This window comes from Lasiosphaeria miniovina (assembly GCF_030549165.1).
Source record: "Lasiosphaeria miniovina strain SMH2392-1A chromosome Unknown B0T26scaffold_3, whole genome shotgun sequence".
NCBI classification, from domain to species: Eukaryota; Fungi; Ascomycota; class Sordariomycetes; order Sordariales; family Lasiosphaeriaceae; genus Lasiosphaeria; species Lasiosphaeria miniovina.
The window spans coordinates 4,353,235-4,876,683 of record NW_026848222.1 but is presented as its reverse complement, the minus strand read 5'-3'; the positions used below and the strand labels follow the sequence as shown (position 1 = coordinate 4,876,683).

General features: G+C 54.6%; 151 protein-coding genes and 1 non-coding gene across 152 annotated transcripts in view; 74 read left to right on the top strand and 78 right to left on the bottom strand.

Annotated features, from left to right (window-relative positions):
- Window positions 1-4,767, bottom strand: part of B0T26DRAFT_674659 (uncharacterized protein) — a gene marked incomplete at both ends in the record, with an annotated part of 4,930 nt that extends 163 nt beyond the window's left edge. The window contains 4 exons of the mRNA XM_060439732.1: window positions 1-1,124; window positions 1,203-4,383; window positions 4,476-4,628; window positions 4,706-4,767. The exon at window positions 1-1,124 is cut by the window's left edge and continues 163 nt beyond it. Of these exons, the coding sequence (XP_060298963.1) occupies window positions 1-1,124; window positions 1,203-4,383; window positions 4,476-4,628; window positions 4,706-4,767 (4,520 nt within the window). The remainder of the gene's footprint in view (window positions 1,125-1,202; window positions 4,384-4,475; window positions 4,629-4,705) is intronic.
- Window positions 4,768-6,116: 1,349 nt separating this feature from the next.
- On the top strand, window positions 6,117-7,100 carry B0T26DRAFT_740085 (uncharacterized protein; the record flags this gene model as incomplete). The annotated part of the gene is made up of 2 exons (XM_060443807.1): window positions 6,117-6,193; window positions 6,224-7,100. The coding sequence occupies 2 exons, from the start codon at window positions 6,117-6,119 to the stop codon at window positions 7,098-7,100; spliced, it is 954 nt and encodes a 317-aa protein (XP_060298962.1).
- Window positions 7,101-7,531: 431 nt separating this feature from the next.
- Window positions 7,532-9,190, bottom strand: B0T26DRAFT_644039 (general substrate transporter; the record flags this gene model as incomplete). The annotated part of the gene is made up of 2 exons (XM_060437592.1): window positions 7,532-8,944; window positions 9,002-9,190. 2 exons carry the CDS (start codon window positions 9,188-9,190, stop codon window positions 7,532-7,534), a joined length of 1,602 nt encoding a protein of 533 aa, XP_060298961.1.
- Window positions 9,191-11,671: 2,481 nt separating this feature from the next.
- Window positions 11,672-14,488, top strand: B0T26DRAFT_640626 (alpha-glucosidase; the record flags this gene model as incomplete). Its single annotated transcript, XM_060437246.1, has 8 exons — window positions 11,672-11,835; window positions 11,922-11,937; window positions 12,294-12,391; window positions 12,467-12,568; window positions 12,658-12,909; window positions 13,095-13,483; window positions 13,644-13,992; window positions 14,116-14,488. The coding sequence occupies 8 exons, from the start codon at window positions 11,672-11,674 to the stop codon at window positions 14,486-14,488; spliced, it is 1,743 nt and encodes a 580-aa protein (XP_060298960.1).
- A 558-nt stretch (window positions 14,489-15,046) lies between these two features.
- On the top strand, window positions 15,047-17,539 carry B0T26DRAFT_705096 (S-adenosyl-L-methionine-dependent methyltransferase). The gene is made up of 4 exons (XM_060441737.1): window positions 15,047-15,444; window positions 15,593-16,079; window positions 16,160-16,911; window positions 16,993-17,539. Exons 1-4 carry the CDS (start codon window positions 15,331-15,333, stop codon window positions 17,209-17,211), a joined length of 1,572 nt encoding a protein of 523 aa, XP_060298959.1. The 5' UTR covers window positions 15,047-15,330; the 3' UTR covers window positions 17,212-17,539.
- Window positions 17,540-18,373: 834 nt separating this feature from the next.
- On the bottom strand, window positions 18,374-19,093 carry B0T26DRAFT_740081 (uncharacterized protein; the record flags this gene model as incomplete). The annotated part of the gene is made up of 2 exons (XM_060443806.1): window positions 18,374-18,938; window positions 19,059-19,093. 2 exons carry the CDS (start codon window positions 19,091-19,093, stop codon window positions 18,374-18,376), a joined length of 600 nt encoding a protein of 199 aa, XP_060298958.1.
- Window positions 19,094-19,707: 614 nt separating this feature from the next.
- B0T26DRAFT_644005 (ribosomal protein L34Ae) lies at window positions 19,708-20,447 on the bottom strand (the record flags this gene model as incomplete). Its single annotated transcript, XM_060437588.1, has 3 exons — window positions 19,708-19,896; window positions 20,199-20,322; window positions 20,410-20,447. 3 exons carry the CDS (start codon window positions 20,445-20,447, stop codon window positions 19,708-19,710), a joined length of 351 nt encoding a protein of 116 aa, XP_060298957.1.
- Window positions 20,448-21,050: 603 nt separating this feature from the next.
- On the bottom strand, window positions 21,051-21,918 carry B0T26DRAFT_245907 (uncharacterized protein). The gene is made up of 3 exons (XM_060433971.1): window positions 21,669-21,918; window positions 21,540-21,615; window positions 21,051-21,477 (listed from the first exon to the last, which is right to left on the bottom strand). Exons 1-3 carry the CDS (start codon window positions 21,762-21,764, stop codon window positions 21,263-21,265), a joined length of 387 nt encoding a protein of 128 aa, XP_060298956.1. The 5' UTR covers window positions 21,765-21,918; the 3' UTR covers window positions 21,051-21,262.
- A 585-nt stretch (window positions 21,919-22,503) lies between these two features.
- Window positions 22,504-24,285, top strand: B0T26DRAFT_245869 (uncharacterized protein). Its single transcript, XM_060433970.1, has one exon. The coding sequence runs from the start codon at window positions 22,595-22,597 to the stop codon at window positions 24,014-24,016; it is 1,422 nt and encodes a 473-aa protein (XP_060298955.1). The 5' UTR covers window positions 22,504-22,594; the 3' UTR covers window positions 24,017-24,285.
- A 469-nt stretch (window positions 24,286-24,754) lies between these two features.
- On the top strand, window positions 24,755-26,040 carry B0T26DRAFT_705087 (ribosomal protein S19e). The gene is made up of 4 exons (XM_060441736.1): window positions 24,755-24,982; window positions 25,164-25,227; window positions 25,324-25,629; window positions 25,689-26,040. Exons 1-4 carry the CDS (start codon window positions 24,950-24,952, stop codon window positions 25,745-25,747), a joined length of 462 nt encoding a protein of 153 aa, XP_060298954.1. The 5' UTR covers window positions 24,755-24,949; the 3' UTR covers window positions 25,748-26,040.
- A 391-nt stretch (window positions 26,041-26,431) lies between these two features.
- B0T26DRAFT_245833 (uncharacterized protein) lies at window positions 26,432-27,657 on the top strand. Its single transcript, XM_060433969.1, has 2 exons — window positions 26,432-26,596; window positions 26,665-27,657. Exon 2 carries the CDS (start codon window positions 26,692-26,694, stop codon window positions 27,430-27,432), a length of 741 nt encoding a protein of 246 aa, XP_060298952.1. The 5' UTR covers window positions 26,432-26,596; window positions 26,665-26,691; the 3' UTR covers window positions 27,433-27,657.
- On the top strand, window positions 27,409-27,657 carry B0T26DRAFT_705083 (uncharacterized protein; the record flags this gene model as incomplete). The annotated part of the gene is made up of 1 exon (XM_060441735.1): window positions 27,409-27,657. A coding segment is annotated over exon 1 (191 nt), but the record flags the coding sequence as incomplete, so codon positions are not given.
- A 2,192-nt stretch (window positions 27,658-29,849) lies between these two features.
- Window positions 29,850-30,711, top strand: B0T26DRAFT_642934 (uncharacterized protein; the record flags this gene model as incomplete). The annotated part of the gene is made up of 2 exons (XM_060437490.1): window positions 29,850-30,140; window positions 30,214-30,711. 2 exons carry the CDS (start codon window positions 29,850-29,852, stop codon window positions 30,709-30,711), a joined length of 789 nt encoding a protein of 262 aa, XP_060298951.1.
- Window positions 30,712-32,826: 2,115 nt separating this feature from the next.
- On the bottom strand, window positions 32,827-33,612 carry B0T26DRAFT_603361 (uncharacterized protein; the record flags this gene model as incomplete). The annotated part of the gene is made up of 3 exons (XM_060435783.1): window positions 32,827-33,099; window positions 33,225-33,392; window positions 33,466-33,612. Coding segments are annotated over 3 exons (588 nt in total), but the record flags the coding sequence as incomplete, so codon positions are not given.
- A 1,838-nt stretch (window positions 33,613-35,450) lies between these two features.
- B0T26DRAFT_245754 (uncharacterized protein) lies at window positions 35,451-36,734 on the top strand. The gene is made up of 3 exons (XM_060433968.1): window positions 35,451-35,820; window positions 35,901-36,176; window positions 36,249-36,734. The coding sequence occupies exons 1-3, from the start codon at window positions 35,593-35,595 to the stop codon at window positions 36,609-36,611; spliced, it is 867 nt and encodes a 288-aa protein (XP_060298949.1). The 5' UTR covers window positions 35,451-35,592; the 3' UTR covers window positions 36,612-36,734.
- Window positions 36,735-37,579: 845 nt separating this feature from the next.
- On the bottom strand, window positions 37,580-38,702 carry B0T26DRAFT_705068 (EAP30/Vps36 family-domain-containing protein). Its single transcript, XM_060441734.1, has 2 exons — window positions 38,078-38,702; window positions 37,580-37,990 (listed from the first exon to the last, which is right to left on the bottom strand). Exons 1-2 carry the CDS (start codon window positions 38,533-38,535, stop codon window positions 37,627-37,629), a joined length of 822 nt encoding a protein of 273 aa, XP_060298948.1. The 5' UTR covers window positions 38,536-38,702; the 3' UTR covers window positions 37,580-37,626.
- A 136-nt stretch (window positions 38,703-38,838) lies between these two features.
- B0T26DRAFT_705067 (AAR2 protein-domain-containing protein) lies at window positions 38,839-41,064 on the bottom strand. Its single transcript, XM_060441733.1, has one exon. The coding sequence runs from the start codon at window positions 40,918-40,920 to the stop codon at window positions 39,193-39,195; it is 1,728 nt and encodes a 575-aa protein (XP_060298947.1). The 5' UTR covers window positions 40,921-41,064; the 3' UTR covers window positions 38,839-39,192.
- Window positions 41,065-45,131: 4,067 nt separating this feature from the next.
- Window positions 45,132-47,106, bottom strand: B0T26DRAFT_740072 (uncharacterized protein; the record flags this gene model as incomplete). Its single annotated transcript, XM_060443805.1, has 5 exons — window positions 45,132-45,157; window positions 45,223-45,552; window positions 45,855-46,035; window positions 46,336-47,004; window positions 47,056-47,106. The coding sequence occupies 5 exons, from the start codon at window positions 47,104-47,106 to the stop codon at window positions 45,132-45,134; spliced, it is 1,257 nt and encodes a 418-aa protein (XP_060298946.1).
- Window positions 47,107-48,534: 1,428 nt separating this feature from the next.
- B0T26DRAFT_674642 (uncharacterized protein) lies at window positions 48,535-49,524 on the top strand (the record flags this gene model as incomplete). The annotated part of the gene is made up of 4 exons (XM_060439731.1): window positions 48,535-48,646; window positions 48,980-49,029; window positions 49,180-49,228; window positions 49,412-49,524. 4 exons carry the CDS (start codon window positions 48,535-48,537, stop codon window positions 49,522-49,524), a joined length of 324 nt encoding a protein of 107 aa, XP_060298945.1.
- A 15,949-nt stretch (window positions 49,525-65,473) lies between these two features.
- Window positions 65,474-68,031, bottom strand: B0T26DRAFT_644206 (ATP-dependent RNA helicase dbp-2; the record flags this gene model as incomplete). Its single annotated transcript, XM_060437610.1, has 6 exons — window positions 65,474-65,532; window positions 65,592-65,753; window positions 65,809-65,937; window positions 66,439-66,546; window positions 66,611-67,716; window positions 67,934-68,031. 6 exons carry the CDS (start codon window positions 68,029-68,031, stop codon window positions 65,474-65,476), a joined length of 1,662 nt encoding a protein of 553 aa, XP_060298944.1.
- Window positions 68,032-69,062: 1,031 nt separating this feature from the next.
- B0T26DRAFT_704990 (Phosphomethylpyrimidine kinase-domain-containing protein) lies at window positions 69,063-71,936 on the bottom strand. The gene is made up of 9 exons (XM_060441732.1): window positions 71,593-71,936; window positions 71,294-71,475; window positions 70,642-71,109; window positions 70,394-70,553; window positions 70,166-70,316; window positions 70,039-70,104; window positions 69,847-69,955; window positions 69,766-69,784; window positions 69,063-69,709 (listed from the first exon to the last, which is right to left on the bottom strand). Exons 1-9 carry the CDS (start codon window positions 71,643-71,645, stop codon window positions 69,484-69,486), a joined length of 1,434 nt encoding a protein of 477 aa, XP_060298943.1. The 5' UTR covers window positions 71,646-71,936; the 3' UTR covers window positions 69,063-69,483.
- Window positions 71,937-78,470: 6,534 nt separating this feature from the next.
- Window positions 78,471-82,784, bottom strand: B0T26DRAFT_642588 (Rapamycin-insensitive companion of mTOR, N-term-domain-containing protein; the record flags this gene model as incomplete). Its single annotated transcript, XM_060437458.1, has 2 exons — window positions 78,471-81,780; window positions 81,850-82,784. The coding sequence occupies 2 exons, from the start codon at window positions 82,782-82,784 to the stop codon at window positions 78,471-78,473; spliced, it is 4,245 nt and encodes a 1,414-aa protein (XP_060298942.1).
- A 1,793-nt stretch (window positions 82,785-84,577) lies between these two features.
- Window positions 84,578-85,774, top strand: B0T26DRAFT_245287 (uncharacterized protein). Its single transcript, XM_060433967.1, has 3 exons — window positions 84,578-84,795; window positions 84,863-85,509; window positions 85,592-85,774. The coding sequence occupies exons 1-3, from the start codon at window positions 84,659-84,661 to the stop codon at window positions 85,696-85,698; spliced, it is 891 nt and encodes a 296-aa protein (XP_060298941.1). The 5' UTR covers window positions 84,578-84,658; the 3' UTR covers window positions 85,699-85,774.
- Window positions 85,775-86,022: 248 nt separating this feature from the next.
- B0T26DRAFT_704978 (ribosomal protein L13-domain-containing protein) lies at window positions 86,023-87,421 on the bottom strand. Its single transcript, XM_060441731.1, has 2 exons — window positions 86,951-87,421; window positions 86,023-86,845 (listed from the first exon to the last, which is right to left on the bottom strand). Exons 1-2 carry the CDS (start codon window positions 86,969-86,971, stop codon window positions 86,315-86,317), a joined length of 552 nt encoding a protein of 183 aa, XP_060298940.1. The 5' UTR covers window positions 86,972-87,421; the 3' UTR covers window positions 86,023-86,314.
- Window positions 87,422-87,817: 396 nt separating this feature from the next.
- On the top strand, window positions 87,818-89,036 carry B0T26DRAFT_750335 (copper chaperone for superoxide dismutase; the record flags this gene model as incomplete). Its single annotated transcript, XM_060445207.1, has 4 exons — window positions 87,818-87,838; window positions 87,952-88,081; window positions 88,208-88,285; window positions 88,474-89,036. 4 exons carry the CDS (start codon window positions 87,818-87,820, stop codon window positions 89,034-89,036), a joined length of 792 nt encoding a protein of 263 aa, XP_060298939.1.
- A 3,185-nt stretch (window positions 89,037-92,221) lies between these two features.
- B0T26DRAFT_245175 (uncharacterized protein) lies at window positions 92,222-92,829 on the top strand. Its single transcript, XM_060433966.1, has one exon. The coding sequence runs from the start codon at window positions 92,364-92,366 to the stop codon at window positions 92,697-92,699; it is 336 nt and encodes a 111-aa protein (XP_060298938.1). The 5' UTR covers window positions 92,222-92,363; the 3' UTR covers window positions 92,700-92,829.
- Window positions 92,830-94,347: 1,518 nt separating this feature from the next.
- B0T26DRAFT_640446 (uncharacterized protein) lies at window positions 94,348-96,150 on the top strand (the record flags this gene model as incomplete). Its single annotated transcript, XM_060437233.1, has 4 exons — window positions 94,348-94,512; window positions 94,577-94,915; window positions 94,969-95,130; window positions 95,194-96,150. The coding sequence occupies 4 exons, from the start codon at window positions 94,348-94,350 to the stop codon at window positions 96,148-96,150; spliced, it is 1,623 nt and encodes a 540-aa protein (XP_060298937.1).
- A 172-nt stretch (window positions 96,151-96,322) lies between these two features.
- On the top strand, window positions 96,323-96,751 carry B0T26DRAFT_245099 (uncharacterized protein). The gene has a single exon (XM_060433965.1). It carries the CDS (start codon window positions 96,495-96,497, stop codon window positions 96,717-96,719), a length of 225 nt encoding a protein of 74 aa, XP_060298936.1. The 5' UTR covers window positions 96,323-96,494; the 3' UTR covers window positions 96,720-96,751.
- A 3,508-nt stretch (window positions 96,752-100,259) lies between these two features.
- On the top strand, window positions 100,260-101,941 carry B0T26DRAFT_643607 (uncharacterized protein; the record flags this gene model as incomplete). Its single annotated transcript, XM_060437552.1, has 5 exons — window positions 100,260-100,406; window positions 100,491-100,749; window positions 100,818-101,533; window positions 101,598-101,682; window positions 101,760-101,941. The coding sequence occupies 5 exons, from the start codon at window positions 100,260-100,262 to the stop codon at window positions 101,939-101,941; spliced, it is 1,389 nt and encodes a 462-aa protein (XP_060298935.1).
- A 1,174-nt stretch (window positions 101,942-103,115) lies between these two features.
- Window positions 103,116-103,530, bottom strand: B0T26DRAFT_704958 (uncharacterized protein). The gene has a single exon (XM_060441730.1). The coding sequence runs from the start codon at window positions 103,486-103,488 to the stop codon at window positions 103,171-103,173; it is 318 nt and encodes a 105-aa protein (XP_060298934.1). The 5' UTR covers window positions 103,489-103,530; the 3' UTR covers window positions 103,116-103,170.
- A 516-nt stretch (window positions 103,531-104,046) lies between these two features.
- B0T26DRAFT_626166 (uncharacterized protein) lies at window positions 104,047-104,662 on the top strand (the record flags this gene model as incomplete). Its single annotated transcript, XM_060436182.1, has 2 exons — window positions 104,047-104,157; window positions 104,255-104,662. Coding segments are annotated over 2 exons (519 nt in total), but the record flags the coding sequence as incomplete, so codon positions are not given.
- Window positions 104,663-104,997: 335 nt separating this feature from the next.
- On the bottom strand, window positions 104,998-106,052 carry B0T26DRAFT_740063 (60S ribosomal protein L7; the record flags this gene model as incomplete). The annotated part of the gene is made up of 4 exons (XM_060443804.1): window positions 104,998-105,457; window positions 105,510-105,676; window positions 105,856-105,967; window positions 106,003-106,052. 4 exons carry the CDS (start codon window positions 106,050-106,052, stop codon window positions 104,998-105,000), a joined length of 789 nt encoding a protein of 262 aa, XP_060298932.1.
- Window positions 106,053-106,704: 652 nt separating this feature from the next.
- B0T26DRAFT_704948 (40S ribosomal protein S14-like protein) lies at window positions 106,705-107,723 on the top strand. The gene is made up of 4 exons (XM_060441729.1): window positions 106,705-106,905; window positions 106,967-107,021; window positions 107,149-107,309; window positions 107,366-107,723. The coding sequence occupies exons 1-4, from the start codon at window positions 106,821-106,823 to the stop codon at window positions 107,515-107,517; spliced, it is 453 nt and encodes a 150-aa protein (XP_060298931.1). The 5' UTR covers window positions 106,705-106,820; the 3' UTR covers window positions 107,518-107,723.
- Window positions 107,724-108,588: 865 nt separating this feature from the next.
- Window positions 108,589-111,285, bottom strand: B0T26DRAFT_640684 (eukaryotic translation initiation factor 3 subunit 8 N-terminus-domain-containing protein; the record flags this gene model as incomplete). The annotated part of the gene is made up of 3 exons (XM_060437253.1): window positions 108,589-109,848; window positions 109,898-110,874; window positions 110,925-111,285. 3 exons carry the CDS (start codon window positions 111,283-111,285, stop codon window positions 108,589-108,591), a joined length of 2,598 nt encoding a protein of 865 aa, XP_060298930.1.
- An 887-nt stretch (window positions 111,286-112,172) lies between these two features.
- Window positions 112,173-119,427, top strand: B0T26DRAFT_750328 (pre-mRNA processing splicing factor 8; the record flags this gene model as incomplete). The annotated part of the gene is made up of 2 exons (XM_060445206.1): window positions 112,173-116,871; window positions 116,990-119,427. The coding sequence occupies 2 exons, from the start codon at window positions 112,173-112,175 to the stop codon at window positions 119,425-119,427; spliced, it is 7,137 nt and encodes a 2,378-aa protein (XP_060298929.1).
- Window positions 119,428-122,996: 3,569 nt separating this feature from the next.
- On the top strand, window positions 122,997-124,411 carry B0T26DRAFT_244851 (uncharacterized protein). Its single transcript, XM_060433964.1, has 2 exons — window positions 122,997-123,245; window positions 123,845-124,411. The coding sequence occupies exons 1-2, from the start codon at window positions 123,105-123,107 to the stop codon at window positions 124,163-124,165; spliced, it is 462 nt and encodes a 153-aa protein (XP_060298928.1). The 5' UTR covers window positions 122,997-123,104; the 3' UTR covers window positions 124,166-124,411.
- An 882-nt stretch (window positions 124,412-125,293) lies between these two features.
- Window positions 125,294-126,288, top strand: B0T26DRAFT_674626 (uncharacterized protein; the record flags this gene model as incomplete). Its single annotated transcript, XM_060439730.1, has 3 exons — window positions 125,294-125,392; window positions 125,449-126,081; window positions 126,154-126,288. 3 exons carry the CDS (start codon window positions 125,294-125,296, stop codon window positions 126,286-126,288), a joined length of 867 nt encoding a protein of 288 aa, XP_060298927.1.
- Window positions 126,289-127,893: 1,605 nt separating this feature from the next.
- On the top strand, window positions 127,894-129,070 carry B0T26DRAFT_244800 (uncharacterized protein). The gene is made up of 2 exons (XM_060433963.1): window positions 127,894-128,799; window positions 128,927-129,070. Exon 1 carries the CDS (start codon window positions 128,112-128,114, stop codon window positions 128,778-128,780), a length of 669 nt encoding a protein of 222 aa, XP_060298926.1. The 5' UTR covers window positions 127,894-128,111; the 3' UTR covers window positions 128,781-128,799; window positions 128,927-129,070.
- A 3,815-nt stretch (window positions 129,071-132,885) lies between these two features.
- Window positions 132,886-134,535, bottom strand: B0T26DRAFT_642327 (kinase-like domain-containing protein; the record flags this gene model as incomplete). Its single annotated transcript, XM_060437432.1, has 2 exons — window positions 132,886-133,878; window positions 133,951-134,535. The coding sequence occupies 2 exons, from the start codon at window positions 134,533-134,535 to the stop codon at window positions 132,886-132,888; spliced, it is 1,578 nt and encodes a 525-aa protein (XP_060298925.1).
- Window positions 134,536-135,597: 1,062 nt separating this feature from the next.
- On the top strand, window positions 135,598-137,163 carry B0T26DRAFT_704928 (uncharacterized protein). Its single transcript, XM_060441728.1, has one exon. It carries the CDS (start codon window positions 136,039-136,041, stop codon window positions 136,903-136,905), a length of 867 nt encoding a protein of 288 aa, XP_060298924.1. The 5' UTR covers window positions 135,598-136,038; the 3' UTR covers window positions 136,906-137,163.
- Window positions 137,164-137,453: 290 nt separating this feature from the next.
- Window positions 137,454-138,011, top strand: B0T26DRAFT_603797 (kinase-like domain-containing protein; the record flags this gene model as incomplete). Its single annotated transcript, XM_060435789.1, has 1 exon — window positions 137,454-138,011. A coding segment is annotated over one exon (558 nt), but the record flags the coding sequence as incomplete, so codon positions are not given.
- Window positions 138,012-138,231: 220 nt separating this feature from the next.
- Window positions 138,232-140,589, top strand: B0T26DRAFT_244685 (heterokaryon incompatibility protein-domain-containing protein). Its single transcript, XM_060433962.1, has 4 exons — window positions 138,232-138,505; window positions 138,624-138,661; window positions 138,727-139,561; window positions 139,662-140,589. The coding sequence occupies exons 1-4, from the start codon at window positions 138,438-138,440 to the stop codon at window positions 140,428-140,430; spliced, it is 1,710 nt and encodes a 569-aa protein (XP_060298922.1). The 5' UTR covers window positions 138,232-138,437; the 3' UTR covers window positions 140,431-140,589.
- A 63-nt stretch (window positions 140,590-140,652) lies between these two features.
- Window positions 140,653-142,800, bottom strand: B0T26DRAFT_870946 (D123-domain-containing protein). The gene is made up of 2 exons (XM_060447914.1): window positions 142,316-142,800; window positions 140,653-142,261 (listed from the first exon to the last, which is right to left on the bottom strand). Exons 1-2 carry the CDS (start codon window positions 142,438-142,440, stop codon window positions 141,007-141,009), a joined length of 1,380 nt encoding a protein of 459 aa, XP_060298921.1. The 5' UTR covers window positions 142,441-142,800; the 3' UTR covers window positions 140,653-141,006.
- Window positions 142,801-143,077: 277 nt separating this feature from the next.
- Window positions 143,078-143,694, top strand: B0T26DRAFT_643598 (cwf21 domain-containing protein; the record flags this gene model as incomplete). Its single annotated transcript, XM_060437550.1, has 2 exons — window positions 143,078-143,307; window positions 143,367-143,694. 2 exons carry the CDS (start codon window positions 143,078-143,080, stop codon window positions 143,692-143,694), a joined length of 558 nt encoding a protein of 185 aa, XP_060298920.1.
- On the top strand, window positions 143,529-144,237 carry B0T26DRAFT_244646 (uncharacterized protein). The gene has a single exon (XM_060433961.1). It carries the CDS (start codon window positions 143,725-143,727, stop codon window positions 144,109-144,111), a length of 387 nt encoding a protein of 128 aa, XP_060298919.1. The 5' UTR covers window positions 143,529-143,724; the 3' UTR covers window positions 144,112-144,237.
- A 278-nt stretch (window positions 144,238-144,515) lies between these two features.
- Window positions 144,516-145,562, bottom strand: B0T26DRAFT_244640 (uncharacterized protein). The gene has a single exon (XM_060433960.1). It carries the CDS (start codon window positions 145,393-145,395, stop codon window positions 144,766-144,768), a length of 630 nt encoding a protein of 209 aa, XP_060298918.1. The 5' UTR covers window positions 145,396-145,562; the 3' UTR covers window positions 144,516-144,765.
- A 2,132-nt stretch (window positions 145,563-147,694) lies between these two features.
- On the bottom strand, window positions 147,695-151,649 carry B0T26DRAFT_740055 (ras guanine nucleotide exchange factor domain-containing protein; the record flags this gene model as incomplete). Its single annotated transcript, XM_060443803.1, has 5 exons — window positions 147,695-147,722; window positions 147,792-148,062; window positions 148,119-148,335; window positions 148,396-150,690; window positions 150,783-151,649. The coding sequence occupies 5 exons, from the start codon at window positions 151,647-151,649 to the stop codon at window positions 147,695-147,697; spliced, it is 3,678 nt and encodes a 1,225-aa protein (XP_060298917.1).
- A 9,220-nt stretch (window positions 151,650-160,869) lies between these two features.
- On the top strand, window positions 160,870-164,122 carry B0T26DRAFT_704913 (uncharacterized protein). Its single transcript, XM_060441727.1, has 3 exons — window positions 160,870-161,504; window positions 161,634-163,755; window positions 163,813-164,122. Exons 1-3 carry the CDS (start codon window positions 161,348-161,350, stop codon window positions 163,949-163,951), a joined length of 2,418 nt encoding a protein of 805 aa, XP_060298916.1. The 5' UTR covers window positions 160,870-161,347; the 3' UTR covers window positions 163,952-164,122.
- Window positions 163,809-164,564, top strand: B0T26DRAFT_244496 (uncharacterized protein). The gene has a single exon (XM_060433959.1). It carries the CDS (start codon window positions 163,932-163,934, stop codon window positions 164,385-164,387), a length of 456 nt encoding a protein of 151 aa, XP_060298915.1. The 5' UTR covers window positions 163,809-163,931; the 3' UTR covers window positions 164,388-164,564.
- Window positions 164,565-165,697: 1,133 nt separating this feature from the next.
- On the top strand, window positions 165,698-167,125 carry B0T26DRAFT_641957 (concanavalin A-like lectin/glucanase domain-containing protein; the record flags this gene model as incomplete). The annotated part of the gene is made up of 3 exons (XM_060437396.1): window positions 165,698-165,949; window positions 166,022-166,378; window positions 166,442-167,125. The coding sequence occupies 3 exons, from the start codon at window positions 165,698-165,700 to the stop codon at window positions 167,123-167,125; spliced, it is 1,293 nt and encodes a 430-aa protein (XP_060298914.1).
- A 1,483-nt stretch (window positions 167,126-168,608) lies between these two features.
- Window positions 168,609-170,403, top strand: B0T26DRAFT_772204 (uncharacterized protein; the record flags this gene model as incomplete). Its single annotated transcript, XM_060446559.1, has 3 exons — window positions 168,609-168,677; window positions 168,714-169,873; window positions 169,931-170,403. The coding sequence occupies 3 exons, from the start codon at window positions 168,609-168,611 to the stop codon at window positions 170,025-170,027; spliced, it is 1,326 nt and encodes a 441-aa protein (XP_060298913.1). The 3' UTR covers window positions 170,028-170,403.
- An 885-nt stretch (window positions 170,404-171,288) lies between these two features.
- Window positions 171,289-173,577, top strand: B0T26DRAFT_811572 (uncharacterized protein; the record flags this gene model as incomplete). The annotated part of the gene is made up of 6 exons (XM_060447288.1): window positions 171,289-171,506; window positions 171,590-171,985; window positions 172,048-172,339; window positions 172,379-172,620; window positions 172,651-172,692; window positions 172,723-173,577. The coding sequence occupies 6 exons, from the start codon at window positions 171,289-171,291 to the stop codon at window positions 173,258-173,260; spliced, it is 1,728 nt and encodes a 575-aa protein (XP_060298912.1). The 3' UTR covers window positions 173,261-173,577.
- A 952-nt stretch (window positions 173,578-174,529) lies between these two features.
- Window positions 174,530-176,004, top strand: B0T26DRAFT_870939 (uncharacterized protein; the record flags this gene model as incomplete). Its single annotated transcript, XM_060447913.1, has 3 exons — window positions 174,530-174,653; window positions 174,836-175,384; window positions 175,452-176,004. 3 exons carry the CDS (start codon window positions 174,530-174,532, stop codon window positions 175,676-175,678), a joined length of 900 nt encoding a protein of 299 aa, XP_060298911.1. The 3' UTR covers window positions 175,679-176,004.
- A 491-nt stretch (window positions 176,005-176,495) lies between these two features.
- B0T26DRAFT_750316 (uncharacterized protein) lies at window positions 176,496-176,826 on the bottom strand (the record flags this gene model as incomplete). Its single annotated transcript, XM_060445205.1, has 2 exons — window positions 176,496-176,510; window positions 176,566-176,826. 2 exons carry the CDS (start codon window positions 176,824-176,826, stop codon window positions 176,496-176,498), a joined length of 276 nt encoding a protein of 91 aa, XP_060298910.1.
- A 583-nt stretch (window positions 176,827-177,409) lies between these two features.
- Window positions 177,410-179,384, top strand: B0T26DRAFT_852250 (SGNH hydrolase-type esterase domain-containing protein). The gene is made up of 2 exons (XM_060447651.1): window positions 177,410-179,033; window positions 179,111-179,384. The coding sequence occupies exons 1-2, from the start codon at window positions 177,846-177,848 to the stop codon at window positions 179,174-179,176; spliced, it is 1,254 nt and encodes a 417-aa protein (XP_060298909.1). The 5' UTR covers window positions 177,410-177,845; the 3' UTR covers window positions 179,177-179,384.
- Window positions 179,385-180,728: 1,344 nt separating this feature from the next.
- Window positions 180,729-182,066, top strand: B0T26DRAFT_740049 (WD repeat domain-containing protein; the record flags this gene model as incomplete). Its single annotated transcript, XM_060443802.1, has 3 exons — window positions 180,729-180,974; window positions 181,184-181,644; window positions 181,712-182,066. 3 exons carry the CDS (start codon window positions 180,729-180,731, stop codon window positions 182,064-182,066), a joined length of 1,062 nt encoding a protein of 353 aa, XP_060298908.1.
- Window positions 182,067-184,451: 2,385 nt separating this feature from the next.
- B0T26DRAFT_642726 (armadillo-type protein) lies at window positions 184,452-186,977 on the bottom strand (the record flags this gene model as incomplete). Its single annotated transcript, XM_060437471.1, has 4 exons — window positions 184,452-184,834; window positions 184,920-185,475; window positions 185,529-185,807; window positions 185,877-186,977. The coding sequence occupies 4 exons, from the start codon at window positions 186,975-186,977 to the stop codon at window positions 184,452-184,454; spliced, it is 2,319 nt and encodes a 772-aa protein (XP_060298907.1).
- An 8,384-nt stretch (window positions 186,978-195,361) lies between these two features.
- Window positions 195,362-195,904, top strand: B0T26DRAFT_641760 (uncharacterized protein; the record flags this gene model as incomplete). Its single annotated transcript, XM_060437371.1, has 1 exon — window positions 195,362-195,904. The coding sequence occupies one exon, from the start codon at window positions 195,362-195,364 to the stop codon at window positions 195,902-195,904; it is 543 nt and encodes a 180-aa protein (XP_060298906.1).
- A 1,604-nt stretch (window positions 195,905-197,508) lies between these two features.
- B0T26DRAFT_674611 (GPI ethanolamine phosphate transferase 3-like protein) lies at window positions 197,509-200,763 on the top strand (the record flags this gene model as incomplete). Its single annotated transcript, XM_060439729.1, has 1 exon — window positions 197,509-200,763. The coding sequence occupies one exon, from the start codon at window positions 197,509-197,511 to the stop codon at window positions 200,761-200,763; it is 3,255 nt and encodes a 1,084-aa protein (XP_060298905.1).
- A 1,164-nt stretch (window positions 200,764-201,927) lies between these two features.
- B0T26DRAFT_244083 (cobalamin-independent synthase) lies at window positions 201,928-205,314 on the bottom strand. Its single transcript, XM_060433958.1, has 10 exons — window positions 205,015-205,314; window positions 204,720-204,921; window positions 204,012-204,654; window positions 203,345-203,932; window positions 203,159-203,249; window positions 202,667-203,103; window positions 202,490-202,597; window positions 202,346-202,423; window positions 202,248-202,277; window positions 201,928-202,195 (listed from the first exon to the last, which is right to left on the bottom strand). The coding sequence occupies exons 1-10, from the start codon at window positions 205,041-205,043 to the stop codon at window positions 202,095-202,097; spliced, it is 2,307 nt and encodes a 768-aa protein (XP_060298904.1). The 5' UTR covers window positions 205,044-205,314; the 3' UTR covers window positions 201,928-202,094.
- A 668-nt stretch (window positions 205,315-205,982) lies between these two features.
- Window positions 205,983-209,632, top strand: B0T26DRAFT_244049 (uncharacterized protein). Its single transcript, XM_060433957.1, has 2 exons — window positions 205,983-206,802; window positions 206,859-209,632. The coding sequence occupies exons 1-2, from the start codon at window positions 206,141-206,143 to the stop codon at window positions 209,440-209,442; spliced, it is 3,246 nt and encodes a 1,081-aa protein (XP_060298903.1). The 5' UTR covers window positions 205,983-206,140; the 3' UTR covers window positions 209,443-209,632.
- A 3,746-nt stretch (window positions 209,633-213,378) lies between these two features.
- B0T26DRAFT_704874 (uncharacterized protein) lies at window positions 213,379-214,355 on the bottom strand. Its single transcript, XM_060441726.1, has one exon. The coding sequence runs from the start codon at window positions 214,085-214,087 to the stop codon at window positions 213,920-213,922; it is 168 nt and encodes a 55-aa protein (XP_060298902.1). The 5' UTR covers window positions 214,088-214,355; the 3' UTR covers window positions 213,379-213,919.
- A 667-nt stretch (window positions 214,356-215,022) lies between these two features.
- On the top strand, window positions 215,023-217,317 carry B0T26DRAFT_643882 (uncharacterized protein; the record flags this gene model as incomplete). The annotated part of the gene is made up of 1 exon (XM_060437581.1): window positions 215,023-217,317. One exon carries the CDS (start codon window positions 215,023-215,025, stop codon window positions 217,315-217,317), a length of 2,295 nt encoding a protein of 764 aa, XP_060298901.1.
- Window positions 217,318-219,002: 1,685 nt separating this feature from the next.
- B0T26DRAFT_644492 (autophagy-related protein) lies at window positions 219,003-220,105 on the bottom strand (the record flags this gene model as incomplete). The annotated part of the gene is made up of 3 exons (XM_060437635.1): window positions 219,003-219,193; window positions 219,503-219,925; window positions 220,030-220,105. The coding sequence occupies 3 exons, from the start codon at window positions 220,103-220,105 to the stop codon at window positions 219,003-219,005; spliced, it is 690 nt and encodes a 229-aa protein (XP_060298900.1).
- Window positions 220,106-221,073: 968 nt separating this feature from the next.
- B0T26DRAFT_644166 (peroxin-3) lies at window positions 221,074-222,855 on the top strand (the record flags this gene model as incomplete). The annotated part of the gene is made up of 3 exons (XM_060437602.1): window positions 221,074-221,231; window positions 221,296-221,681; window positions 221,768-222,855. 3 exons carry the CDS (start codon window positions 221,074-221,076, stop codon window positions 222,853-222,855), a joined length of 1,632 nt encoding a protein of 543 aa, XP_060298899.1.
- Window positions 222,856-222,863: 8 nt separating this feature from the next.
- Window positions 222,864-223,456, bottom strand: B0T26DRAFT_243845 (uncharacterized protein). Its single transcript, XM_060433954.1, has one exon. It carries the CDS (start codon window positions 223,257-223,259, stop codon window positions 222,957-222,959), a length of 303 nt encoding a protein of 100 aa, XP_060298898.1. The 5' UTR covers window positions 223,260-223,456; the 3' UTR covers window positions 222,864-222,956.
- A 356-nt stretch (window positions 223,457-223,812) lies between these two features.
- Window positions 223,813-224,559, bottom strand: B0T26DRAFT_643287 (sybindin-like family protein; the record flags this gene model as incomplete). Its single annotated transcript, XM_060437520.1, has 3 exons — window positions 223,813-223,916; window positions 224,021-224,416; window positions 224,523-224,559. 3 exons carry the CDS (start codon window positions 224,557-224,559, stop codon window positions 223,813-223,815), a joined length of 537 nt encoding a protein of 178 aa, XP_060298897.1.
- Window positions 224,560-224,952: 393 nt separating this feature from the next.
- Window positions 224,953-226,206, bottom strand: B0T26DRAFT_243948 (uncharacterized protein). The gene has a single exon (XM_060433956.1). The coding sequence runs from the start codon at window positions 225,835-225,837 to the stop codon at window positions 225,184-225,186; it is 654 nt and encodes a 217-aa protein (XP_060298896.1). The 5' UTR covers window positions 225,838-226,206; the 3' UTR covers window positions 224,953-225,183.
- On the top strand, window positions 226,052-228,510 carry B0T26DRAFT_643805 (kinase-like domain-containing protein; the record flags this gene model as incomplete). The annotated part of the gene is made up of 7 exons (XM_060437575.1): window positions 226,052-226,161; window positions 226,232-226,319; window positions 226,434-226,583; window positions 226,690-227,086; window positions 227,148-227,560; window positions 227,627-227,764; window positions 227,815-228,510. 7 exons carry the CDS (start codon window positions 226,052-226,054, stop codon window positions 228,508-228,510), a joined length of 1,992 nt encoding a protein of 663 aa, XP_060298895.1.
- A 2,611-nt stretch (window positions 228,511-231,121) lies between these two features.
- Window positions 231,122-231,203, top strand: B0T26DRAFT_t102. The gene has a single exon. It is a non-coding gene; the product is annotated as a tRNA-Ser (tRNA).
- Window positions 231,204-231,428: 225 nt separating this feature from the next.
- On the bottom strand, window positions 231,429-232,751 carry B0T26DRAFT_740038 (uncharacterized protein; the record flags this gene model as incomplete). The annotated part of the gene is made up of 5 exons (XM_060443801.1): window positions 231,429-232,046; window positions 232,081-232,119; window positions 232,195-232,512; window positions 232,561-232,684; window positions 232,723-232,751. 5 exons carry the CDS (start codon window positions 232,749-232,751, stop codon window positions 231,429-231,431), a joined length of 1,128 nt encoding a protein of 375 aa, XP_060298894.1.
- A 249-nt stretch (window positions 232,752-233,000) lies between these two features.
- B0T26DRAFT_801609 (uncharacterized protein) lies at window positions 233,001-235,908 on the bottom strand. The gene is made up of 2 exons (XM_060447030.1): window positions 235,272-235,908; window positions 233,001-235,189 (listed from the first exon to the last, which is right to left on the bottom strand). Exons 1-2 carry the CDS (start codon window positions 235,436-235,438, stop codon window positions 233,161-233,163), a joined length of 2,196 nt encoding a protein of 731 aa, XP_060298893.1. The 5' UTR covers window positions 235,439-235,908; the 3' UTR covers window positions 233,001-233,160.
- Window positions 235,909-236,302: 394 nt separating this feature from the next.
- Window positions 236,303-237,036, top strand: B0T26DRAFT_750300 (uncharacterized protein; the record flags this gene model as incomplete). Its single annotated transcript, XM_060445204.1, has 2 exons — window positions 236,303-236,390; window positions 236,453-237,036. The coding sequence occupies 2 exons, from the start codon at window positions 236,303-236,305 to the stop codon at window positions 237,034-237,036; spliced, it is 672 nt and encodes a 223-aa protein (XP_060298892.1).
- A 1,186-nt stretch (window positions 237,037-238,222) lies between these two features.
- On the bottom strand, window positions 238,223-240,218 carry B0T26DRAFT_740035 (uncharacterized protein; the record flags this gene model as incomplete). Its single annotated transcript, XM_060443800.1, has 2 exons — window positions 238,223-239,913; window positions 239,996-240,218. 2 exons carry the CDS (start codon window positions 240,216-240,218, stop codon window positions 238,223-238,225), a joined length of 1,914 nt encoding a protein of 637 aa, XP_060298891.1.
- A 722-nt stretch (window positions 240,219-240,940) lies between these two features.
- Window positions 240,941-243,271, bottom strand: B0T26DRAFT_674598 (P-loop containing nucleoside triphosphate hydrolase protein; the record flags this gene model as incomplete). Its single annotated transcript, XM_060439728.1, has 6 exons — window positions 240,941-241,476; window positions 241,568-241,716; window positions 241,796-241,880; window positions 241,968-242,430; window positions 242,491-242,987; window positions 243,058-243,271. The coding sequence occupies 6 exons, from the start codon at window positions 243,269-243,271 to the stop codon at window positions 240,941-240,943; spliced, it is 1,944 nt and encodes a 647-aa protein (XP_060298890.1).
- Window positions 243,272-245,925: 2,654 nt separating this feature from the next.
- Window positions 245,926-248,167, bottom strand: B0T26DRAFT_643976 (uncharacterized protein; the record flags this gene model as incomplete). The annotated part of the gene is made up of 4 exons (XM_060437586.1): window positions 245,926-246,451; window positions 246,522-246,802; window positions 246,862-247,812; window positions 247,976-248,167. 4 exons carry the CDS (start codon window positions 248,165-248,167, stop codon window positions 245,926-245,928), a joined length of 1,950 nt encoding a protein of 649 aa, XP_060298889.1.
- Window positions 248,168-250,868: 2,701 nt separating this feature from the next.
- Window positions 250,869-252,764, top strand: B0T26DRAFT_750296 (prion-inhibition and propagation-domain-containing protein; the record flags this gene model as incomplete). Its single annotated transcript, XM_060445203.1, has 1 exon — window positions 250,869-252,764. The coding sequence occupies one exon, from the start codon at window positions 250,869-250,871 to the stop codon at window positions 252,762-252,764; it is 1,896 nt and encodes a 631-aa protein (XP_060298888.1).
- A 913-nt stretch (window positions 252,765-253,677) lies between these two features.
- B0T26DRAFT_674595 (Alpha/Beta hydrolase protein) lies at window positions 253,678-255,816 on the top strand (the record flags this gene model as incomplete). The annotated part of the gene is made up of 3 exons (XM_060439727.1): window positions 253,678-253,789; window positions 253,847-254,219; window positions 254,280-255,816. The coding sequence occupies 3 exons, from the start codon at window positions 253,678-253,680 to the stop codon at window positions 255,814-255,816; spliced, it is 2,022 nt and encodes a 673-aa protein (XP_060298887.1).
- A 1,707-nt stretch (window positions 255,817-257,523) lies between these two features.
- B0T26DRAFT_642128 (heterokaryon incompatibility protein-domain-containing protein) lies at window positions 257,524-258,309 on the top strand (the record flags this gene model as incomplete). Its single annotated transcript, XM_060437411.1, has 2 exons — window positions 257,524-257,833; window positions 257,948-258,309. Coding segments are annotated over 2 exons (672 nt in total), but the record flags the coding sequence as incomplete, so codon positions are not given.
- B0T26DRAFT_704807 (uncharacterized protein) lies at window positions 258,169-259,946 on the top strand. Its single transcript, XM_060441725.1, has one exon. The coding sequence runs from the start codon at window positions 258,274-258,276 to the stop codon at window positions 259,525-259,527; it is 1,254 nt and encodes a 417-aa protein (XP_060298885.1). The 5' UTR covers window positions 258,169-258,273; the 3' UTR covers window positions 259,528-259,946.
- A 681-nt stretch (window positions 259,947-260,627) lies between these two features.
- B0T26DRAFT_704804 (uncharacterized protein) lies at window positions 260,628-262,652 on the bottom strand. Its single transcript, XM_060441724.1, has 2 exons — window positions 261,113-262,652; window positions 260,628-261,045 (listed from the first exon to the last, which is right to left on the bottom strand). The coding sequence occupies exons 1-2, from the start codon at window positions 262,605-262,607 to the stop codon at window positions 260,879-260,881; spliced, it is 1,662 nt and encodes a 553-aa protein (XP_060298884.1). The 5' UTR covers window positions 262,608-262,652; the 3' UTR covers window positions 260,628-260,878.
- B0T26DRAFT_704803 (uncharacterized protein) lies at window positions 262,630-263,438 on the top strand (the record flags this gene model as incomplete). Its single annotated transcript, XM_060441723.1, has 2 exons — window positions 262,630-263,053; window positions 263,123-263,438. Coding segments are annotated over exons 1-2 (379 nt in total), but the record flags the coding sequence as incomplete, so codon positions are not given.
- A 3,549-nt stretch (window positions 263,439-266,987) lies between these two features.
- On the bottom strand, window positions 266,988-268,218 carry B0T26DRAFT_643091 (uncharacterized protein; the record flags this gene model as incomplete). Its single annotated transcript, XM_060437505.1, has 3 exons — window positions 266,988-267,939; window positions 268,005-268,073; window positions 268,148-268,218. 3 exons carry the CDS (start codon window positions 268,216-268,218, stop codon window positions 266,988-266,990), a joined length of 1,092 nt encoding a protein of 363 aa, XP_060298882.1.
- Window positions 268,219-273,223: 5,005 nt separating this feature from the next.
- Window positions 273,224-273,961, bottom strand: B0T26DRAFT_242775 (uncharacterized protein). The gene has a single exon (XM_060433952.1). It carries the CDS (start codon window positions 273,860-273,862, stop codon window positions 273,395-273,397), a length of 468 nt encoding a protein of 155 aa, XP_060298881.1. The 5' UTR covers window positions 273,863-273,961; the 3' UTR covers window positions 273,224-273,394.
- A 1,894-nt stretch (window positions 273,962-275,855) lies between these two features.
- Window positions 275,856-277,692, top strand: B0T26DRAFT_740027 (uncharacterized protein; the record flags this gene model as incomplete). The annotated part of the gene is made up of 3 exons (XM_060443799.1): window positions 275,856-276,670; window positions 276,743-277,000; window positions 277,068-277,692. The coding sequence occupies 3 exons, from the start codon at window positions 275,856-275,858 to the stop codon at window positions 277,690-277,692; spliced, it is 1,698 nt and encodes a 565-aa protein (XP_060298880.1).
- A 738-nt stretch (window positions 277,693-278,430) lies between these two features.
- Window positions 278,431-279,720, top strand: B0T26DRAFT_704767 (uncharacterized protein). Its single transcript, XM_060441722.1, has one exon. It carries the CDS (start codon window positions 279,291-279,293, stop codon window positions 279,546-279,548), a length of 258 nt encoding a protein of 85 aa, XP_060298879.1. The 5' UTR covers window positions 278,431-279,290; the 3' UTR covers window positions 279,549-279,720.
- A 2,974-nt stretch (window positions 279,721-282,694) lies between these two features.
- On the bottom strand, window positions 282,695-284,360 carry B0T26DRAFT_242683 (uncharacterized protein). Its single transcript, XM_060433951.1, has 3 exons — window positions 284,075-284,360; window positions 283,332-284,012; window positions 282,695-283,190 (listed from the first exon to the last, which is right to left on the bottom strand). The coding sequence occupies exons 2-3, from the start codon at window positions 283,931-283,933 to the stop codon at window positions 283,052-283,054; spliced, it is 741 nt and encodes a 246-aa protein (XP_060298877.1). The 5' UTR covers window positions 283,934-284,012; window positions 284,075-284,360; the 3' UTR covers window positions 282,695-283,051.
- Window positions 282,781-283,056, bottom strand: B0T26DRAFT_640693 (uncharacterized protein; the record flags this gene model as incomplete). Its single annotated transcript, XM_060437254.1, has 1 exon — window positions 282,781-283,056. A coding segment is annotated over one exon (276 nt), but the record flags the coding sequence as incomplete, so codon positions are not given.
- A 3,383-nt stretch (window positions 284,361-287,743) lies between the features above and the next one.
- B0T26DRAFT_740022 (uncharacterized protein) lies at window positions 287,744-291,603 on the bottom strand (the record flags this gene model as incomplete). Its single annotated transcript, XM_060443798.1, has 4 exons — window positions 287,744-287,818; window positions 287,943-288,017; window positions 288,067-291,219; window positions 291,268-291,603. 4 exons carry the CDS (start codon window positions 291,601-291,603, stop codon window positions 287,744-287,746), a joined length of 3,639 nt encoding a protein of 1,212 aa, XP_060298876.1.
- Window positions 291,604-294,028: 2,425 nt separating this feature from the next.
- On the bottom strand, window positions 294,029-299,230 carry B0T26DRAFT_674587 (uncharacterized protein; the record flags this gene model as incomplete). The annotated part of the gene is made up of 13 exons (XM_060439726.1): window positions 294,029-295,099; window positions 295,177-296,083; window positions 296,449-296,474; window positions 296,604-296,799; window positions 296,851-296,956; window positions 297,035-297,505; window positions 297,549-297,726; window positions 297,832-297,996; window positions 298,049-298,074; window positions 298,230-298,475; window positions 298,557-298,775; window positions 298,882-298,927; window positions 299,072-299,230. 13 exons carry the CDS (start codon window positions 299,228-299,230, stop codon window positions 294,029-294,031), a joined length of 3,816 nt encoding a protein of 1,271 aa, XP_060298875.1.
- A 398-nt stretch (window positions 299,231-299,628) lies between these two features.
- B0T26DRAFT_772136 (uncharacterized protein) lies at window positions 299,629-301,353 on the bottom strand (the record flags this gene model as incomplete). The annotated part of the gene is made up of 6 exons (XM_060446558.1): window positions 299,629-300,051; window positions 300,107-300,362; window positions 300,596-300,633; window positions 300,831-300,981; window positions 301,057-301,174; window positions 301,351-301,353. 6 exons carry the CDS (start codon window positions 301,351-301,353, stop codon window positions 299,766-299,768), a joined length of 852 nt encoding a protein of 283 aa, XP_060298874.1. The 3' UTR covers window positions 299,629-299,765.
- A 6,226-nt stretch (window positions 301,354-307,579) lies between these two features.
- On the top strand, window positions 307,580-308,225 carry B0T26DRAFT_674585 (uncharacterized protein; the record flags this gene model as incomplete). Its single annotated transcript, XM_060439725.1, has 4 exons — window positions 307,580-307,756; window positions 307,794-307,844; window positions 307,924-308,007; window positions 308,190-308,225. The coding sequence occupies 4 exons, from the start codon at window positions 307,580-307,582 to the stop codon at window positions 308,223-308,225; spliced, it is 348 nt and encodes a 115-aa protein (XP_060298873.1).
- Window positions 308,226-313,196: 4,971 nt separating this feature from the next.
- B0T26DRAFT_640527 (uncharacterized protein) lies at window positions 313,197-314,465 on the bottom strand (the record flags this gene model as incomplete). The annotated part of the gene is made up of 1 exon (XM_060437239.1): window positions 313,197-314,465. The coding sequence occupies one exon, from the start codon at window positions 314,463-314,465 to the stop codon at window positions 313,197-313,199; it is 1,269 nt and encodes a 422-aa protein (XP_060298872.1).
- A 2,873-nt stretch (window positions 314,466-317,338) lies between these two features.
- B0T26DRAFT_750284 (Isochorismatase-like protein) lies at window positions 317,339-318,441 on the top strand (the record flags this gene model as incomplete). The annotated part of the gene is made up of 5 exons (XM_060445202.1): window positions 317,339-317,411; window positions 317,473-317,562; window positions 317,705-317,797; window positions 317,882-318,046; window positions 318,128-318,441. 5 exons carry the CDS (start codon window positions 317,339-317,341, stop codon window positions 318,439-318,441), a joined length of 735 nt encoding a protein of 244 aa, XP_060298871.1.
- A 540-nt stretch (window positions 318,442-318,981) lies between these two features.
- B0T26DRAFT_704729 (ribosomal protein L1-like protein) lies at window positions 318,982-320,143 on the top strand. The gene is made up of 5 exons (XM_060441721.1): window positions 318,982-319,154; window positions 319,214-319,292; window positions 319,363-319,406; window positions 319,464-319,712; window positions 319,780-320,143. Exons 1-5 carry the CDS (start codon window positions 319,136-319,138, stop codon window positions 320,040-320,042), a joined length of 654 nt encoding a protein of 217 aa, XP_060298870.1. The 5' UTR covers window positions 318,982-319,135; the 3' UTR covers window positions 320,043-320,143.
- A 277-nt stretch (window positions 320,144-320,420) lies between these two features.
- On the bottom strand, window positions 320,421-320,815 carry B0T26DRAFT_750282 (uncharacterized protein; the record flags this gene model as incomplete). The annotated part of the gene is made up of 2 exons (XM_060445201.1): window positions 320,421-320,440; window positions 320,530-320,815. The coding sequence occupies 2 exons, from the start codon at window positions 320,813-320,815 to the stop codon at window positions 320,421-320,423; spliced, it is 306 nt and encodes a 101-aa protein (XP_060298869.1).
- Window positions 320,816-322,944: 2,129 nt separating this feature from the next.
- B0T26DRAFT_740017 (uncharacterized protein) lies at window positions 322,945-323,964 on the bottom strand (the record flags this gene model as incomplete). Its single annotated transcript, XM_060443797.1, has 6 exons — window positions 322,945-323,006; window positions 323,046-323,100; window positions 323,134-323,240; window positions 323,274-323,674; window positions 323,744-323,868; window positions 323,935-323,964. The coding sequence occupies 6 exons, from the start codon at window positions 323,962-323,964 to the stop codon at window positions 322,945-322,947; spliced, it is 780 nt and encodes a 259-aa protein (XP_060298868.1).
- Window positions 323,965-324,268: 304 nt separating this feature from the next.
- On the top strand, window positions 324,269-325,000 carry B0T26DRAFT_704718 (uncharacterized protein). Its single transcript, XM_060441720.1, has one exon. It carries the CDS (start codon window positions 324,334-324,336, stop codon window positions 324,541-324,543), a length of 210 nt encoding a protein of 69 aa, XP_060298867.1. The 5' UTR covers window positions 324,269-324,333; the 3' UTR covers window positions 324,544-325,000.
- Window positions 325,001-326,136: 1,136 nt separating this feature from the next.
- Window positions 326,137-330,477, bottom strand: B0T26DRAFT_740015 (uncharacterized protein; the record flags this gene model as incomplete). The annotated part of the gene is made up of 5 exons (XM_060443796.1): window positions 326,137-326,692; window positions 326,729-327,068; window positions 327,108-329,044; window positions 329,948-330,100; window positions 330,407-330,477. 5 exons carry the CDS (start codon window positions 330,475-330,477, stop codon window positions 326,137-326,139), a joined length of 3,057 nt encoding a protein of 1,018 aa, XP_060298866.1.
- Window positions 330,478-330,865: 388 nt separating this feature from the next.
- On the bottom strand, window positions 330,866-334,703 carry B0T26DRAFT_242161 (uncharacterized protein). Its single transcript, XM_060433948.1, has 3 exons — window positions 334,591-334,703; window positions 334,340-334,418; window positions 330,866-334,216 (listed from the first exon to the last, which is right to left on the bottom strand). Exons 1-3 carry the CDS (start codon window positions 334,595-334,597, stop codon window positions 330,943-330,945), a joined length of 3,360 nt encoding a protein of 1,119 aa, XP_060298865.1. The 5' UTR covers window positions 334,598-334,703; the 3' UTR covers window positions 330,866-330,942.
- Window positions 334,704-336,643: 1,940 nt separating this feature from the next.
- Window positions 336,644-337,238, bottom strand: B0T26DRAFT_600723 (uncharacterized protein; the record flags this gene model as incomplete). The annotated part of the gene is made up of 2 exons (XM_060435730.1): window positions 336,644-336,921; window positions 337,070-337,238. Coding segments are annotated over 2 exons (447 nt in total), but the record flags the coding sequence as incomplete, so codon positions are not given.
- A 1,271-nt stretch (window positions 337,239-338,509) lies between these two features.
- B0T26DRAFT_811539 (uncharacterized protein) lies at window positions 338,510-339,470 on the bottom strand (the record flags this gene model as incomplete). The annotated part of the gene is made up of 2 exons (XM_060447287.1): window positions 339,136-339,470; window positions 338,510-339,080 (listed from the first exon to the last, which is right to left on the bottom strand). Coding segments are annotated over exons 1-2 (579 nt in total), but the record flags the coding sequence as incomplete, so codon positions are not given.
- Window positions 339,471-341,630: 2,160 nt separating this feature from the next.
- On the bottom strand, window positions 341,631-344,456 carry B0T26DRAFT_640980 (uncharacterized protein; the record flags this gene model as incomplete). Its single annotated transcript, XM_060437285.1, has 2 exons — window positions 341,631-341,777; window positions 341,913-344,456. The coding sequence occupies 2 exons, from the start codon at window positions 344,454-344,456 to the stop codon at window positions 341,631-341,633; spliced, it is 2,691 nt and encodes an 896-aa protein (XP_060298862.1).
- Window positions 344,457-346,308: 1,852 nt separating this feature from the next.
- B0T26DRAFT_740011 (uncharacterized protein) lies at window positions 346,309-347,076 on the bottom strand (the record flags this gene model as incomplete). The annotated part of the gene is made up of 4 exons (XM_060443795.1): window positions 346,309-346,435; window positions 346,506-346,604; window positions 346,678-346,731; window positions 346,802-347,076. 4 exons carry the CDS (start codon window positions 347,074-347,076, stop codon window positions 346,309-346,311), a joined length of 555 nt encoding a protein of 184 aa, XP_060298861.1.
- Window positions 347,077-348,940: 1,864 nt separating this feature from the next.
- On the bottom strand, window positions 348,941-350,390 carry B0T26DRAFT_642211 (uncharacterized protein; the record flags this gene model as incomplete). The annotated part of the gene is made up of 3 exons (XM_060437419.1): window positions 348,941-349,618; window positions 349,846-349,927; window positions 350,098-350,390. The coding sequence occupies 3 exons, from the start codon at window positions 350,388-350,390 to the stop codon at window positions 348,941-348,943; spliced, it is 1,053 nt and encodes a 350-aa protein (XP_060298860.1).
- Window positions 350,391-351,950: 1,560 nt separating this feature from the next.
- On the bottom strand, window positions 351,951-353,542 carry B0T26DRAFT_740009 (uncharacterized protein; the record flags this gene model as incomplete). The annotated part of the gene is made up of 3 exons (XM_060443794.1): window positions 351,951-352,725; window positions 352,860-353,434; window positions 353,528-353,542. 3 exons carry the CDS (start codon window positions 353,540-353,542, stop codon window positions 351,951-351,953), a joined length of 1,365 nt encoding a protein of 454 aa, XP_060298859.1.
- An 8,165-nt stretch (window positions 353,543-361,707) lies between these two features.
- Window positions 361,708-362,393, top strand: B0T26DRAFT_641380 (uncharacterized protein; the record flags this gene model as incomplete). Its single annotated transcript, XM_060437334.1, has 2 exons — window positions 361,708-361,803; window positions 362,001-362,393. The coding sequence occupies 2 exons, from the start codon at window positions 361,708-361,710 to the stop codon at window positions 362,391-362,393; spliced, it is 489 nt and encodes a 162-aa protein (XP_060298858.1).
- A 947-nt stretch (window positions 362,394-363,340) lies between these two features.
- On the top strand, window positions 363,341-364,013 carry B0T26DRAFT_641491 (uncharacterized protein; the record flags this gene model as incomplete). Its single annotated transcript, XM_060437347.1, has 3 exons — window positions 363,341-363,413; window positions 363,563-363,770; window positions 363,872-364,013. The coding sequence occupies 3 exons, from the start codon at window positions 363,341-363,343 to the stop codon at window positions 364,011-364,013; spliced, it is 423 nt and encodes a 140-aa protein (XP_060298857.1).
- Window positions 364,014-364,627: 614 nt separating this feature from the next.
- Window positions 364,628-366,816, bottom strand: B0T26DRAFT_750271 (uncharacterized protein; the record flags this gene model as incomplete). Its single annotated transcript, XM_060445200.1, has 6 exons — window positions 364,628-364,674; window positions 364,741-364,877; window positions 364,947-365,348; window positions 365,405-366,157; window positions 366,213-366,265; window positions 366,325-366,816. 6 exons carry the CDS (start codon window positions 366,814-366,816, stop codon window positions 364,628-364,630), a joined length of 1,884 nt encoding a protein of 627 aa, XP_060298856.1.
- Window positions 366,817-368,276: 1,460 nt separating this feature from the next.
- Window positions 368,277-370,816, bottom strand: B0T26DRAFT_740005 (SPOC like C-terminal domain-containing protein; the record flags this gene model as incomplete). Its single annotated transcript, XM_060443793.1, has 7 exons — window positions 368,277-368,294; window positions 368,336-368,817; window positions 368,881-369,092; window positions 369,149-369,546; window positions 369,611-370,135; window positions 370,206-370,266; window positions 370,323-370,816. 7 exons carry the CDS (start codon window positions 370,814-370,816, stop codon window positions 368,277-368,279), a joined length of 2,190 nt encoding a protein of 729 aa, XP_060298855.1.
- Window positions 370,817-372,385: 1,569 nt separating this feature from the next.
- Window positions 372,386-373,295, top strand: B0T26DRAFT_772074 (uncharacterized protein). The gene is made up of 2 exons (XM_060446557.1): window positions 372,386-373,042; window positions 373,130-373,295. The coding sequence occupies exons 1-2, from the start codon at window positions 372,625-372,627 to the stop codon at window positions 373,147-373,149; spliced, it is 438 nt and encodes a 145-aa protein (XP_060298854.1). The 5' UTR covers window positions 372,386-372,624; the 3' UTR covers window positions 373,150-373,295.
- Window positions 373,296-375,304: 2,009 nt separating this feature from the next.
- On the bottom strand, window positions 375,305-375,699 carry B0T26DRAFT_241227 (uncharacterized protein). Its single transcript, XM_060433945.1, has one exon. The coding sequence runs from the start codon at window positions 375,599-375,601 to the stop codon at window positions 375,386-375,388; it is 216 nt and encodes a 71-aa protein (XP_060298853.1). The 5' UTR covers window positions 375,602-375,699; the 3' UTR covers window positions 375,305-375,385.
- A 90-nt stretch (window positions 375,700-375,789) lies between these two features.
- Window positions 375,790-376,492, bottom strand: B0T26DRAFT_704630 (uncharacterized protein; the record flags this gene model as incomplete). The annotated part of the gene is made up of 1 exon (XM_060441719.1): window positions 375,790-376,492. The coding sequence occupies exon 1, from the start codon at window positions 376,124-376,126 to the stop codon at window positions 375,791-375,793; it is 336 nt and encodes a 111-aa protein (XP_060298852.1). The 5' UTR covers window positions 376,127-376,492.
- A 5,517-nt stretch (window positions 376,493-382,009) lies between these two features.
- Window positions 382,010-382,776, top strand: B0T26DRAFT_740004 (uncharacterized protein; the record flags this gene model as incomplete). Its single annotated transcript, XM_060443792.1, has 4 exons — window positions 382,010-382,056; window positions 382,114-382,147; window positions 382,220-382,529; window positions 382,610-382,776. 4 exons carry the CDS (start codon window positions 382,010-382,012, stop codon window positions 382,774-382,776), a joined length of 558 nt encoding a protein of 185 aa, XP_060298851.1.
- A 971-nt stretch (window positions 382,777-383,747) lies between these two features.
- Window positions 383,748-384,362, bottom strand: B0T26DRAFT_750267 (uncharacterized protein; the record flags this gene model as incomplete). Its single annotated transcript, XM_060445199.1, has 1 exon — window positions 383,748-384,362. One exon carries the CDS (start codon window positions 384,360-384,362, stop codon window positions 383,748-383,750), a length of 615 nt encoding a protein of 204 aa, XP_060298850.1.
- A 2,182-nt stretch (window positions 384,363-386,544) lies between these two features.
- On the bottom strand, window positions 386,545-387,838 carry B0T26DRAFT_740003 (uncharacterized protein; the record flags this gene model as incomplete). Its single annotated transcript, XM_060443791.1, has 4 exons — window positions 386,545-386,960; window positions 387,029-387,252; window positions 387,343-387,407; window positions 387,479-387,838. The coding sequence occupies 4 exons, from the start codon at window positions 387,836-387,838 to the stop codon at window positions 386,545-386,547; spliced, it is 1,065 nt and encodes a 354-aa protein (XP_060298849.1).
- A 362-nt stretch (window positions 387,839-388,200) lies between these two features.
- B0T26DRAFT_772062 (DNA topoisomerase) lies at window positions 388,201-391,548 on the top strand. The gene is made up of 6 exons (XM_060446556.1): window positions 388,201-388,712; window positions 388,785-388,982; window positions 389,042-389,220; window positions 389,282-389,451; window positions 389,552-390,909; window positions 391,017-391,548. The coding sequence occupies exons 1-6, from the start codon at window positions 388,629-388,631 to the stop codon at window positions 391,065-391,067; spliced, it is 2,040 nt and encodes a 679-aa protein (XP_060298848.1). The 5' UTR covers window positions 388,201-388,628; the 3' UTR covers window positions 391,068-391,548.
- Window positions 391,549-393,974: 2,426 nt separating this feature from the next.
- B0T26DRAFT_644327 (putative Sin3 binding protein-domain-containing protein) lies at window positions 393,975-395,117 on the top strand (the record flags this gene model as incomplete). Its single annotated transcript, XM_060437621.1, has 1 exon — window positions 393,975-395,117. The coding sequence occupies one exon, from the start codon at window positions 393,975-393,977 to the stop codon at window positions 395,115-395,117; it is 1,143 nt and encodes a 380-aa protein (XP_060298847.1).
- A 10,681-nt stretch (window positions 395,118-405,798) lies between these two features.
- B0T26DRAFT_740000 (uncharacterized protein) lies at window positions 405,799-407,514 on the bottom strand (the record flags this gene model as incomplete). The annotated part of the gene is made up of 1 exon (XM_060443790.1): window positions 405,799-407,514. The coding sequence occupies one exon, from the start codon at window positions 407,512-407,514 to the stop codon at window positions 405,799-405,801; it is 1,716 nt and encodes a 571-aa protein (XP_060298846.1).
- Window positions 407,515-410,245: 2,731 nt separating this feature from the next.
- B0T26DRAFT_644263 (4-nitrophenylphosphatase) lies at window positions 410,246-411,381 on the bottom strand (the record flags this gene model as incomplete). The annotated part of the gene is made up of 4 exons (XM_060437615.1): window positions 410,246-411,006; window positions 411,066-411,134; window positions 411,202-411,223; window positions 411,307-411,381. The coding sequence occupies 4 exons, from the start codon at window positions 411,379-411,381 to the stop codon at window positions 410,246-410,248; spliced, it is 927 nt and encodes a 308-aa protein (XP_060298845.1).
- A 1,028-nt stretch (window positions 411,382-412,409) lies between these two features.
- Window positions 412,410-413,499, top strand: B0T26DRAFT_750260 (uncharacterized protein; the record flags this gene model as incomplete). Its single annotated transcript, XM_060445198.1, has 4 exons — window positions 412,410-412,613; window positions 412,733-412,941; window positions 413,022-413,112; window positions 413,290-413,499. The coding sequence occupies 4 exons, from the start codon at window positions 412,410-412,412 to the stop codon at window positions 413,497-413,499; spliced, it is 714 nt and encodes a 237-aa protein (XP_060298844.1).
- Window positions 413,500-413,873: 374 nt separating this feature from the next.
- On the top strand, window positions 413,874-414,140 carry B0T26DRAFT_640837 (uncharacterized protein; the record flags this gene model as incomplete). Its single annotated transcript, XM_060437272.1, has 1 exon — window positions 413,874-414,140. A coding segment is annotated over one exon (267 nt), but the record flags the coding sequence as incomplete, so codon positions are not given.
- A 2,005-nt stretch (window positions 414,141-416,145) lies between these two features.
- On the top strand, window positions 416,146-417,427 carry B0T26DRAFT_240377 (uncharacterized protein). The gene has a single exon (XM_060433943.1). The coding sequence runs from the start codon at window positions 416,289-416,291 to the stop codon at window positions 417,195-417,197; it is 909 nt and encodes a 302-aa protein (XP_060298842.1). The 5' UTR covers window positions 416,146-416,288; the 3' UTR covers window positions 417,198-417,427.
- An 820-nt stretch (window positions 417,428-418,247) lies between these two features.
- B0T26DRAFT_240419 (uncharacterized protein) lies at window positions 418,248-419,884 on the top strand. Its single transcript, XM_060433944.1, has 3 exons — window positions 418,248-418,857; window positions 418,975-419,149; window positions 419,367-419,884. The coding sequence occupies exons 1-3, from the start codon at window positions 418,443-418,445 to the stop codon at window positions 419,572-419,574; spliced, it is 798 nt and encodes a 265-aa protein (XP_060298841.1). The 5' UTR covers window positions 418,248-418,442; the 3' UTR covers window positions 419,575-419,884.
- A 3,883-nt stretch (window positions 419,885-423,767) lies between these two features.
- On the bottom strand, window positions 423,768-424,418 carry B0T26DRAFT_240338 (uncharacterized protein). Its single transcript, XM_060433942.1, has one exon. The coding sequence runs from the start codon at window positions 424,366-424,368 to the stop codon at window positions 424,012-424,014; it is 357 nt and encodes a 118-aa protein (XP_060298840.1). The 5' UTR covers window positions 424,369-424,418; the 3' UTR covers window positions 423,768-424,011.
- Window positions 424,419-425,013: 595 nt separating this feature from the next.
- Window positions 425,014-426,569, bottom strand: B0T26DRAFT_772048 (uncharacterized protein). Its single transcript, XM_060446555.1, is given in 3 exon segments — window positions 425,014-425,291; window positions 425,359-425,960; window positions 425,973-426,569. 3 exon segments carry the CDS (start codon window positions 426,276-426,278, stop codon window positions 425,273-425,275), a joined length of 927 nt encoding a protein of 308 aa, XP_060298839.1. The 5' UTR covers window positions 426,279-426,569; the 3' UTR covers window positions 425,014-425,272.
- A 1,386-nt stretch (window positions 426,570-427,955) lies between these two features.
- On the bottom strand, window positions 427,956-430,314 carry B0T26DRAFT_674555 (uncharacterized protein; the record flags this gene model as incomplete). Its single annotated transcript, XM_060439724.1, has 6 exons — window positions 427,956-428,666; window positions 428,710-429,047; window positions 429,096-429,158; window positions 429,819-429,823; window positions 429,949-430,086; window positions 430,235-430,314. The coding sequence occupies 6 exons, from the start codon at window positions 430,312-430,314 to the stop codon at window positions 427,956-427,958; spliced, it is 1,335 nt and encodes a 444-aa protein (XP_060298838.1).
- Window positions 430,315-430,759: 445 nt separating this feature from the next.
- B0T26DRAFT_240178 (uncharacterized protein) lies at window positions 430,760-432,768 on the top strand. The gene is made up of 3 exons (XM_060433941.1): window positions 430,760-431,484; window positions 431,534-431,701; window positions 431,760-432,768. Exons 1-3 carry the CDS (start codon window positions 430,995-430,997, stop codon window positions 432,386-432,388), a joined length of 1,287 nt encoding a protein of 428 aa, XP_060298837.1. The 5' UTR covers window positions 430,760-430,994; the 3' UTR covers window positions 432,389-432,768.
- A 2,634-nt stretch (window positions 432,769-435,402) lies between these two features.
- B0T26DRAFT_704559 (uncharacterized protein) lies at window positions 435,403-435,783 on the bottom strand (the record flags this gene model as incomplete). Its single annotated transcript, XM_060441718.1, is given in 3 exon segments — window positions 435,403-435,436; window positions 435,452-435,529; window positions 435,577-435,783. Coding segments are annotated over 2 exon segments (200 nt in total), but the record flags the coding sequence as incomplete, so codon positions are not given.
- A 1,976-nt stretch (window positions 435,784-437,759) lies between these two features.
- Window positions 437,760-438,545, top strand: B0T26DRAFT_640525 (glucosamine-6-phosphate isomerases/6-phosphogluconolactonase-domain-containing protein; the record flags this gene model as incomplete). Its single annotated transcript, XM_060437238.1, has 1 exon — window positions 437,760-438,545. The coding sequence occupies one exon, from the start codon at window positions 437,760-437,762 to the stop codon at window positions 438,543-438,545; it is 786 nt and encodes a 261-aa protein (XP_060298835.1).
- A 612-nt stretch (window positions 438,546-439,157) lies between these two features.
- On the bottom strand, window positions 439,158-440,367 carry B0T26DRAFT_240034 (uncharacterized protein). Its single transcript, XM_060433940.1, has 3 exons — window positions 439,996-440,367; window positions 439,573-439,917; window positions 439,158-439,503 (listed from the first exon to the last, which is right to left on the bottom strand). The coding sequence occupies exons 1-3, from the start codon at window positions 440,219-440,221 to the stop codon at window positions 439,412-439,414; spliced, it is 663 nt and encodes a 220-aa protein (XP_060298834.1). The 5' UTR covers window positions 440,222-440,367; the 3' UTR covers window positions 439,158-439,411.
- Window positions 440,368-441,809: 1,442 nt separating this feature from the next.
- Window positions 441,810-444,078, top strand: B0T26DRAFT_801568 (pyridoxal phosphate-dependent transferase; the record flags this gene model as incomplete). The annotated part of the gene is made up of 7 exons (XM_060447029.1): window positions 441,810-442,264; window positions 442,563-442,598; window positions 442,908-443,251; window positions 443,282-443,324; window positions 443,387-443,529; window positions 443,570-443,788; window positions 443,842-444,078. The coding sequence occupies exons 1-7, from the start codon at window positions 442,246-442,248 to the stop codon at window positions 444,076-444,078; spliced, it is 1,041 nt and encodes a 346-aa protein (XP_060298833.1). The 5' UTR covers window positions 441,810-442,245.
- A 512-nt stretch (window positions 444,079-444,590) lies between these two features.
- B0T26DRAFT_595731 (uncharacterized protein) lies at window positions 444,591-445,477 on the bottom strand (the record flags this gene model as incomplete). The annotated part of the gene is made up of 3 exons (XM_060435601.1): window positions 444,591-444,828; window positions 445,074-445,272; window positions 445,360-445,477. Coding segments are annotated over 3 exons (555 nt in total), but the record flags the coding sequence as incomplete, so codon positions are not given.
- Window positions 445,478-446,668: 1,191 nt separating this feature from the next.
- Window positions 446,669-449,532, bottom strand: B0T26DRAFT_239941 (uncharacterized protein). Its single transcript, XM_060433938.1, has 2 exons — window positions 449,291-449,532; window positions 446,669-449,032 (listed from the first exon to the last, which is right to left on the bottom strand). The coding sequence occupies exons 1-2, from the start codon at window positions 449,395-449,397 to the stop codon at window positions 446,893-446,895; spliced, it is 2,247 nt and encodes a 748-aa protein (XP_060298831.1). The 5' UTR covers window positions 449,398-449,532; the 3' UTR covers window positions 446,669-446,892.
- Window positions 449,533-450,054: 522 nt separating this feature from the next.
- On the bottom strand, window positions 450,055-451,223 carry B0T26DRAFT_239976 (uncharacterized protein). The gene is made up of 2 exons (XM_060433939.1): window positions 450,713-451,223; window positions 450,055-450,531 (listed from the first exon to the last, which is right to left on the bottom strand). Exons 1-2 carry the CDS (start codon window positions 451,043-451,045, stop codon window positions 450,235-450,237), a joined length of 630 nt encoding a protein of 209 aa, XP_060298830.1. The 5' UTR covers window positions 451,046-451,223; the 3' UTR covers window positions 450,055-450,234.
- Window positions 451,224-459,717: 8,494 nt separating this feature from the next.
- On the top strand, window positions 459,718-462,522 carry B0T26DRAFT_642041 (P-loop containing nucleoside triphosphate hydrolase protein; the record flags this gene model as incomplete). The annotated part of the gene is made up of 6 exons (XM_060437403.1): window positions 459,718-459,779; window positions 459,871-459,898; window positions 459,956-460,011; window positions 460,071-460,320; window positions 460,382-461,873; window positions 461,930-462,522. 6 exons carry the CDS (start codon window positions 459,718-459,720, stop codon window positions 462,520-462,522), a joined length of 2,481 nt encoding a protein of 826 aa, XP_060298829.1.
- Window positions 462,523-463,809: 1,287 nt separating this feature from the next.
- On the bottom strand, window positions 463,810-464,411 carry B0T26DRAFT_644226 (uncharacterized protein; the record flags this gene model as incomplete). The annotated part of the gene is made up of 2 exons (XM_060437613.1): window positions 463,810-464,200; window positions 464,281-464,411. The coding sequence occupies 2 exons, from the start codon at window positions 464,409-464,411 to the stop codon at window positions 463,810-463,812; spliced, it is 522 nt and encodes a 173-aa protein (XP_060298828.1).
- Window positions 464,412-466,477: 2,066 nt separating this feature from the next.
- On the top strand, window positions 466,478-469,075 carry B0T26DRAFT_704528 (uncharacterized protein). Its single transcript, XM_060441717.1, has 5 exons — window positions 466,478-467,018; window positions 467,075-467,120; window positions 467,188-467,803; window positions 467,828-468,064; window positions 468,233-469,075. The coding sequence occupies exons 1-5, from the start codon at window positions 466,873-466,875 to the stop codon at window positions 468,667-468,669; spliced, it is 1,482 nt and encodes a 493-aa protein (XP_060298827.1). The 5' UTR covers window positions 466,478-466,872; the 3' UTR covers window positions 468,670-469,075.
- Window positions 469,076-469,501: 426 nt separating this feature from the next.
- Window positions 469,502-472,394, top strand: B0T26DRAFT_239718 (uncharacterized protein). Its single transcript, XM_060433937.1, has 2 exons — window positions 469,502-470,390; window positions 470,529-472,394. Exons 1-2 carry the CDS (start codon window positions 469,718-469,720, stop codon window positions 472,034-472,036), a joined length of 2,181 nt encoding a protein of 726 aa, XP_060298826.1. The 5' UTR covers window positions 469,502-469,717; the 3' UTR covers window positions 472,037-472,394.
- Window positions 472,395-472,431: 37 nt separating this feature from the next.
- B0T26DRAFT_239702 (uncharacterized protein) lies at window positions 472,432-474,587 on the bottom strand. Its single transcript, XM_060433936.1, has 4 exons — window positions 474,193-474,587; window positions 473,980-474,121; window positions 473,171-473,908; window positions 472,432-472,880 (listed from the first exon to the last, which is right to left on the bottom strand). The coding sequence occupies exons 1-4, from the start codon at window positions 474,289-474,291 to the stop codon at window positions 472,828-472,830; spliced, it is 1,032 nt and encodes a 343-aa protein (XP_060298825.1). The 5' UTR covers window positions 474,292-474,587; the 3' UTR covers window positions 472,432-472,827.
- Window positions 474,588-476,246: 1,659 nt separating this feature from the next.
- On the bottom strand, window positions 476,247-478,045 carry B0T26DRAFT_739992 (WD40 repeat-like protein; the record flags this gene model as incomplete). The annotated part of the gene is made up of 3 exons (XM_060443789.1): window positions 476,247-476,918; window positions 477,022-477,887; window positions 478,021-478,045. The coding sequence occupies 3 exons, from the start codon at window positions 478,043-478,045 to the stop codon at window positions 476,247-476,249; spliced, it is 1,563 nt and encodes a 520-aa protein (XP_060298824.1).
- A 1,309-nt stretch (window positions 478,046-479,354) lies between these two features.
- On the top strand, window positions 479,355-481,638 carry B0T26DRAFT_644173 (uncharacterized protein; the record flags this gene model as incomplete). The annotated part of the gene is made up of 2 exons (XM_060437603.1): window positions 479,355-480,741; window positions 480,908-481,638. 2 exons carry the CDS (start codon window positions 479,355-479,357, stop codon window positions 481,636-481,638), a joined length of 2,118 nt encoding a protein of 705 aa, XP_060298823.1.
- Window positions 481,639-483,963: 2,325 nt separating this feature from the next.
- B0T26DRAFT_239603 (uncharacterized protein) lies at window positions 483,964-484,615 on the bottom strand. The gene has a single exon (XM_060433934.1). The coding sequence runs from the start codon at window positions 484,521-484,523 to the stop codon at window positions 484,137-484,139; it is 387 nt and encodes a 128-aa protein (XP_060298822.1). The 5' UTR covers window positions 484,524-484,615; the 3' UTR covers window positions 483,964-484,136.
- B0T26DRAFT_239608 (Longin-like domain-containing protein) lies at window positions 484,393-485,430 on the bottom strand. The gene is made up of 4 exons (XM_060433935.1): window positions 485,319-485,430; window positions 485,092-485,257; window positions 484,738-485,027; window positions 484,393-484,677 (listed from the first exon to the last, which is right to left on the bottom strand). Exons 1-4 carry the CDS (start codon window positions 485,337-485,339, stop codon window positions 484,558-484,560), a joined length of 597 nt encoding a protein of 198 aa, XP_060298821.1. The 5' UTR covers window positions 485,340-485,430; the 3' UTR covers window positions 484,393-484,557.
- A 2,596-nt stretch (window positions 485,431-488,026) lies between these two features.
- B0T26DRAFT_641103 (uncharacterized protein) lies at window positions 488,027-489,021 on the top strand (the record flags this gene model as incomplete). The annotated part of the gene is made up of 2 exons (XM_060437295.1): window positions 488,027-488,566; window positions 488,647-489,021. 2 exons carry the CDS (start codon window positions 488,027-488,029, stop codon window positions 489,019-489,021), a joined length of 915 nt encoding a protein of 304 aa, XP_060298820.1.
- Window positions 489,022-490,460: 1,439 nt separating this feature from the next.
- Window positions 490,461-491,904, bottom strand: B0T26DRAFT_739988 (GNS1/SUR4 family-domain-containing protein; the record flags this gene model as incomplete). Its single annotated transcript, XM_060443788.1, has 2 exons — window positions 490,461-491,066; window positions 491,137-491,904. The coding sequence occupies 2 exons, from the start codon at window positions 491,902-491,904 to the stop codon at window positions 490,461-490,463; spliced, it is 1,374 nt and encodes a 457-aa protein (XP_060298819.1).
- A 3,283-nt stretch (window positions 491,905-495,187) lies between these two features.
- Window positions 495,188-497,616, bottom strand: B0T26DRAFT_239430 (uncharacterized protein; the record flags this gene model as incomplete). Its single annotated transcript, XM_060433933.1, has 3 exons — window positions 495,188-496,677; window positions 496,742-497,060; window positions 497,113-497,616. Coding segments are annotated over 3 exons (1,878 nt in total), but the record flags the coding sequence as incomplete, so codon positions are not given.
- Window positions 497,617-499,257: 1,641 nt separating this feature from the next.
- B0T26DRAFT_704487 (uncharacterized protein) lies at window positions 499,258-500,100 on the bottom strand. The gene is made up of 2 exons (XM_060441716.1): window positions 499,629-500,100; window positions 499,258-499,557 (listed from the first exon to the last, which is right to left on the bottom strand). The coding sequence occupies exons 1-2, from the start codon at window positions 499,772-499,774 to the stop codon at window positions 499,380-499,382; spliced, it is 324 nt and encodes a 107-aa protein (XP_060298817.1). The 5' UTR covers window positions 499,775-500,100; the 3' UTR covers window positions 499,258-499,379.
- A 1,760-nt stretch (window positions 500,101-501,860) lies between these two features.
- B0T26DRAFT_239261 (FAD/NAD(P)-binding domain-containing protein) lies at window positions 501,861-504,215 on the top strand. Its single transcript, XM_060433932.1, has 3 exons — window positions 501,861-502,463; window positions 502,573-503,877; window positions 503,954-504,215. The coding sequence occupies exons 1-3, from the start codon at window positions 502,103-502,105 to the stop codon at window positions 504,025-504,027; spliced, it is 1,740 nt and encodes a 579-aa protein (XP_060298816.1). The 5' UTR covers window positions 501,861-502,102; the 3' UTR covers window positions 504,028-504,215.
- A 493-nt stretch (window positions 504,216-504,708) lies between these two features.
- B0T26DRAFT_704482 (tubulin nucleotide-binding domain-like protein) lies at window positions 504,709-507,199 on the top strand. Its single transcript, XM_060441715.1, has 5 exons — window positions 504,709-505,063; window positions 505,141-505,340; window positions 505,412-505,853; window positions 505,946-506,580; window positions 506,679-507,199. Exons 1-5 carry the CDS (start codon window positions 504,992-504,994, stop codon window positions 506,980-506,982), a joined length of 1,653 nt encoding a protein of 550 aa, XP_060298815.1. The 5' UTR covers window positions 504,709-504,991; the 3' UTR covers window positions 506,983-507,199.
- A 1,006-nt stretch (window positions 507,200-508,205) lies between these two features.
- On the bottom strand, window positions 508,206-511,453 carry B0T26DRAFT_642179 (uncharacterized protein; the record flags this gene model as incomplete). The annotated part of the gene is made up of 3 exons (XM_060437416.1): window positions 508,206-508,722; window positions 508,783-510,938; window positions 511,031-511,453. 3 exons carry the CDS (start codon window positions 511,451-511,453, stop codon window positions 508,206-508,208), a joined length of 3,096 nt encoding a protein of 1,031 aa, XP_060298814.1.
- A 7,224-nt stretch (window positions 511,454-518,677) lies between these two features.
- Window positions 518,678-520,025, bottom strand: B0T26DRAFT_239116 (uncharacterized protein). The gene is made up of 2 exons (XM_060433931.1): window positions 519,386-520,025; window positions 518,678-519,311 (listed from the first exon to the last, which is right to left on the bottom strand). Exons 1-2 carry the CDS (start codon window positions 519,678-519,680, stop codon window positions 518,713-518,715), a joined length of 894 nt encoding a protein of 297 aa, XP_060298813.1. The 5' UTR covers window positions 519,681-520,025; the 3' UTR covers window positions 518,678-518,712.
- Between the last annotated feature and the right edge of the window lie 3,424 nt (window positions 520,026-523,449).

Here is a 523,449-nt window from a genome sequence, read left to right as displayed (position 1 = left end):
TGTTGCTGCTGGGCCCGCAGCATCTGGGCATATTGGTGCGGACTTGTCGTTGGAGTCATGCCGTTTAAGGGTTGTTGCGCGATACCTCCAGCTGCAGCCGTCATCGCCTGCTGGCTCTGCACAATCAACCTACTAAGGTGTTCAGTGGCCATTTGACGAATCGAGTCCTGAGACATGTTAGGGTTCTTAAGCCGATAGTGGTTCTCAAAATCTTTCAGGCGTGCGGCAACAGCTGGTAGTTGTTGGGGCGGTATGACCGGGCGGGGGGACCCATTCGGAGCCATACTCAGGTTGGACCCAGGAGACGTTGCCATTCCCACGCTGTTGGATGCATTGTAAGAAGCCATCATTACTTGCGCGTTGGTCATGAATGATCCTTGGTTGAGCCCGTTTACCACATTCCGCATTGGTGTTGGCGACCCTTGCGGCCCATTACCCTGCTGCATTCCCTGTGATTGCTGCCCACCCTGCTGGAGCTGAAGCTGCTGCTGCTGATGTGGGAGCTGCTGCTGGAGCTGCTGCTGGAGTTGCTGGTGCTGAAGTTGCTGGTGTTGCTGAGCGAGTAGTTGTTGATGTTGCTGTTGCTGTTGATGGTGCTGCTGCTGATGCTGTTGTTGTTGGTGAGGGAGCTGCTGTAGTTGATGTTGTTGTTGTTGCTGCTGCTGCTGCTGCTGAAGCACGGCAGCCCGTTGGGCCTCTTGTATTCTCCGGGCCTGTAGGACAAGATTTAAATCTGGTCCCGCGTTGGATATGGGCAATCTATGTTGCGCCTGTATCGCTTGGAGCTGGGCCTGTGCCTGTGCCTGTGCCTGTGCCTGGGCCTGTGCCTGGGCCTGTGGGAGCCCAGCAAGCGGCAGAGGAGGTACAAGGCCATTGGAAAGCTGGCCTTGAACGGCAGGCATGGCCCCTGCTGGAGCCTGGATTTGACGTCCCTGGGGACGGTTTTGAATGGGAACAGCAAGCGGAGCCTGGATATTGACTCGGGGAGTTCCGTTGAGAGCAGTTGCGGCAGCAATCTGAGCGGCAGCCGCCGTTGGGCCCTGAACCACACCCGGCGTCGCAGCGGCCTGTCCAGGAAGGTTTTGCCTTTGCTGCTGCTGTTGTTGCTGCTGTTGCTGGAGGAGCTAGATGAAAATGTCAGTACATGTTTAATTAAAAGAGTCCCGGAAAGCATCAGGCAACGAGAATCAAGGTGCACGAACCTTCTTTTGAAGTACCTCCTGATGTCGGGCGGCATACTGGGCCATCTTCTCCGCAAGTTGCTGGTCTCTCTCCCACCTCATCAGACTGTAATCTGTAGCGGTCTTTTTCTGGACCGGTTGTCGGGGAACCTCGTTAGCCTTCCGTACGGCGGCCAGATTGGCCACGTTTTGCGCTTTCTGTACATTCGCTTCCCGCTTCTTCGCGAGCTTCCTCATCGCGTCAATCAATGCAAGGTGCTTCTGGTTGCGGCGTCGCTCCACGCGGATAGTAGTGGTTGGTCTTCTTCTCGGAACTGGTGTGACAGCCCCGTTCGGACCGACTTGCTGCTGCGCATTTTGGTTTTGTTGCAGAATGGTGCGTTGGGCGGCATCAATTCTGTTTTGGTATGTCTTGAAGTAGGGTGTTTTTGCCATATCGTTTGGCAAGCCCTCGAGGTTGACCCACCGCTCAAAGCATTCCCAAGGAGTCCGTCGCTCGGCACCAGAAGCAAATACAGACCTAGTTGTTATCATTGCCGAAACCAGAGACCAGTTGTACGAGTACTCGCGCACCAAAGACTTCAGTTGGTCGTCCTCAGTCCACGTCCATTGCGAAGCAGTTCGGTGTTCAAAGAAGCTTTGAGGGGGCATGGGATGCTCCGTAGGTGGGCGGAACTGGTGCCCGGCATGGAGTCGATCTCGGGTTGACTTCATGTCCGGCCTAAAAAGCGCGACCACAGTGCTTCCTGGTTGCATCGATACAATACTATCCGGCTGGTTGCCAAACATAACCTCGTCGCCATCATCGCCTTCATCTTCACCAGAATATTGGAATCGGCCTCGTTTCCGCGGCGGGCCCTCGTTTGCCAGAATCATCTGGCCTTCGACACACTTGCTTAGCGGCAAAGCTGGACGCTTCCAGCTGGCATCCGGATCATATTCAGGCCCGGTAAGGTCGAATCTGGGGGCTTGGAGGGGCGACCCGTACATGGGAAGGTTCCCCAACAGAAGATCCGCCGTTTTGGAACGCTGGAGACCAAATACCACTTCATCGTTTTGCAGAGCAAAAATAATCGAAGGCGCCACAGTCCCGAAAGGCACCTCCAAAGGCTCTTCGTCATTCACCGTCGGAGAGTCGGAATGGGCCAGCTCGGGTAGAGGCTCTTCCGGGACATTAGGAATTTCCAGCATGCTCACTTCGCCCTCCGCCATGACCGGAGGAGAAACAGCATTCACCTGGAGAGCAAGCCGTTCGGCGGGTCCGGAATTGACCCATTCCGCGCAAGCATTTGCAAAATTCCGAGCAACAGCCCGCTTCCATTTCCGCTCCTCTCGGAAATCGGTCCGCATCCATTTCATTTCCTGAATCATCACATCCCAATGAGATGCAGGCCTCATGGGTTCCGGGCATCGTACCGGCTGCCTCAAAGACCACTTGTCGTGCTGTTGGAGATGGTATACCCGCCGGAGGATCCGGCACGCCTGGTTGTCCAATAATGAAATATACTGGTCAGGCGTGGATAATGTCTTGTGGGCTGAATGCACGAGCTTCTCGATAGGCTTCATCCAGACCGAGTTTCTCGCGTATCCCTCCACGAAAAGAGGTGTGAAATAATCTTCAGATGGCATGGAACCGGGTTTCTGTCGACTGACCGCCAAAGAACCATCGTCCGCAGATGTCTTCTTGTTCGGTTGCTTGCCAAAGATTACCGTCGGGACGCTTCTCCTTCGTCTGTCGCGGATTTTATTGCCAAAGAGCTTGAGTTGTGGGCCTGATAGTGCTTGAGCTGAGGATTCTGCATCATGCTCTCTAACTTCTTCTGGATGCTCTGAAGGTAGATGCGAAGGTTTGCCCAAAGATTGGGAAACATCAATAGTTGGCCGAACCTTCTTGGGGGACACGCCTGTTGTTGGTTTGTTGTTAGACTCGGAAGCGTTGGCCGGTGCTGCTTTCGGTTCTCCAGCGGGCTCACGATCATGGGTCGAAACCAAAGGGGGTTCGTGTGCGCTCGAAGCAACCTTAGATAACGCAGGGGGCTCCAGCTCGTCGAGATCCATCGGTACAGTGGGCGGCAGGGTTTGAACTGGAATGCTGCTCGGAACGCCCTGTTCTAGTGGAACATCTAGAGATGAGCTCCCGTCTACCGACACCGCACCGGCATTTTCTGGAGCCTTGGTGGTCGACGCCTCGACGGCAGAGACCCTGTTCTCCGTCGTGCCAGAGGTCTTGAGAGCGGCGCCGGATTGAGAGGGAAGCGAATCAGCCTCTGCTTCAACCAGGCTAGAAAATTGAGCCGCGGCGGATTCTTGAAGTAGCTGCGCTTCCACTCCGTTTGCGACTCCTAAAAGGGGGGCGTCTGATATCGCATGCCCTCTAGCTATCTCTACTTCGTTGGCACTGCTGCTAGCTTCTTCAGTCTCCCCATGGTTTCCTTGAGACTTCCCTTCCGCGATTTCCTCGCTTGTTTCCGTGTACTGCGGGCCCTCGTTGTCCGGACTTGTGTCAGCAGAAGCTTCATGGACGGCCGGAGTTAGTGTCGATTGGGCAGTGGAGCCGGGAGACGAGGCTGCATCCAGGCATCGCGAGGGATCAGCGTGCGATACTTGAATGTCGAGCACAGGATTAGCATCTTTCAGCTGCGCCGGCGCCTCGTCAATGTCCATGGATACCGATGCCTGGCCAGGCGGGAGTGCCTCTCCGTCGGCGTTCGACGCCTTCCAAGAAACATCAGACGCTTCTGGGAGCGCTGAAGATCCCCCAGAAGCCAGCAGCAAACGACTTTGACCGGGATCGCTGGCGCTACTACCAACTTTGCCACCTTTAACCTGGGGCAAGGGCGCCGTCGGAGGGAACACGCCTCGCGTATCCTTCGTTGGCGCCTCCGCATCTGCGCCATCGCGAGCGATCGGGGTCCTTTCCGGTATTGCTACTGCTTTGGGTGTCTCGAGTCTCGGTGGTGTCTTTCCGGAGGCAACATGTGGTGCTGGGGGGTGCTCTGAGGCTTCTGGGCCAGCTCTCGGGTGGTCGTCCACAAAGGTGCCGTGCGATGGCGTTAGCAGCCCGTTCTCCAGAGCTTCTTTCGGCGCGGAATGAGGGGCGTTCTCGACTGGTGAGCCATCTGAAATCAAATGCGGGTGTTGAAGTGCATAGAAGCGAGGCTTTCGGCGCGCTGGTATGTTCAGTTCGTTCAATCGCCGTCCCCTGCAGGCGGAATTAGCAAACCGCCCATTTGGCGCGACGTAAACACGATGCAAAGACCAATAAAGTCATGGCGGAACATTGTCTACACGTACTGCAATATGTCGCAATCAAACAAGAATTTTTCCTCAGCTGTTGTGATTGGCGGCGCGTCGGGGTTGCTGAAGTCGAGGTTCGGAATGCCATCTTGGTCGGTCGCAACAGCGAAGACTTCACGAAGCTTCCGTTTTCGCGACAGCACAATTGAGCTAGCGACAGTTAATATCGCTCAATGCACATCAAAATGATCGGGGAATTGAGATGCATCGGTTGCAATTATTCTCACCTCGATTCCGCCCGCTTTGATCGCAGCAGCTTCAGGCGGTCGGCGGGTCCGACCTCAGTCATGTCATCAGCGACCGCGACATCCGTTTTCAATCAAACGGATGCTACTACGGTCGTAAGGAAAGTAAAGGGGATGGAAAATGGGAAGGGGGATGATGGAAAACGTTGGTGTTGCGACTCCCGCCGCTGGGGTTGATTGAATGCCTGGACGCGATCGAGCGAGATAAATCTCTGTTCCGCTCGTGTTGGTTATCAGGATGGCATCAGTGGGAGCGAACTTGGGGAGGTGTGGCCAGAACCCAAAAATGTTAAGGTCCTGCGTGCAGCACCTAAAGCGCAGCAAAAGTTGGGTCGGCGTAGCTGATAGCGCGTTTTTGGGTGCGAAATAGAGGGGGAAGGGCCTAAGGTTCCCACTGGGATTGGGCAAATGCTGGGCAACCTCCAGGTTCAGCGGATGGAGGTCACTGCGATGTCGAGGGCCTATCTTTCTCCGGGCTGGCCTTGGTAAGGTAACCAAAGTTGGGTATGTAAGGTAATAGGTAAGGTAATGTGCCCGAACGCGTGGCCATGGCGACACCGTGTTTTGTTCTAATCGCACACACTGTACAAAGTCCTAGGCACCTTCCTCACCCACCCAACAGCCGCTTCCGCTTGGAAGCGGGAGCCCCTCATAAAGCAGGCAGACATGGGTACAGAGTACGTACCGAGAAATACTTGCCCAACAGGAAGGAAGGAATGTAAACTCGCAGGGGGAGCGAACAAGGGAACGACCTACAATGGGAAATTCAACTCCCCTGATATCGAGCATCGAGCATCAAAAGAAGCCTGCTCTTACGACCCAAGCTGGATTTAAAAGACAGGATTTCCCCAGGCTCAGGCTTGAAAGGCCAAACGTCCCTCCCGTCCTTGGAGGCAACTCCAGGTTTCCATTGTTTCTGGAAGGCTGTTGGGTGCTTGCCTTGCGCGGTCATCCAGGAAAGGCAAGTGTGGCTCGTGAGCACTTTCGTGGATGCTGGTTGCCGGTTTGGGCGGTCCTAGCAGAGCCGGTAAAGCGTTGAGAAATGCAGGGCTTCCGGCGGTGATGGCTTGCACGCAGAAGAAAAGAGGAAGTGATGTTTTAGGGACGCCTGCTCGAGTTCATGTGGCGGAGGACGGGAGCGGGCTTAAAGTTGTTCGAGGCCGAGGTTTTGTCATCCAGGTTTTGGATGTGATGCGTTCCTAGCAAGATTTCTCCTTGGATACCTTAGGCGAAGCACTTTAGCCCCTGCGCCACCTACCTTCGCTTTCGAAACATCATCCATCCCGCCCGCCACAAATGCAGGTGCAAATGCAAATGCAGACCACCACGGCCGACATTGCAAGCTGCCGGTGTTCCTCACAGCTGCATGTCACAGAGCCGACTTCACAGCAGAATGCCTGATCAGTATTCCAAAGCCTCGCGCGTGTCCATCAAGTTGGGTGGCACGTCTGCCTTACCAGCGGCAAATGGGTTAAAGAAGCACTCTAAGCCCACCCACAGCAAACGGCATCGGGCGCATGCACTGCACAACGATTCGCACTCGGAGGGTGATGACGACAACGACGGCGCCAGCAGTCAAGGCGAAGAGCAGCGCACCGTCCACATCGAGTCAATCACAAGCTTTGAAATTAGCGGCGGCGGCCGCGAGAGTTGGCCACGAGAGAGGCACCAACAGAGCCGCTCCGAGCGTGAAAGTGGACAGACACGAGGTCGCAATTCAGACGCAGCTCAGCAGACCAAAGATGCCAGAGGCGCAGGTCGGCGACAGGACACCGGCGGCGCGGAGGATGGGTTGGATTTCCAGGACAAAGCGCCCACAAAGTGGGGTTTGACCATCAACATGAAGTCGGCCGGCAGCTCTAAAGTCAAGAAAGAGGCAGGATTGCCATCCGATGACTCAGATTCAAAGGCGGACGATGAGAAGAGGAGCAGAGAGGCGCCCCAGAACGTTGACGACGAGGCGCTCGAGGCACTCATGGGCAACAAGGCCCCGAAAAGGAGGCGCGATTCCAATGATGCCGACAGAGAGCCACGGCCCGACGACTACCGGTCTGTGCCCATCGACGACTTTGGCGCCACCCTTCTCCGCGGGTTTGGCTGGGATGGCAAGCTGAGGGGCAAAGTCAAGGAAGTGGTAAAGCACGCAAACCTCACGGGGCTTGGCGCGAGCAATGGCAAGGGGGCCGAGGACTTGGGCGCGTGGGACCAGAAGACTACCAAGGACTCCCGACCCGCTCGCCTCGAAGATTACCAGCGAGAGGACAGGAAGAAGCGACAACGGCTGGACGATCAAAATAGAGACAGTTACAAGCGCGAGCGTGAGCGGGAACGCGAACATGAGCGCGAGCGGAGACATGGACATGGGCGAGACAGATAGAAATTCGAAGTCGAGGTCAGGCACAACTACCTAGTTTCAGGATCTGCGCACTCCCGACACCCACAGCCCAGCATCCATCCACCACATCCTTCACAGCTCACGGCCCTGACATGTCAAGATCAAGCATAAGAAACATAAATACCTACTCATTTGTACAGTATAATGCTGGAGCCATCTTGGGCCCACTACTCCGTACACTCGGGTACCTTCTTCCCCCTCATCCCGTATTGCTGCCGGCCCTGGGCTAACGTATGTAATGAATGCCAAAGAAAGAAAAGGAGAAGAGAAAAGGGGGTATACATAATTCAATAATTTAAAAGTGCGCGACTTGAGTCGTCCTGTGCGTAGCAGCCAGCTGTCACACCTGGCCCAGAATTGCCGGAGGCGTCTTCTCTAGCCTCGTCATCCCCACCGCCGCCATCTCTCAGGGTCTAGGCCTTATCCGTCGTCCTGATCTCGTGGACCATGATCGACACGTCAGAAGTCCGGCTGCCAGCCTCGGCCGCGGCCTTTTCGCGGTCTGTAGCCTCGACTGCAGCAGCCTTGTCGTTGTTGAACTCGCGGGCTGAGATCTTGTGCTGGAAGAGGATATCGAGGGCGCGAGCCGACAGGCCCGTCGTCTCGGGGATGCGATACCAGGTATAGACGGCGCCCAGGACGCACATGCCGGCGTAGAGGAAGCCAGTCTTGGCACCCCATTTCCAGCTCGCCTCGTCTATGCCCACCATTTTGGGCGTCAAGAAGTGGTTGACGAGGCCAGCGATCAAGTATGTGCCCCGTGCTGCCGAGAGCGTGGCGGCGCGGCGGCGGATCGAGGGGATCTCGGAGACAATTGAGTAGCATACCGGGCCGATTGTGAGGTCGTAGATGGCGGTATAGACGGTGAGGATTCCTCCGGCGATCCACCCAGAGATGTTGTCGGGCGCCAGCGAGGCGAGACCAACGCCAACGAGGAAGACGCCCATGATGAGCTGGCCCCAGAAGTAAATCTGGCGGCGACCCCAGATCCTCATCAGCCACCATGACGCGACTGTGCCCATGATTCCGGCAGCTGGCAGGGCAATGTTGACCGACAGGGCCTGGCTGGCGGCGAGGCCGGCAGACTCGAACAGCTTCGGTGCCCATGGGATGATACTGGATCCGCACATGGACTGGATGAGCCAGGCCATGCAGGCAATCTCGGTCCTCCGCGCATCCACGCCCTTGAACATGCCCGTGAATCTCTTCCAGCTCGACGCCGCCTCGGCCGCGGCGCCCTCCTTCTTGGACTCCTGGTGCATCGTGTGCTGCATCAGGGCCAGCTTCCTGTCAGCCGTGTCCGCCGACCCGTGGCGCACGAGCTTCCGGATTGTGGCGCGGGCTTCGGGGATCCGCTGGCGCTGGAGATGCCAGTAGGGAGACTCGGGAGCGAACGAGATGACAATCATGAGCATTGAGAGGAAAACCCACTGGAAGGCAAAGGGGATCCTGAAGCTCATGTCGCCGGGGTACTTCTCAAAGCCCTTGAGGATTGCCGACGCGATGAGCTGGCCAATAACCCAGCACAGATTGTTCCACGTGGTCAGGATCGGCCGCAGCTGCAACGATGCCACCTCGGAGGCATAGGCAGGGCTCACGACCTGGTAAACACCCCAGGGGATGCCCTGGATCAGGAAGCCCATCAGCAGGACCTGGACCGAGGAAGCAAAGAAGGGCATGCAGACAAAGGCCGCCGACCAGACGAGCATCAGCTGGGTGGTCCTCCTGTACCCGAGCTTCCGTGTGATGGGCGCCGTGATCATGATACCGATAAGAGAACCGAATTGGGCCACAAGAGGCAAGAGAGCTTTCCAAATGTATTCGAGCTACAGAGCCATGTCAGCACCACCCTACCAGGATAGCAAGAACCGCTGGAGCCTTACTTCGTATACGGGCTTTCCATCCACGAATTTCCCGGGCAGCACCACGCCGTACTTCTCGTTGAACGTGTAGAAGCTGAAGAGATAGGTGATAAGGGCATAGCCGTATCCCTCCATGACGATGGTCCCCGAGAAGCCGAGAGAGTGCCAGATCAGACGCTTGTCGGCTTTCATGGCGTCGCGGAACGTCATCTCTCGCTCATGCCTCTCGGTTTCCTCGGCGACCTCGACGTTGTAGGGCGTAACTGAGTGAGGCACGCCCGCTTCCGGGTCGGCGGGTTCGCCCCGGCGGATCCCGAAGCCGCTGAATATTCCGGCCATCTTGAGAGCCTAACCGTTGGCCGCCAGGTTGCTATATAGGTAGGTATGATAACGATAAACCAGGTATGGCTGTGTGAACAAGCGCTCAGGGTGTCCAGGCTGCCCAATGATTTGGAGACGATGGGAGGGTTGGCTGGCCAATGGCTTAACGAAACAGATGGATATGGATCAATGAGGAATGCGAGGGCAGGAACAGTCGATGCATTGGTGTGCTCGGTCCGATTTGGGGAACAGAGACCGAGATGTTGCGGGGGAGATAGGGCATATTTATGCTCATCAAGCTCAAGCCAGACCACCTGCGTAATGGACGGCATTGGGGTTCAGAACGCAGCGCTGGCTGGGAAGCTTGAGGGCAGTGCGAAGGGCAAAAACAAGGGAGGACTCATCAAGGGGCTCCGTGACCATCAAGGTTCGGGACTAGCAGCTAGGAACGCCATTGTGCTTTCCCAGCCAAGGGAAGGGCTCTTTCCACCCCGCCAGCAACGGGAAGAGGGACGAGGGACGAGAGACGAAGGGACTTGTCCTGGCCGTAGTGGATGAGCTCAGGAACGAGGTATTCCCCCGCCTCCGGCCTGGCCGTTGCTCCGGGTCGAGGATGTGCTTCGACTCCACAGGTTTGTCTTCCTCCCCGCAAACTGTCCACAGCCAGCTCCCCATCTCCAGGTCACGCTGACAGGTTTTAAGGGTCGATGGCTACTCTGTAGTCAGGCCACACCAAGAGCAAGTTTAAGAATCGTTTGAGTGCCTCCACATACCCAGATATCTCGCAAACTTAATGTTCAGGTTAGCTTTTTAGACGGTCACCTGGCCAGCAAGCCACCCCCTCGTCTTGGACCGTGTTGCTAACTCGTGCTTCTAGGGGGGGGTAGCCGAGAATCTCTTGTGTAAACAACCATGTTGGTCCTGTCCTGGGGTTTCGGTTTAGACACTGACCCGGCCTGTATGAAGCCCGCGAGGGTCTTGAACTCGACAGAGCCGAATTCACCACGAAGAGGGATGACACTACACAGACGAGCACGGCAAGGCATGGACAGAAAGGGCCCGGGTAGGCGAGCCGACGAGAGGGGTCGAAGAGAGTTAATTGCTCAAGCAGCATGGTGTCTTCGGCAGCGGGGAAACGCCACCTAGACTCAATCCCCTGGGCACCTCGGGCTACGTTGGCCTTCGCGCGGTCAGACGATTCGAGTATGCGCTTCCAGCGTGGCCAACAACCGCGGACATGACGACACTTGCTGCGGTCCCCTTCATCTTGATGGGACGGTCCCGCCGTGGCCACGCCGGCGCTCAAAGGAAATAGTGCGGAGAAAGTCGGCTCCGCACTTTTCAAGCAGCTCCTCCTCCCGCCCCCGGATCTACCCCAGGCTGTTGTCCATGCCAGTCTAGCCGGCTAGACCTGTGGTAGCATGCTGTCAGGCACTTGTCTCTTGTCTGATTCAAGCGAGGGCAACGTGTCTTGAGTTTATACCCCCCCTTCTGTCTTGGCTGACGTGATGGACGGACTGTGTGCCCCAGACAAGTTGAGACGCGACGCGACTTGACAGCTGTCACAAAACTCAATAGCGCCCTCTCCGCCCGCCGTTCTAGGTCGCGCAGTCGGTTGGACCGGGAATGTTGTTTTTCTCACTAGCTACGTTCGTATGCCGCCGCGTTCCCCTTCTCCTCGCAACGCAACGCAACGCCAGCCACTCGGACAGACCCTAAGCAGGGTTGCCGATCACTTCCAGGACACCCGATTGCAGGCTCCGAGGAGAGCGCCAGTCTGGTCAAGAAGCTGGGCACTATGCCTGTTGTGCGTGTCGTAAAACGTGTGCGCTCTCGGAGCTACCCTCGCACAGCATGCATCTGGTCCTATCTTTTGTCCTTCAGTCGGCCGGTTCCGGTCCGTAGTCTACCATGCGTCTCGCTCTCATTCGCCCCCTTGTTAGCCTGCCGGGCGACCCGCGTCACTTCCAGGTTGTTCCTGCATAGGCTGCCAGCATCCAACTTAGCTGACCTCTTGCCCTCCCACCAAAGTTGGGCCTCTTGGCTGAGATGAGATGTCTTACTTGGCGTTGGCGGCGAGATGGTCATCATTGGGTCTTGGCGGCGTAGGCTCCTATCTAATGGTCTACTACTAATACGCACCACATGGGCCTCCGCAACCGTTGCCCGAATGCTCTCTCTAGTCCCAAAGACAAATAAAACAAAACTTGCCGTCTACTAGCACCTCTTGTCTATTATTCTCTCTGTTCTGCTCTGCCCGCGCTACTGGCCAAATCCCCCCCCCCTCTCTCCTGTTCGTCCCACCCTGACTCGAACACGCAGAGCCAGAGCCAGACCCCAGACCCCAGACCGCCCGCTATGACTACTGACATGGCGTCGGCTAGGCCGTGGTGGAAAGACGCCGTCGTCTACCAGATCTACCCTGCCTCCTTCAAGGACTCCAACGGAGACGGCCTCGGAGACATCCCCGGCGTCCTCAGCAAGATGGACTACTTGAAGGGGTTGGGCATCGATATCATCTGGATCTCGCCCATGTGTGTAGAAACAACTCTCCCATTGTCATAGACAGGTGTGTGGGACGCTAGCTAACTCACGCCGTGTCGTTGTCGTTCGTTGCCAGGTTTGAGAGTCCTCAGGTAAGTAAGGCAGGCTATGCCGCCAAAACTTTCCGCACGACTGCGTCTGTGCTAGCGTCGCCAGTCCAGGCTGAGAAAGTCTCAAGTCTCTTTGGCTATTCTAGCTGGGCGAGAAATATTCACTCTAGGGGCCCCGTCGCATGCCTCTCCAGTCGGAGAGAGATGAAAGGACTGGCTGTCTCGAGTGCCGGTTAATGATCAGTAACGGCGGCCACTTGAACCTGGCTATCAGCGAGGCCCAAGACTTGTAGATTCACTCTGTTGCGATGCTTGGGTGTATTGCCTCTTTGCGGTGGTGATGCTGTAAAGAGAAACAATGCCGTTGGCTAACAGGTGCTGACTATTGACTGTGAAAGGTTGACATGGGCTACGACATCTCCAACTACGAGGAAGTCCACGCTCCGTATGGCACCGTAAAGGATATGGAGGACCTAATCGCGGCGTGCCATAGCAGGTAGGTACCGTGCCGCGCCTGCCTACCCCTTTCGCAAGCCGGATATGCTAGTCATTGACTAAAAGGCGGAAACAGGGGAATGAGGTTGATCCTAGATCTCGTCATCAACCACACCTCAGACCAACACGCTTGGTTCCAGGAGTCGAAATCATCGAGGGACAACCCGAAGCGTGACTGGTGGGTCTCGCTCTCTCTCTCGATGCGCGCTTCAACGATGACGAAAGCTAATCGATCCGGGGAGCACCATCGCTCACGAGGGGGAATAGGTACATCTGGAAGCCGCCCCGCTACGCCGAGGATGGCGCCCGGCTGCCACCAACCAACTGGCGAAGCTACTTCTCGGGCGGCACGTGGGAGTATGATGAGCACACCCAGGAGTACTACCTGCACCTGTTCGCCAAGGAGCAGCCCGACCTCAACTGGGAAAACGAAGAGACCCGCAAGGCCATCTACGACAGCGCCATGCGCTTCTGGCTCGACAAAGGGGTCGATGGTTTCCGTGTGGACTGCGTAAACATGTCAGTCATTCTTTTTTTTCTTCGTTTACTTTTACATCAACTGCCCATCAACATAACTGTTCTCTTCAGAACTTTCTGGCCATGCAACCGTGATATGCGCTTTCATCCCAAACCAACCCCCCACTCACTCATTACAACATAGAGGCGCTGACACCGAGGTTAACCTATGGCACAACAAAAAAAAGGTACTCGAAAGTGGTAGACTTTCAGGATGCGCCCGTCGTGGACAAAACCTTTTACGAGCAGCCGGCATCAGAGTTCTATGCTAACGGGCCGCGGATGCACGAGTTCCTCCGCGAGATGAACGAGCAGGTGCTGAGCCGCTATGACGCCGTCACCGTGGGCGAGCTGCCGCACACGCCAGACCCGCGCAAGGTTCTGCAGTACGTCGGCCTGGGCGACCGCCAGCTGAGCATGGTGTTCCAGTTCGACATCGTCGCCATCGGGCAGAACGTCGCGCAGAAGTATAACTTTGAACCGTGGACGCTTCCGGTTCTCAAGGAGATTGTGGCCAAGTGGCAGCAGTTCATCGAGGGCACAGACGGCTGGACGACAGCCTTTTGCGAGAACCATGGTATGGATGGCGGCACTAGCCCCCCCCCCCCTTTTTTTTTTTTTTTTTTGGCTTACCCTTCCTCCTTCTCTCCTCTATCCAGTAGTCATGACGGCCCAGTAGAACGGTTGGCTTGGTTGCCACACTAAAGATATAACTGACCAATATCCAAAACTCACAGACCAAGGCCGTTCCGTGTCTCGCTATGCGTCGGACGCGCCCGAGCACCGTGTCGCCTCGGCCAAGATGCTGGCCATGATGATGTGCGCGCTGACGGGGACCCTGTTCGTTTTCCAGGGGCAAGAGATTGGCATGATCAACTTACCCAAAAGCTGGCCCATCGACGAGCTCAAGGACATTGAGGCCCTGGGCTACTACAAGTCGATGGCGGCGGCGACGAACAACGACAAGGAGACGATGGCCACTGTGATGCGCAATCTCCAGATTCTAGGCCGCGACAACGCCCGGCTCCCAATGCAGTGGGACTCGACCGCGCACGCCGGCTTCACCGACAGCAAGGACGGGCCGTGGTAAGTCGCCCCGAGCCTTTTCTTCCGTATCGGTCCTTGTCTTCTTTTCCCTAGCCTTTTGTGTCCTTGGAATCCTAGCAGAGTTGAAACCAAGCTCCACTAACATGCACTTCTTCGCAACAGGATGCGCGTCCATGACCTGTACCCAGACATCAACGTGACCAAGCAGCTGCAGGACCCCGGCTCGACGTACAGCTTCTGGAAGGCCATGATCCAGCTCCGCAAGGAGCACAAGGACATGCTCGTGTTTGGCGCCTTTGAGATATTTGAGCCCGACGGCGAAAAGACGTTCGTCTTCGCTAAGACACACCGCAACAACAAGGCCGTCGTCGCCCTCAACTTCACTAGCGATGACCAGCGCGTCACGCTGCCACCTTTTGATGGCCTCGCGCTCCGCGTCGGCACCTATCCTGATGCTGCCGACGTCGAGAAGGCGGCGGCGCCCGGGAATATGCGGACATTGCGACCCTGGGAGGGGCGTCTGTACATGGCTTGAGGACCAGGTGAGTGAGCACACCCGCCTGCTTACATGTTTTAGGCGTTTGGTTTATGTCAAGTTGCGGTGTTGGTACGGTGTCGGGCGAAGGTCGAGAGCGTTTGCTACTTTTTTATTTAATTTGCTTCGAACTCTTTGCTCGGGCCTGATGTGATTCCATCGTCTAAAATTCATCGGGCGGAGGGCTGGGGATGTGGCGGGATAAGGTGTTTGCACTTGTAGACGAGCCGGCGTGACACTAATGGATTTTCTATCGCATAATCTGCTTTCATACCCCAGATGGATGCCTGACGCTTTTCGTATTGAATGTCTTGGTGAGTTGGATAGATAAGTACCTCGGCGGAAAGCTCCAGATTTAAAGGTAACAAAGGAGCTCGAAAGACGCTTCCTTCCGTCTTTGGATTGGGCAAGTTTCGGACAGGTGATTTATGGAAATGAAATACGAAATAGGAAAGAGTGGCGGTCCGTGGAGGGGCTATTCTACGATGTAGTTCGAACCTTCCATCACCGCCTTGTGTGCTGTACCCGGTATAGATTGCCTAACTTGAGAAATTCCGACCACGTCGTGCAAAGGGTGTGGTCGTCCCCACGGACCCTTGAGGAAGGTGCTGCAAGTCATCCCTTGCGGCAGCTCCCGCTTGCAAACTATGCACCCCGCCACCACCTTAGCTCCCCTGACAAGACCACCTAGTACACTGCAGCTCCTCGAGGTACGAATACCGGACACAGTCTCACAATCAATGTCTCGACCTTCTCCCTCCCAATTTCGGCTGTAGACCTGTCCAGTTTACCAACTGGCCTGGAGCAGCCCGACCCGACCCGACCCGACCTGTCCCGTCACCATGTCGAATCCGCAAAGCGTCGCTGGCAGCGAGTCCGAGTTCGAGTTTGTCGAGACTCCCAAGGCCTTAATAACCCCCGAGAAGGTCGAGGACTGCGGAGTCCGCACAACTTCCGTGAGCCCCCTCCCTAGTGGCATCACTATCCTATCCCCTATAGCTAGGCTGCTAGCTCATCTTCAGGTTGCCCTGGGCCCTGGAACGGGCAAAGACGTGGCGCACTTGGGGCGGTTGGACCTCGACTAACTCAGGGCCACATGGATAGTATCCCGCCATAAAAAACGCCCCATTACCTGCTGATGCGGCCGGCACCGAAAGCTTCTCCAACATCCTGCTCTTCTCCCTCATCGCCGGCGTCCCCATCTGCCTGTCGTGGAAGGCCGGCGGCGGCTGGAAGACGGCCTTGTTCATAGCTCTCTTCACGTCGGTCCCGCTGTTGTGCACCTTCTGGCTTGTTGCTGGCGCCATTTCGCCCCGCAAGAACGAGAAGGCCAAGTATCCCGGCCGTCCTGTAGAGCACTACCTGATCTTCAAGAAGCCCGCGGACCAGGCAAAATACCATGGCAAGAACAAGATCCCCATGTGGATCTTTTTCGAGATGTACTTTGACGGCGACGTCGAGTTCAACGGCGACTGCCTCGACGTGCTCGAGTACCGCCATGACTGGGCCAGCTTCCGCTTCACCTTTGGCCTCATCAAGTTCTTCCTCGCCGGCATGATTCCCGAGACGATAATGCATACTCGGTCCCAAGGTAGTTGGGCTCGAGCCTTGTGGCAATAGAACATGGGCCTCGAGCGTAAAAGCGCTGACCTTTTTGCCCCTCCACCCTAGACGAGGAACAGGTGCGCGACCACTACGATCGCGGTGATGATTTCTACGGCTGGTTCCTCGGCCCGCGCATGATCTACACGTCGGGCATCATCTCGGATATCAACAAGGAGGAGGCGCTGGAGCAGCTCCAGGACAACAAGCTCGCCATTGTCTGCGAGAAGATCGACCTCCAGAAGGGCGAGAGGCTCCTCGATATTGGTTGTGGATGGGGCACGCTGGCCCGCTTCGCCAGCGTCCAGTACGGAGCCAAGGCCACCGGCATCACGCTTGGTCGCAACCAGACGGCCTGGGGTAACAGCGCCTTGCGCAGAGCTGGCGTGCCCGAGGAACAGAGCAAGATCCTGTGCATGGACTACCGTGATATCCCGGTTCCCGCCGGCGGCTACCACAAGATCATATGCCTCGAGATGGCTGAGCACGTGGGCATCCGCCACTTCGCCGGCTTCCTGAGGCAGGTCTACGACATGCTGGACGACGACGGCGTCTTCTTCCTCCAGATTGCCGGCCTCCGCAAGGCTTGGCAGTATGAGGATCTCGTCTGGGGCCTCTTCATGAATAAGTACGTCTTCCCCGGGGCCGACGCCTCCACACCGCTGGGCTTCTTCGTCGACAAGGCCGAGGGCGCCGGCTTTGAAGTCAGGGCTATCGACACAATTGGCGTCCACTACTCGGCTACTCTCTGGCGATGGTACCGTAACTGGCTGGCCAACCGGGACAAGGTTGAGGCCAAGTACGGAAAACGGTGGTTCCGCGTAGGTCTCGCTCGCTCTTTTTATTACCGTCAGTCAACGGAACGCTAACCGTCTCTTCTCGTTGTACATGCGTCTGTACAGATCTGGGAGTTTTTCCTCGGCTGGTCGACCATCGCGTCGCGCCAGGGCTCTGCCACGTGCTACCAGATTGTCATGGCCAAGAACATCAACTCTAAACACAGAGTCGAGGGCATTCCCTCCCAGTTCGCCCTCAGCGGCGCCCTCGGTTTGACCAGGGCCGACATGAACTCTTGGGCCGAGGCCGAAGCAGTAGAGTTTCCCATCGTCGCCACGCACTGAGCGGTCCCTGTCGTTGCGGAAGAGACCTTAAGAGTTTCTTTATCTCAGGATGGCTGCTTTCCATTCCTGGGGCATTGGTTTCGTAACAGGTCCGAGGAGGGTGAAACGGGGTCAGTGGAGATTCCTTGTTAGGCATGGTGATAGACAAAAATTAAGAGGAATAAAAAGCAAGAGACCTGAAAGGGAACCGCAGGGTAAAAGCTGTAAAATAGTCCTAAATGCCTCGGGAAGGCTAGACGGAAAGGTGTATTATACTGTACTGTAGTTGGTGTAAGGGCCTCTAGACTGGCCCTCGTGAAACCTGGAATCAAAATATTAATTTCATCCATCATCCGTGAAAGTTGGCTGCTAAGAGAGAATGAGCTTGGGCTAGATAAAGACGTAAAAATGGGGGGTTCGGTGTAGTTACGGTGAGGTCTCGACGGCCTGTGAAGGTGTCTGAAATAGGTAACTATCTGTTTGGTTCTTGGGAAGCACGGAGATGATTGAGACGCGTGACCCCAACAAAAGCCTCTGACAAATTTGAGTCTAACGAACCTATATTTATTGTTTTGTTTCATTTCATATTTTTATGAACGAGAGGGAGCCATGGCATGGATTTGACTAAGAGGAAAATTTCTTTCTGGTCTCTTGACTCTGTCGAGGAGCAACCTCAACAATGTTAAACCACAATAGAAACATCATTTCTATGCCAGCCACTAGACACACACACACACTGAAACTGCCATCTTCAATTCTCTTAACGCAAAAGACACAAACAACGGAGAGCTGTGTGTCTACTTAGATAAGATCTGAACTAAGTCTCTTCTACATCAGTATAGTATAGATAGGTCCCGTAACCAGCAGCAGCATCCTGTGCCCAAGATCTCTTCGTAGCCGTCTGAATGAATTATATCGTACACCCCGATGGGTAGGTAAGTAGGGTAGGTAAGGTAGGTAGTATAGTATTGTATTTTACAAAGCGAGACCACCCATCTATGCGCTCGCAGAACCTTCACTCCCTATAACTTGGGTGATGAGATGTACAAGCCGCCCGGGAGGTATACATAAGACAGCGAGTCTTCTCTCGAGAGTTCCTCTTGGTACCCCACTACCTATCTTACACAGGCACCTTGGGCAGTGCGTGGGGAATTAGAGCAAGCAAAGAAAGACGGCAGTAGCATCAGACAGCGCCGATGCCCTCGCGCCAGCCGATAGGGACCAGGGCTGCAGCTACATCGCGCACGCCGCGCTCGGTAGCGAGCATATTGAACTGCGACGCGGCGTTGCGTGTATCGAGGACCTCGACGCGCATGCCGAGGCTAGCAATAAGGCGGCGGGTGTCTGGGCTGAGGGGCCGTATGTCTGGGCCGAGGCCCAGAACGAGCAGGTCGGGGCGGGGCCAGACGAGGGCGAGCACGCCGAGGGCGTCGGGGTGTAGGTCCCACTGGCCTTTGTCGTTGAGTAGGCGGTGGCCGGGGCGCCAGGGGCGCCACTCGAAGGCGTCACCGGCGACGAGCAGGGCGCCGGCGCCGCCGAGGATGGTGATGCCCGAGTTGAGCACGAAGCCGTCCGACATGCACACGTCGACTGAGGTGGCGGGCGCCGGCGTCTGCCCCAGCATGTCCATGCGGTCAAAGTCGGTCGTCGGCGCCGAGTCCGGCACCGTCTCCTTGTTGTGTCCCACCGTGCGCCGCCGCGCCGTCGTGTGTATTCTGGCGGTAGCGGCGGCGGCAGGGCCTACATGGCTGCTGAAGAGTGGTCGTGGGGATGATGGCGATGGCCATGGCGATAGTGACAGTACTGCTGTTGACGGTCTGGAAATGCCCCTGTTGCTCCCACTTGCAATACGCCCGAATGTGCGATACGCTGTTGCCGCTAGGGCACGAATTGATGCTGCCATCGTGCCGATTATAAACGAGCTGTGCGACAAGATTTTGATGGTTTATAGTCTGCATTGCACGCGATGTTTAAGGATAATGGCTGGCGAGGGCCCAATCCATGGTACGGTAAATTTTGAGCTCAAACTCGACGTCATTTCATGGACAACTAAGTTTAGCTGCAATGAGCCACAAATGAGAATGCATCTACAGCACAACGACACGACCAACTGTCTTGTACACAATCGGCTATTAACACGTTTGCGGTCTTGCTATTCCAAGTGTCGCAAATACAGAATGGACACAAGGTTATTTCTTGCTCAACGGCTTGGGCCTGGAACTGTTGTGCTCGGGCTCGGGGCCTCGTACTTGGTCGGCCATCACTGAGCGGGCCGCTTGATAGGTTCACGCATATCCCCAGTGAATTGTTTCATGCCCAGAATCCGTATTTCATGAAAGCACGGCCTGAAGTCCATTCCATTGCGAACTTCATTCCGGTGAAAAAGCAGCCCTAATAACAGAGGCAGCAGAACCCCAGCTGTGTGTACGGCATGCAGCCCTTTTCCCTAGTGAACACCGAAGCAATGAGACCGTCAACCTTCCACCCGTCGCCACCAGAACCAAAAGAACTGAAAATTTATTTCTTCTTGTCGGCCTGGCTCTGCTCCTTCAGCACCTTCTTGACAATCTTCTGCTCCTCAATGAGGAAGGCCCGCACGACGCGGTCCTTGACGCAGTTACCGCATCTTGAGCCACCGTACGCACGCTGAACCGTCTTCTTGGGCTTGGAGAGCTGAGCGTACTCGCGGGGCCGGAGGGCGGGGATCTGCAGAGAGACATGTGGTCAGCGACGGGCCTTGTGTAATTCGTTGCTGTGATTCCATCAATGCATCCTCGTCCCGTCGTCCATCAGGTCGTATGCGGCGTGGGCTTAGCCGACCAATTCGTAGAGACGTGAATTTCCAACGTGGACTATTCGCACACCGGTGCTCCTGTCGTTGGTCATGTCGTTTGCGATGTCAAGTTTCGTATTGCTGTCGCCGGTCGGTCGCTTCCAGTACGTTGGCGTGGAGAAATTTGCCTCCCCCCAAACTCCCCGCAACCCGAGAAACCTGCAAAAACACTTACACCAGGCAGCTTGATACCGCAGTCACCGCACTTGGGAGCGGTTCCGCGCTTCTTGATGTGCAGAACCCGCGTGTTACCACCGGGGGTCTTGATGATCCGCGTCCGGTTCGACGTGGTGTTGTATCTGGTCAAAGGTCAGTCAATCGGAATTTCCTAGCAATTGGAAATTTGCCCGCCCTGCCGACGGGGGCATATTCGGGACGCAACTCACGGGTTCCGGCGACGGTAGGTGACTCGTGTGGGCGCCATTGCTGCGGTGTGGTCGATGTCGTGGTGAGATCTTCAAATCGATCGCTGGGTGCGAAGTGGATGAATTTTGGATTCGGGGTTGGGAAATTTCTGTGTGGGCGCGGAACAGGGGGCCCCACTCTGGCTCAACCGAAGGGCTGGCCGTGGCACCGCCACCATCCGCAGGAGTTGAGCATACGCTTACATAAAAAGCTACATGGCTTGACGTCTGGGGCCTGACCAGCGCTTGTCTCCACCTTGTCTTCAGGATTGGCCTTGGCCTTCTCAGTACTCCCAAAGAGTGCAGTGCGTGAGAACGACTCTACTGCATTTATCATTTGGGCTCATAGTTACTCTTCAGGTGGTCTATCGCGTGGTGTTGTATTTTGTTTTAGCCTTGATACCTAACTAGGTATACATTGCCTGCAGACCTGTGAGAATGTTTTTCGAGAAAGTTCGCCAGTTGCTCGTCTCCTGCGAGAAAAGCAGCAGAGTCTCAAAGAAACCAAAGCACGCCAACAACTGCTCCACCTTGCATATCGCCATCTCCCAGTAAATCAGGTAACGCCCAAGAACGATCTCCAATGACAAGGTCTAACTCCGGTCTGGCGACTACCGTAAGTCGTCCGTGGATAGGTCTATTGGCCACGCTAGATAAACCCCAAAGACCGCTTCTCTCCCAAATGAATATCGTGCCAAAAAAAACCAAATTATGCGTGTAAACTCCAAACGCCTATCCGGTCTCGCTGAGCTACCCAGTAAATGCTCCGAAGAAGGTAAGCCATAGTGTTTGTTTTCGTCTCAGTCAAGTTCTCATAATCGCCATTTCTCATCTTTTAGGCGTCCTTAGTTTTCTGCCGCTTTGTTGTTGTCCACTGGGGGTCGTCCCGTGGTCTCCACGGTTTTAAGCCCTTCGGGTTTGCTTGTCGGCTCTTGTTGGCCTTTTGTATGAGTTTCTTGGTCTCGTCGCTGCTGATGGCAGTTTTAAAGCTGGCAATCTCCTTATCGGTGGCGTCGACGGATTCTAGAAACGCGTCGTACGAGGCTTGGGCTGAGGAACGAGTTAATATACAACTCTCTCCTCGATCGCAAATGTATGGAGGGGAGATGTACGCGACGGCTGTTTGGAGGCCAGTGGTTCGAGCATGCGCGGAAGCACCGATCGCAGACGTCGGAGCTGGAAGGCAAGCTGTCAGACAAGACTCAGGGTGAGCGGCGACTAAACCATGGGGCTTGACTTGCCTGCAGATGCAGCTCTTTCAAATGCTCCAGAGCATCCTCCAGATGTTGCTCTTCCTGGAGGCTGTCTTTAGCCGCCTGTGTTTGGTTGATTGCCATTTCGAGGATGATCTAGTAGCCGGGCAGAGACGCTTTAACGGCGACTCGAGAACTTGAAATCCTCAGGCGGTATCAATCCAGCTCCAGGATACGCCAAGGTGTTGACGCGATTCATACTACCTCCTTCAATAACCCGGAAGGATAAGGTAGGGAGGCCGTTTGAGGGGCAGACTAGGTTGTCCGACTACCAAGTACATATAAAGTACCCCTGCAGATGGAAGACAACTCAGGTGGGGTCGGCTTGAACAAAGGCTGGGGTTTGGGGTTAATCGGCAAGCCGACACCTCGGTGAGCCACCGGTGCAGGACCTCAAGGTGCCAATGGTCTCGGGTCAGGTACGTAGTACGTACTTACTCCGTAATATTTCGAAGAAAGGGAGGAGCGGTTTGGAGCGTTTGGAGCAGTCATGTGGCTGATTACAGAGGAGCTAGCCGGTCTGGCCTGGCGTGCAGTCGCGCTTGTTGGGACTTTGGCTTGGGGGGGGGAGCTTGCTTGCTCACGACTGGGGCACCCGCTGAAACGCTTGGGCCAGCCAGCCAGCTCTTCAACGCGAAGCGCAAATAACAGAGCAAGCAAGCATTCTTCGTCAACTCGCAGGCAAATGTCATCCCGCAAAAGACTTTGCCGACGGATCGGCTGCCTTGACTGAACGAAACGCGATTCGAAAAAAGGCACGACAATCGGCTGGGCGTCCGCGCGACACTCGGACATTCTAGCGTCTGCAGCCTGGGCCACCTCGACTTCTTTTGCCTCCTGCAGCACAGTATATTTTCACTGGCTGGCTGCTGTTGCAAACAGACGTGCCAATCATTGAGAACCATTGAAGAAGCATGGAGACTCACGCAAATTCGCAGCCACGCCCGCGCAAGCGCCAGCGCACTCGCGTCGGAGTCTCGGATAACGGAAATACAGCGAATCCAGGCGGTGCTATCGCCCAAAACTGGCCGGGACCCGCGCTCGCCCACTCCCACTCTCAGACCGTGCGCGTCCATGGTGACACAGTACAAGGCCAACCTCCAGGCTTTCCATCGCAGCAGCTCGACCGATCGCACCAGGTTGCCGAGCCGGACGCGTTGATGAACGGCTACACCACCCAGCAGCACACGCAGTACCCGGATCCGCCGACGTCGCTGGCCGCCACCTCGCAGCCCGACCCATCTGGCCTCAACAACCTCAATACCCTCGCCGGCGACAACAGTGGCGTCGCGAACCCGCACCAACACGCGCACCAGCAGCAACAACACGCGCACCAGCAACAGCAGCAGCAACAGCATCTCCAGCACCCGCACCCACACCCGCACCACCCCCAGCAGGGCGCTTCCGCCGGCGCCGGCACCACCAAGGCCGACCGCGTCATATTCCAGCAGTACGGCAACAGCCCTTCCGGCAACGCCACCTCTCCCACCACCGTGGCGAGCTCTACCTCCAACCCCGCCTACAACCTCCCGGTGTGGCAGGTGACCGGCCCGACGCCGTCCTCGACGGCGATGCCGCCGCAGTCGCCTGCGCCCGGGCTGGCGCCCCCTCCCGAGGGCATATTCCGCTCCTTTGAGGACCTACTCGCGTCGGTCCAGCGCGTTGCCAAGGACCAGGGCTACGGCATTGTCAAGCTGCGCGCAAGCAACTACCGCGATGGCAAGCCAACGCGCTACGACCTCGTGTGCGATCGTGGCGGCGTCAAGTACAGCAGCACTGCCAAGAAGCGCAACCCGAGCACGCGTAAGGTCGACTGCCCCTGGCGTGCTAAGGCTGTCTGCGAGGTAAACCTCGGCAATCAGTGGCGCTTCGCTGTGCAAGAGGGCCGGCATAATCACGAGCCGCGCATCCCGGCCGCCGTACCCGGGCAGGAGAACACACCCGTCGCCCAAAGCATCCGCAGCTTCACAAACAAGATCGACCGCATATCTCACGACATGACGCAAGGGTTCACCCGCATGGAGGCCATGCTCAACCAGAGGTTCGACACTATCGAAAAACGCATCGAGGTGCTGGAAGGCGGGCGGCCTTCGATGCTGAGCGGAAATGGCGTGTCGGCCATGGGCGCTCAAAGCATGCCCGCCGCCAATATGGGCGGCGGCAACCTCGGCAGCGGCCCTCTGACAAACGGAGGAATGGGAGCCGGCACCATCGTCGACAACCGCTTAAGCAACATCGAAGCTAGGGTCAACGCAATGGAGCAGCGCGGGCACGGCATGGAAGGCTTGCCTATGATGGACGACGGTTCAGACCGGCTAATGATGGTGAGCTCCTAGTGCGAGCCTCACGATTACCAAAGCCAAAAGTCTGCATCGCCATGCTCGGACGCCACAGCATAGGAGCCTGCGTCTTCGCCGTCGCTTCCTTACCATCCTGGCTCACTTTATTCCCCTACGCTCTGCATTGGCAAGTGTCAGAGTGGCAACACTACCCACCCGCGCACCCCCTCCCCTAAGCGATGCCAACCAATCACCCTTGCTCGCGAGGCAAGAAACAAACGCACATGTTCTCATTGATTCCCTTTTTGTAATGTATAGGTAATTTTGGCGTTAGCAATTTCCGGAGTGTGTAAATATCTCCGTACGGCCTGTTACGGAAGGGATAGGATATGGCGTTTTGGGAACGGCCGACTTTGCTGGTAATATGTCGACCTTGGGCTGACGATTTGGCCTGGTCCACATACTCGGGCTGGGGCCCCTACACGGTCTGCGAGGGATTTTAAATTTTCGAAGCAAAAAAACACCAAAAACAAAGAACGAGCGGCATGTCGATAGGTCGAAGCCGCTCAGTGTGTTTGTTTGTTTGTCTACCGTATTAGTAGTATGTATGATGACCACGTTGTGGTTTTACAGCGACTTTTTTATAGCGGGTGAATATAAATCTTTGCCCTCTTCTCTTGTTCGCGTATGCGCCTTGCATCGTTTTGAATATTCATTATCATAAAGTTACGCTGTCCCGTACCGAGAAATGTAGTCTGACTATTCCATGCGGTGAAGTCGTCTGCAAGGGTTAGGGTTTGCCTATTTACTGCAATTGCCAGGCACCCCCCGCAATCTCCAGGGCCCAGACCTATTTTAGCCCTTGCGCCAAGACTTTCCTCCCACGCAAAAATATTCCGGCTCTCCCGTCAATAGTCAATCCGAGGCTTCTTCAACACTACGAACAACCAACCCTCAAAACCTCCAGCAATCCCCGAGAAATCCGCCAAAATGCCTGGAGGTGTCAGCGTTCGTGATGTCGATGTAGGTTACTGCAACTTTTCGTCATGATCATCTTAGCAGCCCAGATCCGAAAGCTGTTTCGCCGTCGACCGACGACGATGCATCGCGACCAGCAATCCGGAACAAGATGATGGGAGCAGGCGCGAGGGGGTCGAAAGACCTCTGATGACGGAATGGTGCTAATTGCGGTGTTGATTTAAAGGCCCGGAAGTTCGTGGCTACCTATGCCGCTTTCTTGAAGCGCCAGGGCAAGCTCCCCGTCCCCGGTAAGTACACTTTCATTTTAGTTTCTACACCTACCAACGACCTCCCTCGTGTGAGCGCTTCGCACCGTGACAACGCGGCTGACTTTGATTCTATAGGTTGGGTTGACACGGTCAAGACCGGCCCCGCCAAGGAGATGCCTCCCCAGGACATTGACTGGTTCTACGTCCGCGCCGCGTCGGTTGCCCGCCATGTCTACCTGAGGAAGACCGTCGGTGTTGGCCGCCTCCGCAAGGTTCACGGCTCCGCCAAGAACCGCGGCTCGCGCCCTTCCAACCACGTCGATGCCAGCGGCAGCGTTGATCGCAAGATCATGCAGGCTCTCGAGAAGATTCAGGTCCTCGAGAAGGATGAGGAGAAGGGCGGACGCCGCATCACCCAGCAGGGACAGCGTGATCTTGACCGTAAGTTTTCCACAGCCCGGTTTTGTTGACTGAGTGTAGTGCTGACATTGGGTGAATAGGGATTGCGCAGACTGTCGCTGAGGCCGACGAGGAGGAGGAGGAGGACGACGACGAGTAAACAGGTCTTTACGAAAACCTTTTAGATTCTCCAGGGCATGCTGCCACGCTGGGGGGCTCCTCAGCAGTGTCGGAAGCAATGGCGTCGTGACCCTGGCAATGGTCCTGGATTCCCGGTAGCATCAGGTTTAGGCGTCATAAAATGGGATTGCTGGCTTCATCATGCCTGAATGTGCCTCATCCTCTGAGCTCTGCAGTTGCGTTTCAGGAATTTATCGTGTGTCTGTGTCCGAGTACCTACCAAGAGCTTGACATGATGAGTTGTAATGACACGAGTGCTTGCTTTGCGTGGACTGTCATTCCTCTCTATTCTATTCTTCACACCATCTCGGTGTCCTGGCTTGCCGCCCTCTTCACATTTTCTTTGTTGCTCTACTTCACACATTCTCTCTTGCCCTCTCCTCACGCTGTCCTTCGAACTCTGACCTCATACCATCCCCCAAAAACCTCTACTCCTCCATCCTTCCTACTTCCTACTTCTTGCCTTATTAGCCTGCCTCGCCCTCCTTCACACTCTCTACCTTCCTCGCCCTCACCTGGGCCGTTTCCCCTCCACACCCTCACCTTTGTTACGCGTCTTCGACGCGCCTTCCGTGACGTGCCCTGTCCCCTCTACGCGCCCTACTCGGTCATTTTCTTCTTTCTTCACCTGTCAATTTCAACCCCCCGCGGGTGACCTCCCCTTTTTCCCCCGCCCTGAGGTCTACTCACGGCATCTTTCCCCGTCTATATTTCTGCCCCTCCAAGAAGGCATGGTACCTCCACAAGCGTAATCTCATCTCTCCTACCCTGACATTTGTTCACGAGAGAGCTTCCTGGCCTATATTTCTGCCATCCCGAGAAACACAGGGTGCGTACCTTCCCTTTCCTATATAACATAGCCTCCTTTCGAAAGTAGTCAACTGACCATCCTCTTAGCCAAGCTCGGCTAAACACTCGACAAAGATGTCTTTCAAGCAAGCAAAGAAGGCCTTTGGCCTCGCTAAGATACACATCGCCGTACTCGAGAGAAACTTTGCAGAGGTTGCTCGACTCTTGAACCGAAGCAAAGACAACGTCAACAAGCAGGATCGCATGGGCGCCACCCCGCTCCACTATGCTGTCACGCTCGGCTACCTAGACATCGTGAGCCTGCTGCTGAGCAAGAGGGCTTCGTTTCTTGTCGAGGATCTCAAAAAACAAACGGCGTTGTTTTACGCAAGATCTAGTGCAGCCCGCACAAGATTGCTACGCATTTATGAGCGGCTCGGAGTTCCGCTGAAGCCTACCAGGTCGATGAGACAAGACATAGCTCACCTGTTACGAGAACCAGAAGCCCTCCGGGCCATGCTGGCGCGGAAGGACCACCCGTTGTCTTCGTCGGTCGTACTCAGAAACAAGACACACATCTCAATTATCGGGAAGGGGAGAGTTAATGTAAACGTGGGCTATGATATCGTGGATTCGACCTTCGGGTTTTTATCCGGATATGGAGATTCTTTGCCCACCCCTGGAATGATGGTAATTTCGGGTTGGAGAGATCTGACGCGGGTATCTCTCGACATCATTCCGAACGGAATATTTACAGAATTGGTGCGAACTGCAGCGAAGATTCTCGATTTCAAATTGTGGAAACAGTCTTGGGACAGCCCTGGCCAAAAAGTCGTCCATCGCGATGATGTCGGGAGATATTTAGCCTCGCAGTAAGTGCCCCTTCCACGCTTCTTAATGGCTGTCTTCCGACTAACACTCGAACTTGACAGTGTCGAGAAAAAGCTCTCGACGGCTTGGATTATAAAGCTATTGAATGAGAAGTTCAATACGGTCGACCTGGAGCGTATGTCCGAGTTGAAAACATTGGACCTGCCAGGCAATAAATCGAAGGTCAAGATCTTTTTAGATCACAACCCGTGTTCTAGGTGAGCACTATTCCCACTTTCCCACTTTACCATACATATATCGTATAACCCTTTTTCTATGGGTCTCTTTTCTAATCTAGAGTTACAGCTGTTTCGCATACCTTGCTGTTCTACGACGAGCGACAGGCATCACCTTCTCGGTAGAGCCCCTTCAATCTGTCGTACTTAGTAAACGAGGAAAGAAATCTGGTGCGTGTTCGAACTGTAGCTGCGATAGCTGCAAGCCTGCAAAAATTCCTCCGTCTTCGAATCCGAGCCTTCCAAGACAGGTGAGCGAGGAGGTAGAGAACCCAAAGCAGGTCGATTACGACGAGCTCGACGAGGTTGCGGCACGGGTTCTCCTTTTGAGCCCGGAGAGAGTGGCAACACAGTAGAGACAAGCCCAGTTGTCCGTGTTCAGAGGAAAAAGCTTCAGACCTTTAAGCGCAGCAAATGGGACTGCAGTCCCCCGAAGTTGATAAGTTTTTGGGCGGAGCCTTTCCTCTCTGCCTATTCCCAGGCCTAAAATATCTACCTAGCTACGAGTAGGTGACCATGGCTAACTCCTAGCGTGTAGTGAAGACGTTATCACAACTGCGCTAAGCCGATCCCGAGGGTAGTCGAGAAACAAGCTCTTCCCAGTCGTCGTACAAGACTCCTCCAGTCCAAGATCAGAGCAGGGACCAGGACCGGGACACAACGCCGTCATCAGTGCATCGTCCAACGCATCGTTCAGCTAGAGCTTCCGATGAAACAGAATCCACCCCCAATAGCGAGACGTTGCGGGAGGCCATCATGACAATTGAAGGCCGGTCCGGGGTCTTCGGAACCCCTGCGGCCGAAATGGAACTGCCACCAATTGATCGATCCACGGGAAGCCATTTCGAGATTGTTGGCGATAACTCCAACAATGTCCCGATTCCGACTACAGAGGCCAGCGAGCCTACCAGACCCAGAGGCAAGCTAGACTTGAAGAAGAGATTTGAGTACACGGGCCACAGGACGTTCCAACACTTGCAGCAGCGTTTACGTTCGCGTTCGCATTCGCGTCTCGGCTTACTTCCCAAGAAAAAGGCACATAATAAGACGGGGAAACCAAGCAGAGCAAAGTTGCGTGCAAAGAATAAAGAGGCCCAGATACAGAACAAGAGCATCTTTGGGAAGGCGTTTCAGTTCCACCAACGAATACAGAAACGGCAGCAACGCCAACAGCAACTGCAAACCCAGTCACGTTCGCAACAGGACCAGGCCGCCCTGCCAATCTAGGACAATGGCAGCAGCAGCACTAGTGCTAGAATCCACCCGGCGTACATCGCGCAATGCCTTTCTAACAACGGCAATGTTGCGAAACTGCATCCAGAGTATGTCGCCCGATCTAGACCTCGCCTTGATGCGTGCCTGGATTAGGGTTTCTTTGTCTCATTTGCTTCTTGAGATTGGAGAGGGGCAAGCAACCATTTCACCCCTCGGATGCGATGAATGCTTTGTCGTCCTCTGTCCCTTTCCTCTTGTCTTCTTTTCGCCCCTTTCGTCCCTTAACGATTTCCTATTTCGGAGCAGGCCCGTGTACGTATTGCATTTTTCTGTTTGGGGTCTTTGGGAAGGCGGGTTAGCTTACATACTATAGTATTACGGCGGCGGTGGACTTTACGGAGCGTAGCAGGGTTTCATGTGCCCGGAGCCAATTTGATGCCGGACCGCAGCAGGCAATACGAAATAGTTGTTGCCCTGCTTTACTTCCATGTCCGTGGCGAGTGAACTGCTAGGCAGCGAGCACCCCTGGCTGGGGTGCGGAGAGTTTATTAGTCTTTAGGTAGTACCAGCCCAAGTGGCGCCCATCGCGCGCGGGTATCAACCCTCGCTGTCACCCACCCACCCACCCACCCACCACGGCCCCCCCCCAGGCGCAATCCTTCGGCGACCACATACATATAATAGAGCTGCTGTCGCTGATCGTCTTGGCCCGGGAGCTTTTTATTTCCAAGAGTGACAAAACTGGGCATTTGTAGTAGTTTAGAAGTAGACTGCCGGATTGTCATGAAATCTTTGGGATTAGGACGCCTTTATTACCATCTGCGCTCCCCGCAAGCGTTTCTTGTCCCATTCAGCACCTGCGCCTGCTCGTCCGTCTCCAAATCGCCCCAACGGCTATTAGCGCAGCAACGACTCGACTTGCCGCAATACGGATACCACCAACGTAACAGCGTCCACAAGCATATACACACAATGTCGGCAGACGCAAACTCTTGTCCGGTACCGCCCGGCGAATCGCTAGACACATCGCCAACTCCTATAACGACAGCGGCAGAAGAAGGGGGCCAACATGCTGCGGGCCAAGACACCAAGCCGGCCGAAGCCGATGCCGAAGCCGATGCCGAAGCCGATGCCGAAGCCGGCAAATCCACTAGTTCTACAATAAACCCCGAACCCGAGCCCGTACCCGAGCCGGCGCTTCCGCCCCTTTCTCCGGCCGAGTTCCGGGAATACAATCGCCTAGCCGTCAAGATGGAATATTTTGTACCCTCCACCCTCCACCCCCCACCCCCCACTCCCCACCGCGAACCGCCTCTGGCTGACCGGGCTAATCTAGCACGACCACTTCCGCCAAACATACAACATGATCTACGAGGCGGCGAGGACGGGCCGCCGGCCAATGGGCATGTCGCTCAAGAAGTTCCTCGACGAGGGCATCAGCCTGGTCGGCTACCTCGAAGCGCACCACGGCATCGAGGAGTCGTACCTGTACCCCATCCTGGCCCGCAAGATGCCCCAGTTCCGCACCGCCGCCGAGGCCGCCGCCATGTCGTCGCCGTCGTCTTCAGCCGGCGGGGGCAAGAAGCAAAAGCAGGCCGACTGCGAGCTGCTGCGCCAGCACCGCGCCATCCATGCCGGCATGGACGTCTTCGAGTCCTACCTGCGCGCCTGCCGTAACCGCGAGCGCGAGCTCGAGATGTCGGTCCTCAAGGACAAGATGGACGCCTGGGGCGACGTGCTGTTCCGCCACCTCGACGACGAGGTGCGCGAGATCAGCGCCGACGTCATGCGCAAGTACTGGACTGTTGCCGAGATGCGCTCGTTTCCCATATGACGAGCATCACTTGCGGCTGTCAGGCGGATGGGGCCAAGTTTGTGGTGGGCGGAAGATGGATTTGCATCTGCCTATCTACCTGCCCTTTTCATCCTTTTTTTTTCATATGTCGAATGTGTTAATAGCCAGTATTAGTACATTTGCAATGCCGTTCGTGGTCCTTTTTTCCCGTTCCAGCATGCAAGTCTCCATGATATGACGCAAGCCTGCGAAAGGGGAAAAATAATGCCGCCCAATGACCGATTGCAAATGCACCCCCAACTCAAGATTTGAGATCCCCGTGCCATGAAGATAAGGCGTGGACGATCGATCAAGTTAAAACGAAAAACGCCCTCCCCCCCCCCCCCCCCCCCCAAAAAAAAAGAAAAAAGGCCAGCCAGTAAATTGTTCTCATACCCGCGATTGTTGCAGATAGGGCACAACCTAGATGCCGTGCGCCCTGCTGAGAGAGAACAGCCGAAACGCCATGCGCCCTACCGAGAAGACAAGACCGCCGGTGCAGAGAAGGAACAATCGAAATATCGTACGCCCTACCGATAAGGACAATACTGCCGGTGCTGGTGCAGAGAGAGAGAACAGCCGAAATGTCGTGCGCTCCGCCGAGAAAGACAAGACCGCTGGTAGAGAGAAAGAACAACCGAAACGTCGTGCGCCCTGTCGATAAAGACAAAGACTGCTGGTTCTGGTGCAGAGAGAAAGCAGCCGAAACTTCGTGACCCGTGCCGAGAAAGACAAGGCCGCCGCGCCGGTGCAGAGAGAGAAAACAAGCAGCAACCCCGAACGCCGTGAAACCTTTAATCAAACACCCGCACAACGCAGCTGCCGAAGAGAGCAACAGCAAACCCAAGCCGTGCGCCCAGAAATCACACCGCTGCCGAGCCGGATCCGCCCGCCGCGGTATCGTCGTCCCCATCCTCATCCTTATCCGTTTTCAAGCCGCGGGTCGGAACAAGAATCTCCTGGGTGATGAAATCGGCTGTGCCCGTCTCGACGGCCTCCTCGGTCAAGGCCATACCGCGGACGACGCTGACGCTGGCGAGGCCAGGTTCGGAAGGTCCAACAACGATGCCAGAAGAACCAGCAAGTGAAGACGGTCCGGCAAGTGACGACGGTCCAGCGGAACCAGAAGGACGAGCAAATGAAGACGGTCCAGCAAGAAAAACCGGCCCAGCAGCAACGACAACATCATCTTGCGAATCATCGTAATCCGTCTGCGCCCTCGCCTTGCCCTTGCCTTTTCCCGCCTTCTCAGCTTGGTCCATCTTGAGCGCCATGATATTGCCGTAGACGGCACGGTAGACGGCCTCGGCGTCGTCGTCATCGTCGGTATCTGTGTCGGGCAGCGCCGTGTCGCGCGCCGCGGCGGCCTGCAACTCAGCCTTGATACGCGCGAACAGGCCCACGTCGCACAGCTTCCTCGGCCACGTAGCCCCAGCTCGCGTCGTGCGCGGCTTGGTACCCCGGCTGCGCCGACTCGAATACGCGCGCGCGGGCCTGCTGGTTCGTCTTGAGCGAGTTTGGGCTGGAGGTTTGTGGGCGGTGGAAGTTAGCGTTTTGTGGTCTTTTGGTTCTCGAGCTGTGGTTGATGGGGAAGTAGGTAGGTAGGTAGGTGGGCATGGGTATTAGGAGAAGGGAGGAGAGAACTAATCTTCGGCCATTATAGGCTGCCATGCTGCGTCCAATCATCGAGCTCTTCTCAGGTTTAGTAGACTAGTCCTTGCCCTCGAAGTCGGGGGTCGGCGTGGGAGGCGGGGTCTACGGGGGACGGACAATGGGGACCTCATCTGGGTAGACGGACTCTATCGAGTCGTCGCCGGACTTTGCAAACACCGGTCCATCGCCGGCAAGTGTCTCGCGGATGTACCGCAACAAGGGGTCCTCGACGGGAGCTTGGTTCACGGGGTCAGCTGCGGCCCAGGGATGTCACTCGTCAAGGTACATACCCGAGGACGACGACGAACAGGCGTACGAGTAGACGACCGGTTCTCTCAGCTGCTCCTCCTCGGGCTGTTGTGCCGCAGTTTGGAGATGACGTGGTTAGCATGTGTGTCATCAGAAAAAAGGGGGAGGGGGTTTAGGGCCTCTACATACCTCGGGGAGGACCGTTGGGCCGAGGCCCAGGTTTGCCACGACTCTGGCATCCATGACTGGCCGCTCTCCCAGCTGGGAGAAGGCAAAGCCCGTGGCCAAGCCCGGCGAGATGTCGCCCTCTACAATGGCGTCGATGCCGGTCTTGCTCTTGTCGATGCCCTGGCGAAAGCAGCCCAGGCACGCCTTGAACTGGCACTCGTACCGGCTATCCGGCACCCACGGCTTAGCGTCGTCGGGGAACTTGCGGCGGGCCGCCCCCGAGACGTTGCTCCGGTCTTTGGTAATCGCCGCGTGCACCTGCGAGGAGAATGTCAGAGGGCTCATCTCAGCTTGGGGCGGGTGCTAAAGGAGAGGAAAGAAAAGGGGAGTGAAAAGGGGAGACAGTGAGAGAGAGAGAGAGAAAGAGAGAAGGAAATACATACGCTCTCGCGCTGTTGCATCACCGTGATCAGCTGCTCCGGGGTGTACGTGTGCAGCTGCTCGGCGGTCATCTCGCGCAGCACGCTGTACCGGTCGCTGCGGGCGTCGGCGCCGTGCTTGCCGAGCGACATCTGGTCCTCGAAGGTCTCGCCGACCTCGTCGAAAGAGACCTATCATTTCCAACAGTGTTAGCGACCGATATACGGAATATGCCGTTAGATTCAGACTGAAACCAAGACTTACCGGGAATCCCTTCTCCTTTGCGTTCATGATGATGGCGTCTCGGTCCATCACGCACCGGAGGAGGTAGCCCATGTCGCAGGGCCGGCCGCACCTCGGACACTCGACCGCGTCCGTATACAGGCGCGTCATGCCCGAGTGTGAGCATGCCGCCCTGTGCGGACCGCCCGCGCGGGGGGTTCTTCTGCCTCGCAGAGAGGCGGGGGCAACAATCGCGGGCTCCTCTGAGCCCGAGGCATCCTCGGCGATGGGCGGGAGACGGTCCTCTCCCGAGCCCGAAGGCTCGCCCTCGTTTCTCTCCATCTCGCCGCCTTTTCTGGGCGGGCGAGGCGGCGGCGGTGGTGTGCAGGTGTGACAACCTGCCTTGGGTGGTGAATGTATAGTCGGGTCTTGACGAGGTTGATGAGATGTGTGAAGTTCGTTACTGCAGCAGCCGGAGAAGAGAGGGAAGAAGGTGCACGAGCGGGGGAGGAAGGAGGATGAGATCTCGGCTGATGAAAAAAAGTAGAAGGGAAGGGTGCTCGGGGCGGGAGGGAAATATTTGCAGGTACTGCAAGCAAACGCGAGCAGGCGAGCAGCTCACGCGGGCTCAAGAGCTAGTGACCTGAATCTGAGAAAAAATTGAAGGTGAGAGGAAAGCGAGGGCAGGCTAAGAGCCATCTCAGGGCGGTGCCATCGCAACTCTCTCACTCTGGGGAGTCATTCTTTAGCTAAATGGCACTCAGAGGTCAGGCATATTTGGGATGGATGGATCTATGGATAACACGAGAAGAGCTAACTCTGACACCGAACCTTCTAACCTTAACAAACTAGGGCTGCCATGATTGCTTAAGCACAAGCTCTCGGCCTCTCGTCTGAGGACCAAAGGTAGTTAACTACCTTGATAATTTGCATATCCCCCTGTCTCCCCCTATCAATGGAGCCAAAAGAGCAAGCTCTGGGAAACGCTCCACAGCTCGGCTACAGCAACCTATCACAATCACAATACTATTCTCAGTTGAATCGGCTGGGTTGCTGTTGCTGTATTGACTTACGTTGTCTACCTATATGTTGTACTGGCGCTGTATTGGCGTGTAAATAATGGTAATTGCCTCTGCGCGAATTCCCTAATACTGGATTTATTCGCGATAATTAGTAAAGGGTGTACGTAGTTTTGTAACTTCAATGTCAGGGAGAAACCTAATCTTAATTTATGGAGCTTCCGCGCCGAGGCAAGTGTGAAGTTTGAAGCTATTTACAACTTCGCGATGCGGCTCAGGAGTGCCGTTGCTCTGAGTTGAGTTATGTGGGTCATCTTGTAAACCGCGACAACGTCCACTCAGCTCACAGCTTTGACAAGACCGCACTGAGCGAGCTGATGTTCGCTAGCGCGCCTTGGTTGCAGAGTGGGCCAGCCAATGGCATCGACCAGTCAACAGCGACCCAGTGGAGAGCTGCACCCTGGGACGGGACGACAGGGGTTCAGTGAGCAAAAGCCCGCCGATGAGCTGTCGTTTCCCAGCAGCCAGAGAGCCCTGAGGGGGAAAACAAACCTCGGCCACCTGAGAATGCGGCCAATCAGCGCCGCGCCTCGTTGGTGGTTGCCCGCAGGTCAGGTCCCACACACGCCTCGCAGCGACAGCCCCCCAGTTTCCAGGCGCGACACAGTGGGTGGAGAGGTGAGGGAAGCTCCTACCTGCCGCCGCCGTTCTCTCTCCCGTCCTACCCCCATCGAAAAACCAACCACCCCGTTCAGCTCCCATCACGACCAGACCGTGTCCGCAGCCCAAATACCTCGCCGTCGACTCCTCGTAGCGGCCGATCCGCATCGCGACATCCCGCAGCCTGTGAATTCCCGGTGAGTTAGTCCTTGCTCACCTTTTCTATCCCATTGACCCGACCGTTTCGTCCCATCGGGCCGCATTTACCGACGCGCTTGGCCTCGCGATAATTAAACTACGTCTCGGCCTCCTTTGATCCCACCAGACCCGCCGCATAAACAAGACATCAACCAGCGCAAAATCCCACGCCACGCCGCGCCACGCCACGCCACGCCACAGTTGCGCGCCCGAGAAACGAGCAGGACCGCTAATGCGATATTCACTGTCAGTTCCTATACCTATCTAGATGTCGATTTGATCACGGCGAGCCATGTCTCTCAAGATCGAGCGAGACACCATCTCGCAGGTGTCGGGGGCGCTGCCCGCGCTGCCCAAGCTCCAGAACCATGGCGGCATCGTCGGCACTGCCGCCGCCGCCGTGGCTGAGGCTGCTCACGGCCAGATTCCCGGCACCAGTGGCAAGCACCCCATCTCCGAGGTGGTCGGCACCGCCATTACCGGCGGGAGGCAGAATGCGGGTACCAAGGGTTATCTCGCCGTAGGTTTAAGCCCCTGCCAACCCCCTCCTCCTGGGATAGAGTGCCAAAACCAATACTGACGCCTTTCCCCGTTATCCAGGCCTACATCAAGCAACTAGAGGATAACCCGTTGCGCACCAAGATGTTGACGGCGGGCACTCTGGCCGGCGCGCAAGAGCTGATCGCATCTTGGCTAGCCAAGGACCGCAACAAGCACGGCAACTACTTCACGTCGCGCGTGCCCAAGATGGCGACCTACGGCGCTCTCGTCAGCGCGCCGCTGGGCCACTTCCTGATCTGGGCCCTCCAGAAGACGTTCAAGGGCCGCACTAGTTTGAAGGCCAAGATCCTACAGATTCTCGTCAGCAACTTGATAGTGCGTTCTCCCTCCTTTTCCCCCTCCCCGAGGGATTGCCGCTTTTTTGCATCGCTAACCAAAGCTGCCCAGATTGCCCCCATCCAAAACACGGTCTACCTCGTGGCCATGGCGCTGATTGCCGGCGCCAAGACATTCCACCAGGTGCGGGCCACAGTGCGCGTGGGCTTCTGGAAGGTGATGCGCGTCAGCTGGATCACGTCGCCCATCTGCCTAGCCTTTGCCCAGAAGTTCCTGCCCGAGAGCACCTGGCTCCCCTTCTTCAACTTCGTCTCGTTCATCATCGGCACCTACATCAACACCGTCACCAAGAAGAAGCGCCTGGCCGCCCTGCGGAAGAAGCACTTTGGCGACGGCCGCGCCCCCGGCGGCGGCGGATCTTCCATGGGCCGCCCAGAAGACTACCCCCCTCTCGGCCCGAACCCCCCGTATTAGAAGAGGGGCTTGCAGCCATGAAAAAAAAACCATGGTGGTGCCGGTAAAGGAGAGGACCAGAAAAAGGAAGAGGGGATGACATACAATAGGAAATATGAGTTTATTTTTACGATGGCCACAACGTATGTTCGGCGCGGAGGCTAAGTTGATTCCCCGGGGAACCCCCGCTTTTTAGAATAAAGGGGGTAATTTGTAAAGGAGGGGGAGGAGAAAGGGGGTGGGGGGCGACGAGCACATCTAGTTATATCAGGCAGGCTCGACGAAAAAGGCCTTGTCGTGTGTGATAGGGGGGTGGCGACAGGGCAGACACCTTTCGGGATGCCAGCCCCTTTTCAAAGTGGGCAGGGATTCGAATTCCTGCGCTGTATAATCTCTCTTGTTTACGTTATTGGGACGTAGGTCAAATATCTTGTTTTGCTTTTTGCTACCGCAACTGAGTATGTGAATTCCCGCTGGCTCGGTTTCATGCCCCTCTAGTGCATTGCTTCGGTGTGTCCTAGCCCTTAAATACATCTCTCTCCCAGCCCGTTCATCATAAGTAATACATAAAGTCTTGTTTGATCGTAGTTTCCCCGGAGATGTTGCTTCTAAGCCATAGCCATGGCTTGATCCGTGGAAGATGGCAGGGGGCTTAGCCTTGATAGTTATGAATCTTTAGTACTCTACCCCCAGAAAAAGATGAAAGGGAGACAGAATAACCCTTCCATCCCATTGCATCCCATTTAAAGCTGCCACCTCAGATGGCTGCCACCCGGTTGACTAGATAGCCATGACCGACACATGGCTCGCCTCAAACTGACTGGTCTTGCTCTTCCCCCCTGCATGAGGGATTTGGCTTGTTTTCATCCGTAGTCAAGCTCTCGAGCACGAACGAATAGTGGGGGTGGCACGCCGCCCAGCCGTATCCAGACACGAATGGGGACGGGTCAGATATCCTTTTCTGGGCTCGAAGCAAAATGGAAAAGGAGAATGTCTCCTTTTCCATCGTCTTTTCTTTTCGTGCATTCGCCCCGTCTCATCCCGCCGCCGCCGCCGCTGCCACCCCTCCGCTCCCTCCGTGCTGGAACTCGTCGCTTTCGAGCATGAAGCCGGGGCTCCAGTACTCGTGTTCGCGTGGGCTCTGCTTGTCGACCCACAGCATGCCCTCGCCGACGAGGTCCTCGAGGGCCGTCTGAGCGCGCGCGCGCGTCCACCGCAGGTTCACCATCAGCATCGACACACTCACGTACCCCAGCACCTGCGCCGCCTCCAGCACCGCGCTCTGGTCCGTGTTGAGCTCCTTCGGCACCGACCGGATGTACGGCTTGCTGCCGACCTTGACGATCGAGTACGCCGACCCCAGCGGCTTGAGCGTGCCCACGGCGCGGAGGATGTCGTCTCTTTTTGGCCGGAGGGGGGGGTTTAGTTACTTTTTTACTTCTTTTTGGCTGGCTACCTTGTCAGAAGAAGGGACAAAAAAAACTCACTCCGTGATCTCAGGCGCGCCCTCTATGCGGCTGCGCATGAGCCGCTCGCGGACCTTGGGCAGCTCAATCAAGCCGCCGTTCTCGCCGCGCGTGGCGCCGCACACCTCGACGACGCGCACGGCGAGCTCAAAGTAGAAGTCGTTGACGGAGCGGCCGAGCAGCTGGGCCCAGATGGACCCGACGCCGCCGGCGGACTGGCTACTATTGCTGCTGCTAGCGAGGGGGTCGACGCCGATGGCGGCGCACATGCGGGCGAACTGGGCGCGGAACGTCGGGTTGGAGCGGATGTCCTTGGCGTGCGTCTGCGCAAACTGCTGCAGCAGCGAGCGGAACACGTCGAGCTGCGTCTCGAGCGCCTGGGCGTTGGTCGACCGCAGCGTCGAGCCGTGGCTGGCATACTGCGCCGACGTGATGCGGCTGCGGTCAAAGGCTGCCAGCCCGACGCCCTTTCGCGACATTTTTGTTCTACAAATGAGTCCGACTCCGAGTTGCCGCCGCCGCCGTTTTCCTTGTCAAGACCTTGTGGCTCCTATATATTTGATAGTCAAAATTGTTGCGGACGACTTCACCACAGAAGAAGTTGCTTGCATGAGTGGGTGACAGAGGGTTGCGTGGAGGTTGCGGTGTTGGAGCTGCTCCGGCAGTGAAGGTGGGGCGATAAGATAGCCTCGACGTCCTTTTGGCTGGTGCCGTGTAAGTGATAAGCCCTGATCCTATCCGTAGGTCAAACAAAGCGAAAATTGCAAAATTCAGATTGGGTTCCCCATTAAGATTATGCTATTAGATATTAGATGGCAAGTTTGTAGCCTTTAAATACACATTGTTTCACAATTCGTCATGTCATACCCGTCAGGAACAAAAAAGCAAACAAAAAAGGGGAAGCTGAACAATCCATACCATGCAATAAACCCCAGCCCCTTTTCCCACTCCATAAATCCCACACACCTAATAAGAAAACCCCTGTCCTGCCCCCCTCAATGTCAATACAACGGAAGCCAACATAAAATCAAAACATGAAGATCCAAACGTCCACCTCCTTCATATTTCAGTCAAGCAAGCAATATTCACAAGTATTAGCCACGAACACTGGAAACCCCTGTCTAGCCTAGCCCGAGTTAGTCGTGGTGGAAAGATACGAGTCCGACCTCGCGCCCATTCTCGTCTAGATCAACAATCACAGGCTGGTCGTCATCGCTATCTTCCATAGCTGGGTCCGGGCCGATATCCCAATCATTTGCGTCGGCTCGCAAGTCCCAGTCGTGCCTCCAGAGCCAGGTCTCGAGGGCTGTAAACGCCGAGAAGACCTCCTTTTGCTCGGGGGCAAGTTTCTTCCCCTGAGGAGCTAGTATCTCGTCTAGCCGACGCTTGTACTGCTCTAGCGCCTTTCGGAGTTTCCTCCTGTTCTGCGGGGCGAACTGGTAGATGAGCCTCTCACTGCTCGGGCCGGCCTCGACAACATCGCCGGGGCTGCTAGCCTTGTCTCGCTGCGGAGGCTCGACGTACTCTTCAGTGTAGACTAGCTGTGCGTGCAGCGTGTTTAGCAGGCTTTGACACAGGTAAGGCCGCAAGATGCAAAGCCGGTACGCCCTCAGAACGATCATGAGAACGAGATGCCACCATTGCTCGAGACACGCGGCGTTGCCGAGGTGGGTCCCGGTTATGAAGGTGAACTGCAACTCGGCGATGATGTCATCTTGGGCAACGGGGGCCTTGTCGTTATTCAACTGTTGTATGATACGCGTTGACGTGTCTACAGCAAGCTGCCTCAGGGACCCGGAATCTAGGAGACGCAAATCTTGAAAGTCCTGCGCAAACAAAAAGTCCAGCTCGCTACCCACAACCGTCTTGTATGCCTTGCTGGCCGTGTTGTGGTTCCTGGCGATATTGGAGTCCCCTTTGACACAATCCGTCGAGTCCACCAGCCATGTGTCGGCCGTCCTTTTACCCGTGACCCGGCGGAGGAAGGGTTCTGAAATCGCCTTGGTCAATTGCGACCATATTGAAGGGGGGTGGTTCTCGAAGCCAGGGTCCCGGGCCAAAGAAGAGGGTAAGTGCGTAGGCGACGCGGCAGAATTGGGGGGCCGGTGGCGCAAATCATAGGGCATCAGCTGGGTGTAGATTGTCCCGATACTGGCCTTTTGGGTGCGGACCTCGAACTGACTGGCGGCGTCTCCAAGGACCTCGTTGTAGCTATCCCACTGCTTGACCCGCACCACAGCCTCCTCCTTGGTGATGTACCAATACCCGCAGCGAGATAGGGCACGTGGCTGCTGTACCCAGAGAAAGTGCGGCCCACGAGGGATATCGCGGAAGCCCAAGACCTTGTTGTCGGTGGTTATGGCCATGTAGTCGAGGCCTACGGTGAACTTGGGCGGCAAGTCGATAAGCCTGAAGATTTCGCCACTCTTGAGACAGCTCTGCGGCGAACGCGGTTCCGCTGCGTCATTGCCCGAGTCTCTTGGGTCTGTTTCAGTGGCCTCGGAGTCGGATGCGTCGTCGTCCGTGTGTATCCTGAGTTCGCCGAAAGGGATGTCACCAATGGCACGCAGCGAGATATGTGACGTGATTGAGAGCCGGCGCGATGCTGTCGAGTTTGACTTTGACAGGCCGGCGCCCGAGAACACGCCGACGCTGCTGCTGCTGCTGCGAGAAAGGGACGGGCTATGGCGTGACGGCGATGTCTGCGGGACGGCGGGCAAAAGACTGTCGGGCATGAAGGTGATGTGAGGACCTCTATCGTCCACTCCAGCCTGGCGTGTGTGATAGGAATCAGCCACTGGTCCGTTTCCTGGCCCGGTATCCTTGGCCCAAGTTATCCCTCCTGCTGGTGGATGTTGATCCATAGTGCATGTATGAATGTGTGTGTGTGTGTGTATGGAGAGAGGGAGCAGACAGGCAGGCAGGCAGGCAGGCAGGCAGGCAGGGGCAGGCAGCAGGAAGACCTGGGGCACTAGGAAGAGCGGGGTTTGCTGTTTTAAGCTCGAGCTGCCGGGGTCTTGGAGTTAGTAAATACCCTATTCTTGGCTTTCAGAGGGTGGCTTTTTTGGCGGCGGTGGAGAAATGGGTTTGGGATGATGAAATTCCAGAAATAGAAGCTGTTAATTTTGTGGAGGTCGGAATAACAACCTAGCACCCTCTTCAACTCGGGAGTAACCTCCAGGTCGAGACAAAGGGTCCCAGGATCTTGCAGAGCACTAGACCTTTGGATGCCCTGACATGGATTTGGTCTGGTCTGGGGAGCGAGAGAAATGAGCTTGGTGCTGCATGCCGGGTGCTACGTCATAACCGTCTCCGGTCTGAGACACAGCAGCGGCTGCAGGCACGCTGTGTCAATGGTTGCTGGAAGCTTGAGCCGGGAAAGCTTGTCGGCAATATATGTCCCGTCCTTCTTCTACCTGGGAGCTTAGGCGCCTGCCTTGCTATATGTGCACGAACCTTTCTTGAAGAGATTAATACCTAGGTGGTAGCCGCAGCTAGCCACGAGGGTTAGTTTGACTTGGGAGCGGTGCCCAGTCGGGTGGCAGAATGATGGCGGTCTGTTTTACGGAAAGTAAGAGAACCAAGGTATTCCGCCGGGTATTCTTTAGTACGTATGAAAACGAATCCTTACGGAAACACGTTCTAGTGCGCGTCTGGATCTGCAGGAAAGAGAAAAGAAACGAAAAATTGCGTTCAGAATAAAGTTTTGGCAGCGGGCTGGCAATCCTGGACGTCGATCATCTCAATCCGGGGGGCCTTCTTGTCAGTGCTTTCGAGCCTTGGGGGAAAATCACGATCTTTTAGTGCCCTGTCGAGAGCCCAGCGGGTGGTGGGGGCGACGCCTAGAACAAAAACCCCGGCGGGTCAAGTATCCTGGAAGCGGGAAGACTTTCAATTACCTTAGGTAAGGCAAAGTACGGACGGAGTACAGTACCCGAGGACACGCACAGTGCCGTCTGCAGGTCCGTCGAGCCCGGACTCCCACCCACTCATTGGGGCACGCACGCAAGCACCCGTGCCTCACTGGGACCAACACACCCAGGCCACCTCGGACGGAAGATTCCATCTCTTGGGCTGGGCCTGGGCGCCGAGTGTTAAGGTTATTACGTACGTACGGTATTAATTTTTTTTTTGGGGGTTTGGGCCCGAGGGGGGGAGGGGGAGTTCTCACATCAGCCACATGGCACCTCGATTGTTTCCAGCTTCCTGTTGAGACACACATAGTCATCTACCCGGGGCCACAGGATGACTGGCTGACTGCAACTGGACCGATGGTCGATCCCATCCGGGGGGTTTTAGCCTCGTGTCACCCACCCTGAGCTCCCGCGTCAAATCCCGCCCACCGGATCCTTCGGAGTCCGGATGGGCGGCCCCCCTGGACGACACTACGGAACTGTTAACCCCCGGCCTCTACTACCCGGCCCGGAGCTGCCCCTCGGGGCTGCGCCGCTGGCTGTGGTGCGAGGAAGGCCGGCCGATCAGCCCCCCCGACACAACAGTTTCCTAAAAACTCCTCCCCCCGCCCGCTAGGGCACAACTATGTAACTAGCCAGAAGGTTTTAATGGGGCCTCGGGGAGCCCCCTGAAAGGGACTGTCTCGTGGCCGGCCTGGCAGGAGTTGGGGAACGGGGGTGGGAGTACCCTTGGGGAAAGGAAGCACCCGGGATACTGACCTCCTGCTTGGGCAGGCCCCGCGGCGGGGCCTCGGAAGGGGAACTCCCGTGTGGGAGCGCTCCCTTTCCTTGGGATAGCTACGCCGTACACTCCGGATGCCGCCGTCGCTCCGGCGTCTAGTTGCCACCCTGTGGCAGTCTTAGTCTTCTAGGTAGACGTTAAATTGATTCATTCATTCATTCCCGCGTCAAATCATGTATGTATGTACGGTACCCTCACTACTTCATACATACAGATACGGAGTAGTGAGTGAACTGCAAAACCCGAAGGAATCACCTAACCATGCAGCTCTATTTCGAGAGGGTGCTTTGACGTTGCACGCCCATCCATGCCACGCCCTGCCATGCCAGGCTATCGTTTCCAGGTTTATTAATGGCCCCCAAATCCGAATCCCGGACCGGGAACCGCCCCTTCCAGATTCATCCAACCACCCCCGGGAGCAGCTGGATTCAAAATCACGACAAAAAAAGAGCACGGCGACGCGGCAGTCAAGAGTGGTACTGTGAGAAATGTTGACGTGACCGTGTTCACCAGATCGGAAAATATATTATCTGCCCCCATTCATGCCTTTGGCCGGCTCGTATTCCGAAAGAAGGCCGCTCGGACTCGGGCCTAAAACGAAGCCGACCTTCTCGTATCGATTCACCACGTACCTAAGGCAAGTCATACATGTTATATATTGATTGGCATGCACAGAGGCTGTTTGCCCGTCGAAGAGAAAAAAGGGGCCGCGGGGCGGTCAAGCATGAGGTATGTGTGACTGACCAACATCCATCCAATGGACAGGATCCGGAGTACCGATTCGAGGCACTGACTTAGACGAGTGTTTCCGCGGAGTGTAAGCAAGGATTTTATGTGCTCGCACTAGCCTGGTAGCTAGTTACCTACTCATACAACGGGAATAACTGGGAAAAGCTATTACCTGGAACTAGTTGACTCGCAAGTGATATATAATCGGCACCCCTCCCGACTACCTAATTCTTACTGCCCTAGTGAGAAAATGCCCACCCACACCATCCCAAATCTCTAGTCCGCTTTCCTTAGTGTCCCGTCCATGGCCACCTCATGTATCTAGTAGACTTGTCTCTCCCAAGTGCTGCTGTGCCGCGCGATCCCGCCTTGCCTTGCCTTGCCTTGTGCGACAGAAGCTGGTGGGCCGTGGCCCGTGGCCTCTACCATACCAGTCGTCCGGCCTTTTTGTCTTTCTTCCCGAAGTGTGGTTACACAAGACTAAGGTAAGGTAGTGTCCGAGACGAGCCACGAGCGAGCGAGTGTGGTGCTGCATGCTTAGGACCGCCACGCGAGACCGCCCCGCCTCGGCAGGCAGGCCATGCCGTGCCCATGCCCATGCCATGCCATGCCATGCCCTGCCCTGCCCTGCCTGTCGATCGCGCCCCATCGTCGACCCCCATCTCCCCCATCCTGTGCGTTCGGGAGCTAAACTAGACTTGCCGTGGGTAGCTAAAATCCTCCCGTCATGTATGTACAACATACTACTGTGCACACTGGTATCCATACATACACACAAGACTTCCAAATGTAACTTCGTCTGTCTCTGCCCGTGCTTCCGCTTTTGCTTCATCTTCTGTCTCTGCTTCATAACTCACTTGCACGGTCTCGCCTGCCATGATGCTTCCGCGATCAGTACGTTGGACGGAACTCAAATAGTTCAGGTAGTTCATGAGTTCTCTTTTATGGCAATACTTTTAACTTTATGAAGTGTGTCGTGTTCGTCGCTGTTCTGTCATCCATCGCTCCTCAGCGTCATGGCAAAGAGTTGGGATTGCTCCTGCTACTTCGTACCATGCGCCCGCCTCTTCTCCTTATCGCCCCCACCAGCCGCCGCCGCCTGCAAATAAATCAAAAGAAGGGGCCAATGAGAAAAGTAAACACTCGCTCCGATCTTAACCACCGAACCACAAAATCACCCCGCCCCCACAAATAAAACGTCCTCTTTTGGGTATACCCGACTATAAGATGCAGGAGATTGATGAAAGGCCCCAAGAACCAAGAGCGAAGCAATGTGGTTTGAAAGTGCCTAGAAACCAAACGAGAACAACCTTCCTCCGCACATACCCACGACCCTCATTACAGTTCAGTTCAAGATGTACATCCCCAACCATGCAATGCTGGAAGAGAAAGAAGGAGAGAAAAAGAAGACACTTTTTCTTAGAAGAGCCAAAATAGGCAACAGGGAATGCCGGAATCCAGAAGTGATAACAGGCATGAAATGCCACTATGTTCATATGAAAGCTCACATCATAACGCTTCGTACCGTCTTCAGAAGTTCCGTGAAAATTTCGCTGCGGGATATAGACAGAGAACCTCGGGGGATTGTGGTGATAATAATCGAGGAATTGATTAGATACAGCCATACCAGGTCATGTTGCTGAGACTGGTCCTAGTGACTGGGTTGTCCGCCATTATCTAATGGTATTGTTAGTGCCATCCTTTTCATTGCTGAGGATTGTGTAAGACAAGTTCCCACCTACGTTGGTTGTACATCTGCTGGCCTGGCTGGCCGTACGGGGAGGGAGGTGTATAATTTGGGTATACATGGCTGCCCCCATATTCTGCCATGCCTGCAGACGGCGGTGCAGGGTACGTGGCAGTCTGATATCCGATGGGCGGTAGCTGGACCGCTCTGGGGCCCGAATAAGTCGTCGGAGGTTGAGCACCGTCGGGACCGTTCTGCGGGTCAGCTCCGCCGTTTTGGGCGGCGACTGTGACCGCTGCCTGACGTTGACGTTCCTCTTCGGCCTTCCTGGCAGCCTCCTCTTCCTTCTTCCGGGCCTTCCATTCTTTGCGGATCTCCTTAAATTCTAAATGGCGACGCGTTAGCAGGTATTCGTTTGTGAGGCTATGTGCATGTGGTATGTGCGTGTTTCATGCGGTTTTCTTTGGTCCCGACAGGCTGGTAAACCCCGGCTCGCTAGCCTGCAAGCAAGCGCTAACACCCACCACCACCTCATGCGTGGACGGTGTGCATGCGGCACTAAACTAGCGAACCAACAAAAAAGGGGCCCAAGACATCCACGTTCTTTACCCGGAACTGGTGTCGGGAGCTAAAATGGTGTCTCAAAGTCCTTTATCGCTGCGGATTTGGAATGCAAACTGTTCATACCTTCTGGTGTTCGCTTCTGACCATGAGCCTGCATCGTTACATGGGCGTTTAGGTGGTTCAAAGTGCCGTAGGCTTTCTCGCACCCATTCCAGCCGCACTTATACATGCGCTCAATTTCTTCAAATCGTCTCCTCGGCCGCTTATGTTGCTGCGCGCCAGGAATCGGGACAAACGAATAAACCTAAACAGGCGACCGGGTCAGTAACATGGATTATAAGGATTGTTGATCGGCGGGCCGGAGGGGGTGAAATGTCGCTCCCAAACGCCTCGACGAGCCCTGGGCGTGTTTATTCAAAAGTCCAAAAATGACCAATCTTTCCCTGATTCTTCCGAAAGGTCCAAAAACAACACCTCGATCTTTCCAACCGTCAAGTCCCCCGGGAATGCAAGTGTTTCGACCCGGAGGCCCCAGTCATTTTTTGGCCGCGCCGAGCTGGCGTTTCCGAAAACAAGGGGGGGGGATCCACACTCAACAACCTACCTGGTTTGGCCGAGTCTGGGACGTTGCGGATGTCGGCGTCTGGGGAAATACGTGATGGCCGGGAGTTATGGGGGCGCCAGGTTGCTGCTGGTACCCTGTCCAGTCTGGACGGGGTTGCGCGTACAGGCCCGCGCTTGACGGGTGTTGGTAACTATGCGCCATGTCTTGGGGTGGAGGGGCGTAGGGCGAATATTGTCCGTGCTGAGCATACGTTGGACTGGTAGCTGCGATTGATGGATCTATAGGTACATCGCTGTCAGATTTGACCTGCTGGGAGTTCTGATGGCTGGGCCCATCTTGCATAGGCACGGACGGACTTGTTGGTGTTTGCGCCATACCTCCGCTGCTGCCGCTGTGGTTGCTAGCTGGGTGGTATGCTCGCGTGATGTGCTCAGGAAAGGAGCCCGACCGCGCAGATGGCGGATACACGCTGTAGTCTGAAGTTGGAGTGGCCGAGGTTGAGTAGTTTGTGGACCGCGCTTCCTGCTGGGTCACAAACGGCGCAGCAGACTCGTGATCTACGGATGAGGCCTCAGACTGGGTGTCGCCGAAGCTGCTTGGATGGGGCGATGGCAAACCTGACTGCGAGTACTCGGGGGCACTGCGTTCCATAGAGCTGCCGATGGGGGGCGAGACGGAAGCAGGCCGGGGGGGCGCTTCTGGGCCGTGCTTCCGAACCTCTTGAGAGCCGGAACCGGAACGGCCGCGTAGTGATGATACCGCGTGGTTGCCAACGAACGCGTGATGCTGTCGCGTTGAAGCCGGTAACATACTACGGCTCAGCGGAACGCGCCGTGGACGGTGGCTGGTCGGGAGACCGGAGATTTAGGTCCTCAGCCAGCTCCGAGTGCAGCGCAGTGTAGTTTGACGACGGCGTGGTCTTGTGGTGGTGGTGCGCAGCGGGCAGATGCGGTAGTCTTTTCTCCCTCCGATGGAGACGCGTCGCGAGGGGGGAGGCAGGTCATGTACCCAGGGAACCAGGACTTGCAGCAGCGGACCTGGTGTGTGTGATGGCGGCAGGAGGTAGCGCGAGTCCGGGTTAACCGTCAGGGACTTGGTTCGGGTTAAATGGAGACAGGGCGACTAGCCACCTCTTGGCCTGTGAAGATGGACGTGGCAAGGATGGCCAACTTGTACTGGCCCACCAGGGCACGCACACGCCAAGCGACGAGAAAGGAGCAGCGCCCTTTCTCTCTCTCCGCTCTCAAACCGAAGTTGTTGGTAGGTAGGTGGGGAGAGAAGAGGAGCAGGCACTAGTGTAGCGCGAATCGAAAGAGAAGGGCTGAACCCTGCTGCTGCTTGCTGGCCGCAACAGAGCTTTCCCAGGTCAGGTCAGGTCGTCCGCAGCACGCGTCTGTCTGGTGTGCTGCTGCAATCTCAATCTGCTCGACCAACAACAAGAAAAAGTAGCCGGGCAGGCAGACAGAGAGGCAGGGCAGGCAAGCAAGCAAGCAAGCGCAAGTAAAAAAAAAAAAAAAAAGATGCTCGAGCACGACGTCAAGCGGAGACTAAAGGCTGACTTGGGACTTGACTCAACCCTCTTTTCCCAACCGGCAGTCTTGTAAAGTTAGTTCCCGAGGGCGATAATGACTCCTGCTCTGATCTGGAGGCCCTTGGGGGTGGCTCGTTCGTCCTTAGCCGATTGTTATGAACGTGACGTGCAGTACTGGGCCCTCACGAAGGTTTGAGCGAGAGAAAATCAAGTCTAGCGCGGGCCGGTGGGTGGTTTTATAATGAGGCGAAGGGAAGGGGGGGTGGGAAGTGAATGGGGTAAAATTGCGCTAAGTAGATTGTGCTGCGCTGCGCGTGCTCTCTGGTGCTTGCCTGTGGATTCTCTAGGCCCTAGGTGGTGCCCACTGCCCAGGTTTTCCGCTGAAGAGAAAGGAGGGCTGATTTGCTACTGCTGGAAAAGTGGAGTGCACTTTCACCTTGGTGAAAGGCTGAAAAAGATCCCAGACAGCCCAAGGTCACGTCTTGTCGCCCTGAGCCTCCTTCCCGCCTGATGATTGTGTGTGCGTGCGTGCGTCGCGATCCAGCTTGCACGGCCGGCGATGGCGAGCGGCAAGAAAAGCCACACCTTCCGCGCCTCTGTAAGGTACAGTAGTTGCTCTGTCTCAGCTTTCTTCAGTTTGCGTAGGTATTTGTATACCGGCGTTTTCTTCTTCTTGCGCGTTTGCTCTCCGAAAATAAAATAAAAAAATGCTGCTGCTGCTGCTGCCGCTGCTGCTTCTCACACCGATTCCTCCCCACTGGCTTCAGGTTCCTCCTTCTCGGGTGCCTTTCGGGTTCAGTGCCCGAGAGCCGCTGTCTGGTCCCTTTTTCGGGTTCGATTTTCCCTAGGATGCGCTTATCGAAAGAAATGCGGTTCGTCAGTTATTCAGCTAAATCCCGGTGATTATTCAATCGCGCAGCGCACCCCAGTCGCAATGGAACAGGTCGTAAAATATAATAATAAGCCCCAGAATGCCTGCCAAGAAAAGGAATCATGCGCCGCCTGCCGAACACTCCCCACGCCGGTGCCAGCTGGTCTTGACTCGTACGCTAACCACAGCAGGAAGACTGTATCGGGTCTATAAGAGTCGCGCGGCACCAACAAGCAGATGTTGTTTGTTATGAAGGATAATATTATTTTACGGTATACCAGCGAATGCCCCTTGCGACGTTGCGATCAGGATGTGCGTGGTGGGCGTGTGCGTATGTGCGCGCGCAGGGAGTGTGATTTTGCGTAAATAGGAACGACCAGTGTGCGCGCGCGTCCTGGAATCTTAAGCCCTTTCCTTTATCTACTATGGAGAGGAAAAGCGGGATATGAAGGCCAACGACAAACCGATGGTGTGTGGACAGCTAGTTGGAGAGTCTTGGTGGACGGCGAGCAGGTCGCCGGATTCGTCTGGTGAGCCGTGCTTCTGATTGTCCTCAGGCAGGCAGACAAGAAAACAAGACGGGCACGTAGGACCCAAGTGGCAGCAAAGGGGCTGAGAAGGCAGACGACAAGGCGTGGCAAGAGGGACAACACAAAATTGACTGGCTGGCACTACAGAAATGCCATGAACGGATGTTGCACTCGATGTCCCAGCTAGTGTGGAGCCCGATGCAGTCGGGGTATCGGCCAAGGGAATGAGGTGTGGGAAACGAGCAGGGAATAAGGTAGGAAGCCTGTGGCGCTCGACCGAGGAACGGATGGTCTGAATGGCGAATAGCCTCCTGGCTGATCGCCTTTGGCGCACCACTTTCACTCAATACCCACCCACTCGCTTGCTGGCTTTACTGATAGGAGCGGCCGAAGCCGATGCATCAAGGGACATTAATCAGTCCGTATGAGGGGTAAAAGACGCAAAGCTACAATTTTAGATGTGGGCACAATCTGAGAGTACGAGTCGCCCGCAACTCGTGTTTGAAACAGTATGGTTGAGGGTGTGGATTGCGACTCGGGGAGAGAGCGGATTACGTGATAACCTCCTTGCTGGGTATCTTTGGTGGGAGAAGAATCTCAAAAGACAGACACCGTGCTAAGCGTACTGGGCGGGTCGAGCAAGGGTTGCAGTGGCTGGGACCACGAAGCGATGATCTGCGGCCTTTTCACGCTAGCGAGGAGTTGAATGATGATGTCTGGGTTTTTGGGAACTGTGGCTGGCCTTGCTTGCACGCGCCAAGGCAATCCCGACAGGGAGGAGAGCGCCGAGAAAAAAATGAGGTGGGTGGTCAAGCAGTGGGGTTTAGAGTGTGGGTGGTTCTTGCGTCCCTCTTTGGCTCAGTCCCCCGCCTCCCCCTGGTTGCGCTTGGCTTTGAGATGCGATTTTCAAACGAAACGATGCCCAACTTCCTCGAGTGAAGACACATGTAATGAACGGGCAACAAAGGGACGTATGCTTTCTGTGTTGGATGGCACCTTCCGAATAGTCCCGAACACACCACAAACACCCTCATCATAGCGCGTCACAGGCAAAAGCTTGTCAGGCTTCCGTACCAAGTGTTGCGAACAAGGAAAGAGATGAGGGTTTCGGTCTCATAAAAGGCCCGCACCGTCTCAAAACTGCAGGTCCTTGAGGAGGCAAACTTACCCCCGTGAAAGGCGTTGTGTTGAGAATGCATCTTGGAAACCGAGGCACATGATAATGTGGACAGCTGATCCCATCGCGGCAGGCGCGTCCAATGTTGCTGCATGAGGCACCGAGGTCGCAAAAGATGTGGCGGAATCCTGCTTCTACATGAAGGAGCAGAATTTTCGTCCATAGATTGCAACGGTGAGGATCGTCTCTATTCAACGGGTGCGGCATTGGCACTTGAGGTTCTAAGTTTACCAATAAGCGTCCAGGTATGCCGTGCAGTAGTTCAAGCTCGCTCGGTGACAGTTTTTTGAAGATGGTAGTTTTAAGGTTTGGCACTACACCAGTATGAAGGGATCCTGGTTGGCGCTGAGGTCGGATTTTTTGTTCTCGTCCGGGGATACTAAGGGCTTAGTGTGGTGTGGCCGAGGATCATATCGACGGCGCTTTTCCGGGATGGGGGCGGCTTGACGCCGTCGGGAGCTAACAAACGGTCATGAACAGGAAGGCTCGGAGGAGCACTTTGTTATACACAGCAGACGAACACCGAAAATAAACACTGTAAATTAGTGAAGCGAGTGGCAATGATCTTCTTCGTCGAGGTCTGTTAGTCCCCTTCTATAACACGTGCATTATGTATGCAAATCTCTCGCGGAACACATTCCATGATACGGAACTTTAACTCGGGTGAGGTCGGGTACATCGAAGAACCCTGTCCCGTGACGTCTTTTTTAATCAGCTACAAGGGGATGAAGATTAGCGATTGCGCACGAGGTTTGTTAGACAAAATTTTAACTGGGCCTCTGCAATTAAAGATTTAGATATTTTGCCGTCCTATCGAGCGTTAAGACTCGGCTTGATTGTTCGTGGCAAAGGATCAAGTATGATCCTCACAAAAGAAATGTCGAACGACTCCAACGGGTTTAACCCACCAGAAACTACGAGGTACACGAAAATACCTAAGGTACCAAGCTGCTAACATTGCACTCGTCAGTACCATATCCACCAGTGCCCTTTGACCTCACTTTCGAGCGTGATGCTTTGTAGTTTCGTGTCATGATATTCATGTGCATCAAAAAGATACGAGATTGCAATGCTAATGAGGCGACAGTCCCTAGTTTATCACAGCTTCTTCCATTTGACCTTGTTACTGGCATGTAGAGTTTCTGTGGATCCTGGGCCATAAGAGAGCGTCACCATGGCCAATTCTGGCAGGCACATACATGTATTTTAGCCGAGTGCCGGATGGAATCCGTGCTGTGTTTCATGCCCAAGCACCGGGTTTGAAGTCTAATGACATGGAAGCTCGTTTCCAGCGTTGAGCCTTTAGGATTCGAAGTCTTCTAGAGGACTGACGACCCAAGTTTAGAAGCCGCACGCCTTCTAACTAAGCCGGAACTGGGAGAGTCTTTGGCGGGGCGGCGAGATGGTGGGGCGGGAAAAGGAAGGAACCGGAAAAGCCAAACCAAGGTACCTTACCATGCACTGCTGAGGCCAGGTGTAAGGCAGCCGCCATGGAGGACACTATGTACCTTACCAAGAGGGCGTGCAGAAGGCTCAGCTGGATGTCAATTGACGCTATGTATGTGCTCCTTTGCATCCCACACACAGTCAGTTCCATACCAAGTCTCGGTGGTCCTCAAAAGTGCGACACGACCGACATTCAGCCTCAATTCTAGAAGACAGTAGGCGCTAGCTCGAGGGTAGTAGATGATCCATGGAGAGGCGGCGTTGACAGATCTCAGGCGAACCAAGCTCTCGGGTGCACTAAAATCGCGTCCCATGTCTTAGAGGGGCACAGTGCCTTTTGCGCGCGGCACCACGCTCTCCAAGCCACTGGGAGCGAGCACCAGTTTGTCAGACACCGAACGGCGACGAAAAGAGCCCCAAGGCTCTGCATCCATCAACCTGACGGGACAGTCCACTAGAGTAGGGTACTGAGTTCGACACGCATACCTGGTAACCCACGTGCACACTAACAGCACCGACATGCGACGCAGCGCTGTTGCAAGTCCAACGCTGGGTCGTTGCGAGCTCGTGAATGGCTACTACAACACGTAATACAGATATCACTTGTGGGTATTGATTGAGAAAGAGAGAGGGGGGGGGGCGCGAGAACCGAACCCTCGAAGGCGCCTCGTATGTACCAATACTGCCTGTGAAGCTCGACATCAACACCCAACAAAATCAGAATGGAAACATTCAAGCCAATCCGCTCCTCCCACACCTTGATGGTGGCGACTACAAAGTTTGTATCGCGCCGTTGGGCGAGATTGCTGTTGGGGAACTCGATGGCCTCTAGATGTCTCAAATAGCTTCCTGAAAGACACCTCTCAGTGCTGGCCGCACTCGAGTTCAGAGGGGCCGGTGGCGGTGAAGCCCGGAAGCGGTCCTCCGGCCTGGGAGGGAACTGGAGGCGCGGAGCAGGTTTTCTGTCTCAGCTAGCTTGGGCAATCAAGTTGGCCAAACCAGCGTCTCTGACTGGCACGCGGAGTTCTGGCAAAAGCACGCTGTATGTGGGTGAGTTGTGATAAGCCAGTTACGTCTTTGCTTTCCTCAGAGTTTGATAACCTGGCTGCAGGTGCCGATTCGCCCGGACGCCTCCCTTCGGAAGTCTTTTGATGCTGGCCGTGACCAGCAGAAAGGGCGCCCTTTTTATCGGAAGCGCCTCTCGAGACGCAGGACCATCCACAGCAAAGAGCGTGTATCCAATCGCCTAGACTGCAAAGGACTTCACCGACAGATGGAGAGCATGTGCGGGGACGAACCTTGATCATGGTAGCACCACGTCTGGGGCCATGATTGGCGACAGCCATTGGACGGCAGCCAATCTGGCCTTGGCGATTGTCTCAATCGGGATACAGGGTCCTGAAGCCCACCGCAGTCACCCTTCGAAGTGGAAAAGCCCGAAAAGCTACTGTCAACCCCCAAACCAATTCCGTTCAACCAATGCACCTCGCCAATCTGAATCTGGGCAACTGTGTTCCGTTTCTGCGGAAGACTTGGCAGATGGGCGCCAGGCCACTTTCACCGTCTTGTACACGCCTCGTACAGTACACTCCCGGCGCCCCCGCCTCCCCGTCGTTGCCACATCTGGCTAGTAATCCGTGGTTAACTCCAGGGAATAGCACACCAATTAATGTCATTAGACGGATGTATTGCGGAATGCGTCTCAGTACGGACAATGTTCCTCAAACAAGCGCTTCGCAGGCAAGGAAGGCAAAAAGGCCCGGGGACGGTCCTTTTCACGGCCTGCCGGGTGGTGTTGGTGGCGGATGCCCCAAACTTGGACTTGGGTCTCGGGGGCAGCAGCTCAGAAGACAGACCACCATCGCGGTAATGATCTATCATCGTATCGCGGCGCTGCTGCGTTGTTCTCAACCCGACTGCCGGGATGTGTTGCCCATCGTCGCCCTTGGCTCCGTTCATTTGGTCTCGCACTGTCTGTCCCCTGGTTCGCCCTCCGTTGGTTGCAGCGTCGCATGTGTTCCCTGATAGGTCGACATGTCGCAAAAGCGGCAGCCAAAGTCAGGTCAGGTCAGACACTCGCATGTGTTCTAAATTCCAGGCATACGGGTTACCGTCCACAGCGAACTGATGACTGGGTACATCTGAAGGGCATGTTCCGGACACATGAGCTGTGCCGTGTTTTTACCGCGCCAGCCGAGGCGACCACATAAGGGCGATGCTGGTCGCATCTGAGAAGGCCTTCTCGCCTTGCAGTCGAGCTCTGGCCCAGGCAGGTTGCACAAAGGCGCGACGATCTCGCGCGGCAATTGGACGCCCGGGCTTTTCAGCTAGCGCAGCTGAATCTACCAGGTAATATGCTAGTGAATGTCATTCGCGTCAGAGCGGCATGTATGTACAATACACCTGCTAGTGTGGTTCTTCGAGATCGTCGATATATTCCGTGCGCGCTAAAAACACGTCCATGCCGTCCGTATCTTTTGGTGTAGCTCCCGCGTCTCCTGGAAAAATGTCGGCTAGTGTGTGCTTTGGTTTGTCATGTGCGAAATAAACTCGACCGCACGGAATGCTCTGATTTGTCCCTGTTCACTGGAGGAAGCTCGGCATGTGGCGCACAGTACGGGCTCTTCTCCCCCCCAGAGTGGGCCACGACGGGAAGCGGTAACAGAACAGGCCTCAGCTCCGTGGCGGCCGGCGAAGAGACAACCTCATCCGGCCAAACCACCACTCTTTGCATGGGTCCCAGTGGGCGCAACCGGCACGGACCGGCTATCTCAAAAGGGGAAACCGATGCCCAAAAGTGTTCAGGCCTTCTCCAAAACGCCCGCTGTTCCAGTTGCAATGAAGGCACACAGTACATGGCCCATCCGCACAATGCAGCCAAAGGCACAGATCAATAAATGCGGTCGGTGGATAGGCAGGTCTGAAGGCTGGATATTACAGCTCAGGAGCGGTGAGAAAGAGCCACTGGCGAAATACCGCGGTCTGCATTCCGCATCCTACATACAATTAAAACCTGGAACGGCCAGTAGCGTTCCTGGTTAAGTACATATTGTAGTCGCTGCTTAATCTGAGCTGCGTGTACTCGTAGGACAGGACTACCTTAAGCGACCTAGCTTTTCCTTCTCGGGCCCTTGATTACTCCCGACATGGGATGATGATATGGCCAGGACGAGCGGCTACGACCCCCAAGCGACGCATGCGAGACAAGGGCACGGAGGAAGCTCCAGAAGCCTTCTAGAGCCGCCGTCAAGAATTTTCCTGGGCCTTACATTCATGCCTGGTCAGATCGGCTTTCCGGTGCCTGGGTACTGTACATACACTTGGAGGGGCCGCTATTACTGTATGGCATCTTGGCAGGTGCAGCAAGCGCGCTAGGCTATTTATCGCACCGACGCGCGCTTGTGTACACTTCAGTATTCGCTCGCTTTTTGGCGTCGACGGGAAACCCTCCGACGGGATGCCGGAGAATAATTCCCTCCCTACCACTGTCTACCGCGACCCTACGTTGTACAATAGCTCGGTACAACAAAATGATATCCGCCAAATTACTTTCTCTGCACGGCTTCCAGTTGCAGCTGCAAGGCTGCACGTGACGGTAACAATATCACACACACACCGCTTGCAGAGCATGCGCGAGCGGCTGGTTTGCTGCAAAATTGTTATCCTCTGGGGACTCGTGATTTCCAAAATGGCCTTTATTTGCCTTCCTACCTCCACCTCCACCTCCCTTCTCCTTTTCCCCGCCCCCTTCCCCGCCCCCCCCTTCTCCTCTCAACTCGTCGTCTTTCTCCTTTCCCCCCTCCTCCCCCCCCCAATTGTAGACAAGTCTTCTCAGCGTCGGCAACATCGGCATGGCACGCTGCCGGAACCTCATGTAATGTGCAAAGCTGTCCGTATTAGTTTTTGGGATAAATTACTTAATGCAGATGAAATGTACTGTACCACGCCACAGCACTTATGCCCAAATATAAAAGCGTTAGGTCCCGTAAAAGGTTGTTTTCTCCTTTTCGGATCGCACGTACAGTACATAGCAGCATCGTTTCTCGCGCTTAGGCAGATCCTTCCCTGTAGGCCAGCTGTATGTATGTATGTACTATAGGAATCCCCGCCATAGTTACCCATTCTTGGGCGATGGCGGGACCATGCAGGCCATGCAAAGAGATGTGGGCAGCCCAGCAAGCGGTCGTCTTCCGTCGGGCCTGAAAAGAAAGACCGTTGATTCGATGGAAGCGGGGGAGAGTTGCATGGGGGCAACAGCCTACGGCAGGCACCGACACTGGCTCAGCTTGGTTGGCCTGGGGCACGCAGCAGGAAGGAAGACCCAGGGAAACAGCAAGGGACCTTGCGTTAGTACCGTTTAACCTGGTGGGTTTGGCTCGCTTGCATGTGTAGTTTTGGGAATGTCCCGGTTTGTCATTACGCACGCCCCTTCCTTTCTCGTTTCCATCTCGAAACCCTACCTGCCTGGCTGGGCTGTTCTTCATCAAAACGACAGCAACGACGGCATGGACGGTTTGCACGCCAAGACGCCGGGCCCGAGCACATCATCGACGCTTCCCTCGTCGGCTGGTGCAACTTTTCCGCCCTTGTATGCAAGCCCGCATCATGGTAATACGGGAAGCCAAGGTCGCCGTCCTGCCCGGGCCTCCGGACGAATTGGCTTCGCGTGCGCATGTATGTACTCCGTTCAGTTGTTCATGCAGCCTGCGCACTCTAGAAGTTGCTTCATTATGTAACGGCGATCCTAAGATAAGGAAGCAAGGGAAGGGAAGGAGCCGAGGGGGGGTTTCTCCCTGTCGATTGCCAGCATAATCGCTCGATCGGCAGCTCTTGCCCCATTCATGGCTGCGCCGTCGCCGAACTTAGCGAGTATGTGGGTGTGGGCGTGGGCGTGGGCGTGGGCACGGATGGGGCTTTCTGTCGAGAGCAGACATATCTCAGGGCAAGCGCAACCGCCGGCTAACAACTGAAGACTTGTCTCGCCGCATCAATTTCTCAGACCGTGACGTTTACCGGACTCTCTTGCTTGCAGCACGCTGACGAAGGATCTACCGGGAGCATGGGACCACGATCCTCCCGCCATGCCCGCAACCTGTACTGCGAACACTAACGGAGATGTAAGTAATGGGCGTCCTGTATGCACACTGTACATACATACAGACCGCCAACAGTACGGTATCCGTACCTTACGGATCGATCACGGATGACCGGGTGTGCACCGGATGTGCAAACGCAAGTCCTTCCATCCGTACGGATACACTTACACGCAGTAGACACGGCAACGACATGGAATGATGACGGTAACTCTTCACGACAACCGCCACGCGCGCACCATCCATCTAGTGAGTAATTGTTGACTAGCTCTAGGCTCGGATGGCGCTTTTCTTTAGGCGATGTGTCGGAATCCCAAGCAGAAAGTAACGAGAATATCCGAAATCCGAGGTGCTTTCAGCTTGTCGCCGACTGACAACGAATTCGTCCATAGAAACCAAGTCAGCTAGAGGCGGCAGCAGTAATATCTCTGCTGTAAACGCCGAACGTTAAATTTTTTCCTTAGCATCACAAGGTACCGGTATCTAATTCCTTACTTCACCATCACCGTCCTGTGTGGTTGATGTCCAAGTTAGTGCATGCGCTACACCATCGGCTCGATGCTCCCGAGAGACGGAAGGGGAGTGCCTGCTTGGGCTTCCTCTCCACGTCAGTGCCACACTAGTGTAGACTACTAATAGCTCACCACGCTACTCTATTACACGTGGGATCTTGCTGTGTATACCCAGATGTAGCCCTTGGGGCTCTGGATAGCGAGCAGCTTTGCGATAGAGAATGGACGGAGTCCCGTCGTGGCCCTTTTCATCCCATCTCGGCATTGTGGCTTCTTCGACGAGCCCATGTCACCAGTTACAGCAATTCTGGCCCTTGCGACTGCTCATTGCAGCCATCTCGTACAGCAAACACATTGGCTTTTAGCCTGTCGGACTGCCCGATGCCTTGCTCAGGAGTCTAGATCGCTGCATGCACTGCAGGAGAGAGTCGGGGTAAAAAGGTTGACAACTGGCCAACTCAGCTACACTGCTCGATACATCGCTTGCAGCGTTTAGACACTGCTCGGGGTGCCGAAGTTTCTAGAACCTCTCTGTCTCGACCACTCATTCACTGTCTTCCTCCGGGGCGCCTTGTTAGGCCAAGCCGATATTCTGGCGTCTCTTTTCGGCCTCTCGCAAGCCAGTAGGGGACCAGCAGAACTTGACCCTATTCGAATAGTGAACAAGCATCTAGAACTTAGACACCACAACGAGAGCTTCGTGCAAGAATACTAACTAGGCCCTGGTGAGGTGGGTATATGTCCATATCCCTCGTCAGGCAATGCGGATGAAGATGAGTTTCAACGGCGCCGTTGGGTCCCCCGTACGTACCTGCCATCATACAAGTTGAATCATGGCAGACTAGCACTGCTTTCTTATGTCACGATTCTTGTGCCCGTTCTGCATACACACAATAAAGCCACCAACCCCATGAATACACATACCAATGAAACAACTATCGCGGTTCAACTCAAGCATAACTTCCTCGTTCCATCAAGCCAACCAACCAGCGCTCGATCGGAAGGAACTCCGTGAAGGAGGGGAGCCTTAGAAGCGCCAACCTCGAAGAGACATGGTGGGGCCTGGGGCCGAGGCCTAACCCGCGGAAAGGCAAGAAGGAAACAATAACCGACTTGAGACGGTGACCCTCTCGCCGCCCACATTCCTGTTCTGTGGCCTTGCCCAATACGGGTCCCATTAGCTTGGCTACAGACAATCAAACTGCTTGAGCACTGATTCTTATTTCGTCTGCTGCCGGTCTCGAGTAGCGCAGATTCCCCCCCTCCCCCTTGCCCCCTATTTGCTGAACCGGCAATTGGTGCACAACGCAATTCCAGTACTTCCTAGGGGTGGACCCACGGTGGATCTCGATTGCGTGGATTTTCCCTCTCTCCTCTCCGGGGATTTATTTCTTTTGCGCCGGTATCTTCCTTGCCGAGTGAGCAGGGCAGTCCAGTAGGGCGGTCGTCAATCTGTGTACCTTTTTTCCCTTCTTGGACCTGCCTCCCTTCTCTCTTCGTTTCGTTCACCCTGGAAGAAGCAGCAGCAGCATCACCTCCCTGTGGGCCCCCTTCAGACACTACACCCCACTCCCTTCAAGGCATTATTGTCAGTTAACTGGCTGCTTAGCTGCTTGCCTGGGGGCTGACCTGGCTGCTTTGAAGCAACAGTGCGAACAACAGCAGTCCCGGTAAAGGAAGAATCAAGCAAGTAGCTGCTAACCTTACTTCGTAGTATGAACCATGACCAACGCCAGTGTTGACACAAGGCTAGGCACGCCGGCAACTAGAGTAGCCTGTGGCTTTAGCCTCCAAAGACGTGTGTCTCTCAGCCACTTTTTACCTGGTTCCATCCGTTCTCTGGAGCAGCGGCCCCAAGCGAGCCATCCTTCTGGTGTTGGCTGGCGCCCGTCGGTTTCCTCGCTCTCCCCTAACTTATTCTCCAGGGCCCAGCGCGCCGCTCGTTGCGGGAGTGGCAGAGGCTAAAGCACGGGGTGAAGACAATGGTAACTTAGCGCCGCATGGGGCCCCAAGCTATGGAGGAGTAGTGCAAGCCAGCATCTGCGCTTGCCCCCAGACAGTCCAACGACTGTAACCCGAACACGACGAGCGTCAAGCGCAAACCCCCCTCCCCCAGCCCCATGATTTCCCCTCGAGGCAAATCATGGATTTGCGCGATGGATACCATGCTCTCTCCTGCCTCCACTTCTAACTCGGCTCTAGCGCGACACTGCCCCCCCTGAGATTGTATTAGAGCACGAGGAGGATCGAGGACGGGGATGGGGGAGGGATAAAGGAGGAGGAGGCTCCGCCAGTCCGTGTAGAGGGGGGAAGCGATACCTCCGCTCCTGTTCACGTAAGTGGAGCTAGTCAGCGGGACCACAGACACGTCCGCAGAAGAACGGCCGAGCTCTCTGGCCCAGGCCCAGCTACCCACAAGACACTAGCGGAGGCACACGGACTGCAGGCGAGAAAGAGACGATCGCATTAGCGCTGAAATAGCGTGTTGTCGCGTGCCAAGGAGAGCGCCTGGCCCAGAAATGAGCAGCAGGAGCCCATCTAGGGTTCCATCGAGATTGCCTCATGATACACACTACGCCTAACCTGTGCCTCCTCAGCTCTCTGCTTACTGATGAAGAAGAATTGGGGAATATTGGCAGCACGTGGGATTTACACTAGAGTGTGTGGTTCGTAAAACAGAGTTTGTTTGGCAGGCCAGTGGCGCGACTAGAAACGAGCAAACCGACCAGCGCTGTGGCTTAGGGTTCTAGGTAGTACGCTGGTAGGAGCTCGTTGGGGTTCATCGAGATTGGCCATGATACAGAACCGCCCGCCTGTGCCTCCTTAACTTACCATTTTCCTTACAGGGACAGCTGGTACGCCGACGGCACGTGGGATGGGATTCCTAGGGCGGGTGTTGCTACTGCGTGCAAAGGAACAATTAAGAATAGCGCCCGTGTAGGCCAGTGCCGTACTCTCGGCCAACGCCGGGCACTACTCTACATCAGCGCCGTACCCGAGGCCGGTGCCAGTGCCAATGCCGGTGCCAGTGCCGGTGCCAGTGCCGTGCCGTGCCGTGCTTTTGGTAATGGCCGCAATCTAGGTCGGTGCCAGTGCTCTAGGTCGGTGCCAGTGCTCTAGGCCGGTGCCAGTACCGCGCTCTAGATCGTCACCACCGTTCCAAGCTGGACACTAACATCCTTCGAACCTAGAGCCACGAGCAACAACAGTCTACCGTTATCCGGGCCGGTGTCAGCTATGGCGCCTGAGGTCCAACTGGTGGCCCCAAAACACACCAGAATATGCTCTAGCCGCTGCGTTTTCCAAAGTGAAGCTTTGTATTCGAAACCTTACAATAACTACAATTATTACAGCTATTATCCGTATAGGCATTATAAGAACTATTGAAGAAACTACTATCTATAACCTCGAGGGACTCGGGTACGTAATCACCAGGTGATGGCCGATGAAGGATCGCGGGAATAGAGGTGGCTCCGTCAACACCTGCCGTTGGCGGTTGGGTGTCGGAAAGTGGGAAGCGTGGGGGGCGTGCACAAGCCGTTTCATCAATAGATGTCGATTGCGCGTTACCTTAATTACTTACGGGAATGATACCGAGGAGGTAAGGTGATTAGGAGGGATATGCGGTTGCCGGCGGAACAACACTAGGTTTGGACCCAACTCCGAACTCACGTCCGGAGGCATGGATAGGATGGATGGATAGCCCGATACCGTACTTACAAAACAAGATGCCATGTGCAACACCGTGCCGGGATTAATAGTGTCAGTATTATGGCGTCAATTCGCACCTCCCTAAAAATATATTAATGGTCATGACTTAATTATCAGCCCGCCGCCTCCCGGATCCTGTACATAGATTAAGTAGTATTGTGGCCGTTGTTGGGTGCTTGGGTGCGCTGCGCTGCGCCCGGCCACTTGGAGCAAGGCCCTTCCGAATGCCCCAGCAGAAAAGAGAAAAAAACCATCGGTCTACGTGCGGATAGTATAGTAAGAAAGAACAGTCGGACCAACAACAAGGTCTAGGAAACCACACCCGGCAGATGGAGGCGAAGTGCATGATCTGTGTATGCATGATTCTGGGGGCGGCGCTTGCCGCCGAGTTGCTCTTGCCGGCACGTTGCCGGAAGGCGTATTCGTGGTCACCGCCTCGTCCGTGTCATGACCACCTACCTACTAGTAGCGGAAGGGGCACGACAAAAAGGCAGGTACGACCGTACGGGGGAGTTAGGCACGGATCGGAACGAGGCCAGGGTGTGAGAGTGTGAGGCGTAAGCAGAACAACTTTAAACGAGACTGCCAGACGTTGAGGCTATTCCATCTTCCGCGCCGGATCCGAATGTCCACGCCGTCCTCGATGTTAAGCCGAAACACCTCAAAGCCCCAACGAGATACGTAGCCTCGTCGTGGTTCGTTGTCACCAACTACTTGTGGCGGCAGCGGCGACTCTAGATCCTGCATTGAAACAATATACTTCATACTTGATCGTGAGGGAAGATAGTCAGAAAACACCAACACCAACACCAAACATCAACACACACCCCGCCCACTTGTCTGCCAAACTAGATGAGGCACTAGAACATCTTATCTTACGTTTCTCTGTTCCGGGAATCACGGATTTAGGGGTTCATCTGATGTTTTTTTTTCTTCCCTTTTTGCTCCCTTTCAGGTTCGGGCCGGCAGCAACAGGATCACCAACTAGACTACTTTGCTACATCAGACAACTTTAAGCTTTCAGGGAAGAGACGCCCACCCGCCCAAGCGCTCGATCAATTGCTGCTACCTGCTGCCCGTCTTGGTGTCGATCCATACGCCACCGATAGCAGCGAACTAGCTTCAGTTCCTTGCTTAGCTAGGTCAAGAGGAAGAGGCCGCTAAGTTAATTCTTCATCGGTTTCAAGAGGATACATGGGATGATGCCAGTTAGCCTGCAGAGAAAGAGTCGACGAGAACCCGTGGAAGCAAGCAATGGCCATTGATATTGGAAAGACGGAGGTAGGAAAATGAAAGCACACTCAACTTAGCCTACCTACCTTCGTTAAACACTAAACTCTGGTTGGTGGCTCTCGTGGCGACGGCAACATTGGCATTAATCAGAAGCCATACAGGAAGCAATAGTATCAGCGAGCAAGCAAAGTCGCGTAGAGAAATGGTTATCAGCCAGCTTGTCTGTGGGATACTAGAGACGAGCATGCCATATCCAGCTTTCATATCATTGTAACCACGATATCACAAATAAACCAGCGCCGCTTACGTGATTCTCTTGCCCTTTCTTCCTGCGTCACAGAGGTGCTTCCTCTGTGAGGCCACCTTCGTATGAAAGTACACAGATAGGGCCACATGACCAACAAACAATTGACTAGGCCGGGCCGAGGAGTCGTGTTTCAATGCGAGAATGCGAGAAACTTTGTCGCTTTGAAACATGGACTTGGCTGCGAGAGAAGCAGCCCGCCCTAACAAACATTCCTTGGTGTTGGATCCCGAGAAACGACTCCCTGTCCGTGAAGGACTCGCTCGTCCCTCCTCTAGAATGTAACCCTTCCACAGAGTTGGGCCCAAGATAGGCAATGTGGTATGGCTTCCACCCATCACCAGAGAACTCTGTACAGTATAGTACAAGCAATGAGGGACAAGCCAGCTTCCATGCATAGGAGCATCAGAGCAAAGTGGCAGTTGGAAACACTTGAACATGGGTCGGGCTCAGTCAAGCACGAACAAAGTCGAGCATGAACGAGTGCGGACACACCGTGTGGTGTTGGGTTAGACTGTCCATAACCCTCGAGGGAAGAGTTAACAATTAACTGTTTATCATACGTGGTGATAGGTATGAGCCATTTCACTTTTGTGATAAATCTAACTGTAGAAGTCCCTCCTTGAGGCAGCAAGTCTTATTGAAGCAGACGAAATATTATTATAACTGTTTATTAGCGGTATTAAAAGACTTAGGAGACATGGCCAACCTAGATACACTTGTCAGTAATGGTATAATCCATGTCACTAACATGGTGAGCATATTACCGTGGAAGTCACGAATACGTAAGCCTTCTTTTGTCTACTCTAATCTACTATTAAAGTGAAATGGCATATACTCGTCGCCATTCACACACTAAAATGAACGTAGTTAAGAGTACGAATAACTAAACATCTAAATGCCCACCACCATATGCTAAGCTGAGAAACTCGTGAGTAGCTAGTCCAAAATATATAGTTACAACGACAACTTGGGCAATTGAACAACACTTACATATGCTTGTTGAATTTTGTCTACTTAAGGAGTAGCTTCCATAGTTGGATCTATTACCAAAGTGAAATGGCTTATACCCATCGCCACATTCCATAACAATAACATCCAACACAGCTAGTCAATCGAGTATCAATAAAGTCACCAACTACAAGCGAGACGATTGAATGATACCAACAGATTCATGCTGCCTAGGCAATTTTCCACCTAATTATCTATAGCACTCTAATAAAGAGCCGACTCCCGTAGTATCGAAACCACAACAGAGACCAAGCTTGCATCTATCACCACAAATACCAGCAAGAAAACACAGCTAGTCCAGTTCAGACTATACAGAGGAGTTGACTAGTTAAACAATATTGATAGATCTATGCCGCCCAAGTAACTATCTGTTCAAATGTCCACATCCGTCGAATGAAGAGCTAACATCCGTGTTATCGAAACCACAATAGAGACACAGCTGATATCCATCATCACATTCTACGGCAAGAACATGTAATACAGCTAATTCAGTATAGAATCGACAGAGTTACAACGACAAGTCAGACAAATAAACAATAACACTGACAGATCTAGTCAAACTTGATGTTTATATATTGTGTATTTCGTTTGCTTTAAAAAAAAAAGGGGGGGGGGGACTTCCATAGTTAGATCTACCACCAAAGTGAAATGGCTTAACCCGCCAACAGGCACACACTAAATAAAACGCACACAGTCAAGCATTTGCCGCGGTACAGCCAAAAGTCAAACAAACAATTGAACGGCACCGACAGAGTCATGCCCGCCCATGTTTATCGAATCGAATATAGCCCTAGAATGAAGAGCTAACTGCTGCAATTTCGAAACTACAGAGACACAGTTGACGTCTATCACCACGATAAGTCCGGACAAATAAACAGCAACACTGGCAGAGCCAGCCATACTCAATAGTCATCTGGTCGTCTGTTTAAACTCCCGGGGGAGAGCCAACTTCCGCCGTATCGAAACCACCACAGCAAAGATTTATCTGACATCCGTCCTCACATGCCACAGCAAAAGGGACACGGCCACGGCCATGGCCAACCTCCAAGTCTACACAGACTAGACTGTCCTGATAACATACATAGCTATCTTGCAACACCATACTGACGGCACCATGCCGAATAGTCAACTAGAGGACAAAGACTCGGGGCAATGGCAGTTCTATGCTATGACTGTCCAACCACTCTCGGCCAGGACCACTGTATTCTTTATCTTGACTACATATAAATAATCCTTTTTTTCTGTGACAACGGCATGCTGGAGACTAAAACAAGTAAAGTAATCTTCTAGCACAAGCATATCTCGACAGCTAGCGTTGACCAACACAAAGATCAACGCTACACTATCGAGATCCAGAGGTAGTCATGAACACCGGCTAGAATAGACCGGCCGGTCCCCACGAGATGCGGCTGCTGGCTGTGATACTTGGTAGATGTGCTAGTTCCGGGACGAATTCCCCCAGTTCAACGACCACCCAACATGAAAACGAAAGGAAATTAATTGATAAATAAAGAAGGCCATATCTTTTACTGGGCTGCGCGACAAGGCGACGCGGCACAGTTAGTGGACATGTGAAGTAATGAACCAACGTCTAGACCAGACCCCTCTACAATAAACGCCATGATGATGTCCGAAACCGGAATGCCACCGTGGAAAACTGGCCATCAGACGCACCAGCAGGCAACTGGTTTCCAGCCGCGCTGGGAGCGTGTTGCCTCTTGGTATATTTTGGTGATTTTTTTTGGGTTTTTGTTTTCTTTACCACCGGCGGTTGCCGATAGGTAGTGCGTTGGCACCGTCAAACCCTCCCGAGCGGCCTGTTATGGCAGCGATAGTGAGCGCGAGGGCTAATAGTTCCGAGAATAGGATTGCCTACCTCCACCCCGGCCACCACCGCCGCCGCGACCGCGATAACCACCGCCATACCGGCCACCACCACCTCCGCCACCACCGTAGCGCGCCATCTCAGCCAGCCGAGGATCGATCTGCTGCTTAGCCTCTTGAAGGACCGACACAAGATCGCGGGCCTGCTTTGCATCTAGAAAAGGTGTTAGACGATGAATGGTAAAGGAGAAGGGGGATGTTGAGCTTACTGTCAGTGGTGAACAGCGTGATGGCTGTGCCAGTTGCACCGGCACGACCAGTTCTACCAATTCGGTGGATGTAATCCTCCGAGTTGTTCGGGTAGTCATAGTTGAGCACGTGAGTAATGTTGCGCACATCTTTAGGGACCAAATGGTTAGCAACAACAAGAGAGCGCTTGAATATAGCAACATTCCAGCATGAACTGGCGCGGATGACACGAATAGCAGGTAGCTAAATATGTTTTGTAATCCCTTGGTAGTACTTCTCCTTGGTAGATGGGCTGTCCGTTGCGAAGAATATGCCGATGGGAGATCCAATGCTCCGGTCCTCGGGCCTTGGGAATCTTGGAGACAAGCTTGATCAAGGTCAAGAGATGCCAACTCCACGCTTGTACCACGGCGTGAGAAACGGTACAAGAGAAGAATCACGGGCGTAGCACAAAACAATGTCTTTGCTACGTCACGAACCCAAGACTCCACTCAGAGGGACCATGCAGACACGAGGTCAGGCAATTTCGCGCAATCAAGAGAGCCCCTAGACACAAGAGTAAAGCACAGCACACAGATATGCTGGAAAGCTGCCGAAGACTTCGGGGGGGAAGGTAGGGGGGGGAGGGGGGGAGGGGGGGGAATACATACCAATACCACGAGAAGCCACGTCGGTGGCAACCATGATTGGGCTCTTACCGGCCTTGAACTGATCCAAGACCCAGTCACGCTCGTTCTGCTGCTTGTCACCGTGGATAGCTAGAAATCTGTCAGCACGGCCCGAATAATCCAGAGTCATTGTGAAAGGCAAGAGGGGATTTACAAAGCGCGGGCCAGCCATCCTGGCGCAGGAAGCGGGTAATGTCATCAGCAACACGCTTGGTACCAGTGAAGATGAGGATCTTGTTCTGGTTGTCTTTGCCCTCCATGATCTTCTCCATATGCTTGATCATTTTGTCGCGCTTCTCCGACTCAGTAACAACCTCGACGATCTGAGTGATGCGGTGATTGGCGGACAACTCCAGGGATCCAATGTTGACCTGGATAAAATCGGTCAAGAAGTCTCCAGCCATGTTGCGAACCTCCTTGGGCCAGGTGGCGGACCACATGAGTGTCTGACGATCGGGCCGAATCTGGCCAATGATCTTGCGAATTTGGGGCTCGAAACCCATGTCCAACATGCGGTCCGCCTCGTCAAGAACCAGGTAGGTGACACGGCGCAGGTTGGTCTTACCAGACTCGAGCATATCGATCAGGCGGCCGGGTGTGGCGATGCAGACTTCGACACCACGGGACAGATCGCGAATCTGGGGGCCCTTGGGCACGCCTCCGTAGACGCAGGTGTTGCGAATTCGGGACGACTTGCCGAACTTGGTGATTTCCTGCTGGATCTGAACAGCCAACTCTCGGGTAGGAGCAAGAACCAGGACAATCGGGCCATCGCCGGGAGCGAGGAGAGGCTGTGCGTTGATGTGAACAATTGCAGGAAGGCAGTAGGTCAATGTCTTTCCCGAGCCAGTCTCGGCAATACCGACGACATCACGGCCGGAAAGAGCCATAGGCCACCCTTGAGACTGGATAGCAGTCGGGGCGGGGAAACCCTGGGCCTTGACCTCGTCCATAACATAGCGGGGAAAACCAGCCTCGTCGAAGGTCTCTACCGGGTTGGGAACATCGCGGCCGTGGATGGCCATGGCGTGGTCCGCACGGAATTTGTCGACCTCGGCTTGTTTGCGGGCGGTAACGTTGGGGTGCTCTTGGTAGAAGGACTTCTCGAACTTGGGCATCGCGCTCAAGTCCCAGTTCTGCTTCTGCAAGTTTGCACCAAGGGCGGACATGCGGTCACCTCCGGCGCCGCCACCTCCGTAGCCGCCTCCACCACCACCGCCGCCGTATCCTCCACCACCACCGGAGTAACCGTTGGATCCACTAAGAAACGAGAAAATTGGTTAGTTAAATTTTATCGTAGAAATTGTAGGCGGGGCCAGTAGAATAAGGAAGAGCGACAACAAAGCGCTCAGATGAGTATAGAGTAGGCAGACGCGACAGCCGATAATGGCACGTAGCCGGATGCGAGAGGGTGGTGGTTTGAGTAGGGAAGGCTGTGAGGTTTGGAACTTACCCGTGAGACGAGTAGCCATTTGACTGGCCGCCGCCGCCGTTGCGATCAAATCCACTGGAAAAACCACCTCCTCCGCCGCCGCGAGAGCCGTAACCGCCTCCGCCGCCGCCGTAGGAAGACATGCTGTCGTTAGTGGGTTTTGTGAAACGGAAAACCGTGTATGACGTGATTGCTTGACCGTCTTTTGGGATCTGACGGTAAGGGTGAAGAATGAATGATCGCTCTGATTGGAGAGAAACGTCTAGGGGAGAGTTGTCCGAGACCTGGTTCCTTAATGTGATTCTCACACGGATGCGAGAAGTAAAACTACGAGGAAGGGGGGAATGCGAGGAGGGGAAAACCAGGGGTTTTTGCTGGAAAATGCTCGTTGGGAGAAGGTGCCGGCCGTGTCTAGAGGGGCAGTGACGCGAAAATGGTCACGGAACCTCACGAGCGCCTCGGTCAAAAATACGTTAAACTCAAGAAAGTAATGAGCGAACGGTGACCTTGTGATGGACAGACACTTGTGGTGGGATTGCGGAAGATGAATGGTGCAAGTTCTCGACGATGCGAAAATCTTGGGCAGTGAAGGAAGGAGAGGGAAAGTAATAAGGTCGCCCCCCCCCCAGAAATTTTTTTGGGTACTTGTTAGGCGGGAGGCGCTTCGGGTTAAAAAACATTTTTTTTGACAAGGCAGTCAGTCGCCTGCACCTAGGGAGGCCTTGCTGACTGGGCGTGGGACACGGTCTCGATAAGCAAGATAAGGATGTTGTGCCTTAGGATTGAGGCAGCAAGATTCTCAGCCTGCAACCAACCACCCTGTCAATGCGCGTGCCTCGACTCATCCACGCAGCGATTCCTTCTTCATGGGCGCCTCCAAGCCCGCAACCAGGTAAAAACTCAGTTGGGACCTGAATCAGAACCAGGCCCTATCCAATTGGCACCACACCGCACCCACGCCGTGGGTTTCCACGTGAAGCTGCACATGCGAAGTAAAACGAGCAGCCTGCCTTGCCCTCTCTTGTCTCAACAACCCCCGAGGTGCACCCCACCAACCCTTTACTCCGTACAATTGTGGAAATGTGGTATCACGTGGCACTTTGCTGGCCGGGTTGATCAAGCCAGCTGTGGCCTGCGCTGACATGCTTGAGGAAAAAAGCAGTTGGATTTGTTTGCTTCGGATATTTACTTATTGATGTACGCACCACTGCCGCCGGCCCGGGGGGGTGTCGGTAGTAACATGAGCCTTTCATTATCCTCTCATCAATACCACACTGCAATATGCATATCGGTTGTCTGCATCTGACGCCCGCCTAACCTAGCCGCCTGAGCTGTACGGATACATCTCCCAAAACCCGATTTCCATCTGTGTCGATCCATGTCAGCTTCCTCAGCGGGCCCGGGATAGAGAGAGAGAGGAAAAGAATGGGCAGAGGGAGGACGAGCTGTCGTCTTGCTCTGCTCTGAGCCGGCCCGAGAGGACTTACCTTGGTGGCATGGATAAAGATCTTGACCAGCTCGTCTATCCGTTTTGGGCTCTGGAGGGCCGCGTGCCTTTCCAGGAGGTCTTTGTTGTTTGGATTAGTCAAAGTGTGTCATGACGTCATCTCTCCTCGGTACGCACCAGATCCAGTCTTGATAGCCTCAAGATAGTCATCAGCCACGTAGTTCTCGATCCAGGGCCAGTATAGGTTGCCCTCTCTCTTGGACCTCGTGTCCTCGTGTAACTGCCGGGCAATCACTCCATAGCCAAGCAGGCAGGGTGCTATAGCCACCTGGAGGGCAAACCAATCCTCTGATTGCCCGATGTCAAGGACATATCTCGGGAACAAATCAGCTACGGCTATTGACGGGGTTCCCTTCGGATATTATGGTACCTGGTATAAGCGGTGCAGGCTGCTTGGGGGTCAGTGTTATGTGGAGAAGCCGGGTGGGATGAAGTGGGAAAGTCTGCTTGCCCTCCTTTTCCTCCGTGTTCTCAATCTCGTCTTTGGTTATGCCGAATTGCTTGCAATAGCTGATGTGGAGCTCCATCTCCTTGAATATGTGTGTGACTATGGCAGCAGACTGCATGCAAAGGAAATGGTCAGTGTCTTACGGCTCTCCCGGTCCCGTCAAAACATATGGGGCCAAGCCAAAGCAATGCGCACCGCGGCGATATCCTTGATGCTCTTAGCTTTGTACGAGGCGAGAGCATTTGCTCGGGCAAAGTGAATCTATAAACCCAAGTCAGTGGCCACCTCGATAACCCCCCCGGGAGCCGAGGACAGGACACACAAGATATAGGTAGTCCTGAACCAAGTATCCCCTAAAAGACTCGGTTGGCAGACTTCCGTTACCCATGGCCAGCACGAAAGGGTGATTGACAAACCGATCCCACACGGGGGCGACATCAGGGCGCTCGAGGAGGTAGTCTACAAAATGGCCTCTGGGACATGTCAGCACATAAACACTCCCCCGCTAAGACCGCTGTTAAAATATGGGGTCAAGGGTTGCCTGGCGTACGGTGAGAAGGGCATTGCATAAATAGAGTGAAAGTGATTCAGGGGCCCGTTGCCATGTCCCAGGCCTGGGGCCGTCTTGATGCCAACCTCGACGTATCTGCACGCGGCCTTGACGGCACGAGGAACGTCCATGTCATTGGCAAGGTTTGAAGCAATTGCAGCTTCGCACAATTTTAAACCCGACAGGTTAGCCACTGTTGTATGTACCTTACCACCACTGTTGGAGCTGGTGCGCTGAGCAAAACTCACAGGCAAGAGAGCAACCGGTGCCATGTGTGTGCCGGGATTCTTGGTAAGGCGTCTCGATCCTGACCGTCCGGCCCTCGCCGACTAACACGTCGACGACGAGCTCCCTCTCCTCGGTGGTCCTGGCCACGCCGCCACCCTTGCGGAAGGGGCAGTGGCCGCCCTTGACGAGCACCCACTTTGGGCCTAGAGAGTATACGGCGTTGGCAATAGCCTCTAGGTCGTCGATGCTCTCCAAAGGGACGTGCCCGTAGCCAGCGTCGGCAAGGAGTAGGCGAGCCTCGGGCAGATTGGGCGTCAGCACAGTTGCCTGGGGGAGCAGCTGGGTGCGTAGGGTGCAGAGTGCGGCCGAGGGCAGCAACTGGGCTCCTGCGGTTGCAATCACGACTGGGTCGACGACCAGAGTCGTCACATTGTGGTCACGGATGGCCGTGGCGACGGCGTCAATGGTGGCAGCCGAAGCCAGCATGCCTAGACACAGGCGGATAATCAGAAACACGGCCCGGAGCGGATGGGATGCTTGCTTGCTTGCATGTATGCATGTGCGCATATATATATATATATATATATATATATATATATGTGTGTGTGTGTGTGTGTGTGTGTGCGTGTTTGTTTGTTTGTTACCCCTGTTCAAGGGAGGTAAGGTACTCACCGGTCTTGACCACATCGACGCCGATGTCGTCGATGCAGGCGGCAATCTGCTTCGTTACAAAGTCGGCAGGCACATGGTGGATGTCGTAGACGCCCTGCGTGTTCTGTGCCGTGAGAGCGGTGGTGGCCGTCATGGCATAGCAGCCATGAGCTGCGATGACTTTTTGGTCTGCCTCTAGACCCCTAGGGAAGGGATTGGGCGCCCAAGTCTAAGTATAAGCTGACCGGCCAACCACGGAAGCGCAGCGGCGCCGCCGCGCGGTAGGTATCGTAGGGGGTAGAAGGGAGGGCTAGACTAACGCTCCGCCCGAGCTATCTGAGCCGGCAACCACGAGCACTCGACCGACGCCCATATTCAGCCGTTTATTCCCAGCGAGATTCAAAATAAAATAAAATAAAGAGCTCGGGTAGGCAGACGGATCGACAGACAGGTAGGCAAGATACGTAGCAGGTATCAGGACGAGAAATGGTAAAAGCTATCTTCGGTAAGGTAAGGTGGTTCCATGTAGGTAAGTTACCCAAGGTATGTGCCAAGTATGCATGCTACCTGAGGTAACCTGTCTAGACAATTAATATCCTAGTAGGTGCGGTAAATCGAATCTACTTTCCCAGATGTCCATTACAGCAGCATGCGCCATTAGAAGTATAAATAAATTCTTTGTGGGTGGAAGGGAGTGGGGCTGTATTGTACTGGATACAATGTAATGTACATGTACATGTACAATTGGTGTAGCATTTACCAGACCTCTCTCGCTTTGCCCGCCACTTGAAGTAGCCCAGCGCCGGCACCAACTCAGATTTATCCAATTCAATCGATCAAATATAGCCATTTAGAGCAATCAATTATACGATTTTGAGGTCAAATTCAACCAACTCGTAGGGCCAAAATAATTGGCGAATTGTCAATTATTTCCCATTGGCCAGGCCATTTTAGGCCGGATTTTTCGGATTTTCCCGAGTCCAGGGCGCCCCCTGACCAAGGCCAACCCTGTATTTTCCTGGGCCCGGGAAAATCTCTGACTGAGGCCGCAGGTCACTGCAAAGCACCGTCGAAGCTGCAATGCAACCATCACAACGTAAATAAACAGCCGAATCCTTCCTTTCCACCAAAGCCTTCCATTCCTATAGCGATTTCCTTGCGCCCGAACTACCGACAATATGCCTGCCTCGACCGTTAATACCGCGGCCCTCTCCACAGGCCAAAAGCGAGCATTTGATGTCCTAAGGAAGCCATCGCAAATCTCTACATAATACGAGGAGTTAACGTGATTGCATAGCGAGCGCGCATGTATAGCGAGCGCGCACTTTTCCCACCCCAATTGAACTATCGCAAAACATCGTAAATTTCTCCACGATAAAACATGCCCGCCGTACGAAATGAAGCACAAATACAGCTTGCCCTTCAAGCTATGCAACGCGACAAGAATCTTCGCCTTGCAACTGCTGCAGCCCGATATTCCGTACCCCGAAGAACACTTGAGCGGCGTTCGAACGGAATCCTCCCTCGAGCAGAAATTATTGCCAATTCGCGGAATCTTGACCCCCTTGAAGAGCAGGTTATCATACGAAGGGCTCTCGACCTATACGAGCAAGGATTTTCGCCAGGATACGGTATAATAGAAGATATGGCCAATTTGCTACGCGCGACGCGCAACGCGTCACGCGTCGGACCACGCTGGGCTGCAAACTTCGTACGACGACAGCCAGAGCTCAAGATGCGTTGGACGCGTCCGTACGACTACCAAAGAGCTAAATGCGAAGATCCAAAGATAATTGGCGCGTGGTTTGACCGTGTTCGTAATACAATTGCGAAATATGGGATTCTCGAGTCGGATATCTGGAACTTTGACGAGACTGGGTTTACGATGGGCCAGATCTCGTCAACACTTGTTGTTACCTCGTCCGACGGCCGTGCGAAGGTGAAGAAGATCCAGCCTGGTAATCGGGAATGGGCTACCGTGATTCAGGCCGTACGGTCGGGTGGTGATACTATCCCTCCGTATGTGGTGGTTGCGGGCAAAGTCCACCTCGAGAGTTGGTATCGCGATAGCCCTTTCCCATCCGACTGGGTAGTAGATCTCTCAGAAACTGGTTAGACGAATAACCAGATTAGTCTTGATTGGATTAAACACTTTGACTAACACTCTCGCCGCCGTACGATAGGTGGAAAGCGACTCCTAATCCTTGACGGGCATGAGAGCCACCATTCGGCCGAATTTGAGGACTATTGCAAAGAAAATAATATCATTACGCTTTGTATGCCTCCGCACTCATCACATCTACTTCAGCCTCTTGATATCGGGTGTTTTAGTATATTGAAGCGGTCGTACGGCAAGGAAATTGAGAGGTTGATGCGCAACCATATTCACCACATCACTAAGCCCGACTTCTTTCTCGCCTTCTTCAACGCATTCTACGCGATATTTGAACCCGAAAACGTACAAGGAGGTTTTCGAGGGGCAGACCTTGTTCCATTCGACCTAGAGAAGGTCATTTCCGGGCTAGATATCAAGCTTCGTACGCCAACACCTACTGGGCCCCCCGAGGCCTCGTACGATAGTTGGGTCTCTCAAACGCCACAAAATGCTACCGAAGCCTCTCTACAGTCAATACACATCAAGGATCGTATTACTAGATATCAAGGCAGTTCACCCACCCCGATTATTGAGGCCCTTGATCAGATTGTAAAGGGTACGACGAAGGTTATGCACGAGATAGTATTGATAAAGGCGCGCGTGCGAGAGCTTGAGGAAGCAAATGCAGCATTGAGCAAACGCCGGAGAGCTGAAAAAAGTCGTATCCGGGCAGGAGGACCATTAACTATGGAAGAAGCGAGTGATATTTTGGCCCAAAGGGATGCGCATGTATTGGTAGAGGAGGAAAAGCGATCGAGGGGTGGTCGTACGAGGAGCAACGCAACAGGTTTACGACACTGTAGTAATTGCGGCAAAATAGGACACAACTCTCGTACATACAAGGAGGACGCAAAAATGGATGAGTAATTAGATTCTGAGTAGTTTCTATTAATTTTTTCCTTTGTGGTGTTAGTATTTCGTATAATAGTTCAATTAGGGTAGGAAAAGTGCGCGCTCGCTATACATGCGCGCTCGCTATACAATCACGTTAGTCAAATTTTGACATGAAAGAGCTTGGGAATATGGAGGTAAGGGACCGGCCCAAAATAACAAAAACACGGGCGCTATATATACCGGAATACTGGGCGGGCAAGAAGAATACGAGGTCATCGTGGATTACTTCGTACGGCTACTGGCTTGTCTAGGTCGTCAACAACGTCATAAAAGAGGGAGCATGCTTCTAGGCATATCACTATTACGAGAAGGTCTTTACGGCCGTAAGCACAAGCTCGGCGGCAGGCCATTTGCAAAAGGAGCATGCCGAAGGTTTCACGGCGAGGAAGACGGCGTTGAGGTCTAAGTCAACTGGGCTAAAAGGGGAACACCCTGGCTGCGGAACATGCAGGTGGCGCTTTTTTCGCCCGTGTATGCCAGAGCACCCAACACAAATTACTACCGTTCAATGAAGCAGTTGTGTCTTAACACGGCAAATTCCGCAGCTAGGGTGTTCCGCTTTTGGCCTAGTTGACTTATGTCAGCGGACCCCCAGAGGGCATTAAGCTGGTCTTCGGCGCACAAATAGAATGGGCGACGATACCTTCAATAACATCATATATTTGAAGGGTTGGGTACGTTGACGAGCTTTTCCGGGCTTCAGGGCATTTTTTATTAACTATTTTAGACCTCTTTGATGACTTTTTACATCTTTTTTGGTGGAGCTGAAGATGCCGTCAAATATCATCAATCAATTAGGTATTACTATATCAATCAATTCTAGCCTCAACCCAGTCAAATATCCATTTTTGGTGGCTCAATTCAACCAAATATAGCCTCAAGATTGAGTTGTTTGAGCCATTGCCAACGCTGAAATAGCCGGAAAAGCAAGACCCATACATTTCCTTTCCTAGACGGGTTTCCAGACGATCAGATTATTCTGTTTCACTATTCTCGGGATGTTTTTCTAAAGAAGATCCCCAACACGACATCACATCTCAAGCCCGTCGATCGAGCAAGCAAAAATCCTCATTCGAGACACCTATCGGTTACTCCATCGCATTGTCACGAGGGAGCTAGACGAGAGAAACACATAGGTGCCTAGGTTGGTAAAGGACGAAACCTTGACAAAGGATGCTTCGCCGTCGTTCCTCGCAACTCGTTAGATTTAGGTGCCTATTATCTATCCTCACCCTTACCAACCCGGACCCCTCTAAGGCAAGCCCGTACCTGGAAAACCACTAACTATAACTTGCATCCAAAACCAACCAAGGTGGCGGAGAGATTTCCGCTGTTGCTTCCGACAAGCAATAGCTGAGGTAGGCATGGTGTCTGTCATAGGCAAAGCGTATATGGTCATCTTTGAGGTATCCGAACCCTTACCCTTACTCTTCAGTGTGAGGTTCTGGAAGGGTGGCAATAGCCGTCTCGTCTTCTAACTGCGACTAGCTTTTGAGACACTCGCATCGCCATCGCCATCGCCACAGCGGGAAGTGTCGTCAGCAGCCTTTCCCTTCTCCTCTTCCTTACTAGCTTCCTTGGTAGTGATTTCCTCCTTCGCCTCCTCCTTGCCCTTGGCCGTGGTTTCCTCTTTCGTCTCCTCCTTAGCCAATATAGAACCTTGTCCAGTAGTGGTGACGACCTGTCTGGCTATAATGGCACGCTGTTTGGCGGCCACGACTTTAAGACGCTTCTGTTAAGCCAGTGCCATTGGACCACATATCCCTCTGGGGTTTTTACGGAGAGGCTTAAGAGCAAACCTTGCGTTGTCGAACCAGAAGTGTATCTGGTGGTTCATCGAGATCCCGTGTTTAGCAGACTGGGTTATTCCTGCGTCCTCAAATATCCAACACCATGCTATGGACTTGTCGGAGCCCCCAAAGACCGTAAGCGTCGCGTTGAGGCGATCGAAATCCTTGTTCTTGCTTGTCACGAATGGAAAAATATACGCGACCTGGTGTGAGAGAAGGCAGGTACGCCGGATCAAGGTGGTCACAATGAAGGAAACAAGAAGGGCGAGCAATGACTGGTATTGGGGTAAGACTTCAACCTGGCCCTCGCAAGGAAATGGGCGAGGGCCACTGTTTATATACATGCTCAGGGGCTCAGTCCTGCGTGTGCTTGTGAAAGCTTGTGGGGGTGTGGCGCCATAGCGTGGCTTTAGTGGCTTGTGCCAACGGCAGTGGCCTGGCCAGTTAGTGCTCTTTCCTTACACCTGCGGATCAGGTAACCTAGTGAACACGCAAATATATCCATCTCGATCCTTTACCTAAGCGGACTTTTTCGAATCCATCTGCTCCCAGCTTTGCCAGCATTTGCTCCATGGTTGTGGGTGGGAGAAATACCAAGCGGGTACTTGGTAAAAAAGATGATGTGGTTTTTTCGGAGGTGGAAGGTTAAAGTCCGAAGGTGAGTGATGAAAAGTGCCGTCTAGGCAGTATTTTGGTAAAGTCTAGGACTCTGTATGTGGAAGTATATTGGTACAAGTACCAGAAGAGTATTGTAAAGAAAGAACCCCCAATCCACACACGCGACCAACTCACACTCATACCGCGTACGGAGCGGGCCAAGACCTCACTCCTTTGTCAATAGCCCGCCCTACACTCTGTCATGTATATAAGCAGTGGCCCTCGCCCCTTCCTTTGCGAGGGCCAGGTTGAAGTCTTTTACCAATACCAATCATTGCTCACTCTCTTCAGTACCTTCATTGTGACCACCTTGATCAGGCGTACCTGCCTTCACTTACAAGTATTTATGGAAGGTATAAGACTTCGAAGATGGATTGTAAGCTCTACAGTAACCATAGGCCTAAGCCAATGATACTGTGGGAAAGAAAAGATCAAGGCGACTAGAAAGGTATGTGGAAGGTTGTTGTTGAAGGTATGGTTGATTTTTTATGTGTTAGAAGAAGAGAAGTGTGTGTAAAAGGTGGGGGGGAAGTATTACATACCACTCGACTGTTAGTGTCGTCTGTCTGTAAGGGAGCACGGGCTCCACAGGATGCTGGGGTTGGTAATTACGAAGATAGAACAAAGGGCAAGCTCCTATCGCACGGGTGATACAGTCAAATCGGAATGCCAGTCAAAGTATATGAGTGCAGTGAATGTGTATTGCTTGCTTGAAGAACCAAGCAAGAACTATCTAAGACTGTGGTTACGGCCGTCGTATATATCTATCTAAGGTGGGCCAATTAGGTCGTTGCTCTGTTGCTCCCTGGCAGAGCTACGGAGCAACCCCGTAGAGCCAACCAAACCGTTGCTCCGTACCCTACCGCACAGAGCAAATGCGGATCCCTGCCCCGCATGCCTGTCTCGTCATCCCTATTGGCCGGCCCCACTTTCAGAGCTATGACTAGCCCAGAATGGGCGCGGTTCATCACATGGTGGTGTTGATCGTATACTTCTATGTCTATCTCAAGGATCACGAACTACGGGGACACAAAGGCGGTGCCCCGGGGTCACGTGTTACGCCGCGTGTTGGGTAGGTGTGGCCCGTGCGTTGACCTGATGCCCCACTATTTTACCTATTAGACCAACCACAGCCCTGAATTCGCATGAGCTTGATTAAGCCGCATAACCCTGATTGAGCCGCGTAACCCTGATTGATCGGTAATTCCTGCACAATAAGAAACATGGGGAGTCAAGGAGGTACCTCAACTGTACAAGGCAGGCGCACTCGTCCCGTCCATCATGGATGTTCATTCATCTTTCTAGACTGGGCTGCTTGTTTATTCTGGTGGTGAATTGGACGAGCTGCAATTTACAGTGGAGTACTAGATATATTTTGGACCATTGGGTTGTAAACGCCTTGCCGCCACCGCCGCCCGTTACCTTCGTACCGTTGCGCTCCCTCCCGCCCAGATAGGTATTGTTGTACTTGTAGCCAAACCCAAACCCCGTATGCAACTGCGACGCCGTCGTAAACCCCGGGAACCGTGGGCTGCGGCCCGCTGCTACCCCAGAGATACCGTATTTTTTTTATTTGTACAAACAGAAGCTTCGAATCCACACGCACCGGGCCTGACCCCCTATTTTTGTAGCATATCCTGAAAAAAAGAGAACAAAATAAAGCAAACATAGAAAGAGAAAATGGAAAGTTCAAGACTGTCTTTCATCCGTCCAGAGATCTGCTGACTGAATACCTCTCGGGGTCTACCGGGCCATTCACGCTCCGTCTCTTCTCGGTGCGCTGCTCGTCACCCGAGCTGTCTTCGTCTTCATCTTCCTCGTCGTCCTCGTCATCTTCATCGTCGTCATCGTCATCGTCTTCTTCTTCGTCGTCGTCGTCACTGACGCTAGCCTGAGATTTCGTAATGGCAGCGCCACCCATTGCCGTCTGCCTCTCGTCCTCATCATCATCCTCGTCTTCGTCCTCGCCACTTTCTTCGTCGTCGAATATGACAGACCGAAGCGCGCTTTTCTCAAACAAGCCAACAATCATATTGCGATCCGCGAGCCGGTAGTGGTGACACTCCAGCAGGGCCAAGACTCGCCTGAATAAGTGCGGCTGTTTGAACCCGATGGCTTTTTTCTGCGTCTTGATCTGCATGAGCTCGCTTCGCGCACGTCTGTGGAGCACCATGTTGGCTATGTCGATGACGAGCTCAAGAATACGCTGGTTTGCCGGGTCGGGGTCCAGCTCAACCCTTCGGATCTCGGCGACATCGCCGCCGTGCTGTTCCTGGATGGCTTTGATGAGCGACTCTGACCGCGGCCGAGAGGCCACGGCGGGAAACTTGACGGTTTCTGTCTTCTGCGTCTCTGGGAGCTCAATGGTGGTGACGGGCGCGTGCTTCCAAGGCGGGAGGGAGAAGAACTTGGTGAGATCTGTCGGGATGCAGTAGCCTAGCGAGTTGCCCAACACGTTCGTATTCGCATCCCACCCGTTCTCCGAGAGTATCTCCAGGCCGTGCATAGACCGTGATATCAACCCAAGAACGAAGAAGGCTGTTCCGCGCAAGCTCATAACCTCATGGCCTTGCGCTATCTTGACTATGTGCTCCACAACATCGCACGACTCGAGGAACGGGGCACCAAGCTCCATGGACCCGACATTGCCGACCGCCCAGAGGCAGCCCTTGACCTTGACTATCATCTCTGGGTCGTCGTATTGCATCCCATGGTCGCGGATAGTGGCCGCGAACTCGTCAAAGTGGCCCTTGTCGCTGAGGAGCTTACAGCCCTCCTGTGTTCGTGTAAGCTCGCGATAGAAGTGCGGCGGGACGTGGCTGTCGGCCTCCATTTCTTGCTCGTCGTCAAACACGCTGATGCGGTTCGTGTGGTCATCCTGGTGGTCCAAAAAGGATCGCGCTAGGCTGGCTTCAATGACGCTGACGTACGAGTCGTTGCGACCGAGGAACCAGTCGTCCATCTCGTTGCTGATGTAGTCAAGGCCGTCCAGGTAGTGGTAGCCAATAGAAGTCGAGAGGAAGCGCAGCAGCAAAGGTGCGCCTATCTCGCCCAAGTGGTCCAGCGCCGGCCGGCACTTGACAATGTACTCAAGGTGGTTCTTGGTGTTGCACGACTTCTCGAGAATCTTCACAGCTGTCGCGCACACCTCAACCTCGGGATCGTACAGCTGGGTGACCAGCATCTGGATGGCCCACTTTGAGTCGCCTGGTCCCTGGCCCTGCGCGTTCAGCCGCGGTCGCGTGGCGTACTTTCGTAGGGCGTTGGTCGCGTTGATCCGGATATCCTTCGTCCCAGCTGTCAGAGCTTTTGAAAGTAGAACCCGGGGATGCCCCTGCAGGGAGTAGTCGAAGTTTGCAAGCATGAGCTTGATCAGATCAGGCCGCTGCTTGAGGTCGACGATTCGATACATCATATTAAAGATGCGCCAGCGATCGAGCATGTGCATCCCCTTTGGGTCCCCGCTCAGCACGCCGAGCATCGGGAAGTAGCCCCCGCACAGAGTGTCGGTGAGACGGTCCTTGGAAAACATTGGGTATTGGGCCGTGAGCCCGCTCGTTGGGTCGCACTGGGCCAGGCATTCGGCGATTTGTCTCAGAAGCTTATTGTCGGATAGATATCTAATGCCCTCTGGGCTCTGGAGCAAACTGTGCATCAGAGCACACCCGACCCGGACGTACTTCTGCGTCCCCCTAGAGCTCTTGATCTCGGAGAATTTGTACTTGAACGGGCGGTAGAAGCTCATGATCCGCTTGATAAATTTAGAGGCCTTGACTGCCTCATCGAGCCTCTTCCCGTTGGTCAGGGGCCCTTCGATGAGCCTCAGAACAACATCCCAGTTCCATTTAGAGTAATTAGAGCTACCCAAGACGCCCGAGTCAATAATGAGCTGCCGGAAGGTGGCATCGTCGAAATTCACTGATGTATTGCTTTTTGGGTGGTCGTCGAGAATGCCGAGGTCCAAGCTGTTGCTGGATGGCATAGCTGAAGGTGTGTATGTTGACGGAGATGATCTGTACAGTGTCTTGCTCACGCTGCTCATCTGGTAGATAACCCCAGTGGCAATGAAGTGGCTCTCGTCTTTAAGTCGGACGGCTGCGGAGAACAGCTCCGGTAGTAATTGTAATTTGCTACTCCACGACGGCGGAAGGAGTCGGCTGGAAAGCTTCAACACTTCTCCGATGAGAAGCGTCGACTTCCGCTTCAGCATGAGATTTTCAGTATCTTGCGTAAGCCTCAACAGAGCCGGAACTACGCCGGCCTTGACGAATATGGCAAGAAGGAGCGCTGTGTAGTGCTCAACAAAGTTCTGCTCTCCTCCCTCGTCTTCCAGCTCAGCCGGAACGGATTTTGCGTCTGTTGACCCGAGGTTTGAGACTCTACCGTAGGTTGTGAGGCGCCGGCCGGCGAGAAAAGATGTCGCCCACGCCGGAGATTTGATGCGGAACAAGGAATAGAGGAGGTCCAGAACGGTCTCCCGGACGGGCCCCGTGTGCACCACCATGCTATGGACCATGGACTTGATGGCGCGGAAATTGTACATTGACAGGTTCATGAGGCCCGACCAGCTCCGCAGTGCTGATGCGATGGCCTTGGCGCTCTGCTTTAGTAGCCGCTCGTTTAATAACTGGTCATCGGTGAATGGGGTGAAGAGTACCTCCAGCTCGTATCCGGCGCGCAGATACTGCCGACGCTGTGGGGTGTCAAGGAGATACAAGAAGGCCGCCGCCAGACTCTCCGAGGCCTTGTAGGAGCCATCGGCCAGTGCCATGTGCAGAGGCGCCAGGCCCCCGGCCGCAATTAAGAGACGGGGATCGCGAACCACAATCTCTGCTAGCGTCTCTATGCAGATGGGTCGCAGCCTCTCCTCGGGCTCCTCGGCAATGGCGGCAATGGCTCGAACCACGGCTCTCGATATCTCGCGGACGCCGTCTTTGACATCGAGAAAGGCACGCACAAACTTGAGTGCCTGCTCTCGCTCGACGTCGGCTTTGCGGTCCTTGATCAGTGACCTAAAACACAGCTTAGTTAACTTGCTAAAGCCCACGCGCAGAACCTATAAAGTTGGAATATATGCATACCATGTAACGAGATAGTCGGTGTTGAGGGTACGGATGTTCTTGAGCGAGGCTAGGTCCGAAATGGCGTATCGTGTCATCCTATACCCTGCGGCCACCACCTCGCGGTTCTCGCTCAGGAGCATGACCTGCATACGGAGCCCAAAGACGGGCCAAACCAGGTCGTATTTGAGGTTCGGGTGCCGTTTGAAGAGGTCCACCAGGCTGTTGGCACGAGACACGTAGTAATCCGGGGTCATGCCGTCCATCTCGAGAGCTCGCAGAATCTCGGCGAGGACAAAGGTCGGAGACTCGGACGGCTCCTCAATGTCAGACCCAGCGCCGCTTCTCGACGCGCTCGGGGGCGAGCGCAAGCCGTTGGGGCCATGGAGCAAGCCCTCGGCCCTAGACCGTGTGGGTGTTGTGGGTGCAGGCCTGGTGCGCTGGGCGTCGGTTATCTTCTGGCGGAGCTCCTTGATTCTCTGGCTGGAGGAGTTGAGCTCGGCCTCGACCCGCAGGCGCTGCTCCTTGGTCTGTTTTGCCTTCTTGGAGTTGAGGGCTTCGAGCATGTTCTCGCTGCCCTCCTTGATCTTCATCTCGCGGCCAAGGGCCTCGCGAAGGGAGGCCAGGGTGCGCTCCTGGACGTCTCCATCGTCCTCGTCTAGCTTCTCGAGAGCAAACATGTCGACACGGGAGGCGGCGCGCGAGAGGTTCATGTGGCTGCGCAAGTCGGAACTGAAGCTGCCGGGCATGGGGGACGGGTTAAGCGACGAGCCGCGGGGCGCAAAGGTGACGGCCGAGGCGGCGAGATTCCGGGCTCCAGCGCCGCCAATGGGCGGGGGCGGCTGTAGGCCATCGCGGTCGAAGCTAGGGCGGGAGCTAGCGACATTCAGGGGGTTTGCGGGCTGCTGTGAGGTGAACGACTTCTGCGTCGGCGTTGCTGAGGCGCTGCTCAACATGGTGGCTTCAGCTTGGGTGGGTAGCTGGGCCAGCCAGACCAGCTGAGATTGCCCTCCGCGCGTGACGCTGCGAGGCCACGCATCCGGTTCGCCCAATCAAGGTGCCTCTGGTCAACGGCAGAGGCGGTTAGTCGTGGTCATTGCAGTACCCGCGAGATCGGACGGGTAGGTAGGCGGCCGATCGGTTTATCGCGGTTGGCGGATGGGTGTTGAGAGGGACAGGAGAGTTTTGTGTCGTCGTCGTCGAGGAACCTGGGCGCTGGTATGCACACCGGGACAGTTTAACGCATTCAGAGCGGCCTTAGTGGTCAGTGCACACAGTGGACAGGGTAAATGGCACCTACCTCACGCATGCACGAGCACTAAATTTACAGCGACTCACCACCGTATATTTCTTACATTAGGTAAGTAATAAGGTTCCTGCGGAAGCTTCCAACCTCTCGGGCCGAGTGTTTTCATGTTGAAACTGACCGACTTGCGTTTTGCCCGCTCAGGGGTTGACTTCCATCCCACCTCATCTTGAAGCTCACCTCAGCCTTTGTCGGTCAAGCCGCAACAAACACATCTCATCTTTGCAAGGCATATCTCTGTTCACTTCTTCGTCAGCCCTTTATATTACATAACCTCTTTTCGTCCATTTTTGCTGTCAGTTAGACCGAGACATCATTCTTTGGTGTTCTTTTAATTGATCGCTACACTGGCTTGACATACCAAGCGAATCTTAAGAAATCTAAACACTCAATGTCGGCTTGAAACATAGCAACCCCAAGGCTGGAGGCACCCAATTGGGGAAAGGTGAAGCGCGATGTTGTTTCTGATTTCCTATTAATCGAGCTCTCTGAGAGAAGATAATGACGTCGGGTGACAAAGTGGAAGACAAGTTCCCAGTCTACTGCACAAAGCCATATACCGAGATTCTGAGCTGAACTAGTCCTTGCATGTGCATGTATTCCTTATCTCGACACGGAGGTGCATTTTGCGAGTCCAAGAGTTGGAAGCTATCTCGCGCACCACGATGGCGTCACAGATCAGCAGGGCTTTCTAAATGTGGAAAGGTAAGTTTGGGTGTCAGCGGTTGTTGTTTCGAAGTAAGCTATTGAACATCTCAGGCTATCCAAAGTAGGTAAAGCAGGCGGGTAGCTTCGACCCCGCAATGGCATGCGGTGCATCCCGGTATTCTCTCTTTTGAAGCCGTTGGATTGAGCATCCATCGACTTGCATGCCCGAGGAGAATGAAGCTCGAGCAAGAAACCACGCCCCCTCGCGTCTTCGGTCTTTGCTCGTCGATTTGGCCCGCGAATTGTGCCTGCAGACTGAGATTGCGTGTGCCAGAGAAAAACTTCACTCGATGAAGGAAAATTGAGAATATTGATGCAGGAGGACAGACTGACCACGGCGGGGAAAAAAAAAGAAGACTGAAAGTTTGTCGGTGGCGGCGGGGTTAAGCATGGCGGGAGCTATCGGGAGGAGGGGGAGGGGTCTGCCAGGACAGGCTATCGGCGGACTCCGGCGATTTGGCCTTGGTCCTCTCCACCTCGTCTCATCGGCTGGCTCGCCGCCGACGCCGCCAGGCGCTTTCCGAGCTCTCGTCCCTGCCCTTCCGGCCTGTCCACTGGGCCGTGGTTCGATGTTTGCGGTGGTGTCGGGGCTTCCTTTGCCATATAAATGCACCCCGTGTTCCCAACGACCTCAACCTACCGTACCTGCCTAACCCGTGCCTCATCATCCCCCACAGGAACCCCAGCCATTGCTTCAGAAAATCCTTTAAATACTTCAACCAACGCTCTTGACTCTGATACCTCTACATAAAAAACCTGTCTCTTGCCAACATCTTCCGAACAGCTTATTAAAAATATCTCACCCGCCCACTCAACATGCCTTCTCTTGCTTCCGCTCGCTACGGCAAGGACAATGTCCGCGTCTACAAGGTGCAGAAAGATGAGACGACAGGCGTCCAAACCGTGACAGAAATGACCGTGTGCTGCCTTCTCGAGGGTGCCATTGAGACCTCGTAAGCTGCCTCGGGGCGAGTTCCCACCCATGCCGAAGCCAGCAGCCGTGCTAACACTCTCGTCCAGATACACAGAGGCTGACAACAGCGTCGTCGTGGCCACCGACTCGATCAAGAACACCATCTACATCAAGGCCAAGGAGCACCCCGTGAACCCGCCTGAGCTGTATGCCAGCTACCTGGGGCAGCACTTTATTGACCGGTACCCGCACATCTCGACGGCCCACATTAAGGTCGTGGTGCACCGGTGGACGCGCATGACGGTGGACGGCGCGCCGCATCCCCACAGCTTCTTCCGCGACGGCCAGGAGACGCGGAACGTGGAGGCGACGGTGAGCCGTGCCGGCGGCATCGAGCTCAAGAGCGGCATCGTCGGCCTGACGGTGCTCAAGAGCACCGGGTCCGCCTTCCACAGCTTCGTGCGCGACGAGTACACGACGCTGCCCGAGACGTGGGACCGCATCCTGTCGACCGACGTCGACTGCGCCTGGGCGTGGAAGCCATTCGCCGGCACGGCCGCCGTCTTGGCTAGCGTCGAGCGCTTCGACCAGGCCTGGGAGAGCGCCCGCGACATCACCATGAAGACGTTTGCCCTCGACGAGAGCGCCTCGGTCCAGAACACCATGTACAAGATGTGCGAGCAGATCCTTGAGGCCGTCCCCGAGTCCGAGTCGGCTTCGTACTCGCTGCCGAACAAGCACTACTTTGAAGTTGGTGAGTGATGCGCTTTTTTGTTCCTCCCCCCTATTTACAATTTCCCCCCCTGGCGAATACTGACGGGAACGCCCCTTTTCAGATCTGAGCTGGCACAAGGGCCTCAAGAACACGGGCAAGGATGCCGAGGTATACGCGCCTCAGTCGGGCCCCAACGGCCTGATCAAGTGCGAGGTTGTCCGTTCGTGAGACAAGCCGGGGGCATTCACGGGTTTAAAACAATCGTAATTAGGGGGGACTCCTATACTTGTCCATGACCACGGCGTACAAGGCAACGATATTCTAAGGCGCATTTTGGATCATTGACCGAACATCGGAACCTAGGCTGTATCTTCTACTGTTAGCATCTCGCACCCGTGTGTGAGCCGGCGCAAAATCTGTTTGCATCTTTTTTTTTTTTTTTTTGGTTTAAAAAACCCCCAGCGATAGCATGAGCAAAAATAAAGCATACTGAACTCAAACTAATGCTCTTATAACGAACGTATAACGTATGCCTTGTCATGAACAGACTTGAGACGGGTCGCAATGATGCACGCGAGATGTTTATTGTTTTTTTTTTTGATACAACGGCAGTTGGCCAATTCCACAACGCCTAGCCAGCCGGATAGATACACAACATGGAGCTAGTGGATGGCTCTCTTCAGGTTACAGCGTCCTTGGGACCGGCGTTTTACCTATTCCTCGAATTCGCCTGTAGATAGGCTTTAATAACAGGGAATACCTGCCATATGAACCCTCCCACCCTTAGTCATTTCTTATCTTCACATACACACACACAAACACACACAAACACACACAAGCCGCCTTATATCCTCGCCATGTCGGCCTCCCGGATAGCCTGCACCGCACCCTCCCAGTTAGTCTCCCCGACCACGGTGCCGCCGAACCGCACTAGGTTTAGCTTGTAAGGATGGGCGGGGCCCTCGAAGGCCTTGAGGCGCGCCAGGCGCTTGTCGCGCAGGCGGTTCTTAGGCAGCATGCCGCTGACGGCCTTGCGCAGGACCTCGGCGCCGCCGTGCTTCTCCATCAGCACGTCCATGGTGATGGCCTGCAGGGAGCCCGGGCGCGTGTTGTGGCGGTAGTACGTCTTGCGCCACTTCTTGAGCCCCGTCGTGTACAACGCCGCACAGTCCGTCACGACCACGTAGTCGCCGCAGTCGGTCGACGGGTCCCAGATGGGCTTGTGCTTGCCCATCAGGATCATGGCGATCCGCGACGCCATCCGCCCCAGCGACGGCGGCGTGACGGCCTCGGGCGGCGCCTTGATGGTGCTGAGCGTCGGGTGCGGCGTCGACGCCGAGATGTGGTGCCATGCGCGCGAGTAGGCTAGCCGGGTCTGTACGCGGCGAGCACGGGGAGGTGATTAGCAAGGCCTGGGGCAATGGTTATGCCTGGTTGCTGGCCATGGCATGGCCAGAACGGCGAGAGGAATGGAACTCACAAGTCCGACGGTTTGTGACATGATGGCGGTGGTTGTGGTGTAGGGGGGTTGCGATGTTATGGTGCGTGTTGCTGAACGAGCAGCCTGGGCGGGAACAAGCCCCTCATCAACGCACGATGCGGACCTATGCGATCAATTCTCAGACCGGTGCCGGACCCCGCTCTCGACAAGGTAGGCGGCGTTGGGTGTGCGTGCTGTTGGGGCGGATTGGAAGGGCCGTGTCGGTATGCCGTGAGGTCGAGAGCGTCGACGGGAATTGGAGCTGAGCTTTGGCTAAAGCGGGAGAAAATGGTATGGAAAACGCACGCGCCACCAGCAAACTTGCGCCGCCCACCGGCCGCGTTTTTTTAGTGACCCGACCGTGTCCGCCTGTCGCAAGCCACTAAAATCACCGGGCCGAGTAGCGGAGCTTCAGCGAGCAGCCAAGAGAGAGCATAGGCCGGGTTCGAGTTGAGTCCGATTTCAAAGCAGGAAACCCCCGCAAAAAGCACGACGTCTCAGCATTATTACTAACCCAGCAGCTAAACTGGAGGGTTTATAGCCTAGTATCCGTACTTAGGAAAGGGATCAATTACAACTTAAAGTCTTCGGAGTTATTGAGGACGATTCCCTTCTCCCCGATATCTCACCCCTGACATCAATCAACTCGACCAACGACCAACCCTTAGCCCAAGCTTCACATCGTTGCATCGCGAGCACTCCGTAGATAATAAGCATATGCGCCCGAGCATCACCACTACTAGCACGAGATATATCGTGGGTCTATCTAGTCTTGCCTTGGTTGCGTCTGTTGGTGGACACTCGTGGCAGCGACAACGCCGGCAGCGATTCCAGAATCCGACCCCAACCCCGACCCAGCCGAGCAACATGGCCATCTCATCCTTCCAGGTCGGTCGTCTTGATATTGCATCTCCTGCTCCCTCCCCGGCCACACTGCTGCCTGCTCTTCGGCAGCAGCGCGCCAGGCGGAACCGAGTAATTACTGATGCAGTTTGAAACAGACGCTTTTTGCTGTGCCTATGACCTGTGACAGTTGCGTCAAGGATGTCTCCGGCGCCTTACACAAGCTCCAGGGCATTACCAAAGTCGAGGCAAACCTGCCAGACCAGCTGGTGTTGGTGGAAGGGACAGGTATGGGGCCATAGATCACCATCGTGGTACATGCACAGGGCAACACCGAGTTTGCTTAGGCCAAGCGTTGTCCCTCCGTGTTTACCTGTTTTCGGTTTACTAACCTCGATCACTTAACTCGGGCAGCACCGCCGTCGGCCATCGTCAAGGCCATCGAGAGCACTGGGAGAGACGCCATATTGCGAGGATCAGGCGCATCAAACAGTAGGTGCCCTGACCTGTTTGCCCCCTTTATCTCTCTTGTTTTCTCATCTTCCCACCTCCGGGTAGGCGGCCCTGTTCAGGGGGGAAGCACGCCCTAGCAACTGCAAGAGGGAATGTTGTTACAAAAAAAAGTGAGCTTTGAAATCACGGCTTGAGGCTAATTCTTGGCATCTCCCGGTCCGGTATAGGTGCCGCTGTGAGCATTCTCGAGATCTTCCACGAAGCCGACCAGGAGAGCGTTCCTACCAGCGCGAATGGATCGGGCGATCGGGTTGTCAGGGGCCTGGCACGGATAGTCCAGGTCAGCCCCACGGTGACGCTGGTCGATTTGACGCTGCGAGGCGTTACCCCGGGCACGTATCATGCCACGATCCGTGAGTTTGGGAACCTCCAGTACGGCGCATCGTCAGCTGGGCCCGTCTGGTCAGGCCAGAGTGCAGGGGCTGAGGCTGAGGCCAAGGCCATCGGTACCCGCCGCGGAGTCCTAGGCACGGTGACTATCGGGGCAAACGGCCACGGGAGTGCGTTCCTCAGCCACCCGTTCCAGGTCTGGGAGGTGATCGGACATGCGATGGTGGTCTCGCGCCAGGAGGAGAGCGATGTCTCGCCCCTGAGGAACGACGAAAACACCGTGGTCGGTGTCATTGCACGGAGTCCAGGCATGTGGGACAACGACAAGACCGTGTGCTCCTGCACGGGGAAGACCCTGTGGGAGGAGAGGAAGGACGAAGCGACCAAGGGCATGTTGTGATAGGGGCTGATGCCCAGGCACACGCTTTCCCCATGAAACTCTTGTGACCTGAGGAGAATAAGCTCATCTCATGAAGCTTGATTTATCTCCCGATACATCGTGTGAGATTGGGATTCGGACCCCCCCGTCAACAGCAGACGCGGAAAAATCTCGAATGTCATGTCGATTTGCCCATGTGAATGCAAGACGGGAAGGAAGGCCTGATGTTTCAAGAAACGCATGTTGCCAGAAAAGAATTGGTGATTGTAATCGTTTTAAGATGTCAGAATTAAGGTGTTGGGTAGAATGTTAGATCTTATTCCTTCTGTCTTCTCTAAAGGCAAAAAGTCGGGAGATTTGCTGGCGGCCAGGGGGTCTTGGATGTAGATCATGCAGGAGAAGAAACACCGAGGAGGGGCAACTCGAGATCCCCCCCCACGCATTACAGGCTGGAGGCAAAATCGGAAACTGTGCCGAGAATAGAAAGACCAGGGTAGCAAAATATGAGACGGAAAAAAAGGGACTTCCCGACTTTCGTCTGTGACATAGGCTTTCCGCCGATGATGCCGTGGCTGGCGGGGGGGAGTGCATCTCGATCTCTCGAAGCAGACCCTAGCCCGCCAAGACTTGCCACACTCCTGAGATGGGTTGAGGCTCCTTTTGAGGCTGACGACCACACCACCACCACATATGTACTATGTAGGTAGCTGCGTCCACCAGTTGACAGACTTCCACGCCACTAGTAACTGATCTGTAAACAGCCCAAAACAACTGACGGTTTTGATGCCCCCTTATCACGATTTCAACTATGGCCAGTTTCCGGAGTTTGAAACAATCTGCTCGGCTTGTTTTCACTCTAGAGCAGATCTCGAAAGTTTAACTTGGGATTTTACAAAATCACCTTAAGGGCCAATGCTGATCCTGGGTCCCAGTGATGCCCCAGGGGCGCTCTCTCAGCACCGCGCAGCACCCTGCAGGAGCACAAGTTCCTGAAGTAAATACTCGAGCACGTACTGTACCTAGGAAAGGTAGGTACATACTCACCTTGCAAGCCTACCTGCCTACCTAAGTAAGGTAGGTAGACACCCGTCACTGGAGCGTCATTCTCTTCTGGCTCTCAGCTACCTACGTACCTATGTATCCGGGTATATGTACTTCGTACATACTAGTACCTTGGTTTCTACACTACTGCGTCGTCGCGGCGTCGTCGCGCGATCGCACCTGTCGGGTAGAACGGCTAGCTACAATTTTAGTGTGATGAGTAGTCCGAAAGTCAACCAAGTGAGTTCTGTCGAAGTAATAGAGGGCTTACCAGTTACTACGAACCGTGACGGCCAGCTAGTAGCCCTTCCACTAATCTCGGCGAGCTAAGGTAGTATTCGACGGACAGAGCCGGCCCACAAAATAAGACATGGCGCCCCGCTGCCGGCGATCTGCGCCGCGGGCAAGGGGCCGGCTTGAGGGCCAGTTCGGTCGGGGATCCGAGGGTTGCAAGCTACAGTAGCTTTATCAGCTCACCTAGTGCTCTGCTCCTATCGTCTCTCCTAGCAGCCAAGCGTTGGCACTGCTGTGGTGGGACGATACCTGGCCCCCCCTCCGCGGTGATGAGGCCGTTCTGGATGCCAAATCGACTCCGCAACGTGTGCATCTGACTCCCCAGCGGCGGTTTTAGCTTTGTCGGCTTCGTTGCCAAATCCGTGATATTCTCTCACACCGCTAGGGCAAGCACCTGCTAAATGGGGAGTGGAGGAGGGGAGGAGAAGGGCGGGCGTGTGCGCGGGCTATCTCGACGAGCTCCGAGATTCGCAGGCAAGTAAGGTAAGTGACAGGTAAGGTATGTGATCGTGACTTGGCAAACAATTCAAAAGATAGAAGGCCGGCCGGCTTCTTCTATTTTTATCTTGATTTCCAGTCCAGCATGACGTGGCCCGTGGAAAGCGACGGCGAAATTGTCCACCGTCACCGTTGCTGTCACTATCACACAATCATCGCTGTGCAGTCGGCCAATGTCTTGGCACACCTTGGCACACCAAGACCGATAGTTCACGTAAAGGATCCACGCGAGGCTTGAGCGACCGTCATACGCGCCAGATCGTGAAGAAAAAAGAGCACTTGCATTCGAGGAAGATAGAGAGATGTGCAGGAACCCGCGTTCAGTCACATACCTCAGTCACTTATTGTACTTTGGTCACTTCACTATTTCCAGACGTGATTCCTGTCCCATTGTCTCTTTGATTGGATCGAGGAACGGACGGGCTGCTGAGATACGGCACCGAAGGGGTGTCAGTGCCTGAATCGGCTTGCTCGCCGCTCCACCACCTCAGCTAACGAAGGTGAGGAAAGTAATCAGATGGGGGGTTTCGATCGCCGAGACTCGGCGTTTTAATATTCCCAAAGAAAGCAAGAAAATGAAAGTAATCGGGACGTCATCTCTGGTGACGGCAAAGAAAGGCCATGAACGACTGTTACATCGTGCTGTCTTTTCTTCACCAGTGAGTATCTGGGCTTTCTAAAAGAAATACGACACTTGCGGCCGGCCCCGGATACGCATTTTCACGATTTCCTCAAAATTGCCTACCCTGGTGGGTGAGGTTACTATTTCGCTATGGGGTGCGGCCTAAGCCGCTCGGCGGCTCTAGCAGGTGCAGAGTGGAGACTAATTGGCTGAGGCGGGCTGGCTGCTAGAGACTTTTGGTGGGGTTTTTAGCACGTAGGCGCCCTGGGAATTTAGGTGCAGCGGAGCTCCCGCTCAGCCAGGCCAATCAGCAGCCGGGATCGAGTTTTGGAACGGTTCGTGCATGAAAGCCAGCGGCCTTTGATTTGCAAGGGTTCCAAGGTTTCTGTGACAGACAACTGCATTGCATTGACCCCTTCCAGTCTCACCCACAGACGCCCGTCGGGCCAAGCAATTTTGCAGAGACGTGCGCTGCACCCTTTTGTAAGTGACGGCCTAGAGACCTCATGCACAACATCTCTCTTTTCATCAATTTGCCGGATGGGAAGCCGAGCAGAACTGTCTGCAGCTTACTGTCAAACTACTCAACGATATTTAGCTACGTGGTGATTACCTTACCTCGTCTGCTAGGCGCGGGCTTAGTATTGGGCTGGTGAGGCCGAAGAGCCCGAAAGAGCCCGACAGGAATGGGAAAAGTCGCAGATCCAGATGCTCGAGACAGGCCCGCCCGGCCTGTCTTTTGGTCGCCTCTGTCAGCCCCCACTGGATTTCACCGATCAGTACTGCGCATAGGAAAATAGGCTCTGCCCAGCAGGGCCAGCAGTTGCGGCCGAAGGGAGGACCGGGGCGTCTTGGGCCTGCACCCGTGGCACCTCGACACATGGCTGAAGAATATGTTCCGTGCCTTGACAGCTCGGCAGGCTCTTAGATATTGGAACGTTCGATATCTGATGCCATCATCCCTATCAGTCCCGTGTGGCTTGGCTTCTACTTTACGAACACGGGCCTTGTCAACGTGGTTCGACGCTGGCCCGAAAACGTTCGATTTGGTTGTTCATCGCCATAGTTCCACTTGTTGTAGCCAAACCAGCGAACATCCATCCGGGGTGGAATGCCCAGAGAACGGACCCTCCCGGCGACTTGAGCCGCCAGGGCCATTAACGGGGTATATCCTGAATAGCAAGTGGGGTGCAGATGAGGTTGACGAAGACGACAAGCATTGCTTTTAGGGACTTCTTGATCCTCCTTGCCTCCCACGTTCTTCAACTGCGTTGCAGGCAGCCAGGGCCATATTCCCATGAACCTCGAGATGGGTTCCCCTGGCCCCTGTGGAGGAACGTAAATCTAGGGAATTATCAACTTGAAGTAACAAAACATTGTCACTGCGCCTCGGAAAGGGGGCTACCTGTCCAAGGCTGCTACTGCTTTTGTCGACTGTCTCTCTCGCTCGCTCGTAGCCCCCCCTGTAACGAACGGCCACAAAGGGCTGTCACACAGGCGTCAGTTTACGTTTTGCGAAACCAAGCCTAGACCTGGGCGAGCCAAGACACTCTCCGGGCGTGCATGATCGCCCTCCCAGGCCGGTTGTTCCCAAACGAACCCACAAGCCGAGCGAATACTCGCTTCTAATACATAGGATGTCGAATGTGCCCGATTGCCGTCCTTGCCCACCAGTCTCGTACCGCACACGTGTCGGTCGCCGCACTAAGCTCGGGCACTCATGACCCTCCATCGACCCGGACTCTGTCTCCCGTCTTTCATATCATTTTCCTCCAGTCCCTCCACTTTGCCCCTTTTCATACCTCTTTAATTTTTGCACGACAACGGGCCAGACTCACCCGTCAGCAAATAACTTCACCCTAGCAGCAAGAAGCTGCCGCCAGCTCGAACGACACGTCCGAGTCGGTGACCCCTAACCGCTATCGCTATTTTTAAGAAGGAGGAATCCGAGGCTTTGGACTCGTCGCCCGTTGGCTGAGAGTAGAGGCACTTGCTGTGCCGCTGGCTGCACCTGGCCTCGTGGTACCTACATTCGCCCGCTCTTGACGACTTCCTGGGACAGCGCTAGCTCGCCGGTCCCTCGAGCCTCACTCGCATCCCCGTTCCCGAAAACTGCAACCCTTTGCACGCCAGTCTTCGTGCCTTGTCACCTGCAGTAGCGGGGTATTGGAATTTGTCAATCACGACGCGAAAAGCGACTCGCAGAAGAGCAACTAGCGAAGACGGACGAAGGAGACGGGCATCCACCCCTAGAAAGGAGAGCACGACTACCTTAGGCTAGGACTCTTTTAGACGCAAAACCTCTCATTTGGTGGCATCCAGTCGCATCGTTGCAGGCCGTTCGGGGCTACATCACATGCCAAGTTGCCGCTAATCCGACTCGCGATTCACTGGTTACTTTTTGCCAGTTTATTTTAGTTGACAGACGAAGCGCAAGAGCCCAATTGGACCCGGAGACCGCGGGGAAATCACCGCCGTTTCCCAGCATTCAGCGCACCTGCCCGCCTGCCCGCTACCCTGCAGCTGACTCGGGCTGTTAGCGAGCCGGCCAGCCCCCCTTTCCCTCCCGCCCAATAACCCCCCCCCCCCCCCCCCCCATTCACCTTATTATAGCCACGATCCCTCGGCAATTCGACTCAACACGCAACCGCCTCATTTTGCACATTTGCCAGCCAGTGCACACCTTCTCAACCCGCGCGAAATATTCTCGCCAGAGTCGCAAGACTAATATCACGCCCAATTTCCCTCTCCCGGCGATTGTGAGGCCCCAGGCCTTTCAACAGCTGCGTCAACATGTCGTTGAAGCAGGTAAGTTGCCCCCGCGCCTTCCACTTAGTAGAGCCTCAGCTGGTCCGTTTTGGACGAGAGACGGGACTAATGCGCACGACACAGGAAATAGAAACATGGGTCGCTGCCCTCGCGCAGTACGACAACAACGAATTCGGAGCTGCTCTAGAGGAGTTCGAAAAGATTGCCGACACGTCCAAGATCCTGTTCAACATGGGCGTCATCAACGCGACCCTCGGGCAGCACGAGCAAGCTGTGCGTAGTAATCACCCGACTTCTTCTCTGCTTCTGGTAACCTTCTGACTCGTCTTTGACATAGGTCGAGTGCTTTCAACGCGCCGTCCGGCTGGACCAGTATCTCGCCGTGGCATACTTCCAACAAGGAGTGTCTAACTTTCTGCTGGGCGATTTCGAGGAGGCCCTGGCCAACTTCAACGACACGCTTCTCTATCTTCGGGGCAACCAAATTATCGACTACACACAACTGGGTCTAGACTTCAGTCTCTGCTCATGCGAAGTGCTGTTCAACCGAGGTCTCTGTTACATTTTTCTGCAACAAATGGAGGCCGGTATGCAGGATCTGCAATACGCGTCCAAAGAGAAGCTTCCAGGCAAGGACCACGACGTAATCGATGAAGCAATCAAGGAAGAGGCCCAGGTATGACTCCCCGCTCACATGCTGGCACTCGTCCACAACTGACTTGTCTCTAGGGCTATACAGTGTTTTCCATCCCCGTCGGCGTCGTCTACCGACCAAACGAGGCCAAGGTGCGGAACTTGAAACCAAAGGACTACCTTGGAAAGGCACGGTTGGTTGCTGCATCAGACCGTGGCAATGCCTTCACGGGCTTTGCTGGCTCTGAAATCAAGAGTGTGAGTTTTTTTATTCCTTTCGGTCCCACCGCAATTTCTTTTATCTCTAACTATCATTTCAAGCTTGGATTGGGCAACACCGAAGTCAAGGACGACAGGCCAACAGAATCTCTTTCCTTTGCGGCCACAAACCTTGTCAAGCCGGGTCTACAGAGCAGGAGGCAACAATCTGAGCCGCCGAGCAGTCGCAACGTCTTCCCGCCGACCCCGCCCCCCGAGAATGATAAACCGCAGATGAGCCGCGGTGCCTCAATCCGTAACGGGCCGAAGCCTATACCCAGCAAACTCAACCTCGAGAACACGAGGGCGAATGACCGCTACGAAAGGACGTCACCTGACGACCGACCCCGGCCAACTCGCTCCGCATCGGCCAACCCTGCCCGGGGCTTTTCACAGCGCGAGCCTTCGAGGACCAGGAGGGACGAGGACGAGGGTGACGGCTATAACGACGACTTTTACGACATGTACCAGGGCGGCGGCGGCGGCGGCGGCAGTGGTGGTGGTGGCCCCGCCAGCGGCTCCCGCAGCAGCAGAGGACAGAGGAACAGAAGATCCGAGCGAGACCGGTACATCGAGGAGGAGGAAGGCAGCGACTACGACGACGCTTCATTCGACGAGGGCGACTTTGAGATGGTATCAGGCCGGAGACCTGGAACAAGCACCGTGTCTGGTGCATCAAGACGCGGCTCGGCCAGGCGAGTTGGGCCGCGCGAGATCCGTATTAAGGTACACGCCGGAAACGACGTTCGATATATCATGGTTGGACCCGCAGTTGAGCTTGGGGACCTGGAACGCCTTATCAAGAACAAGTTTGGCCTCCGCCGTGAATTCAGGATCAAGGTCAAGGACGACGACTTTCCTGACGGTGAGATGGTAACGGTGGGCGACCAGGAAGACCTCAAGATGGCGATGCAGCCGGCCAGTGAGGCTGCAAGGGCGCAAAGACAGGACATTGGCAAGATGGCCGTGAGTGGACATTCCTTTCTAATTCTCCTCTTCACGCTCTTGGAGGAACGTTAAGCTAACAGACTATTAGATGTGGGTCGTTGATGTGTGACCGCGCTAAGCACTTCTCTCTTGGAGATGCTGGCACGTCTCTTGTCCAGCAATGATTCAACTCGGTCCCGCTTATGGAGTAATGACGGACGTTTCCTTTCATCCAATACCCGCATCACATTGTTTATCCACGATTACACGCCCTTTGGGGGGGGGCTACAGCACTGTGTGAGCAAGCTCCTTAGTTTGAATATATTGGTCCGCCGTTTTTCATTTTCATTTTTTGCATATGATGCTACCTGCATAATATATTTGGGAGACATAGGGGAAGAGGCGTTTGGTTGGATTGTGGCATTGCCTGAGTCGTCATGTCATCAAACCTCATGTTAGGGGTGTGGGTGTCAGCTGTATTAAATGGCTACACACTCGAGGCTCTCGGTATGGCGTCTTTCGAAACCATACCTGCCTGGTTTTCATTTTCTTGTCTAGCGTTGGCTTTGATCTCATTTGTCATTTTCCCCCTCAATATTTATATCTTTCTCATGTCAATTTTCTTCCTTTCATCTCTTTTATGGCAAATCTTTTGGCCATAATTTTCTCTTCAGTCAACGACGAATTGTAGAGTTTGGGGGGTTTGAGGAAAGAAGTGCTGGAAACCTAGACAAAATTGCTTGGATGGTGGACTGGTTGGCTGAGAGCGATTGGTAGAGCGACAACACATTGGAAGTTCTGAAATGGGATTGCTGTGGCTTCCTTACCTACCTGGTATATCCAGGCAGTTTTGGGGGAGGTTCTCGAGCAATTAGCAGTAGTAGGGCTAGTCTTTGATAGCAAGCGGTCAATGATATCCTCTTGTTCTTGGATCTTTGGTTTCTCGCAGTTTATTCTGCGCATCTCTGTACATTTGAATGGGAGTATATACCTAGATAGGTGATATGTCTGTCATCTCTTCAGCAACCTCAAACATACCTTCGCCAGATTTTCGGCATCGGTCAAACTTCCTTGTAAACCCCCATCTTTCACAAAGTCTAGCCAACGAGAGATAACTTGGCTGGACATCTCTCCTGAGGACCTAACTTCGGTATCGGTAAAACTACCTATAATCCAAGACGTTGTAATAAATAGTTGCCCTTTCTTTGAGAAGAATAATTATTAGTGAGGAAGGGCAGGTTCGAAGTTATCTTTAGTTTGCCAATTTTGCAAAGAGGTGGGCTTTATCTAGGAAGTTTTACTGATGCTGAAGTTGGTTCCTAAGGAGATGATTACCTTTTTTCGAAGCTTGAACAACTGTCTTCGACTCTTGGGAAACTATTGGGCCAAAATAAGGCAGTTTTACCGATACCGAAAAGCTGGCGCCAGAGTGGATGGGGCATGGAAGGGGGGAATTGATTGCTGGGAGGTTTATCAACAAGGCAAGTGAGGTCAGTTGCCCAGAACTTGCAGACCCGTTTCGAGTCTCTTATTTAGTGGGTCTAGGAAGTTTCAATATGAGAAAGAGAAAAAGAGAAATCTGCACGGCAGTCCAGTACGCGTATTAGATCTAATCCAGACCTAGCGCGAGACGGATTAAGGTTGCTAACTTTCTGGAAAACTGACCCCCGCAGAAGTCGTTTCTGGGGTGCATCGCCCCCATCGGAAGACCCGTTGGTCGGCAGCGATCGGGAATTACGGTGGTGGTGCGGCGTCGACGGCCAACACCCGACCTCGCCTGTCACGGCCCAGGGGAAAGGCTACCTAGCGTAGCTAGCAGCCTCTCTTCTGTAAAACTCTTGGATCGGAAGTCGCCGAGGCCTCTGGCAAGGTCATCGTCTCCCATTCCATAGTCTCCGTGCTCTAAATGGGATGGAAGAATTAGGGGGATGCGCTAGTCCCGGAGAAGAGATATGAATTGTCGGCCGGAGCCGACTCGGTGGGCGTCCCCTCCGTAGGCCGTCTCGATCTCAGGTAGGGAGACAGAAACACGCAAGGTCAAAGAATTAACCAACCTGAAGGGCGGCCTGGCTGGCCCACCGTACAGTAGTACATGGACACAAATACAGGTGGGACCGGAGCCCATCCGGCCTTGCTCGGCGATTACCTACCATTGCCCCGGAAAGGCCCGCCCCTATCTTTTATCATTTGATCGAGGATGCTTCCGCCCCGTTTCTGTCTCGAGTTTGTTCTGTCAATCCCCGGCCCCGACTGCAGGGGAAACTAGCCAGAAACTTCAAAAAGGCTTAATTTCTTTTTGAAGCAACCCATGACGATGTGGAAGGCGCGGTGTATTCCGTCCCTCCCACACACTCTCACACTCTCACACACGCCGCTTCGCGCTAAATTGAGTTGGAGGCAGACACGGGCAGATCCATGTCACCCCCAGCTTCCAGTGGGGCTGGGCTGGGCTGCTGTGCTCCGTACCTGTTTTTGTGTGCCCGTCTCAGGCACAATTCTTCACCTGAGACAACTTTGTTGGTGTGGGAGCACAATAGAAAAAAAGGATTGGCGGCTTCCCTGTTTGCTGCGTCGGGGTTCTGTCCGCTAGAGTGCCCGCGTATTTCCGTGGGAATAGGGTCGGAAGACCGGCTGAATCCCGGCCGCTTGTTGGCATCTGGAGCTTGATCGTTAACTTAACTCAACCTTACACGCCCAAGGTCTAGTTCTAGATGCCCAAGTTTATACGGAGTAGTTGGACGGATGCAGAAGGCGCTCGGATATCCAAAGCGCCTTTCCGCCCTGGAACTCCCAGGCTGAGCTCTGAACGGTCCCGCGGCTAACCAGCTACCGCCGGTCTCTAGGCCGCTGGCCGCCAGTTAGGGCGCATTCACGGTCACCGGAGCACTGCGGATTACAAATGTAGGCAGTAATTGGCGGTTCTATCCCACACGACAGACCCAAGTGAACGGTTGCCCAGGTGGGGGATTTTCGAGATTGCTGAAGCCCCCTAAGGGTGATCGCGAAGCCGGGGGACAGGGGGTAGAGAAGGCTTAAACTTCTCCAGCTGTCAAGGCGGGGGGCCTGTCGTCTCATGTCTGGGGATAATGCCGCCCACTCCCCTGGATTTTGGCTCACCTCTCACATGCACCGTTTCATCTTGGCCAGCCAGATTTTCGCGGCCCGCAGTCAGAAAAGGTGCTTGGCCCGATCGCCCCAAGCAAAGATTTTTCTGTTGCCCTAATCCGGATGACAGCCGGGGATTTGCTGCAGGGACTCCAGCGCGCCTGCCTTAGGGCCAAACCTAAATATTCCAAGTGCTGATGGACGAGGAAGGCAGTTATTGGTCTGTTGCTCTTGCCCCGGACTTTGACAAACATGTTACAGCTTCCAGGTTGCAGCACATTACACAGCATGAACAGACGCGGCTACTGCTGCTTGCTTCTAGGTCGCCAGTAAACGCCCTTGCCCCTGGTGGCCCCTTTAATTGCTTTTCTCTTACAGAGTACCTTCTCTCTCTCTCTCTCTCTCTCTCTCTCCCTTCTCTCTGTGTGTATCTCTCACCCGCAAGCCAGCCACGTCCGAGCTTTGCTTTCCACGCCCTGGGTCCCCAGGCTGGTTGGTTGGTTGGTTGGCGGACTGGACTGGGCTGGGCCTGGGTCGGGTCGACTGCTGGCCGACTGACCATGTTGTTGAATTCGACAAGTTCCGCCCCCCGGTCAGACCAGACGGCCGTGACCTGAGCTCCCGCGCCTGTCTGTACATCCGCTGCGCGGACCATGAAACCGCAAGGACAAGACTATCTCAGGTGGTAGTCGGACGAGCAAGGACCACGGCTGGCAGCCAGCTCCCATGGTCAGCGCCTAAGAATTTCTCAGCTGTGTCATTCCTGCACTCTGTTCCTGACTGTGCCATGGGGGTGGAGGGGCATCCCGGGCCCATAAGGTCGGTAAGAAGCTTGTCATCGCGGGGAATAAGTAGACGGCGTTGCCCTCTCTGTCATTCATTTGACGGCTTATTGTTTGGGTAACCTCGGACACTCTTTTTCTTGCTACTCTTTCTGCTTCGCTTCAACTACTCTACTTTCCTTAACTCCAGCCTGCTGAGCGGGATTCCATTCTCTTGCCCACCCAGCTAGCTGGTTGTTATCTTTGTCCTACTTTCTCTCTTTTTATTTTTCTGCGGGCTTTACCGGTCCTATAGACTTCTCGTCTCTGCCCGTCATGGTTGCCGTTTCGCTCCATGCCGTCCTCCTTGCATGTGCTACCCTGGCAAGCGCACAAGTCACAAAACTTGACGATGCAGCTACTGCCGAAGCCCAGAAGCGTGATGGCACGGCCACGCGAGCCTTTACCAGCGTTCAGATCAAGGTACGGTTGCCACTCTTAACAAGGCGGAGTTACGGGTTTCCAGATCTGCCGAGAAGAGAATGATATAACTAACGGTTATCGTAGACATCCGATGGACAGTGCCTCTTTGTTGACAAGTTATCGGGCGACTTTCGCGAAAACCTGACCCCGATTCAAGTTGGGGCATGCGGGTCGAATGCTGCTGCGGAGGGATGGGATGTCATTACGGCCGGCGAACACATTGCGACCCCCGGCCAGGCTCTCATCGTGAGCTCGTTGACGAACGCGTGTTTCAACTTTGATGATCGCCGGAAAGCAGGAAACCAAGTCCTCCTGTTTTCCTGTGGTGGTCGTGCGGATGGAAGTGGGTTGATTGCTATTTCTTTCTCTCTGCGTATGTAGCCACGCCCATACTGACTGCATTATGTACAGGTGGTGATAAAACAAACTCCCAGGCCTTTGCCTTCACCGGCTCGGCTGGTCCACTCCAGCTCAAGCCCCAGAACGCCGCTGGAAAGTGCTTCTTTGTTGATGCGGCAACAAAGAAGCTAGATATTCAGGCTTGCAGCAACGACGCGACGCAAATGTTTACTTTTGGAGCTGCGGCGGCCGGTGGAAATACGGGTGGCGGTGGCAATGGCAATGGCAATGGCAATGGCAATGGCAAAGGTAACGGTGATGGCAACAGCGCTGGCGCCTCGTCCAAGTCCGCGTCATCAACCTCGTCAATCTCGTCAACATCGACCTCTGCGGTTGTTGATCCGAGAGCCTCTGTCCCGGCCGCGAATGCGGGTGCCGTAGCCACCCCGAACGGAAATATTCCGACGGCCAATCCCACTACCCCCGTTGCCGTGTCCGGAGCTCGCGGTAAGCTGGACCCGACTGCAGCGGCCGTGGCGAATAAGCGCGACGGCACGGCCAAGAGGGCTTTCACTGGCGTCAGTATCAAAGCTCCCAACGGCCAGTGCTTGTTCATTGATCCCACGGCCGGCGATTTTCGCCAGAACCTCATTCCCGTCTCACTCGTCACCTGTGGAGGCACTCCCAATGAAAAGTGGGATGTCATCACAGAAGGCATCCATAACAAGAAAGCCGACCTCGATGGCAATAGCGCCAAGATCCCCTCTGCTCTGGTTGTGAGTTCTTTGGTACGTTCCTGGCCCGACATAGGTGCGACGTTGCGATATGCCCGTGACTGACATTCTATTTCAGGTCAACGGATGTATCAGCTTCGATGGGAGACGGCCTGCTGGCGACAATATCACGCTGTTCTCGTGCGGTGGTCGTGGTGACGGAGGTGAGATCCCCCCCCCCCCTTTGTTTTCCGTCTGACGACTTCACGTCTTCGTGCGTAGAGCTAACTAGCTCTTACAGAGGGTAAAACCGATACGGGTCAGCTCTTCCCGTTCATTGGGCAGACAAGCTTTGCCCTCGCCCCATTAAACGAGAACAACAAGACCTGCGCAATTCCTGGCAAAGACAACAAGGGCAATGTTCGCATTGTCTCGGGACCTTGTCCCACGAATGGCGCCCAGCTTTTTTCCATCTTCCAGTGATTCCCGACCGTCGCTCTCGGGGAATGCCGTTTTTATAGGAGGGCTGGTGCACTTTTATCTCGACGCGGCCTGATGGCACGTCGCCCGCTTTCGCTTCTAGCCACTAGCGTTTACCGCCGTTTTCTTTCCTACTCAACCGTTTTCTCATTTACCCTGTATTAGTATTACTATGATATGACCGCAGCTAGTCAAATTTGATGGTTATTGCAAAATTCGATGTCAAGTCTGTTAATTTCCTTGTGACAACGTATGATCTGTGTCTTTGGGTTCCCTCTTAAACGAAGAGAGAGTTTTGGAGAACTGTAATCCTCGATCGCTTCGTGGCAACGGCAAGCTTCGAGCATATCTGCGGAATGCTTTTGTCGGCACTTGATTGACGTCCCTGGTTACTAACCGCTCGGCGTTTCCCCTTGGCGCCATGACATTCCAAAACTCAGACTACTGTCCACGTTGTAACGTTCGTGGAATACATCTGTGACGAGTGGCTGAAACCAAAGTTTCTCGGAGACACGCACGTGGGTGCCTACCAAGGTGTCTAGGTGGGTAGGTGCTGCAATTGGCCGTGCAAACGGTAGAGTGTTGGAGCTAGGAATAGGGGGCAGGGGAAATAAACCTCGAGGGGGTTAAACCAGGAACCCGGTGATGGTATGTGGTATATACCTACCTACCTACCTAGGGACGTATTATTTCGTCTGCTCAAGGAGTGACTTCCACAGTTAGATCTATCACCAAAGTGAAGTGGCTTATACCCATCACCACGCACACCCTAAAACAAACATAGTTAAAATACGGTAGATATCTACCTTCAGTTGAGCTGCGTGTGTAATTGGGCTTAGATCGTGTTCTTTTTGATGGGAGGCATTTATTTCAACTTGCAGGATTTTTTTGCTGATAAAGACTCGAAAACGTTTCTAGTACTACAACATGATACATAGTCTCAAGACTGGTGACCTACGACAAACACTTGATGACCATTCTTTGAGGTAAATGGTTTAATAAGTTTACCTGACTTTAGACGAAATGGATTCCGCTAGAGACACAACCGTTTTCTTTCTAGGATTGGAATCTAACCGAGAAGGAACTCACCTTGGTAGAACGGTAAAGTATGAGCCTGATATAAGACATGGCCACTAGCATCCGTTATTTTCCCGAGCAGTTCAATTCAACAATAATTGCGGTTAATGTTCTTGAACTTCTGTGTTATGTACTTTCGTATTCAGTAGGACATCTTACCATTCCGATCTATCCCTTAAATCCCAAGACTTATTATCGATAAAGATATGTAGGTAGAAGGAGAAAAAGAGTAACCATATACCCAGATATCCGGCTTCCCCCCCCAGGTACTCTAATAAAATAACATATTTCGGTCCCCAGTATATTGCTTCTCCTGCTTGAAATTTGGATTGTGAATCAACAGCCTGCTTCTCGCGTGCTTGAGAAAATGATGTTTGAGTTTGGGGGCTGCTTTCTAGAAAAAAAATAGGAAAGAAGAGGGGCATTGAGATAATAATAAAATCGGTCCCTTCTTCTTTCTTTATCTGTGGCATATCTCTTATTATTATCGTTAAGATGGTTTTAGGAGTTAGAAAGCCAGAGATTCTTAAACCGAGGTTGTGAGATTGCCCCCCCTGCAGGGTGGCGTCGACTCCGGGGTCTTGGCATCCGGGCTGGCATCATTCTGCCCCAGCGAAATTTCGCACGACCTTTCCTCACCTTGCTCATCATCAGGCCGGACACTCACTCCCAACACGGAGACACTAGGCACGCACGACGACAGATCAGGCATCTTACAAACCCCATCTATGCCGCAACTACGGTGCGCCAATGCGCCCGCAACGGCGAGTCTCTTCATACAGCTCAGCATGCGGCGCCGGGCCGCCGTGTCCTCCGCATCGGCCTCGCAAGCCCTCCCGGTCCTCGAGCTCCTCCCGCCCGCAGCACGAGCTATGGCAGTTCACGCCCACCACGCCACCGCACGACAGCAAGGCACGCCGGCTCTTTCCACGCACCACCCGATCCCGACAACATGGACGCCCGCGACGGAGCGTCGTCCGCTACCATGGCAGCAGGGAGAGCAGCAGCGGCGGCAACTTGCGTGCCTGCGGCGGAGCTTCACCACCTCCGCGGCGCGGAGGGCCACGCACGCCATATTCAACCCGCAAGTGGACGGTGAGGGCAGGGAGATGGTGCTTGAGATCACGGCGCGCGCAGCCAAGGTATGCATGCAGTTTGCCTTCCTCCCTCCACTCTTGACCCCACACAAACGAGGCGAGAGGGGCTGACAAATGACACCCGCCCACTTGCTCGACGCAGCGCCTCTCGGAAATCATGAGCAAGGACTCGAACCCGGACCTGGCGCTGAGGATTCAAGTAGAGAGCGGAGGCTGCCATGGCTTCCAGTACCTCATGAAGCTGGTGACGCTGCCGTCGTCTCTTCCCGCACACGCAAAGGACGCATCGCCGACGGGACATGAAAATAGCCCCTCTACCTCAATCCAGGAAGACGATACCATATTTGTCTACAGCCCCCAGAACGACAATCCCGCGTCCGCTGGCCTAACAGCCCCAAAGATCATTCTCGACACCCCGTCGCTTGAGTTGTTAAAAGGCAGCAAGGTTGACTTTACAATGGAGTTGATTGGTTCCCAGTTTAAGATCGTCGACAATCCTTTGGCTACAAGTAGCTGCGGGTGTGGGACAAGTTTCGACATAAAGATATAACGGGCAGCAAGATTCTTGGAACAGACCTTCGCTTGTTCATAACTAGGTAGTTAGATATTTTGATGCTGGCAGCATGTCATGACACAATACACTCCAAATTACAAGTCATGCCCTGGACAATACAGAGAAACGGGTCATAGTATTGGTCGATTACGGGAGCAGCCTAGATCACGAAAGTCTAAAGGGTGAATCGGATGTGTGCAAAAACGACATCGTTAAAATTCATTCCCCGAGCGAACCAGTCTCATCATTAACGCCGAGCATTTATGCTGCTGCCGTGACCGAGACCAAAACTGAAAAAGCTTTAAGACCAATCTCCCTCCCAAATACCAATATTAGTTCATCTGTCTGATGAGAGCATTGATGTGCTCCTCCCGGTTGCCGAGATCACCACCCTCGATGAAGTGCTTGAACTTTCGCGGGCGGAAACCACCAGTGGGGTTGCTCAGTTTGAAGGGCCACAAGAAGTTGGCAGCCTGCTTGAAGTTGGGGCCAACAGTGTAGATCTCGTGAATGAGATCCTCCATGCAGATGATACCAAACTTGCCGAGGTTCTCCTCAATGATGGAATTGTCGGTAAGCGCAATACGCTGCTTATTGACCTTTCCATATCCGCGCTTGTAGACGAGCTCCTTGACGCTCTTGAGGTTGGGGTAACCGTAAGCGACCCACGGTTCGACAACCTTGATCATCTCGGCGGTAGCCTTGGTGATACGGACGAAGACACCGTTGTTGATCTGGAGCAGACGGAGAAGCTGCAGAATCTTGCGGGGCTTGGGGGCAATCTTGTTGATACTGTTGCACTTGTTAGGAACAAACCTTGTTGGGGATCTGGGTGGTAACATACCCCTTGATACGGATCAGGAAGATGAGCTTGTCCTCAGCCGGGACATAGACGGAGCCATCCTGCTTGGCGACGCGAGCCAGACGGATCTTCTCGCGCTCACCCTCACGGTACTCCTTGACGTACTTCTCGGCACGCTTGAAGATGACGCCACGGTTCTCCTTGGCGGTCTTTAAACAACTATCAGTAAAGTTCTTGCAATACGAATCCCGAAACACTGGACATTATTGTTGTTCGATCAGACCCGAAAGATGGTTAATTAAGCAACGGCATCGACCTCAGTCTAGTTGCTTCAAAATGTTGTGCATCACATCGACCCCCGGAAAACTGAACACTGGGAAATCCGCACCTTCTTCTTGGCATCGAGCTCAGCCGTGCGCTCAGCGCGGGCCTTCTCCTGAGACTTGCGCTTCTTCAGAAGAGTCTCGGGGACGAGAACATCGTTGTGGGTCGGGACGGAACTAATTATAAGAGATCAGTACGTGGTCCAGCATACCGCAGTATGTGGTAGAGCGCCGGTGGAGAATTGCTGCTCAAGTGCGACATTCTCTCATGGCTAACTCGATGTTTACCAGTGAGAAGCTTGCAGTAGGCTGATGGCCAAGCAGCAGCATACTCTCATCTGACAACAACTTGAACAAAGCGCCCAAGACAATGTGCACACGATGGCGAATCGAGACCGTTAAACTTCAGCACAGATATGCCAAATTTCAGAGATGACGGCCACCGTGGCAATGGATTTAAGGGAGAAGGGAGAACCTTCATCCCCAACACCCTAGGAGACATCTCTCAATCTGCAGGCAATAAGCCTAGAGGAAGGAGGGAGAATCATGGGAGGGATCGAGCTGGAGCATGCCCGCTTCGAAAGAAAACGGGCGATGCATCCAGTGAGAGGACCACGACAATCTGCAGAATCCCGTCGAGCGACACACCATTATACTGGTCGCGGGTCTGTGTAGGGAAAGCGGGAAGCATACGTGGTTGCCGACATTTTGGCGGTTGGCGTCTCGACGATGTTGAAGATCGGAGTCTGTGTGGTCATTTTAGAGTAGGAGGAAATTTCTCTCGTGGGCATTAAAAGGAAGGCAAATGAAAATTCTCGGGTAGGTGGGGCAGGGGTACAATGGTACTTAGGGCTTGGGTCTAAAGCACAGCGGCGCGAGCCCCACCTTTTGCAGCTGCTCACCGCCATTGCATAGGGCAATACTTTTGCACCGCACGAGCTAGCCCCCTCGCAAAATTTACGTGAATATACGGAGATCTTTCAACAAACAACATCGCCAACCCCCGTTAGATCACCGGATAACCGCCAACATGCCTCCCAAGAAGACAGCCCGTCCCGCGCAGGAGAACATCTCCCTGGGCCCCCAGGTCCGTGAGGGGGAGCTCGTTTTCGGTGGTATGTGCATTATTGATTTTGTCGGATACCGATTCAGAACGCTGATGCTTGTCTGCCACAGTTGCCCGCATTTTCGCTTCTTTCAATGACACCTTCGTTCACGTTACCGATCTCAGGTTCGTTGGTCCCTGAATGCATATAGAGGAATGGCGGAGAAAGAGGACGCGCGAAACGAATTTCTCGGGCTCCCATATACTTGTCATGACCCATGGTTTCCGAGGCTAACATTCTGGGTGATTCCAGTGGCCGCGAAACCATCTGCCGTGTTACCGGCGGCATGAAGGTTAAGGCCGATCGTGACGAGTCGTCTCCCTACGCCGCTATGTTGGCTGCCCAGGACGTCGCTCTCCGCTGCAAGGAGCTGGGCATCACTGCTCTCCACATCAAGATCCGCGCCACTGGCGGTATGCTCATATTCCCTGTACTCTTTTTAACTTACAAACCTAACTAATATCCATAGGCAACGGCACCAAGACCCCTGGCCCCGGTGCCCAGTCCGCTCTCCGCGCTCTGGCCCGCTCCGGCATGAAGATTGGTCGCATTGAGGACGTCACCCCTACACCGTCCGACTCGACCCGGCGGAAAGGTGGTCGCCGCGGTCGTCGTCTCTGATACTGTGGCGAGTTATGGGTATGCGTAAGGATGGAGTTGGTTCACATCTGGTTTCCACTGTGGCGTTGACAATTACGAGGAGAACGGCGTCGTAATGCCTGGTCTCCACTTACTTCGACTTGTCACATGTTGCTTATGACACATTTGTAGCAGATGAATAAAGAATCACAAGCCGGTGCTATCAACGTGGCCCGAACAAAAAAAAACACCGATCCGTTGTCTTCTCGTGCAATTGTGACAATCAGGCTCAGCTGTATATCAGGCTTCGTAATCCTGATGAAACTGACTTCGTCATCCTAAATATAATTCTCCCATCTTCTCACTTTCGCCGATACCAGCCCTTGAACACAGCTTGAAATTGTCGCCTTGGTTGCAATTGACCAAAAAACGATGCCGATAACTCAGGATTCAAGGAACAACGGACAATTGCCCCTATATGCCTTAGTCAATGGCTTTCCGTGTATTAATGGCCTTGAGAAGACGCTTAAAATTTGCCTGGTCATCGGACCAGTGAAACGTTCCAGTCGAATTACCAAAGATAAGCTTGGCTATTGCACGGGAATGAGTATGCCTTGATGGGACGTCAGCCATCAATGTTTGCACAGCATGATGCTATGTTTTACGTTTGTTCTGCTATTTTATCTCCCTACAGACCGTAGCCCGCAGCATTCGAATCATACTATATAAAACATACAACCTCCGTCTATCGCCATACGGCATAATATCATGAAAATGAAGAAAAATTAGGATGTCAAGTTTACATGTATGAAGTTGTGGTTTCTGTGTCTATGAGCTCGACTCCAAAAACCCGGGCTTCCCAGAAAAGACTCGGGCTGGTAAATGACTACCCCGTAGGCGACTTTCATCTACGTATGTGATCTGACCGGAACGCGATACGTGCTCCCGCGGCCGGCCTCTAATACAGCCGCCAGAAAACACGAGAAGGGAACACCAAGAGCAGACTATGCTTGCCCGGAAAAGCACCTGTCATTCTCAATGCTATCTTTTTGTAAACATGTCAAGCCCAATGTAAGAGCAACGAAATCACACATCTCCCATTATTGCATGAGCTTAACCGCGTACAGCCGCACCCAAGGCGCCACCCGTGAACTGTGTGCCACCAGCCTGTCGTTGGGTGTTTCCGCCGGTTCTCGCACCACCTCTGCCACCACGCTGGCCACCGCCACGGTTCCCACCCCTTCCATCTTTCCGGTTGAAAGCATTAGCCGACCCTTGTGTCCTTTGCTCAAGTGTGCGTTCATTGGTCTCAATCAACGCACTAGCCTTGTCTGAGAGAGTCAGAGCCAAGCTCTGGAGCCGGCTCAGCTCCACGCCCTTGCGAAAGATGACAGTCTCTGTAACTTGGTCAAGGGCAGCGGCGAGTTCCTCGTGGCTAATCATTTTGCTGACCACCGCCGACACCTTGCGTGAGTCTAGCTGGAACATGGTGCTCAAAGACTCAATAGAGAGAGTATCGTAAAAGGGAGCATAGGTAAACAGATAGGTACGGAGGCCCTCCTCCTGGATCTGCTTAGCAAGCATCGTCTTGATGTCCTCAGTGTTCGGCATGAGATCCCAAATCTTGATGCTGTGGACAAACAGCGTAGCCTTCTTCCATTCGCCCGCAGCGAGTGCCTTTGAAGCCTGCATGACATGGTCTCGGGTATTCTCGGGAGGGCCGGTGAAGATCTGCCTCTCGTGATACTCGAGCATGCGTCTATATGTCTTGCTTATCACACGCTTCTTGACATCGGGGGATGAGCCAGTTTGTGCCAAGAGGGGAATCTCGAGAAGCATGCTGCACGTCAGATAGACGCATTCCAGCAGTTCCAGGTTGATGTGCATATGGAACGGTAGCTGCCGTTGCTTCTCGAGACGTTCTTGCTCCGGGCTGACCTGGTTGAAACGCTGGATCATGACACCCTGGGCTAAAAGTTCCTTTTGGCGTCCGCTGCCGCAAATTTCCTGAAGAGTGTTTTGCGCGTCGTAAACCAAGCCTTTCCGGAAGGCGCAAAGACCAACCTGGACGAGGGTGCGGTTGTAAAGAATTTGACTCGTGATGTCAAACTGGGCAATGCTCTCTTGCAAATGCGACGTGAGCATCATATCGCGAGCCCTATAGTATTGATCATGTAGCGCCAGGAAGTAGATTTGGCAGAGCATGGCCCGGGCACGGATGATGCCATCGCTGTTCGCAAAGAGATAGTTGCAGAGAACATTGATGAGGTGCCCTGCATCGACGGACTCGGTCCGAGGGGTGATCGTCGAGTCCACATTACTCGGTACCTCCTTCCAGCAGTTCTCCTCTAGAATCTTCACAACTTGGGCCGGCTACAGAAATCAGTACAGGCCAGACATGGTGAGAATTACGGCAACGTACCTTGAAGTAGACGTGATCCAAGCGCCGCTGAATGATGCGGTTCAGGCTCTCTTGGGGGACCTCCAGGGAGGCGTCTTTGCGAAGCATCTCGTAGTACAGAAGTCCTTTGAAGATGATGTTGTAAAGCGAACCCTCGTCCGTCAACCTCTCGATATACTCGGAGGTGTGGGGATCGATGCTCTGCAAGGAGCGGGTAAGCTCATCATCCAGGCGTTCGATAAACGAGACGATACTGCCGGGGATTCTGATGTACTTTTGCCCTTGTTCGAGAACTGGAGGCTTGTCATCGTCATCCCACTCATCTGCACCCTCAATGATGATATGGTCCTTTTCGGTCTCGAGGGTGCGAAGAAGAAGGAAGAGCTCCCTCTCGGCGGCCTTCCAATGCTCCAACGGCATCGACGCCGCTCCTCCCGAACCAAGATCAAATCGGGCCGAAATCAAGGTCATGAGCACCCGTATCTTCTGGTAGGGGGTTACCGCAACCTCGCCAAGCTTCTCCATAATCTTGATCTGCTCTAGGCGGTCGGTATTCTTCTTTCCTCGCGACTCTACGATGGTCCGAAGGTGCTTGAAGATGCTCTCGGGCGTGAAGAGCAGGGCGCGGCCGCCTTTGCCAACTGTTGCGAAGCCTTCATCGTCCTCTTCAGCATCGTCGGCAGCAATCATATCCTGGAATCGAACCTTGGTCGCCTTGGGTGCTGGCACTTCCTCCTCATCCGACTCCATGAAGTCATCGCTGTCCTTTCTGAACGCATCAATTTGCTCTTGGTAGTCCTTGTTGTTCTTCTTGATGCGCTGCTTGACCGCGTTCAGGCCACGGGCATTTGTGGCGTTCATCTTCTTCGGCGTGACCTTTTGCTTGGCTAGGGTTTCGTTCATGAAGTCCTCAAGCTCGGCGATACACTTGATGTATATCTTGGGCGCCTTGCCGCCATCCTGAAGTTTCGTAACCTGGCGGTTTAGCTTATCGAATTCTGGGCGCTTGTTAGCGGGGGTTCAACATAATCACAATCATCGCACAAACCATTGGAGATGGAGCCCCAGTCGTTGATTTTCTGCCCATTTTGAATGCCAGTGATAGTAGCTTCGAGTTCGTCGAACCGCTTGTCCTTAGCACTCTTAACCTTGGCCGTGATTTCGCCATCGCTCTCCTCGCTTTCGGAAGAATCCTGGTCGACTAAGAAACGAGATAAACCCTTCTTCTTCTGGTCGGCGTCCGAGTCGCTCTCTTCTGCGGCCTCGACTTCCTCCTCGGCAGCATCGGAACTCTCCTCCTCTTGCTCGATCTTCTCGTTCTCTTCAGCCTCGGATCCCGAGTACAGGTCCTCCTCGTCGGAGCTGCTCTCACTGGAGCTGTCGTCGCCGCCGCGGAAGAATCGAGACATGTTTGCTATCAGCTGGGGCTGCTCGATTTGCGGAGCCGAGTGGTGCTGATGGAAGAGATTTGGTGGTCAAAATTCGTGATTGCAGCGATGCACGGCAAAACCTGGCTGGAGGGGTCGATAATTATTTCAGGTGCCATGGGGTTTTTCTGGTGGGGGCAATTAGGTTGGGGCTCAGCGAATGAGTCTTCAGTGCTATGACTCCACCAAGTCACAATTGCAGGCTGGGGCTGGAGCTTTTCTCCGTGCCTACATACCTATCCGTAAAAATCACGAGAAGCTCGAGAGCATGTATGTACGAGGATGTTCTAGTACTCGAATGTGTACCAAGATATCATGTGTTATTAGAGTACAAATTACATGAAAGACGAGCAACCCTATCCTAGGCTGCTTTTATTGTCATTGATTGTGCTAAAAAATGGAGGTCAGGTGCTGTTACACGTTCATCTATCCATGTTTCTGCTAGCTTATTCCTATTCCGTCACTATCAACCCGCTTTAGAAATCTGTCTAACGGGGTAGTTGAAAAAAGAGGTTATGCAGTTAAACTGCTGAGCCGATTACACGCTAGAGCGCTAGTGCGGTCGTTCCCAAGTCTCACGCGCCGCCCGTCGTCGCGAAGAGGTTCGAGATTTTTTAAATGCAGGCGCAGGCCAGTCGTGGCTTCTTCAACCCGCACCCACGACCTCACTCATCGCTGTGAATCGCTGCGAGCCCGGCTTCATCAGCATATTGGCCGCAACTTCATTCCTCCAATAAAGTCATTCGTTGTTCAGGCGAAATACCTTCCGACTTGAGGGCAACAACGCGCCACCTTCGCCAACAGGCGATCGCTTCCTGGTGCTGGATCTCCTTTCCCCCGCGCCTGCACTTTCTGTCACCGGCATCGCGATGGATTCCTTTCCACCACCCCCTCCTCCCCCTGGCTGGGGTCCTCCCCCCCCTCCTCCTACACCACCTCCTCCGCCGCCAGGCCATTCTTCATCATTCCCACCTCCTCCATCGATTCCGCCGCCACCCCCGCCGCCGCCAGGCCTGCGACCTCCGACCGACCCCCAGATCGCCAAATTCGCCCAGAAAAAGAAGGAATGGCTTCGCACGCAGCGCACTCGCTTTGGAGAGAACCGAAAGGATGGCTACGTTGAGACTGAAAAGGCCGACATGCCCCCCGAGCACCTGCGCAAAATCTTCAAGGATATCGGCGATGTTTCCCAGAAGAAGTTCACGAATGATAAGCGCAGCTACTTGGGCGCGTTGAAGTTTATGCCCCATGCCGTCATGAAGTTGCTGGAGAACATGCCGATGCCTTGGGAGTCTGCGAGAGAGGTCAAAGTTCTTTACCATGTAAATGGCTGCCTGACCCTCGTGAACGAAATCCCTCGAGTCATTGAGCCAGTCTTCTATGCGCAATGGGCTACCATGTGGACTGTCATGCGCAAGGAGAAAAGCGACCGCAGACTTTTCAAGCGCATGCGTTTTCCGCCATTTGACGACGAGGAGCCTCCGCTCTCATGGTCGGAAAATATCGAGGATGTCGAACCTCTTGAGCCCATTCAGATGGAACTCGACGAGGAGGAGGAGGCGGCTGTCTACGAGTGGTTTTACGAACATCAGGCCCTAGTCGACACATCGCATGCCAATGGCCCGAGCTACAAGAAGTGGAATCTCACGCTCCCGCAGATGGCAAGCTTGTACCGCCTGTCTCGGCCGCTGGTGTCTGAAGTCGTTGATAAAAACTACTTCTACCTCTTTGAGCTCAAAAGCTTCCTTACCGCAAAGGCGCTGAATGTGGCGCTGCCAGGAGGACCTCGGTTCGAGCCACTCTACAAGGATATCGACCCAAATGACGAAGACTTTGGCGAGTTCAATGCCATGGACCGAATCATCTTTCGGAATCCCGTCCGGACGGAGTGCCGTGTCTCATACCCTTACCTGTACAACGCGTTGCCACGGAGTGTGCACATCTCCTGGCATTCACATCCTCAGACCGTCTACACCCGGACGGAAGATCACAACCTTCCAGCCTTTTATTTTGATACCACAATTAACCCCATCTCCTCGCGCGCGGTGGCACCAAAGAACCTAACAGTCAGCCACGAGGATGAGCTTTTTGGGAAAGGTAGCAATGAGGAGCCCGAAGAGGAAGCGTTTGAACTTCCACCCAGTGTTGAGCCTTTTTTCGCCGACGAAGATTTGTATACTGATGACACGGCTTCTGCTATTGAGCTGTGGTGGGCTCCATTCCCCTTTGACCGTCGGTCTGGTCGCACGGTGCGAGCCCAAGACGTCCCACTGGTCAAGCACTGGTATCTGGAGCACTGCCCGCCCAAGCAGCCGGTCAAGGTCCGCGTTTCGTACCAGAAGCTTCTCAAGAGCTACGTGCTTAACGAACTCCACAAGAAGAAGCCCAAAGCACTCCAGAGACAGAATCTCCTCAAGACTCTCAAGCAAACGAAGTTCTTCCAGCAAACCAAGATCGACTGGGTGGAAGCTGGTCTGCAAGTCTGCCGTCAAGGCTTCAACATGCTCAATCTGTTGATTCATCGCAAAAATCTCACCTACCTCCATCTTGACTACAACTTCAACCTGAAGCCTGTCAAGACCTTGACGACAAAGGAGCGGAAGAAGTCGAGATTCGGAAACGCTTTCCACCTGATGCGCGAGATCCTCCGACTCACCAAGTTGATTGTCGATGCCCAAGTGCAATATCGTCTTGGCAATATCGACGCCTTCCAGCTCGCCGATGGCATCCTTTATGCGTTTAATCACGTTGGACAGCTAACAGGCATGTACCGGTACAAATACAAGCTCATGCATCAGATCCGTTCTTGCAAAGATCTCAAGCATCTGATCTACTACCGATTCAACGCCGGCCCTGTCGGCAAAGGTCCTGGATGCGGCTTTTGGGCGCCAGCCTGGCGGGTCTGGCTTTTCTTCATGCGAGGTATCATCCCGCTGCTCGAGCGGTGGCTTGGAAATCTTCTGTCGCGTCAGTTCGAGGGTCGTCACAGCAAGGGAGTAGCCAAAACCGTTACCAAGCAGCGCGTCGAGTCCCATTTTGATCTGGAGCTTCGTGCCTCAGTCATGGCCGATCTCATGGATATGATGCCCGAGGGTATCAAGCAAAACAAGGTTAATACCGTTCTACAACATTTGTCCGAAGCTTGGAGATGCTGGAAGAGCAACATTCCGTGGAAGGTTCCGGGGCTGCCGGCAGCTATTGAGAACATCATCTTGCGATATGTCAAGTCCAAGGCAGACTGGTGGATATCGGTTGCCCACTACAATCGGGAGCGCATCCGTAGGGGCGCCACTGTCGACAAAACCGTCGCCAAGAAGAATGTCGGTCGTCTCACTCGCTTGTGGCTCAAGGCGGAGCAGGAGAGACAACATAACCACATGAAGGATGGTCCATATGTCTCGTCTGAGGAGGCTGTGGCGATATATACGACCACGGTCCACTGGCTTGAGTCTCGGAAATTCTCCCCTATTCCTTTCCCGAGCGTGTCCTACAAGCACGACACCAAAATTCTCATCTTGGCCCTCGAGCGGTTGCGAGAGGCATACTCGACCAAGGGCAGGCTGAACCAGAGTCAACGAGAAGAGCTTGCTCTGATTGAGCAGGCCTATGACAGCCCCGGTACTACTCTGGAGCGGATCAAGCGCTTTCTTCTCACGCAGCGGGCGTTCAAGGAAGTTGGCATCGACATGAACGACAATTACAGCACCATCAACCCGGTCTATGACATTGAGCCGATCGAGAAGATCAGCGATGCCTACCTGGATCAGTATCTCTGGTATCAGGCCGACCAGCGCCATCTCTTCCCTGCTTGGATCAAGCCCTCCGACTCCGAGGTTCCACCGCTCCTTGTATACAAGTGGGCTCAGGGCATCAACAACCTCGATAAGGTTTGGGAGACGGCAGATGGTGAATGCAACGTGATGATCGAGACGCAGCTTTCCAAAGTCTACGAAAAGATTGAGCTGACACTGCTTAACTCGCTCTTGCGGTTGATCATGGACCACAACCTGGCTGATTACATCACGGCCAAGAACAATGTCACTTTGACATACAAGGACATGAGCCATGTCAACAGTTATGGCATGATCCGCGGTCTGCAGTTTTCTGCGTTTGTCTTCCAGTACTATGGCCTCATCCTGGACTTGCTGCTGCTCGGCCCCCAGCGTGCCAGCGAGATAGCTGGTCCTCCACAAAGCCCCAACGACTTCCTTCAGTTTAGGGACCGTGAGACAGAGACAAGGCACCCCATCAGGTTGTATACCAGATACATTGACAAGATCTGGGTTTTCTTGCGCTTTACCGCCGAGGAGTCTCGCGACCTAATCCAGCGATTCCTTACTGAGCAGCCCGATCCCAATTTTGAGAATGTCATCGGCTACAAGAGCAAGAAGTGCTGGCCTAGAGACTCCCGCATGCGACTCATGAGACACGACGTGAACCTCGGGAGGGCCGTCTTCTGGGATCTCAAAAATCGCCTTCCGAGATCCGTCACCACAATTGAGTGGGAAGACACCTTTGCCAGTGTTTACAGCAGGGACAATCCAAATCTGCTGTTCGCCATGTGCGGCTTCGAGGTTCGCGTCTTGCCAAAGATTCGCAATCAGAATGACGAGTTTCCGGTCAAGGACAGCGTCTGGTCGCTGGTGGACAACACCACCAAGGAACGAACTGCGCACGCATTCCTCCAAGTCACTGAGGAGGACGTCCAAAAGTTCAATAACCGTATCCGCCAGATTCTAATGTCCTCTGGGTCCACTACATTCACGAAGATTGCCAACAAATGGAACACGGCTCTGATTTCCCTGTTTACGTATTACCGCGAAGCCGCAGTCTCGACTGTCAGCCTGCTTGACACCATTGTCAAATGCGAGACAAAGATCCAGACCCGTGTCAAGATTGGCCTCAACTCCAAAATGCCCTCTCGTTTCCCCCCCGCTGTATTCTACACGCCGAAAGAGCTCGGCGGTCTCGGCATGATCTCCGGGTCGCATATTCTGATCCCAACAAGTGACAAGCGCTGGTACAAGCAGACCGACGTTGGAGTCACACACTACCGTCAAGGTATGTCTCATGACGAAGAGACGCTGATTCCCAACATTTTCCGCTACATCATCCCCTGGGAAGCCGAGTTCATCGATTCGCAACGTGTGTGGACGGAGTACTCACAAAAGCGACTCGAAGCGAACCAACAAAACAGGAGGCTCGCTCTTGAAGACTTGGAAGACAGCTGGGATCGTGGACTGCCTCGTATCAATACGCTCTTCCAGAAGGACCGAAGCACCCTTTCCTTCGACAAGGGTTTCCGCGCGCGTGCCGAGTTCAAAGTGTACCAGCTAATGAAGAGTAACCCGTTCTGGTGGACTAGTCAAAGGCACGATGGAAAGCTTTGGAATTTGAATGCCTACCGTACCGATGTCATCCAGGCATTGGGCGGTGTTGAAACCATTCTTGAGCACACGCTTTTCAAGGCGACTGGTTTTCCGTCTTGGGAAGGCCTCTTTTGGGAGAAAGCCAGTGGGTTCGAGGAGAGCATGAAGTTCAAGAAGCTCACAAACGCCCAACGGAGTGGTATGTTACGCTATTTTCTTACCCTTACCCCCTGGATGAACTATGGCCAATCCAAGGTCATCATCACGACGGTGTAAGTGCACCGTATGATAAAAAATACTGACTTGGCTTCTTAAAGGTCTAAACCAAATTCCCAACCGTCGATTCACGCTATGGTGGTCTCCTACAATCAACAGAGCCAACGTCTATGTCGGTTTCCAGGTCCAGTTGGATCTGACGGGCATTTTCTTGCACGGCAAAATCCCGACACTCAAAATCTCACTCATCCAGATCTTCCGCGCCCATTTGTGGCAAAAGATCCACGAGTCGGTTGTGATGGATCTTTGCCAGGTGTTCGACCAGGAGCTGGAAGCACTGAGTATTGAGTCGGTTCAGAAGGAAACCATTCATCCCCGAAAGTCCTACAAGATGAATTCATCTTGCGCAGACATCCAACTATTCGCCAGCCACAAGTGGAACGTCACCAGGCCCTCGCTTCTTTTCGACACCAAGGATGTTCTCGAGTCCACCACGACGAACAAATTCTGGATTGATGTTCAGCTTCGCTACGGCGATTACGATTCGCATGACATAGAACGCTATGTTCGTGCCAAGTACCTCGACTATACGACCGACAGTATGAGTTTGTATCCGTCGCCGACCGGTCTCATGATCGGAATCGATTTGGCATACAACCTCTTCTCTGCTTACGGCCAGTACTTCCCTGGTCTCAAGCTTCTTGTCCAGCAGGCCATGAATAAAATCATGAAGGCGAATCCCGCTCTTTACGTCTTGCGTGAGCGAATTCGCAAGGGCCTACAGCTCTATGCGTCGGAGAGCAACCAAGAGTTTTTGAACTCGCAGAACTACTCGGAACTGTTCAGTAACCAGACCCAGCTTTTCATTGATGATACCAATGTCTATCGAGTCACAATCCACAAAACATTCGAAGGCAATCTGACGACAAAGCCGATAAACGGAGCCATCTTCATCTTCAACCCTCGCACTGGCCAGCTGTTCCTGAAGATCATCCATACCAGCGTGTGGGCGGGACAGAAGCGCCTGGGACAGTTAGCCAAGTGGAAGACGGCTGAAGAAGTGGCTGCCTTGATTCGGTCACTCCCAGTTGAAGAACAGCCCAAGCAACTGATCGTCACACGAAAGGGGCTGCTCGATCCCCTTGAGGTCAATCTACTCGACTTCCCCAATATTTCCATCCGTGCTTCTGAGTTGCAGCTCCCCTTCCAAGCTGCCATGAAGGTTGAAAAGCTTGGGGACATGATCTTGCGCGCCACCGAGCCTCAGATGGTTCTCTTCAACCTGTATGACGAGTGGCTGAAGAGCATCTCGTCGTATACGGCATTCTCCCGCCTCATCTTGATCCTTCGAGCTTTGCACGTCAATCAAGACAAGACGAAGCTTATTTTGCGACCCGATAAGACGGTCATCACGCAAGACCATCACATCTGGCCGTCACTTTCGGATGAGGATTGGATCAAGGTGGAAACTCAACTCCGTGACCTGATTCTCAACGACTACGGAAAGAAGAACAACGTCAACGTGTCTAGCTTGACGAGCAGCGAAGTGCGCGACATCATCTTGGGCATGGAAATCTCGGCGCCGTCGATGCAGAGGCAACAAGCCGCTGAGATCGAAAAGCAACAGCAGGAGCAGCAGCAGCTCACTGCGGTCACTACTAAGACTCAAAACGTACACGGGGAGGAGATCATTGTGACGACGACTTCGCAGTTTGAGCAGCAGACCTTTGCCTCGAAGACTGAGTGGCGGACCAGGGCCATTGCCACGTCGAATCTGCGTACGAGATCCAACAACATGTATGTGTCTCCAGTGGACAGCGACGTGGATGACATTACATATGTCATGCCAAAGAACATTCTGAAGCGGTTCATCACGATTGCAGACCTCAGAGTGCAGGTTGCAGGATATCTCTATGGCTCGTCACCAGCCGACAATGACCAAGTCAAGGAAGTCAAGTGCATCGTCATGGTCCCCCAGATTGGAGGCCTGCGCAACATCCAGCTACCCCAACAGCTACCACAGCACGAGCTCCTCGAGGACATGGAACCTCTTGGCATAATCCACACCATGTCGGGCAATGAGCTACCTTACATGTCGGCCATGGATGTTACAGACCACTCTAGACTCCTCGACGCTCATCCGGAGTGGGACAAGCAGAATACTCTGACTGTTACAGTGTCGTTCACCCCTGGTAGCGTGTCGTTGTCGGCCTGGGCTCTCACGCCACAGGGTTATAGATGGGGAGCCGAGAACAAGGACGTTGGCAGCGATCAGCCACAGGGATTTTCGACGGCAATGGGCGAAAAGCGACAGCTCCTTCTCAGCGAGAAGTTCAGGGGCTTCTTCCTTGTGCCCGACTCCGGAAAATGGAACTTCAGCTTCATGGGCAGCGCCTTCGGCGGCTTAGAGAAGAAGCCGGTCCACGTCAAACTGGATACGCCCTTGCCATTCTACAGCGACCAACACCGGCCGATCCACTTTTCCAGTTTCAACGAGCTGGAGGACATTTGGGTCGATAGGCAGGATAATTTTGCCTAGGCAGCCTCGGCCACTCGAGTGTGGAGAAACATAGCACTGAGCAAGCAAGGGGTAGGTGGTTGCATGTGGAAAAGGGGAAACGTCGGGACGAAGCGATCGGGTAGAAACAGGCGCGGGTGGTTAGCGAGGGCCAAGCCACACAGGATGGCATATTCGCCTTCGGGAGCTCTGTAGACTGTTTGATCGGCTCCCCAGGGCTCTGGTTGATGGTTTTCTTTACGATTTGGGCGCGCGGCCAGCTCAAGGTTTTCTGTGTTTCTTTTGGCGTTTTGCAGATGGGGGAACGCCCGTTTCATGTAACACTTTAGCAAAAAAAAAAAAGCCCGGTGTAACAATACTGAAGATGAGGATGATGGACATAATTGATCAGTTTTAATGAGTGTGTTCCTTGGTAGTCATGAGTGTCTTGCATATGTCCCCTGTTGATCGATGTGTCTCTGCTGTTGCGACAGGCCATGAGCCATGAGGAGTTCGCATTTGACTTGTTCCGAGGCTTGGGTGTTAAGCTGCAAGCTGCACGACTAGCGGGACGAGGACGATCGGACACGGGAACACCAAGGAGACGGAAACCGAGCCGTGGGTCGATATCCATTGGTAAGACTCGCATTTTGGAGGTGGGGTGCTTGGGACGAGGACGAGACCGCGCGGTTCGAGCCGAAGGCAGAGACAAGATAGGTCAAGATTGAATCAGCAATTGTTAATGGGCGATCGCAAGAGATTGATCTCAATGCGTTTATGCGCGTGGCGTCATCCTGGGCTGAACGAAGCCACAGCTCACCTCACCTCAGGTACATACTCTATGTAGCGTGTAGGTATGCATGTACTGTACAGGTCCATATCTCCTTCAGCCCCGAGTTTCGACGACGGCAGCAATAAGCGCGGAAACAGACAGGGCGCTAGACTTGACGAAGATACTTGTCCGCTCCGCAGCGCGCGTTCCGGAGCGTCCCCTTTACAAATATGAAATACTAGTCGATACGTTCCTAAGATAGTTAAGTATGGAGGCCGACGGATGGATATAGACTAGGTACGGATGGAGCCCCCAGATAGGCGTCGGTCAGCTGTCCGACATGGAGATGGAGAGGAGCCCAGGATTTCCATCTCGGTGAAATTATGACTTTTCTGTCCGTAAAAGCCTGCCGCCTGCCCAATTGGCGTGAGGCATTCGGCAGAGCCGTCAGAGAGCCATGTCCTAATCCATATGGCATTGAAGTAGTTATTTGCCATTCTGCATGGGGTTATTACACATGCATTGAAGCATTCACCTCAATTTTGGTCCATGTCAATCTCGGATCTATCGCGCTACGCTGTTGCGTTGCTCGTCTTCAGGGGAAGAAACTTGAACGACAAATACGCCCGCCCGGTAGAGTTTGGGCTGGCTTTCTGCTAACAAATCACCAACTCAGGCTGACTGACCTTCACAAGGCAAGGTATGCACGAATACTCTCCGAGCCGTGCACGGCGTTTGGACTTCTGACCGAGCAGCCGGATGTTGGCGGGAGAGAGCCCGTCGCGCATCATTGATGGGATCATTGATGGGACGAGGGTTAGGTTCCCACCTGCTTGGAAGAACTTCCATTAGGTTGTTCAGTTGATCTCATGGCTATCCGCTTGGGGAAACCCCCCGCGCGGTAAGCCCAGTCTGGGGGAGCCCGCTCCCTTGGCAAACCCAGCTCAAACGCGGATCAGGAGTCTCGGAAGCCTGGCCGAACCCCGAGGCGTAGCATCCACCCGCCGAAACTAGGGAGCAGACACAGCTCATGGGCAGCACGACGACAAACCTTAACTTGAAGTGGCGTCGATGGGCCGAACGGCGGGGCCAGCGTCGACGGTTTGAAAACAATGAAAAGCCATCCATTGCTCCATCGGATGGCTAAGCGCCCTGTCACCCGTGGTCTGGGGTGTGCAACGGGTTACAGAGTATGGAGTAGGTAAGGTATAGTATAGTGTACGGACTCAGGTACGGAGAACTCGGAACAAAAGAGCTTTGAAGACGCCACGCAAGCAGGAACTTGGGCGCACAGGTGCAGGTGTCAGGCGGGTGCCGCTGCGGTGCCTGCTATCAATATTCAGCCTCAAGAGCCGTCATGGCCGCCTTACTCAGACGCTCAGCCCCAGCTCAATACGGACTCGTCCTCGAAAACCAACCTGCAATTTCTTCCCAGAGTCTAGCTTTGAACTCTGCAGATTTTGCCAGGTTCAATTTGACAGACAGCGGTTGCCCTGCATATTCACAGAACACGCTACTGTGCTAATGCAGCTCCTTCCACTTGAAGCCCTCGTGTAAACATGCAAGTACTCCAAATACTATGTGGATCCCGGGCCCTCAGAGGAAATAGACGACCTAGGAAGGCGTCTTCGAGACTTCCTTGGTCCTTCTATCTGCGTTCAACGGCGCTAGATCTCCTAGTGGCAGTACGCCGAAGCTGCTACTAGTAGGAAGGTATGAAGTACTTTAGTTGGCCTTTACTTCCTCCTTCCTACGCTCGACTAGAGTCATCAGAACCACGTGCATGCATCACTGCAATAGGTATCTGGTTGCAGTGACCCTATCTGGAAGCTTCAGCTGCAGTCCTGCGACTGGGGGGAAGGGGGTAAGGGGTCAAGAAGGACAGATGGAAGGGCAAGCACGTGTGGCATTCCCGCTTGACGGCTAGAAGTCTCATCATTGTGGTGCTCAATCGTAGTGGCTTCTCCACAAACACTCCCAATCCCCATCATGCTCCTTATCCCTTCTGGCACCAGTTCGAATAATTTGTTTCGTGCCACTTCGCCGTAAAGCGCTTGCTTCCCGGTTCAGCGTGCTAGCTTCTCTTATCATGCTGTCGATATTCGGTCGGCCGCACGACGTGCATGTCAACCATTTCCACCACAACCCCGGCACACACTCCCTGCCCGGTCTACACCGACCCCGTGGAGACCGAGATCGAAGCCGCCTTGCCCAGGCCGGCCGGCCGGCCAGCCGACCGACCAATTCGACTCGCTGGAGGGCAGGGGTTCAGTTCAGCTTGGACTTCAGGAGGAGCTTCCCGAAGCCTAGTTCTGGGCTAGAAGCAATTTGCGTCTTCTAGAAACCCGAAATCACGTTAATTTTGTCTTTGGCGGAGGCATAAGACGTCCTTTAATTGCAAGGTTCGAATGAAACACGTTTCTTTCATGCGTGGCTTGGCCCAGAGCCTCCACCCCTCATGCCGGACAGGCGCTGATGCACGGCCTCGCAAAAGATTTCCTGCCAAGAGGCGCGACGCTCGCGCTTTCGTGCCCTCGTGGCCTCTCGGACGATGCTAGCTGCGTGTCCCGTTGTCTCAGGAGTCACGACAGCCCTCCGAGGAGAGCCAACCGCACTGCTGCGTCGTCGAGTCCTGCCCGTGCCCGTGCTATTGCTCGTGCTTGCCCTTTCCCGTTCGTGCCTGTGCTCGTGTTCGTGCCCGAGGCTGACAACCAGGAATCTTGACAGCATTGAGATGCGCAATCTTGGATTTCCCGAGATTAGCCTCCTCCAGCCACGCTACCATGCGAACCATGACGGCACAGTTGCGCCTCTTGATGCTTTGTGGTGTGGACGGCGCCGCAATAGCCATCCAAGTCTGCCCGATTACTAGGTGCTGGGTATTGCGACGCGCCCAGGTTCCCACGACGGCGGTCCTTTGGCTTGCCGCCTTGTCGCTGGTGATCAGATGAACGGGGGAGAGTCGGGTACACGCGAAGTCACCAAAGACTTGCGCTCTGGTCCTACCTTGGCCCCGCCGGGGGGTAGACAGCAGCCTTGCCCGCCGTCGCGATCTCCCTATGGCGCTGCAACAGCTCGATCGAGCCGAGTACGTCGTGCACATTATGCCCTTGTTTTTGGTTCTCCTGGGAAGACGGCGAGCCGGGGTGGGGTTCTCCCCCCCCAAGGCAAGGTACCTTCACCTCCTCGGTCCGCCACACCCTATCCTTACCGCATGCCTCACCTTGCTGCGGATGTTATTCAAGAAAACTCATTGCCTTCTGTCCCTTTTTCCTTGCTAGCTCCTAAGGCTGGTCATTTTGCCCAGCCGGCCGCTCTCAGCTTTACTGTCCTGAACTGAGAGTAATAGTGGCCTAAAAGGCTGCCGAGCGTGGTGGTTGCCACGGAATATATGATAGTGTATGTTCCTGACCTAAGGTACAGTGCCTGGCATTTGCCCATTTGTTTCCCCTGTCCGGCAATCTGCTGGCTAATCATATGGCTGCCACTTCCAACCTTTTTCTACAACGCCCTATGGTGTGTATGGGCGTGTTGGCGTGTCAAGGCACCGATCTCTTCTTGCCTGTCTGATATAGCCCCCCAGTCGTTACCTTACCCCTTTTAGACAAGACTATGACAGACTACCACACCCTCAGCTACCTTCTCCGCTTGCTACCACGGCACTCCAGCGCCCTGACCTCACCCCAGCAGGCTCTAGGTACCGTGTTCCTGCTTTGGTACCTTGGAGTACCCGTCCCGGGCGCGCCCGCCAACCCCAGGTACCTTCGCGCACCGTTTTCTGCAAGCACTTACACGGGCTTGCTTCTGGTCCGCCAACCGCGAGTGTGGCTGTCTCTTGGGTCGCTCGACAGTAGGTTTGCCCGTCAGCGCTCTGGCACTCAGGCTCTCTGGCACTCAGGATCTCTGGTCCTCGCCCCTCCACCCTCCACCCCTCGCCCTCGCCTGTTTCTCCAGATGCATCACTTGACAGCAAGAGTGGTCGACAACCGCTCCAGGCCCATCTCATGAGGCAGGTGCCGCTGTTGGCGTGGTCTCCGTACTGGTAGCACCCCATAACTCGCTTATCGTCATGCTGTTCTCCGGCTGCATGGTAGGGCTCGTTTCATATTTTAATCTCCATCCGGCCTGTTGTTTTGTATCCTTCCATGCGTTTTCCAGGCATTCCTCTCTTTGGACAGTCGGCTTTTCCAGCCTCCTCTTTGGGTTAATCCGCCCAGGATTCTCGAATTTGATAATTTGTTCTACCAGTAACCCTAGCTGTCATGCCCCCTCGTTGCATCATTCTTAGAGGCCGGGGTCCTGTTTCTATATCCGGCAGCCATACCATGGCATAAGATCCTCAAATTATGCTACCGTCATCGTTGGACAAGGTGACTTAGCTCCGCACTCCTCAGGAACAATCTTCGTCTCGCACATGGCAAATCGGTTATGTGCTTTAACTTGGGTGAAAGGAGACACAAGAGCAATAAGCCTACTCCCTCCCCCCCGGCCTTGGACCCCCTAAGTCCTTAGGCCCCCCCTCAAAAGGTAGCAAAGATCAGACGATATAATGCGACCCATGCCCGCTTCTTCTTGCTTGAGGCTCTAAAAAATTGCTCTTGTTCGTGTAGAATTCTCAGAAAAAAGGTAGCAGGCACCAAGAATACCGACTGCCTGATCACCACGATAACCAGGAACGCGAATCTAAGCACCGAAGTCACATCGCTTTCTAGCCAGCAATGAGTAGCAGCTGAGGAGGGTCCACTAGGGTTGCCGTCATCGTCCGCCCAACCTTTTCGGAACCAACTCTTCACTCCGCGCAAGAGATTCTTCCTACCCAACAACACATACCACGACCGCATTTATAGTCTCTGTCAAGGGCGGCTTCTTCAACATCACATGTGCCCTGCCCCGCTACCAGGCCTCACCGCTTCACCTACATACCGTGACGGCAACTCCCTAAGTCGACGAGAGGCATATTGGACTGCCTCAGCCCGAGCCATACACAACAACTTTCCCCGACGTAGCCCCGCGGGGCTCAGTTCCAACAAATTCTTTCCATTCAGAGCCCGGCGACCAGCCAGAGCGGTTCGCTCTGGCGGAACCCATGTATCGGAGGCACGCTGGCGGGCAACTATCGTGTAGGACCGGACTACAATGTCGATTATGCGCCACAGGAGCCGCATTCGGCCGAGCAGGGCCAAGCTCCGCATCCATATGATGCCCATCACCACCGAGGCTCGCTCCAGCACGCCGGTCCGTCGCCTCTGCATGAGCAGTCGAGCCACCAGTCCCACCATGGCTTATCGCAGCATTATTCCACTGGCCATCACCCCCATCCAATCCTCACCGACCCGAGCCACATGGGAGGACACCCAAGCGCCCGGCACATGGGCCATTCGGGGCCGCCGCACTACGGCGCCGCAGGTCCCTCGCCCCACGCCGTTGTGGCGCCTCTCTACCCGTCTCTAACGCCGACCCATGGTCCTTCTGGTAGCCTAAAGCGACAAAGACCAGACGACCTTGATCTTTCTGTCTCGGGGATCCCCGACCTGGAACAGAGCGACTTGGAGCCCATGCAGCAAACACCTATGGGGACGTCGTACGGCCAAGGGGCGGGCGCTCCTCCGACGCACCACCACCACCGTCTGCCGGATACAGGGCCGCCGAACAAGCTTATGCGACGCGACGGAGAGAGCAGTTCGGGCGGGGGTGCTCCGAGCGTGGTGGGACAAGCAGGGATGCCGCACCCGGCTCCGCGTCCGAGGGGACCCAAGTTGAAATTCACACCAGAGGACGACCAACTTCTAATAGACCTCAAGGAAAACAAAAGCTTGACATGGAAACAAATCGCCGACTTCTTCCCTGGCAGATCAAGCGGGACCCTTCAAGTGCGATATTGCACGAAACTCAAGGCAAAGACGACGCAATGGACAGATGAAACGGTCAGTTATTTCGTGCTCTCTTTTATTTCTACAGTCCTTTCAGCGCAAAGCTAACTTGCTGGCGAACTACAGGACCAAAAGCTTAGGACGGCGCTTCAAGACTATGAAAACGAGAAGTGGCGCATAGTCGCCAACAAGGTCGGAACGGGCTTCACACCGGCTGCGTGTCGCGAGAGAGCAACGCAGTTGTTGGAGGACAACTTATAGCAATCGCTGTCCCCGCCGGGAGTTTCAGCTCCTGAGTCCGGGGACATAACCGTCTATCCGTCGCAGTTACAATAATAACTGCGCTACAAACACACGAGATCCACCTCTGAGACAAATCCAAGAAACCGAGACCGAGGCTACACAGAAAGCTTGGATTCCGGCCACTGAGGTGGAATGGTTAGCTAAACCCGACCGAACGAGACCTCGGACGCCGCACTGGTCCAGCAAGCATATCCAACACTGAGCCTTTCCGGATTGAATACTTGAGCACTCTCCATGCCCTTGATGGCTTCTTACTCTTTGCTTTAGCGAGGCGTATGGCAGGTGGCGGTAGCTTAGAGGAAGCGGCTCTGAAACACTGGTGGCATTCATTTTCTATCTTATTTTGCGCTCCCTTTACCTTGCCTTTGTCGATTTCCTATTATAATTCTCGTCGAGTAAATCGCTTGTTTATATTCTTTTCCCACTCAACTTTTGGTACCATTCTGCGGGGGTTTCTTTTGGCAGAGCGGGATAATATTAGAGATACCCGGAATACCGCCGACAAACTGCCCCCTTATGCCAGCTTTCTTTCCTTTGGTTTTTTTCTTTCCTTTCCGCTTTCCCTACAGCTTGCAACATTGGCTGTTGTTGCTATGATATAGAACCGGGCTCAAACCGAAGACACGATATACACGATACCGCTTTGCGACGATGATGACTCCCTCCTCCGGGTGAAACATGCGCTGATGATTTTGGGTCGCAACGGTTTCGTCCACATGCACCAGAACTCTTCTTGATGGGAGAAGATCCAGCAAAAGCTGACACGAGTGAGGTTCCCAAGCATGGGCGGAGGAGCAGAGCAGCGGAGCGGACCAAGAGACGAAACTTTGTTCGGCGCGGCAGAAAAGAATTTTGGGTGTGCCAATATGTTTTGATATATCAGGAGCCGCTCCTGGGCGGTAGTTCGCTAATGATGCTGGGGCAACATAGGGTAGGATTTATGTAGGGTACAGTAGCTACAGACATAGATCCGGCACTTGTCTACTTAATGAAGTAATAGTTCTGTTGCTCTTTGGCGAAATATAGTATCCAAGTCTGCTAAGCTGTTTTGAACGACGATTTATTGGGGCAAGGCGACCTCGCTCATGAGATTTTGGACGGTGAAACTAGGCATTCGCGCACGCATACACATGGTCGACGGATGTCGTAACGGTAGAGTTTCAAACGGCCTGGCCGCATCAACGGCGACCCGTGTGCACAACAACAGCATTTGCCAAGGCCAGCGAGGAGCCCCCCCGTCTTACCAGGCACTACACGCACCAACGTTTTACTGCTTGACCGATTTTCAACTGTCAATGAAGGAATTAGTATCGGACATTCCGTATACGTAGGCAAGTTATCTATGGCACGAGAATATATTACGGTATACGCACAGATAAGTACGCAACGGGTATCTCAATATCGACCACTGCAAACGCAAGGCCGCCGAGAAGAACCCAGAGTCTTCCGTAGCAACCCTGGTTTGACAGCCTGTCGGAAGCCGTGTCGGCGAGCTCGGGTCGGGAATCGACTTTGACAAGGTGCCCCCCAAATCGAGACGACAGGCGTCGAAGCGCCCCGCTAAGTCGGGACCACCACCTCTTTTATGCCAGGGTCCGGCAGCAGCTTGGGCCTCCTCCCTGTTCGTTCAACGTTGTCACTTCTGGGGTGACTAACATCCGTATCGAGTACGGGCATCAACCGAGTTCATTCATGTTTATTTTAGGACACGCCGTTTAAGAAACACCAGTTGTAGGCGACATTGAGGATTCAACAGCAAAGCAATTGGCGGGTAGGATTTGATGAAGTATGGATACCTGCCTAGTTCATCGTTCCTGATTGAAGGTCTCCCTGCCAGCTTTTCAAATCCTTCCAGGTTTCGTTTCTCTCGGCAGCGCTCCGAAAAAAAAGGAACGCCCAGCAATTCAACACAGCATCCGAATCGGGGCCCCCTGTCGTCAACTCAGCCTTGCTTTTGTCCGACAAGAGGGGATGCAAGGCTAGGATGGCCTGTAAAATGGAAGATGCCTTGTACTACGACCGCTGGGGGAGGGAGGTGGCTGGCTGGTGGGGCAAGGAACATGGACAGAAGCTGCCCGCGTTCCTGGCGGGGTTCCTGTCGCGTCATCTCTAACGGCCACCCGCCCGCTGATCGGGGAACGCACCCAGGGGTTCTTTTCGACCACTGCAGCCTAGAAGCTGGGGTCGACTTGAGCGGAGAATCGCAGTCCAAAAAAGACAAAGCTGCTGCGACGCGCGCGCGATGCGACATCAAGTCACGTCGTCGTCACGACCACAACCGCTGTGGCTTGGGAGGTCTTGTCTTCACGGGTGTTCCTTTACAATATTTCTCGCCATTATGTGCGCGGAATCCTCGGGGCTATCTCGCGATTGCTAGGAGGGATATTATGTGGCTTGACTTTCTCCAAAGAATGCGGCTTGTCCATCCATTCGCACAAAACCTCTACTAGCCCCGAAAGCCGGCTCCCGGTCAGTCTTGATCTCGCTAATATCACGACCTACTCACCTCCAGACACCGCGCAGACACGGACAGATAGCCCCAACCACGCCATACGGAGGGAGTGTGGACTAATTAACGACTCGTTGATACAATCAGGAAAAAAGCAGGCAGGACAGCCCGCCAATTCCGGCGTACCTTGTTTAAGCTTGCGTGCTCGGTCCTGATAGCGAGCGAGCACACAATGCTCTCTCTCCCTTGATGATCGTGACGTGGATTGGTTCACGGACGCAGTCATTTGCCTAGTGTTTCCTCATTCCTATTGCAGACTAGCCGTCAGTCTTGTCGGCGGAACATGTCAACATCTGCACACTCAAGCGAGCGTACAATGGTGGTCCTCGCACCCACAGTGCTACCTCGGGTGGGCTGCTGTCCAGTCGGAGATTAAATCCCAATATCTGGTCTCATGCTCCATGGCTCACAATTATATTTTTTTTCCTTCTCCTGGTGGCTCGTCCAGCTGGCGGTACTTTCTCGGCCAGATCACGCCGTTTTCTTTGTATCGACTTGTACCCGAGACATTCACCAGTCACTCTGCCTTGTCGTCCACACCTTCAAGCCAACTAGGCACCTTCTAGCTGCGGTGGTTGGATTACTCATAGCTCGCCGGCGGCGCTGAGCTTGCTCACACTACTCGTGCCTACGAAGCGTCTTCTCCCAGGGCAGCTGCTCCCCGTTCCGTTCCGTGAATAAGGCTAAGGGCAGCCCTTGAGACGATTTGGGGGTTGCTCTGCGAAGCTTGCTGGCAGTCGGCCTTTTTTCTTCACTCGGGCACGGAGTCCCGACGATGTCATAGAGCCCGGAGATGGCGGTCTCAGTCGAAAAAATTCACGACGCTCACCGTTGGCATGATATATAGAGAGAGCTTAAAACTTTGTGCTCTAGATACTCCGTTTTTGCCCCTGGCCGTATCGCAAGACCTCGAGAGAAAGGGAAGAGGTCTTTCTCAATCTCATGATCCGCGAGCAAACCTGCAATCCCTTCCATCCAGCCGTCTTCAACCTTATTAGCCGAGTCCCCCACATCCAGTCTTTCACCTGAAACATTGGGAAAGCTGCGGACGCAAGGGCGTCTTTCTCAAGCTAGTTCGTTGGATATCGGATATCCTCAGAGGGCGGTGCCTGTTTGACCAACCACCTGTAATATTTGGGTTGCGTTATACCTGAAACCTAGACTATATCAAGCGTGATATCAGAGGTATATCGAGGCCCTATTATGGGCATGCCAGGCCCCTCCCCCTCCCCCTCCCCCTCCCCCTTCCCGCCAGACACAACCCAAGATGCAAAAAGCCAGGGAACGGGTTGTTGGGGAGAAGGATGGAAAAGGGTAGCTCCGTGACCTAGTCGCTGACAGCACCGCGAATCCGGTCCCTGTAGTTCACACGGATCGTCAAGGCCTTCTGTTTTGACAAGATTTACAGACCGCCAGCTGCCCAGACTCGACAGCAACGGCGATAGCTCGAGGAAGAGCGGTGAGCCAAGGGAGGGGAAGAGGGGAAGGTTCCCGTGATGGAGGCGAGAGGAGGTTTTCTCTTGCGTGGCCGACCCCCATTGGGCGATGGCCAACGTTCGCTGCCTTGAATCGACCGACGATGAGCGGTTTTCCGAGGCAAGGGGGCCAGAACAAACAAGCAAGCAGAAAACCAGTCAGTCACTAGCGCACGGTCAGAGCTTTCTGCCGTCCCAAGCTTTTGGGGCTTCGGGGTAATATGCCATGCCCCCGTTTGGATACGATGATGTGCCTATCGCAAGCATCGGCGTGCCTGGTCTCGACCAAGTACGGTAACGAGGCAAATCACGGCTGCCCGTGCTTTGCTTCTCCCTGATCCCGCAACGTTGCAGTGGGGAGAAGACGGATTGAGAGTAACAGGAATTCGACGATCAGCCGCGCCTAGCGAGGCCAGTGCTTCCCCCCAACCAGTCCCGAGGTCGAGGTATTGGTTTCCATGGGAGCATACCTAGATGCCCCGAGTTTGGTGTCTACGTACCAGACTCGGGGCTTTCTATGACAGCCCAACATGTCTCTCTACCCACTACTCCCCATCATGCTCAAAACGTCGCCGTATCTACCGGGCGCCCTGCCCGTCCGTTCGGCAGTCCCTCCGTTAGATTGGAGGGAAGCCTTGCTGCGGGACAGCTTCTGCTACTACGATTTGAGCCCCCTCGCCTTCGCGAAGACCTCAACACAGCCGAGAGGCTCTTTCTTATTGGTGATAGCGAACGGCGTATTGAGGAGTGCGCAGACTACAGCTTAAAATATATGCATGGGGGCGGCGCCCAGAACTCGGATCCGCGTGAATAATTCTACAAGCTCCATCTTGGCCAAGATATAATCCTACTCTGGGATATAGTCTTCGCCCTGATCGTCGAGTTACTTCTGGACTTTTTTCTCGATATTCCCGAACCGGTCCTCATCCGAGGCTGTGAGGCTCTCCGGTGGCGGGCAGACAGTCATCCGCTTGCTTCCACCCGCAAGAGCCTCATCCGACCCCCGCCTCCGCTTCAGTGTCTGAACATGAGCATCGCCCTCTTGCACCAACTCTTACAACTTGGCAAAAGAGATAGTAATCTCTCCCTGAACCTTTTGGCTTCCGGGACAATCAAGCTTATTACCGAAATGCTTCAACCAAATCCGGAGGTTCTTTCCGCCATTGACCAAATTCCCATCTATATCCCGAAAGGTGCCCTCAAAAGTCTTCTTTATCGAGAGTGTCGTTTTCTCCTTCTTAGTCTGTTTTGGTCGCCGTACCATAACTCTTGCTTCCTTTCCCTTGTTCTTCCAGTATTCAACGTCAATCCCGATGAAGACCAGGGTCAATCCATTTGAACGGAGAATATAGTAATCCGCGAGTAAGTGCAAGTCTCGGCTTTTTTGCGAGTGTAATACCTCTAGAATACCACCAAGTTCTATCGTATTTTTATACGTAATCGAGAACACGGTGCTGCACGCTCCGGGAAAGGCGCCCTCTCCACCTCTCCTTATTTGGTTTAGCGCGGCCCTTCTACTTATTAACCTCACGACTCGATTATTACAAACCAGTCGACTGTTTGGGCCGTCTGTCTGTAAGGGTGCACGGGCACCACAAGGGATTGCTGGGTTGGTGTAATGAAGACTGAACAGAGGGCAAGCCCCTATCGCACGGGTAATACAGTCAAACTGGATTGCTACTCAAAGTGGATGAGTACAAAGATTGTGTATTGCTTGCTTGAAGAACCAAGCAAGCTCTATCTAGGACCGTGGCTACGGCCGTTGTATTTATCTATGTGTAAGGGAGCCAACCAGTGACGTCCCTTAGTCCCTTTCCGGGCCCTCGGCCGTCCGCCCGAGTCCCGGAGCCCCGCGTACGACCGTGTACGGGACCCGGGGACCTTCCTGATTGGTCGGGCCCAAACAGGGTGTGCCCCATTACCGTGCATTCCGCCAGGGATTCGTGACATTGTGTTAGTGTTGTGGGCACTACTATGTACCCAAATTGTTAACCAAGCCCCACAGCACCTCTCGAACCCCCTATAAGCCTAAGCATACTTAAGACAAGCCCACTAGAAGACTGTCGAACACAGGGCCACTTACGTAGCTTGTGGGCCTGCCTTAAGTCTATATTAAGGCCTGTCATTTCCCTTAAAAATAGATTTCTTCGAAGCAAGCAACGCACTCACCACTCTTTGTACTAGAGTCCCTCTATAATACAACTCCTCTCAGTCTTCCTTCTTCAGCACCTTCTGTTGCCTCCCGAAGACCCTGACTACGGGGCAGAGTCCCCTGCAACCTACGAGGTAGACTGCTGAGCAGAGCACTCACAGTCTAGGTAAGCGGCAGGCCTGTATCAGAGTTCTACAGACCTGTTGCGGTCAGCCTGCTTCCCTCAGTGCCTTACACAAGCCACTGTTTTACTAGACTGTAGGTACCCTGCAGTACCGGTCGGCCTAGGGTAACACCACAACATCCGAGCCTGCTTTACAAAAATTGACCATGAAGCGGAGTCAAGAAACAGCGAGGCCCCCCCGCCGCTTTCAAAAAGTGCGTCTAGCAAGCGCCCACCCTAATTCAAGAAAAGAAAACTATGAACCAGCGTCAAGTCCGGTAAAGGGCTCGAAATTAGGCGGTGCGATATCCTGGCCACTGCAGACGCGTAGCAAATACCCCGAGCCCTTCTTCTCCTCGTCCGCTTCAGCGATAATGGCGTTGAGCCCTTCGACCACCTCTAGAGCCCAGGGCCGATCATCCACCTTTGGCTTGATCATCTTGCCCCTAATAAGATCGAGCAACGCCGCAAGTGCCGTGTCTCCCTCGCACCGAGGATCGCGCTCGAGATACTTGATCGTCTTAGTCACCAGCTGGTGCACCACGGCAACTTTGGCTTTCTTGTCCGTGACTTCGTACATGGGAGGAGAAGCCTCCCTCGAGGAGGAGGAGGCCCCCCTGGCTTCGGCAAATTTGATGATGGCGTCGGGTCCGTACAGGAGCCAGAGAGTGAACTCGAGGAAGACACAGCCGAGTGACCAGATGTCGTACTTGCGGGACCTGGGCCGTGGGGAGTGCTTGTCGAGGCCCTCGAACTCTACCTCGGGGCCCTGGTAGGAAGGCGTCAGATGGGTGGCGAATGTCGCAGCCTTTCTGTAGACGGTAGGCCATTCGTGGATGCTCGAGATCCCGAAGTCTGCAATCTTCAGGACGGGGTCGCATTGTCTGGTAGTCCGTACCTCTTTGACGCAGAGGATGTTAAGGGGCTTGATGTCGCCGTGGCGGCAATTGAATCGATCGTGGAGCAGGTGCAGGGCCTCGGTAAGCCCGGACATTTGTTGGAGTGCCCATAAAACACGCGCCTGGGAGGTTTCAGGCTCGGTTGTCCAAAACTCCTGGAGGTTGCCGCCATCGACCCAGGGGAAGATGATGTATCCGTAGCGGGTGTTCATCCTGTCAATGCTGGCAAAGTGACGGATGATGTTGGGGTGTCTTAAGCCTTCGAGCTGCTCCAGTATGCGGTGTTCTTTCTCGAAGTCATCCTTATGTAGAAACTCCTTTACGGCGACATTCCGGTCATCTGTCTCGGCCTATCATGGTGGAATGAATTCTTTTAGTTTTCTGGGTCTCATTTATAGACCTAAGCGACCGAGGAAGCTTACCTCAAATCCTATCTGATGATCAGGGTGTATTGTTGCTTTGTGAACAATGCCGGCACCCCCGCGACTCTCGACACTGGAGGTGACGAACGGCAAGGGACATTGTTCGCTGATAGAGACGAGCCGGCCCTTTGTATCTAGAACAGGGGCTTGAAAGATAAACTGGTATTCATCTACCAGCTTGCTGACCGTTCCCTCGCCAAGCCCCCTCAGCCAAAACTGGGACTTATCATGGGATTCGCAGAATTCGGTTGTTGAATCCTGAGGATCACGAGAAAGTGGAAGGTGCTCATCTGTTAGATTTTCGTTGAGGAGGTTGTTTATACCTTGGGATCTGCCCATGAGGACAAGAGCAGCGAAAATCTTTGGGGCATGCACGGGAACCCAAGTTGGGGCGATTGGTGGGTTGAACCACCCAACGAGCCTAGAGATCTGCCCCTCGTCTCTGGCGAGTTCGATTCTGACATTTTCTTCGGTTATGAGCTTCTTCAACACACTAAAGGGTACGAATTTCCTGTTGTCAAGTGAGGAGCGAGCGTTAGCGGGGGGTAGCTTCTCTTTGTCTAGCCGTCTGAATAAGGATTCCATGTGGTTGGAGTGTCAAGATTGCGCACAGGTTCGGAGTAGAGGCAATTTTTGTCTGCTCAGCCATGTTTTGGTGACGGAGACGACAGGTGAAGAACACATAAAGGCTGAACTCAGGGCCATCTTCTCTGACCTTCTATTTGCTGAGCCCTCTCGCGCGAGCCTCGTGCTTATCCGAAGTGAGGGGAACGACAAGGCTTTGCAAATACCACTAGGCACCCATACATACCTACCTATGCTAATCAGGGTGGGATGGTCAGCGCCGCGTTGTGGCCCTGTACGAGCTTCCTTGTTCCGTACATTTATCTAAAGGTCGAGGTACCAAGTCATAATTTCTACAGATAAAGATTAAAGTAAGAAACTGGATTTCCTAAGGGTACCTACGTTTGTGTTGTGAGTAAATGGCGACGATCCCCATGATCCCCTGGAGCTGTCGAGACACCTTGAGTCACAAGGGTCCGAACATCTTCTTCCTGCAGCTCGGTGGAACATTGGCCCTTTGGTACTCGTATTTGTTCTTTTCCTTCCCTCAACAACCCCAGGTGACGAGGACTTCTAGAGAATGCGCAGCAAGGCATCGGCTCCTGCGGAGTTCGGGCCTCACTGCCAAATACGTCGATGTGTGGTTGTACAGCATTTCCGCTCTCTCTTCATTCAAGCTTTGGCCTCAAGCACGCCATGAAACAAGCAACAAATCAGAGATGCTGTTGGAAAGCTTCCACCAGAGTAGGCCGAAACTCGTTTCAATGCAACACTCTGATTGTGTCTGAGGTGAGAAGATAAGTCTTGCCGGCTAGGGACCCCGTACTACTGTGAAGGCAGGCATATACGAGAGTCAATGCTGCAAGTAAGGAATGGCTGTATTCGTAAATAACTAAGCTAGGGAAAGGAGAAGGAAAATAGGAAACCTGCGATTCCTGCAGGCTGTGGTTTTGTGGTTTTGTGGTGGGGCAATTGGGCTAGCCCTAATTGGGAAGAGGGGCTGCGAGGTGGAGCCTGCAGCCAAGGTCAAGAACAGTGGGGGTGCAGTGTGGGCCCTGCAGCCAGTGCATGGTTGCGGTACCACGGGCTATAGTTCGGCCGTGCCGTAACAACTACCCTGTAAAATGAGGGGTTTCCTGGGCTAGGCCCGAAAGGCTACCCGGCGTACACTAGATGAGACCTTGGTTGGCCAATGCAAAGACGACGGCAGGTATCCCTTCCCCAGCGTCTGTCATGGAGGGTAGATGCGTGACTTTGCATCTAATATTCCTGATAAGGCAGCCTTGTGAAGGACCTTACTGATTATATATACAGTAGGAGCGATTATAGTCTAATTCGGTGAAGGCGAGGGCGTGACTTGGCCAATTCCAGCCCGTGGAAAGATTTCGAAATGTGCTCGGACGCAGTCGCTTCAACATCCAATTGACCAACTTGATACCTGCATCGACATCCGGCCTATCTTGCTGGGTCACCAGGGACGCTTCATTGACTGAGGTCTCCAGTGTAATAAGAAGGGAAAACGCCATGGGCTTTAAATCTATCCTGTCTTGCGGACTTGCCAGCATTCACTCAGATTTTGACGAATTCGGGGAGCTGCCGTCGCAGTACATATCGCAGAGTCGGAGCAGGCCTGCAGAAGATATTTTTCAGAGCCCGAGGAGACGATTCACCTCCCCCGTTCTAGTAAGAGGGACGGCAGACAACCTTCAACAGTTAACGAGAGGACATACATTTCCAAGTGGGGCAGGAGCCACGCAGCAACCTGTTAGACGGCCAAAGAGACGACATACCGTTCCTGGCACTGGCACCGTCACCAGTAAACATCTCATCCAGTGGACTCCCGAGCTGACGACTTTCGAAATGTCTCGCACCCCACGGACCCGTGGAATAGATCAAGCGAGGCGAAGTGACAGCTGGGTGAGCGGAAAACGGAGAGACGCCATCTACGGTGACTTCCGACAACGCCTGGATAAAGCGCTAAGACAGAACTCCTGGATTCCTGACCAGTACTGGAAAGAGTTCCTGAAGAATAAAGACAACATTGAGGCGATACTGAGAAGTAGGAACGTGACGCAGAAGCGCAACCGTTCAGAAATGGTCGATTTCTTTCATGACATGGCCCCTCAGCTGTTCACAATATTCGTTGTCGAAGGTGGCGAGGAACATCTTCTTGCACTTATGAGGGCCAAATCACTGACAAAAGTCTACCACTACGGTACGAATTCGTCAAAAGCTCCGAGGCGCAGCCAGCTTGTCTCTTCGTCCAGACAGAGGTCGGAAAAAAACTGCTCAAGACCAAGAAGAACGCCGATGAATGGGCAATTAGGGATTGCTTCGACAGACTGGTCGACCGGCAATGGCGATTCTTGGTCCCCCGGTTGCGTTGGATGACAGTCGGGGACTCGGTCGGCAACTCTATATGTCGGCCGCCATTTCTACCATTAGGACCGAAGAAAGAGATAATCAGTCGCACGCTCTTTAGCGAAGTATCGAAGTGTGTAGTCCATTGTGATTACATTAACATTCCATGCAGCGATCTGGTACGTGTTTCGCTTTCGTCCTTCCAACACCTGATGGGTTGGTTCTGTCTCTCAAGGCAAACACTGAAAATCTGATGCGGGGTACAGAAGATCCCTATGCATAACGACAAGCACCCCACAGTCGCTGTTAAGCGGCTAATTCCGTCAGGCCAGCTGAGCGATGAAAAATTATTCAACTCCTTCGTAGCGGCCGAATATGAGACACTGGACATGCTCCGAAACCCGGAGGCTTTCAACACTCCGCACTTGATCAAGGCAAGCGCGTTCTATACTTACAAGAATGATTTCTTCATCGTCTTTCCCTTTGCTCAGCACGGCAACCTGAGGACATTCTGGAACCAGAAAAAAGCCGCGATCCAAGACAAGTCTTACATGAAATGGTTCTTTCGTCAGATCCAGGGTCTGGCCGAGGCCATTGAGCTGCTGCATGGGAAAGCCAACAACAAGAACTGCCGCCATGGGGACTTGAAACCGGAGAACATTCTAGTATTCGAGTCTTCCGCGGCCAAGAGCCTCGGTGATCAGACTTCGTGCGTTTTAGTCATCTCTGACATGGGAGTCTCGAAAACGCATGACCTTTCAACGCAAGAGCGTCGAAAGGCGACCACCATACAAGCAGCATATACTCAAACGTACCGGGCGCCGGAGACAGTGTTGTTCGCAAATCAGCCAACAACACGCCGCTACGATATATGGTCGTTTGGCTGCCTCTGTTTGGAGTTTCTGATATGGCTGCTGTACGGAAGCGATGAGCTGAAGCAGTTTCGCGACGAGATCATGGCTAGTCCCGACGGAAGCTTCTTTGTGGTCCCCCGGAAGGAAATGGCAGTGGCCGAGGTCAGCCGCGAAGTGAAGAAGTGGGTCCAGAAGCTGGAGCTTGACAGCAAATGCTCTGTGCCAAGTTTGAGCAGCACCGCGGTTGGCCGGTTACTGACCCTTATCGAGGACCGTCTGCTCGTCGCCACCGTAACTAATACCGAAACGGCACCAAACCAGTCGTCTAAGAACGATCCCGACCCGTACAAACCCAACGTGAGGGCAAATGCTCGAGAGTTGTGCGACACGCTCCGGGAGATTGTGAGCGATGCGACTGAGGATCGCATCAAATGGGTCAATTTAGTCGACCCGATCACCACCCAAAGTTGGATTGGAGGGAGACATACCGCAACTTCTCGACGAGAGAGCCTTGAGCTGGGATCAAGAAATGACGTACCTATCTTACAAATGATTCCTGCTCCCTAAAATAAGCGTTTGCTTACTTTCCCTCTTCTCACAGCCCAGTGACCGCTGGGAGTACGTTCCCGACGAGCCTTTAGCTCAGAGGATGCAAGCTTTTCTTATTCGGTCAGCTCCACCCAGTGAGCCGTCGAAACTCTGTGGCCGATGCAGCCCTATGCCACTCTGGTCTCCCGGGTGCAACTTCGAAGACACGGCGACAGGGTTACAGAAAGGTCCTGACCAATGTGCTCTCTGCCACGTCCTTTCTCAATCACTCGCAAAATTATCTCCCCTGCCTAACGAACCTTAAACTTTCTTCAGATCTGGTTTGACTATTAAGGCGAACAATAGGGGACTACCACCTCTTGTCTCTCTTTGCACCCTCCCCAGTAAGTACTCCCCTTTCTTTGCCTTCATCACAAATCAAGACTTGGTTCTAAGAAAAAACTGCCAGGCGACGACGTGACCATCAGCTCTAATGTCCCACTTGGCTTCCCCCGGTTGCCCGGGCCTGGGAGCCCAGAACACATCCACCTTCTTGAGGAGTGGATCAGGCACTGTGACGGTCATCACCAGTGTCTGGATTACGGAGAGTCACCCACCTTTCTCCCGACGCGGCTTCTTGACATTGGCCAATCTGGGTCTCAACGCTGTCGTTTGATTTGTGATACCACACCATTAGTCAAGGCAAACACCAGGTATCTAGCCCTATCACACCGATGGGGAACTCCTCCTAAACATGGGGAGTGTGATCCCATGCGGGGCAAGATTGACCGCACTTTCCAGAGGAACATTGATCGACTCGTGCTGGGCATCCCCGACTCCGACTTGCCTCCCAAGTATCAAGACGCTGTTGCCGTATCCAGGAGCTTACGCATCCGCTACATCTGGATCGACTCACTGTGCATTATACAACACGACAAGAATGACCCATTAGATGAGGACCAGGGCCGGGACTTTGTCAAAGAAGCCGAAAAGATGGAACAAGTCTTCCGGTCCGCCTACGTGACTCTCGCAGCGAGCTGCGCCTCCTCGCCTGCTGAACACTTCCTTAAACCGCGGCCGACAAGGTTATCTGCCACTCTGAGAACAGCAGAAAACGCGTGCTACTTTGCCAGCGAGGCCATCGACGACTTTTACCACGACGTCGAGCAAGGCCATCTGATGACGCGAGGGTGGGTGTTTCAAGAGCGCGTGCTCTCGCGGCGGACGATTTTCTTTACCCAGAAACAAACGTATTGGGAATGCGGCGAGGGGATCTGCTGCGAGACGCTCACCAGGGTGAAGAAGTCAGTTTTTTCCTTGCCTCTCCCCGCGTCACCCAACCCTCAGACCCTGCCCTCTGTCTTTATCATCTTGTACTTGATATTTGACTGACAAAACTACCAGCCCCAAAAGCTCCCTCCTCGGCGCCGCCAACTTTCCTCAATCCTTTCCCACCCACGAACCCGCCAAAATCGTCGCGCTCTACCAGAGCCTCTACGAGCGCTACTCAAGACTAAAGCTAAGCTACCCAGCCGACAGACCCAGCGCCATCAGGGGACTCGAGACGCGGCTGCTGCGCTTCCTAGACACATCTGGCGGGTGTGGCGTACTTGACAAGTACCTCCACCCGGGCCTCCTCTGGCAACGAAGCGCGGACAAGGTCACGCGGATTGATTTTTCATCTTCGGGGCGTCACCAGCCGCCGTCGTGGTCGTGGATGGCATACGATGGTCCCATCATGTACATGGTGGCCGGACCGGCGCTTGAGTCTGAGCTCGTCGGATGGAGCCGAGACGTCGCGGCGCCGAGATGGGGTGGGGCGGATCACCTTGAGGGAGAGATGGCGGAACTGTCGCTGGCGTTGCCGGCTACTGTGCGTGGCATTATCCCTGATTTGGGACAGAACGCGGCGCGCAGGGCTTTCTTTGACGATCCTGGTCGGAGCTTTGCTGGGAGTGAAGGGTCTTTCAAGTGCGTTGTTGTTGGCTCGACTAAGCCTTCGGCGAATGACGGGCCTAGGGGTCCGATCTTTTATGCTCTTATTGTGGTTCGCACACGGGTGAATGGGGCAGGAGAGTATGGCAATAGCTACTACCAAAGGGCGGGGGTCGCGAAGTTGAGGAAACACCAAATGGTATGGCATGAGCCAGCTGAACAGGCATATATCATCTAAACTCTAGCGAGGCAAAATTGTCGGGGTTTAGGGGACGGGTTTTGGGGTTATTGGGTAGTAGGGCAAATAAAGTCTCAACGCTGTCAATGCCATATCGCCTAGATGTCGCTTTGCGTGCTGGTGCTCGTGTATCCCGGCCTCCTCTGCCCTTGAGACCAAAGAACCGATCTAGGATCCGCTGAACATTTCACCATCTTAGATCAACCACGCTGGCAAGTCCTGCAACTGGATATCAGCCTTTAGGCGGCCGGTGGGTATATAAAATAAAGAAAATTGTCCACCATCCGGATACCGGGACAGACATGCTAACTATGTCTATCAAGTTCATCCATCACAAGGGAGCGGATAGTAAGCCCAAGCCGTACGTACGCATTACAGCGATCTTCCTGTACTTTGTCTTTTGCATTAGTATAATATGACATGGCCCATCCCCGTCTTTAACAAACAGCAGAGATATCATATGCCACTAGCTATCTATCTGCCAAACGTAGATGCCCGTCCAATATCACTTTTCGGTTTATCCATGCATGAATGCAAGCAAAGCGGATCGCGCACAAAACAAAACAAAACAAAACATCAACCCCGCCAACGGCCGCCGCCGGCGCCGTTCTCGGTAAGCCGCTGCCAGCGCTGGGCAAACTCGCGCATGCCGCCCTCGCCGGCCATGCTCGCATCGACGACGTCTTTGGGCAGCTTGTGCGCCGAGTAGGGTGCCGAGCTGAAGTTGTAGGCGGTGGGGTCGTCCTGCTCGACGAGGCGCAGCTCGGGCTCGTGTTCTTCTTCTTCGTCATCGGTAGTAGTCAGACCCCCAGCGTCATCATCATCTGTATCGGCATCGTCTACGGCCGCCGCGTGCGCGTCCTGCGCCGACACGGCACCGCCCAGCACCGGCCGTGCCACGCGCACGCCCAGCAGCTCGCCCCAGCCAAACAGCAGCGTGTCGGTCCGCGGCGCCCACGGGTTGATGTCGATCAGCCGCGCGCGGCCGAGGCGGCCGGGTTTGGCTCTGTCTGCGTCTGTGTCTGGATCATCATCATCATCAGAGGAGGAGGAGGAGGAGTCGTAGGTCGCTGCTTCGGGAATGTACACGTCAAAGACAAAACACGCGTCGGGAAAAGTTAGGCGTAGCTGCGCGCGGAAGAGTTCTCGTACCCGTGCGACGATGGCGCCGCGCAGCGACCGCAGGAAGCCGTAGTACGCCAGGTCGCGCTGCGTGATGGCGACCAGGTTGCGGTCCTTGACGAAGCAGCGGAACTCGAGCGAGGGCAGCGGCGAGAAGAAGGCGCGCAGGACGAGGACGGGGGAGAAGTTTTGAGTACTCTGAGAAGGGGGTGGCACGGTGTCGTCGAAGGCGTGGTCCAGGTCGTGGCTGACAAACGACGAGCTCTTGAGCAGCACGTACACGTCGTTGGCGCTCGTGCACTTGACCGTGTTGGGGTGCCGCGAGATCCACGTGGCGTCCTTGGGGCTCGACCAGTTCAGCTTGGGCGCCACCGCCCCGCCCAGCTCCGCGATCGCTGCCGTGATGGCTGTGTGCAGCGCCGGGAACCGCCGGTTCGGTGGGAGTGGCGGCGGGCCCGCGTCTGACTCGGAGTCGGAGTCGGAGTCGGAGGAGTCTTCCTCCTGCTGGCCGTAGCCGCCGCCGGAGCGCGAAGGCGGCCGGTGCGCCGCCGCCGACGTGAAGGTCGGCTCCCAGTCTTGGTCGGCGGCGCTGGCGGAGGTAGTGGTGTCGTCACCCTCGTCGGCGAGGATGATGCCGTCTTCGCGCAGGTACGAGACGAAGCCGGCCGTGAGCGGGATTATGCGCGAGCGGATGCACGACGTGCGGTATCTGTTGGATGTGTTAGACATGTGTGTGTATATGTGTGTGTGTGTGTAGACATACTTGGGAAACCAGTTGTCGTAGGAGCAGTGCAGGATGTGGTCTCTTGTGACTGGCGGAAAGTGAAGCTCGCCGTCGTCTGGTGCGCTGCTGCTGCGCTGCGACATGGAAGCCTCAAAGGCAGGCATTTTGTGTCTGTTTCCTTCGTTTTGCGTCTATTTGTCCCTCTTATGTTTTATCTCTCTCTGCCGTTTTTCTTTTCTGTTTGGAAAGAATTGGTAGGTGCTTTGGAGGCGCTGCAACTTGATGACGGCTTATTCTTCAACGAAGTAAAGTACCGAGTAAGTATGAAACTTGAAGTAACAAAGCTTGCCAAATCTCAGGATATTCTTCTGGGTGAGCACCTAAGTCCCTGGTATAATCTGTCAGCTCTCGATTGGGAAATCCAAAATAAACCTCAGTTCAAGCACATGGATGCAAAGTTGCGACAGCTTGAGAGAGATGGATGATACATGTAGAAAAAGAACAAGGGATGAATCATGGTGGGGTTGAGTCACTGCCCTGCCTACCAGGGTTGTTAATGACGGCAGGGTATATTTGCCCCGCGCCTGCGCCAGCGCCCACGCCGCCCGCGCCGCCCGTTTTTCTGCCCCAAGCTAGCTTCCTAAAAAGGCTTTTTTAAACACTGCATCGTCAACTCACTTGCTCACCGCCTTTGCCCTCGTCGCCCTTGTCGTCGTCTTGAACGCCATCACATCACATCACATCACCACATCACAGTCTTTGCCGACGCGCCTCAATTTTTACTCTCAACAAGTCACAAAGATGGACAACGTCGGGCTCTCGACGCCGCGCGGTAGCGGCACGTCGGGGTACGTGCAGCGCAACCTGGCGCACACGCGACCGCGCGACAAGGCGGCGCCCTACCAGCCCCGCGAGAGCGACAACCTGCGCCACAAGCAGCGCCTGCCCGACAAGGGCCTGCTCGAGCACGAGCGCAAGCGCGAGGTCGAGGTCAAAGTCTTTGAGTTGCGCGACCAGCTCGAGGAGAAGGGGTCAGTCTTCTTTCCCTTAGTTTGATCATCACCATTGTCGTGACTGACACACCCTGCAGCGTCGGCGAGGACGAGATCGACGCCAAGTGCGACGCGTTGCGCAAGCAGCTCCTGGCTGACATGGACAGCAAGCGTAACGTGCCCGGGCCGACGCGGCTGAGAATGCACCAGGTCCACGAGCTCGCCGACGCCAAGATCAAGGAGAGCGAGCGCCTGCGCCAAGCCCTCAAGATCAGCAAGGACTACGAGGAGGGCAGCCACTGGAGGAAACAGGAGGAGCGCCAGAAGCAGGCCCTCGGGCGCGAGGCTGAGTCGAACCGCAGGAGGGATGATGTCGACGGAGGAGACGACGCCGACGCCGACGCCGACGACGACCGCCGGCGATGACCACCGTTTGAAAGGGGTTACTTTCTTTAAATGAGTTGGCGGCACGGCTACCACTCCATAATCTGTTCGGTTGCTAGTTGGCTTTCTCTGCTAGGAGTCTGGGACACTTGCGGGCTGGTTGCGGGCGTTGTGGCGTTATATCGGGTCTCCTTGGGCGTTGTCTGTTCTGCAGAACTGGCCATTCGATTGCCAGGACGGGCGGGTTATTGCATACGTATATCAAGGCACGACCGTTTGGTTACCAGCACGTTCTCGCCACTAAATTCTCGATTCTTGCACAAGATACAAAATAGGGTAGCGGGCAGGTTTATTCATATTCAAAGAGCAGGCGCATCGACAATGCGGGGATCACTTGTGGGTAAGCTTCCGGTCTTGCCCTTCGTGGGCTGCACAATACTCTGTCTTGATTATCATTGACCCGTCTTGGTTTCCAGCTGTGTTCTTTGTCGGCACGGGTTTTGTGGCCACCTTACTCGCAACAATTCTAGACCGGCTGACGACAAGGCGCGACTATGTCGGGCCGGGCCGACGCACCATATCCAGATTCTGGCTGCGTATGACTGGCAGGTAGGGCAGTGGCCTCGTATGGGGCGATAGCTGCAGAGTACACGTACGAGTACAGCCAGTACGGGATTCACCCTATTCCGTATTTCAGCCCGGAAGACACCACATGCAGGCAACATGTACCTGTACCCCGGCCTGCGGGGGAACCGGCACTGCATGGATATACCGGCGGTTACCTAGGTACGCAGACGGCGCTAGGCATGCGCGTCACGACGATTCGCGAATGGGTTCGCCGTGTCGGTGCGGCCCCAGAGCTGGCCAACTGCAACAGGAAACGCTGTGGTACATACCCCTCTCCTGAGGGGAGGGATCCGAACTGCCTGATGATGCACATGCCTAGCCACCCACCATACCTATGCCCAGACTGGGAAGCGCCCGCGGGGAAGTCAGCCTTTCTGGGGCCGAATGCGTCCGCCATGTGGCCGTCGACTTTCGACACACTCGGGCGAGGCGACAACCTGGGAATAAAAAAGAGGGAAGCGGTTTGGCCGTGTATTGAGCATACTACTACAACACTCGAACAGAAGGAAGGGGCAGAACGAAAAGGCGGAAACCTACACCTCTATCGCACGTCACACACAAACACTTAGGCGGACGGGAGCGACTCGTGCGGTGCCTGCCTTTCTGCAAGCAAACATAATGCCTATCCATCCATCCCCCGCAGTTTTGGCCGCGTGCATGCCGTCTGCATTTCTGCATCTCTGCATCTCTGCGCGTCCGCCTGTATGTACATACATACATGCACGGGAACTGTGCACGCCGGCTTTGCACGGCCAATGCTGAGTGTCGGTCGGTGCAGAAGGCGATATAGAATGAAAGAGTGGCAGGAGAGGAGAAAAGCCGGCACGGACGTGGTGATGCTCGCTCCATGTATCCGGAGCTACGTACCTGATTCTTCATTTTGCCTTTTCCTGGGCGAAGATCAATCCGGGGTAAACGAGTTTGGGGCGGTCTGGGGATAATACCTACCATACATATCTTGCAGGGTGAGACGGGACGAGCACCCGCGCGGGACGGTAAGCAACTGGGCCAAATAAGGCCGCTCGACACAACCAAGGAAAGGGGCGTTATCGAAGCTAAGGGGCGGGACGGCGAATATCTCGGCGGCGTCCGGGCCACCACCCCATCCCCATCCATGACACGCCCGCCTGGCCGTTGATCCCAGATGAGGAATCACCTACATGCTCGACCCTCTCGATTGGGGAGATACGGCATACGCCCATGTTGTCTATCTATCTATATCCGTCTCGCATATATATACCTTATACACACATCTCCACACTCAGCACTCGCCTATACGCGCGCCAGTGAGGACGGACAAACACACCGCCGACCAAACTTCTCATAATGTCGACCTCGTCCTTTGCTTCTCTTCTCTGTCTGATCTCATGCAAGCTCACGGCCTCGGATAATGCAAGCATAACTGCATGACTGCTTCTAGCAGGTTGGGATGCGATCCATGGTACTTTATCTAGGCACGGTCCGCACGCAGGCATACCAATATATGTATATATATATATATCAATAAATAGATAGGCACACCCGCACAGTCTGCCAGCTTAGCTCTCTGTAAATGGAACCCTGGGGAAAATATACCATACCCCCCCATCCAGTACGCATCTACCTTACCTACCCACTTTGGTTCCAAACACGCACACCACCTCAACCAAGCACCAACCATGAGTGGAATAGGGAAGCCTCTGACCACACCTCCCCTTCCCAGAGCATATGAAGATACTAAACCTGTCTTTCCCATTGAAAGTTTATTTCGTCTCCAGGCGTGGATAAAAAGGGGTTTAAAGGGAGGGGTCAATGCCGGGCGCCGCGAAACCACCACACCCACACTCACAAACATCAAACACCACCACCAATCATTTCATACCAACTAGTCGTCGATTCTTGTTGTTGCTATTCCCCGCTCGACCGACTGACCGGTCGATCGATCTGACCCGACCTTGGATGGTTGACATTCTCCGCAAACACGCCCCCAATATACCTTACCTAGGTATATACCTTATATATATTTTGGAACTAAGCGAGCGAGCCCCCTTATACATCCACCCACACATATATGTATATCTTATATAGCCCCTATTCAGATACTCTCAAACTGTTGCAAGTTGCGCTCCTCAATAGACTTAATAAACAAACAAGCAAACAGATACAGACATTCATACATCTATGCTACTAGGACGTACTCTAGATTTTTTCCATGGGAACATGCAACGAATGCAGTAACATACCTAGGTATGTAGGTAAGGTACTTGGGTAGGCATCTACCACTGTAGCACACAGCACCAGCCAGTCTCGCATTTCCAAATTCCGAGACTCTATACTCTATACTCTATACTCTACCTATATTAGGACAACATCACGAGTAAGAAAGACATAGAGACAGACAGACACCCGCCTCCAAGCAACGGTGTTGAGCAGCAAGCAGGCAGCCACTAAACACTAAACACCAAATACTAAAGGTAAAACAACAACGCCAAACAGATCTCGGTCCGTAACATCTTTCATTAGTTAGCAAACATGTACGCATCGCGTTGCGTTGCGTTGCGTTGCGTTGCGTTGCGTTGCGTTGCGTTGCGTTGCGTGTGCGTACATGTGTATGTGTATGGTATGTATGTGTATATGCTTGTGTCTCGAGAGAAGTGCAACCAAATGCCATTCCCCCAGCGCAAACCCCCTTTTTTTCCAAACCAAACACCCAAAGGGGGTTCTCCTCCCACCAACTACACTACACAGCAACTTTAACTGCGCAACAACTCCAACAGCAGTAGCAACAGCCCCAACAGCAGTAGCAACAGCTCCAACAGCAATAGCAACAACAACGACAACAAGCTAAAGGCTGGCGGTGCAAAGCCCCCCCTAGATAACTCCCTCTGCCCTTTCCAGGCTATTCGAGGTGAAATTATCCCGCACCCACATTTCAATCACCCCCCTCCCAGGGCCAGGGTGCCGGTACATGGCTCTTCAAGATTTTTAAGTACAGGGAACTGGGTCCCTTACCTTCAAGCAGCTGGTGGCTTGTTGCCTCCACTTGGAGGTCGAACCCTAGCCGCATCCCATCCAACAGTCCCAAAACCAACATCTCACTCCCGGCATATCCATCCCAACATCGAAACGACGCCTCCAAAGCCCCTCATACAACTCCGCTCTAATTACGTAGAAAGTTGTCAACGAGCAAATATGCCCACACACTTTCGTCACCCCGGAGGGCGAGTCCACAGTACGCCTTAGCGCCCGCCGTCCTTCCTACTTGTGCAGCCGAGTTTCTCGTCTAGGACGAGCCAACTGCAGACAAGCATCCGGAACCTGCATGCTTTCGCAAGTTCTAGAACATATATGACAGAACATAATGTCGGGCAAAGAGGGCGCGTCGACGTCTCCGGGTGTTGACCGGCGAAAAAGAGGTATTGGTCGGGGACGATACTCAAAGGAAGCCCGATTCGGCAAGAACCCTGATAAATCAAGTAAGCAACTGTTTCTTCGTGCCGTACTCCATCATCTGGCTCCCGAGCTCTACGTACCTGACAATCTTCTCATCTTCCCTCTCCCGCGGTTCTATTTGCAGACTCTTGTCGTACATCTCGTGCACGTCCCCAGCGGCCTGCATGTTGCTGAGTATGTAATCCTGGAGCTCCGGGACCGGCTGGAGGGAATATGCGACATTTTGATACTGTTGAATGTCCCGAATCACATCTGCCGTCTTTGCCCGCTTCGCAAAGTTGATCAGGTTAGTCTTTTTGATAATTGAGGGAATGCCGTCTTCGATAAAGGTAAGATCCGTCAGGTAGACACCTATCAAGCCGCGTCAGTATCGGTTTCTAGGGAGGAGCGCTCCAATGCAAGCCTACCAAAGAAGGGAATGCATGGCGGGTTGGCCACATGCAATGCTTCTCTGTACTCGCCAAAGTTTTTGGTACTGGCCATCAACTTCCGCATCGTTTCTAGAGTAGCATGGATGCGCTGTGGGACCTGGTCCCACGTCCGCTTCAGGCGCGCGATGGGCGCCGTCCCCAACGCTGAAATGATCGACGTCAGGGTAGAAAAGTTGTTCAGAGTCCGGCATTTCTTTTGCCGGCGTTAGCATACCAAATATCCCAGGCTGTTGGGGAAAGGGAGGCGCCTTACATCGGCCACTGCTACGAAGTGCTTAATTACGACAACTCGCTTCCTCACATCAGTCTGTGCTAGAATCATCTCGGCCACCCAGTTGGTCATTTGATTCGAGTGAAGAATCAGGGCCTTGACGTTCGGCGCCGGCTCCGGATCGCCTTCTCCAACCTTCTTCTGCCATGTCTTGTTGAGACATTCAGTAGGTTTGATCTTGCCGTAGAGCCGGGACTCGATGATGGTGAGCTGGCGAGCGAACTCGATGACGTCAATGTCGAGGAACTTGAGTTTCTTCATGTTCTTAGGCATAATTGGCGCCGGCGTGTTCTGGCTGACAGTCTGGATCATGCGCCGGCTGCCAGCCTCCTTGCCGCTCAATCTCTGGTCGAGAACCGCCATGAGCGGGGCCGACCCGGGCGTTTCGGTTGACTTTACTGTGTCCTTGGCAAAGTTGTAGACGTCGCGGATCAGCTGCTTTGTCTCTTCGCTGCTCTGGTCCTCCATCCAAAAGTTGTCAAACCAGTTCTTGAAGATGTTGACGACACGGAAGCGAATGAGTTTCTGCTTCCCATCCCGCCACATCTCGTACTCGGGCTGCGTCAGTCCCTCGGGCGGCTGGATCCCAAACCTCTTCACCAGCATTTCGAAGAGCTCCCTCGCTGATGTAAATGACCTATATGTGAGGAGGAACGTGTTGTTGAAGTTTGCGTCAAGCTTGTCGTGACGCGTTAGCTGTTCCACCAGAGCAAGAAGAGAACCGCCCTTGACGGTCGGGGGTTGCAGCTTCTGATCCCATGATAGATCCTTCTCGTAGTCGAGGCGTAGGAAATCGGGCGTGTCGTCAACCATTGTCTGTGCCGGTGCGGGGTCCTCTCCAAAGAACTTCCTCATCTTTTGCGGATCGCCCTTGCGGTAGTTGTTGGCTGCGGCGGTATCACCTTCCGTGAAGGACTGCGATCCCAGAGGCAACCTCGGTCGCAGTAACCCTTGAGATTCCGATCGCTGGTGTGGCCTTTCAAATGACATGGTCTCTCCGCGCCTGGGCTGTTCTCGCTGCAGTGACTCTTCACGCACGCGAGTCTCGGTTTGCTGTTGCAAATTAATCTGAACCTGTTCTGAAAGAAGCTGGAGCGAGAAACCGATATGCGACGAGTTCGTCTCCAGCGCCCTGGCGCATTGCCTGACATACTCGAGCCTCTCCTCCAGAGCCTGGCCTCGGACCTCAGACCATTCGTCAGCAAGCGGGCCCGCAACAGCCTGACATCCCAGAAGAAGATCCGAAATATTGTCGTAGAGGCTTTGCTTGTTTGTGCTGAAATCGGAGAGCTGGGGGGTCTGGAAGCTGTTGCCGAGCGATGAGAGGTCGATGGATTCGATCATGGCGATCCAAGGCTTGAACATCTCGAGAACTTTGCCACCAGCCGAGCAAACATTGTTGCCAATCACCTCGTGCTTAAAGGGCGTGATTACTTTGTCTGCAACGGCAAGGTTCTTATCCAGTTCCCGTATGCTAGACACAAGCATCCGCTTAAGCTCATCCAGCCTCTCGAGGAGCTTCCCGTCCAGGACAGCCGTCGGTTCGACAACTCCCTCCTCGTCCTCGAGAAAGTTAGATGTGATGGGATTGTGAGGGTTCAGGCCGTTGTTCTGCCAACTGCCTCCAGCACTAGAACCGATGACGAAGCCGGGAAACAGCCGCGGAATATCCTCGCCACGCTGCTGTCGCGCAACTTCGACATAGCTGAAGACACCCATTAGGACGCCATCTGCTTCTTGTAGGCACTTTGAAATCGACTCGGCATTGGGCCAATCGGCGGCGGCAATATGAGAAGAAATCACGAGCTTGGAGAATTTTGACATCATGTCCCGAAAGTGAGGATAGAGGGCCTTGTTGGTGGAGATGATAGAAGGCTGGCCGGAGTGGTTGTCAGTGGTGCCCGACCCTGCTGCGAGCAGGAGCCGCAGGTGATCCGAGATATCCTCTGCCCTGGCTACGTAATCCGACCGGCTGCCATTTGTGATGGCTTCCCGGTAGCGGTCGATAGCCTTCTTCATGTTGGTGACAAGCAGACTCCACGTGAGGGGAGGGGTGGTGCCGTCATCAAAGAAGGACCGGGGGATGGTCGCAGCCGTCGGAAGGTTAAACGCGGCGCTGGTAAAGGAAGTAGCCGACGCAATCATAGGTGTTTGGCCGAGATTACCGTTTGTAAAAGTTTCACTGCGACCCCTCGTCATGGGAGATTGCCCGTTTATTGAATCCATGGATATGGAAGGCGAGAGGCCGTCGTTTGCAAAAGATCGGCGAGTTCCCGGCTAGGTAAATTTACAGCGTAAGCAAGCATTTAATAAGGACCACCAAGAAGGGACGAAAGCTGCACAGCTAGCTAGAGAGGTAAGTTTCTTACCATGGGGCCTCGGGATGCGTTCATGAGCGCCTCGCCCTCGGCCTCAGACGCCGAGTTGACATCCGACTCGTCCTCCTCGTCCTGGGTCAATCCCCGTGCCATCATCTCGGGCGGCGGCCTAGTTCTATCCGGCATGTTAACATTCATACGGTCTCGAGGACCCGTCTCTGTGACAGACGAGGGCGACTCGAGCGGCAGCTCCATGCTGCTCTCGCCAGTCATGGTGTTGTAGTAGAAGAGCCTGCCGTCGGGGGTGGCCTGCGGAATCCAGAAGTCGGCTCTCGACCTGTCGCCTTCCGTCCCTTCAAGGGGGAGGGCCTCGATGTCATCATGATCCGACTCCTCTTCATCATCAAAGTCGTCTTCATATATGTCCTGGTCCTCTGGTTCTTCCTCCACCTGATCGGGCTCCGTATTTTCGTCTATCTCTGGGAGCTCGTCCGGGCTCGTGATGATCTGGCAGTAGTTGCTAGGAAACCAGCCCCGCACACCGTTAATGACGCCGTCCCACCAGCCGCTCTCGAGCTGGGTGATGACCTGGATGACGTCGCCCTCGTGGAAGCTGAGACTGGTTCTATCGTCGGCCTCGTAGTCGTACAGCGCCCGCACATACATGGTGGCACCGGGCGGTGCCGTACCCACAATACCATTCATGAGTGGAGTCGAAGTTGATGCAAAGAAGGGGGTGTAGTTCTTGTCGCGGCCGGCGTTGGACTGTTCGTCCAACGACGCCGGGTCGGTGGAATCACTGGGCTGCTGGCGTGTAGTCGGATCGAGACGATCGGATCTGTTGAAGCGAGAGTTGTACGAAGTCGTCGCGGTGTTCTGACCCTGAAGTGCCGACACAGGCGTCTGTGTCATTAGCATGTTTAGAGTTGTCGTCAGGACGTGGGAGGCGATGACGAGGAGAAGCGGCGGCTAGATCATGGCTTGTTCGTCCCTTCAGCCTTGCTGCTGCCCCTCGGCCTCGGTCGCTTTCGTTCGTGGGGCGGGTCGCGTCTTGTCAGAGGATCCCGGGATTTGAAGAAAAGGCCAGGCGACTTGATTGCGATGCACTTCCCAGACCCCGGTTGGCTGCCGGCTCGACGAAAGGGCTGGCGGCGCTCAGGGCAATCCAACGCTCGTCGCTTTCCGATTTGGGCGCTAGAGGGGTCTCGCGGGTGGAATAGTTTGGCGACGGGCGATCTGAGTGGTTGGGCGGGCTGGGGCGTCGGCGGGTAAGGAGTGGTGAGAGATGAGGTGCAATTCGCCGATTTATTTCTTGGTCACCAGTGGGCTGGAAGGGATGACAGAGTTGTGTGATAAAGACCGCACGCAAGCCAGCAAATACAACAGATTCGTAGAAAAGGGACAGCGGCCCGGACGCTGCGACGAGGCGATGGCTCCCCGTGCACTCTGTGCTCTCTCAACCTTGCTTGGACTCTCGCTCGGCTTCTCGTGCCTGCGTGTGCCAAAAACCAAAACCAGACCAGACTAAACCAAGCCAGACCGCACCACACGGAACCGGAGCCTCTGGTTGTCCGTCCTGTCGCTCGTAGGTCGCTCGCGTTCGCCGTTAGTCGCTAGCATACAATACCGGGACGGAGTGCGCGCTCGTTGTGCGTGCCAGCGAGTCGGGAGGGTTGTTTGGGGAGGTTCCAAACAAGGGTGATGAAAGACAGCAGCAGCAGGCGGGGACGTTTGGGATTGGTGACTTTTGTGAGCAGAGTTAAGGGAGAGAGGGTCTCTGTCGGGACGCTAACGCTTCTTGTGGGGCCCTGCTCACTGATTGGCAAGGGTGGTATGGGAGACATGGACCGCCCGCAATGGAATAGCTGCTGCACACGCACAACTGAAAGGGTTCCATGGGAGCGTGGGAGCGGGGGAGCCGACCTGAGGTTGACAGGCGCGCACCTGGCCTGCCCAGGTCCCGCCGTCAAAAGTGCGGGCAGCGAGTGAGCGGGCAGGCAGCATGGGACTACTTCACGCCTTGCTTCACTTAATGGATTTTACTATGACCAGTCAGTCTTTTGAGTCACCATCGGTACCTTCTGATGGTAGTTACTACGTAAGTTACCTGAGCCTCGAGACTCGACCTCGATCGGTAATACGAGCGCCGCACGGAATCGTACAGGAACGGCGCTCCTAGACCAATGTACGTAACCAAGGACCTACAGATACGTAGATGCTGGACTTGGGATGGGTATTCCTTCAGCACGACGCCCGCAGCCGCCCGCACCCCCCTCAAGTCCAAAGCCATTGGCTAGCGGTCCATCGAAAGCCACAGCTAGGAGGGGTAATGCGCTTTTCTCAGTCCAGTGCGTGCGTGCGTGCTGGCAATAGCTTGTCAGCCCGCTCGCTCTCTCGAGGAAGAGGGCACGAAGAAATGCGCTCGGATGACTCTCAACCCACCAAGTACAAGTACATGCACATGGACAAAGGGTCACCCCCTTTTGTCTTCGGCTTCGCATGACAATAGAAAGCTACACCGTGCGCCTGTCTGCTGTATACAATCTGTATGGGACGGGCACAGGCCGCGGGAGATGGGCTTCTGTACCGATACATGTAGAAAATGCATAGAACCTTAGCTTTTCTAGAATTCATACAGTCCGTTCTCGAGCCCTAGCCAAAACCCGGCGTACTGTATGTTCTTACATACCCGATACCCACACGAAAAAAAGGCAACGGCGCTGTTATATTCCGAAACCCAGGTTCCAGCCTGGAAACCTTGCACTCGAGAGCGAGGACAATGTGTCCTCGAGCCCGGGTGTCTTATTTTTTCGGTCATCTCTTTTACGGATTCGCTATGCATAGCTCCGGGAGGTGGGCGACGGAACTTCAGACTGACGCTGAGGATCTTGGTCACTGCACGGACGATTTATCGTATGGTATTGTTCAAATACAATATAGGCAGGAAAGTCTGGAAGAACTATGGTATGAATACGCGCGGTTCCTTGGCAGGCAATTCCCGAATTGCAATTTTCATTTTCGTGCAGCACAAGGCACGTACCAATACTAGCACTTCAGTGCTGAAGTGAGCTGGAGGCGGGAGGAGGGGGGGGAACTGCATCTGCCCCCCTGGAAGCCCTTTCATCACGGGATTGAGGGGCAAAGCAGTTCCCGACTCCAAAGTCCAAGTCCAACCCCTCCACCCACCAGCCTCCTAGCATCGTGTCCTCCAGCGGTGTCCTGCTCCATCAGAGATGATGAGTCGAGCATTTGATATATATATATATATATATATATTCATAACTACCGCTGCGGCTCTTGCTGCCAAGGTTGTCGCAGCCAGCAACTAAAAAAGACGTTCTTTCCTGTGCAAGTTCACGTAGTAACACTGTAAACAGGCAAGTGGTTATTCCAAGATTTTATCGTCCTTCACAACTTTTTGAGGGCCCTCTTCCAGGTCTACCTCACATATTATCCTGGGGCTTGGCAGTCCCACCAAAGCGTCTCATCCTTGCTGCCCATGCTGTCGATGCAGTCTGCTACTATCGACTTAGGCCGTCCTCCCTCCTCTGGTGAGTCTGGTCTGGTCCCCGCCTGCGTTGCCAATATTCCAGAAGCCTACAAAGGATACGGCACACCTCTTTTCTTGTCATCAAGCCTCTCGGGCCTGCCAATGGGCGCGAGAGGCGAACCGAGTCGGGGGAGGTATTTGGGCTGGCTCACTAACTTCGGGTGTGGTCTGGAATTGGCTTGAGATCCATGGCCAAAAAGAGCCTGGATGCGGCTTCTTCATCGTCAACGCTGCAGAAGAGAAGGAGGTGTTCGTGACTGAAGAAGCGATCGACTTTTTTTTCCCTCGGAGTATTCCGAACGTGGAAGAAGGTGGGATTTTGCTCCGGTAGAGTCCCAACGAACCGTGCCCTTCTAGAAAAAACACGGACACGCCAACGGCTTTTCTTTTCCTTCTGGAAGTTGCTCCCGAGGCCGTGGTAGTGATATGGCGCGATAGAGACCCGGGGGTCATCTAGCCGTCCGTCGCCTCATTTCCCAAGTGCTACGTTTGTGCCTCTTTGGGCAGTCCACGATGTGGCCCAGGCCCGGCTTGCGGGAACTTATCTAAATACTGTTACCATCGAGATTGGCGCACCCGACAACAAACCTTGTTGCGCTACATTGCGAGTTCGAGTCCCATTTTCTGATTCTACTCAGTACTGTATGTACAGAATGATTACACACACAGACAGACCAGAGTAGCTATTCGCGTCCAGTGTGATGTGAGTGGTGTTCTAGAAGACAACACTTGTACCAAGTCCACTCCACATGTTCATTTCATCATCGGAATGTCGGCCTTGGAATGGAGTCCATCCTCCAAGTGTGTTGATACTGCCAGCCTTTTTCCCTCGCATGTCCTCAGTATCCAGATCTCCTCGTTAGTTATTGCCTCCTCTAGACATTCTCGCTACTAAAGACCGTTGTAGCTAGTGATAATACTAGAAGATCGAGACTGAGACGTGTCGAGCGCCTGACGCCAATCTCCTGCCCCTTTCGGCCCCGCCGTCCGTGGCTGACGACCCATCGACACTGAGAGATTTTCATCATAGAGTTGCATACGCTTTTACCACATAAAGACGGACTGTGACCCCCATGGAATATGGATAGAATATCGACGATGCCTGCCATTGCAGTTACGATCATACGAGGAGCTTCTTCAACAACATACCCAGTAGAGGCGGACTATCAGGAACCGAGAAGGGCCAGTCGTCTTAGGACTAATATAAGACCATGTCCATACAACCGAACTGGTCCATCCAAGCAGTGTCCCAGCTATTTAGATCCCAGATATATGACTCATCGTTCCCCTTCTCACCATGAGCCTCTCTAACAGATGCCCGTTCTGCTGAATATGAAATAGATAAAAGAATTGCGCACCGGCCTCTAGTCGGGCTTGCAAGTCTGTGTTACGACAACGGGAGTGGTAGAATCTCCCATGTGCTACACGTAGTAAGTAAACCGAACGCGCCCGTTATCAGCCCCCTCTTTCTGCAACACGAGAAAGGGATATAATGGGCAGCCTTGATGTAGCCTGTTGGGTAGCAAGCATCGCGAGAAGGATCCGCTGTTGTTCGCTGTTAGAGCTGAGGAACGCGTTGCTGGTGCCTGTTCGTCCACGGTTGACGTGCCGCACCTAGGCTGAGGCTGATGACGTGAATTCCAAATGGGATTGTGCGGCGACAAACCAAGGACCACGTGTGAGACTGAGGTTTAATCCCAAACACGAGCCGCTGCTGGGTATTCGTATCGTCTGGATGGATCAGAGGCAAACCGGCGTGGCCACCACCACTAGCGCCACGGATGAGAATCGCTTAGTTTGCCCCCCTGAGATATATCCATGGATGACTGTAGTCCAATCCTCAACTCGGTGGCTCATCAGCCAACAGATGGGGGTCACTCCCCAGACGATGAGATTTTTCGCCTCTCAAACCTGTGAAGAATTTTGCAGACGTGCGGTGAGGTTGATGACCCCTGCGTGTGTTGGAAACTGGAACTGCTTTGCTTTCTTTTTCGAAGCGTCTTTTCTATCGCGTAACTTCGCGGCCGCCCGCGCCCCCCTTGTTTCTTATTTTCTTCCCTTAAAATCCGAAAACAAATAATAAGCGGCTTGGAAGGATGATGAGACAAGCAGCAAGATCAAGAGACAGAGAGCTTGGTGCAGTTCGATCGAAAACATCGAATGATTAACGGACACCCCTCGAAAGCCCCCTTGTTCTTGGAATGGCGCAATGAGAAGTCGACACGGCGCCAATTTCCGAACCCTCGGCACTGGGCCTTGGGGTAAAGAGGAATGCGACCCGGCGAAATAGACGAGATCCACTCACTTGGACGCTACACCGCTGGTGAGGCGATGGGATGAGACACATCTAGTCCAAGGTTTGGACTTTTGGAGGGGGCGAGAGTTCATGCCTGGATGCGTGTCTCTCAGGGGCAGCGGGGGAGGGGGAAAAAGCGCACTTGCGATCAAAGTAGCTGTGGGTAGAAGAAGATGCTCGGCTTATCGTAGCGTTGTTCTTTGGTCGTTCTAGCAAGAATGAAAGTGTAGTAGTCCACCGCTGGCTGACCGCCTCTTTTACATGTTCGACATCGAGATATCTGAGTTTTCTCCCCTCTGGAAAGTCGTCGAACTTCAACGCTGTCCGTTCCAAAATGGTCAACGTCGGCCAAGGATCGCGTCGTTGGAGAAGGGCATTATCAAGGGGCCCAGGTTAGTGGGTTCCACGGGTGACGGAAGTTGGGGCCAGTCCATTCGCTGGCACACACGTGGGTCTCGTCCCCGGAAGGCTGCCGCGGGCGGGTTGCGGGCTCCGCTGGGGACCCAAATTTCCAGCTCTTCCTTGTCTGCATGGAAGAAGCCGGGCATCGTCTGACGCTGTTCTGCTTCTGTCGAGCTCCCATGCTCCCAGAAGAAACGAAAAGATGGCTCGAGGGCCACCTTCCCTATTATAGATCCTGGCAAGTCTGTCCCGGGAATTCTTCGTGACAGCGGGGTCCGCATGAATATTTCCACTTGAGGAAAAGGAACAGGAAAAAGCAAATCCAAAAGGTAACCCAAACACCATTCCCCTAGGTATTGCATCAGTGGCCAATGCAGGCGGCCGGGTGCAATAAGTACCTAGGCAGGCATTTCGTCGCCTGCAACCGGATCTGAAGCAGCGAGGCAAACAGGTTAATAACTTAATATTAAACGGCGGCCCGTCTCTTGTTTCTGGCAACGGTGGCCGACCGCTTTCAGGATGAATACGGGGATGGCCGGCGGCCCTTCATCCCTGTGAAGAATCCCTGTGAAGGTGGGAACGCGTGTGCGGATAGACAGTGGAGGCTGGAGGGGACTAGAGGGGAAAGCAGACCGCGTACCGACACCCGGCCATCGAAACTCGGTTGCCGTCATCGATAGGGGTGCTCAGCTGAGCTTCATCAACCAGTCCATCATTCCACACTAGAAAATGTCACAAAACTGCCAATGAAAGACCGCATGGCGGGACAAAGGAGGCCAGAGGACCCGAACTGCAAGACGGCGGTCTCCTGCCTTTTTCCGTCCAGTCTCGTACGGATACCCCTCTCCCAACCGCAGATCCCCGAAAAGCGCGTTTCGTGACGGCCTAGCGGGCAAGTGGGGCATTAAGCAATTGACACCTTATCAATGGTCGATAGAAGGTTCTTTGAAAGCTGGGGGTTGCATGCCCCTCCTTTGCTGGCGGGCTGAGAACGGCCAAGCCAGCGCGATTTCCCACATTTCCACAAAAAGGTTGGCTTGAAGCCGGCTTTATCTTCCGCACTCATTTGTTGGTAAATGATGGCGAGTTGGCGATACATGGTACAATCGCGCACTAAACGCCACGGGAGGAGCGGCCCTTCGTTTGTGTGCCGCCAGGAGCGAAAATTTTCTTCACTCTCATGTAATTCCGTGGCCCTGCTGAAGAGAAGAAAAAAAGCGGTTCTCGAAAAATTCGTGCCGCACAGACGCTTTTCAACCGTCATTTACAAAGCCCGCTCCCACGATCCCTGAAGCGGCTGATCCGGCTGCTTGTTTGCTGGGCCTCATTTGGATGAGATGGACGGCGGTGCATTCAGACGAGATCTCCCAGATCGGCGATGCGGAATTGCGGATGGAGGATAGATGGAAGGCACGTGGTGGGGTACCAGATACAGCCCGACAATTGCGTGCGACTACTGCGTATATGCCCAGGCACGCACCAGCTGCTCGGTGTTATAGATAATAGACACGACCCATCAAATTACTAAGAGTTGCATTGCCAACTCCTTTCTAACTATACCCGGAGCGCATATGAGAAGAGACCACTCTTTCCAAGCAGCCGCGTTAGGATTCCACGCTGCTTCCACGCTGACTCCGGGATTTCCTGGTGCTCGGTATCCGTGGCCCGCGCACAGTGTCGGTCCGCTTCATGGACACAGTTCACAAATACGGACAGCCTAGAGCAAGTGCCACCTTTTACGTGGGGGAGGCTAGTGCGGTCTCCTCTTGGTTCGCTCTCGTCGCATCATCGCATGGCTCTGGGCGCCCGTTTGTCGCTGCGGAGACAACAAGAGCAGCTCAGGAACCGAGAGGTCGAAGCTGGTCATGTGCTGTCCTTCGCCTGGCCCATTTCTATTGTACAATCCAGTCCCTGAATGTTTTGTTGGCGCGGTACTTACAGAATAAAGACTGTAGTAAATGAACCGGCTAGGAAAAGCCTCCGATAGATGCTTCTTGGGGAGAGATAGGCCTATAGGATTCAATAAAAGGGATCCCAATAGATATTACCTCCTTCGGCAAGAAACGTTCAGGGCGAGTGTGATATTGAGGCCATTCGGACCTTGGGGAGTCCCCCGCTAATATACATTCAGGGATTGGACTATAGCATCACAACTACTCCTTCGTGAGCTTGAAAGGTTAGAGCATGAGCCGAGGGGTTTGTTACCCCTCAATTTTTATTCTGAAGGTTGAAAGCTCTCCGCCCCGCCGGGCCCCTCATCGCGAGCCACTCAGGCTACCCCTCTAGCCTCTAGAGTTTAAACTCGAATCTCTAATGAATACCTCGCCTCAGAACTCCAAGCAGCTTGCGTTCTCGATAGGCTAGTCAAAACATTTCTGCAGTGTCGATTACGATCACGGGACAACCTACGAGTCGACAGATGTCCAGTGGCTGAATGGCACGTTGAGATGTGGCAATGCGGCAAGCACTGGATGAGAATCTCCAGGATCGGGCCCAGCCTCACTTTTCGCCTGCACAAGCGAGCGCGCCGTCATGCAGGTCAGCCAGCGGCCTATTCCAACGAAAGCCATTGGGATCGCTATTTTAGGACTTGCTCAGCACCGAACTAATAGCAGCCAGCCAGGAAATGCAGCAGCAGCCTGTACAGGCTCCGTAGAGAGGGAGATGTGGATGACGCCCGTAGGAAGGCCTCCAGTATGTGGACCTCTGGGGCAAGAATTGACGCACACCCTCTGGGAGTTCAAAGCTCCCGTCCCCCTCAAGCCCGTGATGCTAGCACAACGCTGTCTCTGCAGGTCGGCCAACTACCTAAATGTTAGCACCGCGCTAACTCTGTCAACTCCATGCCTCCGCAGCAGGTACTGATGCCTGTTCAGTGCTGCGCGCGCAAAAGAGGAACAGAATAATGGCCGGGATTTTCAGCAGATATCCAACTGGCGGTCAGCGGTGCAGCTGGACAGCTCATCAGCTAAGTGCTGTGGGTCAAGATAGAGCACAAAGACCCGAGTGAAGAGGGAATGGGTGAAAAGGCATCAAAAAAGACGAAATCGCGACGGTGTATCAGAAGAGAAGCCAGTTTAGGTTCTGTTGGAGACGACACCGTGCCGTTGCAGCGTGAAGTATCGATATGTACCCCCTCAGTCCCCTTCAGCACCACATCTAGAAGGAGCGAGGAGAAGGTCGTCCGTGCCGAGTGTTCGTGTTCACAGTGCCAAAAGAAATAGCCTGCTTGACTGCCCCACCATGTTAGACGTGAAGTCTCGAAAGTGGGATGGCCCCGCACGAGGAGCCGAGAATTGAGCACGAGGGACCTTTATCCTTAACGCAAGCTCTGCCCCGCGACTGGCTGCAGGGTCTTCCCCTTTTTCTGGTTGAAAAATGTCGAACGAACCCCACCAAGTGAAGTACCTGGTACAGAATTTTGATCGATAGGTGCGCAATCCCGACCAGCTTTCTCGGAGTACCAAAACGACCGACGCCTACGCCACGAGCACGACAGGCTTTAATAAGGCCAGGAAGGCATATCGCAGCTCTACAAATGTAGCTGGAGAGTAGAAGTACATGGTCTGAAGCCGATTCTATTTTATCAAGCCCAGTGTCCGCTTCTCTGTAGCAGAGGGAGGAGTCGTGCTTTTCCCAACCACTTTCTTTTTCGAGTCTTCGGAAGGGAGCAAGTCGATCCCGAAGGCCGGTACTCTCTTCGTACTGGTGTACTGAGTACTTGTACTCTTTGGACGATTGACTGGTGGGGCACTAGGCCTGATTGGGATAAAGAAAATTGCTTCTGTTTTACTACCATTTCTGCTCTGGGGGGCCGACAGTGGTTCATTTCGAGGGCGCTGGCACACCACCCCCACTTCTTTCCACACTGTCCACTGCACGCCAGCGCGGGAACTCCTTCCCCTCTTCGCGCAAACCATCTTTTCTACCTCTTCCCCCCTCTTCTCGTTTTCCCAAACCCCTCCCAAGTTTTCCTTTCCCCATCCATCCTCAGCATCCCGCGCGCGCACGTTGACGATTCGCCCCGCGCCATCGAGTAGTCTTCGCTTCCCCAAGCAAGACTCGATTTCTGGATTGATTTGGCACCGGCCATCTTAATAATAACCATCACCGACGGGTCTTTCCATGATTATATCACAAATGAGCAGATACACGACACAGAGTCAACAAGACACACTTTAAATCCCACGGGAGAGTGCCTGCGAGCGAGGAGCCAGGCGATTTCAACTATCGTTCTGCAAGGGTCATCAAGACATCCGAGTGCCGTTGTAATTGTCGCCGCCGTCGCCGTCGCTGTCGCAGTCATTGTCGTCATCCGATTTGCCACGCCGATTTCCCCGCGACGTGCAAACGCGACAGTCAAACAAGATGCCCGGTCCCAGCGTAACGGCAACATTGCCGTCCTCGGCCGCATCAACACCGGCTTCGCGAAAGACCTCACTCGCCCCAGAGAGGAAGTACAAGTGCCAGTTCTGCAACCGGGCTTTTAGCAGGAGTGAGCACCGCAGCAGACACGAGCGTTCGCGTACGTATATGCCCTCTCTGCCTAACCTCTACTTTTGCTCCTTCATGCCGACTGGAATTGGTGACGCTTCGATGGCTTTCTCTATTCGCACAAGCAACTTTTGTTCCACTAGCTAACAATGCATCTCAGACACGAAAGAGCGGCCATTCAAGTGCATGAAGTGTAGGAGTACTTTTGTCCGACGCGATCTCCTCCTTCGACACGATCGCACGGTCCACGCCAAAGATGGAGGTGTACCTCTTCACAGTGATGGCAAGCGTCGCGGCGGTCCCAAGACGCCGAGGGCTGTCAGCGGTTCTTCCAAGTCGTCCATTGCCATCGATGCAGCGGCATTGGAGCAGCTCGAAGCCAGTAGCGACGGTATTTTCGACGTGGAAACCGCTGCGATGCTTGTTGCTGACCTTCATCACAAAGCTACCGCAGCTGCACGGGCTAATAGCGGACACTACGATGGCGACGCCTCCATGTCTTTCTCTCAGAACAGCAGTGCGATCATGGAGCCTTCGGTGACATACCCTAACGGAGCGATCGGCCTTCCGCAGTGGGATGGCTTCATGTCGCAGTCGGAAGATGTCAAAGCTCACTCTATTAGCTCGAGTGCATCTGGAACATTTGAAGCTCAGGGCGCCAACCAACTGCCTCCCATCAGCGCGCACAACTTCAACGGACTGGCCCCAGCCTTGCAATCGATGATCAACTCGCTGCCAACCTCAACCGTCGGCACCCCGACTCCCCAGTCGCCGTATCTGTCGCATCACGCTCCGGCCCAGGCGGAGGCGTCTCAGTCCCCGGCGGGGTTCAAGATTCCCCAAGTGAACAATGACGAAGATAGAATCATCGTCTTGGACAATATCCGTGGCAGCGACAACCTGCACTCCATCCCAGAGGGCTTCCAGGTGCCGAACCAGCAGTGCCTAAACCGTTATCTCAGCACGTACTTCAGTATGTTCCACCACCACCTGCCGTTCTTGCACCCGGCTTCGTTTGAGCCAACTCAGGTCGCTCCTCCGTTGCTCCTCGCCGTCCTCTCGATTGGCGCCCTATATGCCTTTGACCAGGAGCAGGCGTATATACTGCACATCGGGTCGAAAGTGATGGTAAACCAGTTTCTTCAGAACAAGGAGAACTTTTCGTCTCGAAAGTGCCCTCTGTGGACCATGCAGAGCTCGCTACTCAATATGATTTTTGCAAGCTGGAGCGGCGATCCTAAGGGGCTCGAGTGGGCTTGCTCAATCAAGAGTCTGCTCGCGAACATGGTCTCTGGTAATCGCTACGAGCTGAAGCTGCGGCAGGAAGGCCGTGAGGGTCGATCGCCTACCCGCGCCGAGTGGGTTGAGGATGAGGGGTGCAGGCGTACTTACTACGCCGTCTACATCTTTTTCGGTCTGTTGACGCTTACGTATAATCACACGCCGGCTATCAGCTTCAACGAGTTTGAGGACCTCCAGCTGCCATCTACAGAGTCCATGTGGAACTTGAAGGTTAGCAGCGAGGGGGTCTGGCAGGACCATCTGAAGGCGACGCCCAGCGTGACCTTTATGGACGCTCACGACAATCTCTTCCAGGGCGAGACGTTGATTTACAGCGCCTTTGCTACTCGCGTCATGATCAACGCTCTCTTCCTCGAAGTCTGGTACCACAAGCGCAGTCCCGAGGCTCTGCAGGACGTGGTCACCGAGTACAAGCTCAGACTCGCTCTTGAGACGTGGGAGAAATCTCTCGTACTCTGCGAGCCCGAAGTTGTCACGGTGCCGCTCAGCATGCCTCACAAGGGGCATCCTTTGATCTTCAACGCGAAGGCGATGTTCCGCAACGCGCGTGCCAGGCTCGAGGTGGATTTGAAGACGGTTCAGGAGGCCCTCCGCTACCACGACTCTTACGAAGTGGCCGCGGCCATGTCCAATGCTCGAGACCGGGTCAAGCGCTCGACCGAGATGATCAAGGTCATCCAGGAGTGCTACGACTGCATCGAAACGGCGGTTTCCCAAGGCGTCCGCTGGGTGGCGCGCACCTCGCCCACGAATTGGAGCATCGAGCACCCTCTGTGCGGCTTGGATCTCATGATCATCCTCAGCCTGTGGCTTTATCGTCTGGAACATGACGAGGAAGCTGCCACGGATGAGGAGATGGTCATGTACAACAAGGTCCGCCAGCTCTTTCAAAAGGATCTGGACCGCCCGTACATTGAGCAGCTGAGCTCCGTGGTTGCCCGCCTCTGGGGTTCGATGCTGAACGAAGTGGTTGTCTGGGGGTATGTCTTTTCCAGCCCTCTTTTCCGATGAACGGGCCTGCTAACTCGTCTCTTCAGAATCACTCGCCTGATGGGTGAATCCTTCCGGCTCCATTCGCAAGCCCTCGTCGGCTATCAGGATGACATTGCTGCATCCTCTAGCGTCTCCACCCCCTCGATGACTTCTCAGGGGGCCGATGAGGAGAGCGTGTATTAGTGATGACGACCTCGACGATCTCATTTGTTGTTTCTGGGGTTTGGGGTTTCTTTTCCTAGGCATATACCTCTCTAGCGGGTTCTTTTCTTTTTTCTTCTCTTTTTCCTTGCCGTCTTTCCTGTTTCTTCTTTCTCTCTTTCTTTTGAGTATGTCTTGTTCTTGGACGGGTTTCGGTGGCGCGGGAAGGTGTGGGTTTCCAGGTTTTGTTGATCTGATCTCGCTCTGCTTTCTTCTCTGCATTTCGCGTCTGCATCGTCATGGTCTCAGGCAATACTGGGGGCAGGTTTGGAACACACCGGTTTCGCATTGGTCCGGCGGAGGGGGACCACAGCGCTCCTGGCGCAACCCTAATATCTGCAACACTGTTGGCTGGTCCATGTGGAGGGATTCTCTTTCTTCCTGTCTCATTAGCTACGGCGCCCCTACCGTTTATTAATGGCCTTCACGTCGACTTCTTGGGGAGTCGTCCCTATTAGTATCCTTCTCGACTACGTCCCGGATACCTTGTTCGATATACTACAGTTTGCCACTCTGACAGCCTCGCTCATCACTTCTTTTGATTTTCTTTCTCTTTTCATTTCTCTCTTTTCCAGTCTGTTCTACTTCTGTACTAGATACGGTTGCGATCTAGGGCGTATCGAGCAGCAGGGGGTTATCGGTTTGGGGGTTTGTTTCGGGAGCTCGTGGCTCAGATAGCCAGGCAGAGCTCACTTAAACTACAAGATTGGTAATCTCAGTTTGTTTTCTCCGGGCCTATATACGCCATGTGCGTGTAGATATCTCAGTACAAATGAATCAACACTCTCCACTGTCCGTGTCAGCTCTTGCACAGGTTGCGGTACGGGTCGGTCGCGCCACGCCAGGCCTGGCTCATCTCGCGCCGTGTTGTGCGACCTCCGGCCTCGTACGGCCGGGTGTCTGCAGGTACCTGGCCTCACCAAGGTCACGGTATCGGTTCGTTGCTCGCGGAAGTGAGGCAGCCACCTCCAAGGTGATGAAGGTGGCGGTTGGTTGTGCAGTCTTTCATTCTTTCCCTCCTTCCGTTCCTCCTTTCCTTTTCTCTCTCTCACCTTCCGTGTCTGTCTGCCTACCTACCTGAGGTCAACGCAAGTGGGAAGCGCTCAGCCAACTCTCCCTTGTACCGCAGAAAGGTAACAGCAACCTGACAGGTTTCGTGTACTCGTTCCGTTGGTGACTCGGTCCGTCAGCTTCTCTTCTAGCTGCGCCTGATATTAACCTACCCTAGGTAATCAAGGTCGAGTGCCAGCTAGCCAGCTTTGGCTTTCGTTCTCCTTCGATCTGTTTGTTCTTGTCCGTCAAGTCGTCCCATCCCATCCCATTCAGTGTTCTACATGGTCCTGCTTAGCGAGGGGTCGTTGCAAACCCCCAGTTTGCTGTTGAGAAGAGCTCGGGGTCTTTTTTCAACAAAAATCACAATTTCCTTCATTCTCGAGACCAGTAAGCTGGCTGAAATCTCCATAGGAGCAAGCCAGCGGACGCACGGAGAGATAACCGCGACAGACGCACGCACGAAGGTGAAAGAACTTGCTTTACGTGACCTGGGGGAGGGGTGTTGGTTATTCTGCCTGGCTGGCTACACTCTGCGGCTGCGACTCGAACACGATATCGAGATTGATATCGCACCTTTGCGGACAGGGTGATACACATACATATACGACGCACCGAAGCGAAGCGAATCCAATGGGCCATGGGCTGGCCGCAGCCGTTGCTGCCGTCGCCATGCTGATGCTGTTTCCATGGCATAGGCGGCGGTCGCGGCAGCAGCAGCAGCAGCAACGCTCTACAGGGGCCGGGCATGGATCGCACTCGCGAAAAAGGCCACCGACACCGACACGGTCGTCACCCGTTAGGACGCTTCTATGCACCATCACCAGCATCATCCCCATGCTCCTCGCAGTAACCATCCTGCCGTCCCCGGCGCGCGCCGACTGCGAGTGCGGCTACTCGGCGACGACCAGGAGCTGGGCCAACAGGACGGTGGTAACCACCACCACCACCACAGGCGAGAAGCAGCAGAAGGGAAAAGAGGAGGAGGATGGAGAGTGGGAGTATGTCTTTACGGACCTCGTCGAGACGGACTTTGCGCGGCTCGGCAGCAGCAGCAGCAACAACATAAGCGCCGACACGGACTGGGCGCGGCAGGTGTTCAACCTGAGCCGGGCGCGGGCGCGCGGCGAGTACGGCGAGATGTTTGCGCTCGGCAACGTTGTCGATACTGCTGGTGCTGCTAGAGGGGGAGACGAGGAAGAGGGCGCGGCGCTGCAGCTCGTCGTCGGCAGCCAGCTCGTCGACGGCATGGTGCCCGTAGCGGAGCTAGATACGCGCCGGCTAGACCTGTTCTGGGGCACGTTCCGCGCGTCGATGAAGCTGCCGCGGACGCCGGGGACCTGTGCGGCGTTTTTCTGGGTAGGTATTTACTTACCTTTGTTAGTGATGATGAGTTGCGGGCTGACCACTGGTCCTCTCCAGTACTTCAACGACACGCAGGAGATTGACATGGAGTTTTTGACCAAGGACTTTGACGCCAGCAACAACAGCTTCCCGGTCAACCTAGTGCTGCAGTCGGCAGCATCCGCCGCGCGGGGGTACGACGCGGCGCAGACAGGCGACGGCAGCTTCGTGCGGGCGCAGCTAGGGTTCGACCCAACCGCAGGCTTCCACGAGTACCGCATCGACTACTTGCCGGGGCGTGTGGTCTTCTACGCCGACGGGCGGCCGCTCGCGGCCATGCGCGGCGGCGCCGTGCCCGCGTCGCCCGGCCATTTAATTCTGCAGCACTGGAGCAACGGCAACGCGCTGTGGACGGGCGGGCCGCCGGCCGCGGATGCCGTGCTGGCCGTGCGCTACGTCAAGGCCTACTTCAACTCGTCGGCGCCGCAGCGCGCGAGCGACCACGCGGCCCGCTGCAGCGACCCGGCCGCGCCCGGGGCCGTCTGCGCCGTTCCCGACGTTGCCGACACGGCGACACCCAATGCGAGCGCGGCCGCTGCGGCGTGGTTCTTTAGCGACCAGGCCAACATGACGAATAACCAGACTGTGTACAGCTGGCAGAGCGGTGGTGGCGGGTTAGGGCTAGGGAGGCAGAGAGGCTGGCGATGGTGGCCTTCAGCGGTGGCGGCGCTCCTAGTGTGTGGCTGGTCCGCGGCGCTGTAGTAGTGGTAGTAGTAGTAGTAGTATCTCATGCCACGCAACCACGCTGACTATTGCAACGGACGGACGGATGAGAGATAGACAGGCGGATGGATACCTGGTTGGTCGGTCACACGTTCCTTTCTTGTTCCAGACTTGGCACGCTGTGCCATGCCATGTTGCTAAAACCCAGATATTAAGTAATATAGAGGGTAGTGGGTGGGAATCATGCATACTAGGTGCCTACATACTGTAACTTCATATTTGAAAGCGAGTTAAGGTGTAGAAAAACAATCATTTACCTACCTAGCCATTGGTAAACACGCCGAAATGCGATGCGATATCCGGTACATACGTGTCCTGAATGTGAATGTAGATGTTTGCACATGAGATCGGCTGCTGGGCCACGCGGGAGGGCAGTCGAAGGGGCAGTCGAGGGGTCGTGATCGGACTACTTGGAGTTTACCTAGGTAGTAGTTAGGTAATGTGAGACTGGTCTGGGGAAAGAAAGTCTGGGGAAGTGAGCGAGTGGCTGCATGCGGCCCGATAGGCGGGCCACACACACACGCGCCACATAACACACACGGGCCGTCTCAAGCATCAGCAGGAACAGCAGATAGATGGAAGACAGAAGAAAGAGCGGGGAGGTAAGTGAGAAGTGAGAAGTGGGAAGTGGGAAGTTGGAAGTGGGAAAAGGGGGTTGCAGCAAAGGTCGGTCACCCGTCCCCAACCCCAAATCCTAAATCCAAGTCGAGGAAATGTCAATGTCAAGCGGTGATGTGATGCCTACTAACAACAACACCTGACCGGCGACCGAGTGGGATGCATGCATGGTCAGGGTAGTGTGTTTAGTTGCGGTTGTAGGTAGTTGTAAAGCCTTTGCTTCACTCAAGACAGACGGACGGACAGACTGGACGGTATTGACTCGAAAAGAGGTTCGTACGTAGGTACGTAGCCATGTCTCAAAACCATGCCGATGTGTTGTTGTCTTGCGTTGCAGAGTGCACACGTCTGCGGGAGAGAACGAAACCACCCCCCTCTGTCGAGTCTCTTCCTTTGGTTGTTGCAAAGGACGCCACCCTAAGAGCGTGAATCGCTCGATTGTATATATTATTGTTGTGCGTGTGAGCGCAACGGACGGCCCTGGCCGAACGAACCCGGGCGTGAGATACCACGGATGCGCCTCTCTTCGGCTCTCGCACCTCCCCGGTGGTAGTGGAATGGTGATCACGGCCTCACAAACGCACGAGGGAGACGGGAGTCGAGCGTTAAAGGCAGCTAGCCCCGATGCAGTGACGTCAGATGCCGCGGCCACACGTAGGCAAGCCCCTAGTCGAAGGAGCCAGTGTCGTCCGGGAGATACCATTGTCAGATTAATATAGAAAGATGCCGCCGCCATGAACATTCCAGATAAGTTTCGGTCTATCTGCCTGCCTACCTTGAGAAGCCGTCTCATTGAATTACTTTCTCTCGAATATTGTTGCCCTGACTCCCACGCCTGCTCGCCATGTCGACGCTCGAAGCGGTGCTCGAGCTGCAGAAGCGAAACAGCATCTTGCAGACACCGAGCGAGAATGTCAATAACAACAACGACAACAGGGGGGCCGTACAGGAGCAGCTGGTCGTGTCAACCTCACCGATACTCAACATCGCGCTCCAGAACAACACGTCGTCGTCCAACGTGTGCGCATACGTGACGGGGCTCGACATCAACAAGAACAACGCGGTACTGATCCTGCAGAGCGACGGCGTGACGGGCTACTACCCGCAATCACCAACCACCCCGCTCAGCGCGCTGGCGCAGGACTGCCACATCCGGCTAGGCGGGCCGGGCACGACGCGCACCGTGACGGTGCCGCAGATGGCGGGCGGGCGCATCTGGTTCGCGCGCGACGGCCAGCTGACGTTCCTGCTGAACCGGGGCCCGGCGCTGGTCGAGCCGTCGGCCACCAACACGTCGGACCCAAACTACAGCGTCTTCTGGAGCTTCGCAGAGTTCACGTTCAACACAGTGCAGGTGTTTGCCAACATCACGTTTGTCGACTTTGTCAGCCTGCCCGTGTCGCTCGCGCTGGCCAGCGCGACGCCGGGGGCCGCGGCGCAGTCAGTGGCGGGGCTGCCGGCGGCGGGGCTCGACGCCGTGTGCGCGGGGTTAGTGGCACAGAACGCCAGCGACGGCGCCGGTTGGGACCGGCTCGTAGTCAAGACGGCCGCGGGCGCCAACCTGCGCGCGCTCAGCCCCAACGCGGGCCTCGTCATGGACTCCACACTCTTCCGCGGCTACTACCAGCCTTACGTCGACGCCGTGTGGGCCAAGTACGCCGCGGCGCCGCTCAACATCGACACGCAGGGGCAGTGGGGGGTGGTGCAGGGCAAGGTCAGCAGCAGCTCAGGATCGGCGCAGCTCTCGTTCGGCAGTGGTGTAGGTGCCTTCGCGCAGCCCAGCAGCGCCGACGTCTTCTCGTGCAGCACGGGGCCGTTCGCCAACGCGACGGGCTCGGCGGAGCTGGGCAACATCGGGGCGCGGCTGGCAGCGGCGTTCAACCGCAGCACGCTGCTGGTCAACGCCAACCAGCCGGCGGCCGAGCGCGTGGCGACGTACTACGTGTCGAACCAGATCACCAACCACTACGCGCGCGTGGTGCACGCAGCCGTGCCCGGCGGCAAGGGCTACGCGTTCCCCTACGACGACGTCGCGCCCGACGACGCCGACAACGTCGCGGGCACGGTGGCCGACGGAAACCCACAGCTGCTGGTCGTCGCCGTCGGCGGGTCGGCGACCCTGCCGACGACGGTGACGGTGACGGTGGCTGCCGCTGCCGCTGCCAGTTCCACGGCCACTTCCACTTCGCTGCTGGCGAGGCTGCGCAGTGCGGTGCGCGCCGGGCAGAAGAGGCTGGGCGGGTGGTGGAGCCGAGGCAAGTGAAGCTGGGGGATCCCATGTTGAAGAGAATGATCTGGGGGATTTGTACATGGCAAGGGCCAAGGAGCCTTGTTTGGTGTTTCTGCCGCTCGTATAGTCGACCCAACTCGTACATATACATAGCAGTATCGTTAGTTAGGTAGTCAGCTTGCCAATATGCAACATTTGTTCCTATCGGTCTTCCCTCTAGGTCCCCCAAGTTACAGCGGTGAACAGACACGATGAAAATGAAACAGGAAAAAGAGATAAAAAGTATACCGAGTGAGTACCTACCTGAGTTTTGATCGAATCAGATTCACTCACCGACAGCCATAATACGAGTGGTGCTGGTTTGCTCCGCCGCCGTCCGACGGTCTGGAAACGGGGGATTCATTCCCTGGTGGAAACCAAAGACTGGAACTTGGAAGCGGCCTTCTGCTTGGCAGACCGAGAGCCCCTTGGTGATTTCCATTTTCCACTGGGAGCCAATGGGGCGCCGAGACGGGAGGTCCTACCGCCAAGCTTCGCCTTGTACGGCATGGCTTGCTTCCCCACAAAATTATTATCTCCAGCAAACGGCGCCCCACCACTCCACACACCATACCCCCCTTTTTGATTTTTGGGGAAGGAGCGAAGAGAAGAGAGAGTCCTGAAACACTTGAAGCCGACGGCATCTGAATGGGATGACTGTTGATTCGCTCCTGCCGGGGCCACCTCGAAATGGGCAGCATTGTGCATCTCGGCCAATGCGGCTCCATCATTGCGAGACGGGAAACCTGAATGACTCTGGAACAGCGCATTTTTTGTCCCCCCCATTTATTTCCCTTGGCAGTCACTCAACGCCTCGCCCGGCCCAGAGAACCACGGCGTCGTCGTCTTTTGTGTCTTGATCTTGCTTTCCCCCCCGGCCAGTAGCTTGGATAGGTCGGACCGAAGTCCCCGCAACGGGAATTACCTCGATCCATGTCTTCGCACATGACAACTTTTTGTTTGTGTGTGGTAATCTCGCCCGTTCTCCTCCCATTCTTGTTCGGTTAATCTCTGTAATCAAGTATGTACTATACATAGGAAGAAGGTAGCATGGCACGTGTTGTTATATATCAAGATAGCAAAGCCACAATTCCGAGCTTGTCTTTTGATCTCCCAGTCTTCGTCTTTCGTCGCTCATTTCTTCCCCGTCTATCCCGTCGCTCTTTACCTAGCTCCCGCGGTATACTCGCTCCCCCGAGTGCTTGCCGCAGTCATTCATTTATTTATTTCTTTCTTTTATTTGCCTCCTTGAGCCATGTTTTTCCCCAAGGCTATCGCCAGCCTCTCGTGGGCCGGCATGCTTCTTACGCTGTGCTCGGCCTCGCCCGTCGAGGTCATCGCCGTGAAGAGGCCGCAGCATGACCTCATGTTCAGGGAGGCGCTGGAGCTGGCCCACCGCCCGCGCCTCGACAAGCGGCTCGAGGCCGATTTCAGCATGGAGAAGGCGTGGAATAACGAGGTTCTCTTTGCCGGGTAAGAGGCTTGCTTAGTGTCAAACCCAGAGAAAAAGAAAAAGAAAAAAGAAGAAAAAGCTAACCGTTGTCATGTCGCACCAGGTCGTGGGTCAACTCGGACGCGGCCATCGGCATCACCGACACCGTATCGCTGTCCGTCGTGTGCGTCGACTGCTGGACCAAGGGCACCGTCACCGCCAAGCTCCTCGAGGACTTGTTCGACCCCAGCGTCCGCCTTGAGTTCTCCGCCGTCGAGGCCTACGTCGACGTCGCCGTTGCTGTCACCTCGGGCGCCACCTACTCGGTCAACCTCTTCACCTCCAACTCCCCCGTCGGGCTCGGCTTCCCGGGCTTCAGCATCGGCCTTGTCTTTTACGTCGATCTCGTCTTCAGCCTGACGGCCGCCGTCGACCTCGAGGGCGGCTTCTACGTCAAGGTGGCCGACGGCGCGTTCCTCGAGGCCAGCGTGTTTGGCGGCGAGATTACCAAGTCGTCCTTGTGAGTTCTTTGCTGCCACCAAGCCGAGGTTTATTTGTCAGTTTTGCTTACCCCATTTCCAGTGACGGGCTCAGCAGCAAGTCCCTACCGGTCACCGTCAGGGCCGGCTCGGCCACCTTCAAGGCCGACCTCCGCCTCCGCGTGCAGTGCGGTGCCGAGACGGATATCGCCGTGTTCGGTATTGGGGCGGGCGCCGAGCTGGGCATCTACGCGAACCTAATCGAGTTTGTGGCCGTCCTCGAGTCGACGCCGACGTGCCTGCTGCAGAGCCGCGAGTGGTGGGATCTCAACGTCGGCGCCTTTGCCCACCTCGACATCGTCGTCGACTACAAGACCATCGGCGCCATCCCCACCGTGTCCACCACCCTCCTCACCGCGCCCACGCTCACCCAGTGCTGGGTGGCGAGAAGCGCAGCTCAGAGCGGCAGCCCTCCATCTGTCAGCGTCTCACTGGGGGTTCCGTCGGGCATTCCCGCGAGCTCGGCTGCCAGCTCGAGCCGCGAAGACGGTGCGTCGACATCCGGCAGCACCGCCGTACACGTCCCCACCATCGCTCCTTCGGCTCCGGCAACGCTGCCGTCGTCCCTGTCGCTGCTAACCCCGTCGGTTGTGCCCGGCTCTGTGCCTAGCAACTCGTCTGCTCTCTACCCCACCACTTCTGGCAGTGGCAGCGGCAGCGGCAGCGGCGATGTTGTCACGTCGACCGTGTACACGACAACCATGTACACCATCACCAGCTGCGCGGCCACGGTGCCCAACTGCCCAGCGTCGCTGCAGAGCGAGATCATCGTAACCAAGACGGCCGCCGTGGTGGACTCGGCCTCGACGCCCACCACCATTATTACCCCGGCAGCCCAGGGCACTGCCACGGTAGTCGTCATCACCGACGTCACAGTCTTGGTCCCCTGCGCGACGCCCGTCGTCGAGACGTTTATCCCCCCCAGCAGCTGTGCTACTTCTGTTGTATCACAGAAAGTTACTGTGGAGGCAGCGGCAGTCGTTGTTACACCTGCTGCTTCTTCTTCTTCTTCTGCTGCTGCTGGTGCTGCGCTATACTATTCGGCTTTCTCGTCGGCGGCGGCTACAGCAACAGCGCCGGCTCCGCCGCCGCCCGTGGCCCCATGGTACCGCCCGAACAACGGAACCTCGGCCGTTTCGAACACGACGACGCCGGCACCGATCCCGACCGCCGGGGCATCGAGTCAGACGTGGAGGATCGGCAGCGTCTTGTTTGCTGCTGCCGCTGTTGTGGGAGCCTTGTCGATGCCGTTGTGAGAGGGGTCCTCTTACTTCCCCCGTTTATTTTTTTTCTTCTTTTTCTTCTTATGTTGCACTTCGAATGGAAACTGCAGCACACTGAAATAGTAGAATTTAATGCCTACCAGATATGTCTTTGTGCACAGCTTGGTGGTGTGTCGCTGGCTCGTTGACACCTTCAAATAATCAAATAATAAAGAGCCGTGTCATGATGATATTGGGTAAACAACCCAATGGAGGGGCTGGGCTGGAACTTTTGCAATTTCCCATTTCTTCAAATCGCTCCCCTCTGGCTGTACTTCGGGAGGGACCCCTTTCTCGAACCGAACAACACGTGTAGGAAAAAGCAGCCCACCACCGTGTAGAACCCCTCACAGCCCCTCCTATCCCGTTACCCCACAGCGCCGTTCCGCGGGGGTTGTCAGGTGGGCCAGATCGCCGATTGGTGACGCAATCGAGCAGCGGTTGGAGAAAGCCCCACCAACGTCATCGCGGGGATGCCCTTACTCGACAGCTTAACCAACTACCTCCTTAGCCCCCTCCAACTTGGGTCCCGTCGTTACGTTATCTGCGCAAAGGCGCGTGCGTCAACAGATCAAGCATTCCCGTTCCAGCGGTAGAAAAAGCTTGTTTTATGTCTGGCACTGTACGTACTATGTCTCTTACACTACTGGACGATACCTCCATGCCAGAGGTACATAGATACCAGCTGGGACAGGCCTCGGCGCTCAAACAACAATACCCTTCCTATACAGCGATATCATGACTGAGAGAGGCCGGTACACTGCGGCCATGTCCGGGAATACAAGCCCGCTGCAAGACATTCGCCGCAGTTTGATGCAGAGAGTCGGGCCGTGGTTGGGCCAGTCCAGTGTCCGCTCAAAGGACCGGTACGTGCTAGCACAGTTGGCAAGAAATACCGTACATTGCTTAGCTCCCATCCTATCATTGTAGATTATGCATTACCTTATGATGTCCCTCCCTCCGTGTTAGTGGTTGGTCACGCCCAGTCTGGCGACAAAAACGACGTCACACCTCCATCCGCCCTCCAGCGTATGGCGAGGGAATGAGGTAGTGTAGTGTGTGCTGCCTGCCCGCCCGCCGCCATAAAAGCAATCTCCCGTTTCGCTTTGCACTTGGTGAAGCCTCCTGCAACCTCCTGAACTTTTGCTGCTCTGCTCTCACCTTGCACCGCCCGCCAAGCTATCTACTAGCCTACCAATAGACCAAAATTCCAACTTCATCGCTACCTACCCAAACATTGTCGAGGTCTGCGCAAGACTCGCCATGGAAACCATCAACAACATGGCGTCAGCTGCCGCCAACAAGATCTGGGGCACTCCTGAATCCAAGGAAGAGCCAATCTCGGGCCGCTCCGGCAACGTCGGAAAGGGAGAGCCTTATGACGCCGGTAACATTGGTTGTGGGTCACGTCCCTTTATATATCCCTTTATATAAAGCACTCTACACACTCTCTTCACTGGCCGTGCTAGCTGACTCGACGACGCCATGCAGAGTAAAACACGCACTGCCTGCTGCCAGACTACACTAGCCTCCCTGCATCACACTAACTCCTGAATCCCCTGCCACCAGAGCACAAGGAGTACACCGACGACGCTCCTAGCACGCCGTCCAAAGAGACGCCAGCCCCGACAACATCATCAACTAGCAAATTGCACTCCGAGCTCCCAACCCACGCCGCCGTGCTGTCCGATATGCAGCCCAAGGACCCCAACCCGACCACGGTCAAGGACTCGTCCGTGGCCACCGCCGGCGACAGCACCAAGGCGCAGAACGACGTGCGCGATCCCGCGGACCCTGCCACGCACCACGACAAGGCCGCCGCCAAGGAGAACGTCGACGACACCACCGACGGGCTCGACGTCGGCGACAACCCGGACAAGCTCGACGGGCCCGGCCCGCGCCCGCTCGAGGACGTGGCTAGGGACAACGGCGGAGACGCCGCCAAGGCCTCCCGGTCAGACACTAAAGTAGCAACCGACGCAGACAGCAGCGAAGACGGCCCCCAGAGTACCAGCCACGGCGAGGGCACCGGCGAGCAGTATGTCAAGTCGTCCGGGCTCAAGGCCGACGGCGGCAACTTTGACGCGTCGGTCCCTGGCGCCGGCCGCGAGGCAGACCGTAGGCGCCCCCCCCCCCTTTCTTCTTCTCTGTTCCAAACTCTGTCCACTAACCCTGCCCTCTCAAGGCCTCCTCGAGGAGAAAGGCGTGCACAAGGACGGCCCCAACGGCGGCATCGTCCCGAACACCAACGACTATAGCGGCAGCACTGCCACGCCCGCCGTGCACACCAATGGCTCGGCCGCCCACCCCAGCGGCTCCTCTCCTACCTCACCGACCAAGGAGAAGACTAGTCTCAAGACCAAGATCAAGGCTAAGCTGCACATACATTCGTCATCTTCGACGGCGGAGTAGGTCTATCTCTTTTTTTGTTAAGAAGGCTTAAAGAGGGGGGGGGGGTTGCGTTCCTATTAATTAAATAGGGATTTGTGTTTCGAATAGGTCTAGGTCATGAGCAATGGACGAGGAGTTAGTTTTTTCTTCTGTCCTTCTGGCATGATCCTGCGCTGTGTATTATTACTATTGCTCTTAGTGAATGCGAATAGGGGAACCAAGTCTTTAAAAACAAGGGTACTCACGTGAGACCGTCGTCACGTCGTGTGGTTTGTTCCTGTGGGTTGAAGGGAGAGATGTTGAAAAAAAAGGAATAATTGAGTTTGGCCTAAAAGCTACCTACCTACCAGCTCGTATAAGTTTGGATGCCTGATCTGCAGCTTGCTGCACAGTGTTTGCCTCTGAGAATACCACGTGCCAGTCGTAGCCGCTGATAAAGAGCGGCACTTTTCCTTCTCACCCCTTTACTTCCCTTCCCTTTTTTTTCACCTCTTACAACCCAGGTTAGAGCCAACGATGGATTTAATTCAATTCATTATTTGCCGTCTTTGTTATGATTGAAATGGAATGGATTAAGAGTCTACGCCTTAAGCCGAGTTGAGGCTGAGCGAGAGGTCAATTTTTAGGCTACCTAATACCCCCGCGATACATTCACTGTGATTTGAAAATACCTACCTAATTAGGGAGTTTTGAGAGTGCTCTTGACAAAAAATTGACACGCGCTGAGTTGAAGTGTTCAAGGAAGTCTACAAGGTAAAGGAAGAAAGCAAAAGAATAGAGTCCGCGCTCGCCGCCGGCTAATTACAGTTAATTCACACTTAGCACAGCATCACGGCCGCTATGGATCTTCTACCTAGGTTTCAAGTTCGCGTGGCTACCTGATTAGGTGCACAAAGCACCTCTCCTACAGACGAGACATTGGTCAATGCAATGTTCCCCCCCTGGACGACGACGGCCCATTCCTTCTCGTCGACATCCTTTCCTGCCTTTGCCTTGGCGACGTCCAAGGGCGTCTTGCCGTCCTTGTTCCTAGCATTCAGGTTGGCGCCGTTCTTGCGGAGCCAGATGGCCGAATTCTTCAGTTTCTGCTCGGCAGCGAAGTGCAGCGGCGCCCAGCCCCTCGGGTCGACGGCATCGAGGTCGGCGCCCTTCTCACGCAGCAGCGCCATGGCGGGCTCCGACTGCGTGAGGCCTGGACACTCAGGGCAAGTCTTTGGACCTTGAATTAGAGAGCTTATCTCAGCCCATTTTTTCAGGCTCCTTGGACACTTCCATCCGCCATACCAATTTTGTACATGGTGGCCTCGTACGGATACTTGGTGTTTTGTCTAGCCTGAGCTGAGGCACTGATGGAAAGCGGTGCCTAACAACAACAACAACAACAACAACGGAGGTGAGGCAATTCAGGAGACGGAAGGCCCCCGCTTATGAGCTATGATGCAGGCTAGAGCTAGCGTAGATTAATTCAATTCAATCAAGTCAAGTTATTATTCCCCGTCTTCGCCGCAATCAAGATGAATGAATGAACGAGCGAACGCAAGCGGTTAATGAAAACGAGAATGAACATGGAAAACATCTCCTTGCCTGTGGTTATCACCAAGTAATTAATTAGAAGGAAAATGACTCAATAAATCGCCCATGCTAATTAACTCAAGTCAGGTGATATCTGATGAATAGGCATCTGCATTTGTCTTGTGTGTACTATTCCTACGTACATACAATAATGGATCACGAATGATGTATCGCACAGCTGCCCATGTGGGCGCCTGATTGGCTGTTGGCCGCGCAACCCGGCCAAGGCACGAGATCGCCGCAGAGTCCGGCGGCTGTGACCTATTGTGTCAAAGTAATTAAAGCAAGTCGTGGCTGCCTTCTGCGCCTCCGGCCTGCTCCCCCACTCCCCTCACCTTCCCACTTTGTTAATTAGCGGCATACTCGTTTCTGTCCTTTGGCGACGGCGGGGTCTGTGAGCCGGTTATTTATCATCAGGTTTTCAGACTTTGTCATCGCCTTGAAGAGACGGCTTTAATTCTAGTACCAAGCTTGTGCGTCGATTGAAATTAATCCATCATTATTTTTGGGCGTTGTTTCGCTTGTCCATCTGGCCTATGGGCGCCTTTGAAGGGGGCATTCTTGTCTTCTCTCGCGCATCTGAAATTTTAAGCACCAGACCATCACCTCGAGAGCGATGCGACTGCGCGCGGCCTTTTTCGGCGCGCCTGTGGCCTGGGCGGCTACGGTAGTGCTGGGGCGACATGACGGTGGTAGTGGTGGCCAGCAGCAGGTTCTGGGCGCAGGTGAAAACGACGAGACTGCCCGGGTGAATGGCTTCGTCGCCTTTGGCGACTCGTACAGCGCGGGCATCGGCACCAGAGTCGAGAACGGCACCGAGAACGCTTGTCGGCAGGGCGACGGGGCTTACCCGGAGCTCATCCATGGCGACATGGTGGCGGCGGCGCCGGCCGGGCGGAACGTGACGCTGCAGTTCCTGTCGTGCACGGGGGCGACGACGGACAACGTTCTGGCGGGCGGCGAGCGTTCGCAAATGGATGCCTTCAACGCGTCGGCCGCGGCCGGGTCCGACTTTGCGACGCTCAGCATCGGCGGCAACGACCTGGGCTTCTTCGACGTCATGAACGCCTGCGTCTTCCACTTCTACAGCTTCTATAGCGGCACGTGCGAGACGGCCCTCAAAGCCGCCGCCGCCCGCATCGCCTCGCCCGACTTTGAGCTGCGCCTGGGCCTCGTGCTGATGGAGATCCTCGACAAGGTGCGCTGGGAGAAGCGCACCAGCTTCTCCATCACCGTCACGGGCTACGCGCGCTTCTTCAACGCGGACACGGAGGAGTGCGACGACATGAGCCTGGGCGTCTGGTGGCCGCCGGCGCTTCTGGGGGGCCCGAAAATGCACCGGTCCATGAGGCGGCAGATGAACGAGCTCGTTGTGGCCGTCAACAAAAAGCTTCTCCGCGTCATTAGCGATGTCAACAGCCGCTTCGCAAACCCCAGGGTTGTCTTTGTTGACTACGACGCCGAGTTTGACGGCCACCGCTTCTGCGAGCCTGGCGTCTCCGAGCCCGACTACCTTCGCGCCGAAACCTGGTTCTTCCTGCCAGCCGGGCCTGACAACGCCCATCCGGAACCTGACACCGACACTCTTATCGCAAGCAACGCGCTCGAGCCTGAATCCCCCCTGGTCGACCCGAACAGCTGCCTGCCAGAGGCTGAGCGGTCGGGGGACTGGGGCGAGCTGGCTCTCTGCCTCATGGCGACGGCCAAGCAGAGGAATCCGTCTCTCGAGCTGCGCAACGACCTCCTCGTGACAAAGGACTCGATGTGGTACGTACCGACGTACTACGGCAAGACGTTCCACCCTGTAAGTGTTTGACGCTGGCAAAATATCCCTGCAAGAATGACCCCTTTGCAGCAATTGCTAACCAGGCAACCAACCAGCGCACTCTCGGGCACGAGGCAATCCGGCAAAAGATATACGAAATGTGGTTCGCAGGGAATAATTGAGGCTAGTAAGGGAGCCCAAGGGGTCGTCAGTGATTTTTATAATTATGGCTTGGGACATCTCGATTACTGTTGGCAAGGCATCCGCGGATTCATTTGGGACATGGGCATTTTCATATATGGTTTCTCTGTTTTTCTGTTCAGATACCCATCCATATATTAATTAGTACTCGGATTTTGTTTTATCAAAGCGGCCTTGTCAAATGAAGACAGGGAGACAAACTGTGTTTTATTTCCATTGTGAATTGTGGTGTATGGACGGACGATGGGATGCCACAGCTATCGATCGCCATTAGTCCGAATGCTGTGGAAACTCGCTCGCTCTCCACGGGCGGCAGATTTCTAATAAAAGGGAAATAAAAGACATGATTGAGAATGAATGCTTTGTCGCGGTCGAGAACATACAAACAAACATGCTAGATAAATAAAAAGAATAAAAAGAATAGCAAAAAAAAGAGAATCGTAGGAATCAAAAAGGGCAAAAAGCTCAGCGTTTGCATGCTGCTCGCTGTAAGCCGACGGCTTGAGAGCCCCCTCAAGTTTTCCGGGGAAGGATCAACCGAAAAGGGACCGAGTACGAAGCTGCGTGGCTTCGTCTCGACACTGTTAGGAAATAAACCCCCTTGAGTCAGTCTTAACACAGCATATGCTTACGAAAAACATGGTGCACCCCTCGGGACCGAACCCAGGGTTTTTCATAGCTAGCAGTGTATGTTAGGGCGTGACACGTACGTCCACTCAGCCGCGGCGCCTCCGCGGTGAGGCTAACTTGACAGGATGAAATACTTAAACTTAGCCATATACCCCTCTGCGCACACAGTGTGTGCGGGCCTGTCATCCCACGTTCGTTGAGCCAGTCCGGCCGGCGACGGCTGGCCTTGACGATTCCTTCCGCGCCGTTAGAGCTTGGGACTTGGGACCTTGATAGTAAACTGGGAGAGGGAAACTCTGGGCTCAGAGTAAAGGTGAAGACTAAGAATGATATGTTTTTAGAGGCTTTCTTTTGAAAACCACCGCCGGTAGAGAGGTAATCTTGATGTAATTATAATTGATTAGCTCTTACCAAAGACAGCAGTCAAGAAACACATTTAAAACGAGACGGTAGGTCCAGTGTAGCCGTAGGCAAGCAGGAATCCAACTTGCCGTGACGTTGGGCGAAGCATTTCAAATGAAGCTATCACGGTCCTTGGCGTGCCTTCCCGCTGACGTTGTGACCCGGTTTTGTTGTCAGCCACCACTCACCACGCAGTGCTAACGCGTTGGGAGCACGGACCACTTCAACGACTGGTGGTCGGTTACGCGGCTGCCTGTGAATGAACCCCGCCCCACCCAGTCACATTTGAATGAACAGCAGCGGGCGCGCTAGAACATTTAAATCCGCATGTGCCCCGCCTGCATGTGGGCTTGCTTCCTGAAATTCTGCCAAAGTTTGACCCTTGCGGCACAGAAGAGCGGTCAATTTTTATTTTATTGTGGCCGCCCTTTTTCTCTTGCAACCATCAACGCCAAAAAAAAAAAAAAAAAAACTCCAGTAGAGCAAGACGAGAGGACACAAATGGCTAGATTCGCAACCACGCAGATCGTGTCGGCTACTACCGGCTCCCTGGCGAAGGACATCACGTTCCCGTCGGGCGCTAAAGACACCATCTCGGCGGTCCGCTTCTCGCCAGTGTCTCATCACCTGGCGGCGGCGTCGTGGGATGGCAACGTCTACATCTACGATGCTGCCAACTCGAGCAGCATCAAGGGTGTCGCCATGGTCGAGGGCCAGTCCCCCGTCCTAGACTGCCATTTCAGCAAGGTAAGTCCGATATGAGTCTCTAACCCCACAGCTCTCTCCGACCGAGAGGTGAATTTGAACATGAACACAATATGGATTATGGACGGGTCCATAGGTGAGTCTGGCTTGGTTTGCTTACCGCACCTCTCTCCCTTCTCCCTGCCCGCCCGCCCTCATTTTCACCTGCAGGAGGCCCACCCCCCGCTGACTGTTTTGCGACCCTTTGCTAGGACGGAGCCATGGTTGCTTCAGCTGGCGCCGACAAGAAGATACACGTCTACGACATCGCCTCGGGCCAGAGAATGGACTTTGACGGCCACGAGGGCCCTGTCCGCTGCCTGCGCTTCGTCGATGTCCCCTCGGCCAACGGCCTCATCATCGCCTCGGGCTCCTGGGACAAGACGGTCATGTACTGGGATCTGCGCCAGCCCCAGTCCATCGCCACTCTGCAGTGCGACGAGCGCGTCTACTCCATGGACTCCGCCGGTGCGCTGCTCGCCATCGCCATTGCCGGCTGCAAGGTCCATCTCGTCGATCTCCGCACCAACCCCGGCGTCCATTCACAAACTCTTGACTCGCCCCTCACACACCAAACCCGATCCGTTGCTGTCAGCCCCGACGGCTCGCGCTGGGCCATTGGCGGTGTCGAAGGGAGAGCTGGAGTAAGAGTTCTTGCCGAGCAGGACAATAAGTAAGTTCAAATTTCCGCTTTCATCCCCTCAGTGCGACGAGTGTTGGAGCTAACTTCCCGTCACCAGACTCAACATCACGTGGCGCTGCCACCGTGATGCCCCCGTCACAACAACTGGCAAGAACAAGGAAGTAAAGGTCTTTGCCGTCAACGACGTGACCTTTCACCCCATCAACAACAACCTGCTCGCCACCGCCGGATCTGACGGCACCTTCACCTTCTGGGACATCAAGTCTCAATCGAGAGTTAAGCAGTTTCCTAACGTCGGCGGTTCCATCACGTCGGTTGCGTTCAACCACAACGCCTCTGCTTTCGCCTACGCCGTCGGCTACGACTGGTCCAAGGGCTACTTGCACAACTCGCCCGACTATCCCACGAAGCTGATGCTGCACACCGTATCGCCAGACGAGCTGCGGAAGTGAGAGAAGAAAGGAGAGAGGGCTTGGGAAAATTTGTGCCGCTGAGGGGAAGATTTTATCGGCATGTGAAATGACGTTTGGGGAGAGCATAAAATGCTCAGCAGACCCCACGTCAAGGGAATCATCATGTTGCCAATCTACTTTGGGGGAAGGAAAAGGGAAAAAAAGAATGCATGTACATTGGAGGATCTCATTTGGCAGGCGCACACAGGGTTCGTGCACAGAGGGAGACAGAGACTCGTGGCAAACGGGAGGGGGATAAATTTGACACACGAAAGTACCTGTTTCGGGAGAGAGGTTGCTCAACCGGCAGCTTGTTTGCTTTTATTGGCGATACGGCCAGGCTTGACTGTCAGTGTCGGGGGTTTGTTTGATGGCTTCGGGGAAATAGCTGCAGCAAGCCAGCATTGCATGCATGTATGCAATGCATGGGAGGCAGGATTTGTGCTTGTCATGATTGGCTTTTAGTTTGTAGTCGGGAATATCACGATCGCGGTCCTCCACATACCATTACTTTGTCTCTGCGCGTCGTTCGACTTTGCAGGTCCCGTACGTCTCTCTCTAATAATCATAAATTGGTGACCTAGATCCGACCAGCCCCTCCGTTGCTCTCTATCTTCTCCAATCTTTGGAAAGGCAGGTGAGACGACAATACTCATTTTACTGGCACAATATATTCTGTCGGTTACATTCTTTTATTTTTTCCCAGGAAAGAATAAATAAGAGACAAGAAAATACACACAAAGTTCCTTCGGTGATAGATCTAACTGTGGAAGTCGCTTCTTGGGTAGACGAAATAGTTATCATCCATCACCCCAATAGCCATCAATGACTTTGTATTTGTGTCCCATACACCAACCACGTTTCAAGGAAATTGTTGATCATATTTATTCGCAGATTTAAATAATTTTCTATTTGTCATGTAGGGTACGGACATGCCTTGACGGAGAAAGGGCTAATGCAGCATGGAATGGCATGGAATGAAATTCCCCAATCCAGTTCCTACTAGTATTTAAGAAGATAAAGAGAAGCTAGAAGCCCCTATCCTTTTCCTCCTCTTATGGTGTCTCTCTGCCGTCTCGATGGGAAGGGGGTAGAAACCTGAGGAAGGAAGTAAGTCTTAGCAAAAGTGATTAGTCTAGAGTCACGAGGTACAATACATACACCTTGAGCCTCAGACTGTGTTTCTGTTCTAGTACACATATATTGTAGGGCGTCGGGTACGAAAACGGGTGGCAGTACGGATAAGGAGCTCGACATGTAAATATGCCCTTCAACACATGCCTGGAAGAAACTCAATCTCGCTGGAAACGACATATACATTCGCGCGTGGCTGATTCCTAGAATCCCCTGGCTAGCTCCCTATCTATAAACCCTCTGGGACCATCTAGAAATCTACCTGCTCTGCAAGACTTGACGTTCAACAAGAGCATGAACAAGACTCGACCGTCGTAGAGCTTGTTGCTTCCGCCGCCGTGCCTCTCGCTTTAAAAATACAATTCAAAAATTACCGTCTTGCGTATTTGTTTTGTTTGTAGCCCGTTCCCCAAATCCAGTGTGTCCAGCAGCATAAATCCCAATAATTGCAAAATGCTAAAAAACCAAAACCCCCAGCCCGGCTTTTCCACCCCGTATCCAATATCTCTACTCACCAACCGCCATGTCCTACCATCCGAGTTTCATGACCGCTAGCCCTAGAGCAATCTCAGAAACCAATTGGCACAATACCAAAAACAGACCCAAAACAGTAAGAAAGCGGAAAAGACGGGCACCCAGTGACGCCCGAATTCCAAAGTCTGTTAGAAACGGGGTGAAATGTATTACGTTTTGTCCAGACCCAGAATGTATGTTTTCGCGTGCGTCTTTTTTGTGTGTATAAGGTGAGCTCGTAGGTAGTCGAAAAAGCCGAAGCCTTCCACGCAAACAACGCCCACCCCCAGAAAACAACAATGCTGGCGAGAGGGCTGAGACAAATTTTTGTCAAGAATTGCCCGTCGCGTTCAGGTCCGAGCAAGAACGTGCTGTCTCGTGAAGATGAACCCCCGGCAAACCCCTTTGCGGGGGTTTGAAGGGGGGTAGGAATGTCAGTTGCCCATCGAAACCCCAGTTATCGACAATCCAAATCAGTGCATCGACATTTAGCGTAAATTCCATATTACAAGAAGCTTGGGAATAATAACAGAGCATCGCCTCTTCTCGTTATCAGAGCGATATGCAGTAAGTGGCCGTGTCTTCGTAATGATGTCGAATGTAAAGAAATCCAGGCCGAGCAAAAGATAAAAACGCCGATTCGCCGTAGTGTGGGGGGCTCAAATTAAAAAACCAGTACTGAAATTGGCCGACACAACAACAATAGATAACCGAGTATTCCGGGTTTGACGTGGTGTCTTAGACTTCGTCGGCACGCGGCTGGGGGATCGCGACCACATCTGTACCGGCAAGCTTGGCATTTGCACGCGAAACGACGTCCTCGACAGCGTTGGTGTTGGGGCTCGGCGGGCTAGACGAGGGGCTATTGGTTTCCATCGTGAGATTTGGGGTTGGCACAGCGGAGCCAATGTCTACCTGTAAGGAAGGCGAAGCCGGGGCTGTCGACGATGGCGTGACATTCTTAGTCCCAGACAAGGGGGACGAGACAGCAGACATAAGGCGATCGATGGCTGCAATCTGGCGTCCGGTACCTGTCGATTTCTTCAACGCGTTTAACTGGGGCTTCACTTCCTCGACGAAATCGGCCCGGTCCTGACCGTCCAGCTCGTTGAAGAGTTTTTCTAAATTCGGTAAGCATCATATGAGGGGAGAAAGGGATCTTGTCGTGCCAACAAAATTCGACATGAGATGGGAAGGTAAACTTACGGACGACATAATTGCCATACTGATCTTTGATCATGGGACCCAGCTGGCTGTTGCCCTCCTCTCCAGGCCTGATAAACCGCTCTCTGATAAGACGTCGCTCATCAGCTGTGCCGTACTCGATACATTTCTCTACTACGTTTGAAGCAAACTTGTGCTTTGAGAGCGTCAACAACTGGGTTGTGACAATGGCAATCATTTTTGCGCGGTCCTCGGGTTTTCCGTATTGGATGACATGTTGAGTTACGTAGTTGCCATATTGGTCGGTGACCAACATCTGGGCGCAGTTATGCAGCTCATTCATAATGGCGGCCTTGTCACTCTCGTTCCCGTATTCAAGGACCCGCTGAATGACTCTGCAGCCGTACGTGTGCGAAGCGAGGTCGCTGACGCGCCCCTTGAGGCAATCGATGATGAAGCCGATATGCTGGCGAGGGACCAGCTCGATGATCTTCTGGATGACGTGGTTTCCGTTCTGATCGCGGACTACTCGATAAACTTCCGGTTCCAGCTCCTTGATCAGCTCGGCTTGTTGCTCGACAAGGATATGCTCCAGTGCCTGCAAATATATTAGCTTGCTGCCGGAGGGAGCAATGGATAAGAGGTGGTCACCTTTTGTACGACCCGGCACGCATACATCTGCGTTGACAGATCGATGACCTTGCCCTTCATCGCGCTTGCTAGAACCTTCTTCTGCACCTGATTACCGTGCTCAAAGAACTTCTGGATGACATAGTTCCCGAACACGTCTTTCATGAGCTGGACGGCGTTTGGCTCAATCTCCCGGAAGACCTGCTGTTTCTCGTCGCTATTGGCTGTCTCTAGCTTTTGCTGGATGAACCGGGAGCCGTGTTGGTCCCCGCTGAACTCGACAATGTGCTCGTAGAGGTCCTACATACGTAGTAAGCATATCGCTCGCGTGTGCAACTAGGAGCAGAGACATATTGAAGTAGATCGTACCTTGAGCTCGTAGCGCTTGAGATGCTTGGAATTTGCCCTGAACTCCTCCAACAGCTGGCTTCGCACCCCTTTTCCTGGATCCTGATCTTTGCTCGGCCGCATTGGGACGTTCACGGCCCCAGGAACAAAAGAGTTCACATGAAGGCCGCCATATGGATTCATCGAAACGGGCTGTCTGAAGCCCACGCCGCCGTATTGGTCGTAGATGTGGGGCTGAAAGTGCGAAAATCCCTGGCTAAAGTACTGGTTCCCGTAATATGCTGCTGGTTGAGATTGAGGTGGCACAAACTGCTGATTGGGGGCTCGGCGCTCAAGGTCGGGACCAATTCTGGGATCCCTCGAGGCTGGCTTGGGCCACGGGTCTGCGCCGGTTTGCGGCGTCCCCGCAAAGCTTTTGGGGCTGCTGAATCCTGCACGGTAGGCACTGCCGGCGGGCGAGTTGCGGTCTACAATCGACCCTCGTTTTTCATATCCAAAAGAAGAGGGATACATGTCCTTAGAATATCCCGGCTGATACCCATTCCCATTCTCCCACGGCTGCGAGACCGGATTGAGCTGGAAAGGCTGGGAGGCTGACCCGTATGTCGAAAGACCCGACAGACCGTTGGAGGGACCGCCATGGCCGTCCTGTAAGCTCAAGCCCCTAAGCTTGTCATGAACCTCCTCATCGTCCATTTGCTGGGTGGCGTACATCCGGTTGTTTTGAGCCGGAAATGACATGGACGGACCCGCGATGGACGGCCTTTGCGAATGCGAAGAGTTCTGAGGATGGCCTCCGTAGAAATCGCCATATTGAGTGCCCTGAGCATGCATATCGGCCTCAGAATGATTGGATGATTGGATGCCGGTATCACGCGAAAGACCCCCAACCGCATTTAAATACGCAGATGTAGAGTCTTGAGATGGCCGCTTTGATGCCGCAAAGCCATTAAGCCTTTGATGATCTGAATCGAGCCCCATCGCGCCGTACGTGCCCGAGGAGTCTTTCTCATCTGAGTATTCCGAATACGGGGGGAATTTGAACGCGCCGGTCGATGGATCCAGCGGCGGCCCGGTTGCCTTCGATCTGACAGGGCCCCTCTGGCCGATGGCCGGTTGCATCTGAGACTGTGAGGTTGTGAAGTACGACGAGCTAGTCGACATGTCGTGCATCGGGGCCTCGGCCCGGGCTCTGCTGGGTGAGGTGTTGCCCGATACGTTCCGTGTCGGTGTTGGTTCTGTGGAATTCCAAGGTTTAGGCCGGCTACCCCACGGTTCGGCTTCGGACGTAGCAGCTAGGGCACCAGAGCCCGAGGGGGCGCTGGAGAAAGCGTCGTTGGATTCTGCAAGCTAGGTTAACTTCAATGCCTTGGCCGGTTGGTCTATGTGAGCGCACCTCTTGATCCAACCGCGTCCCTGTTCTTTGCAAAACTTGGAGGGTCGCTCCATATTCCGCGATTTGATTGCCAACTCGAGTTCGCGAACGACGAGGCTCCGATAGCCTGTGAAGGCCGCTCATTCCCATTACTTATGGGAGCGGCGAAGGATGAGAAACGGCTGGTCCGGGCCTGGAGAAGTGTAGGTTAGCAGTGTGCTCAAAGGGCGCAACACAATAGTAGGTCATGTCTATCGGCAAACAAGGTACGGCGTTGAGCGAGGGAGCTGGGCCCGAGTTGCGCGCGACACGCGACCCTCGGATACGGCGGTTTGTTGGCTAAAGGGCACTTACAGCGGTCGTCATTGTGGCGGTTGATAGCTGTGTCGTGGGGGAGGTCATCGGATGGCGGCGATGGGATGGGAGCTCGACGCTGTCCTTGAAGAGCGGGAAACAAGGCGTGGAAGCCTGCCCACAGAGACCTGGTGGTTCTCCCAGCGAAGGAGGTCTTTTGGCGTGACTGCGCGGGTCGTGCGTGTACGCTCTTGAAGCGCTAGCTAAAGCGATAGGATGGGCTGAATGGGCCGTCTGTTCTCGTATATACGGTGAGGATACAAATAGAATCTTGAGCAATTCTATGAAACTGCATGCAATGCAAGACAAGGTCAGCGCACATTGAGGAATAATAAGGGGGGTGTGTGGGTGGTGGGGGAGAGAAATGCAAGCAAGGTTTGGTAAGGCTGATGGGCACCACTGCAAGACCGAAGGTAATATTTGTTTGTTGGGGGGGGGGGGTTCTGCGATCTCCCTTGCCCGGATAGACAATGGGTCGTGGGTGGCCCAGATGAACCTTGGGCCGTGGGTGGTCCAAAGAGCGGCTGGCTGGTGAGGGAGCTGAATTGCTGACCGCGAATTCGCGGAAATGCGACATGCAAGCACTTACCACAGGTATTAATTATTTTTTGGAGCCCATAGACACGCCCCCCGAGGTTTTGCGCGCTGTATGCGGGGATGAGCGTCGATTATGCAAACAGGTACCGCCGACCGTGGGTGCAGCAGCCGGCGTTCATGTACGGATGGGTACTTAAAGGTACCCCAGGAATGGTAGATACAAAGCTCCCGAGATCGCCTAGTGTGCTGCGAGGGCCAGCGCGCCGCCAGAGGTTCACGTCGTCCGTTCGGAGCACCAGCGCTTTGGTGGGGAGTTCGGGCGAGCGAGCAACGGACGGGGGGATAGCGGACGCTCTTCGGACACCACAGCAGCGACAGACTGACAGAGCGAAAGAACGAGGCGCGGCGACGGAGAGAGAACGGCTCGAGGACAAGGAGAGCCGAACAAAGTGTAAAAAAGAAAATCGATTGGGAGAGAAAAATAAAAAGAGGTAAGAATGCACTGGCGAGTCAAGGCAATGGGCGTCGGAATGTAAGTCGATGTTCACGCCAAGTCAAGGGATGGCTGTCTGTCTCTCTTTCCAAAAAGCAACCACCTAACGGGAGGGGCTGCGTTTTTGAGATGGAGCGGATGGGATTCGCGACGAAATGGGATTGGCCTAGTCTCGCTGGGGAGGTGAAAGGGCCAGGGATGGGCAGGGAGGGTGCATCTAAAGCGAACCCAACTCGAAAAAATATGGGGCCAGGGCAGGGCAGGCAAGAAAGGCTCAGGACCAGGGACCAGGGTTAACTATCTGGGTAACCCCAAAAAAGAAGTTTTTGTGGGGGATCTCTAGTGCCGCATTCGAGCCTGGCGGGCTTCTCTTACTGCGTAGGGCGCTAGCTCCCAGGCGACAGGGGTAAGCGGAGTCGAGGACGGAGGGGCCTGCCTGGGCTGAGAAGGAGGGGGCCGAAAAAGGGTGGACGTCGCTGCAGGTCAACGCCCGCGATCGACTTCAGACGAGGGGCGAGCAATGCGATGTTCCCGCGTCGGCTGGCTAGAGATGACTGGGGGGGCTAGGACATCTGCGGTTGCATCCGTGACGACCGTTGGTGACAGAGATGGCAAGAAGAAAGGAAGGACAAGAGAGAAGAAAGTTGCTGCGAGTCTTTCCTCCGTGGTGGTTTTGGTTTTGCCTCGCGTGCTGACAATGGAACCTAACCTTGGTTGACGCAAAAGCCTAGATGGAATTCCGCAAGGGCAGGTCAGGTACCTTCGGAAGCTCAGGTTGGTGGTGGGCTGTGTCGAAATGTGGAGACTGGAGCTCCCGCCTTAAGGTGGTTCCTTGCCCCCAACGCTCGTGGCAGACTGTGGTGCTTTGGCAGCGAGCGAGCAGTGCCGTCCACTGCGACGAGATTCTGTTCTAAAATTCCGTTACAGCTTGGGTAGGTTGTTAGCCGTTGGTAGATAGGAGTTGCTAGACACTTGCACCGCCCGAAAGGCCGATCACAGGCAGAGAATCCGCACCGCCGTGGACGTCGCTTGCTTGCTTGCAGCCAACTAGATTACCCCGATTAGGTGTTGTCTTACAAAGAGCAGCCAGCCGGAGGCGACCTGGTGGTACTGTATCTAACTAGGCAAGTACAATACCGTGGAACAGCAACACCGCGGCAGTGGGATTGCAGCCGCTCGTGTGCTTTGGACGGCCGGCCGGGTTGACTGGCTGTTGTTGCCTGGCGTGTGCGTTGTGGTGTCTGTGTCTGGAAAGGTGGGGATGGTGGGATGGTGGGATGTGCGAGGCCGGCGTAGCTGGATGCGTGTGCCTCCCGGGCAGCACTGGAAGGTAATCTGTAACCTGCACAGCGAGGGAGTTGCACGTTGAGATTTGCGGCCACGCTGGAATGTCCTGACGACCTGAGATGTCGTTGGGTTGACGGCACGCGCTTTGACAAGACGGGAGTTCAGGATCCGTCTAGTTGGAGATAAGCCAGATGTTTCTGTTTCCTCAGTGCAGCAGCTTGCCTGCCTACCTACAGTACCAGGGCGGGCAGCGAGGGCCGAGGCCAGGAAACAAACCCTAGGTTCAAGGTCAAGGTTGTGTTGGCTTGCCTTGCGGTGTTTGATGTCAAACTTAGATGTGCTTGGGCCAGGGTTGGTGGATGCGCGATTGGCGAGGCGGCGGATACCCCGGTCTCGCTAGCGTTCGTGCCGCCGCCCTCCTGTTGTTTGTTAGTTGGGACCGACCGAACAGCAACCAACACCTCAGTATTTGAGATGACCCGTTTCGTGCGGGTGTAACAGCTGCTCTCATGTTAGCCCGGGGCCTGATGGGGGTCGGCCTGTGGATGGACGCACCGTGGCGGGAGGCCAGTTAGGCCAGGGCAAGTAATAAGGCCAGAATTGGATTATTGTACAGTGCGCTAGGTGTGAGGTCGATGTGCTATTACTTCAGTGGAGGGCATCTCATCTATGGGATGGGATCTGCGATGAACAGCAAGGGAAGGCAGGCAATCAGGGGCCGAACGCGAGGACAGATCGCGGTGCTTTTGTATTGTGTCTCTGTGTCTTGCGTTTCAGGGAATATCCTCACTTCACGCAGTCATTTCTTATGAGGCAGACTTGGGTCTGTATTATGTACATGCTCGGGGTGCAGAGTGCCCACGGTGGGCAAGGCAGGCAAGTGAATTAGGTTGAAAGCTGTCAGACAGCAGAGTGCCAAAGCACCAATACGGATACAAGAGGTAGAGCGAACAGCATGCACAGTACGCATACTCCGCCCAGTGGTGGTCTCCCCTATACGCGGCGAGGAGTGACCGGCCACTGCGAAGGATCGGCCGAGAGAGAGAGAAAGAGGGGCAAAAGAGCAATTCCCCAAGCCCGGTGAAGGGAGGCTGTCGTGCGTTATTGTATTCGGCTCATGATATGAAGTCGGAGGAAGACGGCCAGGTCGGTCGGCCGTGCTGCGCTCTTGATGCAGGGCCGTACGCCAAAAGCCGAGCTGGAAGTAAAGATGGATACCTTACCTTACCATTGGATTGTACCCGACGTACTTGCCTGGGTACCGAGGGTGTCTCCGTATGTACGTGTTCTGCACACCGGCCATACCACTCAAGATCAAGGGTAATCGATCACCGATCATCGATCATCGATATGGCACGGTAGATTTGGCTGGCAGAATCTGGCGTCAGATAACGCAATAGCGCAGTGCAGTGCAGCTGCCTGGGTAATTTAACAGCCCAATAAGTAATCAACAACAAGGAGGCCCAAAGTAAGGGTCGAAATTCGCACCGATGCTTTTGGGGCTGGATCACTCATCCGCAAGATGAATTTGGCGAACAATGCAAGGCAAGGGAGGTCTGGCTGAGCTGTTGACCTCAAGGCCCGGCTAGGCTCGCTAGGCCCCGCCTTGCCCCCTTGGCCAGACGTACTCGGAAGGCGAGGACGGCGTGGAGGGCAAGAGGGCCAAGAGGGCCAAGAGGCGTGAGCAGGGCGAAGAGAGTGCAGCTCTCTCTGCCTTTGGAGGAGACAATCAGCGATATCCGCGCGAGACCAAGGTTGAGGTGGTGGTGCTGGCCACCGGATAAGGCCGAGAAACCTGGAATACAACGACAGATCTCAGCTGCTCTTGCCGTGCCCCTCGCCCCCCTCCCCTTCCCCTTTCCCGGGCAACTTGTTTGTTGGGGTGTACGGATCCATTCTGAATAAATCTGATGTTTCTGTTTCTGTCCGCCGAAACCAAGTCTGGGGTAGGCAGTGTACAACCGGGTCTCTCAAGTCACACCCGCGCCCTCTGATTGGCCGATATTATTGATTCGCGTGTTTCAGAAGGTAAGCGCAGGCCACCCTCTGCCCCCTCGTCGGCTCGTCCACCCCACCCCCGAAGTGGCACTTCACTCAGTAAAGTCCCGTCACTGGCTGCGCTGCTGCGTGGCATCATCGGCTGACTTGCACAAGAGACCCAAAGGCCGCAGTCCCGCCCGGGCTCCGCTCCAACAAAGCCTCGACCAACCGTTGTGCACCGCCTCTGACGTGAATTGGGGCGCCCGGAACTAATCAAAAGAAATGCTTGTTTACTGTCCGTCGTGGACTGTCAGGTTGTAACCTGTGTGTGTTGGTGCTGCTACCGTGCCCTCCACTGCTCACTCGGTTCCCGAATCGATCGCGGCCTGCCTTGGGGCTTACACCCGACCTCAAGAGATGCTTCTCCGTACGGTACTCGGCAACAGACCAAAAGGCATACGCCTCTGGGCTCAGAATTGGCATGCGTTTCAGAACCAGAGAAGACGCAGACCGCGGGCATCACAAGGCCAGGCCTACGGTTGGGCGACTACTGTTCGCGGAGCCAACGCCGAGCCGGGGAGCGCAAGGCTGGACTCTAGAGAGGCCCTAGAGTGTTAGAAGCTTGAGGGTGGCCTTTCGAGCTGAGTTCCATCTGACAAGAGGGCACTTTCGCCCATTTGTTATCATGGGCTGAGAAAACGGCCCCCGAAAAACAAAACCCTCGGGGGCTCTGGCATCTGAAAGTGCACGCCGCCGCCCTTCCACCGCCGAAGCTGAGCCCCATTCTCGATCACGTCTTTCTGCTTGGCAAGGGTTTTGCACACCGAGAAGGCATATTTCTTGCCGTCGCCCGGCACTCAGTCTCGGGCAAAGCCCCGCTCGGCTTCATTCTGGTGTCTAACTAACAACCGACAATGATTTCGACACGTCGGACTTCAAAATGCTCCCCAGCCACGCAACAAGTTACATATCGTCATCATCAAGCACGCCCATAGCGCGAGCGAAGTTGCAGTATCCTGACACATATAGGTGATGCCTAGGCACTGTATCTCAGGTTTCTTGACGAGGCCCTGGATGCGAGTGCTGTCCAATGAGTTGCGAATGTATACTGTCGAACATGCTCTACCCCCTGATGGCTTCCATATGCCCTGTCGTCCAAAGGCAATGGCCGTTGTACTCCGTACACACATACCGTACAATACAGCACCCTGCTGTTGGGCAGAGCGACCATCAAGGCATCCACCACGGCTGCCTGCATACCCCGCCTTGAGAAACACGTCGAACAATAGACAGAACTCGCTTGGAATAACTGCCGAGTCTCTCAACGGGTCATGGCCCGTCTGGTGGCATCGGCCTAGCCCTGTGGATTGGAAGCAGACGCCCCATGACTCTTCAGATCAAGATGCCAAACTCCGTGGCTGCCCCGCAGATGGCGACGACAACATACCCCCCTGGCCTCGTGGTGGCATGCGTAACTGCACTTGCAGCCTCTTCCGAATATCCCGTCTAGCAGAATATGACGCGCTTTTTAGAGCAGATTTCTAGGCCACCAAGCCCTCCTGTCGTTGCATGTGGTCAAGAAAGTGTTGAGCAGGCTGAGATTCGGCGTGGAGCGAAATGTCATCCCCAGCCCGATTCGCCAATATGTGCATGCGCATATATCTCTAGGCTCACTTCTGCACCCTCACCGCCGTTCAACAGGAGCGACGTCGCTGCTGGCGACACGCTGGCACTTTCAAGAACAGGCAGAAGCTGGCGTGCTGTGACTCAGACAGGCGCAAAGGACATTTTCCCAAAATACGTACGTATCTTTAAACGTGGAAAGAACGCTCGTTTTGGTAAGCGGGGGTAGGGCATCTAATAGGCCGGGCGTCTGCGCGAGTTGGATTGCTCGTTATGGCTATGATTTGACCGCCCAGCACTTTGTCAGATATCGACAGACCACAGCATATGGAAGAAAAATCACTCGTCTTGACCGAGCCGAACTGCAGTTAGTAACAAGTTAGTAACAGCAGCCGTACAATTTGAAAGTAAGCCTCTCATTACTCGGTACCTAAGTAGGTATACCTTAAGAACCGCGGAGGGTTCCCTCAAGCTGCAAGCGGGATTGATTGGTTGAGCACGGCTTTAGAATCAAGAAGCAAATCGCTAACCTACCTTTCCTAAAGTCGCTGTTGTGGTAAACCAATGATTCCAGTCTGTAACAAACGGTCTCATCGGGGAAACATGCGATGGCCGAGGCTTGCCTGATATACCTTTCTTGTATGCGTCGTCAAGATGCGGAACGGATTTGCTTTTTTGAGAATTAGGAGACGATGTGAAAAGGTCCTCGAACAATAACTAAAACTTCGGTGAATGGAGCTGTGCAGTTTCGATATAGCTTTTGCTAGGCTATATACATCGTTTCGAGTCAAACAATACAAAGCTGCAAAATATCTAGAAACTGGAAAGAAACAACAAATAACAAACAATCCACAACCCACAGCCCCCAAACTCACGATGTTTTAAAACAACAAACAGAAAACGAAACTCTGGGTTGAGACTTTCAAGCCTGGTCGATGGAAATGGGACCTCGAAAACAAATGGTGTGACCAACCAGCGTCGCCCACAGGACCCACCAGCAATAAGACCGTGTTCATGCTCCTTCACCTTGTTTGCAACTTTTGCCCGGATTTCCCAAGCTTGAGTGGCCAAGCCGCGCTCAGCCCGCTAAGCCCAGGGGAAAAGCCAGGAACCTACCGCCCGAGAGCACGGGCCATCCTTTCAACGTGCAGGGCGGGGCAGGGGGGAAAGCGGTAAGCTCAAATTGGACCCGTTTTTTGCCCTCTGCTTGGAAGCGATGATTGGCAATTGATTGGCTCAAGTGGATCAATTATCCCAATTGAGCAAACCTCACCCGCCCAAATGAAGCGCCATCGCGAACGGGGCTTGATGGGGGCTGGCAAAAGGGCCTCCCCCCTGAACGAGGTAGGCGCAACTACCTAACTGGCGAGGCCCCCAGGACCTGGTTTTCCTCTCCTCTTTTCCATCCTCAAAACATCGTCGGCGTCAAAGGTTCTGGTCGTCGTTCTTTCCCGTCGCTCTTTCCTTCCCCCAGTTCCTCAGGGATCGACTTCACTCTTTCAGTCGATTCCGTCCAGTCCTTTTGGGTTGATGCCACTCTCACGACCATTTTGGGAATTATACGCGGCAAATACAAGTTAACGAACAGCCCCCTTGCGTACATAGTAGGAATCCCCGAATATCCGCCCCCTTCATTCATAATTCACCGAATATGGCACCCGAGTGCCAGCTACCCCAGCCAAGGGCGACAGAAGTCTCGAGGGGAAAGGATGGAATAAGTTACTGACAATGAGTTTTGCCTTTCAGCTTCAGCTCTCTCAACCCACTCGCATTGCCCTTGGAGCATCGATCCAACCACATCGCATCACGCACCCAAACATTCTTTAAAACAATTATACCACTCACTCATTATTCGCGATGGATTCGTTCAGCACCATTATGGCGAGAGACATCTCTGATGCGCCAAACGCGTCAGTGGTGAACCTCATGATCGCCCTGCTCGTCCTCATCTTCGTCGGCCTCTTGTCCTTCGCGATGCTCATCCTCTTCCGGAGGATCCGGAAACAGAGGCAGGTGCGCTCCGAGACGTTGCCGCAGTACAACGACGTGAAGCGGACGGGCAACCACCGGCGCCTGACCATCTCGACGGGCCCCGGCGGCGCCGGCCGGTCGAGCGTCATCGTCTTCAAGGACGGCCAGCCCATGCTGTCGAACCCGCAGTCGCCGCCCCACTCCCCGGACAACGTTCCGCAGATCCACATCACGTTCCCCGACGAGCACGATGACAACGGCAGGCCCAAGAGCGGCCGCGTCGTCATCGTCCGCGTCGGAGAGACCACGGTCGGCCTCGAGCCCCTGTCCGACGACCAGCTTCCCGCGTACGAGAAGGAGAGCAAGACTCAGTTCTACTCCCTCGACCTCGAGAAGATAGGCGGCCTTCGTGAGAAGGAGTACCGTTAAATCTGCCTACGCAGAGAATTTTAAAATATCTTGCGTGCTTCCTCCGGACCGCACGCGGGGGAAGCACAGTGCTCGTTCTAGCTTTTTTTTCATGAACGAGCTGCAAAACTTTCTCACGACCTGTTCTTTTTTTGATATTGGCTCGGAGTTGGCAGGGAGCAGGCAGGGGGGGTGGGGGTGACCGGGCACGACGTGCCACCAGCCAGCGTTTGCTTTTTTTCCAAGAAAAAAAACCTTAATCTATTCTCCACGGCCAAGGGATGGGGGGCGCGACTTTACCAGCAAACCACCGAATGAGATGGGCAGGCTGTGGGGAGCATGTTCACGACTGCTCTTGTACATAAAAGCAGGCTACGCTTGACCAGACGGGAGGGTTTGGACTACGATTCCGGCCATGGACATTCGAATGTTTTTTTTAACGTCCTTTGTCATGGCAGATCTTTTTCTTCGGGAAACGCCAAGAACGTGTCAAGTTTCATCGTCGAGACGTCATCGATCAGCAAGCGACGGATGGGGGGTGGGCTTGACTTGACTTGTTGAGCATCTGGTTGTACCGAATATTCTTAGTATTGTATAATTACTATTCCGTGCTCGATCTCGGGCTGATTAAAACAAACCCTTTTTTGTACATGATTTCGTGTCTAAGTGAGAGGAGGGACTAGGCGAGTCACTATGAAGGGGGCTTGCTTTTCAACGTAAAGAGTCGCGTTTGAACCAGAGAAATTTCCTGCACAGATTTACGGAAGCTACGGAGCTTTAACGGGTGGGAACAATTTGGAGTCTGACGACACAGCGACTGCCAGCCAGGAATGGATACCTCGAGCAGGAGCCTAATCGGACATTTACACTGGCTGGCGGCTGCGTCACCCTGGCGGTTGGCAGAGTTTTGAGAACTGTAGGTACTCCAGCGAATGAGTATGCGGGTTGGGACTCTGATATCATCATCAAATTGCTAGAAAGGTTCATATTTCTCAGGTCCTTTCTCTGGCAGGTTTCGAAAATGAAACATGAGTACTCCGTAGAGTGAGGTGGTTATTGAGGTCTTGGATTGCCCTCTAAACGGGAATTCGAGCTATGTAGGAACGGTCTAAAGGGAGATTCTTTGGGTGTCTAGCCAAAATTTACACCAATCAGTTCAATTATTCATGTGCATGCATGCATGAATGGGTGGAAGCTAGAGCCGAGCTTTTGGATGCGGCTGCTGTGGTGCAGGTCGAGGGAGGTGGACCGTGGGAAGCTGCCGCCGCCAGAAACACCCGCGCAAGTGGGGACTCAACTGCTCTTCATCCAAGAGTGGGAAGCTGTCTCGAAATCTTCGACAGGGAAACAGCTAACAACTCCATCCGTACCGAAACCTGGCCAACTCCAAAATGGCGCACAATTATTTCTCTCTGCCTGCTCTTCGTTCCTCGTGAGCAGTTCACTGTCAATGGCAGCTAAAGCGGCTCCTTGAACAGAATCCGGCGCACGCTTCCTTTTTTTATGTAACATTTTCTTCTCCTTTTTCTTTTTAATTTATTCCCGTCCCTCCTTTCCACCTCTTCTAGCCTCGCCCGTCCGCCCGCCCGTTCGCGGCTCTTCGTCCTCCTCCTTTCTATCACACAATGCCGAAACCAAAGACTGCGCCGCCGATAGCGGCACCGATACCGCCGACGCCGACGCCGAGCAAGAGCAGAATGGCTCCAAAGTCCGAGTCGGAATACGCAGCCATTTCGGCCCAGTTCGACGCTGCGAAGAGCGCCAAGGCCGAGGAAGATGCGTTGCGAGATGTGGAGCGCGAGAAGGCTAGTGTGCTGGAGCGGCAGCGAGAGGCGCTCGAGTCAGCGCGCAAGGCGAGCTACGAGGCGCGCTGGCTGTGGACCGTGGGCGTCTGGGTCTGGATGCTGTGCATCCACGTCGTCGGCATTGGCCTCTTCACTGGCGGCTTCCTGCTGGCGCGCCTCGTGCTGGACGACAAGTCGAGCTGCGACGCGCCGCCGACCCTGAACAGCACGACTGGACACGGCCTGGACATCTTGGGCCCCTGGGCGGGCAAGGGCACGGTCGAGGGCGGCTGCTGGCACCCCAAGACGTTCGACCGCGCCGTCATCGTGCTTATCGACGCGCTGCGCTACGACTTCACGGTCCCTGTCGACGACAATTCCGCCTTCCACAACGCCCTCCCCTTCATGTACGACACGTCGCTCGCGTCGCCCAACAATGCCTTCCTCAGGCCGTTCATTGCGGACCCGCCCACGGCTACGATGCAGCGGCTGAAGGGCCTGACCACGGGCACGTTGCCGACGTTCATCGACCTGGGCAGCAGCTTTGCTGGCACGGCAATCGAGGAGGACAACCTTCTGATGCAGCTCCGGGATGCTGGGAAACGCATTGTGCACCTGGGGGACGACACCTGGGACTCGCTGTTTCCCGGCTACTTTGAGGCGAACCTGAGCAGGCCCTATGACAGCTTCAACGTCCGGGATCTGCACACTGTCGATAATGGGGTAATTGAGCACATCTTCCCCCTGATGAGCGGAAAGGGCGACTGGGACGTTCTGATTGGTCATTGTCTCGGCGTCGACCACGCCGGCCATCGATACGGTCCGGAGCATGTCGAAATGACCAAGAAATTGCGCCAGATGGACACCTTCATCCGGGACCTGGCGGCGACAATGGACGAGAAGACGGTGCTGATTGTGATGGGAGATCACGGCATGGACGAAAAGGGCGACCACGGCGGCGAAAGCGACGACGAGGTCGAGGCGGCCTTGTGGATGTACTCTCCCAAACCAGTGTTTGGCAGGACAGACCCCCAGTTTGTTACGCCCCCGGCCACCGCAAAGCTTCGCCCTGTCAACCAAATTGATCTTGTTCCTACGTTGGCCTTGTTGCTGGGCATTCCTATCCCATTCAACAATCTGGGGCGCCCTATCGAGGAGGCCTTTGCCGGACCGACTGGCAAGGCTTGGAATAATCTGGCTGCTGCCGAAAGGACGACGGCGGCCGGTATCCAACGCTACCAGGCCTCCTACTCGGCCGCTCGGGGTATCCAACTGGCTTCGTTACCTGGCTCGCCCGCTGATCTCTGGAACCAGGCTGAGGCGCTCGTGTCTGGCAGCAAGAAGCGCGACTGGGCTGCCGTCTATTCTGCCTTTGCAGCGTACCAGCAAGAGAACCTGAAGCGGTTCAAGAGCCTGTGGGCAAGATTTGACCTCACAAACATGATCCTCGGAATTGCCATTATGGCCCTCGGTGTCATCACCCTCCTTGTATATGTTGCTAGTGGTGGCGGCGACGATACTGCTGTGGACGACCCGGAGCTAGATCGCGCAGAAAAGAGCTTGCAGATGCAGGGAATCACGGCAGACGAACAGGTGTCAGCTAGCACTAGCATCGACAAACGGATTGTTACTGCTGCACTCGTCGGCGCCGTGCCCGTGTTTTTGGGCGGGGTGGTCCAGTCCCTGGTCTCGGGGGCTGGCGGCTGGTATAGAGGTGCTGGGGTGGCAGCCTTAACAAGTATTGTAGCAGTTCTGGTAGCTCTGTTCAGGGCCGAAGAGTCCGTCTTCAAGATTATGCCCAGAACATTCTGGGGCTGGTTGGCCGTGGTTTTCACACTCAGCCAGTCCATCGGCTTTGCCTCCAACTCGTACACGATCTGGGAAGACTCAATTCTCCTGTTCTTCGTCACGACATTTGGCTTCGTCACGGCCCTGTCGGCGTTCAGGCTGCCGTCTCTCCCCGACCGTTATCTGAGCATCTATCACTCCATTCTCTTTGTCCTGCTCGGCCGTGTCGCGTCGTTCTCCAAACTTTGCCGCGAAGAGCAAATGCCCTACTGCACCTCGACATACTACGCGTCGGCAACGTCGTCGACTTCAGCACCGTGGCAGCTGGCGATACCCTTTCTTATCTTTTTCATTCTGCCTACCATCGTCAAGGCATATCTCACGCCTACACGATCATACGAAGGCCTGGCCCCGGTCTGGATTGGCTATGTGTTCCGCACAGGTCTCTTCTTGTCCGCAACATACTGGGCACTCGACGCCGCAGATAACGGAAACTGGGTTCAGGGCCTGCCAGAGAAGATGTTTAGGAACATCAGCGTCTACACTGCCCAGATAGTCCTTGGTTTGGCCTTTGTGGCCGGGACGACGGCCTTCATTTGGGCCCCGCCGTGCGTCTCCATCGTCACTACGGCGCTGAAGCCCGGCAAAGCACAGGTCGTTGTTTTGGGACACGCCAACGCCCACGGTGCCCGCTATCTATTCCTTCCTCTGAATTTCCTCGCCGCGTGCTTCCTGCTGTCCAAGCCCATGGGGGGTGGTGCCCTAGGCATAATGATGTGGCAGATCCTTTCACTCCTTGAGATCCTCGACCTCAATTCCTTAACTACCTCGCCAATCGGCCCCATAATACTCGCCCTCCTCGGCAACTTCCACTTCTTCAAGACGGGCCACCAGGCCACACTCAGCAGCATCCAGTGGGACAGCGCCTTTATCCCCCTCTTCAACCTCCGCTACCCTTGGAGCCCTGTTGTTGTCGCCCTCAACACCTTCGCCGGCCAGATTCTCGCCACTGTCGCCGTCCCGCTTGTCGTGTTGTGGAAGGTCAACCCTGCCAGCAAAGGCGCCCTGGACCGCGTCAGCCGCGCGCTCGGCACCTTTGTCGCATTTTTCGCCGTCGAGTCGCTGGCCACCATGGCCTGGGCCGGCTGGCTGCGCCGCCACCTCATGCTCTTCCGCGTCTTTAGCCCGCGGTTCATGACGGCCGCTATCGTGTTGCTCATCGTCGACGTCGTCGGCATCGCCGTCACGCTTACGGGCGTGCGGTGCAACACTCTCGCTATAAGCGACGTGTTTGGGTGGGCTGAATAAAATAAACACGACGGACTCACGCCTCCTATATAGGCACCTACCTACCTTGCCTTGCCTCATCTCTTTTGGATAAGCCACTCTAGAATAGCGCCTGGCACCCTCACGCGTGTGCAATGCAGAGCATTATTTTCCGAGACTGGCTAGCTTGGCGGGATTTTAGTTACGACAGGTGGTCGCTATACAAACCTAGAAAATGTACAAGTACATGTATATACATGGCATGGCATGGCTTTGAGGGGTGTTGGAATCTAAAATGTGACTTCTCTTTTTTCTTCGCATAATTGGTGTGCGTGCCTGCCCGTTACGTAGACATTCTCTAGAGAAATCGTCATCTAAGCTTTGTCTCGTCGTTCGTGGGTTTTTTAAGCACAGCTCGTCGTACGTACGTACGTACGTACGTACGTAACAGCCCGTGAATAAAAAGGCGGCGAGGAGAGTCTAGTTTTACCGCGACCTCGGTAGCCGATACTCGATATGCTTATTCGTACCTTATTTAGAAGCGGGTATGTAGGTTGATTCTAGCAGCACAGCGTAGCACAGCAGCATGATATTAAGCCCTCGGCATGGAATAAAGTCTAGGCATTCATTCATAAATTAACTCTTGCCTCGACTATCTATCTCGGTCCTAGGCTTGCATGCGTGGTGCTCGCTCGCCCGTCCGCCCGCCGGCTCAACTCTGCCTTGATCCCCATGGTTGGTAGTTCCACATTCAAGACATATGGCTTCCGTTTCCGCATACTGAGTATTACACATGAAAATACCATATATGCACCGAGACTAACACATCAAGCAACTCTCTTTTGCACAAACATAGGATCATCGCCGATTCTAAATAATCGGCAAATTGGGTCTGCGTCTAGGTGTGTAAATCGGGCGACCAGAAGTGGTTGACCACTCATCTTTACATGTCTGAATCTAACCTCATCTAGAAGTGACTCCAATGCCCTGAGCCCGGCGGCACACCGCCCGCCAACGACAGCCCCGCAGACCAAGAACATAGCATCTTGTTGAAGACGCAGCTCGCAGCCCAAGGCTCCCCCATATATTAAGAGCCGTTCCCACGTAAACACCGAACCCCAAATGAAAATGGTATTTTTCGTCACCTCCTGAACCTTCAACGCCGAGTTGAGAATGGCGGCCCCCTCAAAATATGCTAATGCTGTTGAAAACAAATCCGGATTTTCCTCTGTCCCACCAACGCCGAGTTGAGAATGGCGCTTTTTGAGGTATCATCAATGTCGCCCGTTTTGGAAAACCGTTAGACCCCAAAATGCTAATGCTGTTGAAACAAAAAATCCGGCCATACATGTGCATCATGGCGATGCATAAAATTATGCCTTCTGCTGCTGCTCACGGAAGTACTTGGCAGCGTTGACCATGTGGGTGAGGGCACCCTTGACCTCATCCCACTTGCGAGTCTTCAGGCCACAGTCTAAGGTCAATGTTAGCCAACATCCATATGCCGTTGTCGACGAGACACTTACCAGGGTTGATCCAGAGCTGATCAGGGCGAACTTTTCATAAATAGTTAGCACATGGACTGGGCAGCATTCTTCAAAGGCCTAGTATGGGATAGTCTTACGGAACTGGAGCATCTCAGAGATGCGCTGCTTGAACTCGTCCTCGGAAGGAATACGAGGGCTGTGGATGTCATAGACACCTGAAAGTCGGAGTTAGCATTGATCGCTTCACAGCAGTGAACCGGAGCTATGGATTGGTAACTTACCAGGGCCAATGTGGCGCGGGTAATCCTCGTCGATGAAGACCTTGAGGAGCTTGGCGTCGGACTTGGAGTTCTCAATCGAGAGGACATCGGCATCCAAAGCGGCAATGGCTATTTTCCAAAGTTAGCATACTTCCAACGACCGAATGCAATCGGGGACGACGAGGACAGAAAACATACCATGGAAGAAATCCTGGAATTCGGAGTAACAGAAGTGAGAGTGGATCTGGGTAGAATCCTCAACACCAGCGGTGGCGAGCTTGAAGCTGTCGACAGCCCACTTGAGGTAGGCGTCACGCTCAGATCCCTTCCTCAAGGGAAGACCCTCCCGAAGAGCAGGCTCATCGACCTGGATGACGAAAATTCCGTTCTTCTCAAGATCGACGACCTCGTCACGGAGGGCAAGGGCAAGCTGCTGGCACTGAACGGACTGGTGGACATCGTTACGGGGGAAAGACCACCGGAGGCAGGTCACGGGCCCAGTAAGCATGCCCTTCATGGGCTTCTTGGAGATGGACGCAGCGTACTTGGACTCCTTGACGGTCATGGGGAGAGGGCGGGAGATGTCGCCCACGATAATGGGGGGACGGACACAGCGGGAGCCGTAGGATTGAACCCTTTCAATCCTGTTAGCAGTGACTCCGGGAAGTAAAAAGACTGGACTGGACATACCAGGCGTGGGTGGTGAAGACATAGCCTGTGAGACGCTCGCCGAAGTACTGAACCATGTCGTTACGCTCGGGCTCGCCGTGCACATACACATCTAAACGTTGTTAGGACATGAAATATTGGCATAGTGGCGAGTATGTCAAATCGCTCAAGGAGCAACAAAGTAACAATCCCAAAGAATTGACTCACCAAGGTCAAGCTCATCCTGAATCTGGACAGCAAGGTCAATCTCCTTCCTGATAAACTCGTCGTACTGCGCCTCAGAGATATCCCCCTTGGTGAACTTGTTACGCTGAACGCGGATCTCCTGTGTCTGGGGGAAAGATCCAATTGTAGTGGTGGGGAAGAGGGGAAGCTTGAGGTGGGCCTTCTGCTGGGCATAGCGCGTGTCGAAGTGAGACTTGCGGTTGTGCTGCTCAGGGGTAACCTTGGCCTGGCGCTCCTTGACCTTGGGGTCGTTGGTGCGGGTAGACTCGGACCGGGCCTTGATGGTAGCAGCGTTGGCATCAAGCTCGGCGCGGACAGCCTCGGGGTTAGTCACAGCCTTGGCGAGGATGGCAACCTCCTTGGTCTTCTCGGTAGCAAAGGCGAACCAGTCGTAAACCTCGGCGGGAAGCTTCTTCTCGCTGGTCAGGGTGTGGGGTGTGTGGAGGAGAGAGCTGGAAGTGGAAACAATGACACGGTCGGCACCGAGAGCAGCGATGGCAGTCTTGACTAGCGCAATGGACTTCTGGAAGTCATTCTTCCAGATGTTACGGCCGTCAACGACACCGGCAGCTGCAGATTGGAGGTTAGCTCAAGACTTTTTAAGACTGGGAGCGGGGAACTTTTCTAAGACTGGGAGCGGGTAACTAACAAAGAATCTGCTTGGGGCCGAGCTGCTTGAGGACGGGCTCGAGCTGCTCGGGGTTCCGAACAAGGTCGATGTGCAGACCCTGGACCCTAGCAAAGGCGGGGAGAACGTCAAAGTTGTGAACGATATCACCGAAGTAGGTGGCGACGACAACAGAAGGAGCAGCACTGCCCAGGGTGCTGATGGCCTCATAGGCGGGCTTGAAGGCAGCCTTGACCTCGGGTGCGAGGTCAAAGACCAGGATGGGCTCGTCAATCTGGACGCTCTCAGCGCCGGCAGCCTTGAGAGCCTTCAGGAGCTCGACGTAGACAGGGATGAGCTTGTCAAGGAGGGTGATGGGGTTGACGGACGAGCCACGGTCAGCCTTGCCAAGAGCCAGGAACGAGACGGGGCCGACAAGAACAGGGCGGGTAACAAAGCCAGCCTCCTTGGCCTCGAGGAACTCGCGCACAGGCTTGGGGTCCTTGGCGAGGGAGAAAGTCTGGTTGTCTTGGAGGGTGGGCTTCACGTAGTGGTAGTTGGAGTCGAACCACTTGACCATCTCCAGGGCGGGGACATCTACACCGCCCTTTTGGTGGCCACGGCCCATGGCGAAGTACTCATCGATGGGAGCAAGCTTCTGGGATGTGTAGCGCTCGGGAACGGCCTGCGTGGTATGGTCAATTTGCAAGCCCCGAACGGAGAGAGCGGTGTGCTTGTAGGGTGACTCACATTGAAGAGCTGGATGTGGTCGAGGACATGGTCGTAGTGAGCAAAGTCGTTGGAGGGGATGATGTCTACTCCGGCATCCTTCTGGATCTTCCAGTGGGCCAGACGCAGTCTCTTGCCTTCGGCGAGGAGGTCGGCCTGCGAGATCTTGTCGGCCCAGTATGCCTCGTTGGCCTTCTTCAGGTCACGAAGGACTCCGATTCGCCTTTGGACAAAGGGCCGTCAGCAAACGCCAATGGCAATGGAACGGAATGGGATGGAGAATCTCGGCCAATTGGGCTTGAATTGATCGACTTACGGAAATCCCAACACGGATGACTGAACCATCTTGAATATGGGGGGGAGGAGTCTTAAAGTTTGGGTACGAGACAGAATGCTGCTTCTTTCTTGACCTGCGTCTTGCTCGGTCGGATCTACCAGGCAAGCAAGCGGAAGATGAAGGTAGATGAGGAAGATGAATGAAGGAGAGAATGAGCAGCCTGACGGGGGAGCGGGGAGGCTATTAAGAAAGAAGCAGCAGAGCTGCTGTGTACCTAAGAGGGCGAGTTTTGTGCTCGACGCCCCGGGATCGGTGGGGTCCCCCACCTTGTTCGGAGCCCGACCCTCAACGTCCCCTCCTTTCTTTGGGCCATTTGGTGGGGTGAAAAATCCATAGCTCGGCGCTTCAGGGCACTGCAGGGTCTGTGGGTTTTCGGCCGTTGTTAGTGTTTACCGCAACGAATGCGTGCCGACACTATCGTGCAGAGGCCGATGATGTGATTGAGCCTCTGATGAACATTGGATTTTTGGCCCCCTCCGACCAGGACTCAAGCTCCGGGAACCGGGTATGTACTTTGGCGGGGCACTGTACAGTCGGGGTCTTCCCAGTCTGGCCTCGCTCCGCTCGCTTCCCTGCGGAAGAAACTATAGCCGTCTCCGAGGGACCTTGGCGGGTCCAGCCCCTGGCGCCCCACATTAAATTGGGCACCTCATTTCCAAGGTTGCGCGCATGTGGACAGTGGGCAAGACTGCAGTGCGTGCGTGTGCGTGTGCGTCTGAGACGGACGGATGGGTTGATTTGATGCAGTTCAGCCGAGCAAGCAAGCGCCACGGTTTCTGCCATTCCATTCGCCTACGACAGACTGCCTGGAACCTCCAACCACAGCTCAGACAGAGCAGGAGCCCAAGGACTGGTGCACGCAGCTTCGCAAGAGCTTCGTCATCGTCAAATCCACGACTGGTCCCCTCGGCAGCAACCAGATTTGCAAACTCTACAATTAATTGTTCACAATCTCCATTAAATTTATTTTCAAACCTCTTGCAGACGCGCACTCCTCAACGAGCTGCCACCGCTTTACCCGACGGGTTTGTCGCGCCCGTCATTCGACTTAGGTCGCTGCTCTATTCCACTGTCTCGACACGACTCCCATAATATATCCCTCGCCATGTATTCGAATCCGAACTCGTTCCTAGGCGGCAACAGCCTACGCCCCGGCCCGCAACAATATGGCGGCGGCTCCTTCGGCGCGGCAGGCGGCCAGCAGCAGCCACAGCAGTCACAGCAACAAGCAGGCCAGTTCGCTCCCCAGCCCACTGGCTATGGACAGGTTCCGCTCCAGCAGCAGTATACCGGCTACCCCGGAATACAGCCGCAGCAGGGCGCCGGGCAGCTCCAGCCTCAGTTCACTGGCTACGTGCCGGCACAGCAGGGGAACTTCCAGTCCGCGGTGCCGCCAATGCCGGCGATTCCCTCTCAGTTTCAGCAACAGGCGGGCGCGTTTGCATCTGCGCAGCCGCAACCTCAACAGTCTGCCCAGACTTTGGCGCCCCCTCCTACACCCGTCAAACCGCAGCCTACTGGATTTACCGAAATGGCGGCCTCGTTCCAGACGGGCGGCTCGGCAAAGCCCAAGGGGCGCAGGGCTGAGAAGCAAGCGATCAAGATTCCAAACATCCGTCTTTCGTTCATCACGGCGCAAGACCAAGCCAAATTCGAGACGTTGTTCAAGTCAGCCGTCGGTGATGGTCAAACCACCATGTCTGGAGACAAGGCGAGAGATCTTTTGTTGCGCTCGAGGCTCGACGGAGATTCGCTCTCCCAAATCTGGTGAGTACCGCTTCCGCACACAGACCGTGACGGCACGAGCTGATTAAACTGCGCAGGACCTTGGCCGATACTACAAGATCAGGCCAGCTGCATTTCCCCGAGTTTGCCCTGGCCATGTACCTTTGCAATTTGAAGCTTACTGGGAAGACCGTCCCTTCCAACCTTCCTGAAAACATCAAGAACGAGGTGTCCAGTATGGTGGACATCATCAACTTCAGCATAGTTGAGGAAGCTGGCGGCAGCTCCACTCCCAACAGCAACGCCCCTGATTTTGCCCCTATGCAAAGCACGGCCACTCCTCCCGCTATCCAGCATCCTCAACCACAGGCGTCCAACTCGCAGATCCTTCAGGCACAGATGACGGGCTTCCCCGGTCAGCAGACTGGATATATGGGCCAGAACCAGGGCCTTCAGGCGCAACAGACAGGATTCCTGCAAGCCACTGGGTATACCGGTCCTCGCCCTCCTATGCTGCCAATGCCGACCGGGTTTGGATCGACCTTGGGGCCTAATGCTGGCCCCGGAGGATTGGTAGCTCCGCTGAACGCTCAGCCAACGGGAAGACCTGGCCAGTGGGGTCTTGTTAACACTCCATCGACTGGACTTCCGAATATTGATGCTCTTCAGGCACGCATGATGCCCCAGCAAGGCCGCGAGCAGCAAAGCTATACCACTGCCGGATTGCAGGGCAATGCAGTTATTCCTTGGGCAATCACCAAGGACGAGAAGACGAGATATGACTCTCTGTTCAGAGCGTGGGACGGCCTAAACAAGGGATACATCGCCGGTGCTCAGGCCATCGAGATCTTTGGCCAAAGTGGTTTGGACGAAGGTGAACTTATGAGAGTCTGGACTCTCGCTGATAACGGAAATAAGGGTCGCTTGGATCTGGACGAGTTTGCCGTTGCAATGCATTTGATCTACCGGAAGCTTAACGGGTACCCCATCCCGAATCAGCTTCCTGCCGAACTAGTACCTCCGTCAAGCAGGAACCTGAACGAGTCTCTTGGCACAATCAAGAACATGTTGAACCAAGAGTCGGATTTTCGGAAGAACTCCGGTGCGGCTTTGTTACCCCAAAAGACTGGTGTCAGCTACCTGAAAAGCCACTCGTTCAGGGGCAGTGGTGGAGCCTTCGGCGGTAACCGCAAGGATGCTACTGTCTTCAAGAACAACGACGACGAAGTGGGCTATCGGTCGAGCGCGCGCCGCAGGCTTGGCAATGGATCACCGCGCCCTGAATCTCCATCGTCTGTCACTTCAAATGATGAAATGACCTTGGATCAGCTCCGGAAAAAGATCAAGGAGAAGCAGATTCTGCTAGATGCCATGGACTTCAAAGACGAGAAGTATGCCGAAGAGGACGATATTCTTGACCGGCGCGATCGCCGTGAAGCTGAGGAACTCTACCGCCGTGTTAGAAGGATTCAAGAGGATATCAATAATCACCCCGACGCATCCTCAATCGGCGGGGACTCTGACGCCGAGAGAAGAGCGCTGAAGCGGCAGCTTCAGAATTTGACAGACAAGATCCCCGAACTCGCATCTCAGGTTAGAAAGACTGAAAAAGCTATTGCTGAGGCAAGAATGGAGCTCTTCCGCCTGAAAGATGCCAAGGCTCATCCAAGCAGTGCTGCTACAATCATCGGCACTGGCCCCGGCGGCACGGTCACCGAGTCTGACAGACTCAAGGCCCGGGCTAAAGCCATGATGCAACAGCGGACCGCTGCTTTAACTGGCCGAAAAGTTGATGTTGGCAGCGGCGAGGATCTGGATGCCCCCAAGAGGCTCGAAGAAGAGAGCATCAAAACCAGAACCGAGAAGGAAAACAACGAGCGTATGGTACGCGATGTGGAAGACAGTGTTCGGGAATTTGCAAGGGGCGTTGAAGACAATCTAAAGGAAGGTGGCCAGGATTCAACAACAGAACACGAGAGACGCCGCTGGGAAGATGGCCTTGGAGTCGAGGACGAAATTAGGGATTTTATATATGATTTGCAGCGCGAGAGCCGAGCTGCTCGTGTCCGAATCCAGGATCGCCAGGGAGGTCGCAGGGCTGCGCAAGAGCCTGTTAGAGCAGAGGCGCCTCCATCTGCTCGCTTCGACACCCCTCCCGAGACGTCTCGTACGTCTACCCCAAGCGCTGCCCCAGCCGCTGCTAGTGGCTCATACGCCTCGTACAAGACACCCGAGGAGCGAGCTGCGTTTATCAAGCAACAGGCAGAGCAACGGATGGCTGAGAGACTGGCCGCATTGGGCATCAAAGCTCCCAGTAAGCCCGGCGAGACTACGGCTCAGAGGATGGAGCGTGAACGAGCCGAGAGGGCGGCAAAACTACGCCAGGCAGAGGAAGAAGACGCTCGGCGGGAAACTGAGAGACAAGCCAGGCTTGCTGAAGAGCATGGAACGCCGACAACAGCGGTCCAGTCTCCCAAGGGCGAGGCCAAGAGGCCTCCTCCGCCTCCGAGCAGAAAAACCGCGAAGGCCGATGACAGACGACAGGAGGAGGAGGCTGCTGCTGTTGCTGCTGCGAGGAAGGCAGACGAGGAGCGACAACAGCAGGAGCGCGAGGCACAGCAACATGCTTCTCAGCAATTTGAGTACGTGTGTCCTTCCCCCCCCCAGTCGGGTCGTATCTAACTAGGTTTCGCAGGGCAAGCGCGAGAGCTCAAGAAGAGGCGCTCGCAACCGAACGTGAAGCAGCCGATGCCAGCCTGAAGGCGCTCGAAGAAAGAGTCCGGCAAAGCAAGCTGAAGAAAGAAGAAGAGAAGCGGAAGAAGAAAGCTGCGCAGGCCGAGGCAAAAGAAAAGGAAGCCAAATTGGCGCAGCGTCGGGCTGAAATCGAGGCGACTCGCAAACGCGAGGAGGAGCTTCGGAGGCAGCTAGAGGCAATTGACAACGACGACAGTTCGTCTGACGACGACGAGGGAGCAGAGCAAATCACTCCGCAGGCATCAACTCCAACACTGGGCGGTAGCCAGGTCGGCAGCCAGGAGCTGGAGCCCAGGCCTACTCCCCCTATGATTCCTGTAGCCTCGCCACCGCAAATCACTACAACCAGTCCTGCCGCCGCCGAGACTGAGAGCCGCAACCCGTATTTCAAGCTGATGTCGCAGTCCTCGGAGCCGTCATCAGTCTCGGGAGGCCCGCCAGCAGCGCCGCCACCGCCGCCGCAGCCAGATGTGTCTACCAACCCATTTCACCGAATGTCCATGTCGCAGGCAGCTGCGCCAGCAGCTCCGTCTGGACTCGTATCTAGGAAGCAGCCTGACGACGATGGCTGGGGCTCTGATAAGGACGAAGACGACGAAGATTCCGATGACGATAGACCTGGCGGCAAAAGCGCCGCTCATCTGGCGTCTATCCTGTTTGGTACTATGGCGCCACCGCGCCCGTTGTCTGCGGCGGGCGACAAGTCTGCAGCATCTCCTACTTCTCCAGTTACGCCGACACTTTTGGACACATCTGCTTCCCCAGTAGCGACCGGCCCTCCGCCGACGCTGCCGCCTCCAATGCCGAGTGGCATCCCGGACGGCCCTCCGCTTCCGCCACCGCCACCGCCGATGCCGCAGTTCGGAGCCCCAGCGGCTCCTCCCCCGCCGCCTCCGATTCCAGGCATGGCTCCTCCGGCACCACCGCCCCCTCCTCCGGCAATGGGAGGCATGCCAGCACCGGCAGCAGGTCGCCCCTCGGCTCTGTTAGGCGAGATTCAGATGGGTAGAGCACTGAAGAAGACGGAAACGCGTGACAAGAGCGGGGCAGCAGTAGCGGGGAAGGTTTTGGGTTAATATAATAGTTTATGCGGCTACACCAAGTGGCAAGGAGAAGGATAGCAGATGGCCAGTTGGTGGGAACGGGCCGGCAACGGCAGCCGGGGTGGTTGACTAAAGAGGGGCAATACAATATGGAGCTGTGATCTCATTTACGTAGCACGCGGCATGCAATCGCCCCCTTCACAACGGCGGCCGCTAGTTTGACAAACACGAATCCCCATGAGCCAATGTTTCTCTCTCCCTCAGTAGAAACATGCATTGGATGCGGACGGACGCCCTGGCCTTATCTAGAAGCCGGGCAGTTTCTCGGCCAAAAGAAGAAAAAAAGATGGAGCTGCAAGTGTGTATGTGCTGTAAGGTAAGAAAGAGCAGAGCGAGGATCTCACGGCTGTCAACAGGCCCATGGGATAAGTCAGGCACTGCCAATGCTTTCTTACTCTCACTGTGACTATGGCTTTGGGTCTTATGCACCCCAATTCTTTTACACCATTGATGGGACGTATGCCCCGTGTCATCCGGCTGCATTTGGTTTGAAGAGTTATGAGTTAGATTTAGAGGGGAAGCTGAACCCTGTGTAAGAGCTTCCAGGGACCAAGTATTCTGTTCTGTCAGGTGCCCCGTGCCGTATTTAGACCTTTTTTTCTTCGAGATGATGCATGCCTTGAACCTAGTTAGCTAACTAAAGAGTGAATCCCCCGCGGGTTTGTCTGCTACTGCTTGCTTGCTGCATGGGCCTACTCACTCACTTACTACGTATGCATGTACGTACCAGAAGGGATAAGGTATATATGTGTGTAGAGCAAAGCTTGTACCACTTCCGCGCCTGCATCTAGGTATCTGTCTGCAGTTTATGATGAAACACATGCACATATAGCACCCGTCGAAAGCGGGGGTGGGGAGGGGAGGGGGCATGTGTGCTTGTAGATAGGTGTAGTAGGTAATGTATGCGTTCGAAGATGCAAAGGAGCTGAGTGAACTGAGTGTGTGTGTATATGTGTGAGTATATGTGCAGATGTTGATTTGGAGATTGGGCTACATGTTTGGTACATAGGCACCTCGTCTCGTGTACGAAGTATCATGTGTAGAACTGTCTTATCTCAGGCATTTCCCTTCAGGCACATACAGCTCTCCCTCCCCATTCGGCGTAGGGTTCAAAAAGACATGGTCCTACCACTTCTCGATATTTTTTTCCTGTTTCTATCTCTCATCTCTTTGCGTGGGCCGTGGAGTAGGTAATCAGGTGGAGGGTCTCTTCTTCCCAGTGACCTTCTGGGGCCGGGATATCCGTAATGGGATATATATAAATGGAAATCCCTATAGGGCAGGGATAACGCGTTCCTCCACCCCACTCCGTTGCGGATTTACCCCGAGGGGAGGCCCTTATTTCCGTGACCAAGTTTACCTAGACGATCTCTAGCTCGTTAATGGCCGTGTGTTATAACGTCGCTACTACACAGTAGGAACTGGAGAAAAAAAGTAGAACCGACCGAGAAGGAAGGAAAAAAAAAACTTGCCTGGCCCGGCCCGGCCTGCCCTTGCAGAACAGCCCAGGCAGGTTTCCGAGTCAAGTAACACGCCGATCGAAAATAGGCAATTACCGGTGCCTCGGTACGCACTCCCTAGCAGGAAAAGAAGAGAAAGGTAGTCTTACATCGGGGATGGCAGCAAAAGCCGGCGAAAAGTAAGATGGGTTCGGAGGACCTAACTTACCTGGGCCATCAACGAGTCCGAATGCACGCTGTTGCCTTTTTTGACCTTTGAGCAGACTCCAAAGCCCAAATGGGACTACAATTCAATCATCACAGTACTAAGGTACTCATAAAAGTTTGCCTATGCGAGCTTGGGCATTTACTGGGATGCCGATCTGAAGGCGAGGGCCAAGAATGAAAGACGAGATAGCCGTACTACGTATACGTATCCCCCTTTGACGCCCCATCGGAAACAAGAGCCTGCCGAATGCGATGTGCAATGTGCATCGGCAACTGCATGCGCTTCTGCTGCCGCCAATGCTCTGCCGAGTGTCATCTGTGGATACGGATGACAACTAGGGCGGATCACTGTCGGTCGCCGTTGAGCCAATGATGTCAAGTCGGCGATCTGGTCCTCAGACCAGAGCCACCAGAACTAGGACTAGGCCTAGGCCACAGGCCACACCGGCCCAGAGAGAGAGAAGAGACGCATCCGAGCGAGCGAGCGGCCGGCCGGCCGAGTGGACAAGCGAGAGGGCAGTGCGAAACGAAACATGGCCGATGATGAAAAGACAGCATCCCAGGCCGGGCAATGAATGACATGCTCAGTGCTAGTAAGTTACCCTTACACGGTAGCTATCTCGCATCTTCGGCGGTGAATGAGCCGTTTGTTGAGTGACGAGTCGGGGAATGGCGCAGCATGGAAGGAAGGCCTCGAGACTGGGCCTCTGACAAGCACATTCCATAGCCAACGCCTGGGGGAGGCATTCATGGGATTTATGCCGCTCTTTGGCATGTCTCAAAATTAGGGCCGAGCGAGTTTGTGAGGCCACAATCTTTTTAAACTTGAAGCTTGCCTGAGCGGTGGGCGGCGGGCAGGCAAAGCAGCTGAGAATTGGCGGGAAGTGGGGTGGGATCTCCACTGACCAGGGGTCTCTCTTAGTCGTCGTCGGAAACCCCGCGAATTCGTCATTAATGGGCCGCTGTGATTGGACCAGCCGGCGGCCGGTGACGCGCGAATGCGACGCGAACAGTCGCGCTTGCGCAGACTTTCAATTTCCATAAACAAAAAAGCGCGACGCCGCGCCTTCCTGTTGGATCGTCTGAAGTCGACCCCCTCCACAAGCTCGCACGGCGTCGTCGACTCGTCGCCAGCCGATTGCATCGCAGCCAACCAACTTCGGCCGACGACTCTCATTGCCAAACGTCTGGCTTTTTGGCAATTAATTTTTCTTCTTCTTCCTCGCCTGGCACGTCGTCTAGCAAGCACCCCGCAGCGCACAGGCCGTTTCGGACAGATAGCCAAGACATTCCTGACTGCCTGAAGAAGGAGAGGTAACAGCCTGATGGTTCGGTGCTGCACCCTCACCTCACTTACAAGTGCGGCGTGGTCGTTCGTCTCTCTCCGCTCTTGACCGACTAAGTGCTGTACGGATACCTAAGACCTGGCCAGTACCCGTGTGTGGAACTGGGCCGTTTGCACGACCGCCATCGCGCATCTAGTAGGGGATTGGATTGGATTGGGTTGGGTTGCCGCATTGCACAGCCTCTCCACTCGTCGAGTCTCACAGAAGAGCTACCTCGTCTATCAGGTCGAGTCTGCGAACCGAGTCCATCTCCTCATCGCTGCTCATCCCACGTCGGCTTGCCAGCGTCTCAGGTCACCTTTCCCCGCCCATCTGCCGTCAGGAAACCTTGTCGCCTGCTGCCCGCTTCGCCCGCATTGATTGCCTTTGTCGCTAGGTGCGCTGTGGATGGGCCTCCTGCCATCGAGAAATAACGAAGAAAGAAAAAAGGCATATCTTTGACGACATCACATATCATCGCAGCCAAGCTGCCTTGAACTTGAGAACACCCGGGGCCACTTAAACGAGAGGCCCTGCCCTGCCGCACCCTTGCACCTGACCCCAGACCCTTGTCATTGGTGGTCAGCCTGTGTCCGTCTCTCGTCCAATCCACTGAGCTGCTAGCCTCCCCCCCTCCTTGCCTGGTGCCGTCTCGACTCTTGGCTGCGTTCTTGGAACAGGCGTGTGCGTGCGTGCAGTGTGCGTGCAGCGTGTGAGCTGGCAGTGGGCTCAAATCATCTTTTACTGCCCGCAACCTGCAACCTTCCCTCCACAGCCAGTCAGTCGTCCTCTTCACTGTTGGCCCTCCCACGTCGCTTGCCGCCCGCCCTCCGCCCTCCACCCAGCCTGTCTCTCCCAACTACCCTACTCGACTCCCTCACTTTTCGACTTTCTTGATGCTCGACCGTGTCGATCGCCATTGCTTGCCTTCATCTTCTCGCTCGACGCGCGAGAACGACCTTTTTTGCCCTTGCAGCCGCCAGCTTTCCGCGACAACGTTTCTGCCCTGAGAAAACGCAGCAGCCGCACTCCCGGGGCTTGTCATTGACATTAACCACAGCCGCCCGTCCTGCAACTTTGAACCCTCCGGACTTCTTAACGCCCTCCACGTGTACCCGCCACCGCCATCCCTGGCTTGAGCCCCCCACAGTTAATTAAACTTAGTCCTGGTTCGAGGTCAGCAGTAGCACAGCACACAGGGCCTTTTACCATCCCAATCCCTCTTCTCGTCAGACTCGAGCAATCCGTCACCCATCCGAGAACGCGATACGAAACCTGACGGCGACGTGCAGTCAACCGGCCGCTGCCAGGTCTTTGTAGTCCCCGACTGTCGACTTGTTGGTCCCAAACCGCTCGCTTGATTGCCGATTCTCTCCCGCTGTTCGACAAGGACGCCCTCTCGCTCGGCCAGCAATGGCCAGGCAAGCGCGTTTCGCGGCGCCCGAGCCGCTTCATATCTTCCAGGACGAGTTTTACGACCACGCAGCTCCTCCAACCATCAGCCATGCCCCCATGCCGCAAGCATCCAAGCCACATCGGCAGCCCCTTCAGAGTACCAATGCCAATGTGGTGCTGAACCCGCCGAGTACGACTTTTATCAAGCAGTCGCCGTTCAAGTCCAATGCCCGGTCATCAAACGCACCCCTCACCCCTCTCAAGGCGTCACAAGGCAATAAGCTCAACATGGTACCGATGATGCCCCCCAGCAACTTTCAGCAATCGACAGACTCTCTGGAGAAGAAACAGCCTCTCATGTCCAGATTCAAGACTGTGGCACAGAAGCCTACTCCACCCGAGATGGGTATGCAGTTTATGGGCAAGGAGAATTCACATCCTCCGATATTTCCGGCCCCGATGCCCCCTCAGTTCAACATCCCTCTAGAGAACTACTACCAGAAGCCCTCAGGCAAACGCGTCCTTCTGGAAGCGGCGCCGATCAAGGAACTTAGGCCAGCGAAGAAGCCGAGACTGGAAGAGCCGCTGCCAACGCCGGATTCCTTCCCTTCCATTGTCGACGACGGTGCAAAGCCCGGCCACAGCTATGCTACCCTAATCGGAATGGCGATCCTCCGGTCCCCGCAGAGGCGTCTTACGCTGGCCCAGATATACAAGTGGATATCTGACACGTTCTCCTTCTACAATGCCAACGACGCCGGATGGCAGAACAGCATTCGGCATAATCTCAGCCTCAATAAGCACTTCATCAAGCAGGAACGGCCAAAGGACGACCCGGGCAAGGGAAATTATTGGGCCATCGAACCGGGAGCGGAGCACCTCTTCATCAAAGAAAAGCCGTCGAGGAAGGCGGCGTCCACCGCCGAGAATCTTCCCGTCATGTCGACACGTCTTGAGCCATCCCAACCTCACATGTCCTTCATCCAGGAACCTATCCTTCCCCCCCAGCTCCCAATGAGCCAGTCTTCGTTGTCTGCGTTGCCGCCGATGCCGCAACCTTCGCAGCATACCAATGCCCCTCTACCTGAGATCTCATCGGACGCGACGATACCGGTTTCGGACATGGCAACCCTAGATGACATTCCCGAGAGACAGAATGAGGCGGAAACTGTGAACGAGGCCGACTTGTATCCCAACCTTCCTGCTGCCATGCACTCGTCTCCTCCAGTTCCCAGGCATATGGACGCCCTCCACAGCGGGACGCCGCCTCCCCCGCTGCAGCTGCATAACTCATCCGCGACCAAGTCACGCTCCCGGAAGCGAAGATTCACGTCGATGGATGATAGCGGCTATATCTCATCCCTCGAGTCCTCGGTAATGCGCCCTAACCAACACGCCAAACTCCTCACCTCCGAGGCAGACCGTCCGCGAATCAAGAGAGGTCGGGCGGAAGAAGAAATTGCACGACTCCGTGCTTCGTCATACGACAGCCCCTCCAAGGGACGGCCCTTTGGATATCATCCGGCTTCTTCGTCCCCTCTTCGGCAAACTTCCAACAGCGGGCAGGGGCAGATGTTGCCACCCCTGACGCCCGCCATGAAGTTGAAAGCGCCTCCAAAGCCCCCGCCGTCTGTCTCTCCAAGCACAAACTTGCGGTTGCACCGAGAGAGCATCCAGTCCATGATGGACTCGCCGTATAAACGCGTCAATGCGTTGCTACCGGAAGGAGACAATCTGCTGCAACTTACACCGGGCTTTAGCGTCGATGAGGTGTTTTACGGATACGATCGGAAGAGTGAAGAGCATCTAGACCTCGATATCTTCCAGGATTCACCCTACGCGTCTATATTTACCGTTACTCCCGCTGCTGTTCGCAATGGATCGCCAACTAAGAAGTCGGCTAAGAGGCAACGTATGGACCGGTCACTGTCTACCAGCGCACTACACGACATGTCCAACTTTGGTGGCTCGCACAACTTTACCGACTCTTTCCTCAAAGTTCCCGCGCCGTCGGCCAACCTGATGTTTGATACCCCAAGCAAGATGTTTGACAACCTTCCGTCTTCCCCAAGCAAACTATTCATGACGTCGCCAAGCAAGATGCCTGAGATCAACGACGAAAACGTGGCACCCTTTTTCTCTCTGGACGATCTTTGTGCTCCAGACTTCCTCGAGGATAGCGACTTTGCAGGGATTGATATGCTTGCCGGGTTTGAGAAAATCGGATCCAATAATGCCCAGGCCTCTTCATCGCGAGGCACGAAGCCTTCTCAGAAGGCGCCGCTCAGCCGGTGCTACACTTCCAACTTCTAGACCGCCTCATTGGGTAATTTTGCTCTTTTTTGTCACCTTTGTCGCGCATACGTGCCATAGGCGCTGAGCATTCACGACTGTTACGATTTTATGAAGATTTATATCTCGATGGCCTCAATTGGAGCCCAAGCAGAAGATGGGTTAGGGCTATTGTTCATTGCGGTCCATAAACTCAACTCGACGATAATGACCTCTGACCACCTCACAATGGGAGGAGGAACCGATATATATGTGGATGCGGATCCGAGAGAGAGCCCTACGCATTTCTCTTCCTCCCACCCGAAACCAATACCCTCGCCCCAAGGCTTTCTCTGTCTATGAATAGGGTTCTTTTTTCTTTGGCCTGTTCTGCCTGTCACGAATACTAATGAAGGGATGTCTCACTACTATCATTACGGAGTACATAACAAAGCAGCATATTGGAGTCTTAATGTCTTTTTTTTGTCTTGTTAGGATGTTTTTCAAGGATATGCCCGCGCACATTTGCTTCTCTGGGGAATAGGGAATGAATAGGGGGTTGGTACACGGTTCTGGGTTTTGTAGCCTGCAGCTACGGGAGGCTTTTTTCTTTTTTTACTGTTAATGGCCATGATGACGGGGCCACGGCTCAAGTGCACCTACTGGGAAAGTAACGGTTTTGCTAATTGCCGGGGTTTTCTCGTCCTGATTTGCTATTGTCCTTTTTGGGGCTTAAGGAATACAGTCCTTATCTCGTCTTCTCTCACGGTCCGAATTACTATTGGTAACCGCATGATTTTGCACGAATTGATTCAGTCAACCTGACGTTTCCGAGATATGAATGCTGTGCATGTGATGTCATGATGGGTACGGAAGGTTTGTTCCTTCGTGATCTGAAATTTGTGTTGTCCGAGGAGAACGAATCGAGGTCTTTCCGTCTTAAACCGGCAGAGGTTTCCTTAATGGACTGAATCACGGATTCGGTATCAACTGATGGGATCAACTGGTGGGACGGACGGCATATGTCCTCTATACACGGCGAGTAGCAACGTCAAGGTCAGCTTAGTTTTATTCCTCTCAACGTTACTCGATTGCGAGTTCCTGCAACTATATTACCTAGGTAGGTAGGCAAAGCAGCGGTGGCAATGCAGACATGGAATGCAGTTGACCCAAGATGGTCAAACGTTGTCCGTAGGTACCCATCCATATCTCTAGACCCAGTCTCTAATAAAACTCCCGTGGCCCATGCCAAAAGAATAATAACGCCTGGAATGAAATTGAAAGAAAATGAAAAACAAGACAAGGTCTCGGGAATCTATTCCTCGTGTGCTCCACATGGGCATGTTGTCGACCACGAAGACAAATGCATGAGCGATATGTGCCATGTAAATATATGTGCTGGAAAGAGAAGAGGAGGGGGCGAAAAGGCACCATCAATATCCATCCATCCAATTCAGTTTTCAAAAGTCAAAAAAAGAAAGAAAGAAAAAAATGATTTGTCTTTGGGTTTCCCGCCGTTCACGCCGTACGCCCCTGGGCCCCATCATATACACATAAAGCAGTCAGTCATATAGTCACTCCTTTTACTCCTTTCACTCTCACGCCCAATCATAGGCCACCGCCAAACTCACTCAGACCAGTGGTCACGATCCGCTTGCTGCCGGACCGAACCAGACCCGTGATATGGGGCCCAGAAAGGCAAAGGCACCACGCAGGGAAAACGGCTCCTAGTAGATTCCCATGCGCGAGGCCCAGCCGGGGTCCTTTTGGTGGTTAACGGTGATCTGGTAGGGGAACGGGTTCGACTCGGTCGTCATGATGGGCGGGATGTGGTCCTTGTGCGTGTTGGCCAGCGTCACGGCCTTCATGATGGTGTTGTGCAGCGTCGACTCCATGGCCTTGCGGACTTTGGCGCGTTCTATATGTGTGTTCAGGTCTTGTTAGCTCGCATGTTTCTTGATCCCAAGCTCCAGGGTTCCAAGAAAGTATCTGTCGCCATCGATGTGTTCCGCCGCGGCTTTTCCAGACACAAAAGGAGAGTTCGAGTCAAGCCAGAGAGGCCGACCACCCGGTAGCCCGTGATATGTCTCCCTGACGAACCGCAGGCTGGAGTCAGCGGACAGGGAGACCACTCTCTCTCCCGCCCTTCCCATAAAGCATCTCGATAGCGCGACTCCCCCATGTCATAGCACGAAGGAAAGAAGTATAGTACGAGCAGATAACTCACCACCCTCTGTCCTCGGCTCCGCGATGGTTACCTTGACGGTCCAGCTCTCCCAGCACACCTCGTCGCCGCCGCGCATGTCGTACCAGGCCTTGCGGCGCTTCTTCTCAAAGAACGAGACGGTGATCTGGCCGCGGCCGCTGCCGCTGGACGAGGCCGTCACCTGGTGTCCCGGACCACCACCACCACCACCACCACCACCACTACCACTACCACCACCGCCGCCGCCGATTGAATGCGGGTGGTTGTGCGTGTGCGGCTGGCTCCGCTCCGTCTCGAGCTGGCGCACCAGCGACCCCACGCGCTGGTCGATTAGCGTCTCGATCTCGGCCTCGGGCACGTAGGCCAGCTCGAGCCCGATCACGTCCCGCGTCTGCGGGAGCACCGACGGGAAGAAGCGCAGGAAGAAGATGGTGTGGAGGATTCCTGCAAATATGTGTTTACTTAGTAAAAACCCAATGGTATTTTGTCTCTCTCTTCGAAGGCGAGCGAGTTGATTGGGATTCGTAATGAAATAGAGGATGGCGTACCCCGTAAAACATCGCGCGCCGAATTCGGGTCGGCAAATGCCTCGAGGATGAACTCGGGCGCGCCGCGTTGCTCCATGGTCGGAAATGCAGCTGCGGCCGAGAAAATCGCGGGTACGGACACGGATGGCAAGCGAGGTTTGTTCTGTTACTATTGATTGTCTTTTGGTCAGAAGAGAGTTGTGCCGTTTGTGTCTTGTTGTTAGAGTTAAAGTTGAAGGCAGGTGTGTGGTGGTGGTGGTCGCTAGGAGGGGTAGCAGAGTGAGCCGCCGATCGGGTGCAATTGATGAGGGGCAACTGCACGCAACCCAGCTCATCCTGCATGGAGCCCCAAACTCGATAAAGAAAAGCGCTACGTCAATTGAGTCGGTCAAGTGCTACAGTATTTGGCAATGATAAATTGGTCCGTGGGTCATTGCTTGCCCTGACTTCTCTCATTGTGACTGTTTGCCCGCCCCTGAATACCTAGGTTACCAACGTCACCAACAGTCGCGTGCACCAGGAACCCCCACACCCCAGAACCGATGACTATGGCTGTCATGGGACATCGATAGTGCGCTGGGGTGTGAGTGTCTTGTAATTTGTGCAAGGAGGTATCTTAAAGATAGCTCAAGGCAGCTCGAATGAATCACTATTTTCACGGCTCATCAGGAAAGAAAACATGTTCGGAAAGCTTTATCTTTGGTTGTCGGCGTCGTTCAGATGTTGAAATGGCCGACTTACATCCGGATAGACGATGGTCGGGGTTAGGGTTGTAAACGCTCAGCTGCGCCTGAGCGGTCTTGGCAGTTTTAAAGTGCCTTGATCTGGGCGCGCATGCACTGTATACATGCATCCCAGCCGCTATCAAATTGCCGAGCCGAGGTAGGTGCGTGCCATTTACAGCACCTCGCAGCTCTCATCCAAACTTGCGCAGCTGCGGTCCCGTCACGGCTGATCGCTAACGAACGTTGAAGCTTGCGCGACAGCATCAAACGTCGCCCTGCCGATCGCCGCAGACGACGACTCAAACGCAGACGCCGTGCTCTGCGCCGGCCGAGTTTCACCATGTTTGGAGCCACGCGCCGATGGTTTCGCCGCAACCGCACGCCCATCGCCATCGGCCTGGGCGTCGTCGGCGCCGGCTACGTCGTCACCCACTATGTCCTGAACAAGCTCAACGACGCGCGCGAACGCATGAGCAGCGATCGCATCGCCAAGGAGAAGTATGTCGTCCCATGCCATTCCTCCCTCGAATATCGTCCCGACTGACAGGCGACAAAAAAACAGCTTGCGCCGTCGCTTCGAGCAGAACCAGGAAGACTGCACCTTCACCGTCCTCGCCCTGCTGCCAACTGCCACGACAAACATCCTCGAGGCCATGAATACGGAGAAGATCACCTACGAAATCCAGCAGCTCAAGGGCTCCGTGGCCAAGACACGCAACGTCGGCTCCGTGAGCCCCCCCAGCTTGTCCGAGACCAACGCGACCGACGATGACGGCCGGAGCATTATCAGCGTCAGCGTCCAGAGCGAAGCCGGCATCCACGCGAGCCAAATCTCGGTGCCGTCCCCGCTGGCCACCGTCGATGGCGGCCCCCAAGAAGGCGCCCCCGCACAGCCACAGAAAGCCCGCAAGACCAAGAGACAGCTCTGGGACGACCTGACTATTAGCTGTGAGTATTCTGGACGAGGCTGCCGCCGGCCTGCGCTAGACTTTGTCTCTGACTACAAGCTAACTCGTCCTTCCTTTGAAAACTAGCTATCACAAGAGCGTACACGTTACTCTACACGTTAGGGCTGCTAGCTATGCTGACGAGGATACAACTCAACCTCCTGGGCCGGAGAAGCTACCTGTCGAGCGTCGTGTCGCTGGCCACCGGGGGCGCCCAGGCGACCATCAGCCTCGAGAACAACGACGACGACAGCCCGGAACAGGCCTATGGCAGCGACTTTGATGTTAACCGTAAGTACCTGACGTTTAGCTGGTGGCTGTTGAACCGCGGGTGGGTTGATGTCATGCAGCGCGTCGAGCAGGCTGTGCGGCAGGTGTTTGGCCAGCTCAGCCCGCGTGACTCGATCACGCTCAGCACCTTCTCAGAACTCACCAGCGACGTGCGGAGGCTCGTAGAAGGCAGCGTGCCGGGAAGTGCGGCCTCGGGCACCAGGTGGCTGCCCATCCTGCTTCCCCCGCCCAACATGGAGGACTTTGTGCTGCGCGAGTCGGGCATCCTGGACGAGGCCGCGTCTTCGACGTCGTCAGTCTCGCCGCCCGCCTCGCCCTCGTCGGCTGCCTCCCTCCGCCGGCTTCTGGACGAGACGTCGGACCTCGTCGAGTCGCCGACCTTCTCGCAGGTGCTCACGCAAATCCTAGACCAGGGCTTCTCGATGCTACTAGACAAGAAGCTAACCGCCGGCGCCTTCGACGCTGCGCCACCGACGACGGGGCCGGCCGCTAGCATCGACCTCCGCGAGTCGCACATTAGCCGCGCCGTGCTCTTGCCCAAGATCCTCAGCGTGCTGGCCCGCCAGGCCCACGTCATCGGCGACGGCATGCCCAACGAGTACCTGCAGGCCATGGAGGCGGTGCGCGACCTCGAGGGCTTCGCCGCCGTCGTGTACTCGAGCAACTGGCAGGCTGAGATTGCGCGGGACGAGGAAGTCGAGGCCCGCAGCGGCGGCGCAAGCAGACAGAAGCCGGCCTACGGCACGCAGCAAGACTCGGAGGCGCTGCTGCGGCAGAGCCAGACGTCTGTAGGAGCTGAGTCCAGTCTGGTCATGGTTGACCCGCAAGTTAGTTTCGACAGCGCATGGGAACGGGCGTTTGAGCAAAAGGGAAGCACAGAATAGCATGAACGAGGGGCACGACGAAATAATATGTGGGGAAAGGTATTACGGGTTCTTGTTTTTATTTTCTTCTTTCTTTCTCTTTTTGATGTAGACAAGCCAAATCAATCTTCATAGCAAGAGGAGTCGGGATGGGATGGAATCCATGGTGGGCAAACAAACAAACAAACAGCAAGGGGCCTAATACATACACACATACATACATACATACATATAGGCGTATTCTTGGGTCTTGTTTGAATACATATAGCTTGATGTTGCCCTTCACTCGCATGTGGCCGTGGTAATACTGGTTTTATTTTGTTTTCCTTGTTCGAACTGACAGTGAATATGGGATTTCTAAACCGTTGGTTCGGATTTGGAAAGGGGGTACAGGTAGGTACTTGGCCTGTCTGCCCTGGAGACATGGCGTGGTGTTTATTTGCAGATAGTGTAGACAGTTGAGAGAAACTTTTTCGCCATCCATTGACAGAAGGGCAATGTCATGTCATGTCACACGTGTCTATTTCCATATTTTCCAAGTATGTATTTGGTCTTGTTCTCCTTGGCGGCGCTTTCGGGCCCGATTTCCCATCATTCAATTCAGCTGTGTCCGCCAAGGCCTCTGAGGCCCATCGGAGTTTTAATGAATAACAACAAAACAGACACTACTGCTGTCGAATACTCTCTTCCTGCTCGGCCCGCACCCCTTCCGTTAGCTTGCTCGCGCGGCTGAATACGTGCTCACGGCCATCTGGCCGATCTCGACTGCCGTCCTCGGGTTGAGTCTTGTAGTTCTGTAACAGCGATGTCGGGGGACTAATGCTGTTGCTGCCTGGCGTCTCTCCCTCTTTGTCGACCGGAGGGGCTGTTTTCGGTCTTGTTGTCGTCTCCTTGCGCCCGTCCAGACCGCCGGGAGGCGTTGAGGACGTTGTCGCTTTTCCGCTGCTGTTGCTTTTCGTCCTCTTGCGCTTCTCGTCCTCACATCAGTCCCCGCACGAACTGGTCGAGCCCGAGTTCGAAGAGCTCGTTCTTCACCCCGTCGCCTCCCTTGTGCTCGACTGGCGCGAGAGGGTTCTTGACCACTGCGGAGCGAGATGGGATGGTTAGTCACCCGCTTCTTTCTTCTCTCCTGACTTTTTTCCTACCAGGCCAGGACAGAACAATGTTGGGATGGTGCATCACATACCGTACTCGACCCACAGGTTGATGTAGATCTGGTGCAGCACGCTGCGCATGCTCAGCGTGGTGGTGTCGGTCAGCATGACGAAGCGCAGGCTGCTGGCCGTCTCGTAGTAGTGCAACTTGTACTGGCCGGTGCGGTAGCTGATGAAGGCGTCGTCGTCACCGCCGAGCTTGCGCACCATGTTGCGCAGCGAGAACACGGTGCCGAAGATCAGCTTGGCGTCGTCGCTGGCCTTGACCTTGACCGACCGCCGGTCCGTGTTGTGCGGCCCGCCCCGCGGCGCCAGCGTGACGCTGCCGGCGCCGTCGCCCGTGACGATGTTCGCCGTCGCCGGCGTCGCGGGAGCAGCCGCGGCCGCGGCCGACGGCGGGAGCCAGAGCTTAGAGTAGATGCATTCCGCTAAGTAGTCACGCGCGCGCGCCGGCAGGGTGTCAGCAATGTTTGCGTATGAGGGACGGCCGTGGGCCAAGTCAGATTGCGAATAGAAGCAAGGAATGTGACGTACTATGCCGGTCGAAGATGTAGAAGGAGTAGATGACCATGGCGCAGGACAACTCGGCTCGCCGTCCCCTGGGGCGACGATTGGTCGCAGAGGAGGACAGGTCAATTGATGTTTCAAGGTGTCTGTCGCTCCCGGGGTAAAGGCGGCGGCAGCGGGTCGCGATGGTGGTGGATTGACATTTGACATGCGTACGTACAGTGTGCATGGAAAGTTGTCACTGGGGGTTTGGTCCCGTTCTCGTACTTACCAAGCTAGCCCGCGTCGGAGCTGACCCTGGTCACATTTGATTTTCTAAAAATGGGGTAGGGTAACCCTTGTCTTGGCCGGATGGGGGATCAGAAACTTGGGGGGAAGGAGAGGAAACAGACTGAAAAGGATAATCTTATCATCTCATGTCTGGGCATGGAGCCCGCGATGCAAATCTACGATTTCCGTCCGTCACTTACCTACAATCTACAATGCAGACATGTTCGTTTTTGACAGTCCGGCAGGGGATAGCGCGGGGCCCGACCAGGTGCCGATGAAACAGTGGAGGCTTGTTTGTGCTCGCTTTGGCCCGATGTGAGGCTCTTGTACAATCAATTGATCGCTGGGCGGCCCTAGGTTGGGCTGTGATGGAGGGGTGTGAAGGGGCAGGCAGCTGAGGGGTTAGGTTGCGCCTGCCCTATGGACGCAGAGTTCGACTCCTGCAGGTGGTGGTTCCATTTTCCACGGGCCTGGGCGGGCAGTGTCTCGGACACGACCTCAGCAGGGCCTGGGCCACCAGAATGGACCCAGAGCCCTGCGTCAATCGTCGCTCGCCGTTGGACTTTAAAAGCCTAACCGGGCGGCCCAAGCACGGCGCTCTGCCTGGCCGCTGGAATAGGCTTATTGCAGCCCGGCAGACCTCCACGGGACCGGGCAGTAGACGCCTTTTACGGATACCTGGCGTACCTATCAAAGGGAACCTGGAAGGCAGCCGCTTGGGCAGCCGCTTGCGGGCGCATCCCAATGGCGGGCAGTCGGTTCCATTCACGATCCCAAGGACGTGGCCCAGCTCAAGAGAAAAGGGCACGCGTTCAATGAAGACCAGACCAGACCAGACCAGACCAGGTGATGGACGATACAAAGAGAGCTGCTGAAAACTTCCTGGAACTACCTTACCAACCTCAACCTTAGGTGCAGCCTCATGCGGAGCCTCCCCACGTCGGTAACCTACGGTACTGTACATACCTAAGCAATAGACAACTAGTGGAGGTCTAACTGACCCCCAACCCACGCCCGCACGACGAGGGCTTGGCCAGCATCCATCTCCTGGGAGTTGGAGCTGTCTCTGCATCACTAGTCGCAAGTGCTGCCCCCGCTCTCTGCGAGAGAGAGAGAGAGAAGTTGGAACAATGCCGACACACGATTCCTCGCGGGCTCGACCACCGACGTTTTCGTTTCCCCTTCGCCCGCGTCAGGGCGGCGACGGCGAGCGCGACGGCGACAGCAACGGCGACGACGACGCCATGGCTTCCCCTCCAAAGACGGCGCATCCCACGGGCCTAGGCATGAGCATAGGCTCTGGTCTGGGCTCGGCCATGGGCTTGCCCTCGCCCGGCATATCAATTGAATTCCACGACGGGGACGGTGATGCGGGCTTACCCTCCGCGCTTGACCAGTATGTCGTCGAATTTGATCTGCTTGGGCATCGTGATTGATGGTGCGCATGTATGTTAACAGCACCCCAGCCCGAACTCTGCGCCCGCCCACATCCAGCAGTTCAAGAGCCCGATGCGACACCATAGGAGGACGCCATCTGCGCATCGCGAAGTAAAGGTGTGATGAGATGAGAATTGTATCTGTATTTGCAACTTGGCTCACTCAAGGGCGGCGCGCGCGCTTGTAAAGGGGAGGCTGACGCTGACGCTGACGCTGACGCTTTCATCTTAGGAAACTCTCAATGCGCGGTCCGAGTACATGAGCGACGACTTGGATGGCCAGTATCACCATTGTATCAACCAGTACATCCTCAAGGACGAGATTGGCCGCGGCTCATACGGCGCCGTCTACCTGGCCACGGACCAGTTTGGCAATGAATTCGTGAGTTCGGTTCTACCTCGCCCTGACACTGACACGTTCTAAATGTGACGAACAAACGGGACGAAAGGAGCAAAGTTCAAAAACTAACTCGGCTGTTCTTTGCCAGGCCGTCAAAGCCTTCTCCAAATCGAGGCTGCGGAAGCGCGCGCAGTCCAACATCCTCCGTCGGGGCCCTAGGGGCCTTGGTGGCTTCCCTCCCCGCGTAGGCTTCGGTGCTCCCGATGCCGCCAACACGCGCTTCTCAGACCAAAAGGCGCGCGAATCCCAGGACGCCCTCTTCCTCATCCGCGAGGAGATCGCCATCATGAAGAAACTCAACCACCCCAATCTCGTGCAGCTCATCGAGGTCCTCGACGACCCCGAAGAGGACTCTCTATTCATGGTGCTAGAGATGTGTAAGAAAGGCGTCGTCATGAAGATAGGGCTCGGCGAGCCGTCAAAGCCCTATCCCGAGGAGGAATGCCGCTGCTGGTTCCGGGATCTGATCCTGGGCATCGAGTATCGTGAGTCCCCCCCCTTCTCCCATAGAAGCAATGTCATTCTCATCATGTGCCGCCGTGCTAGTTCATTCCCAAGGCGTCGTGCATCGCGACATCAAGCCGGATAACCTCCTTCTCACCGGGGATGACGTTCTCAAGATTGTCGACTTTGGCGTGTCTGAGATCTTTGAAAAGACTGACGAGATGCGGACCGCCAAGCCGGCCGGCTCCCCGGCTTTCCTCCCCCCCGAGCTGTGCGTCGCCAAACACGGGGATGTCTCTGGCAAAGCAGCCGACATCTGGTCCATGGGAGTCTCGCTCTATTGCCTGCGCTATGGCAGGCTCCCATTTGAAAGAGACAATGTGCTCGAAATGTATGAGGCGATCAAGACCGAGACGCCACAGTTACCTCCCGACGAAAACGCCGATTTTGTAGACCTGATGGGGAGGCTAATGGAGAAAGACCCAGAGAAGAGAATAACGATGGCCGAGCTCAGGGTAAGCTTCTGCTCTTCCCCGGATTTAGTGACAAAAGCGCCATCGCAAGTTCTAACCAGCGTATAGGAACACCCTTGGGTGACAAAAGGGGGCGAGGATCCTTTGCTCAGTGCCGAAGAGAACTGCTCTGACCCTGTTGATCTTCCCAACGCGCTCGAAGTTAACCACGCCTTTACACGGAGGATGAGCCACCTCCTCTGCGTGGTACGTAACCGCTGCCACCAGCCCTGGTTGTTTTTCTAACACATGATCAGGTGAAAGCGATAAGGAAATTCAAGAGCCTTCTGGGTCCCAAGGGTGATGGGGTACCGCCCCAGGAACTACCGTCTTCGACTGAACCGGAGAAGGATACGACACGGCAACCAGATGCTGTGAGTGGCGAAAAGGAAGAACAGCCATTGTTGGAGGGAGGAGATTCCACGGTCGACCACGCGAAACGTGTCTTGATGGAGCGCGAGAACTTCCTCAAGCTCAAAGGCAACACGCGCGGAAATGCCAGCTCGAGGGGGCGACAGGCGATGCACGACCTGACCATAACGACAGACAGCGTAGATACCCTGCTGCTCGGCATTGGGACGGGCGGTATGGACGATTTCTCGCGCGAGGCACCTGAGGCCGACATCATCTCGGACTCGCCCACCGTTGTCGACTTTAACATTTACGACCAAGCCTTCGAGGCCGAAGTTGACCGCATCAAGAGGTCCTCGAGCCTTCGCAGGGGCGGCGGGGACAACAGCCGCAAGGGAACGGGCACGCTCTACCACACCAAACTTAACGAGAGGAGCCACTACAGGACAGACGACGAGAACCTGACTTGGGCAGCCCCAACCGCGGGAGGCTCCAAAAGCGAGGCGGTTCCTCCCAAACGAAGTGGCTTCAAGTTTGCACAGCTGGTAGCACAGGCCGTCCAAGACGCAAAGGACGGCAAGGAAAAGGCTGCAGCCCAGTGAAGACGAGAGCCAGGACAAGGCGACGGATTGAGTATTTATTCTTTGGCTATAGTTCGGACCCAACATTGGATTTGTTTCATCTGGTTCTTGTACCGATAGCCTCGCCCTCCGGCGCTGGGATTGGGAGGCAACTCGGCAGGGTAAGGAGAGGCAAGGAGGATAGGAGATAAATTGACTCTGGGAAGAGCGGCAGGACCCGCGACTGATAAAAGGAAGCAGCACCGAGGGCTTCTATGTTTTGCATACCTACCTACGTTTTTGGAGAAGAAATGAGATGACAAATCCCCCCAGTCGGTTCTCGACGCTGTCCCTTTCTCATCCTACGGCCTTGCGTCAAACACGCCAACCTGCCCCCATCTCCAGGTAGCAATCCCTATTTTCATCCAGGCACCAATCTGATTTTTGATCCACGACACTGGAACTGCGACGCCTGGGCCTTAATAACGACCGCATGCAGCGTTGTCGCCTGGCCCGTGATTGGCCGTCACGGCAGTTTTGATACCTTAGTTCGATGCACGACGGGACGGTGCCTCCCACCTCGCAGCTCTGCAAAGTGAGGCTGAAGCTGACATACATCGTTACGTGCCTCATCATTTCCCGAACCTCGTCGCTCTAGGCTTGCCCCCTTTTTGTGCGGTCTCGTTTTCACAGCCCTTGTACTTGTACCCATATATCAGTGCCTCCTTACCATGTTTCCCTACCGAGCAGTCAGGCTGCTGCTGCTGCCGCCACCGCCGCTTCTCTACCACGGCTCGTATAAGTCTGCTGCGGCCTGAAGGATGTTATTTACTCTGGCCTCTCTCGCTTGCCTGTTGTCGCTTGTCCTCGTCGCGCAAGCGCAGTTCTTCGACCCGCCCCCCGACACAAACACCAACGTGCTACCGGGCTGGCAGTTTACGCTCTCATGGACCACGTCCGGCTGGGGCGCCGACGCCCACGTCTCGCTCGCCGTCTTCCAGAGCGACGGGGCAGGCGGCTATGCTTCGCACGTGCTTCTCAGTATGTGACACACTGCCTTCTTTGCTTTTGCCTGCGTCGTTCCCTCACACACACACACACACACGTTGCGATGAGCGGGACAGGACAAGCTGACTAGGGACGGCGGATGTGTTATCAGACAACGCCGCTGACCCAGGAACCTACCAATGGCTGGCTCAACCCCTCAACGGCCTGACCGCCGCCGGCGAGATACACTTCTCGCTGTGGTCCGGCGGGCTCGACCAAGAGAAGTTGCACGGCGACGACGGGCTGTCCTTCAACAGCGGCAAAGTCTTCCTCGAGTCCAACCCAGACACGCCAGTGTCCTCAGCCAGCGCCCACGTCTCGTCCCCAAGGCCGTCCACCTCATCGCAGCATCCCGTCGCCTCGCCGCACCAGAGCACGCCCCCCGCTCCTCCCCGCGAGAGCACACCCCCCGCGTCTCCCCAGCAGCAGACCACCGCCCGCCCGCAGATGCCCGCCGCGCCGCCCCAGAGCACCGCGTCCCCGCAACACAACACCGTCTCGCCCCAGGCCGCCGCCGCCTCTCCCTCGGCCGCCACCTCGGCCCCCGCCAAGCCGCCAGCCGGCAGCAGCCCCGGCCCGCCCGCCTCGCCGGCCGCAAACAACACCACCGAGACCGCGCCCCCGTCTGCCTCTACAACATCACTCACCAAGGACCCCGCGCACCCTCAGCAGACAGCAAACCCAACAACCACGGACCCCAGCGACACATCCTCGGCAAGCACCACGGAGTCCGCCGCAGGGAGCAGCAGCAGCAGCTCCGGAACCGGCAGCAGCTCCGGCGCCAGTGGCGGCAGCAGCCCGGGGGAACTGTCACGCGCGGCAAGCATCGCGACCATCGTCGGCGCGGTGGTGGGGGGCGTGTTCGGCTCCGCGACGCTCGTGCTCGGCTGGCTCGGCTTCCGCAAGAACAGCAAGGGCAGCCGGCGCATCCCCGACACGCTGAAGGAGCTCCGCCGCAATCTCACGAGCATGCGCTGGTCGGTGCTGTCGCCGGAGTCGGAGTCGCGTCCGGGTTTTGAGGCCGGGGCCGGGGCCGGGGGGAAAGGCGGTTTTGGTGGATTTGGAGGAAAAGGAGGGTTCGGTGGAAAGGGAGGCATATGGGGACGCGGAAGTGCACTGGTGGCAGAGCCGGATGGGGCGCTTTTGGGGGGGAAGTTTTCAGTCTAGCTTCTGGCTTGTATTTGTATGCTAGCATGTCTGGATTATAACACTGAGGGGGGGGGGGGGTTGTCTATTTGATTTTTTTATTCATCTGTGTATTTTATGTATTTACTCCGAGGCATATGTCGTAACCCCTGAACGAAGGGGCGGGATCTAGGGAGTGAGGGGCTTTTTTTTGTCATGGCCGGATATAGATATGGTCTGAGTAAGCGAGATGTCGTCTAAAGAGGAGGAGAGGGAAATAGAGAAAAGGATAGAAGGAAAGAAAGAGAAGAAGAGACTCGGCTCAACCCCTAATTGCCTACCTACCTAATTATCTACCCCAAGATCAGACCCGAGCTCTCGGCCCCTATACCTAACCAGCTAGCCAGGGAGGAACCGGGAAATATTCCCTCCGCTTCATAGTAGTAATAGCAGGGTGACTGATACATCAAGAAAAACACAAGGCATTGTGGCAGAGTGGTCTAATGCGTTAGACTCGAAATCTAATCTCTTCGGAGGCGTCTGTTCAAATCAGGCCAATGTCGGAATCTTTCTTTTTTCTTATTTCTGCCGACTCGCTCATCTTTGTATCATGCCTCTCTATGTTTGTGTGTAAATCAAGAAGAGGAAGAGGGAATTTTGGGGTGACCGTCTCATAGCAGGAAACCTTATTTCATCTAACGTCGCAAAAAACCACAATTAGGTAAATTAAGCTTTTTTTTTTTTTTGGTATACGTAACTCAATTCTTAATTTCTTCCCTGTTCATGTTCTACTGGACATCCCTCCTCTCGACTTCGTCCATGAGCCTGTCGTAGAAGCCCAGCTTGCCGGTGCTGGCGAAGGCGCCGTACGCATAGGCCAGCGCCTGGCTCCTGGCGCTGGCGAGACACTTCGAGAGCAGGCTGTCCTTGTCTTCGGCCGCCCTGACTATGTCGACGTATTCGCACCGCTCGCGCCACATCTGCCGCACTTGGCCGTCGAGCGGCTGCCCGCCGTCCTCGGCCAGGGCGTCGTATCTGTGAGGCAGGTCGAACGACGCCGGCATGGCCTGCAGGAACTCGGGGAACGCGCCCAGCTCCCACGGCACCGTGCACGCGCCCTCCCAGTCGATGATGCCCGTGACGGTGAAGTCGTCGTGGCAGAGCGGGAACGGCCCGTCGTTGGTGTGAGTGTGACTTGCGGAAAGCCGGCTCGCCATGGCCTTGATCCGCGACGGGAACTGCTCGACGATGGTGACCATGCGCTCCGCCGGGATCGGCGACCGCTGCTGCGTCATGCGCCCGATAGTCTCCCTGTCCCACTTGAACCGGACCGTGTCGGTCCAGGCCTCGAAGAAGGCCGCGGCCGTGTCGAACGGGCCGCCGATATTTTCCGGCAACGGGCTCGACTCGTAACCCCCTAGTCTCTCGGTTTCGGACTACGGTGCCGGTTTTTGGCATCCGTAGCGAGGCTATCTGGACCTGATGTGAAAAAATTGTAAGCTGCCAATGTACAAGATTTGTGGAGGATCAATCAAAGAGAAGGGGAGAACGAACATGGCACGCTGCTACGGAGCGGTAGAAAGACGGACGGTACTCCGCCGGTATCACGCCGCGGTGCACGTCGTAGCCGTCGAGCGCATCCATGGCGACGATGTCCGGGAGGACCTCAATCGGCATGTACGCGGCTGCCGGCGGGTTGTTATTGTCGTCGTCGTCGTCGTCGTCGTCGTCGTCGTCGAGGGCGTGGGCAAAAACTCTGGGGACAGGCAGGTCGGAATTCTCATTGATGAATTGTATCGTCGCCACCTCGGCCTCGAGCCTCCCGGCGGTGCCACCACCCTGGAGAGAAGTCTTGATGCGGACCCGGGCTTCCTAGCGGCTGCGGCTGCGGCTGCGGTCCGAGAATTCTAGCAGGCGGACGACGTTTTTCATGCCGCTCGTGACCTGGTCCAGGGCCACACATGACAGACGATGGCTGTTTACGCCCGGGGCGATGAGGCACAGCTGATCCCGCCGGGTCCGTCCGAAATAGGCGACGGCCCGGCTGTCGCCGTTTGGAAAAAGTAGTCGACGGTCGTCTACGAGGACGAGGTCGAGTCTGCAGTAGGCATGGCGATATACCGTATTGATTGCATACCTATCTTACGTGGCTGAGAAGCTTCGCTAGCCGGTGCATTTTGGTTTGTTTCTCAACAAGTTGCTGCAGACCATTCTCAAGGAGAGGGGCACATGTGTATGCTGTGCATACTGTACAGTGAGTGCAATGGGCTGGCGGGTAGGACGCGCTGATTTATTGATGTTCCATCCACGCGTAAACGAGACGTGCTATGTTGCCAGCCAGTTCGTGTAACAGAACGACTATAGCTGGTCGGCAGCTCCAATTCAACTTGCAGAAGTGAGAGGAGAAAAGAAGCACTCCGTCACAGGGGAAGAAAGGGGACCGAAAAGGTATATATTTTCAAACCCAGAAATAAAAACTTGATAATAAATCTAAACCATTTGTAAACATCAACACCACCTTCACCTCCCACTACCGCCGCTCCCGGGATTCGGAAGCGGCCTGGGCCCGACGATCTGCCGCCTCCCCGCACCGATGCCCTGGGCGCCCTTGTTCTGGCTGTCGCCGCCCGTGTAGCCCGTGAACTGGCCGATGTCCCAGCGGCCACCGATGCCGCCACCAATGCCGTCGACGCCGCCGTCGGCCGGGCGGGCCGCCTTGGCCGTCTCCTTCTGCGACTCCTCCCACTCGCGCTGCCGCTGCCGCTCTTGCTCCATCTCGCGCTCCAGCAGCGACTTGGATGCCCACCCCATCGCCTTGGTCTGCTTCTGCGCCGCCGCCCGCCACCGGTCCTCGGTTTCGCGCTCCGCCACCGACCCGATCAGCGCCTCCCGCGAGTACGTCGTCTGCTGCGCCGGCGGCTCGGGCGCGGGGTTGGATGCCAGATACCGTTCCGTGCGAGACTTGTTGGCGCCCCCGGATTTTTGAGGCTGTAACTTTTGTGGGGGCTGCTGCTGCTGCTGCTGCTGCTGTTGTTGTTGGTATCGCAGCGGCTGTTGCGGTGGGGGAGGACTTGTCATCGCGTATGCGGCCGGGTCGGGGAGCGGCCGTGAGCCTGTGTGGTGTTTCCGGACGGGAATCTCCGGTGGCCCATCTCCGCCTGTCCTGTGAGTTCTAACCTTGGCAGGCGGGAGGGCCGCCGTAGTCGGGTCGGGCAGCGGCCGTGGAGAGCGCGAGGGGAGCGGTGGAGGCGGTGCAGCTGCTAGAGCGTCTTGGGCATCCTGCTGCTGCTGCTGCTGTTGCTGCTGCTGGGTATCCCACTGGCTTTGCAGGAACTCGGGCTCGTCACGAACACTCCACGAGTCCTGCCTGCTGACCGGCCGCGCAGGCCGGCTGCGTGACCGGCCGCGAGACTTGGCGTCGTCGCCTACAGCATCTCGTCGGCGTGAGCGGTCTTGGCGCTCTCGCTCGTAGTCGGCCTCTCGTTGGCGGGCCTGCTCGAGCTCCTTCTCCAGCTCTTTGATGCGGCTGCTATAGCCGTTGTCCTGTTTTGGTTCCTGCTGCTCGGCCTGGTACTGGCTGAGAAACTGGCCGCGCAACTTGGCGTCGCTCTTGGCTCTGGCCCGTTGACGGTCGTCTCGCAGCCGGGCCTCGGCCTCCTCTTCCTCCTTGCGCCTCTTCTCCTCGGTTAGCTTCCACTGGCGCTCCTCATCCTCCCAGCGCTGCTTCTCCTCCTCTATCCTCTTGCGCTCCTGTTCTCTCAGCTGGTTCGCCTTCTCTTCCCACAGGCGCTCCTCTTCTAGGCGCGCCTGCTCCTCCTCGGCCTCGCGCTCGGCTCTCCGCCGGCGGTTCTCCTCCTCCATCTGCTGGCGCTGGCGCTCGGTTTCGGCCTCCTCTTCCTTTCTCCTCCGCTCCTTCTCGGCCATGTTGGGGACGCTGGGACCAGCGCTAGTGATCTGGCGACGGCCGCCAAAGGCGACGCCAAGGTTGCCTTGGCTCGCGCCGCCCATGTATCCGTATTGCGCAATATTCCAGGCGGGTGATGTGGCGCCCTCGTGCTCCTTCCTGCTCCAGCTACTGACATTGGCAGGCGACGTAGAGCCGTTCTGAGTTGGGGATTTGGTGGGACTCCATCGGCCTGAGCCCGAATCACCAGTCTTGGATGAGGCTAGCACGGGGGTCCTCCCGTAGAACGAGGAGGATGCGTTGCTAGCACTGGAGATGCCGCGGCCCCGAAGACCGGTAGGTGTAGAAGGGCCGGTGGACTGGGGGCTCATTACACCGCCCCCACTGCGGGAACCGATTGACGTGGGGAAGTCGGAGGGGTTGGCGCTGTTGGCAGCGCGGCTGAAAGCTATAAGACACTGGAGGACCTGGGCAGGGTCCTTTTTCTCAAAGAGATCGACGGTTAGGAACGTGTCGTGTTGCTGGAGGTTGAGGGGCGGGGCCTGGCAGTAGCGCAGGAAGTGCGATATGTTCTCCATCTGGACGAAGGGCATGGCCGACTGCTTGAACTTGATGCCCGGTGGCCCAACGACAAGGTTGACGAGTCTAGGGGCGGGTTCCAGAGTCAGTATTGATGCGCCATGGGACAAGAGAGGATAGAGGCGCGGGGAGCTGGGAGGCGACTCACTTGCACAGGGCAACCCCGTCTTTGAGGCCGTCGAGCAGATCATTGGCACGCAAGGGCTCGCCCAGAACATCTTCGATCCACGAGCGAACCTCGTTTGCCGCGGCGGGAGTGTATTTGTCCAGGCGCATCTTGCGCAGGTCCTTGTCTAAGGACGAGACCGACGCCATGGTTGCGAGCTTTCTCGGCCTGCGGTGTGGTGTGCCAATGGGGTGGGGTGGGGGTGGTGAGTTGCGGCCTCTGCTGTCGTGGGATACTCGTGTGTGTGAGGGAGTATAACCTCTGAGGTCTACTGCTGCGATTGATTGTGTATAACCTGGTGTGTGATGGTCAGGCAGCACGATGTAAGGAATAGCGCAATGGATGTAGGTTCTTGTCGGGTTCAGGTCGTCGGTCGGCGATGGGGGGTTAGCAAGCAGGCAAGGCAAGGCAAGGCAAGGCAGGATCGGCACGAAGCTAGTGGGTGCCCGGCTTAAGCGCTTTTCGAAGGGCTGCCAAAGGAAGCGCAAGACAGACAATGACAGTGCGCTGCTGCGATAGCGTCGGGTATCGTAAAACAAGTGTGGTTGCCCGCAAGTAGATAGGTATTCTTCAGCGCCGGCATCCTGTTCAAGTCGGGTTGTTCCAGTCCAGGTTCTCCCTCCCTGCGTTCCCGTCGCTCTTCGCAATGGGACCTAACTCCACTGACGCAGCCTGGCCCCGCCAACTGCCCGCCCACTGCCCGCCCACTGCCCGCCCACTGCACGCCCACCCCTCCTGGCAAAATACCGCTACCCGCTGAGCCACGGCAGTGACGCAGAGGCTGAAGTGGGTCGCATTGCTGGGGTGGCTTGCTAAGAACAGTGCCAAGTGAAGCTTTGAATTACAAAACTGCACTGTATCCTATCATTTCACAGTCCGTCTAGACAACGTCTCTAATCACTCAAAGTCTAGAAAGTGAAAATGAGATTGATCACTGACCAACTCACAACACATTCACGCAACTTCATGAATTAGTCCCTCCCGAACCTACAAACACTCGGCCCTCACTACCCATGGCGGGGAAGGAAATCACGCCTCTTTTCCGGGCGTGGTGCAGGTGGAAGAAGTTGCGGCTCCCGTGGCGGAGACAGTTTCTGGTCGGTCAGTGATAACGCCCGCCCCGACATATACTAAAAATGAGACAACTGACACCGACACTCCAGGCCTCGATCTGCAAGGCAACACGTACTGGGAGTTCCGCAACCGGGGCGCGCGCGTCGCCGAGGACGGGCGGTGGCGGCGCATCGTGCAGTACCCGTCGGGCACGCACCTCGGCGACGTCAAGGTTCCGCCGCTGTGGCACCAGTGGCTGCGTCACACGCGCCACGACCCGCCCTCGCTCGCCGAGCAGCGCGGTGACGTTGCCCGCCAGGCCCGCATGAAGGTGCTCGCCGCCCAGGCCGACGCCCGCTGGGCTGCCAAGCCGAGTCTGCTAGACGCTCTGCCGCGCCGCCAGGCCCCGCTGCCCGCCTTCTCGCCGCGTCCGCCGGTAGCCGCGCCACACCAAGAACAGCAGCAGCAGCAGCCAGAGCCGACAGAGTCTGCTGCTGCCGGTGCGCCGGTAGATAGCAGCACCTCCGAGACTGCGCCGCCGCCTAGGCAAGACACGTGGCGCAAGATGCAGCAAGACGCCAAGCCGGCACCGGCAGCGGCGCCGGGCCCGGACCCGTGGAAGAAAGCCCGCGGCGGGCCCGGCGAGGCGTGGCAGCCCCAGGCGTGGTCCCCGGGCTCGCCCAAGAAGCCATGAACCTGATTCACCGCCACTCTCACTTTGCAAGCACCACGAAAATCGGATGCACCAACCAAGCCGTCTCCTGTCTCTAACATCTAAACGTCCGGAAGCTCTTCAGAGGACAGGGCAGACCAAGGCAGAGCAGATCAGTGACAGCACTCACTAATACGGGAAAACACACCAACAACCCGAGACCTGAGATATCAGATCCCAGCATACATATCGAGGTTGTAAAATAAACAAAAGCTAGCCATCGCAAAGCTGTCCAGCTTATCTTTTACCATACGACGTGTGCCTAGGAGGCATGTTGTTTGGGGGGGAGGAGGGACAATAGAAGGAAGAGCCATTCATTACCACCGCTCTGTCGCGTCGTATAATCGAGGACTAGTTTGTACATACAAAGAAAGATCATTGTATAAATACAAAAGGGGGACGAAATGCGGTGCGCGAACAAATAGAGGGGGTAAAAACGGAATTAGATAGTGGTCTGGTTAGCCATCAGGAGACCAAAATACCCGGCTCACATTTTTTCGACTGGATATAATAGCCTCGACCCCAATGGCCTGACATTTTGTCGAACAAGGAACGAAATGAGGATTGACGCCAGTCAGGCACGGCAAGACTGGTATCATGACAAGTAATTATTGTTTTGTTTTGTTTGAGTTGTTCAAAAGCAAAAGCGCCAGGTGCTCATGCATATAGCCGCACGTCCGTCCGTCTATAGAGACAGGTATCTCCTCCTCCAAGTACTTCGTACAGTCAGTACACCAAACAAGACTCCTTCCCCGTGTCCAAAGTCCACGCCCTCCTCCCGTTTAGCTGTTAGACACCGTCTCTGTACTGTACAAGAACACGTGTGTCCGCGACAACCCTCGTCCTGTCCCCCATCCCGAGTAAACATCCCACCGAGCAATAAGCCCCGGAAAACAATTTCGTTATACAGACTGCCCAACTCACACTCTATGCAGCATTGCTTTAACTTCTGCTTCGCCTCAAGCAGGAGACAGGTAACAATAAAACTCCTAGCAATAAAAAACACATGGGATGCTTTCCTCTCGCCGCAGCAACAGCGGTGGGAGGTGGGGTATCAAAGCGTACAAAAGAAAAAAAAAGAAAAGGCCAGCAAGGTACAAGAGACAGAAATGTGAAGAAAAAAGGGGCGGTAAACAAACGCCCCGGGAGTAGACTCAAGAACGCAGATTCATTCGTCGTCATCCTCGCTTGGGCTCGCGAGGATGTCAACAAACAGCCGCATGCTCTTGGCCGACCGCTGCAGCGCATCTCGCGCCGCCTTTTCAGCGCCATCCGCCTTGGATGCACCGGCAGCCCCCCCCCTGCGGGCGCTCATGATTTTGTCTTCGCGAGCCTTGATGCCCGTCTCGACGGCAGCGCGCAGGTCGTCAGAGTAGACGACGTCGGCGGCACTGCGCACGTATATGTACCAGAGCATGTTCTCGAGCACGAGCGAGAGCTTAGCATTGTCCTCGGCGGAGACGCGGTTAGCGGCAAACGGGAGAAAGCAGAGCTGGAGCATGACCACCGACACGCCGTGCGCGGCGTCCGTGTCTGGGTCGACGGAACTAGGGTCCGGGTGGTGCGCATGCAGAAGCCCGTCTACGATGTGGCGAAGCAACGAGACGTATACGTAGTGCGGCAGTGTCGTCGCGTGCGACTCGATCAGCAACCGGAACATCGGTAACGGCAGCGCGCGTATGCGATCGGAAAACGTCTCATAAAGGTCATCGACGCGCGCAAAGGGGTCCGGTAGGTAATATGACGCTGCCGAGAGGATCCGGAACAGTCGTAGCCGTAACGGCACCGTCTCGGCCACGCTGTCCGTGACGCGAAACGTTGCTAATAAGGCGGATTCTGCTTTCACCGACTGCTTGCTACTTGTTATCCTTCCTCTTCTTGTTGTGCGCGGCCGTAATGGTGCTTCCGACTGTGTGGATTTCTTCTGTCTCGCGGTCTTTAATCGACCGTCATCAGCGCCTTCGTCATCCGTAGAGTCGGAGTCGAAATCGGTTTCTCTGTCCAGATAGTCCCCGAACTGGCTCTTTTCGAGGTCGACTACGGCCTGCGCTCGCTTCCGCTTGCTGATCCGGGGTAGGTCTGCCACAACCATCTCGCGGTCAAAAATCTCCTTGTAGGCGACCTTGTCGGCAGCCTGGTCGTCGTCGGCAAACGCGAGCAGCGCCCGCACCACCTCCCGCAGCGCGTTCTTGCGCTCCCTCCGCAGATCGTCTAAGTAGACGGCAAGAAGGCTTCCCTGCAGCACCGGATACTGGCACCGCTTCTTCCGTTCATACCCCACATCTTGCTCGTGTTGTTCCTCATCCAGCTTGACGCGCTCGTCCAAGTCGGCCTCCAACACGTCGATCATGTACTCCAGCCACACCTTCCAGTGCCGCCAGCGGTGCGGATATTCTACTGCACACCGGAATATCCAGCCGAGGAGTGACCAGAAGTCGGGCGCCCGTCTCCACAGGCTCTGCACCGTTGCCAATCTACCGGTTATGATGTCAGAGTCGCTACCGCTTCCGCTGTCACCGCTGTATTCATGCAGTCCTCCTCCGCGGCCGCCGCGTCCGGTGCTACAACTGATGGGGCGAAATGCAAAAGCGGCGCTCAGATTCGCGTTTACGGGCCCAGGGACGACGAGGAGAGCACGGAGGTATGCAAACGACCGGGCAGCAATGTGGGCGTTGTGCTTTTCTACGACACGCGACGTGAAGTGTGGATGAATGGTTAGGGTGCTTAGAAGGGCAATCTGCGACGCCGGGGCGACGCGGGCCGGTGTCATGGGCTCGGCGGCTGGTCGGCGGCCGCGCATAGGCGCCAGTGTGCTGCCATCGCTGAGGAGGCCGTTGAGGAGGTGGATGGCGGGAGAGTCTGGCGGGTAGGGCAGGACAGGCGCGTTTAGCTGCAGCTCAATTTTTGGGAGGAAAATACTATAAAGAAGGGTTGCAATTACATAGTTCCTCTTCGATGTGGATTTGGCAGTGTTGCTTCAGCTCGTGGGGCAGCTGGGTGGCGTCGCGGTATCGAGGGCCGTTGGAAAACGTATCGTCGACGAGGGGACTACTGAGGGCGCTTGTGTCTGCTAGCGGCGCTGGCGAGAAGCCCTTGGCTGTGTAGAATGTATTGGGAGTCGATATGCTGTCGAGCGTCGTGAGGGACGAAGTCGTTATGTCCATTCTGGGCGGCCAGCCCTCTCGCGTTGTCGTGTAGAGGTTGTGTGGGCGGCAGATGGGACTTGTGGGCGTGGTGTAAGTAGAACTGGCAAAGGCGTGTTCTTGGTTTTGGCCTGGAATCAGCTTTGGCGCTGGCGACGCGACATGGCGGGCGGGGGTGTGGGGTCGCGCCTCCCAGCCCATGGCTCCTTGTGCAGCGCCGCTCCTGTACATACATACTCCGTAGCCGGCCGCTCTTTCCAAACAATGCGCAGTTCCAGCGCAGAAAAAGGGGCACCTGCTGCCTCCCGCAATCCAAACAATCCTCCGATCTCCAAGATACGCAACAAATCAAAATATTCATAATTAACTTGAGATCAAAAGGCCTCAGCCCTCTTGAACCCCATTCATTCTAACTCTTACAAATCGGACCGCGAACTAAAACATTTGACACGAGGCCGCCATCTCGCAAAGAAACTCATAGTTTGATTGTCTGCCCCAATTATAAATGAATTATGTCGATGTTTATATTTATATTTATGAGAGATGTGGCTGGATCTCTGGCAACAGCAGCTACGGGTCCGTATAACCAACCCCCACCACAAGAGAGGCGCCTAGTCATACGTGACGCTGAAATCAACCAGCAACCACTTCCGAGATACCGAATCTTCCAGTATCAAGCTTTACAACCATAATGGCATAAAGACACATCGCGACACGGCCCCTACCCCATCACCATCACATGTTCACCTCTTCAGCTTCAAGACCAGCCACGCGGCGATGCGGTACCCGGCAATAATGCCCATCATAATACCCACATCCTTACCCATGTACCCGGGGCGATAGCCATACTGATCTAGCACGCCCTGGCCGCGGATGAGGCACTGGTCCGCGAGGTCGGTCTGCCACATGCACTGGCAATCACCCCCAGGCAAACTGGCGGAAGCGCACGCATAGACCCTGTCGGCGAACTCGTTGACCATCATGTTCTCAAAGACGTACTTTTGGTAGTCCCAGAAGTGGAACACGTAGCGGTAGAAGACGTTGAGCACCGTCGGCGGCACCATGAAGCCGTCGACGCTCATCCACAGGCCGTTGGCGAACGCGACCAGCGCCAGCGCGATGACGAAGACGGGGAACGCCGACGTCACCAGCACCACCAGGCCCTCGGCCGCCAGCAGGTCGAGGAACAGCCACAGCACCCACGTGAAGAAGGCGCGCGCCGTCGGCTGGAAGTTAGACAGCCAGTACGAGATAGCTGAGAAGACTACGGAGAAGACGACTGTGTGACCAAAGTTCTGGCGGTTAGCTTTTGGAGAAAAGAAACACTGATAATATCTCAGGTTGGAAACGTCTTGTAGGCTGTCACCTACACAGGTATGGTGTCCCAATCAGGAAATTTGAGATCACCAGCTCGGTCGCGCCGTAGAGCCCGTTGCGCTTCTCCTTGAGGAACTGCTCGTAGTCCTCGAGAAAGGCAGGGCAATATGCTACGGCCATGAAGGACATGAACGCGCTCCCGCTGTTTTGGGGGGCAAACGGCCCATGTTAGCAAACCTCTCTCTCTCTCTCTCTCTCTGGGTGGTTGTTGTCAGACATACAAGAAAATGGCGTTGGTCAGGGGGATGATGGAGGACTGGTCGGCACCGAGCCGCAGCCAGACGGTGCCCATCATGATGGCGAGGCCTAGAGCACAAAAGTCGTTGGGCGTCAGTCCAAAGCCGGGATCTCTCTGTCAAATACGAAAACAGGCAAAATCACGGAAACACTCACCTGTGTACATGGCCAGGCGGATGCCATAGACAACCACGTCGCGGTAGCTCTTGACAAAGCTGCGATGGAGGAGCGTCAGGACCAAGCTGGGCGCGCTGGGTCTCTTTTCGGCGGCTGCGAGCTCGAGCGTCGTGTCCGAAAAAGAAGACAGGGCTGCGCCCTTAGCCTCGACGTCGGCGACAGCCGCGGCGAGCTCTGCGGCCCGCCGGGACGCCGCCCAGGCGTGCTGCATCTGCTCGAGGCGCCGATGGCGCGTCGCCGCAAAGTCCACGTTGACCAGCTCGAGCAGGAACTCGGCAGGGTTGACCTGCAGAGGCAACTCGAGGCCGAGCGAATTGTAGTGCGGCCCGACGACGGCCACAGGGCCAAAGTAGTGCGTCTTGCCGGCCGACAGGAGTAGCAGCTTATCGAACAAGTTGAAGGTCGACGTGCTCGGCTGGTGGATGGAAGCGATGACGATGAGCTGTGAGTCAAGAGTTAGTGCCGTGCAAGTTCATCTTGAAGACACAGAGCGGCCGCCTACATTGTTCCTCTTGGCCACACCCTTCAGATAGTTGACGACCTCCCAGCTGGCTGCCGAGTCGAGGCCGCTGGTGGGCTCGTCGAGGAACAGGATCTTGGGGCTCGTGATGAGCTGGCTGGCGACGCCGACGCGGCGCTTCTGGCCGCCGCTGATGCCCTTGCGGATAGGGGTGCCGATGAGGGTGTCGGCCTGCTCGACGAGGCCGAACGAGTCGAGGAGCCCGTCGATGCGGGCGATGCGCTCCCTCTTGGGCAGCGAGCTCGTGCTGGCGAGCCGCGACGCGAAGTTGAGCGTCTCCCGCACCGTCAGCGCGCCGATCAGGGCGTCGTCCTGCTCGACGAACCGGCTCATCTCGCGGAAGGCCGCGCGAGAGGGCCCGACGCCGTTGACCAGCACGGTGCTCTCGACCTTAAGGGCGCCCGTGGGCCGCGATGCGAGCACGTTGAGGAGAGTCGTCTTGCCGCAGCCCGAAGGGCCCATCAAGGCACATATCTCGCCTGGGTGTTTGGGAAATCACAGGAGCTTAGCCAAGGGTCACTCAGAGGGGGGTTCAGCTCGGCACCGTACCAGCCTCGACGATGCCCTCGACGTTTTCAACAATGGCCTTGGGGAGCTTCGTCTCTCGGTCTTTGACAGTAACAGTGACGCCGCGCCAGCTGATGTTCCGGACCGTCGTGTTTTGCAGGTGCGCCTCGGCTACAGCTCGTCGTTCAATGTCGACGGGCCCCGTGTCTTTCGGGGCCCGGTCGAGACGGGAGTCATCCGAAGTTGTGCTGGTCATTGCGGACAGAATGCCTTGATTGTTCTGGATGGAGTAAACTAGGGTATGTGCATGACAAATTGGAAAGAAAGGGAACTAGTAAAGAAGATATATAAGTAGAGCTCATGCTGGTACCCAGATCCAATGCCGACCACTCCTGAGGGCCGGTAGCTTGAAACCAGGCCGGCGAGGAGAAGATGACGGCAAACCAAAAGCCCCTTGACAGCCAAGATGGCCGGCGAAGTATGTACCTCGGCGATAGGTGAGACTAACAACATGGCATAGAGCCCGAGGAACTACTCCGTACACAAGAGAGCCACCAGGCACACGCCCCAGATCACCGGCCCTCATCAGCCACGCATCGCGGGAGCCAACCGAAAGGCTCCCAGAGTCAGTCTTGTTCGCGAAGGAGGCAGTTGGGCATGTAACGATGATTCGGCACAGCCACAGCGGCGCCGCGGGTTAGCTCCAGGCTCTAGGGTCCAGACGGCGACATTGATGACAGGTTTAAAGACAAAGGATTTGGAGGTCGCCGGCGGCGTCCCAACAGGCTGGCAACCGACATGTCAGCTTATTAACCGACTTACCTGATTTCAGGCTTAACCTAGTCTCGAGACCGAAGCACGACACTCCCGTTGTGTACGCAGTAGATTAGGCCGGAACTCGGCAGGGACCGAAATTATGGGGCTCGTTTTGGCCATCCAATCGACGTGAGAGCTTCCTGCTGGACAGATGACGGGCGTCGTTGCTTGCCATGAACGAACAGTTCCCAAGTTCAAGATGCAATGTCAGCATGGATACTGTGCTGGAGGTGCTGAGGGTAGTTTGTGAATTGTCGTCTCTCTCGGCCAAACCCAGCGTAGCGTACGGAGGTAGCGCCGGACCGCCGCTGTGTCTCGTGCAGAGTCGGCGATGTCGCTGCAGGCCGATGAGACACTGCGGCGTGGGCCAAGCCCAATCGAAAACTTTGTTCGAGATGGAGGTGCCCGAAAGGAGCGGGCAGCCACATTTCCCCATTTGCACTTGCACCGCGGAACCTCCCGTTCGGACCAGGACAGTGCTAGTGCGGCTAGTGGTAATTCGTTCCACGTCCATGGCTCCATTGGAGCCAGCAAAGCCCAAGGAAGGAACCAACGACAAAGTTAAATCCAGTATTGAGGTGCCCGCTGACGTTCAATACGCCCATACCTGCCAGGTACGTAGTGTCTGCACATATGGCGTAGCATTGTAAATGGGCACACATGAAATACATGACCGAGAACGGCGCAGCGAAGAGCCTAAGACGGGAAAATTAATATAACCAAAAGAAAATCAAGACTTTTTTTCAGCCAGAGCCGCAAGCCAACCACGACAGACTTAGAAATACCATACAGACTTGCATACGCAGGCCAAAGGAGCAGTCCTGCGAAGCCGGCCACCTAGAGAACCTTCTCCAAACCATGGAAGGTATCCATCCATCCAGAACGGCAACAGAGAGACCTAGATCCATACTAGACTAGACTTGGACTACAGAGAACTTGCAGAACCAGACCCAAACTCTGACGGCGAGGTAGAAAAGCAGTGTAACAAAGTAGACAGGTGTATGTATGTGCTAGCTGGTGTGCAGCAGCGAGCAACCTAGTCTCATGCAACCTGACCAGATCAAACTCTGGCGAGCCATTCGCTGGTTGCTCTCCTGATCACTCTGTTGTTACTTCTTTCTCGTCGGGGATCAAAAACTCGCTCAGGTAGGAATGAATGAATTATTAGTCGTCCCATTCTTCTCCGTGCAGAGTTCCATCCGGGGACCTTCAATTTCTTTTTTCTTTTTCTTTTGATACCCCTTCTTCTCATCAGCCAATCCTTTTTCCTTTTTCCTTTTTCCTTTTCCCTCTCTCTTCCTCTTAATCCTCAAAAATCTCTCGCGGAGTTTCTTACTTACCTGCCACCCTATCCATCCATCATTTTGCCATTTGGCCTTCCTACATACGTATCGTTGTGTGTGTAACGTGATGTGTCAAACTCATTTTCAGCCAGCCACGAAACACGGGGACCACAGCGTCTGCCGACCAAGAACAGAACTGGAATGAGCCGGCACCTATCACAGTGCGTCGGCCCTTAACGGTATCGCCGTCTACCGGTTGTGATCGTCGCGTTCGGGTCGGCGACAACCACAATAGAAACAGTGGGTCCAAGAGTGAGACAAATTGTTCACAGACGGAGAGACAGCAAAAACGCCCTTATGTCGCCTGCCAAGTAGCAGAGAGGAAAAAAAGTCTGATTTCAGTTAGTTTACGCCCTGCTAGCCAAACCGTCCAGCTAACTGGCTGCCCTCAAGCATCCGCCCCTGGGAAAGTTCCCCTGGTATTGGTGCTGAGCCCCTACCTACCCCTTACATACTCATCTGCTTGTCCGCCTCGCTCGCCCCGAGGAGGATTGGCAGTGCAAACGAGAGAGAAATAAAGGGAAAGAAGATGCCCAAGAAAAAAATCGAAATCGAAATATATACTGGACAAGGAAAACAAGCTCGCCGACTCCTTTTTAGGCCCCCCTCGCTACCAGCAGATTGAAACCGCTCTCATTATCACATTTTCATCCCATAACACCTCAAGCACACTACCCGTCACACGTGAGCTAACCCAATCATCACACAAGTTTTTTGATCTCGTACAGCAGACAGAGAAAGCGGCTCCCAGTCACTGACCCTGCGTCACTTGCGTGAGCATACTGTTGAACTCGCTCATGATGCCCTCGTCGGCATTGATGTTGCTGATCATCTGCTCCTGCGTGAAGCCGACCCAGAAGGTCGGGCTGATCTGCTGGGCCTTCTTCTCGCGATAGATCTCCTGGGCGACGCCGCGGACCTGGCCCCACGCCGTGTTGGCCGCCTTCCAGACCTTGCTGATCTTGTTGAGCGCGCCAATGTTGAGCCGGATCTGCTGCCGGAGGTCCTCTTCGTCGTCGATAAAGTACAGCGCCCACTTGGAGAGGTGCACAATCGACGACAGCGTCACCACGCACGTGAAGAAGTGTGTGTGGTTGAGGATCGGTACTGGCTGCGTCACCATTTTGCTGATCTCGCAAGCCGCCGTGATGGTGTGCCGGGTATGCGCGTTGAAGTTGTCGCCCGCGGGCACCGGCCGGTGCGGGGCGCACGACGTCACCGCCTGGACCGGCGACGAGTCCAGCTGCGACAGCGGCTGGTGGAGCATGATGGTGCACCTATAAAACCAATGTCGTTGTTAGCGTCTGTCGGAGATAGAGCGCGTGCGCTACCGCTGGCCAGACTTACGCATGGGTAATGAAGTGGGCCTGGAACATCATCTCGTCGAGCTGGCAGCTCTTGCCCAGATCGTCCCTCTTAGACTCGGGGAGGTGTATCCTCCAGTTGGTGAGGAGCGCCTCCACCCTGGCGACGTTTTCGTCGTCGGGAAACATGAGGTTTGGCATCCGCATGAACCGTCCGAGATTCCTCGCGGCGGCGATGCGGTAAGCGAACGATGAGAACTCGCGGTCTTCGCCAGAGAAGATCTGGTCGTCAAAGTCTTCCATGTATGCGGTCGGAGGGATGCGCTGCAGAATTCGGTCAGCTGGGAACATGTCAGGGCCGGGAAAAGATCGCAAACACTCACCCCAGTGAGATACTGTTGCTCTTCGCACGGCAGCCCCACATCTGCCGAGATGTCGAAGAGCAAGAAGTTGGTGACGCGGTGGACGCCGGCAATCATGCCGTCGCAGACGTAGAGCTCCCACCAGGTCCGCCGCCAGCTTTCCTCTAAGACGTTATTGCCGTGGCCTCGCATCGAGGCGAACTCGCGCTTGTTGAGATCAATCTCAATGGCGAACCGCTCACAGTCGGCCAGAAGCTCCCTAGCTCTTTCCTGCTCGCAGCTGCCGTCCAGTCCGATGATGATGAGCAGGAGGGCCTGGATGAGATAGCCGTCCTTGGCCGTCGAGGATAGATAGCACAGCCTGATTGCCTCGTCAAGGTACGTCGCCCGGGCCGGGCCGGCGTCTAGATACAGGGAGCCGATGTATCTCATGGCGGCCAGCACAACGTTGACATTGGGGGCCGAGTTGTCCTTGAGCAGGCGGACGAAGAATTCCTTTGGGAGCACAAAGGGGTGGCCGGCGTGGAAGAAGTGATAAAAGGCATCGAAGCACCGCTCGGCCAGGCTCAAGACGGGGGCCTGGGTGGGCGGGACAGTAGTCGTCGTCAAGGCCATGGCGTTGGGATCCAGGACGGGGGCGAAGGGGTTCCGGTAGAGAGGCGGGTTTGGCTGGGCCGGAGTGGTCGTCGCGTAGGAGACGGGCGACTGCTCCGGAAGAGCGATGGTTGGGTTGAAGACATGGACAGCAGGGGGAGGGATAGATACGGGTGCACGACCGAGCAGCATCGGGCAGCTGTCTGCGGGCTCGGAATACGGGGGCGACGAAGATGCATGGCGCTTGTTAGGGTTCTGCGCGGTGTTTCTGCGCGGGCCCTTGTAGCCACGGCGCGAAGCGATATAGACGCACTCGCAGTTAGAGCTCGAGCAGCGCGAGCAGGGAGTGAGCCCGTCGCACTTCAGATGCTTGCTGCGCTATTCGACCATGTCATCTCAGCAGGTGCCCGGGGTGTGGTGTGTGTGGACTGTTGAGGGCTGGCTGTGGGTAGGTAGGTAGGTAGGTACAGATACAGTAGGTTTACGTGCGATGTGCATGACGGGCAAGACATGCGGCGTGCAGAAAACGGAATCAACTCACGCAGGCAAGGCATGCGGCGGGGACTGAAGGCGGCTGCGCGGCCGAAGACTGCGACAGGCGGACATCCGAGGTCGCCGATAGTGTGGAAGGAGTCGACGAGGTCGCCGTCCCCGGGCTCTCGCTGGACACGGTAGGCGAACCGTTACTGGAAGCGGCAGATGAGTGTGGGGCATCCCGCGAGAAGGGATCCATGGTCGGCAATAAGATCAGGCCACAATAGTTAGGGCGATGCGAGGGCGCGAGCGATGGGCGGGATGCGTGGTGGAGGGCGCAATCGAGGAGTCGGAGAGCGAGGACGAGGGCAAATCGGAGACGCCCTATCCGTATGGTAGGTAGATACAGGTATGTATAATTACCTTATGTATGCGCGGTGAGCCCAGACCAGACCGTCGCCGGTATCGAAAGATGGCTTGCCGTGCCTTCGGGGACCAACCCTGGGGCCCCAGCTCTCTTGCTCCTCTCTGTCTCTCTGGCACCGCGCGTGTGCAGGTGCTCTGGCTCTGGCTCTCCTATTGCTTCTCAGGACTCGGGAGTCGAGATGACAGTGGAGGCGGCGTGTCGGGCTCGACGGGCTCGAGAGTCGAACGAACAGGGCGCACACCTAATAGTAGCAATAACCTAAGCTGCACGGACGTTGTTAGTCCACTTTCCGCACCGTTTTTCGCTTGATGCTCTCCGCGTCGCCGCCCTCCGCACGCTGCGGCTCGAACCCCATCAGCGTCGCATCTCCATCGGCGGCGGGGTAGCGGCCAAAGCCTGCCCGTCGCTGCCGACAAGATAGCGGCCACCTCCCCCTTCCACGAAACAAAGCGGGCTTTTCCGGACATAGTCTGACCTTCCTGTGGGCAGTCCTCGAGAGGCTGAGGTGCCGACGTTGTTCTGTGCTGCGACTCGGCCTGCAACAAGGGCGATGTCCTCGTGTCGCGGAACGGACAGGATAGAAAGGCTGCGAGTCCAGGTTGGAGAGGATGCGATAACGTTATTAGCAGGCGCGCGCGCGCAGGAATGGCTCCGGCGGCCTGTTTATGTTTCATCGACTAGTCCGGACGCTCAGCAGCAAAGAGCCAAAAAGACAGCTTTGTGCTCGGGTTTAAAGACCCCAAACCCTGCCTTTCATTTGTCGCCGCTCCCTCTCACCTTGGCGACTGACAAGACTCGGAACTGGCGAATATGTTGATTGTTGAGCAAAGGCACTGGACGTGCCCAATTTCACGACCTCGGAACCAGCGTCGGCGGATGGTTGTCGAGTCCAGAGGCATCCCACCCTCACACTTCGAGTCCCGTACCCGGCGTGATCCAGCCGTCGACTTCCTTTTGTTCCTGTGTCCCCCCTTTCCCCTTTTTTATTGTTCTTTACTGATTGTCCAGTCCTGCTTGCCCATGTGGTGAATGCACAGCAATGGCAGGGACAGTCTCCTCTCGTTTGCCTGCTCAGCTGAAACCGAATGCTTCCGATGGCTTGATTGGAGCTACCCATATGCCCTTGCAGCTCGCAACGGGCGCGAATACCACCTTTTGCTTTGGCCCGGCCGCCGTGCCCGCTGATAAGTCCCCCAATACAGGCACTAACAGGGCACCAAGGAGCGTTTTCCCTGTGGTTGCAATTGCCCGCAATGGCACAAACGCGGTAAACAATCCGAAAGCGCCAAGCGTCGCAACCCATGCCGCCGATGAAGTCATGATTCATCTACACGTGTATTCCCATCGCCACTGCCATGTGCGTTGTCATGTGTTGCATAGACTCGTGTTGACCCGACGAACTTGGTTACGTTGACGGTCCCTCATTCTGGCCGAGGTTTGGTGAACCGCGAAAAGGCAACGAATCTTCCGCCCTCAAGTTGTACGGAATACTTGCAGCTATCCGGAATATTGTCTGACCAGGTAACCGTGCCCAGCTAGCTCTACCCCGGAAGACGGGATACGGATCCGATGGACGAGGTCTCACCGACCTGGAAAATGCGGTGAGACTCGAGCGGGCGAGCATGCTCGAGATACTGAGAGCGATGGCGCAATTCTGCGGACGCAAGCCTGAGGCACCAACGCAGCACAGATGTGTCCGAGTACGTCTCTTGAGGACGATGATTAGGTAGGCTGTCTAGGATGGAAAATATGATGCTTGGCTCGTCAAAGTGCATGAACTTTGGCAACCAGCTAGGGCTAGAATGATGCCCCAATTGCTCGAGAAGTAAGCGAAGTAGACCTCAGTTGCAGCTCTGGTACCTCGATCGTTGGTGGGCACTTCTATGTTTTCTCTGGCTTTAATTCTGCTGGAAACTGAAAGAGCAATTCGAGCCATTGTGTGGTACATGTACACACTCCCCGTTCATTGAACCTTCCTCTGCAAACAGTCGCGCCTGCCAACAGTAGCCCAAAGCGCCCAAACAACGGGAAGGTGCAAGCCTCAAGTTGTGAGATTGGGCAGATACGGATAGGTAGGTGCGGACTGAGAACGTCTTGAACGGAACATGGATGACATGAATTGATTTAAAACCGCTCCTTTCCACATCCCAGCCTCTCTCCTTGAGCATTTCTCAGCGATATTCCGTAAACTTGATGGCATTCGCAATGAGACAACCTGTCCTGGATCCGCAACAGAAGCAGGACTAGGATAAAAGATGCCGATTACGTGATCACGATGGGCCAATTATTAGCATGGGGTCGGTTTTCATCGCTGAAATCACGGGGTGCAACGCTCGACCCGGATAATTCGGGATGCTTGTTTGCGTGTACTATCTTCCTGGGGACCTGACAATCCGGAAGCTGGTACGGATTCAACAAAAGGCTTAGCTTGACACTATTACCTTAGTTCCCGTCTTCATTACGGTACCTTGGGTACCTCGCCCGCCTCGGAATCACATCATCACATCACACCGCATCATCACGACGGGAAGCAATGGACCCCGTCTCGGCTGCCGGGTTGGCCCTTGGGGTCGCATCAATAGGGCTGCAGGTCTACACGTCGTGTATACAAGGAGTGCAGTTGCTCGTGACGGCCATCAACTTCCCCGAAGACTGCCGCTATCTCAACCTGCGCTTGCGCATGGAGCAGCAGAGGCTCTTCGCCTGGAGCGAGACGTCTGGTCTGTTGGACCTCGACGCCAAAAAGGAGCAAAAGGTGCTCGAGTCCAACACATTCATCCTGCACCGCCAGACTGTTCTGGACTTGCTGGTCCAGGTCCAATGTCTGTTTAAGGAGTTCCAGGACCACCAGAAGCGGAACAAGCGCCTCCAGACAACTCCCGACACAGACCAGGTTCTGGAGAAGCCCGAGAAGGATGCCGCAGATGCGAACTTCCCCCTGCCCGAGCGGCGGAGGGCTTTCATCAAGAAGGCCATGCAGGGCCTCAAAGAGACGTCCCAAGAGTCTATCAAGAGGCTGAGGTGGGTGTCGTTTGACAAGGTTGCCTTTGAACTGCTGCTCTCGAGGTTTTCGGCTCTGAACGACAACATGACCGACATCCTAGACGCCCGCATGCAGGTCGAGATCCACCACACGGTCCAGGACACAAACAGGGGCGTTCTGCAACTGCATCGCAAAATCACAGATCTCTCCAGGCTCGTCATGGCCTTGAACGTGAAGCTCGAGGCAAGCTCGCCTCCCATGGTATCACCGATGTCGGTGACTCAGAAACGCGCCAATGCCGACGGGCTTCAGCTATTATCCCAACTCGCCAAGTTCAAGGCCTTCAACCAGTCGATCGAGTCCGACAAGAAGAGGCCGTGGGACGAAGCAACCGCCATGTGTCTCGACTTGGGGGGCCCGAACGAGCAAAAGAGTCTCCTGCTCGACCGCTCCATGGTTGAGATTGATCCTGCGGCGGAAGAGGCAGATTTGCCGAGGTGTGAGGCCATTCTCACCCTCCCTGGCCATGCCCGAAAGAAGGTCTGGATCGAGTGGAAGGAATACGAACGCCAGAGGCCGCAAGATTTATCGCCGCCCAAGGACGTGATTTTCGAGAGAGTGCGGAAGCTAGCGGCACTCCTGAACCACACACCCAAGCCAGAAGCGTTTAGGACGCCTCACTGCATCGGCTTCTTTGACCGGGCAAGCACAGGTGGGATAGTTGACCAGGACGAGGACAGCTTAAACAACCGCCTCGGCCTGGTCTTTGAGAGACCGCAAGACGACAGTCTACACACATCTATGCCTCCCATCTCGCTCCGGGAACTGCTGCAAACCACCCGTAAGCCACGCGTCACCGAACGGATAAAGCTCGCACATGCCATCAGCAACTGCCTCCTGTACCTACATGCTGTCAATTGGCTCCACAAAGGCCTGCGCAGTCATAATATAGTCTTCTTCCGAACCGCCAAAGGCCATGTTGACTACGCAAAACCTTACCTCTCGGGATTTGACTTCTCGCGGCCTGCTCCCGCAGACGAGATGACAGAGGTGCCTGTTGACAGCCCCGAGTACAACCTCTATAGGCACCCATTCGCTCAATCGACTAACCCTGTCGATCGCGAACGTTTCAAGAGGAGTTTTGATATATACAGTCTCGGGGTTCTCTTCGTGGAGATGGCACACTGGAAGACCGTCGACGTTATCCTCGGGCCAGGCCTCAATCCATTGCGTGTGCGCGAGAAGCTTCTCGCCGAGAACCAAATCGAAGAGCTCGGCGCGTGCATGGGCGGCGTGTACGAGGATGCTGCGCGGAAGTGCATTGTCGGGGTGACAGAATTCGGACTGTCCGAATCTGATGACGAGACTAACGATGCTGTGGCTGCCCGGCTTTCATATGCACTTCACGAAGATGTTGTCAAGCCGCTTGGGAATGTCCGGGTGTGACCCTCGACGTAGACCTGCGAGAGAAGTATGAGATTCTCCTTTCGGGTCGCCGGGCTGGGTCAGAAAGCAGCCGTCGGGAATTTCGGGTTTGAGGGATCACTAAGGAAATAGCTTTTCGTGGCAAATGGGAACACATACGACGGATGACCGCAAGAGCAAGAGAGAAACATACGGCTCAACTTTTGCACAATCCAGCCTTGTAGCCACCAGATTCTTTAACTAAGAATCCGCCAGCAAGCTTCCAATCGTTCAGAGTTACATCTAAAGCTGTCTGTCGTTTGATCTTGGCCTAACACTAGGAAGTCATTCGAGGAGTCTCAATCAACATTGAACTCCATGACGGAACACACAAAGACTGGAACAAGGCCCCATTGGATAGCCAGGGCGGAGACAGCTTCGGTTGGGGAAACGGGACTTCTGCAACCGTCCGCCTTACCCCAAAAATACCACGCATATCTCCCCAAAGCCACCGGAAATACTGAAGACTCAACACCGACGCGTAGGCGTTGTCATGTTTAGGCTATAAGCGTCTCCGCAGTCGGGACGACCCCCTCGGCAGCAACCTCGCCTCGACCTTTGCTACATGGGATTATCGCGGTACCTTAATCTGGAGCCGCGGGTAATCTTGGCTCACGGCGAGGTCCCATACCGGCCTAGCACGGCCTGTCTATACTGCCACGTCGAACAGTCCGCCCGGTTGGCTATTATGTCACAGGCAAAGGTCGAGGCCTTCGCGCGTGGGAGACGCCGACATGCAAGGCAAAAGCAAGCGGAGCGGGAAGGAGAGGGTTGGTGGGTTTGGCGTGTCCGAAGATACGGTACCTCCATATTAAAAGTATCACTGGGAATCTTGATCTCGCATTTGCTGCTCCACCCTCTTGTCACTCCTTTTGTGGCCTGGCTGTCGTCGACGATGTCTCTTCTCTGGGTGGCGGCCACCGCATTGATCGGTCTCGCTTCAGGCTTCCCCTCTCCCAAGAGCCTTCAGTCAGATCTGACAATATTAATCAACAATGACCTGCAAGGTGTGTTGCCGTAGTCTCCAGCAGAACCTGTATCTGGGCTTTACTGATCTGCAATAGGATCAAACAGTCCATACTCAACCTCGGGGGTCATAGTATTGGGTCGCCGGTCATACGATGATGCCGTTGCCGGCTGTCAAGCTCTAGGCGAGCAGCTATGGTCTCCTGAGCTGAACACGGCAAGCATACAGTCGAACCTTGACTACCTCAAATACCAAGGCAAGACCAATGGCTCGGCCACGTTCTGGATTGCCGCTCAAGGCAATGCCACGAGGGGAATTAGCTTGTCTGGCGCGGTATCGCTGGCCAGCTCGACGACGCTACAGCTCCCGGCACTCTGTTCTCAGACCGCGCCATATTCGACAAGGGGGTCTCAGGACACGAGCTCCCAGTGGCGGGTTACCATAGATGCCAACAACCAAACTCTCACCGGGTATGTCTTGGATCCCAAGAGCGTTTTAAGGTGGGGAGATAGACTGACATTCGCTCCAAGTTTCCGCGACCGACTCTCTTTCCGATTTCTGGGCATCCGGTACGCTCCACGGCCAAAGAGGTTTACATACTCTACCCTGTTCAAGGGGTCGGGCGAGTCTTCTTCAGCGCTATCCTACGGCTCTCAGTGCGCCCAAGGTTCCACGGGCAGCGAGGATTGTCTGTTTCTAAATATCTGGACCCCCTATTTGCCTAGCCAGAGCAGAGGCGAGGGAAAGGGTCGCCTCCGTCCCGTAGGGGTGTGGATTCACGGGGGGGCCTTTACGGGTGGAACTGCCAACGACGAGACTTTCGACGGCGGAAACATCGTGTCGAGAGGGGATATGGTCCTCGTGGCAATCAACTACCGCCTAGCAACACTCGGGTTCTTGGCTCTGAAGGACGGCGTCACCAACGGCAATTTTGGCCTGGCAGACCAGATCACCGCTTTGGACTGGGTACGAGCAAATATCCAGAGATTCGGCGGTGATCCCGAGCGCGTCACCATCTTTGGCCAGTCGGCGGGTGCCGGTTCGGTGAGGGCTCTGATGGCTTCGCCGGAGGCGGCAGGCAAATTTGCGGGTGCGATCCTGCTGAGCAACCTTGGCGGGATCAACTACGGAACGACCTACTCGAAGTATTACACGATCGACGAAGAGGTGTCGGTTGCGGCCGGTGCCATCGTCAAGGCGGCCAATTGTGCCGACGCCGCGTCTCAAGTTGACTGCCTCCGCGAGTTGCCTACCTCGGCATTCGGGAGCCTGGGCACAGTGGCGCGCTACCTCGTGGTTGACGGGACGTACCTGACCTCGCAGGAGCTGCCTCTCACCGGCGAAGCCCTCTCTATCCACGTCATGATGGGCATTGCGCATGACGACGGGAGCCCCTTTATCACGTACCCAAAGACAGCGGACCAGGCGGCATATCTCGCATCGCAGGGCTTTTCGGTCCCACCGTCGGCCCTATTCCCGATTCCCACCCCCGGCAGCGGCAACCAGACGCTCGACCTGTACAACTCGTCTTCGCAACTCGCCACGGACGGCATCTTCCGGTGCGTCGACCAGGCAACCGTCTCCAAGGGGGTCAACAGCGGCCGCCTGGGCCCGGTATTCTACTACGAGTTCGACCGCACGTACCAGACGACGGGCTGGCCGGGCACCGACGTCTGCAACCCGCCCAAGACGGCATCGCACCCGAACGGCGACCCGTCTCTGCCCTACTTCCGCTGCCACTCGGGCGAGCTCTACTACGTATTCGGCAACCTCGCGCGCCAGGGCCTCCCGGTGCGCGACGACGGCGACCTGCCGTTCGAGCAGCTCGTGCTCGACAGCTTCGCCTCGTTCGTGCGGTCCTACGACCCGAACCCGGACAAGGCGCTGCTGGTCGCGCGCGGCTACACGCACACGCTGCAGCAGCTCGCAGCGTCGGGCCCGTGGGTGCCCAGCACGCCCGGCGCCATGACGCTGCGCGCGCTAGACTGGCCGCGCTCGTCGCAGGGCCCGTTCCGAGAGCTGCCGCAGTGCAGCGGGCTCGGTCTGGGGCTGGATTACTATGGGTGATGGCATTCTGGGGGGGTTTAGCTTGCCATTGCGTGGTTCAGACGGGTTGTATATATATATGAGGTATGGAGCTGGGTAATACACCTCAGGGGTTGCGTTCTTGTAGAGCCTCTCAACATTTGACTGCCTTGCACTCTCAGTAACAACAACTTTCCGATTCAGGACAGCCGCATTTTTCTCTAGTGTCTTGTACTATATTGTATTTGCTTGTGCTCGAATGCTTTGTTTGCTATCTCGAGGTGTCCAATACGTCCGAGGTGGAGCGGCAGCTGCCTAGTTCCCCGATCAGACACGGGTCTTGTTCCTCATTGGCCTGTGTGATAAGCGGCCAGTTGGGCTCAGGCTCGGGCCGGCCTCCTCCTCCTCCTCTAGGCTGCCTGCCCATTGTGTCTCGTCGATCTCTTACTTGGTCGACAGCTGCGTAGCGTGTTGAAATGATTCAGGCCCAATACGGATGGGATACTTGAATACCTTACGCGCTTCATCCGATATACACATAGGAATTCGAACGTGCGGAGGGTGTGGTTTTCGTTGCGCGCATGTCTCTCGCGAGGTGTTGATCAACTGAAATACTTTACCTCGACCGCTTTCATTCACACTATAATAGAGTAGATGAATGAGTTATTGTTAATCAGTATGTTCATTGCTTTTTTTTTCTTAAGCAAGCGCTTTGTTCACCAAAGACATGTCTGGTTACGTCGTTTTACATGTTGGCTTGAACGGCGCTTCTCCTCTTTGAGTTCTACTGCTTTCTTTCCCTCCCCGACTGACCGCGGGGCTTTGTGTTTTTACTCGATTATAGGATATCGCACCAACAAGTCTAGGTGCAATGCGGTGCGGTATCTAGACCAGGTCTTAGAGTCTTGGGTATAGTCTAGTCCGTTGAAGGACCAGCCAGTACGGCTTTCATTTTTGTTCTTTCATTCATCCATTATCTCTTTGCGGGCTTGCGGCAGACAAACAAGCAACCAAGAAAGCTGACGCAGGGGAAGGGAAAAAGAAAAGAGGGGAAACAAATAAACCATGGGAAAGCCGGCCGCCGCCGCGCCGTGTGCCTCGGGGCTCTGGCACGGCTGGGACACCAAGGCCGGCGCGTCCGTGCCGGTTGAGCGCCTCGCCGACTGCGCCGCTGCCCGTTGCTGCCCGCCCTGCCGCATGCTCCAAGGCATCGTCGACCACCTCCGCCCCGGCTGGTTGTTTGGTGGCGGCAATGACAGTGGCGATGGTGCCAGGGCCATCGTCATCAAGCGCCGCGAGCGCTGGCTCTTCAACTCTAACATGGCGCTCTTGGGCGGCACCGAGGCGTTCCGCCTCGTCGAGGGCGGCGGCAACTGTGCCGGCAGGCCCGTGGCCGAGCTGCAGCTCTACCAATCTATTACAGGTGCGTTGTTTTGTGCCTGGTGTTTACTCCATCCCCCACACCTCTATTTGCTTGAGGGGTGAGTCAGGGGCTGCACGTTTCTTCCAAGTCCGGCCCGCCCGCTGAGACGCTAGCAACCGCCCCCTGGACTAGACGACGAGAAGCTGCTGGCGCTCGACGACGCGCTGGATCCGTTCGAGCGGCTGCTGTTCGGCGAGACGCTCGACATTGCGCCCGACTCGGGCGCCGACGCCACGTTTGCCCGCGCCGCCAAGTGGCTGGGCCACTGCGTCGCAAACCACGAGAGCTGCGCCCGCGTCCCGAGCGGCAGCGCCAGTGCGCCGTTCATGCCCAGCCGTCTGCTGAGGATAGACGGCACAGCCAGCAGCACGGCCCAAGCTGTCAGCGGGACGGTGACGCTCATCGAAACAGCGGCTGCGGCTGCGGTGCCATACGTCGCGCTGAGCTACTGTTGGGGCCCCTACACGGCGGACATCCGGACCACCGTCGCGGCGAACCTGCGCGAGCACATGCACGGCATCGCCGTGGCCGCGCTGCCGCGCACCGTGCAGGACGCCATCCTCGTAGTGGCCAGGCTGGGCGTGTCGTACATCTGGGTCGACGCGCTGTGCATCGTCCAGGACGACCCAGCTGATTGTAAGTTGGCACGCGCATATAATCACATGAGTGTTTCTACACACTTGTGGGAGATCTACAGAGTAAAGTCCCTGGGGATAAAGGCTTACGGAAGAGTTTAAACCAACGCCACAGGGACGCGCGAGGCCGCCACCATGGTCGACGTGTACGCGCACTCGCACTTCACCATCAGCGCCAAGGGCCCGGACTCGTGCCACCAGGGCTTCCTGGGGCCGCAGCTGTTCGGGGCGCCCGAGTGGCAGCGGCCCGTCCCCGTCGACGCTGTGCCGAGCGTCGTCCTCAGCGGCGGCGGCGCGCGGCCCAACCAGAAGATCATGGTGCGCGGCGGGCGGGTCGACCACGCGGACTCGGCGGCTCGGCGCTTCGCCCTCGACACGCGCGGGTGGTGCCTCCAGGAGACGGTGCTGCCGCGGCGCCGGCTGGTCTTCGACGGCTGCGAGATGTCATGGCACTGCCTCGAGTGCGCGCTGTGCGAGTGTGGCCACCTGGACGAGGACGTGTCTTTGGGGGGCGGCGATGGCGAGGAAGACACGCAGCAGCGGCTGTTTCGCAGCGTGGCCGACCGGCAGGTGGCGAATCTGCTGCGAACCGATGATGGCGGGCGGCGCCGCAAGAAGACGGTGGCGGCTGACTCCGATTTCCACTACCAGTGGACCGACATGGTGACGCAGTACTCGCGGCGGTTCCTGACCAAATCGGGCGACAAGCTGGTGGCCATCTCGGGGCTGGCCAAGACGTTTGGGAGAGCGATCGAGGCCGGAAAGGGGGAGCGGGGAAGCAGCGAGAGCGACCAGGTCGTCGCCGTGCTCCCGGGAAAGGTCGTCACCGTGCCGAGCCCACCCATCGCCATCCCCGAAGGCGGACCAGGAGACTACGTGGCGGGCATGTGGAGGCGGTCTCTCGTGGCCAGCCTGGCGTGGGTGGTGGATCTGCACGCTCTGCAGGCGACCGGGCGGCGGGCTCACGCGCGACACGGCGGGTACTGCGCGCCGTCGTGGTCGTGGGCGTCGGTGGACGGGCCCGTCATGTTCAACCTGCTGGAGATGGCCGTGTCGCAGACGCAGTGGAGCGACGCTGACTACATCGGCTGCGACGTTGTGGTGCGCGAGGTGGTGTGCCTTCCGGCCGACGCGGCCAACGTGCACGGCGCACTCTGGGCGGGCCATATCGTGGCGACGGGCCCCGTGGTGGCAGTGGAGCTGGCCGTGGTGCCCATGACGTACGAGGGCAAGGGCAAGGGGGACCGCGACACGGACCTGGACGACTTCCTCCGGCTCGGCGGCGTCGGCGGCAGGTGCCCGTGCCGGGTGCGCACCGAAGGCATGCAGTCGTTCAGCGTGCTGCTTGACGTGGAGCAGCCGCAGCACGTGGGTTACGACAAACGCGGGTGCTGGTTCGAGGGCCGCTGCCTGTGCGGCGACGGCGAGGCCTGCCGCTACGACAGGAACTCGCGCTACGCGTGCCTGCGGCTGCTTTCGTACAGGGCCGAGGCCAGAATCTCCGGCGGGCCCGAGTACGAGGTGGTCTTGTTCCTGGTGCTGCGGCGGGTGCGAGACGAGTCGTCGCCACTCTCAGACGTTGATGTCGACACATACGAACGTGTCGGACTGGGAACGTGGGCAACCCACTATTCAAGACAGAAGCCATTCACGCTGTTCTCGCACGGGCAGTCTAAGACGATCAAGCTCATATAGTTAATTATAAGCAAAAGCCCGCCCATTTCGTCGAGTCAAACCTGATGACCGTCAACTTCGCACACACAACACAAAGATGATGGTACACGTGTAAACATGGAGACCACAATCAGAACGTGTGTAAACTCGCCATGCACTCAATCCGTATGTAACTTAAATTCTCCTCAATCGAGAATGTTCAATAATTCAATAACCTCTTCCCATACCCGCACGCTGAAAGAGGGAAAAAAGAAGATGTGTCGGGAACACCCCCGATGCCAGGCAGAACACCGAGCCACGGAAGCGACCAAGCTGTGCAGTGCTCCGAGTCTCCCGGAGGAAACTATGGCGAGGAAGGAGAGACCCAGTTCGTCTAGCACGTAAATATGACCGATAGAAAGTGGGTGAGCGTTCAATATCGGTTGATTAGTCGTGCAAAAGTGTAAAGAAAAAAAAGGAAAATGAAAAATGCCGAACAGAAAATCTGGTACACTAAGTAACCACCCGTTCGGCAGCTTCTCGGGCCGCGTTTCTACACTACCCAGTGCAGTAAAAAAGTGTCGACTGTGGAGCGAACAAAGAGGGCGCACGGGCCATTTTAGCTTTTCCATATCAAGCCGGCTTTTCTTTCGCTGCCCAAAAATTCAATTTCTCTTCCCATCAACCACAGCAAGCACTTCGCCAAAGACTTGTCCCTTCGCACACACAGCGCCATGATCGCCTTCGTCGCTTCGCCCGCGGGCTGCAATCACCTGCTCTCTTGTCATTGAGATCTCTTTTTTGCCGCGGCGTTTTTCTGCCAGGCGACTGGTCGTCTGCTCAATCTGCAGACGGGACTCGAAGACGAGAGAGACGGGGCAATGGCTGCCGATGCGCCGTCGCACACTTGCACTTTTCCCCCCACCCCTCCAAACACCACACAAAACCACAATATGCCTGCCTCTGTGCTTGTTCTCTATGCGCAATGGGGTTACTTGATTAATATCGTTCGAGTGGGAGAAAAAACAAAGGGTCTAGACAACCCGTCCTGTCCACCCCGCTCTCGCAGATTCTCTGTGCGGCAGCGGGACTAACAAAGACAAATATTCTGCAAAACATGCCTTCTTTCAACTTCATCAATACACTATATTCTCTTGCGCATCCGTACATAATACAAGAACATTGCCGCCCTGCCTGCCTTGCACTGTCCATGTCATGTTTGAAGATGAAAGAAAGTCTGGGTATCCAACCAACCAACCAACCGTACCTATCCATGCTGCATTCAAATCCCAAAAACGCCGCTCTAATCATTATACCAACCCGGAACCCACCATGACCCGTCCGTGAGACAACTGCAAACTCCAAGATCGAATCATCCAAAGTCACATGCCTGTCAAGTGCTGCTGCTGCTGCGGCCGAATATGTACGTCTCGTCGGTAAACGAGAGCAGGAACTTGGCCACGAGGCGACCCGTGTAGTTGAAGGCCACGTCGCGAGGGTACGGGTGCTCCTCCTCGTTGGGAAGGATGGGATCCGCAGTCAGAAAGTCCAGTTCGGCCCCTGAATTCGCAGTCGACATGGTTAGCAACTTGGCTGTGACGACACAAAGCAACAAGGGGGAACTCACATTGCGGGTCATCCAGGAACCACCTCAGCTTGCGCACCATGTCGGCTGCGTCACTGTCCAGCTCGCCCTGGGCGATGCAGGCGTCGTCGACGAGGGGGTTGAAGCTGCGGGCGGCGGCGTCGCGCGAGTGCGTCTGGTAGATCTGGTGGAACTGGAAGGCGAACTGCTTGAAGGGCATGTTCTCGACCTCGCGGTTGACGCCCAGCGCAAACGACCGCTTCCACACGGGCGCCAGGCGGCTGCGCAGGCTGATCTCGTTCTCCGAGATGACAAACGTGTCGGCCGCCGTCTCGACCGACTCCATGAAGAGGCAGAGCACCAGGAAGGCGGCCAGGCACGGCGCCCACTCCTTGCGCGACTTGGGCTTGAGCGACTTGTTGAAGGTCTCGAACAGCAGCTGCATCTCGCGCAGCATCATGTCGTCCACCACGGCCTTGATCTGCCGGTTCAGCACCCGCGGCGTCACCCACGGGGTGTTCTGCGGCACCAGCTTGCTCGGCCCCAGCGTCGCCACCGCCCGCTGCGTCAGGCACAGGTGCCGCGTCATGACGTAGTGCATGGCGTAGATGGACAGCGCCCGCTTCACCATGCCCGACCCGCTGCGCTCCGAGTAGTCCTGCACGATGCGCAGCACCTGCCGCGGCAGCGCCGTGTGCCGCAGCGACTCCGTCACCAGCTCCGCGTACCGCGGCTCGCTGACCATGGCCTGGATGTACTCACGCGCCTTCTTCTTGAGCTCGTCCTTGTGCGGCACCGCTGACCCGCCCGCCCCGTCCGCCGTCGCCGCCGTCTCGAGCCCGATGGGCACCGCCTTGCGCGTCTGCAGGTCCAGCTTGTTGCCCCCGACCTGCATGTGCCAGTGCTGCAGCACGTCGGCCGTCTTGGCCGTGAAGAACTTGGCCCTGACCGACAGCACGGCGCGGAAGCCGTTACCAGAGAACAGCTCGACGGTGCACGGCTTGGCCACGCCGTCGACGGTGAAGTCCTTGATGTTGTCGGCGAGGAACTTGCTCATCTCGTCCTTGCGGAAGTGGCCGCGGATGAACTCGGGGAACAGCACCTGCAAAAAGTCGGGAAACTGCCAGCACATGGCCTCGGGCACCTGCAGCTTGAGCTTCTGGCAGTTGCGGCACGGCCGCTCCTTGTCACACTTGACCTTGCGCGCGTGGCAGCAGAAGCACGCCCCGACCCGCCGCACCTGCAGCGCGCTCTCCTTGGTCCCGCTCGCCAGCGGGCCCTTGCGCCCCCGCTGCGACTGCCGCATCGCCGTCTCGAAGCACTCGAACGGGTTCGGCTTGTCGGCGTGCGCGTTGACGCTCTCGGGCGTCACCACGAAGAACTTGCTGCTGCCGCCGCTGCTGCCGCCGCTGCCGTTGCTTCCCGCACTGAGGTTGCTGCTGCTCAGCGTCGACTCGAGCGACGATGATATCGACGTTGTCGTCGTCGTCTTCTTCTTTTGCACGCGAGCGTTGTTGTTCATCTTCCGGATGGCCATTGGTGCCGCCGCCGCCGCCGCCGCCGCCGCCGCCGCCGCCGCCGCCTGCCTGCGGTCCGCACCCGCGCTGGCTTCCCGCTTGACGTGCACGGGGGACGGCGGCACGCTGATGGCGCTCGCCGGAGAACCCACACTAACGCTGGTGCTGCCGCTGACGCTAATGCTGATGGAGGGAGAGTGCAGATATTGCTGCTGTTGTTGCTGTTGCTGCTGCCGCGGAGACAGGGATACAAAATTCCCCGTCACTCCATCCATGAAAAACATGGGCGAGCTGCTGTTATCCCCCAGGTTGGCGGGGTTCCACGGCGGCACGCGGGCGTCAGCCTGGAGAGGCTGGGGATTGACGAAGTCGAAGTTCATTTGGTGTTGCTGCTGCTGCTGCTGCTGCTGCTCCATACCGCTCGTCATATGCGACAGGTCGTTGTTGAGCAAGAGTGTGTTGATTTCTGTTGAAGCGAAAATGAAGTCTCACGGTCAGCACATGAAGAACACCACCACAACATTGGCAGGCTTACCGAACTGGAGTTGCTCGTTAAATGCCAGGTCGCTCTGCATGAAGTAGTCCTGCGTATCGTGGCCCAAGCCGGCGAAGCTGAGCTGGCTGTCTCCCCCGGCAGCCGCGGCAGACGTGACGTCGAACGAAGCGCTGCTCCCCGGATATGACGTCGGCGGGATGAGCGGCGGCGGGGCGAAGGCGCTCTGCTGGTCGAAGTCCAGGTCCAGCGGCGACACGGCCGCCGGCGACAGGTCGAAGCGGTGCCCGATGACGGCCCACGACCCGCCCAGGCTGCTCGCCGTGCCGCTCGCGGGGCTGGGGCTCGGAAAGAAGCCGCCCACCGACGACCCCGGGCCGGACCGCCCGCCGCTGCTGCTGCCCGGGGGGTGCTGGTGGCTGTGCGGGATCGACACGCCCGCCCACGGCAGGTCGTCGCTGTCGAGGTCGCCGGCTATTGACGAGTCGGTGCCCTGCACGAAGTCGTAGCTCGACAGGGGCGACGCCCCGGATGCGACTGACGCCATGCTACTGTCTTGATTTATTCTATTCCCGCTTGGCCTTTCGTCCTTCGACACGTGGTCGTCCGATTCCTCGGGTTACCTCTTGTCGACCCGTCTCGTCCAGTCTCCTTTTTCGTGCGACCTCCTAAGAGCCAGCCTTATCGTGGTGCTCGAACGTTTCGCAGGAATAGCAAGGTAGGTAACCTATCGAGGATCCAAGCACCAGGAAACCGGGGCCGTTTGCGCGCGCCCGTCCGAGCAGCTGACCGACGAGATGATTGTTTGTCCCGCGTGCTTGCGTTGCGTTGCGTGCGTATGTGTTTCGTTGCAAATAGCCCTCCTTAATACGGCACAATTCAGGTTCGTTCGGTATACTAGCAAAGTGGCGAGGGGGAGCGAAGAGGTGCCCTGGGGAAATCAAGCTCCCATCTCCTGCTGATTACTTGAAACAACAGCAAGCGATAAAGTCAAAAGTGTTTTGCGTGGTCGTGTGTTTATTATGGGAAGGAAGAAAGAAAACAAAAGAAGAAGAAGGGAACACGCCACTTCTTTTCTGTCCTGATCTACTAATTCCAAGCGACAAGAGAAAAACGGCAGCCATGCAATGAACACCCCTCTCTGCCCATCCAATGCAATGCGAAAAGGCATCGCGGCGCGGGGGAGACAGCCAGACCTCTTCCAGCTCAGCCTTGCTCGCTGTAACGAATGGGCGCTAGACCCGATCGAGCGACCGAGAGACGGTCGGCAGGCATGGGTGGTGCGAGCAAGCGGCGTTTTGCCTCGCCTGTTGTGCCCTGTTCCCCTTTGCCTACAATGCTAATATGATAGAACGGGCCACCGAGGGCTGTAATAAACGAAACGAAACGCTCTCTTCTCGTTTGGGTGTGCTAGGCCGCATTGGATCACCGATAATAATCCATCCCCTCCAAAGTTTTACCGTGGTCTAAGGGTAAGTTTTATTTCCCTGTCCAGTACCAGCAACCGTGTCTTGGCCAGTGCCGTCCCTGCTAGCGCTCAAGGCGCTGTAATTTTGAAATCGTGGCGCCCCGGGGGCCATGTCGGTACCCGGGCAAGGGATAAAGCTTTTGCTCGTCGCCTTAGTACACAGTATAGTAAATCCCGTCCGTGCTCCGTATACACTCACCGTTGCACCGCCTGCGTGCGGTGCGGTGCGGTGTAGTATCACCGAACGCCTTTTTTTCTCTCGTCTTGTCGACGGGATTCGGAATATAGAGGTAGTCGTTTACCACCACCGCTTTCTTACCGGTGTTCCAGCTTTCTTTCTATACATCCGATATACCTGGTTTCGCTGGTCATGACAATGACGACTGAATGAATTGCTGTGACGATTTACAATAACAAGAACAACAACCCCCGACAACAGCAGCGGTATCGGGAATTTAGCTAGCTGGCTGGCTGCCTTACCTGAGGTAATGTAATAAAGTAGGTGGTTACCCAACACGTGCGATGTCTTGTCTTGTCTTGTATATCTATCGTACATGTACATGTGCGATGCAATACAATACAAGTATGGCAGCAGCATATTCGCCTACTTCGTTTCCACTCAAACGAATCGAGTCTTGTTAGCTCGGTGCTCCGTGGTCTTTTTTTTGCCCGTTTGTCCTACCGAAGCTGCACAGGAGACAGACGAACTGGTTGCGAAACATGTAGTAGTGGGGAATAAATAGCATGGAAGGTGATGCGATAGTCCGTACTGTATGACACGCTGAACGAACCGACCAGGAACTTCTGTTGTCTATCCAAAGCTCGGCCAGTTTGTCGGTATGTAAGTAGGGAGTATTTATTCACTGCCTCGATTATTCCCTCGCTTAAATATTCCGTCACGATCCACTTCTTCCAACCATTCCCTAGGACGTGAAGGGGTGTGTGTGAAAGGTAGAAAAGACTCCTCAAATACACACGACTTGAGCAGAGTCTGTGCCATGGGCGGCTCTTCCTCATTGTAGTACATACACGCATAGCACCACAGCATAGTATAGCACAGCACAGCATAGCATAGTACAGCATAGCGTAGCGCAGCGTAGCACAGCCATCAATGACCGAGGCCAACCCGGTTCAGCTTCGCTCAGCGCAATTCAGCTCAACGTACGCTAACAAAAAAAAGGCTGAACAAGATTCTCTCCCCGCAGCCTCGTCCACAGGATCGATTGATCCATGACAGAACGGAAGCAAGGCAGGGAAAGCTGGGTGAGTAAATGATAGAAGAAAATAAAGAAGATAAAATATAAAGAACCCCCGCCCCGGGACAGAGACTGTTATATTTGCCTCTCGCTTTATAAAAAAAGAAAAAAGAAAACAAAGAGAAAAACTTCATCCGATGGGAAATCAGAGTCTAGCTTAGAACTAAAGCCGGGATATTAGTAAGAAACCGACATGCGACATGAGATTGTGGGTAATTAATTGCAGTGATCACGTTTCTCTCTCATAAGCCCGGACACGAAAAAGACAGACGTAAATATCAACGGGAACAAGAGACGAAAATGAAGACCCAAATAAAACTATTGGTCACTGACAGATACGAAGAACGATTTCCGCTGCCGTCTCGAGACCTGTCCTTCCCGTTTTGTCTCGTTTCATCTCATGTATCTGGCCGCACCAACACCATTCCATCACTCCAACAGGGTGACACGCTGGGACAGGAGCGAAGAAAAAAAGGGAGAATGGACAGGTACGAGAGAATTCGCATAAAAAACAGCTGTAAGCCAACCAACTAACCAACCGGTATAAAAAAAGGCAAATGTCCCTCCGTGTTAATTATACCAAAATACCTGGAACAAACAAGCACGAGCACAAGCACAAGCCCACCACCTCCCAGTAATAAAATCACCCGTCCAGCCTCCAACCTATGGCGTTGCGTTCCAAAGCCGTTCGTTGCAGCCTGTCCTGTCTCGTACTCAAAAAAACATGGAAACTCCAGGAACAAAAAAAAACCCCCCTCTCAAAGGAAAGGGAAAGCGCAAGGCTAAACAAGTCGTACAAAATCTGGCAGTTTAGATGAGAAAGGCCATGATCTCCAATATCCTTGGGCATGGCGAGCCCAGTGTCGTCTCGTCTCGTCTCACTTGGGGTATATGTGCTGATACTGTCTTTGGTGTGGGGGAGATTGGCGACAAGTCTATCGTGAGTTGGCTCCTCGACAAAAAGAAAACGCAACAGCACCGAATCTTGTCCAAAGACGGACGCAAGGGTAAATGTCGTCAAACCGAGAAGAGCTCCAAAGAGGGACGGGGGTAAAACGTATAGGGGGTGTTTGGAACACCCCGGAAATCTGATCAAAGCAGAAGAGAAAGATGTCAACGGAACCCAACCTTGACGGAGAGGAACCATTCTTCAACAAAAGAGATTCTAGTCTCTTCTTCTTTCTCAGCGGAACCGGGCCGCAGTGACGGCAGATCTCTCTTGGATCTGTTGCTCCGTCGAAACGTATAGTCTGTCCAAATAATCCATGGCTTGGGCATCCTTGAGGATCTTGGCAACCTGGATGCCAGCCGAAATGAGCTGCAAAATGTTCCGGTCGTCCTTGAGGGGGCGGGACTGGTGCTTGGCAGCATGCCGCATCTCCAACGAGTTCTCCAGGATCGTGACAAGCTGCTTGATCTGGCCGTTGTACAACACCCTGGCGGGGATCCTGCGCTTGGTGGCAAGGCGCTTGAGCAAATACACCCACTCGGTCCATTCACGGTCCTGGGGGCGTTCGACGGGGCGCATGTCCTGCGTCAGCGGGATCGGGAAGCTATACTTGGCTACAAAGTCAAAGGCGCACTGCGACAGGCGGTCATTGACTTGGCTCAGGACACTATCCTGCTCCTGGACCAAAAGGTTGGTTGGTAGGTGCGGCAAGTCCCGCTCCTGCATGGCAATGTATTCCGGCGGAGGCCGCTTCAGAAACTGGTGCGGACCGTCGAACTCATCGCGGTTGGACGGCCGCCGCTGCTGGGAGCGCGCCTTCCCGTCCGTCCTCCTGTTATTGCCATGGCTGTTACCTGAGGGCGTCGCTCCGGCCCCGTTGTCTAGCGAGTAATCGGAGAGGCTCGGCGAAATCATGAAATCGTCGACCGAGTCCGAGGGAGAGTACCTCCCTTGGTGGTCCCAGCCCTGCGAGCTCACGCTGTCCATGCTGAACGGGCCCTGACCGGGTTCCGGACCGGGACTGGTATATGCCGTGCCCATGGTCAGTCGCGGGTTGTAGGCCGCCGCCGACGGGGGAAAGGCGGCCTCGGCTCCGGCTCGTCCAAACTGGCCATTTCCGTTGCTCCCCATGGATATCGTGGCAGGTAGGTTATGCGAAGAATTGTTTCCGGATTTGTACGCCACGCTTGATTGACGACTGAGGTTATTTTGTTGTCCTCGAGGAAGGGTCTTAGCTGGCTGCCATCTTACCTTTGTGGCCGATAGGGGTTGCTGCCCGTCTCGAAGACGCCATTCTGGTACGTGTCATTGTAGATTGGACTTTTTGGGGGGAAACTAGTTAGCTGAAGAAACGGTCTCGGCCTGGCGGACACGGTTCGGGATTTTGTTCGCACCTGCGCGAAGAGAGCCATGGGTCGTTTGACACGAGGGCAGAAGTGCGGTAGGCAAAGTCTGGCTGTGTCATATTTCCTGGTCCGGGCCGGCTAGAGAATTTTAAAGGCTGGATTCTCGAAGAGCTCCCTCTCACTGGATTTTTGGCGCAGTGAAAATCACAGAACACAAAACGGGGAAAGGCAACACCTCCAAAAGGAGAGCCAGGGTGCCAGGTCAGTCCCAACGGTAGTGGGAAGGGGGAGAAAAGTCTGCAGCTGGGACTTCCTGGGATACAGGCCACCCAGACCCTTCGACTCCAAGGGGATCCACGCGGCGGCGATGGCCTCACTGGGATGTGTCTTTGGGGGATTGCCAGGTGTGTGTATGGCCCACCAGCAGCGGATTTGACAGTTCGATGGGCGCGTGCAAAGTGGGTTTCCTGCCTTGAACTGATCTTTTGGCTGGAGTGTACTTGTTCAAACCTGGCCGCTTTTTTCTCTTCTCTTCTGGGGTTGAAGTGTCCGTGATCAAATGAGTGCCGAGCGAGAGCTTAAAGACTAGAACAGACCAGACCAGACCAGACACGCGAAGGAGACCATATATGCCCTTTTCACGACGTTGAGTGGCAAAGTTGGCGATGTTGCAAAAGTAGGCAGCCGGCCAGGCAAGGCAAGCAATGAAGGCAAGGCAGGACAAGACAAGACCAAACCAGACCACACAGGGCAGCAGTGCGTGTGCAAGTTAAACACGCAACGTACATCAGAGTCGGTCCGCCTCAAACCAGGAGCTTGGGGGTGAGGCGTCTGGCCTCAGCAAGAACCCGCATACAGAGGCGGATTCGTGACCTCCGACAGACAGGGGATTGTCAAATGCCAACAAGTCGGGCGTCGACGGCGAGTTAACCGGGAGCTTGGTGCTCAGGCAGCGGGCGGCGCACAGCAACGCTGATCGCCCACGCGAGGCGGATGACTTGGAACGGGAAAATCGATGCACGGCCATCCAATGGCCAGCGCCAACGTACTTGGTGAGTAGTGCGGCCCTGAATCCCGTCTTCTGCCGCGTGCCCTTGATCCAGCGCGCACATTTTCGTCGGCAGAAGATGTGCTGGCCACGACGGCCGAGGCAACGCGGCGAGGCGTCGTTGGGCACAAGTGGAATTGCGAGGACGTAGTGGTAGTGCACATACATACATACTGTGCTTGCTGTGCCGTAGATTGTGGGCGACGACGGGCCATGATGTGCCGGCTGCCCAATCGCCCGGCGCCCGCAGAGCCGCGATTGGTGCAGGGAGCGTGCCTGTTTCTCGGCAGCAGTGGGCATGGTCCGCATGGAGGAGCTGGAAGGTTGGGCAGGAATACCTGCAGTACCTGCTGCTTCGTTGGCGAGGCCCAATTCCTATGATGAGCCCATGCATTGCCCGCACCAATGCCCAATGCACCCCCCAGCCCACTCGAGCCCGTCCGTTTTGGCTCTCTTTGGTGCCTTCTCTCTTCTTTGGTCTCGCTCGACCTGCCAGTGCCTCTTTGGGGTTTCAACTACCGTCCCCCTTCTGTCTTTTAAAAGCGCTGCGAGGGCCGGATCCGTAGCCGGCCGACTTGGCTGAAGATTTTGACCTCTTCAACACCGACGGCTTGGCCGACTGTGCGGTGCCGAAGACGGTGCCATCCTCGATTTCGATATGAGAGTAATAATCAAGACTTGCATCGCCCAAGATTCTTTTCCGCGTGCTCTTTCAAAAGTAACCGCCCGCCGCTATGGATTGGAAAGTTCTCCTCCAGTGTCTGTCTGGCTGCTTGCACAGCCGGCTGCAATTCCGCAGCGCCGCTCGTGTCGTTCCGCAACCCGAACCTGGAAGCTGCCTGCCACCCACCTATTTCATTCCGCCTGGTTTTAGGTACCTGTCGACTTGCGAACCCCCAAAACAACCAGTGCTGCAAGCAAATTCTTGGGGCTTGCTCGAGCCTTGTCCACCCGGGGAAGGGAGACGTCATCGTTCACGGGCCTGACTAAGGAGTTAGACCCGTCGCGGCCGACAAGCGAGAGCTTCGCTCGCGACTGAACACCGCACTTCACCGTTCCAGCTTCTGTTGCACCTCATCGGGGGTTTCGGTCTCACGGGGTTTCTTTTCATGTCATGTCAAACACCCGGCCAGTTTCCCCTAAGGACTTATCCGGAACCCTCGCCTCCAACTTTCATGAACTGCGTGGGCATATTCTCCGTGGTAAGGTGAGTATAAACGCCGAAGACATTTACCCGGCTGGAGCAACAAAGTGCGAACGATGGCAAGGCCCCCCCAGCCTTATTCGCGCCCCGGACATATGGCCGCCTAGGGATCGTTCAAGGAGAGATTTGACGCCGATATACCAGGATAGCTCTCACCCGGACATGTTCCTAGCTTTGATGAAACCCAAGGTATGTACAAGTACCTACTCCAGGCTTCAGCTCCTCGGATCTCCGGATGCTCTTGGACCATACTTTCTCTCTTTGACGCTGGTTGGCTGCCTGGATTCTAACCCCAGGGCTGTATTTCTCAGCCAAACTGGTCCTGTGAAGCTCCTACAGCCCTGCAAGAAACAATGGAGTCCGTGGAATGGCGCTGCCCTGTATTGGCAACCGTCGGTCTAGTCTCTTCCCGATGGGTTCATGTCGCCATACCAGATGATCGACTAACGAGGAGGCTACTCCCCTCGACCAATGGGTCGGCGTCCGCCCCAACATACACGGGACCCAAAGCACATTTGTCTGTTTTCGGAATCTGGAAGTACAAATTAGACTTCCCACATACTTCTAATGCAACGTTCTCTTCCGAAAGGAGAATGTGGCTGCTAGAGCTGGCCGATTCGGGAACATGGCTGAGAATCCATGAAGCAACCCAAGCATCAACCTTTGCACAAGCTACAAGGTCTGCGAGGCATCGAGGATGACGAGGCTGTTGTCAACGGGCCCGTCCCTTCTATTGTTGGAGGCTTTCCACGAGACCATACCCAGCCTCGCCAGAGCGAAATTCGAGGTGGCAGCGGGGGAACCATGGAGGCCCTACTGGACCAATATGGCCAAGCCTCGGCTGACCCTGGATACGAGGTCGAAATCTCTTCGGCGAGCTAGGTCCAACCCATTTGCTATACGCCATTGGAAAACGGTCATTGCTGACAACTTGGAAATTCACAGAAAGATGCTGGAAGTGGAGTTGCCACTGTTCCAGCTCCTTTTTGTCTCTGATGAGCATGGTTCAGGCGGCGAGTGCGTATTGTGGGGCTGGCTGGCCTCTGCCGAGATATCGGAGCCAGACTTGTCGGTCAGGGCAGACGAATGCAGACAATCACGTCTGCCTTCGTCGTTATGATCACACAGAGGAAGCCGGCATCTCACCTCTCAAACCACCGCAATAGATTCCACGTTTACCTGGAAGGTCCGTCAGAAGTCTGCCAAGCCTTGTCTCGGAGCAATTGAAGATCCGCCAGACTGCCAAATACTGGGCATGATGCCGAAGAGATGCCGGTGGTAAAATGTCTGAGAACCAAGAACATTCTCGGCATCGGCTCAGGAAACGGTTTCGCAAGCCCTTACCTCGATTTGTTGGAGCTGAGAATCGAGCAACAGATCCAGGGCAGGGCGCACTCTTTCATCCTGCAGTGACCAAAGAACCAGGCCAACCGCTTTCGTCAGACTCGAGGCATTGCCATCATCGACACCGGCACTTGTCCGCCAGTATTGCTTCTGAAGATGAATCAAACAAGACAAGTCGTCACCGGTCAACAGCGAGTGCCTTGTACAACCAGTGAGACTTTTCACAAGGGGCAGCGGATAAGTGAAAAGGGGCATCTTGGATGTATCGACTGCCATCTCTGACGAGCTAACCTTGGTGTGCCGGGCAATCCGTCCTTTTGAAGAAGGGTGGAACCTCGGACAGAACCTAGTCGACGCGTTGCGCCTCGAGATATTGCGGCAACGGCGGATGAAGCCAAAGACGGCGACAACCTTTGCCATGCACGCAACCACACTCGGTCGTCAATTTCGCCCCGAAACCCTTCGTCTGAGTAAATGAGGCCCAAACAGTCTGATCGAGCAAGTTCTCTGTTGCAGAAGACAGACGATTATGCGAGCACCAGCAATGAGGAGATGCCACACAAGCCGTTGCTTTCGGCATTTCTAAGCCATCATATCTCTTGTGCCGCATTGACTCATCGAGCCGCCGATAGAACCCAGCCCTTTGCGAGCAAGAAGAGTGAGGCGGCTGCATCTCAAGCGCAGATTCAGCCAAGGGAGCATCGTGTGTTTCCAGACATGGTGAGTTGTCGTGGAGTCCATGGATCTTAGCTAGCCGAGTGGCTATTCGAGGCTGCAACGACTGGTCGCCAGCACAAGGCACAGAAACCCTTCTCGCCCCAGTCGCCTCCATGAACGGCTCGGACCATCTTGGCTCTCGCCAATTTTCGCCAAAGGCAACGTTGATATTTCTCTCCACTGGCACACACAGGCAGAGAGCCGGGCAGCCCCAGAAACGATTCAGCTGCTCTCATCTCATGTCTGCATGCCAATTCAGCAAGGCAAAACACGAGCGGCCTTGTCTCACGACTGGCCCATCATGGCCATGTCCATCCACCCAGCGAGAACTCGCGAGCTACGTGCTCTGTACGGGGCCAGCCAGCGGCGCTTTGTCCGCATTGGCTGGAGCGGCAGCTTCTCATGCATGGTCCCAGACCCGCTTGCTGGACAGCGGTTGGACGGCGGAGGTGAGACAGTCGATGGTCGCTGTTGGACCCAAGGATCTGCTCGCCCACTTTCCTTTGCTCACACGAAGGGAGGGAAGGCAATGGAAGCAGTATTGCGGCCACTGCACTGTGACACGGCATGCTGGCTGGGCGCCGGCACGGGCTTTCTCTCTCTCAAAGAGAGGCGGAGGCGATGCTCGCATCGTGATTTGATGTGATGGAAAAGACAATCGTCCATGAGAGTGAGAAGGGTGGGTTCGACTTGGACGGGTCTGCCGCGTAGGCCGCTCGCTGCGTGAATGAGTTGCTGCGGAAGGCTCGCTCCATGGAGAGACTGAGAAGGCGGCGCCGCGCTAGACTGGCTGCAGGAGCCGTCCTTTGTTGCGGCGCCATCGACGCATTTCCATTTGGCTATTTCGCGCAACACCCGGCGAATAACCTCATGCACTTGTTGATGTGAGCAGGCTGGAAAGTGGGCTGGGCCATCTGCAATGATGAGTTGGCAAGCCGTCTGCTGCAGCCTATCCCCTGCAAATGTTGCGGGCTAGCGGTCGTCACCACGCATGATAGGCTGGCAGCTCCCCCTCAGGCCCCGCCAGACCCTCCTCTTCCGTCCGCCTCCCCAAAAAGAAGCCGGAAAGCTCGCGGACAGAGAGCGGTGTGCGACCAACCCATGCAACATGTGGCCTATGGCAGACGAGGTGGGTGCTGCCAGCACAGCTCGTCGACGAATGTGACAGGTCGTCAACCACGCAGGCCGAGCATTCAGCGTGGCAGCCGTCGACACGGATTGGTGAAGGGGCAGCAGTGAGGGCAGCGAGCACCAGCAAGCAAGGCGGAGCGACCAGAGCAGCGGCGGGTGAAGCGGGACCAGGACGAAAGTCAAGCGCCAGCGACAGAATGAAGCGGGGTCTGCATATCGCGATGGACGACGACATGGGACAGTATGGGACATGGGACGGTATGGGACATGGGCATGCATGGGATGCGATGGGGGGGAAAGGGGGACGACATGGCGGCATGCTAATTGGCAACGAGCATTAGAAGAGGGAAGAGACGAGTCGTCCGAGTCGTCCTCCTACATTAAGACCCGATCGCCCCTCCTCTGCCCAACTGTTGCTTTCTCCTCTCGAAAGTTTCTGAGCCCAACGACCTGACCCGCCAATCTTCGTGCCCAACAACGCGACACAGCCATTTAGGCCCCTCTCCGGATTTTGATTCTGCTCTGTTGCTCCTGCCACCCCTCTCACCCCTCACGCCTTCTCAGTTCCACGGCCTCTTATACCGCTCCCACGCCCGCGGCCTCTCTGTTGCTAGCTCCTTTCCAGGCTCCTCGCACCAGGTTGATCCATCCCTCGTCAGGACCTGATAATCGTCATCCCACTCCCAAGGACTGCCCCTGTCTCTTCTCTCTGTTCTACGCCAACCTCGTGCACCCACGACATCCATATCTCTTCCGCAGCCCAAGGATCTCTTCTTTTTGCCACAAGGATTTCTGCCCGCCCGGACTGAGCACTGCCCGCTCTTGAATTGCCATCCAGGAATGAGTGCCATTGTTCTTTCCCGGACTGAAACTATGCCTGGCTTCAATACCCAAATTGAGCTGGACGAGGTTCACACCCCCTCGAGGTATATTGCGCTTGCTTTCATAATCTTTTGTTTTTCCTTCTGGGAGGCCCATTGTGCTTTTAGTCATGTTGCGAATCAAGTCGTGTGTCGCGTTTCCTACTTATGTTCTCTGCTCTATCGGCTCGCCAATAATGCTTCAGTGAGGCTGGCTACGGCACTTGCAATGAACAAGAACCCGAGGAGAAAAACCTGCAGCCCAAGGACATACGCGGACCGTTTTCTGTGGCCTTTCTCTCTCTCAAATGGACTACCCACCTGGGCAGAGGACCTCAAAGCCGGGGTGGGGCGTCCGCCCCGGACTCCCGCACTCAGCCGACCCTCTGCGGTCAATGGAACCTCTTCAGCTAGCGTCCGCTTCTGAACGGGTGTTCTAAAAAGAAATTTGTTTCAAATAGCTCTCTGAGCTGATTCGGTAAGTATCGCCCGTTCATCGAGCATCGCCGGAAAAGGATCGCCTCTTGCAGATTGCCAGCCACTGGAGAAAAATACTATCTGGAAGCCGCCGGTTTCGTTTTTCTTGTCCCTATGAACCAGCCAGAAGGACCTCACGCCTGGACTATACAGGACAACTCCTGGACAGCCTACTGTTTCTCCACTCGGACAATTTGACTTTCTCAGGTCCAGAATGTGTTCTCCAGTTCCTTTCTTCTCCGGGACGCTGAAGGTGTTCGAAGACCGCGAGATAGCAACCCAGTGGTCAGAATCTCTACAGGTGTTTACCAGCCTGGAGTGAACATATCGACTTGTCCAGTTCCTGTCCTGTTTCCTTGCTCACCAAGTGTGACCACGCCACCGCCACCCTCGCCTTCCTTGAGCGGAACACCAACCAACCACGACCCGACCTGGAGTGATTACTACCGCGGCCCTTCTGGCCTTTTCTGCGCCCTTTTTTTTTCTCGACCATATGGAGCCACTTTTCTCTTCTTACTCATTCAGAGTAAAAGTTCATCGACAACAGGGAATGGATCCAGGACAAATCTCAACATCAAAGTGGCCCTCAGAATGCTTCTCACTCGAGCCCGAGTCGAGGGTTCAAAAATGGATCCAATATGTGCCCTGTGATTCCCCTGGACGTCTTGCCGGATCTTGAAATGTGTTGTCTCCATGGATCCAGGATTGCCGCATTTTCCACGGGTTTACTCATCCAGAGCCGCTCAGTTTGGTTTGTAACAGTCCTTCCGAGATGTAAACCGCGAGAAACTAACACGCCGGTGCAGGAACAAAGTTGTGCCCATCTGAAACATTGCTTTTCTTTGCTCGTCGCCTTTCTTTTGTTCTTTTCTGCCCCGTCCTTTGTTTTTCTTCTCTTGTTGCTTGCCGGACAAGTGGTTGTTGGACTTGACACTAACCTATGACCCCAGCGACTACAGCTTTGCTCAGCCCAACATGCTTTCCTCCACTGCCTCTGGGATGTTTTCTTTTTGTCAAACAGGACCAGCGGACCTTGCCGGTTCGTCCTGGGACGCGACAGCTGAAGGACCACAGAACTTCCCAGAGTTTACAGACCATGGAGAATACTACACTGGAGATGCCGAGGATTATGTTCTTCCGTTTGGCCAGATCACTCCCAAGCCGGATCTCGCCGATGGCATGGATGACCTCCAGGCCAGATGGAACCCTGCAGCCGCAGCTGATGCAAAGGCTCCCAAGGCAGAGCCGATGCGCCGATTGACATCCCGGAGCTCGGCTGGAAGCCACAAACACAGGAGCACCAAGACATCGACACCAACATCAAAGAAGAGCCGGCCGAGAGTCCAATCGATTCTCTCGCAGACATCTACACAAATGTCTAAGCTTGATATGACAGGTAATGCTTCCGCCTATCAGGATGGATCCATTGCAAATGGCCGGATGATGGATGTGCACCAATACCTCGCCCAAGACTTGGACTCGCTCTCAGTGTCGCCGCATGTGGCTGGGCCCGCCTTCTACCCCGACATGATTTTCCCAGACGGTCTTCACTACCCTAGTGACCTGGGCGCTTCAGTGGCGCAACATGTGAACCCTCAGATCTTTGATGCCGGTCTGCCAGGCAGCTCTCCTCATTCTTGGGGCTCGCTGAGCCCCGTTGATTCCCGCATGTCTTCTCCGGGACTCGCCGACGGTGTGTCAGATGATGTGTGGTCCGCGGTTCCATCCGCATCCTCGCCCGCAGAGAGCCAGAACTCGAACTCGCCGCCCATGCCAGGACAATCCCCAAGGTATGTGGTTCCAAGGCGAGCTTGTTTTCCCCCTTTGCAACACTATCTCACACTCTCGCGCGATAGCACAAGGCTGAGCCGGAGATTTGATGCCCCTCATTTTGTTACCACCGATGATCTGCATGGAAACAGCATGCCCGCCATTGGAGAGGACACCTTCTCCCTTCCCCCAGCATTCAACTCTCGCCGTCTTAGCGGCGAAGGTGAGTCCGCAAGGGACCATTATCTTTACAAGACCGCGTATCCCCAGGCGGACGGCTTGTTCCATTGCCCATGGGAAGGCCAGCCGAGCTGCAACCACAAGCCCGAGAAGCTCAAGTGTAACTACGAGTGAGCAGCTCCGCCAAAGTAAATATCCGTTCGTTTTTTCAGTCAACTGACCCCCTTGGAACTTTAGCAAGTTCGTGGATTCTCATCTGAAGCCCTACCGGTGCAAGGTTGAGGGTTGCCAGAATGCCCGGTTCTCTTCTACTGCTTGCCTCCTTCGGCACGAGCGTGAGGCCCATGCTATGCACGGCCACGGAGAGAAGCCATACCTGTGCACCTATGAGGGGTGCGAACGGGCCGAGCCTGGCCACGGCTTCCCCCGGCAATGGAACCTCAGAGACCACATGAGGCGGGTCCACAACGACAACGGCACCGCTGCCCAGCCCTCTTCCCCCCCACCGTCGGGAGTCACCGCTTCCACCAGAGGCCGGAAGAGGAAGAACGAGGTCCAGGAGAAGAACGCCAGCCAAGAGAAGTCCAGTGCCCGGAAGTCGTCCAACAAGGCGGCCATTGATGCCAAGGCTTCCAAGGCGGCCGAGGTCGCACTGAACGCCGAAATTGATGAGTGGTATGAGCACCAAAAGGCCCTGCAGAGCCTGGTCCAGGGATACATCCAGCCGGATGACCCCCAGAGTCTTCAGTACATCAAGGACGCCCAGGACCACTTGACCGCCATGGGCAAGATCTCGCACGAGATTGTTGTCACCAACAAGGCCGACGTTCTCTCGGGACCTTACCGGTCATGGAAGAGCTGAGCATCTCGTAAGTTCACTACGAAGACACATGCGTGATAGTTTTGTTCATAGCTGACCTGGCTGCTTGGGTCTTCAGCGATGCTTCTGTCTCTTGGTTGTAGGTACAGAACCCACAACTTTTATTCTTCAGTCTCTGCAAGTGCGAGACTGCCCGGGCCAATTTGGACGCCATGGGATGACGCCGAGTTTTCAAGGGCTCTTGCGTAAATGTCGCGCCGAGCCAGAGCCGATTTACCGGATTGAGGATTGTGTGGATCACGAGCAATGACTTCAAGTCATTGCGCGGGACTCCAATTGAATGCCCTGGACAAACCCCAAAGATTTGGACCTGAGGATACCAATGGCTGATGTCTTTTTTGTCTTTTTTTTTTATATGTTTTGAACGGAAGGTGACTACAGGACTTTTCTTTCGGGCCAGGAATGATGGACCCGACGATTGGGGAAAAAGGATACTTTGGAAATCTTGTCATTTGTAGATATTTGACATGATCGGCATCATCATGTAACAAGACAAGAAGGATGGGATGGGATGGGATGGGATGGGAGTGGGGGTTTTATGACTGACGATATGACAGACGGCTGTATGTGATGATATGTGTGATTTTGGGTTATGTCGGAAGCAGGTAGAAACTTATGGCAACATTGGATATCGGATTTTGTTTTATTTAGCTATTTTTGGTCTAGCATATTTCTTTTTTGATTTAACGGGTACAAAGAGAGTAAAAGCAAATACTTAATACACGCCCCGCTGGCGACATAATCACATTCTTGAGGTCAAATGTCATGGTTCTGGATATTTTTTGGGGACTGGCAGTCATGTGTGATTTGGTTCTCCCTGTATGAAAAGCTCATTCATGATGAAGAGATGGACCTTCTGTTCTAGGCTCTAGACGGAAAGAAACCCTCAAAGTGGGCGTGACTGGTAGCCGCGTTGGTGGTGAACGCGAGTCCATCGTTTCTAATACTCCTCCGCCCACCTCTTTCCTTTGCCCTGGCGTTTAGCATATTAGTCCTAGGCGCGTGGATAGCTGTCTTGTACTATCTCTCACTGTAATACCCTTTGCTTGGCTGGTTCTTTCACAGGTTCATCCAACACTCTCCCTTCCCATCCATAGGTTGCTTTGTGAGAGTCTCACAACATGACTGTATTCTCCTGTTTTCCGCCTTCTTTCACTCGGTTACTTCCCCGGCGCCTCTATTGGGGTTTTCTTGCCGTATGCTAGGTGTGTGCATCTATGTTTAGTGTGTGATGGCTAGGTATGTTGAAGAGTCTGGCCAGACCGGGAGCAGGGAAAGACTGGGGAAGGACTCTGTAAGAGATAGAGGTGTAGTGTGCTTGTTTGCTTGCTTACTTACTGGGGTCAAGGGGAAAGTCACTGCCACCGCCGGGCGTGTCCGTGCTGGGACCGTCCGAGCCCGGAGTGGGGCTGAGCGGCTCGCTGCTCGTGTCTCGGAGAAGGGTGGTGCTTTGCATTGCTGCGTTCTTTCCTGACAAGCTTTGGGGTTCGTTGTGGCTGGCTTGCTTGTTCGCTGGAACTGGAAGAAGGCACGGTGTAGCTGCTGGTAGACTCTTGTGAACTGGAAGTGAGGTAGATGAGATGAAGGAGCTGGAACTTGCTGCCTCTTGTCTCGTGCTTGGAATGTGGTATGCTAGGTCTCTGGGTTTCGTCTATCCGAGGGTCGCTTTATATACATGTACATGTATGGCCATTCATGTATGGCTATTTGAAAAGGGACAAACAAAGCGACCAAAGTTGTCCAGATCGGTTAGGAGGATACATTGCTTGAGGCCCTGCAGAAGAGCTTCAAGTGCCCTCAAGCTGTTCAGTGGAAAACTGTGGAACGTGCAAGACTAGCTTATAGGAGAGCCATGTCAATCGCTGCGGTAACAGTGTTGACGGAAGGCGAGCATCCCGTTGAATCTCGGAACTTCAACGTGGCCCGATTTTACGTGGTTCCCGGAGCTAAAGAGGCTAGGTTTTGGTTCTATCTGGCCTGGTTTGCCCGACGCTAAGAGGAAAACAGGAGAGCGAACCCCGTACGCCGCAATGGTTCAGATTGTGTTGCCCAGAAGCCAGAATGCCAGACGGATATGTGTAGCGGCTGCTCATAGCCGTCTCCCCTCCACTTGTTAATAAACCTAACCAACCGACAGCCATGTTCAGCGCCATTCCGAACGCACACATGTAGGCCAAGAACAGAGGTAGAAACCCTGTGCGAGCAACCGTGGCGCTCCTTTTTCTCATCTCGGAAGGACAGCGGCATTTTATAGCAGCACCAACTACGGCGTCATGGCAAGTAAGCAAATGCCGTCTTATCCATCCTCCCGCACAGTCTTTTGCTGCAGGCAGGTCATGGGGGTGGCAGAAAGCACCGCGGCTCTGGTTAACGGTGAGACAATATTCTCAGGGGAGCACGGCATCGCAAAGCAGCAGGGTCAAGCTGTGACTGATCCATCGACCCGGACAACGGAGCGCTGCCACTGGCGGATTCATTGGCGTTGTGGCAGGTTGAGAAAGTGTTGTACGACATGAAACTGGTTCGCCGGTCCCCGGTTGGGATTTCAAGCCTGCTTCGAAAGGTGTCTGCGTCACCAACTTCATGTGCGAGTCTACTCTGTACGGGCACAGTCAGATAGCCAGCTACCTTTCCTAGGAAAGGTAGCTAAACAATATGACTGGGCACGTGGTGGCATCATCTGCCCCCTTTTCAGCTCTCTTCCGCAGCCTGGCAGGGCTGACGAGGGACCAAGAGCGCGGACAAGTCCTTCCTCACAGCAATAGTGCTTGGGAACATGACATGATCAAAAAAAAGAACTATCTGGGGTATGTTGCTCTAAACCCCCACCCCACGCACACCCTGTGTCGTATCAACAAGCACACAGACGGACGGAAAGAGCGGGCGACGCTTGAGTTTAGGCAACTAGCCAGATTCGTGTCAGCTTTGTGTAAACCTTTGTAGAATTGTTACCCCAGATTTCCCCTCTAACGAGCTGCGCGCGATCTGACTCCAAGTCGAGGCTAACAATCCGAGAGGACCAGCCAAGACGTCTGACAAGGCAGACAGGAAGATAGCTTGTGCGGATCGCGTTTTGGGAGCAAGGCTCATAGAAAAGGAGGAAAAAAGGAAACAAAAGAGTCCCATATACATAGGGACAAGAAGAAAAAAACACAGAAACAGCACACTAACAGGGAGGAGAAAGCGGGCTTGCCCGAGAGAACGTGTCTGGGGAAAATGCAGGGAATAGCCCCCTTTTTTTTCTCACCGGCTTCTTTACTTGCTTCCGCGGTGAGTCAGCGGGATCGTGTCTGACGGAGAACAGAGTCTCCTCTCTCCTCTACCCAGCCACTACAGCAGGTGATGAACTGGGACGGTGGGTTCCCAAGGGATGGAAGGCGCGCTTGTCTCTCCTGACTGAGGGGGACAACAAAGGCGGCCAAACCTGTTTACATCGGATACCCAAGGTAGCCTCCCTACTTTACACCAGCCACACGAACACACACACACAACTCTACAGACAGGCTTGGCAAGCACACGGGGAACAGATCCTGGTGCATCCCCGAGAAGAGAGCTACGACAGAAAACAAGAAGCACGCCAGAGAGAACCCGAGATCACTTCTAGCCAGATACTAGAGAAAATATCACAAAGATCGCGCGAGCAGGCTGAACAGAGAGTGGGGAAGGACAACCGGCTGGCCGGCTATGCATGCCGCGCACCGATCAAAGCCCGCCGTCGATCAGATTTGTCAGACGAGCCCTGGGCAGCGACACACACACACACGGATGCGAATGTTCACGGCGAGGACAAGAGGGTGGGGCGCCTGCGACAGAATCTAGTCCAGCTCCGCTAGGTAGCCAAGGCAAGGCAAGGTAAGGCAAGGTAAGGCAAGACAAGACAATGCAAAATAAGTAAAGTAGGTAGGCCCCTACCTACTTAGCTATATACCGGCCACCCAAGGAAGCCTCCAGTACCAACACCAACATCAGTATCAGTATCAGAAGCACAAGAAACCAGTCAGCCAACAAACCGACAAAACAGGCAAGCCGGATCTTGTTCGACCAGGTTGATAGGTCCCTCGGCAGGTATGCAGAGCTCCCTTCCCTAACAAACACTACCAGAGAGAGAAGCGAAGCAGACAACGTAGGACGAAAGCCCGAGGCTGGCCAGCGAGCAGGCAGAGCCGTGGCCCCAACCCCCTAGGAACTTCCGTGGCCCGCAACAAGGCATATCTCCGCCCCCTGAAACAAAGAGAGCGCGAGGGTGAGAAAAGGGGGGTTTTGCCTCAATGTGAGGAACCCTTCCCCCCGACCCATCAGCTGCACGTCGGTCTTCCTCCTCAGACTTCGCATCCGTGAAATGCAAACTCGGGCTCCATGTTCGCATTCCCAGGTAAGAGGTTACGCCTCCCGTGGTGAATTACATGCACTTTCATACCGAGTCTGTTTGTCAGCGCTCCCCCCTTTCACCAACACACAAGTCGCCTTTCAAGATCGCACCCACATAGTCCCTAACAAAGGCATTATCATCTTGGTTACCGTACATAGCGCTACGCTGCTTCGAGCTAGGGTCATTGCCCTCTGCCATCACAGTTACAGTAATAATAACAATGTATGTACATGTGCGCACAGCTTGGTTGATGGATAGACATATATACCATTCCCCCCGACCGATATTACCACGGCCTCTGGACGGAAAGACTACCACCACCAACCTGGTAAGAAACCCCAGGGCTAGAGCGCATAGGCTTGCCGTCACATGCTGCCATATAGATATGACCAAACGCCTGACAAAAAAATCGTTTATATCATGACCCCCCAACACGGAATGCAAGTTCGTGTCCTCCAGGATATCTAGGAGGGGGGGATAATACAAGAGCTGGAGTCCCTTCAATGACTTGAAGAAAGGATAGAAAATAAGCGTATTAAATGCTGCCGCTTGATTCGAAGATATGAAAAGGCAGAGGAGCCTATGGTCACCGGTGAGGGGGGCCGGGTAAGGGTAGGGGTGGATATGTTGGTTGTCTGGTAAGTGCGGCAGTGTAGCCTTTTTGCCCTCTCCAGAGCAAACCGGCCGGCCGTCTCTCTTGGTCAGCTCCCGCGCGTCGGAACAGAATCGCCAGTGTCGTCGATGGCGAAGTACCACAAGGGCGAGTTATTAGAGGTCGCAAGGCTGCTTTTGAGCCAACATGTGGTCTGGCCAACATTGGAAATGCCCCAACCCGCGCCAACGCATTCACTCTGGGTTGCACATAGGTTAATACAGTCGTCCATGCTCACGGTGATCGTATTAGACAGGTCTACCGATCCCTGATCTTCATTGTAGTCGTGGCCACACAGGAGCAGAAACTGGCGGCTGTTGTTATTTTGCGGCGTGTAGAGCGTCAAGTTGTCGAACGGGCAGTTGATGATCTGAGAGCCGCCGGTGACGGCTGAGGCCGTGGGCACAGGAAGTGTCCGCGTGCTTATGGGGGCCGTCGTGGTAACAGTAGTTGTGGACGCTGATTTTACCGGGGTTGGGACGCTAGTAACTGAATCAGTGTCACGTTATGGAGATCGGGCCTTTGATATACAATGAACCACAGCAAGACGATGGTAAGTGTGGCTGTCTGGTTGCTTGTCTGCGAAGGGGATCAACCGACCTTGTTGACGTGTCGCTGCTTTTGCGCGAAGTCGCAACACCCACACCAACACCGGCGGCAGCGCCAACAACCAAGAGGAATATCACGATGGCCAAAACGATCCAGAATGTCTGCCTCTTCAGACCGCATATCCTCTCACGTTGCGAAAAGGGCGCTCCGCCGCCGCCGCTACCGCCACCGCCTTTGGCACTGGGCGGCACCAAGGGTTGGTGGTCATAGGGGTTATTGAAGCCGTAAGGGGGGGCTATGGAGCTGTAAGAGGTGAGCGGCGTCCCATGCGGGCCGGTGCCCATGTGGCCGGGGCCGGGTTCGGTTTGACGGCTGTCCTGCCGATGGTGGCGCTGCTGGCCGTAGTCGTGGCCGGTGAGGTAGGGGTTATGTGGTTCTGGCAGGCCGCTCGTCTTCTCCCACGTCTTGGTCTGTGACAGGCCTTGCCTTGAGGTCACTACCTCGAGGTTGGAATGCTCGACCACCTCCATGCCGGGAACGCTGTGCTCTTGGAACTGCGGTCTCGTGGGCGCCAGCTCAATGCCCTGGCCAATGGCCACTTCCAAGCCCTGCGAATTTGCCATGACGTCGTCATTCCACCTTCTTGAGCCCATGGCGGAGACCGTCCGTCTATTGTCGTCTATTGCTACCGTGGCGCTGGCGCAGACGGGACGAGCACCATGTTTCGGGTTGCTATCAGATCAGACGGAGGAAGAAAACGAAAAAGACGAAAAGGAAGAAGTAGAAGAACGGACCAAACACTGTACAAAGCACAGAAATGGCGTCGGTGGGAAATGAAATAATGAGGGTGGGGTGTGTGAGGCGAGTACGGACGGATAGAGAGAGCGAAAGAAAAGAGAGACGAAAAGACGCCGCCAAGGTCAGCCGTCGAGCGGCACCATTGCGGCGACAATGGAACCAGGAGGCCAATTCGGCGTCAGCACCCATCGTTTTTAAGCTTAGCATGCGGCGAGGATCTCTCGCTACCCTTGATCAGGCAAGCCACCGGCACGTCAGTCCTGTGGGCAGGGCAGTATTCGTACACACAGATGACTAGCCGAGACACGGACCCAGGGGCGACTCCATGAAGGACAAGCTTCCATTGTCTCTCAGGGCCTAGAAAGCTTCTGTGGGCTGGTGTCCGTCCATGGTTGTTGACCCCCTCAGCCCGGTAGGGTAGCACTTGCTTTACAGGGCGGTCGATGGCGGTCGCCCCTGCCAGAAGCCTGAGTTGCTGCACGCGCCATCATTCTGCAAAAGCAGGTGCAGCCTAGCCAGCAACGGCTAGACTCCCGGACATTTTGTAGGAACCAAGAACCTGCTCTTTGACGATCTAAGAGGCGGGCCGCGACCCGAGCCAAGAGCCCCTGCCGGATGATCTCGAGTCTCGTAACGACAGAATGCCGGTTAGGCTCGTCGTGTTATCAGCAGCGTCGCTGCCAGGCTCATTTCCCACGTCGAATCTCGCCGGCCCGCAGTTCGCCGTCTTGCCCCGTCTTGGGTGAAGGGCTGTAAAAAAGGGGGTCTGCGTGAGTGCCAATCATCATTCGTGCCCATCCCATCCATCTGAGCTGAGGAGCGACGACACAAGTGCTGACCAAAGGCCACCCCGCTTGCTGTGTAAGCGAACCGCCTGTTGATTTTTAATGAGCTAACGTGCGCCAAGCCAATCTGCAGTGCATCCGCTGCGTATCTGCGGGGAACCCTCCTCAGTTGCGACTTCCAGGTGTGGCCTCGACGATTTCATATCCAGCCCCAGGCGGCCGAAACAGCAGTAATAATTGACTATCGGTAATTTATTTATCAAAGGGCGGGTGTTCACCTGTGACTCGTACACACACTTCCCTTAGCTCAGATACGGGGTGCCCGGCATGTTCCCAGGGACGGCCGCACCACCAACTATTCTAATTACATATTCCGTACTCCGCAAGTGCTGAAGCACTATGTAACGGTCGGTGGCGTCTGTTTCAGCAAGCAATCACGACACTTGAGCTTCGGCTTCGGATAGATAGCGGCACTACGCGAGATAGGCTCTAGAACGTACCAGCCATGGCTGGGTCGTCGGGGACAGCTCCGGGGTTTGGGGTCGTCAGCGGCACGGCTCAGAAACACGACCTCACCAAACAATCCTCCATGCAATCCATATTCCAAGCTTCCAAGGATAGTTGGTCGACGTGCATGCCTGCGTGTCCACGACAGAGACCGGCCGCCACGAGGAACACGATCTTGTCGCAGCTCGGGGCAGATAACCTCTACCCACCATTGGATGTCCTAAAGTCTGCTATGCACTTCATGAAGCACTTTACAGATTGTCTGTACCTGCATTCCACCCCCTATCGGGACGGGAGGTCAGACGAACGGGCCCTGACCCGCACTACGTTTCCCTGTTTGGGCCAGCCTACGTGAGCCACCACCCCTTCTGTGATTGGGGCCTTATTAGGGCTGAAGTTGCCATTCTGCGCCGTTGTGCCACCCCCATCCATCCCCGCCCACCTCACAGCACGTCGCCAATCCCAATCCCAATCCCAATCCCAAGATCCTCCGCACAAAAGCCCTTCTCGCTACCGTAGTTCCTGCAAAGCCTCGAACTAGGGCAAGGGTAGGGGTTGTTCACCTTGGGATTCCGAGCCTGTGGCATCACATCACTATCGGACGAGCGAAGAATACCACTCTGTATGCACACCGGGGACCTAACAATTGGACGTCGACGTCTCACTCTCAAATGAACCATCATACAAACCGTAAATACACCAAGGCGGTTCTCCAGCTTTCTCCCTCTCGATTGTTATTGCTAAATTCGGAAGGTTGCTACTGATCGTGATAGCCCGGCATACTAGCAATTCCAGCTCTCTCGTTGCCTTGTTTCGCCTTCTCTGCCCTTGCTTCAACACAATACGAAGTCGTTGGCGGTTGCGGGTTTTTGTCAGAAGACCAAGACAGGGTAAAAATTACTGAGTGGCAGTAGCAAACAAAGACGACAGCCCACCGTGCCGCTATCCCACATGGTGTTCGTAGATACAACCAATGCATGGAATGCAGAGAAGAAGAAGAAGCGGGGGGCTGTGGATTTTCTCCTTTCTTCCTGACGAATAGACTGGAAAAGCACAGAGCCCTTTCGGGTTTTTTAAATGAGCTCGTGGGGTTGTCGGTTAGTAAACAGCCACATATCGCCATGTGAATCATTTCGATATAAGCCTGGTGCGCTGGCCATGTGTCCATTCGACCCCTTTCGTCTCCATCCTGAGTTGGTCACTTTATTAACGTTCCAGAAGACCGGGAGGGAGCAGAGAAAACCCGCCGAAGGCCTTTCACAACGAGTTTTCGCCAACCAACAACCACCGAGTGGGTTTCTTGATAAATAATGAAAACCCTGCCCCCTTTCTTCTCCCCCACCCCCTAATTCCCTTGTCTCGGCACATCACCCGGAGACGCAGATAACCGGCCGGTTTTCTCACTTCCGAGCCGAAGAACCTAGACCTAAACACAGAGAGCAAGAAATCAAGCGACTACCTAACTTACGAAGCCAACAAAAGAGGGTTCAACCCCCGCCCAAAATAAGAACCTAAAATAAGAAAAAAGGGGGGATGGATTGTTAGTGAAGACCAAGAGATCGGAGCAACGAGAGTCTACAGCCGCAAAAGAAAACAATACAACAGTATGTAAGTAGAAAAATACTTGTCGTCGTATGCAAGCAAATAAATAAAAGAAAGTCTCCTCAAGCGCCACACCCTCGAGAAGTTAAAAAAAAATTTAAAAGTAGGGCTTAACAAAGTTTAAAAACGAATAAAGACATGTGCAAAGTTCAACTCTAATCTTAGAACATGGTAAATAAATGAAACCTATAGATAAACATCCTAGGCTACCTACCGCTGCATCGGCTTAGACAAAACATATCCCTCTGCTGTCTGAGACTCTTGGGGGGGTTGGGGGTGCAGGTACCCAGCACAATAAGGGAAGAATTTTTTTGCTGCGCCGGGCCTCGTATCGTGCGTATATAGTGCGTATATTCCGTATGCGTATTATTAGCCAACCAAAAAAGGCGCAGATACCCCAAGGTATCTATCCTCATTATTGTACGGTACAGTATAGTACATATACGCTCACCTCGCCTGGACTTGCCTCGCAATTATTGTGATTTTACCTTTTTCTTCTCATTGAAATGCACCACTTCAACGCTGTGGCAACACCGCTGGGCCATCTCTCTTACTTACACAGTCTACCTTTCGAAAAAAAGAAGCAACACGATAACATGATCACGAATGGAAAACAAGGATGAAAAATGATATCACCCACGACAGCAAAACCAAATCACCCTCTTCAAATTTAAGTTGTTATTATCCTAACCAGACCGACTACCTAACAAGAGCAGCAACCAACATCAACCAACATCAACCAGAACAGAGAAAGAAGCAACTCAAAACGAATCATCTATCCATCATCATCATGACCCTCACCTCTTGGGCTTGGGGTGGACAAGGTTGCAGACGACGCCGCGGCCGCTCTTGTCGTCGTCCATGACGTGGCTGTTCTCCTCCATGTTCCTCGCGACGTGGCTCCCCGTTGGCCTGAACGGATTGCTGTCGTCATTATCCTCGTCGTCGTTGTCGTCGTCCTCTCTATTACTCTCGACCTCTGCCTCCTTCGCCTCTTCTTTATCCTTCTTTTCTTCTTCCTGCCGCTGCTTCTCCTTCTCCGATCCTTCCTCGTCCTTCTTCTTCTCCTTCTGGCCTTTCTCATCGGCCGCCACAGTCTCAGCAGCAGCAGCCGAGGCGGGGCTACTCTTTCCGCCAACGACAGCATTGCGACCCGTGTTGCCCCTGCCGATGACCGTGTCGACGTCCTCGCCCCTCTTGAGGGCGGCGAGTGCGCGCTTGGCCGTCTCGACGCTCTCAAACGCCGCGCCCTGGCCGCGCCTCGTGAGGTGGCCGGCCCTGGCGCTGCGCATGCGCGCCTTGACGCCGGGCGGGCCGCGCAGCTTGGAGGCCTTCTTGTCGGCGGCCTCAAGCGCCTCCCAGAGCGCGCGCATGGTTTCCCACCCGCGGACGACCTCGTTCTCCATGGCGCGCCGGTCTCCTGCGGGACCTCCGTCGAGCTCGTGCGTCTCACGCTGGCCCTGTACGATGCGCGCGCGGCGGATCAGCTTGGCCGGCTGCCGGCTGCGCTGCGCCTGCTTGACGATGCCCTTGAGGGTGTAGCCAACGGGGCCGATGATGGCGGCAATGTCCTTGAGGACGAAGCCAGTGACACCCATGCCCACGCCCTTGGCGAAACCGCGCGCGCCGCCGTCGCGGGCGCCACGGTACGGCAGCCTCACTACTCCCGTCCAGCCGTCGTATATGCCGTAGAAAAACTCATGTTTGGCCGCCCGCAGGCCCGACTTGATCCCTGTCACGCGCGTCGGCCGTCGGACCGTGTCATCTCCGTACAGCCTCGGAGCGTTGTGGAAGCCCTGAGCTAGCGCCAAGGAGAGGTCCATGGGCGCCCGAACCAGTGCCGCTGCCGACTTGAAAGCCCCCTTGCCCACCTCAGCAGCGAACTCCTCAGCGGGGTTGTCTTCCGTGTACGTCGTGGACGCTGTTGTCGCTTGCGTATCATAGCGGCCCATGGCGTTGCTGGCCTTCGTATGTGTCTGCCGGAGACCTTCCTCGTCCTCGTCTTCGCCATTATCTTCCTCCCCGTTGTTACTCGTAGCAGTTTTGCCCGCACCAGCATCGGCGTCCGTCTTGACCGCGTGATCCACCACTTGCGTTTCAGGCGAGCGGGCTCCTTTGGAACCCTTGCCTTTCGCCTTATGATCTCTCGCAGCAGCAGCCGCCGCCGCACTCTCCTCCTTTTTCTGTTTCCTCTTCCTCCTCTTCTCATTGCGCTCCCGCCTCTCCGTCGCGCTCCTGTGTACGCGATACGGCACGCCGCCGATACCGCCAAAGATATTGCCAACGGTGCCCATCAGAGAACCCGCGACCCCAGTGACGGGCTCGCCGGGGCCTTCAAAGTCGTTCCACTCGTTGTGCCGGAGCAGCCGGAGCCTCTTCCAGGAAATGTAGCCGCGCTGGACGAGGAAGTCGGCCGCCATGGTGCTGAGCCGCAGGCTCGTGTTCTTCAGCAGCCACACCGCTACGCGGTTGGGCAGGATCGAGCAGCGGACTGAGTTCGTGCCCGACATGGCCATATGCTTGTGGAAAGACTTGCAGGCATTCTCGGCGCCGTCGCCCTCGAGCTCGATCCCTTTGGCGAGCTCGCGGGCGGCTTCGGCCGCCTCATCAGTAAGGCAGTATTTGATGCCTTTGGCTAGGTTCTCGGCCGTGAGGCTCTTGTACGGCACCGGCTCGGGGCCGGCCTTGGCAGTGCCGACCATGGACCCCCAGAAGTTCTGGTCGCCGAAGAAAGGGACGATCATGGTTGGCTTCCCGCACTTGAGCGCGATAGCTGTGGTGCCGGCACCGCCGTGGATCACGCAGGCGCGCATTTTAGGGAAGAGCCAGTCGTGTGGCGTGTTGTCTAGGAGGAAAATGTTGTCGGGGACGTTGAGACTGTCGCCCCCGAGGCCACCCCAGCCTTTCGATACCAGAGCGCGGACGCCCGCCATCTTGACAGCCTCGAAGATCATGTGCGTAAAGCGGTCTGCATCGTCAACGATGATGGAGCCGAACCCGATGTAGATCGGTGCCTCGCCGGCCTCGAGGAACTTGGTCAGCGGGTCAGGGGGGTGGAATGCAGATGCAAGATCGAGAAACACGAAGCCGGAGATGTCGATTTCGTCGCCCCAGTCTGCAGGCTTAGGAACCAATCCAGGACTCCAGAGGTACGTGTAGGGGACATGCATGCGGTAGGTGGCGCCAGGCGCCCACAGGGTCGACAGCGGATCCAGAGCTAGCGTGTTCACTCGGAAGTCGTTGATGAGATCTCCAAGCCCTTGCCAGACCATCATCTCGACCAGCGGGTACGATATGAAATTGGCGTATCCGGGATCGACATTCGACCTCTTGATACTCGCGAGAGGGTGCGGGAAGGCCTGGGTTGGCGTGTATGGAAACGTGAACATGAGGTGCAGGGGAATCCCCAGAGCTTCGGCGCAGTGGATGTGGGCGAAACTCGGCGGGTTCGCGATGATGGCGTCGGCAACAAAGGGGTCCTTGGACCCCATCATCTTGATGTTGTGCGTGTCGTGTTCGTCGTCGGTGGCGTTGATGCAGGCCCTCCAGAAGCCGGCAAACATCTCGGCCATGGCAGCCCGCCGCTTCCCGATGTCGCCCGCCTTGACCGTCTCGAGGGTCGGTATCATGCCGGGGTTTTTCACCATGAAGGCCATCAGCTCCGACGGGTCGCCCCCCACCGAGAAGAACTCTAGGCCCGAGTCCTTCTCGACGAACTCGCGGAAGGCCGGGTGCGTGGCGATGCGCACGCGGTGGCCGTACTGCTCCTTCAGCACCTTGCCAATCTTAAGGAAGGGCTGTGCGTCGCCGCGCGAGCCGATGACCATGATGACGATGTTCAGCTTGGGGCCCGAGAAGGTTTCCGGGCCGGCCGCCGTCGAGGCCGATGACAGCCTCGCTACTGCATAGGGGCGTGACCCATTAGCGCCGTCGACGCCATTCTTCAGGGGCACCACTCTCTTGACCGCCGTGCCGAGGGCCTTTGCCAGATAGCCCGTGTTGCTCGTGTCCTTGACCGAGATGTTTAGTCGGCCGTCGTGCTTCGAGACTTTCCCCTTGGTGTGATAGTGCTCGTTTCCCACTTGAAAGCGCCGAAAGTGGTCTTTGTCGAATCTGTGCTTGCGCGACCGCTTCTTGGTCGTGGACTTTGCGGCTTCTGAACCGACGGTCTCGTCGTCCGACGATGACTCGCTGCTCGACGGGTCAATATCACGCAGCAGTCCAGCGTCGGAGTAGTGGCGCGGCTTCTGGGATTTGTCGTAATCCCACCCAACTTGCTTCGCCGAAGAATCGACATGTGTGCCTGCGCGCCTGATGGGCGGCAGGACGATAGAGACGCTTGAGTTGCTTCTGTCTCGGCGCAGTGGCAGCTCGGTAGCCCATTGCCTTGAGACGGACGCGCTTGGGCGCGCTGAGAGTCCGGGGTTGGGCTGGAGGAGGCCGGAGTCGGGTGCGATGTCTTCATCTTGGAGCGCTCGCGGCGGCGTGGGCGACGTGGGCGTGGTCGGGGACTCGGTGGCCGGAGGGACGTAGGTGGGATAGACGGTGTGGCCCTTCTCGTCGCGAACCACAGTCACTGGCTGGCCGTGATAGACGGTGCTCTGAAACTGCACCACGCCATCGTCGCCCATGTCGTTGGCAGCGCGGCAGGTTTGCTGGCCGAGTCTAGACATTGGATACTGGCACCTTTCGGTGGCGGTGACACCGAGTGAAGTGGTACGGACGGCGGGCTGCTCGTCAATGTCCGGCGACTATTTATTTCTGTCTTCTGAGCGTCTTCTTCGGCGTTCCGTCCAGCTCCGGAGCTGCTTCGCCTGCCGTTGAACTGGGCAGCCAGACCAGTACTTAGTAGAGATAGTACTTGGTACTGGGCAAGAAGCCGAAGTTTGCTAGATGTTTCGGCTGTAGCACGCACACGGCGTCTAGTTCTGATTCGGCCGTGATAGGCACAGTCGGCTTTTCGAAGAGACACCCCTGCACGTATTGTCAAATGGCGTGGGTTATTGTGTGGTCGTCATGGTGTAAGCGCGGCTTAGTGATCACGCATTGCAGGACATGGTTTCGAATGTTTATCTTAGGATCTAGGTGTCGAGTCGAAGGGGAAATGCAAGGCGCACGTCCAACAGTAGGCCTAAAAGCTGGACTTAATGGCTACAGGGTACGGTAAGGTGTTGTAGTAACCAACAAGCCAAAAGGGCAAGAACGATGGATCGAGGTGCGTGTGAACGGTGGCCGGGGGAGGGGTCGTGTGTGCTTGACGCCGTTGTTGATACGGAATTCCGTACTTAAGAAACCCGACCTTAGTAATGTCCAATAATCTTGGTAGCCGAGTCTCCACCCCTGCACAAATTTCGATAATGCAACTGAAGTGCATCAAGGCACTCGAGCTTTGCCTGTTGGCGGTATCTCCCTTGCTCTTCTGCCTCAAGCGTTCCTAGGTCCTTCCGAGAGCCTCCAGGGAGGGGTTGGCACCAACCAGCAGCACCAGCCGTGCGTCGATTTTTTGCTTGTGATGCCATATCTGAAGCGGGAAAAGTGATGTCACCGACGCTAACCCTGCCAGGGGTTTCCGTGCTTGGCCCACGCCAGCCAATCGTGCCTTTGTGCCGCAAGCCTCGCCGTTGGCCAGACAGGGTGGATCGTGTGGTGTGGTGGGGTGGGGGCACCAGCAGGAATAGTTGTTGACCAACTTTTTATTTCAATATAACCTCAATTATTTATTGTCTATTCCGGCTATGGCAGACTAACTGCCTTGTTCCCACGAGAATTCCGCAACCGCATGAGCTGACGGACCGCATGAGCTGACGGAGAGAAAAACAAGACACTCAAAAGAGCTGTTTCGACTAATTATTGGTAGCTCGTATCTGCTAGATCGGGAATTAACCTTAATAGGGTACTCCGTAAGTGACTACCTTGGATTGTGGTTCTAAAAGCATAGATCACACAAACTGGACCCACTTCACTGGGCTGCTGGACCGAAAAGCTTAGAGCTCAAACCCTCTCCCCTACATGAAGACCGTTTCATCTCTTTTAGTTACGGCCGTACCTACCTTACCTAGCTTTTTGAGCTTGGGTCATTCCAAGGAAGCAAAACCACTTCGAGAGCTTGCGGCTAAGAGATCAAATCAGCGCCCCACATGAACACCATTTCATCTCTTCGAGATACGGCCGTATATTCTCTCGAAAGTCGTAAACCTAATCGGCGAGGAGATCAACAATGAAGAAACTCTCACGGATAGCAAATAAGAGACCTACTCTAGCAACGATTCCACAGCTTCAGAAGCCACTTGGAGGACCTCAAATTGTACCTTATTTGCTTATGATTGGTCACGTAGACGGGTTTCTCCAATTTTAGTCCCGTCCTCACCTATTTGCGGGTAACCTGAGGCGACCTCTAGGAATGGCCAGTAAGAGACAGGATTCCACAGCTTCAGAGGCAAGAAGCCACCTAGATGACCTCAGGCTGTACCTTGTTTGCTCATTATTGGTCATTGTTAGCTTGAACGATTTTCTCCATTTTAGTCTCCTCACCTGGGTGTTTGCGACTTTCGAGAGACACGGTAGGCTGTGTAGCTAGCAGTGTCGAAAGACAAACGTTCAAGGTTGCTCGCCCAACAACACCCGATTGCACCGCTTTTCCAACAAATGATAGTTTTAACTTCCGCAGTGGATCTGGTATTTACTCCTCTCCTTCTCGCCACTGCTTGTGCTGTATTGTGGACTGTTGCATGTTCCCTCCTTGTTCCCTGCCAAACCCCGGCCGGCGCCCGGATCACCCGGGGAGGACGAGGAGGAACCCTATGCCGTCCAATATTCTCCGCCAAGTCCATGACTTAGCCGGCCGTATGGCTCTCCTACGCCGCAAGTACTCAGCAAACTCGCCTTCATCATCTGATCCAAATCCTATAGGCGAATATGCTTTCCCCCCCACCGACGCCAGTGCCGTAAATTTATCTCCAAGCCGCGCGCGAGGCTTCCCCTCGCAGCCCTCACATATGCCTTGTCTCACTAGTACCTCGCACAGGACGTCCTAGTCGTCCAGGCTAGCCCGTCCCATTAGGCTCTCGCGGCTTCCTCCGTGACCCTAAACCCTTCGGCCGCCGCTAGGAGGGGCAAGCGCTCGCGCAGCACGTCGAGGTCAAAGGCCAGGGGCCCGAGCTCCCCCGCGAGCTCGCCAGAATGCGTGTCCTTTTCCAGCTTGTCGAGCGCGCCCTGAAGCGGCTCAAACCAGCGCTCCTTGACCGCGGCGTCCGAGTTGGTCGGGAGCACGTGCTTCCACTTGTCCGACGACCACAAGAACAGGCCAAAGTTGGCCGCCTGGATGAGGTACGGCGAGTTCTGCGCCAGGTACTCGACCAATTCTTCCTGGTCGAGCCCCTGAAGTGAATCCAGGTTGGGGAACACAACGTACTCCACCGTCTCGAGCGCCTGCGGTCCCGAGAAAACGCTAGCTGCACCGGCCGTACCAGCAGTCTCGCTCTCTGTCGAGGCCGATGCAGCGATTAACTCGTCGCGCAGCCACGTGATGGCGCACGCCTTTAAGGAGGCGAACATGCAGTTCTCCAGCAGGTCGTAGAGGATGCGGAGGCGGTCGTCGTCGGCTGGGTCGGCGTGCAGGATCTGGCCCGCAAGCGTTGTTGCCGCGTTGCGGACCAGGAGCTGGGGGTGGTAGAGGGCGATGAGAGTCGTGAGATGGAGGTGCCTCATAAAGTCGGAAGAGGTGTCGTCGGAAGAAGACGATGTTGCCGGGTTGGCCACCGAGGAAGTCGGGTTAACCGCGACAAGGTCGTTTGCCCGAAGCCACAGACCGATGGCCACCAGGCTCTCTATTGTGCCCGCGTGTTTTTCTATCTGCTGCTCGGGGTCTTCATGCAGGAATTTTTCCAGTATCATGAAGTGCTCTGGGAAGATGTGCATGGCCGGCGTCGGCTGGTCTGCGTCGAAGACGGTCGACGAGAAAACCCAGTATGCCAACAAGCATACGCCGCCGCCTGTCGACAGTTTGATGCTGTCGATGCTCGAGAAGTCCTCTGATCCTGCCAACGGGGTGTCGTGGGAGGGCCCTTCGCAGAGCTGGCCGATGAACGCCTTTGTGCAAGAATGGTGACCCAAGTCGCTTATCAGTGCCTATGTTGTACGCGTCGAGGTCAGCTTTGTCAGGTAGGTGTGGTGCAACGAAACGAGGGGTCCATGGGGCGACATACGACCAACTGCCCGACAATGGCGTCCCTCGCCAGAAGCACCTGGTCCTCTCGGAAAGCCGCCATCAGCGTCGGTCTCCCAGGCACCATCTTGCCGGGGTTGTAAAACTCGATCAGCCTGGCCGCCCATGCCATCTCGTTGCCGTTGACATAGGCCTCGAGGACCCACGTGGCGAAGCTGAGCAGGAGCCTCTTCTGCAGGGAAGCCTCGGTCGGATCCTCGCGGTCGTCCTTGTCGGCCTCGGGGTCTGGCGCGTTCTTGGACACGTCGCCGTCCTGGTCCGGGTTGGCCACGTTCACGCTCGACTTTCTACTGGGCAGAGCCGGCCTCTGCGTCCCCGACAGGCTGTGCATCAGGTTGATGACGGAAGCCGTCATCTCCTGGTTCGGGCTGTATGTGTTGTAGACGGTCTGCAGCGTCTGGGCCAGGAAGCGGCTGGGGTATTTGGTCTTGATGCGCTTGTGCAGGATGGCGAGCATGCCCAGAAGCGTGATGAACTTGTGCGGCGACAGCGTCGCTGGCTCCTGGGCCTCGGTGTCCTGCCCTCCATCGCTGCCCTGGTCGCTGCCCTTGGAGTCGCTGCTGAGGACTTCCAGAGTCTCGAGCACCTTGAGGATCACCTCGCGCGGGTTGCCCAGCCTCGCGATGGTCTCGAGACAGGCTTCGGAGCCGGGCAGGTTGACCAGGTTGTACACGAGGTCCCACCCAATCTCTTGCGTGAGTTCGGCGTCCTGCAAGATTTCGTTGAGCACGGGGAGCACGACCGGCGAGAGATTTGTCTCGATTATGGTGAGGTAGGTGAAGCGGTCCGTTGCTGGCGGCCGGGCGTCTCGGATCGCCGCGATGGCCTTTAAGGGGTCGACGTGGGGCGCATCGGCAGCCATGGTGCTGATGTTTGTCGGTGGCGGTCTCGAACGAGATAGCAGCAGGCTCTTGCACGGGCAGGGACGACAAAAGCAAGGGAATTCTGCTTCTTTTTGGCCCGCGTTTGCGTCTTGGGAAAGAAACCGGTCCAAAAGCGCGGGAGCCTGGAGGAGGCAGGCGGGAGTGGTGGGAAAGTAGGCTAGTTATCCGTACTAGCAACGCAAATACCCCGCACTGCACTTGCCCGCAGCGTTAGGTTGCGTGGATCATGGAAACAACTAAAATTCACGGGCCAGGATGTCTTGCATGTAATGGCTTCTGTGACGCGTTAACCTAGACTAGTCGTGCCATCGAAAGAGCTCAGAGCCAATGGCCAAGGAAACTCCAGCACGTTGCATACGTGCACCTACATCGCCTGGTAGGTGTCCGTAGTTGCCTGCTAAAAAAGGTAAGGTAACTAGGTAAGGTATGCTTTGTCTATTTGTTTTTTTAATACCTTCTGGTGTCGGATTAAAAACAAAAATACAGAGGACGATTGTTTGAACTGGGTATGCACTCAAATTACAGTCCGCATGAGCTTGACGACGTCGGAAGCACTGGAATAGACCGTAGCACCTGGGATACTGGAACGGCCGGTGGAGTTGATGACATATTCCCGGATGCCGCGGAAAGCGTTCTGGCAGTCGGCGACCATGGCATCCACCAAGTCCCCAGGCGTGACGAGAAGGTGAGGCCCGTATTTTCGTTGAGGCTCCTTGTCGCTAGGAATGACCGTGGTTGCGGCCTCCTTCAGCTGAAGGGCTCAGACGTACCAGCTTAGTTCGAAGGTGATAGTCTTGCCCAAGCCTATTTCTGCACCGAGCATAAAATAAAGGATGGGACCACTGATGTAGTCGTTGATAATCTTGGCCTCTGTTCCTAGCATTAGCATGAACAAAGACGGGGGGTAATTATTCCATATGGAGCAAGGGCCACGACGGGGAAAGAAATACATACCGGCAATTTGGTGGGGGAGAAGGGTAAATGCCTCTCGGAGGTTCTCACCGCCACCTGGCGCTTCAGCGGCCGGAGCTTCACCATTTGTGTTGAGAACGACTCTGATACGACGCCGTGCCGCGTTGGAGAGATTGCAAGCAGCCTTTTTGCTGATGCGAGTGTTCTCGCTATTGAATGCGTACGTCTTCCGATCCTCGCCCTTCAAACCCACGAGGTCCATGGCCTCTTCGAAATCAGCATTCTGTGGTGGGAGGCTGGCCGTGAGGGTTGAAAGAGCGTATGAGAATGCGATATCAGTATCGGCACCCACCTCCGCACTTGCCGGTGCGGTCAGGAAGTCGGCCTGGCGCTTGGCCTTATCATCTTTCTGGCGATTTTCCAACTTCCGGAGCATGTCGCCGGTCTCACGACCCGCCCAGTACTGGCGGAAAAAAGTCCTGCTTGCGTTTTTGTCCATAGTGAATGGAGGACCTGTTCCAAAACATGCGTAGGTAGCAGAGCAGGGTAATCGAACGCTGCCAGTCCTCCATGGAATAGCCGAGGAAGCGGTTTAGGATGGCGTCGTGTGCCCCGTCGCCATAGTGCTCCATGAGTTCCTCTTTGGAGCGCTTGTCGCAGCGAAACCGCGCGGGATCCGCAAAGTCGGCATCGAAAAGCCCCGACAAACTGTCTTCGCCGTCATCGACCGGAAACTTCTAGGCATATTCCGCCTAGGTTTCCACGGTAATACCGGCGTCGAACTCTGGGCCCTTCGTCATCCATTTAAGAGCCTGGCACACATAAAGAACTATAGTTACGACCATAAAAACTTCGCGGCTCGGGTCAAGTGTGTCCAGCAGCGGGGACGATGGGTTGAGCATTTTTGACAGGGCCAACGGCCTATAAGATGGAGAGCGGTCGATCTCGTCGATCAAGGTCATGAAGTAATCATCCGAGGGTTGTTGATTGATAAGATCGAATACCTGCTGTAGCGGGAAAGGAGACGTGGCGAACTTTTCTCCAACTCAGTTGGACCATTCTCTCCACAAAGCGCCAAAGAGCTGCAACCCTATAGTATTCTAGTAAATATTAGCTCGCTTTCTGCATTTGAGTCGCTTGGTCCACGTGGAGTAGAAAGCCTATTAGTGAAGCTCTTAGTCCACAGTATGACACATTTGGTCAAGGCGGGTCAATATTGTAGGAATTTAAGACATACCCTCTGTTAGAGCAAACGCAGCTAATGCACCGTGGTCAGGAAACCCAAGATATGCCACAACTTGGGCCGGTCCGAGTTCCGATGTCTTCAGTATGACCAGGTTTCTCGAGCCCATGACCTTTGTCGTGCTTTTCGACCATGCTCGGTAAAGTTCGTTGCGTACTTCGTCATCTGTCTGCTCGCCGGCTAGTTTTTTGCGTCCGCTACCGGAACCGGGTCTGATAAGCTTCTTGATAAGCCCCTCATCTTCTCGTTCTCGTAGAGGCAAGGGGCCCTAAACAAGAGTAACCCAAGGCGAGCGTGGGAGAATCCGTTCCTCTGTGGGACCAGAAGTGCCAGCTTGCCAAATAGCATCGGTGACGTTCTTCAGATAGCTCGAGTCTTCTTCGTCCGTGAATTTGTATGGGTCAAGATGCGGGTTGACCTCTGTCGAAGACCGCTTCTTCTGTGTCTTGGTCTTGCCTCTAGGTGTAGGTTCCGCGGTGGCAGACGACGCCTCCGCATCGTCTACCATAATGGCGGTCGCGAGTTTTGAGATTCCTGAGCCTGTTAGCCTGCTTGGTCCACGTGGAGCAGGCTAAAGAAGTTAAAATAGCTGAGGAGGGGAAGTTGGAAGAGGAGAAAGGAGCGATGAGAGATTAAGATAACTTACAGGGAGGCTGGTGTTTCGAGAGCCTGATGGAGTTGGCCTTCGAGGGCTGGTAGTATGAGCGGGTTGGTCCACGTGGAGTAAGTTGAAAAAAATGGAAACAGTTAAGAAGGGGAAGTCGGAGGGGAAGAAAGAAGAGATGAGAAAATAACTTAAGAGAAGAAGGGAGCGATAAGAGATTAAGATAACTTACAGGGTAGTCTAGCTTTTTAAGGGCCTTATGGTGTTGGTCTCCTAGGGCTGGTGGTTGAGCCGCTTGGTCCACGTGGAGAAAGCAGAAAGGGTTGAGAGAGTGAAGTTGGAGGAGAATGGAGAGGCTGAGCCGGAGTCTTAGCCCTTTCGGGGATATCATCTTGCAGCCGCGGTTGCCGTCGGCTTTTAGATAATGATCATTATCGATGACTCCAGTTAATTTTTGTGCATTTTAGGGGAGAAATATGTCAAGGAGGCGACTGGATATATGAAGCATATTAGATGCCGTGTTCCTGGATTCCGGGCCCGGCGTCCTGAATCCGGGATCCCGGGCCCCGGCGGGCAGCTGGTGCGCCTATTCGGCGTGACTCGGTGCAGCTGGGCCAGTGCGCCGAAAAGCCCGGCCACCGGCACCAGACGTTGTGGTTTGTCTACGTCCGGTTTCTTGGGCGCAATCCCGACAGCACTAGCAGGGCGCTGTGATTAAAGGCGGTCTTATTGGACTACGATGGAAGCTACCTAACCGCCATGCCCCAGGCCCGCTACCCGTGTCTCTTTCCAACTCGTATAATTATTTTTGAACGTAGGCCGTTCTCCCTGATCTTCAGTGTTGAACTTCCACCTCGCAGAGGTGCCTGATACTCCGGCGACATGATTGGTCTTGGCCACAGCTGGCAGCTTTTTACTCCCCGGGGTCACAGGTTTAATCCGCACTCTGAAGCTGCATCTATGGAAGCGGGCAGCATGGGTTTTGAAACACTCTGGGCATCTAAAACTATCCCGTTGCACTCCTCGCGGGGGCAGACTAAGGGCTCGCCTTTGGCGCGTTCGAAATGGTCCTCTAGATGATCCCACAGCGCGTCTATCCGCGTGTACACCTTCCCGCAAAAGATACAGGGTTCCGGCTTCTTCCGAGTGTAAGAGCGCCGATGGTTCGGGGCCACATGGCGAGCAGGCTCGGTAGAATGGCTCGCGAATGCCCTGCAACTGATTTTGCAGTTCTCGGTCGTCACTCGCAATAAAGTAATTCTTGTACAATTTTCGGAAGACCTTTCTTGGCTGTTTTTGTCTCGCGGCGCTCAGCTGAGCTTGGGTCGTCTCATATTGTTGGATTTCGTCTTCTGTAGCCCAGCTGGGACGTCCGTACTTTTGCCGGAGTGCTGTGTGCAAAGCCTCCAACTTTTGCTCCAGCCGCCGGACAGCGGCGTTAGGACCAATCATGCGCATCATCTCGTCGGGCACTCTTTTTGGAGCGTTCTCATCTAGACGGAGGCCCATATAGTTGAAGATGGCTAGGTAGGGTGTTTGCGTACCGCGACCTAGGAAGGCATCTTAGACAACGGAATTTATCTTGGCGTTATGATAGTATTCCTGATAAAGAGTACTGTTCGCTTTATCCCGCAGGCCTTGGTCGCGGACCGCCTAGCTATAGTGTGCTTCGTAGTGTTAGTATATAGCCAGACTAAGGCGAGGGGAACCTACTATCGAGGTATTCCGCAAACCCTCGTCGTTGAGAATATTATACTAGCAGTTCGAGTAGCCCCATACGAATCCTGAGCCGTTCTGAATAATGATTATATATAGCCGCCGTTTAAGCATTATTAGATTTCTCCTACAAGTTAAAGAGGCCCCTTTTTATACTCTGTATACTCTCGTACCCGGCTTTCCTCGTGCTATTGATCTTCGTATAGAGCTCCTCAATTGCCGATTCCTCTTTTTAAGACCTTGTTTGTCTTGCGGAATACCGGTTATATACCCACTCCTTCTTCCAGCGAATCTTCAAGGCGCGCTTATTGAGCTTTATGGCGAAGAACGAGTCGACGTTGGTCTGGTATCCCTCGTTCGCGATGACACCCTCGGCCAGCGCCCTAGTTAGGATGTGGGTAATAGGATAGAGGACTGGGAGTTTCTCTTCGATAAATATATACTAGGTCAGTACAATTTTTTTGTTCTCGCCCTTATGGTATCGGAGAAGAACCTATATACCCAGGCGGTCCCGGCCACCGTTTCTCTCCGGGTCGCGAAGAATCCAGAGATCGATATCCTCCAAGTAGAGGACTTTAAGCTTCGGGTTATTATCGCGTTCATCTGGCTCGTCGTACACCTAGTACGTTTTCATACGTGGCTTGATGTGCTTGTCCGTAGTACAATCTACATCTATATAAGCATCCGATTCTTCGTCATACTCCTGAACTTTTGCTATAAGGTCTCTCGGTTTCGCGTAGATAAGCTCGTGCTTTCGGTAACCGGTATACATATAGAATTGGCAGAGGCACACACCATGTCACCGCACAGTCAACTGTAGAGAGGCAGGGCTGCAATGTGGTTGCTGTATTCGTAGAATCTAAAGCTAAAGAAGGAAAAAGGAAAGAAAGCTTCCAAGGCCTAGGCGGGGCGCAGGGGAAGTGGGTTGTGATGTGGGTCACGTGGTTATGGTGTGCACGGACCACCACCCAAATCTGGTCAGCTGTCTGCACCTGCCGTGACACACCATCGATTCTTGACCCTGCCTACGCAGCGTCAAGATGACTGCTTTGAGCTCCGGGATTCTGGCTCCAAGACGATGGTGTGCAAGCGTGAATTGGGATGCCGCTTTGGAGTTCCTGAGCTGTGAAGAGGTTTTGGCATGTACTCGATGGCCCGAGTTCTGGGCAGGGTGGGCGACGATAAGCTTATCGCCGATATATTGAATCAATAATTGTTATCGCCGATATTGACGATATCGACCGATATCGTCGATATCGGTTGCTTAGTAAGCAGATAATTTTTTACCCCTCCTCTCCCCTCAATATCATCATCTTCATCGGCTACGCCTTGTAATATAGCTACGAAAGTGGCTCAACTACAAAATGTCCACTCCCTCGACACAAGATACCGAGGAATCTCTGGTATCTCAAGAAACTATTCAGTCAAGTCTACATGATCATCTTCGACAGCCACTATCGACTGAGCCTTCACACAAAGGCAAAAATCGTCTCTACTATTGCCAATACTGCCCTTGGTTTGGGCAAAGCACCACGAATGTACGACTTCACCTTCGCAAGCATGCTATCACCCTCGAAGCCCCATCTCGTACGGCATCTCAATCTCTTCATTTCTTATACAACAAGGCATCGGAAATCGATCAGACTTCTGAATTGGATACCCGAGTTATGAGGAAGATTCTCAACCAGAAAACCCTCAATGAAGCCCTTGTTGCTATGATTGTCACCCAAAATCTTCCCTTCCGGATTATCGAGAGCCCATTCTTTCGTGCCTTTTGTCAGGAGCTAAATCCTGAGGCTCAGAGTCTTATCTCATCACATTCGACGCTTAAACTACGGATTAGCAGCTCGTTCAATCTTCATAAAGATATTCTACGGAAGAAGCTCCAATCAGCGCTCTCAACAATCCACCTTGCTCTGGATATTTGGACTTCTCCAAATCACAAGCTATTCCTAGGGATTTGTGCTCAATTTGTGGATTTCGAAACCGAGGAATTAGTCAAGGCCCTAATCGCTCTACCTTCTATTCCTTCACACCACTCTGAGGTCCAGCACGATATTCTCTTCCAAACTCTTCAGGATTTCGGAATCTATCACAAGATTGGGGCATTTATCGGCGATAATGCTACCTCTAATGACAAACTTTGTTTACTTCTCGATTCGAAGTTTGAAGAAGAAGGCCTCTATTGGAAGGCGTCAGAGAATCGAATCAGATGTACGGGGCATATTATCAACCTAGCAGTCCAAGCGTTTCTTTTCCAAAAGGATGAAGAAGAAGAAGATTTCGAATCGGGCTTCTTTCGCAATATCGGCCCCCTTGGAAAGCTTCATAATATCGTCATCCACATCCGTGGTTCAGTCTCTCGTACGAATCAGTTTAAAACTCTTGCCGGCCGGAATATTCCTCTCGATAATAGCACAAGGTGGAATAGCTGGTACGAGATGTTAAGAGTTGCACTGGAAAAGGAATCAGCCCTTGATACCTATTCGAAAGCTTGGTACGAAGAGCTGAAGTCTGACTTTCTTTCTCCGCAAGATTGGGAGATTCTTCGATTTATCCAATCCTTCCTTAAGCCGTTTTATTCAGCAACAAAAACTACTGAGGGAGATCATGCAACAATCGACCGAGTTCTTCTTGTTATGGATGCGTTGGTTCAGCATTATAGGAGGAGCCAGGAAACCTTCAAATCTAATCCCTTTATCTCTCAACGAATCCAAAAGAGCTGGCAGACTTTCGACAAATACTATGCCAAAACGGAAGATACTCCGTATTATGCTGCTGCGATTCTTTTCCATCCTTCGAGGAAGACTGAATATCTCAAGTATAATTGGGAGAAAAAATGGGTCAAGCCAGCAATCCAAGCGGTCAAAACGCTCTGGATCAACTTCAAAGGAGCAGAAAATAAACCACAGTCAGCTCTTCTGATTGAGAAGGAGAGGAGCCAAGATCAGAATCCGAATCCGAATGATGATTTGGATACCTTAATGCGAGGTCTTGAGAACTTTCCAAGGCCACCAAGCAAAGATGAACTTGAAGAGTACTTGTCAGAGCCACCTCGTCAAATCGAAGGATCATCTCTCTATTGGTGGCTCCGTATAGAGCAACGAAGACGCTGGCCGAAGCTATCTCAATTGGCAATCAACATCCTATCAATCCCGGCAATGAGTGCTGAGCCGGAAAGGGTCTTTTCTGGGGCTCGTCGTACGATAATGTGGGAAAGAATGCGACTAGGAGAAAGTACAGTGGAAATGCTTGAATGCTTGAAGCATTGGATTAGGTCAGGGCTTACGGGGGAGCCAGGATGTATTCGAGAACGAGTTGTGGAGGTTGAGGCGGAGATAGATTGATAGCTGACTAAGCATTATCAATGTTATCGATATTTATCGACGATATCGCACGATTATCGGCGATAAGCGATATTTATCGTTGCCCCAGCGATAATATTTCGCCCACCCTGGTTCTGGGTACCTCTAGAGGGCGGTTGAGGGTGCCGAAACAGCGGGTCAAGGCTAGCCAGAATTGGCACCCAGGACGGCAAAACATCTGTTCTGTATTAACAGGGCCGCATCTTCAATTATGGGAAATCTTAGAGATACTATGACACTGTGCATGTAAATTTCCAGGATTGGGACGAGAAACGGGAGTCTCGGAATATATTGTTTTCTTTTATTTTCGTTTTAGCATGGAAACGTTTCGTGTTACCAAAAGGAGTGTCTAGTTTATATTGGCCGACTGTGTTAACCAAGAGAAATGCTACAATGGGACGAACCATGACAGATGCAATCACCAGAAAAAGGTGAGGTGGGACAGGTGAGGTGCAGGGGACTAGGACAGTTGACCTGCAAGAGGCTCAGTGGTCCAAAATTACGACCGTTTAGGTCACATATTCAGGCACGTAGTGCCAAGGCCTTCTATTATATGCCCAGCTCAAAATCTCCTACCCTTTCTTCAACTTTACTACACACCTACCCGTCCTCGCATCTGCTAGACTATAGACGAAACCTTTTTCTCCAGAAGATATACGGTCGCTGCTTCCCGTGCAGCACCGTTTTTTACGCAGTCCATTGCAGACCACATCCAGTACAAGGTCGACTGGAGTAGCGGCTTCGCGATCGCAGACTTCATCAAGTGGAATATTCTGATGGATATTTCAACAAGCCCGAACCTGAAATTGCCGCCGAAATGTATTGATGATTTCCTTTTCTCAACGCAACAAATTCTTTTAAGCGACGCGTCTAAGCTTATTCGCTCCTAAGCTTAGGCCTTTAATGAGTCGGTCGGTATCTACGGTTTGGCCGATAAGTTCATTAGGTTGCGCCTAGTAAGGGAGGCAATACTCGACTTCATTGATGGCATTGCCTATTAGGCTAAAGAGGCTGCTGCCCAGGCAGTCCTGTTCCACCTAGAGCAAGCAGACCAAATACCCTAGCTAGCGGGTAGCAATACGCCAACCAACCTAGGAATGAAGAGAGATATCCCTCTACTGAAGGATTATTAACTATAGTGCTTAGATCTACTACGGGAGAGCCATCCGCTAATACCGAGTTATACCTAATTATCCGACTGCAACTTGAGGGGTCGATAATTCTCGAAGCTTGGAATGGGAACCTAATAACCAGGGTGTTGCACGCGATCGAAGTTGACAGCGCATTGAATTGTCTGCTCAATAGGTCTAAAAGTACAGAAAAGAACGCTTCCTTATACTCATGGAGAGAGGGCAAGGGAGGCGTTGTAATCAGCCCGAAAGAGGGCATTCCGAATGAAATGAGGACATTCCGAGTCAAGAATGAAGGAAATAACAAAGAATGAAGGAAGCTCAGAGGCATGTCAACCAGGGCCTGTCCAATTCCATGAAAAGTGGGTCAATTCCAGACGACACAGGGTAATAGAATAGCTTACTAATACGTACGAAAGAAATGCCGATCCGATACACTTTTCGTTCCGGGCCCTTCCCGTCTACCACGGCACGGATGCATCTATTGGGTTTGCTTTTCAGGGAAGTGACGAGATTAGATACGGGATACTCTACAGATCCGTTACGGCAAACCAAGTCGCCCCGCGTCATCCATGCCTCCCAATCCTATAGACGGGGTTTAGCCCTTTACGATGCTTCTTCTGGGCTATATTCAAGAGTGATATTTTGTAGTCGGTCCCGGGTCTAATAGTATAAAGGAGATACTATAGAATTACGGCGACTATAAGTATGCTAGGGTATTGCTATTCAAATTCTAACCAGTATTGCTATTAGCACTAGGCGAGGTAAGCTACATTATACCCCTAGGACAAGAGCAGGAATGGACAACTCTAGCTCGGGCTCAAACTGGAAGCGGAACTCCAGAGTCTTGGTAGAGGCAGTTTGCGCCGATCCATCGTAACGTTCAACTAACCTGGCCCGAGACAATTCATTATCGGGAGTATAGTACACAGATGTCAATGCTATTGCCATATATTAAATAATTCTAGGGAACGGTTTGGTTTGGCACCGGGATTACGATATTATAGGCCTCATACCAAGCAATATACTCGATCTCGTTTACGCAGAGACCAGAGGCGCCACCGACCGATTAGGATACCAAGGCTAAAAAGCACCGGACTTCGACTTAGAGGGGTGTGGGACGGAGCTTAAGGCTATTTCGTTGGCAAACTTCAAGGAACATAAATAGATGGCGAGGACAGGAGGGCGAGGATAGGACTGTAAATAGTCTCCAAGCTTTGCTAGCGATCCACCCGAGGTAATTGGTAGCCATGGTTAGAGAATTAGTCAACTTAGACGAAGTAGCTAGCTCCTCATTACCTGACCTAGTTGGTCCACATAGAGCAACCGGTCCTTTCGTTATGTTCTACTTCTTCCCCTTCTCTTAGAGATGTCTTGGGGCAATCTGGGAGTAATACGTACCGGAGATAGGAACGATATAGCTAGCTAATCGGAGAATAATTTTGCCGAGGTCCCGTACAAAATGAATGTCCTAGTATCTATTTTTATTCCTCTTTTCTTCTTGTCACGACAATAAGGATTAGTGGGGAAAAGAAGGACTTAGAAGGTGCCACTTGATTCTTCGCTAATAAATTTTGCCACTATTCATAACTATAAAAGAGAGACTTTTGGCCCTCCCAAAGGAAACAAAAGACAGACCTTTTCAGACAATTCAAGCTTTACCTCCCTGCATCAAATGCTCTATTTCCATTGCCCTGTGAATGCGCGTGATACTTCTCTTCCAATTTCCCATCAAATACGTAGTCAAGCGTCGGGACTATGAAGGCCATTTACCATATCCTATAGCATTACCCTACTTTCTGCACCGACAAGGAAGATTCCGGGCACCTTATAGACCAGTCAAACCCATCTCTTCTAGTATAGGTAACCAAGATTGGTGCCCCGCGGATAGTTAGGACCACGGATTTTATACCTATGCGGCATGAGATGGTTCACTCCAAAAAAAAAAAGCGTAGCCTAGGAGGATACGTTTAGGCAGCATTGGCCGAAAATCCGCCAGCTATTCCTAGACTTCAACTACCGTCTTCTGCTCCAAGCTCCAATTTCTCTTATTATTGGCAAACACACTGGCGAAGTTTTCTCTGAACTATTTACCAAGGACTCATCACATCTTGTCGAAATAATCAGCCGCAGCGGTCTTACTTCGAAAAACCCACGGCATGAATTTCTCATATTCGCTCCTTGGCGACTCACCACATCAAACACTTGGTTTTCTTTTCATATTACGAATCTCACGCTCTTTTCAGCAGCTTAGGTATATCCTCTTCTATCGCTACAGATGTGGTGTGGAACAGTGTTTGCACCCTCTCGGGCCTCGACATCCAGAATGAGTCCTGGTTTACATGGCGAAGGACTCGGGATGGGCAGACCGGGACTAACCCCTATCAAGCCGCCCAAGCCGCTGCGGGATACACAAACCTCAAGAAGGCGCGTGCAATTCAAGCTACCTTGGGTGATCCCCACCGCAAAAAGGCCCGCGAGGTTCACGCTGCCCTCAATTACCCCGGCCTCAGGAACGGCCACAAAACTATGGCTGCGGGGGGGTATGCCCATCTCAAGCAGAAAGTCAAGGCTCAAGCCGCTGCGGGCTACCTTGGCCTTAAAAAGGCATGGGCGGTCAATGCAGCTGCGGGCCATCCCAATTTCCGGAAGGCACACGCGGCCGATGCTGCTGCAGGTTACCCCAGGCTCAAGAAGGCGACTGCGGTTAGTATTGCCTTGGGTAACCCTGACCTCCAGGCAGCGAGAGCGAGGCGCAACGCTGAGAGGATTGCAAAAATTAGCGCACTTCGAGGTGCGATAGAGATTAGACAGTTTCTGGCTCAAGGTCCAAGTATTTCCGCACCTCTCTATGTAAATAGGAACGGCTTTAGAGAAGGGCGGCCTCGCAGCAAACAGAATGCAGGACAATCGAGAACCATGCTATATGGTATCACCCCACGGAGGCACCGTTTGGTGTACGTTGGCGGGGCGATGGTGTGGGCCGATATTTGACGAGAGCGAGTATGTGAGCAAACCAAATCCTGCAATCTCTGTCAGACTAGTGTAGGACAAACTGGCCTGGGCTGCACAACTGCGTCGCGAGGTAACTCCTACAACCCTTATACTTTTTGTTGTCAAAAGCTGACGGAAAGTACAGTGGGAGAAGGAGAACCAGCCTGCGCCCAAACACTAGGCTGTGATGGTGGCGGATTGGGAAATGCGGTACATCTTACACCAACTTTTGACACCAGCTGATGTGAAGGCCAGTATGGTTGAACTTCTTAGCTGTTCCCTTGAATAGCAGCCGCCGTTTCTCAAAGATCGGGGAGTCGGGCATTGCGAGGTGAAGCAAATGCTGGCCTGAGCCGTGGTGACAGGAAGCGGTGGTTGTGGGTGTCGAGATAGATGTAGGAAGTAAGTTATCGCAGCCGTCGCCCTCGAGATGGAGGGGGAAACCGCTCCTTTTATCGGCGAAGCTCTAGAAGCAGTGCGCCGCCACGCGGACGGACAAACAGAGACGCCGACGGTGACGCCTATAACCCAAAGCGAATAGGGGTGAGGACCCTCAAGATGTCGTGCATACGGTCGAATCTAAAGGGCCAGCAAGGCTGCCACTGCCGACCTCGTCGCGCGATGCCCGAGGAGTCGGCAATGGACGAGGCAAGCTGTGGTCGGGGTTAAGGCGATCGATGGGGAGAGTCACCAGCAACGTCGAGGGGCGTGCCACAATCACGGGAAAGGCTCGATCGGGTACGCTCAAGAACTTTACTCGCACACCAACTAGGTCGAGATGTGGCATCGATCTGCGGCCCAGATCAGTCAGGAGCTTGACCGAGAATGGTCGCCGGTGAGGATGGACAGCATGGTCGTACCGTGAGGCGCGGGCTTCTTCCGAGCATACCGAGTGTGCCAAGGTCCGGGACATCACGCAGGGTACGGTAAGACCGCACCCGACTCTCTTGTAGATGCCTGCCTTGTGGCAGACCTTATAAATTTTCTTATCTGTAGTATCTAGATTCGTGTACCTCACATTGTACGCGGCTGTCCTGTTGAAGATGTATGGATTCTGGGGCATCATCGCGATATGTTCGTGCAACCTACGACGCAGTATCTCCATTGAATGAAATATTCGCCACCGTCCGTCTCGATTTGAGCTGCTGGACTCCTCTGGCAAAGAGGCTATTCCCAGCCACCCCCCTGCAGTCGCCCTTGCCTCTCGGAAGCGCCGTGGCAGACCCCCTGGCTCCAAGAACAAGCCGAGGCCCATGCCAGAATCGGAGGTTGAAGAAGAGTGTGAAGAAGAGGGTGGTCCGGCCGAACAACGCCCTACTCTTGTGCTTCGATCACGGAAACGGGGCCTCCCCATTGCCTCAGAGCCTCGGGGACGGGCAACGACAAGAGGAGCCAAGACCCTGGGTACCGGCGGGCAACCAGGGGCCACAGCCATAGAGAATTAGGTGGGCAGATGCCCCCTTGAGCCCGGAGCGACCCACGAAGAGAACATAGAGCGGCCGAGCTGTACGCCCTACAGCCTAGGCACGAGGAGAGGTGTAGATCTTTGAAGACAGAAACATCTAGAGGCTATGGAGCCGGTCAGTTGCTCAAACAGCCCTGTTACAGGGCTTGTGACAGATTAGACACTATAGAATAACGCGTTTGAGCCTAAGAATACCACTTGCAGGGCCTGAAATTGGCCGAGATTGGCTGAGAATGGCTGGCCTTGCCTGAAAACGCGCTGTGTGTGCGGTCTTCTTGCTGGGGGTTTAGTGGAGCCCTGACCCTGGGGAGTGTGTGAGGGATCCTTCTAAACGCCTAACATTCTGTACATTGCTTGTGGGCTATAAAATGGCCATCATCTATGTGCGACCGGACGACTGGAGGTAGCGTTAAACATCCTCGCGATGCTCTGTAAGTGGAGATTGTCGTTTGGTTGCACATGGGTGATGGTCATTTTGTCCCGAAGCGTCGTCCGGTCAAGGCTGGGATGGAGATTCGTAAGTTGGTGAGGCAAAAGCGACAAGGATGAGAAGGAAGGATACCAAGAGCGAGAGGGCATTATATACACTGGAACTCCCCCGTGATACCCCAAAGCAATTGTGGGTGGACAGGTGAATGCTCTAGCTCTAGAACCGTACCCCCTTTCCAGCACAGTGGCCTCCTGGGTGGCAGCTTGGCTATTCCGGCGCAAACCACGCCGCCTTTGGCTTTGATAACAGCCTGGGTGCAGCGCCTCTGACAGAAATAATGTGACATTGACTACCTGGGCTGCCCAATTGATCCCGACCCTATGTCCCCGAGGGGCGTGACAACAGATCCGCCAAACCTCTCTCTTCGGGCCGGACACAGCTGCGTAGTCGGCTACTCTGGCGCAGAATCAGGTTTTGACCTCCTTGGGCCTTTCGCTGCCTTCCCAGGACTTCTCCAGACCGGTGATGTGAAAAGGTGGTTCCGTCCACTGGCTGCCCCGAAGCAGCTCCATCCACAGCCTCAGTCGGTTGCGGCCCGTTCTGTTGCGCCCCGAGATTCTTCTGATCCTCGATCAGTCACAGTCGTGAGAGGCCAGCTGCCACCTTCGAAAGATAACTCACCATCACAAAACCACCGCCTGCAGGACCCGCAGGCTTCTTCTTTTCCTTTTCCTTTCTTTAGTTTAGTTATTTACGAATACAGCCACTCCTTACTTACAGCCCTGTCTCTTGTGGATGCCTGCCTTCACAGCACGCTATGATAGAAAAAAGAGAGAGAAAGAGAGATCACTAGTTGTCTATCGGGAACGTCATAATTAAGACACGTCCCGAATGACAGCCAATGGCAATCGTCGATGCCGCTACGGCAAAACACGCCAGCGGATATCCTGGAGGCAGCCATAATCAGTTTTCTAAGCGCCTCGTAATCCGCCTCGTAATCCACCTTTCGTCCGAGCCTATACTATAGTCTTGGTGATAGAGGGTGAGAGAGATGACCTTGGCCGCTAGTTCGACTATTGCGATGGTGCTTGCGGCTGCCCCGAGCACCTCCATCGTGCTAGAAAACGACGAGACGGCAAGGGCCGGATATCGGCAGCCTGTAGGTGATGAATGTATACTGTCGTTGAGGGAGTGGTTCAATCGAGCGCTGAACAATCGTAGTTGTGGTAGTCTGTCAAAGACCGCAAGGCTCGGAAGGGATGGACATTGAGCTGCCCAACTACTGTCTAATGCAATGGCGCTGAGGTGCCAATCAGGCCGAAGCTTCACAGACAAATGACTCCTTGAGGTTCTATTGGTTGTTTCGAGTGCGCTCAGCCCCGAAAGCAATATTGGGAGTTGTCCATTGAGGCTGGACACAGCCAGACGTCTAGGCCAGCCGCCTTGACGCCATAGCAAGCTCTCCGCTTCTACCTACGCCTGAACGGCAGCACCGCTCTTTGGTGTCGACAACTCAACCGTCGTTCAATATTACCAGCCCTTTTGCGTAGCCGCACGGCTTCTTATAACTAGTAATACAATCTAACCACGCTCTCAGGTCGTTTATGTTGTATCCCGTCTACCGCTACCCTGTACACGACTTGAGAAATGGGGGTTCTGAATCATCACCATAGGAGATGCCTCGGGTTGGGATAGCCGGTTCAATTACTGCCGCCGTCTTGCGAGACCTTAGGACCTGCGAGAGTTGGAAGAGGGCTTGATCTTTCAATAGAGATGCCCGCTTATTCGTTGTCAAGCCGCTGATTTCAGGCTCCTGATCGTCTCCTAATGGCCGCAAAAATCCCGTTGCCTAGCACCCAGATCTGCCGAGCGGAAGCAGGTGACCAAAGGCGCCAACAGACACATCATCGCTCAAGGCCGGCCCTGCCAAGACTCTCCCCCCCGGTAACTCCTCGCTGCTCCAACCTGACACGGCCGGGCACGCCGTTCCGTCCCAGAGATAGTATTATACTGGGCCGCGCTTTCGTATTCAGGTTTTTGTCGTCGGGTAGGAACTAGCTGGTCGCTGTCGACACCCTATTACTTGTTGATCCTTGTCTCTTTCCAAATAAAGACTGCCTTAACCACTCCAGTTCTTTGCAGGGATATCCGTCACCAACACCGAGAAATAGAGCCACACTCCGTACCCCATTTATGTAGATTGCTCTTCTCGTCCACAAATCCAGCCTGTGTGTTCGATAGGTAAACGTCTGAGTCGTCGGCTAATAGCAGTTTGAGGGCATCACGGCGGGTGCTCCAGCTTCGAAAAACATGGTATCTACATTGTGGTTAGACGCTGGAGATTCCGAGAAAGGGGATCTTCACCTCGTCGTCCTTGGACTCCACAGCTTATGGCTGGAGTCCCAAAATTTTCATTAGCGGCTCAGTTTCTGCCCCTTGTCCTGGTGTGACTGGCCGGCATTGCCTCGAAGCAGGCATCAGCGATCCTGCTGGATTGGCGCTTAGGCGTTCAATCCGCTGCGCAGACCTGTTGGGCGGCGGTCCGCCTGACTTGTCCCTCGAAAGCGAGCGTCATGAAATTGAGGTTCTCGCTGCTCATTGAGACGCTAGCTTCTACCCTCAGTCTGCGGAGCTCAAATACATTTAGGCGTAGTTCCTAGCGTAGCGGATCGAGAGAGTCGTGGATCAATTCGAAAGACTTGCGAGTTGATCCGTCCCTCAAATGCCGGCGTCGAGCGGTGTGGCAGTCGTGTTGCGTTGCGTCACGTTGCACGTCTGAGCTTGAGTGCAGCATTTTTGCCATTGGTTAGAATACGCAAAGCCAGAGCCAGAGGAACGAAAGGAGGAGGAGGAAAGGCAGAATCGGGGGGAGGGACCGAGGACATGAAAGCATTTATCGTCAAAGTTGACTTCGCGATCCAGCAGCTGGTACGTGGGGCACCAGGAATGAGGGACAAATTCTGGGCCCGTGCGCTGAACTGTGATTGGCGGATGCCGCGACCAGGCCGACCACTCAGAAAACGGAAGCCTTGACGGCGACACATGGATTACAAACCTGCCCCTAACCCCAGCCCAAACGCCTTGCCTACTTAAATTTAGAATGCCTAGAAATGGTAATGGATAACGCCTCTTCCCACGCCATGCTTTTACGCCTCGTTCGTACCACCACTGGTGCCTCAACCGCCCGGACGTGCGGCTTGGGGCAGTCTGTGACGAGGCGTCCAACCAACCAAAAGTGACTCGACTACTGCCACCTCCTATTCGTCGTCGGCGGGTTCTTTGCCCCATCCGTTCTTCTTTCGCGTACGAAGCATCCAGCTCCAGTGCTTCCAGGGGTCGACGACGAGTTCCTTCATGTCGTTCACGTCGCCATCCTTTTCTCCGACCGTCGTCAGACCCCATTCGATGGCGAGACGGGCATATTTGGTTGCAGTCCAAGCATCACCAATGCCGTTGTACTCGAGTGCCGCAAACGTGTATGCCTCGTACATTGTGCCGCCCAGCGTTTCTTGCTCTGCGAGACTGATGAGCAGCTCGGCCATCTGCGGGCTAGCGCGGCTGCTAGACTGGAAGCTGCGGAGGTCCGGGTACAGCTCTTTGATCTGGTCGATGCGCTCGTCAGAGGCTTCCGCCTGCGCGCGCCCCTGAGCGCACAGATGGCAAGCACAGTCGAAACCCCAGAGACGCTTTAGCCGTTCCATGCGGTCGGCGCGCCGCATCTTCGGGTTGATGTATGATATTGTAATCTCCTCGCCGGGGCTGATGGGCCGCATGGCGTGGATGTACTGAGTCATGGTATCGTGATCGTAATAATAATCCGCATTGGCACGGCAGTCGTGGTTCATACGGGCTATCCCCGGGAAAACGACAAAGAAGGCGTAATCTTGATCTTCGTCATTGTGGTCCGGATTGATGTCGAAGGCGTTGGTTGCCGTGATCTTGTCGACACGAGCAGCGTACGGAAGGTCCGTCTCTTCGTGGGTCGACAGTTTCAGGAGGGCCGATCGATGCGGACCAGGGAGGTGGTCGAACGCGGCCGCCTCGAGCTGTATATACTGCTCCTTGGGCAGCTCGTTAAAAACCTTGTAGTCAATCATCAGGGAGACGGTGTTGCCCATGATGAGATCTCCACGGCGGATGTGATCTGTGGCAACTAGCCCCATACCCTTACCCGGGAACTCCCTCATCTCGTACTTGGCCGGGCTGGCGGGTTCGAGATCCTCGTTCACGCCCTTGATGATCTCGGGGTTGACGAAGCCTGAATGGGTCGCAAGATAGCTTGCTCTCTTGGCAGTCATGACGAAGGAAGCACCCCTACCCTGAGCAAAGTTTGCATCTGTGAAGGTACATATCTCGATGTCTGAAATGGTGCCCTTGAAGCACGGCGTCGAATGCGTCCAAGTATGGTCCGGCACGTGGCCGCAGCCGGTTCCGTTCCCACAAGCCCGGCCGCCGTCGACAAGCTGGCGGCCAAGGTCGTCATATTGTGGTGTCGTCACCAGGTAATCTGAGCTGGCCAGGCACATGGAACTGCCGTCCGGCTGCGGCTGGCCATGTCCCAGGGGCCCGCAGCTCTCGGTGTGGTCATGATTATGGGGATAGTCATTGCTGCTGTGAGCTAGAGCTGAAGTAGCATAGATGGAAAGGAGAGGTAACAACTTCATATTGTAGAGAGAAGCACGGCCCGAACCATCAGGCAAGAAGAAAAGGAGCAATAGCAACAGCTTGCCAGCCGACCATGAGGATCAATGACTTAGTGGATGGTGATAGAAAGACAGAATGAAAACAAGAGGTCCCCAGGCATCTCCTTGGATGAATAGGCGGGGGACGGCTTAACTACCGTGGAAGCTTTATATTAGGTGCCGCACAACAGGTACTACACAATGGCCGTGGGAATGGGTGTCGGAGCATGCTCTAGACCTTGCACAGCTTCGTTTCCAACGCTCACGGCATCTCATCTGCCCCATTCTCGTTTGAAACGGCGGCAGGGGTGGCCAGCTCCGAGTGCCATTGTCACTTGTGCGCCAAGGATGCTTGACGGCGCTGAAAGTGCCCGTTTATTGGACCTGAGGCCGTGTGATGGTAGGCTGGCGGCGCAATGAGGCTGCTATCAGCTTCCAAAGCAGCAGCCTGGGTACGTTACTGGTGTGGGCGGGGGAGTGAACATGGATTGTTGGAACTTGGAAGGCTGCCCAGTGCTGGGATTGTGCCTCAACGTATCAGACTTGTTCCAGAATCTCTTCTGCGCCGCCTCCACTACGCCACGGACCGGCTCTTGGACAGTGGACACAGCTTCCCGGCTTTTCGCAGTGCAACTATTTACACGCAGATGAGTGGACGGCGAGCTGGACCGAGACGTGAGAAGAGACGAAGCCAAGGAAGCCAAGATTCTCGGTCCCAACTGTTAGGCTTGGACTAAAACAGTCAAGCCTCTTGGCGGGCGCGTTCACGGTCGGGGCTTGACGTCGATCCAAGCCCCCGTTTCGAAAAGCAGGAGCAGCCGATCTGGGAAAGCAGGCATGAAGCTGGAGATGGGGCTTACACCCATCTCTCGGCAGCCTTAGGTACGGAGTATTGTTGGAAGATTATTTCGGGCAGAGTGCGGAAGAGCGCAGCAGGTTTACTAAATAGGCCGTGTCCGGACTGCCGAATTCACAGGTAATAATTGGAGGCAATGGATGGGTTGTTCCTCCCAAATTACCCTTACCTACCACCAACGGATACCTGGCCAGGTACCCCACCTGACATGGAGAGCCAAGCCTCCTGACAGCTGGAGCTGCTTAACTTGGTTAGCGGATCCTGGACCGCTTGGCACGGCTAAAACGCCCCTACTACCAATTCCATGATCGGGCTAGGCTTATTGCTGTTGGCGAGGTGCCTGAGGTGTAGCGGTTCTTGTTCACGCAATTCTTAGAAAGATATCGGTCATCTAATTAAGCATGAAAATCGGACATTGATAAGATTACCCCTGTTCTACCTTGATGTACTTGATTATCTGATCGTGGTTATGGTTTGTGGCCTTCCTGGCTTACCTAACGCCCCCAAGCCTATTGATGTGGCTGAGAAACCTCTGGTTGGCTAAGGTGCTTTCTTGAAATGGCCCTAAACCAGGAGGCAGAGTTGATGGCCGAGGTCGGGATAACGTTGCGAGTAACATACATTCATTATATTAGAAAAGTAGATTCTTTCCTGTCCGAAGACGGCTCAGATCATGCATCGTGGCTTTCCCCGCGACGCCCAAAAGTGGCCAGGGCAGGAAGAACTGGTAGGTGCTGCGTTCAGGAGGTTGCTGCAGCTGAATCAGCACCCGAGAGAATTACCCACGTGAAGTTGCACCACCTGCGGGACGGACACAGTCAAGTCATACAACCTCTATTTTTTTGGATGCCTAATACATTAGCCATCGTTAGCTAATGCAGCTCCAACGGCCACTCGTCGCGCAAGTCCGAAATATTATGGGGGACTTTTGAGAATTTGCCCACATCTCTCCCCTCACCCCTATTGCCAAGAAATCCTCAAATGCTTATACGTTGCTGACTCCCGTCATTCAGACATCACAAGACAGTGACACTCTACACGCAGCCTTCGCCATACACCAGAACTGTGCGCTGGTTCGCTTAGTCGTATTACAGCGACTGCTTTGGACTCCACCGTAGATGGTAGACTTTCCAACTGGGAACCAGAACTAGACTCAGTCGAGACGCTTCTACGGCTACACGGCCGACAGCCATACAGACAAAGCCCGGGCTTGCGCGATGCAACACTGCTTGATAATACCTCCACTCTGAACCCTGACATGCAATTCTCAGGTAAATACATGCGAGACACCTCTGGACGGCACTCGACCTCACAAGTCGGCGGCGAACATGGCAGGCCCTAGCTTGGCTGCTGGTAGTTTTGTAAGGTAGTTAAAAGTACCAAATAGACGTCTTTGTCAGAGAGAAGAATAATAGCACCGACCCAAGCTCATACCGTCTACAGCATGTGGCTGATTGTCAGAAAGCTCTAAACAGCTAGTAGGCTGGGTAGTAGTGACCATCTCGTGTCCACACATGCATGTGCGCTGAGCAAGCGATTAGCATATGCTTGGATCATGCCTCGACCGTCTTCGTTGTTGGTGTGAGAGACCCCATGGAGGCAAAAACAGGGCAGAGAATGGCGATGCCACCCGATGTGATAGAAAATAGTCTTGGAAACAGGACGGATACTTCGTGGCTCATGCCCGTCCGTTGGTGTATAAAAGGGGGATGTTGCTGCTGTTGTTGAGATGTTGGCGGCCTCTGCACAGAAACATCATCGCTTTCATCACTCCTCGTCTCGTCATCAGCCTCTTGGATTCTCCTCAAATTTCACAGTTCAAACTCCGGACTTTGCCCCCAGCTGAAAGCAAAAAAGAAACATGAAGCTCGGTGCCAACGTAATCTCTGTTGCCGCCATCATGGCGAGCACTGCCGTGGCTGCTCTCGGCGAGAGTAAGAAACCGAGATCTATCCCTGCCCTCCAGATATAGCGCCGCCTGCTAACACAACACAGGCGTCCCATGGGAAAGACTGGACAAGAACGACTCGCTGCTGGTCATTGTCGACCTGCAAGAGGGCCTGTACAACCTGGCTCGCGACTGGGGTACGTGAAATACCACACACATCAAGGAGCCTCAGAGCAGTCCTACTTCTCACCATTGGTTAGAGAAGAAGACCCGAGTTCGACCGGGACAGCGTGTAACCTGGCTCTTAACCACCCGGTTCTAACCTTTGTGTGTTTATAGACCCCACTCTCTACAGGCAGAATCTACTAGCCTACGCCAGCCTTGCGACGGTATTTCCCATGCCCGTGATTTTGACGACGTCAGCCGAGACTGGTTCGTGTTACCCCCCCAGTTACCTCTTTTTCCTGTTGGAAGACGCAACCTCCCGGGAATATTGCTAACCTGTTCTATATCCAGGCCCCAACGGTCCCTTGCCGCAGGAGATCCAGGATTGGTATCCCACGGCCCCTTTCATCAAACGCCTGGGCGAGGTCGACGCGTGGGACAACTCGGATTTCCGGGCCGCCGTCCGCGCCTCCAACAAGTCCCAGATCATAATAGGAGGGATTGTGACTGACGTTTGTGAGTGCCTCTTCCTCTTTACGTTACCCATCACCCACTCATCTCCTTTCCCGACCTCGTCGCTAACCTGTCTCTCTCAAGGCACGGCCTTCCTCGCGCGGTCTCTACGGGCCGAAGGCTACTCAGTCTGGGCCGTGCTCGAGGCCAGCGGCACGACGTCGGCCGAGGTGCGCGACATTGCCAACGCCGGGATGCTGAGGGCCGGCGTCAACGTGGTCTCGCTCTTCTACGTCGTGTGCGACCTGATGCGCGACTGGCGCAACACCCCGGGCGCCGTCCAAGTCTTCCCCTGGCTGGACAAGTGGATGCCCGTCTACGGTCAGACAGCGCGCAGCCACAAGTTCGCCGTCCAGAATGGAACCGTTCTAGCTGGCGAGAACTTGCTGCCCATCTAAAAGGCAAGGAACTCGCGAAAAGGGGGGGTGGTGTATCGCGAAAGGGTTAGGGTTGTGAAGGGGTGAAGCCTTTACAGCTTCACACGGTACATGAAACAACCTAGAAGCATATGGTACCTGCCTTTGTATTCTCTTCCGCTGCAGGCCGATACGTGGCTCATAGTAGGGCGATACTGTTGACAGTCAATGACGAACTATGGACGATGAGGGCAGGGGAGAACTCTAGAAGTAAAAAGGGGGTGGATAACTCGGCGAGCGCGTCTTTGCCAGGCCGTATGAGTCGCTGGACCTGCAATCCAGGCAATAACCCCATATACGTTCAATTACTGGTAGATACTCACCTTGATAAGTGCTTCGTGACCTGCAAAGATGAATTGACCCATTCCTTTGAGTTTGTCCTGCGCAACACCATGACCAAACTTTGGCTTTGAGTTGATAGAGAGAGAGTTTGTTAGATCCGAGCCAAAGGCAAAGCCCGAGATGTTTGTCGGCCGTCTCATTGCTAGCAGCTGCCGCCAGCCGGCACCAAGATTTCCAGGACCCACCTTCCGGGCGTATTGAACCTCCCCACCCCCGCCGACCTGCGCACACAAAATTCCTGGTAATTCGCAAATTCGGTTCTGCGACATCCAAATCCTCCCAACGACGCAATAAACCACACCTATAGAAGCAATTCTACTGGAAGACGGTCAAGATGTCAAAGATTACCGTCGGTAAGGGCTGCTCGGCTGTTCGAATTGTCGCCGCGCATCCTGGCTAACCTCCCTCGCAGCCGGTGTGCGTCAGAATGTCGCCGACCTTCTCGAGTACAGCAACGAGACCAAGAAGCGCAACTTCCTGGAGACCGTCGAGTATGCTCCCCGAAACCCGCCCAGAGACGGAGAGACTCGCAAGAAGTGGAAATATTGACATACCGCAAAGGCTCCAAATCGGCCTGAAGAACTATGACCCCCAACGTGATAAGCGTACGTTGCCTCGAATCGGAACCATCTCGACAAACAAAAAATGCTGACCCCAACTAGGTTTCTCGGGCACCGTCCGCCTGCCGACCATCCCCCGCCCGAACATGAGCATCTGCATCCTCGGTGACCAGCACGATATCGATCGTGCCAAGCACGGCGGTGTCGATGCCATGAGCGCCGACGACTTGAAGAAGCTGAACAAGAACAAGAAGCTCATCAAGAAGCTCGCTCGCAAGTACGATGCGTTCGTCGCCTCCGACACCCTGATCAAGCAGATCCCACGTCTGCTTGGTCCCGGTCTCTCTAAGGGTAAGCCGCCTTCTCTCTTCCAGCCGTGTTTTCCCGTGACAGTGCAGTGCTAACAGTCCAAATGCAGCCGGCAAGTTCCCGACCCCCGTCTCGCACGCCGACGACCTGACTGGCAAGCTCAACGAGGTCAAGTCGACCATCAAGTTCCAGCTCAAGAAGGTGCTGTGCATGGGCGTCGCCGTCGGCAACGTTGGCATGACCCAGGACCAGCTGATTGGCAACATCATGTTGGCCATCAACTACCTCGTCTCTCTCCTGAAGAAGGGTTGGCAGAACGTTGGTAGCCTGACCATCAAGGCTACCATGTCCCCCCCCAAGCGCATCTACTAAATGGTGTCTGCTGGCGTAGGCCTTTGCTGGCTTGATACTGCTGGACATCATGGGGCTTAGTTACACGGACAAGAAATAAATACACTCGATGCCCCCCCCCACTTGATGCCTTGACTCAGTGGACTCTCGGTGACATGATATCTGAAGCTGGAGACTGATGACGCGTGATGACGTCTCTAACTCACGGAATATCGTACTGCACTTGTCTACACTGGCAAAGATGAACAAAGCCGAACAGCAACAGCTGTCCGCATGTACAGTCCAGTCACCGAATCATTGTCGGCGGGGAACTTTCCGAGATATGAAAGACCTTATTACTTGTAAAAGCGGCTCGTACTTTCTGGCGGCAGATATGCCCAGCCTACGCTACGTACATGATCACACGACGGATGCAGACACTGGGCAGGCATGCCAGTCTGACGTGAACTATACCGATAGCACATGGATATTCAATCGACAAGTCAGGTGGTTACTACCTAACAGTTACACATCATCTTGCCCCAGAGCGAAATCTTGGGCAGTCCCAAGCCCTGTGCCACCACGAAGCACACGCCCCAGACCGCTAGGCCGGCATACGTGATCTTCGGGTCGACATGATGGGCTAGAGCGGCAGCCAGAAAGCCGGCACAACCCACCAACTCAACCGTGTCCTCGATGACGTCCAGCACGACTACGGCGCCGTCTTCCTTTTCGTCATCATCGTCGGATAGCTGCTCCTGGCCCAAGGCCATGGTCATCTGCAGCGCGTAGGTGCGGAGGGTATAATTATTCATGTGAGAAGAGAGGCGTGGGGGGGCTGCGACGGGCTGAATCCAGAGCGAGACGACGCGCGTCAAGGCATGTCACCAGTCAATGTGTTAGGTATGTCGGCTCGGCTCTGACGACACCCTCCGGGTACCATCATCAGGTCTAGAACAGAGCCTCAAAAGGTAACCTGCAGAAGGGACGCAAGGCAACTAATATTTATTTGCTCTCATTCTATCCTAGGTACGTCCGGGTTACTTAAAAAAGGGTTTCAAACGCTAACTCGCTTGCTCTGCTCATCACCATTTCGGCAGTTTTAGGTGCGTGGTTGTGTTCATGAGTAGCCGAAAGTACACTCTGTTGTCCAATCGTAGAGACTTCTTCCCCTCTTCACATTGATCCATGTCCATCCCGATGGCTTCCCCTCTTCTTCATCTGCTCAAGTCATACCGTCATAGTCGTGGGTTAGGTCTGTGTGTGGTCCAGCCTTCAGAGCATATAAAGTCACGGAAAGCCTGATCTCTTCTTCGTTACCTGGCTCAAATAACAGCACCAGTACCGTACCTACCTACCTAGCCAGCCAGCCAGCCAGCAGACACCAGTAACAATCATCGAACGCGCTCACCATGACTGACAACGCTTTCAGCACGAGCTATGCTTGGAACACAAACACGGGCTATGAATCTCCGGGCAATGCCGACGTCGAAGCCAGGCCGCTAATCTAGACCAGCCCCCGTCTCGGCGGTTGCTGAATACCCTCTGCGAGAACCAGCTACCCTCCCCACCAAGGCAATCGTTTCGTCCGACTCGGGTGAAGCGTTGCATTCGCATGTCTCGTTCGCTGGCGTTGAGCCGCACCACGGGCCCCGGCTCGAAGGATCCACTACTAGGCGGGAAGACACCCAGGAAATGCTACGTAGTAGTACTAGCGAATGGGATCCCGAGTTGGCTGTCTTGAAGGCTGGTATTGAGAGCGCCTATGGACAAGGGTATCTACATTAGCCTCGCCCCATTGCAGCCCGGTGCGGAGAATAAGCGGCGTAGGCGGCAATGCGGCCTTCGGGGATGTATCTTGTCGCGCTTTCGTCATATTCCCCCGGTATATGTAAGGACTAGCGCTCAAGCTGACCTGTTGGCCTTCAAAACAACTGGCTCGTTGGCCCTCACGCTAGTCTGTTAGCCCTCAAGCTAGGCTGTTTGCCCCAAAATAACACTCTATTGACCAATTAGACCGCTGGCGGACTCAGTATCCTACACTCATTCAGACGTGCCGTGGTCACGCCTTATTTCATCATGTCGTTAACCATCTCGTAAAAGAAGCGCGGAACAAGAAACAGGAGACCATCAGTCATTTTTAGCAGCGCTATGTCCCCGTTCACGCAGTTGGCCGCAGCTGACCGCAGCTGGCCGCAGCTGGCCGCAACGACCCATCATCTATCACAACAACCGCGGAGGAGATCTCTCCAGCAGGTCCCAACTGCTTTCCATCATCTCTTTGATTGCGTATGGTTTAACAAATTTCTGGGGGAGAAGCAAGAGGGAAATGGAACAGACCCAAGTACAATCACCTCTGAAATATAGACGTACGTCTGAGGCAAAACTCTAATGGCGCCTAGAGCTTTCCCAATATGATAATAACAGAGACAGGTGTTCATTCATCTGAGCAAGACAAACGACAAATTCACCCAACACAACAGGAAATCAATACATCATTACCAAATTCTCTACATTTACCCAAGCACCAATGTTCCAATTCACCCAACAATGGCTGCATTCGCAAACACCACCAACCTCGTCAACTACGCGAAAAAGCTCAAGCCTGTAACTTATCCGAAATGCCAGAATTGTGATGAGGGAACAAGGCTGGTTTAGGAAACTCTGAGCAGCAGGGTAGCGTGGCAATTACTGTATCATTTGTTTCCTTTTTACTCGGATGTGTTGTGAGGCGATTGTAGAGCGCGAGAAAAGACCTAAAACTTTTCATAAATATATGAATTGTCTTTAAGATGACTGACCGTGCTATAATTACGCTGCTTCCAAACACGGAACTCAAGGCTACCTAATTCCATCTCCGGTTTTGGAGCTGAGCTCGTGCTGCTCTGAGTTGAGTTACCGCGGAGCTCAAGCTGAAGAGCCCAAATGCGGAGCTATACTAACATTACTCGTCTAGGAAAGTAGAAAATTCATCATCTAGAATAATCTCCGACTCTGTCTCTGAGGCTTCGTCAACGGTCTTACCATCTACGTCTCACGCAATACCGTCCTCCAGGATCATAGTCTTACCAGTCAAGACATGCAACGACTTTGTTTCAAACTGCAGAAGTGAATGAGTCAGGATCCTCATGACTTCAGGGAATGCCATTTGGGTCGCGAGAGCTTCTGCCTGTTCGCATAGATCCGCTTTCAGTTGAAGCAATCCTTCGCCCTGGGAACCGCATCGTTTAGAGTGAGCCGCTGATGTTATATCTGGCAGGTTCTAAGTCAGACTCAGGTTGATGACTACCTCGCTCAACTGTAGACTGCTATTAGAATGTCGGGATATTAAAACATCGGGGCAGATGCTGCGCATGCGTAGGTGAAGGGTTCGAAGAGTGCAAAGAAGGGCGCCAATAGCTGGACAGAGATGATAACCGTTTCCTTGCTGTCCTGACGAGTTCAGAAAGCCGCCAGATAGATCTAGCACCAGAACTCTCAGATTCTCCACCAAGAGCAAGGCCTGAATTGTGGGTAGCGGCAGACAATCCTCGGTGCTGTCGAAGGGCTCAGGACAGCGAAAGCCCCAGGCTCGTATACGTAAGGTATACAGCTTGTGGGATTGTTGGGTAATGATGGCAAGCTGGTCGAAGTCTTTATTTAGGGCCTTTATGGAGGTCTTGATCGGATTGTCACTGGGAGCCTCGTTCGGTGTAGTAGCCACCAGAGCATTCGACTCCTGCGTTTATTCTGGGGGATAGGACGTGGAGATGCATGGCTGATCTCCCCTCAGTTCCAAGTTGTTTTGGAGCGGGGATGGCCTTTTCATTACCCCAGAGATCATTAGACTCCGCAGGGTCTTTTGAGAAAGTGTGATTCTTGGGAGGGCCTTCTTCACCTCGTGTACACGAGATTGCTTTGGTCACAAAATGCCGACACATGCGCAGCGTTACACGTCTGAGCTAGCCTGCGGCAATTTTGCCATTGGCTAGAATACGGCCGGTCGAAACGAAAGAAAATGAATGGAAAAGGAGAAGAGGGGGAGGAGGATCGATGGACCGGGGCATAGAGTATTTATCAAGAACAGTTGACCTCGAGATCAACCGGTACGCAGAGGGCCAGGGTTGAGGGAAAAAAGTCGGGTCCGTGCACTGGGCTCTGGTGGAGGGAGGCCGACTACTCTCGGCAGTGTCGACAGCAACACATGTCGCTGGTTGGGGACACCTCCCCGTTTTCTTCCTGCTGCCGCCCCTGTACATCAACAGCTAAGGCCCAGGAGAAAAACAGTTGCTAGGGGAAAGTCTCCTAGACGCAAATTCGGCGGCCAGAACACCGCATTCTCGGTTTATGTTGTATGTGTAAGTATCTGCCAACAGCTGCCCCGAAAGCGCGAAGGATTTCTGGGAATAATTCAAATTACATCATGGTTTCTGTCAATTACTTGTCAAGTCATCGGAAAGGACTCAAGAGCCTTATCGAACAGAGGCGCAAAAGGACAAGACAATTGGTGCATGCAAAATCCGGGCGGCATCAAAATTCGATTTTCAGGACATTGAGAATATAGACTAGCGGAAAGTGCTGCACGAGACGCGTCCTGAGAAGCGCGGATTATCCACTTCCAATAAACGAATTCGTACCTACGGCCGAGAGTTGCGTCGCCCCAGCGCCATTCCAACAGCTACCCAAGTAGGCAGACAATTCCAATGAGCCAACAATATCCAACTAGGAACCACAAAAGAGCGCAAGAGGGCAAGAGTATATCGAGACCACCCCACCGCCGCGGACCTCGGAGAGTCGCCGCCCGCGGCGATAGTTTTGAAGGGAAGAGGCGGCCAAGCGTTGCTGTAGGAGGCCGGGAACGGAGGGATACCCACAGAGGACACGGGTAACCCTCAGCAAGCCACTTATAGTGGAGCCTTCCGCCAACAGGCTGACGAGCCTCTCTTTAAGCTCTGCAACTCTCTTCACGTGGCGGTGTAGAGGAAGCAAAGGGCTGAGAAGAATCCCCAGCCTGTTGGCTGATGGAGGAAAAGAAAAAAGAGGAGGAAGAATGGGAGAGGGGATTGCTTTTATGGGTGTGCTGGGACAGCTGGGTGGGGCCCGCCGCTAGTGCGTTTCGGGCGTAGCGTTTTGGGGGAAATTTTTCTTTTCCAGTTTGCTGAAATTCTGAATCAGGCCCAGCAAAGAGTTTACAAGACTCCACTGTGCTGAAAGTTGTTTGTGGAAACAACCTTGCAGCTTCGTTAACCTTTTCCATTGCCCATGTTGCTTTTTTTCTTTTCTCGTCTACGGGATGCTGATTCGCATTGCAAGTAGGATTCATTGCCATCTGTTTGTCTAACTAGGTGGGTTGTTGAAATTGATGTGCGAAGTATTCCGTATATCCCTTGAACTCTAACGTGGTGGTGCAGACAACACAGCCAACTCTGTGATTGCTGGGATGGCAGTAGCTAGCTAAGGTGGGGTTTGTGTAATATGACACCCGTCCATGGACTTGATTGCACAATGTCTGGCACGGGTGTACTGTAGCTCTCTGCTCCAGGAGTCCAGTGATGACATATAAGGGTTTGGCAGTCTGCAAGTGACAGCCGGCCAGGAAACAAGACAATGGAAACTGTGAAACTCTCATATCGGAAGGCAAACGCTTCTAGTAAGGGGCCGTGTTCGTAAGGTGAAACCGCAGACAGATGAGCCACTGAACGAGAGAAGCGATTGGCGTCATTGAGCTTCTGTCATAGAAATGACACGTCTTGGGCAGACATCACGGTCACAGTGTGGTTTGAGAGGTACCAGTTGTAGACATGCTTACAATGTAAATAAAAAAGCTAGTGGCTCCTTGGAAACGATTGAGATAGATATATTTCTTTCCCATCCACTCCAGGTCCTATAAAACCGCAGCTTCCAATAGGCATAACTAGCAACAGCCCAGACAGACAAAAGCCGCGACGCACGCCTTCAGGCTCTGGTCTCTCTTGGTGATACCAGCAGAACTGTACGAGGAATAATTATCTCGCCCTTCTCCCATCCGTAATCATCCCCGTCCTAAGCTGGACTAATCGCAAACATCATCCTCACAAATTACTTTCACAAGACAAAACCCCATCTCCATGTCCATAGCTCTTTACAGCCAAACTTCAAGCAGCAATTCCCCCAAAGCCTAGTTGGAAACTCTTCCTCGCTTAGCAGGCAACGGCGACCGCGATCTTGAGCTACTGTAGTGTCTTCTCCGCTTGTTGCCCGCCGGAGATGGCGACCGACTATCTCTCCTGGCCGATCTGTGCGGAGAGGGACTAACCCGAGCACCTCTAGCCCTGGGGGGAGGCGAGGGACTGTCCCGAGCACCCCTAGCCCTGAGAGGAGGAGAGAGACTATCTCTTCCCCCCGCTCGGGGCGGCCGTGGGCTTGGGCTATCTCGCTGGCGGTACCTGCTGGGTGCGCCCCGGGCCCCTACTTGTGCGGCTGCTATCGCCGAGATCCGGGGTGGAGATCGCGACCGAGAAAGCGATCTCCGTGACACTCGCAAGGGCGAGCGGCTATAGCGGGTGTATGGCTTGCGAGGCGCCGCGCTGACCGACGATGTGTTTCGACGGCGGCGCTGTGGGGGAGGAGAGGGGCTGCGCGAGTAGGACGCGTCTCTCTGACGCTTCGAAGCGCCGTTGATTGGCGAGCGCGTGCGATCCCGGGCCGGGAGCGGGGCGCGCGAGTCAGACCGGCTGCGTGTGCGGCCGCGACGGACTGGAAGAGGAGACAGAGAGCGTGTCGGTGAGCGAGAATAGTCGCCAGGGCTTCGTCTTCGGCTTCGGCTTCGGCTTCGGCTTCGGCTTCGGCTCCGGCTCCGGCTCCGGCTCCGGCTCCGGCTATCACGGCCACCGCGGCGAGGGCTGATGGACCGCGAATCTTGGCGTGCGGCTCGTCGTGGGGGAGGCGAGCGCGAGAGAGATCGCGAGATGGACCGCCGTGTAGAGACGGACCGCGTGTAGCTACGACTATAAGACCTGTCCGCGACTCGACGTGGCGGGGACCGCGTGACAGACCGACCACGGCCGGCAGCCTTGCGCGGCGTCCGCGAGCGCGATCGCGACGGCGTGCCTGATCTTGAGCGAGACGAGTATGAATAATAGCTCGAACCCGACTCGGAATCAGAGTACTCGGGCGCGGCCGCGGCCGGGAGGGTAGGCTTTGGCAAGTTCTCCAAGAAGCTGCGCATCTCTTCGGTGAGATATCCCAGCTTGATGGAAGTGAAGAAGTTGATGGAGAAACGAGTGTCGCGGGGGTTACCGTGGGGGAATATCCCCTGCAGACTAGGCTGCAGCATGTCTTCGCTGAGCCGCTTCTTGAGCTTCTCTACGCCCATGTTCTCCTGAATATCTTCAAACAAAATCTTGATAAAGATGCGGCTGGAGGATGTCGTCTCGTTCTCGTTCAGGTGGATGACGGACAGAACGTGCCAGCCGATCGAATCCGAGGCGAGGAGATGGCTAAAGAACCTAGCGATATTGCGCAGCTTGTTTGTTTCATATCGGTGGATGGTGGAATAGTATTTAGCGAAGCTCTCTTCGAAGAGCTCAGTCCACATGCGATTTAGCTGGGCGAACTGTTGTCCCAGCAAGCCCATGAACTTCAGGTAGACCTTCTCTTGCGCGCAAGATTCCACGATCATGGACACCAACTCGGGTTCCTGGCCGGCAGGAAGCCGAAGCTTCATTAGCTTGTGAGCGGCTTCCTGGGGGTCCGCGCTCGATTGTATGCTGAGATAGATGGTCCTCCTGAGGTTGACAAGATCGGCATTGCTCTGGTCCTTGATTTCAATAGCCTTCTGCTCCTCATCTTCCTCTTCAGACTCGTCCTCGTCGCTGTCGTCATCATCTTCGTCCTCGCTCCCCTCTCCCAGAATCTCAGCCTTGAGCTTCTTGTACTCGGCTTCGTTGGCCTCCCAGTCCGGATCGAACTTGAAAATATTAAGCGTGTCCTGCGTCTCCATTTCTTCGTCCAGCCCGATGCGGTGCGTGATCTGGTCTTCCTCCTCGATAAGATCCAGCTCCTCCTTGATGACCGGGTTGTCCTTGTACTTGTCCTTGCGCACCTGGAATAGAACCTCGACCATGTACTGGGTGCGACGGTCGATGTCGGCTTCGTGGAGGATGTTGCGGAACTGGTCAAAGACGGCATGGGCGATGGTGGGCGACATCTCCTCCAAGAACATGCCGACCTCGCGCATGAGGCCGACGGCAATCTCGACGCTGTCGTCTGTGGGCTTCTGGAGCAGCAGCAAGAGGATCTGGGCGGCGAGCATCTCGTGCACGACCTGGTTGTTGACCAGGTGGGCGATGAACATGGTGGACGAGAGGCACACGGCCTTGTCGTTCCGCTTGAAGGCCTTGCGGAAGCGCATAATCAGGCGCTTGACGAGCAGCTCGCCGACCTGGGGCAGCTTGGTGTTGCAGATGGCGGCAAGGCAGGCGTAGATGGGGGTGAAGGGCAAACTGGCGTGCTGGGCCTTGAGCAAACTCTGGCAGAACAGGCCACGGCCGCGGATGAGATTCTCGCCGAAGAGCTCGGGGACCACAAACTTGATGTTTGCCGTGTTGATCTTGTTTACGAGGCCGTTGATGGACTTCTTGAGCGCCTCCCAGGCCATGCGCTGGTATTCCTTGGATGACCGGTCGGTGATGGCGGCCTGCAAGGCGCGCAGCTTCTGGGGCGGCAGGTACACGCCCTGGCTGCGCAAATTGAGCAGCTTCTGGTATTCGGCCTTGGCGGCATCAAGCTTCTCTGCCTCTGTCATGACGGGAGCGGCCGGCGGCGGCGTGCGCTCTTTCCTTGCTGGACGGTAATTGTCTGCGCCATCGCGACGTGCGGGAGGAGACCGTCTTCGCGGCGGAGGGGAGCGGTCTCTAGCGGGCGGCGAGCGGTTCCTGGTAGGCGGCATACTGCCGCGTGAGGATGGAGAGCGGTCGCGGCGCGGTGGTGATCGAGGGCGCGGGTTGGCCGACCGATCGTCGAGGTGGCGGCGAGCGGGCGACATTGTATCGGCCGACGCCATTTTAGCTGCGTCGCGCTTCTCTCTCAAAACCCCTATTCCGTGCTAACGGGGAGTTGGAGATGGATCGGGGCGCAGTCTCGTTGGCAAGCCCGAGATGATGCAGAAAGAAAAGGAAGAGAGCGGCCCGCTTGTTGGAAGATGACTCTATTCGCGGCCAAAAATTTGAAGATTGATTGACGAGGCTGGTTCTCCGTACTGGTCCCGTCGTTCTAAAAACCCGGCAGTCACGCTAAATCGAATAAATGTGGGCCCCTGCGCCCCGCTATTCTGCCCATCCAGACCCATGCACAGGCGCGCGCTGCATACGCGAACCCCTGCGATCTGAATCCGTGGCGCAAAAGGGAAGCTGTCGGGTGTCCAGCAAGGAGAGAGCTAAACTCAGGCCACCTGGTATGTACGTAGTGCGCTATTGATCGCCGACAACGACAACGACAACGACAACCTCGCTTTTGAACCCAGGGCGGCGGCGCATAACTAGCAGCAGCAACACGACGACGACGACATTGACATCTCCGTACCTTGCTTTTGCCAATTCCATCTCCCCATACACAGATACAACAAACAATCACACAGACAACCAAACCCTGTTCTAGTTCCAACTGCCGACCTTTTCAACGATGGTAACCATCTCCCTACGGCGCCCCTTTTCCCCGAGCCCAGAGTCAAAAATGACAACTACACACTCTACAACAATACCTCTAAACCAACTAATTTCTCTCTGTAGCTTGACAGACTCGTCGGCCTCGCTATGCTCGTGGCTGCGACCGTCGTGTTTCTCTACTACACCATCTGGACGCTACTGATGGTACGCCCCCCATCCCCATTTCCATCCCCCTTTCCTCCCCTTAATCTACCCCCCAACACCCTCAAAAAACGATACAAAAAAAACTGACGAACCAAAAATTAAAAAAAGCCCTTCGTCGACTCCGACCACCCTCTCCAAAACTTCTTCCCGCCGCGCGTGTGGGCGATCCGCATTCCCGTGATGCTAGTGCTAGTAGGGTGTGCGGTGGTCGGGTCGTTCCTCAGCGTGGTGATGATCCGGAGCAACAGGAAGAAGGCGGCCAAGGCGCTGGCGCTGGCGCAGGCGCAGGCCCAACAGCAGGGCCAGGCCAGCAAGAAGAAGGCCTGAAGAAGAAAAAAGTCAGAGTCACCCAATTATCTGCTGAGGGGGAGAGATAATAATATGTGGAATATGAGGATGGGGATGAGGATGACGAACGAGGGGGGTTTAAAAAGAGTTATCAAAGAGGAGAAGAAGCAGAAGAGAAGAAAAAAATTACGACCAAACCGCTTCCATCCCAACTACTTGACGTGTGTGTGTATGTGGCAGAGGGACTCGGGCTGGCATCGTCGATGGGTTACTGATGACAGACAGACAGACAGAGATGCAGTGTAGTGAGCGGGCTGTACGAGAGTGTTTGTAATATGTTCCACACTCAGGTGCGAGGGCATATTCTATTCAGTATGAGATATGCAGAGACGCCGGCGAATAGAAACACTACGTCTCAAACAAAAAATGCAACTACGCCACAGAGCAATGGAGCTAAATAGAACACACGCTCAGGGCCCAGGGGTCTTCATTGAGATGCGTGTTCTATCATATGCCTAACTACCTTCCCCAGCAGATGAAGCTGTGGGATGCTATGCTTGTGCCGTGGCCTACACTTGTCCGACAGAACCTAGCTACAGTAGCCAAATATCGCCGAGCGCCAAATCTCAAAAAAGGAGTGGAGAGCTCAGGCAAATGCAATGGTTGTGCATGAGCCCAGACGGGCGTACGATCGCAGTCCCGCAAATGCCAAGCCATGATATCCATTCCTTTCTATCCCTTCTTTCCATGGTACCAAAATGATCCTCAGATAAAAGATGCAAGGCGGTCCCTCGAGGCACTCCGAAAACACTGACTGCTTGCGCTTCTCAAACTCGCTGGTCCGCAAAATCAAGCACTTCGCAATCGTCCTCGAAGAATCCATCATCGTCCTGATTGGCCGAATGCGCAGCCCCACGTCTGCGACGCGTAGTGACGACGATCTGATCATCGTCCCCAGTCCGGTGGAGAATCCTCTCCATGGCCGAAGGGGGCAGAGCACGCGAATCGTCCGACGCAATGTTGAATGATTCTTCGTCCGGAACATGGGGCAGGCCCAAGTCAAGCTTGCTCGCGTTGACCGCCTGCCCAAACGCCCATGTCTTTCTCGACCTGAATGGGTCGATCGATAGATGCTGATGGGCCTTGAAAACCCGTAAGCGCTCTCTCTGCTTGCGGTTGAGCTGCGGCTCAGGCTCCCCGAACGTCGACTCAGACTCGGGTGTAGACAGCGAGGTATGGGGCGCTCCTACTTCGAACAATGCAACCCGCCTGTCGGTGTAGAATGGCTGATATGGTGCGCTGGACTCTATCTCGGCCTGGGGAATCGACGACTCTGCGCTGACGTCGCGGGGCTGCATCCGGGGCCTGGCGCTATTGAGCACCATGGTGTTATTGCCAGGTTCCAGGTTCTTCTCAGTGAACTCCAAGTACTCCTCGGGGTCCAGCACGTTCCTCACGTACGGCGAGAGCAAGTCGTCCGGCAGAGACGGCAGCTTGAAGTCTCTGTATCGCGACAGACGCGGTGCACGCTTGTCTGCGCCCACCTGTGCCCTCCGACTCTTCGTCGGAAACTTGCGGACAAGACCGGCGCCAATGACAAAGAGGAAGTGGTTCTTCCTGCTCGCAACCCAGACTACGCACGACGACCCAGGTGACATGGACGAGCTGGGCAGCGAGACTCGATTCTCTCCAGTATGCCTCAGTTGGTTGAGGGCACTTCCAGTTTTGCCAAGAGAGTGGCTAATGCTGGCAGCGATGACCTTTCCTCCGTGAGTAGCATACTCTCCAATGCCAGAGCCCGCCAGCGGCGGCGCATTGGAGTTGCTACGGCGCGGCCTGGTGATCAGAGGGCGAGCGACGTCCCGGACGGAGCTCAGCGCATTTGACGCAATCGAGACAGCCGAGTTGGTGCTCTCTGCAATCGCGCCCCTGGCGTCCTGCGCTTGTGTCTTACGACGTGGGGGAGGCCAGGTGAAGGCACTGGACGGAAGATCCAACAGGTGGACCGTCCCCCTCTCAGTGACCATGGCAGCACGTTCACCGTTCGGCCTCGTCCAAGCCACGTCGACGATACGGGCCACCGTCATGCGAGAGAACTGCGCAACCTGGCGAACACGTGGTCCTCCCGAAGGCGGCAATCCAGTTGCTTGGAGCGGAGAGCCCTTGGTGTACTGGATGCGCATGAGGTCCCAGACCGTTTGCACGTCACCCTTGCTGCTCGCCGTGAAGAGAGAAATACTAGAGGGCGAAAATGACAGGAAACTGCAGCCGTGGGGAACACTGAACGTCGTTATCGGGTGCAGGTTTGCGGAAGAACCCAGCTGCTCAGTATCCAAGATGGATACAATGCCTGGCTCCTTAGCAACTGGCGGAGTGACGGTGCCGTGCGTGGGAGGGAACTGAGGTGGTTCCGGGCGTGGTGTGCCAACCCCTCCCCAGTTAGGGGGCGAAAGGGTAGGAGATCGTGGCTGCTGGCCCGGCTGTCCACTGCTCCAGTAGTTGTGCCACACCTGCATGCTCTGCTTGCCGACCCACTTTGCGCCTTGGATCAGCTCCTGGGTGGCATCTCGCATGATCTTGTTCACCACGCTCTCGGAGATGGGTAGATCAACATCTGAGTTGGCGGGAGGCAGCTGGGGCGGCGTGAGCGACGACAATCCCGGAGCCCGACCATACGCAGGCACTGATACCATCGCCCTGAGTGCGAGCTGTGACGAGGGCGCCGCCGGGCAGTAGGCAATCCACCTGCCGCTGACGCTCAATATTGCGCTCTGGGTCCGAGGACGTGGCGGGATAGCAACGCGATTCCGCTCCGGCTCCTGCGCCGTGTCCCCTTTCGGGGGCTGCTGGAGAGTCGTCCAAAGTTTCCCGTGGCACCTGAAGTGGAGCGGGTATTCATCCGAGATCGGGGCTTGACGATAGACCCAACACTCGCCGGTGATTCCCGAGGACACAACAACATTGCCCCCATCAGCGTGGATGTGAAAGGTTCCGCTCGGAGGTGGGGGTTGGAAAAGCGGGCTCGTAACCGGTGTCTTGAGGGGAATCTTAGGCGCCTCAAGAAGAACGCTCACCAGCTTGCTATTCCTCAACGAGTAGACTTCGACTGTGGTCTGATATGACTCAACAAATCCGGGGGCCGCCCTGCCGCTGGAGCTCTCCCTGGCGTTGGAGTCAGAATTAACATTAGCCATCGCCTCGGATCTATCGGCAGAAACGGCATCGTAGTCGCCGTCAACATTAGAGCCAGGGGCTGGGAGGGGAAGATTCGGGCCATGGACGACGACAGCGACCAGGGGAAACAAGTCAGAGCCTGCCGAAGCCCAAGGCAGAATCTTTGCTTGATACACGCCTCCCCGCAACCCTTTCAGGCTTGCAGCATGTTCGACGCCCCGCTTACCGACCAAGTACACCTCCATACCCCCCTCATAGCCGGCAAGAACCACGTTGTCTTTTCCAGAACCATAGTCGGCACCTAGCGTTGGGAGTGTATCAAACCCAAAGTAGTAGCCCCTCTCGCCCGCCTTCATGCCGGATTTGGGCTGGGGATCGAGGTCGATTTCTGGAGAGCCGTAGAAATGTGCCTGGGGCTGGTGTGGAAGCGGCGGGTTTGGAACGCCGCGGACCTGGGCAAAGTGCGAGTGCATCGAGCTGCGCCTTGAGGCGACGGCAGCCGCGATCTGGCCGTGGACGTCCGGGGGTGAGTAGTGGCCCTCCATGTGGAAGCTCAAGGGGCGCCGCCCAGCCGCGGTCGGAGGGGAAACCGAAGGGGCATGGTAATTAACAGCTGGTCTCGGGGAAGACCAGCCCGAGTGGATGCCCCGCGTGTCCTCGTACGAGGAGGGCGCTGTTGGAGGGGACTCCCCGATCAGGCTTATCAGATTTCCCGGCGATCCAGCCATGCCCGCTGGGATGCCCCGGGTCCATTCCCTTGTGCTCAAAGAGTTGCTTGTCGCGAAAGACGACGCGGAAATCGCGTCCAAAAGCGGAGAGGCGGCGGGGTTGTCGTTCAAAGGGGCGCTGACAGGTTTGAATTCTGGGGACTGGAGTACCGACGGCGGAGAAGGGCTTGATGAGAGACCCTTGGTGCCGCTCCCGTTGCTGCATGGACACGGAAACCTTCAGTCAGCTTGAGCAAACATTGGCCGCCGGCACAAAAGAGAGGGGGTTAAAGGCGTCGACAAGAAAGGGGGCCTCTTCGCATGGGACTGGACTGGAACTCACGAGAATTTGGCACCATGCTTCGTCACCGCTGCAACAACTCCTCCGGGTTCTTTGCCATTCTTTTTGTCCTTCTTGGAGCCTGTTAGGGGGCCGTCAAGGTCAGCGATGCACTCATCAGAGAGACGTGGCTGCTTCCCAAGGGGACCACTACTACTTCCTCATGCAAGGCGGGGAGGGGTCCGGCAATCTGGGCGCCGCGGCATGACCGGACGCTGGCAGGTGTGAGAGTGTTGGAAATGGAAGAGACCAACCTGGCATGAATGGCGACCAGGAGCAGATGAGCAGTTTCCTGCTCGCGCAACGAAAGTAGCAGCAGCAGCAGCAGACACCCTTGGACAAGGACAACGGAGCTGCGAGTGCAGTTGCTGAAAGCCGGCTTTGCCCCAAAGATTGCAGACGACGCGAAAGGTTATCGAGCCGGGAAGTCAAAACACTTGGGTTCTGAACCGAACGGTGTCACCTCGTTAGGTATGACGAGTTTCTCGAGGGCGGCCGTTGACAGCCCTGGCGATGTGGTTGCGCGCGCCGAGAGAGAGAGAGAGAGAGGGCGGGTTCGAGACAAAGGAGTGGAGCGGAATGCACGAGACAGGCGCTACTTTCAGACAGGCGATACCTTCTCCAAAAGTACCAAGGAAATGACTTTATAATTATTCCCAGAAAATCCCACTTTATAAAAGACCAAAAAGGAAAGAAACAGTCGGCCGTTTGAAAGAAGCAGCTTGTGTCGACAGAGACTAGAAAGAGTAGATGTCTGTTGGTTTCGTGTTTGGGTCGGATGAAAGAGACGGGCAGAGGGTCGTCAACAAGATGGCCAGGAGCGACGGCTGGGCTGGGTCCTGACACGCAGCGCCAAAGGCGGGGCTTGCGTCTGCTCTGCTGTAGAGTAGGAGAGCTGCGCTTGCTTGCTGCACGTCCTGGAGGGGAAGGGGGGTCGAGGGGCTTCGTGGACCCACTGCGTTCCTGAGCGGGCTGGGGAGTATCAGGCCTCTTTGGTGGGGTGTGCAGGCGTAAGATCCGTACGATCCACTTGTGGACTGGGTTCTGCCCCTCCGAGTGGAATAGCGCGGATGCGAGGGCCAGATAAGGACGGATAAGCGTCAACCTCGATGCTTGACCCCTTCAGCGCAGGCGGGGTTGAGACTCAGCTCCGAGACGGTGCAAGTGAAAGTCAATCGAGTAACCATTCATCAGGATCTCATTGCAGAAATGTAATGCACTACACTACGAAGGAAGTACTCGTTTCGGCAGAGCCCGGGATTTCCGTTTTTATTTGTTTCCTATTTTAGCGGGAGCAGACAGACCAGCAGACCAGAAATGTCGACGTTATTCCGTATTTCCAGTACCCAGGCGAGGCAGCCCATTCGTTGTTTCGAGGCATTGATACGTCATCCTGGGCACCCGGGCAGGCCTCGAGCTAGGTCACGTTTTCTGTTTTCTAGAGGCTCAGTGGACGACTGACTCCCAACCGCTGACCTCGGTCAAAAATGGAAGTACAAAGAAGTCCTGATAATAATGCCTCCCGTAAGCGCGCAAAACATTCCACGGCCATTCCAAGGAGGGGGCGCGCGCCCTTTGACGAAAACGCGCGTGGGCAGCATGATGGGTGCCGAATGAGTCGACGCCCAGGATACCAGTCACGCCGATTCGGCTCGCGAGGATAGCCCCATCACGTAATTCGCCGGCCAAAACTTAGGGTGCTGTTTGTTCACAGCTCGATGCAGTCATTTCCCCTCTCCGAGGCGAACAGCTCTCTGGCCGTGGCAAGGCCCAGGTTAGTAACTCTTTAGCTCTCTATCTGCCTTGTCTCATTGTCTCATTTTCTCACGAAACTGGCCGCCTGGCGCGCGGCCTCTTCCAACAGAGACTTGTCTGGCTGTGTGTAAGCAGCACATTTACCAGGTGGTAGGTAAGGTACGTGAGTCGGGGCCAAGTAAGACAAACGACGCAATAGCACCATCCTATTACCGCAGGCAAGCATCTGGATGGATGGCATCGCCGAATGCCCGGCAGTTGCCGTTTGCTGCCACATACCTTTTTACCTTACCTTTACGTACTGGGACGGAGGTGGGGGAAACAAGGGAATCAGAGTGGCAGAAGAGGGCACATGGACAGGCCGGAGTGGATACGCGGTAGGTGCTGCCCGTACACTTAGACGAGGACGAAGCGAAGCCACGCGCCCCCTTATTATTGTATGTAGTGCTGGATGGCTATTAACCCATCCCGTCTTTTAGTTGCTCTGCCCGTCCCCGCCTCGTCTTGAATATTGAGAGAAATAAACCCAGGTACTCCGCAGGTCTACTTCTGCAGATAGACCCTGTAATAGACAAAGGCCCACGGCGACTCGACACCACCTCTCTTGAGCCTTGCGTGTGCTGCCCAGTCGGTCGCGGCCTGCGGCGTCCCCGCCCCCGCCCCCGCCGCCGTTGCCGGAGTCTGTTTCAGGACGTAGGCGACGGAGCCGAAGAGCATCAGCTCGGCCGCCGTGTCCGCCTCGCCGTCGAAGCTGCCCGGGAACACCTTTGCGATGTGGTGTTTTCGCGCCTCGACTTTGTCCCACATGCGCTGCCGAAGACTGCGGATTTCTGTTTTGCGAGGGTTTTCCCTCGTGGGATTTCTTTTTAATTACATTGCATATGTAAAAATATCAAGCTTGGTATGGAGTATGTGTAAAGCAAGAAGAAAGCAAGGAGAAAAGAAAAGAAAAAAGAAGAAAAGAAATAAAAAACGAACCTTGTATCCCCGTCGCCGTCTCGCTGCCCATAACGACCGTCGCGTCATCGCTGAAAAAGGCCATCCACTCGTCCGTCAGGCCGGGCGTGTCCGAAGTAACGAAGAAGCGGGCGACGAAGTCCCTCAGGGCCGGGTCGACGGCGGGGGCCCTCGGGTATGCAGGCGCGTAGCCGGCGATATCCATTGCTGCGTCCGTTGTTTGACGGGGTCTTTGTGTGGGTTTCGCTTGCCTCAGATGCTGTCTTGCTATCAGGAACGTACGTCGGCATGTCTGTCGTTTTTATCCTTCAAACGGCGAGCTGGATTTTTTGCGTGCACAACAAACGGTGCCAAGATAGGAGGATGGCATCTTTGGAGTATAACTGCCTAGCTGCATTGCTTGCTGTGGGGTCGCCTAAATAATCGTATATCATTCACCTAGGGGTACGGAGTACAACACTGCAAGTTGTAGATGAGACGAGATAAATCCCTTCGCACCTATATAGATCGAACGATCAACATGACCATCTCAAGTGCGCAGACTCCCGAAACTCTCTACGGTATAGTGCAATCTGCCTACAGGGAGTATGTTCTATGTATACATGTCTCTCGTGCATATGTATCCCAATCCCTATTTGGACAATAAGGAAAGCATCCACCTGCGGCTTTACCCGCCACATCTCTCCACGAACCAAAGGAGCCTCTTTTCATACAATGTCTATTCTTTTTCCCCCTCGCCCCCCTTTATTCCGTTCAAAGGACGAAAGTCGTCGAGTGCAACGACCTGCTGTATCCCTAGGGGTTTTTTGTACGCGCTGTCGTCAACGCTTACCAACTGCCGCTTTTTCCCTTAACCGGTCCGGTGTCCCGTATCGGACGTACAACAACTGTAGGGCAGTAGCTACTGCCTTATCTATCGGATTAAACGATGAGCCTGAGCGTATTACACGGGGCCGAAACGCTGCCGCCCGTGCCCAGCCAGCCGCTGCGGGTTTAGAGAGGGACCGCCACCCTGATGACCCAGTAGCTTGGATGCCTAGATCCGGTATGGAGGGTGTTGCAGCATACGGCCTTGGCCCGAAAACGGTTGTTTGTGAGTAATGTGGTGCTTTCCACTGGATCAATGAGCGTTTACAGGTATATTGTAAGTGAAGGTAGGTACGCCTGATCAAGGTGGTCATAATGAAGGTACTGAAGAGAGCGAGTAATGACTGGTATTGGTAAGAGACTTCAACCTGGCCCTCGCAAAGGAAGGGGGCGAGGGCCACTGCTTATATACATGACAGAGTGCAGGGTGGGCCATGACAAAGGAGTAAGGTTTTGGCCCGCTCGGTACGCGTATGAGTTGGTTGTATGTGTGGGTGTGGGTTGGGGTTCTTTCCTTATACTCTACCATACGCCGTAACTCGGCTAACGTCATGTTTTTCGGGATAAAAGTGTCCCGCATAACCTGGGCAATACCAGCCGGAAGCTTATACTGGCTGGCTCCAGGTGCAGACTGGGGCATGATACCTTGTATGCGGCTGATCTCGGCGAGGTATTGCGGGTGCGTTTGACTCGTTACGGCCGTACCCTCATCCTCTAGAACGCCATCCATGGCATCGTTACGGCTGGGGGTGCCCATCTGCGTACGGCCGAAACGCTTGCTGGTGCTGCGGCGTTTCCAGGGAGGTGTCAGGCCCGGAACGGCCTGGAATCCGCTTTGCGTATTCGGCGAGATGCTCGGAAGGTTGGCTTGTACTTCTACGCGCCTTGCACGAGGGGTGCTGGGAACTTCCGGGCTCTGCTGCTGGGTGTGCCTCGCGTGGAACGTGCAACGGCTGCCGTCTGAATTATAGTGACAGCCGCCGCAGGAACCCTTCCCGAAACGGCCGTGTATCACGCACGTAGTGAAGGGACCGCTGCCGTCAGAGCAGGACTGGCAGGGCGGGTTGCGGACCGTGCCCGTCATGGTGATCAGAACGGCCTCAACGTTCGTGGCGCGGCCCCAGCCGATTTCCTTTCCGTCCCGGAGCACGGCTTTACGGACCATCTATCACCTGTTAGTTACTATCTCTTAAGCCGTTATACGCTCGGGTTTGACTTACGGCGCTCATCCAGCATGATTTTTATGGCCGCAGATTGCTTCAGGCCGCCCATATTACTAAAGACGTCGGCTACCGACAGTCCCGTATTTACATCCATAGCGGGGGTTTCGGCCGCGGGCCTGCCAATCATATCCGCAGGGTGACCCTCCGGAGAGCTGAAGCTGGGGACTTCGGCCATTTTCTCATGCGCGCGCGTTAGCAGTGTCACGAAAATTACGCGCCCGATAGAATGAAACATACGCGATTGAATTCTGGTGCTCGCGAAGCCGTAGCGGGCCGGCGCGGCCGGTAAAGTGTGTGCAAAGATGTGGTGCGCTCCTGGAAAATTGTCTTGTGTTGAAAGGTTATGTTGCCCCGCTAGGCCCAAAATATAAGCCTTACGCCCTCGCTTCGCTCGGGCGTCTGAGCATAGCGAGGCACCCCCTAGTTGGTATACCTATGTCATAGCAGCCTTTCTATCGCATCTCTGTCACGGTCGAAAGAGTATCTAGGTGGGTGCTTCAAGAGACAACACAACATAATTGATCAGTTCATCCGTTCCAGGGGCATCCGGGATCTGGGTATATGCCGCCACGTTTCGAACCTGGATGGAGGACTTCGTAACCAAGCCTGGATTCAAAGCTACAAAAAGGAAGAAGGACAGAGCAGGAAAAGGATATGGGAGCGCAGACTACAGCTTAAATATCTATATGGGGGCGCCCAGAACTCGGATCCGCGTGAATAATTCTACAAACTCCATCTTGGCCAAGATTAATCCTGCTCTGGGGTATAGTCTCCGTCCTGGTCGCTGAGCTGCTTCTCAACTTCTTCCTCGGTTGCCTTGAATCGTTTCCCGTCTGAGGATCTGAGTTTCTCTGGCGACGGGTAGACCGGCTCCGGCTTGAACATCTTCTACATGCTTCTACTTTCGAGAGCCTCGTCTGACCCCCGCCTCCGCTTCCGTATCTGATCACAAGCCTCGCTCTCCTATACCAACTTATACAATTAAGTAAAAGAGATGGTAATTACCCCTTCGACTTTTCGGATCTCGGAGTAATCAAGCTTATTACTGAAATCCTGCAGCCAAATCCGGAGGTTCTTTTTGCCATTGACCAAATCCCCATCTACATTCCGAAAGGTACCCTTAAAGGTCTCTTGTATTATAAGGGTCGTTTTTCCGTTCTCCTTGGTCTTGTTTAGTCGCCATAACATAACTCTTGCTTCCTTTCCCTAGTACGCAAGGTCGATCCCGATAACAGCCTGGGTCAACCCATTTGAACCTTGGACGTAGTTATATATGAGGAATAGTAGATCTTGGCGTTTTTACGAATGTAAGACCTCCAGGATAACACCACACTCTATGGCACCTTTATATGTAAACGACCTGTCTGGGCAATGGGAGCTACCATCCCTCTCAATCTTGGGACTTCCTCTTGCGCGGGTGCCCCGAGCGAAATCGGCAGCGACTTAGTCGTTACTCTACTCGATCATCCATAGTTGTCGTGCAACTAAGTTTTCGAATCCTCTGATAACGTCTTCGTGGACAATGCCCGCCATACGTAGGACGAACTTGTCGAGCTGAGGGAAGTAGTCGTACCTAATCAAAGGTTACCCACCGCAACGCTGAATAAGGGACAACTGGGTAAAGAGAGACAGAGGGACAGGCTAGCTACTTTGGCCAGCAGTAATCCCCTTCGGCTTCAAAACGCGCCTCAAAAGCCTTGAGCTCGTCGCGGCTGAGGCTGATGCACTACCGCTCCTCTTCGACCTCGACTCGGCCACAGATGCGATTGCGAATTTCGGCGATAATCTTATCGACGCCCGAGACCGGCAAGCCCACAGACGGTCTGGTGGAGGCGGGAGATACTGTCTCTGGGGGCGTTGGGAGCGTTACCGGGATAGATATCCGATTGAGCCCGGCGATTATTCTCTTGTTAGCCATGTGGGTGGATGGCTTTGGTGATGAAGATTGCATGTGCGTGTGTATCTAGGGCGACTGCAAGGAGCAGGGCTCGCTTGCTTGTTGACGACGGAAGGAACAAGTGTTGTAGGGTGATTGCGATAAGTAGTTCGCTTACTTGTTAATGAAGGAAGGTTCTTAATAAAGGAAGGTTGTTAACGAAGGGGGGAATAGGTGTTGTAGGGCGATTGCTTGTTGACGACGGACCCCGCCAAAAATGTAGTGTTTTGGGGTGCCGGCCCAAGCTGCCAAGAACGGAGCGATACAGACCAACAATTAAATAGGGCCAAAGATCACAAGTGCGGCCGCCGCGTTGCACGCCCCCAACCTGCTATGTCCCGACCTAGATACAGTCCAGCCCCCTCGCCCTCGGGAGCCGTAACAACGACAACGACGATCGTTGAAAAAAAGCCCGACAAAGCTTATACATTACAAAAAAAAGATAAGACAAGATAGAACAAACCCCTCTCGCCTCCCAGCAAATCAGAAAATCCCCTTCGCCCTGCCCGGGAAGGTGGAAGATGTAAAAAGAATGAACACCCCTGGAAAAAAGAAATCAAGCCTTGACGCCCCTAGCGCTGACCTCGCCCTTCTCGCCAATGTTAAGGAGGATGCGGCAGTCGGGACAGTACCACTTTGTGGTGCGGGCGGGTATCTCTGCGAGCGAGACGCATTCGAGATGGAACCACTCTTGCTTGCAGTTCTGCGGCGGAGCAAAAGGGGAGGAGGCCTTGTTAGCCGGGCTTCGCACAGTAGTAGTGGTGTCGGTGGCGGCAGCAGCAGCAGTTGTGCCGCCGCACCTTCTCCGCCGCTTCTTATGGGAGATGGTTTTACTCACATCGACATTGTCGCATTGGACCATGGTGCCGAAGCTGACCCGGTTGCAGAGGCAGTATCTCGGCTCGTCCGGGTCAATCACGTTCCCCTCGTCGTCGACCTCGACCTCGAAAACGTCGCCCCCGCCGGCCGCGTCGGCTGCCCCGCCGGCCCCGCCCTTGTCCTTGCTGTTGCTGCCGCCGGCGCCCAGGGCTGGCCGGCCTCGCTTCTTCTTTGGCGCTGCCTTGCGAGTGCCCACCGCGCTGTTACCCCCGCTGTTGGTGCGGCTAATGACACCCGGTGCTGGCCGCTTAGGCCCTCGTTCCGGCATTGCCCGTTCTGCCCGCCTGCTGCTGGGCCGCGTTGTCGTCGTGGTCGTGATCGGCTGTTCTAGCCGTTCTGGTGCAGGCGTGTTCCGTGCGGTACTAGTGCGCCGGGGTCGGTCTGCTGCCAGAGACGGCTGCGGTTCTTGACTGCCAGCCTTGCCTCTGGATCCAGGACGCCGTGTTGTCGTCACCACCGCCACAGCAGTAGCAGTGGAAGCGGCACCGTTTGTACTGGCACCAGGGGCCGGGGTCAATAACGCTGCCGGTGGTGCTGTCGGCTGGGTATCTGGGTCTGGCTTGGGAGTAAGTGGGGCCGGGCTCGTTGCCCGAGAGGGTGACTTGAGCGTTAGCGGGGCCAGCGTCTCCTTTTGGAGCTCTTTCTGGTTCTCGTGCATGCGGGCTGCCTGTGTCTTCCGAGTTTCTCTCACGGGTGGCAGGATTGGTGTCGTGGACTTTTTCGGTGAGTGAATAGGGGGAGGGATCGGAGTCTCGGTAGGGGCCAGTTTAACAGGGGCCAATGCCGCTGATGTACTCGAAGGACCCGCGTTATGGCTTGGAGTCGGGGACGCCGCCGAGACTACTGACGCACCCGACTTTGCTGTGATAGACTGGTCCTGGCCGTGCACCGGTAGGGGAATGGGAGTAGTCGAATGAAGAACTGCTGCAGGGCCTGGAGCACGCTGGGGAACCTGAACCGGCGTCTCCTGGGCCATTTGCCCGGGGTTGGAGAGCTGGGGTGGAGGGACCGGTGTCTCTGTCTTTGTGCGCTTAAATTGCGGTCTCTGAGCCTGACCCTCGGGCAGTTCTGGCTTTTCAGCGTCGGCCTCTGCAACTGAGTCCCTCTTCCGTTTCTTGGGGGGTCTCGGCTTGTTCGCTGCCTTGCTCGGCTGTTCCTGCGCCATGGGCTGAGGCGCATCGGACATGAGGGTTCGAGCAATGGCGTCGAACCTCCTTGCCGACTCCTCAGCTTCCTCGGCAGCCATCTTCGCGAGTAACTCTCGCTTGAGCTTCTTAGCCTCATTCAGCTTCATGCCGCGGTTGCTAAAGTTTTTGTCGTCCGAGGCCAAAGCCTCCATGGTCAAGGCTCCCAGGGGCATTCGTTCTTCTCCCGTGTCCGGGTCAACGATAGGTGCCGGCATTTGCCCATCAAAGGGCTTTCCTTCCTCCTCAGCCTTCTGCTTTGCCGCCTTAAAATGATCAACGCCCCGGCCAAGATCGTTGAGCTCGCGTGCCACCATAGTGTCGCTCGGAGTCCAGGCGGCGTTCTTCTTCATCCGCTTCCTCAGTCTCGCCAGCTCAAAAGGTGTGAGCTGGCCCCATGGTGCATCAGAGCTACCGATGACAGCATTCTCGGGCGGCGGAGCCAGCTGGGCCAGTGCCGCGCTTGTGGACACGCCTATGTAGTTAGAGGGCGGAACAGAAGGTCGGAATTTTGGAGCTCTATTCGACTTGGGCGGCTTTGCGATGGCCTTCATGACCTTGATGCGACCCTGGGGGGCGGGCGTGAGCCGGTTCGGTATTGCCGAGTCATCATCGTCGTTCGACTCTTCCTCGGAGCTGCTCTCGCTCTCACTCGAGAAAGCATCGTAGTTCAGCTCATAGGGGGCCAGAACCTCGCCCGGGACCGTTATTCGGGGGACTCGTGGCCTCCGGACCTTGTGGCCGTCAAGGCGCAGGGTGATCTTCTGCGGTCGCGCGAGCTGGGGAGACTTGGACGCGGCAACGGGGCTCTTGTGGTCGTCAGCGGGGTAGTTGTCACGCATCGTCTCGAGCTTCGCAAGTATGGTCTTGGCACGGTTGTAGTGGCGGTTGATGTTTTCGGCCATTCGCACCGCCTCGGCATGCGCGTAGACGCGCGAGCTGATGGCCTGCTGGAGATTCTCTGAGATCTGGGCGCGCAACTCGACAGGCCCGAGTCCATGGCGCTCGGCAGGCGGGATGGAGGGCAGCTGGCCCCAGACGGTGGTGAGGTCGTGAACACTAGCAGACGCGTTGACGTAGGTCTCGTCGAGCTTGCCGACCAGGGTTAGCGAGCGCATCATGTCGGACGGCAGGTACTCGGTGAAATCGAGGTAGTCGGTGACGGCAGCCTGGGCATCGGGGTCGGCGCGCATGGCGAGCGAGTTGAGCGAGTTGTCCATGGAGCCGACGTTTCGGATCGCCTGCTCGACCGAGGAAGCATTCTGGCGTGGAGAGAGAGCCTCGTCCGGCCCAGGGCGCTTGAGGTCTGCTGACGCCATTGTGTATTATTTTTGTGACGCAATCGTGCCTTTGGCGCAGCCTTTCGCGGCCTACGCGGCCTCTCCTTGCGGGTTGGAAGGTCTGGTGAGTTGTGTCGGGTTGACGTGTTCGGGTTGGGCTGGGCTGAGGATGGTCGGGTTAAGATTTTGGAGTTGCACCGTCGTCGACCTTTCGACTTCGGGCCTGCCTGGGACGTTGACAGTTGGCACGAAAAGCGCGACGTGCTGTCCGTACGCAATGCAATGCCTAGGCGACCATGCAGGTTCGTAGCTATGGGCGCCAGTCGGAATCGGAGTGGGTGTGCGAGGGTAGAGGCAGGTTGTATAGGTGTGGGTGGAGAAGCGGCAGCGACAGCGACGTGCGTCGTTGAATGCGATTGCGGGTTTCGCTTCGACGCGTGAGGCCCGAGAAATCTACCTCCAGCGATGAAGCTCAGTGATAGATAGAGCGCGGCGCAGGTACAGTACAACTCCACTGACTGCCTTTCGCAGCGGAAGGTGCCGCGCCACTAGCAGCTGGCGCCCCCACATTTGGGGTTAGCGGGGCTATGTTGATAGCCATAAGTGGGTCCGTCTGCCGCTAGCGACGGTTTGGGTTACAACTTGCGACCTGCTTCTCCGTGCCATATCAACTACGTTAGGGAAGGTCGGTGGTTTTTTTAATATTTGAACATCAATGCAATACTCTATCGTTAATGAATGAGCATGACATCATATTTTAGGACTCTCCAGGTGTTTCAATTATTTACTGTCCTGATCTTTTTGTTCACACCAGGCGCCTAGGTAGGTAAGGTATTTACGGCGTAAATTCCCCTTACCTTACTTTCTATAACCTTCTGTCCTCGAGATTTCTAGGACTCTCGTTGAGAAACCGCAGTCGTATCTGTAAGTTGCAGCCTGGGTCAGGTAGTACGGGTCGAGCAAGGTGGACACGGGAGACATGGACATGACTCTCGCCGAAAGGCTCATCCCTGGATTTGGCAGTGACCCCTGAAATGTCTTACCTATCTATAAGCTGTGCATACACCGCTCTTGACCAACCCCTGACCTTGACAGACACATACACAATTCCACCTTCACTCACCTAGGTGACCATCAATCGAAATTTTCGGCAACTTCGGTTTCCTAATTCTAACGGGAAGGGGTGGGGGATAGTCCAAAGTCTCTCAAAACAAACATTTCACAAAACCCAAACTCGATTGGCTGCGAGGCACCCGGGAACTTTGTTATAGGCAGGAATACGATCATCCCATTGACTATCTGCATGCTTCCCCTGCGGAAGAGAGCAGAATAGTTCGTAATATCATCGTCCATCCCTGAGTAGCTAGGTACCTATCCCCCGCCAAAACCCCCTAAGAAAAGAAAAGGAAAGAAAACCCAGCACTGCAGCGTGAGCCGCATCTATGACATCCACTGGACTCTGCTTTGGTGGTGTACAGTTACAAGAATGAAGGAGAGTAAGAAACGAAGTCGAAGAGAGAAGAACAACTGCCAAAACTGTGATCAAGGCATGTAGAGAGAGAGGGAGAGGGGAAGAAAAAGAAGAAAAAAAGGCATCCCAACAGCCCAGATGAAGGAGAGTTAAGAAGAGAAGGAGAAGCCAAGAGAGAGAAAAAAAATGCAATCCCAGAAAGCCGAGTTTCATGCACAAAAACGCCAGTAAGCCACGCGTGGTGACATCAAACCCTCCTTAACAAAAAGACTGGGGGAAAAAACAAGTCAAGGGCAAAAAAGAAAAGAAGAAAGTAGGGAAGAAAAAAAACCAGAAAAAAAAACAAAAAGACACTAGCGGCAAGGGCCTTCGCGTGGGGGGAGTCTATATCAGAGCGAGTGTTAAAGGCCCAAAGACTTCCTAGCCCTCGTAGTTGGTTCTCTGCACCAACTTAGCTCCGTGGATGATTTCCGTTTCCTCGATCTCGTACCACGAGTGGTCGCCCACCGTTGTCAGGGATGCGTAGGCCGTCAGGGACTTGCATTTTCTGTGCGGGGTTTGTCGTTAGAATGACAGAGACAAAAAGTAAACTGGCGGGGTTTGGATCTCAAACTTACAGATACCCGTTGATTGTGAGCGCTCCCCAGACTTCGATCTCGCCCTGTACCTCCAGGGTCCCTTCCACCTTCAGCTTGCCAAAGATCTTGACCTTGTCTCTGTGGTTGACTGTCAGTTCGCTGCATATTCATCACAGTGATATTTGTGAGACGGTTCGCCGATGAGACTTACGCGCAAAGTGCACTCCCCTTGATCTTGACGTTTCCAAACGACTTGAGCTTGCCGCTATTGTGGAACCATGTCAGCCAAAGCTCAACTTGCTTGTGTGTATGAGGGCTACTGAGGGGGCCCTTACCTGCACGTCATGTTCCCGTTGAGATCAATATTTCCGTAGGCCTCGATCCTGTCCCGCACGACAAAGTCGCCGAACAGAGTGACGGCGCCCATGGACTTGACCGAGCCGTCGACCTCCATGGGCCCCCGCAGGTCGACTGACGAGTCCGACTTGATGCTCTTCTTCTTCTTGATGGCGACCTGCTGCTGGCCCATCGACGAGCCCCCGGCCATAGCCGACGGGTCGTAGCCTCCCGCCGGCTCGTCGAACGTCATGACATGCTCATAGGCGTACATGGTAGTAGTGTCTTCTTCAGCGGTAGTTGTTGCTACAGATGGCAAGGGCGATGAGGGTGAAGGGGCAGTGGATGAGGACGAAGAAGGTGTTGAGACGGCAGGATGCTTGCCCTTTTTCATAGTCGACGAGGTGGTGCCTTTGTACGACTTGGTGATGCAGGAAAACTTCAGCGGCATCGCCGTTTTCATGCTGATGCTCACTAGACTGGTGAGGCTAAGGTGAGTCGGATACGCCGTGGAGGAGGACTTCGGGAAGCTATATAGAAAGGGGAAACCTCGAGGAGATACATCGAGGAGCGGGTATAGGTAGTAGCAGAGAGACGGGGAGCCAAGAAGGTAGGCAGGCAAGTAGGTACGGTAGGTAGTAGGAAAGGTAGGTAGGTAGGAAGGTAGAGGTGTTGACATCCCGAAGCTAGGACCCGTCGACGCCAGGGACCAAGTTCTGGTGCCCCGTCCGTCTGCCTGCCCTGTAGCGAGGTCCTGACGGACTGGCTCTCCGAACTAGAGCTCCACATGGTGTGTGTGAGTCTTTAATTGCTCGTCTGCTTGACCCGTCGTCCTGGAAAGTAGTACTATTGCTTTGGAATGACGGCATGGGCACGATCACGCGCGTTACAGCCCGGCCTTGTATTGAAACGACATGTAACCGTCGCTATGCACCCCCTCGACAGGCCCACCGAGCAGAGGAAGGGGATATCCCAGCTTTGGGGTTTGGCCTGACAAAGAAGACCAACACCGAGGCAGCAACAGGGGTGACATCTAGGAGAGTAGCGCGGCTCTAGGCTCTTCGGCTTTGCTTGAGACACTTGCTCATTGGCCTGTCCGACGCCAGCAAGGCGCAGTTGGGGTATTACTGGTTGCTTGGCCTGGCTATTTATTTCCCCTTTGAAGCGCGCAACTCGGCTGTTGTAGCCGTTGAGCAGCAACAGCAGCCGAAGCGAAGCCGACGGAGCCCTATACCTAGCCCTACCTAGGTGCATACATAGTGTAAGCTCGCTCGAGCTAGGGCTTCGGTCGCTTGGGCTTGGGGGCAATTGCTCGATTGGGGGGGAGGCCGCCAGCAGGTGGTGCATCTCCGTTCGGTACATGGAGTACTGCCATTGCCCAACTGTCTGTTAACGCCCCGGATAGGTGCGAAATGAAGGCGCCGAATATTGGCCTTCGATTCGCCCAAGCTGTCGGGAGCTGCCACTAAAAACGAGGGGCGCAGCAGGGCTGAAGTTGCTTTTGTCTAGTAGTCGCGCCTAACAAGAACTGTTTGCTGTCCCCCTCCACCGACTTTCCCCTCGCGACCTTTGCTCCATCGGAAAACGGGGGGATTTCTCACTTATGCACCCGGAACGCCTTGCCTTGCCCGTTGAGGCAATTCAGCTGAGGCTTGGCGGGAAAAACTCTTACCTGGTCTCTGGGCGCCGCACCTCACCCCCCATGCATCATCGCCCTAGGGACACACATGCGGGCACTACACCCATGTCGACTGTCAATGCAAGCAAGGAATGGAAGGCTTCGAATTCGATGATGCTGCTGCTGCTGCTGCTGCCCTTGGCGCGTTCCACGACAGGTTGGCTGCACAACGTCGACGAGCGACGACCTCTCCGCACCACTCATACCACTCAATACTGGGCGGAAACACTGCAGAAGGTTTCGGAGAAGATGCCTGCAATCGTAGTCACGGATGCCGGACCCCGGCAGCCTGCCGCCCGGACAAGTCCTAGAACATTCTGAATTCTCCCATCTTGCAGCCTAGCGCAAATCTCGACTGGAATCCAACCCATTTGTCGGTGCCTTCCCCGATGTCAATAGGGACGTCATAGCATCCCGGATCCCGTGACGCACCCCAGAGAAGACGCGCAAGTCCCACGACTCATACGGTTGCTACATATTTCATCGCGAGTCCAGTCACAAGGGTAGCCATGACCCAGGCGCTGGCGTACACAACGGCGCCGTATGATTCCACGCCGTTGATTGTTAGGGCACATTGTAGGTACGTGCCGACTCCCGTGAAGAGCATGGCCACAGCCGTCCGCGAGATCGACACCTTGGTCCGGCTTGTGAAGCCCCACAAATTCCACGCGACCGTTTCCCCGAGCGTGGCACGAACAGGATCGAACTCTGCATTCTCTTGGTCTTGCGCCGTCGGGGGCGTCGTCACGGTAGGCGTGAAGATAAAAGACCGCGCAGCTACCCCGAACAACATGGTAGCCGCTTGTGTGAGCGGGCTGCCAACGAAGAACATTCCGGCCTCCGCCGCGGGTATGATGGTGGGGATGTCATCGAAGTAGAGCACCAGGGCGGTCGGGAGATAGGCCCGAGATGCCAGGAACAGAATTACGGTGTACGTGAGGCCCGAAAGCAGTCCGGTGAGCACCTGGATGCCTCTATCGACAACAATCTCCCGGTTTGGGACGCCAGGTGCGGCTGAGTGGGCTCCTGAAATCTGGCGCAAGAGCAGGAACGGTAAGAACGTTGATACAACGTCAAGGCCAAGGTAGGCGGCGGCGGTCAAGGCACGAATCCCGTAGAAGGCCGAGGTGAGATGGGCCTGCCACGCGAGTCAGAGTCAGTAGTTGCTTAGATAGGTGGTGTGATAGGTGAGAGGCGATAGTGCATCGGGTTGGGTATGTAAGGCTGCGCCGAGGGTTGCCATGTGGTAGAGTGGTCATGGCCATGGCCATGGTGGAGGTGGTTAGTGGGTTGTGTCACGGTGTGGTGGAATCATTCCCCCGGACCGTTCGGCGGCCACGGCTCACGGGAAGGAACCCAACTTACTGCAGGGCCATGCGAGAGCAGGGCGAGAGCTGCAAGATCGACGGCGTCAAAGTCGCCGAGCCAGCCAAGAGCAAGCGCGAGTCTGCCATACCAGCCGCGTTAGTCAGGCCGAGCTGAGTCCCAGCCTCATTCAGCCCTAAGCCGGAAAGGAGGGCGAGCAAGGCCCAGGTGCCACTTAAGGTGGATGGGGTGTGCTCCGTCGCGCGGAAGTGGAGCGAGGCCGGGGAAATAGTAAGAGGTATCACAACTTACAAACGCCAGCCAGCCAGGACGGCAATCTCGGTAGTGGTGGGTGCGGGCTGTCTCGCAATGCTGTCCACCTCGCCCGCCGTCATTTGGTGCAAAAACGCCTGCCCCAGCGCGGCTATTGAAAAGCTTAGCACCACCACCAAGGCAAACCGCAGCGCCTCTGGCAGCTTCGCGCGTCTCGCGGGCCTATGGCGTGGCTCGAGCGCGCCGCCCCCGCGTGGACGAGCTGCAACTGCTGCAAGTGATGGCGGCGATGCGGCTGCTGGCCCGTCGACAGCTTCCGCCGCCGGCGCCATTTCGCCCGCCTTTGCTCGGCCCATTCGGGATTGTTTTAGTGTTGATGTGGTGGGAGGGGAAGGGACGGCACGGGTCAATCAGAGTCGACGACCCAAACGCACTCAGTCTCGTTGCCCGAAGCTAAGAAGGCAGCCCTACAATGTAACCCTGGCTGCGCCCAGAGATCGTTGAGATATCGAAGGATAAAACCTAAAGAAGACGCCTTCGTCGCTTCCGACTCCGATCATGAAACCGTCTCGAGGTTAGTGGCGGGCGCTGGCAAGAGATTTGAAATCGGACGATGAAGATAAGCCGGGGTGACGATGCCACTGCCCTGGCTGAGATGGAGAGTATGATTATTTGACTGACAGCTGGGGTTTCGGCGGGGGAGGAGTGGACGGTAAGGCGTTTCTGGGTTTGGTTGGCCGACCTTAACCCGCATCTGTGGGTCGGTGACGTCTGTTTGTTCGACCTTACAATTTTACAAGGAAACACGCGACCTTTCAACGCTGTGTGCTAACAAACCTCCCCTGCCCCGCGCCTTCCTCGAGCTCCGACGGCCAGGCGACCAGTCACAAGCCAACTCGCCTTGTTGGTCTGGTCTCGCTGCCCAAAACCAAACCTACCTTCTTACCTCCGAGAACCACGCGCGAATATTTGTCAACAACGAAGTGTCGGGGTGCCAAAATGGTATCGAAAAAGCACCACCAACACCTGCCTAGCGCCCGCGACAACGCCGAGCACCGAGCATCGGCATGATCATGATATTGAGCAATAGGGCGGGGCATCATCAGCCGCCCTTTGACATGGACTCCATCTGACATCGCCGGCGTCAACGGGGAAAGCAGGAGCCCCATTTACTACAGTCGAGAGTGGAGCTCTGGTCTCCATCCCACCCAGATGCTGAGCAGCACCTACCTCGGTTTTCATCTCGATCCCGCTCCAAATTAGGAAGGGAGCAGAGGGACATCCCGCCCCTGCCATTCTGGAGCGACTGGCAGCATTTGCTTGGAGTTGCGTTAGTCAGTCAGTCGATCTGCCCATCCTCGTCTTCTCTTCTGCGTCTATTCTCTCGCTTTTTCACACTCTCTGCACCTTCAACTATTGCCTAACATGACACACAAGACACACATTCCCGCGCAGACACGCAGCCGTGCAGGTGTACACGCAGACATGCACGCGAATCCAAGCTGCAAGTTTGGTCTGTTTTTTCCTTTTTTTTCTTTCATTGGCTTTAGTTCCATACAGAACAAAAGGAGTGTCCAGACCAGTGATATGTACAATCTCTCGCCTCATGAGATCCTGCCGCTTGCTAATAATATTTTGAGGCATTCGCTCAACGCTCGCACACAACCCTCACTTTAACCTCGTGAAGCTGACTGGGTTCTTCCGCAGTAAACAGCAGAATGAACCCGGTACTCTCCACTCTTCGGTGCTAAGGGCCGTTGGCGGAGCGAAGACCTCACTTACATGGTTTAGTATAGGTGCACAAAAGAAACAACGCCCCTCGTCAACTCATAAATCTTGGTCATCATGGCTTCGGTGTGGTCTTGTTGGAAGGAGCCAAGCCCGCCAAGATTTCATTCCTCCATGCGCCCAAAGACACCGTCGTCGTCGTCGTCGCTTCGCGCACGAGACCGCATGTAGTCGTCGTCGTCGTCCATAACACTCTCGCCGCTTTCCTCCATCCTGACGTCGTCCTTGCGCACCTCGCCACGCGTGAAGCTCTCCGGAGCCTGGCTCGGGAAGCTGTTGATGAAGCTCGTGCCCGTCAAGATGGCTTGATCGAGGTACTGCGCAGGAAGAGGCGGCACGGGAGGTGCATCAGCTGGGAGATGCACAGTCCGGGAGCCAGCATTGCTCCCAAAACTGCAGCTGAGGAGTTCAACGGCGGCGGCCAGATCCTGATCGTCCTGTCCAGTGGCATTCTTCCCCGACGATGTGGGCCTTTGGTCTTGGCTGAGCTGTCGAAAGTGACCAAAGCCAGAGCCATTGGGAATGCTGCCGCTAACAGACCCTGCATACGGCGCAGACTGGTAAGACCGCGAAAATCCGCTACCGTTGCTGTGCCGCTTAGAAAAATTTCTGAAAGATGCGTTGGGAACACCAAACAAATCCGACTGGGGAGGCGGGGTTGTATCAGCCGAACTGCGATCCTGGTTTTCCGAGTAACCAGATGCTGCGGGAGACGCGGAATCCTGGTCGCTGTGGAAATCCCCGGTCGAATCCGGAGGCGTAGTGCTGGTTGTAGTGTTCATGGCTACCAAGACAGAGGCCGCCTCCAGAAGCTGCACTTGCTGGTGCTTCGAAATCAGGAGCTTGGAGGTGTAAGACCATTCGGGAGTATGCTCCCACCTGAGGGAAAGAAAAGTCAACACAATCGTTCCAAAGGGTACAGCTGAGCACTCCCGTGGCCGGCCCGGACCCCCCGCTCCGCAGTCAAGGACCCGTCTGGTGAGAGAGAGAGGGAAAGGAGAGTGGGCACAAACAAATGCTTGGTCAAGCAACTGCTATGCTTGTATCCCTTCCCGCACTTCTCGCAGCGAAGTTCTGGCCGGTTGCTCTTCCGGCCTTCCTTGCCGAGTGGTTGGCCATCGCTAGCTCTCCTCAAACGCGCACTCTCGAGGGTTGAATCTCCCTCGTCCCCCGACATGTCATTGAGTTCGTCATCGATAGCGCTGTCCTGCATATTGACGGCCCCATCCGCCATGACGAACTTGTGCATGGGGAGACTCGCCGGCGGGGATGGGAGGCTGCCAACAATAGCCGGTCGTGACAGGCCGTTCCTGGACATGGTGTTCCGGCGGGAGCTTCCGGTGATGGGAAGCGCCATGGCCTTGTCGCCTGCTTCGGTGAGGGCTGCAGCAACAGCTGCAACATTGGTACCCGAGCTTGTCATGCTCTTGCGACGGGTGACGCGGTGGGTGCCATTGAGAGACCCGGCGGCGACGGAATACGAGTTAGTGCGTGAGTGCGATTGTCGCCCGACGGACAAGCCGCCTAGTATAGAATTGGAAGACATGGACGGCCGGTGGGTGAGCGGCCGCGAGGCTTGTTGCATTTCCTGAGAGAGTAGAGAAGGCGATCAGCCTGCTTGGTTCATGCAACGGAAGAGCGAACTGGGAGGCATTGGGTCTGGTGCGAGATGTCTATCTACCTTGGACGAGGCCATTGCCAAAGCGATGCAGAAATTGGCCTGCTGCACGACTCCCGCAAATCGCTCGGTGCGTCGACACGGTGATTACGAGAGCAGCAGGCAGCGGAGACTTCTAATCAAAAGTTTGTGGTGTCGAAAGAGTCTCGAGTGGGTGAAGTGGGATACGGAGGAGGCAGTCGAGCGAGAGGTGGGAACCGCGGGGGGGTTAACAATAATTTGGACCCAGCAAGGGTTGGGTTGGTTGGCGACAGCTTATGAGAACACACGAGGCCCCCCCCAAAAAAAAAGCCACTCGCACTTTGGAAAAACGTGGACGATGGGCTAGCCAGTGGTAGCAGGGCAAACAATGCAGAGGGAGGATGAGTGGCTGTGCCGGCCGTCAAGGGAGTGAATGAGTATCAAGGAGAACACGGGGTAGGTAACGGGATCAAGTTGGAAATGGGAGAGAAAGACGAGAACGTGTGGGAAGGGGCCAGGACAAGAGAGCTCGACACGTTCGCCAAAAAAAAATTTAAAAAAAAATAAGAGAGCGATTCGAGAACAGCGCCGCTGGCCGCTGGCTGTGAACCGAGCTAGTTGGTGCAGATGAATTGTGGGAAGCTAGGGGAGCACTTGCTTGCCCAGGCAAAAGGAGGAGGGAAAGCAAGCATCCAGCGCCGTACCGGGTTATTGGCCTAGACTGCGACCGCAGCGGGCGATGGGGTGGTGGGCAGGCGGGCGGTACGGCATGACAGTCAGTCATCTCCAATGTATGGAATACCTGGTCCAACAAAGGATGAAGGCGGCGCTGTAAGTACCTCGACTAGTACCCGACCTCAGGTAATCCAGGACCCGCCTCCGGCTTTGCTCCCTGGAGTCAATACTGGATTGCATGTGTACCCTTTCCATTTCCACTGCCCGCCTTGCCCGTGCACGCACGCGCGGAAAATGTATGGATGTGCTGCGCTCTCAAATTGTAAGGAACGGAAGGTACATGTACCTGACACCACCCGAATGCAGCGGCAGGCGTGTGCCGACGGGGCGCTTCAGTGGCCTTCCAGAGAAGCAGCCCTGGCGTGGCATTTTTGTCTGCACTGTGGGAGAACAACTCGAACGAACAAGCCGCCGGGCGTCCCTCCCAGCTTATGGCGCCATCCGCTCGCTGCAGATGCAGCAGGCATTGTAATGTATGTATGTACATACATGTCGGTGGGTAGTATGTTAACCTGTGGAGCTGGAAGCTTCCCCTGTCCGGCCTCCTCCAGATAGGCAATTTGCTATACTGAGTATGTACATTCACTCGTCACTTTTCAGACGCAGCAGCAATTGAATTGAAATGCAGAAGCAGAATTCCCAGGAGTCTAGCCTGCTGGTTGGTTGGTTGGTTGGCTGGCCTCTCTCTACGGATACCTCCACGTCTGCTACAATGGGGAGGGAGAGAGAGAGAGAGAGATTCCATGGCTAGCGGTGCCAAGCTCGTTGTTGGGACGTTTGGTTTTATAATCCAGAGAGCTGCGATGCTGCCGCCATGCTTGAAGCTGCCATGCCTGAGGTGCCATTCTCCCGTGCAGGGTTTCCCAAGATCAGATTAGGTTGATGAGCGGCTAGTTTACTCTGGGGAAGCATCTCGTAAATATTGGAAAGGGGTGCCTACCTAGCTCGGCCTTGGGATCGCCATCGACCCCATCCATCCGCAATTGCAGCCAGGGCTGGAGAGGGGACTCGGGGGGAGACGTAGGTGTAATGCTCCGTACAGTTCAGTGCACAGGTATTCTGTACGGACTATGGATAATTAGAGATAGAGGGTGTAACTTTTTTTGTTGTTCTCCTTCGCACTCACGGCCCAGACCGTGTCTCTCTCTCATTGCTCGGCCTCGCTCAGGTGAAGAAAATCAGCTAGCCTTGTGACCTTGCCGAATGCCTCACCCAAGTCAGACAAAGCAAGCACCAGACACAACGTCACGAGTTTCGAACTCTTTTCGGCCGACAAACGTAAGCCCGCCGCCCGCGTCCATTGTCCAGGTCAGGCCCGCACCCACACCACCCATGGTGACTCAGCCGAGACCGCTCTTGGGAAGCCGGACCTTCCATGTCTTTCTTTCCAATTGCGCGCACCTTCGCCCTCCCCTCTCCATAAAATAATTGTTGCGGAGCCGAAACCCCCCTCCAGAAAGATCTATCTATTACTATATCCCCCCACTCCTCTCCAAAGCGCCTCGGTGGCACCCGGACATGTTATCCAAAGCTGCTTGCTTTGTTTCTCAGACAGACAGACCACTGGCGGATGCAATCACTCACTGGCATTGTGATAGATGATACCCCCCCTCGCCTGCGTTGCGCGCTATTACCCCGCCCTGTCGTGTTTCCCCATTTGGGGTTATCTCTTGCCAACTTGCTTTACCTAACTCGACGCGGAGACTGAGAGGGGGGAAAGTGAGGGGGTGGGTACGGATACGGTGCATTTCTGTTTCGCGAGGCTTCGTGGAGCCAATTGATTCATTCCATCTCCTCCGAGATTCTTTCGCCGGCAGTTGCTGAACCATCCCCACGTTGTTTGCGTTCCCCCCTCTATTTACCTATATGTATCTCTCTCTCTCTCTCTTTCTCTCTCTCAGACACACTCTCTCTCCGACATTGGTCTCCCTAGGTATGACAACAGGTGTGTAGACAGAGAAGAGAAGAAGAGGTTGCGAAAACTTCTGAAGACTGCGTTACCAAAGCTGTGAAAGAGAGACAAGACTAGACCGGTTACCACGCGTCGTACCACCATAGGGAATGGAAACTCCACGTTGCTCCCTCTAGACGGGAATAAATTGCTGAATAACATTTCAATGGGTCTCCGCGTCCAATCACAGGCCGCCCACGTCTAATCGTCAACTAATCCACTGGGGGGGCTGAGACCCTGCGGGACAACTTTTTTATTTTTATTTTCGAAAAAAAAAAAGTCCATTCCAGATAGCAGGCTCTCCTCCCGCCGAGCAGGGAATTGCTCAATGACACCAACACTGGTTCCAGGTTTTTATGCCGAAGGCCTGACGGAATTGCTTAGCGGGTATTGTTTATCTACGACACAGCATTACTCCGTTCAGTTGATGAAATCAGGCTTGGCTAAGGTACATACTGTACATACATACTGTGCCTTATGTACAGTACAGTTTACGCACGGGAGGACTTAATATGGGATTGGGCCAGGCCAAACTCGAGCGCTACCTAACCCATGGCTTCGTCTTATTGGAAGGACACTGATGAACGCCAGGCCGGCTCATTTCCAGCAATCCCTTGCAAACGTCGCTGGCCGAGAGTTTTCAGCCATTCATTATCTAGCTTTGGGTTCATTTGGCCATGCTAAGTTGCGTTGTCCGCCATGGCGTGACAGCAAAGGTGCGGTCGAGCAAAGGTGGCTTCTTTGTCGTGTCGTGTTCTTTCTTCCATTATTGTCCATTCCGATGAGCACCTCCCGCCGTGCTGGGAGCAACTGGTAATCGCCTGGCCTGTTGTGGGGAACCCGCACTGTGCTTGGGGTTGACCCGCAGGCGCTAATCACACGCCCTCCCCTCGTCAAGCCCGCCTCACGGTCATGCCAGCGAGACCCATCTCGACGGGCCTATTCATGCAGCACTTCGCAGGGGGCCTAGAAACTGGGCAGCATCCAGGACCAGAACGAACGAGGCATCCTTGCATGATGAGCCCCTCATCCAGGCTCACTGAAGCTGAGAGGGTAATTTGAAACCAGCTCTCACCACTTTCTCAAGCAAGGCAATCTGTGCCACGGCATGAAAGTGCAATTGGCGATGGCATGGACGGCGGCGGGCGTCTTTTCCCATGCCGAAAGCTCGCAATTGTTGAGATCGGCTCACCCGTCCCTTGGAAATGGCCGAAACCGGTCAGCTGGACAGTCACCCGAATGAGAAGCGGGTATAGCAAATGGTGATAATGGGGGAAGAAAGATGCTCCATCACCACGACGACAAACATCGCATTGAACTTTTATGCACTGAAAGCCGCCAATCGTCTTTGGGCTGTGGCAACCGCTCTCCAAGGGGCACGCACCACTCTTCACCCGATTCGGTTCCCTTCCTTGACCCACACGCACACCACACACACACGCACGAGGAGAGGCCAAACGCTAAACATTTACACACCAGGCATCGAGGAGAAGCTTCCGCTCCGGAGAATAGCTTTGGGCCAATCGTTGAGATCACCGGATGACCCCAAATGTAAGTCGTCCTGCCGCGTGGGTTGGCATTTCCACTTGGCCCTTCTGGACAAGCCCAGACCCCACCCGCGGGTTACCGATTTCCCATTCAACCTAGACTTGGGCCCCACCTTCCGCACTCGGCCCCGTCGATCATATTGGGTCTCGGAGACGCCAGAGTGTAGATTTCCACACGCTCCAGAGCGGGCTTTAACTGAACGCCATGCCGCTACGCTCTCTCCTTGTCCCAGCCATCCACGCGGGCAGACCAAAGCCTGGCAGAGCCGGGCAAAGACCTGAACCGAACTATACTATAGTGTGTCCGTCGACGCAAGCGTGGGCACCAGGAGCCCCTATCGTCGGGGCCGCCAGTCCACAGTCGCCAGGCACCGCCGCCGCCCTGGGTATCCACTGGCAACGCGCGGCACACGCCTTTAGACCACGCTTTCGTTTCGCCTGCTGATGTGGCCGCCTTTCCGGGCCTGAGACACTGGCACGACTTGATCAATCCGCAATGGTTTGCTCAGATGGGGCTCCTAAAACAGCTCCCAACACCATCTCAAAAAAAAAGAAGAAACTTTTTTCTCCGACGGACTGACTGCGGCGCGGCGTTTCAAGCTTGGGGTGCCTGAGGCCCAATAACCTTTTTTTCCTACTACCTCTGCTATGCTCCGTACAGGACAGAATAGGTACATACAGTACATACAATCCAATCTCTGAATGTTTGTTGGCGTGGTACTTGGAAAAGAAAGAAAATAATAAATGAACTGGCTAGGAAAGGTCTTCGATAGGTATTTCTGGGGAAGGGATAGACATCTAGGGTTCCAAAATAGGAATTCAAATAGCTATTACCTCTTTCAGCGAAAAACCTTTATGGCGAATCATAAGATGCTAAGGCCATTTGGATCTTGGGAAGTACCACGCTAACAAACATTCAGGGATTGGAATGTACAGCAAACCGATGAACCGCATTTAAGCGTAGTGGTTTCGGCGTGTGTGATGGACAAGCCACGTACCCAACAGACAGATTCAAACCAGCCAGCCAGCAGAGCCAGAGAATCAGGTTCATGGCTTCAATGCCTACGGTGCCTCTGTTTCCTAACCATTCTTCTCGTACGCGGTGCCGCAGATCGCTGCTTAGGTAGTGTCATTTTGTTTACGTGGTGGAATTTTCACGACATGGACACTGGCCTTTCGTGTCTCTTTAGTTTCAAGCGGGCTGCCACTAAGAGCACGGCTTACTCACTCCATAATAGACAACTTGCATCTAAGTTAGGGCTGGCCACGAGTGTATCTCGAGATCCGCCCGCCCGCCAGCCCCTGACTAGGCAGCCGCTAGAGAAGGGACTCGTCGACCCAAGGCCATGGGCCGCTTCCTGTTCTTCGGGCGTCTGGGAGGAAGAAGACTCGAGGAACGAAAAAAGAAAAAAAAGAAAACCAGGGAGTGGGTAAAAAGGGCCATCCAATGCTCCCTTGGTCGCATGACGCCAACCGAGTGGTCTCGTGGCTTACGTATGTACCTTGTTTTCTTCGTTCACAATAGGCAAGCAGCAACACCGCCAGCTGGAATGTATACTAAGGAACTAAAAAAAAAAAAAAAAAAAGAAAGAAAGAAAGAAAAGAGGTATGACGTTGATATGGCACACGCAAGGGTGCTTACCCTGGGACTGTGTACGTCCACGAGGGTGTTCCCAACCGTGAACCACATGACCTGCCAGGATGATGGATGGGTAAAGTTTTCATCAATAAGAACGAGTTACCACAGCAGAGAGACGAAAAAACCCCCCGCAATGGAATTCCGATCTCGGTCTTCGTGCAGTACCCGCGCGCAATTAATCACGACATTTTGTTCTCTCTCTTGTTGGTCTTTTTGGAACATGCATTCGACGGTCCTTCCGATGTCTCTTTTTCCTAGCTCTCGGTGTGTCGGTTGAAGATGTTTACTCTGTACACTCAGTGTGAATGTATGTGTGTGGTGGTGTTCAATACCCGACTTGAACAGGTGATCTTCGTTATGGATATGTGTTAAGTGCATTCCGAAAGTCCCGCCTTCTTCAAAGATCCAAAACTTCGGCGGGATTGCCGGTTTCGCGCTGGCCGGTTCAAACCGTGTCTTGAAATGGAGTTCTTTCTTTTCTTTTCCTGTTATCTACGGAGCCCGGGAGCGCGGAGTATTTTCTTTTTGTTTTCTTTTCTTTTTTCTAAATCGGGCTATTCGGTTCGTCCGGGGGGGCTGGGAAAGACAGATTGGAGAGATCACCGATCGATTTTAATTAGTGTGTGAAGGATCACATCCCCTAAGCCTTTCGAGTCTGAGGGGGGGTTGGCCCTGCCCGCTCTCGCTAGCGCAGCGCCCACGGGTAGATTTGGCGCGCACTGTGCCGGTGTTCGTTGAGATCCATTCCCCTCGAGTCACTTGCCCCCCTGGCCTGCCTGATATCATCACGTCGACCCAAATTACATAGTACAATGTCCACAATTACATACGACAAGGGCAGAGAGGGGAGACAGGTTGCGTGCTTGGGCTTTGTTCAGAAGGCGCGGCATCACGGGGGGTGTTGATCTGCTCGGGCTTTTTAGCCAACCTTGGGCAAGGCTGTCTCACTCCGTACTGTACTATGTACCGAACACACTGCCTGCCTGACCTTGAAAAAAACAGGCGCATCTCACCGCACCGCATCGCCTCCCTTCCTTGGCAAGTGGAAATACGTAGGTCCTGAGAAGGGAAAAGAAAGATGACACAAAGTCCACAAAGTCTGCTGTGACTCGCTGTGACTGGCGTAAACATATGGCTAGTGTAGCAACACGTTGGAAAAACAAGGAGGGGGGAGGGCACATACGTAAACCCAACGACGGCCTCTCCGAGTTGCTGGCAATGTTGCCAAAATCGCCACAGGTCACAACTTGACTCGACAGCCATGTTTCTCCTTTTTTTTGTCACCGTGCACAAACGTTTAGCCCTCAGCCTTGTGGGCCCACAGCACATAGCACTCAATCGGCTGAACAAGAAGAAAATAAAAAGAAGGATTCATTTTCGTCCGAGCAAGAGGAGGACAGATAGATCTGTGTCAGACACCTAGCTGACCACTTCCAGGGGTGGAATGGGATGGAATGAGCGGGGGAGGATGGGTAGCAGCATCAAATCAGACTGGCGGATGGGAGCCCATTCCAAGTTTCTCGTCTCTGACAGGCCCACGGGACCTGCATCTGAATCGACCCAACCAAAAACACTTCAACCTCTCGCGTTACACAATTCGTCGTTGGATAATGCCTGCCCGAATCCTAATTTGACATACAGATACGGAATACATAGAAACGAACAAGGGCCTCTGAAACAAGCCCGGCGGTGACGTATATGTAGAGTATGTACAGACACGCAGACGGCTTAAGAAAATGTCGGATACGTAAATCATGTCTCATGTCTGGGGTAAAACTGATGACGATGGAACCCGATCACAGACAGATATTATATTGGTGGAAAGGCGTACTGTACACTACATCGCAGACACAAACGTTCCAAAGGTGAGCGAATTTTCTCACTGACGTGCCTGGCGTGACCTGACGTCCCGGAGCGAGGGGCCACCAGTGCGATCTATTTTCTATTTTCTATTTTCTATTTTCTGCACGCCTTCCACTACTCTGTCTTGGTAGAGGGGGTTTACGGTAAGAGAAGGGAAGAAAAGAGAGAGGAAAATAAAGTACCGCGGCCTTGTCTGAGGAGGGATAAACTCGCGCGCCACTAGTGTGGGTTTTTTTGGGACATGTGAGTAAGATACTGGAAAACGTTCTGTGGCTATCTCGACTGCGACCTGTTTCTACCGAGTTTGAGCCACCAACAACGTCCCCAACAAGAACAAACCACAAGTGCAAGACCCGTTATACCCGCTGGCGCAAATCAAATATTTTATTTGTTTTCGTGGTGAAAGCACGCGCTCAGATTTTTGTCTTGCTTTGACCTCTTTACTCACCCTTTTTTCCCGGCATCAATCGCGCAGTCAACTCCGACAATGTCGTCAGAAGTCTTCCGCAGAGTTGGCCGAGGAGGTGCGGGGAACTGGTACAGCCAGAAGGAGGTTAATGACGCCGAGAAAACCCTCCGTGCGGTCCGTCGACCCGATCCGTGAACCTCTGTTTTCTTTTTTTTTGTCCTGCCAATTGCACGCCAATAGAATGAGAAGGAGAGAAATAAACATTTTCCTGGCCTGGCCTGGCCTGGCTCGGGTAATGGCGGTAGCAGTGGCAGTGGCATGATGTTCCAACTGCAGTGCAATGGGTCACTTACACAAGAGTTGACATATAGGACATCGAAGCGCAAAAGAAGGCTGCCGCCGACGCCGCCGGCCAACCTGACTCAGCATCGGCAACCGCGCAGCAGTCGGTCCCCGTGTATGTGCGCGGCGGACGTGGTGGGGCGGGCAACGTTGCGCCGGCGGCGGCGGAAGCGCTACAGGAGCGGGACGAGGCCGAGAAGACGCGCGCCGTCGTGGCAGCCACCCCTAAGCCTAGGACAGGCCTGAGCGGACGCGGCGGCATGGGCAACTGGCGGGACTCGACGGCCCCCCAGCAGCAGTCGCAGCCGCAGGACCAGAAGAAGGTGGAGGACCTCGAGCTCCAGGTCCTCCAGGACGTCGAGGCCGGCCTGCCCCCGCCGCCTCGCACATACCACCAGCATGACCGCGAGATGGAGACCTGAGCGAGGCGCGCGGTGGTGCTGTCTGTGAACTGGAAGAAAAATCGACGTCGAAGGGGAAAACCGGGGGAGGCTACAATCTGTCTGTTTTGGTTTTCCGTCTATTTTTTTCTTCTATTTTTTCGTATTCCTGCAGTTGAGAGCTTGTAGTCAGATACCCAACCGACTTGCTACTGCCGTAAACGCCCGTGTGATTAGAGATATTATTCGCAACATTTCAGTTACTCTCTCTTTCTCCTGGCTACTTGGTACGTGGGATAGAAACCAAGATGATGCTGAGCTCTGTAGACACTAGTGCCTTCCAAGCTGGCTCAGTGCTAGCCTGTTGGCTTCGATGTATGGAATTTTATTAGATGAATGACTAGTGATACCTGCTCATTAATCTGCACTGTAATTTTAGCATCAGCAAAGGGAAAACCACCAGGTAGCACAGAGTCGAGCAATCTGCGATGTAATGTTGTAACATGATAATCGTTATGTACCGTAAGAGCGATACAGCACCGCCACTACCGCAGACCTGCAGTCAGCGCCCCACAATTTGCCGCTCCCGACTCGACTGGGACCGACCTCCGGCCGGGCAGCCGGCCCAGGCCCAAAAATCCACCCCCAACTTTTAGTCCCGTAATAATTTTTACGACGAACATCGACACATCCACCATCACACACATCTACATCTCGACGCACACAGCCACCACCACCACCACTACTATCTGCACCTGCGATACACGCATCTCCGCGACCTTCTAGAAGGAAAAAAGGCACACCCGCCTACATACAACCCCCCAACACACCCGCCGGAACACAAGCGCAAGCGCAACCGAATCGAACCCAACCGAGCCCACCGCAGCAGTATCAGCAGCGGCCGCATCAGCAACGAGCTTCTAGAAGACAGTCTTGCAACAGCCCGAAGCAGAAAAAACACCCCACAGGGCTGATCTTTTTGTGACAACATGGCCTCCGTACTAGCAGTCGGCGCCGGCGTCGCCGTAGCTGCCTTCCTAGTACGTTCGTTCGTTTTCCGGGGTTTGGCCGTCCCGGCGCCACCCCCCCCCCCCCCTTCAACGTCTTCGGAGTGGAAAAAAGAAAAATAAAAATAGATTTTCCACGTCCGTAACGGAAGCTACAGATCCCGAGGGCAGGGCATGGCAGGGCAATGAATAGCAAGGCGCAAGTGGCGAAAAAGCACACACACACACGGACAAGTCACGGGACAGAAACCTGTTGGCTAACACAACATTCGCGTCAACCACAGGGTCGAGCAGGAGTTGTCGCATGGCGGCGGTCGCGGGGTGGTGTGGGCGCGCTAGGCAAGGCCTTCTACAAGGGCGGGTTCGAGCCGCGCATGAACCGGCGCGAGGCGGCGCTGATCCTGTCGCTCAAGTCAGTTCTCTCTTTGTTTCTTTTCTCTATCTCTTCAGTCTGTCGACCTGGAGGAAGGTGATACATCACACTACTGACACTGACACACCCGCAAAACACAGGGAGCAAAGCGTCACCAAGGACAAGATTCGCAAGGCGCATCGCACGCTGATGCTGCTCAACCACCCGGACCGAGGCGGCAGCCCGTACCTCGCGACCAAAGTCAACGAGGCTAAGGAGTTCCTAGAGAAGAACGGCCAATAATAATAAACTCTTAGCCTGCCCTCTTCCTCGAGGGTGTGGCGGTTGATAATACTCTGCCGAAAGGACTTGTAACAACAGCAAAACACACATTGCACAACATAGCACTGGCGTTGGAGATTCTTATCTTGTTTTTACTTCCCCGGGATTGCGGGAATCACGGCTGGCGGCGGTGGTGGCGGCAACGGGCAAATTACGCCCATATTTCTTATCCTTTTGGGGGGGCCGTGTCTTGCGCGTTCTGGAGGGGGAGATGAGCTGCTGTGTGGGAAATGTCCCTGTCCTTCTCCCAGAAGGAGAGAGGTTGATAGGGGCCCTCCCCCATTGACCTCCAGGACTGCCTATCTAGAGCGACGCAAGGGTTCGCTTCATCTGTAAAAAATAGAAAACGACGCTCGAAAAGAGCCACGGCAAGAAAAGCCAAAGACGCTGCTCTAATATACCCCCTTTTTGCAAAATGAACATTGCAAAAATCGTGCGTGCGCCTCCTAAAGGTCGGTCCTCCTGTATCCGGTCCCGAGACATGTCATGTATTAGTATTAGGTATGGTATTCGCCATCTACCCCCACACCACAGCACAACATGGTTGCCGTGGCGTCTGTGTCGAGGCCGAGCGATCACCACCAGTCAATTGACTCCGAGTTGACCTCCGAGGCTTGGTCCACTAAGCAGGACAGGTACGTTAGTAATGCTTGCTCTTCACTTGTAGGGGGTCAGTCGTTGTCTTTACCCTGATTCTCCTCCACGTCTAGGCGGGGGTCGCGGTTGACTGGGTTGAGCGGCTCTCCGCCATCAGACTCCTCGCCGTGGCTGCTAAAGCCGTCTTTGTCCTTGTCGACAAACTCGGCGTAGGGAATAGCGTTATGTCTACCCGTGATGTAAGTTCCCTGCAGTTACTAGCCAAATAGCAGCATGCGAATAACAAGCTCAACTCACCCCTGGTTCTTCAACTTGGCAGCCTTCTCCAGACTCGCCAGCCGGCGCTTGATAGCCAGGCCGACCATGGCACGTAAGGTATACACGGCGTCGTTGCCGGCGTTGTGCAAGTACCGATAGGGAATGTCCAAGGCCTCGAGAATCGACTCAAGCTTGGTCGCTTCCTTTGCACGACACATATACTGGTACATTCCTCGCGTGTCGGCAATGTCAATGGCATTCTTGATCTTGAAGATGTCGTAGTTCATCGATTGGAGGAACTTGATGTCCGAAAGCGCCTCATGAAAGACGAGAACCACAGGCCGCTGCTGTTCCGGGCCGTCTCTGCTGGCAGATGCTTCTTGCTGAATAATTTGATTGAGGACCGCAATAGCAGCATGCTTGGGGACAAACTCGCTCGTTCTGTAAATCATTAACAAAAGCAGTTCCTTCTGCCTGTCTTCAACGGCTCAACAAACCCAAAATCAAAGTTGTCGGCACATCCGTGGACGTGCTTTATGTTCATGGCCCAGGTATTCTCCTTGATGCGGAGATGGTGGGCGCGAATTAGAGGGAACCACCCCTTACCTCCATCTCCCGGAGCAGTGTTGGCGAGATCTTTGGTGTCCAACATGGCGAGGCCAATCTCGGTAATTATGTTCTGGTTAAACTCGTAGGCCTCAATGTCAATGGCGATGAACAAGACCGATCCCTCTGGCTCTAGGACCGTAGGGCGGTGGAGATCGAGTGCCGTTGGGACATCCGACACCACTCCGTTCTTGCCGCCGACGCGCTGGCGAAGGCCGAGGTACCGCTGAACACGCTTGATCTCCTTGCCCCAAGACACATGATTCTGTACACGCTTGCGCCGATTCTTGTCGGACTTGACCGACCTTTTCTCATTAGTAGAGTTGGCCACTGACAAAAGTCTCAGAAACTCCTCCCGGCCCACTTTGGTTGTATTCTTCAGGTCGTCCCCTTTCTCGGTCGTCTCGATGGCCTTGCACAGGACCTTAAAGCCCTGGCGGCTAGTAGAGCGGCCCAGAAATCGTGGCTTTGGCATATTGCCTAGACCAAAGCTCATCGTGAACTTTTCGTAGTTGGTGCCATTCGGGATTAAGAGCTCTGTCTCGAGCTTCGCGTTGACAACTTCTAGAAAATGCTCGAACTGATAAGTGGGCACAAACAATGTAGGCTTCCTGTTAGAGTCGGGAGGTTGATGGATGTAATAGCTGGTCACGCAGTTAAAGTATGTGCCAGTGAAGCGAGGGGGCAGAAAGTATTTACAAGTCCCAGACGCGGTCCTCGTGGATAGCGTCAGCAGCAAAGAGAGGTGCGGCCTCATCAAATATGTCAGCATATATTGCCAATCTCGGCTTCATGTCGTGGACCAACTCACCCGCACGCTGTTCCGCTTGCCGACATACATCTTCGGGTAGGCCCCAACAAGTCTCCACGGGCTGAAAATGTCGCCTTCGACTGACACGTCGCCCATCTTGAGACCGGTCTCCCTCCAGGTAACCTTCTCTAGCTTTGCGGTATCTCGCAGAACCTCGGGCTCGTCCGAAGCAAAGTCGCGGGCCTTGCTGAGCTTGTAGCCGCGGTTGTGTGAGACCTCCTCGGCGGTAAGATGGTGGCGACCAAAGATGATGGCTGGGCCGCTATCCGAGTCCGAATCGACATCCATGGGGGCTGCATTCTGAAAGCCGTGGACAGGAGTCAGGGCCAGCGTACTAGTGGCTGGAACATGGTTCGATGCCAGAGCGGCCTCGTTGTCAGAGATCTCTTCAGATGCAATATCCCGCCACTTGGTGGGATTGAAATTCTCCCACGTGTCCGATCCTCTGGTGAATTCCTGCAGCCGTTTCAGGAATTCGGCGTCCGCATCCATGACTATGAGAGAGAGGATGCACGCTGATAGTCAACTAAACTGCTCTTAGCCTGGATCCTGACTGTGCTCGGTGGGGTGAAATAGGCGAGAGGGGGGGGTGTTAGGAAGGAGGGGCAGGTGTACCGTGGTCTGGTGTCGGCGAGGGTCACAAGGCGGGCAGCTAGGCAGGCAGGCAGGAATGAGACGGGAAGAATGTAGTGACCTCAGCCCGATCGGAGATGGATGTGTGTGTTAGAGAGAAAAGAGCAAGATTCGAAAACGAGGTGAAAGGAGCCGGGACCGCGGTACCGGGATGCGGGATGCAGGAATATGACAAGAAAAAGAAAAGGAAGGGAAAAAAGCAAAAGAACCGTATCCGTACCTTGCGGGATCTACTCGCACAGAGTCGTCGATCGACACTGCCTGGTTCAAGAAATATGAGAGGCGCGATTTTGACGATCACCAGCGTTGTGTCTGCAGGCCCCGAAATAGCTTCCCTTTTCCGCACGGGCTGGATCAAATAGGAAAAGGCACGAAAGGAAAATTCTACATGAAAGTGAAAACTTGTTAGAGAAGGACGACGAAGAGGTAAGATGGCCGTCAGAAAGATTGTGCACGTGTGACCGCTTTGTACCTTAAGTTGGTGGATTTTGAGAAACGTGACTTCCCCCCATTGCCAGACACCTGGTCTGCCACGTTACAAACACCTGCACGCGCTAGAGAATGAATGAGAGACAAACGCTTTTCGCTCCAGTTGCCCCGGCTAGGTAAGGTAGGTGCGAAGAAGGCAGCGCGGCGATTAAGCCGTGGGGACAAAAAAGGAGAGAGGGACAAATGCACTGCCAGCGCTGGCGACAATTCAAACAATCCAACCTAGCGCAAGGCCAAACCAAACTTGACTGTGTTTGAGGCCATCACCGGCGTGTAATTCGCTGCGATTTCTCTAGATTCGGAATGGGTTTATTGGCCAACGTTCAACTGCCGGCATATTCCGTTCCAATAAAATTACGCAAATCGATTATAGCCCTGAATGGACCCCTTTTTCGCTTTGGAGGGGAAGAAATAAATAAATAAAAAGTCGGGAATACAGGTTGGCTATCAAACCTACGGAAAATATCCGTAAAACACCCAGTCGGATTGAAGGCCAAATTCGACTGAATCTGGCTCAACAAACGGCTACTTTGGCTTGATTGAATTGCAATTGTGTGGATTGGCGCCAGTGCTGATCAATGCAAGGAGGCCTTCGATGGGAAGGCAAGCGTTGTGAAGCTACACTAAGCTTAGCCAGGAGTGAAACATCACTACATCTAGCAATCCACACCTCGCTCGGTTATATTCGTCATGCTCTGAGAGAGCGCGCGAACAAGTGTAACTATTTCAGGGATGCAAGCATGCAGTGACTGTGTATTCTTCATGACCCTAGCCATTTCCTTCAAGTCGAGTTTAAGCTCAGGCATCTTACCTACCATACGTCGACAGCATCACCTCCAGCTCAAAAACTAAACACTGCAGTCAGTAACAACGCAAAAACACTCGCAACAGAATAGCTTGCCTTGAGAGCCTCGGCAACGGCAACATCGGACACCTCGGACTCGTCCCTGGCGATCAAGCCTAGGCCGCGCCCGACAATGTGCTCGGTCCACATCTGCCTGCGATCGCCGTCCAGCTCGCCCGACAAGATGCTCGTCTTCAGAGCCGTCAAGAACTTGTTGTAGAGGGCCGGCAGCTCCAGGTCGACGCACGTTTCCCGCATGACGCGAAGGTCCTCTGCAGCTCGGCCGTAGGACAGATCCGCAAAGCTCTCCCTAACGAGTTCGCGCACAATGCCGCCAATCTGCTTTATCGCGTTCTCGAGCGTCGCGTCGTCGGCCGCCGACGCCACAAGCTGCTTGAATTCGGGGATCGCGTTTTCGGGGGAGATGGTGGTGCGCCGCTTTTGGCCCAGCAGCGAGTCAATGTCCAGCCCCGAGAGCGGCTTGACCGTGTCCTTTTTGAAGCGCTTCCCTTGGGCCTTCTCGGGCACTGTATTATTTCTGGGTTAGTAAACGGCGGCAGCAACAAGATGTAGAAAGGTAGGATGCATACCTGGTTTGACCTCGGCGGCTTCGATCAGCGACTCAATCTCGAACTTGGCTTCCTTTACCAGCTTCTCGGGTGGGTACTGGAAGCGCAAAAGAATATCGGCAGGAGGCGCAAGGGGTTCGTCGGGGTGCACAGCCCGGGCCTTGATTGCTTGGTTCACGCGGTGCAAGACAGGGTTATAAAGCTCGTCGATAGGGGCGTACTCTGCGGGTTTTCTACCAGAGATGTCAGTCGAGAACAAGAATGACAAGGTTAGTTCTGGCACCCATACCCTTCGTCGTCAGCACCAAACTCGGACAGGTCCATGGCGTCGACATAATTGCTCATGGCCACATTCAAGTCATCCGATGGAAGCAGGCGGTGTTCCGTGAGGACTTGGCCCGTCACAGTCAACACCTTGTCAAGCGGCGGGAATTGGTAGCTTCGGACATCTTCGGCGAAAGGCAGCGGCACGTCGTAGAGACACTCGAACGGGTCCTCAAGCCCTGGGTTGGGTTTGAGCAGGAAAAGCTGTGGGTGAGCATCATCCTTTTGCACATATCTCGCCACGGCATACGACTCCATTTCGTGGAGCGCGTGAATCAGGGCCGAAAGGGTTACTTCGGCTTCCTCGCTGTGACTCTGTGCGACCACAATACCCGTCTCTCCCATGTTGACAAAGGGCCCATACTGTACGCAGATTCCATTAGTCGACAAGCAGAAACGTAAAGGAGGGCTAGAAAATATGGCCTACACTACTAAACGGCACAAAGCCAAGGATCTCGTACCCCTTTTTAGAGGGCAGCTTGATGATGTTCATTTCGGACTCGCTGAAAGGAACAACGGTTGAGCCGTATTGATAGCCCTTTGCGAGCTTCTCAAACTCGACATCCTTCTTGCCGCCCGGGGCGTCTGGGTCGTTGACCCTGTAGGTGCGCATGTGCTTGACGCCGGAAAACTCGATGCCGCCCATCTCCACATCCTCGTCGGCGGTATGCGTGGACTGAGAAGGCCCACCACCGCGTTCAGACTTGATGACCACGGTGCTCGCTGAAGGGGCCGTGGCTCGCTTCGTCTTGAAGTAGCGCTGGACGCGGATGCTCAGGGCGCTCTCCTGCGTGGCGGGGTCGCCGAGTGTGAGGGCCCCATCGTAGGCCTTGAAGGGGTTGACCTGCTTGATTCTGGGAATTGAAAGCTCCTCAATGGCCTGTGCCATGGTGCCAGACACGCCATTCTTGCACTGGCTAGCCAGGTTCCCGAGTATTCTCTCGTTGTTTGCCTATGCGGAGAGAGGATAAGCACTCATTGCATGCTATTTAGCTCGACTGGGAGGAATGGCAGAGGCTTACCTTGGCTGAGGATTTATCTTCCTCTTTGAAGCCATACTCGGCATCGTCGAAATCAACACCACTGGTAAAGTTAGGGAAAGTCGATTAAGCCACGGACATGAGGGCACGGCGGCTTACAGGACGATCAGCTCAATGTCGGACTCGTCGAGCCTCCTCGCAACCTCCTCGGACGACTCGTCGTCAATTGGCGCCTCGGCATTAGTGATGAGAATTATTCTGCGGTTGTACTTGAGCTTCTTGGTGTACTGCTCGATCATGGACAGGGCGACAACGACTGCGGATATGGCATCGCCGCCAGAGCTGCTGGAGGGCCTGATCTTGGGTTGCAGCTCTCGCACCGAGTTCATAGTCAAGGGACTTATGTTCTGGAGGACAGATATGTTCTCGTAGCCGTCCAGACCCTCGCGGTCCTGCTCGTTGTTCGTGTCATCCGTGTTCAAGGCGACGACGCCGGCCGTCCAGGTCTTGCGACCGGCGGCGACCGTGGTCGAGATCCTGTCCCACACATAGCGCATGCTCCAGTCCAGGTCAGTCTCAGTGCGGCCGCCATGGCAGTCGCCCATGGACTCGCCGAGGTCGATAACATAGACAATGGCTTCCTTGTCGGCCATGGTGTGGCAGGGCAGCTTTGCCAATTTAAAGCACAAGAGATTCTAGACAATACGCTGAGAGAGGAAATACGGTACAGTGGCTACGTTACGGAGGTGTTGAGAAAACCATTCAAATGAGAGCAGGGCGACAACTTAAAGAACAAATCACAGTGCAAGCGCCAGCACGTGTTAAAACATAGGACATGGGTGCTAAATTGCCCAAGTCTTGATGGGATGCGTTTCGCGATGCCTCCATTCGATGCGTGTTACCTAACAGGCGGCACATGCCTCCAGGCAGCATTGCCAGGGTTTAAATCTCGAGGGCGCGTTTGCACTGTCTCGCGCGGGCACCTGATTTCGTGTCCCCCCACCTTCCTTCCTGCCAGGCTGTTAGTTACTTAAACCCTTGCTGTAACTATTGCTGTATTACAACCGCATTACATACATACGAGAAGCTCAGACTGTTACAGTCCAATCCGTAAATGTTCCCATTGTTATTAGCGGGAGACTTTACAAGATCCGAAAACCCTCAAATAGGTACCTTACTCCTCGCCTTAAAGGTTTTATGCCGAAGGAGATAATAGCTATTAGAACCCCTATTATTAAATCCTACAGGCCTATCTCTCCCCCAGAAATATATATCTCTAGCTCGGGTCTCTATTCTGCCTAAGTACGGGTACCACGCCAACAAACATTCAGGGATATGTTTGTCTGCAGGGGAGACGAAAACACTGTTGAATTTGCGGCACACTGTTAAGATGACCGTTTCGCCAGCTTCACCGTGTTGAGAAACGAGAGATCGGCTGGAGGAGAGACAGAATAAACAAGATACGGCATGCACCGGGATTGGAAAATACCAAGCTGTTCGTGTTGGGTTATCTAGCCAGGCACCGTAGATACTGAGTATCAGTAAGAATATCAGTATAAACATTCCATCAACACTCAGTCTTCTAACTGCGGTCTTCTTCGACTTAGCATCCATGATAATTATATCGCAGTGGTACTACTACAAAGGACGCCGGAGAGGAGCATACTTACCAACTTCGGAGCATGGATTGTACCAGACTAAGAAGTCTAGGTTGGAAAGTTGAGTCGAAGAATTGGTTTTTTGGCATTTCCACTGTCATCAACTGTCGTCTCGGCCCTCCCCCCTCTCCCTGTTGGGGCAGATCGTCCCCGTTGGAGAATTAGTGGCTGGATCCACCAAACCAACGTTCTTGGTTGATGCCTGGAGGATAAGAAATATAATAGGTATTATGCGATTCTGCAACTGCTTAGGTTTTACTCTTCAAGGAAGGCCTCATTATTATTCCCAACATTGTATTTCTTTATTCACAGTGCGACAGAGATCTTCAAGCTTTGAGGAAGGGAGAGCAGTACCTTGGTTTCGTAGGGCCGAGGCGCTGATTCAAGGCCCAAGCTACCCCGCTGCGGGGGACAAGACAGCCACCCAACATTCGTAGCGACTTCTCGCCCCGACGTCACCTTCACCGAACAATTGCCCCCGCAACGACATTGTCCCCAAAGATGTACATACGGCCGATCCCATCCACCTACATCACGCTATACTGACCTCTTCCTGCCTCCGGGATCGATGCCTCGATCAGGCTCCGCCGCGCAATCCACGCCAATGACGCGCTGCTGGTCAAACGTGTCCTCAAGTCGCGACCCGACCTCCTCCACAACCCGACCACTCCGTGACAGGCAACGCGAACTCGAGCCTACACCTAGCAGCCTCGCTCGGCCACCTCTCAATCTGCAAGCTCCTCGTCGAACTAGGGCATGACGATAGCACCCCTGCCCTCAACGACGACCACCAGACGGCCTTGATGCTCGCCGCCGCCGCGGGGCACACCGAAGTCCCCCACTTCCTCTGCGAGCACAGCCCCCCGACCATTCTGCGTCAAGACGTCCGTGGCCGCGATGCGATCATGGAGGCGAGCTTGAATGGGCACGATACCGTGGTGCAGATCCTCTTGACTTGGGCACCGGGTGGAGCAGAAGACGCCCTGGCGCAGGCGGATTTGGATAGGAATACCGCGCTGCATTTTGCGAGCAGTAATGGGAATTTGCTGGTGCTGAGGACGCTGCTGGCTTCGTCCTGCAACGATCTTTTCCACAATTCTTTCCCAGTTGCAATAACCAGGCCAATATGGGGTGCCAAACAAAAAGACATGGCGAGTGTTCTGCAGGAGATTTCCCCATCGTGTGTCGTCTCTGGCCAAGAGAATTGCCTGATAGTAATTAGTAAGTGTCAACCAAACCATAAAGTGCTGATTTCACTCTGGTCGGGAATATACTTGAACTTACCATTTTGACAAGCAACCCGCACAGGCTATGGGCAACGAAAATGATCGGTCGCGCCTTTGCTGCATCGTCAGATCGCTGGCTATTCAGGTTGTAAAGCAGGGCCTCGGCCGCGTCTTTGATGCCAATGCTGCATGTTTTGAAGACGGCATCGGCGTTGTATGCGTAGGATGATATCGTGACATCTTGGCCTAGATCGGAGGGAAGGAAATTCTCGAGCCAAGATTTCTCATTCACTGCCATCCAGGCACTTTGGAAGTTACCGCCGAGCCCATGAACCGCGATGATGTTAGAAAAAAGCCGTCAGTTAACGTCTCTAGTATTGATACGAGTCAATCGCGAGTGTCGTGGCATAAGAGGATGCTTACTCGACGCTTGAAAACCTCCCATTCAGGTTTTGATGCTTCGTTGGGTACAAGCGGTGGATTCCTTGGGATGGTGCAATATAGATACTGGGCGGCTGATAAACTTGGCCTCCGTATGCGCTGACTCCGTATGTACTCTCGCCTACACATCCAGACGCTACACTGGGAGGGCCGACGTACATGCCGGGTTTCGGTCTCTGGCTCTTCGGCATGTTCCAACACGAGTTCTTGTTGGGTGACTATGTCGCACTGCAATATAACAAAAAGGGCATATACTGCAAGATTAACAGTTTGCAGGCTCAGAAAAGAGGATATGGAGTGAGTCCAGGACAAAAATGCTACACAGAGCGAGACAGGGAAACGGCATAATTAAACGAATAGAAAAGAACAGAAGGGAAATAACTGCCAGCCCATTTACAGTGGGAGACGTCCAATTCAATGGGCAGCTACAAAAGGTACGGCATGTGAGTGCTCGATAGTGGATGGAGAGTTTCACCAAGTGACCGCGCTGGCCTCGTGTGGTATATCGCCATCGGATGTGTTGAGCTAAGTTGAGTTTATGTTGCCTACCTCGCCTCTCTCCGTCACGTAGAAAGGGTGCTCCATTTGACCACACAAGATAGTCTAATTTACCGCTTCCGCATCACTCCTACGCATTATACAACGAAGTTAGCTAGCTAAAGTAATAAAGACTAATAATATCATTAACTACCGAGACCAAAATCATCCTTTGTACTGCTAAAGACTAGACCGCTTAGAAGGATTAATTCATCGGCATAGCCCGCGGAGAGCTCCTATAGTTAGCTATATATTAACTCGAAGGAACTCTTTCCTAAGCTCTTTCCTTCAGAGGTAATTAAACCAAATATTAATCACTTCGGGGTTAAGGTTCCTGCGAGCCCTGCAATCCCCTGCCCCCACAAATACTGGTAGCCTGAATACCAGAAACTATATAAGGATTCAAACTATGCCAAACCCTAGGCCACACGCCTGCAGCTAAGTTTTCCTTTACCTTCCAACCCCTGCAGAGCGTTTCCGAGTTTACCGATAAAGCCTTCCTGTTGTGTACAGCGAATTCAGGTAAAATGCGTCAATGGCGTCAAAAGAGATCAATTCTGTTGCATCTGTGTGTGTGTGTGTGTGTGTGTGTGTGTGTTGCAGGCGCGTAATGCGCGTGCCTTGGACTGACTTCCTGCATCAGACGGTGAGACCGGCACTATGGCTAAACTTCGGCTCAACCGCTTGTGATCAATTACCTATAAGCTGACCAAGGTAAACTTGGACAATAACCCATTGTACGAGGCACTCTCGTATATCTGGGGACACTCTGCCTATCAAAGCCTCATATTTATCGATAGGCATTAAACTCTACGTCACTGTCAACCTAGAACGAGCACTCCGACGGCTTCGACAGCAGCAGCTAGCCAGCCACTCATACTATTGGTAGATGCCGTCTGCATCAACCAGAGCGACCTCGACAAGGTTGCGTAACAGGCCGCTATCATGGGCCGCATTTATTAGTCATGCTCTGAAGTCTGTATCTGGCTCGGCCCGCTCAGCTACGAGGATACCGAACACTCAATAGCCTTTCAGCTTCCGTCCGCTGCATCATAACAGCCAGCCAACGTAGAACAGCTAGAGGGACGGGTATATCCGAAATATTCTGAGGCACACAATGAGGCATCCTCTGCATCTGGACTTACACGCTGCGGCCATGCCCTCTTGCAACTCGCATTGAACGCACACGTAGCTAACATCAAACCCCTTTTCTCCGGGCACTGAGATATTCTACCATGCTGCAAGCAATGGACAGTCTCGCTTCGAACCGTATGGTACAGCTGCGCATGGATCGTCTAAGCACCTCGTCTGGCGACTCATGCGGGGGTATAGGTATCAAGCCTTAGTCGTACCTGGCCTACTAACCGAACAGGGTGTGCATGTCTCGCTCACTCGCCTTGCGCTTCACGAGCTCTTCGCTGACGGAACTACGCTCTTCTGAGCAGTATCGCTTCATATTGTCGTTGGCATCGTGATCCGCAATAAACGTCAACGCCAGGGCCTGCCATTGTCTTTCTCCACTGAGGTATTTCCTGCACATCCCAAGCGCGGTGCAAAGGGTGCCAATGAAAAACATATGCTGCTCTACTTTAGCAGTACTTAGTGTGTTGATACCCTTTTTCGGAATGCAAACCGCGACTTTGTCGGAAACGAAGCCCTTAAAGGAGCACCAAGGATAGTTAAGAAACGGTTTCGACTCTTTTTCTGAAAGACCCGCTCTGAACCACGGCGCACCGATAAATGACTTGTGGCGCATTGGCAGCCTCTAGTTCGGCGCCCAGGTCTGGTGCAGACGTGATATGGAAGAGGAAGAAGCGTGTGGTCGAAATGCGCCGGCGCAATGAAGTAACTCGAGATGGTCCTTGTGCTCGAGCATTCGCTCTGCAAAGTCTGCGTATACATGGATCGCGTCTTCGTCGTAGTCGACGTGGATGGTGGTTATTTTCACTGTGGACAGTGGGGGTTGACGGCGAGCGGCGATGCGACCAAAGACCATTGGGTTTTCGCGTGGTTCTGGAGACAGATTGGTGAACGGAGAGCACACGTCGTTTGCTAGGCCAAGGTAGGCGTAGATGTGGTCGTGGTCGGTAGAACAAGACATGTGGCTGAAAGGAACGAGAAGATCCAGAATGCCGCTGCCTGAGTGACTGTCTGGGAGCTCGGATGGGTTTAGCCTACCACCCCAGGGACTGTATGCGATCCAACATTCCCTGGTCGAAACGAAAGCTTCTTTTCTTCAAATCACGACTATAACTTTCATCCTGAATGGCTGTGGTCGGCGTGGAAGGCCGGGCACAGACCCCACGACCTCTTCACGACGCTCCACGAGAGGTTCAACACGCAGCCGACGCCCATCCAAGACTTCCAGGTCTTCCACCTCCTTCTTTGGCAGTCGAGTCGTGGACACCGTCCGCAGAGCGGGCACAAGAGCGGCTACAGGCCCAGGAGCGACTACAGCTTGAGCAGCAAACCAACAACCAGCCCCAACCCAGCCGGCAACCAGAGCCCAGCACCCAAGTGCTACCGCCCGAACGTCAACGAGGCACGGCGAGCAAGGCAAGATGGCGTTATATGAGAGACTGCACATCCAATTTGTGTTCATTATTGAAACTGATGTATTCGAAATAGAATACCGAAACAAACGTTCGTCAAGGGGTCACTCCACAATAACAGTGCAAAATTCCATGCAGCCCGTCAAAAGTGATTCAAACCAGGAGCAGAGAACCAAGGCGGGCTCCCACTCCAACGACGCCCACTGTGTGTTTGTAGTCACATAACAAGACAGCACCCATCGCCGTTATTATTATTATAATATTGCTGAGGCGGAGGCCTAGGCCGATATTGCTGAGGGCCAGGATGTAGTCTCATGGGCGGCCGTCCATTCGGACGGTAGTGAGGTCTGGGTCCAGGACCAGGACCTGGGCCGCCCCTAGGCCCTAGTCCCATGACTCTGATGAAGTACGACGGAGCGTCGCCGGTCCATCGCGTTTCGATATTGATGTGCGCATGATTCGGCGCTTGTTTTGCGGGCATCGACATATTGAGCAAGCCAATGACAATGCTGGAATCGAGTCTCGTGTTTGTGCGGTTCGTGACGTGTGCCACGGGGCCGTGGTGGGTGTCTTCCATGCGGGGTTAGTAACTGACGACCAAGAGGCTGGACTGGGCTGAGCTGGACGAGGAGTGGTTACGAACAGACATATGTGCTTCCTGGGGGGTGCAGGCCGTGATATTGACGGAAGGTCATGGGGAAAGTTTTGAGGGGGAGATATAATGGCTCCGTCTGGGCTCAGTTTTGCTGAGACTGGAAAGACAGCTGAGGTCGTGTTTAAATAGAAAGGTCCGACACTTCACCCTTTGCCAGTTCAAAGGGATTTGCCCAGCCTTTTAAGTCCGCTTCCCCCACCCCTCCATTTCCAAAGCCTCGCGACCTAAAACGCGGCCCCCCAAGACGCAAGCGGCACCTCGGCCAATCAACCATTGTGGCTTGTAACACGACTAAGGGATGAAGGGCAGCTGCCTGGCTTGCTGGCGCGTATTGTTGGCGTCGGGCGGGCATGCCGATTGTCCCAAGTAAAGACCAAGGAATTCGAGAGCTCAGCTTCTTGAAATAAATGGTAGCGAGGCTGCGATGCCGTCTTACGGCGCCTGACCTAGGTGAAGCCGCACTGCTGTCATTATCTCTCGTGGCACTGGTATAAACATGGTCAGGTGTACTGGTTACGGGCCCCAAGGTGGGCTGAAGCGACGGGGTTCCTTCGCAAAAAGCCATCAGGTCTAAGGCTCTAGACTCAGAGTTACACACACCACGCTATTCAGGGGCGGGGAGAGACAGGCTTGGTTGCACGGTCGTGATACGACAATACATTGTCCCAGTAGTTACTCTCCCCAGGATATTTTGTAGAGAGCGTCTACTCGAACTATGGCATTCGTCTTAACATACTATGGGTACTTACAAAGCTCAAACCCCACTTTTATATAAAGAGACTGTTGGAATGACACGGTCATTCGTTCCATAGTCACTGCAGTAACAGATGCGAATGGGGTGGCTGTGGTGGCTGTATTCTGGTCTTGCTCTATCTCAAAAAGGTCAGGGACAGGATGCGCGTTGGAATTGGCGATGCCAGAGGTCACGTGAGGGGTGCGCCTCGCGCACGTGCCGCATAGCGGCCCGCGCGCTAATCAGCCACTGGGGCTGTGCAGCCTGTTGACCAATCACATGCGACTGCATCCTCTGATTGACTGGTATTTCCCACAGAGACATTTTTGTAGAAATCTAAGCACTGCACCACAAATTTGAATATTTAAATATATTGCATTAATATTATTGCATTAATTGTCCTTTTCTTTTACGCAAAAGGAACGCAATTTGGTTGCCAGGGAGTGTGATTAAGTGAAGCCCTTGCACGGTGTGGATGCTGTGGTGAATGTACCTTTTTGGGGGGGTTTTGGCGCTGTGGGAACTACCAGTCAACGGAATGGATGCACAGCCTCAGTGGCTGATCAGCACTCGGGCCGCTATGCGGTACGTGTCCGAGGCGCAACCATCACGTAGCCTCCGGGCATCGCCAAATCCAATGCGCACCGTAGTTCGTGATCCTTCTACATAGAGCAGACCAGAATACAACCACCACAACCACCCCATTCGAATCGGTTACTGCAGTGACTATAGAACGAATGACCTTGTCATTCCAACAGGCGCATTATAGTATTTTAAGACGAATTCTATAGTTCGAGTAGACGTTCTCATTTTGTACCTGGTGAGAGATACAGGATTAGATATTAGTACATTTGTAATTGTGGCAGTCCGGTGCTAAGAATAAGAGAAAATCTACTCGCACGTTAGAATTATCTTCCCACACGTTAGATACATTAGCTTTCCGCCAAGACATGCCAAAATTGCTAGCGGCCAGCCAATACCACAATTTACACAAAAATTACACACCCCGGATGGTTCAAGCAATGCAGCCGCAAATTCGAGCTACAGCTGCAATTGTATCACCATGGCCAATTGAAGCCGACTGCGTGTCAAAACCGTAGAGTGGATTGACGACTTCGGTGATGTGTTTGGTTGAAGAGTTGGCTGGTGGCATAAGGTGGGGCTTAAAAGCAGGCAGTTGGTACGAAGCTGTTAGCTGTTGCTTAGAGTGGTGCTCTGACTGTGGGTATAATAAGACCACTTCCGGAGATGGCCCGCACACCGCCAACCGGGAAAGACGCGCCTGCATCAAGCCTTTCACGAGAGAAAAAAAACAACACAATTGAAGTGGAATACGTGCGTTGCCCTGCTTATCGCTGCATTTGACATCAGCGACTGCCAGGGCTGTCAACGAGTGCTAGGTGTATTTTCGGCCATGTTATGTAATCAAGTGATAAAAGGCCCCCTTCGGATTTTACTGCAGAATTGAGCGATTTGAACACATCTACGGTCGGAAGCTTACAATGCGGGCATTTGGCAGTGCGATTGATGTCAATTGTAACTGCAGCTATGGCGGTGCCATTGGACCCATGCAGGTTAGTAATTGGCTGAGTCAACGAGCGAATGTACCTTTCGGCCATTTTAACGTGTAGGAAGATAATTCTAACGTGCGAGTAGATTTTCTCAATAATAATTCTCTTTTTACCCAATCTCTTTTCCCCTTCAACCCCTTGTGCCTGTTTCGTTTGCCCCGGCTTCTTGTTGGACTCTCTTGTCTTTATTTCGACTTGAATTGACATTGGTGTATCTCATAACCATACTTTAGTAAAGCCAAGATGAGCGGTTCAGCTATGAACGAAGACTAGCTTAACACTACGCTGAGGTCAATCACCGCAGTCCGCCCCCAGGTGCCCTCCCATGAGCAGGTGCGGCCTATTGGCAACTACTACAACGACTTGAAGTCCCTGTTGATTTGTCAAACCGCCTGGGAAATGGTGGGACAGAAATGGTCGATGCGTCCGCGCTGAAGGCTACACCGTCTGGAAAATCTCTGCGGTGCGACATCGCGCCACAAGTCGTTGCGAGCGACTGAGAGTCTCTTCAGGTTAGGGTGATGCTCGACCGCCGACCAATAGTGGCTATAGTTGGTACAGGAACTCAGGGGCAAGCCCTCCAGGTTCGGTACCAGCTGTTGGATGATCGGCCAGACAAAAAAATGCCCCTCAATTCGCAAGGTCTTGACGCTGTTCCACCTGGTGCTCAACAACATATTATAGAGATGCGGACTATAATAGTAGTCGTTCGGCAATCCACGAATAGAGTTCAGTCGTAGGTTAAGGTAGCGAATGTCCTTCATCAGAGAGACGGCTGTTATGATCAATGATGGCAGTCGACGGACGAGAAGGTCCTCATGTAGCGAGGAAATGTGTCCAGAGTCCCCGGAAGACAATCCCCCAGCCACCACGCCTCGGTGAGCAATAAATGTTAGCGAGGAGTTCGTGTCTAGGTAAGTATCAAGGAAGAGCTGCGTCGGGGGAGGGGACGCAAAGCTACGCTAGTACGTACCTGCAATCAGTGTTATGATAGGGACTTGGCGCGATTGAAGTACTCAGAGAAAGTGATCAATGACTTCCGACAGTACATAGATTAGAGCTAAGGAGGATAATCATAAAAGTATCCCAGCTTCAGCCCATTAATAACGCGGAGCATCGTTCATAGGAACATAAAGGTATCTAGCCCTATCTGAGGATCATTTGTTATAAGCGTTCTTACGGATACATCCAGACCATATACATCGAGGAGCTAGGGGCGGACCATTGACTAATATAATTCGGTCGATGCCGAATTGGATCATGTACGTCTAGACGTACACGTAGAGTCCAGATATCGGTCTATTATAATTCGCCATATATATCCTATATATTACAAACCACTCGACTGTTAGGGTCGTCTGTCTGTAAGGGAGCACGGGCTCCACAGGATGCTGGGGTTGGTAATTATGAAGATAGAACAAAGGGGAAGCTCCTATCGCACGGGTAATACAGTCAAATTGGAATGCCACTCAAAGTGTATGAGTGCGGTGAATGTGTATTGCTTGCTTGAAGAACCAAGCAAGAACTATCTAAGACCGTGGGTACGGTCGTCGTATATATCTATCTACGTAACCAATAACAGTGGTTCCGTTGTCCCGTGGTCCCGCGTCCGGGTCACCGTGGATAAATAAGGTGGCAGACAAGGTGGGCAGACAAGCAGGGTAGGCCAGCTGGCCTTCGCTTTGTCAGCCAACTGTACCCACTACCCACAAAAATTGGATGCAAGCAAGCAGTAACAAGCCGCAACAGGGGCTTTAACCCGCATATCCCATTTTTGGAGGTAGTTGGCACCTATCCACCGTGAGTCTTAGATGCTACGCAAGAACCACATCAACAGCGGCAAGCCACTGGCATTGACCTAATACTCTAGCGCTGGCCAAGTCGTCGCGAGTGATTTGTATTCGACTGCCTTTAATTGCTCGTGCGACGATTAGACGAGCTTGAATTTCGCTCGAAGCGAGAACAGAGGGTGCGGCATGCACGCTGGGGACCGTATTCCGACCGAGCCGGCTAGCTATCAATTTGGCTTATCGCGAGGCGGGGTCTCTTTCAGCGGGGCATAGGGTGGGAGGCAGCCTGTTCGAAAACGGAAGTCACCGTTTTATAACGGTCAATTTTACACAGGTCCGTGGGTCACTAACAGAGGGAATGAGGGACCCGTTTTTGGATCCCAAGTACCCCGGTTTTTGACCCCTCGTAGGGCAAGCTTCTAGGGATTAGATTGTGTAATACGCCTGGTTTGAAACACTAATCAGCTCATCCATTGGACGATCCCGTGTTGGGATGCTGCTGGCAACGACATCTCTCCGTCAGCAAAGAAAGGACAGAAATACAAAGATCATCCAACACAGACATCAAGACAATAGAAACAAACCACTCCTCCCGTACTTATGACCTGCTTGTTCTCTTTTTCTTGTGCATTCCATTTTTCTCTCTCTTCCTTTCTCTCTCTCTTACTAGTGAATTTGGACAAATGGCGGGTTCAGGGCTCTTCTCCCCCGCTCCTTACCACATCCTTAGGTATGTCGTCCGTTGACCGTCTGCAAACAGGACGAGATTTAACACTGACTTACTTAGCTATGGTACTCTCTTGGGGACTACGTTTTTCCATGTAAGGCTACCCTCAGCTTGCCCTGGTATCCTTCCCTAATCTCGCTCACACGCCCGTCCCCCTATTCGTTAGACATTCGTGGGCGGCATCGTCTCGTTCCAGGTCCTGACACGCCCGCAATTCGCGGCGCTCATGGCCAAAATATTTCCCATCTACTTCTCCATGCAGACGGCGCTGCCCGCCGTGCTGGCCCTCACGTATCCGGCGGCCGGGACGGTGCTCGGCGGCGCGAGTCCGAGCGGCGGCATCGCTGGCGTCTTGGACCCTGTCAACAGGTGGGGTGTGCTTGTGCCTATTGCGGCCGTGTTCTTGACCGGCCTGGCGAACCTCGCCGTCGTCGGGCCGGCCACGACGCGGTGCATGGATGAGAGGAGGCTGCTGCGTGAGTCTGAGAGACAGACACCAAGTCCCCCTATTCTACAAAGATACTGGCGTTTGCTAACCCAACACCCGCGGAAACAGAGAAAAAAGATGGCAAGAAGAGCTACGACGCTCCGCCGCACTCCAAGCAGATGGAAGCTCTGAACAAGAAGTTCTCCGTCCTTCACGGCGCTTCATCGCTGCTGAACTTGGTCGGCTTTATTGCCTCGGTTGTCTACGGCTTTACGCTGTCATCCCGGCTTGATTAGTGGCCATGCACTTGAGTAGCCCACTGTATTCTTATCACGCATATACGGCCAGACTATGAGTCTAGTTGCTTTTGTTGGTACTTTTGTTTGTTCACCTTTCCCTTCAATAGGCTCGTGTCGCTAAAAATATAGAGTCAATGCCTGTCCCCGATATCCAAAGGTCGAGAAGTGAACACTGGAAGCCACAGAAAACCAACCAAGCCCCTTTTTGCCGCTGGCCCGGCTTCCTCGATGCATGTCCAAGTATTTGGCGCCCGCCATCAAAAGTGGACAACAGCCACAGGTAACAGAGGAAAAGTATATTGACGAATATCGACGAATATCCTGCGGCCCTCCGATGAAAAAAATAACCCCGAGTAGCAGCGCTCCCACGCCCATTGCGCCTTGCCCATGGCGAAAGCCATGCCGAATTTCCTAGGTATCCTTCTCGTTCACGACAACCCCTTTTCCGGGAAGACCAAATAAATCCGAATAAAAAGACTTCGCAACGCTCCGTTTCCCATCGATTGACCGACCCATAAGAAAAAGAAAAAGGAAAAGAAAAAAGCACTCAACTATAACTGAACCCCCTCCCACTATCTCCTTCCCCCCCTCTTCTCGCTCTCGTCGCCGCTGTACTGGTATCTCAATGCTGGATATTTCTGCAAAAAGGGAAAAGAAATAAAAGGAAACAAAAGATGTCGCTAAAAGCAACCAAAAAAATGGGCGTCTCCAGGCATCTCGGCGGTCGACATCAGGGCGGGCGTGCGGCTGGGATATCTCATCATTTCTCCTCCCTCTTCCTCTTCCTCTCCCTCTCCCTCTCCCCCTCTCTCAAATTCTTCTTCTTCTCCCCCCGGTCCCTTTCCCGTTCCCATTCTCACAGCTAGGAACAGGAGCAGGAACAGAAAAAGATCTAACCTGCACTAACCCGTACCTTAGCCTACAGACCCCACCCCACCAGACCCAGACACCAACCCTCAAGACCGCCTCTACGGAAGCCCGCCGATCCTATCGTTGAGCACATCACTATCGCGCAGGAGGGCCAGCTTGGCGTCGGCAAAGGCGCGCGCGCGCTTGGCGGCGCCAGCAGCGTCGTCCTCGGCCATCGTTGTCCCCTTGACGTCCTCGCGCGCCCGCTGCACGTAGCCCTTCAGCGACCACTTGCCCGGCGGCTGCGCCAGCATCTCCTCGAGCGTGGCCTGGCGCGCCGGCGGCGGGAAGTCGCGCGACATGGCGTCGACGCGGATTAAGTGCTTCTTGGTGGGTTGTTGCTGTTGCTGTGACGAGGCGAAGGTGGTCGATGCTGGGGCTGTCTGGACTCGCCGCGGGGGTGGGTACCGCTGCTGCTGCCGCTGCCGCTCTTCTTGCGGTGTTGTTTGGTGTTCTTGGGATGCCTTGTTGTTGGTATCGAGATCTTCCTTGGCTGGGAACTCGGACGACGACGAGACGGACGAGATGGAGCTCCGGTAGGAGGCAGGCGCAAAGAAGCTCGAGACGGCCGAGTCGGTGGGCGACTCCAGGGGAGTGACGTGCTCGTCTGGGGACGAGACGGCGTTCTTCTGGATGTTGACTGTTGCGGTGGCGGTGGTAGCAGTAGGAGCCATTCTTGCTAGCGAGTGTGACGGACGAGTTGTTTCGAATAGCGAGAGAGGGAGAGAGCTCGACTGGGTGACAAGGATGGGGGAGAAGAAGAGATCGTAGTATGGGTCCTCTGCCATTGTTTTAGCGGGAGGCCGAAAGTGGGCAGTTTCCCCTTTGGATATAGACTTTAAATATATGTACCCCCCGCACAAGACTTGTCCGAGTCAGACTCCGAGCCTCCGTTTACAAAGCTAAATAGACTTTTTTCGCCTTCTTTGCTGCTAGGTCAGCCCCTGAAAGTTTATTTATGGGATGGCGTATATATGGAAGGAAACGAAACCCAAGTAGGGACACACACACACTCGCACAATTCGGATGCCGCCAGCGGCTTGTAGATCTCCCCCCTAGAATTGTCCACGGCCCCCAACTTGATCTTTGGCCGGAAGCTTAATTGACAGCCGCTTGAAACAGAAGCAGACAGACTGATAGATAGATAGAGAGGGCGACAGAGAGAGCCGGAAAACGATCTACGGGGATACCGATGGGAAAATACGGGGCCCGGCACGCGTTATCTCCTTCGGCGGCGGCGAAGTGGATACCTTGCAAGAACGGGAGGCGAAAAAAAATTGCGAGGGAAGTCCTTGGAAAGCCGAAAGCCCGAGAGAGAATGAATGAGTGATCAGATAAGCTGTCGGTGAGCAACAGGCGGAACTCAAACAGTCGAATTGCACGGTCCAGAGGTTTCCATTAAACGGCAGCGGGTGAGCAGGTGACCTTTTCAGTGACCCCCTTTTCTTGGTGTGTTTTTGCCTTTTGTTTTAGTGTTTAAGTTTGAGGGGGAAAAAGATTAGTGACGACGGTGACGCCAGGTATCGTGATCGAAATAAAATGTCTGTACAGAGAAAAAAAACAATAATTCAGGCCGGCTGACGACCAGCCCGGAAACTTTGCTGCGGCCGGGAGGGGGAAACAACAACAAAACAGTAAGAAAGATGGGAGAAACTGACCAAAAAAAAAGGTGAGACCATTCAGAAGGGATTACAACGCTTATGTATCTTCTTCAGACATCTTTATTTTTTCTCTCTTCTCTCCGGCCGGGAGGGAGGCGGCCAGGGCGGGACCTTCTGCAACATTTTTTTCATTTTTTTTCTTGGACGCAAACGGCCTCCCCCCGCCCACACGTGTTGGCCTGCGGCACAACCGACCGGTCTTGGGGCCGCCGCCCCCCGACCCGCCATGCCGTTAGTGGCATGAGGATGGGGGGAGGATTGTGAAAGCAAAACAACCCCCCCCCCCCCTTTATCGACTATTCCTGGGTTATCAGAGACAACAAACAAAACAGAACGAACGCTGAAAAGATGAAGATGACTCTGACTTGATGCGTGATTGTTTTGTTTAAATTGCCGTCTTGACCATCTTGTTTTCGGTCTTTTGCTGCGCCCCAAAAATAGGTGACCAAGATTAAAGTGATGATTTTACTAGCCGGAGTTTGCGGCGGTCTTGATTCCCGGCGTTGGGCCGTCGGGGGCCGCCGACCACGACACGTGCGTCACACGCGAGCACACACACGAGCCCGAGAACCCACGTTTCAATCCCGCGTCCCGAAACAGGCGGCCAATCTCGAGCAAGCAAAAAACCTGGCGCATGTGGTAGGACCTCCCTCGATGGCATCGTTTAGCATTCCGCCCGCAGTCGCCCTACCTTTGGTCGAGGAGTAATTACCAGCCGGAGCACATCACTGAACCGCTAGGAAAACCGACAGCAGGTCGCCGTCGCTTCAAGTTACCTGGAAAGCCGGGTTAGCATATGCATGCAACGCTGTTTTCTGTCTCCGCTGTCCAAAGTTATTAAAGATCTACAAGTTTCTCGAATGCGCCTGGAAACGCCTTGGATATTGATGGGATCCTTTTTCTTGGCCTTGGCACTGCCCACCTGCTGGGGCCTGTGCTACACGTTGATCCTTCCCTGTCGCAGGGCTGTTTCCCTCCTCGGCACCAGTTCCCGGTCCCGCCCTGCTAGGGCCGTGGCTGTCAGCCCCATCTCCGTTACGTAGTGCGTCGGCCAAGAGATGCGCGGCCAACCCGTCAATCCATGTCTACACGAAGGTGAAGTAGCGTCCAAGTTGGCAAGCAGCTTCTCATGCCGTAGGTAGAAACCACGCCTGCCTTGTATTTGGGCGATTCCTCTCGGTAGGCCAGGCGTGTATCACTTCTGTTTTTGCTTTTGTCTCTGGGCAAGCTCGCTTGTCCGGATGATCTTGGGTTTGACGACAGGCGTCTTGTAAGAAGAGAGCCTTGTTGGAACAAACATCCCCACGCTGTTTTGGTAATGAGAATATTCGGGGTACTTGCCGCTTGTGATGAGCTCCGTCAGCCAGGTCGACCCTTGGAAAAGAAGGATGAGGAACGAGGCCCCGACGGCGGACCAGCCGTAAAGATTGTTGGTCGCGTAGCAGCTCCACTGGTAGAGGAAGAACCAGATGGACTGCTCGGCAGCGAAATTAGGATGTCTGCTATATCCCCATAAGCCAGAGGCGATAAAGCCGCGGTCCAGGTCAAGCTGGCTCCACCCGCGCGGAACCTTTGCGGCCTTTTGGTATTCCTTCTTGGCTCCCTGGTAGTCTGAAGTGGGCGATAAAGTCAGCATATGAGCCCATGTTTCTGAGTAAGGGCCTGGATGTAAGCCATACTCCACTGCTGCTGGTCCGCAATGTACTCGGTGAGAATGAGACCTAGCTCAATGGTCACATAAGCAAGGTCCGCGCTGGTGAGGTTGGGCTCGAAGCGGGAGGCCAGCAGGATGATGTACACTGGCGCGGCGATCAGAAAAAGCAAGATGCTCTGGATAAAGGCAATAAAGGTCCAGTTTAAAACATGGAAGACAGCTGTGGGCACGTTTTTGCGAACGATTTCCCTTTCCGATGCACACGTGTGTTAGTGTTCATGTTATTGAGCCGGTCGGTCAGACGATGAACAAGGTGTAAGGTAACTCATGCAAACCCACCATCTGTAGTCCTCGGATCCAACAGAATAGCCGCCCTTTCTCCAATAATTGAAGGTGAGACGGATCTAAGCAGAAGCCAGCACAAACTGATCAGCCAAGCCCTTTCTTCGGCGGGCAGGCGGGTGACTCGACTTACGCTCCATAGGGTACTGAAGAGCAGGGCGACGTCGATGCGCGCGCTGGAAACGCCGGCTAGACGGGCCCATGCATCAAAGTGGGCAATGTAGAGGGTTGGTAGAATGCTCCAGCACCGATCGACCTGCGAATAGTTGTGGTTGATTTCCGACACGACGAGGAAGACGGCGCCGAGCGCTAGCGAGATGGCGAACCCCGACACTAGCGGATTGGTGTCCACATAGAGCTCGAGGAAGCTCTCGCGGCCCGCAATCACGTCAACGAGCTTCTGGGGGAGGGTGTAGAGCTGGGGGATGAAGGGCTGGATCGTTTTGGAGAAGTCGGCGCACTCTTCCAGCGCGTGCAGAGCTGGGAGCGCCATTGTGCCAGGTAAGGTAGATATGGATCGCAATTGGTAATTGCGTCTGTTTGCTCACGAGTTATGTCGGTTACCAAAAGTCTTTGAAAGGTAGCCGTGTGTTTATCTATCTGTCTTGGGAAGATTAAAATGCGCGCTACCTGCAACCGTCTGGTCTGGTCTGCAAAGAAAGGCGCAGTTAGTGTGCGCGTCATATGAGGCACAGCCAGCTTTAGCTGGTGCGGGCAACTACCAGGTAAGGTATTGTGTGTACAAATCCGAACAATATGTATTACGGATGTGCCGCGTTCAATACGCACGTCGATACGCATAACAAGCGGCTTCCGTCTCCACTCCCCGTTACCGCTTACATGCATAAGAGCCAAGGCAAGCTCAACTACACTTGCGGATAACCAAGGGCCAGGGATCAAGACTGGCTATTGCTTCATGCATTTGTCCCGGGCAAGAGGTAAAAGGACCCAAAGTTGTCTCGTGGGTGCTACGAGCTGGAAGTAACCTAACCCGGTCCGGAAAACTTGAAGAAACTGGGTCCGGAGAAGCATACCAGGTCATGCTTGCCTTGCCAAGTAGCCGCAAAACACGACGAAGGAGCGCGCCTTCTTCTACCTACGCGCAACCTCCACTGCCAGAACATACAGCAGGCAGCGCAGGGCCGTAGACTCGGCCTAGTTTGGCTCCTTCTATCCAATTACTAGCAGCCTACCTAAATGCCGGTGCTCGTTTTCACTTGAGGTGCAGAGGTTGTCTCTGCGATTTTGCGCCGCGCAACACAAACGCTCGCACCACCCCCGACATGACGCGAATCCTCTGCGTGGCTGAGAAGCCCTCTATCTCCAAGGCGGTCGCCACACACCTCTCAGGCGGCCAATTCCGAACTGTGTGTTTCTGCTGTCCAGCCGCGCTCTTCCTCGTGGAGTTTATAGGAACCGCCGACTAATTGTAACATCAGAGTCCCACGCGTAATACGTACATCAAAAACTACGAGTTCGATTTCAACTTTGGCCCGCCATGGGGAAACTGCTCCGTGACCATGACGGCCGTCTCGGGCCACCTCACCCATGCCGAATTCCCCCCCGAGTTCTCAACGTGGGACTGGCCACCCCCGGATCGTCTTTTCCACGCGCCCGTCTTGACCAAAGTCGCGGATGTAAGCTGCACGTTCGCCCTGTTGCTCTTTCTGTGCCCGCACTAACACGGGGGCCCCAGCAATCCAAGGATACCGCCAAAAACATCGAGGACAAGGCCAAGTACGCCAGGGCTTTGTTCATCTGGACCGATTGCGATCGCGAGGGTGAGCATATCGGAGGCGAGATTCGAGACGCCGCCTTGAAGGGCAACCCCCGCATCGAAATCAAACGGGCGAGATTTAGCAACGTGGAACGAAGGTGAGTTTGCTGCAAACTCAACAATGACCAACATGTGCTGGTGCTAAATAGATGCTCCCAGTCACATATTGACTGCTGCCCAGCGGTTGGTCGATCTGGACGACAGACAGGTCGATGCCGTCTCTGCGCGCACTGAACTCGATCTACGCATCGGCGCCGCTTTCACTCGTTTCTTGACTAAAACCCTCCGCAACCTTGGAGGTCCCTTGTCTGAACTCATAATCAGCTACGGTAAGCTCATCCCCACCCCTCTGAAATTAAAAATGAAAATAATAAGGGGAAAAAAATGTTGCCCTGATTTCTATGCGCACACCAACTGAACAAAAGCAAGGCTCTTGCCAGTTTCCAACGCTCGGCTTTGTCGTAGACCGTTATTCTCGTATCAAGAACTTCGTGCCCGAGACGTTCTGGGCCATCAAGGTAGTCCATGAACGAGAAGGAATCAAGGTCAACTTCAACTGGTCAAGGCACAGGCTCTTCGACCGCATGTCGGTCATCATCCTCTACGAGAGCTGTCTGGAAGCCAAAAAAGCAAGGGTCGCCAGCTCTCGGGAGAAGCCGACCAAGAAATGGAAGCCGCTCCCTCTTACCACTATCGAGTTCCAGAAGATGGCCACGAGTTTCCTCCGCATGACTAGCCAGGAAGCTATGACGGTGGCAGAGAAACTATACAATGGGGGCTTCATCAGCTACCCCCGAACGGAAACTGACCGCTTCGACAAGGCCATGAATCTCCGAGCTCTTGTACAGAAGCAGACCCAAGACAACCGCCAAGACCACCCGTGGGGATGGGGCGAGTTCGCGCAGAACCTGGACGACGGAGCTTTCCAGCAACCACGCCAAGGCCGTCACGACGACAAGGCCCACCCGCCAATACACCCCATTATATATGCGGCAAAGAGCGCCTTTTCCAACGAAAACGAGAAGAAGATCTACGAGCTCGTTGTTCGTCGCTTCCTCGCGTGCTGTTCCGAGGACGCCAAAGGCGTTGCCACAGACATCGAAATCCTCTATGGAGACGAAACCTTCGTTGCGCACGGCGTGATAGTGCTAGAGCGCAATTTCTTAGACGTCTATCCTTACGAAAAATGGACCGGAACAGCCATGCTGCCCAAGTTCACCGTCGGCGAGCAGTTTGAGCCCACTGAAGCAATGATCGCCGAGGGTAAGACGAGCCCACCCGGATACCTCACCGAAGCCGATCTCATTGCTCTTATGGACGCAAATGGAATCGGCACTGACGCAACAATGGCTCAGCATATTGAAAAGATCCAAGAACGGCAGTATGTGACGACGGCGGAGCGAAGCGGCCGAGCCGCGAACCAGGACGCCGACGCCGACGACGACGCAGGCGACCCGCCTCCAGCAAGAGGTGGACGCGGTGGACGCGGTAGCCGAGGCCGTGGGCGGGGTGGGCGTGGGGGTGGTTCTGGCAGGCGAGGCGGAGGCGGAGGCGGAGGCGTCAAGGAGTTTATCCCAACCAGCCTCGGCATGGCCCTCATAGAGGGGTTCGACCGGATGCACCTCGACACCAGTCTCGGCAAGCCATTCCTCCGCAAGGAAATGGAGCTCCAGATGAAGGCCATCTGCGAAGGCACCTCTTCTAAACGGGAGTTCCTCGAACAAAACGTGGCCAAGTTCCGCAACGTTTATGATCAGTCAAACCACGAAGTCCACATTCTCAGGGCCGTAAGTTGTCCCAAACACGTCTCAACCATCCCCAACCCCCTGCCACTTTGTCTTTTCCTTTTTCCGCCTCCCATAGATCGCAGCCTCTAACTCATTCCAACCAACAGGCCTGCAGGCAATATGTCTTCCCGGGCTGGCAAGCAGCAGGGGCGGGGTAGCTCCTTGGTCGACGACGTGGGAACCTCAACGCAGCTTGCAGATATGGCTTGATACAGGAGCCAATGCTTGCTGCCCGTGGCCCTCCAAAAGCTGCCCCGCAAACATGTTGGTGTATGTGTGGAGAAGATGCTGCAATGCCCAAACCGGATGTGACCTACACAGAAGCAAAGCTTTGCACCGGACGGGAATGAGGCCGATGGCACATGGGCACTGCCCAAGTCCCGACTGGCACCGGCTTCCGATATCCGGATGTTTGGCTGTGTTGTGTAACATCACCAAGAACGCGACTGACGAGAGGGGTTTGTCACTGAAAACCGATTGCTATCCACTCAATTGGGACTGTGACAAAAGGAGTGGATGAAGCCAAAGCCGATGGCACCATCCAAGGACTACCATGGCGCCCACGACAAGCAAGAACCCCACATCACATAGGCAAGAAACATCTCAATTGATGAGAATGCGAGTCTCGCAACAAATGTGCGTGGCCCAGGGTGGAGATAGACAAATCGGATAGGGCTTTCGGCCCAGCGGGGGGCGGCCAGTTGAGTGAGCTAAGCTGGTAGTGCTGCACATACTGTACGCCATGCTCACCTCACTATCACTCATGGCACAAGTAATACCTCACCCAGCCAGTCCAGGCTTGACGGGCCGGGTGCCATTGCCAGGAACAAAACAAAACGCGGGGGTGGTGCTTGGTGGTGGTAAGGCAAGGCAGCTCAAGCCTCGAAGAGGAGTCGGAACACGTGAGACACAAATCGGCAGAACCGTAGGATAATACGTAGGTACCTTGACAACTTCCTCTGGTTTTGGTGCAACGCCCGATTATTTCCATATTCCCCGTAATTCTTTCTACCTATTTAGCAGTACGTAGCATCACACAAAGGATAAAATTGTCCGCCCACAATTTTGCGCGAAAAAAAGAGAACGAGACAAAGAGCAGACCCAAGGCCCGAAAATGACGGGGTCAGCTGGCTTTCCAACATGCAGCTGGGGCAGCAGCTGGGGCAGATGTTGCGACATTTGGGCTGACGCCCAATCACAGCGCTGAACTCAGCCATCGTGATTACCCCTTTGGGAAGTGCCGGGGGTCCGGGGCAAGCATGGCTCACGAGAGTATTTGGACGATGGAGCCTGGCAATTCTTGTCATGCAAGCATAGAGATATATTCCGCAAAATATTTTGCCAGGCCGCGCACAAAGCGAGATTCGTTGTTGCCCAGCCCGGGTCCACCAGAAGAGATCATCATTGGGACTGCAAATGCAGGCACGCCCCGGCGGGGACGAAGGAAGACGGGCGGGAATTTAATCTGGGGACGGAATGCTAGACTGCTTCGGAGGGTAGGGTTTATCCACGATTTGAATGTTATCGCTCGCTCCACTGATGGCCGGAAAGAGCTTATCTCAACGCTTGTTGGGACTTTGCACCTGCGACAGAGACTGGCTGAGCCACTAAGACAAACCAAAGATACTATCATATCCGTACAGGCGCTGCTTTATCAGACGCTGGGCTGCATCAATAGGAGATAGCGGGTATGGGACTGGACCAGATTGGCGTTCTTTGAAACGCACACCCTTCCGTGGGAGGAATGAGAGAAAAGTCAAACATGAGCGGCCATCATCACCAAAGAGGAAAGCAAGCAAGCTCCCCCAAGGAATTGGATTGCTTGCTGCCGAATTCAGAACAGCCGTCGGGTAGCCTTTGGAATCCGCACTGTACCGGGCAACAGCCCGGTGGAACCTGCATGCCCTAAAAGAACCTTGGAAGAGGACCCGTGGGGATTTCATCAGCGGCCCGGGGATTCTCGGAAGGCCGATCACTGCAATCTTCCCGCGCTTTCTGGCCGAGGTACTTGGATTATCCCGCGTAGTGTCTTCGCCTTCAGCCCTTAAGCTATCGCTTGTGCTTGGATAGATGGAGAAACGGGACAGATCACCTCAAGACGGATTGTTCTGTCTAGAGGCACAAGCGATCCTTCTTTGCGTGCTGGATCAAACATGTCGGACAAAGCGGCAAAGAGACAGTACCTAAGACCAACAGCACCAAAATCAGATGGCACATTCCCCAAGGGCCCCAAAGACGGGGGAGGATGACGGCGTCTTTGTAGCCCAGTCCGGATCGCCACACCTGGCACGGTGCACAATGACTGGACCAGGCACACCATTCGGGCCACATTGATGCGTTCACCCCCCAGACAAAGGGGCGGGACTATGGCTTGCCCTGCCCCTGCCCGCTGTTTTTTCGTGTGTTTCTGCAGCTACACACACACACCAGCAGGACACCCACACACCCGTCCACACCCACACCCACACCCACACACACACAAGCCTCGCACCAGCCAGGCCAAGGCAAGGCCTAACCCTGGCAACCTGGCTTTGGGCGGCCTTGGGCCTTGGCTGCTTGGATCGCAGCAGCCCGCCAGCTGGGTGTGTGATTGAATGAGTGGTAGGCGTGGCAGGCGTGTGCGGTGCGTGGTGCGTGGTACCCTTATTAGAATGACGGGGCCTGCGATTCCTCGCCCTCTTGATCTCTCTTGATTCCCCCAAAGCAACAACAACGCGAATTTCTAATCCATCGACTTTAGCATCGAGAGTCATCTCGCCGTCACAGAAGATCATCGATCGCAGCAGCTCTGCCATTTTTGCCCCCGCCACACTTTTGTCCTGTCAAACTCGAATCTTTGTCCGGCCGAGAGTTCTGGAAAAGCTGTGCATTGCTCCAGACAAACTTGGTGAGTGACTCAGCGTCCATCATACTATCTATCACCATAACCACAACCGCCTACCATGGGCCCCCTTCGTCGCGCGCGAACAACCAGCCCTCGCCAAACGCGTCGCATTGTGTCTAACATGGCATTGCGCCGCTCAACAGACACGTCTCGAAGCACCAAACCCCCAAAAAGTGTCAGTATGGCAACCATGGCATCTGCTGTTCGCGATATCGCGACGACCTCCGGCCGAGACAACTTGACTGCTGTAGCGGCCCGGAGCGTCCCTGTGACAACCTCCCACCACCCGACCACCCTCCCGACTCCTCCCAACTCGATATCCCCCTCGCTGCCTCCGCACGGGCTCAAGGCCCAGCTGCAGAGAGCGCGGCTCGAGCCTATCGACTCGGACCTGGACCTGCACGACGGCCACGACGTCCACGGCGACGGCATCGCCGCCACGCATCTCGGGTCGCCGCCCTACGACTCGGCCGGCGCTATCACCCCGGCCATGTTGGCAAAGTTCCACCTGCCCGAGATCCTGCTCAACCACGGCCCGCTACCCATCCGCCATCTGATGGGCTACCTCACCACGTCGGTCCCTGGCTTTTCGGGGATCCCGCCAGCCAAGGCGCGGAGGTTAGTTGTGGGGGCTTTGGAAGGCCGGGGAAGTGGGGGCGAGGGTGGCGGACTGGACGGTGACGTGGAGTTTGAGAAGGTGGGGTGGGGACGGTGGGATGCGAAGAGACGGGGCCAGACCCGGGCGCTGGCGGCGGCGGCGGCGGCGGCTCGTCGCGACTCGCTAACTAGTAGCCCGTACCCGACAAGTATACCCATCTCCACTAAGGGCGCTGGGTGGGGCGTCGATCGGTCACGACTCACGGCGCTAGGCTCAAGCGCCGGGGGCGCGTCCTGGGCCGCCTTCTCGCACGACGACCGGGACATGACCATGCTCGAGAACGAGGCCGACAAGATGTCCTGGGACGGCTCCGGGTCGGCCTCGTGCTCGGAAGCGCCCGACGACGACGTGCCCATGAACGACGACCCCGAGGACGTGACCGACGAGGAGGACTGGGCGGCGGTCGGCGCCGCAGCGCTCCGCGCATCATCGTACAACCCCCAGTCCGGCAACATCAACAACCACCACAACAACAAACTCTTCCCATTCAACAGTATATATAATTCGGGCGGCGGACCGCGGTCCTTCTCGGCGAACGCCGGGATGGCGCGCGCTCCGCAGCTGTCACCCAATTTCAACTTTCCGGCATCGGCGTTTGGGGCAGTGGCCTCTGATGCACAGGAGCGCGAGGCCATCGAGGCCCTGATCAAGCTCGGATCTGTATAAAAAATCCACAACCTCATATTGCATAGCTCCGGCGTTTTTTTCAACAAAGGTGGGGGGGCAGGTATTGCGAATGGGCGTTTCCCGGCCGTTATGTGTCCGGGGCGGGCGGGCTTTTGGCGGACTATATTGGGTCATTGCGGTTCGGGTTTTTACCGCTTGGGACTTTTTTTTTCTTATCTTACCTTGGGTCCAGGTTTTTTTTTGGCCTTGGCTGCATATCATGCCATACCCTCTCAACTCTTTTTAAATTACGGGCGGTGGAGGAAGGGTGGCGGCGTCCCTCTTCTCTCCCAACTCAGCATTCTTGGGGGTTTTTTTATAATAACACCTCGGGACATTCATTTCTTGGGAAGGGGTGATGTTTTTCTTCACACACACACACACACACACTTTTACAATTGGGCGTCCTGGTATATCCCTCTTCCCTCCCCAGGGCGGCGGCGGAGGCGGCGGCTCACACACATTCCTGGTTATTTGTTGTTACTTTTTTTTTCTAAATCCCTGGGGGAGAATCATTGGGGTCTTTGTTTAATTTTCTGTTTCTTCTTGACTATATGGAAACCCCCCAGTGAGTTTGTCAAGGGAATCTTGCAATTCAGGACAACCTGGCTGGCTGGGGGGAGCAAACACACAAAGACACCATTCATTGGGACTGGTCTCGTTCAAACGGGTGGATGGATGGATACATGTTTCTTGGGAGCGGTGTTTTCTTTTTTTGAAGAAGGGGGAAGGGGCTTGGGGGCAAATCTGCACAGATTCCCCCGTTTCCGTCCTTCCCCTCTTTCCTTCCCGCACTGTCTGTCTGTCTGTCTGTGATTGATCGATTGTCCAGATAGCGACGGCGGCGGATAAGATTCAGAAATCGACGTCCTCGAGACCTAGAGACCTGGAAGGGGCAATCGGCTAGCCTGCCTGCCTGCTTGCCTGCTGCTGCTGTTGTCGCTGTCCCGACCTCTGGCGTGCTCGGCCCGTTTCTTTCTCGGTTCGCCGTCGTCGCTGCTCTCCTCCTGAACAAGGGGGAAACCGGGACTGGACGGCTTCTTTGTCTGGGCGCGGGAGGAACCCTATTCCATGCCATTGCCTCGTCTGTTTATTGGGGGGGGGGGGGGGGGAGATGGGATGGGGATTTTTGGATCTCTCGCTCACGGGGCCATTCATTGCAGGCTTGACGATGCTCGCGTGTTTTTCTTTCCCCCTTTTTTTAAATGGTTAGTTTGGGCTTCACTTTCCTCTCTCTCCTGGATTCCATATTGGAATGGAAGGGGAGGGAAGGGAAAGAGATGTGATGGGACGGGATATGACACAGGGGAGAAGATATTCTATATTATATCCCCCTTTTATATATATATATAGGGGATTTGGCATGGCGTGGCGTGGGAGGTGCAGTGTGGATTATCCTGTCGTGTCTACTCATTTCATCTATATGAATTGGATGAAATGCGAGTTGGGTTGGGAAACTGGGAGGAACGAACTTTGATGGCAAAGGGGAGAGAAAATAAAAGGGGTTGGAAGGAGTGGTGGTGGTGGTGGTCATTGCCCCCCCCTTTTCCAGGGTGGGGACATTGTATCTAGCATGGGCTAAGGCAACATCTGTTGCCCTTTCCCCTTGCTTTCATTCCCTCGTATCCTGCCTCCTCGGATGGGGAGTGTGTGGAAGAGGGATGAAGCTTTCATGCAATTTGATCACCATCGCTAATTTCTTTCCTAGAGGGTACTGGTGTGTGCGTGAGCCTGTGTGTTTGCGATGATCTAGTCACGTTTCTAGCCATTTGGGATTGGCCTAAGTCTATACAGATGGACGGGTAGTTAGGAGTTGATTGAAGTTGTAGTTGCCCGTCTGGGTACATTTATTGACTGACCGTTAGCCTCGTCCCCTCCTGTCCTTGTACCTTCACTGCCTCCTTTAGGTGACCCCTATATGCCGGAGGTGTGGGGATATGGATAAGTAGGTGAGTATGTGCATAAACACGCAATGAGAATAACTTTCTCAGGGTAGTTGTCCTGTTGAAGGTACAGAGAAAGGGACTCAACCCCCACCAGTTGCCCTGTCTTAACATCAGGCTTAACCAGGCTGAACCTTAAAAAGGAGGGAAAAGGGAGAGAAAGAATGAGAAGCATTGCTAGTCAGGTTCAGCTTAGTTCACCCAAGTTACTAGGTGGTTTGGTGACTCTTCTTGAAAGTCAGAAACGAAGCCCCGAGGCAAAAAGAAGACGACAAAAAGAATAATCAACATACAGCATCTGGGGCCCAACTACTAGTTGGACGATCAGTAACTTGTCTAGGGGAGAGCGGACGGAATCCCGAATTCTTCGCTGTCAATGGCCGTATGTCTTGTTTGGGACATGTCGGGGTATAGATAGGCAAGCGAGGGCTATCTTTAGTTCCTTGCCTTCTCGACTCTGGGACGGCGAGTTGGTTCTTAGTGGTTTGGCAAGGGGTGTTGTTGCGAAGAGATGGTGTTGCAGCTTGGGGTGTTCAATGGGATGGTCGTTGTTCAGGCAGTCAATTTCCCGCGTTGGTAACGAGTTGAGGTTGGGGCATTTCTAAAAGTGAAAGGGAGAAGTGGAAACTTGTAGACAGCAAGCCCCTGTTTTACTACTATCAACAAAGACCATTTCCAAGCCCTTGTCAGGGGAAATATTTCCCATAGTCTAAGGTCGACTAGCCAAAACAGACCAACATGAACCACCACACATCTATCTGGGTTATCACCAAGGGAGCAAGTACACCCCCACCCCCTTCCCAGACATACTATATGCAGCGGAAAATAAAGCAAAGCAGACACATCTCGAATTCAAAAAAAAAGAAAAAGTCCGGGGTCATGTTATATATGTCTCACCTCTCGTTGGCAGCCACACTTTGGTAAATGCAGTTCCTGTTGGAATAGCGATGTTGGTGACCGTACTCTGCGCTGGAAGGGAGGCGGTGCGATGCACGTGCGCCGCACGGCCCTCGCACGGCCACGTACAAAGCCAAGAACCCCCACCATAGATTTCTAGAACAGAACATGAATCAGAACAACTTTACACCCCCCCCCCCCCCGGTAGTACTACCACTTTTTGACCCGTTGGAACACCTACGTGGTTGGAATACCACGAACACTGATCAGTGAGTGGTAACACTCACAGATAAGCTACGTGAAGAGACGAGATCGTACTATCGGCGCGATCGCACTGAACTTTCGAGGGAAGTGCGACCCGCGTGCGAGAATCTCTCGTGCTATCGCCTAGACGACTGTTTCCTACGAACTTTCGAGGGAGTAAGGAGGCTTCATCTAGAAGAATTAAGGAACCAATCGTACTAAACGCGAATGTTTACGACCGCTGGAAATCGGGAAGGCGATCGTAAGCATCACGGCTTGGTACAAGAGGAACCCGAATTGCGCGCCACAGTGCATTAACCCCGCTATAACCCCACTCAATGCCAAAAACCCCGGTCGTACGGCAGCGACCAATCACCAACACACTTATCGACAGTCATCGATAACTTGAAGACGATGGCGTTAGATAGTGAGGAGGAATCCTACGAGGAGATCTGGGAGAATAGCGGCATCCCCGCGACGGTTTGGAAGAGCAATGTTGACTTCAACCTGTGGGATTCTGAAACGCCACCAAACCTCACGAACCCATTTCGGGAGAAGGAGGCAACAACGTACTTCGCACAGAGTATGATGGAGTTTATCTGGTTCAATATGAGCCTAGATGGAATCCGCGCAGCTTTCCGCGAAGACTTCAAAGGCTGGACAGTCGCACAATTCAACGAAGTCAATCGTACGTTCAAGAAGCGAATGCTCACCATCTTGGAGCAGAAGAACGTACAAGTCCCGGAAGGGACGACCTCAGAGAAGTTCGCCAGTCTCGTGGCGACCGCACAGCCAATAGAGATGCCGCACAATACCTATCAACCATCTCCGACACCCACCCTACAGCTCAAGACAGGAGGAACACCACTCCTAACGAACCCACCGGGTACGACGACTTCTCCATCTCCCAATTCGTACCAGAACCCGAACCCGCTATGCGGAACCCCCTATATCCAGTACCAGAACATCCCACCGACGCGGATCATATATAACGGCCCAGTCGATAGCAGGAAAGTATCGGCGTTTGTGAAGGCATGGAAGCCCGCACGGAACTACACAGGGCGTCCGTACGACATCTTGTACGATAAGGTCAAGCACTTCGTTAGTATTTGCCGGAGGCACGAGATCCCGGAGGATATGTATCACGCAGTATTCCCCGAGATCCTGTCTGACCGTGCGGAGACGTACTATATGAACCATATTGGGCCTGATAAGAGGTGGGACGAGATCTATCAACTGCTGGACTCGTACTTCAATACTACGGTGAACCACGCCGAGTATTACTCGGACTGGACTACCCTCAGCTTCGCACGATTGCGTAGGGAGAGCCCAGAGGCACCAGCGAAGGAGATGCTCGAGAAGATGCTCGATAAGCTCCAGCTCGTGCAGCGTGCCCTAGGCGAGGGATACCAGGGCGAGATCGCACTGCATACCGCAGTCACGCGAGCCTGCACAGGAGTCGCAGAGTTTGAACCAGCACTACTGGGCCAGAGGACATCGTGCGAGTCACTATTTGACAAGCTGAGAACAGCCCTGAAGATTGCAGAGGACCGCAAGGTTTCGCGACAATTCCATACCGAGACGTACGACCAGAACTTTGTCGACCGGCGATATCGTTCCAATCGCACAAACGACAAGCCACAATTTCCCAAGCGTCAATTTCAACGACGCGATCCTTCATATCGCCCTCGTGCGAGATTCGGGAATACAAGAGACAAGAAGTGCTTCATCTGCAAGAAAGAAGGCTGTTGGTCAACCAACCACTCAAGGGAGGAACGAGAGAAGTCTCGAAGGCAATACCTCCAGGCGTGCGAAACATTGGAGAGCCAAAAGGACTTTGAACAATTCCTGGCAGGTTTTGAAGGTACGCCACCAGAGGAGGAGGAGAGTGACGATGAGGAGTCCGGATATGAGGGCGAGGAGGAAGACCAAGGACAAGCCGCACAATTCCTCCAAGAGAAAGCATATATTCATCGCACATTCGGCGAGAATATCTACCAAGAATGCGAGGAGAAACCGGCGGAACAGTTCGTACTAGAGAATCAGTATACGACAATGTACCAGGGCGAGCTCTGGGATACTGGAGCCGCACAAGTATCTACCGTCGGAAAGTGCCAAGTCGAGGCATATCTGAGAGAGAACCCTTGTGCGAAGATCTCTTGGACACCAGGAACCGCCGAAATCCGATTCGGAGGCGGAAAAGTCAACACCTCTATAGGTACGATGCTTATGGAGAACGCTATCGGGAAGGTCACGTACCACATCTTGAATACGGCGACGCCATTTTTGCTTAGTCTGCGCGACGCGGATAGACTTAAAGCATACTTCAACAACGTTGAGGACGTCATCGTACGAGAGGATGGAACCACTATCCCCGTTATCCGAAAATGGGGACATCCTTTCTTCAATACGAGTCGTGCGGAAGCAGGAGTCTACCTGACTGAGCCAGAACTGAGGAGACTCCACCGGCGTTTTGGACATCCTCGTACCGAGAGACTTCACAAGCTCTTGAAGAAAGCCGGGCACGAGGATGTAAAAGAGGAGATCCTCCAAGAAATCCAGAAAGTCTGCCATCACTGCCAGACGCACGACCCAGCTCCACAGCGATTCAAGTTCACGATCAAGGACGAGTGCGAATTCAACTATGAGGTCGTCATCGATATCGTACAGCTCAATGGAAGGAAGGCGCTACACGTTATCGATGTGGCGACATCATTTCAGGCAGTAACGTTCCTACGATCAATGTCAGCGAACGATGCATGGGACGCACTATGTCGCTGTTGGATCTTTGTATACCAAGGGCCCCCAGATGTGATATCGCACGACCCAGGAACGAACTTCGCATCTGAGGAGTTCAGGAACAACGCCAAGATTATGGGAGTCTCGTGCAAAGAGATGCCGATTGAGGCACACTGGGCTATCGGTAAGGTAGAGAGAGCACACCGCCCATTAGAACGGGCGTACGATATCCTCCACCAGGAGTTGAGTCATCGCACAGACGACGAGACGATCCTCCAGATGGCAGTTAAGGCTCTTAACGATACGGCTGGCCCAGACGGGCTCGTACCAACACTCTTGGTATTTGGAGCGTACCCCAGGATCAATCACGACTCGCCACCGTCACCCGAGATTAGAGAGAGAGCGCGAGCAGTGCAGAAAGCAATGAAGATGTTGCGCGAGATCCGCGCACAAGTTAGCGTTAATCGTGCGCTCAATACTCGGAACGGACCAACGACAAATGGAGTCCTCGCACTACCCTTGAGGAGCGAGGTGCTTGTCTGGCGAGAAGGGAAGGACAAGAGGTGGGAAGGACCATACCCCATTATCGCCAAGGACTACGCCAATGTTACCGTCGAAATGCAGAGCGGCCCAAAGACGTTCAGAATAACCCAGGTCAAGCCGTACTATCAAGATAAAGATAGGGAAGAGCAGGGACAAGGAGAAATCATCTCGCACGAGAAAGACCAGGTATTGAAAGAACCTGTTCCCATCGTGCAAAAGAGGGGACGGGGACGACCAAGAAAGAACCCAATCCCAGCTCAAGGCACGACTCTTGTTACTCAGAAGGAAGTCGACGCACTTGCACTGGCTATCCAACTCCGCGAAGAAGGAAAGATCACTATACCCGGGCTACCATTTGAGGAATCGGACGCCCAGGAGATTGATGGACTGCTGGTCTCGCACGTTATTGAGGTCATCCGCTTTAATGAAAAGAAGCATGGCAAGCTAAGACTCTGGAAGACCCGACTCGTGCGAGAGATAAAGGGAAAGGATTCTATCCCCTATGAGAAGTCCAGGTTGATCGTGCAAGGCCATAGCGACGAGGATAAAAAGGAGATCTTGACCCAGGCTCCGACGATCCAGAGAATGAGCCAGAGACTGATCCTCGCACTAGGCCCATCGCTAGAAGAGCGAATTGGTGCAAAGACTGAACTGAGAGATATTACGCAAGCCTATACCCAATCGACAGATCCTCTTCATCGCACAATCATCGCACAGCTCCCGAAGGAACTCAAGGACAAGTATCCGAAAGGTACGGTCCTATGGATCAAGAAGCCCCTATATGGACTCGCAGAGGCCGGAGTCCATTGGTTCAAGACGTACAACAAGCACCATATCGAGGCATTGGAGATGCAAACTTCAACGTACGACCCTTGTCTGTTAGTTACCAAAAACGGACAAGAGACCTTCGGAATCACAGGCATGCAGACAGACGATACCCTCACACTAGCCACCCCCCAGTTTTCGGAAAAAGAGGAGGTCAAGCTCAAAGAAGCAGGACTGATGGCGAAGCCAAAGAAGTTCCTGACGCACGACTCTCCTATCGAGTTCAACGGATGTCGCCTCCAACTCCAGGGAAAAGACATCTTAATCGCACAGAAAGGGCAGGCCAAGCAACTCAACCTAATCGACCAGGAAAAAGAAGATGCACCCCAACAATATGTATCTCAACGTGCGAGAGGTGCATATATCGCAAGCATTTGCCAGCCAGAGGCAGCGTACGACCTATCTATCGCAGCTCAGGTGAAGGAACCAGAGAAGAGAGACCACGATAGCCTGAACAAGAGGATCCAGTGGCAGATCGATAACCCGGAGCGAGGACTTCGCTATCAACCACTGGATCTTGATCGTGCGAAGCTATTCATCTTTACTGATGGATCTTTCGCGAATAACAAGGACATGTCATCACAGCTCGGATTTCTAATCGTACTAGGAACGGAGGACGACCGTACGGATAAGTCATTCCAGCTCTGCGGCAATATCGTACACTGGTCCTCAACCAAGTGCAAGAGGATTACTAGGAGCGTGCTGGCAAGCGAGCTCTACGGCATGGTGAACGGATTCGATAGCGGAATTGCTATTAGTACGACACTCACCAAGATTACAAACGTCCTCGGGATCGCACGAATCCCAGTGGTAATCTGTACAGACTCGAGGTCACTGTACGATTGCCTAGTGAAGCTGGGAACTACAAGTGAGAAGAGACTAATGATAGACGTTATGTCCCTCCGCGAAGCGTATGAACGCCGGGAGATCTCAGAAATCCGTTGGATTGATGGACAAGACAACCCAGCCGATGCACTCACTAAGAAGAACCCCAACCAAGCATTGACAAAGCTGGTAGACGACGGAAAGGTCATCGTACGAATCGAGGCGTTCGTCGATAGACTGGACAAGACGAACTGAGGAGGAGCGGAAAGGCTCATATGTATTATCACCGCACGATCACTCCATTCATATCCCTAGGAAACCCATTTCATTAGAAACTCAACGCACTATCCCCCCCCCCCCAGAAAAAAAAAACACCCCAACCCCAAGAAGCTACTCCTCAAGCAGAAAAGGGTTCAGACGCGAGCCCGAACTAGACGGAGGAAGAACACGCTGGCTAGGACCAGCGCGAGGAGAACCACCGGCTGAACTACCGCCCGAATCCCAGGCGGACATTGAGCCCTCGTTGGAATGAGAGCAGCGAGATCCGTGCGACTGCCAGACGCACTCGGCATAGGCGCCGCCCTGGAATGAGGGGACGCGTACGCAATGCCGGAACTTGGGAGACGCGTTTGGATTGCCGCACTTCTCCGGGCACGGGCGCACGCGTGTACCGCGCGATTGAACAAGGAGCGCACGAAAGTACGACTCCCGGCGGATGATGCGGGCGAAGAGAAAATGGACCGACGCACGATCGGCAGCCAGGACGCGGACCTCAACGTCAACCGAGGGCATGGCGACGACGCGGCGCTCATCGTCCTAAGGTTAATCAGCCACTCGTACGACAAAAAGAAAGACTCTCGAGGGTATTCACATTGACACAGAGGCTCGCAAGAAAACGGCGGTTATCCTCAGAACCGGTCGGAATAAGCAGGAAGAGATCGAGTACTATTCGTACGAGAGCTGATGGTACCAAGAGGTGTAGGCGGCAGGCCGCCGCCGCCAGGCACGAGAGACATTGTGCCTGTATGTGCATGTGTGTGAAGAGCGTACGAAGAAGGAGAAGAAGGGAAGAAGGAGAAGAAGGGAAGAAGGAGAAGAAGGGAAGAAGGAGAAGAAGGGAAGAAGGAGGGCGAGAAGGCCAGCTTCACACCTAGACTGGGTGCCTCGAAAGCGCACTCTTCGGACCCTCCGCTCCTTCCGCACGATCCCCGATCCCGGGCATATCGTCGTACGAGACCCCGGATCGGCACTAGCAGGCAAACAAGTTATCAGACAAAACGTGCGAGGAGGTCGGGACTCATTGCACGATACTAGCAAACAGCATATTCAGACGAGATAGTACGATCTGTTCATCCAACCACGTGGGAAGTCACAGCGAAGGCAGGATAGGGAGAGGGATCGTACGGTCACAAAAGAAGAGTTGCCAGTGTTGGAATAGCGATGTTGGTGACCGTACTCTGCGCTGGAAGGGAGGCGGTGCGATGCACGTGCGCCGCACGGCCCTCGCACGGCCACGTACAAAGCCAAGAACCCCCACCATAGATTTCTAGAACAGAACATGAATCAGAACAACTTTACACCCCCCCCCCCCCCGGTAGTACTACCACTTTTTGACCCGTTGGAACACCTACGTGGTTGGAATACCACGAACAGTTCCCTTCATCTCGGCCCCACCCCCAAAAACTCACGTTTCACCAAACCTCCGCACTTGAACAAAGCATACCTCTTATTGCATTTGCACATACATACGAATAATAACAATAACGACATAATGAAATCTACAAACAAGAAACAAGAAACAGACAAATCCGTTAGTAAAGTTGACATGAATATCCCTTTCAAACATTGCAACGTGCAGTACAATGTCCAACATAAAAAGGAAAAAGAATAAAAGATAAAGTAGGAGACCGAAACCAGAATTAAAGAAACATACAAAACTTAAGAAAGGGGGGAATAAAAGCGGGGAAAGGGGGGGGGAAAGGAGACAATATTTAGTCCAGCAGGCAACAACCAACCGGAGCCAAGGAAGAAGGGGGAAAAGCAGGGCGGGGATCAAGACTTTTTTCCCACACAACACCCGCTAGGGACCAGGTTATTATCATCTTTCCCTGTTTCTGCCAAAGCCACGACATCCGAAAACCTGCTTCTGTACTGCGTCGGCACGTTTTCAAGCAGAGAGTCAAGGGGGAGATAGATGCTAAATCCGTATATATGTAATAGATACTTCTTTTATCCCCCCCTCATTTCTGAGAGTTTCCGTACATGTTTCTTCATCTCTTTCCTGTCCGAGCTTAGATTACCGTCGGCAAAAAAAGACAACAAATAAAGAAAAAAGTAGAATCAGCCGCTTTCCACCATTTTCCCAATCTTCCGTTTCCAAAGCGCCTCGTAAGCAGACGCCAAGTTGAGATGGGAGTCGGCCCCTCCCATTCATTATCTGTCGCCATCGAAGCTATACGATGAAGAGGCGCAAGTGCTAGGCAACGCACCCCAATTCACCACCGTTTACCTCTTCCAACGTCCGACCTTGTGCAGGCACATGGCAGCAACTCCACCCAAACGGTCGATGGTCGGGATCAGGGCCTTCGCCGTCTCCATGCTAGGAATGAGGTATGCCCGGACGCCTCAGTTTTTGCTTCGTGTCCCGCACCACCCCCATGATTCCTTCATACGGTACTCGAAGGCGCGTTTGACGCTTCGTTCCGACATCTTTTGCACATGCACCAGCCGCCGAGACTGCCCTTCGCCCATTCCCTGCGCTCCTGTACAGGGAGGTCGACGTCGCAGTAGTGGTTGAGGATCTCCTCGCCGGCCTGGATGCCTCTGGGCGTGTTCCCGAGGATACGCGTCTCGCGGGCCCAGAGCACCATGCGGCCGCCCCACTCCCAAGTAACGTTTGGATTACAGTCGTGGTTCGCCAAGCACCAGAATGGATGAACGGCGGCCACGTCGGGGCGGCCGTCGCGCAGGTTCTTGCGGGCCGACGCGGTGCCGCGGAATTTGCCGTAGGCCGTATTGAACACCCACTGTTCGTGTCGGTCCAGGGTGGCGTATATATCAATGTCCATCTTTTCGAGGAGATGGAGCGGCGTCTCGATGCTGTACTTAAACGAGAAAGGAAGCGTCCACTCCGGAGGCGGCCCGGCATCGGCCGACAAGTCAATGTCGTTGAGTTCTGTTGGCACAAAGTCGCCCCATATGTATTTTATCTCGTCCACTTGGAGGGGGTGCACGTCCTGGTGGGCTGACATGGCCAACAGGCGGGCCAGGAGGAGAAGGTAGAGCGACTCATCAATGTCGTTGTTTTCCGGATCCTTTGCGATGGAATCGACGTCGCGGTCGCACACTGCAGGGTGGTACTTTCTCTGGGCCTGCGAGAAGCAGAAGTCGTCGCAAAAGACTGTGTCGTAGCACTCGGGACAGTTGACGGCCTGCGTATCGGGCCCAAGGGGCGGCAGCTCGGCCCCGCAGGCATCGCAGGTCGACTCTTTATGCCTGCTGTTGGCCGTCAGGAGCGAGTACTCTCTCAGGACCACCTCGCCAGGGGCAATGTCTTCCTTAGCGAACAGGCCTAGTTGTTCGCACGTGGGAACAAAGTCGAATCCGTCCGTGTCGCTAGCTCCCTCGAGAAGCACAGGGAGGCTGGCGACCCTGACTTCGCACTTGGGCGCCATGGGAGCGAGGCGCTGATTCATGTAGGAAATTGACTCGTCCGAGAAGCGGTCTGGTTCGTGCGTGTTCCACGGGTATATCTCTCGGCGCACAACGCCGCGGTCGGGAAGGTGGTTTCGGTTGATTGGTTCGTCTGGCCGCTTCCGTAGCCTCCGTCTCGCAACCTGTTCGATATAAATCTTCGTCTCGACGAGCTCCCTGTTGTTGGGAACGGCGGCGAGGCCCCTCTCGCAGAAAGTCAGTGCAGTCTTGAGACACCCGCAGAGCAAGAGGCTGAGCGACAGGATCTGGAAGCAGCGAGCAGAGGCAAGTGAGGCAAGCTGATCATGACGGTTGGGCCCGGCCACGCCTTCGCCGTCCACCAAGTCCACATCGGGGGCTCCACGGATCATATCGTCGTGTACGAGGGACCCATAGCGCAGCACTTCGGGACATGGCTCGTCAATGTACTTGTCAAGAGCCTCTCGGGCTTGATCGTGGTACTCGAGTCCTTCTTCGCGCACTTCGTCGGCCAGGAGCAGGGCGCGGTAAGCATCGGCAGCGGCCAGGTCGGGGTAGGCTAGGTTGGAGTAGGCGACGGCTCGCTGCAGGAAGAGGATTATATCATAGGGTTCAGCGGCCAAGGCGTCTGTCAGCTGCTGGCGGCGCAAGAGGAGGGCTGTCCTGCCGGCCTCCCTTCCGGACGACACCGACGGCGACGAAGCTTCCATGGTTGGAGTGGGTGTGGTAACGAGCAGGGGGAAAGGGGCAGGAGTCCCAGGGCGGAGGCCAGGATCGGGTTGCCGCAGCTTCCCGGACGGACGGTCTGTCTGATATCCTGACGAGGCCCCTCCTGGAGGGGCGCTGTTGGAAACGGGGTGTTTGTGATGCCAAGTAGGCAGGCGGGGCAGACGGGCTTGTGTTGATGTTGGAGGGGCAAGTCCCTGCATATATGGTCGTTGTGTTGTCTGCGGGTAGGGTAGGGGACTGAGTTGAGATGGGTGGGCCACACGAACGAGCCGCGGAGTCGCAGTCCAAAGGGGAGCCAAAAAAAAGTTGCGAATGGGGGCACGCCCGCCCGGTGGAGGGGAGGCCCGCTCAGGCCAAGTCCCCTAATAAAACAATAACAGATGCAGAGACGGGGGGTTCGACGTGCACAAAGCCACTCAACCGCCTTACTAGCCAGCCAGGAAAAAAGGCGTTGGGGTAACGCACCAATGCTGGCGTCCTGCAGACAAGGTATTGTCGTGTAGCCTAGTGTACAAGCAGGTAGCCTCGAGGTGCCACAGGGGGCAGTGAGACCTTGATTTTTTTCTTCTCTTCAACTTTTTTCCCTCTCGTCTGGAGTCAGTCCTGCGAGTCCTGGCCGCGGCGATGCACTAGGGTCGAGGGATGCCTCGACGAGGCCGTTGCAAATGCTCCGGGGCCGACAGGGCTAGGCTGCAAGCAGGACGAGCAGAAGGCCAGCCAGGGATCATTGGAGTTGTATGCAGCAGGCACGATGACGGCACCGAATGAAGCGGCACCCTGGCCTCCGCCGCCCTTTGCCCTCTGCCCCGTGTGCGCCCTGTCATTCGGGCTCCGCCATACCTTAGGTACATACATACCAAAGGTACTCCGTACTTCGTACATACATGCAGATTAGGTAGGCGCTGCCCTGTACCTTTCCTACCTTCCGTTGGTTTACTGCACGAGCCCTCGAGCCGTTCGTCGAGGCAGGGTGACACCAGCCGCGGCTACACCTGAGTGGTGGGAAAGGATTGTCTTGCGAGATGCTATGCTGCGCTGTGCCATGAAGAGCTGCTTGTAGAAAACCGGACAATTCGATAGATCCCCGGTCCGTAACTTGGGTACCGTATCCATGGGATTCCACTTGCAGAAATTTCGTCCCAAGCCAAAGGTAATCGATGTGGACATGTAGATAGGTACTTCACCGATGTGGATGCCCTTTGAGCTTTTCTTTTAGCTTCCAGTTAAGTTGGGCCCGTCGTAGGTGGGTTGCGCCGCCGCCATCTGTTTGCAGTCACCATTTCCCCCCACCCTCCGGTTGAGTGTGGTGCGTGTAAGACTGTGGGTAGTGCCAAGGTCTCGCTGGACCCCTAAATCACGGCGCGAAAAATGAGAACAAGAGGACAAAATGGCCACATCTGGAAGCAGCTAAGGAAGGCACGGGTACGCTGCTGCACCTCTCACTGCCGGGGGAGGAGGGAGGGGGAAGGGACCGCCTGCCTGTGCCCATTGCAGACTTTCCGCAGGTCAGTCGCTCCTGCGGTCGAGACAGGGAAGACTTCCATGGAGTGGAGTTTTGCACGGCCCAGAGGCTACCTGACTGCCCGCAGAGGCTCTCTCTCTTTCTCAACCCCACATGGGTACGGATTAGGTATGTACGGAGCACACCCTGGGCAGAAACAGGGCTCTCCCCCCTGGTGCTGGGCGGCGTTCGGGTAGCTCAAGATTCAGGGTCCTGTCCCCCCTAGCTGATGGCTTGCATTTGCAGTTTTAGCGGTCCACTAGCAAGCGCGAACTGTGAAAGCCCGCCTGCCCCCCAACAAATGCCGACCTACGTCATAGGCGCTCGCCGGTCTCTGGTCAACGCTACCCTACGGCGAGCGACTGGAATGGTCTGGGCTGCGCCTGAGCCAGCCAGGCCCCCAGCACCCGCCGTTGGCGTGCGAGGTGCATGCAGTATTGGGTAAGGTAGAGAGTTTGTGCATGGTGTTATCAATGGATGATGCCTTGAATCATTTGACGAACGGGTTCAGTAGTCTTCCCGGGGGCTACGATAGATAGGGTCACGAGAGAGGCATATGGCCTAGCAGGTTCCTTGTCATGCAGGTTGTACGGGTCGGTTCCTTTATTCTAATTATTAATTTCTCACTTACGATATAGAGCGTTTCTGCTTTCCGGCCTGATATTCCGAAGCAGTGTAAGCGGACGTGCTCTTATCTTTCTGAAGTCGATCCCTGACCGGCAATTTTTCTAATTTCAGATTGCCTGAGGTCGACGAGTACTCCGTGCACGTGTATCGAGGGTTGTCACTTTGGTGTTACCATGCCTGTCCCCCTCCCGTTCTCGGGATTCTGGACCATTCTGACGTATGTACGGAGAACCCTGATTTGAGTGCGCATCCGGTTGTCCAATGGGCTCCAAAAAATCTATTGTCTACCTCCTTTCTACACGTGCATGTTACGCATGAATAAGCCACACAATCTACCAGAGAAGTGTATATAATGATAAGAGGTCCGTATCTTGGGTACCTTCCCATTCCGTATGCAGTTGTTTAGTGTACTTGGTGCCGGATGGGATGTGGAAGTATGGACAGAACGTGGTGTTGCCGGGATCGGGAATCTGAGGACCCCGCCGCCGATCGCCCCCGCACATCTTCAGATCAAGCTGTCACCCTTCTTTGGACCGTTCTCGACCCTCTAGTTCACTACGACGCGTCTGCGGCGGGCAGTGTAATCACGCGGCTTTGAGGAGGTCGCTCAACTTGTCCACGTAGAATTTGGGCACTGCCGCAGCATTTTTCGCCTCCCAGTCCTCTCGGTGGCTCACGCCAGTCAGGACCGCAAGCGTGCCGCCGAGCTTGCCTTGGATGCCGAACTGGATATCCGTGTCAAGCCGGTCACCAATCATACACGTCCTCTCGCGGTCGAGATGAAATTTCCCTTCAATGGCGTCCATCATTGCCTGGCTGGGCTTCCCAAGAGACACGGGCTTCTGTCCCGTTGAGTTGACCAAAGGCATGCCGATGGACCCGGCGCCGGGAAAAAAGCTGTTGTGGGTGGGGAACGTAGAGTCGACGTTAGTCGCCAAGAACTTTGCCCCTCGTCTAAGATACTGGTATGCGTGCGATAGCTTCAGGTAGTTGATGTGGAAATCCAATCCGGTGAGCACGCAGCCCACCTCGGGGTCGAGCAGAGACCCGTCGGCGATGCCCGCCCAGTCCTCCGGGGTCATGTCCCGCCGGAAGCTTGGGTCGGTGCCGCCGATGAAGGGCACGTTTTCACTCTTCAGCTCACTCTCGATGCCTGCTTCACCAATAACAAAGACCTTGTTCTGGTGCGGCGGCAGCTTGAGAATCCTCGAGATATAGATGGCCGAAGAATATGCCGACCCGAATATATCCTCGACATCCGAGGGAATTCCCATGGCGGCAAATTTCTTGACATAGTCAGACCGCGACTTTGTTGAATTATTTGTCACAAAGACAGTCCTCTTGCCTGGCATGGTACGTGGTTATAGCTTCGGCAAGCTTAAGTGGGCAGAAAGCATTTCTTACCTCTAGACCTTAGGAGCTCCAGTGTCTCAACCACACCTTCAAAGACATGATCACCAGACCATATCACCCCTGAAAAAAGGGGCAACGTCAACACCAAGGACACTAGCGAGTTGGAAAGGAAGGGACAAAAGCGCACCGTCACAATCGAGCAGGAAGACCTAACACGGGGCTTGGTGATCAGCATTTCTTATTTCATATATCTCTTATCGTGGCAAGCCAACGCTAGAGTAGGAAAACGCACATCAAAGCGGTCAATAAAGGCATTGATTGCGGCGACATCGCCCGTCAAGTATTCTGGTTGGGGTTGGGCGGTCATGGAGAAGGCCGTTGTTCCTGCCGCGAATATAAAACGCAGAGGGACGAGTGCAAGATTGCGATGCTGGACGATGCTGCCAATTGCGCGTCGTGGCTTGCTCGCTGGGCCTGGAACGGACAGTCCTACAGAAATGCGGTGTGAAAGGGCGACGAGATGGATCGAGGTCAGTCATGCCCGCCGAGCTCGCGGTGGCCGCGCCCTGCAGCCGGAGACCAGAGCGTGATTGGTTGACTGCCTTTTCTGACTCGGGAAGCCATTTTGAGCGAGGAGCGAGCCGAGGGACCCCGTCCTAGCGGGCAGGTCACCACTCAAGCCAGCTTAACGGGCCCTAAGAGGCGGATACCGCACGCTAATTGCCACCAGCGCCCGCAGTTGAGGTAGCAGCCCGGCAGTCATTGCAAATCCAAATCTTTTGCGTGCCACGTATTCGGCCAGGGTGAATATTGCATGTACCGTGTACCAACCTATAGCTGGCCGTTTTCGTCTTCGTCTTCGAGGGTCACGAACCCCTTAACTTGGAAGCTGCCCCTCAGCTGAGCTAATGTTTTGCCGTCCTGGGTGCCAATTCTCACTAGCCTTGACCCGCTCTTTTCGGACCCTCAACCACCCTCCAGAGGTACCCTGAGCTCGGGCCACGGACTACCTGCCAAAGTCTCTTCACAGCTCAGGAACTCCAAAGCGGCATCCCAATTCACGGTTGCACATCGTCTTGGAGCCAGAATCCCGGAGCATGGTGCTCAACAGGTTTAAATTTGAGATGCTGTCCCATCGCGCTCAGTTTTAGGAAATCCCAAGAAGAAAAAAGACAGTTCTGCTGCGATTTCTCAAGGTGACTCCCAAAGAAAACGTATTCACGCTGCAACATTGTCCCTTGATATTTTGCCCTCTTTGACATTTTGTATTTTGCCCCTTCACTCGTATTTTGCCCCTTCGCTTGTATTTTACCCCTCCTGGAAAGCGTTCCGGGCTCTGTGGCTCATTATGGCTGGGAACTGTGGCTTGACCACCAGCACGAGCCCCTTGGCTGAATGGACCCTCTCGACCCGTCCAAGATCGAGCAATACCGAAAAGTTTGCGAAGAGACCCCCGAACCTGAGCCTTTAGAGGCCGAGGAGCTTCACGATGTCTGGCAACATGGCAACCAGCGCCGCCCGGTGCCACCGAAACTCTCGGACAAGCACAAGGCCGGCCTCGTCGACCTCAAGCGCCGATGGATTACCTTCGCGGCGACGGTGGGGCACCAAGACTGGAGGGCTCTTATCAAAACCCTTAGCTACGAGAATAAAGGGCTTGGCGAAGCATTCTTTCGCTACCTCATGCGGCGGGCAGAACTCCGGGAAAACCAATTCAGGCCGAGAGTGCGATCCGTGCGCAGATCAGGAAGTTGGGCGGCTTGTATAGGAAGTACAAGGGTTGCCTGCCGGAGAGGCCGCTGATGGATCATCTCCGGAATGTCATCCGTTCCGAGACTACGAAGACGTGGAAGTTGAGGCGCGAGCCGAAGATTAAGCCTATCATGGGCTCCGACTTCTTCACATCTACCACCTTTACTACCGCTGGGTATGTGACACCTCGGCATTTTCTATCGGGCTTGACCGAATCGACGATGTGTGCCTCCGCCAATTCTACATGTACACCAGTTGCCGAAAGCACGAGCTCGTCTACGCGAAACCGAGAGACCTTGAGGCAAAAGTTAAGGAGTATGACGAAGAATCGGATGCCTACACAGATGTAGATTGCACCACCGACAAGTACATCAAGCCACGTGTGAAGACGTACTAGGTATGCGACGAGATAGATAAACGCGACAATAACCCGAAGCTTAAAGTCCTCTGCTGGGAGGATATCGATCTCTGGCTTCTTCGCGATTCAGAGAGAAACGGTGGCCGAGACCGCTTGGGCATGTAGGTTCTTCTCCGATACCACAAGGGCGAGAACAAAAACATCGTGCCGACCTGGTATATCTTTGTCGAAGAGAAACTCCTAGTCCTTTGTCCTATCACTCATATCTTGACTAAAGCGCTGGCCGAGGGTATCATCGCGAGCGAGGGATACCAGACTAAGGCCGACCCGTCCTTCGCCACAAAGCTCAACAAGCGTGCCTTGAAGATTCGGTAGAAGAAGGAGTGGCTGTATAAACCGGTGTTCCGCAAGATACATAAGGTCTTCAAGGAGGAGTCAGAATTTGAGAAGCTCTATGCGAAGATTATTAGTATAAGGAAAGCCGCGTACGAGAGTATACAGAGTGCAAAAAGGGGCCTCTTCAACTTGTGGGAGAAATCTGATGACGCGCAAACGGCGGCTACGTATGATCATCATTCAGAACGGCTTAGGATTCGTATGGGGCTACTCGGACCGCTAGCATAATATTCTCAACGACGAGGGTTTACGGAATGTCTCGATAGTAGGTACCCCTCGTCTTAGTCTAGCCAGTATGCTAACACTGCGAAGCACACTATAGTTAGGCGGTTCGCAACTAAGGCCTGCGGCATAATGCGAACAGTACTGTTTATCAGAAGTACTATCATAACGCCAAGATAAATGCCGTTATCCAAGATGCCTTCCTGGGTCGCGGTACGCAAACACCCTACCTAGCCATCTTAAACCACATAGGCCTCCGTCTAGATGAGAGTGCCCCAAAGAGAGTGCCCGACGAGATGATGCGCATGATCGGTCCTAACGCCGCTGTCCGGCGGCTGGAGCAAAAGTTGGAGGCTTTGCAAACAGCACTCCGGCAAAAGTACGGACGTCCCAGCTAGGCTACAAAGGACGAAATCCAACAATACGAGACGACTCAAGCTCAGCTGAACGCTGCGAGATAAAAACAGCGAAGAAAGGTCTTCCCAATCTCAAGCCGCTGCCGAGGATGAAACCCTCGAAGATGAGCAGATGCCGGATGCTGATGCCCCCCAGGGTTCGAAGCGGAAGCGCCAGAGCAGCGGCGCCACTAACAAAAAGGGCGCGAAGATGCCTCGTTATGTCTCTCCTTCACCCGCCATCTCGGGCTCCGAAGACGACGAAGAGCAACAGAAGCGCATCCAGAAGGCTAACAAGGGCAAGGCCGCTGTTAGCGGTCGCGGAGGCAGTCGCAGAGGCTCTGAAGGCAGCGAGAATTCCGGTATCCAACGTGAGGAGCGCCTTACAGAGCTCCGTCTTTCTCACTTCTTGAAGAAACACAACTACTAGGTCATCGATGCTGAACATCTTGAATTCGACGAGAAAGCGAAGTTCGGTCGAAGTGCTGACCTGAAGGAGTCCCTCTCGTTCAAGTACAATATGGACTTGCACTTCAATTTCAAGAATCTTTATACCTTCTTGCCCAAAGAGGAGTATCCGGGATACTGGAAGGAATGTTTAAAGCACGACCCCGAGCGAACGTTCAAGTTCAAGCAGCATGAGATTGTCTTCACTGACAGTGCCAACAAGGACGATGAGGCAGCTCTTACCTACCGCGATAAATGCCATTTAACTGGCCTTACCATCGCCTACGACATCAGCAAGCAAGTCCGCAACGTCTCCACAGCGGTTGCTGGCTTTGAGTTCCAATTGGCCTTCAATCTCTATCTCGACAGCCAAGGTAAGCACAGCTTTCGTCTTTACCATATTCTGATTCACCGTTACACGCCTTCTTCGTAACAATTGCTATGAAAAGGCTTAGAATGACCCGCTCTCCACGGAAATTGTTACGAACTACCCTCGAACCTACCATCCTCCTCATACAAACGTCATGCTAACTCATTCACAGCTGCCGACCTTTGCGGTCCATTTCTCGGCTGGGTTGCTTCTGTCGGAGCCGTTGCGGAGGTTGGTGGAACTGGCAAGAGCAAGCCCAGGATGATGTGGCAGAAGTTCATGTCGGGCCTCAAAGACATGACGAAGAACAAGATGTTTTCGGACCTTGTTGAGAAGTTGGTCGGATTCAATGAGCCTGCTTATTATATAAAGGTTCTCCACGGCGACGTTGAAGAGCCCGGCAAGCAGAACAAGAAGAAGTGGGACTTTGTGTCGCTTGACCATTCGGCTGTCCTGGCTGCCCTCAACGTCTTGTTATACTCTACAGAGGACATTGAATAGCAGGGAACTCGCCGCTGGCTTCGTCGTACCGGAGATGCAGCCAACCAAAAGGGCATATACTTTGGATTCTCAGCCGATGAGTTCTTCATTGCTTGCACCATTATGCAATGTTTTACGGACCGACGCCGTTGCAACCAGAAACTCGGCTACTCTCGCGTCGAGGACGCGTTGGACTACTTCTACAAGGTTGAAAAACCGGTTGCTGGAAAGCAACAGGTGCGGGCCAAGGATGCGGAACACTTGGTCAACAGCGAGGCACACATGCTACAGCGGGGTGGAATATCCATGGCGGCCCTTGCGCATCGGGCCCCGCCGGCAGAGGAAATCGCCACACCGTATCGGCAGGGCCGCCTCATCATGGGCTGTCACGAGACCAGCCTTCCTCGCCTTGTCCATGCCAACATGGTGCGCCAACGCTTCTTTGCAAAGGGTATGGGGAATGGTGTTGTCAGCTATTACGAGAGGGCTGCTGGTCGCAGTCGCCGCCGTGGCAATCGCACCAGCGTCAGGGATCAGTATGTCCCTCTCCTCCCCATGGACGACCTGACCCTCGGGTATATCCTCGATTTTCTTCGCAGCGAATATCCCATGTCCCAGTCGGAAACGAATGCAAAGACCATGGAGGAGATCTCGAAGCACGTCCCTGGCACAGATATTGGCGGCTTTATCACCAAGTCCGAAGCCATGCAGATCGAACTGATCATGACACGCGAAGGCTTGTCCGCCGAAGAGTTCAACGTGCGCAATCTCGCCTACCGCGCCGGTACATTGAGCGATGAGGGTCGCGAGAAGCACCGAGCCTTCTCGGTGAGCTCGCGGTGAACAAGACGGCTATGCGACACACTGCCCAGTTCAATGCACTCATCGCCGAGACGCCGCCCAAAGGCCTCAACATTAATCGACCCCTCGACAAACTCGGTGTGTCGGAGGAGGAAAGAGAAAAAATTGATTGGAAGGACGGCCTACCATTCAAGCTCGTCAACCCGGATGGCCACGAGTACAAGATTTTCCTGCACCAATTGGCAGATGCCGACAGGATCGATGAAACTATCCACGGCTTCCTTCGCGGCTACGTCCTAGCCACCAGCGTCGGTCTCGGCAAGTCTCTTACCGCCATCACAACCCTCATGATGCGACGCCTTCACTGGCAGCGCGTTGAGGTGGAGGGAGGGGAGGTTGATGCGGGGGCCAGTCTTTTACTGGTCCCTGCTAACCTGATCAGCCAATTCTTCAGAGGTCAAAAAGTTTGCCGGTGGCGTCCTAAGCCCCTCGTTTACTATGTCAACGCCAAATCTGCTGCGACTAACCCGGCCCTGGCCGAGGCCACCCTGACCAAGGACGGCTTCATGGCTAAAATGAAGCGATTTTCACAGACTCGTCACAAGGCATCGGTAAGAGCATCCCAATCCCAAACCACCCATTTCGTAACACTTGACTTGAGTACCCTATTTTGGAGCCCCTTCGAAGCAGCCCGTAACAATTGCCATGGTCTACTGCCGAGCGAGCGCCTTTTCACGACACTTGTTATGAAATGGGGAGCAGCTCTAGCCTGGGGGCCAAAACAAGTGTTACGAAATAGCTCGATAAGGAAGCTAACTTTAGAGCAGACAGCCAAATTTGTGATCATTTCTTCGTATTCCGCCTTTACTGCTCGGTGCTTCAAGGGCATCTACCGCAAAGTGGTGAAGGGTTCCACCGAGGCTATGCAGCCACATCTCGATGATCAAGTTTTTGTTAGTTAGGAGACGACACCTTGCGACAATGTAGGCAGATCTCTGCCCAAGAAACGGGGAAAGCTCGCCGAGGCAAAGGCAAAGGCCCCTGATGTTCGCACTCGAGATGGCATGCCGCTTTACAGCGTTGGAGTGCGGAAGGTGCTAGCGAAGAGGACCGCCGAAGCCAGGAAGGCCGACAGGGAGGAGAAGAAAATGCAGCGTGCCCGGGATAAGGCGGAGGCCAAGGCCGAACGGAAGGCTCAGCGCGAGAGAAGGAAGAAGTTGGGTCCCCGAAGCGATGAGTTTGTTACTGAGGAGGACAAGCTCGATGATGAGCCTGATCCGCCGCCTCCGGACAGCGATACCGATAGAGATGAAGATGAAGTCGACGACTATGTTGAGGATCTCGATGGGGAAGAAGAGATCATAGTGGCCAATGGCGAGGAGACTGTCGCCCTCATGGAGGACGAGGAGTACCGGCTGAACAATGAACAATGGCATGGGTCGCGGTGATGATTACGACTGGGAGGACGACGCAGAGTTTATGGAGTCAGCCACCCATGAGCAGCGCAAGGCCTGCGCCAAGGCCAAGGGTCGCAAGGGTTTTGACGAGGCCATGTTAGATGAGAGCGATTTCACGTACATCAAGAACTTTCTGCTCAAGCTCAGCGATGGCACCTTTCAGGCACCGGTCTTCGACTTTGTCATCTGCGACGAGGCGCATTACATCCGAAATCGCCACACCACGTACGCAAGAATGGTCCAGCAGATTCCGAAGAAGTCTGTTCTACTGATGACGGCTACCCCAATTCTCAATCGCATCGAGGATATTCGCGGCCTCGCATGGCAGATTGAGTGTGCTTCGGGGATCAAGATCGGCATGCATATGCCGCACTGGGCGAACTGGCATTACCTTGCCACCCACTCTTTTCAGCCGTTTGCCTCTGAAGGTATTTTGATACCTCCGAATCCGAGGCAGCTAGGCATGGGTCGGGTAAGACGCCAGAAAGCAGCGACCATCATGGAGGACGTGGAGGAGTTTGAGCCAAGTGAAGAGGACCAGCAGGCCATCTACAACGCTATCTTCCATGAGAGCTACTCTGATGAGAAGCGGGAGGCCCTGATTGAAGCCGCACAGCGGAGCATTCGGTTTTGGTGCTTGCATCGCTGGGCCATGAGCATGGTCAAGACTAGTGGGGGGGGGGGGGGGTTGAGGCAACCTCGGATGCGATCCTCAAGCAATTCTTTACCGATTTTGTCCTCCGAAGAACCATGACTACCGGAATAATCGATCCCAACGACCCCAGCAACTTCATCTTCCCTCGAGAGCATATGCCTGCATTCCGCTACAGAACCGAAGATGTGCGATACAAGGAGTTCATGGAGGGGGTCGTTTCCGATCTCACCATGGAGTTTTTGAAGATGCTTCCGACCCTCCCCCCCGATGATGACGAGGGCATTATTGAGGGCGATGCAGCCAATGTTCACGACAAGCGCGAATCCCCAGAGGAGTCCAAGGGATCTATCAATATAATATTTCATCGTATCTTGCAGCTCCTCGCTATGGACTATAAGAGTATGGTCCTGTGCTTGCGAAGGGATGGCCTTTCGACTAGGTCTTCGCAGTCTGTCGCCAATATGGTTACTAGCGTTCGTAATAAGGCCATGGAGGCCTTCCTCAAGTCAGGTAGAGTCCGCCATGACCGCCTCCTTAAAGCCGGTAAAGCCCCTAAGGCTCGGCTTGGTACCGGTCAAATGGACCGCCTTGCACATTTTGACCCTGACGGTGCACTCTCATATTAAGTTGCTGCCACTCTCCACAATAAACGGATTCCGCCGCCTGCTAGCGATCGAATGTCTATGGTCACCTATTGCATAACAGACTCGCCTATTTTGTTCCGCGCTGTCGAGCTTATTCGCGAAAACAAAAAGGTCGGCAAAAGAACCCTGGTCCTTGTATTCAGCCAGGTTATGCAGCAGTAAGTCAGCCCCCTCTCCTCGTAACAATCGCCATGGAATTCTACCTCTTTGGCTCAAGCTCACGGCAATTGTTACGACGGCAATTGTTACGAACTGCGCCTCGGCGTAGCAGGAACAGCTTCGTAACAGTTGCCTTGGGCAGCACATAAGGCGTAATCCCACGGTAATTGTTACGAAACCACTTCAAAACTTGGAACTGGTACTAACATACAACAGATGGATGGTCGCCATTCTGGAGAAGGCTTCGTTTTCGGCCTTGGGCGTTCGCGGTTACCAAATAGACAATGAGAGGAATGCGATATACGCGAAGTTCAACGACCCCGACGCTGATATCGACGCTTTGGTTCTCAATATGGCTGTCAGCACCGTTGGCCTCAATCTGCAAGGCGCCTGCACCGAAGGCATCATTCTTATAGAGGGTTAGAACCGCCCTCTGACATTCTAGGCCTTTGGGCGTATTTGGAGAATTGGAAATAAGTGGCTTGTCACGTTTATTATACTCCGCGTCCCTGATACGTACTATGACGTCCTGGAAGACAAGGCCAACCGCAAATATGCCGAGCAGCTCCGAAATGAGTGCATCATGCCCAAGCACTTTTCTTCGGTTCTGCTGTAGCGCCTATTTGCCTATGAGCTCATCTCCTAGTACTTTGGTCTGCCTTTTAATCGCTTCATCTGGGTTCTCCTCCCTCCCAACTACATTAGGGACTACAACAGCAAGGGCATGAAGAGAGCCGGACAGTTCCTCACGATGGTCCTGTTCAAACTTCTTCGCATGCATCCAGAGGGTGGATTCCGCGATGGCTGTGAGCAGTCGCAGGCTGTAATCCAGGCTGCCATGTACTTTGCTCAGAATCCCCATGCCGAGATCAACATTGATGCCGACGACGCCATTGAGAAGTACGCCGAGCTTGGACGGGACTATGATCACGCAAAGGCCCCGTTTTAGGACAACGGGTCTATGCGAAGCATGGTCGGGAGAGCGCATGGATCCGCAAGCTCCCCGACGATGTGAGCCAGGAGGACTGGGAAGAACAGGAGGATATGGTGGAGATTGCCACTCGGGAGCACGATGATGAAGTGCTTGAGGGCCTCCATGGTGAGGGAGATGACCAGCCTCTCAGCACCGAGGAGGTTGAAGCCATCTACGAGACCACCCTCAAGATCAACGAGAAGGCCATCGGCAACGTCTTTACCGCCTTCAACCAGCAGCAGGCCAAGGAGCAGATGCGCCCTGACAAGGACATACAGGAGGAACTGCGGGCTCGCGATCGAGCCAGTGGCCGCTCTCCAGGCACTTACTTTGCGACATCTGCTGGTGGGGAATCCACCCTGGGGACAGCACTTGATAGTCCCAAATCTATTTGGGCCTCTTCTGGATTTGATCTGCCTGACGGAAACGATGTTTTTAGCGTCAACTCACCAACCAGCGCGCAACCTTTAGGTTCGCAGTTCAACATGCCCAGTCCCACGAGTCGCAACTTTAGTTTCCTTGCCAGTTCCGAAGGCGAGGATAACGAAGAGGATTCTGAGCGTGAGGTGAGCCCGACCCCTGCTTCCCGGCCGGCGCGGGGATCTCGGACCCAGCCTAGCAGTGGAACGGGTGTCTCAAATGATCAGCCATTTTAAGAGATGGATCTCGATTAGCCAGCCACGCCCATGGTTGAGAATGCGGAGGACGCTTAAATCTCGGGTGGGAAAACGGAGGATGGGGCGGATGGTGGTGAGGGGAGGAATGGACAATTGAGTTTTGGAAACCCGTAGGTTCAGATTGGCGTGGAAGGATTGCCACTTTGTGTAGCAATTGTTAACAGCATGGTGATTAGGCACCTACAGGTAAAAAAAATAAAAAATTCCTTGCCTTGCCAGTTGGTTCCTCTCTAGAATAACACCTTTCCAAGGATGGAAATCGCTCAGAACCTCTATTGACAGCCAACATCCTACCGTAGAGTCTGAATCAAATTGAAATTTAACCTAAACCTAAAACGGTCTGCCGCAAATCGGGCGGTGGCTGACCGAGGCGCGGGGCTTCTTAGCTGCTGGGGCTCCCCTACCCTTGGCACCATGCAAATTTTAATCGACCTATTCCTAATACATTTAGAGTCCGGAAATATTATTCGCATATTGGGAAGCAGTTGGTAACAATTGCCACGAAAAGGCTTGGAGGAGGCCATTTTCACGGCAATTGTTACCAACTGCTTCCTTAAAGCCTGTATCTATTACGCAGTTTTTGGCACTTGGGGACGAGTTGTATATGTGTAGGAATCACCAGGGTACCGGTACTGGAAACAGCATGGCGCGCTGCGCGCCGTAAGGTGGTGGTTCAAGTGATGGATTCGTTTGTGTCTGTCTGTCTTCTTCTCTATCTGAACAGGTGGGCGTAGGCCAATATATATGCATCTGTCAGGCCCGCTCCTCCACAGATGTTGCTGTGGCCAGGAATGCGGAGCCGCATTCCTTGGATCAGCGCGTCATTCCAGTATGTTATTCCAACAATATGGTTGCTCTGGGATTTTCACAGCAATTCACTTTTTAATTACTTCACGTGGACCAAGCGGACTAAGCAGCGTATTACGGAGCGTTTGGATAAATCATAGTGCCACTCTATTTATCTATGGTGATCTCAAAGTTGACATTAGCTAGAATGAATACCTGTTCGAAGTAACGTTACGACTACAAAATCCTCCCAAGATGTTTAACAATACTAGCCTCCACATTAGCTGGTGTCAAAATTTGGTCTAAGTTGTTACAAGCCTTCTCAAATCCGTGGCCATCACAACCTGGTGTTTGGGCGCAGGCTGATTCTCCTTCTCCCACTGTACTATCCGTCAGCTTTTTGAAAACTAGTAATATAAGAGTTGTAACAGTTACCTCGCGACGCAATTGTGTAGCCCAGGCCAGCTTGTCCTACACTGGTCTGACAGAGATTGCAGGATTTGGTTTGCTCATATACTCGCTCTCGTCAAATGTCGGTCCACCATCGCCCTGCCAACGTACACCAAACGGTGCCTCCGTGGGGTGATACCATATAGCATGGTTATTGATTGTCCTACGTTCTGTTTGCTGCGAGGCCACCCTTCTCTGAAGCCGTTCCTATTTGGCATATAGAGGTGCGGAAACACTTGGACCTTGAGCCAGAAACTGTCTGATCTCTATCGCACCTCGAAGTGCGCTAATTTTTGCAATTCTCTCAGCGTTGAGCCTCGCTCTCGATGCCTGGAGGTCAGAGTGTCCCAAGGCAATACTGACCGCAGTCACCTTCCTGAGACTGGGGTAACCCGCAGCAGCATTGACCGCGTTTGCCTTCCGGAGACCGGGATGGCCCGTAGCTGCATTGACCGCCTATGCCTTCTGGAGACTGGGGTAGCCCAGAGCAGCATCGACCTCGTGGGCCTTCTTGAGGTGGGCATACCCGCCGGTAGCCATAGTTTCGTGGCCGTTCCTGAGGCCTGGGTAACCACGGGCAGCGTGAACCTCGCGGGCCTTCTTACGGTTTGGGTGTCCCGCAGCAGCTTGGATTTCGCGGGCTTTCTTGAGGTTTGGGTATCCCGCAGCAGCTTGGGCGGCTTGATAGGGGTCAGTCCCGGCCTGCCCAACCCGAGCCCTTCGCCACGTGAACCAGGACGCATTTTGGATGTCGAGGCTCGAGAGGGTGCAAACGCTGTTCGAGCCAGAAAGACAAGCGCATTTGTGCCACTACGGCCGAAGAGAGGGGATCTCCTGCTCGGCGGCAGGCACGAAGCTCCCATTGCCGTTATATCCTTCCAAATTCACCCGTATATTCTGAACTTCCATGGAGGGTAGGTGATTCTGCAACATGTATATCGGGTAGTTTCGATCTCTTAGGCCAACACTTTGGCAGGCGCACAGGTTCAATCCATGAAAAAGCACGTGCGGCGGTAGAAAATGCCAATGAAAGGCCTTGTTGGTCCCTTGCTGATCAGCCCAGAAAAGTCAAGAATCCATCAACCAAAATTCAACGGAAAAGAACACTCCCTCACAGCAAGCACTCCCCGCGTAGAACCAAGCTGCCGTGGCGTCGCAAGGACGAAGACAGATCTAAATGAATCGCACTCTATGGTAATACAAATCCTCTCGGAGGTATCGCCCTCACAGTCTCTTAATCTGCTTTGACGAACTGACGGACGAGTGGCATCCCCGTTGATGCGCATGCCTTGACCCGAACAATCTGAAACTCCACCGTAGCCTCGACCTTGAAGTCAATCTTTGCCGACTCGTTCTTGAGCTCTGCGATGCTCTCAGCGATCTTTGAAATGGTGAAGGTCCTGTCGCATGCCTCTGTGAGGCGCCCAATGTGAGGGACCGGCGCGGTGTCGCCTTCCTGCATGATCGGAACGTGATGGTGTTTGCCATCGTTGCCCATCGTGTGGAAATTGTAGATGACCCACACGGGTCCCTAACGTCCTCGAGAATCAATTTCCAGGACGACCCCGAATCCGGTTGCAACCCAAGGCCCGCGGATTATGGCCCCTCGCTCCAGCGTCCGTTGTTCCGCCCAGGGCTTTGCGCCGCTGTAGGCATAGATGGAGCCAAGCTGGACGAATAGAAAGCCTCCTGCGCGATCGGCATCATTAGAGTCGGCGCTGCGAATCGTGTCTCCACCAGAGCTGTCTGCCATTCTGCGGCGCTTCTGTGGGCTTGCCTGTGTGGTTGGGATGGTGTTGTCTTGACATTGGGTGAACTCGCCTTCTACTCTGATGTTGGTATTGATGGCGAGGATATTTCGATGCACCAAGTCGAGGTCGCTCTCGTCCTCGTAGTTTGGCTACAGATAAGCAGGTCCGGTTTCTATGGCGTAACCGGACAGGGCGCCGCCAAAGTCGCTCTCCCCAAGGAGACACTACGGGGTGTTCAGCATCTCCATCATCCACAGATGCTCTGCTCTGGCTGAGACGCTCCAGAAGTTTGTCGCCGAAATTTTGTCAAAGAATTCGGATTGCGGGATTACCATCTTCATCCTGTGGCGTTCTCTACGACACCAAGCTGTCTCCCACTCCCAGTAGCGGTCGCGAATCTCGGGATCGGGCCAAGCGTCCTCTTTGACCTTGATGCCTGGGAACATCCCAAACTCCTTAGGCTTTTGCTGCATTGCGTGGAGCATGGCAACGTTTGCGGTATACCAGTCGTAGAAGGTCTTTTCTTCCTCTGTGAAGGAATGTATGATCTGGTCGTCTGGGAGGAGCGGATTGACAGGCATTTTCTCGAATGAACTTCTGATCTGTGATGGGTAGTTCGGGGTTATCTCAGAAACTCAGCTTGGTGTAGCTCAGGTGCCTACGGCACCCACTTTTTAAGAATTGGACCCACTATTCTTGAACCAATAAGAAAACAAAGAAAAGAACCACCACCAAGCTGGTCTGAGTGCAATATTGGATCCTCATCCTGGACCCCTCCACATCAATTGAGGGCATTCACGGAATGATATTTTACGCGCAAATCGGTCAAAACTACGCCGTTAGTACTTTTGGAATTCCCTCAATTCAAGCAGTCGATTGGTACTAATTTTATGTGTAGAACATGTCTTCCAGGTCAGATTCCGAGCAGCAGCCCTTTCAAGGTCAAAGTATACGACTGGTTGTCTGTCGTCTGGAATTGACCCACTTTCATGGAATTGGACAGGCCCTGGTGACATGCCTCTGAGCTTCCTTCATTCTTTGTTATTTCCTTCATTCTTGACTCGGAATGTCTTCATTTCATTCGGAATGCCCTCTTTCGGGCTGATTACAACGCCTCCCTTGCCTTCTCTCCACGAGTATAAGGAAGCGTTCTTTTCTGTACTTTTAGACCTATTGAGCAGACAATTCAATGCGCTGTCAACTTCGATCGCGTGCAACATTGTCTTTATCCAGGGTCGCCGTACAACTGAACCAGGGTACGCACCGTGGCAACAGTGCTCTGAGAGTGTGTATATATGTGAAGTCCGGTCGGAATTCTCGCCACCGCCGACAACATGCAGCTCATCTATCGCAAAAAGCCCGATTCTTTCGTGAAATGCTGGATCACGAAGGACCTGCCACACCTTTTGGTCCGGCTGGCTCGGCGGACCAGGGATAGGCCCAAAAGCCCACAACGCAAAGCCAATCCATAGAAACGCTGCTCGGTCAGTCATCACAAAGTAGGCTGTGCCTTTTGAATCAGCCGTGGACATGCGGCTCCCGCCAGTATCTCGAATGAAATGTAGACTCACGAGTCTTTCTTGAGCGTCGTGATATCTTGGTCATCGATGAGAATGGTACCCGGGGTGGGAACGAGGTTCCGCATCAGGAGGTTACAGATCGTAGGCTTCCCTGCGCCGCTTTGCCCAACAAAAGCAACTGTTGAGCCCCCTTCGATCACGGTGCTCAGATGGTCGATGATCAGCCGCTCCGGCCCCGGATAGGAAAAAGAGACCTCCCGGAACTCTATCTTTCCTGTTTTACGCTTCAGGTTTTGATCCCCATTCGGTATGGATGGCTCCCTTTCTAAGATTCTTCTCAAGCGAGCGGCGTCAAAGAGCTCCTGAATTGTGTCTGAAACGACAGACGTGAAGTAGTCGATAGGGCCTAAAAGGAGAGCCCAAAGGCCAGTGAATGCAACCAGATCACCGACAAGGCCCTCTCTGGAGTCAATTTTGTATACGACAAACGTATAGCAAGTAAAAAATAACCCAAGGGAGAGTATGACAGACTGTGTGGCACCAAAACCATAGCATTTCATCCGATATCGCCGCCGTTGTGACATCCAGGACCCCACCTCGGAGCTGAAAAGATCGGTCTCGTACTTGACTTTGTTGTGATTGGACACAGTACTCTATCTACGTACGCTATCCTGACGATGACGCTCCTGTACGTCTCGGAGCGTGTTGCACTTGTCGTATTCTGTGGTAGCCACTGTCACATATCGTTTTTCGACGATACAGTAGTAGGCTGCTGTGTGCGTACAGATGAGCATCACGTACAGCCCATACTGGTGGAACAGTTGAACTATGGCGACGATGAAGGTCACCAAATTCGGCCCGAGTTGAAAGATGAGAAAGTCGAGTAGTGTGTCAACACTGCCTGCATTGTCGACAGCCTTGATCACGTCTGTCGGTTGGGCTTGCGAGTGAAAGGAGGAGTCCAAGCTCATAATTTTGGACTGGACCTCGACTTTGAGCTTTGAGGCGCGCTGAAGACTGACGTCAATCCATAGCAGTTGAACAAAATAGGAGACAGTGTCGGCCACGTTGATGGTTATTACAACCACAAGGGGACGTCATGGATCGGCATCCGAAGCGAGAGCGTCGAGAAGAATGGCAGTCTGCAGCGGCTTGTAGACACTGATGAAGCGTCCCTCTATAACAAAGAACAACGTCAGAATGAATCGTAGCTGTAGGAGGGCATCGTCGAATGGCCACATGAATTTGAGAAAGGTGCGGAATTTTTTTGTTAAGCGCCACCATCCGCCAAGCTCGTCGATCTCCTTCCGTACTTCCATCCGAATTCCAAGGGGATCAGCCTTACAGCCATTGTTATCCGACTCGAACTCGTCATCGCTGTCGTATCGGGTGCTCTCGGAAGCAGCATCGCCATCGATATCGGACTCAGTCAGGCTCTCATATCTCCCCCAGGACGTATGAAAGAAAAGGAAGGAGAGTGCAACATAGGCCAGGAGCTCCACAGCAGTAAAAACGATGCCGAATTGCAGGTACGGGGAGAGTGCAGAGGAAGGTCGCAAACAGAGCCAAATGATGGTGAAGAACTCGACGGTGGAGAGAAGAACCCAGCATCCGAGATAGATGCAGGAGACGGATAATTCCACTTTCTCTAGCGTAGCAAGTTTTTCCAGTTGAACAGCGCTAGTGAGAGCGAAGATGCTGATAGAAATTGAGGCGGTAGCGTCTGGGAGTTCGCCTCGACTCTGTACCTCGATAGTGAGTACGACTTGCCGAGGTAGAGCAAGAACAGGGAGACAAGAAGCGGTCGAAAGCCGGACGGGTGTTTGTAGCTTTTAGCGTCCCCGACGCTAAAGGATGAGAGAATAGGGGCTGCGACTAAGATAGTGACAAAGACGGCGAAGGTACAACAACCCCGGAGGATGTAAATCCACAGCTCCAGTCCGACGGCCATATCGATGGGGGTTTCGCGATAAAGCAAGCAGCTAGAACGGACTCGGTGTCGTCAGAGGGACAACGACAAGAAGAGTAGGAAACGCAGATAGGGGCAAAGGAGGCGCGATTGTCGGCGTTTTAAAATATCTGCCAGCAGAATTTGGCGCTTCTTGTCACACGTATCCTGGTCTAAAAACATGCCAGCCGCCATGCTCCTGGAAGCAAGCTCCAGCCTCTTGTTCTCTTCAAACAGATCCCCACATCGTAGCCAATACACTGCATTGCCGACTACTGCATAGCTTCCGTCTTAGCGTGCTGCAATGTGTGACTCATGGTGTATGCGCTGCAGCAGAAGTGTCACTTTCGAAGCACCCTTGGATCAGCCCGCTTTGTGCGGCAAAGTTCTGCAGCCAAAACAAACACCGGGTTGACAAGGGTCAGTTTGATCGGTATGATCTAGATATGCGTGAAGGCCGGGTAATGAACCTGGTGACAAGACCATTCCTTTCGTTATCCTCGTTCGCTTCGAGGGGGCATAGACCGGCCCGCCTTGCCTTGAAGAGGCTGAGACCTTGACACAAGTACGTAGCCTACGATAACAGATACTTCATTCACTTCATTCACTTCAACTCAAGCTGACTGTAGGGTGACGCCAGCTACCGTGACCCGCTAAGAGAAGCGGCTGCACATTATTGTCTACACGGACTACTTCATTGTCACCCCGCCGTCTCCGCATCGGGGGCCGCTTCATTGGCATTGGGGTCGCTCCGGTGGCTGCCTGAGCTGGTGAGGTTTTTCCGCATGCTGGGCGGACGATAGCTGCGTCCGCGGGATTCGTCCTCGGCAGCCTTGAAAGCGTCTGGTTCTTCGCATTGAACCCGCTCCAGTTCGCCGTCGGCAAGCTCCTTTGTCTTAACCATACGGCTAGAGATGTTGCCTACTTCCTCGGCGCACTCACTACCTCGCAAGAACTGATGCGCCGCGTGCTCGCACATGCTCTGTATGTACTCCAGCCCCTTGTCGAGGTCGTCGTATATATCCTTCTCCAGCGCGTCAAGCCCGGAAGGGCCCATACCACCTTGGCCATACACGCCCCTGATCTCCCTGCCAGCCCGCGAGTACATCGAGCGCCCGAGAGCAGCTTGCGCCATGAGCATGCCTGGTCGTTGCATGCGTCTCGCGCTCAATCGCAAGCTGGGTATTTTGTCTTCAGCTTCACCATCGTTCATGGCAGTTGACGTAGTTTTGCGCGGAGCAATGGCACCATCTGCAACGCTAGGTGTTGGCTCCGCTCCCTCCTCATCGCTCTCCTCGAGCCTCTCAAGTTCAGCCAGCCGCTTAATCTGCGCGACCTTGGCGGCCATCTTCGCTTTTCGCATCATGCTACGGCTGGCGCTGACGAACTTTACAAGATCCTCAAAGAAGAGCTACACGTAGCTGCCGTAGTAAATAATGTTTCTACTCCGGTACTTGGGTGCCACCCTCTTGGTACTGATGACCGAGTCGGAACGCTGTCGCTTGCGTACCGCCCGAGCCCGCCCAGTTACGCGGGCCTGGCTTGTTTGTTGTGCAATGGCTGAGGGTGATTGAGGTTCTGATGGGCTGTCCGGCGGCAGGAGCTGCGCTGGTAGCGATCGGGGCTACCTCTGGTTGCGGAGCATCGCGCAGTCTGAAAAACTCTTGCAGCTCTATCAGCGACGCAAAATACTTTTGGCGTTGTTCGAGTTGGCCATCAAACGCTTCGAGGCGCTTGAGCCAGTCGGGTATGTTTGCTACGAGATGTTTGAGTGCTTCCATTGTTGCCGAGCCTGTTAACGCACTAGTAGATGTTCTATCTTGTCACGGATTCGACTTACCAAGCACGTAGGTTGAGCAGTTCAGCTCCTGGTAGACTGCCGCCGAGAATGAGTAAAAAGGAGCTAATGAGCCAAAGAAAGGGGCACGGAGGTTGTCAAGGAGACCAACAAAAGCAAAAAGGAGAGCATCGAGAGGTCACATTGTGCGCCTTTGAGTTGGTAAACGAAGGAATGGGTGAGTGAGGAAGAGGACGGCCTTTGCCGGGTCCGGGCCACGGCTGTGAAAGGGGCAGAGGTTGCGGACTTTGATGGACAGCTAACTCTAAAATTGGTCATTCTGGCGGCACAGAGCTCGAAGGAACTCATCCCTCCCTGGATGTTGGCCCCTGCTTATGTCGGCCAAGTGACATCATCGTATCATGGGCTTGAGTGTTGTCTTTGTTGACAATTCCATGAGACAGGGGCGTCCATCGGCCGGCGTTGGCGGCATTCCGACAGGTGATGTCCAGAGTGGGTCACGGCGTGGACAAGGTATACGCAAATTTACGGCCACCCCTCTGAAATCCGCGGGTTTTCCGCGCACACCTGCGAGGGAACTACTCATGCCTGCCTTGTAGATGCAATAATGTCAGGGTGGAAATCCTTGCCCAAGCACAGGAACTAAACCATGCAACGTAGAGTACTCCTTTTAGCGAGACCCGGCCCCCGCTGAACTGCCTGAACCCCTTGTTATACAATGCTATTCAGTTGATGCGGCACAGAGAACATGACCAGCCCACTCACCAAAACTGTCAATTGCGTGATCTTAACCACAACGAACTCACTGGGGCCTTCTACCAACGGATGCGAGGCCAGGGGCGTCGGCATCAGCAGCTGTGCCTACAGTAAGGTTCTTTATCTGGGAACTCAATACATATCCTTCTCGCCGTACGTGCTGTCCATGTCATTGCCTATGTCCTTCTCGCCGTATGTGCTTTCCGTGTCCTTCTCGCCTACTCGGTCTCCGTCGCCGTGCCCGAGTCCTCGCTTATTGGAAGGGCGTAGCGCAGTGCTGATTCGTTTGGAGAAGGCCTCGAGGCGATCAAGAGTACGGTCGAAAAAGATAAATATTGGGGTGAGAAGGTAGGTGTCAACCAAGATGTAAACACCCCACTAAACATAATTAGCTACTGGGGAAGGGAGAGATACTAGGAACTAACCTGGACACAGGTGTCACACTTCCGTATGAACCTGGGGGGAAGGCTGCTGATAGGAAAGAATCTCGCTCGCCGGACGTCATGGTTTGTAGTTTGGCAAGATCTGTGTGACTGTGTTGACAAAAGTGTTCGAATGAGGGCGAAGGTCAGATATTTCATTTCTACACATCCAGGTTTGCCCATTCTAAAGGAGAAGACAGGAAACTCAAGGGCTGCTCCGCAACCTAGGATGCTTGCCTATGGCGTGGCAGACGGGTATCCTGACAGCCACTTCCATATCGATCCCCAGTTAGGTCTGGGGTCCTTGGAAGGCCTGCTGTGTGGCATGACAATCCCAAACGTTGCTCAATTGACAGCCAGCATGACCCTGCATTCTGCAATGCACCACTGCGATTATTTCTAGCTAACAGCAATGACAGCTAAAGATTAGGGAACTAAGCTCAAAACCAGTTCTCGAGGCTCGAAGTACATGCTCTTCGCGGCCAGCAACACCTTCTCAAGTGGGAGGTTGGCCGTAATCCTTGCAGGATCCTGAACCCTGCTCATACCCCAGGTGTGTACCCACCACAAGATCCTTCCACCGCCACGGTGGGAAATCGCCGCTCAGTTCCCACCCCCACGGTGGGAACTAGTGCATTTTCCTACCGCTACCGTGGGAACCGGTTTATTTTCCTACCACCACTGTGGAAACCAGTCTATTTTCCCACCGCTAGTGAGAGCCTCGTCTTTCCATCAACAATTCCACTCCCCTCTGTCAAACAAGATGCCATTCAGCATATTCTCTGGCACGGAGAAACTTTTCCATGTCATTGAACTCCCTTCCAGTCACTCCCCAGACCGTCACCCGCATGAAACACTGCGAACTAGCCTACTTTTTCTCCGCCTGCACCATCCCAAACTCTACCCCTCAGATAACATAATCGATTGCGCGCAAAGACTCAAGAATGTGCTCTCTGCCCCGCTGGTCAAGAAGGATGCTTCCACGAGTCAGATTTTGAGGGCTGTTGCTTTGTGCAAGCGAGAGCTCTTGGAAGCTGACAGCCTCGAGATGGCGGCTTACACCGAAGGAGGGAAACTAGCTATCATTGCGCTTCATGTAGTCTCGCCTGGGCATCGAGCCAAGTTCTTGGATCGAATGAAAGAAATCCCCATCGTCGAGATAAGACAATTGTTCGCGGTCCTAGCCACGATCCAGCCACACAAATCTTTCACCGAATACATTGACCTTGAGATCACCGACCATCAGGTGAATAGTTAGTAGTAACAAACCTTGGTCCAGGTAACTTACTAATATCGTTCTAGAAACCCAAATCCGCTCACAAACTACCCTCTTGACCAGACGGAAGGCCCCTTCCAGTGATGAAGGTGGTGATCGGGTCAAAAGGAAAAGGAGAGGGAAGATGGGGCAGCGGGGTGGTAATCCTTCACTGCCGGATGAAGAGGCGGTCGGGAACCAAGGCTCTGGTGGTAGTAAGTCTTATGGTTCTTGAGATGCTGAGATCGTAGGCTGATAAGCGTTTCACATCAGGTCTACGCGCCAATTCTGACTCGATCCTACCTGACCCCCCCGGCATCTCCAACGTTGCCGTGCTCGCGCCTCCACCTGAACATCGGCAGAGTCCGTTCGCCGACAGCCATTCACATACCGTTAACGGAAGCCCAATTGGTACCTCACTGCCGTTGCCGCCAGATGTTTCCCAATATCCCAGGCTCATGCAGAACGCCGCAGCTAGATTCAGGTCTATGCGAGATGCGCTTGAGATGAATCCAGGCGTGAATGCATTCGGAGATGGCTGGATTGGACTAGGGGCTTTACGTGACCGTGGAGTGTTTCGTGATCCCTTCTCTCAAAGCATCATTCCCTATGAATGGCGCGGAGTAGCTCTCCAAGTGGTGGAGGGGTTCATGTCCTGGGAGAAAAACCAAGACATTTGTGTCAGCATATACAGTCATCTCCTGCAAACTGCGACCCAATCCTTGCCACTTCAAGCCCTGTCGATCTTCACGAATGACAGGATCGCAAACGCAACGAAATCTATTGATGTTATAGATTTCTGGGAGGAAGGGACTAAGATTTACAGGATTACTCTGTACATCGAGAGGGATCCTTCCATTTTCCAAGAGATCTTCCTCTTAGATAGCTCTAGCAACCCCTGAAGGACCCCGAAATATTGTCACAGTTATACCACTTGGAAGTTCAATTTGCCCATCGCCACTTGCTTGCCAATCCAACGGATGTGGGTCGTCGAGCGCGTAAAACACCACCTGCGCACAGCCCTTGCAATATAATATAGTCAAGCTTGCTGATGAAAATTCGTAGAACATAGGGCGTTCGGCCGAATCGAAGAAGTTGTCAGGCACTTCTAAGCTCTTCCAAGCGTCCTTCTACAACTTGGTTACTAAACAGGCAGTGTAAAACTTGGCGGTGGGCTCATACCAATTTCTGTGTCAACTTATCGCGGTCTACGTCCGCCATGGTATGTCACTTGCGTCTCGCCGTCTCGGTTTATATCACAAGTTTCGCATCGTCGATCCTGTGTGGCGGGGTATTACGACCATGGCGGGGCATTGCGACCGAGGTACCCAATCTTCGGCGGTGGATTAACTAGGCTGCGGGGGTGAACATTGTCGAGGTCAATTTGTGCTGATGCCAGCCCCTGTGACGGTCACAATCTTGGATGCGGTACTAAATAGGCTTGCAATGCTTTGCAAGTGGACACCGTCGTCTGGTTGCATATAGATGATAGCCATTTTGCACCAGCGCAGTGGCTAATAGTGATTCCAAGTAGTGACTCTCAGGGCATGGGAAGAGTATGAGAGATCTCTGGTCAGGCTGTTGGTTCGTAGGACTTCCAAGAGGGAAAATATTGAAGGACGAGGGAAAGGGAAAAGGCAAGAGGAGCGAGGGGAGGTTTGTATACTCTGGAGTCCAGGCATCTATGCCTTGACCACTCTCTTCCCGCTCCCTGAGAAAGCCGGTATCGGGTGGCTGACAATGGTGACGTTGGATGGCCGGCAGGAAGGGCAAACGGGGCCTAACAAGTACCCGGCGTGAATAGCAGTCGTTTCTTGAAGATTGGGGATTTGGGCATTATGAGGTATGCTGGCCTGGGCCGTTGTGACAGGAAGTGGTGGTTCTGGGCGTTGAGATAGATGTAGGAAGCAAGTTGTTGCAGCCGTCGCCTTCGAGAGGGGGAAACCGCTCCTTTTATCGACGAAGCCCCGAGGTAGCCGCGTGGACGGACAAAGAGAAACGCCGACGGTGACGCATATACCCCAAAGTGAATGGGGTTGAGGAGCCTCACAATGTCGTTCATGCGGTCGGGTCTAAAGGGCCGGCAAGGCTGCCACCGCGGCTCTCATCGCGAGATGCCCGAGGAGTCGGCAATACAGAATAGGGGCGGTCTTCATTGAGGACCGTCGCCGGCCTGCATCGTCGGGCTGCTGCCACTCCGTACCCTGGTGCTGCAACCTCAGCGAGTTCGGACCGCGGTTGGCCACGCTCCGACTCCGGATCCTCTTCGCGGCCATCTTCCCTTCGCTCTTTGCAGTCCTCGAGCCGATGGACTTGCGAGCCGGGCTCGCTTAAGCCCTATCTATCTCCGGTCTGTAAGGACAAAGGAGAGTAGGAGCCGGAGGATCAAGTTCACTCTGGCCGCCAACAGTGGCCTAGCACCCATACCAAACCGGAGCAGGTGACCAAAGGCGCCAACAGACACATCGTCGCTCAAGGTCGGCGACTTGCCAAGACCCTCCCCCTCTCAACAACTGTCGACTACTTCGAGTTCGCCTAGCTCGGCCGCAGCTTTGGGCACGATTACGCATGAGGCATGGTGGCTGTGGAAGCTGTGATGTGGAAGCTGTGGAAGCCATGGGAGTTGTGGCCGTCGCGGAGGCTGTGGAAGTGGTTGTGGTGGGTGATACCGGCCGGGTCACATGCTACGGTTTCTACCTTTCGACTACGGGCACCGGCACTGGTGGGCTTTTGGAGCAGCGTAGGGGGCCGCGTTGTGACCCTCGGCCTGGGCAAATATTTGCCGGCAGTGTATGCATAAAAGATATTAGAGGCTAGATGCTGCGGGGGCGTCGATTTTGGCGGCCTTTATGTGGAACATTAAATTGCCGCTCCGCTTAGGGAGAACAGCTAGCCCGACATCACTCAGATGCTCGAGAAGAGAGAGAACTCAGCCAGTCCGGAGAATGGAGCCTTGGAGCTCTTCCCAGCGCCCGAGGAGTCGCCCGGGTGTGTTTGCTTCAGGGGCAAAGTAAACATTAGAACCCTGCGGAGATGTGCCAAGACGGCACTCAGGCAACACCCCGGACCAAAGACACCAACAGACGCTCAAGGTCAGTGACCTGCCAAGAGTTTCCCCCTCTCGGTCACTCCTCGGTGCTCCAACCTGGCACGGCTGAGGCACACTGTTCCGTCCCAGAGATGGTGTTCTGATCGAAGCCACACCCTCGCATCGCCGGTGATGCAAGAGTCAGGTTTTTGTCGTCGGGAAGGAACCAACCGGTCGTGGTCGCCACCCTACCACTTGCTGATCCTTGTTTCCAACTGAAGACCGGCCACAACCACTCCAGCTCTTGCAGGGATCGTCACCAACGCCGAGGAACAGAACCACACTCCGTAGCCTTGTTCCCTGTAGCCCATTCATGTAGATTGTTCCGTCTCGTCCACAAATCTGGCCCGCGTCTTCAATGGATAAACGTCTGAGTTGTCGGCTAACAATGGTATTCATGTATTCTGGTTAGAGTAAGCAGCTGGAGATCCTTGGAAAGGGGTCTTCACCTTATCACGCTCCGCGTTTTGTAGGTGTCGTGCTTCGCTTGGATGCCTGTCTTTGGTCTCCACCCGCTTATGCCTGGGTCCCAAAGTTCGCAATGTGACATTGGCAGCGGCATGGCCTCGAGGCCAGGCATCAGCGCTCCTGCCTAGATTCGATTGGCACGCGCCATGCTCAACCATTCAATCCACCAACTGCGCAGCTCTGTAGCGGTTCGCCTGGCCCGACCGCGATCGCGAGCTTCATGGAATCGAGGTGCTCGCTGCTCGCTGAGACGCCAGCTTTCTACCGCCAGTCCGCGGATCTCGAACTTGGTCAAGCGTACGCCCTAACGCAGCCGATCGGGCGGATCAAATTCGAAAGACTTGCGAGACTCGTGCCGACGAGTTTGATCCGTCCCTCCAATGCCGGCGTCGAGGGTGGCGGGTCGTGTTGCGTTGCATTACGTTGCGCGTCTGAACTTGAGTGCGGCATTTTTGCCATTGATTAGCATACGCGAAGCCAGAGGAAATGAAAGGAGTAGGAGGAAAGGCAGAACCGTGGCGAGCGGGCGAGGAACGAGGGCATGAAAGTATTTATCGTCAAGCACCAGGAATGAGGGACAAATTTTGGGCCCGTGCGCTGAACTATGATTGGCTGATTCCGCGGCCAGGCAAAGCGCGGCCGACCACTCAGAAAATGGAAGCCTCGACGGCAACACATGGATTACAACGACCTAGGCAGCTTCCAAAATGAAGACGATGACGCAATCACTCTCTGTCGGGGAACCCATGGATCAAGTGTCCAATGCGCCGTGCATGGCTCTTGCACATGCTTCACACCAACCTCGATTTTACACGTTTCCTGTTGACATTCAATTCCAGTGTGCAGTGCCGACATACCTAAGTGGCTCACAGTCCAGTTATGAATAGATATAGGTAGCCATGAACATGGCAGGTTTTATCGCCATTCACCACTCAAAGGCATCGTCATTGGCATTTTGCGACGTCTTTCGCAGTGTGTGGAAACAAAAGACGTGGAAGATATGCTCCGGACGAAGCCAAGGCACAAAGCAGTGCAGTGCAGTGTAGTGACGGGATGTACCAGAAAGGTATTTTTCGTGACAAGGACAAAGGAACAGCAAAGGTTACAGCCAAGTTGAAGATTGGCAACGCGGACTTAGCAATGACCGCGGATCGTACGATTTCGACTCGTAGATCATTAATATGCCCCTCCTCATTCGGCTGGCCCCGCTATCTCACCCTTTCCGTTTACCGAGTCTAGCAACCCCAAGCTCTCCGATCGACAACCTCCCCCCCTTTTTCACTTAGCCATGGATCCTGGATGCCAAACTTGGATGGGATTTCCAAAGCAAGATTCGTCTCATTGCACGCTACCACGAGTTTCAGCAGTCTTAGTGCCCAGCTGCTCGGGTCTCTGCCCTATTTCAGGAGCACCATTGAAATGTGGCTCAGGAAGCATGCCCACAAGGGAGCGCCCATTACCACGTCAGAGATGGCCGACTAAAATACCCAAGAAAATATAACCACTCAACCGCGCTTGCCGTCATCCATTGACGGCGCCGAACGTCTTTGACGACATCAATGTCAAAGGTCCCAACTGTAGATATAATTACCTAGGTATGTAGGGAAGGTGAAAACGCGGGCCTTGCGCCTTAAAATGCGTACAGTCCAATCTGTCAAGGACTCAAGACAACCTGCCTTAGACATGTCTTCTTCTGACGAATACACACGGCAAGGTTTGGGCTGCAAAACACTCGGGCTAAGTCTTCAGGGCGAGCCGCAAGGTATTGAGCTCCTTCACATCTTGGAAAGCTCCCCGCTAACAAAAAAACAGAGATAGATTAGGTTCAAAACTATATCCTGTACAAAGGGCATCGCTGTCCTCGAGTCAACCTTGAAGAGGTGAGAGGCAATGGATGAAATAGGCTGGGTTTGAGATTCTGAGATGCATCAAGTTAGGTTCTTAGGTAAGCAAGTGGTCGTCACTATCTCCAGCTCTGAGCATTGCCATTGGGTGTCTGTTCCTGCCCAATCAATAACGATGGCTGAAGCGGGCCAAAGGGTCTTATCGATAAAATAAGGTAGGGATAGTAGCACGACAGATTTCCCGCGAAGAGCCCCACCAATTCCAATGCCTCCAAACCCCTCCACCTCAGAAGCAAGGGCAACTCCAAACCACGAGAAAACAACCATAAAATCCCGCTTGAGACTTGAGACGCCGTCGACTTTCATAAGCTTCCATCGCTGGGATATTGTGCAGAATAGTAGTCCAAACTCTGCACCCGACGTCGCTAGGTTTCCTGGTATTCGCACTAGTTGCAGTCCGAAGCCGACGTCCGCGCTTGCCCTAGTCACCTCAGTCACCTCCCCTAACTCAGCAGCCGCACGACCTAGGCCTAGTCCCACTCGCAGCGCAACGTCTTCTAATCGACCACCTTCCCGGTCTTTGTCTAAATTAAACCGCCAAAGAGAACCGGGAATTTTTTTTCTTTCCCGGAATCGTCATCACGACTCGCTGAGCCTCACTACACAACAGAGCCTTGGATCGTTTTCCGTAGCTTGGTAGCGGGTCTCGGTAATACAGCACGCTCCTGCTAGGTCGACCCCCTTTCTATCCTCTCTCCTCGCCTCCTACACGTCAACTTGACCAGGGTCACCCCTCGCCCCCCCGCCCCCCTCCCCCCCCTCCCCTCCCCCCCCCCCAAAAAAAACTTGAAGGATCACACGGCCACTTTCAACATGAGCAAGCAAGCCAACCTCTACTCGTTCGCCGACGTGGCCACGCTAGCACCGGCCCTCCGTGCCTACGTTATCCAATGCCAGGAGGCCGGCCTAGCGCGCCACGGCGTTTTCAAGGTGGGCGTGTCGGGCGGCTCCCTCCCTAAGACGCTGGCACAGGCGCTACTTGCGCCGTCGACGGACAACGGCGATGCGGTCAAGTGGGACAGGTGGGAGATCTTCTTCGCCGACGAGCGCGCCGTGCCGCTGGACCACGCCGACTCCAACTACGCGCTGCTCAAGGCGGAGCTACTAGACAAGCTCCCCGCAGATGTGCAGCAACCGGTGGTGCACACCATCGACCCGCAGTACCTCGGGGACACGCAGGAGCTGGCCGACCAGTACGAGCAGAGCCTGGTGCGGTCCTTTGCCAGCCGCGACTCGGTCAAGCTGCCCATATTCGACCTGCTGCTCCTCGGCTGTGGGCCCGACGGCCACACGTGCTCCCTGTTCCCCGGCCACGAGCTCCTGCGCGAGACCAGCGCCTGGATCGCCCCCATTGAGGACTCGCCAAAGCCTCCACCCCGGCGCATCACGCTGACCCTGCCTGTCGTAACCCACTCGGTGCGCATCGCCTTTGTGGCCACGGGCGCCGGCAAGAAGGGCATCATGAAGGAGATCTTTGAGGACTCCAAGGGGTTGCCGTGCGCGCTGGTCAACGAGGGGACGGGCGAGCGCTGCAGCTGGTTCGTCGACAATGCCGCTGTTGAGGGAGTCAGCTATCCCAGGAGGCCGTTCAGTCTCTAGGTATGGGGAGAAAGCCGTCGAGGCGACACAAAATACTCTAAGCCCGCACGAGGAGGAGTATGGGGGGACCCGGGAAGGGGATATGTGTGACAGTGAATAGAGAAACCAAGCGGTAGAGCGAGCCGGCGCTTTGGGATAGAGGAAGGGAGCATAGCGCCAGAGAAAGCGCTGCGGTGATGGAAACTGGGAAAAGACAACACGAGAGCTAACCCGAGTTCCGGCCGATTTCTTTCATTCTCGGGCCATCCATCTCTTGTCTGTCCCAACAGCCAGCCGCTCGACAGAATTTTGTGTGAGCTTGCACCTCGGAAGCCGAGTTGTGCCTTTCTTCGTTAATGACTTTGATATCCCATCCCACATTATTTGTTATTTAGTCCCGGCCGCAGGGAGAGCGTAGGACAGGCAATGAATTCACGAAGCTTCATTTGGGGGGATAGCGCTCTCACCAAACTACATCCCGTGTCTTTTCCTTCTCCTCTTCCTTTTTGCTTTCCAGGACGCATGTTTGTAGTTATGTCATAATATAGCGCTACTCGAGATTCCCATATTACGGCGGCGAAAATCTTTTCTCAAGAACCTGTCTCCTGTATTGAGGCCTTGTTCAAATCGTCCGAGGCCTATTTCCCAGATATAAAGAGATGCAGGAGAATCACGAAAAGCTAGTAAAAGAAAACCGTAGGCGTATGTCACAAACTTTCAGGCCTAGTAAACACCCATATATACGCCTATGTATGCGCCTATGTACGCCTTATAAGACAGACAGCCTCCCACTCCAAAACAAGCCCCCATCTCCTTTCCTGAGCTATGTGCTGTATGTATATAATGTGCCCCCCTCGCCTAAATGTGAGCCTCTTTGGTTGTTCTTCTCAAAGATCTCGGAGGAACTTGACCTTGTCCTCTAGACTCGCGGCATACAAGTATACCCCGTGCTTGGCGAGCCATTTGTCTACGTGGAGGTCTAAGAGCAGAGTCGTGTTAGCTTTGGGGGCGAGCTGCAAATGGTGAGCCAGCCGCGGGCTGAGCTTACTTGTGAGGTTTGCGTACTTGTCGGGCTTGGCTAGGCCGTTCAGGTTCTCGCCGTTGCTCTTGCTCTTGCTCTTGCTCTTGCTTTTGCTCTTGCTCTCGCTGCTGTCTTTGTTGTCGTCAACGTCTAGGCTGAGGCTGGCAAGACCTTTGCCTATGTCCGTGACGGCATCGCCAATGTCGCTCATGCCTCCGACGAAGACATAGTCGTCGCTCTCGTCTTCAGCCAGGTCGGCGTACTCGACGACGTCGAACTCGGCCAGAATGGCGTCGTCGACGGGTTTGACCTCGGCCAGATCGGCACGGTCGACCCTTCCAAGATCGGCCGTAAAGCGTATATGCTTGGGATCTAGCACCCAATCTACTGTTAGCTCTCGCGTGGCTCTGAACACACAAATGGCTGGTGGGGATTTAGGAAAGTGCGTACCTGGGAAGGACATGTTGTTGACCAGCTCGGCGCTGTCGCCATGGCTGTAGGCGATAAGGCTCATTGCCACGGTCGTAATCGCATCCCACAGCTCTCTGACCCGCCATCTGAACGCCCGTAGCTTGCCGCATATCTTGCCTATGGTGCTGTTGAACTCGGGCGAGCCGTAACCGACACATTTGGCCCAGTCGAACATCAGCGCCGAGTACTCCGTGTATCCGGCCATGAGGCGCACCAGGTCATTAACCAGCACACGGGCTTCGAGTTCCTCAGGGATGAGGGGCTTGGGGCTCGGCTGGCTGAAGCGGTCGGCCGCGAAGTCGCTCAGGTACGCGATATCGCTGGCAATATCTTGCGTGTCCAGACATTCTGCCACATCAGCGTCACCGAGATGCTTAATGTGCATCGTATGGCTGAGGCGGTGCATATGCTCCTTTATCGTAGAGTCGAGGCGGCGTATGCCCTCGCTAATACTCATCGAGTCAAAGACGAGTTTGGTATAGGACTCGTTGTTCGCCTGCTTGCGATGGCCGCGGTCGTCCATGATGAAGATTGTTTTGCAGACAAAAGGAGGAAAAAGTGGTGGGCGGTGTGAGGGGTCTTGTCTGGGGACGGTCGTTGCGCGGGTTAGGTTGTCGGTCGGTGGAAGGTTCATTCCATTATTTCGAGGCGAGAACCTTTTTATAGCACCAAGCTTTTAGCCAGGAATTACAGGCAGCCGTATGCCTGATGGGGGGACCGCGGGGCAGAGGGCAAAAACATGAAGTGGGCCAAAGGACGAAAGCCATTCACCGTTTCTCAAGGGACCATGTGGTGATGAGAGGAAAGTGAGAGAAGGGTGAGATATCGATTCATATTAAAGCCTCCCTAGGCAGACCTACGAAATCACAGACTTTAACTTTGAGAATACTAATAATGGGCCCTTGAGCTCAATCTCAGAGGATATTCACCATCTGACAGTTGGCTGGTGTTGAGCAGGTGTCGTCGTCGTCGTCTTCGGGCCAACCGACAGCGAGGGGAAGCCTACTAGTAGACTCGTCAGGTATCTTGCGAAGCAAATACTGTTTCCACACACAGGTATTTTAGCTGCAGCCCATGGTCAGTGGCCACGTGCATCCGACACGTGCAGCTCGCCGAGGAGGCGGTCATAGATATTCGTGTAGTCCCTAGCCGTAACACAATCGAAGACAGCCATAGTAGATGGGCTAAGAAACAGGAGTATTCTATATTATCTTATTAACTTTGACTTGTAGCACAGCACAGATGATTCGAATATTGACTTGGCTTCGCAGTGGGCCTGTCTCTGGGGTTTGATGTGTCTGGCAGGAGTCGGAAAGGGATGTCGTTGCAGCTACCGGGGACCTTATCCGGTGCCATTTCCGGCTCTGCAGCGGACGAAAAAGGAAAGAATATTTTAATGGGGGAATCGGAAGAGTTGTGAATGGAGAATGGTGTGGGTGGCTGCCTGTACCTGATCTAGTGGGCTGGTTGTTGGGGCGTGATTGGTGCGAGGATATGCCGTTGCCGCGAATAGTCTTGTAAGTTGCCGGCCCGACCAGTCATGGACGCCTTTCTACCGATTTTCTGTTTTATATACATGGATGTGGGACAAGGAACAAATCCAGACGCCCTTCCCATGCCTTCAGTCTGATGCCTGCTACTCGCTGCCCCCCACTCCACCCCTTGACCTTGTGCTCGCGCCTGCCTTAGTTCATTGTTGAAGATGTCGGATGCGCCTGTCATACGACAATTCGTCCCTCCCTGTCCGTTCTTTCCCATTTTATTGTATCACGCGATTACCGTAGCTGTGGTCACACGCCCATTTGGAGGTTCCTTGACCGCGTCCTCTGTCACTTCCATCCTGGATCTCGACGGCTCTGGTCCGGTTCTTGTGATCGACATGCGGTAATGTAGGTAGTGGTTTCTTCTCACCAAACACCGTTGTACTCTTTCCCCCGACACTAGTATGCAAACATTTCTAGAGCGCCACAACGGATCCTCCCTTCTCTTCCGAGAGGAACAACCCAAGTGCCTGGAGCAACCAATAATTTCGTGATTATTGAATATCATCGACAGTGGGATGGATGACAAGGTTGTCGACTGCCTAATCTCTCGCCTGTCATCCATGGATATATATCTACCTGAGCTTACATGCCACCACCCGCGAACTGACAAGCGCTGTACCTCCCCGCCGGGGACCCGACGAATTTGTATAGAAAAGCCAGCCATTGGCCACCATTGACCGGTCATATGCCTCCTCCCAGGACCAGTAAGACAACAGGGCCATCGGATTGTTTCGGAGACGGTCAGAGGTTCAGTAGGAGCGGGCCGCTCCCTCAAGCTCTAGACGGCAACCGAGCATGCAGTGATGATGACGCCCATATTTTTCTCTGCCGCTTCTCGTTATCCCTGCCGAGACATTAACGGTGGTGGGCACAGCTCTGTCTCTACTCCCGTCTCGTCTCGTCTCGTCTCGTCTCGTTCCTATGCTAGGACCATTGACGTTCTGTTAGCCGTGTCAAACCCCTCGCCATCTTAAAGCACTCCCGCTCTACTGTCTTGTTGAGTGGCCATATTATACAAAGTGGGGATAAGAGTGCCAGGTAAGTTACGAACTTGGGTGCAGCTGTGAGGGCATTTGGGTGAGTGGGGTGTCGGCAGCGGTGCTTACCGGGAGAGGAGTAGATCATGAAGTTGGTGCAAGACAAACATTATGGATACCTGGCGGTGAAAGCAGTTCCTTTGGCTGATAGATAAAGCCGAAAATCTTGTTTGTCTCTTTTTCTTCCTCTCCTTTGTGTTTCCCTTCTTTATGTTTATCCCCTTTTTCGTCAATGCTAGACTGCCTTTTCCTATTCTTCGTTGTACGACCAAGCTAAGCATATACCCATTACACTCGTCACCAAAAATAGGACAGGTCCTCTCATCCTCCACAGCACCTCCTGCGCCCAATAACGGGGCGCTGGCTGGACCAAAGGAGGGGGTTGAAACTTTCACCTCCCCGGAGGTCGACAACAATCTTGGTCAAAAGCAAGGCAGCGGCAACACAGCCATCAACAAAGCAGACGACCTGCCCGTTCTAATCAAGGTCAGTGGACACCACTGGTATCCCAAAGACGGGCCACGCATCCTTGATTCCTGCGGTGGCGCGGGTGTTGCCTGCCTTGGCCATGGCCGTCAGGATGTCATGGATGCAGCTCTAGCGCAGATGAAGGCCTTCTCCTATGCCGCTCACGCACACTTTGAGACAAAGACGGTCTAAGACCTCTCGGACTGGCTGATCAAGAGCACCTGCGGCAACGTGAAGAAAGTGTACCTCATGTGCTCTAGTAAGGGACACGGCCCCTGAACTCAAACACCACAAAGCCCTAGCATGATGCTACCATCCTAGGCTCGGAAGCCGTAGAGGCGGCCCTCAAGCTGAGCAGAGAATATTTTGTGTGGATAGGCGAGCCGCGGCGTGTCAGCTTCATTGCGCGGCGGGTGTCGTACCACGGCACGACTCTGGGCTCGCTTTCGGCATCCGGCCACGCTGTGCGGCCGGGGGCCGTCCGAGCCGCTGCTGTTAACCCAGAACTGCCACTACATCCCCGCCTGCAATCCGTACCGCCAGCGGCGGCTAGTTGACGGCGGCAGGAATGGAGAGGAGTCGGACGCCGCCTTCGTAACCAGCAAGGCCGCTGAGCTGGAGCACGAGTTCCAGCGTCTCGGGCCCGGCACGGTCGCGGCCGTCATCCTCAAGCCCGTAGTCAGCGCCGCACTTAGCTGCATCCCGCCGTCCCGGGCTATCCAGGTGCCATGAGGCATGTCTGCCACCGGCACGCGGCTCTGCTCGTCTTCGATGAGGTCATGTGCGGCATGGGCCGGACGGGGACGCTTCACCCGTGGGAGCAGGAGCACGAACACGAACATCAACACGACACGCGGGAACTAGCAGCCGCCGTAGTAGTGCCAGACCTCCAGACCATCGCCAATGGTTTCGCCGGCGGCTACCAGCCGGCGTATAACATCACGGCCGACCTGGTGGTGGATATGGTGGAGCGGGTTGCAGTGGCTGTCGAAGAGGTGTTCCGAGCCCTTTGAGGATCCCATGATAGAAGATGATGCTTTGTGTATGCACGCAAGCGCGAGGAAGAAGATAGAGGGGTTATCTCTGATTGAATACTGATCATCAATCATCACAATGATTTGAAGACGTTATTAGCCGACCGACCGTATCATACCATGCCCCAGTCCAGTGATGCCATCCCCCGTCCGTTGATAGTTCCAAAAGAAATAAGAGACCCCCTTTCTCTCTCACGAAAAATCAAACGCCAATGATCGCCATCAGAATGTATGCTACAATCTTTACCTGTTTCTGGTTCTAAGCCCATCGCCCTCCTGTTTGCCCCTTTTCCACCTCCTCCTCGTATTCCTTGACCGCCTAGACAGCAGACCAACCAGACCGCGCCGTGATGATTATGATGATGCCCTTGCGCCTGTAAAACGAAAAGGAATCAAGAAAAGCAAAAAAAAATGAACCCAGAAAAGGAGGATAATCAACCCAAGACAATCTCATACTAAGGCAGACTCGTCCTAGCAGAGCAGGCAGCCTTGAGTGTCTTGAGCGCCTCGGCGAAGTCGGGCACGTCACTGGCGGCGCGCGCGACGTGCGACCAGGCGACGGACCCGTTTGCCTCGACGGCGAACGCGCCACTCATCTGCCACATGGTGCCGGCCTCGCGCGGGGGCCCCGACACGGCGCTGCCAAGGCTCGCGCCGGAGCTACCCCAGATGCCCTCGCCCTTACCGAGGCGGTAGGTTTGGTACCATACCCATGGGTTCATGGCGTGCCTATTTGAGGTTAGCGTTTTCTTTTTTCACCTTTTGCCTTTGCGAATAGGGAAGAGGTATGGTTGGGGATCTAAGGGGTGTGGGTTGTCTTTTCGGGAAAGGGATGGCCGGTGGCTCCGCTACATGCCAAAAGTGTGAAGGGGGGAAGGGATAGCGATATGATAGGGGTCAGAGGTAGGCGTAGAGACCGGAATGGGGTTAGAGTTAGGGATAGAGATAGAGATAGAAAGCCGCAAAACACTCACCAAGTCGACGTCAAGCCCAGGCCCCACTGCGCAAACAGCTCGCGCCGCTCGTCGGGGATCACCTCGACGTTCCACTCGCCGCCCGTCTCGGCGATCCACTTGTCCGTCTCGGCCGGCGAGCCCTGCGACACGGCAATGCACTGGATCTCGGGATGCTTGGTGGAGAACTTTGTGAGGGACCGGAATGTTTTCTCGGCGACTTTTGTCTCAAAGGTTAGCACTTCCTCTCGCTATCCACCTCCCCCCTTTTTTTTGTGGGAGGGAGAGAGAAAAGAAAAAAACATACACGGACAGCCGCAGTGCCGGAGAAAGACGAGCAGCACGAGCTTAGCGCTCGGGAAGGCGATGCGGCCGTCGGACGACCGGGGCGCGCGGTCGCCGACCTCGGGCACGGATCCGACCTCGGGACGCTTGCCGTCGTCCGCGTGCGGCTGCGGCTGCGGCTGCGGCTGCGTCGGCGGCCACTGCTGATCTTGCTGCTGTTGTTGCTGTTGCTCCTGCATGATGGGCCGGCCCAGGAACCCTTATCGCGGGTCTTGCGAGAGAGAGTGTATGTGGGTGGGTGTAGGTTAGGTACGCGTAGTTGGAGATACGGTAGGTAGATTCTGATATGAGACGAGCGATCGAAAAATAAAAAGCGACGAAGGAACGGGAGGGCCAGCCAAAATGGAACCAGCTGAGAAGTGTCGGGTAAAGGCGCGGCACAATCGCACTTCTCAAGTCGCTCTCTCTATCCCGCCGTAGCGCGCCGCGTGAAATGTGAGGCGTCGTCTCCTTTGCTCGGCAAATGTAACCCGAGTCCGAGGAGCAAATTTCTTCTCGAGAAATCGACGAGCGGCTATTTTCTAAAAAAAAAAAAACGCGTTTCTCTTATAGTGTTGTATTGTACGCTTTGTACGACGGAAGGGCTAGAGGATACAGGTAGGTACGTGGTGAGGGGACTGAGTGAGCAGCAAATTATCTCCCGTACGGTAAGTTTAGTATTTGCATTTATTGCTCTATAATTATTCCATAGGTGGGGAGAGAGAACTGAGACAGTCAGAATATATACGCTTAGATGCGCCAAAAAACCCCCATTTAGTAGCAGCACCAGCAGCTGAGCGCTTTTACAATGTCAAATAGAATAGAGAGAAAAAAAATCCCGAACCAGCTCTTCCCGCCCTTACCCTTCCTTGTCCGCACTCGACCTATTTCCCTCAGCGATGATACGCGATTGAATAACGATCGTAGACCTGATGCCATGGCCTCGCTGGGAAACCTTAAATCCCCCACAGTTTCCGGATAAGATAAGGTTTCCCACCTACAAACCCTCCAAGACGTTACAGAGACAAAAAGACAGAGATGATTTTGATTACAGTTTTCAGTTTCCATTCCCCTTTTCTGGCAGCCAGAGCACCTAGAATCCAGCAAGAATAAGAAAACCGAAGTAGCTAAGGTAGGGAGAGCCGGCCATCCCGTACCGAGAATGCATGCATGTTATGTACAGTATCATCATTACCGACCGACGGGGTTCCCGATTCCACAGCTCCTCCCGAGTCCGAAAACCCATCAAAATAATGAAATGAAACCCAACCCATCCCTTCCTTGCCATGTTCGTCGTTTGTGTCGTGCCATGTATACCGGGTATCTATCCTTATGTACGAAAGAAGAAAAACAATCATGTCCCTTTTGCGAGCCATTATACAAGACGTTCGAGACAGACAAGAGTCCCTCTGTTGGTCCAGAAAATAAAAAGGATAAAGAGAAAGAAAGAGATAAGAGAAAGAAATAAAGAGAAGAAGAAAGTAAAAACCGCTCCATCCTACCCCGGTAAAAAATGTCATAACCACTCTGTCTGTATATCCCACTTGGCATTCAGCCCTCTCAACTTTCGAAACATGCGGACGCAGTTGTCGTTGTCCTCGGGCCCGATGATGGTGGCATGCACCCGGAAGATCTCGGGAATCTCAAACGGAGCCTCGGCGCTGCAGGGCGGCGGCCCCAGCAGGCCGAGAGACTCGTCCGACCCGATCGAGTCGCCGGCTGGCCGCCGCTGCCGCGTCGGCAGCCCCATCAAGAAGGGCCCCTCGTCCCAAGGAGTGGGTGGCTCTACCGAGATGCTCGGCCGACCCCCCTGCGAAGACGTCGCCCAGAGTGGGTTGCCCGAAGGCGAGTTCCCGGCTCCTGGACCAGTGCCACCGCCGCCCATGAACAGGTTGTTGGCCGCGAAGTGGTGATCGTCGAGGGACGATGCCACAGACGGAGCGCCGCTGTACGAGCGGACCGACGACGCCACTTCGGACGCATCGAAGAGGAGAGTCGGGTCGATAGGGAGGTGGCCAATGCTGAGGTCGTCGTCGACGAGCACGTCCATGCTCCCGCCCGAGCCTGCCGAGCTGTTCGCGTGGTCGAACGAGAAGGAATTGTTTGAATCCGAGCCATCGACGACTGGGAAGTTGTCCTGCAGGTGCTGCACGTCGAGGAGCTCCCTGGCCCACGCGTCATCGTCAGCAGGGTCGCCAGCATATGGAATGGGGGCCGTCAGCGCAGCAGCCGGCGGCGAAGCGGGCTGCGACTGGGATCTCATGGCGTGTGGGGCTTGCAAGTGCAGCTCCTCCAATCTGATGGTGTGCTCGGCAAGGTTGGCCATGACATTTGCCCGCCACACGTTTTCGCGCCGCGTCGGATTGCGCCGCAGGAGCTCCAATGCGGCTCGCCGAATGAGCGGGTGTCTACACCTGGTTGCGACAAAGTACAGCGGAGCGATTATGTGCATCTCAAACGTGAAGACGGCTGAGAAGCGCCGCGTGTCAGCCGCCGACGGCGTGCACGATGCCGCGGCTTTGCCTGACGGGTGGTCGCGGGCCCGAGGCGCTAGGAGCGTGTCCATGAAGGCGGCCGCCAGAGGGATGATGGCCGAGAAGGTCGACACGTAATTGTCAAAAACCGTCTCGTTCTTGCTGAGGGCTGTCGATATCCAGATGTAGACGGTATGCACATGGATCTGGATCAGAGCGAGCGCTCCCGGCGGCGCGTCTCTGGATTTTGTCGACTGGTATAGGGAAAAGGAAACATTGAACTTGGCGAGCTTCCCCAGCAAGTAGTGCTGCTCGTTCTCGAAAGCGTGCAGCTCCTCGGGCGAGGCGTCGCCAGACTTTGCTGGGCGCGACTTCTTGGCGAACCGGAGGCACTCGTCCATGAAGTCGTACAGCGCGTACCGCACGTCGTCGATGCCGTTGAACACGGAGGGCACCTCTGTCATGGGCTTCAGCGGCTTCGGTATCGCCACCGGGTCGACGCCGAGGAGCAGCGAAGTCAGGCTGAGGCGGGTATACATGGGCACTAGGTGCTGCTTGATGATGTCGAGCTCGGGCTTGCGCGTCGGCGGCTTCCGGGCCATCTGGCTGAGGATCTGGTGGCCCTGCTGGAGGTGCATGAGAGATTCATGGTCCTTGCTCTGCATGAGCTCGATGCATACAAAGAGGACGCAGGTCAGGAGAGGCACGAGCGGCCTCGCGTCGACGTAGCGCATCTGGCCCAGCATACACGAGATGGACTTGTTGTACTGGTAGAGGGCGAACGAGTGCCTGTCGTCGTTGTCCGCGTAGGGTGCCACCGAGGCTTGCACCATGGCCTCGTGCAGGCTGCTCACGGCGAGCACGGCATGCTTGACAGCGGGCTCTGTCTGGCAGATCTGCAGCACGAGGACGCGCCAGAAGTCGCCGTCAAAGTCGCCCGACAGGCACGGAGCCGTGACGTTCTGGAAGAAATGGAAAGAGCGCTTCTCGTCGGCCGACGCCCAATCGTAGAGCAGCGACAGAGGCGCGGGGTAGCCCCCGGGACCGCCGGCCGGGACGGCACCGGCTCGACGCCTCCGCTGGGCCATGGTTTTGGCGTCCAGGTATCCATCGCATCGGCGGCCCGTCTTGGTGCAACGGGAACAGAAAGGTTTGGCCTCGTCACACTTGACCTTGCGAATTCTGCCACACGCGGATGTTGGAGATCAGTATACGGATGACTCGGCAACGAAGGAGGGGCCACAGCAGCACAGTAGGCGTAGAGGGGCACGAGGTAGGTAGGCCAAGGTCTGCGGCAGCTAGTAGCTAGCTAGAGGTTGGAGATGCAAAAGCTCCAAGCGAGACAAGCTATCGTTTGGCTGGCGGGCCAAGGTAGGTTGGGGGGGGGGGTGGGGGGTTGACGACGACAGAATGGAGACATGATCGGGATCTCGCACTCACTTGCATGTTATACAGCCTGTCCTGACCTTCTTGGAGCCTTTCCTCCCAGACTGGGTGGCTTGAGAGTCTGGCGGGGTCGGCGGATCTGAATCGTTAATAACCATCATCCTTCTGTCTGTTCGTCTTGTTCTTCAAAGGTGCTTCTTTCGTGCTGTCCCAAATCCGGATTCCTTCTCTGGCGTGTTTCGACAAAGTTGTGATGCAGGACGAGGGTCCGAGGAGGAATGTGGTCGAGCCCGGCATATAAGGAGCGTCACTGAAGAAGGCCGTGGCCGGTTTTGATACCGCGGGATTGATGGTGGGAACCAACCATGCTAGGTAACCCTTTTTTGGTCTGAACTTCAAGGATCTCCTGGTGTGCTCCGCCCAGACGAGCCATGGCATGGCATGGTATGGGAATGGCAAGGCAAGGCAAGGCAAGACGAAGTGCTGCTGGTCGGTCGGTAAGTCAGGCCAGCAAGCGTAGCCGGCCCACCCCCCACCAGTACCACATCCACTTCCACGTCCACAAATATTACATCGCTGCCAGTATAGGACTACCTTAACCTCGACAACGGATACCTCTTGATCGGTTGCAGTGTACATAGAGTGTGTCCGTGTGACAAGGTACAGTACTATAGAGAGCCCTATGGGATGGGCATGGGCGCCTCTGAGCGCGCGTCTGCGGGGAACTTGAGCAAGCTCCAAAGCCCTCGCCCTCACTCACACCCACATCCACGCTGGCCGGCCCATGGGAGTACCGTGCGTCTGTCGTGAATGTACAGTACCTAGGCTAGCGAATAGTGTGCAGATTGAGGGACCCGACTTTCATTACCTGCCTGGTTCTGGGTGGTGGCATCTGGGCCGCGTATGTACATAGTAGGATCTGCCGCCGGGTAGCCTTCTGAGGCGGTCTAGAAGGAGACAAGGCGCGTCAATATCGCCGAGGCCCTTCGGCAGCTACCTTATTTTGCTACTAGGCGTGCGATAGGCACTAGATCGTAGGCGGACAAGAATTGACAGAAGTCGAGTCGGCGCATTCTCACGCTCGCTAGCGTGGCTTGTCCCGGGGGGGCCTCTTCAACTCCCTGCAGTCTCCCTCTTTTGCCGCAGGCTGTCGTCACTCGTGTTGCACAGCGCCAGCGTGCCAGCCAGGCCAGAAATAATGGAACTTCAGTTACTTGGTTAAGTAACACAAGGCCTGCAACCCCCCAGAGCCTGCGCGTGCCCTCGGCGAATCTGAAAATATCTTCACCCACCCACTGCTTCACTTAGCGTCTTGCTCTCAGGCTGCCAAGGAATAGTCGACGACAAGACAAGTTAGAGCAGCTAAGGAAGTGGCAGCTAGCGTTTGGGCCCGTTTCGTACCCGGAACCAGTAAATGTCCACCACTGCACATTGCGCTCAACAGAAACAAGAAGCAGAAAGGAATTATATAATAACCTGGAAGCGCGAGTTGCGGTCCTCAGCTAGACAGCTAAAAGATGCGGGAGTTCCATGGTCTGGGAGGGGTGTTGTTGTACTGTTCGAATCAGTCCCGGATTCTTCTCTGCCAGGCACGAAGAATGCAGTGTACAGACGATGTTGTATGACGACAGATGGATTGATTAGGAAACTGCTCTTCGTCCACTCATCGTGTAGAGTCAGACAGCCATAAGCAGCCGTGCTGGACTGACTGACAGCCAGCCAGCTAGACTGCCACACTGGGCGCTGCCAGACCGCCAGGACGGGTTGATGGTTGCCCTCGGCTGTGCCCCGCTGTAGGTGGGCAGGCATGGGTCATGGAATTATGGAATCATGCCCAGAATCATGGACGAACTCCCGCGACGAGACGGAGACATCCACGATGGAGTCGGCAGCCTCGACGGACCCGGGCCAAACAAGGGACAGGACAAAACGACCCTGCAGCTCGGGCTATATCGGTGTCGAATGGCTGTTGACCTCTAGTCCCGTCACGGAACCCTAGGGGACGGACGGTAGGGCAACCGTCGGGTACAGTACTCCAATGTAATGGATGTACAGAATGTATGTATGTACTGTATGTACTGTATGTACTGTATGTACAGTACTGTTCCTGGGAACTGGGGACGGGAGGGAGGGGGGTGCCGCTGGAGGATGGCCCTCTCGTCGTCTCTAAATTGAAACGAACCATGGCATGGCGTGTGAAAGGTGTGGGCGTCGACTATCCGCTAAGGGCGTAAATTGAACACACCTCGGCGATAACGGTTCCAAGTTGTGCTGTGGTGCCTTGCTGGGCGTTTGATTTTGGAAGGTCGGCCAATGTGGATTCACCCCACCTCGCCCCTGGAATGGTTCTGAAGAAGGAACGGTTGGAGAGCTCAGAGTTTCGATTTCAAACCTAGAAGCCCTGACCAGACCGGGCATTGCATTGGTCATCACTCCCGTCTGCCCGGCCAAAGGTAAATTTCTGTGGAAGGTTCTCACCTCCAAGCTCTCAGCCTTGCGAGAAGCAGCTAGGGAGGGGGCCGGGGGGTGGGGGAAGGCGGGACCCGCGATGGATAGAAGCGGGGGAACCACCTCACCTCACTCTCCCTACCACTAATAGCCGCGGAGACTTGGTGGTATCCGTAATTCCCGTGGAATTCGAGCATACTCCCGTGGAATTCATCTTGGGGTCGGGAACACTGAACGGCGTGAATGGATACATGCCGGCCGTCCAGATCGGCTCGCCCCTAACGGCGGTGTGCCATTGGCCACCCTAGACGAGCACATACCTTACGTATTGTAACGCCAGACGAAGTTGATGACATATGTAACAGCCTTGAGGCCAAGCCAAGGCCACAGAATATGCGGTCAAGTATTACTGTAGCGCGCCCGAGGCTAGGGAAATAGACGTGACTAGCCGAGCAGGCGAGCCATTGCAGCAGACATTCTTCACTTATCCCACACCTAAAGACTGAAAGAAGGCCTGAGAAAAATGTTCAAAAACTTGAACCTAGCAGGAAAGAGATGCAGACCTTTGCACGTTTGCCTGCCTGGGTGCCTGCTTGAGGAAGTGCACTGCAAATCTCCGACCCCAAGTCTGATGATCCTTCCGGCTGCGGGCGCTTGCCATTCTGGGATTCTATCAGCCCCGGAATCCAGCACATGGCACTCCCCAGCGCCTTCCATTCTTCCCCCACCTCCCTCTCGGCCCTGGGGCGGCAGAAGATAGAAGAATTGAAACAGATGTCGGGTACTTCGTACAGATACTCAGGCGATAGACGACCGAGCAGGCCCAGGGATTACGACCGTCCGTAATTGTCTCCCCTAACTGGACACTTGGAGGGGGGAAAAGGCCCCGCGGACCCGGTTTAGGGGGGTATCCTGGCGGGGTGGTGCCTTCCATCGAAGTTTGGGTTGCCGTTGTGCGGTTTGCAGAATTTAGTTGGTGTGAGGTTGAAGTTCGATCGGGAAGTACCGCCGCCCCGTGCTGCACGGTTCTTTCGGGCACCTGCAGGACACTGCATGGGTTTCTGGTTTCTGGCGGGTCGAGTGCGACCTGCTCCCCAGATGATGGACAAAGCTCAGTGGCGCGGGCGCCACCTCGCAGGCAGGCCCTCTTTCTCTGGGCTCCCGTCTTGGGCGAATGTTGGATCAAAGGCCTGCTGTCGCCAATCACCGTGCTGGTCGTGGCTGCCTTGATTCCGTGACGTCCGAACCCCCTGTCGGGTCCGCCCCCCCCTGGTTGAGTGCGTTTATTCCTCCCGCCGCAGAGCTCTCGGCTCTAAATGCCCCCTCCAAAACAAGATCATGGAACATAAAAATTGCACCCGGCAAGCGCAACAAACAACTTGAATTGGTCGGTGTAGCTAACGGCACGTCGTTGGCCAGCCCAGGTTGCTTTTTGCTGGAGCCGGTCCCGCCCTGTGGGCCAGGCAGAGCATATCGTGCGTGCGTGCGTGCGTGCGTGCATCGCGCCGTCGACGATTCACGATACATTACATTACCGTATACATACGCAAACGGCACACGGATCCATTCCTGTGGTTGGGAGACTCTGAAAAAGCATCTCATCTGGATTCTGGAACATGCAAGCTGTCAGCTGTGGCTCAATCTCAAATGGATCGCATCGAGGATTGGTCCCAACTCCCGTCCCTTTCATCTAACCTAACATGGAAGCACCAACGCCGACACCGACACCGACACGCTGTCAAGCGCCTACCTTATTTGCTCGACCGTCAGCCCTAAAGACGTTGACACACAAAGTGTTTTCGTTTCCGTTCCGCCATCTCTTGCCAATCTGTGACGAGATTGGCATCCAATGTCACGGGCACCTCTTGGCCCCGGCTCCTTGGCTTCATCAAGAACAACCGAACCGTGGGCTGCACGCAGCGGCGTGCGTCGAGTCGACGCCCTTCGCCTATACCGCCACCCATAAGCTGCTCACTGCAACCTAAGGCACCTACCCTCTAACGTAGCATAGGTTTACCGAATTGTGGCTGAGGTATTAGGTACCAGCTTTAGCCGGCCGAGAGTTGGCGCCGATCCGGACGAGAGCCTCTCGAGGGTTGAAGCCTGGTCGCGGACGGACGCATGGATCGAGTGCTCGCCAAGTGCGAGTAGGAGCCGGGCTGAGAGCTGTAGCTCAAAAGAGGTGAAGATGTAGTGTATATATAAAAAACAGGTATCTACATTTCGTCCTCCACTATTTCCCCAGGCTTCCTTATTTCTGTTGCAGAAGCCTAAAGTTTAACCTTAAGCGCATTCGCCGCTAGGCCGCCAACATGTGTTGTTTTGCCCATCGTGTTGGTGGAAAGGGGGGGCACTAGCCTGGTTCCATCCATCCCACCGACGTGATTGGCCAGGTCGGACTTAAAGGGGGCACATCGGTCAGGCCACGACGGTGAGGGACTCCTCAGGCACATAGCAAACATATATGTCCCCGGCCGCCCTAAAGGACTGGTTTGCTCCCTTGGTCTGGAGCTTGTCTTCTGACGCTGCTCCTCTTCGCATTTCTTTCCTTTCACACGTCCCAAGCATTGCCGAAAAGCTCCAAACGGGTCGTGTCGCTAACTCCTTTGGTCAATCAGCAAACCAATTCGAACGAGTCTTTGCTAGCAGAATTGCATAGACGGAAAACTCTGGTCCCTCGCATAGCCACCTGGATATTCTGTACCTACTGCGTATACGCTATCGTCCACGGAGACGAATATAGTTCACTGGGCTCGCGGATAACCACGCCAAATTGTCCCTGACATGGCCCTGAAAACGCGAAAAGCGTATTCCCCTTCCCCCTTGCCCACCGAGGATGCCGAAACGCACAAGCAGATAAATCTACAAGCCAGGACTTGAGAGAACCAGACTCTGGAAAGAGAGTCTGGGGCAAATTACACCGTACAAGGTAAAAATACACTAGGCAGCCGGGAAAAGCCACATCCACACACTACTGGGCCACTTCCCCCAGATTAGACTCACTGCCACAAACATGTGCGGCCTAGAACACCCCGAAAGTGTACTACGTACCGTAGTACTCCCCCCCCTACCGGGTGGGCGGACCTCGTAGGTTCACTGGTAACAACGACGATCATAGAAGCGCATATCAAAAGCAGTGGTGAATGACATGGCGCGGCTGTTCCGTCCCAACCGAGTGGGCATGGCCCATCCACAAACAATCTTTCTGGTTCGGGCGCGGTGACATCGCATGTGCTGGGCTCATCTGCGGTGCATGAACACGATGGAAACAATTCTGCGTCGCCGAGATTCCTATACCTACAAAATTTACCCACCGAGCACATGAAGTGTACGTGCGTATACGTAGCAGCGGGAGAGGCAGAAAGGGGGAACAGCCCGGGAAACGATCAACGGTATAATCTCTCTCTTTCCTCTCCCTCCTTCCATTCTCGCCCAAGCCATCTCGAGAAGCAGAAAAAAAAGTTCGTATCATTCAAGAGCTAGTTAGCTAGCTAGGGTATCAAGCTCGCCGACGATGGGTAGTGTCTCGGTTCGGCCGTGGCGGCGTGCCGCAACCCCCTTACTCCTTCGCAATAAACCCTGATAAATTCCTTCTAGAAGGAAGGAACGAAGTAAACTCAGGGGTCGTCCGCCGGGACGGTCTACTACCACGACAGAGACAAGAAAATCCTCTGCTGGAACGTCACAATCCAAAAAACCAAACCCAGAAAAGGCCTCATTAGAAAGTCTAACCAATGCCTAACAGAGACACCGCCCTATGTATGTGCCATGCCACCCTACGCTACGCCATGCCATGTACGCCCTGCCCTGCCATCATGCAAGGGCATGCAATGTTCGGCACAGATTCTGGTAGACTAATGTAAGAGTGTGGATATCACGGAGTAAACTAAACAACGGCTCCTTCCTCGAACTTGGCAAGGCAGAGAAATGGCGAATGGAGACGGGGCATATAACGTCCAAGCTTTTCCGTTGGTGATTGGAAGGAGGACGAAACGGAGAACTCTCCGAGAGAGACATGTGTGGGGGCGGCGGAAAGGGGGGGGGCGTTGGTGTGGGTAGGAGCGAGGAAGGGTTAGCCGGGGAGGGATGGAGGGAGGGGCCGAGGTTTTTGGGGGCGTGGGAGAAGACAGATAGAAGAAAAAAGAAAAAAGAAATTTTTTTGGGGGGGAGGGGCTTTTGTGATCCGGCGCCCGAGACAGAGAGACAGGTCAGACAACACTAACAGATAGATAGAGATCTCTCTTTTCTCACCATTTCCCCCGCTGCTCTGGCCTCGATCTCGCCCTAATGCCATAGACACTACACTAGCAAGGGCAGCTAGGGGGGTGTTCAAAGCTCAAACAAGCGCCGCCCAACACTCGCTTTTCTTTTTTCGGCTAGGGGGAGCAAAACCCGCAACCGATCCCGGTACCGTGACCGGCACCGCAGCGGAGAGCTTGGGTGCCCGTTAGCAGGCGGCAGGCTAGTGTAGAAACGGCAATCGCAATCGCCGAGCCTAGGGGGGTAGCCTACCAAGTTACCTACCTACCTTATGTCTATACATGTATACCCGGCAAACCATTCAGTCCGTTCCTTTGGGACGGACGTGCCTTGCTTGACATCCGCCACCTCCAGGTACACTACATTAAGAAACAATACCGTGTCTTCCGTCCCCCCTCATGTACTGTACAATGTGTACACGAGGTCCTTTGCCAAAGAAACGTCCCGGCAGTAGATGGAGTTCACACGGGCCTCGGTCCAGGCACTCGGGAAACCCAGCCCAACCAGTCCAACTAGGCGGACAGGCAGCAAGGCAATTTCATCTAGGCAGATATAAAAAGACACATTTGAACATTCTGCTACCTAACAATAGCAAGTCACGAAAATGATAAGTAGCTACACTCTATTCTGCATAACCAATTTGGATTTCGCGACTTGTTTCCATTGAAACTTCAAAAAAGGGGCAGGCACATGTAGTAGCTCGTTGTTGACACACAGGCACACACAAAAGGCTGATGTATGTATGTGCCGCCTCGCGGCCCATATATTTCACCTTCTTTCACCCCCCCGAAACACACACATACACACACTCCCAGTCCCAGTCTCGTGGCAGATAGGCCGGCAGGGGGTCGAGCTTGTGAAACAAGACAGAATGCAGAATGCAGACGCCTTGGTGTGTGGGGTTGGGAGGGCTAGAGAGGCGAGATCAAGGCACGGGGGAAGCGTCTTCCCGCCGCCGCCGCCGCCGCCGCCACCACCTCCACCTCGACCTACCACAGATTTCTCGTGTTTCAGTGATTGGTTAACGAACGAAATTGGGCTAGCCCTGTGACAGGGCAGGGCAGGGAAGCAGGCACAGATCACATCGGAAGGCTTGGACGGCTCGGTCGGTCGGTCGGGCTATTAATGGAGCCGCGTAAATATCCGTAGCTGTTGGTTTATTTTCTTAGAGCCAATGCTCGCAGAAACCTCCAAAACTAGCCAAGGTAGGAATACCTAGGTATTCGCTCGCGCGGTTTGAGAGCCAGCCAAGCCCTCCTCCTCCTCTTCCGCAACAAGGGGTCTCGTGGGAGGAGGAAGAAGGACACACGGTCCGCCATCACTTTCAGTTTAGCGGAGGGTCCGTGGACACACGCTCGACGGTGAAGGATGCTTGAGGAGGGGAGATAGCAGTGCCCTAGCATTACCTGCCCTCACCTCGTACCCAGCAAGCCAACGGCAGCCAGCGGAAGTTCCGTGAGCACTCTCGACGGCGAAGGAAGCTCGAAAAAAAAAGATATGACAACAAGCGTGCTGGATCCCCCGATGGATGAGGAGAAAACGTGCGTGGTTCTCGCAAGCGGGAGATAGCAGTGTTCCAACGACACCTACCACTACCTCATAGCTGAGCAAGCCCACGGCCAGAACTTGCTTGGTTGACAGCACCCACTTACCTGAGGCCAGATAGTGCCTTTTTTTGTCCAGGCTGCTAAGGGTTCGACAAAGTCTATGGTAGGACTTCCATACACATACATACGCACCTTAACTACACGAAAGGGAAACAAGGAGAATATTATTGTCTCCAAGGGGCTTCCGCACAGCTTGGAGGAAGCAATCCAAAACCACGCCAAGTGCCCCCCCAACTCCTCCGTAGATCCTATTACGCGTAGCTAATAGTGGTAGGCAAACCCTCTATGTACCGAGGGATTGGTGTACATTGTGTTGGTTGTAGGAATCCAGCGGCGGGCTCATATGTTCTGGGCCTAGCCCGAAGCTGACGGGACGTGGAATGTGAATCCTGAATAGAATGGAGAGGAAGAGGAAGAACGGTATAAAATGACAGATAGTCTGTTTAGATTGTCCAAAACGTCTGCCCACGCTGAAGTACGTAAAACACTGGGACTTTAATACGGGCTTGACGAATAAATCCGGCGTAGAAGTCCTTCGAGCCGAGATCACTACCGAGCAGAACACCATCGATACAAACCTAACAAGGAAACCCAAGACTCACAAGCCGACATCTAAACTAAATATGACGAACTTTAGAAAGAGGTAGCCTAGCCACGATAAGCGTTCGCTACTTTCTAGGCTTGAGAGACTCAAAAGGGATTGTGTACAGTCTAGTCACTGAATGTTTGCTGGCGTGTTACTTGCGAAAAAGGAGAAATGTTACAGCAAATAAACCAGCCAGGAACAGCCTTTAATAGATATTTCTTGTCGCAAGTTACCGCTGCACTAGCAGACAAAACAGACGCCTGTTACCTAGAGGTCTAGGCAACAGTACTTGTATTGGCTGTGGGCTGCAGCTGTAGGCTATCCCAGCATGAACATTTCTAGGAGAGAGAAAGGCCTCGGGGATACTAAAATATAGATTCTAATAGCTATTACCTCCCTCGATAAAAACGCCCCCCTTTTAGGGCGAGAAGTAATGTATTGAGGCCATTCGGATCTTGGAATGTCTCCCGCTAACAAACATTCAGGGATTGGGCTGTAGAACACCATAGGCCTACCCAATATAGAATGGCAAAGCCCTTTCGTGACACGTTGTCAACCCCGTGTTTGGTCCGAGTGTCGCTGTATTATGGCTAGACGTTTTTGACAGCCCAAAAAGACTTTCTCTAAAACAAACAGAAAGGGTTGGGGGTTAAAGGGATCGTGAGCTGGAAATGGAGACAGACAAGGCCAGCTGTGCAGATGTAAAAAATAAAGGTCACGATCTCGACAGTAACAAGGTATCCTATGTTGTCGATATCATGTGATGTCGCGTATCTTACGCACTTGCGAGATTTGTAGGACGCGGTGCTGCAGTTTTGGTGTTGTGCAGCTCTTGGCGCTCGAATGTGTTGATGTCCGACCGTGCAGATTTGGGGGCTGAGTTTGCTGGCAACACGGCACTTGTGGCTGCGGACGGAGCAGCAAGGTTTGGCAAAATGCGGCTTCCTTCTGAAAACAGGCACGGGGCCGCAGGATGGCAAACTGTAAAGAGAAAATTGAGATAATTGTTCCGTAACGTCCAAAAGACAATAGTATAGGCAGCACAATAGCAACCGAAATCGAGGCCCCGTGGCCCGTGGGAATGAGGCAAACTCCAGATGACGATCTGCGAGGCTGTCAATCGGCCTCGCGACATCAGTCAGCTGGACCGGTAGAAGGCGTTGGAAGGTTCGAGCGAAATAGGAAAGCTTAGGTTGAAGGCGCACGTAGCTTGGCTTGCCTAGCTGGCAGGCAAGAAAGCACGGACGTCGCCGCCCAAAAGGTTAGCTCCGCCCAAGTCGTCATCCGAGTGGTCGCCTAGTTCGGTGCCACTGCGCTGTCCTTTGGGGCCTTGGGCGAATAACCAACAACTACATTCATTTCGAGAAGGCTATCCAAACCCAAAGCTTCCCTTCCCTCATCCATCAAACTCACGTCTCCGTAAACCCAAACCCATTTCGCAGTCCTTAAATACTTCTGCACGCAAAGCCCTGGGAGCTTTTCCCTCTCTTCAAAACACATCGTCCCCCACAGCGACCGCGCACCTTCCCAACGTCACACTCTACGTCTTCCCAAAATCCCATCAATCACAGATATCCAAAATGGGTTCCGAGCCCAAGCCTGATCCCGAGCATCACGAGCAAAAGAAGAAGGTCAACTTGGCGTACGTATCCGACCCCTCGCATCGCGACTCTCCATTTGCGGCGACGGACCCTTGCGTGAGCGATAGCAAGCTAACTTGTGTGTGTGTCCAGCGATTCTTCGGGCTCTCAACGGAAAGATGTTTGTCCACCCAATGCTCCTTCACCTACGCATCACGCGGCTGACCCCATATTGCAGGATGATGACACGGCAACGGCTATCCTTAAAAAGAAGAAGAAGCCTAACCAGTTGATGTAAGCTTTGATGACGGAAATGACAAGTCTTGGGCGATAAGCGGCTGATTCGGGACTAGGGTAACGGACGCTGTCAACGATGACAACTCCATCATTGCCCTCTCGAACAACACGATGGAGGCGCTCCAGCTCTTCCGCGGCGATACTGTCTTGGTCCGAGGCAAGAAGAGGAAGGATACCGTTCTGATCGTCCTCGCCGACGATGACCTGGACGATGGAAGCGCCCGCCTTAACCGCGTTGTTCGCCACAACCTCCGCGTCAAGCACGGCGACATTGTGACAATCCACCCGTGCCCCGATATCAAATACGTAAGCACTATGCTGTGCTCTGGTGCAAAATGGTGTCGAAATATACTGACAAACGGGCTAGGCCAAACGCATTGCGGTTCTCCCGATTGCAGACACTGTTGAGGGCCTCACTGGCTCTCTCTTCGACGTTTTCCTTGCTCCTTACTTCCGCGAGGCATACAGGCCCGTTAGACAGGGCGATCTCTTCATCGTACGCGGTGGCATGAGGCAAGTGGAGTTTAAAGTTGTCGAGGTCGACCCGCCAGAGTATGGCATCGTGGCCCAAGATACCGTTATCCACTGCGAGGGTGATCCGATCGAGCGTGACGAGGAGGAGAACAACCTCAACGAGGTTGGATATGACGATATCGGTGGCTGCCGGAAGCAGATGGCCCAGATTCGAGAGATGGTCGAGTTGCCCCTTCGGCATCCCCAGCTTTTCAAATCGATCGGTATCAAGCCTCCACGTGGTGTCCTTCTCTATGGACCCCCCGGAACCGGTAAGACGCTCATGGCGCGTGCTGTGGCCAATGAGACGGGGGCCTTCTTTTTCCTCATCAACGGCCCAGAAATCATGTCGAAGATGGCCGGTGAGTCCGAGTCAAACTTGCGAAAGGCGTTTGAGGAGGCGGACAAGAACTCCCCAGCCATCATCTTCATTGATGAGATCGATTCGATTGCCCCCAAGCGCGACAAGACAAATGGCGAAGTCGAGCGCCGTGTCGTGTCCCAGCTGCTCACTCTCATGGACGGCATGAAGGCGCGGTCCAACGTCGTGGTCATGGCGGCCACCAACCGCCCCAACTCCATCGATCCCGCTCTGCGTCGCTTCGGCCGTTTCGATCGTGAAGTCGACATTGGCATCCCGGACCCGACTGGACGCCTGGAGATCCTCCAGATTCACACAAAGAACATGAAGCTTGGTGACGACGTCGATCTCGAGCAGATCGCGTCCGAGACCCACGGTTATGTCGGCTCTGATGTTGCCGCCCTTTGCTCTGAGGCTGCTATGCAGCAGATTCGTGAGAAGATGGATCTCATCGATCTTGATGAGGATACCATCGACGCCGAGGTCCTCGACTCTCTTGGAGTCACAATGGACAATTTCCGGTTTGCTCTCGGTGTGTCCAACCCGTCCGCTCTTCGCGAGGTGGCAGTCGTCGAGGTTCCGAACGTCCGTTGGGAAGACATTGGTGGCCTCGAGACCGTCAAGCAGGAGCTCAAGGAGAGCGTCCAATATCCCGTGGACCACCCGGAGAAATTTCTCAAGTTCGGCCTTTCGCCGTCTCGTGGTGTTCTCTTCTATGGACCTCCCGGTACGGGTAAGACAATGTTGGCCAAGGCTGTTGCCAACGAGTGCTCTGCCAACTTCATTTCGGTGAAGGGCCCCGAGCTTCTCTCTATGTGGTTCGGTGAGTCTGAGAGCAACATCCGTGACATCTTCGACAAGGCGCGGGCTGCTGCTCCCTGCGTTGTGTTCTTGGATGAGCTAGACTCGATTGCAAAGGCCCGTGGCGGTTCTGTCGGCGATGCCGGCGGTGCCTCCGACCGTGTCGTCAACCAGCTTCTGACAGGTATGTTCCTCTCCTTGCCCTTGATAGCAAAATCTCACACTAACAAATCGAAACAGAAATGGATGGCATGACTTCGAAGAAGAACGTCTTCGTTATCGGAGCGACAAATCGTCCTGAGCAGCTTGATCCCGCCCTGTGCCGTCCAGGGCGTCTTGACTCGCTCATCTACGTGCCCCTGCCCGATGAGCCTGGTCGTCTTGGAATTCTCAAGGCTCAGCTTCGCAAGACACCGGTTGCTGATGACGTCAATCTCGACTACATCGCGTCCAAGACCCATGGCTTCTCGGGTGCCGATCTTGGTTTCATTACTCAGCGTGCTGTCAAGATTGCTATCAAGGAGTCCATTGCCTTCGATATCCAGCGGACCAAGGAGCGTGAGGCTGCTGGTGAGGATGTGAATATGGAGGATGAGGGTGACGACCCGGTCCCTGAGCTCACCAAGCGTCACTTTGAGGAAGCCATGCAAATGGCCCGGCGGTCTGTGACCGATGTTGAGATCCGTCGCTACGAGGCATTCTCGCAGCAGATGAAGAACGCCGGACCTGGCGCTTACTTCAAATTCCCCGAGGCTGGTGCGGAGATTGGTGCTGACGGCGGTGCTGGCAACTCCTTCGGAGATGCCGGCAACGACGACGGGCTTTATGATTAGACGCGGGTTCTAGGAATTAAGAATGGCCCTGATTGTTAGATTTCCGGGTTCCATGTATTCTAGCTTTCATTGGTTTCGTCGTCTTACATGGACCGCTCCCAGTATCTTCTAGCTGTCTGCGCATGCCATGTGCAGATGCCAAGACGTATTTTCTCAGGAGCAAGGGGGTTTATCGTGGAGCCACCTCGATGAGGCCGGGTTCATATATTGGGGACCCTCCCCATAAACAGACGAAGGAGAATGGCATTTCTGCGGCCTTGTCCACTGTAGCTATCTAGGTACCTTAGACATTTGCAATTACTTTACATAATATATCGTGGTATACTTTCGAGTGACCACATATTGGTATCTCGCAGTTCATATTCATTTTACGCACACCAAGGTACTCTTTCTGGCAGTAGAGCCATACAACAAACGGTACATGATACAGCAGTGGTAATGATTCCCCAGAAATGCCCAACACCTAGAAAATCGAGACAAATTCTCTTCATTATATATACAAGTGAACATATTGTTTCTAACAATCTAGTCCGTCTGCCTTGGAGAGAGTTTGAGGAAGAAAATAAAGAGGGAGAGCAGCATGGCGGCATGTAGGTGCGAGGGTGGGATTTGGAGAGAAAGGTGTATGTTTGGTGATGATGTTGCTAGGTGGAGAGGGGAAGTAAAGGAAGAGAGAGTGTGGGAAGGAGCTAATACATGAATGGGCATCAATAATTCATGCTTTTTTTAAGTCTGGTGTCCCAGCCTCTCTCTCCTTCTCCATGTGTTGCTTCTGGGGGTACGAGGGTTTCTTCTGCTTGCTATTTCCCCCCATTCTCTCCCCCCTCGGTTTAGTCGGCTGACGTGTGACACTGGCTAGGACAAGTCCTCGCCACATGGCCATCATCGATGGATCGTTTCAGTGTTGCGGATATATGATTTATGTTTTGTACCGACAGCTTCCTCATGAATAAGCCATCGTCAATAATCATATGCCTGTGTTTCCTCTCCTCCATTTTTTCTCCTTGCTCCTTGCTCCTCTTTTTCTCTTTTTCTCCTTTTTTTTCTTTCTAATCCACTTGGCCATTTTACATTGGCTCTTCGTCAGGTATTGTCGCTGACGACCCTCTCCTATCTCTCTCTTTCTGGCTGTGTCCCGCCAATGCTGGTCGCCCGTTATTGTCCTTGGGAGGACTGGTAGTAATAGCAGTAGCAGCAGCAGCAGCAGCCATTTCGGCAATGGATACTTCGGTTGACAGCCCCTGCGAGTAAGGTGATAAGAGAGGTCAGCACGCAGTTGGGGCCTGGTCAGGTCGTCCCGTTCTCATCCATCTCACACACCATCTCCAGACAGTCGCGCGTCACCTTGAGCGCGTCCTCAACAGCCGACTGTGGCACTGCCAGGCTCGGCAGCGCTGTGTTGCCGTTGCTGGCCCCCTCGAGACCAGGCGTCCCGTTTGCAGACTTCTTGCCGTTCACTTCGGAGGCGCCGTTCGCAGACTTGGCTGCTGGGGTGGGAGGCGGCACCGCATGCGGAGCTAGGGTTGTCTCTTGTCGGATGTCTTCGATGACGCGTCGCAGGAGGACGGGGAATGTGGTGACCTCGCCCGATCGCAGGAGGGCGACGGCGTGGGCTTGTACCGTTGTCGGCCAGTTGGAATGGTGCGCGTGTAGGGAGTGGAGAAGCTGGTCCTGTATCCTGTTTTACAAAAGGGTCAGCCAACCATCCGAGGACTGAGCGAAAGAGGCGGGAGTGAGTTGGTGGTGATGTGGACTTACTTTGTGACATGGCCTTCTTTTAATAATAAAGAGTTGATTTGCGATCGAAGGTCGGGGTCCAGAGTCGCGGGGGTGTAATTAGCAGCCGACGCTGGCACCTTGACGGGTGTCGACGGCGTCTGGCTCGCCATAGTCGCTAGCGACGCGTTGATGGCTTTCTTTCTTTCTGTGCGGCTCTCTCTTTCCCTCCCCCTCTTTCGCCAAGTAGAAGGTTGGCTGTGTACCAAGGGAATGTAAAGTCTGGGGAAAGGCCAACCCCTCCACTAATTTTCAGGTGATTCGGCACGCGATGTTGCAAACTTTATGCGGTTTCCCGTGAATTGGGACAAGAAGGGATCGCTGGCAGTCAATTGTTTGGCGGGACGGCGCGTTTCCTTGTCCGGTTCTCGAGGGGAGGGGAGCGCAGCGCAGCGCAGCGCAGCAAACGTAGCCCAGCTCGCCCGGTCGCGCTTTTCGACAGTAGCTGGAGGTTGGTGGTTGTTCTCTGTCCGACTTGACTGCTGGAAGCGACGGGACGTAAGGGCGTACTGTACGAAGTGCGAAATGCCGTGATTGTAAATTTGCAGAGCGAACTTCCTGTACTACGTCGAATACTTGGTAAGGTACTTAATGCATTCATGTACTGTACAGGAACAGTACTGGAGACACTCAGGCTCGGACGCCTAGAGCCGCTCGCTCGAGACGGCCAGGTGTCTCAAGAAGCAGAATGCAAGGCAAGAACGACGCGTACCCAAGCCTGAAAAAGCAGGTCGATAGGCACGCCAAAGGCGAAGGGCGATTGCTTCGAGTTGGCAAGGCTGACGAAAGCTTGCAAGGCTGAGTGAATCGACTTTTGTAGCTTGACTGCTGTTTTTGGTAGGGTAGTTGGCTGTCCGAGGCACACGAGACGATAAGTGCTGAGGCAGACGCGAGCGTGCGTTCCAGGGGCCCAGGGGTCCGAGCTCAACCCGTGTTCAGCCCCTCTCGCGGTATGCATATCATTTTCCCCAGTATATTCACGAATTATGAAGGGATGTATTCTCTAAAAAATGAACGGTGTTGATTAAATATCTCAGACCCATTATCGTCTCTAATTCCCTGTTCCTAAGCGCTCTGCTGGTTGAAGGCATCTCGAAGTTCTCGAGGTACGAATACCTTACCTAACAAACAAATCGGTCTTGTACGAAGTATCCGTATTGCCGGTGAGATACGGAGTACGGAGTAACTTCACCTTCTCCGGATCTGTCAAGAGGCACCTTCCAGGTTACCAAAACAGCCGCCAACACCACAACCAATCTTTTCATTTTCGGTCAATCGGGATTTCCCTTTTGATTGAGGCGTCTAGGTGGCTTGCCATCATGGCACCGGCTGTTTCGCCTCCCAGCAGGAGCGACAGGGACGTGGCTTGGCCTGGCTGCCGAAGTCGCCAACAAGTGTTGACGACCCCGAGTAACCACTCAAAGTCTTCCCGGAAGCCGCGGCGACGAGAAAGAGCTGGGCCGAATAGTAGCACTCGTACACCCGAAGAATCACAGGTGCCTACCCACTTCCATTCTAGGTTGGGGTTTTGTTTCACTAGCGTGACATCCATGAGGAACTGGAATCGGGAGGCACGCCCACTTTCTCTGTGGGTAGTCAGCCCTTCGTTCTAGGCACACGACCTGCCGTCTGGAGGACCACAGCGGAACCTACCTCATGTAACCTGGAAGGTATATGCCTAGCTTCCTTAGACAGTGGCGGACTAGGAAGTGCCCGTGGTGGGTAAAAAGAGTTCACTCCATCTCTGAGATCCACGACGGGGGCGAGGCGTTGTGCGGCGGAAGGAGCCTTCCAGACTCCCGAGGTACAGATGCAGGTGCAGGTGCGAAGGCGCAGTCATATGCCTTGTTCGTCGCTGAGGGTGGTCAAGGAAGACGCAGGTACGGGGTCGCCTAATGATCGGAATGACTTAGAGTTCAAGGTCCAGTGCCATGATAGCAATTGGCGCAGCCAGCACGAGATCGATTGTCATTGAAGCGCCCCTCATGTCCGCCCGGACCTAGGCGCGCCATCGACGGATGCTATCCACAGATGTCAACATTTGGCCCTGTCCCGACCTCGTCCATGGTCGTCCAGCTTTCATGTGTTCGAATTGTCCCGGGATGTATCCGTAAGCTCTGAAGCTATGGCGCCCCAAGTTTCCCCGAGGCTTGGTACACGGCCACATGTCGCGGGCATTTGAGAAAGAAGACCACCTCTCCCCGACATGCCCAATGGATATCTCACCAAGGAGGGCCGGTCCTGGCTTCATGGCGTTCCGTGAGCGGGGTCTCCCTGAGTGCCTCGCTCCAGCTATGGCAACCTTTGCCGAGGTGTACCATGGAGATGCGCCCGCCACCAGGCCCAGCATCTCCAGTCGATGATGTCGACACTGGGGATGGAGAAAGCAGGTGGCTCTGTCTGTTGACATGCCTGGCACACGCCCGCCGGGTATAAGAATCGGGATGCTGCCGTACTGTCTCTACTTCTTGGTTTTCCCCTTGAACCATCACCAATCTCAGGCGTAATCACTAGGCACAGACACCTCGCTCGTTTATCCCTACCCACTAGCAGTCTGCCGTCTTCAGTTCAGCTATGTCGTTGAGTACTCTCCGCACAAGTATCGCCGCCCTGGCACTGGCTGGCAGCGTCATTGCTGCCCCAACTGGCCAAGCTGCGAACCTCACGGCGCTCACGACGCTCGGCTACAAGGACATTTCTACATACGACAGCTGTGACTGGTTTGTGCCTTCTTTCCCCACCACAAGATACGAGGTTTATTGACAATATTTTGCAGCAAGAGATGGTACGGCAACGAGGAGCGACTCACCTTTGACTGCGATGTAAGTCCAGGCGGTTATTGTGCTGCTCCACTGCCATCAAGTCAGGCGCTGACCCCTCTGTCGCCAGATCCGCATCGGAGACCACAAGCAGTCTCTATACGTTGATGAGGAGGCCGCTGCCTTCTCGGATTTCCACAAGGACAGCTACGGCCGGCTGACCTGCAGCGGCGACTTCTTTGGCTACCTTCACCGGGGCTGCCACGACCTGGAGAAGAAGTATCACAGCCGCATCCGCTGCCTGCGTCCCGTCCCCAGAGGCTGGCTGGAGCACCAGGCTAGCGGGTACGCTCATGGTGGCCACGGTCACTCGAGCTACGACCATAACGACTACGATTCCGACTCGGATTCCGACTCGGATTATTCAGACTCTGACGATGGTGACTACTATGGCGGCGAGTGCCCCAACCATGATCGCCATGACTACGAGACCTGCAAGTATCGCCATCATGGATATCACGGCCATGGTGGGTACGGTCCTGTAGTGTATGGCGGCTATGGCGGATACCATGACTATGGTTACCCCAGCCGCTATGGTGCCTATGGCGGGTATGGTCATGGCGGTTATGGTGGCTACGGCAAAGAGTATCACCATGGCGGCTACGGCGGAGAACACGGTGGCTTTGGCGGCTACGGCAACGAGCACTATGGCGGCTACGGTGGTGAGCACCATGGCGGCTACGGTGGTGAGCACCATGGCGGCTACGGTGGTGAGCACGGCGGCTTCGGTGGCTACGGCAATGAACATCACCACGGCGGCTACGGCGGCGAATACGGCGGTCTTGGTGGATACGGCAACGAACACCATCGCGGCGGCTTTGATAACTACGGCGGCTACGGCGGCGAGCACGGCGGCTATGGCGGTGAGCACCACCGTGGTGGCTTTGACAACTACGGCGGTTTCGGCGGCGAGTATGGTGGCTACGGCGACCGTGGCGGCTATGGTGGTGAGCACCACCGTGGTGGCTTTGACAACTATGGCGGTTTCGGCGGCGAGCACGGTGGCTACGGCGGCGAACACCACCGTGGTGGATTTGAAAACTACGGTGGCTTCGGCGGCGAACATGGTGGCTACGGCGGACACGGCTTCGGCGGTGAGTACGGCGGCTACGGTGGTGAGCACCACCGTGGTGGCTTCAACAACTACGGCGGCTTCGGCGGTGAGCACGGCGGCTACGGCGGAAATGGAGAGTTCGGCGGGCGTGGTGGTTTCGGTGGCGGTTTTGGCGGAGGCTACGGTGGCTTCGGCGGGAATGGCGGCTTCAACGAGGGACAGGGCGGCCTCAACAACGGAGGACTCGGCGCCAACGAGCTCGGTCAAAAGGGGGCTCAAAAGGGAGGACTCGGCGTCAGCGTCAGCGTCACCCCCAGCAGCCTCAGCTCAGGAGCAAATCAGGCCCTGAGCAAGAACAGCCGTCTGCATGGGGATAACCTCGACAGCCAGTTCATTTCGGTCGAAAGCACAGAAGCCACCGCATTCCAGGGAGCCGTTGACACGCTAGAAGCAGCTGCACTCCCTTCTGCGGAAGAGCAGCCAAAAACGGCCGAGTGAATGCCCTAGGGTGGCTTACAGACATCCTGGCAGGTATTCGATGGCAGGTGGTGCAGTGCTCTCGTAGTTAGGCAAGCGTGGTAGCAGCAATCTGAGCCGAGGGTTTTGGGGTCTAGGACAAACTCGCCCACCGCAGTTATTCGTTCGATAGCTTCCTCGGCCGACTTTAGGTACCATACTTAGCGTAATACCCGAATGCACCACATGAATTTGCTCTCATGTCTCCCGTCGGTCAGTCTTTGTATATCCAATGCTGTCTCCGTCTATTTGACCATTCATTTGAAGGTTGAAAGCCAACCGGAAACCATTGGATGAAGCTGCAAATGGTTGGGTGCTCCGTCCACGGGCGCTCGCAACTCTGTACACTCCGTAGAGTCCCGAATTCTGCCAATGTATGGTAAGTATGTATGTACGTTGCTTACGAATGTCGCAGTGTTGTGTCGTCCCGTCTAGGTACTTCCAGTGGATGGCTATGGCGGCAACGACGGCTGCAAGCCTGGACATAGTAGCGGGTTAGCGCCAATAAGGCCTCGCTTGAGGGAGTGGGGTTCTGCGATAGGGGAAGCCCGGACACAATGACGTCAGCACACGGCGGACGGCGATGGAAGCCATCCATGAACACGGAGGTGCCGATGGCCCCGTCCTAGAACTACATTACCTACCTTAGGTCCTTACCCAAGCAAGTAGAAATGCTGATAGCAAGACGGGAATTCCAGGTACTACAAGAAGCCAATTGATGCACTTGTTGTTATTTGGGTGCCGGCCTAAGCAACCCAAAATATTAAAAAAAAATAAAAAAATTTCATTAGGCGTTTGTTCCTTCCTCGGGTTCGTTCGTCCGCGCTGTCCGCCTTCTATTCATTGCCTTGGACCTTCTTTTTAGAGAAGCCAGCCTGGCGACCCGGGCGAGAGCAAACGGCGAAAAAACAGAAAGTGCAGAGGAGAGAAAAGGAAAGAACCCGACAGAAAGAGACCAGAGAGGCGTACAGGGGGCCCTCTATTTCTCGTCCTTCCCGTTCCGCCGTTACGAGATACGCCGCATGGGAATATGGCCTCGCACCACGACCCATTCAAGGCTCTCAGCCCAGTTGACTGGACAGCCTTTGTCGACGACGGCAACGAAAAGAAGGCGATTAACAAGGACCGTCTAGCCGAACTACTCTCAACGACATTTGAAAACGCCCAGGCCGTCATCAACTCGATCCCTGTCCCTGCTAGCGTCGCCGCCGTAACCAAAGCCGCCGCCGCCGCCGCCGAAACTGCAGCAACCACAGGCCGTGCCCGCTCACAAACCGACTCGGCCGTGCGCAGCAACAGCGATTTTAACATTCCCAGCATCCTCTTAGCCGACAGCTCCGTCAGCAGGAAGGATGCCGTGAACTCGGAGCTCCTGCGAAAGGAGTGGAGAGATGTCAAGATCAGCCCGCGCGACAATCCGCTCAACATCGGTGTTTATAAACTGTCGGCCAAGGACGGCAATGGCAGCTGGTTTGCGCGCCGCAGCATCCATCATCCGTTCTCTCCCACCGCCAATAGCGACACTGGGAGTGCTGCCGATGATTGTAACATCTCGTTCGACAAGTGGCGGCTCGCACTACAAAAAGAATTTACCGAAACGCTGGCCAGGACTCAGGGCGAGCCGGGGACAGGAAATATCCGCGGGATTGGTGCCGAGAAGAGAATCGAGCTGGTAGAGCTTGATGGCGTCGGCGTGGTAGAGTGTAAGTCCCCCCGTCCCAAGCTACCCCCCTCCCCCTCCATGTCCAACTCGACATGCAAAAGGGAGAGTGAAGACCGTTTAACACAAATTTGATGCACAAGATTGGCTCATACTTTGTTGTTGTGGTCTTACACAATAGTGTTCCAGGTGTCGGCTAGATTTCCAGGCCCGACAACGCCGAGAGATTTCGTGACGCTGCTCCTCATGCCCGACCATGCTTCTTCAGACCCAACGGGCGAGCAAAAACGAGGAAAAGGACGAAAACCGAGGCAGTTCATGCTTGTGTCTAAGCCATGCCAGCACCCTGACTGCCCGCCAAGGTCGGGATTCATACGCGGCCAGTACGAATCGGTGGAGGTAATCCGGGAAATACCACTGAACACGCCACTGAGGAGGACGAGGTCCTCTGTTGACGTAATCCGGGAAGATTTGACGAAACCTATTGCAAGCGGTACTGAACACAGTCGCATAACCAGAGAAGCCATGTCGCGTTCGGCTAGCAAGGAAGACGGTGCAGCGGAATACGAAGACAGCTTCCCGCTGGGAGACGAAGAGGTGGAGCAAGAGATGGCGATCGAGTGGCTCATGGTGACTCGAAGCGACCCAGGCGGCAGCGTTCCTCGGTTCATGGTCGAAAGGGGCACTCCCGGAGGTATTCTTAACGATGCTAATAAGTTTCTCGAATGGCTATCTACCAAGAGCATGGAAGACATTGCCACTGGCAATCAAAATGAGCAGGAACTGACAGAGGAGGACGGAGTTGAAGCCCCATCGGCTCAGAAGGAGCAACAGGGAGAAAAAGAACCAACCGAGATCCCCGCCCGCACCATTGGTGCTGAACAAGAGCCCCGCGGCACAAGATCACAAAATACAGAGCCTCAGCCCTCGGGATTCTATGGGATGATTGCGGGTGCGCTAGAGGCAGCTGGCTCAGCAGTCGTTAACAAAATGTATACCCTTGCGTCGACACCGGTAACTGGGTCGGAAGGCAACGACAGCGATGCCGAGAGCGACATCTCATCTACGGAGCTCAGCTACGCGTCGGCTGAGGAGGGCGAAGACTACGCTAGCGAGCCACTTGATAAGAGCTTTACGAACAACTCGTCGGCCGAACTGGAATCATCCACGCGGTCGGCGCGGTCTACTATCTCAGAAGGCTCCATGGTCACATCGGCTACGCCTACGCAACAGTCAAAACAACACGAAAGGGATCTTCGAAAGTTGCAGAATCGCCGGCGGCGCGCTCAGGAGAAGTTGGAGAGAGCGCAGGAACGGCAGGCGGCCAAGAAGCAAAAAACCGGCAGCGAAGGTGCAGAGAACGATAAGGAGGCACAGGCGATCGCGCAGTTGCGCGAGAAGCACGAACGCGAGCTAGCCAAGCAAGAAGAACGATATCAGCGGGATCTCCGGCGGCTGGCAGAGAAGCGGCGTGCAGAGGAGAAGAAGGCCGAGGAACGCCAGCGCAAGGCTACCGAGCGCGAAGAACGTCAGAATCTCCAGCGGGAACTCGAGCGTACTCGTGCAGACCGCGACTTGGCGCTCAAGGAAATTGAGATTCTTAAAGACCAGGTCGGCCAGCTCCAGAGCCAGAATACAAGGTTGGTAGCGCAGATAGGGAGGGAAAGTAAGGGGTCTCTTGTGCTGTGAGAGATTAATGAGGATCAAGAGAAGCAACCACGGTCTCTCCACGTTGGCGAGTAGAGGACGGATCGAGGGATAAAGTATAAAACGCAGAGTATTATTCTTGCTATGAATGTTGTTATTCTTCGCTGCCGCTATTCTTTCTGTAGCTATTCTGCGCTGCTGCTGCTGCTGCTGCGATTCAATTCAGTTAGCGAGCATGTAAGGAATGTTGTTTACTTTTTTTGCCCAACCCAACCCATCCAACTCCCTCTCCAGCCCCTTTTATTTTATAACCCCCATTGTTTAGCCCCGAAAGGAGAAACGATTTGCACACCTTAATTCAATTACCTAGGTAGCCAAATAAAAAATGGATGGAAAGTCCAACCAGATCAAACAAGTTGAACCCCGAAAGAAAAAAGTGAAACCATCTTTGCCAAATTCGAATCGATAGCTCTTTTTCTCTCTCCGTGGCTAGAAGGGCCGCGTCTAAAAACGGGGGCCAGGGAGGGAAAGGGGGATTGATCGGGGATGTGTTTATTACATTCGGGATGGGTAAGGTACCTTGGTGATACTCGTGTGTATGTAAAAACGCTGACTGGTAAGTTTTTCCAAAAGAGGGAGATAGAAATATACGTTGTAAAGGAGTGAAGAAAGGAAAGAAGCAAGTAGATATATAAGAAGGGATAAGAATGCGGTTTTGTGGTGATTACCGATAGAGGGAATGGGCTATTTCTTTCAGTCAGGCTCGCGATTTCTTGCTGCCACGAGACACGCTCGCCAGATTAGTTCCGTGAGCAATCGCTGGCTTCCCGCTGCTAGTAGCGGATGCAGATGACGAGGATGATGGCGGCGGCGGTGGTGGCGACGGCGGCCGCTGGCCACGGCTGCTATCCTTGCCCTTGGGCTCGTTTTGGTCGCGCCTCTGCTGCTTGCGGCGCTCTTTCTTCTGGTCGACGGCGGCGGCCTGGCTACCCCCCTGGTCTTGGTAGTACTCCATCGCCACGGGCACGCTCTCGGCCCCGATTTGTCGCACTTCGAGCTTGCGGCCGTCCACCTTGGCGTTGTGGAGCGCCCGGGTGGCAGCCTCGGCGACGTCGGCCGTCGCAAACCAGACGATGGCGTAGCCGCGCGGCTTGCTGCCGCCGCCGCCGCCGCCGCCGGATCTCTGGGCTGGGATCTCGACACTCTGTACCTTGTTCCCGGCATCCTGCGAGACGTGGTTGTAGATGTATCCCCGTATCTTCGCATCGTTCAGTCCGTCGAACGACATGTTTTTGATCATGATTGCTCGCTTGTCGGGGTCGCCGAACTGGCCGCCGCCAAGAGCCGTGTTGCCGTAGCCGGCTGCTTCCACGGCCGTCACCTGGCCGGGCCAGGGCTGGGCCTGCTGGGAATAGGAGTCGTACAAGCCGTACCCAAATTCTGCACCCGGACACTGGGCCACGGCAGTGCCGGCAACTCCCGTGTACATGGGATAGACTTGGCTGTATTGCTCGGTAGGCGAGTATGTGTACTGGTAGCTCGCAGGGGAGGACACGCCAAGGCTGGGAAGTCCCGGGCTGGCAAGCTGGGGACTGGTGTGGTACTGCAGGGGCGAGCCGGTACCATATCCTTGGTAGGAACTGGTCGTCGTGTATTGCAACCCGGGGTTGCTCCCGGCAGCCACACCGGGGTAGCTCACACCGGCCTGCGGAGAGCCTGGGAACGGTTCAGGGTAGGAGACTAGGGGCAGCCCCCCTTGGATGGGAGTACCCATGGCGCTGGGGGATTTGGGTGAAGAGACAATGCTAGCGAATTGGGGATCATCCTCCTGAACTTTGACGGCGACTTTCTCGGTCCTGTTCCCATCAAAGGCGATCAAGCCCCGCTCCTTCAATACTCCCCCATTCAGAAAATCTAAGCAGCAGCAGCAGTTAGAATGAGAGAACGAGAGAGACTTGGAGTGTAGCAAGCATGGCACTCCTTACAGAATACTCTATCAAAGCTCGCCTCATCGGCTACCCGCACATATCCACTGTCTGGAGGGTAGACTTCGACACGGTCCACGACGCATTGAGCACCCTTTTCGACAAATGCTCTCAACTCCCTCCATGTCGTACCACGAGCGAGCTGGATGATACACCGGCTGTCAGTCAGAGGGTTGCATACACGAAGCGCGGTTGGGAAGTCGTGTCACGTACGTTCGCGACGGGGATATAAAAGATTCCGGTTTCCCTTCCCGGCTCGACGAGCACGCTCACAAAATTTAATTTCTGGCTGTTCCGATGACTTCCCGACATCCTGGGGGACGCAAAATTGTTGGTTGCAAAAGTCAGAGTTTCACCACTAATCTGGTAGCAAGAGGAGGTGCAGGCCGGCTTAAAGGGGTAATGTGTTTTGGCGATTTGTGGCTTGGTTAGGTTGATATCGACGGCAGCTGAACGTAGAGCAGGACAAGATGCTGTGGTTACAACAAATAACAAACAAGCTCTTGGCCCACTACACAGACTGAAGGATAGAGATACAGAAATTGAAAATGGACAATATCTTAAGATGTGCAGCCCGGCTGGGCTGAGGCCGCAAGGAGACTGAATGAGGGAGGCACAGAGGCGAGTTGGCGACTCTTGGCAGCGGTCGATGAATATCTGAGGAAATGGCAAGCCTCCAAGACTCGAATCTAGAGGCTTGTTCTTAATGGACTCCGTCTCAAAAGTTTAACCGGCGTTTTCGGTGATGCTTGGAGACAAAAGCGAATAAGACATCTGGACTGCCATGAGCTCTCCCCGTGTGTCTTATCAAGAGGGATGAGATCCAGCAGGCAGAGCTGGGATGACAGGTAGCAGCATTTGATACCGTGCCCGCATCCCCGCCAGCTCGGTGGCTACGGACGTGAATGATACTTCAGGCATCTAACAGAAGCAACAGCAGCCGGGGGGCCGCCTCGAGCCTGAAAACATTGCAAGCCAAGTCGCAAATAGTGCCGACCTGGAGCAGAAACGAGATGCCGGGTTGCCGTCATCACGTCGTCATATCGTTACTTGCAGCTCGAGACAAGCAGTGCGAGTTAGGTGTCAGTATAGCCAAAGACGCCCACGAACGAAGCCCGGTCTGCGGCCCGATAAAAGAAGCAAGTGTTTCCGGAAAGTGGCTAGGCAGCACGGGTACATCAGGGACAGCCACCTGCAGGTCGAGGGACTCTCTTCTTGACAAGGAGGGAGGAATATGACGAGAGCCCGGTCTCTGGGCCAGTGCCCAAGCTTGACATGTGAGTGAGGCTCTAGATGGTGCAGAGGTGGGCCTGAGCTGTGTATGTGATTTGCCGTGCGGTAGTCGTGCGGTAATACAGACCTATGCAGACAAGGGGATGGGCCCGGAACTTCTCTCTTTTTTTGCTGTCAAAAGCAGTTTGTCGAAATAGGCATTCCGAGTCTCAAACATATTCGTATAACGTCCAAGTGGTGAAAGAACTGCGCCAGGCTCAAGAAACGAAACTGGAGCGCACCTCTCAGAGGTCACCTAGCGAGATCCGGGCTAGAACACAAAGGCCAATGACCAGACGTATTCACCGGCCAGCTGAAGGCAGTTGATTTCCACCGATCAAGGCCTGGAACAGCCAGTCAACCCCCACCAAAGTAGATTCCCTGTAATAGTCACCTCGTTCAGTACTATAGCTTTGTTTTGGCAAATATAGGCTCTGGGCCTGGGTTTCTTGTTTCATTCTTCCGCGCGACCCAAATCGTGGACCAGAGAGAACGAAGCGACAAGTATCCGCAGCAAGTCATGGAGTACGGCGGAATGTGAGTCTGTTCTGTTCCAAGAGGTGTACATCTTTCCTCACAACTGGAAGCTGTAAGTGACGGATGCGGGTGAGGTGCATAAGCAAGACGAAGCAGCAAGTCGAAGCAAACAAGTTACGTCTTGGCAGAAAATGACAGATTTTCCCCGCCTACTTAATCTTGCGCGCAAGGGCTAGAGATGTATATGCATTCGGATCCCTTTTTGATTACTCGCGTTCGTGCTCCCATGCATATGTGGTGCCAAAACACCAATGTACTCGGTACGTGCCTTAGTTGACGAGTCAGTTGAATGCCGGGGAGAATTGCTTCTCTCGTGGCCCAATACAATATCGACGCCGAGAACGGCTTGGGGTCGCACAGTGGACGTGATTCGTCTAGAGAAGCCGTGTCTATTCTCACCCGTCCCCCCATGCTCAACTCAACCCCAGGCAGGGGACCGACACTAACGCAAAACGCGCCTATTGTTTGTGGAGGAATGTATCCTCTAATTCGCTGTCATCTTTCTGTTGTCCAGAGCCTCGAGGATCTAAGTTAGCCTCGACGGCCGGAACGAGTTCAAGGGGCGACTCCTCTCGTCTCGCCGCAATCATCGGCTGGGTGCTGACTTGGTTGCCCCATGGTGAGTCCTGGTCCGCTTCCACGAGAGAGGCCAGTAGGTAGTTATTAGAGTCCGAGAGAAAAAGAGAAGGTGGGCTTGGGGCATCCAGGCCAAGCCACAAGGCACGGACGGATGAAGGGCCAGAAAAGTGTTGGGAGAATTCCACCGAACGTGGTCCCTCGGAGAGAGGGTCCCAGACAAATACAATGCCATTGTATTGGTCGCCTTCGCACACGATGAGGAGCGTCTCTGGAATGTTGGGATGCCATGACAGACGGCGGACATTACCGTGGAAGAGGAGCACGGCTCGGAGCTCTGCAGCTTGGGCATCCCAAATCCAGGCGGTGCTGGGATAGTCTTCCAGCCGCGTAGCCACAAGTGCAGAAGACGAGTCAGAGGCAATCGAGGCAAATCCCAATAGCGGCTCGGAGCTATCCTGGGGGCGTGGCGCCGGGGAAACAACCTGCGCGGTCCTTAGGAAGGTGTGGATGGAAGGCCCTGCATGTGAGATGCCGATTTGTTCTTGCCAGACCTGTGTACGAACCGCAAATCAGCCCCAGTGACTGGCTGACTGGCTGCCTCAACTGGGTAGGCGTGTCAGACCGGCAAGCAAAGACGCAAAACGCAAAACGCACCTGAAGCGTGTCCCTAGGGACAAGGCTGCTTGGGTGCTGTAGACGTAGGGCCTCGGTGACTGACGCCATGCCAAGGACGCATAATGACCTGCTACAATCGCCGATTGCGAGATGGCGGCCGTCTGCCGAGAACTGTACAAACTTTACACCGGCACCTACAGTATAGTCTCGGTCTTTGGGGGGTGGGCTCGCGGGCCCTAACCAGGTTTTAAATACCTGCCCGTCAGGAGTGTAGAATAGGACCCTGTGCCCTTGGGCAGGCGAGTCCCAGACAACGAGCCACCTCCCGTCGGGGCTCCAGACGACGCCTTGCGCATCCACCGTGTCGGAGGCCCAGGACCTCTGCAGCTCCCTGGCGGGAAAGCCGTGGATGCTCAGCATGTCCTTACCCGCGACTCTTGTCAGCAGGGCCAGATGGCGTGTCTGGGGCCGAAACGAGAAGCATCTGCATGCAACCGAGGGGGAAAAGAACTTGGGGCTGGCAATCTCGGTGGCCTTGGACGAGGCGAGGTCGTAGACGGCAAACTTGAGGCCGAAAGAAGAAAGTACGCAGATCTCGGCGTCTGAGGTACCGAAGCCGACAAAGGCTGGCCTCGTGCCAGGGGCAACTGGATTCCTGATGGTGGCATGGAAACTGCTGCTGCTAGTGTCGAGAGCCGAGACAACATGGATCTGGTCGACGCCAGCGACAAGTAGCAGGCGCGACGAGGGCGACCAGCTGAAGCTCAGCACAGGGCCCGCAAAGTCAGGCGGCAGCTTGACCACATTGACCACTTCCAGACCGCGCACAGCCCGAACATTGACAACCGACGCGAAGAGGGTGGCGATGTGGCTGCCGTCAGGACTCGGGAGGCACTGCGCCGAAGCTAATAAGTAGTCGGTTGCAACGATAGGTTAGCATAGAAGAACCCCATGGAAGTCTAAGGTAGAAGGCAGGGCCCATGGGCCTCGCAGCAGAAGGCGACATGAGGGCCCCCTGCCACTGGGTGCATCTCTCACACTTTAGACGTTGCGAAAAGATCATTTCCGCTAAGAACTGCCAATCACTACCAGTACCAGTACCAGGAAAGACTCGACTCAAAGTCTTCCGTCGGAAGCAGCTGCGAGCTGCGAGCTGTGAAGCCAAGTGGGGCGATGGTGTCGGAGCAACTTGTGTAAGGCAGGCAGGGCAGGTAGAGTCCAGGCAGGAGGAGCGACAGGACTCTAGATTGCGAACAAGTCTCGTTGCAGGCGCCGTGCGTTGCGTTGAGTGCGCTGCTTCCTGAATTTAGTGCAGGCTAGCTCTAGTTTGTTATTCGGGCGCCGCCTCCGGTTCCAAGGCTCTAGAACTCGACCTTTGTCGAAGATGGCTTGGGTGAGGTCGGATTGTAGAAAGCAAACATGACAAACATGAATAACGCCCTGTCTCGCGCGTTGCTGGACCCTGGTCAACAGTCTACTCATGTAGTATCCGCTGGGCATCTCTGCAAAGTGGGGCATGGGCAAATGTGCCCTGCTGTGCTGGTGACAGCCTAGCGCAGCTAACCTGGCTCTCGGAACCCCGCGCAAGGTGTGATAGACGAACGGCGCCTTCCCACTGGCGGCTGGGCGCCTGCTCGAAGCCTGAGTTGCTTGTCACTACGGTAGCTACCCGAACACACCTACCGTTTTTGAGGCCTTCGCCGCCTTCCGGAGGTGGGGTCCGCCTAGTAAGCTACCGGAGCGCCTCCTCGGACGGAGTCCATTGGATAGTACTACTAGTATGTACGTAACCTAGAAGCTATCTCTCCAATTACGAATGCCCTTGGGGCAATTGGGGAAGTCGCCACTACTAAACATTTATAAAATATCCGCATCTCATCTAGGTCGAGTTGTTAACTGCCGAGCTAAACCGCTGACTGAGCCAAAATGAATGAAGGGCGCGGCATTTGAAGAAATGACAACGAATGTCAACTCCTTTCAGTTCACACTACACTCGAGGCACCTCGACCTCGTTCCAAACAAGCAAACAATCACATCAAAACAGCGGAACTTGTATTACCATTTATTTCAGCTGACGTCAAAGAAGTTGGGGAACACGGGCAAAACGAGGAGAGGCGTCCCAACAAGCTGGAACTATTGACGCCCGCCACCGGATATTGCGGTAACGGACAGCTCTTGGCATCCACCTCACATCACCCTCCCGCCTTCACAACCAATGAAGAACCTGGATGAGAAATAGCCAGCCAGCCACTTGACGAGACGCGAGGCTCGGCCATGTCCAGTCAGGTTACGCTGCCACAGATCTAGATAGCCCAGTGCTTCCATTCCATTGCTTTATTAGAGGAATCAGAGTCTGAAGCACGTCAGAGGCAATGACTGCCGCCGCCCTACGCTACGCCACCCAGCGTCTCCGGGTCGGGACGCTGCATTTGCCGCCACCGCCAACCCGGCTCGCGTTGCGCCCGTCGTCTGTGAGACATGTCACTACGGGGGCTTTGGCCCAGGTCCGGCCCCAACCTTCTCTCCCAGGGCACCTTGCCCCAGTCCCAGTCCCAGTCCCAGCTCCGGTCCCAATACCTGTCCAGGCGCCCCCAGCGCAGCTGGTCTCGCCCCTTTCCACCTCCCGCAGAGACCGTGTGCGTGAGGCTAGACCCTTCTCCGACTTCCTGACCGACACCTTCGACCGCCAGCATGACTACCTGCGCATCTCGGTCACTGAGCGCTGCAACCTGCGCTGTGTGTATTGCATGCCCGAGGAGGGCGTCCCATTGTCACCTTCGCAAGACCTCCTCACGACGCCAGAGATTGTATTGATCTCGTCTCTCTTCGTGTCACAAGGCGTGACCAAGATACGCCTGACTGGCGGCGAGCCAACCGTACGGAGGGACATCCTCCCCTTGATGCAGCAGATTGGCGCTCTACGGCCCCACGGCCTGCGGGAGCTATGCCTAACTACCAACGGGCTCTCGCTGCACCGCAAGCTGGACGCCATGGCCGAGGCAGGCCTGACAGGTGTCAATCTCTCACTTGACACCCTGGACCCCTGGCAGTTCCAGATCATGACGCGGAGGTCAGGCTTTGCCGCTGTGCAAAAGAGCATCGACCGCATTCTGGAGTTGAACCGAGCCGGCGCCGGCATTAAGTTCAAGATCAACTGCGTCGTCATGCGGGGCGTTAACGACCGCGAAATCCTCCCCTTTGTTGAGCTGACCCGAGACAAGGATATCGAGGTGCGCTTCATCGAATACATGCCATTCGATGGCAACAAATGGAGCAAGGGGAAAATGTTCAGTTATCAGGAGATGCTTGACCTGATTCGCTCAAAGTTCCCGGATCTGCAGAGGGGGGCTGGCCTCAAGAATGACACAAGCAAGACTTACCAGGTGCCCGGGTTTGCCGGCAAGGTCGGCTTCGTCACGAGCATGACGCACAACTTTTGCGGGACGTGCAACCGGCTCCGTATCACCAGCGACGGGAACCTCAAGGTGTGCTTGTTTGGCAACACCGAAGTCTCGCTGAGAGACATACTGCGCCAATGGAACAATGGTCAGCCCATCGACCAAGAAGTCTTCGAATCGATCAAGCAGCTTGCCATGAACGAGGGAGGCCCAATCCCCTCTCCAAGCCGTGCACCTCTGCTGGCACCAAACTCGGAACAGCTTTTAGACATCATCGGAATGGCCGTCAAGCGGAAGAAGGCCAAGCATGCGGGCATCGGCCAGCTGGAACACATGAAGAACAGGCCGATGATCCTAATCGGTGGGTGATGGCCTCCCGCCCGACTCAATGTTTCCTCCTTCGTACTCAACCCGGTCCTGTTCGTCTAGCAATGGCGGACTTGGACTTCAATGTAAAACGGCGTAAATTGATGGATACTAAGGGGACTATATATCTTTGGTAGATCCGACCACTTCTGCTCATCAAGGCCGCCAGTCTCAACCTAGTCAACAACAGTGGCATCCAGTTGGGATAGTATTGCCCAATCCGCAGCCGAGGAGCATGTTGGCCAAGAACTTCGTGACCGGCCTGCTGAACCACACTTCCACTAGCCATTCGGGGTACCAACTGCGGCTCTTCTCAACTGGTGCCCGCCAAAACCGCGGTAGCGAAGAAGGAAAGCCAGTTGCAGATGCCCAAAAGCTGACGCATGTCTCGAAATCGGGTGCCGCGCATATGGTATCCATCTCGAGTAAGGTGCCCACAAGCCGTGTTGCGACGGCAAAGTGCGCTGTTCGCTTCTCTGACCCTCTTCTTCTCACCCTCGTGCGGGAGAATCAGATGAAGAAAGGCGACGTCCTCGGCGTCGCGAGAGTGGCCGGTATCATGGCGGCGAAGCGAACCCCCGACATTATCCCCCTCTGCCATCCAATCGCTCTCACGCACGTCCGTCTCGATCTCACCCCCGTAGACGCGCCTCGGGAGGACAGCAGCAGGGACGGCTCCTCTGGTGGGGGCTGGATCGAGATCACGGCGACGGTGGCGTGTGACGGCAAGACGGGCGTCGAGATGGAGGCTCTGACTGCCGCATCTGCCGCGGCGCTGACCGTCTACGACATGTGCAAGGCGGTAGACAAGGGGATGGTGATTGAGGGGCTGCGCGTCGTTCTCAAGGAAGGGGGCAAGAGCGGGAGGTGGGTGGAAGGGAAGCCGGCCTGATCCGATGCCAAGCGGAAAAAATGGGGGTGCATTGACGTTATTATTTGGTAAAAAACATAGAAAGATCCGGATCTAAGGGTTAAACAATTGGGATTGTGTAACCTCTTCTTCGCATTGTTACACAACGCCCCACATTTCACATCTCGGGTTGATGTTTGACAATGGCCTTGTGACGGCTGGGTTGGAGAGCTTTCTTGTCGATATAAAATAGTTCTAGCAGTAGTTATTCTTGTGCTGGCGCAAAAGGAGCTGGATACCCGTCATATGATCGTCTCACTGATAGTTGAAGAGTGTGTATTTGGTTTCTAAGGAAAAAGCTACGTAGGTAGTAGGTAAGGTAGTAAGAGAGTTGATTCAAAGAGTATTTCCCCCTTTTCACTTTTTTATTCCGACTTACGGCTACCATTCGCCAACGACCACAACAGCACCTCACGAGACAGGAAAATAATTACTAGATACCTACCCTCTACACGAAATATTTCGTAACCTTGGAGAAGGTTAGCTTTCTTTTCTTTCCTTTTTCTACTCAAGCGGCTCTTGGCTCAAAGTGACCGCCGTGGTTCTCTGGTGCCCACACACACAACCTCGCTCGAAAAGTATTCATTTTTCGTTTAAAGCCGAACCATGACGTAACAAGATCCGGCCCGCCACTTTGGTTTTTTCCGTTTTTTGTGTGGCGAAGGGAGAATACACACACGTAGGGGGCGGGAGCTATTTTGGGTTAAATCGCCCGAAAAAATGAAAAGATCCGTAAGAGGATGTTCGTCCACTTTGTTACTTTATTTTTAATTCACAAATGAAAAAGGTATTTCGAAAGCAGTTTCGCGAAGACGTATCCGTATCCGTATCTCTCCACAATACCGGTAGACATCGGCTGGATGGCTGGACTCTTTGCCACCTCACCTCACCCGCTGAACCGGCTTTGGTACAGGTTTGGTTGGCGTAAATTGAACCCGCAGAGCGATCTCTTGGACACACCACAGCCTCTCATATCACGCGTAATACACCCTGTACATGCGGTAGGATTGGCGGCTTCCCCATAACAGACGGTAAGTACACTAGGCAGGCATTTATGTTGGGTGTGGCAATGGGCACACCTGTAGGCGTCCCAATCGGGCCATCGATGGTAAGTCTCGTCCCATCTTTTTACATTTGTCTCTTTTTGTTGGACGATGTTATCTTGGATAGTATCAAGATAGGTAACCAGAAGATAAAAATATGTTGGCGGGCTGCCTGAACAAAGAAGACAATAAACTTCCTTGTTTCTCCCTTCGCTCTTTTCCTAAGTTGGGTTACTGAGATCTTCTCTGTCCGTCCGCACTGTCGAAATCTCGACGCTAGAAGACTCAAAGGAAACTCGATCTTGCTCCCCCACTCACACCTTCCCCACCTTTTCCCCACCTAACGGGCAAGCATCTTTTTCGGATGGAGGCAACACAACACATCCACACCAAAAAGACCCGGGAGCCAATCACACATATACTTGCACGCAAACCAATCAGAGCCCGGCGATAACCTTTTTCTCGGTTCCAGCGAATGGCCATCATTGTAATTTACAGAGGTACCATTTTGAATAAGCCACTGTGTATAGGTGGAAATTCTACGAGCCCCGGAATCCCAAATACTTTAAAAAGAAACTCAAACTCCAAAGGCAAGGACGCGGCGCAGGCCTGGCGGGCCCTGGGGGGAGAGGAACACCGGCATACATACAAACGTACCTCAGGTATGCACAATGACCAAAAAGGCTATAGAAAAGCTGTCACTACCTTATGTATGGCTCATCACACGGCCTCGGACTTGGCAGCGTGAACACACGATCATTCCAGAATTTCAACGAACGGATATAATTACAGGCGCGCGGGGTTTGGAGGGGAGGCGCCGATCAACGGGCGTTATAAGAGCCGCAATAGACGACAAAAATCCAAAAACGAAACATTTTAAATAACGGATCAGCACTTCGTTTCTGTCTGTCTGATGGATCAACTGACAGACACTTTGGCAAGTGTCGCGCCGCTCCAGTTGTATGTAATTTGTACCGGAGCGAAAACGGCCAAACAGCGAATAAGTGAGTGCCAGACAGTCTTACCCGCACAGTGCCCGAGAAATGTATAGCTCCAATCAAGTCAAAAAGGGTTGGCATGTTTAATTGCATAACCCCACAAAATGTGAGTACGAGGCGAAAGAGACGGGAAGGGGCAGGCAGAGGCAAAACAGTGTCACTTGCGAACGGCGTCGCCTCCACAAAGTGACAAAAAGACAGATTTAAGAGTCATTGACATCCGCAATTGCGAGAACAACAGCAAGAGGCCGCCGCATTGATATGAACGGGCTATGATTCACGCTGAAAACGGAAAATCACTGTTAAGCACCAGGCACTCGTACAATGTGGGAGGCCAGCTATATACTTGGGGAAAGAGGTGCGCAAGCTGGCCTGTTCGCGCTTTAACCACGTACGCCGCTTGTTATATAATATACTTGAATCTGAACAAGGAGCCACGCTACCTGCGCTTCTGGTTGTCCAGCCAAGAGCGGCATATCCTGGTGCTCCACGAAGTTGTGTACATATCGCTCAACAGTTCGAGGCTATAGCAACGTCCGAATAAGGGGTTAGATGCCAAGGTATATGGCAAAACCGACCCAGAGACATATAGCTGGTATCGAAGATCATTATGCTTAATTATACTAGGAAATAGATAGATCCTTCCCCAAATAGAACGCCAATACAAGACAACAATGCAACTGCCTATTGAACACAAAGGTAGGTACGTGAGGAAGCGGCTTGGGATGAAACGGTCCTGATTGAGAGGTACCAGAACTTGCGTGTGGCATACTGTGACCAAGAGACCGGAAATCGGGATCGCAGGCTGTACTTTGTTGCTGCCCATATGCTCAGGAGCAGCCACTTCGACGCCGGCTCACCTACATGACAAGGCAGCACGAGTTCTGCTTCTTGGCAGTCTTGTAGAACATCTTGCTCTGGGAGCTCAAGTCGGAGCTCTTCGCAACTAGGTCGTCGAGCTTTTCGCCGCGTTGCAGGACCTGTTCCCAGATTAGCATGCACTCAGGACATTATTGCAGGCCCTGGGGTATCAAACATACGCTGTCGATTGCCTTATGGAGAACAATCTTGGTCTCGTCAAGTTCGGCCTGGATCTTGGCAATGCTATTGGCCTCGTTTGCATCTTGATATGTGTTCAGATATTCTTCTAGCGCGGGGAAATCCACCGAGTTGTCCGTGGTCGCGGCCTCTATCGTATCGAGGGGCGTTTCGGACAGGAACTGGTCAATGAGCTTGGACAAAACGCTGTGTGCCGCCATGGCAGGATAGTCCTTGGTGATGATGACGCCGGCGACGCCCTCGGATCGGGCGTAGCAGTGAACGACATAGTCTAGACCGATAGTGAGCCACAAAGGTCGAGATCGCACATGTGTGAAACCAAACGGCAGACATACCTTGCTCTTCCACACTCTGCCTCTGGCCAGGACTAGTTCGCTCAGCGACCGTCTTGCCAATCATGGTCATGAAGTTTCCATATTCGTTTCTGGTGAACCTCGACCACTCGCTCAGCTCGTGGGCGCCGGCGAGCACCACGGCGGGCTGCTCCGTGTTCTTCAGAACCTGATTAGGATGAAATATTAGCTAATACGCATTACCATTCAACCCTCACAGATGTACCCACACCGATATAGTAGACCTTCATAGCTGCGGTCGGTTTGAGTCGAGGGATCAAGATTTAAGAGTGGAGCGGGGCCAGCCTTGGGGCACGGCACAGATGGCTACCCAGCAAGTGCAAGAGTCGGAAATCCCGATCGTATCTCGACGTCCCCGTAGCGTGGATACTGGGGGCAAATGCTCGGCCGTGATGGATATTGACCGTCACCGATGTGTGTTGCCGGATCTCGGGTGGGTCAAATGGCGGGGAGGGGGGCGGAAGTCGGTCAAAGGCCTTGTCCAAACGGAGTTCGCGTTTCGTTGAAGTCGAGTAGGGATAGAGACAAAGTCGTCGGTATTTCGGCAGTGGAGAAGGACGTGGCAAACAGCCTGTCGTCGGCCGTGAGAAAGCAGTTGAGAGCGGACGGTTGCCTGTCTTGTCTTGGGTCGAAGGCTGAAGGATGCCGTCGTGGCTAGCGGTCACAGCACGGGGCAAAGTCCGACCCACCCGACCGACCCTGAGACAGACGAGCGCCACCACAGCCTCAGACGGCGTCGGTTAAACGCTTCCCCGTCAACTTCATCATCTGCATAAAGAAGTAGTGTCGACCCGATATATAACTGTTTCTTTTAGATGCAATTAAACTTTGTAGCGGACACGGCTGTCACTGCGTATTTGGAGAACGCACAGTGAATGGAGCATTCTTATTACTTACAGACACAGTACGTGCCCGGGTATCCGTATCCGCAGTACCATACGGTTGCATCCATCAGGATGTCACTGATAACACATGCATGTTGGAGTGCTGAATAAATAGTTCATTTATAGCTCTCACTTTCCACGCAACTGAAGCAGAAACCGCCTGAAGCGCGTGGTTCTGTGACAGCTTCTAGTCAGGATAATAAGCTTACACTCGAGACCGAGACTCGGGGCTGTTGGCCGTTGAAACGACGAGCCCTTGACCCCGGCGAACTTGCAAGGGTCTACACGTGTGTTGACTCGATGCAAGCAATGAGGCGGAAGGCGAGCCGGTGGAATCTCCTTGGTAGCTAGCCGTTTTTTTCGCGTACCGAACAAGTTTAGGGCTTCGCTTCCGAGCACGGAGCAGAACTCCCCCAACGGCTGCCCCAAGGTCCAAACGCCCCAAGCCGTGGGCCAGGGGGGTCCCAAATGGATGCCATCATCCCGTCGACAAGCTAGCCTCAATCGCTATCAGTGATGACGGGTTCTCGCGATAAGAGGCCCAGCAGCCCAGCTATCATTTCTGAGCAACCTGAGAGCCTCAAATGAACCCTCAAAGTCCCGCTAACGGGTAACGTAAAAGTTAGGTTAGGTTGAAGGGGGGGCTGCTGCCGGCTAGCGCGTCAGAATCGGAGATGGTGAAGCACTAAAAGCAATGCAGGAAAGGATGAGCAGAAGAGCACTTGCCGTTCATGGCGGCGCCAGCAGGGACAGGGTTTGGTTGTGCCGATGTGCCTTCCTTGGGGTTCCTTGGGTCGACGCGCCTTCAACTCTTGGAAGGCCCACCGCTCTTTGCCCAGGCCGAGATCTCTACGATTCTCTTGGGGCTCTTGATGCAGAATTGATGGACCCTCCATCTGCCATCCGCGGCCCTCTGGCCCTCTCGGCCCCTCCTCTTCGAGCCCTCCTTAACTCGCCTTCCCTGCTACGGTAGATAAGTAGTGGAGGTTATGGGGCGACGTGTTCGGCCCTTATTTAGGTGTCGGTGTCCACCCGTAATCAGAATGATTATAACCTGCCCGTGCCGACTGCCTCCCGCCAGCCCAATCTTCCATCACCTCGACTTCGTTCGCCTTCACCCGCGCTACGTCCTTCCAAGTTCCGTCTCTCCTGCCTTTGACCTTTGTCTGCACAATTCGCCAAGCCCCAAAGTGTAGCGGAAGGCGGGCAGACCCACAACGTACCGATCCATTGACGACACCCCTACCTCGGACCCCTAATTACGGTACCAAAAAGTTCTAAGCTAGAGTCGGTGATACCGAGTTGCTCGCGTGCCCGCCCGCCCGCCCGCCTGCTGCTGCTTCAGCACAGCGAACGGAGTCACTTCGACTCGGCACACAAGGTCGGGTCGGGTATTTTACCTTCGATACGGGCCACTGTAATAATCCTTTACGGCGAAGCGGCCTCGAGATCTATACAGGCAGGCAGCCGCGCGCGTGCTGTACTGTACTCGGTAGTGCACGGTTGAAAAGGGCACAGGCTCGCTGGCCGCATCCCTAGCTCGCCGGTCCTCTGCCGCTAATTGCCGAGTGGAAGCTAAGGTGGCTCTCCATCGGCTAGAAACATTATCGCCCTCGGGCCCTCTTCTCACTAGCCGACGGGTGATAAACCTACCTACCTTACCTTAACTTGCTCCTCTATCCTACCCGTAACCCGACATACTCAAACAGGTTCGGCTGCCAGCGCGGACCATTCGGGTCAGCAGCCTTCAACAACAACCTAGGTTATTTTCAGAGAGCTTGTCACTGGTTAACCTCGGCCGACGACGACGTGGCGGCTCTGTTGCCCTGCCCTGCGCGTGCCAGCGGGCCTTCTCATAAACCCCCTCCCAACTCCCACAACCCCCCTCTTGACCCCCACCATCTTATTCTCAACCCGCCCCACGACCGTATCGTCGACACGCCGCCTGCGAGATCGGGTATCGTGATTGCGATCGCGACTGTGACTACGACTGCGACTGAGACCGACTTCAACAACACCACATCCCCGCCATAATGGCTACCGATTTCATAATGCCCCGGATGCCCGATCTGCAGCAGCAGCCGGCCTTCCTGCCGCATAACCAGCGCCAGCAGCAGCTTCGGCAACCGCCCGCATCTCAGCCAGCTTTTCACCAGGCGCCAATGCGCGACGCAATATACGTACCACCAAGCGTCGTGCCATTTCACTCCGCCCTTGCTACGCAGTACACCAACCCCCAGATTTCTCCCCTCAGCACATCGGGGAGCAGTTCGCCAACTTCGCCCAGACCTGGAATCGCGCGCCAAATCCGGCCCATGTACATGCCGGCCGTGCTGCGTCCTACCGAGTTTCCTTCAAAGGCGCCCGAGCCCCAAGCAAAACCCGAGGACGAGGCGGATGCTGACGACCAGCCGCTGCGATCCAGCAACAGCTTCATGAGCCTGCCTGGTTTGAGCGCATTCGGACGCTTGAGCAGGAGATCTACCGGAGACAGTGGTAAATGCGTCAATGGTGACTGGAATCTCGACCTCTTCCCCGAACCCACGGGGCCGCCCACTCGAAAGCACTGGAAAGTATGCTTGTGTTTGCTAGCTGGTTCCGGCCGAAATGTCTTACCTGTTGAACCGCACACATACTGACTTTGCCTCTGTAGTGCGACCAAGAATCTTCCGTCTGTGATCACACAACTTGCAAGAGATATTTCAGCTATTTTATCCGACGGCACCACTGCCGCAAATGTGGAAACATCTTCTGCGATATGCACAGCACATTTGAGATTCCACTGGATCAGGACGTAAATTTCAACCCTCGAGGTTCCCCCAGCCGTGCTTGTGCCCACTGTTACTTCCAGTTCAAGGAATGGCGAAGCCGGACGAACAGCCAGGCATCAAGTCTAACATCATCTGACGGCGGAAAACCGGGGGATGCGACTCTGACTTCCCCAACGTCAATCACCGGCGGCAGGACAGCCCATCCGTCCGAAGTTGCTCACAGTGTGCCCAGAGACTGGAATTGGAGCACTTTCTAGTCGCCATCGGTTTGCACAATATTTTGACAACCATGTAAAATGGATTGACAACCATGTAAAATGGACGTCGCATCATATTTCTGAACTGATTCTTCCAATATGCCTCGACTCTTCTTACGGGTTGGCGGTAACGACCGATATGACCAAGACGGCCGACGGAGAACATATCTCTAGATGGGAAAGATTTCGCATCTTCCGAGACCATCTAGATTGCGCTATAGACGTGTAAAGTGAGGGGTCAAGGAGCGTTTTGATACCAGGCTAGACGCAGTCTACATGTGTCTGGCCATATTTTTCTTCAGTTTCGGGGATATGAAGACCATTCGCATATGGATACCTGACACCTAGTGCTCTCATATTTGGGGGGTAATATTCCACGCAGTTTCCCTCCGCCACACCACCGAGATTGCCACTGGATTCCGGCGCACGGATTTCGTTCTTATTTGTCGGACAGTTATCCATGACTAGCTAGGATGATTATTGGGCCGACGACGAGCAGAGCATGGCATGTCTTCGGATGTCGATGTTACAGCCGCGGATTTCTTCTCTCGAGCCCCGTTTAGGTGTTGATGAGCTCTTCTGGTATTGCGTTTTAATCAATTAGCAAGGCGCTGGGTTTCGGGCGATTCTCATGAACTTTCATCAGATCTCGCCTTTTCTTTCTCGTTGTCCTTTCTGGCTTTCCCCATTTCCATTTTCTCAGAATCATTTGGCTCAGTCTTCTATTAGGCTGCTTGGGTAGGTGGCTGGGCGAACGCATGGCAAACATGCCCAAGGAGAGAGACTTCAGTAAGTTCTCTCTTCTGGGCGCCGGGAGATGCATAATTACTTACAGCCATCGCTACGTGCGCTCCGTCAGGGCGAGAATTACGCCGTCTTGCTTTACAAATAAGCCACCAGAACATCGCATCGATCGTACTAGCAGTCATATTCGTGCCCAGCTCACAATCTATGTGCAAGACGCCTCAGACCGGTTTATAAAAATTGTGACTATTAACGCTTTCGTGTAGATTCTTTTTTATCCCAACGCTAGCCCATACCTAAAGAATAACAATATGTACACCGGTGGGTATGTATATGCTGACTATGTACAGCGGATCCTCTTCCCCGAGACGTGAGACGGTGTTTCCACCGTCTCGCCGGAAATAACACCCAAATATCTTTTTTTCACTAAACCCCTCGACCTGGTCTCTTGACTTGTTCCCGGAGGCTGAGATAAGAGGATATGACCTCATCTGTCCATCTACATGCCCATCTAATCTGTCTGGCATTTGAACCCATTAATGCCAATGATCTCCCGGGGGAAGGTTGAGCGAAGACATTTCTAGCCAAGGCTTTTTTTACTCTCCTATTTTTAAAGTCCGGTATAGACTGCCCGGTGGACAGGCAAAAGCTTCACCTGTTAGATTAGGTAGCTGTCTCGCAGCTGTGGTGCGTGTTTACTGTCGGCTCCGTAGTGTCCGGGCGGCCTTGGCCTTGCCGTTAGCACTTCTGCGGGCAATAGGCTGGGCGTTGTGATCGGTATCGGTCTCGATGGCCTCCTCATTGCTCTCGCCGTACACCTCGCGATTGACGCTCTTGGCGGCCTCCCAGCCGGCCTTCTCGGCGATGACGACATTGTTGCTCAAGCGGCGGGCAGCGGCACCCTTGCCAGCCTTGATATCGGCATTGCTGCGACGGAGATAGCTCTCGACGAAGAAGGAGCCGAAGAGGTAGGTCAGAGGCGCAAGGTAGAGCACGTTGAGCCAGACGGCGAAGGTGGCGCTGTTGCTAGTGATGCAAGGCATCGTGTGGCTTGAATAAGGCGTCTTGACGCCATTCATGGCGGCGGCGGAGGCATTAGTGCCAACGGATGCCGAGGCAGAGGCCGATGCGGAATTGCTCTGGGATGACGTGAAGAGCACGGGGATCGAGTAAGAGACGAAGGGGTGCACCATTCCGTACGAGGCACCAAAGATGAACTGCATGATCTGGAGCGAAGTCAAGCTGCGCTTGATGAACATGGGCACGCGGATGCGGAAGGCCGTGATGGTGTAGTAAGTGTACTAGCGAGACCAGTTAGTGTCTATCAGCGTTTGGAGGTCAGGTCACTCCAGGGCAAAAACATAAACTTACCATCATGGCGTGGATGCCCGAGTTGACAAAGACAAAGACCCAGATGGGGGCAGACATGTAGCGAATGCCAGCCCACATGCACATCATGGCGCCGGCATGGTGGTACGTCTGCAGGGTGGAGCTTAGCTTGCCCTTGGCGAGGATGATGAGGGTGTCGATGACCTCGTAGAACTTGCTGAGATAGAAGATCCAGCCGTAAAAGGCTAGGCCCTCGTTCCACATGCGGCCGCTGGAGAGCCTGCTAGGGGCACCGTCGGCGTCGAAGACGGCGTCGGCCGAGAATGTCTGCCAGGAGCTGGACTCGTCGTCCCAGAAGGCGGCATTGCCGAGGCCGCCAGGGCCGTTGACGCGGCAGACCGAGTCGATAAAGCCAGACAAGCCGTGGGGCCCGAGGGGGCTGACGAGGCTGCGCTTTAGGGTGTAGAACATGCCGTAGAAGGTCCAGGCCGAGTAGACGGCGAGGAAGACATTGTGGGCGATGACGAACCAGTGGAAGGCGGCCGTCTTGCTGATGGCCCAGGGCTTCTTGTTGGTCGACTTGTTGTAGACATTGAGCAGCTTGGCCGAGACGGCGTAGACGGCGGCAATGGTCAGCGGCACGCGGGGGTCGAGCACGGCCTGGTAGATGTGCTCAGGGATGTCGAAAAGGGGCGCGAAGGGGATGGAGCCGGCGGGTGGTGGGGTTATGAAGGCGGGCAGATGGTTGGGGGGCAGGGCCCAGAGCGCCTTGTCAGGCAGAGCCAGGAAGGCTGGCGATTCGAAACCCATATTTCTTCAGATCCCTTCTGACGTGGTATTCCGTAATTAGAGAGATGCCAGGCTCGAATTGGGGGAGGGGGGGGGGGGTTGCGTGTCGAGATTGAGAATCGGAATTCCTGAATAAGAGCTGGCAAGTTGTTGGACGTGGTGGCCGGCTCGTCGTTTTTGTGAGGCCAAGAGAGGACCCCAAAATCCCAACGCTTTTTTCCCCTTCCCTTGATACGGTCCAATCTGCGTCCAGTCTTAACACAACCAAAACCAGGGGGCGGATACTACTTGGTACCTTACTCGGCGATTGATCCCCAAGTGGTAGGTATTAGGAAGACAAGACTGTGAAATTGATTGGTGATATTGCAAGCCCGGCACATGTGATTTTGATGTAGAAAAATATCGTCGCAAGGCGGACCCAGCGAGATCAATCGGTCCCGGTTATTAGCAGTCAAAGGTCTGACAACTGACATGCAAGGAACTGGCGGAAGGCGGAGACAGTGAGGGAGGTGAAGGGAAAGAGGGATTGACAAGAAGAGAGAGAGAAAGAGAGGAATGGGCCAAACCAATAATTAAAGCCATCAAGACTGACACTCGTTTAGCATTTTTTTCTCTTCTTTCCTACATGCCTTTGACGGTGCTGGGACGCATACGCCACACAGGCTAGCCAGCCCTTGTTGGCATTCAAAAGCAAGCAGATTGCCCATCATAGAGTTCGGCTGCAAAGCATGAACATGCAAGTGTCAAAGGCCAGCTGGGGGGACCCACCGGGGCGGTTTGGACCTCGGGAACGCGGAGGGAAGTGCACCTAGTTATGGATCCAGAGGCGACTCCGTCATGGGTCAAGTTGCGCTGGCGAGCATTTCTCAACAGCGGCTGAGGCCGATTTTTACGTTGCTCGGACGAAAATTGTTCCCCGCAGGCGGTCTTAGGGAGAGCTCTAGTCTGCCACCCCTTAGCGAAGAGGGGTCCATCCCACGCGGGTCGCCGAGGGGATCTGTGGAGAAGGCTGGACCGCCGTTGCGTGCACCAAGATATCTACACTAGATGGGAGATGCCAAGGAATCCAGGGTGATGGAACGTTGCTGACGTTTTTTACGTTTTAATTCCATCAATTCTAGGATGTCTACGGATACCCTAGGCAGTACAGTGATGCTGTTTCGGCGAACAGAGTAGCAGTGTTCACATAGTAAAAGGCGCATCAGACAAACCTAAACAACCGCCAACGCTACTATTTACACCAGGGTCCCGGGGCTTGGGACCAAAGCACGGGGGATATCCGTAAGGAAGACAAATAGGAAAAGATCAGATGCTTCGATTTTGATGCACGGGGATTTGGGGATCAGCAAGCCGAGGCCACTCTCCATGACTATGCGGCCTCTTCGTTGTTTTCTCGCGGTGACTTTCAGGCAGTCGCATTCGCCCCTGGCGTGTAAGTCCGAGCCCCACTTAAAGCTGTCAATGGACCCCTTCGATTCGATTCAACAAATGCACCATGTACCATTGTACCCTCTCTTTCACGATCCACAGCTCCCCAACAAGCCTGCTTGCTTCCCGCCTTCTCGGGAGTCGGGACTTGCACGCTGGCGGCTGCAGTCTAGTCCACATCTGGTGAAGAAATTATTTTCTTTCCCTTCCCTTTTCCCTAGGCTTTTTCGACCCGTAGCGTCGAGAATTTGTAAAGGTCGCGTTCAGATTGGTCCCTGGTCAGATGTCAGACATTGCCAGGATTACAGTGTCAGATGCCAATCTCAACTCCCTTCGTCTTAATCGTTGCTGTCCGAAGCGCGATCGAGATTCAAGAAACGAAGATCATGCTCTATACACTACTACGTACGTAAGAGGGCTGTTAATCAATGATCTGTTGTATGCACGAATATCGGAGCTCCAGCGGGGAAAATGGACGGGCCTGAGACTGCCAATCGTGGCTATCTCTCCCCAAAAGGGGTATCGAAAGCGATGGAGTCATCTACGAAGCAGCCAAAAAGAGACAAACAACCGTTAAAAGGAGGCGTGAAAAAGCGATCACCACTCACGTCACTGATGTCCCCGCAATGCTTTTATTCTCCGCGCGAATTATACCGCATGCCACCAATCTGACTGTTGGAATAGCGACAGTAGTGACCGTACTCTGGAAGGGAGGCGGCGCGAGTCCCGTGCTGGCGCACGTGCCTGTAGGCCGTGGGCCTCACGGACCTTACGCACACAAAACCCGGCCCCCACTATAGATTTGCTTAAACAGAATTGAATCAAGATAACTAACAACACCACTGGTGGTACTAACACACCTTCGACCTGCAGGTACCTCTGCGTGGTTAGAATACTACGAACACTGACAACAAAAAAAAGCCACCAAGATTTCCCTCCAGTCCCTGTTTCAACCCGGACTTGGCTTTGCCCTAGTCTTGAATGATGAGTGAGGCCATTTCCATTGATCGTAATTGGTAGAGAGATAACGTCCGCATGTTTCGGAATTGCTCTGACGAAGACGATGGAGCTTCTTCACAGGACACGACATTAACGCCTCAGCGCCATCCCATCACCAACCGCATCATGTACGTACCACACAGCACACCCACCCATACCCCTCGACAGATCAGGAAGTTCGTTGGTTAAAACGCTCGTGCCCAGATGGAGACGGCCCTGCCGTATAATCAAACCCGCAGTATGGCCCAAGAAAAGACGAAGACGAAATAACCGACACAAACAAACAAGCCGTGACGTTGCCAGAACATCCCAGCCGCTGACGTCATCGGCCGCGGAGCCGCTAGTTCATAATTATACGCAGCGGCATGTACGGAGTATGTACCTACTTACATGCACAATTACACACCTTAAAAAAAAGGGGGGAGAAGGGAGTGACAAATGACAAGACGAAGATGCTTGTACTTCACCTTACCCTGCTCACTCGTTTGCATATCTTATTCTTGGCTTGCATGCTTCTTCTGAGGTTTAAAAAAATGGATATCGGAGTTAGGCGACGACGATGACGTGAGACACAACCTCCTGTCAGTCCAGTCCAGTCCGGTCAACGGCATACGTATCACTGCCATACAAAAACGAGGGCTCACAGTTGAGTTCGGAGTGGCTAGTTGCCTGTAGCGGTAAACCTTGAACGGGGTGCGTCGCCGACATGACCGCTATCATTAATTGCCCCTTTTCTCATGAATGCAATAGACAGACGGGGTTATGAATTTGTTCCGAATTACTACCGAAAATATTTCAGCCATTTTGTCATCTTCTCTACCCAAGTCCACCCCATCAGCCACCCTTCGGCACGATAATTACCATACGAGGTACGATGAGGAGTAGACCCTGACAAACAAAATGGTGACCTCCGTCCTTTATCCGCCCAACTACAAGAGTCGGAGGGAATAGAACTGTCCGTGGCCTAGACAAAGTGAGGCGCGCCAGCTCTCATAATTATACAGGGCATGCTAAATAATCTCTCGTTGCACCAGGCTGTGGAGAGATGGCAATGCCGGTCGGGAGCAGACAGCTAGCGCGGCCCAAGTGAGGCAGGTGCACACACCTTAGGTGAAGATGCCCTCCGTAAAAGAAAATATAGAAATACAGCTGATGGCTGCAGTATCCCAGAAAAGACAGGTGTGTATAATAACACCACCCCCCAAAAATCTCAACCACGAAGGGGAGAGTAAGCAGAAACTTTTTTCTTTGGATCCCTAGTTCATTCATCGTGACCCACTAAATCCCAGCGAGACCTCGGATGGCCACTCCTCTATGGTATCCTAGTCAAAGTATCCTCGACGCGTCGAGGCGGCTCATCGTCCATCATCATATTAAAAACTTGCTCGTCGGGAGGATTATGTATGCCGGGTATACCGGGATGGCCCGGCAGTTGCGGAACGGGCGGCGCGGCCGCCAGGTCATTCTCGCGCTGCTGCACACGTATGATGCGGCCTGTTTGCTGGTCAACCCACGAGGTAACCGTCCGGAACCGAGGCGGCGAGTCCTCGCTTGTTTGCGTATACACGGTTTCTCTTCCGCTCGTCGTCTGCGACATCCACGAGAAGCGGCCGGCAGCATTGGCGGTAGTAACCGCTGGCTGTGGTGGCTTGATAAGCTGCGCCCCTACAATGATGTCGCCATCGCCGAAACCCGACGAAATAGAAGATAACTGGCTCGCCCGGTTGGTCTGCCGGCGGGTCGGGTCGTACGCCTCGGAGGGCTGGCGTGCCATCTCGGATTGGTTGTAATACGCCGCCGGGCCCATTCTCGACCGCATTGTGTTTGAATCAGCCACGCTCGATATGGTCCCAAACTGTGCCGCATCAGTGGAGCTGAATGACTCTTGAGGTTGGTGTAAAGAGGTCGCGGTGTTGGTCGTATATATGCTGCTGACCGCGTCTGCCGTCTTCACATTACTACTTGTGTTATATATAGCATTTAAATCGATTAGTTGTGGGTTCAAGGTTGTCGGTGGCAGGATGGGGAGTTGAGGCGCTCCCGACATTGCTAGCCACTGTAATTGTTGTGACTGCTGTTGTGGCATCGGTGGCATTTGCATGTTTATCTTTTCTTTGCCGTAGAAGTCGTCTAGCTGCGGGGCAACTGCAACAACGCTGGCTTTCTCACGATAGCTGGGAGGCGAAGAGGGGACAGGTTTAGAGTCGTCCAACTTCTGCCATCTTCCTCTCAGGAATGGAACTTTGGCTGTCAGGCTCGCTGGAAGTACTCTTCGAAAATGCTTGGTTCTTTTGCTGCCATCTGCCTTTGACTTTCGCGTTGTCCGCCACACAATCCAGCCAAGAAAGCACACGAAAATAAAAGCCCCTGTATATATAGGTTAGTCTCATGTATGCAGGTATCGCCGTTATCTTCTTGGTATTGTATTCACCTATAGAGCCAGCCGAGACTAGGGCACGCTCGGCCATCGGATTAAGTCCTGCCGGGGGTTCCACGGTACTGGTACTGTTGCTGCCGATGGTAGTGGTATTACCGCCTCCGTTGACACTTCCGTTATCTTGATTGTCGTCGCTAATCCCAGTACTGTTGAAGGCCGCCAGAGGTGTTGGAGCTGTGTCCGACAAAGCCGTTGGGCTGGGTCCGAGAGACGACGTTGATGTGCTTGGAGAAGTATTGGCAGAACTAGCATCTGTTGCTTGCGCAGAGCCCGCAGTGGCCGACGAGTCTAAAGCGGTGCTTGAAGGGTTTGCCTAATACCAGGGTTAACAGGTGCAATTAGTGAGGGGAGATACTGGTCAATACCTCTGGTGGCGGCGGGCTTGGAGCTGCAGGCGACGCCGCTGCGACTGCGTCTGGGCTGACCGCCGTAGACTCAGCTACTGCGCCTGTAGCCGTGGTTGGTCCAGTCGAAGATGATGTGGACGGCGATGAGTCGTCGCTTGTCTTTTTGCTGCTACTGTCGCCCTTCTTCCCTCCTCCCGTTTTCTTGTCCGTGCCCGCACCGTCTCCGTTGCTGGAATTACCCGAATCGTTGGAGTTGTCAGAGTTGTCGGAGTTGTCAGACTTGTTGGACCCCCCTCTTCCATTGCCGTTCCCAAATCTTCCTCTTCCTCCTCGCCCCCTGCCATTGCCGTCACTGTTATCACCGCTATCACCGTTGTTGTCGCTATTGTCGTTGTTGTTACCGCCCTTCTTGCTGCTGCCGCTGCCACTGCCACTGCCACTGCCACTGCCACTGCCACTGCCACTGCCACTGCCACTGCCGTTGCCGTTGCTGCTGTCGTTGCTGGTGCCGCTACCGCCGCCGCCGCCGCCGCCGCCGCCGCCTCCTCCGCCTCCTCCACCTCCGCCTCCTCCTCCACCTCCGCCTCCACCTCCGCCTCCGCCTCCGGCACGGCCCTTGGCGGACTTCGGGTCATCGGCACTGGTATCGTCTTTGGCCCTATTTTTGAATGATCCAGAGTCTTTGGCATCATTACCGCCGTCTTTGGCATCGTTTTGCCGAGGTTCTAGACTGTCTAGCCGAAACGTTTGAGGCTCTACGTCCCCTATTCTTTCATGTAGTGGTGCCATTCCCTCTCCCATCAACATCCGATCCGTGTCCGGAGAGTCGCCAGAGCGTTGGCCGGCTCAAGGCATCCCGCTTGAGGATGCCTCTCGTGTTGTAGGCTTTTTTCTTCGGCAGGTTATATGGCCGAGGCAAGTATCACCAGGACAGAGTATATGACAACGTCAATATTTAGAAAAAGCGGCGCCTCTTTGTAATGGTCAAAGTGTCGAAAGTAGAAAACCAACCGGCAGCAGAAAGAATATACAGAAGAAGAATTGAAGTGATACAAAGGCCTGCCTTGAGGAAAGGAAAGAAGGTGGAAATGAACAAGCGCAAGGGCAGCTCCCTTGGGAAGGGAAGGAAGGTGGCAGAGAGGAATGTTGTAAGAGCCAGACCTGGGGCTGATCAGCTTGCCTGGTGTAGGTGCATGACGAACCGAGCCCCAAGCTGCCTCGGTGGACGCGTCAGGGATGGTGACAGCAGTAGAGAGATCGAAAGCGGATGTACCTGCACCGAGTTGGAGATCAAGAACGAGGGCATGGGGTGCCGATTCTGCCGGCGTTCCCCAGACAGAGAGTACCAAGGTCCGGAGATGCCCCAAGGGTCTCTAGTCAGGCACCCCTTGCGCGAGCCACAAGGGCAGCTCTGCCGAGCAAGGGCACGCTCCGTCGAGAGTGGGCACGAACGCAAGGCGCTCTCGGGAGCGAAGAGGCGCATTGGGACCAAGTGCGGACTAGACAGACTCTCAGACCACTGCTACCGTCGTGTAGCAGGCTGCGGTAGGCATTGTGGAGAGAAGACCATGGCGAAGACGGGGCCGCCTCATCGACGACATCACGGTCCGGGGACTTGTCCAGAATGGGGTGGTGCCATGTGTGAGATCTTCTCCCAGGGGAAGGAGAGAAGCAAGCTGTGGGATCCAGGTGCAGTGGCGCAATGTCCTTTCGTGCCTTGCCCGCCCTAGCACTTGTGGATTGACTGAGAATCGCGTTACACTAGGCTGCGGGTAATGCAGATTCCCGGAGGGCTGCATTGACTGATGGCCCATCTGAAGAAGAGACCGTCGAGTTTGCAGGGGTTCCAGCGTCTCATCTCCAGAGGGTGGTGTTTCAGCCGCGCCCAAGAGACAAGGGGGACAACGACACCCGGACTCACTGCGCACCACAACCATTGCTACCGAGTCCTGTATGTATTGGAACTCGCTTCCCCACGAAAAGACACACTAAACTACGACTGCATCGAAATTGGCAGGACAGGAGAGGTCTCGGAATCTCCGTGGTAGATGAGTCTCGAGCTGATATTTAGCCGTCTGAAGCGGAGGCAGGATCAATCTAATGTTGTTTTTAGTGGTTCTATTTTGTTGCAAGTCGTTAATAACATTGCTCAGGTATTCGTACTTTGTACTTGACGCCTAGCAATTCGACCAGCAGAGACGGCGACATCTATGAGCGTCGCGTAACCTAGACTTGGACCGACATTGACGATTGTTGCTGGCGAGATGCAGCCAAGTGCAAGTTCCCTAAGGTCCTCGCAGGCCCTTACACAGCGAGTGTCGCAAATACTTCACGTCCCCAGCTAGCGTGCTTGGGAGTCCAAAGAGCCTAGAGCCTCGAACTGCATGGCATAGGTGTATGGGCGGTTCGACAGGCAGACAGACAGACAGACAGATAAACAATGCTGCTTCGCTTGTATTGAAACTGCCCGAGGTCAGATAGGTAAGGCAGGAAGGGACGGCATAGAAGGGGAGATCAATCGCGTAGAATTATACCAACTGGCAATCCCGATTTGTTTTACGAAACCCAACAACGTGATATTTTTGGATAGGCCGCACCACCTCTCCGGTTGATTTGTTTGTTTTACGCGCGGCTCACAACTGTGCGACAATGACAGCAGCAAAGCGAAGATGGATGCCATCGAATTTCTCGAACTGTTCAAGTTGGTAACGACCTAATCTGTCAAGATTGGCGAGATGTGCGTGGCGGGATCGGTCTACTCTTTCGTCTGTCCTTGCCTTACCTGCCCTAGACTGGAACTGAAGCGCAAGGAAGGGGCGCCACATGGAAGGGGACATTGGACGACTTCGACTTCGGTCCTTCCTTTTTTTGCAGGGACTCCTCGGGTGCGGGGAGGTGCGGCCACTTCCATCTTTATTTCATGCGGAGCCACCATCTCGGGCGATCAATTATGCTCCAGACAGTCCATCCGTTTTAGAAGACCAGGCAAAAGAATAAACCTTAGCTCCTGGCCCATGCCCATGCCGGAGCCACGGCAGTCTACGGAGCACCTACGCACGTATGGTACATACGGATCGCCACAGCTGACAGGTTTTAACGTATACTACCGCGTATACTACCGGGCAATCATCTGTGCGCCCGGACCAGCAAGACCCTAATTGTACTACTGGACCAAGTAGTAGCAATGGATAGACCCGGTGCCCAGAGAGGCGTCAGGCTGGGCAGAGACCCGTGCGCTCCTTTCCAACGTCGACGCGGATACGCATAACGGGATCCCAGCAATCAAGCAAAAGAGCCGTATGCCTACCTGAGCTTCCCAGCCTTGGCGCATGCGCCCGACGGGGAAGGATGATGGACCGGAGTCGTTCACCAACACTCGGCCGGGTCGGGGTATTTGACGGCTGGGAAAACTTTCCGAATGGGTGAGCCTCACGAGCTTGCTTGCTTGTTAGTAAGTACCGGGAGGAAACATTGGTCGACGCTACCGAGCGTTCCGCACCAAACCTAACAACCTCGATCGAGTATTCCGAGCCTTGACCTTGGGATTCGGGCAGGACCCTGAACCAGGTCAAAGGCATTGTTCCCAGATCTTTGGAAGACCAGCTTGCCTAAAAACCCACACGTGTACTGAACTGGACTGGACTCACTCAGCGCCGTGCCGGGGACTTTTTAACGCTGGCGATCGTTGCGGTCTCGTGCGTAGACAGCATTGGATGTTGGCAACAAAGCAAACCCAGGAAGCTCCTCTTGGGCAGCGTCCAGCCTCTTTTTTCTGGCATTGCTGCGCGCGCATTATCCTTTGTGTTTAGCGCGCCTTCCCTCTCCACAACTGCCACCAACTACTGTACACTACAGGTGGCGTTGACAGCACAAGCTCCCGGCCGATCAACCCCGTCACCTCGCGCGCGCTGCGGCGGCACCGCTGCATGGGTCATGCGCCGAAGCTTCGGCGCCGTAGCTAAGTAAGCTAGCCCCGCACCGGGTCCGGGCCAGCGGCCGGGCTTGGCGTTTGCAGGGGGCGGGAGGGCGAGGGGGATAAAACTGCTGTGACTGCTTAGACACATGCATCTCAGCTGGCAGCTTGCTCGGCTAGCCCGTGAAGCGCGGAGTTTGCTCGCCACATCGCGAAAGCAATCTAGTCCCATGTGATAAGAAAGATGTCGAGTGCCATCACGCGCTGAGAGATTGCTGAAGACCTCGAGCCGAGATAGATAACCCCTCACCGAATGCGGTGCTGTGCAGCAACAAAAGCTTGGTGCCAGCAGGTAGGAGCTGGAAACTACGTCTCAGGCGGGCGGCGATTGCTGGTAGCGTACTGTCCATACAAAGTGCTGCCATCTAATCCCTCAAAGCCTATATCGGATACCTGAAGCCTGAGAGAGGAAAGGAAGGCTGCCGTTTCCCAGTCAATGGCGTGCGCGCTTTCCTAGAGCCGCCGATTGACGCAGTGCCATAAATGCCGCTGACGGGCGTCTCCGAGATTCGACGGCAATTTTAGCTAGGCGTGCCGTTGAGCAGTTACGGATGGATACCCGCGTTACAGTTGTTCCGAATCGTGAAAGACGTCTTTGTTTGTCGAAGGTCTAGCCTCGCAGACAGAAAACGTTAGTGATCAGTACTAATTCTCGAGTCAAACAGTTTTGAATTCAAGGAAGGTCCTAGGAAGGCTGAAGCAAAGGTGGGTACTGCCGTGGCGCATTTGAATTTCTGAATAAACCTTGGCTGCGGAGGCTGGACCGTCGACGCCTCCCGGGAAACGGATTTTTAAAGGACGAAAAAAAAAAAAAGCCGCGGCGTACCCTGCGCTAATCGGCCAGACCAGACCAAGATAACCTGAGTCACCTAATCCTAGCAGTACTTCTTATCACGGCTCGCCTCATAAACTTTTTGCAATTCTTGAACTCCAGTCTCGCTACATATCGTTATTTGCAGGTTCCTTTTGCACCATCACCTTCCCTGTAGGAGGTCTTTCAGTAGTTTTTTGGGTGCCGCGCTTGCCAATTGGGCCATGGCATCTACATCGCGAGCTCTGAGCAAGCTCTCGACGACGCCAATGTCGGGAGTCGCATCCCAGGCCGCATCCAGACTCCTCACACACGCCTCGCGCCGGACCGTCGCCCCGTCGAGACTTTCTGCTCTTGGCGCCGCCCTCGTCGCCCAGCAGTCGCGCCGTGGCTATGCCGACCTCGTCACCACCCCTCCGGCGCCCAAGAGCAAGCGCCGGTTCCGCACCTTGAGGTGGGCATGGCGTCTGTCCTTGCTCTCTGCCCTCGGCGGCGTGGGCTGGATCGGCTATGGCGTCTACCAGGACAGGCATCCCGAGCCGCAGATCGAGGCCGACCCGACCAAGAAGACGCTTGTCATTCTAGGTGAGTACTCCTCGCCCCCCCCTGCGGCCGCGACAGGCGACTGCTATTCTCGCCCATTGGCGCTTCCTCCCCTCCTCCCGACTGACAATTCGCCCCTCTCACGTCACAGGGACCGGCTGGGGCTCTGTTTCCCTCCTCAAGCGGCTCGATACGGAGAACTATAACGTTATCGTCATCTCGCCGCGCAACTACTTCCTCTTCACGCCGCTGCTCCCGTCATGCACTACGGGCACCATCGAGCACCGCTCCATCATGGAACCGATCCGCACCATCCTGCGCCACAAGCGCGCCAATGTCAAATTCTACGAGGCCGAGGCGAGCTCCATCGACCCCGACCGCAAGGTGGTGCGCGTCATCGACAATTCCGAGGTCAAGGGCGCCACGGTGGAGACGGAGGTGCCCTACGACATGCTGGTGATCGGCGTGGGCGCCGAGAACGCGACGTTTGGCATCCCCGGCGTGCGGGAGAACTCGTGCTTCCTCAAGGAGATTGCCGACGCGCAGCTGATCCGCAAGAAGATCATGGACTGCGTCGAGACGGCCGCGTTTAAGGACCAGTCGCCCGAGGAGATTGACCGGCTGCTGCACATGGTCGTGGTTGGCGGCGGACCGACGGGCGTCGAGTTTGCGGGCGAGCTGCAGGACTTCTTCGAGGAGGACATCAAGAAGCTGATCCCCGACATTAGCGACCGGTTCCGGGTGACGCTGATTGAGGCGCTTCCCAACGTGCTGCCCAGCTTCTCCAAGCAGCTTATCGAGTACACGGAGAGCACCTTCAAGGAGGAGAAGATCGACATCAAGACCAAGACCATGGTCAAGAAGGTGACGGACAAGACGGTCGAGGCTGAGATTACTGGCCCCGACGGCAAGAAGGAGAAGGTGGTGTTCCCCTACGGCCTACTGGTGTGGGCCACGGGCAACGCGGTGCGCCCCGTGGTCAAGGACCTGATGGTGCGCATCCCCGCGCAGAAGGACTCGCGCCGCGGCCTGGCCGTGAACGAGTACCTCGTGGTGCAGGGCACGCGCGACATCTGGGCGGTGGGCGACTGCGCCGTGGCCGGGTACGCGCCGACGGCGCAGGTGGCCGGGCAGGAGGGCACGTTCCTGGCGCGCCTCTTCAACAACATGGCCAAGACGGAGGCGCTCGAGGAGAACATCCGCGACCTCAGCGGGTCGCTGAACCTCAAGCCCGGCAACGCGGCTGAGGTGTCGCGCGAGATCGAGGAAAACGAGCGCCAGCTGCGCCGTATCAAGGATGTTAAGCCCTTCCACTACAGTCACCAGGGCAGCCTCGCCTACATTGGCAGCGAGAAGGCTGTCGCCGATGTCAGCTGGTTTAACGGGAACTTTGCGTCGGGCGGCAGCCTTACATATCTGTTCTGGAGGAGCGCGTACCTGTCTATGTGCTTTAGCAGTAAGTTTTTCTTTTTTTTAAGGTCTCTTTGAATTATGATATCAGGACGATGCTAATCTATGCTCGTGTCCTACAGCGCGCAATCGGCTACTTGTTATCAACGACTGGCTAAAGTCTAAACTCTTTGGGCGTGATGTCTCGCGGGAGTAAATGGAGCTTTACCTACCTTACCTAGATAGACATATTTGTTTATCGCTCTCTTGCAGCAGTCTTCTGGCATTCTTCATTCTACCCCGTTTGGGCAAAGCTGCTTGTTGTGTGCGTCGAATGGGGCAGCTTTCAGTCAGCGTGGCCTGTACATTGTCGTATGAGAAACGTGTAACCTCCTTTTTTTTCTTTTCCCCTACCTTCTCTTTCTCTTTAATTCCAAACGGGGTCTCTTCCTGGGTGTCGGGGGACGGACTTAATAGAGCGGGGATGACTTTAGACTGGGGTTTTTGGCGGGATAGATCGAAACCATTGGGATGGAGGGGGCAGCTCTTTGCGATGATGAATGGGGGCAACCTAACCTACCTACCTACATGCCTAGTCATCATCCTTTTTCATGTTCCTTTTCTGGGCTCGTCGTTGTTGTATCGGTAGGTAATGGAAGAAGCATCGAGCCGGAAACAAACCCCCTGGCCAGGCCAACATACATGCATAAGGTACCTTATATAGCTGCACAGCTACATCCAACGAGTATGTATCTACATTACCTGAAATAATACCGTCGAGTCCTGTTGAATGGGAGATGGCGGCCTTGAGGGGCATTCCATATTTGTCGTTGCTGCCTTTGAACCAGCTGTAAAAGAAAGAAAGGGTTAGGGTTGTCAGCATCAAAGTGATGGGAGATGCGCTGCTCCGCTTGAAGGCTGCGTGCCTAATAATGGCAGGTACAGGCACCTTACCTCACACGTCGAGCTCGCCATTTGAAATCAACGAAGGGCTTGCCTCTTTCCAAACGACTCCTGACTTGTTTTGCCGTTTTCTAAACTTAAAAAATAACCCGCGCTCAGCAAAAGAAGCAATAGCTAGACAGCAGCTTAGTTAAATAATGTCTGGTTGAACGTCGTTACCGTAGTATTATTTCTCGATAATACTCGATAATACGCAGGTATACACACATATACGCAGGATGCATGAGATCATCACGCTCCAGCTCGGGCAGCCGAGCAACTACCTGGCCACGCATTTCTGGAATACCCAGGCAAGCAAGCAAGCTCTCTGTGTACTAATCTTTCACCTTCATTCACGGTTGGGGCTAACCCACGACATGAATTGTAGGAATCCTACTTCACGTATGCTGAGGACCAGGAGTCGCACGTCGACCATGACATCCACTGGCGACCCGGTCTCAGCCCTGACGGCACCGAGACCTTCATGCCCCGGACCGTCATCTACGACCTGAAGGGCGGCTTTGGCTCCCTGCGCAAGATCAACGCTCTGTACGAGCAAGAAAACGAGCCGTCGTCCTTGTCATTGTGGTGAGTCTCTCTCTCAGTCTCCCATCCCAGGGGGGGGCATCACTCCAGCTCACCGTCCCCGACTTCTTCAGGAGCGGCCCTACCGTGGTCCACAGGCAGGAGCCCATCGAGCAGGGCGCGTACCAGCAGAGCCTCGACGCGGGGCTGGCGCCGCCGGCGTTGACCACCAGCACGGTGCGCTACTGGTCCGACTTCAACCGCGTCTTCTTCCACCCGCGGTCCATCGTGCAGCTCAACGAGTACGAGCTCAACTCGAGCCTGATGCCGTTCGAGAACTGGGAGAGCGGCGATGTTCTCTTCAGCTCGCTCGATAAGGAGCACGACATCATCGACCGCGACCTGCGCCCCTTTGCCGAGGAGGCCGACCAGATGCAGGCCATCCAGATCATAGCCACCCTCGACGACGCCTGGGGCGGCTTCGCCTCGCGCTACATGGAGCGCCTGCGCGACGAGTACGGCAAGACGGCCCTTTGGACCTGGGGCCTCCAGGACTCGCTTCAGGGCGTGCCGAGGGTGTGTGTCCACCCCCCATCCCCCCCCCTTTTTACCCCTCCTAGTCCCCGAGTTCCCTCGAGCTAAAACAAAAACCCCCCGCCCTTGTCTAGAACAAACGACTTCTGCGGCTAGCAAACAAGGCCAAGTCCCTCACCGAAATGTACAAGCAGGCCACCATGATCGTCCCGCTGGCTCTGCCGCAGCGCCTGCCGCGGTCCGTCGTCCTGGACCCGTCCTCACAGTGGCACACATCTGCGCTCCTGGCCTCGGCCGTCGAGAGCATCATGCTGCCGTCGCGGCTCAAGGACAGCGCCCAGAGGATCACCCTGGGCGGCCTCGCAGAACTGCTGAACCCTATGGGCAAGCAGACCGTGGCCGGCTTGCAGATGAGCTTCGCCCCGCCACCGCCGTCGCCCGAAGAAGACAGCCCTCAACAACAACAACAACAACACCACTCGGGGCCCGGGAGACCCGCCACGGGTCTCCCCGACGACATCTCGGAAGGCGCCCATCTCGACATCCACTTCACGCCCTCGGACCAGCTAGACCCCTATGCCGACCGGTGGCAGCAACAACAGAACGGACACGCTAGCGGCGCCCAGCCTCGCGTGTTCAGCCAGGTGGTAGCGCTGCGCGGCTACGGGGACGGGTCGGACGCTGACGGGGACGCCGACATGCTGGATTTTGACGAGCGGGACCACCGGCGCCGGCGGCAGCAGAGCGCCTACGAGACTGCCACACAGCTGTGAGTTTATTATTTCGTTCTATATATTCCCATCCCCATCCCTCACCAACCCCCCCTCACCACACTGTAGCAACCTACCCAATACTCACCATACCTAGCTATCACTCGCCCCTCAGCTTCCCGCTCCTCGACAGCTTCCCGCGCATCTTCCGCGACGCCGCCGCCGGCAGCACGGGCAGCGACGATGACGACGCGCTGCTGCCGTCGGGCACGCACATCAACGTGACTTCGAGCCTGAGCACGGACGCGTCCGTGTCGGCACGGCTGAAGCTGCTGCGCGCGACGGTGGTGCGGTCGATCGGCGTCGAGGACCGCGAGGCCCTGGGCAACGACCTTGCCGAGATGGCCGACGAGTACCACGAGGGCTGGTCGAGCGGGAGCGACGAGGGCGAGGACGACTGAAGAAGGGGAAAGGAAAACAAAAAATATATTCGTCTATTTCTGTGTATAATACAAGCAATACAACACAATAAGCGCAATGTAGTACCACTCGCGGAAGGATTGAATAATGCGATGCTTAGGTGGATATCCCTAGACTTGCCACCGTCTTACCGACCTGGGCCTCCAGCATCTACAAATAAACACCCTTCGCCACCATTTTCCCATGCACATACATCACACGCCACTATCGTGGCACAAGTAGTTGGGTATCTGTAAAGTGCCAATGAGTCATTGTAGACTCGTATTTTAAATTATCAAAACTTTTTCTCAAAGTTGAACACAATGTCTGTCCATGTATAGTAATCAGGTGCCAGCGCCGACACTGGTTTGCTGGTAGGCGCCTCTCGTTGTACAGACACTACGTATACACACGAGGATTCTGCGATATCGATCAGCTGTCCCTATGCGTAGAAGGGACCGAGATACGGGCCCAGTGGCCCCGAATCCTCAAACATTAGCCCGTGGCTCGCGGCGGCATCCCCAGTGTACTCAAAGAGATTATTATGGAGGCCACCACATCCAGGTAAAAACGCACACAATCCCCATCAAAGTTGCTCGTCTCCTTTGCTCCTCTAATAGAGCAGACAGCCCGTCTTCCCGACCCGCCAGCCAAATATTGCCGGTAGGCAATGACCAAATAAACAACCCCTTTTACTCCGAACCCCCCCCCCCCTCCCCCAAGTACACCCAGTTGGTTCCGAGTGTTTTCACAGCTCGAATCCATCGTCAACGGACATTAGCCCGATATATCGTTTTGTTTTCTTTGTGTATGCCCCACCGTTGTATTAAGGACCCGCAACGCCACCAATGCCGGGGAATCTCATGTTCTCATCTCTCATAAGCAATGCTGAAGCGTATGTGAGAACGCAAAAAAAAGAAAGAGCCCCAAGGGAAAAAAGGGGAGAAAAATCATATAGACAGGGAAAGGGGCCATTATGACGCTCGAATCGTGAGATTTGTAACAAAAATGCCAAATATCGACGGCTTTGCCAAGGCATTGCATTGTCATTTGACGAGAATTAAGGCGGCTGTGGGGTAAGCTGCGCCACGAGAGCGTGACAACAGCATATCCAACCACGAGAAAATCTTCAATGTAGGATTACTTCGAGGGGTGGCCTCGATTGCGATACCGGTGCTGGGAGCTGAGTGTGGCGACATCCGATGCTATCCGGGTTTGACAAAGACTAAGGAGAGAAGTGCAGGTTACGATCGTTTTCACGCATCGTGTTTTGTTGCGCCGGCGGGGTCGTCGTGCTGCCGTACCCGCCGGGAACACCATCATCGTGGGGGTAGTCGACGTCGTCTCTTAGAGTGCCTTCCGAGCCATTGACTGACGCAGTGTCCTCGTGTGATGTTACGGACATGTTGTCTCGGTCCGAAGCGTCAGACCCCTTGCTTCCAGACGACAAAGCCGTGGGGCTGTTGAGACCAGTCTGCAGAATTGCCGAGGAGGTCATGCTGTTGTAGCCATCCGACATTTCGTCCACGCCAGAAATGTTGGCCTGGCACATGAGCTTCTTGGCCTTTCGTGTCGCGTCGCGAGCCTCTTCGGCGGCGCGCTCGGCACGGCAGTGCTTCTCCCACATCGAGGCGTACCGGCCATTGAGGGCAAGGAGCTCTTGGTGAGTGCCCTTCTCTGCTACCGTGCCGGCATGAAGAACGATGATTTGGTCCGCATGCGTGATAGTGGAAAGTCGGTGGCTGAACGCAGATTAGTGTTTTGCACTCAAAAATAACAGCTGCAATTCGGAGAAAACTCACGCAATGATCAAAAGAGTTCGATCCTGGCCAAAGTTGCCACTAATCAGCTTGGACTGGATCTTTTGCTCCGTTTCGCCATCAAGAGCCGAAGTTGCCTCATCAAGCATGATGATCTTTGGCTTTTTCAGAATAGTGCGCGCAATGGCGACTCGCTGCTTCTCACCACCACTCAGCATGAGGCCACGCTCGCCAACCCTGGTAAGATATCCGTCGGGGAAGCTCAGGATGCGGTCGTGGATTGCAGCGGCACGGCACGCCTCAAACACTTCCTCGTCGGTGGCCATCGGATTCGCATATTTGAGGTTGTACATGAGCGTCTCGTTGAAGAGAATCGTATCCTGCGGCACGACACCGATGAACCGGCGCACAGAGTCGATTGTGACATCCTTAACATCACGGCCGTCGATTTCAATGCTTCCGGCATGGCAGTTGTAATAGCGGAACATGAGGCGGAATACTGTCGACTTGCCGCCCCCAGACTCTCCGACGAAAGCCGTCGTGGTGCCAGGTGCACACTCAAAGGATAGGTCGTGCAGTGCCTGCCGGCGCCTGTCGTACGCAAAGCCAACCTGGTTCCACTTGACGCGGCCATTGCACCGCATGAGCGGCTTGGCGTCAGGCTTGTCCACGACCGTCGGCTGAATCTTGAACAGCTCGAGTAGACGCTCGCCCGAAATCATGGCTTGCTGAACTGTTCGGTAAAACGTGCCGAAGAAGTTGAGCGGTCCCTGGAGCTGGCCGAGGTACGTGAGCAAAACGACAAAAGAGTCCACGCGGCGTCTGCCCTCCCTGATTTCAAACGCGCATGTCATCATGGCAACAAGGATGCCAGTCATGAAAACCAACGACTGGCACATGTTCATTTGCGTGATGCCCCACGTGACCTTGGCTTCGGCCACCTGGAAGGTCTTGACAGCATTCCGGTAGCGCGTGAACTCAAAGTTCTCGGCATTGAAATACTTGACCGTCTCGTACGACGTGATCGAGTCGTTCTTGACAGCTTCTTCTTCGCGGTCTGCGTTGACCATGTCGCGGCGCTCATCGACCCTCGTGGCCGCCATGTGAATGGTCAGGTAGAGGTAGTAAAATGTGATGACGGCGACGAAGAGCGCGTACTTGGGGCCAAATTCAATGTAGAAGAAAACAATGGCGACAAAAAGATCCACCAGCATGGGCATCACCTGGAATGTGACCTGTTCGAGAAAACTGTTTATGGCGGCACCCTTGTTGAGGGCAGAAAGCAGCTCTCCGGTCCGCTTTCCGAGGTGAAAGTCCAGCGAGAGAGAATGGACATGCTCAAAGGCTGCCGTAGTCAGGGCGAGGTAGGTATGTTGGGACACCTCGATCCATAGGATGGACCGCAGAGATCCAAGGAGGCCAGACGGCCCCTGAAGTAGCTTATACAATACCAACATTCCCAGGGGGCCCCACGGCGATTTGTTCTCGTTATCCTCGTTTGCGAGCACTTTGGTCACGATACCGGTTTGGGTGGGGACGAGAATGTTCAGAGCGCGCTGGCAAACAACAAGAATAAAACACAAGAGCACCACTCCCTGGAGCCTCAATGACTTGCTAGGCCAGAGGTACGGGAAGAAGACCGAGTATCCACGGCAGTACTCGAACCACGACTTGTGCGGGAGCTTGTCTCGCCGGTAGAAAGCGGCGTCCTCGTCGCGCTGAACATAGCCCGCTTCCGCGGTGTCGCTTGTGCTATGCGAATCGGTGCTTTCACTTGGTGCTTGCCCGTTGGCCTGGGTATGGTAGTTTACACCGTTACCGCCGAGCAAGGGACTCGCCTCGCTCATGTGAGATCGATGGGCCTCCTCGTCTAGAAGGCGACGCCCCTGCAAGTACCTCTTGGCCTTTACGACGGCATAGAGGCAAACTAGAATCGTCACGAGGAAGAGGCGCACAGCCCCAACTCCGAGGTCTAAAAGGTCCCATGGGTCGGTCGACTCGAGGTTGGCCGCTTCCACGCCACCGAGAGCCACGCCGGTGCTCCTGGGGAGTGTCAAGGCGAAGGATAGCAGAATCGTAATCTCTCCTAAAAGACCGAGACCCCAGATGATGGAGTGCACAACGTTGGGGCTATCATCCCAGGCAAAGAGCGTAATAATCACGTAGACGTAGAGAAATGCCGACCCGACGACATAGACCTGCAGCGCCTGTCAGCAAAGGCAGCCCCAACAGCCAGCAGACATGTCGGCGCATAGGACGGCCCCGTCTGAACAAACAGAACAAAACTCACGGTTCGCTCCTCGCCGCACCACCATTCCGTCGTGTTGCGGAACTGGAGTGCACGAGCACACACTGCGGCGCCATTGGCAAAGAAGGTCAAGATAAGAGCAGCCACGGCGTACTGGCACGCGCGCCTGGCGAGGCTGGGGGTGTAGACATTCTGAACCCGCGGCTCCTCGTGCTCTCGCTTCCTCTTGGTGATGGGCAGGGGTTTCCCGCCAGGACCGCGGGCGGTTGGCACGAGCAGCTCTTCCTCGGTGCGTGACGTGAGGATGCTGTGGACGCCGGCTGAGACGATGAATGCGAGCAACAGCACGACGGGGTAGCAGAGCTGGGCTCTTCGGTAGACGGTTTCGGCCGTACTCAATACCTCTGTCGTCGTGTTCTTGGGCGGCGTCGCGAGGTCGGGGGCGCCATGGTTGAGGACGTCCATGCTGGGCCTGGAGGGGGGGGGGAAGGAAGAGAGCGGATTAGACCTAGACCTGGACTGGAGGCTGCTGCGGAGGGAGGAGCGACGAATATGGAAAATGGCACCGCATGGCGGCCGGACGGAGGCCTGTGGTAGGTTTGGATTCGGACATAGGTAAGGTAGGTAGGTAGGTAGGCAGTAGGGAATATGGAATATCTAAGGTGGACATACAATCTAGACGGCGGAGGAGAGGCAATGGCGCCAGCTCATGGCCTTTTGCGGGAAGTGGTGGCAAGCAGAGGCACTGGAGATGGTCAGCGGCGAGCTAGTCCACATGTCGACGCCAATTCAATGGCTACCATGGCCCAGTGCTGACCGTGGTGGTTTAGCATGGTGGGCAATGGTGGGGCAGGCGCAGCGACAGGATGGGCAGGTGACGGGGTTGGGGAGTGGCTTTTGCCACTGGGTCTGGGTTGGCGGGGTGTTGTCCCAGTGTGCCTGAGTCGAGATGTTCCATATTCCATTGACTGACTGCCGCGACTGACTGACGCTGACTGACTGCCCGTTCTCGACGGAATTGACTGGAATTGACTGGATTAACCGGACTGACCTTGGCTAAAAAAGCACTCGAAGCTTATACTCGATCGACAACTAAAAGTCGCCTGGCGGACACGGGAACACTGGCTGGCTGGGGCGGGGCGGGTTCTGGTTGTGGCGCTCGCTGCCCGGGGCCTGAGGTGCGGTTTCTGCTACCTAAGTTAGGACGCCTCAGCGTATGACCTGCGGGCCAGGAAACAACAGACGACCTGAAGCTCAACGAGGGGATAAATGAGCGTGTGGATGCTGAGAAACTCGGGTTTGGCTTTGGGGAGGGAGGAAATCGAACATTAGACGATCCGAGAGGAGTTCTTGTGGAAGGGACATCTGAACATGTAAAGTACTCTACGTACTAGTAGTTCTAGTACCACAGCGCCCTCCACCTACTCTAAAGGGCCCCCGGGGCGGTCGTAAAAGGCGCCAGGGTTGTGGCAGGGATCTCACGCGCCTGTCATCCAATCAGAGAGCTTATGGCAGGTGCTCTCGACCACGACGGCCCAGACCCGCGGCTTCCCACACCACTATTAAATCGGAGACGGTTGGCTAGGGGTTCCACAAGACGACACTAACAGCAAAAGAGAGGTTAAGGAAGGACCTAACTAAGCTAAGGTAGCAGCAAGCAGCTGCAGCAGCAGGAGGCGGCCTGCGGGCTCCAGCCGTGTGCTTTTCCTGGAATGAATAGACGAGACGACGTGTGAGCCTAAGCAGGTACGGGGAATACGTACACGTTGGCACCAAGACACGCATTGGAGTGAGGTAGGTGGAGGTGGTATGTGCGTACGTAGTATGTGCCATGTATACACGCACATGCCGACGTTAGACGTCGACGGGTAGTCGGGTGCTCTGCCTGCTCTACGACGTGGTCGAGAGGCGCGAGCATGCCGCGCAAAGCAAATTCTATATAAGGTACCGCCATGCCTTCCCTCGGCGCCACGAGGTACCTGCTTGCCTTTGCATATAACCGGAGCTGGGTACGCGACGGCGTAACGAAGGTTGAGAGGAAATACATCGACACTCCAAAACAACACCAACACCTTGCCGAGCTTAGCTACCTACCAATCTTTCCTTACCTTGCTTGGGTACCTATCTGACCGCTCCCCTTCTCCCCAATCTTTCAGTTTCACATCCCGTGCCTGGAAGACCCAAGTATGGTGTATGTATGTATGTGTCTATGTACCCTCCTATCTCACCAACCTTCCTCACTTGGGCCACATACATGTACTGCATTTGTTGCACAATACATGTCAGTAGCTAAGGTAGGTAGGTAAAGTAGGGACGCCGCCCGGCACAACGGCTCCTGCGCTGCTTCATCTCCCGTCCGTCTCTTCCCTCCCAATCTCCGTCCGCCTCCCCCATGTTTGGTTGCTTGTCTATTTGCTTGACGGCCTGACAGTCTTCTGGACTGCCGGGAGCAACATGGTCCGAGGAGCACGCTGGGACGCTGGGACGCTGGGGCGCCGCTAGGACCGCGAGAGGGGGTTCAAGGATCACCACGACGGCCGGAATGCCTTCCAATGGCGGACCGCCGAGCAAGAGTTCGGTGCAGTACGGCATCTGGAGAGACGGGACGAGACATGGACAGGCTGGCGAGCTCGGGCAAGGTGTAGTCTTGGTCATGGCGGCCGGGGTGAGGGGTGGTCTGGCCGGTCTAAGCCCCTCGTACTAACCTTTGCCTGTGTCCCATGGTTCCGGGAGAGCGTGACGGGTGACGGGTGGGTGACGGGTGACGGCTAGGGAATTTTCCTATGGACTCGAGAACGAGTAGCAGCGAATAGCAAGTAGCAGCAGCATCGATTGGCGGTGGAAAGACTACTAAACTGGTACTCGAGCGACTCGCCCTTCTTCTCTCAGGTTGTTTGCTGGGCAATTGGATCATGGATGGACTGGCATGGCATCGACACTGTGCGGGTTTCCACTGCACTGCACTGCATCTGTCCGGCGCGCTAGGCTGTGGTTCGCTAGACGAACCGAGAGAGGACGGGCAGCCAGACCGGCATCAGCACAGCCCATACCCAGGGCAGCTGCCAGCAGCCAGACATGCCTGCTTGCTGCGTAATAAGTATAGAGACGACGGTCACGCACGGAGCGGGGAGCGCTGAGTGCTGAGGGCTTTACTGGCACCACTGGGAGCAACATGAAGCAAGCAAACGGCGACAAGCAACAACAACGACGACAAGCAACAACAACGACGACAACCAACATTACCACCACCACTTACATGACAACCACCACCCCCATCTCTCGCAGAAGGAGCGAGCAGCAGCCAAACGGCTTTGCGCCGTGAGAGCCCGGCGACTGCACACCACACGATGAGAGGCATTGAAGCGGTCACCCTTCACCGCCTTCGACCGCATGCCATTATCCCCCCTCGACTACGAGTCCAAACCTGAAGTGATTGCAGCGGCGCTGCTGGTGCAGCTGCTGGCTGCATGCATGCCACATCCCCAGGGATCCACAAAACTTACATATTCGAACGTGCCTCCGAGTGCATGCCCTTAGCAACCAGCCCGGCATCTCGAGACCTCCATCTCCAAGGGGTCGCGGGCACCATGGGTGTCGGCCACCATATAGTCGGCCACTCCGCCCCCAGCGGGCAACTGGCACCGGCCGGCGCTGATTTGCTCGTGCGGCTCCCGCGACGTGCTGCAAGTCGTATGCAGGAAGTTGGAAAGGAGGGTGTGGAGAGGAGGGGCAAGCAGGACAGGACCCGCAGGCGTGCCTAATAAGGTCACCCAAGGATTCCATGTAGCAAAATACCCAAGGTAAGGTAAGTCAGAGTCTCGACGCCTTGTACACCCGTAGCTACCTTACCTGCCCTGCCCGCCCTGCCCTCACCCCAGAGCGGACGTGCGGGCGGCATTGTCGTGCAGCCATGCGCCGCTCCTCGGCGCCACGGGCACGGGGGCAGAACATAGCACGGTACATACATGCCTTACATAACGGCACCAGAGCACAGCTCTCCTCCCAAAGCCAGAAGTGGAGATGGGAGGTGCAGGTAGAGTGGGGATACTACCCGCGATGGCAAAGGTCCGGCCGACAGACATGGTAGTTTAGAGCAGTGGAGGGGCGAGGACGGCGGTGCGAGCAAGTGAGAGCGCAGAGATGGGTCTTGAAGGAATACCCGGAAGCGCTCCGGGTCGCTGCGAGTCGATATTAGCTGCGGCCGTCGGGCGAGCTGGAAAGCTGAGATGTGACCCCTCGATTGTCGACGGATCCATTGGAGCTTGGCCTGGCCCGAGTATATTGAACTACCGCGTCGGTAAGGTAGGCATGCGCCGCTTCTGGGTGCCTGTGTCTTGGCCGGCAAGGACACGAGCGCGCGAGCCGTCGTATCCATTCACCTCCTATATTCCCAATGGCACACTCGACCAGTTCAAATCGATGGGCATCAATGGTGGTGGTGAGTGAGTTCGAGTCTTGAAGCTACCTTACGGTAAGTGTGTGTCAGGTCAGATAGAGCAAAGGCCGAGTCCAGTGACGGCCCGGTCAGTTGTATGCGTAAGGCAATGGAAGTTCGGAGTATCTTAGTACGGAGTAACCTTGGGTAAGGTAGGTACGATCCCTGAGGCATGGCATGAGCATGGGTATGGGCATGGGCAAGGCATTGGCGTGGGCGTGGGCGTGGGCGTGGGCGTGGAAGAGCGGTGGGAAGACTCCCCAGAAGCCCTACTGTTAAGGAAGGGAAGGCACGAACCTTCGAGGACGCGCGGAATCATGGATCATGGATGAATGGTGGAGGGAAGGTACAGTACAGTACCTTCTATATTCTGTGCCTTGGGTCAAGGTGTCACGGTCTCGAAGTTGCTTGAACCGCGCCTGGCATGCGCGCCTTCTGCTAGCCGCGTTCGTCCAACGGAAAATGGAAGTTACGCAAAAAAGATGCTAGGTGGACGGATGCCGGGCACTTTAGATAGCAGCCCGAAACAAATTAATAATACCGAACACCTCACGCTTCCCTTGGCTGTCCTGGGACCTCCATGGCCTGCTCACGGAAGGCATGCAAACGTAAGGATGTATGTACCATGTATGAGCCCCCAGCACACGGAGGATTCGCAACAGGCCAGAATATACCTCGAGATCGCCATGACGCCTGTCTAACCCCACGTCGGGTCTCCCGTGACCACGGCGAGACGGCGGCCACAGGGCCAGCCACGGCCCATTGGAATTGGGGGTTAAGAGGCACAAGAAGTAATCCGAGCGAGGCGGGGGGAGGGGGGAGGGGGGGTAAACCCGGGGGTAACAGGGCAAGGGTCAAACCGGAAAGGGATTTTAGCATTCTACCAGATTTCCATGCGGCCAAATTCGGCAGCCAGCAGCAAGGGCGTAGTTTTTATCCCGTCGACCCGGGCTCTGATTTGGCAAAGTCGCGCCTCATCCGTCAACGTTTCTCAACAGCCGATCTCGTTGGCGCTCTCGCCGCTCGGGGCGCTCCCTCAATCCTGACCTGCCTGGTCCGGGCTCACTCCCATCTGGTGTCTCCGCCAGTCTCTCTCTCCCAACCCACAAACACACCCCCCCAGCCCCCCCCCCAAAACAAGCCGCCTCTCGCCTGCGCCCGAGCCCGAGCCCGCACCACCCCCATCCTCCCCCATCCCATTTTTGGTTTCGACGCCGCAAAAGGAAGCGTCGCGTCATCGACACCGACCACCCGCCCGCCCGCCCGCCCGCCCATCTTCCTACCTGGGGAGGGACGGGGGACTACCCCTGGCGCTGCTGCTGCTGCTGCTGCACTGGCGATGGCCGGCCCACTAAGGCCCGCGTTGTACTTGCAACACTTGCACTTCTTACACGCACGAGAGACGAAAGCTACCCGTCCATGCGTCGGGCCATGCTCTGACAACTCACCATTCCCCAGACTCGCGGGCCCCCTCACCGACTCGACGATAACGCACGATAATGCAAGCTAAGGCGACCGGTCTGCAAGTGGACCCCCAAGTCGCCCCAAAAGAAGAGGTCCGGAAGGACTATTCGCCGATCTTGATGCGGTCCGGGCCCGGCTGTTGGGAGAAAGACGGGCGAGGGCCAGGAGTCGATAGCGGCAAAGGTGGTGATGGCTCTTTGGGCTGCTTGCTTTTCTGTGGTAGTACAACGCTCCTTGCGTGCATATTCCGCCATAATGTTTTTTTTCTCCTTTCTTCTCTTTTTCTTTTTATTTCTTGTCAAGCGAACCAAACGTGTCATGCCGCCCGCAGGCGCCTTGCAGGCTGACTGACATGTTCCAAGCAACGTCGCAGAGGGCTTGAATCCTATCCCGTGTCGTCTGCTCTCCCCCATTCGACAACCATGCCCGAGATTTGGGTAGAGATGCGTCTCAGCCTTCTCACCGGTGCCCATATCAGGCTTGTCCCGGAAGCAAGTATCGCCCGTTGGCTTCGGCATATCTTTTTCAGAGTGAGTTGGGGACCACCGCCCGAGCGCGCGCGCATGCTGCGCTGCGCTGGCCCAGTGGCCGCAGCCCAGCCTGATTCCGAGCCCGACCGTCGTCCGCTTCCTTTCCTCTCTCTCTCTTCCTCTCTCTTTCACTCTCTCTTTCTTGTCATGTTTTGACCGCTTTGCTTCCCTCGTATTCGCTTTTACTCATATAAGATTGGCAAAAAAGGGGTAACAAAGAGGCAAAACAAAAGGGGCACGGGTGGGGCGGGGTGTGTCACTCGGGAAACCCACATTTTCTGTAAACCACATCATGTCACCCACGGCGGCCACAGGGCTGAGGCATGGGGCGCTGTACATATACTGTACGAGCATAACATATGCCGCTGCAAAAATCCTTTATTTGGTCGATCTGGGGAACCTGGGGGGGTTGGGTTGGGCCATTCCCCGCATTCAAAGAAAGCTTGCTCCGTTTCCATGTGGGCGTCGAACAAGGCGAGGCCCAAAAGAAGACCAAGTAAAGAACAAAAAGCCCAAATGTCAAGGGTCGCTTCATTACACGTCAGGCAAGCGTTCAGTATCCTCCCAGTAATAGACGACTTAGCCCAATTCCGTCACCTGTCCGTCCCCGATTTCCTCCACTCCTTCGCTAGCATTTTCTGCGTGCCAAGGTGGCACCTATTCGATTCCCGAGACCAGCATAGCATTGCCCGCTGTTCTGTGTGGGGGAACAAATGAAAAAGGGGGAAAGAAGTGCACGAAGGCCATTGGGCAATGGCCCTATTTAGCCGAACATAGGGCGCGGGGCTTGTGTGACATCACCTCTCTTGTCGTCCATCAAGAGGTCCATCCTCTCTCTCGCTTTCTCTCGCCCCCACGCAAAGAACGGGTCTAACTTAGGTCGGCTTTCGTGGCGAGGCCATCTTGAAGGTTTGGTTGATCTTGTAAAACTCGGCTGCGATGTCGTCCTGCGCCAAATATTTGGTCAGCGAGCTCGCTACACATGAAAAGGAGAGGACAATGGCCCTTTTCTTACCGCCGTCCCCCCATATGACTGGATGTTATCCTCCTCGCGCTGTTTTGGCGTCTTCTTTGGAGTTTCTAGAGATGCGAGTGAGCTGCCATCCGAAGCAGGGCTGGCAGCAATTGGAGATGCCGGGGGAGCGGTAGCTCGCGTCGACGCGCGATGGTGCGACAGACCACCCGATGATATCGCACGTGGTCGGCTTCTCGCTACAACGAGGTGATGATTGTCAGTTACGTTCTGGCCAGACACTGGTAATCGAAAACGCCGAAAGAATAAAAGGGGACGGCGATTAGGGTTTCCACTCACGCACGCCGGCGGGCGAATAAAAGACATCACCAGCAATCGGAGCAGGAAAGCCCACGGCGTCCGAAACGACGCGCCGCCGCGTCCGCAGCGCTGGGCTCTGTCGTGCTAAGCCTTGGGCCAAGAGTCGTGACGCCGGGCTCATGGCCAGAATTTCCATCATCCCCGTACCCGGGCTGTGGGCCAGCGGTGGCCAGTCCTTGCCTTCGCCGTCGGACCCTTCCTCCTCTCTGCGCCGCCCCCCCGACGGTATGTCGATGGGCCGCGTCCTATGCCGGTTCGCCACGAAATACTCGCTCAGCTGCTCGTCGTTATCCGCGTCTGCAAAGTCGGCGCGTCTCGCGGGCTCCCGCGGCCGCCGTGGCGGGTTGAAGACCGGAATACCGCCCGTATACGGCGCTCGGGGCGGCGGCGTGAAAGGGAGGTTGATGGGCCGCGAGCGCTTGGGCGAAGTCTCCCGCTCTCCCTCGTCATCTCGGGCTGGCGGCAGCTTCTTTTTACAGTTCTTGTCGGCGTTGTCGCGGTCGGAGCCCCCGCCGCCGCCGGCTCGGCCGGGCAGCGATGCCATGTTTGCTCTGTTGTCTGCTGGAGGAATGAAAGGTAAGGTATCAATGCTGATGAATAAGAAATGGAGAGAAAAAAGTTTAGAAAGAAGTTACGGATGCTTGAATCGATGCGTCGGTATTGGTGTTCTATTTGTTCTTCTCCGCTACCTTTGGTCAGGATACCGTCAAAGGGATGCTTCGCGGTGCACTGTTGCGGTGACGTGATATGAGCCTGTGATTTCGGACAGATTGGGCAAATATCCTGAGACATCTTGTCACCGGGGGAAGGCGCGATGCTGGAGCGCCTTCTCCCGCTGTCTGACTTTTTTCCCTTTTTTTTTTTTGGCAGGAGAGAGGAATGAAAAAGAGTGGGCGACTGACTTGGGAAGGTAACTCCAAGGAAGTTCATGCAGTTTCCAGTTCTTTCCCCGCGAGGATAAGTCGTGTAGGCAGGCACTGCCAGTGCGCTTCTGTTGCGTGTTGCTATCTTGTTTGTTTTCTGGCCGTAGGTTAGCGATACGGGAAAAAACGCGACACGCTGGATAACCGTGGAGAGATTGTAGGGCTGGTCGCGTCAGAGTACAGAAAAAATAGCATAAGCTCCCCCAGCGGGGGTAGCCAGTGAATCAGGTGGGAGGCTCCGAGATTCCCCGGTATCTGGGGCCATAGTGCGGACGATGCCATGATTTTCGTCTCAACGTTGGAGGCCCAGCAGGCGAGAGCGAGGTGAGGTGAAGCGAGGTGAGGTGGTGGTTCTGTACGACCATGTACGGCTATGGGTAGCAGCAAAGTGAGAGCCCATGTCTGGCGGCTCACAGCTTCGATCTCCATTGAGCCTACAGCTGGTCGTCTCATCATGAGATGAGACGAAGGTTGTGTCCACATCGGCTCAGTATCTTTGGCCCTTGATGTAGCCCGTGCCCGTCTCGATCAGCCTCAGCCCAATTTGGCTCGATGGCCGTTGGGGAACAAGTACCCTGCAGCATCTATTTCCCACGACAGCTGGTCACACCCCTACTCGCAGACCTTTCTCCCCGTGCAGTCGTCTTGCGCCGACAACATGATGGCAGCTAATGCCATAATTACGTGACATGCCCAGATGCCAAGTTCAAGGCCGCTGCTTCGGCTCGAGTTTCCAATGGCCACGATTAAGTGTGGGAGACGACGCTGCGCTTCATGTGTGAAAGTCGTCTGTCCACATTTGGGCCCTCGACTTCCGAATCGAGCGCTCTGCAGGATGCAAGCCCAGCGTTCGAACGCCGGCCCCCGTCTTTCCTTCCCCCATCGCCCCTCCCCCCTCCCCCCTCCCCTCCTCGACGCCCTCGTTTGGCCAACGGGGTGGCCTCGCCGACAAACGGCCCTAGCCTGTGTCCCAACCTAGAAGGTACTGTACATACATGTATGTGCCTAGCCGCCCGTGCAGGCAGTAGCCGGTTTCCGGCTCGCTCCTACCCTTCTCCCCACTGTCGCTACTACTACTAGTACTGGCAAGACCCTTCCTGTTGCGTCTCCACCGGCCCTACCTTAACGATTCTCGATCCCGCCAACCTGGTTGCTCTCGGCTATCTTGCTGGCCGACCCACACAGATCGTCTTCATCCGTCAGCACCTGCATTTGCAGAAACTGAACTAGTCGAGGGAGGAGGGGTGTGTGTTAGACGGGCTTCCCAGTTGGGAATGGAAACTGCCTAGGCAGAAAATGTCTGTACTTCTTGTCTCTGGCCCAGGATATTCCCAGGCCGCCAACCTGCGGGCAGAGGGTGCACTTGGCGGAGTAGGGTTTGCAGACAAATGACTGCGGAAGATTGAAAGGGAATGGAGGGAAAATAATGGGGAGGTGAGTTTTCATATGGTGGCTTGGGAGGCGGCGCTGATTCATTTGAAGTACCTTACGTACTGTACATACGGTGCCCAAGGCATCCGTTGACCTCAGTTGCGTGATCTTGCGTTCCATTCTTTGGCGACACACAATCACATAACACCCCAACAATCGTGTTTTACTTGGCCATGTCAGACACAATGACTTCATTCCAGGCTGCCTGTGCTGAAAGTAATGAAAGGCATTATTCGTCAGAGTTGAATGTCTCTGAGGAATACATGTGATAGTAATCATGTAATTACGCTGTTTCTCTCACCTTACCCACCACCTCTGAGGTGGAATGTTTTCTTTCGTCCACTCGAGGAGCGACCTCAACAGTTAGACTTGTCTGCAAAGTGAAATGGCTTATACATTTGCCACGGTTCAGCAAAAAGTCAAAGAATTACCGGTAAACTGCACCGGCAGAGCCATACCGACAGACCCACGAACCCCTGACGTGGAAAAGGTGAGTGTTTGAAAAACGAACGTGGTTACACCAAGTAAACAAACTTGGTAGATTGCACAACCGAAAACGATGCACTCTGATTCGAGTAGGATGTGAATTGCTACGCAATCTACATATTGCTGGCTGCCTTGGTAGCTGATTACATAGTAGTTTGGCACCTTACTTTATATGGGCCGTGAGAATGTCAGTATTAACCACATTGCGTTTAGTAGGTAGCCTTGACAACGTTCATGCATGCATGCATATATAGACAAAAAAACACTCGTTAAAAAGGGGCGAATTTTGTGGAGACTGGCACACAGGGGAGCAACCACTTAGCTCGGATCAACTCTGGCCTGCAGACACAACATTTGGACAATTGAACTAGGTAACATGAGCATCAAAACGAAGGGCACCGATTCTCCTGCCGACATGTGCACCTCTCCTTTTCTATCCTTTTCTAGAACAAGCGGAAGGACGAGTGTCGCGGTTGACATGGCAACCCAACCCTCTTCTCCCCTCCCTGTCTCGTTTCTGGACTGTCTTATGTAACGATACTTTCTTTTTTTATCTTCCTCACATGTCCGTGTCTGTGTCCCATGTCGACGTCCGTGTCCGGAAGCAACGCGAAACGGACTTTTCCGGGTTATTAATCCCCTTTCCCCTCTCCTTCCCATTCGTCCGTTCGTCCACTGGGGACCTGCGAAGGAGTTGACGTGTTCGGTGTCCCAAAGCGTGTGGTACCGCGCATAAGCACCAAGCAACAGCCACCGAGCAGCCGATTGGACCGGGGCGGGCCATGGAACTCGGAGCCCCCCAGACGGTATCTTTCACAATTGATGCAGAAGCCGTATCTCATCACGGGCATTCACTCACTCGCCCCCGCGTGCGTGGATGTCTGGTAGGCAATGGCACGTTGAGGGATTAACGCCCAAGGAAGCATGCATGACTTCGGGGACAGGGTCAAGCAGGGACTGCTGGGCGGAGGGGAGGCCGTGTGATAACAGAAACCCCTCATACTGTCTCTCAGCAGAACCCTTCTTTCCTTTTTCTGCGGGATCGGCCAGCAAAAAGTAGTCAGAGCCAACTAAAGGGACATGAGAGAACCAGAGCCAAGGAACCTTTACCCCGAACAAACCACCCGCAGCCAAGCGGCTGCGTAACCGGCATGTTCGGGATTGCACTGCACTGCACAAGAAACATGTCTGCTCGGACGTGGACAAATACCTGTTCATTGCCAGCCGCCGACTTGCCCACGGTTGGCGCGTCAATGTCGGCAACGGCAGCAAACCGGAAACAAGTCACATCCCTCGCCCCTGATTTGCGGAACACTCGAGGTACGCCACCCCAGATACTGCCTGCCGGTTTCACCTGAAAGGATGTCTAGACAAAGCATTGCAGGCAGGCAGAGCTGCAATCTTCGCGATTGTGGTTGATAATGATTACAGGAAATGTTACTTAAATAAACAACACCGCAACCAGGACGGAGCAATATACAATGTGTCTGTTTTGCATATTAGGTGTAGCCAGTTGCCAAAAATGAGTAACAGAGTTAATGAAACCAGAGTAAAGAAACAGGAATGGATCAAAAGCAGGAGAATGGAAAACTTCGAAAAAAAAGCAAAAACATTCCATAGCCAACCAGCCATGAAGCAGCCCCCCTCAGCCTCTTCTCAACCTCACCACCCTCTACCTTCTCCTGCCGCCACCATGTCCACACCCATTCATTACCATTACATACAATTGATACGTCAAAGTGACAGACTGACACATTAAACAGCAAACATCTCATACCCTACCACCTCCCATCTGTCTAGAACTCAAGTCTCTCCCCCAAACCCCACGAACCTTACAGGTCTCACACCTCACCACACGC

Bases quoted from the DNA above. Each gene is read 5' to 3' on its own strand.
- B0T26DRAFT_704874 (XM_060441726.1), bottom strand. From the start codon at position 214,087: ATGATATGTGATGTCGTCAAAGATATGCCTTTTTTCTTTCTTCGTTAT.
- B0T26DRAFT_870946 (XM_060447914.1), bottom strand. From the start codon at position 142,440: ATGCCTGCCTTTGAGGCTTCCATGTCGCAGCGCAGCAGCAGCGCACCA. The intron at 142,262-142,315 runs GTATGTCTACAC...CACATCCAACAG, and splicing joins TACGACAACTGGTTTCCCAA to ATACCGCACGTCGTGCATCC.
- B0T26DRAFT_241227 (XM_060433945.1), bottom strand. From the start codon at position 375,601: ATGTTTTTCATTGGCACCCTTTGCACCGCGCTTGGGATGTGCAGGAAA.
- B0T26DRAFT_244646 (XM_060433961.1), top strand. From the start codon at position 143,725: ATGAGTTGGCGGCACGGCTACCACTCCATAATCTGTTCGGTTGCTAGT.
- B0T26DRAFT_705067 (XM_060441733.1), bottom strand. From the start codon at position 40,920: ATGGATCAACATCCACCAGCAGGAGGGATAACTTGGGCCAAGGATACC.
- B0T26DRAFT_704990 (XM_060441732.1), bottom strand. From the start codon at position 71,645: ATGGGCGTCGGTCGAGTGCTCGTGGTTGCCGGCTCAGATAGCTCGGGC. The intron at 71,110-71,293 runs GTGAGTACCTTA...GCCTGTGTCTAG, and splicing joins CGTCGATGTGGTCAAGACCG to GCATGCTGGCTTCGGCTGCC. The intron at 70,105-70,165 runs GTGTGTCCTGTC...TTGGGTTTATAG, and splicing joins TTCAGGACTACCTATATCTT to ATTCACTTTGCCCGAGCAAA.
- B0T26DRAFT_705096 (XM_060441737.1), top strand. From the start codon at position 15,331: ATGTCGAATCCGCAAAGCGTCGCTGGCAGCGAGTCCGAGTTCGAGTTT. The intron at 15,445-15,592 runs GTGAGCCCCCTC...CCACATGGATAG, and splicing joins GCGGAGTCCGCACAACTTCC to TATCCCGCCATAAAAAACGC. The intron at 16,080-16,159 runs GTAGTTGGGCTC...CCTCCACCCTAG, and splicing joins AATGCATACTCGGTCCCAAG to ACGAGGAACAGGTGCGCGAC.
- B0T26DRAFT_242683 (XM_060433951.1), bottom strand. From the start codon at position 283,933: ATGGGCTCAAGAAGGTGGAATGACGACGTCATGGCAAATTCGCAGGGC. The intron at 283,191-283,331 runs GTCGGTTGATCC...CGGTAAAATCAG, and splicing joins AGCAGCGACACGTCAACAAG to CGTCCACAACTACTGTTACC.
- B0T26DRAFT_239608 (XM_060433935.1), bottom strand. From the start codon at position 485,339: ATGAAGGTCTACTATATCGGT. The intron at 485,028-485,091 runs GTATGTCTGCCG...CTATCGGTCTAG, and splicing joins GCAGAGTGTGGAAGAGCAAG to ACTATGTCGTTCACTGCTAC. The intron at 484,678-484,737 runs GTATGTTTGATA...ATCTGGGAACAG, and splicing joins TCCATAAGGCAATCGACAGC to GTCCTGCAACGCGGCGAAAA.
- B0T26DRAFT_244851 (XM_060433964.1), top strand. From the start codon at position 123,105: ATGAACGGGGGAGAGTCGGGTACACGCGAAGTCACCAAAGACTTGCGC. The intron at 123,246-123,844 runs GTACGTCGTGCA...ACCTCACCCCAG, and splicing joins CAACAGCTCGATCGAGCCGA to CAGGCTCTAGGTACCGTGTT.
- B0T26DRAFT_239702 (XM_060433936.1), bottom strand. From the start codon at position 474,291: ATGTCGGGAAGTCATCGGAACAGCCAGAAATTAAATTTTGTGAGCGTG. The intron at 474,122-474,192 runs GTACGTGACACG...TGTATCATCCAG, and splicing joins TTTATATCCCCGTCGCGAAC to CTCGCTCGTGGTACGACATG. The intron at 473,909-473,979 runs GTAAGGAGTGCC...GCTGCTGCTTAG, and splicing joins GAGCTTTGATAGAGTATTCT to ATTTTCTGAATGGGGGAGTA.
- B0T26DRAFT_244083 (XM_060433958.1), bottom strand. From the start codon at position 205,043: ATGGTTCAGTCATCCGTGTTGGGATTTCC. The intron at 202,278-202,345 runs GTAAGACTATCC...ATTTATGAAAAG, and splicing joins CTCTGAGATGCTCCAGTTCC to TTCGCCCTGATCAGCTCTGG. The intron at 202,196-202,247 runs GTAAGTGTCTCG...CATTGACCTTAG, and splicing joins TCAGCTCTGGATCAACCCTG to ACTGTGGCCTGAAGACTCGC.
- B0T26DRAFT_704482 (XM_060441715.1), top strand. From the start codon at position 504,992: ATGCATGAGATCATCACGCTCCAGCTCGGGCAGCCGAGCAACTACCTG. The intron at 505,064-505,140 runs GCAAGCAAGCAA...CATGAATTGTAG, and splicing joins CGCATTTCTGGAATACCCAG to GAATCCTACTTCACGTATGC. The intron at 506,581-506,678 runs GTGAGTTTATTA...CACCATACCTAG, and splicing joins TACGAGACTGCCACACAGCT to CTATCACTCGCCCCTCAGCT.
- B0T26DRAFT_240034 (XM_060433940.1), bottom strand. From the start codon at position 440,221: ATGGCCGGATACACGGAGTACTCGGCGCTGATGTTCGACTGGGCCAAA. The intron at 439,918-439,995 runs GTACGCACTTTC...ATTGGGTGCTAG, and splicing joins CAACAACATGTCCTTCCCAG to ATCCCAAGCATATACGCTTT. The intron at 439,504-439,572 runs GTAAGCTCAGCC...CTCTGCTCTTAG, and splicing joins CAAGTACGCAAACCTCACAA to ACCTCCACGTAGACAAATGG.
- B0T26DRAFT_240178 (XM_060433941.1), top strand. From the start codon at position 430,995: ATGCCATTCAGCATATTCTCTGGCACGGAGAAACTTTTCCATGTCATT. The intron at 431,485-431,533 runs GTTAGTAGTAAC...ATATCGTTCTAG, and splicing joins CACCGACCATCAGGTGAATA to AAACCCAAATCCGCTCACAA. The intron at 431,702-431,759 runs GTAAGTCTTATG...GTTTCACATCAG, and splicing joins GAACCAAGGCTCTGGTGGTA to GTCTACGCGCCAATTCTGAC.
- B0T26DRAFT_244685 (XM_060433962.1), top strand. From the start codon at position 138,438: ATGCAGCCCTATGCCACTCTGGTCTCCCGGGTGCAACTTCGAAGACAC. The intron at 138,506-138,623 runs GTCCTGACCAAT...GGCGAACAATAG, and splicing joins GGCGACAGGGTTACAGAAAG to GGGACTACCACCTCTTGTCT. The intron at 138,662-138,726 runs GTAAGTACTCCC...AAAAACTGCCAG, and splicing joins CTCTCTTTGCACCCTCCCCA to GCGACGACGTGACCATCAGC.
- B0T26DRAFT_772048 (XM_060446555.1), bottom strand. From the start codon at position 426,278: ATGAGCTTGGACTCCTCCTTTCACTCGCAAGCCCAACCGACAGACGTG.
- B0T26DRAFT_243845 (XM_060433954.1), bottom strand. From the start codon at position 223,259: ATGTCTCCAGGGCAGACAGGCCAAGTACCTACCTGTACCCCCTTTCCA.
- B0T26DRAFT_242161 (XM_060433948.1), bottom strand. The intron at 334,217-334,339 runs GTGAGTTCCAGT...GTGTCCATGCAG, and splicing joins AAGCATGGTGCCAAATTCTC to CAACGGGAGCGGCACCAAGG.
- B0T26DRAFT_704928 (XM_060441728.1), top strand. From the start codon at position 136,039: ATGGGCTTTAAATCTATCCTGTCTTGCGGACTTGCCAGCATTCACTCA.
- B0T26DRAFT_705087 (XM_060441736.1), top strand. From the start codon at position 24,950: ATGCCTGGAGGTGTCAGCGTTCGTGATGTCGAT. The intron at 25,228-25,323 runs GTAAGTACACTT...TTGATTCTATAG, and splicing joins GGGCAAGCTCCCCGTCCCCG to GTTGGGTTGACACGGTCAAG. The intron at 25,630-25,688 runs GTAAGTTTTCCA...TTGGGTGAATAG, and splicing joins GGGACAGCGTGATCTTGACC to GGATTGCGCAGACTGTCGCT.
- B0T26DRAFT_705068 (XM_060441734.1), bottom strand. From the start codon at position 38,535: ATGTCGCGAAAGGGCGTCGGGCTGGCAGCCTTTGACCGCAGCCGCATC. The intron at 37,991-38,077 runs GTGAGTTTTTTT...CCGGCCAAAAAG, and splicing joins GGCGCGCCTGAGATCACGGA to AGACGACATCCTCCGCGCCG.
- B0T26DRAFT_243948 (XM_060433956.1), bottom strand. From the start codon at position 225,837: ATGCAGAGACAGCTCCAACTCCCAGGAGATGGATGCTGGCCAAGCCCT.
- B0T26DRAFT_245175 (XM_060433966.1), top strand. From the start codon at position 92,364: ATGTTCCGTGCCTTGACAGCTCGGCAGGCTCTTAGATATTGGAACGTT.
- B0T26DRAFT_704528 (XM_060441717.1), top strand. From the start codon at position 466,873: ATGTCGTTGAGTACTCTCCGCACAAGTATCGCCGCCCTGGCACTGGCT. The intron at 467,121-467,187 runs GTAAGTCCAGGC...CTCTGTCGCCAG, and splicing joins GACTCACCTTTGACTGCGAT to ATCCGCATCGGAGACCACAA. The intron at 468,065-468,232 runs GTGAGCACCACC...GCGGCTACGGTG, and splicing joins CGACCGTGGCGGCTATGGTG to GTGAGCACCACCGTGGTGGC.
- B0T26DRAFT_239976 (XM_060433939.1), bottom strand. From the start codon at position 451,045: ATGCCTGCCCACCTACAGCGGGGCACAGCCGAGGGCAACCATCAACCC. The intron at 450,532-450,712 runs GTTATTATATAA...TAAGTGAAGCAG, and splicing joins ACCGCAACTCGCGCTTCCAG to TGGGTGGGTGAAGATATTTT.
- B0T26DRAFT_704913 (XM_060441727.1), top strand. From the start codon at position 161,348: ATGCCCGGTCCCAGCGTAACGGCAACATTGCCGTCCTCGGCCGCATCA. The intron at 161,505-161,633 runs GTACGTATATGC...AATGCATCTCAG, and splicing joins CAGCAGACACGAGCGTTCGC to ACACGAAAGAGCGGCCATTC. The intron at 163,756-163,812 runs GTATGTCTTTTC...TCGTCTCTTCAG, and splicing joins AACGAAGTGGTTGTCTGGGG to AATCACTCGCCTGATGGGTG.
- B0T26DRAFT_772074 (XM_060446557.1), top strand. From the start codon at position 372,625: ATGCTCGCCGCCGCCGCGGGGCACACCGAAGTCCCCCACTTCCTCTGC. The intron at 373,043-373,129 runs GTAAGTGTCAAC...CAACCCGCACAG, and splicing joins GAATTGCCTGATAGTAATTA to GCTATGGGCAACGAAAATGA.
- B0T26DRAFT_704804 (XM_060441724.1), bottom strand. From the start codon at position 262,607: ATGGCCATCCGGAAGATGAACAACAACGCTCGCGTGCAAAAGAAGAAG. The intron at 261,046-261,112 runs GTGAGTTCCCCC...CTGCGAATTCAG, and splicing joins GTTCCTGGATGACCCGCAAT to GGGCCGAACTGGACTTTCTG.
- B0T26DRAFT_245099 (XM_060433965.1), top strand. From the start codon at position 96,495: ATGTCATCAAACCTCATGTTAGGGGTGTGGGTGTCAGCTGTATTAAAT.
- B0T26DRAFT_239603 (XM_060433934.1), bottom strand. From the start codon at position 484,523: ATGGGCAGCAACAAAGTACAGCCTGCGATCCCGATTTCCGGTCTCTTG.
- B0T26DRAFT_244049 (XM_060433957.1), top strand. From the start codon at position 206,141: ATGTATTCGAATCCGAACTCGTTCCTAGGCGGCAACAGCCTACGCCCC. The intron at 206,803-206,858 runs GTGAGTACCGCT...TAAACTGCGCAG, and splicing joins GATTCGCTCTCCCAAATCTG to GACCTTGGCCGATACTACAA.
- B0T26DRAFT_240377 (XM_060433943.1), top strand. From the start codon at position 416,289: ATGCGACACACTGCCCAGTTCAATGCACTCATCGCCGAGACGCCGCCC.
- B0T26DRAFT_704718 (XM_060441720.1), top strand. From the start codon at position 324,334: ATGTGTAAGTATCTGCCAACAGCTGCCCCGAAAGCGCGAAGGATTTCT.
- B0T26DRAFT_239718 (XM_060433937.1), top strand. From the start codon at position 469,718: ATGGCCTCGCACCACGACCCATTCAAGGCTCTCAGCCCAGTTGACTGG. The intron at 470,391-470,528 runs GTAAGTCCCCCC...CTTACACAATAG, and splicing joins TGGCGTCGGCGTGGTAGAGT to TGTTCCAGGTGTCGGCTAGA.
- B0T26DRAFT_242775 (XM_060433952.1), bottom strand. From the start codon at position 273,862: ATGCCGCCATGTCGTCCCCCTTTCCCCCCCATCGCATCCCATGCATGC.
- B0T26DRAFT_240338 (XM_060433942.1), bottom strand. From the start codon at position 424,368: ATGCCTGTCAATCCGCTCCTCCCAGACGACCAGATCATACATTCCTTC.
- B0T26DRAFT_704729 (XM_060441721.1), top strand. The intron at 319,293-319,362 runs GTATGCTCCCCG...CATACCGCAAAG, and splicing joins AACTTCCTGGAGACCGTCGA to GCTCCAAATCGGCCTGAAGA. The intron at 319,713-319,779 runs GTAAGCCGCCTT...GTCCAAATGCAG, and splicing joins TGGTCCCGGTCTCTCTAAGG to CCGGCAAGTTCCCGACCCCC.
- B0T26DRAFT_704807 (XM_060441725.1), top strand. From the start codon at position 258,274: ATGTCATGGCACTGCCTCGAGTGCGCGCTGTGCGAGTGTGGCCACCTG.
- B0T26DRAFT_245833 (XM_060433969.1), top strand. From the start codon at position 26,692: ATGTCTTTCAAGCAAGCAAAGAAGGCCTTTGGCCTCGCTAAGATACAC.
- B0T26DRAFT_244640 (XM_060433960.1), bottom strand. From the start codon at position 145,395: ATGGATGGGGATGGGGTGGTGGCCCGGACGCCGCCGAGATATTCGCCG.
- B0T26DRAFT_245869 (XM_060433970.1), top strand. From the start codon at position 22,595: ATGGAGACTCACGCAAATTCGCAGCCACGCCCGCGCAAGCGCCAGCGC.
- B0T26DRAFT_245907 (XM_060433971.1), bottom strand. From the start codon at position 21,764: ATGGCAATCAACCAAACACAGGCGGCTAAAGACAGCCTCCAGGAAGAG. The intron at 21,616-21,668 runs GCAAGTCAAGCC...CTTGTCTGACAG, and splicing joins TGAAAGAGCTGCATCTGCAG to CTTGCCTTCCAGCTCCGACG. The intron at 21,478-21,539 runs GTACATCTCCCC...CTCGTTCCTCAG, and splicing joins GGCCTCCAAACAGCCGTCGC to CCCAAGCCTCGTACGACGCG.
- B0T26DRAFT_772062 (XM_060446556.1), top strand. From the start codon at position 388,629: ATGACGCGAATCCTCTGCGTGGCTGAGAAGCCCTCTATCTCCAAGGCG. The intron at 389,221-389,281 runs GTGAGTTTGCTG...AGATGCTCCCAG, and splicing joins TTTAGCAACGTGGAACGAAG to TCACATATTGACTGCTGCCC. The intron at 390,910-391,016 runs GTAAGTTGTCCC...TCCAACCAACAG, and splicing joins AAGTCCACATTCTCAGGGCC to GCCTGCAGGCAATATGTCTT.
- B0T26DRAFT_245754 (XM_060433968.1), top strand. From the start codon at position 35,593: ATGTCTCTCAAGATCGAGCGAGACACCATCTCGCAGGTGTCGGGGGCG. The intron at 35,821-35,900 runs GTAGGTTTAAGC...CCCGTTATCCAG, and splicing joins GTACCAAGGGTTATCTCGCC to GCCTACATCAAGCAACTAGA. The intron at 36,177-36,248 runs GTGCGTTCTCCC...AAAGCTGCCCAG, and splicing joins TTCTCGTCAGCAACTTGATA to ATTGCCCCCATCCAAAACAC.
- B0T26DRAFT_852250 (XM_060447651.1), top strand. From the start codon at position 177,846: ATGCGACTGCGCGCGGCCTTTTTCGGCGCGCCTGTGGCCTGGGCGGCT. The intron at 179,034-179,110 runs GTAAGTGTTTGA...GCAACCAACCAG, and splicing joins ACGGCAAGACGTTCCACCCT to CGCACTCTCGGGCACGAGGC.
- B0T26DRAFT_704958 (XM_060441730.1), bottom strand. From the start codon at position 103,488: ATGCCACAGATAAAGAAAGAAGAAGGGACCGATTTTATTATTATCTCA.
- B0T26DRAFT_704767 (XM_060441722.1), top strand. From the start codon at position 279,291: ATGAAGGAGCTGGAACTTGCTGCCTCTTGTCTCGTGCTTGGAATGTGG.
- B0T26DRAFT_704948 (XM_060441729.1), top strand. From the start codon at position 106,821: ATGCCTCCCAAGAAGACAGCCCGTCCCGCGCAGGAGAACATCTCCCTG. The intron at 106,906-106,966 runs GTATGTGCATTA...TGTCTGCCACAG, and splicing joins GGGGGAGCTCGTTTTCGGTG to TTGCCCGCATTTTCGCTTCT. The intron at 107,022-107,148 runs GTTCGTTGGTCC...GGGTGATTCCAG, and splicing joins GTTCACGTTACCGATCTCAG to TGGCCGCGAAACCATCTGCC.
- B0T26DRAFT_245287 (XM_060433967.1), top strand. From the start codon at position 84,659: ATGCCTTCTCTTGCTTCCGCTCGCTACGGCAAGGACAATGTCCGCGTC. The intron at 84,796-84,862 runs GTAAGCTGCCTC...ACTCTCGTCCAG, and splicing joins GAGGGTGCCATTGAGACCTC to ATACACAGAGGCTGACAACA. The intron at 85,510-85,591 runs GTGAGTGATGCG...GCCCCTTTTCAG, and splicing joins CAAGCACTACTTTGAAGTTG to ATCTGAGCTGGCACAAGGGC.
- B0T26DRAFT_704487 (XM_060441716.1), bottom strand. From the start codon at position 499,774: ATGGCATCCATCTTCGCTTTGCTGCTGTCATTGTCGCACAGTTGTGAG. The intron at 499,558-499,628 runs GTATAATTCTAC...GACCTCGGGCAG, and splicing joins CAAATCGGGATTGCCAGTTG to TTTCAATACAAGCGAAGCAG.
- B0T26DRAFT_240419 (XM_060433944.1), top strand. From the start codon at position 418,443: ATGACTACCGGAATAATCGATCCCAACGACCCCAGCAACTTCATCTTC. The intron at 418,858-418,974 runs GTAGAGTCCGCC...TCTCATATTAAG, and splicing joins GGAGGCCTTCCTCAAGTCAG to TTGCTGCCACTCTCCACAAT. The intron at 419,150-419,366 runs GTAAGTCAGCCC...AACATACAACAG, and splicing joins TTCAGCCAGGTTATGCAGCA to ATGGATGGTCGCCATTCTGG.
- B0T26DRAFT_239941 (XM_060433938.1), bottom strand. From the start codon at position 449,397: ATGATGGTTATTAACGATTCAGATCCGCCGACCCCGCCAGACTCTCAA. The intron at 449,033-449,290 runs GTGAGTGCGAGA...CGCGTGTGGCAG, and splicing joins ACAGGCTGTATAACATGCAA to AATTCGCAAGGTCAAGTGTG.
- B0T26DRAFT_239116 (XM_060433931.1), bottom strand. From the start codon at position 519,680: ATGAACTTCCTTGGAGTTACCTTCCCAAGTCAGTCGCCCACTCTTTTT. The intron at 519,312-519,385 runs GTAACTTCTTTC...TCATTCCTCCAG, and splicing joins ACGCATCGATTCAAGCATCC to CAGACAACAGAGCAAACATG.
- B0T26DRAFT_801609 (XM_060447030.1), bottom strand. From the start codon at position 235,438: ATGGCGTCGGTCTCGTCCTTAGACAAGGACCTGCGCAAGATGCGCCTG. The intron at 235,190-235,271 runs GTGAGTCGCCTC...ACCCGCCCCTAG, and splicing joins GACGGGGTTGCCCTGTGCAA to ACTCGTCAACCTTGTCGTTG.
- B0T26DRAFT_704978 (XM_060441731.1), bottom strand. From the start codon at position 86,971: ATGTCACAAACCGTCGGACTT. The intron at 86,846-86,950 runs GTGAGTTCCATT...CGCCGCGTACAG, and splicing joins TGTCACAAACCGTCGGACTT to ACCCGGCTAGCCTACTCGCG.
- B0T26DRAFT_244800 (XM_060433963.1), top strand. From the start codon at position 128,112: ATGAAGTATGGATACCTGCCTAGTTCATCGTTCCTGATTGAAGGTCTC.
- B0T26DRAFT_244496 (XM_060433959.1), top strand. From the start codon at position 163,932: ATGAGGAGAGCGTGTATTAGTGATGACGACCTCGACGATCTCATTTGT.
- B0T26DRAFT_239261 (XM_060433932.1), top strand. From the start codon at position 502,103: ATGGCATCTACATCGCGAGCTCTGAGCAAGCTCTCGACGACGCCAATG. The intron at 502,464-502,572 runs GTGAGTACTCCT...CTCACGTCACAG, and splicing joins GAAGACGCTTGTCATTCTAG to GGACCGGCTGGGGCTCTGTT. The intron at 503,878-503,953 runs GTAAGTTTTTCT...CGTGTCCTACAG, and splicing joins CCTGTCTATGTGCTTTAGCA to CGCGCAATCGGCTACTTGTT.